At 54.0% G+C, this 498,088-nt stretch overlaps 14 protein-coding genes, 1 long non-coding RNA gene and 1 other non-coding gene across 55 annotated transcripts; 11 read left to right on the forward strand and 5 right to left on the reverse strand.

The window, feature by feature from the left end:
• Positions 1-55,994: 55,994 nt before the first annotated feature.
• Positions 55,995-66,344, reverse strand: LOC140711718 (uncharacterized). The gene is made up of 2 exons (XR_012093020.1): positions 61,757-66,344; positions 55,995-60,408 (listed from the first exon to the last, which is right to left on the reverse strand). It is a non-coding gene; the product is annotated as an uncharacterized lncRNA (long non-coding RNA).
• Positions 66,345-66,405: 61 nt separating this feature from the next.
• SPG7 (SPG7 matrix AAA peptidase subunit, paraplegin) lies at positions 66,406-120,227 on the forward strand. Of its 4 annotated transcripts, none has more exons than XM_038008120.2 (17): positions 66,409-66,619; positions 68,795-68,897; positions 71,517-71,606; positions 86,220-86,461; positions 89,692-89,831; positions 92,058-92,160; positions 96,083-96,208; positions 97,681-97,843; positions 98,241-98,414; positions 106,236-106,360; positions 107,937-108,039; positions 109,215-109,325; positions 113,223-113,338; positions 115,330-115,486; positions 116,459-116,625; positions 117,128-117,221; positions 119,364-120,227. In XM_038008120.2, the coding sequence occupies exons 1-17, from the start codon at positions 66,440-66,442 to the stop codon at positions 119,402-119,404; spliced, it is 2,235 nt and encodes a 744-aa protein (XP_037864048.2). In that variant the 5' UTR covers positions 66,409-66,439; the 3' UTR covers positions 119,405-120,227. The 4 variants fall into 4 exon arrangements, with proteins under 4 accessions (XP_037864050.2, XP_037864049.2, XP_037864048.2 ...); XM_038008119.2 differs by having other exon boundaries at positions 117,128-117,205; XM_038008122.2 differs by lacking the exons at positions 106,236-106,360; positions 107,937-108,039; positions 109,215-109,325; ... (3 more) ...; positions 117,128-117,221; positions 119,364-120,227 and adding an exon at positions 102,025-102,809 and having other exon boundaries at positions 66,406-66,619.
• Positions 120,228-123,296: 3,069 nt separating this feature from the next.
• Positions 123,297-125,770, forward strand: RPL13 (ribosomal protein L13). Its single transcript, XM_007994420.3, has 6 exons — positions 123,297-123,408; positions 123,634-123,757; positions 123,919-124,060; positions 124,268-124,441; positions 125,064-125,120; positions 125,584-125,770. Exons 2-6 carry the CDS (start codon positions 123,654-123,656, stop codon positions 125,740-125,742), a joined length of 636 nt encoding a protein of 211 aa, XP_007992611.2. The 5' UTR covers positions 123,297-123,408; positions 123,634-123,653; the 3' UTR covers positions 125,743-125,770.
• LOC119627765 (small nucleolar RNA MBII-202) lies at positions 124,125-124,208 on the forward strand. The gene has a single exon (XR_005243998.1). It is a non-coding gene; the product is annotated as a small nucleolar RNA MBII-202 (small nucleolar RNA).
• A 14,805-nt stretch (positions 125,771-140,575) lies between the features above and the next one.
• CPNE7 (copine 7) lies at positions 140,576-160,374 on the forward strand. 6 transcript variants are annotated; one of them, XM_073015671.1, is made up of 16 exons: positions 140,576-140,894; positions 142,364-142,546; positions 148,537-148,611; positions 148,862-148,936; positions 149,515-149,598; positions 150,148-150,237; positions 150,374-150,472; positions 151,243-151,329; positions 151,627-151,686; positions 152,706-152,839; positions 153,959-154,013; positions 154,883-154,934; positions 155,002-155,135; positions 158,307-158,543; positions 159,252-159,369; positions 159,661-160,374. In XM_073015671.1, exons 1-16 carry the CDS (start codon positions 140,721-140,723, stop codon positions 160,020-160,022), a joined length of 2,019 nt encoding a protein of 672 aa, XP_072871772.1. In that variant the 5' UTR covers positions 140,576-140,720; the 3' UTR covers positions 160,023-160,374. The 6 variants fall into 6 exon arrangements, with proteins under 6 accessions (XP_072871772.1, XP_072871769.1, XP_072871775.1 ...); XM_073015668.1 differs by having other exon boundaries at positions 159,252-160,374; XM_073015674.1 differs by lacking the exon at positions 159,252-159,369 and having other exon boundaries at positions 159,661-159,917.
• A 25,044-nt stretch (positions 160,375-185,418) lies between these two features.
• Positions 185,419-193,672, forward strand: DPEP1 (dipeptidase 1). The gene is made up of 10 exons (XM_073015676.1): positions 185,419-185,663; positions 190,982-191,114; positions 191,364-191,496; positions 191,632-191,782; positions 191,965-192,034; positions 192,240-192,416; positions 192,500-192,584; positions 192,664-192,739; positions 192,868-193,003; positions 193,083-193,672. The coding sequence occupies exons 1-10, from the start codon at positions 185,560-185,562 to the stop codon at positions 193,251-193,253; spliced, it is 1,236 nt and encodes a 411-aa protein (XP_072871777.1). The 5' UTR covers positions 185,419-185,559; the 3' UTR covers positions 193,254-193,672.
• Positions 193,673-201,947: 8,275 nt separating this feature from the next.
• Positions 201,948-213,259, reverse strand: CHMP1A (charged multivesicular body protein 1A). Its single transcript, XM_007994408.3, has 7 exons — positions 213,118-213,259; positions 209,704-209,723; positions 208,174-208,251; positions 205,694-205,840; positions 204,664-204,792; positions 203,992-204,179; positions 201,948-203,538 (listed from the first exon to the last, which is right to left on the reverse strand). The coding sequence occupies exons 1-7, from the start codon at positions 213,122-213,124 to the stop codon at positions 203,517-203,519; spliced, it is 591 nt and encodes a 196-aa protein (XP_007992599.1). The 5' UTR covers positions 213,125-213,259; the 3' UTR covers positions 201,948-203,516.
• A 58-nt stretch (positions 213,260-213,317) lies between these two features.
• On the forward strand, positions 213,318-223,680 carry SPATA33 (spermatogenesis associated 33). 2 transcript variants are annotated; one of them, XM_007994407.3, is made up of 3 exons: positions 213,318-213,402; positions 213,788-213,961; positions 222,414-223,680. In XM_007994407.3, the coding sequence occupies exons 2-3, from the start codon at positions 213,844-213,846 to the stop codon at positions 222,620-222,622; spliced, it is 327 nt and encodes a 108-aa protein (XP_007992598.1). In that variant the 5' UTR covers positions 213,318-213,402; positions 213,788-213,843; the 3' UTR covers positions 222,623-223,680. The 2 variants fall into 2 exon arrangements, with proteins under 2 accessions (XP_007992598.1, XP_007992597.2); XM_007994406.3 differs by having other exon boundaries at positions 213,340-213,484.
• A 15,550-nt stretch (positions 223,681-239,230) lies between these two features.
• Positions 239,231-250,093, forward strand: CDK10 (cyclin dependent kinase 10). Of its 8 annotated transcripts, none has more exons than XM_007994397.3 (13): positions 239,232-239,437; positions 242,576-242,630; positions 244,201-244,272; positions 244,789-244,891; positions 245,152-245,233; positions 245,562-245,629; positions 247,123-247,175; positions 247,255-247,324; positions 248,018-248,077; positions 248,448-248,571; positions 248,647-248,786; positions 249,013-249,065; positions 249,326-250,093. In XM_007994397.3, the coding sequence occupies exons 1-13, from the start codon at positions 239,351-239,353 to the stop codon at positions 249,421-249,423; spliced, it is 1,065 nt and encodes a 354-aa protein (XP_007992588.3). In that variant the 5' UTR covers positions 239,232-239,350; the 3' UTR covers positions 249,424-250,093. The 8 variants fall into 8 exon arrangements, 7 of the variants coding, with proteins under 7 accessions (XP_037864042.2, XP_007992588.3, XP_007992587.3 ...); XR_497447.3 differs by having other exon boundaries at positions 239,233-239,437; positions 242,576-242,648; positions 248,918-249,065; XM_007994396.3 differs by having other exon boundaries at positions 239,233-239,437; positions 242,576-242,648; positions 248,647-248,768.
• Positions 250,094-250,095: 2 nt separating this feature from the next.
• SPATA2L (spermatogenesis associated 2 like) lies at positions 250,096-256,175 on the reverse strand. Its single transcript, XM_007994424.3, has 3 exons — positions 255,257-256,175; positions 254,569-254,872; positions 250,096-251,986 (listed from the first exon to the last, which is right to left on the reverse strand). Exons 2-3 carry the CDS (start codon positions 254,869-254,871, stop codon positions 251,015-251,017), a joined length of 1,275 nt encoding a protein of 424 aa, XP_007992615.1. The 5' UTR covers position 254,872; positions 255,257-256,175; the 3' UTR covers positions 250,096-251,014.
• A 3,638-nt stretch (positions 256,176-259,813) lies between these two features.
• On the reverse strand, positions 259,814-272,665 carry VPS9D1 (VPS9 domain containing 1). Of its 6 annotated transcripts, none has more exons than XM_007994435.3 (15): positions 272,443-272,665; positions 270,716-270,791; positions 268,611-268,703; positions 268,342-268,504; positions 265,355-265,466; positions 265,208-265,270; positions 264,805-264,857; positions 264,640-264,727; positions 264,027-264,112; positions 263,287-263,711; positions 262,444-262,573; positions 261,927-262,135; positions 261,545-261,644; positions 261,122-261,226; positions 259,814-260,648 (listed from the first exon to the last, which is right to left on the reverse strand). In XM_007994435.3, the coding sequence occupies exons 1-15, from the start codon at positions 272,539-272,541 to the stop codon at positions 260,555-260,557; spliced, it is 1,896 nt and encodes a 631-aa protein (XP_007992626.1). In that variant the 5' UTR covers positions 272,542-272,665; the 3' UTR covers positions 259,814-260,554. The 6 variants fall into 6 exon arrangements, with proteins under 6 accessions (XP_007992626.1, XP_037864033.1, XP_037864034.1 ...); XM_038008105.2 differs by having other exon boundaries at positions 262,444-262,615; XM_038008106.2 differs by lacking the exon at positions 272,443-272,665 and adding an exon at positions 271,019-271,943 and having other exon boundaries at positions 262,444-262,615.
• A 23-nt stretch (positions 272,666-272,688) lies between these two features.
• On the forward strand, positions 272,689-288,742 carry ZNF276 (zinc finger protein 276). Of its 2 annotated transcripts, none has more exons than XM_007994430.3 (11): positions 272,689-272,954; positions 274,228-274,531; positions 274,834-274,880; positions 274,957-275,406; positions 278,374-278,452; positions 279,952-280,035; positions 283,408-283,518; positions 283,587-283,662; positions 283,964-284,081; positions 287,995-288,094; positions 288,167-288,742. In XM_007994430.3, exons 2-11 carry the CDS (start codon positions 274,248-274,250, stop codon positions 288,435-288,437), a joined length of 1,620 nt encoding a protein of 539 aa, XP_007992621.1. In that variant the 5' UTR covers positions 272,689-272,954; positions 274,228-274,247; the 3' UTR covers positions 288,438-288,742. The 2 variants fall into 2 exon arrangements, with proteins under 2 accessions (XP_007992621.1, XP_007992620.1); XM_007994429.3 differs by having other exon boundaries at positions 272,869-273,541.
• Positions 288,575-367,787, reverse strand: FANCA (FA complementation group A). 12 transcript variants are annotated; one of them, XM_007994427.3, is made up of 43 exons: positions 367,651-367,784; positions 367,035-367,144; positions 365,763-365,856; positions 361,887-362,029; positions 361,665-361,760; positions 359,224-359,297; positions 355,898-356,010; positions 353,719-353,801; positions 347,899-347,932; positions 347,394-347,460; positions 344,634-344,746; positions 341,578-341,654; positions 341,019-341,160; positions 340,484-340,617; positions 334,444-334,554; positions 332,654-332,749; positions 332,506-332,565; positions 331,471-331,559; positions 330,637-330,697; positions 330,495-330,544; positions 326,370-326,443; positions 323,468-323,581; positions 320,891-321,027; positions 319,766-319,836; positions 319,371-319,464; positions 319,043-319,230; positions 316,203-316,299; positions 313,979-314,155; positions 311,487-311,560; positions 308,866-308,994; positions 300,994-301,078; positions 298,282-298,454; positions 297,269-297,377; positions 295,472-295,531; positions 295,225-295,329; positions 294,103-294,215; positions 293,409-293,547; positions 291,303-291,365; positions 290,181-290,286; positions 289,674-289,749; positions 289,302-289,458; positions 289,053-289,145; positions 288,575-288,879 (listed from the first exon to the last, which is right to left on the reverse strand). In XM_007994427.3, the coding sequence occupies exons 1-43, from the start codon at positions 367,727-367,729 to the stop codon at positions 288,772-288,774; spliced, it is 4,368 nt and encodes a 1,455-aa protein (XP_007992618.2). In that variant the 5' UTR covers positions 367,730-367,784; the 3' UTR covers positions 288,575-288,771. The 12 variants fall into 12 exon arrangements, 9 of the variants coding, with proteins under 9 accessions (XP_007992618.2, XP_037864026.1, XP_037864024.1 ...); XM_038008098.2 differs by having other exon boundaries at positions 289,302-289,494; XM_038008096.2 differs by having other exon boundaries at positions 288,575-289,145; positions 367,651-367,785.
• Positions 367,788-367,877: 90 nt separating this feature from the next.
• SPIRE2 (spire type actin nucleation factor 2) lies at positions 367,878-422,743 on the forward strand. Of its 3 annotated transcripts, XM_073015679.1 has the most exons (16): positions 384,523-385,386; positions 385,886-385,983; positions 396,461-396,504; positions 400,826-401,182; positions 404,748-404,828; positions 404,948-405,112; positions 406,324-406,410; positions 406,714-406,837; positions 409,771-409,940; positions 410,610-410,799; positions 412,282-412,394; positions 415,129-415,263; positions 415,430-415,497; positions 419,740-419,767; positions 421,012-421,127; positions 421,492-422,743. In XM_073015679.1, exons 1-16 carry the CDS (start codon positions 384,779-384,781, stop codon positions 421,712-421,714), a joined length of 2,607 nt encoding a protein of 868 aa, XP_072871780.1. In that variant the 5' UTR covers positions 384,523-384,778; the 3' UTR covers positions 421,715-422,743. The 3 variants fall into 3 exon arrangements, with proteins under 3 accessions (XP_072871782.1, XP_072871781.1, XP_072871780.1); XM_073015681.1 differs by lacking the exons at positions 384,523-385,386; positions 385,886-385,983 and adding an exon at positions 367,878-369,789; XM_073015680.1 differs by lacking the exons at positions 384,523-385,386; positions 385,886-385,983 and adding an exon at positions 380,612-380,932.
• A 2,568-nt stretch (positions 422,744-425,311) lies between these two features.
• Positions 425,312-460,390, forward strand: TCF25 (TCF25 ribosome quality control complex subunit). 4 transcript variants are annotated; one of them, XM_007994440.3, is made up of 18 exons: positions 425,313-425,602; positions 435,045-435,206; positions 436,194-436,268; positions 437,013-437,131; positions 438,876-438,941; positions 443,877-443,959; positions 445,264-445,394; positions 446,244-446,343; positions 447,179-447,272; positions 449,828-449,920; positions 450,031-450,136; positions 451,538-451,697; positions 454,081-454,168; positions 454,928-455,086; positions 456,160-456,250; positions 457,220-457,299; positions 459,614-459,686; positions 460,091-460,390. In XM_007994440.3, exons 1-18 carry the CDS (start codon positions 425,411-425,413, stop codon positions 460,247-460,249), a joined length of 2,031 nt encoding a protein of 676 aa, XP_007992631.3. In that variant the 5' UTR covers positions 425,313-425,410; the 3' UTR covers positions 460,250-460,390. The 4 variants fall into 4 exon arrangements, 2 of the variants coding, with proteins under 2 accessions (XP_072871783.1, XP_007992631.3); XR_005243846.2 differs by lacking the exon at positions 460,091-460,390 and having other exon boundaries at positions 425,312-425,602; positions 457,114-457,299; positions 459,614-459,653; XR_005243847.2 differs by lacking the exon at positions 460,091-460,390 and having other exon boundaries at positions 425,312-425,602; positions 457,117-457,299; positions 459,614-459,653.
• Positions 460,391-468,103: 7,713 nt separating this feature from the next.
• TUBB3 (tubulin beta 3 class III) lies at positions 468,104-484,747 on the forward strand. 2 transcript variants are annotated; one of them, XM_007994446.3, is made up of 5 exons: positions 468,104-469,068; positions 469,438-469,583; positions 481,079-481,189; positions 482,449-482,559; positions 483,381-484,747. In XM_007994446.3, exons 1-5 carry the CDS (start codon positions 468,119-468,121, stop codon positions 484,454-484,456), a joined length of 2,394 nt encoding a protein of 797 aa, XP_007992637.1. In that variant the 5' UTR covers positions 468,104-468,118; the 3' UTR covers positions 484,457-484,747. The 2 variants fall into 2 exon arrangements, with proteins under 2 accessions (XP_007992637.1, XP_007992636.2); XM_007994445.3 differs by lacking the exons at positions 468,104-469,068; positions 469,438-469,583 and adding an exon at positions 472,164-472,308 and having other exon boundaries at positions 481,081-481,189.
• Positions 484,748-498,088: the final 13,341 nt, after the last annotated feature.

A 498,088-nucleotide genomic window follows, 5' to 3' on the forward strand; every position in this document is an offset into this window, starting at 1 on the left:
AATTTGTCTGTTCCTGCATAAAATACTAGTAAGACTCAAAACAGGTAGATAATGATATGCAAGTTTTAAAATTACCAGCAGAAGAAACAACACTCTGTATGCCCTTCCAGCTGGAAATGCAGCGAGCAGAAGACTGTCTCCGCGAGATCAAAGCTCCTGCCCAAAGCCCGCGGTAGCAACATGTCCTCCCTGAACTGTAACTCTGAACAGGCTGCCACTCACTGCAACTCCTTGCGCATGACAGACTTGCTGGGAAGAGCAAGTGAGTACTAAACATTTTCTTTGGGCTCCAGAAAGTGCCAATGGTCTACTTTTGCGGGGGACAGGGGGTGTTGGGGAGGGGCGGTTGTGCAGGGTAGGGTTCGCAATCGGTGTTACCCTGGAGCTAGTCCAGCCCTGGACTTTGATTTCACCTGAAATCTAATCATCAAACTTTCCCCACTGTTTCTTCTCCAAAAGCAAGAAACGAAAAAGCTATCATGAGCCCCTTCAGGGTCTATCAGCATGCAAGACTACTTTTAGAAATCCTACTCCAGGCGTGGTGGCTGATGCCTATAATCCCAGCACTTTGGGAAACAGGAAGGAGGATGGCTTGGGCCCATGAGTTCAAGGCCAGGCTGGATAACATAGCCAGATCCCGACTCTGTTATAAATAAATAAAATGTAAAACAAAGAGGAATTCTACCAAATAAAGATCAACTATGATGCCACAACCAAGTAACCCTGCAGTGTGAGAAATGCATGAGGGGCTGAAGCTCAGGGAACCACCACCTAAAGAAAGAGCAGAGACCTCAGAGGACATCACCACAGGAGCAGGCACGCTCCCACCCGGACAGTGGCACACTGCCACCCCCGCAGACCTACCACGCAGACCCATTCAGCACCTGCCCTGCACCACCCACCTGGAGGCTCACCATCCAGCTCTGCTGGCCCCTTGGGTGAGGGTGCCCAGGCACTCACCAACTGAACTCCCCATCTCTCCACAGCAGGCCCAGCTCAGAGGAGGCAAATGTTAACGGCTGATTTCTTCCCAGAAAGCTAAGCCCTTATTCATGTGGCTTGTTTACAAAAGTAAAACACGCTGTTTGGACATGGCATTAACCAATGTATTAGTAAGTGAAGGGAAGTGAGCTGTTTTCTTTAACTAATATATATAGGTCCAACCCTAGTTCAACCACTGCTCAGCCGGTTCAAACCACTGGCTGAGCAAATTCAGCCTCTCTGAGGTTCAGGTAAACTAAGAGGTCATCTCCTTGGGGCATAAGATGCTGCCCCTGAAGCAACATCACACCTCTCATAGACGTCAGTATCATCCTCCACCCCAACCTGCAAACATACCTGGGACCAATGCCCCAGCCCCAACGACCACAGAGGCTGGGGATGACCTGTCCTCCTCCAAATGCTCAGGCTACTCCAAAGCTGGAAACAAAGACAGCAATCATCACAAGCACAGGGACAATGCCCTACCTGACATCTGAATTCTTACTCTGATACCTCAACATTCCCTTCAATAAAATCAGGAAATAACTGTATTTAAAAAAAAAAAAAAAGATTTTGAGGCTGGGCACTGTGGCTCACGTCTATAGTACCAGCACTTTGGGAGGCCCCTAAAGCGGGCCGATCACCTGAGGTCAAGAATTCGAGACCAGCCTGACCCACATAGAGAAACCCCATCTCTACTAAAAATACAAAATTAGCCAGGTATGGTGGTGCATGCCTGTAATCCCAGCTACTCGAGAGGCTGAGCCAGGAGAATCACTTGAACCCAAGAGGCAGACATTGTGGTGAGTGGAGATCGTGCCACTGCACTCCGGCCTGGGCAACAAGAGCGAAACTCCGTCTCAAAAAAAAAAGTTAAAAAAAAAAAAAAAAAAAGACAGATTTGGTTTAAAAAAAAAAAAACAAAAAAAACTTAGTATATGTTCCTGCCTAACAGAATATGATGCTTTGTTTTGTTCTTCAGATGGATCCACACTTAGAACCACTGTCTTTTGAAAAGAAAATCTGTTTAAAAAGGACTTCTAATTGCATTTCATGAAGGCAGTGGGTAGAAAATCCTTCATCAGTCCCTAACTGGGTGTGTTTTCAATGAATGAGCTACTGGGATGCAGAGTGTTGAGAACAAGAAAAAAAGCTTCTAATATGAAAACAGGTGAGGTTCTTCTAAAGCTTCTGTGGTATCTGCATCTAAACGGAGTTTCACACTAAGATGGCTAGGTGCAGTGGCTCACACCCATAATCCCACCACTTTGGGAGGCCCAGACAGGCAGATGGCTTGAGCCCTGGAGTTCGAGACCAGCCTGGGCAACATGGCAAAACCCCATCTCTACAAAAAATACAACAATTATCCGGGTGAGGTGGCACACATCTGTACTCCTAGCTAACAGGGAGGCTAAGGAGGAAAGATCATTTGAGCTCAGCAGGCAGAGCTGTGATCATGCCACTGCACTCCACGACTGGGTGACAGAGCGAGACCTTGTCTCAAAAAAACACAAAAACAAAAATAAAAAACAACCCCACAGACTCAATTTTGGCTGCCAGGCCATCGAGGGCTGTGAGGTAAAGCCCTGAGATCCTTGTGGCAGGACTCTGGGCACACAATGACAGTGGCACTGGCCACAGCCACGACCAGCAAGCAGCTCCCTGGCCAGTGAGCACCCAGCGGCCCTTCTCACACACAGCCTCCCACTCACACCTCGAGCATCCGCTTCTCTCCTCCTCCACTCTGCACCACGTACCTCACGGGCCAGGGCCTGCTTAAAGCCTGAATGAAGCAAAGCTTGGAAAGGACCCAACACAACCTGCCACCCACTGAATGCCTGCCACCCTCCCCACCCTACAAAGACACTACGTGAGAGCCACCAAGCACGTGCCTGCGTGACCCCCACACAAAGGGCACACCATCGTTCCAACCACAAAGCTCTATATCCAACACCAGTGGCCTCCTCATCTCCAGTGCATATTTGCAATCCATGACGGCCAAAAGTTTAATCACTATTGCTGCCCTGTCTCCTACTACCCACTTCCTTGCCCTCATTAAACTCCTAAAGACAGTGGTCCCTAGATGCCTCCCTGTCTTCCCTATCCAGCGCCTTATCACAAACACCCCAACACCCTTGTCTCTGCATCAGATATTGCTGAACCTCAACAAGGGGGCCTGAGGTGCCAAAGAAACATCACATAGCACGATCTAGACTGTGATAACCACAAAACTGACGCCCAAGTCAGAGGGTCCTCATGATCCCCATCCATGCAGCCACATCCCTGCTGTGGTCCACAATCCTACGAGTAAGAGAGTCCTCGTGATCCCCGTCCGTGCACCCACATCCCTGCTGTGGTCCACAATCCTACGACAATGCTCCACGCTTGGCCTCGTGCTTTAAGTGTCCACACTCTACCTATTCTCCCTCCTCCTAAACAGCCACCTTTGGCCCTAAGAACACTGCATCCAGGCATGCAGGCCCTCAGCTTCCACAACTGCCACCTCCACACCTGCACCTTTTCTCTGGAGGAACCAGGATTCTTCCTGCCCGTGGCCAATCCTTCCAAAAATCCCATCCTTTCCTGTCTACTATGGGAGCCTTGCCACTCATCTCTACTAAGCTTTACTTTCTACAACATTTGCTACAAAATAACTTTTGTATTTTTTAAACACAGAATATCCTAATACAGGCTGGATGCTGTGACTCATGCCTCTAATTCCAACACTTAGGGAGACCCAGGCAGGCGGATCACCTGAGGTCAGGAGTTCAAGACCAGCCTAGACAACATGGCGAAACCCCGTCTCTACTAAAAATACAAAAATTAGCCAGGCATGGTGGCAAGCAACTGTAGTCTCAGCTACTGGGGAGGCTGAGGCAGGAGAATTGCTTGAACCTGGGAGTTGGAGGTTGCAGTGAGCCGAGATCATGCCATTGCACGCCAGCCTAGACGACAGAGCAAGACTCCATGTCAAAAAAAAAAAAAAATTCCTAATACATACCAACTAACACATACTACAAAAATTGCTCTGGAATTCACCTTCAGTTCCTTTCTATAATCCTCAGGGCCTCACAGATCTTTGTGCACCCCACCCTCCCTCCAACGGGTCCCAGCCACACTGCCTCCATCCCGGCCACACCAACCAGCATTTGATTCTTTCCAGAACCAACCACTCTTCTGTGCATCTGGTCAACTCCTACCTCATCCTGCAGAACCCAAGTCAAGAGCCCTTTCCTCGGAAGGCAGGAGGAAGGCCACCAGGCTGAGGTGTCACACGTTCCTAGGGCTGCCACTATGCATTTACATGGCATTTCCCCCCAATGTATCGAGTCATCTATCCGATGATTCCATCCGTTTTGCTGCTTTTAAAAAACAAACAAAAAAAAAGGGTGCCTGTGGTCCCAGCTACTTGGGAGGCTGAGGCAGGAGAATGACTTGAACCCAGGAGACGGAGCTCTCCAGCCTGGGCGACAGAGCGAGACTCCGTCTCAAAAAAAAAAACAAACTACCAGACGCTGCCTCGCCCTCCAGACAGCTGCCTCCTGCGTGAGCCTCTGCTTTGCTTGTCTGAGGGCAGGTGTGGAGTGCGTGGAGCAGGACAGGCACTCCTCAGCTCGCAGGGGAGCAGAGTCACAACTGTTCACCACCCCTCCTTGGTCCATGGAGTGCTTAGTTACTGCTCTGCAAGAAATGATGAACTGGAGTCATCTGACCAGTGGTGACCTCGCACCTCACTGACATACTGACAGGAGCCAGCCTTCTGCTCTGCGGCTACTGCCTGCTTTCTGCACACAAAAGAACTTTCCATTTCTAAGGCTGAATCTAAAGACATTCTAACATCAGCTACACTTAACATTTTTAGTATCATATATAGTAACAACATATATAACTCAAGTGAGTTGATGACAGTCTGAACAGCAATGACTAGGTCCACCCACTTGCAAGAAATTACAACGACATTACAAATACCGTCCGTCTTGAGCTTAGTAGTTCGAGACCAGCCTAGGCAACATGGCCAGACTCCATCGTTACAAAAAATTTAAAAATTAGCCAGGTGTGGTGGTGCCTACCTGAAGCCCCAGCTACTCAGAAGGCTGAGGCACAAGGATCACTTGAGCCCAGGAGGTGGAGACTGCAGTGAGCAGTGACTGTACCACTGTACCCCAGCCTGGGCAACAGAGTGAGATTCTGTCTCAAAAAAAAAAAAAAAAAGTTGCCTGTCCACAGACATCCTCACTTCAGAGCTGTAAAAAAAAAACTGTGCACCTTGGAATCAATGAAAAAGATCATAATAACTGTTTTATAGAAATGGTTTTCTCATATCAGGCAAAGAGTTCCTCAAGTTCCTCAAGGCTTGAGTGCCTCATTTGTTTCTCTACCCCAGTATCCTAGGCTAGGGCCTTGGCATGCAGTAACCGTTCAACAGATATTTGTTACAAAAATAAAACAAACCATACTCTCAAGGGGTATACAGTGCCTTCAAGCTGATTCAGGCCAGACGCTCTCACACATTTCTGAGTATAATACACGATTAAAAACGAAACCTGGGCCAGATACGGTGGCTCACGCCTGTAATCCCAAAACTTTGGGAGGCCAAGGCGGGCGGATCACGAGGTCAGGAGATCAAGACCATCCTGGCTAACAAGGTTAAACCCCATCTCTACTAAAAAAAAAATACAAAAAATTAGTCGGGCGTGGTGGTGGGCGCCTGTAGTCCCAGCTACTCAGGAGGCTGAGGCAGGAGAATGGCATGAACTGGGAGGCGGAGCTTGCAGTGAGCCGAGATCGCGCCACTGCACCTCCAGCCTGAGCGGCAGAGCAAGACTCCATCTCAAAAAAAAAAACCCATGCCTTGGCCAAGGCCATGCCACACCCAAGCAAAATGAAACTTTACAGGAATAATATTACCTTATACTACATGGACACACTGGTTTTTCTTTTCTTACAGACAGGGTCTTGCTCTGTCATCCAGGCTGGAGTGTAGTGGCATGATCATAGCTCACTATGCCTCAACTTCCTGGGCTCAGTGATCCTCCTGCCTCAGCCTCCCGAGTAACTGGGACTACAGGCACGCACCACCATGGTCAGCTAGTTTTTCTAAATTTTTCGGAGAGATGGGCATTTCACTATGTTGCCCGGGCTGGCCTAGATAGAACTCCTGGGCTCAAGCCTCCTGCCTCGGCCTCTCAAAGTGCTGGAATTACATGCACGAGCTACCTCACCCTGCCTGATGTTCTCTATTCTATTCCCTTAGGTTTCAAAAAAAAAAAAAAACCTGGCAAGATCCATTCTGCTGTTGTCCCTCTGCCCCACGCAGAAGTTCCTCCAGCCAATAGTTTGCTAGACTCACTCGTTTAAGTACCATATTCCCCAGTTTGTGCCATTATCATGTGTTCATTACATGTACCAGCATTTATCTAATATTTTCCTAAAATACAGTAACTTTCTTTTTTTTTTTTTTTTTTAATGGAGACAAAGTCTTGCTCTGTCACCCAGGTTGGAGTGCACTGGCACAATCTCAGCTCACTGCAACCACCACCTCCCAGGTTCAAGCAATTCTCCTGTCTCAGCCTCCTAAGCAGCTGGGACTACAGGCGCCCGCCACCACGCCTGGCTCATGTTTGTATTTTTAGTAGAGATGGGGTTTCACCATATTGGTCAGGCTGGTCTCCAACTCCTGACCTCAGATGATCCCGCCCACCTTGGCCTCCCAAAGTGCTGGGATTACAGGCGTGAGCCACGGCGCCTGGTTAAGGAGCTCTCTTCTAGCCTGCACTTGCCTTGCTCTAGTCCTTCCCAAGCTCTTCTAACAGGGACCTGTCCAATCCATCTCCACAGGAACGCAGCCGGTTCCTCCCTAAGGCCCCAACACGGGGCAGGGTGCATACCTGCTAAGGAAGTCCTTGGAGAGTTGGGCCATCTATTCTCTGACTGAGCCTGGGGCTCACTGAAGCAGGGATGACTTTGTCACATGCACCCTTGCAGACAGTGGGTACCCTGCCGACAGTGGGTACCTTGCCAACAGTGGTTACCTTGCAGACAGTGGGTACCTTGCAGACAATGGACACAGGAATTCAATAAGCCAGACAGGTGATTTTAGTTAGGGAGAATATATGTGCAAATTATTCCCATATCATATACAAAGAAAAAGTCTCAACTGTAAAACGAGCAAAAACAGTCCAATGATGAAACCTTTTCTTGAAAATCTGAATTGAAAGGACAAGTTATATTACTGCTCAAGAAAAACTTCTCCCTGATCTGTTAGAATTCACACCATGAGTTCCAAATCACACCAAAGTACTCAAAGCCTTGGCCAAAGCAAATCTACTACAGCATCTCAACACAAATCTCCATTTTCTTTTTTCTAAAATTAGCCTTACTACTGTATTATTAAAACTCTCAAACCAAAAGTTGAAACTAAAAATTGAAGTATTTTATAAATGACATAAGCACAACACCTTCCAAATAATCTTCAAATATGCCAAATTAAAAGTAGGCATTTAATTGCACAAATTTAATGAATTTAACATTTAAAAGTAAAGTTAAACTGCTTCTGAGGCCTTACAGTACCCTAAAACCATTCTCAAAGTCCAAGACGAGACTGTGCTGGACTCGCAGTCCTAGAAAAACGTTCACCAGCACCGCCCCACCCACCAGAGCACACGTGGGTCCCAGCGTGCGGGCAGGGCCGGAGCGCTCTTTCCATCCCCACCCACCTCTGGCTCGCTCTATGAGTACAAGCAAAACTCCACACCCCAGACCTAACACGCCATCTGTCCATGTTTGACTTGCCCATATCACCATCTTATTTAGTTCTTGGAAGCAGCTATCACCATCATAAAGCAGCTTCTTTTATTCCTTGCTACTTCAAATCACAAATGAAAAAGCAAATGCAAGAACAGAAACACAGAGACGGGCCCGGTGTGGTGGCTCACACCTGTAACCCCAGCATGTTGGCGGCTCACACCTGTAACCCCAGCATGTTGGCGGCTCACACCTGTAACCCCAGCATGTTGGCGGCTCACACCTGTAACCCCAGCATGTTGGCGGCTCACACCTGTAACCCCAGCATGTTGGCGGCTCACACCTGTAACCCCAGCATGTTGGCGGCTCACACCTGTAACCCCAGCATGTTGGCGGCTCACACCTGTAACCCCAGCATGTTGGCGGCTCACACCTGTAACCCCAGCATGTTGGCGGCTCACACCTGTAACCCCAGCATGTTGGCGGCTCACACCTGTAACCCCAGCATGTTGGTGGCTCACACCTGTAACCCCAGCATGTTGGTGGCTCACACCTGTAACCCCAGCATGTTGGTGGCTCACACCTGTAACCCCAGCATGTTGGTGGCTCACACCTGTAATCCCAGCATGTTGGCGGCTCACATCTGTAATCCCAGCATGCTGGGAGGCTGATGCTGGAGGACTGCCTGAGCCCAGGAATTTAAGACCTGCCAAACCAACACGGTGAAACCCAGTCTCTACAAAAACAAACACAAAAAAATTTGCAGGCATGAGGAACGGTGGTGCATGCCTGTAGTCCCAGCTACTTGGAGGCTGAGGTGGGAGGATCACTTGAGCTGGGGAGGTCGAGGCTACAGTGAGCCATGATCCCACCACTGCATTCCATCCTGAGTGACAGAATGGACCCTGTCTCAGAAAAAAAGAAACATAGACAAGGAGAGAGAAGGCAGCTATAATGGGGCAAATTTAAACAAGGATCTTTGAAAATGTGTGGTTTTTTTTTTTTAAATTATACCCACACACACCTTCCACATTCTTCTATACTTAGAAAGGGAGTGTGCAGGCCAGGCTTGGTGGCTCACGCCTGTAATCCTAGTACTTTGGGAGGCCAAGGCAGGCAGATCACCTGAGGTCGAGAGTTCGAGACCAGCCTGACCAACATGGAGAAACCCCATCTCTAATAAAAACACAGATTTACCCAGGCATGGTGGCGCATGCCTGTAATCCCAGCTACTCAGGAGGCTGAGGCAGGAGAATCACTTGAACCTGGAAGGTGGAGGTTGTAGTGAGCTGAGATCGCGTCATTGCACTCCAGTCTGGGCAACAAGATCCAAACTCCATCTCAAAAAAAAGAAAAGTGTGCATACCAACCTGGTGAGCTAGGTAAGGTGCTCACATCTTGGCAACAGAAAGCAGGCAACATGATCAAAGTCACAGACAGGCAGAGCCACACTAAAGAATGCAGTACTGGCTACAAGTCCCCGCTCCTCCCGCTTCACTGAGCAGCCCGAGGGAGCCCTGCCTGAGCATTGGGGAGCCCTGCCTGAGCATTGGGGAGCCCTGCCTGAGCATTGGGAGCCCTGCCTGAGCATTGGGAGCCCTGCCTGAGCATTGGGGAGCCCTGCCTGAGCATTGGGAGCCCTGCCTGAGCATTGGGAGCCCTGCCTGAGCACTGGGGAGCCCTGCCTGAGCATTGGGAGCCCTGCCTGAGCATTGGGAGCCCTGCCTGAGCACCGGGGAGTGCTTTATCTCACAACAGGAAAAGGCATTCTTTCCCCTCAGTTTCTCAAGAGACCCAGTGACTTCAGGATCTGCAAGCAATTGTGTTACTGAATGTGTCACACTCCCCTCCATGCTGCAGGGAAGAACCTGAATGATGACAGTGCGTGATTCTGACTCTGACCTGGACTTCCTCTTAACCCTCACACCCAAATCAAGACCTGAGCGTGGAGCTGGCTCAGACCGGGGAGCCGACTGCTACCTGAAGATATGTCATCAATTCTTTCTACTCCCTTAAAATTCAAGTACCTGAGACATTCACCCCCATTTTGTAAAAAAGCAAACAAAAACATAAACTCAGAGACAGAATGCAAGAACACAACTAAGTATACCTGGCTGGAAGAACAGCTTTTACCGTGACACCACCACCCTAATGGGCCTTAAGGACAAAACTTGTGCCTCACCTCCAATGGTGTACAAGTAGTTAGGACTTTTCTGTGACCCTGAACAAATAGCTGCAAGTGTAAAGTTCGTTTTAACTCCTAGACCCGCTCTGTTTTAGTACTGATTGCAGACAAGGGCTGACAATCCCACTAAGCTCTAAGCCTTTCTTGTGATTATCATTCCCAAACTCTCTTTTGCTATGCATACATTCCTAAACTCCTATTTTCTCCAAATTCTCAAAACATTCCATTTTACAGAGACTCACTATGGTCTCACTACAGTGCCCAGACTGGTCTCTAACTCCTGGCCTCAAGCAATCCTCCTACCCCAGCCTCCAAAAGTGGCGGGATTACAGGCATGAGGCACCATGCCCGGCGCGTCAAGACATTCTAAATTCTCTTCTGCTCAATTTAACATCACACAGAAACTAAATATGCCTTCCATCAGCCACAAAAATGACTAATGAAAATGTAAATGACCATGTGGCCCAATCCTGGTTTCCATGGGAAGACCAGCTGGCTCATCACCCAGCTAAGAGTTATGGCCTAGATGGAAGTGACTGGGGTGAGCAGAGTTATGGCCTAGATGGAGGTGACCAGGGGTAAGCAGAGTTATGACCTAGATGGAGGTGACCAGGGGTGAGCAGAGTTATGACCTAGATGGAGGTGACCAGGGGTGAGCAGAGTTATAGCCTAGATGGAGGTGACCAGGGGTGAGCAGAGTTATGGCCTAGATGGAGGTGACCAGGGGTGAGCAGAGTTATGGCCTAGATGGAGGTGATCAGGGGTGAGCAGAGTTATGGCCTAGATGGAGGTGACCAGGGGTGAGCAAGGCACTGCTTCTGTAAAGTTTTAGTTTTATTGGAACACAGCCATATACAGGCATACTCATGCTTCAATGGCAAAGTTAAGTAGTTTCAACACAGAGACCTAGGGCTGGCAAAGTTCTTGACCACCTGGTCCTCTGCAGAAAAAGTCTGCCGACGCCTGGCCTACGTCAGAACCCACACTACACCTCTGCAGACCAGCCTAACGAGCGGGTCAAGTGCTGATAGTCTGAAGGGCATTTCAGGTTTTTGTTTTAAAAGTTAATTATCTGTAAAGACAAATCAATAGAGACAGATAGTAGATTAGTGGTTGCCTGGGGTGTGAACAGATTAACTGTAAATTGACAGGAGGGATCTTACTGAAGTGACAACATTTTTCTAAAATTGTATTACGGTGATGGTTTCACAAATAACTTTTTTTTTGAGACGAAGTCTCACTCTGTCGCCCAGGGAGAAGTGCAGTTGTGTGATAGCTCACTGCAGACTCCGCCTCCCGAGTTCTCAAGCAATCCTCACACCCCAGTCTCCCAAGTAGCTAAGATTACTAAAGGCACACGCCATCAAGCCTGGTTAACTTTTGTATTTTTAGTAAAGACAGAGTTTCACAACGTTGGCCAGGCTGGTCTCAAACTCCTGACCTCAGGTGATCTGCACGCCTCAGCCTCCCAAAGTGCTGGGAGGGCCACTGCACCCGGCCCATCTCACAAATCACTTTTAGTAAGCAAACTTAACTAAACTTAACTAAAAGTCACTGAACTGCATACTTAAAATGCATCAATTTGTGATGGAAAAAGTATTTCAATGAATCTTAAAAACTGGAAAGAAAAGTCAACTATCTGTGTAATTTTACTTTTGTAATCTAAGACCTAAAGTTTAGGGCGCAATCCGCAATAAAATCCTAAAAAATCTTTAAAACGTGTCCAGACGTTCAAAATTTAACCTCTGGTATCAAATAGCTCATTTGCGCTGGGCGTGGTGGCTCACACCTAAAATCCCAGCACTTTGGGAGGCCGAGGCAGGTGGATCACCTGACGTTAGGAGTTCAAGACCAGCCTGGCCAACATGGTGAAACCCTATTCTACTAAAATAAAAAATTAGCCAGGCGTGGCAGCGTGTGCCTATAATTCCAGCTACTCGGGAGGCTGAGGCAGAATTGCTTGAACCTGGGACACAGAGGTTGTAGTGAGCCAAGATCACACCACTGCACTCCAGCCTGGGCAACACAGCGAGACTCTGTATCAAAAAAAAAACAAAACAAAACAAAAAAAAAACTCATTTGCAAGTTAGAGACAGGAATTACAGTGGAGTACACCCATTACCCCGCTTCCCAGGAGCCACAAGCCGAGAGGGCAAGGTAAGGAGGACCAACCACACCTGGTGTCCTCCCACCAATGGCTCCAGGAACCCAAAATTCTCTCCCACACCCTGGGTATGATTAAAACCAGTAACACAAAGCTTTCTGTTAGAAACCACAGAGGGTGAGGACACAGCTGTTTACTTTTTTTTAATCAAGAAAGCTAATCTCAGCACTTTGGGAGGCTGAGGTGGGCGGATCACCTGAGGTCAGGAGTTTGAGACCAGCCTGGCCAACATGGTGAAACCTCATCTCTACTAAAAATACAAAAATTAGCCAGGTGTGGTGGCAGGAGCCTGTAATCTCAGCTCAGGAGGCTGAGGCAGAAGGCAGGAAAATCTCCAGAACCCGGGAGGCGGAGGTTGCAATGAGCCGAGATCGCGCCACTGCACTCCAGCCTAGGCAACAGAAAGAGAGACTGTCTCAAAAAACAAATAAATAAATAAAATTTAAAAAAGAATACTTTGATGGTATCTTTGAAAATTAAGAGGTCCTATTCCCCTCACTACTTTTAGGTTCTTGTTTTCACATGGTCTTCTTGAAAGAAACTGCATACACCCGCTTTTCCACACAATCACACATGCGGATAAACACTGATCAACGGATCATCTTTCGTTTTATTTGCTAAATAGAGACAGGGTCTCCTTATGTTGAGACCCAGGCTGGTCTCAAACTCCTGGGCTCAAACAATCCTCCTGCCTCGGCCTCCCAAAGTGCTGGGATTACAGACGTGAGCCATCACGCCTGGCTGGCTACACATAATATCTTAAGCACATTTCTTTTTTGTTTTTTTGTTTGCTTGTTTGTTTGTTTTAATAATAGTATTTAACAAGACAAATATCTTGGCTCCTTTTTGTTTTTATTGTCCTGCCCTTCAGGGATTAAGTGCATTTCTTAGATACTCTCAAAAACTATTTCTCTGCCATTAAATTTTGTTTCAGCTTGCTTACATCAATGTTTCAAAACTCAGAAATAAGAAAATTATTGCTCGAGGTAAATAACCATGTTTATACCAACTTCCAACTCAAAATGGATGAAGAATCCCTTAGAGAACACTTATTTCCTTATGAAAGTTTCCTCAAAAATTCTAATAGGAATTTCAACTAAGTTAAAGTACTAATGTAAGCGGCACAAGACAGAATTCTCTCTCTTCTCAGACACTATTACAAGCCAAACCACCTTTCACAGGAACATGTCCTGCCTGCCAAGGTGTCCCCCAGGACAAAGCTGCTTGCCAGCTGACCATCACTTGTATTGTGTACTTCAAAAAGTGTGGCTAACAGAAAGGAGGCAAGAGAGATGTTATTTAAATAAAAGCTCAAAACACCTTTTCAAGAATGAGAACATACATGGGAAAATACAAGCATAGCACACTCAGGACAATGTGATGTGCTGAAGACACAGTGACAAACAAAGAGACCGTATGCCATTGACCTGTCCAAGGAGAACAGGAAGTACTACAAAACATGACTGGAGATAGAACTTGTGAATCTGAGGCAGGACTCTGGAGCCAGCCCACCCAGCGTCCACTGCTGGCGTCCACTTCCAACTTGTGTGGCCCTGGGCAAGCGGCCCAACTTCTCTGCGCCTCAACTGACTTATCTCTGCCACAAGGGGCAGAGGAGCACCCACATCTCAGGAGTCCCCAGGACTGTCTGAGTGGATCTCCATGGAGCACACAGAAGAGCACCCAGCAGGTAGTGCGTGTTTCACAACAACCCTTCCACAATGCAGATGGCATGCACGCTAAACTCATCACAGGGCAGTGCTTCACAACACCCCCTGGCACACCACAGCCAACACAACCACAGCCATGCCACAAGCAAGGGAGCCTGAAGAGCTGCTCTCAGTCACTGCCCAGCAAGTGTGGGCGGCTGTAGCTTACAGACCAAGGGCCACAGACCACAACTTCTGCAGGCTTGCCTGGGACACATGGGCAGATAAGGAGAGCCCCTGAGGCCTGCGCTGAGTCCCACAGCAAGGATCTGACCCACATGGGCACAGAAGGCTTCTATGGCAGGTTGCAGATCTTACATCTTTAACCTAGTGGGTAAAAACACCCTAAGAAAAGGCAAGTTTCTAAAACAATCATACTACACTCAGATAAGCAATTAATTTTTAATAAGCACTGCTCATAAAATAATGCCAATTTTCTCCTTCACAAATTATAAATCTGTCTTAAACCAAGCCACCATGAAAGCGGCTCTAGGTGAGACTCTCAGCAGCTACCACTGCTCTGGTTCCTCAAGCTGCTCCCCTGGGTGCTGTTAGGGTTCCTCATGCTATCTCCCCTTAAGTGCCGTAGCAGCAGTGCAGAGCCAACAAAGATGTATAACCTACTCAGTAAGAAGAACCACAAAGGAGTTCCACGCACCACATCATGGACAAACCTCAAAACACACCAGGTGGGGTGTAACTGAAAATAGCACAAACAGGAACTCCAAAACTCATTCCTTCCAACAGTGCAATGAGCAACCTGGCAAAAACTGGTTGAGTTTTATTTTTATTGAGATCTGCATCAAAGGATGTCTTGAGAGGAGGGAACAGTGGTAAGAGTGAAGACAGCAGAGAGAGCTTGGGAAAGAGAATTCAGACCCATCTTCAAGTTAACAAAAACAATTACTGACTCATACGAAGAAATCGGGAAAGTCAGTAAAACAGATGCTTCTAAACCTGTCCATGAAGTTTTTCTGAAGTTGTGAAAATTTTCAACAAAAAAGACTAACACTAAGCCTGAAAGCATCCTTTTTTTTCTTTTTCTTTTTCTTTTTTTTTTTTAGCTACCACACCCGGCCTCTTACAAGTTTTAAATTTCCAAGCTTAAGTAAATTTGTGGACCAAATTTCAAAAGAACTTTTTGTGAATTCAGTTCCTGCATAATATGTTTGGTAAACAACTAAAAAACTGATTCCTAGTACTGTTTCAGTATTTATCAAACAACTGATCATGTTCTATAAAAAGGCTTAAAAAAATAAAAGCCAGGAACAGTGGCTCATGCTTGTAATCCCAGCACACTGGGAAGCCTAGGCAAGGGGATTTCTTGAGGCATCTGAGAACAGCTTGGGCAACACAGCAAAGCCCCATATCTACAAACAAAAAAAAGTAGCTGAGCATGGTAGTGCCTGCAGTCCCAGCTACTCAGGAGGCTGAGCCTGGAGGATTGCTTGAGCCCAGGAAGTCAAGATTGCAGTGAGCCAAGATCGTATCACTGTACTCCACCCTGGGCGACCTAGCAAGACCCTGTATCCAAAAAAAAAAAAGACCGGGTGCGGTGGCTCATACCTGTAATCCCAGCATTTTGGGAGGCCGAGGTGGGCAGATCATGAGGTCAGGAAATCTAGACCATCCTGGCTAACACGGTGAAACCCCGTCTCTACTAAAAATACCAACAATTAGCTGGGTGTGGTGGCGGGCACCCGTAGTCCCAGCTACTCAGGAGGCTGAGGCAGGAGAATGGCATGAACCCGGGAAGCGGAGGCTGCAGTAAGCCGAGATGGCAACACTGCACTCCAGCCCAGGCGACAGAGCGAGACTCCATCTCAAAATAAAAAAAGCAAGTTTTGTCTTACTACACCTTGTACAACATGGTATGAAAGGGAGTGTTCTTTGCCTCCAAGGTGTTGGGTGGCTGAGGGCAGCGTGGGTTCAGGGCCAGGCAGACTATCAGCTCTGCCCTGATGTAATCTGAGGGTATGGCAAGGGTCACATCTAGAGGCCTGTGTTCCTTAGACTCCATTATTAATCCTGATTCAGCTGGTCTCAGCACAGCTCCTTGCGGTGGAGCCCTGAAATGCATGTGCTAGACACATTACGATGTTCAGTAAGCTTTGTAGTAACCCCTCAAAGATTTGTTTTCTAGATTAAATGTAGAGTTAGGATAAACTAAAAGAAGCAAGCCCACCAGGTGCGGTGACTCACATCTGTAATCCCAGGACTTTGAGAGATCCTGGTGTGGATCATTTGAGGTCAGGAGTTTGAGACCAGCCTACTCAACATGGTGAAACTCTGTCTCTACTAAAAATACAAAAGAATTAGCTGGGCGTGGTGGTGTGAGCCTGTAATTCCAGCTACTTGGGAGGCTGAGCCAGGAGAATTGTTTGAACCTGGGAGGCCGAGATTTCAGTGAGCTGAGATTGCGCACCACTGCAGTCCAGCCTGGGAAACGGAGTAAGACAGTCTCAAAAACAAAAAAAAAATTAAAATTAAAAAATAACATTTAAATTTAAAAAAATCACATGCTTTGGTCATAAAAATAAAAAATGTATCCTATAAATGTCCTGAGGTCAGGAGTTCAAGACCAGCCTGGCCAATATGGAAAACTGGTTGAACTTGGGAGGTGGAGGATGGAGTGAGCCAAGATAGCACCACTGCACTCCAGCCCGGGTGACAGAGCGAGACTCTTGTCTCAAAAAAAAAAAAAAAAAAAAAAAAAATTAAATTTGACACTGGGCACAGCAGCTCACGCATGTAATCCTATCACTATGGGAGGCCGAAGCAGGCGGGTTGTTTGAACCCAGGAGGTCGAGGCCACAGCGAGCCACGATCACACCACTGCACTCCAGCCCAGGCAAGACAGCAAGACTCTGTCTCAAAATAAGTAAGTAAACAAAAATTGAATTTGACCTGCAGAGGGTGGTCACAACTGAGGAATCCGAGCTGTGGGGGCAAATTGTTCAACTGAAGACTGTGACCCACAGTAACATACTGATCCAAAAGGGAAACGTGCCAGTCACAAAAGGACAAACATCGTATGACCCCCTTATAGGAGAGGTGCCTTGAGTAGTGACATTCATAAGAGAAGCAGATTGGTGGTCGGGGTTACGGCGAGAGGGACGCAGAAACAGTGTTAAGGGTAGCCGGTGTCGTCTGGGAAGACCAAGAAGTTCTGGAGAGGGATGGTGGTGATGGCTTAACACAATGTGAATCGAATACCAGAGAACTGCACACTCAGAAATGGTACAGATGGTCAATTTTACACCACTGGGCTCAGGCAATCCTTCACCTCAGCCTCCTGAGGAGCTAGGACCACAGGCACATGCCACCACATCTGGCTAATATTTGTATTTTTTGTAGAAACGGGATATCACCATGTTGCCCAGGCTGGTCTCAAACTCCTGTGCGCAAGTTATCTGCCTCCCTTGCCCTCCCAAAGTGCTGAGATTACAGGCATGAGCCACCCCACCCCACTTAATAATTCCATTTTAATACTAAATTTACTAAACAAGGAAAAGTTCATAGAATTATTAACTATGCCATCTTATTTAGGCTACCTAAATTCTCTGAACTTCATCTTCTAATCTAAATAAATAAGAAGAAATGTATCTTTTGTTTTTGTTTTTTTTTTTTTTGAGACGGAGTCTTGCTCTGTCGCCCAGGCTGGAGTGCAGTGGCCGGATTTCAGCTCACTGCAAGCTCGGTCTCCCAGGTTCTTAGCTGGGACTACAGGCGCCACCACCGCGCCTGGTTAATTTTTTGCATTTTTAGTAGAGATGGGGTTTCACCATTCACAGGATGGTCTTGATCTCCTGACCTTGTGATCCACCTGCCTCGGCTTCCCAAAGTGCTGGGATAACAGGCGTGAGCCACCGCGCCCGGCCAAAATTTATCTTTCTACACTAATAATTATGGTCATTTCCATTAAAACATTAAGTTTTAAAAACTAGGGTTCTCATTTAAGCCTGTCTCCTAGCAGCTCAGCTCTCAGAACGTTCAGAAGACTCTGTCACTGCCCTCTCCCCACATCTGGTGCTCATTTTGGAGACCTGCAGAGCATCTATTGCAAAAGCCCATCCCAGCATCTTCTTAATCACTGGTATACTTCCCTCCATCACAAGCTTCATTTAAGAAAAGCCTCACACTCAGTGTTTTTCAATAATTTCAACGTAGTATTCCATGGCAAATTGTCTAGTTCACATTTAATTCAAAATTAATTCCCTAAGTTACAAGCAATAGACTGTTATTAGGTTTCATGTTCCCATAGCTTTCTACTTATGGAAAAAATTAACTTCTTCAAAACACCTATGGTGGAAGTTCTTCCTGTCACACTGCAATTCTATTTACAAGAAATAATAGTACTGTAGTACTATTAGATCACAATGGTAATGCCAGGTGCAGTGGCTCACACCTGTAATCCCAACATTTTGGGAGGGTGAGGTGGGAGGATCACTTGAGGTCAGGAGTTAAAAACCAGTCTGGCCAACATGGTAAAACCCCGTGTCTACTAAAAATATAAATTAACCAGGCGTGGTGGTGGGCGCCCGTAGTCCCAGGTACTAGGGAGGCTGAGGCACAAGAATCACTTGCACCTGGGAGGTAGAGGCTGCAGTGAGCCAAGATCCCACCACCGCACTCCAGCCTGGGTGACAGAACAAGACTCCGCCTCAAAAGAAAAAAAAAGATCACAATGGTGGAATCTATCCCTCTCAACTAAAATTTCTTAAAGTAACAAACATTTTGAAAAGAATAAATCTGGTCAGGCGCGGTGGCTCACGCCTGTAATCCCAGCACTTTGGGAGGCTGAGGTGGGCAGATTACGAGGTCACAAGTTCAAGACCAGCCTGGCCAACATGATGAAACTCCGTCTCTACTAAAAATATAAAAAATTAGCTGGGCGTGGTGGTGCGCACCTGTAATCCCAGCTACTCAGGAGGCTGAGGCACGAGAATCGCTTGAACCTGGGAGGTGGAGGCTGTAGTGAGCCAAGATCACACCACTGCACTCCAGCCTGGGCGACAAAGTGAGATTCCATCTAAAAAAAAAAAAAAAAAAAGAAAAAAGAATAAATCTGTAACGGCACTGGAAAACAGAAGAATGATATGCCAATAGTTGACCAGAATTAAGCACCTAAATTAACAGAAAGTAAATGAGATCAGACAAATAACTTAAGTCTAGAGAAACCAGAGATCAAACTCTACAGAAGGAAGAAGCTGCAGAGATCAAACTACAGAAAGTCAGGACCACTGCACAGGAAAAGCTTCAAGGACAAAAATCAACAAAGCCACACAGTTCCAAGTTCATCTACTATGATGGGGAAACCATCTGAGGTTCAGGGACCGAATCTGGCCCAATGTCTTTTTTAGACAGTCCACAGGCTAAGAATGAGGTTTATATTTATACCTGGTTGAAAAAGAAAATAACATTTTGTGGTATGCGAAAATTATATGAAATTCTAATTTCAGTGTTAATACTAGTTTTAACTGGAAAACAGTCAGGCCCGTTTTAAATGTGGCCCCGGTTCCTTCCATGACACCACAGCAGAGCTGAAGAGCTGTCAGAGAACACACAGCCACAAGGTCTAACGTATCTACTACCTGGCCCTTCACAGAAAAACGGAGATGGAATGAAAAAGACAAGTCTGCATATTAAAAGAGCTTCAAGATGCTAACCAATATAAAAAAGTAACAATCTAAACCCTAAAATAGCAAAATGTCAGACTCCCACATATAAACAGAAAGTCCTACAAGTTTCCATAAAATCCTAAAAAGTTTACCTAAAAAAGAATCATGAATTAGACTGGCGTTGGGCTTCTCTCATCTTTACAGCAGAGGCCACGACAGAGAACAGGGGCAGCACACTCTTGCCGTGAAGAGCAGACAGTCCGTCGAGGCCTTTCTGTGCCACACTGCCCGCCCGCACACATCCGCGGAAAGCCTGCTTTCAGCTGCTCAGCAGGTGGGAACACTTGCTTCTCCAGCATTCCACCATGAGACAAAGGAAAAAGTCTCTTCTGTGTGTCCACCGGCACACGACTCCCATGTACTCCTGGCACGTCACGTGTATGAGCAAAAAGATGATCTGCTCCACAGCCACCATCACACTTTCTTTTTTTGTTTTTGCTTTTTTGTTGTTGTTTTTTTTTGAGCCGGAGTCTCGCTCTGTCGCCCAGGCTGGAGTGCAGTGGCGCGATCTCGGCTCACTGCAAGCTCCGCCTCCCAGGTTCACGCCATTCTCCTGCCTCAGCCTCCTGAGTAGCTGGGACTACAGGCGCCTGCCACCACACCCGGCTAATTTTTTGTATTTTTAGTAGAGATGGGGTTTCACCGTGTTAGCCAGGATGGTCTTGATCTCCTGACCTCATGATCTGCCCACCTCAGCCTCCCAAAGTGCTGGGATTACAGGCGTGAGCCACCGCGCCCAGCCACCATCACACTTTCTAAAAGCTTAGGGTGCTGATCACAACAGGGACCAGTAAAAGGAGGTTGCGTCATAAACCCAACAAGTTGCCCAGAAAAAGACGCTGGCAGAACCTGCTGCACTGACAGTGGGCTCAGGCACACCCGGTGAACACCAGAGTGCATGCAGCCCCCTCAGTAACGAGCCCCATCTGCTGACAGTTCCATTCTCTGAAGAGGAAATGATTATCTTACTTATCTAAAACCCAAAAGACTTAATTCCCATTTATGTGAAACATTCACAACAGGCAAATCCAGATAGAAAGTAGAGTATCGGTTGTCAGGGAAAGGGGGAAAGGTAACAGGGACTGACGAGACAGGGGACCTCGTGAGGACAGAAACGTGCTGGAACGTGACAGTGGGGGTGATGGGTGCACAATATAATGAATATACTAAAAATCACTGAACTGTGAGCTTTAAATGGTAAATTTTGTATTCTGTGAACTAAATCTTATTTTATAATTTCAGAAAGAAAGTCATCACCCAACAGGGTAAAATTCCTAATGCATGGCATCCAACAAAAATCACTAGGCATGCAAAGAAGCAAAAAAATACAAGCCTCAGAGAATTATGATTAGTGCTCAAAAAACACAAATACAAACCATAATGAGGGAAAAGAAATAAACCAACTTAGAACTGAAACAGGAGTTAAAATTAGTAGACAAAGGTATTAAAAGCGGTTGAACTGTATTCCACGTGTTCGACACGGAAAACATAAAAAGACAACTCGGTAGCAGCAAACACAAAAGATGGAAAAAGTGAGGTGTGGGCGCAGGGGCCCTCCCACGACTTGGGCATGTCCAAGAGTTTTCAGAGCTTCATCTTCAGCTCCTGCTCCCCTCCTTGGAGGTCAGTGGCTGCAGATGAAAGCTCTAGCCCTCTAATAATCACCTGGTCTTCCTGGTGACCAGCCCTACCCTGTCAGTTCATTAGCCTAAACTCTGGTGGGATCGGAAAGGAGCTAGTTATGAATAACAAACGACATCCTATCACACAAGAAATTCCAAAGGTTGCAGGAACTCTGTGCCAGGAGTGAGAAGGTGGGGGTAGAAAAAGACCACATAAACTTTTATTGTTTATAAAAGTGGCCAAAGTTGCCAAACCAACAAGCTGAAATCGGGCCAGGAGCCTTGGCTCACGTCTATAATCCCACAACTTGGGGAGGCCACAGCAGGTGGATCGCTTGAGCCCAGGAGTACAACATGAGCCAGGGCAATATGGCTAAACCCCATCTCCACCAAAAAACATAGAAATATTAGCTAGCTGGGTACGGTGGCACACACCTGTAGTCTCAGCTACTTGGAAGGCTGAGGTGGGAGAACTGCCTGAGCCCAGGAAGTTGAGGCTGCAGTGAGCTGTGACGGCAACACTGCACTCCAGCCTGGACCACAGAGTAAGACCTTGTCTGTAAAAAGAAACCCTGGGCTCAAGTGGCCATCCAGCCTGTCTCCAAAGTAGCTGGGACTACAGGCACACGCTATCACACCCAGCTGTTTTATTTTTATTTTTGTAGAGACAGGGTCTTGCTATGCTGCCCAGGCTGGTCTTAAGCTCTTGGTCTCAAGTGATCCCCCTGCCTTGGCCTCTCAAAGTGCTGAGACTACAGGCACTGTATCTGGCCCCGTATCACTCTTCAACACGCAGGATGCACTGCACAGCTGATCCCAAATGCTGCTGTGAATCCAATCAAGATGTACTGCATATGTTTTTAAAAATCAGATAAGACAACTGAGTGACTTGCTACCCACAGCGTTTTGTTTTGTTTTTTGAGACAATGTCTCGCTCTGTTGCCCGGCTGAAGTGCAGGGGCATGATCTCGGCTCACCGCAAGCTCTGCCTCCTGGGTTCAACTGTTTCTCTTGCCTCAGCCTCCCAAGTAGCTGGGACTACAGCTGTGCGCCACCATACCCAGCTAAGTTTTTTTTGTATTTTCAGTAGAGATGGGGTTTCGTTATGTTGGCCAGGCTGGTCTTGAACTCCTGGCCTCAAGTGATCTGCCCACCTCGGCCTCCCAAAGTGCTGGGATCACAGGTGTGAGCCATGGTGCACAGACTGCAGTCTTTATCACTTGGTGACACTGTAATCATGAACTTGGAAAGAAGGGTCTATTAACTTAGTGTTAACTTGATAAGGAAACCAAAGCAGAAATCTCAACAATTATGAGGATGACTACAGCAAAACTAAGAGGATTTGGGTTGAAGTTGTTGTGGTAGCTATGCCACATGGCACAGACTCTCGCAACTTCTCACCCACACCTGCAATGTGAGTGTCTCTCCTCCTATCATGAGGTTAGGGGGAAAGTTTATTTTGTACCCCTGGAATCTGGTCTCCCTCACTGATTTGCTATTACCAACAGAATGAAGCAAAAGTTGGCCAGGCGCAGTGGCTCACACCTGTAATCCCAGGACTTTGGGAGCCTGAGGCCCGTGGATCACTTGAGGCCAGAAGTTCAAGACCAGCCTGGCCAACATGTCGAAATCCTGTCTCTACTAAAAATACAAAAATTAGCTGGGCATGGTGGCACAGGCCTGTAACGTCAGCTACACAGGAGGCTGAGGCTGGAGAACTGCTTGGGAACTCAGGAGGCGGAGGCTGCAGTGAGCCGAGATGGCGCCACTGTACTCCAGCCTGGGCGACAGAGTGAGACTCCGGCTCAAAAAGAAGAAGGATGAAGCAGAAGTGAAGCTGTGTGGCCCCTGCTTCTGCTTCTGCTGTTCCTGGCAGCCCCAGCGGCCGCCTGCTGGATGGTGAAACGTGCAGGGCTCAGCTGATGCCTACCTGCCAATGTATCATACAGGAAGAATGACACACTGTCACCATGTGGGTTTAACCCAGGAATACATGATTGGTTAAACATTCAAAAAACAAAACCTAAACATTCGAAAAACAAAACCAAATGATAAATAAATGTAAAAGAAAATTATAAAATTCAATGTCCATTCCTGATAAATACTTAGCAAACCTGTAAAAGAAGGGAACTTCCTTAACCTCACAAAGTGCCTTTATGAACCCTCAGCAAACTTAATGGTGAAAAAGTGGACACTTTTCAATTACCATCAGAAATAAGCCTGTGTCAGAGCTTGCAGTGAGCCACCACTGCACTTCAGCCTGGGCCACAGAGCAAGGTTCTGTTCCCAAAAAATAAAAAAAAAAAACAAGAGAAAAAAAGAAATAAGCCTGTGATATCCTCTCTCTTTTTTCTTTTGAGATTGAGTCTCACTCTGTCACCCAGGCTGGAATGCAGTAGCGCAATCTAGGCTCACTGCAACCTCTGCCTCCCAGGTTCAAGCAATTCTCCAGCCTCTGCCTCCTGAGTAGCTGGGAATAGAGGCACACACTGCCACAACCGGCTAATTTTTTTGCATTTTGGTAAAAACAGGGTTTCACTGTGTTGCCCAGGATGGTCTCAAACTCTTAACCTCAGGTGATCCACCCACCTTGGCCTCCCACAGTGCTAGGATTACAGGCGTGAGTCACCGCATCTGGCTCATCTCCACTCATCACTTCTTTGGAACACTGTACTGGAGGTTCTAGCCCAAGAGAAAGGAGATAAAAGGTATAAAAGGTATGCAAATGAGAAAGGAAAAAGTAGGCCGGGCGCAGTGGCTCACACCTGTAATCCCAGCACTTTGGGAGGCCACACAGGGCGGGCAGATCACGAGGTCAGGACACGGAGACCATCCTTGCTAACACAGTGAAACCCCGTCTCTACTAAAAAGACAAAAAAAAATCCTTTTTTTTTTTTGATGGAGTCTCATTCTTTTTTTTTTTTTTTTTTTTTTTTTTTTGAGACAGAGTCTCGCTCTATTGCCCAGGCTGGAGTGCGGTGGCCGGATCTCAGCTCACTGCAAGCTCCGCCTCCCGGGTTTACACCATTCTCCTGCCTCAGCCTCCCGGGTAGCTGGGACTATAGGCGCCCACCACCTTGCCTGGCTAGTTTTTTGTATTTTTTAGTAGAGACGGGGTTTCACCGTGTCAGCCAGGATGGTCTCGATCTCCTGACCTCGTGATCCGCCCGTCTCGGCCTCCCAAAGTGCTGGGATTACAGGCGTGAGCCACCACGCCCGGCCTTGATGGAGTCTCATTCTGTTGCCCAGGTTGGAGTGCAGTGGTGTGATCTCGGCTCACTGCAACCTCCGCCTCCCGGGTTCACATCACTCTTCTGCCTCAGCCTCCTTAGCTAGGACTACAGACGCCCGCCACCATGCCCAGCTAATTTTTTTGTATTTTTAGTAAAGACAAGTTTCACTGTGTTAGCCAGTATGGTCTTCGTGTCTTCAACCCGTGATCCGTCCGCACCGGCCTCCCAAAGTGCTGGGATTACAGGCCTGAGTCAGCATGCCTGGCCTATAATCCCATTTTTTTTTTTTTTTTTAATCCCAATTCTCACAAGAAAACCAAAAGCAAGCAAAAATGAAGTAACTTACTCATGGCCATAGCTTATCATTAAGATTCAAACCCTTTCTACAAATCCTGCCCTGTAGAAAAAGCGCTGAAATGTGATGCACTATTATGACAGGCACACAAGGAGAAACACACCCCAGATGACAGTGAGGCTTATCCAAGTCCAGGTCAACACGGGTCAGTCTGAGGAGAGGCAGCCAGGGGTGTCTTGCGTACAGACTAAACGTAGGTAAGGAATACTGGTTAACGTGATAGACTCAGAAAGGAGGGGAAAAAAAGTATTAGCGGCTGGGCGCGGTGGCTCACACCTGTAATCCCAGCACTTTGGGAGGCCAAGGCGGGCAGATCACAAGGTCAGGAGATCAAGACAATCCTGGCTAATGCGGTAAAACCCCGTCTCTACTAAAAATACAAAAAATTAGCCGGGCATGGTGGCAGGCACCTGTAGTCCCAGCTACTTGGGAGGCTGAGGCAGGAGAATGGCGTGACCTGAGAGGCGAAGAGTGCAGTGAGCCGAGATCGCACCACTGCACTCCAGCCTGGGGGACAGAGTGAGGTCCGTCTCAAAGAAAAAAAAAAAATCTCATGAAAGCATAGCAGCCAAAGCCTTCCTTCCTATATCCTCAATTTAAAAGCATGACGGGCGCAGTGGCTCACTCCTGTAATCCCAGCACTCTGGGAGGCCACGGCAGGAGGATCATTTGAGCTCAGAAGCTGGAGACCAGCCTGACAGCAGAGTGAGACCCCACTTCTATTTTAAAAGTAAAAAAAAAATTAAAAAATAAAAATAAAGCACTATTGACCCTCCAAACTAGATACTATCTAGAAATTCTAACAATTTCCAAATCACAGCTTTCGAGGAACTGTGTGCAAAACCTAAAAGCCTGCTGCCCTGAAGTCCTGTGTGGAGTGGTGCTCTCACCACTCAGGAATTCACAAGATGCAAGCGTTCACCAAGTCACCCTACAGTCCTGAAGGAGTCGACAGGAAGTCATTCTCTCTGCTAGAGGCTGCTCTGACAGGACGTCATTCTCTCTGCTGGAGGCAGCTCTGAGAAAAAGCTTCAGGTAACAAATTAGGCCACCATGGAGACACTTAAGATATGATTTCATGCCCGGGTGCGGTGCCTCATGCCTGTAATCCCAGCACTTTGAGAGGCAGAGGTGGGCAGATCACCTGAGGTCAGGACCGGCTTGGCCCACATGGTGAAACCCAATCTCTATTAAAAATACAAAAATTAGCCGGGTGTGGTGGCGGGCACCTGTAATCCCAGCTACTTGGGAAGATGAGGCAAGAGAGTTGCTTGAACTCAGGAGGCGGAGCTTGCAGTGAGCTGAGATCATGCCACTATACTCCAGCCTGGGCGACAGAAAGACTGTCTCAAAAAATAAGGATATGATTTCATTTACCACCCGAATCAACTCACAGACAACAACACCTCACAGCAAAGAGGAAACAGGAAAACATGTACCTTAAGTCCTTACTCCCCCAGTGACCAGCTCCTGAACGTCAGGTGCATGGCTACGACCCCCGAGGCATGCAGCCCTGCCAAACACCACAGGCTTATTTTATCTCCAGACACATCTCCTTGAACAAAATGGGAAGCTGTTGTGCCCAGCCCTAACCTCACTTGTAAAGCTGCAAAGGTGCTCTCCACCAGGCAGAGAGAGGTGTCAGGATCAGGGCAGAAACCGGATGCGGACCACGTTTAGGGCTGAGTCTGAGCTCGGGGCCAGGCATGGTGGCTCATGTCTGTGATCCCTGCACTGTGGGAGGCTGAGGCAGGAGGATCGCTTGAGCCCAGAAGTCGGGAGACCAGCCTGGGCAACACAGTGAGACCCCGTCTCTACAAAAAATACAAACATCAGCCAGGTGGGGTGGCACACACCTGTGGTCCCAGCTACCCAGGAAGCTGAGGCAGGAGGATGGCTTGGCTTGAGCCGAAGAGGTCAAGGCTGCAGTAAATTAAGATCACACCACTGCACTCCAGCCGAGGCAAGAAAGCAAGACCCTGTCTCAAAAAAAAAAAAAAAAGATCACTGGGAAGGTGGAGGCCTGAAGGATGAGTAGGCATCAGACAGGGAAAGGACAGAAGGGAATTTCAGACAGAAAGCAAAGACCTCAAGAACTCTGATGATCCCACATTTACTCCTGAAAATAACCAGTCTCTGCCTAGAGGACGGAGGCGGAGAAAGAGGCAGACGGGACTGGAGTGGAATTCCACTAGGCCCTGACCAGCTGCTTCACTGGCCACATCTGTCGTCTCATCTCATCCTCACCATAAGCCTGAGAGGCAGGCAGGACAGCAGGAAATACAAGATGTAGGGCAATTTACCAGGGCAAGCCCAAGTGTCCTGTCCACCCAATCTGTGGCCACGAGTCTTGATTCTACTTCCATTCTACAAGTGGATCTGGGAGTGCATGCAAATGCAGGAGACAGAAGAGACGCACCCCTCTGCCAGAGACTGACACGTCATGGAGGAGAGAGAGATGCAAACAATTCCCAGAGACTGACATGTCAGTAACCAGGGAATGAAAAACACCCCAGGCCAGCATACAGACCCTAGGTGAGCCTGGCAATCTCCCCACCCAGTGTCCATGCCTCCTTGTAGTCACTTTGCCTGGAATGCAGGGCGGGCGGGACCTGTGACGTGCTTCTAACCCACAGAATATGGTGAACACAATGGAACAGCTTTCCACTGACTGCGTTGCATTAGGTGGCAAAGTTGATGCAATGTCACTCCCATGACTACATGATGTTACGTAAGACTTAGTCTACTGAGGCAGAAGACTCTTTGCTGTTTTGAAGGGAGCTGCCACGCTGCAAGGGACCATGTGCCAAGCAAGTACAGGGGGCCTGGGCCTCTAAGGGTCAAGAGGAGACCTCAGGGGACAGTCAACAAGAAAACAAAGACTTCCATCCCACAATCAGAAAGAGACAACTTTTGTCACAACCTGAAAGAGCCCAAAAGCACACCATTCCCCACTTGACCCTCTGATGAGATCGAAGTCCCACCCAACACCAAGGCTGCAACCTGATGAAACGCTGAGCAGAGGATCCCACTAAGCTGTGCACAGACTTCCAACCCACAGAAACCATGAGATCATGAATGCGTCATGTGTCGATCTGTTACACAGCAGTAGCAAAGAAACACACTGGCCTGGCATGGCGACTCATGCCTATAATGTCATGCCTACGGGAGGCCAAGGTGGAAGGAATGACTGAGCCCAGGAGCTCAGGTGGGCAACATGGTGAGTCCCTGTCTCTACCTTATTAAAAAAAAAAAAAATTTTTTTTAAGACCAGAAATACAGCCCCACACATCATCCCATTTGAAAGAAAAACTTTCGTCCATGCTACTTCCTTCCATGCACAAATAATGACTGGTTGCCAGAAAGGGAGCACAGGTCACTCTTCAGAATGCCAAACGCTCTTTCCAACCTCCCACCAGCACACATGATGCCAACCTCACTGAGACCAGGGCAGCCTCTCAAGCCAGAGTAGGCTCGGAGAGACTCCCAAGACCAAGTTCCTTATAACTGACCTCACAGCTTCAATTACTTCATATTCAATTACTATATTCCAAGTTTTTTATAATTAACAAAATGCTGCTTTCAAGGTTAACATAAGCCACTACCAACGTCAATCCTCAGAATACTGCATAACAACCCAAAACTTACGGATATATAATCCAAATAAAAAAGAAAATGTAAGTTAAACCTTCAAACGCAAATTTGTGCTGATGATCTAGCAAGGAAGGCCCAGCCCTGCCTGGCCAGGAGCTGCCTCCTTTCTTCCCCAGCAGTGTGCAGGGGCCACCCTCGCCCTCTCCTCACCCCTGCTGGTGCAGTGAGATGAGGACCTCAGGTAAGGGGGTGGCAGCCGGGACTTCCACAATTCAGGGCAATTTCTGGCATTTGTTGTTCAGTCAGTAATCTTCCAACAGACCCTCTTGACCATGACAGGCAGAGAAAGGCTGGAGAGCTCTTGGATCGCCAGTGGGTTGGAGAGATGGACTAGCTCACAGGTCGGAAAAAAGGCGATGACCACTCCACTGGAGAACAAAGCCCACAGCATTTAAGCTGGAGGGACAAGAAAATCCAATCATTACGGCGATGCAGCTCCTGAGGCTCCATGGCCAAGCTGGGATGTGAAAGACGACAATTCCGTGCCCCTCCCTCATCACCAGGCGGCTGCTGCCTCCCAGAGAGCTCCCTCATAAAAGCCCCGCAACCCACCACACTGCACTGTTTCTATAGCAACCAGAAAGAAAATATAAAGCAACCAGTTTTACATGAAAATTATTCTCTATTAAAATGAAATATTGCAGTCAGGAAAAGAATTTTGATAAAGAACTAGGTAGAAGACATCAGTAACATTAATGCTAATTATTTATTCACTACCCACACAAAAGATAGTTTTTCCTAAAATTTTAAAACAATCTTTTATCGTTCACACTGGAAGTCTGAAAACAGTAACTAGAGCAAGTCAACAACAAACAAAACAATTACAATCAAAATACTGATCTTTGCTGTAATATCTCCATGAAACACGAAATGCCCTCCCAAGTTTAAAGAGGGGTAAGGAACATGAAAACGACTGATCCAGGCCAGGCACGGTGGTTCACACCTGTAATTCCAGCACTTTGGGAAGCCGAGGCGGGTGGATCAATTGAGGTCAGGAGTCCAAGATGAGCCTGGCCAACATGGTGAAACCCTGTCTGTACTAAAAAAATTTAAAAATTATCCAGGTGTGGTGGAGGGCACCTGTAGTCCCAGCTACTCAGGAGGCTGAGGCAGAAGAACTGCTTGAAACTGGGAGGCGGGGCCGGTAGCGGTGGCTCAAGCCTGTAATCCCAGCACTTTGGGAGGCCGAGACGGGCGGATCACGAGGTCAGGAGATCGAGACCATCCTGGCTAACACGGTGAAACCCCGTCTCTACTAAAAATACAAAAAACTAGCCGGGCGAGGTGGCAGGCGCCTGTAGTCCCAGCTACTCCGGAGGCTGAGGCAGGAGAATGGCGTAAACCCGGGAGGCGGAGCTTGCAGTGAGCTGAGATCTGGCCACTGCACTCCAGCCCGGGCTACAGAGCAAGACTCCGCCTCAAAAAAAAAAAAGAAACTGGGAGGCGGAGGTTGCAGGGAGCAGAGATCACGCCACTGCACTCCAGCCTGAGCGACAGAGTGAAACTGTTTCAAAAAAAAAAAAAAAAGAAAAACAACTGAGCCAAACAATGGGAAAAACACAGAAAATATGCAAATTATGAGAACAAAAATTTTAGCCAATGCCTTCTCACATCAAAATACCAAAACTACAAACCCAATTTCAGGTACAGCAGCCCATTCTCAAAAGATGAAATCAGGCCGGGCGCGGTGGCTCACGCCTGTAATCCCAGAACTTTGGGAGGCTGAAGTGGGAGGATCACGAGGTCAGGAGATCAAGACCATCCTGGCTAACACAGTAAAACCCCATCTCTACCAAAAATACAAAAATAAAATTAGCCGGGCTTGGGAAGCTGAGGCAGGAGAATGGCATGAACCCGGGAGGTGGAGGTTGCAGTGAGCTGAGATTGCACCACTGCACTCCAGCCTGGGCTACAGAGCAAGACTCTGACTCAAAAAAAAAAAAAAAGATGAAATCAAATTCAAAAGAACCTATCTTTGACATCCCTAAAGCTACCTGTGACTTGTCATAGCCTTAATAACCGCCACAGTCAGGATGGTCATATGTCCTCTGAAGTCACAGAATCAGAACTCTTAACTAGAAGAATGTTAACGTGTCCTATTACCCTCAGGGTCTTGGGTTGTTCATAGAACAGCAAAGCAAACTACCTGTTTTGTAACAGTATTATTTACATGTCAACATGAGGAATAAATACAAACCAAAACCTGGCCAAACCAGGAGAGGTGCCTGGACCAGGACAGGCAGACCCAATGCCTACGCTTGCTTCTAACCAGCCTGGGCAGGTGGGCAGGTTACAACACACTCCTGACTCAGCCAGGTGGGGCTCTGCAGCCTGGCGGTTACAGACGCCGAGACCTCAAGCCGCAGGGACTAGCCTGCCGAAAAAGACTTCTCCTCCGTGGTCTTACAACCAACTATTTGGAAACATACCCTAGAGGTACACTACACTTCCAGCAAAGAGATGGGGACCCACCGCCCACCCGAAACCGCCTCATCCTCCCCTCACCACACTCTGAATCTGGTTCTCTCTGAGCCACGATGAGAGCTGGAGTGGAGAGGTGTGGAAAAGACACAGTCCTGACTTCAGAGTCCCTCCGGGCAGACTCATCTCACAGTATCACGTAAGACACAACACACGTTTATACATGAGCACAGACTGGAACACATGACGTGGTAACAATCTAGAATATGAGGAGCTCGTGAACCTCAGAGATGAAAGGGAAAGTGAGTGGAAGACTAGAGCATCTATTAATAAAAGCAGACAGAGTAAGAAACACAGAGAAAAAGGTTCTCCTTTGGTCTTGTCTTTGTCTAGTATTTATCACATGAGAGAATTAGCTAGTTAAATTTGTATCTCAGAAAACAGACACAATAGAAGCGTAGTACAAAAGCGGCACCTTTAAGTCATTTCTCCTTCTTTTTTTTTTTCTTTTAGAGACCGAGTCTCGCTCTGTCGCCCAGGCTGGAGTGCAGTGGCGCCATCTCAGCTCACCGAAACCTCCACCTCCCATGTTCAATCGTTTCTCCTGCCTCAGCCTCCTGAGTAGCTGGGATGAAAGGCATGGGCCATCACGCCTAATTTTTTTTTTCTTTCCGAGATGGAGTCTCACTCTATCACCCAGGCTGGAACATAGTGGCGCGATCTCGGCTCACTGCAACCTCCACCTCCTGGGTTCAACTAATTCTCCTGCCTCAGCCTCCTCAGTAGTTGAGATTACAGCACCCGCCACCACGCCCAGCTAATTTTTTGTATTTTTAGAAGAGCCAGAGTTTCACCATGTGGCCCAGGCTGGTCTCGAACTCCTGACCTCAGGTGATCCGCCCGCCTCAGCCTCCCCAAGTGCTGGGATTACAGGCGTGAGCCACAGCACTCAGCAATATTTAACATTTTAATAACAAAAATACTGGAGAGGCCAGGTGCAGTGGCTCACGCCTATAATCCCAGCACTTGGGGAGGCTGAGGCGGGTGGATTACCTGAGGTCAGGAGTTCAAGACCAGCCTGGCCAACATGGTTAAACCCCATCTCTACCAAAAATACAAAAATCAGCCAGGTATGGTGCTGGGCACCTGTAATCTCAGCTACTCAGGAGGCTAAGGCAGGAGAATTGCTTGAATGCAGGAGGCGGAGGCTGCAGTGAGCCAAGATCACGCCACTGCACTCCAGCCTGGGGACAGAGCAAGACTCCATCTGAAAAAAATAATTCAAAATTAAAAAATCAAACCTAGTATTTGTTTCTTGGTATGTATTCTTTCTATCCCAATTTATTGTGGCTTCAAAAGAAGCTCAAAAAATCAAAAAAGAAAAAGAAAACAATGGCGTAATGAGAGGAGCGCTTAATAAACTGAAATCTTATTTCACACTTTCAGGAACAGTTCCCACCACTGTTGTCAGGGCACAGCGACAGCGGCCCAGCTGCCTCGCCAGCAGCACACACAGGCCTCTGGGGCCAGCACGGCAACACTCCCAGTGCCTCCAATGACCCACTTTTCACATCCAGGGGCCAGGAAACAGAAATGCACATAGGACTATCATCCTAACAAAAAAGAAGGAAAGCCAAACTGGGGTTGGTTTTTTTGTTTTTGCTTTTGTTTTTTCAATGTCCTTCAAATCTATGTAAGACATCCTCTTCTACACAACTCATAGGAAAAAAAGATCCTTCTGAGGTTAAGCAACCCGACACCTCCATACCACAACTGAACATTCTCCAGCAGCCCGCCTGGTAACTCATTACGTTCCAAAGAGAATGGGTCTCAGGGTCTCAAGGACCCACTGCCCCCCAAAAACGCAACCTGGACATCCTGCTGACACAAGGAACTGAGCAGCATACGAACGTGACCCTTTCATCCCTGCTGCCCCCAACAGTCACCCCCTAGTGTGAAGCTGCCTGTGGAGGCCATGTCCTCTCCTCCAGCAGCTGGCTGTGCGCAGTTCTCCGGCACAATCATCACCTGCACCACTGAAGCGGGCAGCAGCTTCTGCCCGTGATATTTCTCATTAGGACTTTCCACAACTCTTGAGGCTTAATGCAAATTCCTTATTCCCACGACTAACATCAAAGAACCACACCACAAAAGACTGAAACTGGGATTATTCCTAAATTTCTCAAGGACGAGGTAATCTGGAGGTTAAACATGCCTGAACTGAGCTGTCCTCACTTGGGCCCTCCAGACCTTTCGCTTGTTGGGTGCGTAAATAATGACCTAATGTTTTTTCTTTCCCGAGATGGTCTCACTCTGTCACCGGGGCTAGAGTGCAGTGGCATGATTTCAGCTCACTGCAACCTCAACCTTCGGGCCTCAAGAGCCACAACTGTGGTACCTGTGTGAGTAGTGGGTCCTCCTGTCCCAGCAGCAGCAAGTCATGCCACCACCCACCCCACAACCCAACCCAGTCCCTGAAGATTCAGGTGACAGTTAACTGACTTCAAGAGAGTGCAGCATCACTAGAAAAACATTAATCACGGCCGGATGCAGTAGGGAGACTCCGACTCAAACAAAAACAAAAACAAAAACAAAAACAAAAAAGAAACACTAATTACAAGGAAAGTTTGCCTCCTAGATAAAACACATGTGACCTGATATAAAAAATATCTAGGCCTGGCACGGTGGCTCACGCCTGCAGTCCCAGCACTTTGGGAGGCCGAGGCAGGCAGATCATCTGAGGTCGGGAGGTCGAGACCAGCCTGGCCAACACAGAGAAACCCCATCTCTACTAAAAATACAAAAAAATTAGCTGGGTGTGGTGGCACCTGCCTATAATCCCAGCTACTCGGGAGGCTGAGGCAGAAGAATCACTTGAACCCAGGAGGCGGAGGTTGCAGTGAGCTGAGATCATGCCACTGCACTCCAGCCTGGGCAACAAGAACGAAACTCCGTCTCAAAAAAAAAAAAAATTAATTAAATTAATTTTAAAAAAGGCCGGGCGCGGTGGCTCACACCTGTAATCCCAACACTTTGGGAGGACGAGGGGGCAGATCACGAGGTCAGGAGATTGAGATCATCCTGGCTAACCAGTGAAACCCCGTCTCTACTAAAAATACAAAAAATTAGCAGGCTGTGGTGGCGGGCACCTGTAGTCCCAGCTCCTCGGGAGGCTGAGGCAGGAGAATGGCGTGAATCCAGGAGGCAGAGCTTGCAATGAGCCGAGATCATGCCACTGCACTCCAACGTGGGTGACAGAGCAAGATTCCATCTCAAAAAAAAAATAATAATAATCCGGGCTTAGTGCCAGGCACCTGTAGTCCCAGTTACTCAGGAGGCTGAGGCAGGAGAATGACTTTAACCCAGGCGGCAGAGGTTGCAGTGACCCGAGATCGCACCACTGCACTCCAGTCTGGGTGACAGAGTGAGACTCCGTCTCAAAAAAAAAAAAAAAAAAAAAAGTAAGGTGGCAGGCCAGGCTCACGCCTGTAATCCCAGCACTTTGGGAAGCTGAGGTGGGCGGATCACCAGCCTATCCAACATAGCAAAACCCTGTCTCTATTAAAAATACAAAAAATTAGCCAGGTGTGGTGGCGCACTCCTCTGATTCCAGCTACTCCGGAGGCTGAGGCAAGAGAATTCTTGAACCCAGGAGGCAGAGGTTGCAGGGAGCCGAGATCGTGTCATTGCACTCCAGCCTGGGCAATAGAGCAAGACTCCATCTCAAAAAAAAAAAAAAGGAGAAGGAAAAAAAAAGGAAGGAGAGGCCAAGCTGTGCTGTCTGAGCTCAGGCCCTGAGAGCTGTTTTGTGCCCACTGGCACAGTAGTCAGTGCACTAGTGAAACCCCAGAGTGAAGGTCACCCAGGCCCTTATGGATCTCGATGGCAAATCCAGTGCAGTCTAACAATCAAGAAGGAAACTGATTGTCTACAATCTTGACACTGCATTATGGCAGTGTCAAATTGTAAAACAGCCGGGCGCGGTGGCTCAAGCCTGTAATCCCAGCACTTTGGGAGGCTGAGGCGGGTGGATCACGAGGTCAGGAGATCAAGACCATCCTGGCTAACAGGGTGAAACCCTGTCTCTACTAAAAATACAAAAAAACTAGCCGGGCGTGGTGGCGGGTGCCTGTAGTCCCAGCTACTTGGGAGGCTGAGGCAGGAGAATCGCCTGAACCCAGGAGGCGGAGGTTGCAATGAGCCGAGATCTGGCCACTGCACTCCAGCCCGGGCGACAGAGCGAGACTCCGTCTCAAAAAAAGAGAAAAAATTTCTAACTTTTAAGATTTCCAACCAAATATTAATTAGGTATCTATTAATATATGCGTAGAAATAGTAAAAGATATAAAACAAGTCCAAGATAAGCCTAACCGTGTACCTGGGCAAACAGAATCCCTCTTCTTCTTTCTATGCTGCTTCTAGCACAGGCTTCAACCTCCAAAATCTCTACTCCCCTTCTATGTGGACCCAAAACTACCATCTTGATCCACACTTTACACTGTCCTGACAAAATATCTGAGGGCAAATACCAGAGCTGCTGAGCTGAGCAGAGCCAGCAGGTACCCATCTAACACAAGGCTCTGCCCCTCAAGACTTCCCCAAATAGCCATTTCCTTTCCTCAACTGAGATGCCCACTTCTCCCGCCAGAATGTGGGCAAATGACACCAGCAACATCCACATCTGTCAAATGTCTCCAGGGCAGAGAATGGAGTATGACATACAGTAGGCACAAAGTGAACAGCACCCAGGTTCTGTTCCACCACCCCATTCCCCATTCCTGCTTTCTTTTCTGTCTCCTTTGCTCTATCCTTTCACAAAGCCACTCTCCTAACTAATGTTTGACCCATTCCCTCCACTGGGAATCAATTCGTCTTCTCTTTTTCCAAGTCTTTTTAATGAATACCTGCTAACAAACACCATTAAGTCTTCACAATTTGCCTACACAGTCTTGCTTTCCGAGTCCCTTCCCTGTTTCAGGTTTCTCCAGGTTCTCTTGTAAGGATCTTCTTAAGACTGCACATGATGTCTTGTGCCTGTAATCCCAGCACTTTGGGAGGCTGAGACAGGAGGACAACTTGAGGCCAGGAGTTCAAGATCAGCCTAAGTAACATAGTGAAACTCCATTTCTACAAAGAATTTTTAAAAATTAGCCTGGTGTAGTGGCGCATGCCTGTAGTTCTAGTCACTCATGAAGCTGAGGTAGGAGGATCACTTGAGCCCAGGAGCTCAAGGCTGCAGTGAGCTATGGTCACGCCACTGTATCTACCCTGAGTGACACAGCAAGACTTTATCTCAAAAAAAGAACAGTTTAGCACCACGGTGCTGCAAAGTCAGTGCTTTCATCTAGCCTATCCAACACCTGCAAACTCTGACACATCATCTTCCGCCTCAAAAAAAGTCAGCAGACGAAATTCAGGTCTATCATTGCAAACTCTATACAATCCAACTCTAATCATGCTTCCAGTTTCATCTGCTACCATCTTCTTTGACGGGCTTCATGTTCAGACAGGTTTGGCTGACATTCTCACGTTACATGCGGCCTTCCCAGCCTTTGTCCACAGCCTTCCTGCAGTCTAAGATGCCCTTACTCTGATTTCTGCAGTTACATTCCACTGATTCTTTTTTTAAAACAGAAACATAACTTACAGTTAAAAAAAAAAAAAAAATAGCACTTCTTCCGTTAAATCTCCCAGGTCACAAAGCCTTTCTCTCCTCCGATCTGTTACCTCTCTTTTCATAAAAACCAATACTTAATGTAAGCTTTAGTCAACTGAATGCATATTTCTCCCAGATCTTAGAGCAGGAGGCCACAGCACTGCACACAGTGAACAACCAATGAACATCTGTGGAGGAAATCAGTGAAACGTCAGAAAAAGCAGAGTTTGTCTAGTTTTAGAAGTCCCTTCCATAAAACATGGCACTCCTTCCGGCTAAATGAAGACACAGAGCTGTTCTGCCACCGTACAGCGTACCGCACCCCATGTGGAAAAGCAGTCAGGTAAGCCACAAGTCAGCCACACAGTGCTTTGCAAACATGCCAAATGTGCGAATGGTCACAAAGACATAAAAAAAAAAAAAAAAAACACACACAGACTGCCCTCATGAAAACTGCCAAGGTCATGAAAAACAGGGAAACACTGAGAAACGGTTACAGACGAGATTAAGGAGACATGATAACTAAACACAGTGTGGGATCCTGGATGGCATGGGTGACAGCAGGGAACATTATTGGAAAAACCTCCAGCTTGCTCATCCCTGGAACCTGTGAATGCCTTAGATTATATGGAAAAGGGAATTAAGGTTACTAATCAGCAGAGAGGGAGATGACCCTGCAGTGTTCGGGCGGGCCCAATGTAAACACGAGGATCCAAAAGTGGGAGAGGGGCCAGGCACAGCAGCTCCAGCACTGTGGGGGGCTAAGGCGGGAGGACTGATTGAGCCCAGGAGGTTGAGGCTGCAGTGAGCCTTGATTGTGCTACTGCACTCCAGCCTGGGCAACAGAGCTGAGACTCTCTCTCCAAAAAAGGGGGGTGGGCAGCAGAGGAGCCAGAGAGATGCCACGAAGCTGGCTTTGAAGACTGAGGAAAGCACTGCAGGCCGAATGCCAAATGCAGGCAGCCTCTGGAACATGGAAAAGCCAAGAACACAGATTCCCCCCTGGAGTCTCCAGAAGGAACCAGCCCGACCTACCTAGATTTTAGCCCAGGCAGATCACGTTAGGTTTCTAATCAACAGAACTATAAAACAATAAATCTAAGGGTACGGTGGTTAGTTATAGCAGCACTAGAAAAGCAACACAGGCAACACTGACACAAGTCCCGGCACTTCTCCAATGTCTGAGAGCTGTTGTCCTTCTCTCTTCCTCACCCTCCATCTGCCTTCGCTCACCCCCTGAACCCATGTATTTACGGGCTTAGAAGAAAGCTATTAAGGAAAAGGTATAGGTTAAGTTGTAAGACAGATTTTCTCCTCAACTCTCTAAAACCTCACTGTACCATTAGCTTCTACTAAATGTCCTTTTTGACAAGAGTCAGTTTCAACATTATCCTCTTTTAAAGGCCAGTCATCCAATGAGAACCCAAGTTTAGCAGAATCAGATCTAATCACTTTGCCAAAGAAAAATAAAGTATGAATGTAAATCTCATTAAGGTTACATATGCTTAACATTACCTAAACTGTAAGTGCAAGCGCATACCACTTTTCTGAGTTTCATACTAAAAGATACAGGATACAATTCAAAGATACCTCTTGTGTCAGGAGAAAAATTCCTATGAGAAAATGTTTTGGCCGGGCGCAGTGGCTCATGCCTGTAAACCCAGCACTTTGGGAGGCTGAGGCCGGTGGATCACCTGAGGTTGGGGGTTCGAGACCAGCCTGACCAACATGGAGAAACCCCGTCTCTACGAAAGATACAAAATTAGCCGGGAGTGATGGCTTATGCCTGTAATCCCAGCTACTCGGGAGGCTGAGACAGGAGAATCGCCTGAACCCAGGAGGTGGAGGTTGTGGTGAGTCAAGATCACGCCTGGGTAACAAGAGGGAAACTCCGTCTCAAAAAAAAAAAAAAAAAAAGAAAAGAAAAGAAAAAGAAAATGTTTTGAGTGTTAGCATATTTAATATATTAAGCTCTAAAGAACTTCAAATTTCAGATAGACTATTCTCAAAGTAACAAAAATATCTATGTATGTAATTTAAATAAATTAGGAGCCAAACATACAATTCTAGAGAAGAAAAAATTCGCAAAGTCTAAAAATTCCTTGAAAACCGAATCAACTGTGGGGTTGTGGAATACTAACACCGCAAGTTCTCAAAAATCCGAATCAACTGTGGGGTGGTGGAATACTAACACTGCAAGTTCTCAAGGCGCTCTTTGGCCTCCTGAAAGCTGGATTTCTTCTTTGTCACCATCGGAAAAGGCAAAGGTTATTTATGCTCTGCACACCCTTTAATCAGCCAGACATCTTAGTCAAAATCATTTTTAAAAACTTAATTCTTTCAAGAGTAGTGCTCTGGGGTTTTTTTGGTTTTCTACTTTTATTTCCTGTTTTGCAAGATGTAAAACCACATCTAGAAACATGGTGGATACTAACAAAGCTTGATTTCTTAAGAGAAAAATAAGGTCCTTCACTGCTTCTCACCTTCTCTATTTTAGATACGTTTAAACAGTATAGCCATAATGATTTCAAGTTTACATCATCATCCAGAATTAAATCAAAGTCTTCTTTGATTGTGCCAGATATAAATGCAGTGGTAAGCTAATCCTAACTCTAGTAAAACCTCAGGAACCAAGCAGCCTACGCAATCGTCCCTTTACTTGGAAATACTGCATTCCTTATCCCAAGACGTTAACATCCTAACTCTAAAAAGTGCCATAGGGAGGAGAAGGGCAACTTACTATCAATGCACCACAAAAAGAGGTTTATTTGCTAATTTTACATGAAAAATAACCTGATATCAGAAAATTATTAAGCATTTACAAATAACATTTCAATTTCAGCCATTCTTAAAAATCACATTTCTTAGAGTTAAGTAACGAGGGGGAAAGTTTTATGAATTTTACCATGACAGAAAAAATTTTCATATAAGTTACAAAAATGTTTTGTTGAGAAACAGCCAACATTTTCAAATAATGAGCAGGTACACACTGGTGGTTTTACAAATGGAAAAAAAGAGCTCCTACAGATTTCCAGTATAATAAATAATTCACTGCACAGATGCGAAGGACAGGCCTGGAAACAGGTCTCACCCTCCACCAGCCACGAGAACGCTGTAACTGAGACAGCAGCACCCAGACACCTGCCTCAACCTTGAACTCCAAGAAAAAGAGAGAAAGCAGGTGTGGGGAAGCCCAGAAGATTGGGTTTTCGGTCAACAGGATTCAGTCCTTTAGGACCCTGAAAAACCTTAGCCATACAAACAGGATAGCTTCCTTTTATTTCCACACCGAAAACCCTCTTAACCCTTTCTTCACAGAGCCAGCTTTAGAACTGTGGGGTTTCTGGCCGGGCGCAGTGCTCACACCTGTAATCCCAGTACTTTGGAAAGTCGAGACAGGTGGATCACCTGAGATCAGGAGTTCGAGACCAGCCTGACCAATATGGTGAAATCCCGTCCCTACTAAACAAACAAACAAACAAAAAAATACAAAAATTAACTGGGCATGGTGATATGTGCCTGTAGTCTCAGCTACTCGAGAGGCTGAGGCAGGAAAATCGCTTGAATCCAGGAGGCAGAGGTTGCAGTGAGCCAAGATCGCACCACTGCACTCCAGCCCAGGTGACAGAGACTCTGTCTCAAAACAAAACAAAACTAAACCGTGGGGTTTCTTAGACCTAGAATAGTGTCTGAATGTTTTCAACCACAACCAACCAGTTCCCCTCCACCAAATACCCTTGCCCCTTACTGTAAACCCAAAAAGCTAAAACAAGTCTCAAGCTCCCAAATATACCCATAGTCTTTAAAAAGCAAACTTTTGCCAATTACCTAACAGTTTAATTTAAAACGAAACTTTGAAAACCTAAACATATGGGAAAATCAATAAGGCACACTTCCATTTCCTTGTATTTCCCTCCAAAGAGATTCCTTTTTCTTCATTAAAATGCTAAAACTTTCACATGACTCCACCTGTTCAGTTACATGTGACCAGAGGGTACTCAAAGCTACAAATGAAACACTAATTCTCATAAGCAGCAGCAGCAAACGACACTCAGTCCAGACTGATTTCAACCCATCCTTTATAACAACTGAAACCTCGATGGAAACGATAAGGAAATCTGAATAAAAACTGCCTCTGGCCTTCTACTTTGGCCTAAAAACAGCAGTCCTACTAAAAGTGCTTTCACAGAAATGCACTTTCACAGAAAGCACTTTCTTCCCACAAAGACAACCCTCCCTTTAATTATGTTTCTTTATCTCTTGTTCTGTCTCCATTTTGAAAACTGTGTTCCCACCTTTATCTAAGTTATAAAAGCAAACTTGTAATGAAAACAAATGGCAGCCGGGCGCGGTGGCTCAAGCCTGTAATCCCAGCACTTTGGGAGGCTGAGACGGGCGGATCACGAGGTCAAGAGATCGAGACCATCCTGGCTAACACGGTGAAACCCCGTCTCTACTAAAAAATACAAAAAAAACTAGCCGGGCGAGGTGGTGGGCGCCTGTAGTCCCAGCTACTCGGGAGGCTGAGGCAGGAGAATGGCATAAACCCCGGGAGGCGGAGCTTGCAGTGAGCTGAGATCTGGCCACTGCACTCCAGCCCGGGCGACAGAGCGAGACTCCGTCTCAAAAAAAAAAAAAAAAAAAAAGAAAACAAATGGCGACCGAGCACAGTGGCTCATGCCTATAATCCCAACACTTTAGGAGGCTGAGGTAAGCCCAGAGGGCTGGGCCTACACAACATAGGAAGACCCCGTTTCCACAAAAAGGAAAAATAAACTAGCTGGGCATGGTGGCACATCCTGTGGTCCCAGCTACTCAGGAGTCTGAGGTGGGAGGATTGCTTCAGCCCAGGGAGTCAAGACTGCAGGGAGTCAAGGCTGAAGGGAGCTGTGTTCACACAACTGGCCACTGCACTCCAGCCTGAGCAACACGGCGAGATCCTGCCTCAAAAGAAAAAAAAGGACTTACTAAAGGAGTGATATTAAACTAAGACGCAAAGGCTGAGTGGGAGTTATCCTGGAGTTTGCAGGGGATCTGCATGGGAGGCAGCGAGAGGTATGTCAAGGTCATGCCACAAACTATGGCACGTGGCCCAGCTGAGGAAGAGAAAGGCCAGTGCAGCCAGAAGGACTGGAAGCTTGGGGCAGGGGTCAAGAATGGGGCATGGAATCAGAGTTAGGCCACAATCACCACTGTTATCATAAAAATAACATTTGAGGCCAGGCATGGTGGCTCACGCCTAATCCAAGCACTCTGGGAGGCCGAGGCAGGTGGATCACTTGAGGTCAGGAGTTTGAAACCACTATGACCAACATGGTGAAACTCTAGTCTCTACTAAAAATACAAAACAATTAGCCATGCGTGGTGGGAGGCACCTGTAATCCCAGCTACTTGGGAGGCCGAGGCAAGAGAATTGCTTAAACCCAGGAGGTGGAGGTTGCAGTGAGCCAAGATGACACCATTGCACTCCAGCCCGGGTGATGGGCAACAAAGGAAGACTCCATCTCAAAAAAAAAAAATTCCAAATTAAGAGAACACATACTGAAAACATTTCAAGATTTCAAGACAATAACTTTTAATTCTTTGAATTCATTCCATTTTGCTATAAAGTTTATCCAACGAGCCACACTGAATTCCCACAGAGCACTGACTACACCAGCAGTCATAAACTGACACAGCATGCCATCAGACAAGGAATGCACCATCATTTTCACCTCTTAACTACAAATACCTTGCTATTAAGAGACACTCATCCATTACACTCACCATTTGAGGATGAAGGGACTTACACAGGGTAATGGACACATCAAAACACTTATTTTGGCAACAAAATGCAGATTATTTTCTGAACCAGCATTTACTGATACTCTCTAATTACATTATTTAATTGATGATGGGCTCACTGCCCATATGCAAAATAAGTCTCCTCTTATATTTGATGAAGCATAATCTTTCCTTTTTTTTTTTTTTTTTTTTTTGAGGCGGAGTTTCGCTCTGTCCCCCAGGCTGGAGTGCAGTGGCCGGATCTCAGCTCACTGCAAGCTCCGCCTCCCGGGTTCACGCCATTCTCCTGCCTCAGCCTCCCGAGTAGCTGGGACTACAGGCGCCCGCCACGTCGCCCGGCTAGATTTTTGTATTTTTTAGTAGAGACGGGGTTTCACCGGGTTAGCCAGGATGGTCTTGATCTCCTGACCTCGTGATCCGCCCGTCTCGGCCTCCCAAAGTGCTGGGATTACAGGCTTGAGCCACCGCGCCCAGCCGAAGCATAATCTTTCTATGTCAAATCTACTTTAAAAGGCACAAAAAGAGGCTAGGCACGGTGGCTCACGGCTGTAATCACAGCACTTTGGAAGGCCAAGGCGGATGGATCACAAGGTCAGGAGTTCAAGACCAGCCTGGCCAACATGGTGAAACCCCATCTCTACTAAAAATACAAAAATTAGCCAGGCGTGGCGGTGGGCGCCTGTAATCCCAGCTACTCAGGGGGCTGAGGCAGAGAATTGCTTGAACCCGGGAGGCGGAGTTTGCAATGAGCCAAGACAGCGCCACCGCACTCCAGCCTGGGCAACAGAGAGAAACTCCAAACAAATAAAAATAAAATATAATAAAAAGGGGCACAAAAACTTCTTGGAAAAATATTCTCCAATACAAACAGCATAGTTTCGTTAACTCTATTTATAGGGACTTCTACTTGTCACAGTATCAACACTGTAATTACAGCTAACATGGCGGCTACTTAGCAGCAGCAGCCCATCTGGGTGGGTGTGACGAAAGGCATTGCTGGTATGGGGTCACCAGCATGGCCAGTCGAGAGAAAAGCATCTGACGGTGGCAATGCAAGTTAGAAGGCTGACACAAATTAGAGCTGCAAAAGAGGAACTCAGGTTTTAAAGGTGACATCTTTAAAAACAAACTTCTGGTAAATTGTGTTATGTATATTTTACCACAGTAAAAATAAAACAGAAGAAAAAACTGCTGAAAGTTTCAAGTTTGGGTCAAATTTAGCAACATCTTGTAGGGAGGAAAGTTTTCAACAAACTCAAGAGGCATCACAAAGAACAGAGAAAACGTCATAGCAACTTGGTCTTTGTTCCCTCCCATCCCATTCCATTCAGATGGCCAGCCTATCAAATGAGATCCTGCTCTTCGGGGAGAAACTACAGAAAGAGGAGAACAACAGCTGAATGGAGGGTGGGGGAGGCCACGCCAACTCTACGAGGTCACAATGAAGGCTGAGCAAGACATCCGCCCCCCACCTTTTTTTTTCTAGTTTAACTACTGTTGCAGAGTAAAATCAGAGGACTTCTGTAATCATTCCCTAACAGAACTCGAAGTCTTCCAGGGCAGCCAATACTCACCAAGAGAAATCAAGGTCTCAGAAAAACCAAAAAACAGTCTCAGGGTCTCTGATTTTGAACTATCCACGTTATGACATAGACTAGGTCTGCACACAACAAAAACAGTAACTGTTTCGATGGCACTTTTTCCACAAGTAATATCATCTTGTATGTTTGGCTGAGTAAGTCTCAACATCCCAAAAACGATCAAAAGATTCTCTAAGTTTGGCAGTTCAACCACCGTGCACACTTTTATTTCTCATTTCGAGCGTTAAGGATATTGCTCAAATGACGCATAAAACTCTGTCCTCGTATAAGAAAGCCTGAAATCTAATTTCTCTACCAAAAAACCCTGTTCTTGCAAATGGATACAAAACTACTTATAACCTACAAAAACCATGAATCCTAAGCATGTTACATCTTAACTGTTGAGAAGGAAAACACTTTTAAAGCATAGGGAACTGTGAGACCAGCTTCATCTTCCCAAGCCTCTTCCAAAACTTCTTGGAAGCTGGTATACAAGACTAACCTTCCAAAAACACAACAGAGGCAGAAAATCTTAATGGGGCACTGCGAAAAGAGCAGGCGTCGAGAAACATCAAGACTACCCCCCCCAACCTTCCCAAACGACACAAACACAAGAGTTAACAGTACAATCCCTCTTTGAGAGAGGACTGAATCAATGTGGCAGGGCCAACCCTACACACACACACACACACACACACGCACGCACGCGCGCACACACACATACACCACACACACAGCTACCGCCCTGCCAGGGGATGATGAAATGAGGAACGGAAATTAACATTTCAGGCAACGTCTCACATTGTTCCTTGAGGCCAAGGGCTGCTGTTGCAGCCGCCACCGCCACCGCTTTCCTCCCAGCCACCCCCCTCCACCGGCCCGCCTACCCTCCCCCTAACACCCCCCACACGGCTGCCCGCATTCCTGCCCCTCCTCGGCCTACGCGCGCCTCCTGCAACCCCGACGCCCCCAGGTCCCCAGTTCGCCCGCCCCCTCCGGCTCGGAGCCCGAGAGCCGCCTGCTCTCATTTCAAAACAGCGATAATAATAGGGACGCTGAGAATAACAACTACGACCAGCACCGGGAAGGCGCCCCTCTCGCGGGTCAGAGGTCGGTGCCTCCGCTCCGCAGCACCCGGCGCCCCCGGCAGCCCCTCCCGGCAGCCTCAGGTCCCCAAGACCTCCAGGCCCGCCCCGGAGCCCCTCGTCCGCCTCTCACCGCCGCCTCGGGGCCCCGAGGCCCGCCCCGGAGTCCCCCGGCCGCCTCTCACGGTCGTCCCGGGCCCCCGGGCCCCCCAGGCCCGCTCCGGAGCCCCTAGTCGCCCCCTCACCGCCGCCGCGGGCCCCCGGCCACCCAGGCCCGCCCGGAGCCCCCGTCCGCCCCTCACGGCCGCCTCGGGCCGCCGGACCCCTCTCACGGTCGCCCTGACCTCCCAGGCCCGCCCCGGAGCCCCCTATTGGCCCCTCACGGCCACCCCGGGCCCCCAAAGACCCCCGGCCGCCCCGAACCCGGACACGCAGGACCGCCGCGGGACCCATTATTGGCCCCTCAGGACGGCCCCGGGCCCCGAAAGACCCCCGCCCACCCGGCTCCGGCCCCCAGGCCTGCCCCGAGGCCCGCGGCGCAGCTCCGCCACCGGGGAAGGCCTGCAGGCCGCAAGGCCGCGCAAATACCCCGTGCCCGCCCCGACCACCGCCCCCAGGCCAGCGGCGCCTCTCACCGGGCTCCGAGGGCTGCGCGGCTCCGCGGCGGCTCAGCGGCGGGGCGCGGGCGCTGCCCATGCAGCCCGCGGCCGCGTTTCCCGGGCCGCGCGGCCCGAGCGGGAAGGCGGCGGCGGCGGCGGCGCGGGCTCGGGCCCGGCAGACCTGCGAGGGCCGGCGGGAAGCGAGCCCGCCCCTCGGGCGCGCCCACGGCTAGGGCGAGCGCCGCGGCTCCCGGTGCGGACGCTACTGAAGGGGCGTCTGGCCGCGGGCTCGGCGGCGGCGCCTCCCCGGCTGAGGCCCTCGGTCCATCGCGCACCGTCTCAGGGCGGCCTCTGGCTCCAGGACCCAGCGGCGGCTGCGGCGGGCGCCGGCCGCATGAGACGCTCCCGCCCATTGGCCCGCCGTATCCGCCACCGCCATTGGCCCGCCCTGGCCGGCCGCAGGGGCTGCGCACGTCACAGCATCGGGAGTTAGTGCGCTAATGGAGTGAAGGGGAGAGGCGGGATTGACAGCCTCTGTGGCGGCCCGGAGGCGGGACTAGGAGGAGGTCACGGTAACGATTGGGCAGGGTCCTGCGTGAGGGCGCACGCGACACTGGAAGTAGCGAGCAACTGGATTGGCTTCCTCCGTCGCAAAAGAGGGTGGGTCTTGCATTCTCGGGCCTGACGATTGGTCTTTCCAAGTGCCGGAAGCAACGGGGATGTGCTCTGGGAACAAAATCTGGTATTGAACTGCTGCGAGACAAAACGTCCACCTCCAGGGGCCGGAGCGGCGGTTGCGTGTCGAGTACCCGTGGTCTTTTGCCTGCACCCGGGCATGTCGGGCCACGTCCGGCTCGGCCCCCGGAAGGCCCGGCCTTCGGCCGCGTTGTCCTGGAGGGCGTCACGGGGCATGAAGAGCCCTGGGCGGCGGCCAGGGGAGGGGACCGGGACATCGGGGCGGTCGCTCGGGGCTCCCGCGCGGTGACTCTTGCTCTGCCATCGAAGAGAACGGCCCTCGGGTGCGCCGCAGCCCCTGCCTTGCTAGTTAATTCTCCAACACGCGAAAAAGGTAGATGAGAACTGGTTTCCTTTCCGGCTAGAATTAAGCTTCTGGTAAGTGTGGATCCTGTTCTAAGTGCACCTGTGTTTTCCTCCAGAACTAAACCAAAAAAGTAAGGTGAACAAAATCGGCGCTCCTTTCAGTTTCTTTTTCAATTCTGCATGTTACTGGGGGCTAAGACAACTGGTTAGCACGCTATTTACAAGCCTCAATTTACGAAATAACGGAATTGCAAAGTCCAGAGTAAATAGGACGTGAGGACGGCCTTTTTACTTGGGCAACACGCAGTGTGGTCGAGAGATCAGTTGTTAAACCGCCCCTATTCAAATCCCAGCCCTACCAGTGACTAGCGGTCACCCTGCAGGCTTTGTCTCTCAGATCTTCAGTTTCTTGATGGGTAAAATGGGAACTATAAGTAGCACCTTTTTCTTTTTTTTTTTTTTTTGAGTCAAGGTCTCACTCTGTCGCCCATTCTGGAGTGCAGTGCTAACTGCAGCCTCCGCTTCCCGGGCTCAGAGGATCCTCCCACCTCAGCCTACTAAGTAGCTGGGACCACAGCCAGGCATCACCACGCCCGCCTAATTTTTTAAGTTTTCGTAGAGACAGGATTTCTCTGTGTTGCCCAGGCTGGTCTTGAAATCCTGGACTCAAGCGACCCTCCCTCGGCTTCCCAAAGTGCTGGGATTAGAGGCATGAGCCACGGTGCCGGCCAGGAGCACCTATTTCGTAGGCCCATAGGGAAGATTAAATGAAGGGGCTGTGTGTTCCACGGTGCTTGGCGCGTATGGGAGCTCTGTGGAAACCTTAGTTATGCTGTAACTGGACCTTCAGCCTTCTCTAGGCAGCCAGATTTCCGGCTCCACCCACAACTAGTCACGTCATTGGACGAGGGGTGAGCGCCTGATAAAAACAGCCAATGTATGGGCTGATCTGCGTTCGTGAAAAGGTGATCCAAGGGTTTCCATATTTGCCTCACTGGAAGAAGTATCTGCTAAAACGGACGAAATTCAGAGTCCTGGACCCCATCATCACCTGTTGAACTATTCTAGATGAGAGGGAACTAGGCATTGGTATTTTTTTATTTTGGGCCCTTACAATACTCATCATTGGGAAAATTTGAAAAACGTCAACCTAAGCAGTCAAGCTCGCACTCGGGAATGTTTCCCCTAGGCTGAGGGGCAGTGGCGCTCACAGGTGCGGTCAGCGCAGTCCAGCTTCAAACTCCTGGGCTCAAGTAATCCTCCCGCCTGAGCAGCTGAGATTACAGGCATGCACCACCATGCTCAGCTCTCAAGCGAATTTAAAGTACAAAATATTAATATGAATAAGCAGGCAGTTGGCCTCGGAAACAGAATCTGAAAATACACTAAGGTAAAAGCAAACTGCATTTCGACAGAAGTAGAACCTATACGATAGAGAAAAGAAATGCAGAGTAAAGGGAAAGAAGCCAGGAAATGCATTAATTAGAAAATCTTGGCCGGATGTGGTGGCTCATGCCTGTAATCCCAGCACTTTGGGAGGCCAAGGCGGGCGAATCATGAGATCAGGAGTTCGAGACCAGTCTGGCCAATATGGTGAAGCCCCATCTCTACTAAAAAAATGCAAAATTAGCCGGGCATGGTGGCGCACGCCTGTAGTCCCAGCTGCTCGGGAGGCTGAGGCAGGAGAATCTCTTGAACTCAGGAGGTGGAGGTTGGAGTGAGCCAAGATCACGCCACTGCACTCCAGCCTGGGTGACAGAATGAGACCTCGTCTGAAAAAAAAAGAAAGAAAATCTTTGAGGCGGGGAGCGGTGGCTCACGCCTGTAATCCCAGGACTTTGGGAGACCAAGGTGGGTTGTGGGAAGGTAGGGGATGGTCAGACTTGCATGAAAGGATGGCTCTGAGATGAGGAACGCACAGGAACGGCAGTGTGGATGGAGTAGAGAGCCACGGTTGGACCGAAGACAGTCGGTAAGGTTTTGTGGGCTGTAAAAGAAGGGTTCAGGGTGAGGTTAGCATTGCCTGGAAGACAGCTTTAAGGAAGGGGCGGTTTGGGTGAAAAAAGAGTTGAGTTTTGTGCACTTAAAGTCTGAGATGTTCTTTGGGCCTCCTGCGTGGGTGATGGGTACAGGGCACGAGGGGAGCAGCACCAGAAACCAGAGCCACAGCCAGACGGAAGCAGGAGCAGGGAGGCCATTGGGGTGCAGCCGTGCCCCTGGCCTAATAGCAGTAGGGCACCAGTGAAGGTTTCCAACGCAAGGCCTAAAGATCAGATTCCTATTTTACAACATCACCCTGGAAACAGTGTGAAGGGAGAAAGGCCAGGTGGGAAGCTGTCATAGTAGTTTGAGTAGCAACAGAGCAACGGGAGGATGCAGAGAGGCTGGGGAGGGCCAGGCGGCCACCACAACCCCAGGGGCCATGGGGACAGCTGCTGGAGAGCCAGCACTGCCACAGCCTCCAAACTGGAAATTAAATTTTGATGGGACATTTCATTAAGGGCAACTAATTTTTAAAACATTCTGTGGGCCAGAGAAAACCCCAGATCTACAAAACCCTGATCTGGAGCCCCGATGGGGCATCCTCAAATAGTTGGCCTGGGATGCTTGTGTTCTTTAAGGCGGTCCCCTGGGCCCACCCTGGAGACTCTGATTCAGTAGATCTGAAGTGAGATTCAGAAGCGTGCACCCAACCGGGCACAATGGCTCACGCCTGTAATCCCAGCACTTTGGGAGGCTGAGGCAAGTGGATGACCTTAGGTCAGCAGTTCGAGGCCAGCCTGGCTGACATGGTGAAACTCTGTCTCTACTAAAAATATAAAAATTAGCTGGGCATGGTGGCGGGCGCCTGTAATCCCAGCTATTCGGGAGGCTGAGGCAGGAGAATCGCTTGAACCCGGGAGGCTGAGGCCTGGGCAACAAGAGCAAAACTCGGTCTCAACAAAAAAGGGTGCACCTGGCCGGGCGCGGTGGCTCACGCCTGTAATCCCAGAACTTTGGGAGGCCGAGTCGGGCAGATCATGAGGTCAGGAGATCGAGACCATCCTGGCTAACACGGTGAAACCCCGTCTCTACTAAAAATACAAAAAACTAGCTGGGCGAGGTAGCGGGCGCCTGTAGTCCCAGCTACTCGGGAGGCTGAGGCCGGAGAATGGCGTGAACCCGGGAGGCGGAGCTTGCAGTGAGCCGAGATCCGGCCACTGCACTCCAGCCTGGGCGACAAAGCGAGACTCCGTCTCAAAAAAAAAAAAAAAAAGTGTGCACCCAAGGTGGTCCAGGTGCCATCTAGGAAAGACACTCCTGGAGTCACCTTCCATCTCCAGAGCATCCCAGCCTCCCCAGTAAGGCCTGGTCCTTACAGTGCCCATCCTGGATGCCTCCATTGCTGCTCTGCAACTGTGTTTACTATAACCCACCCCGCCCCACCCTGAGCTCTTGAATTCATTCAGCAGACATTGATTCGGAGCCTGCCACTTACCACCTACTGACCTAAGAGCTGTGGATTGAGCTGTGAACCCAACCAAGTCCCTGACAAAGGCCCTTACATTCTCTCTTCCCTGAAACGAAGCTGATTGTCCATTGAACCTCAGCCACATGTGGCTCCAGGAAAGACCCAGTTTGGGTAGTCAAACGCTCAGGCACTGCCTCTGACGGTGCTCTCCCAGATGTGGTGGCCCATGGGGAAGAGCCCAGTGCCAGGCTCTCCCAGATGTGGGACAGCCGCCCTTCTGGGAAGGGATGTACAGACTTCATTTTGCACCTAAGGAAAGGCTTGCAAGGCTACTCCACAGTCCTGCTCCTGCATGACACCCCACTCTCTGCCGTGGACCCCCCAGCAACTGCGTGCACAGTGGGACCCTCTGCCTCTTCCTTACAGATGGGCCAGAGGTCACTGTGCAGGGAGGCAGCCCAGCCACCTGCATTCTTCCTGCTTCCTCTTCTCCATAAGTGGCAGAAATCGGCGGAGCAGGCCCACCTCTGGCCTTTCCCCTCTGCCTCGTCCCCCCGGGACCTGTGGTGAGAACTGACAGCTCAGTTTGAGTCCGGCAGGCCTGGCCTCAGCCCTGTGGTCAGGCCCAGCTTCCAGCATTCCTAGCATTAGGATTTGGAACCCAGGCTCATTTCAAAGTACATTTTGATGTGTCTTGCTTCCCAGTTACCGTAACTGTGGGGTATCACCTTCCAGAACTCAAAAGCAGGGGGAGCTGAGGGATGAAACAATATCAGATATTCTGGGAGCCCCTGACCTCAGCGTCACTAAAGCTACATCCCAGTTTTTTGTTTTGTTTTGTTTTGTTTTGTTCTGAGACAGAGTCTCGCTCTGTGGCCTGGGCTGGAGTGAAGTGGCATGATCTCGGCTCACTGCAACCTCCACCTCCTGGGTTCAAACAATCCTACCTCAGCTGCCCAAGTAGCTGGGATTACAGGCGTGCGCCACCACACCCGGCTCATTTTTGTATTTTGAGTAGTGATGGGGTTTCACCATATTGGCCAGGCTGGTCTCCAACTCTTGACCTCAGGTGATCCACCCACCTCTGCCTCCCAAAGTGCTGGGATTATAGGGGTTAACCACCGCACCTGGCCAATTTTTAAAACTCTAAATCCCATATTTTGTCAGCAGCCCTATCAATTGCAGTGTCTATTGCCAAATACTATTTTCTGTTCTATTTTATCCCCAATTTTTATTGTGGTAAAATACACATAATACGAAATATACCATCTTTTTTTGTTTTTCCTTTTTTTTCTTCTTTTTTTCTTTTAGAGACGGGGTCTCACTCTGTCCCCCCACTCTGGAGTGCAATAGTGTGACCAAGATTCACTGTAACCTTAAATTCCTGGGCTCAAGGGATCCTCCCAGCTCAGCCTCCTGAGTAGCTGGGACCACAGGTGTGAGTCACCACACCTAGCTAATTAAAATTTTTTTTTTAGAGACTGGGGTCTCACTATGTTGTAAGGCTTCTCTCGAACTCCTGGCCTCAAGCAGTCCCCCAACCTCGGCCTCCCAAAGTGCTGGGCTCATAGGCATGAGTCACTGTGCCCAGCATCATAACATCATGTTGTAAACCTCAAATGTATATAAAAGTATTGAAAAAAGGTAAAAAGCTAGACTTTTGTTTTTGAGATGGAGTCTCGCTCTGTCGCCAGGCTGCAGTGCAGTGGTTAAAGCAATTCTCTTGCCTCAGCCTCCCAAGTAGCTGACACTACAGGCATGCACCACCACACCCAGCTAATTTTTTGTGTTTTAGTAGAGACAGGGTTTCACCATGTTGGCCAGGATGGTCTTGATCTCCTGACCTCGTGATCCACCCGCCTCGGCCTCCCAAAGTGCTGGGATTACAAGGCATGAGGCACCGCACCTGGCCTTTTTTTTATTTTTTATTTTTTTAAATTTGAGACAGAGTCTCGCTCTGTCGCCCAGGCTGGAGTGCAGTGGCTTGATCTTGGCTTGCCGCAACCTCTGCCTCCCGGGGTGAAGTGATTCTCCCGCCTCAGCTGCCTCAGTAGCTGGGATTACAGGTGCCCATCACCATGCCCAGCTAATTTTTGTATTTTGAGTAGAGACTGGGTTTCTCCATGTTAATCAGGTTAGCCTTGAACTCCTGACCTCAGGTGATCTAGTGGCCTTGGCCTCCCAAAGATTACAAGCATGAGCCACCAGCCGACCTACTTTTAAAAAGTCATATTCGGGGCCGGGCGTGGTGGCTCAAGCCTGTAATCCCAGCACTTTGGGAGGCCGAGACGGGCGGATCACGAGGTCAGGAGATCGAGACCACCCTGGCTAACCCGGTGAAACCCCGTCTCTACTAAAAAATACAAAAAACTAGCCAGGCACGGTGGCGGCGCCTGTAGTCCCAGCTACTCGGGAGGCTGAGGCAGGAGAATGGCGTGAACCCAGAAAGCGGAGCTTGCAGTGAGCTGAGATCCGGCCACTGCGCTCCAGCCTGGGCAACAGAGCGAGACTCGGTCTCAAAAAAATAAATAAATAAAAAATAATAAAAAGTCATATTCGGACCGGGTGCAGTGACTTATGCCTGTAATCCCAGCACTTTGGGAGGGCGAGGTGGGCAGATGACCTGAGGTCGGGAGTTCCAGTCCAGCCTGGCCAACATGGTGAAACCGTTTCTCTACTCAAAATACGAAAATTAGCTGGACATGGTGGCACATGCCTGTAATCCCAGCTACTCAGGAGGCTGAGGTGGGAGAATTGTTTGAACCCGGGAGGTGAAGGTTGCAGTGAGCTGAGATCGCGCCACTGCACTCGTCTGGGTGACAACAGCAAAACTCCATCTCAAAAAAATAAAGACCGGGCGTGGCGGCTCACACCTGTAATCCCAGCATTTTGGTACGCCGAGGCGGGTGGATCACCTGAGGTCAGGAGTTCTAGACCAGCCTGGCCAACATGGTAAAACCATCTCTACCAAAAATACAAAAATTAGCCGGACGTGGTGGCAGGCGCCTGTAATCCCATCTGCTTGGGGGGCTGAGGCAGGAGAATCGCTTGAACCTGGGAGGCGGAGGTTTCAGTGAGCCGAAATCTCACCACTGCACTCCATCCTGGGTGACAGAGCAAGACTCTGTCTCATAAAGAAAAAAAAAAAAAAGTAAACAGCTAGACTTTTAAAAAGTCATATTATCTGGAGAGAGAATTTTCATTCTTCCTTTCCAATTTACATGTCTTTTATTGCTTTTCTTCTCTTTTTGTTTTCCAGAGATTAGTTCTCACTATGTTGCCCAGGCTGGTCTTAAACTCCTAGGCTCAAAGGAGCCTCCTGCCTTAGCCTCCCAAGTAGCCGAGACCACAGGCGAGCACCCCACAGCCTGCACTTTTTATTTCCCTTAGTTTTCATTTTTACTTTTTTAGAGACAGGGTCTTGCTCTGTCACCTAGGCTGGAGCTCACTGCAGCCTCAAACTCCTGGGCTCACTCAACCCTCCCGCCTCAGCCTCCGAAAGTATTAAGATCACAGGCATGGCCGGGCACGGTGGCTCAAGCCTGTAATCCCAGCACTTTGGGAGGCTGAGACGGGTAGATCACGAGGTCAGGAGATCGAGACCATCCTGGCTAACACGGTGAAACCCCGTCTCTACTAAAAAAAAATACAAAAAATTAGCCGGGCGCGGTGGCAGCGCCTGTAGTCCCAGCTACTGGGGAGGCTGAGGCAGGAGAATGGCGTAAACCTGGGAGGCGGAGCTTGCAGTGAGCTGGGATCCGGCCACTGCACTCCAGCCCAGGCGACAGAGCGAGACTCCGTCTCCAAAAAAAAAAAAAAAAAAAAAAAAGATCACAGGCATAAGCTGCCATGTGCAGCCTGTACCTTTTACTTCTTTTTATTGCCTAATTATAGCCCTATCCGTTTTGGTGTCATTTTAAAGCCTAAGTATATGATATGTTTTCTTCTCATCATATCACAAATTACATACTTATAATCCAACCAGGAAGGTTGGGAGTACAAAAAAAAAAAAGAAAAAGTCGCCGGGCGCGGTGGCTCACACCCGTAATCTTAGCACTTTGGGAGGCCGAGGTGGGCGGATCACCTGAGGTCAGGAGTTCAAAAGCAGCCTGGTCAACATGGAGAAACCCAGGAGACGGTGGTTGCAGTGAGCCTAGATCGTGCCACTGCTGAGCGAGACTCCATCTCAAAAAAAAAAGAAAACTTCTCAGGACTTTTCCTAGTAAGGCTGTCATGATACTGCCTGATGTGTTTTACGTAATGAATTGCGGACTGCAGAAAGCAGGCACTTAGTTGGGAAAATTAATTGTGCACTCATTCAGCAAAGGTTCCAGTGCCTGCTGGGTGGAGACATGGTGCCAAGCACTGCCGCAATAGCAGGGAGGAAACCGAACGCGTCTCAAACGCCATCCCAGCAAGGACTCCAGTCTCCACTCCTGTGTGTGGTATATCCAGTGCATGACACAATACTCTTTCCAGCTGCTCCTTGGATTTGGGAAGCAGCCAAAGATTTATGGGCCATGGAGGCTCCGTCCATCCCTGGAAATCAGCCCTTGGGAATTCAGCTGAGTTATGTGGTTAAAGCCGTCATGACAGCCATCCCCTGGCTGGGCCAGTTCTGGGAATAATACAATGCTTATACTACAGGATAGCCAATTCAGAACTTCTTACTAGTGCTGAATTCAGTAAAGGTTTAATAACACATTCCTCAAATCCTCAACAGTACTTTAGGATGTCTCAGCTAGAGAGGGCTTGCAAGGGATGATTATCATTATTATTATTATTATTATTGAGACAGAGTCTCTCTCTGTCGCCCAAGGCTGGAGTGCAGTGGCATGATATCGGCTCTCTACAACCTCCACTTCCCGTGTTCAACTGATTCTCCTGCCTCAGCCTCCTGAGTAGCTGTGATTACAGGCATGTGCCACCACGCCGGGCTAATTTTCCTATTTTTAGTAGAGATGAGGTTTCACCATGTTGGCCAGGTTGGTCTTGAACTCCTGACCTTGGGTGATCCACCTGCCTCAGCCTCCCAAAGTGCTGGGATTACAGGCGTGAGCCATGAGTCTCATATGACAAGTTCCCTTTTAAAATGTGTAAAACTCACAGATACCTTTGTCTGGAAAAATTGTTTTTTTGGTTTTTTGTTTTTTGAAACAGGGTTTCTATCACCTAGGCTGGGGTACAGTGGCAAAATCAAGGCTCACTACAGCCTTGACCTCCCAGGCTCAAGCAATCCTCCCACCTCAGCCTCCGGAGTAGCTGGAACTAGATCTACATGCCACCACCCCCAGCGATTTTTTTTTTCTTTTTTTTGTAGAGACAGGGTCTCACCATGTTGCCCAGACTGGTCTCGAACTCCTGGGCTCAAGCAATCCTGCCTTTGCCTCCCACATTGCTGGGTTAACAGGCATGAGCCACTGCACCCAGCCAGAAGATGTTATTAATAACATTTCCAGGAAATTTAACAGGTAATGTTTCATATGCTAAGAAGCAGGAATCACTTTGGGAGGCTGAGGTGGGAGGATTGTTTGAGGCGAGGAGGGCAACACTGCAAGTGCCCAGGCAACATAGCAAGACCTCGACGCTACCAAAAGTAAAAACCCAGCTGGATGTGAGGCTTGCTTGAGCCCAGGAGGGCAACACTGCAGTGAACCATGATCATGCCACGGTCCTCCAACCTGGGAACAGAGCAAGACTCCGTCTTAGAAAAACAAAACAAAACAACACAGAGGCTTGGCACGGTGGCTCATGCCTGTTATCTAGCACTTTGGGAGGCCGAGGCAGGCAGATCATGAGGTCAGGAGATCGAGACCATCCTAGCTAACACGGTGAAACCCCCTCTCTACTAAAAATACAAAAAATTAGCCGGGCGTGGTGGCGGCGCCTGTAGTCCCAGCTACTCGGGACGCTGAGGCAGGAGAATGGCGTGAACCCGGGAGGCAGAGCTTGCAGTGAGCCGAGATCGCGCCACTGCACTCCAGCCCGGGCGACAGAGCGAGACTCCGTCTCAAAAAAAAAAAAAAACACACAGAGAGGGCATAGGTGCTCAGTGTCATATAAATTAATACATTTTATTACTGAAACCCAGTTTTACTCTGCCAACTTTAAATTTTTTTCAGAAACATTAAAGAATATATTTTGTATGAGTTAAATATAGAAGTGCTACTGGCTGTTCCAGAGTTTTAGTTTTAAACTACTGTCAGTCATTCCTCGGTGGTCCCGTGCACCGTCTCCACACTGCAGGGAGGCCGGCTCTGGGCCCCGTGGAGTAATGGTGTTGTCTTAGCCCAGATCCTCCTGGACAAGTGCTTCGGTTCTTCCGTTTACTGGTAAAGTGTTGCAAACATAGTCTATGGAGTTTGTTCTATTTTGTCTGTTCTGTTTACGAAACTGTAACTTCATATAGGACTGCCTTAGGGCCAGAGTAAACTGTCAAGCTAAATAAAACATAAAACAGCAGGGACAGGCTGGGCGCGGTGGCTTCCAGCACTCTGGGAGGCTGAAGTGGGCGGATCATGAGGTCAGGAGATTGAGACTGTTCTCACTAACACGGTGAAAACCCATCTCTATTAAAAATACAGAAAACTAGCCGGGCGTGGTGGCAGGCACCTATAGTCCCAGCTACTTGGGAGGCTGAGGTTGGAGAATCACTTGAACCCGCAAGGCGGCGGTTGCCGTGAGCCAAGATCGCGCCACTGCACTCCAGCCTGGGCGACAGAGCAAGACTCTGTCTCAAAATAAAAAAATAAAAAAACACACATAAGGGACAGGGATGGTAAAACCCAAACTGCATGCTTTGGTTCAAGGTGTATGTAAAGCCAAAGTACCCTTCCATCTCCAGATAATCTCAAACTTCACCTGATCAGCCCTTGTGCTCCCCAGCCAGAGCTTGCCGAGCGTTCCAGAAACCAGAAACGCATGCTGGTCTCCGGAAGGCTGCTGAGAGCACCCCAGGAAAATCCCAGCACCAGCCTGAGTTCACTCGTGGTTCTGTTTGTCCACAGGTCCGCCAGGTGAGGAGGTCTGAAGTGGGCCAGCCGGGGTGGATATTCTATATAGAAATGACCACCTGTTCCTTGTCAAACCAGCCCTTTAAGTTACAGCGAAAAGGCCGGGCGCGGTGGCTCAAGCCTGTAATCCCAGCACTTTGGGAGGCCAAGACGGGCGGATCACGAGGTCAGGAGATCGAGACCATCTGGGCTAACCCGGTGAAACCCCGCCTCTGCTAAGAAAAAAATACAAAAAACTAGCCGGGCGAGGTGGCAGGCGCCTGTAGTCCCAGCTACTCGGGAGGCTGAGGCAGGAGAATGGCGTAAACCTGGGAGGCGGAGCTTGCAGTGAGCTGAGATCCGGCCACTGCACTCCAGCCTGGGAGACAGAGCGAGACTCCGTCTCAAAAAAAAAAAAAAAAAAGTTACAGCGAAAAGAAAGCCCTCCTCCTGCTCCACATCCACACTGAGCCTGGCGTCTGTGGCCCTGTCCTGGCATTTCAGAGGCTGGTCTGGAGACCTACCCTCATCCCCCTCAGCAGCTGGGCCACCAGCAGCCACATGCTGGCCTCTGCTGGCTTCTCTCTTCCTGGGGCTGCAGATCAGAGAAAGCAGCCCAGAGTGGGCACCAAGACACCCCAGGCTTTACTGGAGCCTCTTGGAGAGCCAGCCCCGTGCCTCAGTCCTGCCAGGATCCCTCCCTTCTGGCACTGCTACGGAAGCCGCCGCCCTCCTCCTCTGGCCTCTCTAGAGTCCATTCTCCTCCCAGCAGCCAGCCAGTAATGCTTTTACCACCGACTTTATTCGTCCTCAGCAACACTCGCCCTCAGACTCTCCAGCACTCCCTGCCCCCTCCCAACTGGCCACACCGATGGGGCTGGCCAGGCCTCTCTCTGGGCAGCCTCTTCTGTCCTGGGATGATTCGCTTGCCTTTGCTCCTACACCACATCTCTGAAGGCTTTAAAGTCCCTTTCCAAACTAATCATTTGGCCGGGTGCAGTGCCTCACGCCTGTGATCCCAGCACTTTGGGAAGCTGAGGTGGGAGGATCACTTGAGCCCAGGAGTTTGAGACCAGCCTTGGCAACATCTCTCCAAAAAATTTTAAAATGTTTGGGTCAAATCCTCTTTTCTATGAAGTTTGCCCTGCCTATGGCACCTCAGACTCTGTCTCCAAGGCCTCTCGTTGTCTTGCTCACCATGTGCCTTGTTGGCTGGGCTTGTTTTCGTTCTCTCCCTCAGTAGAATGGAAGCTCACTGAGGACAGGCATTGTTGTTTTCTAGGACACTGCCTAGCGCAGTGTGGTCCCTCAGCAAGTATCTGTTACAGGCCACTCCCTGTTATCCTACAGAAAATATCCTTCGTCTCCAGTCCCTTCATCCTCTGCAACCACACTGGCGGCTTCTCATCAATCCCCTCAAAACTTCTCATCCAGAAACCCTGACAGATCCTGGCTCTGTTGCCCAGGCTGGAGTGCAGTGGTGCAGTCTTGGTTCACTGCAACCTCTGTCTCCCACGTTCAAGCGATTCTCCTGCCTCAGCCTCCGGAGTAGCTGGAATTTCAGGTGCGTGCCACCATTCCCGGCTTTTTTTTTTTTTTGCATTTTTTAGTAGCGATTGGGTTTCACCATGTTGGCAAGGCTGGTGTTGAACTCCTGACCTCAAGTGATTGACCTCCCTCAGCTTCTCAAAGTGCTGGGATTACAGGCGTGAGCCACCACACCCAGCCAAGTAGAGTTTCTTTTAGGTGTTGGCAGAAAAGGCCAGGATGTGTCACTGATCACCGAGCCTCTTCCCTGTTAGCTGTGGCTGTCAAAATTCCAATGTGGTTCATGGGAAACTCCCGAGCAGCAGATCCACCACTGATGTGCTGAGAACCTACGACAGCCACAAGCCAGTGATAACCTGTCACCTAATGATAAGGCCTGATGGCATGAGACTGCTATCCTCAAGGGAGACTCCAGGTTCTGTCCAACAGGCATCAGGGAGCAGTTCAGCTGACAGTGGCTGGCTGGGAATGAAATGGTGAAGACACAACCATCTGATGACTGGCTGTATCCCAGGGACAAGCAAACATAGCATCCTGTTGGCTACATGGCACATTCAATTCAAAACTGGGAGACCAGGCCAGGTGCAGTGGCTCACATCTACAATCCCAGCACTTTGGGAGGCCGAGGCGGGCAGATCACCTGAGGTCAGGAGTTCAAGACCAGCCTGGCCAACATGGTGAAACCCCATCTCTACTAAAAACTATAAAAATTACCCATTCTTGGTGGCAGGCGCCGGTAATCCCAGCTACTTGGGAGAGTAGGCAGGAGAATCACTTGAACCCCAGAGACGGAGGTTGCAGTGGTGAGCCAAGAATGCACCATTGCACTCCAGCCTGGGCAACAAGAGTGAAACTCTGTCTCAAAAAATAAATAAATAAAAATAAAAGTGGGAGACCAGCCACAGACCAGCAAACCCTTTCTCGCTTCAAATAGCATATCATTCCCCTAAGGAATACTCCCTGGGACCAGAGACACCTCAAACTAGTTACTTTTAGGAATAGGCTGTAAATTGATGCCCAGAGATGATCCTTCTTTCTAGTAGCTGAACCCATATGATGTTTCTGAACCCTTGCCAGGGATGTTCAGGAAGGTCCCCAGGCCTCCGGCCAGTGTGCACAGCCCAGTAGCTAATGGACTTAGATAGGCAACATAGTAAAAAGGGGATTGGCTCATGACGAGGAAATGAAAGGGAACATGCCCCTTCGAGGGACTGGATCTAGGGACACAGGCCTGGCTCTGGGACGCTCATCTCCTGCCTTCTTTTCCACTCTGTGGGCCTGGTCCTCTTCAGCCATGGCTGGCTTCCTCGCCAGGTGGAAAGATGCTAACAGCTCTCTTCACAGTTCACCCTTCCAGCTCTGGGACCTGAAAGGCAAAGTCTCTTCTCCAAATACAAATCGAGAGGATGGACTTAACAGGTTTGACTTTCTGTTCCTGAGTTGATCAGTGTGGCTGTGAAGGCTGGGCCTGGGCCTGGTCCACATGGTCAGGAGCCATGAGGAGCTGCCTGGATACGTCTTGCTGAGCAGATCTCAATACAATCATCAACATGCTCAGCAGCCAAGCTGGCCCTCCATGGCCCCGTCACCGGATATTCATACCCCAGCCAGTCCCTCCACATCGTCCAAGGGTGGGTTTTGGTGACCAATTTGGCAGAGGTGACGGTCAATTCTGAGTTGAGGATAGAAAAGGCTGTGGCTCCTGCCCTCTGGTCACTGGCTCTGGGGAAGAGCCCACGGGACGAGGAGCTGAGGCCTCCTGGCAGCAGCTGCATGAGTTCTCCACCCTGGACGCGATGCAGGTCCTCCAGCACCGCTCAAGCTTCAGACGACCACAGCCCTGGCCATCAATCAGCTGGACTGCAAGCTCGTCCAGTCCAAGAGACTGAACGGTCCAGTCGAGCCACTCCCAGATTCCTGACCCTCAGAAACAGAGTGAGATAAGTATTTGTTGTTTTAAGTTGCCACGTTGGCGAACTTGGAATGCACTGCCCAGGGCCGTGGGGATTCCCGTCACGTGGAGAGGACACAGGCTGTCCCTTCCAGGTCCTTGAACACCTGTCCAAAGTCCCACACCCAACAGTCTAAAGAAACACTGAGGAATACATGATTATTTAGTCACGCTCAAATTCCTGTACAGGTTTCTTGCTAGCAGAAATGGACTTTCCGCCGGGTGTGGTGGCTCATGCCTGTAATCCCAGCACTCTGGGAGGCCGAGGCAGGCGGATCACCTGAGGTCCGGAGTTCGAGACCAGCCTGACCAACATGGAGAAACCCCGTCTCTACTGAAAATACAAAATTAGCCGGGTGTGGTGGCACGCGCCTATAATCCCAGCTACTCGGGCCTGAGGCAGGAGAATGGCTTGAACCCGGGAGGCAGAGGTGGTGGTGAGCCGAGATCATGCCATTGCACTCCAGCCCGGGCAACGAGCAAAACTCCATCTCAAAGAAAAAGAAAAAAAGATTGAAAGTTCATTTTTTTTTTCTTTTTTTTGAGAGAGTTTCGCTCGTTGCCCAGGCTGGAGTGCAATGGCGCGATCTCGGCTCACCACCTCCACCTCCCGGGTTCAAGCCATTCTCCTGCCTCAGCCCCGAGTAGCTGAGATTATAGAGGCGCGTGCCACCACATCCGGCTAATTTTGTATTTTCAGTAGAGACGGGGCTTCTCCATGTTGGTCAGGGTGGTCTCGAACTCCTGACCTGAGGTGATCCACCCGCCCCAGCCTCCCAGAGTGCTGGGATTACAGGCGTGAGCCACCGCGCCCAGGGTTTTTTTTTTTTTTTTTTGAGATGGAATCTCACTTTGTCGCCCAGGCTGGAGTGCAGTGGTGTGATCTTGGCTCACTGCAAGCTCTGCCTCCCAGGTTCAAGCAATTCTCCTGCCTCAGCTTCCCAACTAGCTGGGATTACAGGCGCCCGCCACCATACCCAGCTAATTTTCGTATTTTTAGTAGAGACGAGGTTTCACTATGTTGGCCAGGCTGGTCTCCAACTCCTGACCTCAGGTGATCCACCCACCTTGGCCTCCCAAAATGTTGGGATTATAGGCATGAGCCACCGCGCCCGGCCCCATCCTTTAAAGAAAAATTAAATCTGCTTGTACATGGGGTGAGTAAAGCCCAGTTAACAAGTAATATGAGAAGTAACTTTTCCCCAAGAAAGAGCTTCAGGAAGAAAATTTACTAAAGTTTACAGAGATGAACTTGTTTGTTTTCAAGCATTCCGCAAGGTAACATGTTTTATGTAAGACATCTTCATACTCAACACATACCTTATTGTCCTGCGGGGCTTTGCTTCAGCAGGAAGAGTCACCATGGGTGCAGCTTTGGCGGCAATCACGGGCGCAGCAGTACAGGAACTCTGGAGACCAACAGGCTAACTGCAAAAGCAAATGTGCTTCAAAAGATTTTTGTTGGCCAGGTGCGGTGGCTCATTCCTGTAATCCCAGCACTCTGGGAGGCCGAGACGGGCGGATCACAAGGTTAGGAGATCGAGACCATCCTGGCTAACACGGTGAAACCCTGTCTCTACTAAAAAATACAAAAAACTACCAGGTGAGGTGGCCGGCGCCTGTAGTCCCAGCTACTCAGGAGGCTGTGGCAGGCAAATGGCGGGAACCCGGGAAGCGGAGCTTGCAATGAGGTGAGATCCGGCCACTGCACTCCAGCCTGAGTGACAGAGCAAGACTCCGTCTCAAAAAAAAAAAAAGATTTTTAAGTTTAGTTACTGCCAAATTTGGAAAGAAGCAAATGTAATTATTTCTTCAGATAGTAATAAGGAAGCCTAGATCCCTTTTTTTTTTTTTTTTTTTTGACACAAGTCGGTCTGGTACAATGGCTCATGCCTGTCATGCCAGCTACTCGAGAGGCTGAAGCAGGAGAATCATTTGAACCTGGGAGGCAAAGCTGCAGTGAGCTGAGATTGCGCCACTGTACTCCAGCCTGGGCTACAGAGTGAGACCTTGTCTCAAAAAAAAAAAAGGACAGGGTCTCACTCATCACTTAGACTGGAGTACAGTGGCACGATCTTAACTCACTGCAGCCTCCACCTCCCAGGTTCAAGCGATTCTCATGCCTCAGCCTCCCGAGTAGCTGGGACTACAGGTGGGTTGCTACCACGCTTGGCTAATCTTTTTGTATTTTTAGTAGAGATAGTTTTACCATGTTGGCCAGCCTGGTCTTGAACTCCTGACCTCAAGTGATCCGCCTGCTGTGCCCTCCCAAAGTGCTGGGATTACAGGCATGGGCCTTAGCACCCAGCCAGAAGCCGAGAATTTTTTTTTTTTTTTTTTTTTTTTTTTTTGAGATAGAGTCTCTGCCTCCCAGGTTCAAGTGATTCTCCTGCCTCAGCCTCCCGAGTAGCTGGAACTACAGGCGCCCGCCACCACGCCCAGCTAATTTTTTCTATTTTTAGTAGAGACGGGGTTCCGCCATGTTAGCCAGGATGGCCTCAATCTCCTGACCTCATGATCCGCCAGCCTCAGCCTCTGAAAGTGCTGGGATCACAGGCATGAGCCACCGCCCCAGCCAGCCTAGATCTTAAAACCAAAAAAATCCCAAAGATCAACTTCTGTCTCCAGAATGTTAAATATTACTATTTGATAGATGAAGCAACTGAAGTTTGTAGAGCAGGTTGCCTGAAGTCCTTCAGCCAACAGCAGGAATAAGGGACAGAGCACAGGACGCTGCTGCATTAACAGGGAACAAAGGTATGGGGCCTCCTCTCTGCCCACCTTCCCTTCCCACAGCCCAGGGCTGCCCTAGGTGCTCCTGAGGCCTCCTCTCTGATGGGGCTAGAGCTGAGGGAACCTGGGGTTGGTAGCCATCCAGAGACCTAAGGCGTGCCCTGACCCAAACCAGGAGTCACCAAGAGACTGCCTCCCTAGAGAGCAGGCGGGGAAGGGAAGTCCAAGAGCAGAGTTCAGAGGGCTGAGGAGGGGTGACACGGAGGTACAAATGAGCAAGCAGCAGTTAGGAAGCACAGAAAGAACACACAGGGTGGAGAAGGGAAGGCGAACGTCCTGCTCTGCTGCAGGCTCTGAGGGCAAAGGCAGACCTGGGAGGCCGCTCTCCTACAGATCCTTCTTCTTGAAACCAAATCATGGACCCAAACAAAAAACCCCCAAACCATGGAGCACCCGAATCCTTAAACAAAACCCCTATTGCTTGAGGCTACATGAGCCTTTGCCGCCTGCCACTACAGCCGGGGCTGAAAGTGAGAGTCACGGTTCACCTGTAGGGCCTGGGACGCAGCCAGCCTTCAAAGCACGGTTGTTAAAGAGAGGAGTTTGAATAAATGCATCAATACTCTGTTCCCATACCCTCATTTCCCATGACATCCTAGTCATAACTCTGGATGCCAAGGCTTCCTGGCTTCTCAATTGCCCTCACACACATTTATTGCATTTTATCTTTATAACCACCCTGTGGGAAATCCAAGGCTGATATTAGCCTTGCTTTGCAGATAATTATCATCCCCATTTTACTGCTGAGAAGATTGAGGCTTGGGGAAGTTAACAACTTGCTTAAGGTCATAGGCTGAGAAGGACAGAACCCAGTGTTCTTTTCCCAGAGGAGGCCTCTTGCCAACACCCCACACTGCTTCTGATGAATTGCAGGAAACAATTTTAAATTATCTCAGACAATATTAATAGGACTACATCTTAAACTCTTCCCAAACACATCCAAATGTGTGGACTTTGAGTCACAAATCCTCAGCCGGGCGCGGTGGCTCACGCCTGTAATCTCAGCACTTTTGAGAAGCCGAGGCGGGCGGATCACGAGGTCAGGAGATTGAGACCATCCTGGTTAACACTGTGAAACCCCGTCTGTACTAAAAATAGAAAAAATTAGCCGGACTTGGTGGCAGGTGCCTGTAGTCTCAGCTACTCGGGAGGCTGAGGCAGGGGAATGGTGCGAACCCAGGAGGCGGAGCTTGCAGTGAGCCGAGATCATGCCACTGCACTCCAGCCTGGGCGACAGAGCAAGACTCCACCTCAAAAAAAAGAAAAGTCACAAATCCTCTGAACGCACAGGCATTGTGGAGCTCGGTCACTTCTTGGACACAAAAAACTCTTTTGGAAGTTTGGTTAGGTTGGTCACGGGACAAGGCTGGAGAGAGGGTGACAGCAGGACGATGGCGAGCTCTATAGCCCTCTGACCAAGTCCACCTGGGGCCTTTTTTTTTTTTTTTTTTTTTGAGACGGAGTCTCGCTCTGTCGCCCAGGCTGGAGTGCAGTGGCGCGATCAGCTCACTGCAAGCTCCGCCTCTCGGGTTCCTGCCATTCTCCTGCCTCAGCCTCCCGAGTAGCTGGGACTACAGGCGCCGCCACCTCGCCCGGCTAGTTTTTTTGTATTTTTAGTAGAGACGGGGTTTCACTGTGATAGCCAGGATGGTCTCGTCTCGATCTCCTGACCTCGTGATCGGCCCGCCTCGGCCTCCCGAAGTGCTGGGATTAAGCGGGGCGGGGCGGGGCGGGGCGTGAAACCGCGCCCGGCCCACCTAGTGTCTTTAAATCGGGAAAATAAAAGAATAGTGGAACAGGAAATGGCAAGGTTGGATTCATTGCGAAGGCAGACTGTACAATAAGAAGCAAAAGGAAAAGCGGTTCAGTTGTGAACATCAGTGTTAGCCCTGGGTTTGGGGGGAGGCCCTCCCCAGCCACGAGCACCTCTGCAGAGGCACCCGGCCCACTGGAGGGCTGAGGGCGGATAACCATGATACTGAAAACACTTTCCTGAGCGTTTCGGGGCTGCGGAAGAGGGAGGATTACACGCAGCCCACAGGCTTTGCAGTCTCGTCTGCAGTGGTGGAGTGAGTGCAGGTCCAGAAACCAACCAGACCGGCCCCGAAATTCTGCCTTAACTTCAGAGCTGTGATCCTGGGCAGGTTACTTCCAATGCTTCTGAACCCGTTTCCTTCCGTGTAAAACAGAGGCATTTGCTGCACAGGGTTGGATGACATGGGTGTTCGACACGGAACTAGGCACTCGGTGACGCTGGCTGTCGTTCTCAGCATCCATTGTTACGAATTTGGGGAATACAGAAAAGCATAAAAATAAATCGGTCACCCTCACGCTACCTCTGTGACAGACCGTCTAGTCTTTGCTTTTCCTACTCAACGAGCTTTCCAGTTCTTGGCGTCAGCTCTAGACCTAAGGCGGACCGAGGAAGGGGTGGGGGTGGCGGAGCAGCCCACGAGGGACCCTGCCCGGGCCCGGAGTGCAGACCCCGAGGAGAACAGCGCCTCTTCCCGGCTTCCCACGACGGGCTCGCGCAGCGCCCGGGGCAGGACCGAGGCCCGAAGCGCCTCCGAGGTGAGTCAGTCCGAGGGGACAGGACGGCGCGGTCCTAAGTCAGAGCTCCGCAGACGCCTGCCAGGCCGCTCCGCGCCTCCCGACCTTCCTCCTCCGGGGCTGCCCTTCCTGCGGCGGCTGCAACTCCAGTCCTCGTCCTCGGGAGGCTCAAGACGCAGGAAAACTGCCCCCTTCCTGTGCTCCTCAGCCCCGCAGGGGCCCTCCCGACCCGAAGCCTCCCGCGCCGCCCTCCTCAGCGCGGGCGTCTCCTCCCAGGCGGGATTCCGGCCCGCGGCGTCCGCCCTCGCCTGTAACCGAGCCCTGCGGGTGACGGAGGCTGCCCGGGCGGGAGGCCCCTCGGCCCCTCGGCGCGGGCGGAGCGCGACCACGCAGCCACGACCTGGCCAGTTATACACTCGCCAGGCCCCGGAAATACAAGGCCGGCGTCCAAAAAAAAAAGCCAGAGTATCCGCGGCCTCCTCGCAGACGCGCGCCCCACCGGGGCCTCAGGCAGCCGCAAGGGACGCGGGCTCGGGCCCGGAGTTGCGGCGGGGCGGAACCGTGAGGACCGCGCAGGCGCCTAGTCAGGCCCCGCCCACCCCCGCGCGCAGGCGCCCCGTGGCGCCCCGCGGACCGCGCAAGCGCGGCTTTCAGGCCAAGATGGCCGTGCTGCTGCTGCCCCGCGCCCTCCGCCGGGCTCCAGGCCCGGGTCCTGGGCGGCTGTGGGGCCCAGGCGCGGGCTGGAGTCCAGGGTTCCCCGCCGGGTCCTGGAGGGGGCGGCCGTACTTGGCCAGCAGGCCTCCGGGGGACCTCGCCGAGGCTGGACGCCGAGCCCTGCAGGTAAATCCACGCGGCGTCCGGGCTCCACCTCCCGCCCGGCTCTGCTCTGTACGGCCGCGCCCGGCGGGGCGGGGCGGGGCGGAGGCCTCCTGGCCCCTGCGGTGTGGGAGTCTACGCCTCTGGGCCCGCGGATCCTCCAGCTGCGGACCTCGGCGCGGAGCGACTGTTGGGGCCTGGGAGCGTGGGCGCCGGGCGGGCCGGGAAGAGGCGGGTCTGGGATCCGCGCAGTCCTCGGCGTGCGCTTTCCTAACCCTTTCGTTATGTGTGGATGTTCTCTACCTGTCTCCCTGTGGCGTTTTGTTTTTGTTTTTGTTTTCGGACAGAGTCTCGCTCTGTAGCCCAGGCTGGGGTGTAGTGGCCGGATCTCAGCTCATTGCAAGCTCCGCCTCCCGGGTTCACGCCATTCTCCTGCCTCAGCCTCCCGAGTGGCTGGGACTACAGGTGCCGCCACCTTGCCCGGCTAGTTTTTTTTATTTTTTAGTAGAGACGGGGTTTCACCATGTTGGCCAGGATGGTCTCGATCTCCTGACCTCGTGATCGGCCTGCCTCCGGCTCCCAAAGTGCTGGGATTACAGGCTTGAGCCACCGCGCCCGGCCCCCTGTGGCGTTTTAAAGTGGAATCCTGTAACGGTTTCCGGCGGAGCGGAGCGATAATTTACAGTCCGCGCCTGTGGATCGATTCCATCACCAGGAATTCCAGCGCCTTCCAGTTAGGGCGGTCACTGCCGAGTTGGGGGCCCAGAACGTTTCTGTGTGCGCAAAATGCCCTGTGGCTGCATGTTGCTGTTGTAATGTAGCTTGGCACGTTATTGATAGAAAGTCATTGAGCACCGCCTGTCGAGAGGTCTTGTTTCAGGTTCTGCTGAGGATAGGATAGCATCTCCTCCCGAAAACCAGACCCTGTGTCCTTGAGTTTTTGGGTCGATGTTTTCTTCTCTTAGCCCTCACCTAGGAGCTTAGCCCATACCTTTTAGGTTGTTATTTATTAGGTTATTTTTGAGACAGAGATCTCGATCTGTCTCCAGGCTGGAGTGCAGTGGTGCGATCTTGACTCACTGCAGCCTCCGCCTCCTGCATTCAAGCAGTTCTCCTGCCTTAGCCGCCGAGTAGCTGGGATTACAGGTGCGCGCCACCACACCCAGCTAATTTTTGTATTTTTAGTAGAGACAGGGTTTCACCATGTTGACAAGATGGTCTCGATCTCTTGACCTTGTGATCCGCCCGCCTCGGCCTCACAAAGTGCTGAGATTACAGGGCGTGAGCCATCGTGCCCGGCCATAAAACACATCTAAATGCGAAAATGTTTATCTTGAAAGGAGAACGCTGAAAGTATATACTTGTTAACTGGTTTAGTACCTGGAAATGTCCTACAAAGAGCCACTCTCCGGTGACAGCAGGAGCCCCGGGTCTGGGCAGCCACTGTGGGGCTTTGGAGAGCTGGGCCGCTCCCTTTTCCCTGCAGAAGCTTCAGGCCATTCAGTGTGTTTCATTTTCTTTCTTCCGTTTTTTTTTTTTTTTTTTTTTTTTTGGAGACAGAGTCTCACTGTGTCGCCCAGACTGGAGTGCAGTGGCCTGGTCATGGCTCACTGAAGCCTCTGCCTCCTGGGCCCAAGCGATCCTCCCACCTCAGCCTCCCAAAGTGCTGGGATTACAGACATGAGCCACCGAGCCTGGCCACTATCGTGATTTTTTGTTTATTTGTTTGTATTTTGAGAAGAGTCTCTCTTTGTCACCCAGGCTGCTCACTACAGCCTCCGCCTCCCGGGTTCAAGTGATTCTCCTGCCTCAGCTTCCCGAGTAGCTGAGATTACAGGCGTGCACCACCATGCCCGGCTAATTTTTGTGTGTTTACTAGAGATGGGGGTTCACCATGTTGGCCAGGCTGGTCTCGAACTCCTGACCTCAGGTGATCCACCTACCTTGGTCTCCCACAGTGCTGGGATTACAGACGTGAGCCACCATGCCTGGCCAATTACTGTGTTTTAACCTCTTTACTTGCTTTTGACATTTTGATGTTACCTAAAGCTTTGAAATATTGCTCAGAGTATTATTTCATATTTCAGGGCAATGTAGATACTACAAATATCTATTTAAACTTTTAAAACCGATGTTTAGTCTGCATTGCTTTGGTAATCTCTAATGTTAGTGTGACGTCCAGTGTTGGGTTTTTTTCAGAGCTTACAGTTGAGACTGCTCACCTCTACCTTTGAAGGGATCAACGGATTGTTGTTGAAACAACATTTAGTTCAGAATCCAGTCAGACTCTGGCAACTTTTAGGTATGTATCTGTTGAAAGAAGCAGCTGAGCATGACAGTGCACGCCTATAGCCTCAGCTGCTTGGGAGGCTGAGGCCAGAGTGTCGCTTGAGCCTAGGAGTTCAAGGCTGAGGCTGCCGCTGCACTCCAGCCTGGGTGACGGAGTGAGACTCTGTTTCTAAACAAAAAAATACAGAAGCGACAGGGCAGAGATTGTTTTTTTTTTTTTTAATTATTTTATTTTAGAGACGGAATCTCACCTTGTTGCACAGGTTGGAGTGCAGTGGTGTGATCAGAGCTCACTACAGCCTAGAACTCCTGGGCTCGAATGATCTTCCCCACTTTGCTTCTGCAGTAGCTAGCACTACAGGCGTGTACCGTCACACTCGGCTAATTATCTTTTGTAGAAATGAGGTTTCACTTTGTTGTCCAGGCCCAAAGGGACCTCTGTACTCCCTTAACCCGCAGTTGTAGAGCCTTGACCTCTAGGACTCGAGTGATCCTCCCACCTCAGCCTTCCCTAGAGCCAGGACTCCAGGCACAAACCACAGCGCCTAGCTAATTTTGGGGGGGTATATTTTTTTGTAGAGATGGGAGTTTGCCACGTTTCCCAGGCTGGTCTTGAACTCTTGGACTCAAGCGGTCAGCCTTCCTTGGCCTCCCAAAGTGTTGCGATTACAGGCGTGAGCCACCGCACCTGGCCAAGTTGTCCTTGTTTAAAAAAAATTCTGCTGTATTCCAGTAACTGGGCTGCTTGGAAAAGGTTTTTCATATTATCTAGTCAGCCACAAGAATGTTTACTAAGGATTTACAAAGTGGCTTCAGATGTTTTATATCCACACAATCACTAAAAATACCCTGCAAATAATTTGCTCTTCAATAAATCTTTAATGAAACCTCGTGACATTCTTTGGTCTCCCTTGACTTTAGGTTAAAGAACCTGAAGGATCGACACCTCTCACCTTTATTTATCGCTCCCCTTAATGGGGTTGGAGCAGGGAAAAAGTAAAATATTTCTACTCCTGACATTAAACAGCCTTGTGCCAACACATGGGTAGGGAGAGTGCTGTGCCCATTGACTGGCTGTGCGTCAGCAACCTGCCCATCTGCTGTCAGTGTTTAATGTCAGCCCATGGATGCCCGTGGCTGTAAACAGGAAGCACACGCTTCAGCCTTCTCAACACCTGAGGTTACGTGCAAGTGGCAACCAGGGTCATTTCATTGGTGAACCTGTTCATGTCTTTGTGAAGAAAGTTACATTTCAGGTCATGGTTGTGAAACTCTCCCTGTTTTTATTATTCTTTGAGACAGGGTCTTGCCCTGTTGCCCAGGCACAGTCTCTGCTCACTGCAGCCTCAACCTCCTGGGCGAAGGTGCTCCTCCCACCTCAACCTCCTGAGTAGCTGGGAGGTCAGGCATATGTCACTATGTACAGCTACATTTGTTATTGTTGTTGTTGTTGTTGTTGTTTGTTTTTTTGTTTTTTTGTTTTTTTGTTTTTGAGACGGAGTCTCGCTCTGTCGCCCAGGCTGAGTGCAGTGGCGCGATCTCTGCTCACTGCAAGCTCCGCCTCCCGGGTTCACATCATTCTCCGGCCTCAGCCTCCCGAGTAGCTGGGACTACAGGCGCCCTCCACCGCGCCCAGCTAATTTTTTGTACTTTTAGTAGAGACGGGGTTTCATCGTGTTAGCCAGGATGGTCTCGATCTCCTGACCTCGTGATTCGCCCGCCTCGGCCTCCCAAAGTGCTGGGATTACAGGCGTGAGCCACCGCGCCCGGCCCTGTTGTTTTTTAAGAGATGATATTTTGCCCATGTTGCCCTGGCTGGTTTTGAATTCCTGGGCTCAAGCCATCCTCCTCCATTGGCCTCCCAAAGTGCTGGGATTACAGGCGTGAGCCACTGCTCCTGGCCTCCTCCATTTGTAAACGCTGATTGTTCAGATTTTGGGCCAGGAGTGTCATACCAACCCCTCTTGGTGGTGGCTGGGCTGTTGCTGTTGCCACTTCTCTGGAAGCCACTTGTGAGTCAGAGTCTTGCTCTGTAACCCAGGCTGGAGTGCAGTGGTGCGATCTCAGCTCACTGCAACCTCCACCTCCCAGGTTCAAGCAATTCTGCCTCAGCCTCCTGAATAGCTGGGACTACAGGCGCCTGCCAGCACGTCCGGCTAATTTTTCTATTTTTAGTAGAGACAGGGTTTCACCCTCTTGGCAAGGCTGGTCTTGAACTCCTGACCTCATGATCCACCTGCCTCAGCCTCCCAAAGTGCTGGGATGACAGGCATGAGGTCCTGCGCCTGACCTGTTTTAAGTTATTTTAAAGCAACTTCATCTATTAAAGGGATTCGTGATATTTTCCCAAATTTGTGTTTATAACTACTTTTTGTTCCCTCCCATTAGCAATTTAAATAGCAAAGATAGTCAACTTCTTAAGTTAAAATAGTTTATTATTCTGTAATTAGGAAATACTGGACTAAGTGATATGGGGAATACTTTATTTCAAATTTATAAATCTTATGGATATAAGTAGGTTTTTCAGATGGTTTCTGTTTTGCTTTGTTTATTTAGGAGTACACTGTTCTTCTGTATGCCTCCCCTGTGGTTGCAAACCTCAATTGTTTAATCCTTTCTCTGTTTCTTATAGGTGGTACTTTCTATTTTAACACCTCAAGGATGAAGCAGAAGAATAAGGAGAAGGATAAGTCGAAGGGGAAGGCTCCTGAAGAGGACGAAGGTACATTCATCTAATATTCTTCAGTCGGTGACTCCCTCTGGCTGTCTTCACGTCTGTTCTCCTCTGAGCAAGGTGAAACCAGTCTGGAAAGTGGGGAGATGGGCCGGGTGCAGCGGCTCACACCTGTAATCGAAACGCTTTGGGAGGCCCAGGTGGAAGGATCACTTGAGTCCTATGCCACATAGCGAGACCCTGTCTCACTAAAAATTAAAATAAAAGGTCGAGTGCGGTGACTCATACCTGTAATCCCAGCACTTTGGGAGGCTGAGGCGGGCGGATCACCTTTAGCCTGGCCAACATGGCGAAACCCCATTTCTACTAAAAATACAAAATTAGCCAGGCATGATAGCGCACGCCTGTAATCCCAGCTACTTGGGAAGCTGAGGCAGGAGAATTGCTTGAACCCAGGAGGTAGAGGTTGCTATGAGCCGAGATCACACCACTGCACTCCAGCCTGAGCAACAAGAGCAAAACTCTGTTTCAAAAAAAAAAAAAAGAAAGAAAATTTAAATTTAAAAAGACCCTATTTACACAAAAAGGAAAAAAAAATAATTGACGAGGCATGGTGGTGTGTGCACTTGTAGTCGTAGCTACTCAGGAGGTAGGAGGATCGCTTGAGCCCAGGAGTTGGAGGCTCAGCTTCAGATTCACAGCACCAAGGGGCATCAGGGTGGAAGTCAGCTTCAGGAATGCTTTGCTTTTGGATCCTTGAGGCGTCTCGCTGGAAATCAGCGTTGGCAGATGGACGCCCTGCGCAGCAGAGCTCATCTTTCTAGAAAGACACCTGACCTTTGAAGGAGAGTGAGGAACTGTCCTACGGACTTTTATTTTCCCGTGTTGATTTTCAGGAAAGCTTTCAGGATGTGGAAATGATGGTTCGGCTACTGGGTGATGGGATGATTATTGTGAATTTGAGTTTAGCAGGAGTTTGTTTCAGGAGTGACGTCCTGGTTAGTTGATTTGGGGTGAGACGCTGCATTTGCCAAGGCCAGGGACAGCTTTACTCTGTGCGAGAGGAGCTCTGACTCCCTGCTGGTCTCTCGAGGGGAGGTCATAACTGCGGGAAGGGACACCAGTGTTCTCAGGTGGATTCAGTTTAGGTGTTTCTGGCTTTAGGCTCATCTTCAGCATACTATTGGTTTTACAGTGTCAGTGCCTACAGCCACTCAGAACTATCTTTTAAAAGACTTCTGCATCTTCATACGAAATTGTTTTGAATTGATTTCAGAGCTCTTCCCCTGTATTCTTCAGCATTTCAATAAAGTGTGTCCTTTGACTTTTTTTTTTTTTTTTTTGGCCAGAGTCTCACTCTGTTGCCCAGGCTAGAGTGCAATGGTACGATCTTGGCTGAATGCAGCCTCTGCCTCCCGGGTTCAAGCCATTCTCCTGCCTCAGCCTCCCAAGTAACTGGGACTACAGGCGCCCGCAACCACACCCGGCTAATTTTTTGTATTTTTAGTAGAGACAGGGTTTCACCGTGTTAGCCAGGATGGTCTCAATCTCCTGACCTCGTGATCTGCCTGCCTCGGCCTCCCAAAGTGCTGGGATGACGGGTGTGAGCCACCTTGCCTGGCCAAGTGATTGTCTTACGTTTATTCTATTTTGGGTTGAACTGTGGTTTGCTTTGAGAAAATAATGTCTATTAAATTTGCATTAGAGGATAATTGTTTACCGAGCCAAATAATGTTTCTTGTGAGAACCTATTCTGGGTTCCCCTGGGCCTTCTGCTGTGGTTGCAGGGGGAGTTGGTTTGTGTGGGTTTTCAGGACTGTTGACTACATCAGACACGCACAGTTCCGGCCCTTGGACAGGCCTTCATCATGGTGGGATGCTGAACTGCATCGGGTCTGTTCACGTGAAGATTCTTTTGCCACCTCCTTAAATGAAAGAACCGTACTGAATGTGGCTTAGCAACAGCTTTGCCAGCTGTGCAGGATGATTGTAAGTAGTGGTTACCCAAAAAGTAGAGAAGTAGTTGCTTGGAATACCACTCACTGATAATGCGGGTGAATCTGGACGGAATTATGCTGAGTGAAAAAAGGCAGACCCCAAAGATCACATTCCGTATGGTTTTCAGTTTTTTATAGAGCGTTCTCTAAAGACAAAAATTAAAGAGATGGAACACAGATTCGTGGTTGCTAGCAGCTAAGGATGGGGAGGGAGACAGCCCAGGGGAGCCTGTGGCTGGACTGTTGCCTGCCTGGGCTGTGCTGAGCACATAAGCATGCACACCGCACATGTGTCCCGGGACGACCCCAGGGAGCTTGGCGGGCTGTCGTGGTGGGAGAGCCCAGCTGTGATGCTCCTCATAGTTTTGCAAGATGGAACCACTGGGAGCAGGTGGACAAGGTACTGCTCTGTGTCATTTCTTTCTTATTTCTTTCTTTCTTTCTTTTTTTTTTTTTGAGACGGGGTCTCCCTGTCACCTAGGCTGGAGTGCAGTGGCTCAATCTCTGCTCACTGCAACCTCCACCTCCTGGGTTCAAGCAATTCTTCTGCCTCAGCCTCCTGAAGAGCTGGGATTACAGGCACGCACCACCACACTCAGCTAATTTTGTTTGCTTTTAGTAGAGATGGGGTTTCACCATGTTGGCCAGGCTGCTCTCGAACTCCTGACCTTGTGATCTGCCCGCCTTGGCCCTCCCAAAGTGCTGGGATTACAGGCGTGAGGCACCATGCTGGCAGCAGTTCCTAACATTTTCACAGAGCTGCTTGTGGAAAACGCCCCCTTTCCTGTGAAGTGTGAATGCCTCAAGGTGGAGCCCCTGTCCCAGAGGCCTCTCGTCTATCAGGGTCAGGTGTGGCGCTTGGGGCTGCTGCCTTCAGGGTCGGTTTCGGAGTGGGATAAGCCTGGTGTGGCCCCTGTGGCTGCTTCCTTGGGACTCAGTAGTATCAACCTTTTTTTTTTTTTTTTTTTTTTTTGGATGTAGAGTCTTGCTCTGTCGCCCAGGCTGGAGTGCAGTGGCGTGATCTCGGCTCACTGCAAGCTCTGCCTCTCGGGTTTACGCCATTCTCCTGCCTCAGCCTCCCGAGTAGCTGGGACTACAGATGCCCGCCACCACGCCCGGCTAATTTTTTTTGTATTTTTAGTAGAGACAGGGTTTCACCGTGTTAGCTAGGATGGTCTCGATCTCCTGACCTCATGCTCTGCCCGTCTCAGCCTCCCAAAGTGCTGGGATTACAGGTGTGAGCCACCGCGCCCGGCTGTCAGCTGTTTGTTTTTAGATGACTGAGATGAGTCCTGTGATCATAATATCTAATTGTCAACAATTGACTTTTTTTTCCTCAAAGAGGGATTTTGGCAACAAAACTTGCCAGTCGTCGTGAAGGCCGCCGTCCAGGAGGTGTGCATGAGGCTCAGGAGGCATGTGCGTTTCTTGAGCGCCTTGGCGGCGGCACTGCCTCAGAAACACAGGCAGCAGGTGCTGAGGTCACACCGCCCCGTTCTCTGTGAGCTGGCAGCTCATCTAAGCGTCCTGAATAACCGTCCCTGAAGCACGCAGGAGGAAGGTGCCTGCAGTGCTGACTGCACAGGCACAAATGGCCACAACATTGGAAGCGTGGCAGCAAGAGGTGCGTCAGGCAGCTCAGTGGAAGGGACGTGCTGGAGGTTTGGGCTGAACAGAAGTTGAGGACTTCATGGGAAGGAGTCTTCCAGGCAGAGGAAGTGCCTTTATGCCTAGTGTGCTTTTGTTTGTTTGTTTGTTTTGAGATGGAGTTTCACTCTTTGTTGCCCAGGCTGGAGTGAAGTGGCACAATCTCAGCTCACTGCAACCTCCGCCCGCCAGGTTTAAGCGATTCTCCTGCCTCAGCCTCCCTAGTAGCTGGGCTTGCGGTCGTGTGCCACCACGCCTGGCTAATTTTTGTAGTTTTAGTAGAGATGGGGTTTCACCATGTTGGCCAGGCTGGTGTTGAACTCCTGACCTCAGGTGATCCACCCACCTCAGCCTCCCAAAGTACTGGGATGACAGCCCCAGCTAAGTTGTTTTCTTTTGTTTGTTTGTTTGTTTGTTTCCCTGTAGAGATGGGTTTTCGCCATGTTGCCCTGCTGGTTTCTAACTCCTGGACTCAAGTGATCCACCTGTCTCGACTCCCACAGTGCTGGGATGACAGGCATGAGCCACCGCGCCTGGCCCAAATTTCTTAAGGTTCATTTCCTTAAAGTTTCAGAAGTAGGATTTCTGAATTAAAGAAACGAAATACTATGTACGGCACTTGGTACATCCTGCCAGGCAGTTACCAGACAGGGTTGTGCTGGTTTACACCACCCCAGAACGTGAGCAAGGCCTGTGTGTAGACCTTCTTTGGCCTGGCTCTCGAGGCATCGCCTGTGTGTGCTCATGGAGCATGTGGATTTTCCCTGCGTTGCCTTCGCTTGTGGCTGGAAGAGGGTTCTCTGTGCTCCTGTGTCCTGGGTGCTGGCTTGGCCTCCTTCCTGCCACTGAGGAGGCCACGGAGGCCAGAGAGGACTCGCTGAACAGCGAAACGATTGGAACCTAAGGAGCTTCAGAAAAAGGTGTCATGATGGGGCTAGGCTCTCCTGAGGGCTGTGTGGCCTCAGAGTCTTGTTGAGCAGATCCTGCTCCCTGCTGCAGTGGGACTAAGAGCCAGCCTGTGTCACACACCTGTGGATTAACACGCCTGGCTGACCCTCGCTGGAGAAGGGCTACATGTTTGTGATGAAAGCAGAAGTGTTTACTGTCGACCAAATCCAAGCTGTCATTTTACTTTTACTGGAAATTCTCTGGCCGGGTGCGGTGGCTTACACCTATAATCCCAGCATTTTGGGAGGCCGAGGTGGGAGGATCACCTGAGCTCAGTCGTTTGAGACTGGCTTGGGCAACAGTGTGAGACCTCATCTTCTACTAAAATTTTAAAAATTAGCCAGGCGCAGTGGCGTGCACCTGTAGTCCCAGCTACTCGGGAGGCTGAGGTCGGAGGATCACTTGAGCCCAGGAGGTCGAGGCTGCAGTGAGCCCAGGTAGGCTCATGGAGCACTGTGGGTTTCTCCTGCAGTGCACCACCACTGTCCAGCCTGGGTGACAGTGAGACCCCATCTCAACAAAAATAAAAAAGAGAAGAAAATGGAACACTGTTGATATGATCACAGAGCTTCTGAAGGAGCAGCGCTGGTCGTGATTCCGGATCATCCTTCCGGGGCAGCTAGAGGAGCTGCTGGGAAGTGTTTCTCACAGTTTCCCAGGGCGCCCCGTGTTTCTAGTAGAAAACACAGTTGGTAATTAAGTATTGGAAGTAGATAGTTTCTAATAATTAGACACTCTGAGAACATAAATTTGCTCTCTGAGGCCGGGCGCGGGGGCTCATGCCTGTAATCGCAGCACTTTGGGAGGCCGAGGCAGGTGAATCACGAGGTCAGGAGATTGGGACCATCCTGGCTAACACAGTGAAATCCCGTCTCTACTAAAAGTACAAAAAATTAGCCAGGCATGGTGGTGGGCGCCTGTAGTCCCAACTACTGGGGAGGCTGAGGCAGGAGAATGACATGAACCCGGGAGGCGGAGCTTGCAGTGAGCTGAAATCACACCACCGCACTCCAGCCTGGGCGAGAGTGAGACTCCGTCTCAAAAATAATAATAATAATAGGCCGGGCATGGTGGCTCATGCCTGTAATCCCAGCACTTTGGAAGGACGAGGCGAGTGGATCACGAGGTCAGGAGTTCAAGACCATCCTGGCTAACACGGTGAAACCCCGTCTCTACTAAAATAATACAAAAAAAATTAACCAGGCGTGGTGGCGGGCGCCTGTAGTCCCAGCTACTTGGGAGGCTGAGGCAGGAGAATGGCGTGAACCCGGGAGGCGGAGCTTGCAGTGAGCTGAAATCACACCACTGCACTCCAGCCTGGGCAACAGAGCAAGACTCTGTCTCAAAAATAATAATAATAATAGTAATAAAATACAGGCCAGGCGCGGTGGCTCACGCCTTGTAGTCTACTTATCCCCATACTAGTAATGATCAAAACCATTACCTTGCTCATTCAACCAGTAGCCCTGGCTGTACGCCTAACTGCCAACATTACAGCTGGTCACCTACTAATGCACCTGATTGGAAGCGCCGTACTAACACTACTAACTATCAGCCCCCCCGCTGCCTTGCTGGTCTCCATGCTCCTAATACTACTTACCATCCTAGAGATCGCAGTTGCTTTAATTCAAGCCTATGTTTTCACGCTTCTAGTTAGCCTCTACTTGCATAACAACAGCTAATGACTCACCAATCCCATGCTTATCACATAGTCAAACCCAGCCCCTGACCACTAGCAGGAGCTCTATCAGCCCTCCTAATAACATCTGGCTTAACCATATGGTTTCACTTCTACTCTACCACTCTATTAATACTAGGCCTACTAACCACAACACTAACCCTACACCAATGATGACGTGACATTGTACGAGAAAGTACCTATCAGGGACATCACACGCTATCCGTTCAAAAAAACCTTCGATATGGAATAGTCTTATTCATTATCTCAGAGATCTTCTTCACCGGCTTCTTCTGGGCATTTTACCACTCAAGCCTCGCCCCAACCCCTTATTTAGGAGGTCACTGACCACCAACAGGTATTATCCCCTTAAATCCTCTAGAAGTACCCCTTCTAAATACCTCTGTATTATTGGCATCAGGAGTCACAATTACTTGAGCTCACCACAGCCTTATAAACAACAACCGAAAACAAACAATCCAGGCCCTACTCATTACAATCCTACTAGGCACCTACTTCACCCTATTACAAATTTCAGAGTACTTTGAAGCACCCTTCACCATTTCCGATGGTATTTATGGTTCAACATTCTTCATCGCTACGGGCTTCCACGGACTTCACGTCATCACTGGATCCACTTTCCTCCTTGTCTGTCTCATCCGCCAACTATTGTACCACTTCACATCAAGCCACCACTTTGGCTTTGAAGCCGCCGCTTGATACTGACACTTCGTAGATGTTGTCTGATTACTCCTCTATATCTCTATTTATTGATGAGGGTCCTACTCTTTTAGTATAATCAGTACAATTGACTTCCAATCAATCAGCTTTGACAATATTCAAAAAGGAGTAATCAATCTAGTACTAGCCCTAACGATCAACACCCTTTTAACCTCACTACTAATCATCATCATATTCTGATTACCTCAACTTAACTCCTATGTAGAAAAAACAAACCCCTATGAATGCGGCTTTGATCCACTAAACCCCGCTCGCATTCCATTTTCAATAAAATTTTTCCTAGTCGCCATTACTTTTCTACTATTCGACTTAGAAATTGCCCTGCTATTGTCCCTGCCATGGGCTCTCCAAACAACAAACCTCCCAATAATAATTAAATCATCTATTACACTTATCATCATCCTAACCCTCAGCTTAGCCTATGAATGAACCCAAAAAGGACTAGATTGAGCCGAATTGGTAAGTAGTTTAAACAAAACAAATGATTTCGACTCATTAAATTATGATTATCATACTAACCAAGTGCCACCTATCTTCATAAACATTATACGAGCATTCACCATCTCACTCCTAGGTATGCTAGTTTATCGCTCACACCTAATAGCCTCCCTCCTCTGCCTAGAGGGGATAATAATATCACTCTTCATCATAGCCACCCTTATAGCCTCAAACACACACTCCTCCTTAACCAATATTATACCAATCATCCTGCTGGTATTTGCTGCTTGTGAAACAGCAGTAGGCCTTGCCCTACTAATCTCAATCTCCAATACATATGGTCTAGATCACATTCACAACCTAAACCTACTTCAATGTTAAAAATAATTATTCCAACAATCATACTACTACCAATAACATGACTTTCTAAAAATAATATAATCTGAATTAACTTAACTACACACAGCCTAATCATTAGCCTTATTCCTTTGTTGTTTTTTAACCAAGCCAATAGCAACCTCCTCAATCACTCAACCTACCTATCCTCTGATCCACTAACAACACCTCTTCTAACACTAACCGCCTGACTTCTACCTCTCATAACCATAGCTAGCCAATACCACCTATGCAATGAACCCCCCTCACAAAAAAAGCTCTGCCTTTCTATAATAGTTTTCCTTCAAATTACTCTAATTCTAACATTCATGGCCACAGAGTTGATCCTATTCTATATCTTATTTGAAACTACTCTTATTCCTACTCTAATTATTATTACCAAATGAGGTAACCAAGCAGAACGCCTCAACGCAAGCACATACTTTCTATTCTACACACTAACTGGTTCTCTACCCCTACTCATCATATTAATCTATACCTACAACAACGTAGGCTCATCAAACATCACACTACTAACACTCACAGACCAAAAACTAACAACTACTTGATCACATAACCTCGTCTGACTAGCATGTATAATGGCTTTCATAACAAAAATACCCTTATATGGCCTACACCTGTGACTCCCTAAAGCCCATGTTGAAGCCCCCATCGCAGGCTCAATAGTCCTTGCCGCAGTACTCCTAAAACTAGGTGGCTATGGCATAATACGACTTACCTCTATTCTCAATCCTCTGACAGAACACATAGCCTACCCCTTCCTCATACTATCCCTATGAAGCATAATCATAACAAGCTCAATCTGTCTTTGACAAACAGACCTAAAATCACTCATTGCATACTCTTCCGTAAGCCACATATCCCTAGTAATTATAGCCTCTCTCATTCAAACCCCCTGAAGCTTCTCCGGCGCAATCGCCCTCATAATTGCCCACGGGCTTACCTCCTCTATACTATTCTGCCTAGCTAACTCAAACTATGAACGCACCCACAGCCGTATTATAATACTCTCCCGAGGACTTCAAACCCTACTTCCACTAATAGCCTTCTGATGGTTCGCAGCAAACCTTACCAACCTAGCCTTACCCCCCACCATTAATCTAGTAGAAGAACTCTTTGTGATTACAGCCTCATTTTCCTGATCTCATATCACCATCATACTAACAGGGCTTAACATACTAATCGCAGCTCTTTATTCCCTCCACATATTCATCACGGTACAACGAGGAAAACTCACACACCACACAATCAACATAAAACCCCCTTTCACACGAGAAAATACACTAATATTCATACACCTCACTCCAGTAATTCTCCTATCCCTTAACCCTAACATCATCCTAGGATTTACCTCCTGTAAATATAGTTTAACCAAAACACTAGATTGTGAATCTGACTATAGAAGCTCATTGCTCCTTATTTACCGAGAAAACTCGCAAGGATTGCTAACCCATGCCCCCATACTTAAGACTATGGCTTTCTCAACTTTTAAAGGATAACAGCTATCCATTGGCCTTAGGAGCCAAAAATATTGGTGCAACTCCAAATAAAAGTAATAACTATGTACACCTCCATTATAATAGCAACCCTAGCCTCCCTGATCCTTCCAATCGTTGCCACCCTTATTAACCCCAATAAAAAACAATCATATCCAAACTGTGTAAAAACAACTATAATATATGCCTTTATTATCAGCCTTCTTCCAACAACCCTATATATCTCCCTAAACCAAGAAACAACTATTTGAAGCTGACATTGAATGACAACTCAAACACTAGATCTAACACTAAGCTTTAAACTAGACTACTTCTCCGTAATATTCACCCCAATCGCACTATTCACCACCTGGTCCATTAACTCAAACACTAGATCTAACACTAAGCTTTAAACTAGACTACTTCTCCGTAATATTCACCCCAATCGCGCTATTCATCACCTGGTCCATTAACTCAAACACTAGATCTAACACTAAGCTTTAAACTAGACTACTTCTCCGTAATATTCACCCCAATCGCGCTATTTATCACCTGGTCCATTAACTCAAACACTAGATCTAACACTAAGCTTTAAACTAGACTACTCCGTAATATTCACCCCAATCGCGCTATTCATCACCTGGTCCATTAACTCAAACACTAGATCTAACACTAAGCTTTAAACTAGACTACTTCTCCGTAATATTCACCCCAATCGCGCTATTCATCACCTGGTCCATTAACTCAAACACTAGATCTGACACTAAGCTTTAAACTAGACTACTTCTCCGTAATATTCACCCCAATCGCGCTATTCATCACCTGGTCCATTAACTCAAACACTAGATCTAACACTAAGCTTTAAACTAGACTACTTTTCCGTAATATTCACCCCAATCGCGCTATTCATCACCTGGTCCATTAACTCAAACACTAGATCTAACACTAAGCTTTAAACTAGACTACTTCTCCGTAATATTCACCCCAATCGCGCTATTCATCACCTGGTCCATTAACTCAAACACTAGATCTAACACTAAGCTTTAGACTACTTCTCCGTAATATTCACCCCAATCGCGCTATTCATCACCTGGTCCATTAACTCAAACACTAGATCTAACACTAAGCTTTAAACTAGACTACTTCTCCGTAATATTCACCCCAATCGCGCTATTCATCACCTGGTCCATTAACTCAAACACTAGATCTAACACTAAGCTTTAAACTAGACTACTTCTCCGTAATATTCACCCCAATCGCGCTATTCACCACCTGGTCCATTAACTCAAACACTAGATCTAACACTAAGCTTTAAACTAGACTACTTCTCCGTAATATTCACCCCAATCGCGCTATTCATCACCTGGTCCGTTATAGAATTCTCACTATGGTACATAAGCTCAGACCCAAACATCAACCAATTCTTCAAGTACCTCCTTATTTTCCTTATCGCAATACTAATCTTAACCACCGCTAACAACCTTTTTCAACTCCTCGTTGGCTGAGAGGGTGTAGGAATTATATCTTTCTTGCTAATCAGTTGGTGATACTCTCGAACAGACGCCAACACAGCAGCCATCCAAGCGGTCCTATACAATCGCATTGGCGATATTGGTTTCATCCTAGCTATAGCATGGTTCCTCCTACACTACAACTCATGAGACATACAACAAATACTAACTCTAAACTCCAACTCAAACCTCCTCCCACTAATAGGCCTTCTCCTAGCAGCAATAGGAAAATCAGCTCAACCTGGCCTCCACCCTTGACTACCCGCCGCCATAGAAGGTCTAACTCCAGTCTCAGCCCTACTCCACTCTAGCACCATAGTTGTTGCTGGAGTATACTTACTCATCTGCTTCCACCCCCAATAGAAAATAATGCACTGCTCCAAAACTTTACACTATGTCTAGGAGCTATCACTACCATGTTCATAGCCATCTGCGCTCTTACACAGAACGATATCAAAAAAATTGTAGCCTTCTCCACCTCAAGCCAACTGGGCCTAATGATAGTCACCATCGGCATCAATCAACCATATTTAGCATTCCTACATATTTGCACCCACGCCTTCTTTAAAGCCATACTTTTCATATGCTCCGGATCCATCATTCATAACCTAAACAACGAACAAGACATCCGAAAGATAGGAGGCCTATTTAAAACAATACCTCTCACCTCAGCTTCCCTATTCATTGGCAATCTGGCACTCACAGGAATGCCATTCCTCACAGGCTTCTACTCCAAAGATCTCATCATCGAAGCCACAAATACGTCATATACCAACGCCTGAGCCCTATCTATTACTCTCATCGCCACCTCCCTAACAAGTGCCTACAGTACTCGAACTATTCTCCTCACCATGACAGGACCACCCCGCTTTCCAGCCCTAGTAAACATTAACGAAAACAACCCCACCCTACTAAACCCAATTAAACGCCTCACGATAGGCAGTATTATTACTGGATTCCTTATCATTAACAACATTCCCCCAACCTCACTCCCCCAACCAACAATGCCCCACTACTTAAAACTCTCAGCCCTATGCGCAACTACCCTTGGTTTCCTAATAGCCCTAGACCTTGCCCTTATAGCTAACACACTAAAAATAAACAACCCATCACAAATATTTAAATTTTCCAACATACTAGGATACTTTCCCATCACGCTTGTAATCCCAGCACTTTGGGAGGCCGAGGCGGGCGTATCACGATGTCAGGAGATCAAGACCACGGTGAAACCCCATCTCTACTAAAAATACAAAAATTAGCTGGGCAAGGTGGCGGGCACCTGTAGTCCCAGCTACTCAGGAGGCTAAGGCAGGAGAATGGCGTGAACCTGGGAGGCGGAGCTTGCAGTGAGCCGAGGTCAGGATCGTGCCACTGCAGTCCAGCCTGGGCTACAGAGAGAGACTGTCTCAAAAAAATATATATATATAGTAATAAAATACAAAATTTGCTCTCTGAAATAAGTAGTGGGCTTTGTGTAATTGCCTTTGTGAGTAGGAGCTTGAGGTATTAGATGCACAATTAGAATCGATTGTAACAAGACACAGTGATACCTAAAATATACCTTCATATTTTCAAAGCAATTATTTTGCCAAACCTTTTCAGTAGGTTGCATTTTGTGTTTTTAAGCTGATTGAAAAATTGTTTGAATTCATCTACAGTGATGGTTGAAAAGAAACGTGGTACATGGGACATGCCCAGGCCTGGCTTTGATGCCAGCATGGAGTCCCCAGACAGTGCGGGAGGAACAGAACTGTGAATCTCAAGCACACGTGAACCTCTTGTCCCCACTGCTGGGTCCGTGGCGCTGGGTCCACAGGTGCAGGTGTTCTGGAGATGGTGAGACCGAGTGGGCTTCCCATCTGAGGGTTTGGCCCTCAGACTCGCCTTTGTGTCCTTGTTCCAGCCCTGCCTGTGTCTGGGTCTCGGCTCTTGCTCTGAGCAGGTGCGTGTAATGAGGTCGAGTTCCTTGTGCACAGACAGCTAGGAGTACTGGTAGCCAGTTGAAGCTTTGGTTTGAGAGATTTGGACCCGTCTTGGGGGGAGCTCCCCATGGAGAGGTTTGCTGTAGACACTGGCTGTGCACGGGTGAGGGCACAGGTCTGTCGCTCGCCTCGCCAGGCAGCTCTCCTGCTCCTGGTGTAAAGCAGAGGTGCTGCAGGCTGTAGAGACCTGGGTCCGTGGGTGAGTGAGATCCTGCAGGAAAGCACCGTAGACAAAGCACGTCACCCACACCCTCCCCAGAGCTGGAGGAGAGACTTACCTGCCTGGGGGGTTGAAGGAAGACTGGCTTGGCCTGGGGTGGTCACTGTTGGGAGTCCGCCTGGCTGCGGGACTGCTTCTCACCTGGGCCCTGGGCTGCGGGAAGTGACCCCTGCAGGCACGTTGCCCAGTGGCCATCCTGGCTGTCCTTTTCCCCACCATGCCCTCCTCAGAGGCATCTCCCTGGCTTCCCTGCCTGGCACTGTTTGCCACGCCTCCTTGCAGGCCCCCATGAAGGGTGAGTGAGCGCCCGCTGCTCCAGATCTCCTCTGCGCTGGCCCCAGGCTGGACTTGAGTCGGTCTTCTGCCTGCGGGGTGCACCTGTCCACCTCCCCTCAAGGTATCCCAGTGTCTCGAAAACAGGGACCGAGTGTCTTTTCTATCCTCTGAGAGCTGAGCGTGCTGCCGCCTTGTCTTCAGTAGGGTGTTAATAACTGAGGAGGGTGATGTGGAAGAATTTATCTGATACTTCTTATAAAGAGTTGGTCTCTGGGAAAATTCTAGAGCCAAGTGGTCTGGAGTATATGCCTTTAGCCTGAACAGTGTATCTGATGATATTTTTAAGTTCTATTTTCAGTCTGGGTGTGGTGGCTCACACCTGTAGTCCCAGCTCTTTGGGAGGCCGAGGTGGGCGGATCGTCTGAGGTCAGGAGTTTGAGACCAGCCTGGCCAACATGATGAAACCCCGTCTCTACTAAAAATACAGAAATTAGCCAGGCATAGTGGCGGGTGCCTGTCATCCCAGCTACTCGGGAGGCTGAGGCAGGAGAATGTGTGACGAGAGTGAAAGTCTGTCTCAAAACACAAACAAACAAAAACAAAGTTCTGTTTTCAGATGTTGTGATAAATAACCTACAGCTTTCTGTTAAATGTCACTCATTCTGATGAGTGAAAAGTTCAGAATGGTTGTTGGTAGGGAGTCTCCCAAGATCCTTTCCAAGGGTCTTCAGTGGGATTGGGAAAATATTATTTCTTGAGGCAGGTTGTGGTAAAAGATACTTGTTTTAATTGTTTTTAATAATTTATGTATATGTTTTCATATTTAGTATTTGGTCAGACTCCAAGCGACTGGATTCATGGCCATTGTGAACGTGCACTTTGCAGTGGGAGAGTTCGCTGCGTCTGTGGCTCAGATGGCCTGGCACAGTCGTTTGTGTTTTGAGACAGGGTCTTGCTCTGTCACCCAGGCTGGAGTGCGGTGGCGCAATCATGGCTCACTGCAACTTTGACCTCCCGCCTCAGCCTCCCGAGTAGCTGGGACCACAGGCGTGCACCGTTGGACCCGGCTCTGAGTGTTTGGATTTAGAAATGGTTTCCTCTTGTCTCAGGCGGGAACCACTCCGGCTCGTCGCTGAAGTGACCTCAGCGAATGAAGTGTTGGTGACCTCGAACAGCACACCATTAGTCTTTGTCTCTGATAACTTCAGGGAAAAATTGGTGAAAATGCAGGATCTTTCATGCAGGATGCTGCCCCTCCCAGTCCAGTTGAGCTTTCCCGAAGAAGCTCTGGATGTCGCCCCTGTCTGACGCTCACATGTGTGTTTCTCCCCTTTGCCTCTCTGCCGGCTCAGAGGATAGGAGACGTCGTGAGCGGGACGACCAGATGTACCGAGAGCGGCTGCGCACCTTGCTGGTCATTGCAGTTGTCATGAGCCTCCTGAATGCTCTCAGCACCGGTGGAGGCAGCATTTCCTGGAACGACTTTGTCCACGAGATGCTGGCCAAGGGTGAGGTGCAGCGTGTCCAGGTGGTGCCTGAGAGCGACATGGTGGAAGTCTACCTGCACCCTGGAGCCGTGGTGTTTGGGCGGCCTGTGAGTGAGGGTGTGGGTGCAGGCTGGCAGCCTGTGAGTGAGGATGTGGGCGCCTGTAAGGGTGTAGGTGCCTGTGAGTGAGGGTGTAGGCGCCTGTGAGTGAGGATGTGGGCGCCTGTGAGGGTGTGGGCGGCCTGTGAGTGAGAGTGTAGGCACCTGTGAGTGAGGGTGTAGGTGCCTGTGAGTGACGGTGTGAGTGCCTGTGAGTGACGGTGTAGGCGCCTGTGAGTGAGGATGTGGGCGCCTGTGAGGGTGTGGGCACCTGTGAGTGAGGGTGTGGGCGCCTGTGAGTGAGGGTGTGGGCGCCTGTGAGTGAGGGTGTGGGTGCAGGCTGGCAGCCTGTGAGTGAGGGTGTGGGCACCTGTGAGTGAGGGTGTGGGCGCCTGTGAGTGAGTGTGTGGGTGCAGGCTGGCAGCCTGTGAGTGAGGGTGTGGGCACCTGTGAGTGAGGGTGTGGGTGCCTGTGAGTGAGAGTGTAGGCGCCTCTGAATGAGGGTGTGGGCACCTGTGAGGGTGTGGGCGGCCTGTGAGTGAGGGTGTAGGCGCCTGTGAGTGAGGGTGTGGGTGCAGGCTGGCAGCCTGTGAGTGAGGGTGTGGGCACCTGTGAGTGAGGGTGTGGGCGCCTGTGAGTGAGGGTGTGGGTGCAGGCTGGCAGCCTGTGAGTGAGGGTGTGGGCACCTGTGAGTGAGGGTGTGGGCGCCTGTGAGTGAGGGTGTGGGTGCCTGTGAGTGAGGGTGTAGGCGCCTCTGAATGAGGGTGTGGGCACCTGTGAGGGTGTGGGCGGCCTGTGAGTGAGGGTGTAGGCGCCTGTGAGGGTGTGAGCGGCCTGTGAGTGAGAGTGTAGGCACCTGTGAGTGAGGGTGTAGGTGCCTGTGAGTGAGGGTGTAGGCGCCTGTGAGTGAGGATGTGGGTGCCTGTGAGGATGTGGGCGCCTGCGAGTGAGGGTGTGGGCGCCTGCGAGTGAGGGTGTGGGCGCCTGTGAGTGAGGGTGTGGGCGCCTGTGAGTGAGGGTGTGGGTGCCTGTGAGTGAGGGTGTGGGTGCAGACTGGCAGCCTGTGAGTGAGGATGTGGGCGCCTTTGAGTGAGGGTGTGGGCATGGGCCGTTGCCATCCTTTTGGATACCTGCAGTTGAGGGCATGCTTCTTTCTCATGCTGGGCCCTCAGCCCACTGATTTGCATTTATTTGGTTGTCTTTGTTTTCTTTTCGTTTTAGTTTTTTTGTTTGTTTGTTTGTTTGGGACAATCTCACTCTGTTGCCCAGGCTGAAGTGCAATGATGTGATCTCCACTCACTGCAACATCTGCCTCCCGAGTTCAAGCGATTCCCCTGCCTCAGCCTCTCGGGTAGCTGGGATTACAGGTGTGCACCACCACACCTGGCTAATTTTTGTATTTTTAGTAGAGATGGGGTTTCTCCATGTAGGGCCAGGCTGGTCTCGAACTCCTGACCTCAGGTGATCTGCCTACCTTGACCTCCCAAAGTGCTGGGATTACAGTCGTGAGCCTTCATGCCCAGCCAGATCTGGTAACTTTAGATTCCAAGAGTGCGTTAGAACCTGTGCTTGGAGCATTTTAACCCTGGACAGTGTGTGGACCAGTGATAAGGAAAGTGGTCTGGGGTTGGTGTGGCCTCCACCAAAGCTTCTGCCCCTTTGCTGGGTTACGCAGGATTCGGGACACTTTTTCCTTCTCTTTTCTTTTCTTTTTTTTTTTTTTTTTCTTTTGAGACAGTCTCCCTCTGTTGCCCAGGCTGAGATGCAGTGGTGTGTGATGTTGGCTCACTGCAGCCCTGACCTCCTGGGCTTGGCTGATCCTCCCACCTCCGCCTACCCTGTAGCTGGGATTGCAGGCGTGCACCACCACACCTGGCTAATTTTTAAAGTTTTTGGTTTTTTTTGGAGAGATGAGGTCTTCCTATATTGCCCAGGCTGGTCTTGAACTCCTGGCCTCAAGTGATCCTCACACCTTGACCTTCCAAAGTGCCTGATGACAGGCGTCAGCCACCACGCCCGGCCCTATCTTGCTAGTTTTAAGAACAGGAAACCCTGTTTGTAAACACACCATGGCTAAGTGCAGAGGGGGTGCACATTCAGGTAAATCCTTTGATGGAGGCCTGATTATTTCAGCCTGGGAGGTTATTTTAATCTACAACACTATGCTCGGTTCTGGACGAGTCACCTGATAAAACAGCTGCCTTCAAGAGAAAATGCTCAGAATTCTGTCTTAGCAGTTTGAGGTGTGAGTGAGGGAGCAACAGGTGCCACCTCCACCCTGATCCCTGTCCTCTGCTGGAGTCCCCAGTTAACCTCAAGGAGAGTCCTGCACGGCCGTCTGTGTCCTCCCTTTGGGCTGCTGCCATCCAGTCGTGCTGAAATCTGAGCTAAACATGCGGAGTTTACTTAGGAAAACACCGCATTTGGAGAATCATGTGCTGGGGAGACAGACCTGTTGGTATCCTGGTGTGAGGGATGAACAGTCTCAGGTCTTGTGGTTAAACACGAACCCTCTGTGGCCGCGGTTTACTAAAACATCTGTTTTTGGCCACAATCTTGATTGTGCCATCCTCAGTCCTGTGCTGCAGCCTCGCCGGCCTCTGGGGGAGGCTCCTGTCGTGTCTACAGGCATAGCTGAGTCCGAGGCACACATCAGACGTGGGGTTGTGAGCTAACATGCAGACACCCCTCCATTTCTCAGTTTTCCTATGAGTGGAAAATAGAAAGTCTGTCTGTTGAAATTTTATTTCTCAAATTGTGGTTGAAGAAACTAAAATTTTTCAGACTTGGAAGTACAGATGCTCCTTGAATTAGGATATTTTCAGCTTCCCAGGGGCTCACTGGGAGGTAGCCCCATCGTAGGTCAAGGAGCTTAGTCTGCATGTTGCTTTCACGTCGTCGTGAAGTCGAAAGACCGTAAGTGGAACCGTCGTACGTTAGGAATCACCTGTAGTTTCTGAATGGCGTCCTCTTCACAATGCTGAGGCTGTCGTTAGCGTGAGTTCCAGGCAGGCTCTCTGTGAACCGTGGGGTTGCCTGTCGTTAGCGTGAGTTCCAGGCAGGCTCTCTGTGAACCGTGGGGTTGCCTGTCAGTAGCGTGAGTTCCAGGCAGGCTCTCTGTGAGCCGTGGGGTTGCCTGTCGTTAGCGTGAGTTCCAGGCAGGCTCTCTGTGAACTGTGGGGTTGCTGCCCTTCTGTCCCTGCGGGTCTCTCATGGTCCGATCTCTTTTCTACCCCCAGCGACTAGCCTTGATGTACCGAATGCAGGTTGCAAATATTGACAAGTTTGAAGAGAAGCTTCGAGCAGCTGAAGATGAGCTGAATATCGAGGCCAAGGACAGGATCCCGGTTTCCTACAGGCGAACAGGATTCTTTGGAAAGTATGTGGGACGTGTTTGTTGACGCTTGAACTAAACCTCACTTGGCTTTGTAGTGTCAGAAACAGATTGCAAACAAAAATCTCAACCGTCTTTGCCTACAGTTAACTAGATTTTTTTTGTGGGAGGGTTAAATAAATATAGAAGTGAATGATGCACTGCCAGGAAATTTGGAAATGTAGTCGTCCCTGGGTATCCATGGGGGCTGGTTCTAGGACCTCCCAAGGATACCAACACCCCAGGATGCCTAAGCCCCTGACGTGAAACGCTGGAGTCCTTGCGTGTAACCTGAGAACATCCTCTGATGGGCTTCAAATCATCTGTAGGTTGCTAATAATACCCAATGCCCTGTAAATACTATTTCAATCATTGTTATACTTTATTGTTCAGGCAATGATGACAAAAATGTGTCTGTACATGTTCAGTACAGATGCATTTTCATTCTGTGCTTACCTGTAGAGGTGGAACCCGTGGCTATGGAGGCCAACTGTGTGCAAGTCTGTTGGAGTTTGTTTAGTCACTTTCTTTAGTTGTCTGGCGCTTCTGAATTCACATTCTTGTTTAATGTTCACTGACTGTGCTCTTTGATGGAGGCTTCCCAAGTGGTCAGATGGAGTGTGCAGGTGCCGGAGATGCCTGGTGACAAGCCAGCCTCGTGACAATAGCAGTGCTCAGGTTTTTCTGTTTTCGGTATATTTTGTTTTCAGAAGTAAGCGATCAGTTTCAGTTAGCAAGGCAAGATCAGCCTAACAATAAAAAAGAGAGTCAAGGAGTACCTTGATAATGTCTTGGGGTCACTGTCTTCTCCATATAGGAAAATGGAATGGGAAAGGTGTAGACACGGGAATGTGAAACTCTCATTTCAGTGTTGAGAGGGAAACAGACCAGGTGGGAGCTATGGGCAGTTAAGGACCATGGACCCTGACAGGTTCCGTAATAGGAGCAAATGAGGGGCCAACGGGTGCCGAAACCAGAGGTTTATTGTTGACTTGTAATCTCTGAAGATGTAGAATGCCAGTGACTGGCAAGTACTCCCTTGATCAAAATGCACCTTTAGCCGGGTGCGGTGGCTCTGCCTATAATCCCAGCACTTTGGAAGGCTGAGGCAGGGAGGATCTCTTGAGCCCACGAGTTCAAGACCAGCCTGGGCAGCATGGAGAACCCCATCTCTACAGGGAAAAAAAAAAGATGCACCTCTAATTCTGTAACTCAGCAACTCCTGGAAGATCACTGCTCTGAGGCTGTGCTTCTCACATCTTCGTAGGCTGATGATGTACAGAAGATGGAGGGTTGGGGCAGGCCCGGGGCAGCCCCTCCTTCAGTATGAGGGCGAAAGTCCTGGGATTTGCTTTTTTTTTTTTTTTTTTTTTCTTTTGAGACAGGATCTCTGTCGCCGAGGCTGGAGTGCAGTGGCACAGTCTCAGCTCGTTGCAGCCTGGACCTCCCACAGTCAGGTGATTCTCTCCCCTCAGCCTCCTGAGTAGCTGGGACCACAGATGCACGCCACCACATCCAGCTAAGTTTTTTGTATTTTTAGTAGAGACAGTGTTTGTTTGTTATTTTTTTCTTTTTGAGATGGAGTCTTGCTCTGTAGCCCAGGCTGGAGTGCAGTGGCACGATCTTGACTCAGTGCAACCTCTACCTCCTGGGTTCAAGCAATTCTCCTGCCTTCGCCATCCGAATAGCTGGGATTACAGGCGCACGCCACCACGCCCGGCTTATTTTTGTATTTTTTTAGTAGAGATGGGGTTTCACCATGTTGGCCAGACTGGTCTCGAATTTCTGACCTTGTCATCCACCCGCCGCAGCCTCCCAAAGTGCTGGGATTACAGGCGTGAGCCACCGTGCCTGACCTGAGATTTGCTTTTTACTGCTAGGCTGATCTTGCCTGCCTGATTGAAACTGATCACTTACTTTTGAAAACGAAATATACCGAAAATAGAAAAACCAGAATGTTGTTGTTGTCACAGGGCTGGCTAGATCACTGGGTATCTCCAGCATTTGCACACTCAATGGGACCATTTGGGAAACTTTCATGTCAGAGCACAGTCAGCGAGAACGAGACGAGAGAACCCATTTCCACAACCGTTTTAATCTGTGCATGGGTCCCACAGGTAGGGACTCCTCGTCTCATCCTGGAAACGTTGCCAGTGGTGGTTCTGACTTGGAAACGTGTGTCTGTCACGTGACACTCTCTGAGCCTGTGCCTGCCTCTCTTTCTTCCGGCAGCGCCCTGTACTCCGTGGGGATGACAGCAGTGGGCCTGGCCATCCTGTGGTGTGTTTTCCGTCTGGCCGGAATGACTGGCAGGGAAGGTGGATTCAGTGCTTTTGTAAGTTCTGTCAGTCAGAGCCCTCTGAACTCTTTTTCTGCTTCGTGTTTGCTGAATGCGTTTCCTGTGAGCTACACGATAAACACGCAGGGAACACCCGTGGCAGAGCGCAGCCTGAAGTCACAGCGAGGCAGCAGCTCCCCTTCCCTTCCCACAGGCTGGCTATAAGGCATGTAGTGACCACTGTTGCCTGAGGGCCTCTCACCCTAACTCTGAGGTGCCTGAGCCATGTGAGATGACAGGGCAATTGAATCTGCATTTTTCTTTTCTTTTTTCTTTTGAGATGGAGCTTCGCCCTTGTTGCCCAGGCTGGAGTGCATTGGCGTGATCTCAGCTCACCACAACCTTCACCTCCCGGGTTCAAACAATTCTCCTGCCTCAGCCTCCCGAGTAGCTGGGATTACAGGCATGTGCCACCACGCCGGGCTAATTTTGTATTTTTAGTAGAGATGGAGTTTCTGCATGTTGGTCAGGCTGGTCTCGAACTCCCGACCTCAGGTGATCCACCTTGGCCTCCCAAAGTGCTGGGTTTATAGGTGTGAGCCACTGCACCTGGCCTTTCTTTTCTTTTCTTTTCTTTTCTTTTTTTTTTTTTTTTTTTTTTTGAGACAGAGTCTCGCTCTGTTGCTTAGGCTGGAGTGCAGTGGCACGATCTCTGCTCACTGAAACCTCCACCCCCTGGGTTCATGCAATCCTCCTAACTCAGCCTCCTGAGTAGCTGGGACTGCAGGTGTGGGCCACCATGCCTGGCTAATTTTTGTATTTTTGTAGAGATAGGGTTTCACCATGTATGCATGTATGTTGGCCAGGCCGGTCTTGAACTACTGAGCTTGGGTGATCCGCCTGCCTCGGCCTCCCAACATACTGGAGCCACCAACCCAGCCAAATCTGCATTTTTGTTATGATCACCAAAGACTGTTTTCCCCTTTATTTCCAACTAGCGAAGAATCTGAGGAATTTTAAAGGTTGTCTTTATTTTTTACTTATTTATTTATTTATTTTTTTTCCCTGAGACTGAGTCTCGCTCTGTCGCCCAGGCTGGAGTGCAGTGGCACGATCTTGGCTCACTGCAAGCTCCGCCTCCCAGGTTCATTCCATTCTCCTGCCTCGGCCTCCCAAGTAGCTGGGACTACAGGCGCCGCCACCATGGCTGGTTAATTTTTTGTATTTTTAGTAGAGACGGGGTTTCACCATGTTAGCCAGGATGGTCTCGATCTCCTGACCTAGTGATCTGCCTGCCTCGGCCTCCCAGAGTGCTGGGATTACAGGCGTGAGCCATCACACCTGGCCAATTTATTTATTTATTTTGAGACAATCTTGCTCTATCTTTCAGGCTGGAGTATAGTGGCGCAATCTCGGCTCACTGCAAGCTCCACCTCCCAGGTTCTCGCTGTTCTCCCGCCTCAGCCTCCCGAGTAGCTGGGACTACAGGCACCCACCATCACACCCGGCTAATTTTTTGTATTTTTAGTAGAGACAGGATTTCACCGTAGCCAGGATGGTCTTGATCTCCTGGCCTCATGATCTGCCTGCCTTGGCCTCCCAAAGTGCTGGGATTATAGGCATGGGCCACCTCGCCTGGCCAGGTTGTCTTTAAAAGAACAACCTTAGGCCAGGTACAGTGGGTCACACCTGAAATCTCAGCACTTTGGGAGGCAAAGGTGGGTGGATCACCTGAGGTCGGGTGTTCGAGACCAGCCTGACCAACATGAAGAAACCCTGTCTCTCCTTTAAAAAAAAAAAAATTAGCCGGGTGTGGTGGCAGGCTCCTGTAATCCCAGCTACTCAGGAAGCTGAGGCAGGAGAATCTCTTGAACCTGGGAAGTGGAGGCTGCAGTGAGCCGAGATCATGCCACTACACTCCAGCCGGGGCAACAGCGAGACTCCATCTCAAAAAAAAAAAAAAAGAATGCTGGGCACGGGTGGCTCACGCCTGTAATCCCAACACTTTGGGAGGCCAAAGCGGGTGGATCACCTGAGGTTGGGAGTTCGACACCAGCCTGGCCAACATCGTGAAACCCCGTCTCTACTAAAAATGCAAAAATTAGCCGGGCATGGTGGTGTGTGCCTGTAATTCCAGCTACTCCGGAGGCGGAGACAGGAGAATTGCTTGAGACCGAGAGGTGGAAGTTGCAGTGAGCCAAAATCGCACCACTGCACTTCAGCTTGGGCAACAGAGCGAGACTCCATCTCAAAAAGGGGAAAAAAAAAAAAGACCGGGTGTAGTGGCTCACTCCTGTAATCCCAGCACTTTGGGAGGCCTAGACGGGCGGATCACGAGGTCAGGAGATCGAGACCATCCTGGCTAACATGGTGAAACCCCATCTCTACTAAAAATACAAAAAATTAGCCGGGAGTGGTGGTGGGCGCCTGTAGTCCCACCTGCTGGGGAGGTTGAGGCAGGAGAATGGCGTGAACCTGGGAGGCGGAGCTTGCAGTGAGCCGAGATCATGCCACTGCCCTCCAGCCTAGGAGACAGAGCAAGCCTCTGTCTCAAAAAGTAAAAAACAAAAACACAACCTTAATACACTTGAGAAACCTTATCTTGAGGCGTTTATCATGGAGTGCACGCTCCTTGTGTGGCGCCCCCTCCCTTCAGCTTTAGGCCTGGGGAGTTACCAGCAGGGAGGAGGCAGGGCCCACACTGTCCCACCTTGTTTCCACTTAGGCCTGGTGGTGGCACCTGTGGTCCCAGGCACTCAGGAGGCTGAGGAGGGAGGATCGTTTGAATCCAGGAGGTCGAGGTTGCAGTGAGCTGAGATCCTGCCACAGTGCTCCAGTTTGGGTGACAGAGTGAGACGTTATCTCAAAAAGAAAAAAAAAAAAGGCAGTTTATGCAAAAGATGTTAAATTAGTTTGTGTGGAAGGTTGTTTTTGTTTGTTGGTTTGTTTTTTGTTTTTTTGAGATGGTCTCACTGTCACCAGGCTGGAGTGCAGTGGTGTGATCTTGGCTTACTTGAGGGTCAACTTTCCAGGCTCAGGTGATTCTCCTACTTCAGATTCCTGAGTAGCTGGGATTACAGGCGCGCACCCCTACACCCGGCTAATTTGGGGATAATTTGTTTTTCTATCTTTTGAGATGGAATTTTGCTTTTGTCCCCCGGGCTGGAGTGCAGTGGCGTAATCTCAGCTCACTGTAACCTCTGCCTTGTGGGTTCAAGCGATTCTCCTGCATCAACCTCCCTAGTAGCTGGGATTACAGGCTCCCACCACTGCACCCAGCTAATTTTTATATTTTTAGTAGAGACAAGGTTTCACCATGTTGGCCAGGATGGTCTCCAACTCCTGACGTCAGGTGATCCACCTGCCTCGGCCTCCCAAAGTGCTGGGATTACAGGTGTGAGTCACCGCACCTGACGAGGAATAATTTTTTTTTTTTTTTTTGAGACGGAGTCTAGCTCAGTCGCCCAGGCTGGAGTGCAGTGGTGCGATCTCAGCTCACTGCAAACTCCACCTCCCGGGTTCACACCATTGTCCTGCCTCAGCCTCCCGAGTAGCTGGGACTACAGGCGTCCGCCACCAGGCCTGGCTAATTTTTTTTGTATTTTTAGTGGAGACGGGTTTTCACCATGTTAACCAGGATGGTCTCAATCTTCTGACCTCGTGGTCCGCCCGTCTCGGCCTCCCAAAGTGCTGGGATCACAGGTGTGAACCACCACGCCGGGCTGGGAATAATTTTTTTAAGGCAACTTGCTAGACAATTTTCTTACTAATTAATGACATGAAACATTTTCCTTCTGTGCCTGAAAACGGACCTGTGAGCCTTGTCAGTCTGACACAAGTGGAGCACCACTTGTGTCCTTGGGATCCTAGGATGGAGACGTGGGGCTGGTGTGGCTGAGGTGTGTGGGCTAAGCTCCTGCCTTGTGCTGTTGATTTCCTCACTTTGCACAGCTCCTTGTGCTTTGTTTTTTCTGCACAGAATCAGCTTAAAATGGCTCGTTTCACGATTGTGGATGGGAAGATGGGGAAAGGAGTCAGCTTCAAAGATGTGGCAGGAATGCATGAAGCCAAACAGGAGGTCCGCGAGTTTGTGGATTATCTGAAGGTGAGAGCAGCACAGACCAGGAGGGGGGAGTGGGCAGACACCAACCTACCTTCTCTCCCAGAAGGGCTCCTGTGGGACCTGGAATTCCATTGATTATGTGTCATGGGTTGGTGGTGACCTCTACGTGTCCCATGGGGACGCCAGGCAGGTGCTGGTGCCTCTTCAACCAGCAGCACAAGCCCCTTGCACATGGTTCAGCCAAGCGGAGACTGCCAAGGCCCATGCCTACTGTGCCATTAGCCATCCTGGGCCCTTCATCCCTTGCAGAGGTCTGCGCTTTTTCCAGAACCCCATAAACCCCGTAGCCAGTTGGTGGCGGCGCATGAGCTGCCTTTCATGTGCGTTAAACGTTCCCTCTGCAGGCCTGGCGCGGTGGGTCACACCCGTAGTCCTAGCAGGCCTGGCGCGGTGGGTCACACCCGTAGTCCTAGCAGGCCTGGCGCGGTGGGTCACACCCGTAGTCCTAGCAGGCCTGGCGCGGTGGGTCACACCCGTAGTCCTAGCGCTTTGCGGGGCTGAGGCGGAAGTGCTTGACCCCAGGAGTAGGAGATGAGCATGGGCAATAGTGAGACCCTGTCTCTGCAAAAAATTTTTTTATTTAATTTTTTTTTTTTTTTTTTTTTTGAGACGGAGTCTTGCTCTGTTGCCCGGGCTGGAGTGCAGTGGCCGGATCTCAGCTCACTGCAAGCTCCGCCTCCCGGGTTTACGCCATTCTCCTGCCTCAGCCTCCCGAGTAGCGGGGACTACAGGCGCCCGCCACCTCGCCCGGCTAGTTTTTTGTGTTTTTAGTAGAGACGGGGTTTCACTGTGTTAGCCAGGATGGTCTCGATCTCCTGACCTCGTGATCTGCCCGTCTCGGCCTCCCAAAGTGCTGGAATTACAGGCTTGAGCCACCGCGCCCGGCCTAATTTTTTTTTTTTTTTTTTGAGACAGAGTCTCACTTTGTCACTCAAGCTGGAGTGCAGTGGCACAATCTTGGCTCACTGCAACCTCCAACTCCCCCAGTTCAAGTGATTCTCCTGCCTCAGGCTCCCGAGGAGCTGGGATCACAGGCACCCACCACCATGCACGGCTAATTTTTGTATTTTTAGTAGAGACGGGGTTTCTCCGTTTTGGCCAGCCTGGTCTCGAACTCCTGATCTCAGGCTATCTGCCCGCCTCGGCCTCCCAAAATGCTGGGATTACAGGTGTGAGCCGCTGCGCCCGGCCTGCAAAAAATCTTTAAAAGTAGCTGGGCGTGGTGCCACATGCCTGTGTAGTCCCAGCTGCTTGAGAGGCTGAGGTGAGAGGATGGCTTGAACCTACGACGTTGAGGCTGCAGGGCTGCAGTGAGCTCTCATGGCACCCACTGCATTCCAGCCTGCGTGACCCAGAGAGACCTTACCTCCAAAAAAAAAAAAAAAAAAAAAAAAAAAAAAAAAAAACCTCTGAAACCCCACATGGTTAGTGTCACATCATCTGCTGCCGTCCAGAGCCCAGAGCGCTTCCTCCAGCTTGGCGCCAAGGTCCCAAAGGGCGCACTGCTGCTCGGTCCCCCCGGCTGTGGGAAGACGCTGTTGGCCAAGGCCGTGGCCACGGAGGCTCAGGTGCCCTTCCTGGCGATGGCCGGCCCGGAGTTCGTGGAGGTCATTGGAGGTAGGTGCTGGGGTTGGGGGCTGTGGGTGGACCTGGCTGACCGCTTGGCTCCTTTCACAGGTCCTTCCTCTGGTGGCTGGTCTGAAAGGGAAATAGGTGGGCCGGGGAGTAGGGAAGGAAAGCGAGGTCTGGGTTAGAGGAGGTGTTTTGTCTGCGGAGCATGTGGTGTTTGCTTCAAAGCCGCTGTCGCTTGTGGCCTGGGGGGCCAGCACGGTGCGTGTGAACCCTGAGGGGTGGCCAGGGGCCCCCGCGAGCAGCTGCCGTGTGTCTATTTGCAGGGGACGGGGCGGGTAGTTTTAGTTGTCCTTTGTGTAGAACTTTGTCTGGCCCGGGTACGGGAGGAGACTTTTGTTTTTTATTATCTGCCCATTTCCTGGTTATCTCTGTGTCCCCTCAGGCCTCGGCGCTGCCCGCGTGCGAAGCCTCTTCAAGGAAGCCCGAGCCCGGGCCCCCTGCATCGTCTACATCGATGAGATTGACGCGGTGGGCAAGAAGCGCTCCACCACCATGTCCGGCTTCTCCAACACAGAGGAGGAGCAGACGCTCAACCAGCTTCTGGTAGAAATGGACGGTCAGTGCTCGTGCACCCCACACCCCCGCACCATCAGAGAAGGTTTTCCGATGTCTTTCAGAACAGGTTGTGGCGAGCCAAGATTGCACCACTGCACTCCGGCCTAGGTGACACAGTGAGACTCCGTCTCAAGAAAAAAAAAAAAGAAATACAGCTTTTAGACCCAGCGCAGTGGCTCACGCCTGTAATCCCAGCACTTTGGGAAGCCAAGACAGGTGGATCACGGAGGTCCGGATTTTATGAACAGCCTGGCCAACATGCTGAAACCCCATTTCTACAAAAATACAAAAATCAACCGGGCATGATGGCGGATGCCTGTAATCCCCGCTGCTCTGGAGCATCGCTTGAACCCGGAAGGTGGAGGTTGCAGTGAGCCAAGATCTCACCATTGCACTCCAGCCTGGGTGAGAGAGGGAGACTCTATCTCAAAAAAAAAAAAAAAAAAAGGAGCACAACTTGCACAACTTTTAATTTAAAAAACGTCAAGGCAATAGTAAAAAAGATAAGTAGGAACAGAAGTGGTATGTCAGATGTAATCTTTTTATTTTTTTGAGATGGAATCTCACTCTAGTTGCCCAGGTGGCACGATCTCGGCTCACCGCAAGCTCTGCCTCCCAAGTTCAAGTGATTCTCCTGCCTCAGTCTCCCAAGTAGCTGGGATTACAGGCATGTGCCACCACACCCGGCTAATTTTTGTATTTTTAGTGGAGACGAGGTTTCACCATGTTGGCCAGGCTGGTCTTCAACTCTTGACCTGAGGCAGTCGGCCTGCCGCAGCTTCCCAAAGTGCTGAGATTACAGGCATGAGCCTCAGCACCCAGCCCTTTTTTTGCATTATTACTGTTTTTTAGGGGCTTTCCAGCAAAACCCAGAAAGACTGCTAGACAGGTTCTGGAGGAGCTGTGCTGCTCCTGTCTTTAGGTCTGTAATGAGTCGGTCTGACTGTGCCGCTCCTGTTCTTAGGTCTGTAATGAGACTGTCTGATTGTGCCGCCACACCTCCCTGTGCCCCCGGAGAAGGTGAGACTGGTTAGAGGGCCGAGCAGAGCATCAGCGCGCTGCACTGCGGCGAGGGAGGCACCCCACATGTTGTGACCCCTTGAAGATGACTTCTGGTCTGGCTTTGACAATTTTTTTTTTTTAATGGAGCTGACCCAGTAAAGGTGACCTGGAATTATTTTTCTCCTGAGCTACTTTTGCAAGATTATTATTATCTTTTTTTAATGTGGATATTGTTGTGGTAAAATATACAGATAGCCAAGCTTGGCGATGCGTGCCTTTGGGAGGCACTTTTGTTCCCGGCTGTTTGGGAGGCGGAGGCAGAAGGAGTGCTGGAGCCCAAGCTCGGTGGTGTACTGTGCGATGGTCTTGCCTGTGAACAGCCTCTGCATTGCAGCCTGGATAACACAGCGAGACCCTGTCTCTACAAAACAATTTAAAAAATACATTCACATAAATTTACCATTTTAATCATTCTGAAGTTCGTCGGCATTAAGTACATTCGCCTGTTGAGCAACCGCCACCACTGTGTGTCTCCAGAACTTTCTCTTCAAACCGAAAACCTGGCCCCATTGAGCCCTCCCCATTCTCCATCCTCAGCCCCTTGCAGCCTGTGTCCCGCTATCTGTCTCTGAGTGACTGTCGTAGGGACCTCGTAGAACTGGAGTCCTGTGGTGTCTGTCCTTTGCTCTCCGCCTTCTTTCACGCACATAACATCTCCAGGGGCTGTCAGTGCTGGGCACGTGTCAGGATTTCCTTCCTCCTTGAGGCTGAACAATGGCTGCCTGGTGTGTAGAAGCTGCCTCTTGTTTATTCGCCCGTCGGTGGACACGTGGGCTGTTGTGAATTGGGCTGCGTTTACATAAGTACAAGCATCTTTTTGAAGTCTCTGCTTTGTAAGATTTATTTTTAATCAGAATTCTAGTTACATTTTAGGTATCGTAGATGAGGGAGACTTTTTTTCCCCAAGTGATCTGGCTCCAAGAGAACTGTTGATTTGCTGTTTTCTTTGTTGCCTGTGGCTACTTGGAGTCGTGTGTCTTAGCGCCTGCACAGCCCAGTTCTGACCACTCAGCTAAGGGGGAACTTGCTTCACCTCTCATTGCGAAATCCCTTTAGACTTACAGAAGTGTTGCCTCTGTGGTCAGAGTGTTCTTTGATGCCTTCCTGCGAGCACCCCGAAGGCTGACCATGACGTACGTGGTCTGCAGGTTTGGACCAGGCCACGGCGTCTGTGACTGCCCCCCAGATCCATCCACAGGTGCTTCCGCTCCCCGACGTGGATGTTCGGTCTCCTCGGTCTCTTGCCGTCCTGTGTCATTTCTTGGTCTTGTTTTTTGAGGCAGGGTCTTGCTGTGTTGCCCAGGTTGGTCTTGAACTCCTTGACTCAAGTGATCCTCCTGCCTCAGCCTCCCGAGTAGCTGGGATTACAGGCGGACTCCACTGTTTCTTGGTGTTTGTCTTTGGTGACTGTGACACACTGTACAGGCCAGTGACGTTCAGGAATGTCAGTCTCTGGAGCTGTGACATGTCCTCAGGGTCAGGTCGAGCAGTGCATTTGGCCGGATCAGTGCAGCAGTGCTGTGTGCCTTGCGGTTTACAGTGTCACTGCACCTGTCGCTGGCGGTGGACTATGGTGAGGGCACTGGCCCTGGGCTGGGGTGCATCTCTTCTGGGTGCTCCACGTTCCGTACGCTGGCACCTATCTCTTCTGGGTGCCCCGCGTGCCCTGTGCTGGTGCCCATCTCTCCTGGGTGCCCTGTGTTCCCCATGCTGGCACGTGTTTCTCCTGGGTGCCCGCATTCCCCTTACTGGCGCCCATTTCTTCTGGGTGCCCCGAGTGCCCTGGGCTGGCGCCCGTCTCTCCTGGGTGCCCCACGTTCCCGTCTGCCTCTGGGCTGCTGTGAAGTCAGATGGACTGATGCCCACAGAAGTGCTGTGTAGGCTCTGAAAGCTTCGAGGGTAGAGGATGAAAGTGAGATTCCCAACAGTGTCCAGGACTCAGCGGCGTTGCTGCGGCATTTGCGGAGAATGCTTCACCCTCTCCTGCTGCTTGTGCCCCGTGTCTGCAGTCGTCTCTCAGCATGCTTGTTCAGGAACTAATGCGTGAGCAACCAAGACCTGAACAGCTGCCTTCTGCACACACAGCAAGTGGTCATGGGAGTCGAGTTTTCAGAGAACAGGATGTCTTCAGAGATGTGGGGTGAGCAGTTCAGATTCTGCGATGTCTGAAGTGTCACTAAGGAGAGACACCTCAGAGATGGGTCCTTGGGAGGTCCAGTGACCCCACCGCCTCTGCTGGGGCAGCTGGCCCTGCACCTCAAGTGGAGATCACCATGCATTTTAGAGGCCTCTGGAGCCTCCAGGCTCGCCGCACTGCTTCTCTGTGGAGCATCTTTATGTGGCCTCTTTGGTGCTGTGTGGCCTTTGATGTGGCTCTGACCGTTGCTTCTGGGGGGCTGCTCAAGGATGGGTGGGTGGTTTGGGTTTTGAAGAAATCTGCAGGACACCTTGGGTTCTGGCCACAGAGTCTTAGGACTCTACAGTTTGGGTGAGGCGGGTGGCTGTGCCTTGTGGGCGCGGCGTGATCACCGAGGTCTTCGTCCTGTGAGTCTGCGGCCTTCTCCGTGTTGACCAGGTGCCCTCCCAGGGGACCATGAGGAGGCTCAGAGGAGAGACCCCCGCCCGCTCCTGCCTCATGGAGCCTGCAGGGCCGAGGGCAATGTCGCCCGCTCCTGCCTCACGGGGCCCGCAGGGCCACCGAGGGCAATGTCGTCCGCTCCTGCCTCACGGAGCCCGCAGGGCCGAGGGCAACACCGCCCGCTCCGCTGGGGTTGCCTTTCGCACTGAAGACAGAGATACCTTTTTGAGTGACTTGAGCCCAGAGGCAAGCATTTATCAAACGACCTTTTCCACACAACGTCTTGTACTGTCATGAGAAGAGCTGCTTCCGCCCCGGATTTGCTGGGGCCGGGGAATCCGCTGACTGAAGGCCTCTTGTTGAGTTGTGCCAGCTCTGAACAAGTCCCTCTATGCAGAGCTACAGCTGTGCCTCAGCCCCCCCCAAGGCCCCCGGCCAGGCTTTGTTGCTTCTGTTCGTGGCAGTGCGCAGGATGGGGCGGATGCTGAGCCGGTCGTGGGAAAATCTCGCTGGGGAAGAGAAAAGCCCCAGCCTTGTTGGTTGTGTCAGCCGGTCCATGGCGGTGTCCTGTGGACCCCAGACCCCCCCGGGAAGGGCGTAAGTCAGAGAGCACTGGAGTCTCCACCGGCTGTGGACGTCCAGGTCCCGGCTCCTGTGCTAGAAAGCAGTGATGGGAGCGTCAGCACTGACCACACACGGGAGCCGCGGACGCCTAGCAGTTCACACAGGCCTCCCTTCAACATAGTCATCCCCTGGTGGAAGCCGAGGTGACGACCCTTCACATGCAGCCACACACGGGAAAGGCTACTGTAAACATTTTATGCTTCGACTGTATTTTCTGCAGAGACAGGGTCTCGCTCTGTCACCCAGGTTGCAGTGCAGTGGTGCGATCTCGGCTCACTGCAAGTTCCGCCTCCCAGGTTCCTGCCATTCTCCTGCCTCAGCCTCCCAAGTAGCTGGGACTGCAGGCGCCGCCACCACGCCCGGCAAATTTTTTATATTTTTAGTAGAGACGGGGTTTCACCGTGTTAGCCAGGATAGTCTCGATCTCCTGACCTCATGATCTGCCTGCCTTGGCCTCCCAAAGTGCTGGGATCACAGGCCTGAGCCACCGTACCCATCCCTGGCTGCTGTTTTTCTTTGAGACCAGTGTTCCTATTACTTTTCTCATTTTTTTCAGTTTATACAATCTCAGAATTCTGTATCCACAGCCCTGGCCTCTGCAAGGAAGGCACTCCACAACACTGAGCAGTAAAGCAGGCCTTCCTGTCAGCTCTGGAGGGGCCAGCTGGGGTCCCAGTCCCCGCCCTCCCCAGCCTCTTGTTCCCAGTGTCATAGTGAGACAAAGCACTTGTGCTCTCTGCTGCCTGTTTTGTTTCTGAGTTTATTTTAAAAGTCATTGTCTTGGCCGAGCGTGGTGGCTCAAGCCTGTACTCCCAACACTTTGGGAGGCTGAGGCGGGCGGATTACAAGGTCAGGCATTCGAGACCAGCCTGGCCAACATGGTGAAACCCCGTGTCTACTAAAAATACAAAAATTAGCCAGGCGCGGTGGCGGGCGCCTGTAATTCCAGCTGTTCAAGAGGCTGAGGCAGGAAAATCCCTTGAACCCGAGAGTCAGAGGTTGCAGTGAGCTGAGATCACTGCACTCCAGCCTGGGCGACAGAGTGAGACTCTGTCTCCAAAAAAAAAAAAGTCATGGTCTTTTTTTTTTTTTTTTTTTTTTCTTTTGAGACGGGAGTCTGGCTCTGTGGCCTAGGCTGGAGTGCAGTGGCCCGATCTCGGCTCACTGCAAGCTCCGCCTTCCGGGTTCACGCCATTGTTCTGCCTCAGCTTCCCGAGTAGCTGGGACTACAGACGCCTGCCAGCACGCCCGGCTAATTTTTTGTATTTTTTAGTAGAGACGGGGTTTTGGTCTCGATCTCCTGACCCCATGATCGGCCGCCTCGCCCTCCCAAAGTGCTGGGATTACAGGCGTGAGCCACCGCGCCCGGCCGAGTCATCGTCTTTTTAAGGCACTGCCTTTGCCTTGGCGAGGTGGTTCTCTTCTGTCATCTCCCTTCTAGAAATGGAACTGGGACCCAGCGTCCCAGCTTATCACATTCTGACTTGGGGAACCAGGGAGAATGGTTTTGTCTTTCAGAGTTCCTTTGAAATTCGGGAGTGATTTGATTTGCTTGGGAGTGGGGTGTGGCTTGGACTGAGCCGCTGTGCTGTCCTGGCAGCTACTGCTTAGTGAAACTCAGGACAGTGGCCCTGGAGAAGCTGGTCAGGCCCCTCCCCTCAGCCCCCTCAGAGCGTTCAGGGTCCTGTCCTAAGAACACAGGGTTGCTGGAGACAGTGTCTCACTCCATTGCCCAGACTGGAGTTCAGGGGCATGATCATAGCTCACTGCAGCCTCCACCTCCTGGGTTCACAGTCCTCCCACCTTGGCCTCCCACTGTGCTGGGATATTTAGGGTTTCTTTTTTTTTTTTTTTTTTTTTTTGAGACAGAGTCTCGCTCTGTCGCCCGGGCTGGAGTGCAGTGGCCAGATCTCAGCTCACTGCAAGCTCCGCCTCCCGGGTTTACACCATTCTGCTGCCTCAGTCTCCCGAGTAGCTGGGACTACAGGCGCCCACCACCTTGCCCGGCTAGTTTTTTGTATTTTTTAGTAGAGACGGGGTTTCAACGTGTTAGCCAGGATGCTCTCGATCTCCTGACCTCGTGATCTGCCCGTCTCGGCCTCCCAAAGTGCTGGGATTACAGGCTTGAGCCACCGCGCCCGGCCTATTTAGGGTTTCTTACATTAGTCACAGGAGGTCTCGTCGAATCTTTACTTTCAACACTGTTTATTGTAGACCTTTTCCTTTTTTTTTTTTTTTTTTTTTTTTTTGAGTGTTGCCCTGTCGCCGGGGCTGGAGTGCAGTGACGCAGTCTCGGTTCACTGTAACCTCTGCCTCCTGGTTCAAGTGATTCTCCTGCCTCAAACTCCCGAGTAGCTGGGATTACAGGCGCGTGCCACACCCAGCTAATTTTTGTATTTTTAGCAGAGACGAGGTTTCACCATATTGGACAGGATGGTCTCGAAACTCCTGACCTCAGGTGATCCACCCGCGTAAACCTCCCAAAGTGCTGGGATTACAGGCGTGAGCCACTGTGCGTGCCCGGCCACCAGTGGATTCCTTTTTATTTTTTAGGCGGAGTCTTGCCCTCTAGCCCAGGCTGGAGTGTAATTGCAATGGTGCCATCTCAGCTCACGGCAACCTCCGCCTTCCAGGTTTAGGTGATTCTCCTGCCTTAGCCTCCCGAGTAGCTGGGATTACAGGCGCCCACCACCACGGCCGGCTAATTTTTTGTATCTTTAGTAGAGATAGGGTTTCACCATCTTGGCCAGGCTGGTCTCGGACTCCTGGCCTTGTGATCCACCCGCCTCAGCCTCCCAAACTGCTGGGATTACAGGTATCAGCCACCGCGCCCAGGCAAGTGGATTCTTTGAAAGCAGACCCAAAGTTTTGAATCTTACATGCTCTGAGTACATTTGTTTAAATTCAGAGAAATATCACAGCATCATAACACCTGAACGTTCTTACAAGCATCCAGTCAGGTGTTCCCAGCAGCTTCATAAATCATCTCGCAGTTGATTTATTCACATCAGGGGCCAGTCAAGGTTCACAGACTCCGGGAATGAGTGATCGTTTCTGGGCTCACTTTTAAATTCTCCGATGACAAACGTCAAGCCTGAAACCCAGGGCTTAAGGCCAGGCGTTGAAGATAAAATGTTTCAAAGACACAGCTTAAAGCCAAGTGTTAGCTAAAATGTAACAAAGTCACTAATAATGATGGGGTTGGGGGGCGGCTGTGAGGACTGGCTCCCAGGTGGCACCATGAGACAGGGAGACGTGCCAGGATGCCGTGGGAGCTCCAGGAGAGCCTTGGACAGTTCTGCCTCAGTAGCCAGCCCCAGGGATGGTGTGCTGTTATCACTTGTCAAAATAGGGAAATACCTGTTCCTCCTGGTGATGTTGGCTGGGAGCGATGGGGGAAGGATCACAGCTCCTAGTACAGAAGGACCAGGTGTTCCTTTCTCTCTGGGCCTTGGGGCGGGGAGGGTCCCTCTCCCTCCTGTATCCTGAAGGGGAACCTGCAGGGGAAATCTGTTGTGTCAGGACCCCCACCCTCAGGGCCACTGTCTGTCCCCTCAGGAATGGGCACCACAGACCATGTCATTGTCCTGGCGTCCACGAACCGAGCTGACATTTTGGACGGTGCTCTGATGAGGCCAGGCCGACTGGACCGGCACGTCTTCATTGATCTGCCCACACTGCAGGTCAGAGCCAGGACCCGCCTCTCTGACTCCACCTGGGCCGCCCTCACTCGTTCTGGGTGGTCTGGCCTCTCCTCTAAGACACTTGTTGGTGTGAAGCCTGTCGCTGCCCCGCAGGTGCTGGCACTGTCCAGCGCGGCCCCCACGTGGGCCGCATGCCCCCAGCAGACCTGCTCACCTGCTGCACTCACTGCTCGGGGCTTTGCAGTTCTTTTCACCCGCTATTGGTTTTCCTTTTATCCTGTGTATCAGTCTGGTTTTTATAGCAAATCCTTTGAAACAAAATCCAGGAGGAAAAACCGTGGAAACTTTATTCTTGTGCGGCATCATTTCCTTCCATCCAGAGCGTGGGTTCTGGAGACGTAGACTGTGCAGCTGCCCTGAAATTGGGGTGGGAGTAGAAGTTCTGAGGCCTCTTGCCTGATTCCCTCCTCTGTCACAGGGCTCTGGTTGGACATTACACCTCCTGGCCAAAGGGCCTTGGTTGCCGCCCTGAGGGAGCAGGAGTTCAGCTCATGGAGGGGAGGGTTTGGAGAGAGGGCCTCGGGGTTTGCTGGTAGGTTCATGGTGTGTCAGTGCAGCCTGGGGAGCAGGGCTGGGCTCACACAGGCAGCTGCCCTGATGCTTCAGCCGGTGCTCGGCCTCTGTTGAGATGGAGAGTGAAGGGCAGAGCAGAAGCCCTTCCTGCGGCTGCTTCCCCAGGGGAGGGCGGCTCTGTTTTTTCTTTTTGATTTTTTCTTTTAATTTTTAGAGAAAGGGTGTTGCGCTGTCACCCGGGCTGGAGTGCAGTGCTGCGATCACCGCTCACTGCAGCCTCAACCTTCAGAGCTCAAGCTGAGGAGCTGGGACTGCGACGGGCGGGCACCACCGTGGTGGCTAATTTTTAACGGGGTCTCACTGTGTTGCCAAGTCTGGTGTCAAACCCCTGGCCTCAAGTGATCCCCACCCACCTTGGCTTCCAAGAACTTTTTTTTTTTTTTTTTTTTTTAGACAGAGTCTCACTCTATCCCCCAGGCTGGAGTGCAGCGGCGCAGTCTCGGCTCACTGCCACCTCTGTCCTAGCTTTAAGTGATTCTCCAGCCTCAGCCTCCCGAGTAGCTGGGATTACAGGTGTGCACCACCACACCTGGCTAATTTTGTATTTTAGTAGGGACGGGATTTCACCGTGTTGGCCAGGCTGCCTGCTTCAGCCTCCTAACGTGCTAGGATTACAGGTGTGAGCCACCGGACCCGGCCATCCAAGAGTGTTCTGTTCATGTTTAAAATGCTGCTCATGGCCAGGCGTGGTGGCTCACGCCTGTAATCCCAGCACATTGGGAGGCTGAGGCGGGTGGATCACTTGAAGCCAGGAGTTCCAGACCAGCCTGGGCAAGTTTGCAAAACCCCGTCTCTACTAAAAATACAAAACTCAGTCAGGCGTGATGGCGCACCTGTAATCCCAGCTCCTTGGGAAGCTGAGGCTTGTCCTCAGGGCAGGCGTGTCGGGGACCCCCCTCTCCCGCCACAGACAAACATGCAGCGCCTGCGGCAGTAACTGGGCGTGAACGCAGCGGTCTCTCCTCCCCCCTGGTTCTGGCAGGAGAGGCGGGAGATTTTTGAGCAGCACCTGAAGAGCCTGAAGCTGACCCAGTCCAGCACCTTTTACTCCCAACGTCTGGCAGAGCTGACACCAGGATTCAGTGGTATGTTCTCAACCCGCAGCCTGGGCAGCATCACGTCCTGAGGGCCGGTGGTCTCACCTGTGCACACAACATCGAGGCCTCCTGTGTAGGGTGGGCGCTGCCTTCTCTGGGGGCCCTTGCTTCGTACAGGCCTGGGTGGGAGCTGATGTGCATGTGGGATGGTAGGAGGTCAAGACGGCACCCGCACTCCTTCCTCTGCCCCAGGGGTGGAAAAGCAGACAGTGCTTGACTCCAGAGATAGTGGCGGTACCTTTGCTTCCACACAGTGACCAGTCATCGCGGCGTTTCCCATCAGACCCGGGGTCAGACGATGCAGTGCCAGCAAAGCCACCTCCCTCTGACCCTCACAGTCTCTGTCAAGCTGTAGAAATAGAAATCATACATTAAGACGCTTTTTTCTGTGTGGCTCACATTTTAAAACAATGTAAACAAAACTCCCTTTTATTGAGATCAACTTCCCCTTTGATTGTTTGTTAAGATCTTTCACTAGAATTTTGTGGATACTGAGAGCCTTTAATTTCTTTGCCATCAATGCCCACGAGCTGTTAGGTGGAATGTCACAAGATGGGGTGTGGAACTGCCCTTGGGAGGAGAGAGACGGGTGTGAGGGCGGACGGAGCTTGGCGGTTCTGTGTCTTGTCTGTGAAATGCCTCAGTGGAACATGGTCACAGTGCCTGCCACTCCCCACCTCTACTGCTGGTGCCAGCTCCCCTTGCCTCTCTCCCACACGCTCACCAGCACTCTTGGTTCTTGGTCTCTTTTCCCTCTTTGTTCTTCCTTTTAATTAACTATTTATTTATTTTGAGACAGTCCTGCTCTGTCGCCCAGACTGGAGTGCAGTGGCGTGATCTTGGCTCACTGCAGCCTCTGCCTCCTGGGTTCAACCAGTTCTCCTGCCTCAACCTCCGGAGTAGCTGGGATTATAGGCGCCGACACCACACCTGGCTAATTTTTGTATTTTTAGTAGAGGTGGGGTTTCACCGTGTTGGCCAGGCTGGTCTCCAACTCCTGACCTCAGGTGATCGCCTGCCTCAGCCTCCCAAAGTGCTGGTATTACAGGTGTGAGCCACCGTGCCCAGCCATCTTTGTTCTTCCTTGAGGGCCCCTTCCTCCTCTTAAGCCCTGATAGCAGAAGCCCACCCCACCGTGCCCTGGCTGTCATTTGTGTTGGCAGGGGCTGACATCGCCAACATCTGCAACGAGGCTGCCCTGCACGCAGCGCGGGAGGGACACACTTCGGTGCACACGCTCAACTTTGAGTACGCCGTGGAGCGCGTCCTTGCAGGTACAGGGGGCGCGCCCTGATGAAGGCCGTTCTTAGCAGGGCTTGAACCCCAGAAATACCCAGGCAGGTATTTAGAGATGAGGTGGATGGAGCTAGATCCAGGCCTGGGTGTCCTGTGATTTAGTGGCCGGGAGCCATCACACGGGAAGGAACACACGTTGCATTTCAGTTCTGTGTAACTCATGTCTTTATGATGCCATGTACTTTTCCTTAAAGTATCACAGACTCAGACCTAAGAGTAGACACTCGTCCAACAGAAATATAATAAAAACGCCTTGCCAAAGAAAATGAAAAAAATTCCCCCCCAAAAATAAAAATAATGAAATAAAAACTAAGAATGCCTTACTGGCCTGGGTGTGGTGGGCTCAGCCTAGCCCCGGCCCCACGGTGGCCGAGCTCCAACCGCTGACTGTGGGCCGGAGGGCTGCTGCCGCCCGCGGGCATGGAGGGACAGCTGTGCCTTCAGCGCAGAAGGGGCTCTGCGGTCAGGTGTGGATCTGCTGCACGACCTCTGGCGAAACCCGTGGCTCCGACTCTCAGTAGGAACAGGAGATGAGTTTTGGTGACGGGTGGGCTGGCCGCCTCTGACTGCCATTCTGTGGCTGCTCTGTGTGGGGTCTGCGACATCTGTGAGGAGAGCAGGACTAAACCGGGAATCAGAGCTGCTGGAGGTTTCCGTAGCTATGATAGCAACAACCAGACTTGACAGTCATCTCATGGAATGGAGTTCAGACCCACAGTGTCAGTCTGAGAACGTTTGAAAAGGGAAGTGGTTCTTGCCCCAGGTGTTTGAGGAGCACGAGCCTCCCTTGCGAGCTGTCCCTGCGAGAACCGAGTTCCCTCACCCTCAATCTGAGTGAATTCCTAGCGAACATGCCTCTGGCAGGTCCCCGGGGCTTCAGCGTGGGAAGGCGGTGGATCCCTGCAGAGGAGTGGGGCCAGCCGCTGTGCCAGACCCTGCAAAACACGCCTGGCTTCCCCCCGACCGCCCCGCGGGTCCAGAGGACTGGCGCTGCCTGTGTCTTACCAAAATGTATTTTTGGTAACCATTTACTTTTATGTGGAAATTGATAAGCTTTTGATAATAGTAGCAAAGCAGGAAGGACTGAGTGGGAACTACAGGCCACTTGAAAGAAAATACAGCCAGGGCAAGGTGTGGGGGCTCATGCCTGTAAGCCCAGCTCTCCAGGAGACCAAGGCGGGAGGATGGCTTAAGCCCAGGAGGTTGAGGCTACAGTGAGCTGTGATCACACCACTGCAGTTCAGCCTGGACAACGGAGCGAGACCCCCGACTCCAGGAGAAGACAAGAAAATACTAACAGGACTCCATTTCTCGTGTGTGATGCAGAGTGGGTCCTCTGTGTTCACCTTTAGTGTGGACAGCCTGAGTCGAGAGCCCCCAGCTAAACGGGTCCAGTGCCTGGCGGCCGGCAGTGCTGTACTCAGGGGAGATGAAGGTTATCCTGCACCCTTCAAGGGATGCATCTTTGACCCAGTGGACAGCTTAATGTCCATCCGAAGTCCGGGAGTCCCTCCCGGAAACTTGCTTACACTGGCAGACGTCCCGTGGCTCCTGTCTGATTCACGTCCAGGTTATGCCTGCCTGACCGTCACTCTGGTGCGGGGGCCTGTCCTTTGTCCCCCACGTGCCTGAGAAAACCCAGCCTGGGCAGCCCCTGGTTCTTCCTTGTGGAAGGTGCAAATTCAGTCCCCACCATGATAGGAAACACATTCAAAGACTTACTACTCACAGACCCTGGGCAGGGAGGGCGCTGGGAGTGGGGAGGGCCATCCTCCACCCCCAGATCCCATGAGGCAGAAGTGAAGGGTCAGGCAGAAAGAAGAGAGAGCGTATGGCAACCAGCCGTACGCACAGGGAATGGGGAGTGGTCCGTACAGTTCACGGTCAAATGCCTGAATGGTCTGATTAAAGGAAGTGCAGGGAGTACAGGGAGCTCAGGCTCCTGGGTGGGAGAGATGCCCCTAAGTGCCCATCTCTGGCCACTGGCATGGGTGGTTGAGTGTGGTGTCCTCCTGGTGCCCAGGCTGCAGGCTTGGCCGTGCCATCCCTGTTGAACTGAGCTTGTCGCTCCTTCTGGTGTCGACAGCCAACAGCCTGCCTGCGCTTGTCCGTACTAGAAACACACTCGTTTGTTTTCAGGTAAGCCTGTCTTGTACGCCTTGTGGTCTCGTGCCTTTGTACATAGTCCTGTAGCCGGCTCTGGTTGGAGTAATTCATCGGCCACAGCCAGTGTGTCTTAGGACTTAAAGCCTTGCTGTAAAGTGGGGGTGGAAGGTTCCAGTAGCACGATACACTTGAGTGCTCAGGACCACGAGCTGATTCAGGTCGTACAAAATGGAGACTTACAGATGTGTGGAAAATGTGAGACAGGAAATGAAGCCTCACTAGTAAGCTGAACAGGGGAAATTGAATGCAAACATTTGTCCCTGGCTGGGCGCTGTAGCTCATGCCTGTAATACCAGCACTTTGGGGGCTGAGGCAGGAGGATTGCTTGAGGCCAGGAGTTTGAGACCAGCCTGGGCAACACGGCAAGACCCCATCTCTTTTAAAACAAAAAAATTTTAAAAAGAAAGAAAGAAAAGAGTATTAGCCAGGCATGGTGGTAGAGCACACCTCTGGTCCCAGCTACTCAGGCGGTTGGGGTAGGAGGATTGCTAGAACCCGGGAGGTTGAAGCAACAGTGAGCCATGATTGCACCACTGCCCTCCAGCCTGGGCGACAGAGTGAGACCCTGTCTCTTACCGAAAAAGCCTTGTCCCTGAGGCAAAAGGCCTCTGAAGGGATGAGTGGAAGCCACGAGGATCCAGAAAGTGGTGGGGATGGGAGCTGCCCCACCAGGTCTGAGGGGAGAGGGAGAGTAAGCAGGAGGCCCATACTCAGAGGAGACCTCTGCCCATCCTGCCAGAAAGTCAGAAGCTGCTGTTCTGTGACCCCTGCCCCGACCCTGTGGACCTCGCCCAACCCTGGGGCAGGAGGAGAGACTCCTCAGAGGGTTGCACTTGTTCCTAAAAGCAGCAGGAGCTATTTTGATATTTGCAACATTTATAAAAGAAGAAATCACGACCTCCTTCAACAGCTCGTTGACCTGAAGAGTGTTTTCAGTTGGCTGTCCGGAGCCATGGCTACAGAGCTGCTAGAGGCAGATGTGCAGAGAGAGCCTTGCTTTGACTACAGGGGGCAGGAGCAGAGCCCAGCCAGGGAGAGCCTGGGGCCTAGCTCACACCCCGTGGCATTCTTTTTTGTTGTTGTTTTTAGTTTTTTGTTTTTTTTTTTTTTGAGACGGAGTCTTGCCCTGTCGCCCCAGGCTTATGTGCAGTGGTGCGATCTCGGCTCACTGCAAGCTCCGCCTCCCGGGTTCATGCCATTCTCCTGCCTCAGCCTCCCAAGTAGCTGGGACTACAGGCGCCGCCACCAAGCCTGGCTAATTTTTTGTATTTTTTTAGTAGAGATGGGGTTTCACCGTGTTAGCCAGGATGGTCTCGATCTCTGACTTTGTGATCTGCCCGTCTCAGCCTCCCAAAGTTCTGGAGTTACAGGCTTGAGCCACCGCACCCGGCCAGTTGGTTGGTGTTTTGAGCGGAGTCTCGCTGCGTCACCCAGCTGGAGTGCAGTTGGTGCGATCTCGGCTCACTGTAACCTCTGCCTCCCAGATTCAAGTGATTCTCCTGCCTCAGCCTCCCGAGTAGCTGGGATTACAGGCACCTGCCACCGTGCCTGGCTAATTTTTGTATTTTTAGTAGAGATGGGGTTTCACCATATTGGTCAGGCTGGTCTCAAACTCCAGACCTCAGGTGACCCGCCCGCCTCAGCCCCCCAAACTGCTGGGATTATAGGCATGAGCACCGAGCCCGGCTCACACCCTGGCATTCTTTCAGGGACTGCCAAAAAGAGCAAGATCCTGTCCAAGGAAGAACAGAAAGTGGTTGCGTTTCACGAGTCGGGCCATGCCTTGGTGGGCTGGATGCTGGAGCACACGGAGGCTGTGATGAAGGTGGGTCCACAGGCCTTGGCCAGAGCTGACCGGGGGCCCCGCCTGTGTCTGTAGCTGACCGGGGAGTCCCACCTGTGTCTGTAGCTGACCGGGGAGTCCCGCCTGTGTCTGTAGCTGACCGGGGAGTCCCGCCTGTGTCTGTAGCTGACCGGGGGGCCCCGCCTGTGTCTGTAGCTGACCGGGGGGCCCCACCTGTGTCTGTAGGTCATGTGAGAGGAAAGCCTGCCAATGTCATGATCCAGGGAGTAAGGTGGGAGGCGACTGTCCCAGGATGATGGGCAGAAGCTTGGGCATGGGAGGCAGGAGTGACTGTGTCACATCGGAGCCGGGTGCTGCTACTGGGGTGACTCCTGGAAGGTCACACCATGCAGTGGGGTTTCACTGCCTGTGCCTGTTCTCAGCCTGTCCACCCCAAATGACTCCTAACATTGGGAAGAAGTGAGCTGAGCGTACAAATGGCTCCTAGCATTGGGAAGAAGTGAGCTGAGCATACAAATGACTCCTAGCATTGGGAAGAAGTGAGCTGAACGTACATTTTAAAAACTCTACTGTAGGCCGGGCGCGGTGGATCACCTGAGGTCAGGAGTTCGAGGCCAGCCTGGCCAACATGGGGAAACCCCGTCTCTTCCAAAAATACAAAAAAATTACCTGGGCGTGGTGGTGCATACCTGTAATCCCAGCTACTTGAGAGGCAGATGCAGAAGAATCCCTTGAACCCAGGAGGCAGAGTCTGCAGTGAGCCAAGACTGTGCCATTGCACTCCAGCCTGGGTGACAGAGCAAGACTCTCTCTCAAAGAGAAAAAAAAGAATGTTTACTTTATTTGATAGGGAAAGGTCAGATAGTCACAATGAAAAAGTAAGTCTCCTTCCCAAGGCTCAGTGTCCGCCAGGGAAAGGTTGTGAATTGACTGTTGTGGTTTTGGTCATTAATGCAATCATCACTGCAGCTGTTATTTAGAGCCTGTTTTTTGGTTTTGAGACAGGGTCTGTCTCTCTGTCGCCCAGACCGGAGTCCAGTGGTGCAGTCACAGTGCACTGCAGCCTTGACCTTCCAGGCTCACAAGATCCTCCTACCTCAGCCTCCTGTGTAGCTGAGACTACAGGCGTACACCACCACCAGCTCGGGTAATTTTTGTATTTTTTGTAGAGAAGGGGTCTTGTTATGTTGCCCAGGCTAGGCTCGAACTCCTGGGCTCAAGCAATCTGCCCGCCTTTAACCCCCAAAGTGCTGAGATCACAGATGGGAGCCACCGCGCCTGGCCTAGTTTTAGGTTCAAAATTCAGCGTCCTCTCAGGATTCTCAGAGCACCTGGTTGTGGCCATCTTGCTGCCACAGTTCTCAGAAACAGCAGCTGGGCCAGCAAAGGATCTGCCCCTGCCCTGTCTCCCTCCGTCTCCCACTCAGCGGTTCCATGTCGTTGGGTTAGCATGTTGCCCTGTGCCCCCTCCTTGCACACCTGATGTGGCGGTGTGGGGGAGCGGCAGAGGTGAGGGCAGTCCATGTTCCCTCAGCATCCTGGGGTTCCCATTGCTCTGAACCCTCGGTGGCAGTCGCTGGTGCCAGGGGTCAACTCAGCGGCCACTGGGGGTGTAACTTGTCCTTCGCCTCTCAGCTGTCTTCTACGGACCTTGTCTTCTTGACTCCCTAGTCATGTATGAGAAGACACTCCCCAACAGTGTATGAACAGGCACCAGTGGTGGGAACCCTGCTGTCTGGGCTGGCCGTCCATCTGTGGTGGGAACCCTGCTGTGTGGGCTGGCCGTCCGTCTGTGGTGGGAACCCTGCTGTGTGGGCTGGCCGTCCGTCTGTGGTGGGAACCCTGCTGTCTCTGGGCTGGCCGTCTATGGTGTTAGGGTCCTCTCTTGTAAAAGATGCTGATTTGCTTTCCTGCTTTGAGACGCTTTAATGACGGAGACCTCTTAGTCCCACACCTTCCTCCTCAAAGCCCACTTCCTGCCTACTGATGTGGGCCATCTTGACCCTGTGCAGGTCTCCATAGCCCCTCGGACGAACGCCGCCCTGGGCTTTGCTCAGATGCTTCCCAGAGACCAGCACCTCTTCACCAAGGAGCAGCTGTTTGAGCGGATGTGCATGGCCCTGGGGGGCCGGGCCTCGGAGGCACTGTCCTTCAACAAGGTCACTTCCGGTGAGGAGCGGCTATGTGGGCCCCAGAGGTTTCAGTGCGCTTTTCCGTGCATTATTCCTTCTGTTCCAGTGAATGCCACGGGGTAAATCTGGTGTAGATGTAGTTTTGAGTTTATTAAGTGTTTTTTAAAAGATAAGTTGTGGTCATAGGAGATTTGGAGCTAAGCAAGACTTTTTAGATAATTTAACTGGACAAAAAACTTAACCTATATGCCAACTCTAAACGCATTTAATTGGTTAATTATTGGTAATGGCTACAGGAAACGGAATGAAATGGAAGCAGCTTCACTGTTCTGAAGCTATCACTTCACTGGGATATCCAGAGACTGAAGGAGGAGGGTCCCAGGGCTCCAGGTCCATGGGTGTGCCTCGCATAGGCCTGGGCTTGTGCTTGAGAACTGCTGTGCAGTGAGCTCCTGTACGCCCCCCAGGTTCTAGATTTGCAAATAAAAGAGCATTTCTGAAAGTTGTTTTTGTTTTTTTTTTTTTTTTTTTTTTTTTTTGAGATGGAGTCTCGCTCTGTCGCCCGGGCGGGAGTGCAGTGGCCGGATCTCGGCTCACTGCAAGCTCTGCCTCCCGGGTTCACGCTATTCTCCTGCCTCAGCCTCCCGTGTAGCTGGGACTACAGGCGCCCGCCACTTCGCCCGGCTATTTTTTTGTATTTTTTAGTACAGACGGGGTTTCACCGTGTTAGCCAGGATGGTCTCGATCTCCTGACCTCGTGATCCGCCCGTCTCGGCCTCCCAAAGTGCTGGGATTACAGGCTTGAGCCACCGCGCCCGGCCTCTGAAAGTTTTAAGACTCTCTTAAGGAACAGTGGCGAGGTGCCAACGTCCTCACTGTCCAGCTTCATGGTGGGACTCCTCGGGAGGAAGGGGATGGGGAGGCACGGTGCTGCCCCAGGACGCTGACCGGGACACCTGCTGTGCACCTGCAGTGCTGAGGATCCTTCTGTCTTGACCCCACCCTCCAGGGGCACAGGATGACCTGAGGAAGGTCAGCCGCATTGCCTACTCCATGGTGAAGCAGTTTGGGATGGCACCTGGCATCGGTCCCATCTCCTTCCCTGAGGCACAGGAGGGACTCGTGGGCATCGGGCGGCGCCCCTTCAGCCAAGGCCTGCAGCAGATAATGGACCATGTGAGTCGGCTCTGGCCGCACCGCTGCACTCCGTGCTCCCAGGGAAGGGAGTCCCTGGGTCTGCCACACAAGGGCCGACCACGGCCACCCCAGCTGAGCTCAGCTGCAGGCCCCATGCGGGCTTTCTCCTTCTGGGCTCTGCTGTAGTTCCTACCCGTGGAGTATTTTTTTCTCAGATGAGGACATAGATGCTCCTAATGAAATTATAGATGTGACTCTGGGAAGAATATCAAATAAATACACTGAGCAATAGACGCAGGGCCCACATAGTCTTCAGACTGGGCCAGGAAAGGCCTGTGAGGCAGCTGTGGGTGGGCGGGCGGCATGTGGAGCTCTGCTCTCCCAGCAGTGGTCACGGGCAGGAGACCGCCTGCCGGCTGAGGAGTCCTGTTCCTCCTGGGAGGGGAAAGGCCATGTTCCCAGCCTGGCATTTCTTTTCTGTGCTTTGGTGCCAGAGCCAGGCGGCCAGCCTTGCCCCTGACACAGTTCCCTCCATTCGCAGGAAGCAAGACTGCTGGTGGCCAAGGCCTACAGACACACCGAGAAGGTGCTGCAGGACAACCTGGACAAGCTGCAGGCGGTGAGGCCCTGGCCAGGCGAGGAGACTGCAGCACCCACACAGCACCCACGCAGCACCCACAGTCCCCACCCCTCTCGTGAAGTATTTCCAAGGCACACAGTACAGAGAACACTCTGGCCAATGTGAATTCCACCTCACCTGAAACTTACATGTCCCACACTTTTCATCATGAATTCATCCAGTGTGTTCCCCCAAGGTAGAAAGAAGCTGCCACAGAGTCTCCTGTGCCTGTTCCTGCCGTTAGCAGTTACCTGTGTTTTGTCGGCTTTGTTTAATCTTTTTCCAACTCTTAAACTTTCTTCTTGAATTTTTTATTAAAATAAAGTTTCAATTTTAGAGAGGATTTTGATTTTTTTTTTTTTTTTTTTTTTTTTTTTTGAGACGAAGTCTTGCTCTGTTGCCCTGGCTGGAGTGCAGTGGCGCCATTTTGGCTTGCTGCAACCTCCGCTTCCCGGGTTCCAGTGATCCTCCTGCCTCAGCCTCCCGAGTAGCTGGGACTACAGGTGCCCGCCACCACGCCTGGCTAATTTTTGTATTTTTAGTAGAGACAGTCGTTCACCATATTGGCCAAGCTGGTCTTGAACTCCTGATCTCAGGTGATCTGCCTGCCTTGGCCTCCCAAAGTGTTGGGATTACAGGCGTGAGCCACAGCTCCGGGCCTACCGTAGTGTTCGATGCAGAAAAGTTGCAGGCGCAGTGCAGAGAGCTCCCTGCCCCGCTGCCTCGCTCCCCGTGGAGGCCCCCCCGGGGCAGTCCTCCCACCTGAGGAGCCCCCGCCGACCCGCAGTGATGGGCGCACACGTGATGCAGATGTGCTTCATCTCCCGGTGTCCTTTCCGCTCTGGGAGTCCACGTGGCGTTTGATCGCCCGTCTCCTTAGGCCCCTCTGGGGTGACAGTTCCTCAGACCTCCTTTGGCAGCTTCGAGGACTGGCCTCGTGTTTTGTAGGACATTCCTCAGTAGGGATTGTCTGATGTGTTTCTCACAGTGGGCAGAGCTGGAGTTAACTTTCGTGTCCCTGGGTTCTGGTAGCTGCTGCTTAGAACTCAGGAGAGGCGAAGGGCTCTATGTCCATGTTGTAAACAGATGGGTAGACAGTGGATGGGTAGTTGTTTCTTCGGCCTCCCCTCATGTCTTTCAGGCGAGCACTGTGTGTCACATGGGGATAGTGTTTAGGGCCCTTAGAGTGTCGTCCCCAACCAGCAGCAGCAGCAGTCTCGGGGCAGGCGTGGGTAGTGCCATCCCCGCCTGAGGCAGCACCTGCCTATGGACATGTGCTCATCACGGTTGACAAAGCAGCTCTGCAGAGCTTGGGCTCACCACAGTGGGAGCCAGAGCGGGCAGGGGCAAAGCTGCAGGCGAGGCTTCTCACTGGCTATGGAGTGGCATGTCTGTCTTGTGTGTGAACTGTCAGCCCCTCACACACTCAGTGGGTTGCAGAACTTAGTAAAATCTCAGACCAGCCCTAGAGAGGAAATATTTGTCTCTTGCAATAAAGCCACAGGTAAATCACCCTAGCTTCAGGGGTTACTATTTTCTTTAGAAAATCTGGAGGAGTGAGGAAAGGAGCAGGTAGTTAACAAAAAAAAAAAAAAAGAAAAGAAAATCTGGAAGAGTTCTTCACGGAAACCAGTGAAATGTGGCTGTGGCAGTGTTTTCTGTGGTCGGGCCAGGCCACCCCAGAGGCAGGGCCACCAGCACAGGACAGTCGGCATCTCGAGTATTTTCCAAGATCCCACCTAGAGTGGCTGAACTTCCCTTCCCCAAATTGAGAGGTCCCAGCTCACACAACTTCTCCTCAGATTCCTTCTCCCGGTGTTGTCTCAGTCAGGAGGGTGCAGCGTTTTACCCGTCTCCTTCCCTGTAGACACGCACATCTTGTTTGGTGAAAGAAATTGCAGTTGCCAAAAATAAGCCAAGATTTTGAAGAGAAGTAGAAAAATTAATGAGGCTGGCCACCGGAAAATCATTTATGAGGTTGAGATGGGGGTGATTCTTCTTTGGGAGCTGCCTCCGTGCCTCCGCTTCCCTGGGAAAGTGGCCTGTCCCGGGTGTCCTGCACACAGACAGGCCCTCATGCCTCTCGTCACCTCCCTGGGACATAGAGATGCTCTGTCTGTCCTGGGGACTCACACACTACTATGCCTGTTCTTTCTAGCTGGCAAACGCCCTTCTGGAAAAGGAAGTGATAAACTATGAGGACATTGAGGCTCTCATTGGCCCACCGCCCCATGGGCCGAAGAAAATGATCGCACCGCAGAGGTGGGTCGACGCCCAGAGGGAGAAACAGGACTCGGGAGAGGAGGAGGCCGAAGAGACCCAGCAGCCCCCACTTGGAGGCGAAGAGCCGACTTGGCCCAAGTAGCTGGGACGTGTTGGCCACACGTGCGGGTGACCCGAGAACTGAGGACTCTCTCAGCCACCCTGCGTTGCTTTTCAACTGAGGTTTGCACTTCCTCTTGCGGCCCTCAGTAGTCCCTGTGCAGCGACTTCTGAGATCTGTTTATTGATTACCCTTTTCATGATTGTAAGTTTCTCTGCAGAAACAACTGGCCGAGCCTTGTGTGTGTGCGTCGTCTCCCCTGTGGGGAAGGTTCTCAGTGCGTTCCCGAGTGAGCACGGAACACCTGAGTTCCCAGGGTTCTAGACAGTCGTTCCCAGCGTGGCTGAGGCCACCCAGAGGCAGCAGAGCATTCAGACTCCAAACAGACCCCTGTTCATGCCGACGCTTGCACGGCCGCCCAGTTCCTGTGGCTCCCTCAGAATGCTAACGGGATCGGACATGAAAGGACCCTCTGAGCCAGCAGCCCCGTCCTCCAGCTCACTCGTCAATGGGGCCACACAGCCCGGCCCAGGCACTGGGCTCCAGGGGACTCAACACTGCCCCCTGCTGCCATGTGGACGGTGCAAGTTGCGGACTTCTTGCTGGTCTAGTCACACATGCAGTGTTGGGGGATGCCTTGGTTTTTTCTGCCCTGAGAACTGTTGAGACACTTTACTAATAAACTCTGTGGTTGGAAAATCTGCATTTGCATTGTCTGGCCAGCTCTACTGCGGGGGAGCTGGCAGGCTTACCTTGGATCACAGGGTCTTGTGGTTTCAGTTTGTAATTTGAGTAATGCAGGGACTAAGTGGAAAACTCCTTCTGTAGGAATCTGGGGCCTGGACCCTGTAGGGATAGAGGATGACCCAGGACGCCCTGGCCCTGTGTTCCGGGGCATGCGGCTCCCACTCCGGCCTCCTTGAATCTGCCCTCCCTGTGGTGCAGTGACGTGAGTGCATTGTCCTGTTGTTGCTGCAACACTGAGTGCCCTGAAAAACGCCGGCAGAGCAGTAAGGAGGCAGCCACAGGTGCGGTCACACACCCAAGTGGGGGCATCTCTGAGAGACGCCTTGACCTTTGCCCAAGTTCTCCAAATCCAAAGAGCAGCACGTAGTTGGGAAGGTTTTAGCTGGTGTAGCCAAGGGTCGTGTCCTCGGTAATCATTTTTTGCCTGTTGTGTTGGTTTTTGACAGTCTTGCTTTGTCGCCCAGGCTAGAGTGCAGTGGCGCCATCTCAGCTCACTGCAGCCTCGATCTCCTGGGTTCAAGCAATCCTCCTGACTCAGCCTCCCAAGTAGCTGGGACCACAGGCATGCACCACTATGCCTAATTTTTGTATTTTTTGTAGAGACGGCTAGACTGGAATTTCTGAGTTCAAGTGATCCTCCTGCCTTGCCCTCCCAATGTGTTGGGATTACAGGTGTGAGCCATTGTACTGAGCCTTTTGTGAAATTATTTTACTTTTTTTTTTTTTTTTTTTTGAGAGGGAGTCTCGCTCTGTCGCCCAGTCTGGAGTGCAGTGGCCGGATCTCAGCTCACTGCAAGCTCCACCTCCCGGATTCCTGCCATTCTCCTGCCTCAGCCTCCCGAGTAGCTGGGACTACAGGCGCCCGCCACCTCGCCCGGCTAGTTTTTTTGTATTTTTTAGTAGAGACGGGGTTTCACCGTGTTAGCCAGGATGGTCTTGATCTCCTGACCTCGTGATCCGCCCGTCTCAGCCTCCCAAAGTGCTGGGATTACAGGCTTGAGCCACCGCGCCCGGCTTATTTTACTATTTTTAAATTTTTTTTTTTTTTGGGAGATGGAATCATGCTCTGTAGCCCAGGCTGGAGTGCAGTGGCGCTATCTTGCCTCTCTGCAACCTCCACCTCCCGGGTTCAAGCGATTCTCCTGCCTCAGCCTCCCAAGTAGCTGGGGCCACAGGTGCGTGCCACCATGCCCGGCTAATTTTTTTTATTTTTAGTAGAGATGGTCCTCATCTCCTGACCTCGTGATCTGCCTGCTTCGGCTTCCCAAAGTGCTGGGATTACAGGTGTGAGCCACCACGCCCAGCCCTAAATTTTTTGTTTTTGAGATGGAGGCTTAACTCTTGTCACCCAGGCTGGAGTGCAGTGGCACAGTCTTGACTCTGTAACCTCTGCCTCCTGGGTTCAAATGATTCTCCCGTCTCAGTCTCTGGAGTTGCTAGGATTACACGCGTACACTACTACGCACAGCTAATTTTTGTATTTTTAGTAGAGACAGGATTTCGCCATGTTAGCTAGGCTGGTCTCCAACTCCTGATCTCAGGTGATCCACTCCTCTCAGCCTCCCAAAGTGCTGCAATTACAGGCGTGAGCCACCATGCCCGGCCTGTGAATTTTTTTTTTTTTTTTTTTGGACAGAGTCTTGCTCTGTTTCCCAGGCTGGAGTACAGTGGCACCATTTCGGCTCACTGCAAGCTCTGCCCCCCCGGTTCACACCATTCTCCTGCCTCAGCCTCCCAAGTAGCTGGGACTACAGGCGCCGCCACCACGCCCAGCTCATTTTTTGTATTTTTAGTAGAGACGAGGTTTCACCGTGTTAGCCAGGATGGTCTCGATCTCCTGACCTCGTGATCTGCCCCCCTCGGCCTGCCAAAGTGCTGGGATTACAGGCGTGAGCCACCGCGCCCGGCCGGGACTGTGAAATTCTTAAAATGTGGATTAAATTTTACCAGGAGGAAGGGTGGTGATTGGGTGAGGGTAGGGAAGAAAGAGGGTTATTAGGGTTTAAAGGTTTCCAGGTAGCAGTAAGATGGATGGTACCTTCAGACTTGCACTAGAGAGTAAGGGCTGGCTTTTTGTTGATGCTTTTCTTTGTGAAGGAAGGCAGTAGGCACAGCAGGTCAGAATGTGACATTTTCAGTCGGGTACCCCTGACCTTAGAGAAGTCACCTAATCCTGGGCGAAGGGAAAGTGGGGACAGAGGCCAACAGTAACTGCTCCTTACGGAGTTGTGTGGATTCGATGTGAAAATGCACATCCGGAACTGAACTCCCTGCTTACAAAAACACTCAATAAATGTTAATTTTATCTTTTAAAAAACCAGCATAGGCCGGGCGCGGTGGCTCACGCCTGTAATCCCAACACTTTCGGAGGCCGAGGCGGGCGGATTGCCTGAGCTCAGGAGTTGGAAACCAGCTTGGGCAACACGGTGAAACCCCGTCTCTACTACTAAACTAAAATACAAAAAATTAACCTGGTGTGGTGGCGGGCGCCTGTAATCCCAGCTACTCGGGAGGCCAAGGCAGAATTGCTTGAACCCGGGAGGCAGAGGTTGCAGTGAGCCGAGATCACGCCATTGCACTCCAGCCTGGGCGACGGAGTGAGGCTCTTGTCTCAAAAAAAAAAAAAAAGTTCTAAATGGATGGGAGGAGAATAAACGCTGGAAAAAGGAGGACGACGGCCTTAGGTTGCGCAAACTCGGATCTCATTGCAGTTTTCCTGCCTTTGCGCTACAAACGTGTCCCACAAACGCGAACAAACTTAGAATTGCCGGGGCGTCGCCCTTTCGCCGTCCGCCCAGATGCTGGCCCCGCGCGCGTTAGCCCGCAAAGCGGGACTCGGCCTGAGCCCACCGCGGCCCGCGCAGCGGCTGAAGCGCCGGGTCGGTAACGGCGGACGTCAAGCAAGTCCGGCCGCGGGGTCCGCAGGGCCCGGGCATCACGGCCGCGCCGCCGCACTCTGAGCGACGCCATGTCTGCGAGGGCGGCCGTAAGAGAGCGCAGCGACGTCAGTTCCTCCTTTCCGGGCTCTGATTGGTCAGAGCGCCCGGCGCTTCTGGTTGGCCGGCCCTGCTATCATCCCAGGGTGCATTGCGGCGCCCTTTCCTTTCCGCTCCGTTGTCTTCCTGCGCAGGAGGTGAGCGAGACTCGGTCCCGGCCTTTGGGCTTCATCCAGCGCCATCGGCCTGGCGTTGCTGCCAGCGCGGGCATGGATGGGCCCCTTCTTTTTCGCAGACAGCGTCGGGCCGGGGCCCGGGCTCTAGGCGCGGCCGGACGGCCCAGGCTGGAGGGTTCAGGGCGGAGGCCCGGGGGGTGCGCGCGCCCGGGGCGCGGCCTCTCACTCGCTCCCTCGCGTTCGCAGCCGCAGGGCCAGAGGCAGCCATGGCGCCCAGCCGGAATGGCATGATCTTGAAGCCCCACTTCCACAAGGACTGGCAGCGGCGCGTGGCCACGTGGTTCAACCAGCCGGCCCGGAAGATCCGCAGGTGAGCCCTGCGCTCGGGGTGCTCCTGGGGCTCGCGCCCGCGGCTGCGCCTTGGTTTGGGGTGGCCGGTGCCAGGGCGCGGGGCGCTGTCTGCGGCCGTCGCGGAGCACTTGCCTGGCGGCCTTAGGCGAGGGTGACCGCCGCTGGGCTTCTCTCCACCAGACGCAAGGCCCGGCAAGCCAAGGCGCGCCGCATCGCCCCGCGCCCCGCGTCGGGGCCCATCCGGCCCATCGTGCGCTGCCCCACGGTTCGGTACCACACGAAGGTGCGCGCTGGCCGCGGCTTCAGCCTGGAGGAGCTCAGGGTGAGTAGTGGCAGCGCCGCGGTGTCCGGAGGGCCCCGAGTCCCCTGTGCTGGCCTCGGTCGCGTGATGACATTCTCCGGAATCGCTGGACGGCCTTGATGAAAGCCCGTTTGAACCCTTTTCCGTCTGATCGCTGAGCCGTTCCATCCGGGCCTCGGGGCGGAGAAAGCCCGGGCCCGCCGCCATCTCTCTCCGGTTCTGGGGCAGGTGGCCGGCATTCACAAGAAGGTGGCGCGGACCATCGGCATTTCTGTGGATCCGAGGAGGCGGAACAAGTCCACGGAGTCCCTGCAGGCCAACGTGCAGCGGCTGAAGGAGTACCGCTCCAAACTCATCCTCTTCCCCAGGAAGCCCTCGGCCCCCAAGAAGGGAGACAGTTCTGTGAGTACAGGGCTCCCTGGCCGTCCTGGCGCGCGGGGAAAGTGAGGCCTGGTTCCTTTATCGGTGACACCCGTGCCTGGGCCCTGCTGGGGTGAGAAGAACCAAAACATCGTGGCCGTTCCGATCCGCAGGATCTGCTTGTCTTGCAGGAGTGGATGATGAGCTAGTCGGGACTACTAAGGTTCACCTGTGGTTTTCAGCAGGGATGACCTTAACGGTCATGGCAAAGGCTGTGTGACTTGGAGCCAGCTTTTTCCATTGAAATCATTGTCTCCCTAAAATGCTTCGTATTCCAGAATATTCCAGAAAAACCTTGTAGGATAAGGTTGATAAGAGTCCATTGTATACGTGTCCGGGTAGTTGAATTAGGGAACGATTTTCTCTGCCCCGTCCCTGGTTCACAGGTAGATATAACTGTCTCATGCGTGTTCTGTCAACTCAGTAAGATAGCCACCTAACTAGTAATGACTGTTCTCGACACTGGGGACACAAAGTATGTTGGAGGAAAGGCTCAGACACTGGTGCTGAACTCGGGATCCCCAGGGGGAAGTTTGGGGCCAGGCGGGGGTGGAGTCCTTGGGGCAGTGCCGCTAAAGGCACTTAACTTCTCATTCATCAACAGGCTGAAGAACTGAAACTGGCCACCCAGCTGACGGGACCGGTCATGCCCATCCGGAATGTAAGTTAACACTTGCTCAAATCCAGGCTGTAGATGAGATCAGTGGGTGAACACGTGGATATCTGAGATATGGATCAGGCCTAAGAAAGTTAACAGTGGCAGTTGTGGTGCGTGTGGAGGTTTGTGGAAAAGAACATTTCTTAGTTTTTACTTCTTGCAACCACGAAGCCATAAATTGGGAAGTGTTTTTGGTTTTTTTGGAAAGAGAATTTCTCTACGTTGCTTACACTGGTTTTGAATTTCGGGGTTTACAGACCTGAGCTGCCCTGTTGAGCTCAAGCAGAGAGGGGGTTTTTTTTTTTTAATCCCAGGGAAGGTGACTGACTCAAGGGTCGCTTTTCAGCAGTGTTTGGCCAGCACGCCTGCCCTTCCGCCCCCCGCAGTCCTCTGGGTTCTGCTGATGCCTGGTTGTGCCCTTGCCCCATTGACACACTGGGTTCAACAACTCGTCTTTCTTTTCTAGGTCTATAAGAAGGAGAAAGCTCGAGTCATTACTGAGGAGGAGAAGAATTTCAAAGCCTTCGCTAGTCTCCGCATGGCCCGTGCCAATGCCCGACTCTTCGGCATACGGGCAAAAAGAGCCAAGGAAGCCGCAGAACAGGATGTTGAAAAGAAAAAATAAAGCCCTCCTGGGGACTTGTAATCAGTCAGCAGTCGTGCTGGGTCTCCACGTGGTGTATTTCGTGGGAGCCGCTGGGCCTGGGATGAGGTTTCGCTGCTGTGACTTCCTTACAGGGGATTTGGGGCTTTCTTGAAAGACAGTCCAAGCCCTGGATTATGCCTTCCTTTCTGTGTTAAAGCACTGGGTGGTTTGGTTAGTGACTGATGTAAAATGGTTTTCTTGTGGGGAGGTTACAGAGGCTGACTTCAGTAGAGTGGACTTTTTTTTTCTTCTTAAAGAGAGAAGGTTGGGCTGGTGCTCACACTGTCATCCCAGCACTTTGGGATTGGCTCAGGAGTTCAACACCAGCCTGGCCAACATGGCAAAATCCCGTCTCTATTTAAAAAAATCAGCTGTGCGTGGTGCCATGCACTCGTAGTTGCAGCTACTGGGAGGCTGAGGTACGTGGATCACTTGAACCCAGGAGGCAGAGGGTGCAGCAAACCAAGATCATACCACTGCATTCTAGCCTGGGCAACAGTGAGACTGTGTAAAAAAATAGACAAGGTCTTTGGCACACAGGGCTGGAGTACAGTGCCACAATCATGGCTCACTGCAGCCTTGAACTCATGTCCTCAAGCAGTCCTCCCTCAGCTTTCCTAGTAGAGGGGTTTAGAGGCACGAGACCCTGCACCCAACCTAGAGTTGCCTTTTTTAAGCAAAGTAGTTTCTAGTTAATGTAGCGTCTTGGACTTTGGGGCATCGTTCTTGAGCCTGTTGTGCCTGGTGACCATGGTCCTGACCCTTCCCTTCACTGGACGTCTTCACCCCGACACCAAGGTATTAGATGGCCCTGCCAAGTATCGGCCTCTCCTGTTAAACATTCTGAAGCCATTGTTCTTGCTTCATGGACGAGAGGCAGCCAGAGAGCGTGCCGTGGTGCCCTGGTCTGAGCTGGGCATCCCCGCGTCTTCTGTGTCCGAGGGCAGCACGGTTCCTTGTGCAGTGCCCAGACACAGCCTGCCCTGGTCCTACCAGCTCACACAGCACCTGCTCTCCTTGGCAGCTATGGCCATGACAGCCCCAGAGAAGCAGCTTCAGGGACCGAGTCAGATTCTGTTTTCTCTGCATGCCTTTGCCAGGTGCAGGCATTGAGGCACCCAGTGGGCTGTTACTGGTGTGGAAATGGGTGATGCCGGTACCTCTGCTGCTGCACTCAGTCACACTTGGCACGTGATGACACCTTGCTTGTTTGGAAACAGATCCTAAGCCATCTAGTAGATGATTTGGAGGCTGTTGGCTACCGTTTCATGTCTACGGTGTACGTGCTGAGTTTGATTAGTTTGTATGTTTGGGAATGTTGTCCAGGCGCAGCGGCTCATGCCTGTAATCCTAACACTTTGGGAGGCCAAGGTGGGTGGATCACCGAGACCAGCCCGGCCAATATGCTGAAACCTCATCTCTACTAAAACTACAATAATTAGCTGAGTGGTGGCACACACCTGTAATCCCAGCTACTCTCAAGTCAGAGATTGCAGTGAGCCGAGATGTGCCACTGCAAACAGCCTGGGTGACAGAGCGAGACTGTCTCAAAAGAAAGAAAAAGGTGCAAGGTGGATGGTTGGAAGCTTAAACCTAGGCTCAAATCCCTCTCACATGAAAGGGCATGAAGGTCTCTGGTGGACTCCAACCTGGCTGAAGGCTGGTCGCAGGGTGTTGGGGGGTCACTGGCACTGGGCACTCCAGCCTGCTTCCTCCCTGGCACACCACACTAACGGACGGGCCTTTCCTGCTGTCTGCAGGGAGCACCTGGAGTAGGTGTGCAGTGTGATGTGATAAGTGTAGTAGAGGTCTGCACCCCGTCACACCCCTTGCTGTTTTTATAAAGCACTGTGATCTGCTTGTTCCGGGGGCTCTCCTACCAGCCGACTTCACGGGGAAATCGGGGGGTTCGTGCACCTGGGGCAGGGTAGCCTGCACTGAACCTGCCAGAGCGTCCTCCCCATTTCACTGAACGAAAAGTCCCCAGGGCCATGTTCCTGACCTTATGTTCTCTCCATTTGCTTAATCCATTAAGACCCCTAACAGGAGAGGTTGGGTTTTCTCTGTGGTGTCTCAGACCTGCTGTTGGCCAGCGCCGTTAGCAATAGGTCATTTTTCTAGGTTACGTTGGGACAATGAGTGGTGCCGGACGTGGCTGTGGGTTGGGCCGGTCTGCCTACTGCCTGCTGCTCCACTACCTGAGATGCAGCAGGTGCGGCTGTGCCCTTCCTGGGACTGCGGAAGGCTCCCTGCAGGATAGCTGGGGAGTGGGCAGGTGGGTGAGCCACCTTCCTGCTGACACCCAGACCTTGTAGCTGGAGCAAGATCTCTCCTGATCCGGGTACAGGCCTGTCTGCTCCAAGACAGACTCTGCCACCACATGCAAAGGGGCCCTTTGTTTTAACTTAGTCCCTGGGCACTGCCCGATTCAGCACCTGGCGGCCCAGGTTGCCCCGCTGGTGGGGACACGTGCCTGAGTGTGGGCGTGCCGACGAAGTGGCCTCTCAGTTGTGATGTGTGGGCCTGACCTAGGGGGCGCTGTGGAACCTGGGCTGGAACCAGCGCTCTGTGCCCGGGCCGCAGACAGGTGCCGCCGGCCCTGAGGGGCAGCTGCCGTGGCATGAGTCACTGGGAGCTGAGAGGAAGGGCCCCAACCCAGCCTCAGGCAAAACGGCTTTGGGGAACACCTTGATTTCAGCCATGTGAGCCCTCCCAGGGAGTGCAGCCAAGCCGTGAAGACTCAGAAACGGACCCGTGTGCCACGAGCTTGTGGTCTGCTGCCCCGGGGAGGAAGTGCACCCAGGTTCCTCATTCCGTTTTGCAGGATTCCATCGGTGTGCGGGCACTTCTCATTCAGCCTGTCGCCCCCGGGGAGCACGGACTGGCTCTGTGGCGCCCTTGGCCTTGTAGAAGCGTTGGTTTTATGGCAGGTGCATCTCCCACGGTGGGCGGGGCTTTGCCAGCAATGCCCATGGGGATCATGGGGCCAGGTGCGCTCCAGCTCCTGCAGAACTGCTCAGGGATAGTCTCGGGAGGGGCTAATCGCGTGCCCTGGTAATGCCCTGGTGATGCGCCGTTTCTCACGCCGGCTGCTCTGGCCCCAGCTAAAGGGGAAGACGTGTGCTGACAGGAGCTGCACACAATTTTTCTCCATATGTTGTTTATTTTGCTTTTTCTTTTGGCTGGACATTAGGAATTTCAGTTTTCCCAGGTTGTATTTTTCCTTTTTTTTTTTTTTTTTTTTTTTGTGACAGTCTTGCTTTGTCGCCCAGGCTGGAGTGCAGTGGCCGGATCTCAGCTCACTGCAAGCTCCGCCTTCCGGGTTCACGCCATTCTCCTGCCTCAGCCTCCCGAGTAGCTGGGACTACAGGCGCCCGCCACCTCGCCCGGCTAGTTTTTTGTATTTTTAGTAGAGACGGGGTTTCACCGTGTTAGCCAGGATGGTCTCGATCTCCTGACCTCGTGATCCGCCCGTCTCGGCCTCCCAAAGTGCTGGGATTACAGGCTTGAGCCACCGCGCCCGGCCAAAAAGATTCCTTTTCTGTTTTAAAATTATCATGCAGGGCTGGGTGAGGTCGCTCACGCCTATCTAGTCTGAAAACTTTGGGAGGCTGAGGTAGGAGGATGGCATGACCCCAGGAGTTTAAGGCTGCAGTGAGCCGAGATCGCTCCACTGCCCTCCAGCCTGGATGACAGAGCGAGACCCTGTCTCAAAAAAATATATATTATGCAGTAGTTTCAACCCTGGAAGAGTAGTGTGCATCTTTGAATTTTAACATGTGTTCCTCTCCCATCCAGGCATAGTTTTATTTGGAATCTGGTTATCCTGTAGTTGCTTAGTTAAAAATATATGTAATTGCAATCATTTGAAAAGCAAAAAACAGGCCAGGTACAGTGGCTTCTGCCTGTAATCCCAGCACTTCAGGAGGCCGGGGCAGGCAGATCTTTTGAACCCAGGAGTTTGAGACCAGCCCAGGCAACATGGCAAAGACCCATGTCTACCAAAAAAATAAAAATACTAGCCAGCATGGTGGCACGTGCCTATAGTCCCAGCTACCCAGGAGGCTGAGGCGGGAGGATCTCTTGAGCCCGGGAGGTCGAGACTGCAGTGAGCCAAGACTGTGCCACTGCACTCCATCTTGGGTGACAGAGTGAGATACCCTGTCTCAAAAAAAAAAAAAGAAGAAGAAGAAGAAATAATACTAATTAAAACTGTTGTAATTGGCCGGGCGCGGTGGCTCAAGCCTGTAATCCCAGCACTTTGGGAGGCCGAGACGGGCGGATCACGAGGTCAGGAGATCGAGACCCTCCTGGCTAACACGGTGAAACCCCGTCTCTACTAAAAATACAAAAAACTAGCCGGGCGCAGTGGCGGGCGCCTGTAGTCCCAGCTACTCGGGAGGCTGAGGCAGGAGAATGGCGTAAACCCGGGAGGCGGAGCTTGCAGTGAGCTGAGATCCGGCCACTGCACTCCAGCCCGGGCTACAGAGCAAGACTCCATCTCAAAAAAAAAAAAAAAAAAAAAAAAACTGTTGTAATTTAGAGGGAAATTACAGTCGTTTTAGGTTATTGGGTTTTTTCTTCATTTCATTTAAGCCAGAGAAGAGTGGGTATCTGCATTCTCTTCTCTGTGTTCCTGTATCTCCATGTATTAGTTTTTTCTTTATAATTAGTCGCATTTATTTTTTTATGGTTTCTGTATCTTAAATTTTTTTTTAAGTTATAGAGGAAATATATGCCATTGGCGAAAAAAAAAGTCCAGCTACACAGGAGTGAGGAGAGCGAAGCAAACAGCCGCTTCACGTCCCACACCCTGGGAGCAGCTGCGCCCGGGTCTGTCCGGAGACGGTGCGTGAGCATATTCCAGCGCAAGAATCTGGGCTTCTGTTTCTTTTTTTTTCTTTTTTTTTTTTTTTTTTTGAGACGAGTCTCGCTCACTGCAAGCTCCGCCTCCCGGGTTCCCCTCATTCTCCTGCCTCAGCCTCCTGAGTAGCTGGGACCACAGGCGCCCGCTGCCACACTCGGCTAATTTTTTGCATTTTTAGTAGAGATGGGGTTTCACTGTGTTCACCAGGATGGTCTCAATCTCCTGACCTCATGATCCACCCGCCTCAGCCTCCCAAAGTGCTGGGATTACAGGCGTGAGCCACCACGCCCGGCCGCTTCTGTTTCTTATGAAACCAGCTGATGCCACACTGTGTGCCCTGTGTTGTGCCAGGCACCTAGACGGACCTGGCTTCTCCCTGTGCCTGTGAAGGGCAGACAGCGTTGTGTCCGTGCGGTCCTACAGGCAGGAGAACGGGAGGGCTGCTGTCTTCATTTGCTCACAGAGTTGGGCATCTCCAGTTACTGGACCTTCTTCTCTCTCTGGGGCCCCGTTACCTGCTTCCTCTCGTGTTTCATTGCGAGGTTCATCATTTTTTTGAACTGCAGCTGGTCTTTATGTGTTAAGGAGCTTTTGCCTTCTATCACCTGTTGACAACATTTCTTTCCTGCTTGCTCTTTTCCTTTTGACTCAGAGAGCAAATGAGGCGTTCTTTCAGGAGATGGGGTGGTGGGACGGACCGCAAACTCGGCATTGATAGTGGATGTTGGTCATTCTTTTTGACTTTCCAACATCAGAACCCACTTTTGGGGAATGGGAGGCAGAGCCCCCTCCCTCTGCAGAAGCTGCTGCACTGCCCAGGCTCCTTGCGGTGAGCTGAGCCCAGGCCCTGCCGGCCCCACACTTGGTTGATGGCTGTGAAGCCATAGTCTGTGAGCAGAAAGGTCACATCACGTGTCCCGGGTGGGCACGGAGTCCAGACAGAGCGGGCGCCCTCACTGTCCTCACCGTGGGCTTCGGGGCACCGCCCTGCAGTTCGAGGAATTTCCTGGTAGCCATTTCTCTTCCTCCGTCGGCTGAAGAGTTTTCAGTTGCTTCGAAGCCCCTGCCGATGCTGAGGGCATGACCAGCCCCGGCTCTGGGCCCCTGTGTGGCTCACTCAGCAGGCATCATGCTGCCCACCACACCAGGCGCCGTGGGCTGCAAGGGAAGAGGCAGGGGCTGATGTGGAGCAGGTGCTGGGCAGACAGGCAGCCGCAGGGGAGGCAGAGGAGCCACCTAAAGGCAGGGAGATGAAGGGAGGACAACTTAAGAGCAGTTTATGTCGGGTCCAGCCCCACAGGGTCAGTGGATTTTTCTCCCCATGTGCGGAGACGAGAGATTGTAGGAATAAAGACACAAGACAAAGAGATAAAAGACAGCTGGGCCCGGGGACCACTACCACCAAGACGTGGAGACCGGTAGTGGCCCCGAATGCCAGGCTGTGCCGATATTTATTGGATACAAGACAAAGGGGTGCCGGGTGCAGTGGCTCAGGCCTGTAATCCCAGCACTTTGGGAGGCCGAGGCGGGCGGATCACGAGGTCAGGAGATGGAGACCATCCTGGCCAACACGGTGAAACCCCGTCTCTACTGAAAATGCAAAAAATTAGCCGGGCGAGGTGGCGGGCGCCTGTAGTCCCAGCTACTCGGGAGGCTGAGGCAGGAGAATGGTGTGAACCCGGGAGGCGGAGCTTGCAGTGAGCCGAGATCGCACCACTGCACTCCAGCCTGGACGACAAACCGAGACTCCATCTCAAAAAAAAAAAAAAAAGAAGGGGGCAGGGAGTGACAGCCATCTCCAATGATAGGTAAAGTCACGTGGATCACGTGTCCACTGGACAGGGGGCCCTTCCCTGCCTGGCAGCTGAGGCAGAGAGAAAGAGGAGAGAGAGAGAGAGAGAGACAGTCTATGCCGTTGTTTCTGCATATCAGAGACTTTTAGTACTTTCACTAATTTGCTACTGCTATCTAGAAGGCAGAGCCAGGTGTACAGGGTGGAACACGAAAGCGGACTAGGAGCCTGACCACCGAAGCACAGCACCACAGGGAGACGGTTAGGCTCCGGATAACTGATGTCAGGTTAGGCTCCGGATAACTGATGTCAGGCCCTCCACAAGCGGTGGAGGAGTGGAGTCTTCTCTAAACTCCCCCAGGGAGAGGGAGACTCCCTTTCCCGGTCTGCTAAGTAGCAGGTGCTTTTTCTTGACACTGACGCTACCGCTAGACCACGGTCCACTTGGCAACGGGCATCTTCCCAGATGCTGGCGTTACCACTAGACCAAGGAGCCCTCCGGTGGCCCTGCCCGGGCATAACAGAAGACTCACACTCCTGTGTTCTGGTCACTTTTCACTATGTCCCTTCAGCTCCTAACTCTGTATGGCCTGGTTTCTCCTAGGTTATGATTGTAGAGTGAGGATTATTTATTTATTTATTTATTTATTTTGAGACAGAGTCTCGCTCAGTCGCCCGGGCTGGAGTGCAGTGGTGTGATCTCAGCTCACTGCAAGCTCCGCCTCCCAGGTTCACGCCATTCCCCTGCCTCAGCCTCCCGAGTAGCTGGGACTACAGGCGCCCGCCACCGCGCCCGGCTAATTTTTTTTGTATTTTTAGCAGAGACGGGGTTTCACCATGTTGGCCAGGATGGTCTCGATCTCCTGACCTTGTGATCCGCCTGCCTGGGCCTCCCAAGAGTGAGACTATTATAATATTGGAGTAAAGAGTAATTGCTACAAACTAATGATTAATGATATTCATATATAATCATATCTATTATCTTATATCTAGTATGACTATTCTTATTTTATATATTTTATTATACTGCAACAGCTCGTGCCCTCGGTCTCTTGCCTCGGCACCTGGGTGACTTGCTGCCCACAAGTTTACGAGTTAAGGGAACCTGCTGCCTCCCAGGCACAGCCCTAGGCTGGGACCACAGTGTGCCAAACTACTCCCCTGCCCCTTAGTGCGTCTCTGTGCATTTTCAGCTTCATCTCAGCCAGCCGGGCACGGTGGCTCACACCTGTAATCCCAGACTTTGGGAGGTCGTGGTGGGTGGATCACTTGAGCCCAGGAATTCAAGACCAGCCTGGGCAACATAGTGAAACCCTGTGTCTACAAAAATTTTAAAAATTGGCTGGGTGCGGTGGCTCATGCCTGTAATCCCAGCACTTTGGGAAGCCAAGGCGGGTGGATCACAAGGTCAAGAGATCGAAACCAGCCTGGCCAATACGGTGAAACCTGTCTCTACTAAAAATACAAAAATTAGCTGGGCATGGTGGCACACGCCTGTAACCCCAGCTAATTGGGAGGCTGAGACAGGAGAATCGCTTGAACCGGGAGGCGGAGGTTGCAGTGAGCTGAGATTGCACCATTGCACTCTAGGCTGGGCGACGGAGGGAGACTGTCTCCAAAAAATACAAATAAAAATAATACAAAAATACAAAAATTAGCCGGGTGTGGTGGCAGGCACCTGTAGTCCCAGCTACTCAGGAGGCTGAGGCAGGAGAATCGCTTGAACCTGGGAGGTGGAGGTTGTAGTGAGCCAAGACTGCACCATTACACTCCAGCCTGGGTGACACAGCGAGACTCTGTCTAAAAATAATCAAGCATCTCTTCCGTTGACCTTCGAGTTTTCACTCCTAACACGGTCTGGCCTCTTCCCTTACCTGTACCTGGGGAGGTGCCTCATGGGCTGCGGCTAGGGAATCCGTGGGGAAGACCAGACACTGGCAGAGCCTGGTGCCAGAAGGGGCCCCAGGAGCTCCTCCCTTTCCCACAGCCTCAGAGTGGGCAGGGGGAGGGCTGTGGTGGTGGAGGACCTGGGGGCTTTCTCTGCAGGTGGCCCAGGAAGAAAGGGGGCCAACATTTCACAGCCTTCTCCAGACCCCCTTCCTGGGGGCTGGACGTCACAGTCAGTCTCAGGGGCCTCCTGCACAGACGAGAGGGGTAGGGCAGTGGAGGGCGGATCAGACCCGGCCCGGTCATTGTCCAGCCTCCCCATTGTCTTACCCTCAGGCTTCAGGTCTGCAGCGGCACCGCCAAGGCTGTGGTGCTGGGGGACAATTCCGATGTGGCACAGTCCCTGGCAGTAACTGCCCTTCTGAGTAACTCCCCAGAAAGGGTGGTGCCTCCTGGGGAGGCGGGGGAAGAACTAGGCTATTGATGAAAGGGACTGGAGAGCAGAGGGAAGCGTCCAAGCAGCACATTCCAGGCCGGCTTTTTACCAAGAATAGCATCAAAAGCCTCCCATGACTCAAGCAAGACTAAAACCAGGACGTCCGTCAGTTGGAATGGGGCTGAGGACACCAGCCCCGGGGACGCGGCTCTTGCCTGCCATCACCTCCCACAGGACCAGAGTCTCCTCCGGGCCTCTCTGCTCCTGCCCTGGCCCCGTGGTCAGCAGCCACCCCTCTGGTGCCCACCTTCTGACGCTTACCCTCAAGCAAGCCCCTCCCTCAAGCATGGGCCGGACCCAACACTGTGCTCTCCCGGAAGCCTCCTTTGACCTTGGAGCACGCTGGCCGAGGGGACGGGTGGGCAACAGGAAGGCATGCGGCCACAGAGGCACCAGCGCTGTGAGAGGGGCTGCCCTGGAGTAGAGAGTGCTGGTCTCGGAAGAGCCTCGGAGCACAGCCACGGCCCCACAGCTGCTGTCTGAGGGGCTGGCCCAGGCCGGGTACAGAACCCCCAGCAGCAGCGGCACCACTGGCCGGGTACAGAGCCCCCGGCAGAAGTGGCACCATTGGCCGGGTACAGAGCCCCACAGCTGCTGTCTGAGGGGCTGGCCCAGGCCGGGTACAGAGCCCCCAGCAGCAGTGGCACCATTGACCGGGTACAGAGCCCCTGGCAGCAGTGGCACCATTGGCCAGGCCTTCTCCGGGGCCAGAGCCTGCTTGTCACGAGCAGCTGGCCCTCACAGGCCCGGTGGTTTCTGAGGCCCTGCTCAGCTCGGGCTTGAGCTGCTCATCCGAGTGCACGGACCTCGTGGACAGCAGCCGCCCAGTGTCAGAAGGCCTCCCAGCAGCACCTCGGGATTATAGGGGTTGGTTCTGGGGAGTCGACAGGACATGGGAAGGAAGTGAGGTCCAGAGGGTTGGGGAGGCCGGGCAAGTCTGCAAAAGGGCAGCATGGAGGAGGCAAGTGGGCACAGGTGGTCCACAGGCTGGGGAGGTGGTCCCTGGGGACAGGAGGAGGTAAGAGGGGATGGAAGGAGGTGAGTAAGGCATGGGAGGTGAGTGGGGACGGGAGTAGGTGAGCGGGGATGGAAGATGAGCGATGAGCGGGGACGGGAGGAGGTGAGCGGGCACGGGGGGACGTGAGTGGGCACGGGGGGAGGTGAGTGGGCACAGGGGGAGGTGAGCAGGCACAGGCGGTCAGGGGGCCAGGGCCACTGCTGGTCAGCAGGCTTGGTAGTTGGGAAGAAGAGAGGACCCAGGAGTGAGGACAGTGGGACCAGGAGCCCGAGTCCTGGGGAACTCTGGGATGGCTGGTGCCTGGGTCTGAGCACAGAGGGGTCCTGGCTCAGGAGGGCCCACGTGGGTGAGGAAGAACCAGTCCCGGACGGTGTCCCCAGCGTGCAGTCCTGGGCAGGGGCCCTGACCCCTGGGTCTCACTGCACAGGGGCTGTGAGGACTGGGCCTCTCCATAGAAAGTTCTCCTCGGGGTCTCTAGAAACATTCTGGGCAGGGGCAGCAGAGCCATCGAGGCACCCCAGGACCTGGACAGGCCGAGGAAGGTGTGAGCGCTGGGTTCTGAGCTGGGTTCTAGGTTCCAGCTCCACCCCTGCTGTGTGGCCTCAGGCACCAGAATGCCCTCTCCAAGCCGTGTCTCCTGCCAGCAGTGGTGTCTCCAGCTGGGCAGAGATGCCAGGGGCTGGGATGGTCCGCTCCTGGCTTCGTGCAGACAAGGGGCAGGAGGGATGGCGGCCCGGGGCTGCACGTGAGAACGTGCATGGAGAAGAAGGGGGTCTTGTCCACACCCAGAAGACGGTGTTGGGAGAAGGAAGTGGAGGAAGTGGACGTGGCCTGTGCCTGCGCTTGTGCGTCTTGGGTGCCTGGTGTGTCTGCGTGTGGGCTGTCTCTCCATGAGTGTGTGCACGTGTCTGCGGTATTTGGCACACATGTGTGTGGCGTGTAGTCATGCCTGCCTGCATGTGCTGAGTGTGGTGGAGGAGGAAGGACCCCTAATCAGTCCCTAGGTCTCTGAGGCTGTAACAAGGTCACCAGGGATCTGAGACCAGCCAGGTGTGTTGTCTCAGCCAACAGCCGGCGTGGCCGCCTCTGGGCATAGTCGATTTCTCAAATAAGATCAACGTCAGATCCTGCAGGAAGACAGTCTGATCCAGACAGGTTGCAGATGTTCTAAGATAAAATAACCTTTCTTTAGGAGGAAAGAAAAGAAGAGGGTAGGTTTGCAACCAGGTTAAAAAAAGCAGCACCCATCCGGACATGTGGAGAGCTGTTTCCTGTTAAACAATCCTGTTAGTAACCCCCACCCTCTGCAATTTCTCGTTTTGAGGCAATTTCCAGGACGACCTCTCCATATGAAGGGCAGGTTTGAGGACCCTGCATTCAGGAGCGGGGACCGAGCCCCCGGACCCAGCCTGTGGCCATGGGCTGCACCAGCTGTGTGCTCAGGACGGCCAGCGAGGAGGCCATGGCTCTGGACCTGGCTCAGGGACAAGGGGCTATCCGAGTGTGGAGGAGAGCACTGGCTCCAGGGGATGCCCCTCAAGGCAGTGGCCGTGGGGCTGGGGTCTGCCAGGAACCTCTGAAGGCCCTGGACAGGGTTCCCTGCTCCCAGTTGGCCTCGCGGTCAGTGTGACTGAAATGGGAGATGGGGACTCTGACCAGATGGAGATGACACCCTCGAGGCAGATCCAGGACCAGGGAGCAGCCGTCAGAGCTGTGTTTCATTCGCTGATCCACCTGGAGTTTGTTGTCTTAGACTCTGTGTTGGGACCTGTCCTGGTGTTAACTCAGGCCTCAGTGGATTCCTGGTCCAGGGTGAATGAGGTCATGGGCAGCACAGCCCTGGACAGTGGAACTGATGTTGTGGATGTGTGGGCCGGGAGCCCAGGGAGGGATGTCGGGTGGTGGTTCAGACTGAGCCGGGCGTTGCAGGATAGGTAGGAGTCCGGTGGTGGTTCAGACTGAGCCGGGCGTTGCAGGATAGGTAGGAGTCGGGTGGTGGTTCAGACTGGGCCGGGCGTTGCAGGATAGGTAGGAGTCGGGTGGTGGTTCAGACTGAGCCGGGCGTTGCAGGATAGGTAGGAGTCGGGTGGTGGTTCAGACTGGGCCGGGCTTTGCAGGATAGGTAGGAGTCCGGTGGTGGTTCAGACTGAGCTGGGCGTTGCAGGATAGGTAGGAGTCCGGTGATGGTTCAGACTGGGCCGGGCGTTGCAGGATAGGTAGGAGTCGGGTGGTGAGAGAGGCTGGAGGAGGTGGAGGCACTTGAGCCTGAAAAGCAAAGTATCTGAGTCCCAGATGCCAGGTGAGCCGGGCAGAGCACTTGGGCATGAATGTGTCATTGCTGCTTTGACCATGTGTAAGCCGTGGGGGTCGGCGCCAATCAGAGGGTTTCGTGGGTGACTCCGTGATGAGGGCATCCAGGCTACCCATTGAATACAATATTGTCAATACGAAAGAAAAAATCAGGTTACAGAACACAAACCACCTGCTCCAACATCTACGGTGCCCCGACCGTGCCAGGCAGGGTCCCGGGTGTGGGGTCCCAGGCGTGGGGTCCCGGGCGTGGGGTCCTGGGTCTGGCCCGCGTGACGAGCCTGGCGTGGGGTCCTGGGCCTGGCCCGCGTGATGAGCCTGGTGTGCAGACACTGAAGAGTCCTCTCAAGTGTGGGAAGGGCGCTGAGAGTTATGCACCTTTTTTTTGACAATAAAGAGAAATTTGCACATTAAAAAGAAAAGCTGGAGGGATAGATAAGGGGAGGTGATGGTGCTGCAGTGGGGTCTGGAAGCTTGTTTTTACTCCCTATCTGCATTGTCTAATATTTCAACAAGGAACACGGTGATTATTCCTGAATGTATATGGGGGGATCTCATTTCCTGCGTCTGGCCCTGCAGGAAAAGCTGGGAGGGGGAGCCTCAGAAAGACGGCTCCACACTGCAGGGGTGCGGGGGCGGGGGTGTCTTCCATTGTACCCGGGCTACTGCGGGCTGGTCCCTGAGCAGGGGCAGGCAGTGTGCAGACACCAGTGCTACAGGGAAATTGGCTTTTTCTTCTGGGGTTTCTCTCCATTAGAGCAGGCTGTGGTCAGCTGTCAGCCAGGAGACACCAAGCTGGCCCAGGGCTGTGGCTGGAGACCCCAGTGGGTCGATTAAAATCTCCCTGGGCTTCAGAGACTCAAATTCCCAAACTGTGATCTTTCTTGGCTCCCTGCGTCCTTTGCTCGGAAGCTATCTGTTATTTTGCCAGGGTGCCGCTATGTGACGGCCAAGGGCTGAACTGGGGTGTTCCAGGTTTAAGCCCTGTACCCCCCCCAGAAAGCCTGGGTGACCTCAGGCCTCACTCCACACTGCAGACAAGCAAACCTCAGGGCGGTGGTGAGGAGCTTTCAGGTGAGGTCAAAGCAGGAAGCTGAGCTTGGTCTGGGGAAAGCTGTCCCAGGGCTGCTGGAACCCAGCGGGGACGTGCCTGCCGGAGCTGCCTGGGCGCCTACACCCTTTGCCTGAATTTCTCCTTTTCCCACGGAAGTGGTTGGGGACTGAAGATGTGGCTTCGCGGCAGCCTGGGAGGCTGGGCTGAGGAGGACACAGGTCCGGGAAGGCCCAGGCTGGTCTCTAGAGAGCGGGACTGGCCTCTGCCCACTGCCCGGCTTTAGGGAGGAGGCCCAGAGGCCGGGGAGACAGAAGCAGGGGCCCTGCAGGCCTCGCTGCGCCCTGACCCGTTCCTCGCCTCTTTAGCCGACCTCCCAGGAAGGCAGGAGCTGGGCTCCACGGCCTCTCCCGGCCCTGCCAGCCCCGTGCGGGCCTCCCTGCCTTGCAGTTGCGCCCGGTGCAATCCCGCCATCCGACCGCGTTCCTCCTCCCAGGCCCGGAGCCTCCTCGCCCTGTCGGCGGCGGCCCCCTCTGACCCCAGGGTCGTCTTCTAGAGTCCTGATTGCTGAGGCTGAGCCGGAGCGCCGGGTCTTCCCGCCCCTTCACCTTTCAGTCTTAATGTCTCCCCTACCCTCGCCCCCCACCCCCGTGGCTTTTGGCGAGGTCTGTGCCCTATTTTTAGGCAGAAATTGGCAAAAAGAGTGGGCTGGGAGGTGGTTTCTGTCCCCAACGCCTCCTCTTCTGCGGCTCCCTCCACCGGGACCGGCGATGGGGAAGGTGGGGTTGGAATGAAGTTCAGGGCGGAGCGGGCCCCCCCACGGAGCCCAGGCTTGCCCCGCCCCGGCCTCGGGGAACTGTTGTGGACCGTGCCCCGCGGACCCCTCCGAGTCAGACCCCGATTCAGCCCTCGGCCCCCCGGGACGGTCCTTCCAGCCCCAGATGAGCGCGGCGCCTGTACACAATAGGCGCCCACTAAATGCTTGTTGATGGAGGTGGCGAGTACCAGAAACCAACGGAACCTGGGATGGGATCCGAGAGATCCGGGAATGGTGTGGGAATCTGGTGCCAAGCCGGGGTCCCCCCCTCGCCTCCCAGGGTCTGCCTGGGTCCGAACCCGGGCTCAGGCCCCGCGCAGCTCGGAGCCTCCAGCCCGGAGCGGGTCCCTGGGCCGGGGATGCGCACAGCCGGGGAGGGCGCGCCCGACCTGACCCCAAAGCTGTCAGTTGGTGGGGGGGGGGGGTCCCCGGGGAATTAGAAGCTGTCTCCTCCCGGGGATCTCCAAGGGGCACCCCTGCCTCTGCCCCCTGTCCCGCTTTCCCGCCGCGCCCCTCCCCGGCCCCGCCCCCCGGCCGCGCCCCACCCCCTGCAGTCCCCGCGCGGCGGCCGCCCGAGCCACGTGCGCCCGCGCCCGGCAGGCGTTCAGGGAAGCGCGGCCACGCCTGGGCCGGCCACCATTTCCCGGGCGCCGCGGCGGCGCCGACTCGCGGGCAGCGGCCCCTCCGTGCGCCCAGCCTGGCCCCCGAACGCCGGGAGCATGAGCGCGGGCTCGGAGCGCGGGGCGGCGGCGGCCCCCGGGGGGTTGCCCGCGCCCTGCGCCTCGAAGGTGGAACTGCGGCTCAGCTGCCGGCACCTGCTGGACCGCGACCCGCTCACCAAGTCCGACCCCAGCGTGGCGTTGCTGCAGCAGGCGCAGGGCCAGTGGGTGCAGGTAGGGCCGGGGCGCAGGAGGCCGAGAGGCCACCGGGCCGGGGCGGGCGCTGAGCTGGGGATGCGGGGACCGGAGCGGGCGCGCTGAGGCCAGTGGGGCGCAAGGCGGGGGCCCCCCGGAGCTGGGGCTCAGATCGGGGTCAGGGTTGGGGGTTGCTAGGTCTGGGGGGGTATCCAGAGCGGAGGGGAGGGGTTGGGCTGGAGGAGGCGGCGGCGAGCGGGGTTCGGAGAGAGGGGGGTGCCCCGCAGCGAGGGGTGCGGCCCAGGGTTTGGGGAGGGGGCCCTGGGCCAGAGGGAAGCGTCCAGGCGTGAGGCGCGGGCAGGGGGCTGGACCAAGAGGCGCAGAGGAGATTGAGGGGTGAGGGGCGCCGGCCGACGAGCGGGGGAGGCTGGGCTGGGGTCGGGTCCTCACCACGGGGCGGGAGCAGGCCCGAGGGAGCGCGCGCTGCGGGGCGGACCTCCAGGCCTCCGGGGCTCCCGCTCCAACGTGGGTCTCAGGTGACCCCGGTGTGTCCGCGGTTGGGGTCGGAAGGGGCACGGTACCGGCGCCAGATGGGCGCTTCCTCGGTCACCATCTCGCGTGAAACGCGTGGCTTCACCTCGAAAGGGTGAGAAACGCGGGGCGCGAAGCCGCGGCGGGTGGAGGAGCTGGAGCTCGAACCCCAGTCCACGCGGCGCGCCAGCGCTTTTCCCCGGCGCAGGGGTCTCTCCGGACTCCAGAGCGCGGGCCCGGGCGGCGTGGGCAGGGGGACCCCAGCGGCTGCTCGGGCGGTGGAGGGGACGCGTCGCGAGGTCCTGGGTCGCTGTCACCCGGCGAAGGGCCTGCTCCGCCCCCACCGCCTGTCCCTGCGGCTCCGGCTCCCCCAGGAGGCCCCGTGCCCGCCCCTCAGAGCCTGAGCTGTACGGGTGGCCCATGCTTGCCCTTGGTTTGAGGTGCAGGATTTTTCGGGATTCTGAGATGAGTAGCCCACGGGCCCAGCTGGGTCTTGTCGTTAGGGGGCATTTTGACCAGGGAACTGCGCCAGATGGGAGAGGCTGGTGAGCCCATGGTACCCCAGCCAGGAGGGAGGGCTCCCCTGTACCCTACGCCCCCTCCCCACTCAGCTGGTGCTGGGCAGCATTCTGCACTTCAGGGTTGCCCAGCCCAGGGTGTGAATCTGATCTCGCCCCCGACTCAGCATGTCATTCTCATCCTCTCTGAGCCTCAGTTTCCCCATCTGTGATCTGAGGGTGGAGCAGACAGTGGTGAGTGTGAGCTGAGAAACTGCAGCCCACAGCTGGCCAAGGGTGACCCCCAGGGTGGCCCTCGGGAGTACAGTTCCATGGACAGAGAGCAGGCAGGAGGAGGTCTTCCCAGGGTGTGAGTCCTCCTGGGGTGTGTGGGTGTGGGTAAGCGGCAGAGGGGAGACAGGGCTGGAGCCTGGGGTGGAAGCCCCTCGAGTGGGGTCAGCTCACAGGGTGCACCTGCAGGTGGGCAGAACCGAGGTGGTCCGGAGCAGTCTGCATCCCGTGTTCTCCAAAGTCTTCACCGTGGACTACTATTTCGAGGAGGTGCAGAGGCTGCGCTTTGAGGTATACGACACGCATGGGCCCAGCGGCTTCAGCTGTCAGGAGGACGACTTCCTGGGGGGCATGGAGTGCACCCTGGGGCAGGTGGGTGCCCCGTCCCCTTGGAGGGAGGAGGGCGGTTGGTGTGGGGGCCACAGCCGATTCAAGGCTGATGTACCAGCACCGCAGGGACCCTGCTGGGGTGGCCAGCCTGGCTCTGCCCCTCCACAGCTCCTGAACAGTTCTTATTAGATTAAAATATACATGTAATTTTGAACTGGGCAATGCATTCGTATGTTTCAAAGCCTGAAGGTATAAAAGGCTGTGGAGTGCCTCCCTCCTGCCCCGTCCAGCTGCTGTCAGGTCCCTGGACACTGTCCAGAGAGAGATTCTCACAGCAGCAAACAAGCCTATCACTTTTCCTCTTTTTTCTTCCTTTTCTTTTTTTTTGTTTTGAGATGGAGTCTAGCTGTGTTGCCCAGGCTGGAGTGCAGTGGCACGATCTCGGCTCACTGCAAGCTCCGCCTCCTGGGTTCATGCAATTCCCCTGCCTCAGCCTCCCGAGTAGCTGGAATTACAGGCGCCCGCCACCTCGCCTGGCTAATTTTTGTGTTTTTAGTAGAGATGGGGTTTCACGGTGTTGGTCAGGCTGGTCTTGAAATCCTGACCTCGTGATCCGCCCACCTTGTCCTCCCAAAGTGGTGGGATTACAGGCGTGAGCCACGGCGCCCGGCCCACTTTTCCTCTTTTTTCAAAAAAACAAATTATGTTCCCTGTTCTGCATCTTGTGTTTTCACTTCCATGACATGCAGCAGTCGCTCCATAGCAGCACCTCGAAGTCTCCTGGTGGCCGGCCACGGTGGTTCACACCTGTGATCCCAGCACTGTGGGAGACCGAGGCAGGCGGATCACCTGAGGTCAGGAGTTCGAGATCAGCCTGGCCAACATGCTGAAACCTCATCTCTACAAAAAGTACAATAATTAGCCGGGTGTGGTGGAGCACACCTGTAATCCCAGCTACTCTGGAGGCTGAGGCAGGAGAATCAGTTGAACCCGGGAGGCAGAGGTTGCAGTGAGTGGAGATCTCACCACTGCACTCCAGCCTGAGTGACAGATTGAGACTCTGTCTCAAAAAAAAAAAAAAAAAAGAAAAGAAAAGAAAAAAAAAGCCTCCTTGTGAGCAGCAGGTCCTATGGTGGCCACTGCCCTTGGTGATGCCCTCTGGGTTACGGCCTCCACAGCCAGCCCAAAAGTGGCTTCTGCAAGTCAGGACCAGAGTATCTGCTGATGTGCAGGGCATTGCCGGATACTGCGCTAAACACGTCCCGTGCTGCACATTGAATCCTCACACCTTGATGAGACTGGTGTGGCTCACGCCTGTAATCCCAGCACTTTGGGAGGCCGAGGCAGGGGGATCACGAGGTTAGGAGTTCAAGACCAACCTGGCCGACATGGCGAAACCCCATCTTTACTAAAAACACAAAAGAAATTAGCCGGGTGTGGTGGTGCGTGCCTGTAGCCCCAGCTACTTGGGAGGTTGAGGCAGGAGAATCACTTGAACCCGGGAAGCAGAGGTTGCAGGGAGCGAGATCGCACCACTGCACAACAGCCCAGGCAACAGTGTGAGACTTTGTCTCAAAAAAAAAAAAAAATTTTTACGACAAAATGCATAAATCTTAAGGGTTGAGACTGACAAGTTTAGGTGACTGTACACACCTGACCATCACTCGTCACACGGAATATCCTTATCACCTGCTCACACGGAACATCCTGTCACCCATCACATGGAACATTCCATCACACAGAACATCCCGTCACACGGAACATCCCGTGTCACAGAACATCCCATCACCCATCAACGGAATATCCCATCACACGGAACATCCCATCACACGGAACATCCCATCACACGGAACATCCCATCACCCATCACACGGAATATCCCATCACACGGAATATCCCATCACCCATCACACGGAATATCCCATCACATGGAATATCTCATCACATGGAACATCCCATCACCCATCACACGGAATATCCCATCACACGGAACATCCCATCCCCCATCACACGGAATATCCCATCACACGGAATATCCCATCACCCATCACACGGAATATCCCATCACATGGAATATCCCATCACACGGGACATCCCATCACCCATCACACGGAATATCCCATCACACGGAACATCCCATCCCCCATCACACGGAACATCCCATCACCCATCACACGGAACATCCTGTCACACATCACATGGAACATTCCATCACATGGAACATCCCGTCACACAGAATATCCCATCACCCATCACACGGAACATCCCATCACACGGAATATCCCATCACATGGAATATCCCATCACACGGAACATCCCATCACCCATCACACGGAACATCCCATCACCTGTCACATGGAACATCCTTATCACCTGCTCACACGGAACACCCCATCACCCATCACACGGAACATCCCGTCACACAGAACATCCCATCACAGGGAACATCCCGTCACACGGAACATCCCATCACCCATCACACAGAACATCCATCACACGGAACACCCATCACACGGAACACCCCATCAACCATCACACGGAACACCCATCACACGGAACACCCATCACACGGAACACCCCATCACCCATCACACGGAACACCCATCACACGGAACACCCATCACACGGAACACCCCATCACCCATCACACGGAACACCCATCACACATCACACGGAACACCCATCACACATCACACGGAACACCCATCACACGGAACATCCCATCACCCATCACACGGAACACCCATCACACGGAACACCCATCACACATCACACGGAACATCCTGTCACACAGAACATCCCATCACCCGTCACACGGAACACCCATCACACGAAACACCCATCACACATCACACGGAACATCCTGTCACACAGAACATCCCATCACCCATCACACGGAACATCCTGTCACCTGTTCACATGGAAATCCCATCACCCGTCACCCACAACATCCTGTCATCTGTCACATGGAACATCCCATTACCGGTTACACAGAACCTCCCATCACCCATCACACGGAACATCCGTTCACATGGAACATCCCATCACCCGTCACACGGAACATCCTTATCACCTGCTCACACGGAACATCCCATCACCCGTCACACGGAACATCCCATCACTCGTCACACGGAACATCCCATCACCCGTCACATGGAACACCCGTCACACGGAACATCCCATCACACAGAACATCCCGTCACACGGAACATCCCATCACACGGAACATCCCATCACCCGTCACACGGAACATCCTTATCACCTGCTCACACGGAACATCCCATCACCCGTCACACGGAACATCCCATCATCCATCACACGGAACATCCCATCACACAGAACATCCTGTCACACGGAACATCCCATCACACGGAACATCCCATCACACAGAACATCCTGTCACACGGAACATCCCATCACACAGAACATCCTGTCACACGGAACATCCCATCACACGGAACATCCCATCACCCATCACACGGAACATCCCATCACCCGTCACACGGAACATCCCATCACCCGTCACATGGAACACCCGTCACACGGAACATCCCATCACACAGAACATCCTGTCACACGGAACATCCCATCACGTGGAACATCCCATCACGTGGAACATCCCGTCACCCGTCACATGGAACATCCTTATCTCCTGTTCACACGGAACATCCCATCACATGGAACATTCTATCACCCGTCACACGGAACATCCCGTCACCCGTCACACAGAACATTCCATCACCCCCAGCTCCCTCCGCCCCTTTGCCGCCAGCTCCCCACCTGGTTCGTCTGTTCTGGAATTCCACGTCCATGAATCACAGTGCGTGTTCTCCCTGCTGTGGGATTCTTTTACCCAACATAATGTCTGCGTGACTCATCCCACCGCAGCCTCGGTCGGGGCTGGCCTGCCATCGATCCTGTTGTCCTCCCCGTTTTTTAGATAAGGAAACCGGGAGTTAGGGAGGGCACAGACAAAAGAGGATGGCATGGACACAGAAATATGGACACGCTTTTTTTTGAGTTGGGGTCTCACTGTGTCGCCCAGGCTGGAGTGCAGTGGCACAATCATAGCTCACTGCAGCCTCAACATCCTGGGCTCAAGCAATCCTCTCACCTCAGCCTCCTGAGTAGCTAGGACTACAGGTGTACGCCACCAGACCTGGCCAAGTTTTGCATTTTTTAAAGAGACAGGGGTCTCACCATGTTGCCCCAGCTAGTCTTGAACTCTGGGGCTCACTGATCCACCCACCCTGGGCTCCCAAAATGTTGGGATTATAGTCATGAGCCACTGTGTCTGGCCTGGACACCTTTTTATGTACACACAGGTGCACTCGTATATCATAATCCATACAGGACATCCTATGCGTGTCCACATGAGCACACGCACGGGGCCCGTGTGGACACCTGCGTGCAGACATGAATGTGTGTATGAGCACGTGTGCTGTGTATATGTGCAAACTTCAAGCAATGAGGAGGCCCCTGGTGGGCTTCTGCTGGCCTGCAGGGCACCATGGTCAAGGGAGAAGCTCCTGGCACCCAGTCCTGTGCTGTGGCTTGAGCCTGACCTGACCTCTGACGCCTGACTTCTGCCTCAGCTGTTTCCTCATGTGATTGCAGTAAACAGTAACTCAGCCCAGAGCCAGGCGCACGGGAGGCGCTTATTAAACGCTGTTAGCACAAACCAGCGATCTCACTCTTCCTGGCAGGGGAGTCTGTTATGTTAGCCTAAGCCCGTTTCTCTTCTGAGGACCTGCTCTGTCGGAAACGGGAGGTCACTCCTTCTTTTCTGCGCACTCCCTGAAAGCAAACCAGGCCGGCAGGCGAGTCCCAGGTGTGAGGCAGAGGCCCTGGCTCTGGAACCCCAGAAGGAAACCTTTGAATCGGGGAATCTTGGGGGGCCTGGCCCGAGGCTCCCCCTCCCAGCACCCAGGACCCCTTCTTTGCACCCCTAAGAGAGCCTTCCCACCCCTTAGCCTGATTTGACTTCCCCAGCCCTGACCTGGGATCTGTTTTCTCTTCTGTGTGGAAAGTGCCGCGTGCTCTGAAGCTGCTGGCCGGGCCAGCCCTGGTGGGGGTGGAGGGACTGCCCCTGTCTGCTTTGTATTCCACACACCTCACTGGGACCCCCAGCATCCGCCAGGCAGTAGCAGGTGTGAGGGGCAGGTGGGAAGTGCACACCTGCTACCCAGTGGGTGACTCGGTGGTTGTGAGAACACTTCCGTATGAGGAGATGGCGCTGCCTGCTTGCCGGGGTCATCACTGCCTCCTTTAGGACACGGAGCCTGGGAGGGCCGTGTGCCTCCGCCCTGCTCCCCACTGAGGAGGTGACGTGGCTGCAGGGGCCTGGGCCTGTCATCCGCCACCCACCCCAGTTAGGGGCTCAGAGCCGGTGGGGCGGACGGCCAGCAGGGCCTGGTGAGGAGGAGGAGACCCTGGCTGCGTGAGGAGGCCCCAGGATCTAAGCCCCAGTCCACCTCGGACTATCGACTCTGCTCCTCAGCACCTTCTCAGAGGAGTGGGCGGGGGGGTCCCGGGCTGGCACCTCACTCACACCCTTTCTGCCACCTGGGCCCACATGGCCATGCTGGGCTGAGGGTCCGGGGCCGTTTGACCTGCGCCGCCTCTGCCTCTGCGGGTTCTCACCTGGGCCTGGAGAGGGTCAGGGCAGACATGCTTACCTGTGGAGGGCTCCCACCACACCTGTGCAAGTGCACGCCGGCTGGGCTGTGAGCTGCTACCTGGCTTCCACCTGGGCCTGTTTTCTCACCTGGTAAATAGGTGGGATGACCTCTGCCTCCCCCAGGCGACTGCTGGCCCCGTGAGGTGGTGGCCGTGCAGGGGTGGCCACACAGAGGGATGGCAGGTGCTTGAGAGCAGCAGCAAAGGGGGCACCGGGCCCTGGGCAGGGAAGCCTATGGTGGGGGGCGGGGAGACAGCACAAGCCTGAGAGTCCGGGTGAGGGCGCGGTGGGGTCCCCAGGGTCAGGAGCCGTCCCTGCCTGCCCCTCCCTGCCTGATGCTTCTGACTTACAGATTGTGGCCCAGAAGAAAGTGACCCGCCCGCTGCTGCTCAAGTTTGGCAGGAACGCCGGCAAGTCCACCATCACGGTGAGGCCCGGGTGCACCCGCCGCAGCCTGCAGGCCCTGCTGTGGCTCCCAGGGTGTTCCGAGTGGAAGATGGGCAGCGTGCGGTCCAGGGAGGGTCTGCAGGAGCCGGCAGCTGCACAGCCCTGGGGGCACCCAGACGCCTCCTCTCAGGCCCGGCTGGGTGGGGTCGGCTGGCCTGGGGCCTCGAGTCCCCCACGGTGGGGTCAGGCCCCACCTGGCCAAGCCTGGAGCCCTGGCGTACCCCTGCCAGGTGATCGCCGAGGACATCTCGGGGAACAACGGCTACGTGGAGCTCTCCTTCCGGGCCAGGAAGCTAGATGACAAGGTGAGTGCGGGCGCCGCGCATGCCTGGCTCAGGCTGAGGTCTGGGAACCAGTTCGAAAATCCAGTCCCTGCCCAGCGCTGACCTCGTGTGGCCGTGCCCCGTATGAGATGTGTGTGCAGCGTGCGGAGCCCACGTGGGGTGGGGCTGGGCGTGCTGCTGTCACGGTCACCATCGTCACTGTCACCGCCATTAGCTCTCCTGCCCCTCCTGGCAGCTGGGCTGGGACCAGGGCAGCTCCCTACTGTGGCGACCACTCATGACCCTGCTCAGTGATGGGGAAAGAGGCCCAGCACCCCCAGGCCACCGTCCTGAAAGGGGAGGAGCTGGAGCAGCTCAGAACAGGGTCCCACCCTGCTGTGTAGGGTGTCTCCCTGGAGGGGAGTCGCGCGCTGTGGTCAGATCCCCGGGGGTGGGAGGCAGGGAGGAGATGCTGTCCGCGCAGACTTGCTGCCTCGTTTGGTGCCTGAGGAATTAGCAGCTGGTGGCATGAAGTGAGCTCTGGGAAATGACAACGCCAGCTCCCATCCAAAGCCCGAGCTCACAGTGCCTGGCCCAGCAGCCCTTGTGCCTCTCCCCAGGACCTCTTCAGCAAGTCCGACCCCTTCCTGGAGCTCTTCCGGGTCAACGACGACCAGGGCTTGCAGCTGGTGTACAGGACGGAGGTGAGCGGCCGGGGATGGCAGCGCAGGGAGGGGAAGGGGCTGTCCCCAGCCCTCCCACATCTCTGGCCACACGGGAGGAGCTCCAGCCTCCAGCAGGGAGCCGCCGCACAGGGCCTTGGTGGCCGTGGCTGTAGCCAGAATCCAACAGGCTTGTGTAGTTGTGGCTGTGATTATTTTTAGGCCTCCCTTCCACTTGTGCAGGTGAAATGGGATTTCAGCGACTGCAGTGAGAGAGCGCTTTGTTTTGAGAGAAATTAACTTGAGTGGAAATGAATCTGTTTAAGGAGGAGAGCAGTGCAGGTGGCTCAGAGGTGGCAGAAGTTACGAAGGCGGAGGCACGGGGCTCGGAAATGCGGCTCCCAGGTCCCTACACAGCTTCATGCGGGGAGGGGTTGCCAGCCCCAGCTCAGGGCCCCGGCGCTGTCTGGGGTGACGCAGGGGCGGGGCCAGCGGTGCCCGCCTCACACTACTCTTCCACCCAGGTCTCTGTCCGCCCCAAGGATCCCAGGGCCCTGGGCCCCCCCTGAGCCAGCCCCTCCCGGCCCACAGGTGGTGAAGAACAACCTGAACCCTGTATGGGAGCCCTTCAAAGTCTCGCTGAGCTCCCTCTGCAGCTGTGAGGAGACAAGGCCTCTGAAGGTGGGGGACAGGACAGACCAAGGGGGCAATGAGTGGGTGGCCTGGATGTGGGCCGGGGATGGAGACACCCGGGCTCAGGGGTGGGAGGGTCCTGGGGCCCCCAAGGGGCAGTGCTGAGGGGGACTGGGCTCCCCAGTGCCTGGTCTGGGATTACGACTCTCGAGGAAAACATGACTTCATCGGAGAATTTACTACCACCTTCGAGGAGATGCAGAAGGCCTTCAGGGAGGGACAGGTGAGGGGGGTCTTCAGGGAGGGGCAGGTGAGGGGGGTCTTCAGGGAGGGGCAGGTGAGGGGGAGTTTTCAGGGAGGGACAGGTGAGGGGGGTTTTCAGGGAGGGGCAGGTGGAGGGGAGGGGCCTCTGGGGAGGGGCAGGTGAGCGGGGGTACATCTGGACTGCGCCTGTGTTGGCCCCACCACAGAGGCTGTGAAACCCGGTCCCACTGTCCTGACGGGGTTGTGGGGAGCGGCGACAGTGACTTGTTATAACCAGAGAAGGCTGGGATGGTGGACTCTGGTGCTGGTTCCCGAGGGGTCATAGCAGGGGTGGCCGCCATCACATTCAGCTGGAAATTTTCAGGCACCATCCAGGGCTGGGCCGGCCCTCGTGGGGCTTGTGTCTGTGAAACTGTCTAGGGGCGGAGCTGGGCACGGGGGTGGTGGGAGGTGGGGTCAAGGGGTGCCCTCCCCTGTGTCTGCCTGCCCAGCCCACAGCAGCCTGATGAGGGTGCAGTGGGGAGGCCACCCCGGGCCCTGCTTCCTGCCCCCCTCCCTGGGCCTCAGCGTCCTTGGGCTTAATGACAGGGCCATGCCGGGTGGGGGGTCCAACTCCCATCCCTCTTCATTCGTGTCTGACCCACGCTGCCCCTTCCGGCTGCCCTGCTGCAGCCCTGCTCTTCCCCACACGGGTTCGCCATCGCTACTGAGGACAGTCTTGGGTGGGGTCTCCCTGGTGGGTGTTCAGAGCTACCACTCTGGGGGGGCCTCTGCTTGTTCCTGCCCCAGGCCCAGTGGGACTGTGTGAATCCCAAATACAAGCAGAAGAGACGCAGTTACAAGAACTCGGGGGCCGTCGTCCTGGCTGACCTGAAGGTGAGAGGCGGCCGTGCCCGAAGCCTCCCAACCCACAGGAGGAGCTTCCACTGCCCCCTCTGATTGTTGGATGGACCCTCAACCAGAGGCCTGGTGGGCCCCAGCACGTCTGGGGAGGGGCAGGGTGGGGAGAGAGGATGCAGGAGAGGAGAGGAGGGAGAGGGACTGGGCTGCGTGGGGGAGGGAGGCCTGGATCCCAGCTGGCACTGGCCTCGGCGTCTTTGGTGGGGGTGGGTGCCAACACCGCTGGCCTCGGTGTCCCTGGCCGGGGTGGCCGCCGACACTGCTGGTCGGAAGTTCCACAGGGTGTACTCCTTCCTGGACTACATCATGGGCGGCTGCCAGATCCACTTCACCGTGAGTCCATGGCCCCGCCTGTCCCCCGCCTGTCCCCCGTCCCTGCCCCCACCCCCGCCCCTACCCCACCCCCACCCCCGCCCCTACCCCCACCCCCACCCCCGTCCCTGCCCCCGCCGACCACCCTGAGAAGGAACCAGGCCAGATATCTGGAGTCCCCCAACTCCTGAGGGTCCCCAGCCTGGGGAGTGAAAGGTCACTGGCGGTTCTCGTGAGCCGATGTCTCCATGTGCGGCTCCTGGGGGTCCCCCCTTTTGTGCAGGCGAGGAAACAGGCTTGGGGTTCAAGAAGCAGCCCCAATCCCCCTTGGGAGGTGACATCACCAGGGCTTACCTTCCACAAACACATTTAACAACAGACAAAACGTGGAGGAGGAGAAGCTGGAGTGAGCGTTTGGGTGAACCAGCCACAGGCGCTACGTGTCATCCAAAGAGCCCGGCACGACCCCGTCTCACCCGTGTCACCCCTGTGTCACCCCCATGTCACTCCCGTGTCACCCACAGATACACAGCCCCCCGTGTCACCCCCATGTTGCCCCCGTGTCACCCCTGTGTCACCCACAGATACACGGCCCCCTGTGCCACCCTTGTGTCATTTGCAGATGTGCTGGTTCATGTTTTTGTTGAACAAGCCCCAGAATGGCTTTGGGAGAAGCCAGCAAGTGGGAAACGTGGAGGAGACCCAACCCAGGCTCGGTCCTCTCAGGCCCTGCCAGGGAGGGTGGTAGAGGGGTTGGGTGGCCGCTAAGAAGGATGGACGGGGACCCCACAAGGCCAGGGTGGTCCCGGTGGCGCGTCCTCCCGGGGATTCAGGGAGCTTAGGGGCTGGCAGGTTTTGAGGAGACCCCTCCTGGCCTGTGTAGCAGGTGAGGTAGCCCCAGCAGCAGCCCCCCAGCCCCACCCACACACGCGGCCCCTGACCCTGAGTCCTGGCCGCTCTGGGTGCGGTTTCTCTACCTGTCAGGAGTGGGTTCGGGGAGCCCCGGCCCAGCACAGCTTCTGGCTCCCGGCCCACTGCAGGTGGCCATTGACTTCACCGCCTCCAACGGAGACCCGCGGAACAGCTGCTCCCTGCATTACATCAACCCTTACCAGCCCAATGAGTACCTGAAGGCGCTGGTGTCCGTGGGCGAGATCTGCCAGGACTATGACAGGTGCGTGCGGCTGGCTTCCCCTCATCCCCTGGGCTCCAGGTCAGCTATGGCAGGTGTGCCCCGCTGCCTTCCCCTCATCCCCCTGGGCTCCAGGTCAGGCCTGGGGGCCCCATGAGGTGGGCACTGTGACTTTGTCAGACAGCGAGGGGCCGGGCACGATGGCTCACACCTGTAATCCCAGCACTTTGGGAGGCGGAGGCGGGTCGATCACCTGAGGTCAGGAGTTTGAGACCAGCCTGGCCAACATGGCGAAACTCTGTCTGTACTGAAAATACAAAAATTAGCCAGGCGTGGTGGCAGGCGCCTGTAATCCCAGCTACTCAGGAGGCTGAGGCAGGAGAATCGCTGGAACCCGGGAGGCGGAGCTTGCAGTGAGCTGAGATCATGCCCCTGCACTCCAGCCTGGGCAACAGAGCGAGACTCCATCTCAAAAAAAAAAAAAAAGAAAGAAAAGATTCTGTGAGGAAGGGCTGGGTAGCCCTACTGGAGGCTGCCACACAGACTGCACATGGTCCTGGGGGGACGTCTGTGTCCTGCTTTGCCAGAGGAGGAAACTGAGGTCACAGAGGCATGGGGCTCACCCGTGGATGCTCTACCAGGGAGGGCCTGGCACAAAACGCTGTGCTCTGAGCTTCTCACCACAACACAGACCCCTGGCCTGGGGCTTGAGAGGATGCCCTGAGCTCCCTGCCCCACAGACCCCTCTGTCTGGATTGATGAGGGCCATAGTGGGTGCCTTAGCCCCACAGGACCCCTCCCGGGGTCTGGGAGCCCCCTGAGGAGGCGTCTGCAGGGAGACGGCGTGTGCACAGGCATGGAGTTGGGAGGCAGCTTCACCAGCAGCAGGACCGTGCCCGCCCTGCACACTGGCCTGTGCCTCTGCCGCCCCGTGCCTCTGCCGCCCCGGGCCTCAGTTCCCCGCCTGTGGCAGGTGCTTGCTGCTGTGGTCCCAGGCCTGGGCCCACGTGGCCCTGGTCTCCTCTGGCAGGTGCTTACTGCCACGGTCCCAGGCCTGGGCCCGCCCTAGTCTTTTGGGCGCTAGTTGTGCTTCCTCAGAAGCAGCCCCTGCTGCAGCCAGGAGAGGTCCGGGACCCCGGTGACCGCCTGCCTCTCTTACAGCGACAAGAGGTTTTCCGCTTTGGGGTTTGGAGCCCGGATCCCGCCCAAGTATGAGGTAGGAGAACCCAGAGCCCGGGACCTCCGAGCTGTGCCCTTCCCATGCCCTCCCAGGCAGAGGGCAGCCTGGCCCGGGGAGCCCTGGCTGCCTGCTGGGAACTGGCGACTGTAGGATGGGATTGGGGTGCGAAGTGGGAACTCCAGGCTTCCAGCCAGAGAGGCTGACCTTTAACCTCCTAGGACTTGTTAGCTTGAGGGGTGTCTGGAGGCCAGCTCCATGTTCTTTCAGGAGACGGGGAAGGACATTAGTCTGGAATCCTCTAATGCACATAATTCAGCTGGCTTCGGCCAGGCACGGTGGCTCACACCTGTAATCCCAGCACTTTGGGAGGTCAAGACGGGCAGATCACCTGAGGTCAGGAGTTCCAGACCAGCCTGGCCAAGATGGTGAAACCCCGTCTCTACTAAAAATACAAAAATGAGCTGGGTGTAGTGGCACACGCTTGTAATCCCAGCTACTTGGGAGGCTGAGGCAAGAGAACTGCTTGAGCCCAGGAGGCAGAGGTTGCGGTGAGCCGAGATTGCGCCACTGCACTCCAGCCTGGCCTATAGAGCAAGACTCTGCTCAAAACAAAAGAAACAAAACAAAAAAATTCAACTGGCTTCAACAGAAAACATGGAGTGTGGGGATTTATTGGCTAATGTAAGCATCAGGCACTGCTGAAGCCAGGGCGTCTGCCTCCCCCTCTGTCTCATGACTCTGCAGAACATGGCCACCCACGGGTCCGGCTTCCCCTAGAAAGTCGAAGCCTACCTCTCCACTTGGGGACATGGGGGCCGGGTGGGGGAGCAGCTGACGGAGAGACGTGGGGCCGGTAGGGAGGGGTTGCAACAAGCAGATGACCGAGCCCTGTTGCTCCCACCCAGGTGTCCCATGACTTTGCCATCAATTTCAACCCTGAGGATGATGAGTGTGAAGGTAGGAGCTCGAGGCAGGCCTGGGGAGGGGGTGCAAGGGGGCCGGGCTCACCCCCTGCCCCCCGCAGGCATCCAGGGCGTGGTGGAGGCCTACCAGAACTGTCTGCCCAGGGTCCAGCTCTACGGCCCCACCAACGTGGCGCCCATCATCTCCAAGGTGGCACGCGTGGCGGCGGCCGAGGAACGCACTGGGGAAGCCTCTGTAGGTGCCCGGGGGGCGTGGTGCATGCGTGGTGCATGCGTGGTGTGGGGTCGGCTATGTGTGCACCAACGCCTGGACATTAGGGAGGCAGCCAGGCAGAGGGAACAGCCAGCACAGAGGCCCCGAGGCAGAACAACTCAGGAGGGCGGGGGCCCAGCTGGTTGACTGCGTCTGCATCAAAGCTGCAGGTGTCTCGGGCACAGGGCTGTCCGTCGCCTCACAGGGTCACGGCCACAGCTCCAGCGAGGCTGCCCCCTCCTCTTCCTCTGGGCACCGCAGGGCCACACACGTGTCTACTGTTTGGCTGTACGTGCATTGTCATTTTGTTTACGTGTGTCTTTACTTTGCATGAATGATCGGGCGCCGAGAACTGCGCTGGGCTCTACTCTGCCACCGTGTTCTGTGGCCCTGTATGTGTTGCTGGGGCCACAACCAGCGTGTTGCTTTTTTTTTTTTTCTTTTTTTCTTCTTTTTTTTTGAGACAGAGTCTCGCTCTGTCACCCAGGCTGGAGTGCAATGGTGCGATCTCGGTTCACTGCACCTCCGCCTCCCCGATTCTCCTGCCTTAGCCTCCCGAGTAGCTGGTATTACAGCTGCCCGCCATCTCGCCCAGCTAATTTTTGTATTTTTAGTAGAGACGGGGTTTCGCCGTGTTGCCCAGACTGGTCTCAAACTCCTGACCCCCGAGCGATCCACCAGCCTCGGCCTCCCAAAGTGCTGGGATTACAGGTGTGAGCCACCGCACCCGGCCTGAAATAATTTTAAACTCACCAAAAAGTTACAAGAGCGCTGAGGTCCTGCAGCCCGTGAGACCACCAGCTGCTCACATGTTGCACTTCTGCTTCGTGTCTGTGTAGTTGTTGTATGTTTTCTTTTTCAATTTCTCAATTTTTTTTCTTTTTTTTTTCTTTGACGGAGTCTCGCTGTGTCGCCCAGTGGAGTGCGGCTCACTGCAAGCTCCACCTCCCAGGTTCACACCGTTCTCCTGCCTCAGCCTCCCGAGCCTGGCTAATTTTGTTTTTGTGTTGTTAGTAGAGACAGGGTTTCACCGTGTTAGCCAGGATGGTCTCGATCTCCTGACCTTGTGATCCGCCCGCCTTGGCCTCCCAAAGTGCTGGGATTACAGGCGTGAGCCACCGCGCCTGGCCTACCTCTTAATATTTCAATGTATATTTCCTGAGATCAAAGATATTCTTTTATATAACCGTAGCACAAATACAGATTTCAGGAAATTGAATTTAGATGCAACACTTTTATCTAATGCGTAGACTATATTCCAATTTCATTAATTGGCACAATTATAACTTTCAAAGCAGTATTATTCCTGGCCCAGGACCCAGCCTGGAGTTGGGATTGTGTTCAGCCGTCATGTTCCTGTGTTGTCTGGAAGCGAGTCTCAGACGGTTTCATCTGTAAATATCAGTGTCAGCCTCTAATAAACATAAGCCCTCTTTTTAAGCTGCCACGACACCTGACTGCGCCTAAACCACCACCCCTGGCGTTGCACGTCTGTCTGGTGTTTGTGTTTCCGTGACATGATTTTCTGTGGTTAGAACTGGGTTGAAACCAGGACCCAAACGTGATCGGCTGAGCCCTCTGTCCCTCTCCTGGACACGAAGCCCCGGGCCTCGCAGGGCCCCTCAGTGGGTTTTGGGGCCTGGTGCTCACACAGTTGGCAGCGGGGGTGGGGGCGTCATCGGGTTGGGAGGGGGTGGGGGGCTTTCTGAGGATGGGCTGTTTATCTGAAGGCTGAGAGCCAGGCTGGGCACAGCCATGGGTGCTTGTAGGCCTGGACTAGAGACCGCCTTGCAAACAGGTAATTTTTCCCACAGGTGTGGGGCTCAGAGGGGCGATGGGGAGGGCACAAAAGGAGAGCCTCTCGGAGAAAGTGACTCTGAGCAGGGTCCTGGGGCCCCTGTTCGTTTCCAGGACACATCTGCCCTCAGTGGGACAGGCTCAGTCAAGGCCAGCCCTGGGGAGGCTGCTGTGGGCTCCCACTCTCCTGGGGACAGGGCCGTTCCAGCCCCCCGGGGCAGCTGCTCAGGCCAACCCTCCTTCTCCAACTGTCCACAGTTTGGGCAAGATTATTATTATTATTATTATTATTTTTTTTGAGACGGAGTCTGGCTCTGTCGCCCAGGCTGGAGTGCAGTGGCCGGATCTCAGCTCACTGCAAGCTCTGCCTCCCAGGTTTACGCCATTCTCCTGCCTCAGCCTCCCGAGTAGCTGGGACTACAGGCGCTGCCACCTCGCCCGGCTAGTTTTTTGTATTTTTTAGTAGAGACGGGGTTTCACCGTGTTAGCCAGGATGGTCTCGATCTCCTGACCTCGTGATCCGCCCGTCTCGGCCTCCCAAAGTGCTGGGATTACAGGCTTGAGCCACCGCGCCTGGCCTGGGCAAGATTATTGAGTGGGTTTATTTTTTAAACAATGGAAATGGATTTTATTTGAAGTTCCATCTTTTTTTTTTTTTTTTTTTGAGACAGTCTCACTCTGTCGCCAGGCTGGGGTACAGTGGTGTAGTCTCGGTTCACTGCAACCTCTGCCTCCCGGGTTCGAGCAATTCTCCTGCCTCAGCCTCCCAAGTAGCTGGGATTACAGGCGCTCACTACCACGCCTGGTTAATTTTTGTAATTTTAGTAGAGATGGGGTTTCACCATGTTGGCCAGGCTGGTCTCAAACTCCTGACCTCAGGTGATCCACCCGCCTCGGCCTCCCAAAGTGCTGGGATTACAGGCGTGAGCACCGCACCGGCCTCTACTCTGTCTGGTGCGGCACAGTGGACACCCTGGAGAGACTGGAGCAGGGTGTAGGGGCTCCAGGTCTGGCTCCTGGGATTGCAGTTTTCTCCTCTGGCCTCAGACCTCCCATCCGGGCACTGTGACCTCATCAGTAAATTGTGGACTTTGTAGACCTGCTCCAGAGCGCTCCGTGAGACTCATGGAGATTTCCTGAGCTGGGGCACAGAAGGCCCAGAACAGAGTGCCCACCACGGAGGGGCTTCTGACCCACTGTTGTTCGTGATGTTTGTGACGCAGGCACCGCGCTCCGAAGGCGGTTCTAGGAAACTGACGCCTGGAGGCCCGTGGGCTGTCTGGGGGCCCGTGGGCTGCGGGGCGCGCGTGGGGCCCGGCAGGGGTGGTGCTGCTGACGCCTTGCCTGTGTCCCCAGCAATACTACATCCTGCTGATCCTGACGGACGGCGTGGTGACCGACATGGCCGACACGCGGGAGGCCATTGTGCGCGCCTCACGCCTGCCCATGTCCATCATCATCGTGGGCGTGGGCAACGCCGACTTCACCGACATGCAGGTCCTGGACGGCGATGACGGCGTCCTGCGCTCCCCGCGGGGTGAGCCCGCGCTCCGGGACATCGTCCAGTTTGTGCCCTTCCGGGAGCTCAAAAACGTGAGTGTCCTGGAGGGGCTCAGTCAAGGCCGACTTGGGGGTCCCTGTTCATGCCACTGCCCAAGACCCCCCCAGGCCAGGCTCATGCCAGAGGACGTGGCAGGTCCCGTCTTGGGTCTGGGGGGTCCCGGCCTGTTCCCCCCGAAATCGACAGCAGTATCTGAAGCCGGGACTTTGAGCTCCTGAACCACCCCCCGGCCCCCATTATGAAACGTCAGATCTACACACAAGCAGAGAACTGCACGCGGGGCTCCTGGGGTCCGCCACGCAGTTTCCCCCATCGCTGCCAACCTCTGCGACCCAGTGAGACGCACACAGCACATAGCGAGGTTCTCCCCGGTGAGACACGCACAGCACACACGCGAGGTTCTCCCCGGTGAGACACGCACAGCACACACGCGAGGTTCTCCCCGGTGAGACGCGCACAGCACACACGCGAGGTTCTCCCCGGTGAGACGCGCACAGCACACACGCGAGGTTCTCCCCGGTGAGACGCGCACAGCACACACGCGAGGTTCTCCCCGGTGAGACGCGCACAGCACACACGCGAGGTTCTCCCCGGTGAGACGCGCACAGCACACACGCGAGGTTCTCCCCGGTGAGACGCGCACAGCACACACGTGAGGTTCTCTCCGGTGAGACGCGCACAGCACACACGCGAGGTTGTGCCCGGTGAGACATGTATGTCACACACATGGTGCCCTACAGCAAGACATGCACACAACACACGTGAAGTTCTACACAGCAAGACATCAGACATGCGTGAAGACAGACACGACATTCTACGCAGTGAAACATGCATGTTACAGATACGTGAAGCTCTGCGGTGAGTCACGTTTTACAGACACACTTGGGCTTTGCTGGGGAAGTGTGGGTGGGGCCTGGGCCGGAGGTGGCCTCGCCTGCCACGTCAGCACTTTTTGTGTCCGTGCTTGGGGGACTGGAATGACCCACGTGCAACCTCGTGTGGCCAGCATCCTCAGCAAGGCTTGCCTGGCCCCAGGTGAGCCTCTGGTGGGGGTGTCACCACCTGGTTCTAGAGGATGTAACCCAGGTGTGGAGATGGACGATCTCCATCTCGAAGGTCCCAGATGTAACCGAGCTGTCCTGCCTCCAGGCGTCCCCTGCGGCGCTGGCCAAGTGCGTGCTGGCCGAGGTCCCGAAGCAGGTGGTGGAGTACTACAGCCACAGAGGCCTGGCCCCGAGAGGCCTGGACGTCCCTGCTGGAGAGGCCAGCGCAGGCTGCACCCCGTGAAGACGTGGAGGGCGTGGGGAGGGGCAGTGAGCAGTGGGTCCGTGGAGCCTTGGTCTCCAGCACCTTTGGGGTCTCTTAAGCTCCCTCCGACCTCCCAGAAGCCTCCAGTCCCCGCCAGGCCCCACTCCCAGTCCTCCTGGGATCCTGCTGGCTTGGGCCCGGGTCCGGGGCCCCCGAGGCCGAAGGGTGATAAAATACAGGCCTCCATGCCTGGCCCTGCCTGAGCCAGGTGGCTGGAGGGACATCGTGAAGGATTTGGAGGGGCCTGGGAGCTCATCCAGCGGAGACCCTGCCCCGACGAGAAGGGGCACGGACTGGGGCTCTGCTTTGCATCTGATCTTTGTGGGGGAGGGCCAGCAGGGCAGCACCCCAGCCCCCAACAAAGCCCAGGGTGCCCAGACACCCTGTCCCCACAGTTAGCCTCCTTCTGTCCCTGCTCTGCCCCCACCCCCACCCACCTTGTGTGTTTTGCCGTCCAGCCTCTGCACCCAGGTCCATGGGGTCTGCGGGGTCTGCCTGGCCTGTGGGTTCTGCCGGGGGGCGTCAGGAGTAATAAAGTGTCACCCTACCCTTGTAGTTCTCTTGTGCCTTCAGTCCCTCCCCCAACCCCCCAGAGGGCTGGGCCCGGCGCCCGGTGTGCCCACATCTGAGGCAGGGGCTCTCGCAGACCCAGCCCGCCAGGACTGAGTGGGTCCAGGGAGGGGATGCAGGGACGCACAGGCTGCCAGGGGCAGGGAGCGGGGAACCACACCATGGCTGCCTCCACCCCTGAAGGAGTTCCGCTCGGCTGCCCGGGACTCCCCAGGCCTGAAACCCACTCAGTGAGGACTGTGGACATGAGGCAGGGGTGCCGGGAGCCTCCCACATGGCCTGCGCCGCAGGGACCTGGGCTGGGGGCACTGAGTGAGGCCTCCGTGAGATGCTTATGGAGCCAGGACATCTCCCACCTGCTGGAACCTCCTCGCCCTGAATTTGAGATTTCCCCTGAATTATCTTGTCAGAGAAAAACAAATTGTCCCAATCCTGAATCCAGGCCCACCCATCCCCCTATGTATCCATCCACCCACCCATCCGTCCATCCACCCATCCGTCCATCCACCCATCCATCTGTCCACCCATCCGTCCATCCCTCCGTCCATCCGTCCATCCTCTCTGGGGCCTATTTTTAGCTCTTGGTTCAGCATGGATATCACCATGGTAACCTGGCCAGTCTGTGAATTTCGGAAGGATCAATGTTGGTCTCTTTGGGGATGGAGAGGCCCAGAGATCACCCCTCCATCCACATCTGAAGGCTTCGGGCCCTGAGCGGGTCGGGGGGGTCTCGGGCTGGGCAGAGGGTGAGCGTTGGTGCCCTGTGCCACCTGCATGTGGTTTTTGTGCCAGAAAGTGTCAGACAGTTTCTGGGCTGACTCAAAGCCGAGGGGTGTTGGTCAGTTGAGATCCTAGCAGGAAGCAGGTGGTGCTGAGGAGTTACCTCAGAACAGGGTTGGGGCAGCCCCAGTGGGGCCCCAGGGAGCTGCCCTTGGACAGGGATGGGCAGGTCACTTGGTGAGCTGGTGCCCTGAAGGGAGCGTCCCGTCCCGGAGCCCCGTTGCCTTACAGGGATGTGGGCACGCCCAGCCCACCTCCCACCCTCTCTTCTCCTGCCGGCCTCCCACGGCGGAAGGCAGCAGCCCTGGGGTCAGGCTAGTGGGCAGGCTGGGCCACCCTGGTCTCCGTGCTGCTGGGTGTCTGGGGTGTGTGTGAGACTATCGAGGGGCAGCAGGGACAGGATGGCATCTGCCAGCTCTGTTGCCCAAGCTGAAGTGCAGTGGTGTGATCTGGGCTCACTGCAACCTCCGCCTCCCGGTTTCAAGCAATTTTCCTGTCTCTGCCTCCCGAGTAGCTGGAATTACAGGCACACACCATGCCCAGCTAATTTTTGCATTTTTAGTAGAGATGGGGTTTCACAGTGTTGGCCAGGCTGGTGTCGAACTCCTGACCTCAGGTGATCCACCTGCTTCGGCCTCCCAAAGTGTTGGGATTACAGGCATGAGCCACCCGCACGCAGCATTCTTTTTTTTTTTTTGAGACAGAGTCTTGCTCTGTCACCCGGGCTGGAGTGCAGTGGCGGGATCTCAGCTCACTGCAACCTCCACCTCCCGGGTTCAAGTGATTCTCCTGCCTCAGCCTCCCAAGCAGTTGGGATTATAGGCGCCTGCCACCACACCTGGCTAACTTTTGTATTCTTAGTAGAGACAGGGTTTCACTGTATTGGCCAGGCGGGTCCTGACCTCAAGCAATCCACTCTCCTCGGCCTGCCAAAGTGCTGGGATTACAGGCGTGAGCCCCTGGGCCCAGCCCCAACGTGGATTCTGACGCTCTGCGGTAAGGATGCTGGGCACTGCTCCCATGCTCAGGAGACGCGGCTCCCGGGAACCGCACTGTGCTGCCGGCAAGTCCAAGCACGCCCCACCCCAGCTGAGCTCCCGGTTGGCAGCCAGTGCCAGGGCCACCATGTGCGTGCACCACCTCCAGCAGCTCCTGCCTTCTGGGGGCCGCAGCCCTTCCTGCACCCTCTTCCTGCACCCTCATGAGAGGCCTGAGCCAAAGCCCGAGCCACACAGCAAGTCCTCGTGCGGATTCCTGACCCAGGTCGGGGCCCGGGCTAACCCATGGTTGCTGTTTGAAGCCACTCAGTTTGGGGGTGATGAGACATAGAGCAGGAGTAACAGACGCATCTTCTTTCCCAGGGATCCTGTAAGGACTGAATGAGGGATGCAGAGCCCGGCTTGACAGATAGGTGTCAATTTCACAAGCAGAGTCGACGTCTCCTCGTTCTCAGGGACGGCCAGTCACAGCTGCATCCTTTTATGCTGAACTCCCCCACCCTGTCCTGCTGGACACCGGCTGCCCGGGCCTCACAGGCTGAGGACTCAGGGCCAATCCCTGCCCACCCATTCGCAGAGTGGGACCAGGGCTCTGACTGGGGTGGTGGGGGGGCAGCTGGAGGGAGTGGGAAGAGCAGCAGCTCGGCGTCCAGGCTGTTCTTTCTCCCGCTGCCGAGGCGAACACAGGCAGGAAGTTGTGACTAAGTGCTTGTAATTGGTGCGGGGGCTGTGGCAGGGCTGTCAGACAGGAGCACCGCCAGCCCCTGGCACAGCAGGGCCGTGGGCGAAAGCTGTCTTCCTTGCCACCTCACGCCTCACCTGTCCCTGCACTGGGGCCCCACCCCCATCGGAGCCCACCCAGGACCCCTGTCCAGCAGGTGCCTCCCTGCCCCCACCCCACCAAGACCCACCACAGCCCAGGAGTACTGAGTATTCCAGTACTCACTGAGCTAAGTTCCCACAACAACCCTGCCTGGCTGACTGCTGGGAGTGCATCTCACTGAAGGGACAGCCGACCTCAGAGAAACCCTAGGTGCACTGCTGGGAGGCAGGGCAGGGTGGCGAGCTGGGCCTGGTCACTGGGTTCCCAGGACTCAGCCTGGAGCCCCCAGGTCCTGGCTGGGCACATGTACGTGTGTTAGACATGTGTGTGTGTGTGCATAGGCATGTGTATGTGCATGGATGCATGGGTGCATACGTGTGCACAGGTGTAGATGTGCTGCTCTGTGCATGTGGGAGAGGCTGGAGTGGGGGTCTTTGTCCTCACTGCTTTACTGAAACCTCTTTAGGAGCCCCGGCTGCACTGGGACTTGGCCGCACTGCCAGCCCTCCCCATCCCAGGCAGTCAGCATCCAGACCCCACACGGAGCATGTGACGTGCAAGGTCTGGGTGCTCCCTTACTCCACGGGGACAGTACGTTACCATCCCACTGTGCAGGGAAGCCCTGGGGGATTCTGGGAAGCCCTGGGGGATTCTGGGAAGCAATAGGGGCGGGAGGGAAGCCCTGGGGGTTGGAGGCCAGGGCTGGAAGGGACTGTTCTCTCATCCCGTGGGTGAAGCCAGGGCCTCAGGTTGGGCACACAGGGCCTTCCTCGGGCAGCCACAGCCTAAAATGTTTCCATTTCACAGCCACAGGTGGAACCCCATGCCCGCTGGGACCCCCGATTCTGGGCACACACCTAGTTCACATCCTTCCTGCAGACACACAGATACACGTCTGTGTCCGCACAAAAGTCCAGACAGACTTATGGGCCAACAGACACACAGGAGCAGGTCAGGTGGGGAGCAGGGGCTGCTGGTGGCCCGGGGTGAGGACATTGCAGCCGTAGAGTCGGGCCTCGGCGGCCAGGCTGGTGGGGACGTGCTGCCAGGGAGACCGCGAAGGCTCTGGAGGCCCTGGGTGCGGACTGGTGCCTGACATTGACCACGGCAGACGTCCTGCCTTATCTAGAAGGCCCTTCTGTTATAAGGCTGGAGAGGCAGCCCTTGGGCTCCCGTTGGCTGCACAGACGCCTATGAGGGGGTTCGGGTGGTGGGGTTCACTCCCAGTGTCTGGGGGGACTGAAGCCTGCTGGGGCGGTGTGGATGTTGGAGCAGTGTGAGCCATCCTGCCCAGGCCCCACCCCAGCTGCCGCGCCTCACCCGACTTGAGCAATGTCAGCAGTTGGACGTCGGTGTGCTGGATCAGAAGTTACGTGCATCCTCCCAGGACTCCTGGGCATGCACGTTCTCTGGCAAGCAGGTGCGGGTGAGGGCCTGGACCACGTCCCTGTCTGCTGCATCCTCTGCCGTGGGTCGGGTCCTGCTGGGCGGCACAGGCAGGGAGTGCCGCTGGAGGGGTCTGTGGGGATTCTGTTATCCACACCCGCCCTACCAGAGGCCCAGGCAGGTTCTAGCAGGTGGACACCAGCTCCGCCATCGCCACCGTTAAATACAAGCAGAGACCCACATTCAGGTGCCCTCCCAGGACCAGCCTCAGGCCCTCGTCAGCCTTGCCTGCCACCTTGGCCAGGGCAGAGCTCACCTCAGCAGGAGAGACGGTGCTCTGGGCGAGTGCCTGCTAGGCCGCAGGGCTGTGGGATTCCGCTGCTAGCACCACCCACGGCCCCTGTAGGCTGCTCTTCAGTGGCCAACAGGAGGGCTGGGATGCGTGGGCCTCCTGTGGGAAGGGCCCTTGGGAGTGCCTGTCTCCCTCCCAGAAACCTCAAAGCCGCGGTGGGGCAGCCGTTGTACATTCTACCACAGTCCTCACCTCCCAGGCAGAAACCTCCATTTCATCTTCACGTAGCAGCTGCCCGGCCTGGGCTGGTGTGAGGGGGTCCTGCAGCCAGTGGTGGGTCTGGAGCCCCAGGCAGCCCCTACCATCAGTCCTCATCCTCTTTTGCCTTCCCCTTCCCCTGCCTCCAGGGAGGAGAGCAAAACAGCCCGGGCGCCTGAGGTCGGGTCCCCACACTCACCACCAGGTCACCCCCACCGGCTGTGCCAAGAAAGCTCCTCTCTGGAAGCGTCTGTGCCACAAAGCCCTAGAGCAGGTGGTGGCCGAGGCAGGGGCAGGGCCAGAGGGATGCGATTGGACTAACCTGGGTCAGAAGGCTCGGTGGGGGGTGCGGGGGGAGGACCTGTGATGCCTCCGGGGCCGATCCCCTAGCCCTGGGTGTCAGCTCTGCTCCAGGAGGGGCAGAAAACAGACCCACCTGCCAGGATGAGGTAAGAATTATTTATTTATTTATTTATTTATTTATTTATTTATTTATTTAGAGACAGAGTCTCACTCTGTCACGCAGGCTGCAGTGCAGTGGCGTGATCTCGGCTCACGTCAACCTCCACCTCCTGGGCTTAAACGATTCTCTTGTCTCAGCCAAAGTAGCTGGGATTGGCCGGACACGGTGGCTCACGCCTGTAATCCCAGCACTTTGGGAGGCTGAGGCGGGTGCATCACAAGGTCAGGAGTTTGAGACCATCCTGGCCAACACAGTGAAACCCCGTCTCTACTAAAAATACAAAAATTAGCTGGGCGTGGTGGTGGGCGCCTGTAATCCCAGCTACTTGGGAGGCTGCGGCAGGAGAATCCTTGAACCGTGAGCTGAGATCGTGCCACTGCACTCCAGCCTGGGTGACAAGAGTGGGACTCTGTCTCAAAAAAAAAAAAAGTAGTTGGGATTATGGGCACACACTACCACACCCGGCTAATTTTTTTGCATTTTTAGCAGAGACGGGGGTTTCACCGTGTTGTCCAGGCTGGTCTCGAACTCCTGACCTCAGGTGATCCACCCGCCTTGGCCTCCCAAAGTGCTGGGATTACAGGCGGGAGCCACGACACCCGGCCGAAGGTGAAAATTATTAAATCACAAGGGACACCAGGCCTGAAGAATCCTGCACAGAGAGAACCAATTAGGCCTCATAAGTAACCTCAATGTTGTCTGATTTGTAAACATAATTGAAACTTTACTTGAGCTAGAAGAATAGGACTTAGGCTTAACGCATCAGAAGCAGCCAGTATGTGTATACAGTGATGTTGGGAACAGAGACCCTAAGCCTATCATAAACAGGCCTTAAAGAAATGGCCATAAACAGGATTTCTGCAGCAATGTGACGTGCTCGTGGTGACGGTCACGCACACTGATGAAAGTTGTTGGTTTACTGGAGCAGGTCAAGGAACACCGGGCCTCACCCGGAGCAGAAAACTGCTCAAACCACAAACGACAGCAGGCGCGGCCTGGGCTTAATAACATGTTTTTGCTGCAGATAATCAGCCAGAGACTGTTTCTCTGTTCCTCGCTGAGAATGCTTTGTGTCCCGTAAGGAATGCTTTTAGCTAATCTATAATCTATAGAAGCAATGTTTATCACTGGCTTTCTGTCAATAAATGTGTGGGTCAAGCTCTGTTCAGGGCTCTCAGCTCTGAAGGCTGCCAGCCCCCTGATCCCCACTTTATACGATATTCCTATGTCTTTGTCTTAATTCCTCTGGTGCCGCTGGGTTAGGGTCTCCGCGACAGAGCTGGTCTCGGCACAGGGGGCTCTTGGTGTTTGTGGGGACGGGTTCCAGGACCCCAGTGGATCATACAATCCATGGATGCTCAAATCCCTGATAGAAACTGTGTCATTTTTGCACGTAACTGTCTCTGTGTGTCCCGTCATCTTCAGATCGGTGCTCATGGCCAGTGGGACACCCGCACGGCACTTTAGGACGGATATGCAGCAAATTCAAATTTTGCTTTTTGACACTTTCTGGAATTTTTTCACAAAAGTTTCAATCTGTTGGTTGACTCCACACATGGGGAACCCACAAACTCAGAGGGTCAATTGGAACCGCATGGCCTCCAAGGGAACCAAGCAACGCAGCCACTGCCACCTTTGCCAGCCAAGTGTTGTCTTAGCTCTGCCCTGTCCATCCTGGCTCCCTCTGCAGTCACTCAGTAACATCCGGGACCACTGCTGGTTTGGAGCTGCCCAGGTCATTAATTGCTGTTTGCTAAACGAACACTTTAAAAATTATTGTGGGCCGGGCGCAGTGGCTCATGCCTGTAATCCCAGCACTTTGGGAGGCCGAGGCGGGTGGATCACGAGGTCAGTGGATCGAGATCATCCTGGCTAACACGGTGAAACTCTGTCTCTACTAACAATACAAAAAATTAGCCAGGCGTGGTGGCGGGCGCCTATAGTCCCAGCTACTCGGGAGGCTGAGGCAGGAGAATGGCGTGAACCCGGGAGGTGGAGCTTGCAATGAGCCGAGATGGCGCCACTGCACTCTAGCCTGGGCAACACAGCGAGACTCCATCTCAAAAAAAAAAAAAAAGTTATTGTGCCTCAGTTTACTCATTAACACAATGTGACCCCTCCTAGGACAATTAAGCAGAGCAAACCAGAGCCCGGGACACCCAGAGCCAGGCCAAAGTGCAGGTGTTATGTTAGCAACGCTTGAGTGTCTTTGATTTCTAAAAGATAACACTGGTTTCCTGTTAGGAAAATGCTGCTGACTCAGGGTGGCGTGGGCGTCAGAGGTGGGTCCACCTCCTCTGTGTCCTCAGGACAGACGCAGGTTTGCCTCTGCCATCCTAGAACCATGATTTTTATATAATTTTTAAATGTGTGTGTTCCAAGTGGTGAATCCAGTAAGAGCCTCACGTGGGGCACAGCGACGTGAAGGTTGGAGCACAGGGCACACGGGTCTTCTCTGTGCGTCCCTCACTAACACCCGGGTCGTGCCTTGTGTGTGTTCCCAGCCATGCCTCGTTAGGCGACGCTGCGGACACGAAGCTCCTTATTCCGCACGGTGCTGCCTGCGGCCAACATCCTGAAGACTTGCCCGTCAGGGTACAGGGAGCTGCCTTGTTGTTGTTTCCTGGCTGGGGGAACGGAGTCTGGCTCTGTCCCCCAGGCTGGAGTGAGTGGCGCGATAGCTCACTGCAAGCTCCGCCTCCCGGGTTCACGCCGTTCTCCTGCCTCAGCCTCCCTAGTAGCTGGGACTACAGGCGCCGCCATCACGCCTGGCTAGTTTTTTGTATTTTTAGTAGAAACGGGGTTTCTTCATCCACATTGGCCAGGCTGGTCTCGAACTCCTGAACTCACGTGATCCACCTGCCTCGGCCTCCCAAAGTGCTGGGATTACAGGCGTGAGCCACCATGCCTGATCACGTTTATTTTATTATTAATTTATAAATTTATTTAAAACAGATGCGGCTGGGCGCAGTGACTCACACCTGTAATCTCAGCAATTTGGGAGGCCGAGGCGGGCGGATCACTTGAGGTCAAGAATTTAAGACTAGCGTGGCTGGCTGGGCACAGTGGCTCACTCCTATAATCCCAGCTACTCGGGAGCCTGAAGCAAGAGAATGGAGTGAACCCAGGAGGCAGAGCTTGCAGTGAGCTGAGATCGTGCCACTGCACTCCAGCCTGGGCGACAGAGCGAGACTCTGTCTCAAAAAAAAAGAAAAAAGGCCGAGCGCAGTGGCTCTTGCCTGTAATCCCAGCACTCTGGGAGGCTGAGGCAGGCAGATCACGAGGTCAGGAGATCGAGACCATCCTGGCTAACATGGTGAAACCCCGTCTCTACTAAAAATACAAAAAAAAAAAAAAAATTCGCCGGGCATGGTGGCAGGTGCCTATAGTCCCAGCTACTCAGGAGGCTGAGGCAGGAGAATGGCGTGAACCCGGGAGGCAGAGCTTGCAGTGAGCCGAGACCACGCCACTGCACTCCAGCCTGGGTGACAGAGCGAGACTCCGTCTCAAAAATAAATAAATAAATAAATAAATAAATAAATAAATAAATAAATAAAACCAGCCTGGCCAATATGGTGAAACCCCATGTCTACTAAAAATACAAAAATTAGCCAGGTTTGGTGGCTCATGCCTGTTTTTCCAGCTACTTGGGAGGTGGAGGCAGGAGAATTGCTTGAACCCGGGAGGTAGAGGTTGCAGTGAGCCGAGATCGTGCCACCGCAGTCCAACCTGGGTGACAGAGCGAGACTCCGTTTCAAAAAAAAAAAAAGGGAAAGTGCTGGGATTACAGACATGAGCCAGTGTATCCAACCCAGGGGGTTTGGTTTTTTTTTTTTTTGAGACGGAGTCTCGGTCTGTCGCCCAGGCTGGAGTGCAGTGGCACAATCACTACAAGCTCCGCCTCCCGGGTTCACGCCATTCTTCTGCCTCAGCCTCCCGAGTAGCTGGGACTACAGGCGCCGCCACCTCGCCTGGCTAGTTTTTTGTATTTTTTAGTAGAGACGGGGTTTCACCGTGTTAGCCAGGATGGTCTCGATCTCCTGACCTCGTGATCCGCCCGTCTTGGCCTCCCAAAGTGCTGGGATTACAGGCTTGAGCCACCGCGCCCGGCCTAGGGGTTTGGTTTTTTTTTAGCAATTATCCTCCAGATGGACCTTGGTGGTGCACACTTTTCCTCGTATACATGTGTTAGTTTATTATCTTTTTTATGTTATCTCCTTTATTTGCCTTTGAAATCTTTATTGTCACTTTGGTTAAACAGATAACGAAATATTGTTTCACAATGACATATGATCCTATTGAGTTTTCACATCTTTTGATATTTTTGACCACTTCCCAAAATCAAAATCGAATTCTAAATTAAATCTTCTGACCTCAAACTGACTTTGAAGTTTTCTAGAGGGTCCCTGGAAAATCTCAAACCTCAAATCTTTGACCATTTCAAAGGATTTGTTTTACCACCTTGTTAAAAGAGAGATGTTAAACTAATTCGGTTTATTTGGTAGAACATTGTGAAAGAAGAACCTTCACCTTCCCTACATTGTATTTATATAGTTAAAATGTTGCTCTTTCAGAAATTATATAAATTTCCTAAACATTTGTCAATGCCCTTGTTATCTGATCTGTTCTATGTTACTGTTCGTGATTTCAGTTGTTATTTAAAACATCGTATGTCACAAAAACCACCAGAATTTGTTGTGTGTTGTTTTTATAATGAACTCTCATCAGATCTTTCATTATTTTCAGGTTTGCTTGTTTTGTTTTTTTTTTTGAGACGGAGTCTCGCTCTGTCCCCCAGGCTGGAGTGCAGTGGTGTGATCTCGGCTCACTGTAAGCTCCGCCTCCCGGGTTCACGCCATTCTCCTGCCTCAGCCTCCGGAGTAGCTGGGACTACAGGCGCCGCCACCTCGCCCGGCTAGTTTTTTGTATTTTTTAGTAGAGACGGGGTTTCACCGTGTTAACCAGGATGGTCTCGATCTCCTGACCTCGTGATCCGCCCGTCTCGGCCTCCCAAAGTGCTGGGATTACAGGCTTGAGCCACCGCGCCCGGCCAATTGAGCCAAACTTTGAGACAGAAAAAGGCGGGACACCAGGGGACCACCACTATCACGGAGGCGGTGACGGCCCGCGCTCTGGGAGCCCACGGTATTTTCTGGTAATCCAACAAGGAAACAGGTGGTGAGAACGTGGAGATCAAAAGAGCACGCTGCATTAAGCACATGACTTACAGCTGAGACGGTTTAGCATTTATACGGAGCAGGTTCTGCTACTTGAGATAACGGGGACAGGAGCCTAGGAGGGCTAGGAGCAAGGAGCCAGGAAGTCTACACACATTCCAGAAGGCTTTATGCAAGCCTTGCCTCAGTTTCCCTCCCAACACCTATCTGTCTTACTTGTTGGTATATATGTTGTATTTTCACCACTAAAATGCATAAGAAAAAGGACACGGATGGCTTACGCGCGCTGGTGTGTAGCATTCTCTAAGCTCTGACATCACAGAGCTGAACAGCACAGCTGTGCACACACCGCCCTGGCTGTGAGGTGGCACGTCCACACATGAGGGAAAAACACTGCCGGGACATCTCAGGGCACTCTCAGGAAATGAGGAACCTGCTGAAGAAGTTTCTAGCCTTGGGGGAGGTCAAGACGCTGAGCCATCTCCTGGAGCAAAGTTCCCTCCTCCTCTCTCCCTCCTCCAGCCCTTCCTTCCGACCCCTGGCCCTTTCTCTCCAACCTTCCCCTCCCCTCCTCCATTTCCCTCCTCTTTCTACTTTCAGAGAACACAGGGTTCCTGCAGGAAATGGGGCAGTTTCACCTTCCTGAGGAGGGGCCTGGGAGGGGCAGCAGGTGGCCGAGTAGGGCCAGCCCAGCTGTGAGGCTGGCGTGGGAGCTGCCTAGGCTGGGGCCTTGCTGGGGAGCAAGCCTGCATCGCAGAGGCCAGGGTGAGTGGCCAGGGTACTGGGGTGCCCACCTGGGGTGGTACAGGCCCGGGGACCCCAGGACACCACTGCGGGTGGAAGCTGGGACCAGGTGTGCGGGGCAGGGGACACAGCGGCTTCCCGGGATTCTAGGAGGCTGGGACCAGGTGTGCGGGGCAGGGGACGCAGCGGCTTCCCGGGATTCTAGGAGGCTGGGACCAGGTGTGTGGGGCAGGGGACGCAGCGGCTTCTTGGGATTCTAGGAGGTGAGAGAGCTGCTCTCAGACCCACCGCTGTCCTCTCACTGGCCCTCCCCATGGTCCCTAGGATGAGGTCTGGACCCGCTGGACCCTCCAGAGGCCCCACACCCCCACTTGTCCACTGTGCCGGCTGTAGGACCCCGGTGCAGTCCTAGGCACCCTTGGGACTCAGCTCACGTGCCCCTTCCTCCAGGGAGTTCCCAGAGGCTGTGTGAGGAGCGCCCAGGCCCCGGACTTACTCTCTGTTCTGGAATTCTGTGCGCAGTTATCTGCCTTCCTGCCCAGCTGAGAGCAGGGCCCCGTTGTCCGGACCCACATTTTTCTTCCAGGTGGAAAGAATTTGCTGAATGAAAATCAAAGCTGTGGCCGGGCGTGGTAGCTTATGCCTGTAATCCCAGCACTTTGGGAGGCTGAGGTGGGTGGATCACGAGGTCAGGAGATTGAGACCATCCTGGCTAACACGGTGAAACCCTGTCTGTACTAAAAATACAAAAAATTAGCCGGGCGCGGTGGCAGGTGCCTGTAGTCCCAGCTACTTGGGAGGCTGAGGCAGGAGAATGGCATGAACCCAGGAGGTGGAGGTTGCAGTGAGCTGAGATCGCACCACTGCACACTCCAGCCTGGGGGAAAGATCGAGACTCTGTAACCAAAAAAAAAAAAAAAAAAAAAAAAAAAAAATCTGTGCCCTGGTTGGAGTTGGGGCAGCTTCAGGGTTATCACAGGACATTCTAGAGAGAAAGCCTCGGGCACGGGGGATGTTGGAGTCTGGAGTTGTGGCGGGAGCAGTGAGGGCAGACCCTGCTTCGGCCAATGGCTCTCATACAGCAAAGCCATTTTCACGGTGTGGGTCAAGTAGCCCGTACATCTCTTGGTGAATTCTTGCGGATTGGCGTCTGACCCCATGGAGCCCCTCAGTGGGTGGCATGGGTGGAAGGGGCATCTACGGCCTCCAAATGTGTACATGTCTCTAAAATGCCTCCCGCTGGGCCTCAGCTTCGACTGACGAATCCCCAGGCGGAGGCCAGGAGCAGACAGGGAGGGTCCCTCAGTCCCTGCGAGCAGCTTCAGGGGGAGGGACGTCGGCTGTGGTGAACGGGCAGCTTCACGGGGAGGACGTCGGCTGCGGTGGACGGACACTGAGCCCCAAAGCAGCCTCTCAGAGCCACCCCGAGGGGTGGCTTCAGAGGTGGGGCTGAGGCTCCCAGCTCCCACTGGGGACAGAGCGGGCAGGCGGGCCTGGCAGGGCAGTGGTGCCTGTCTACACGCAGCCCTGGAGTCTCTGGACCTGTGTCCAGTGTGTGTATCCCAGCTCCGTCTCCCATGAGCCAGGCGGGCTGGGCCTGGCTTCTCTGCCTCAGTTTCCAAGACTAGGGGACAGGTAGCAGCTGCCTTGCTCTCGGGGGTGGCAGGGTGTGAGTTAAAGGGCAGGACAGCCATGGAGGCAGTGGTGACTCCGAGCACCTGCCCTGCCTTCCCAGGTCCTCGGAGCCCGCTCTGGGGGATGAGCAGCTGGTTCTCGGGTAAAGTGAGCCCCTAGGACTCCGCCTTGCAGGACCCTGCCAGGCCCCAGCGAACCGGCCCCACGGAGGCTCGTTGGGATTTGACCACCAGAGGGCAGCAGCTGCAGCAGCCAGGCAGGCGGTCAACACGGGGGCCACCCGCTGTCCCTGGCCAGCCATGGGGTGTGAATGGGAGAGGAGGGGGACCAAGCCCGAGGCCCGCCTTGGCCCCTAAGCGTCCACCCATTTCACAGATACTGAGGCCCAAAGGCGTAGGGCTCAGGCATCCCCCACGTGTCCTGTCCCCAGGCAGGAGAATCGCTTGAACCTGGTGGGCAGAGGTTTCAGTGAGCTGAGATCACACCACTGCACTCCAGCCTGGGTGACAGAGCAAGACTTCATCTCAAAAAACAAAACAAAACAAAGCAAAAACTGAATTTAAAATGCTCCCTAACATCCAGCTGGGGCGTGCAGCAGGAGGCTGGGTCCACGGGGCTTCGGGGGCTGGGCTGGGGGTTCAGGTGGGTGAGGAGTCAGTGCTGTGGGGATGGGGCTCAGAGCCTGGAGACAGGCAAGCCAGGAGAGGCTGGGACCTGTGCCTTGGAAGGACAGAGGCAGCGGGTCCAGGGGTCACCCACTCAGAGGCTGACTGAGCAGAGTTTCAGGGAACAGTATGGCCCAGCCTCCTGTGAGAGGATCAGAGAGAGACGGGTGGAGAGGAGAGGAGACAGCGGCTGTGCTGGGAGCTGTGCCACAAGGGGTCGTTGGATGGAGGAGGGGGTCGCCATGAGGCATCCGCACCCCCGGGACAGTGAAGACCCAGCGTGTGCAGCTGACCTCGAGGACAGGGCAATTGCTCCACCAGAATGTTCCCAGAGGGCACGGATGCTTCTAGTCCCAGCACTGGGAGCTGCAGCGGGATTCCCAGGTGGTTTAAAGAGGTTCCTTGAGGTTTGTGATCCTGAATTCAAAGTAGCACCCATCGGGACAGCTGGGTCTTCTCCCCTCAGCACACTCAGTGAAGGGCAGTGCAAACGCAAAACGGGCAGGAAGTGGGCAGGAAGCGGGCAGGAAGCGGCCAGGTTTTATCGAGAGGCCTGACGGCTCCAGAGGAGATGATGGAGTCTGGCAGGGAATGGAGCAGGCGGCTGGAGGTCCCGGGCGGGCCCTGGAGCAGAAGGGGAAAGGAGGGGTGGGCTGTAGGGACTGCAGTGAAGGTCAGGCCCCGCCCGAGCAAGGTGGGAGTAGCACAGGTCATTGCAGGTCAGGGAATTGCTTAGCCAGGGCTGGGGACAATTCTCTCTTACTGAAATTGCCAGGAGTTGAGACGGGGTGGAGCTAGAACAAGGGAGAGGGGGCAGCAGAGAGGTGGGGTGCTTAGGGCTTACACGTGAAGCCCCTGGGGCACGGCATGGAGACTTGTGGCTGAGGTAGGAGAGGGAGGAGGGCACCAAGGCCTGGGGGCCCTGAGAGGTGAGGGGGAAACTGCTCGTACCTCATGAGGCCACGGGAGCTCCCTCAGCACGGTCCCTGTGTAGAGGAATTGCTCAGGTAACGTGAGCTCTGAGACTTGTGCACGTGTTGCACAGAATGAGGTGGAAACATCCATGATGGGAGGTCTCCAGGCCATCTGGTCAACAGAAACCAACAGCATGCAAAGGCCAGGAGCCCACGCCTGTGCTGGTCTGTGCCTGGAAATGCTGGAAGGCGGCCGGGCGCGGTGGCTCACGCCTGTAATCCCAGCACTTTGGGAGGCTGAGGCGGGCGGATCACTTGAGGTCAGGAGTTTGAGACCAGCCTGGCCAACGTGGTGAAACCCCGTCTCTACTAAAAATGCAAAAATTAGCTGGGCGTGGTGATGTGCGCCTGTGATCCCAGCTACTCGGGAGGCTGAGGCACAAGAATCACTTGAACCCGGGAGGCGGAGGTTGCAGTGAGCTGAGATTGCACACTCCAGTCTGGGTGATGGAGCAAGACTCAGTCTCAAAAAAAAAAAAAAAAAAAAAAAATTCATTCTAAGTCAAGAAAAATTAAAATTTTAAATTATTAGCATGTGTTTATAGGATTTAACTCGGCTGGGCGCCGTGGCTCAAGCCTGTAATCCCGGCACTTTGGGAGGCCGAGATGGGCGGATCACCAGGTCAGCAGATCAAGACCATCCTGGCTAACACGGTGAAACCCCGTCTCTACTAAAAAATACAAAAAACTAGCCGGGCGAGGTGGCGGGCGCCTGTAGTCCCAGCTACTCGGGAGACTGAGGCAGGAGAATGGCGTAAACCCGGGAGGCGGAGCTTGCAGTGAGCTGAGATCCGGCCACTGCACTCCAGCCCAGGCGACAGAGCGAGATTCCGTCTCAAAGAAAAAAAAAGATTTAACTCATGCAGAATCTCCAAAATTGCACAATTTGCATTTTTATTTTAATTAGTTTATTAGTTTATCCATCTTGACAAGGTCTTGCTCTGTCAGCCGGGCTAGAGTGGTGAGATCACAGCTCCCTGCAGCTTAAACCTGCTGGGCTCAAGCCATCCTCCTGCCTCAGTCTCCTATGCAGCCAAGACCACAGTGTGTGCCACCTCGCTTGGCTATTTTTTGTATTTTTTGTAGGGACAGAGTCTCCCTATGTTACCCAGACTGGTCTCAAACTCCTGGCCTCAAGCGATCTTCCCACCTTGGCCACCCAAAGTGCTGGGATCACAGGCACAAGCCATCAGGTCTGGCCTACATTATTTATATATTTGCTTTTGAGACAGGCTGTCATCATGTTGCCCAGGCTGGAGTGCAGCCTCAGCCCCCCAGGCTCAAGCAATCTTCCCACCTCAGCTTCCCAAGTAACTGTGACTGCAGGCACACACCAGCATGCCTGGCTAGTCTTTTTATTTTTTGTAGAGATGAGATCTCCTTCTGTTTCCCAAGCTGGTCTCAGACTCCCAAGCTTAAGTGATTGCAGCACTGTTTCCCGGGCAAAATTGCACAATTCACATTTTGTAATTTATAGATTAATATATATTTTATTCTTACCAGAACAGTGGGAACCCTGCACAAAGCTGGTTTTATTTTGGTCTTTTTTTGTTTGTTTGTTTTTGAGACGGAGTCTCGCTCTGTCGCCCAGGCTGGAGTGCAGTGGCCGGATCTCAGCTCACTGCAAGCTCCGCCTCCCGGGTTCACGCCATTCTCCTGCCTCAGCCTCCCGAGTAGCTGGGACTACAGGCGCCCGCCACTGCGCCCGGCTAATTTTTTCTGTTTTTAGTAGAGACGGGGTTTCACTGCGTTAGCCAGGATGGTCTCGATCTCCTGACCTTGTGATCCGCCCGCCTCGGCCTCCCAAAGTGCTGGGATTACAGGCATGAGCCACCGCGCCCGGCCTTATTTTGGTCTTTACATGTGCACATCCCACCAGCACCCTCTACCTTTGGCTTCCATAGGGGTGCCCCCCTTGCTCCCCCTTGCAGCCCCTGCCTCCCTCTGTTCCCCTCCCTGCAGCCCCCTGTGCCCCCCCGCTTCCCCTCCACAGCCCCCTGCCTCCCTCTGCTCCCCTCCTTGCAGCCCCCTGCACATCCCCTGCTCCCTCTCTGCAGCCTCCTGCAGCCCCTCCCCTCTCTGCAACTCCCACTCTTCCTCCCACTGCTCTCCTCCCTGCAGCCCCCTGCACACCCCCTGCTCCCCCTCCACAGCTCCCTGTGCCCCCCTTCTCCCCAGGGCCCCCTGCACCTCCCCTGCTCCCCTCCCTACAGCCCCCTGCACCCCCTCCCCTCTCTGCAGCTCCCACTCTTCCTCCCATTGCTCCCCACCACTGGCTGCTTGAAGACGTCAGACTCCAAGGGTCCCTGTGACTGGCCCAGCAGCAGCCCTGGGTCTCCAACCCCCGGGTAGGGTCAGGGACAGGCCTGGCCTCCCCCCGCCTGCTGGAACCCATGGAGGATGCCCCCCTCCCACTGCAGCCTCAGAATTCCGAAGCCAGCCCGGTCTCCAGCTCAGTGCGGTCCACACGCAGACCCTCCTCTGATTTCGAAAGCCCCTGCGGCTTTGCCAGAGGACATTCCGACCCTTGACCGTGGCTGGGGACGGAGGGAGATCAACCCATTGCACTTACAGATAAAGAAACTGAGGACAGAGTTTGTCCTAGCTCCGGGGCCAGGGTCAATCTCCCTCAAGGGAGTCAGGGAGGTGGCTGGGGTCTGCCAGTGGGGAGAGAACACATGGCCTGGGACCCCCAGACCGCTTGAGACTCTCTGGGTTCGTTGGGATGGGCACAAGCTCCCAGGCCCCCTCCTCTCCGTTTCCCAGCCTGCTGCGGCCTGAGGGTGATACCCTGCACTACTGCCTGGGGGGCCCCAAAGGGTGGTCACCGAGCACAAGCTCTCCTGCCTGGCCTGGGACCGAGTCCCAGAAGCCCCTGGGCTGGCCGGATGCTCACGGCCTCACTGAGGGCACGAGTATCTTCGGAAAAAAGAACCAGCTGACGTGTGCGAGGCTTTAGCCCGGCTCTCCCTGGGGTCCTGTGCAGGCCCTCTCTTAAGGAGGTGGCTGTTTTGTAGCTGGAGAGCTCTGTGGGTGGCAGGACTGAACTTGAAAACCAGAAACAGCCCCCAAGCCTTGTGACCTGGAAGGCAGGAGGCGGGTCTGTCTCCCTGGGCCTGGGGTGGCTGAGCCAAGGTACTCAGCATCCTGTCCCGCTCACGGTGAGTCTCGGGGAGCCAGGAGCTGGGGGTTGTGGTTTTGGGGAGCGTGGAGCAAGGCTGAGGCCAGGGCTGTAATGAGGGCGGAAAGTCCCTCTCCAACTGCCTGCGATCCACCATCAGTGAGGGAGAACCTCAGTGAGCAGGCGCATAGCATGGAGCGCCATCGCAGGCAGCGAAGGGTGAGGGTCTCAGGGGATGGAACCGGGGGTGGGGGTCTCAGCTCGTGCCATCGCGGGCAGCGAAGGGTGAGGGTCTCAGGGGATGGAACCGGGGGTGGGGGTCTCAGCTCGTGCCATCGCGGGCAGCGAAGGGTGAGGGTCTCAGGGGATGGAACCGGGGGTGGGGGTCTCAGCTCGTGCCATCGCGGGCAGCGAAGGGTGAGGGTCTCAGGGGATGGAACCGGGGGTGGGGGTCTCAGCTCGTGCCATCGCGGGCAGCGAAGGGTGAGGGTCTCAGGGGATGGAACCGGTGTGGGGGAGGGTCTCAGCTCCAGGCAGGGGTGAGAGGGTGGCCTCTGGGGTGACTGTGTCTGGAGGGTGGGGTAGGGAGGGTGGGGAGGCCAGGCTGAGGGGCCCCAACCTCATGGGAGCCGGGAGCCTGTTGGGGAGGCCTTGAGAGGTGCTTCCCTGGGACTCACTGGGAGGAAGAGCTCACGCCCGGTGCAGAGGTGAGCTGTGGGGTCAGAGTGGTGGGGGCAGCCATGGGGGGGCCTGGGCAGGCGAGGAGGGATGTGGGGAAGCCACTAGCCTCAGGGTGGGCTGGACGCTGGGAGGGAGGCATTGGGGGCAGAAGTGGGGTGCCGGCCTCGCGGCTGGGCCTGCAGTTTGAGGGGCCTATGGACTCCCCCAGTGCAGACATCAGCCTGGTCAGGAGCCGGAAGAGAGTCCAGGGCTGCTGAACTTGCTGTGAGCCACCGGGGCCTCCCAGGGAGAGAGACAGGGCCGGGCTCCCTGTGGAGCCGCAGGTTCCCAGATGTTCCTTCCTCAAGGCTCATTTGGGGGCCCCTGTCCCAGGCCTCGTGGGTGGTCAGATGGGCCCCACGCTGAGTGTTGGCTCCTGTCCCTCGCACGTGCAAGGAGGGGCTCATGTGAGCAGGTGCACGTGCGCGGCTCGTCTGTGCACATGTGTCTGTGTGCACACGTGCAGGTACCTGAGTGTGTCTGTGCACACGTGTACGTACCTGAGTGTGTCTGTGCACATGTGTAGGTACCTGTGTGTCTGTGTGCACACGTGCAAGGTACCTGAGTGTGTGTCTGTGCACATGTGCAGGTACCTGAGTGTGTCTGTGCACACGTGTAGGTACCTGAGTGTGCACACGTGTAAGTACCTGTGTGTCTGTGCACACGTGTACGTACCTGAGTGTGTCTGTGCACACGTGTAGGTACCTGTGTGTCTGTGTGCACACGTGCAAGGTACCTGAGTGTGTGTCTGTGCACACGTGCAGGTACCTGTGTCTGTGTGCACACGTGCAGGTACCTGAGTGTCTGTGCACACGTGTATGTACCTGAGTGTGTCTGTGCACACGTGTAGGTACCTGTGTGTCTGCACACGTGCAAGGTACCTGAGTGTGTGTCTGTGCACACGTGTAGGTACCTGTGTGTCTGTGCACACGTGTAGGTACCTGTGTGTCTGTGTGCACACGTGCAAGGTACCTGAGTGTGTGTCTGTGCACATGTGCAGGTACCTGAGTGTGTCTGTGCACACGTGTAGGTACCTGAGTGTGCGTTTACTCATCACGTGGGAAAGTCTGCACGTGTCTGTTCTCGGTACGTGGACGTATCTGACCACGTGGGCTTGGGATGTGTGCGGCTATTCTCGTCTGCGATGATCTGTGGTGGGGGGGCGTGTTGCCTGTGGCTACTTGTGCAGAAGTGGTAACATCCGACATGGCCGTGGAGGCGTCTGCGTGCTGGCTGTGGATGGGGCTGATGTGCGGTTCTGGGGGACAGGGCCGGGTGGAAACACAGACGTCGCTCTGCATCTGACCCGCCGCCTTCACTCCAGCGAGGCTGTCACCTGCCTCTCAACAGAGCCAGGTCAGCACCACCCTGCGAGGAGAGCCTTGAGGTGGGGGCCTTGGCGCACCCGTCTCTGGAGATGGACCCAGGACTCTGATGCAGGAGCCCACGCTCTTCGCAGAGCACTGCTCCCACCCCCGGAGTCTCCCAGGACTACGAACCCCGGCTCTCTCCCTGAGCCTCACTATGGCCAGGGGAGGGGAGGGGCAGGAGGGCCTGGGCAGGACGAAGGGCCCTGGTCAGTCAGGGACATGAAAGATGCACAACCAGAACTGGTGGAAGAAAGAGAATTAAACACACCCTGAGCCTTTCCCACCGCGACTCTGCCAGCTGCACCCTCTGTGTCAAGATGTGAGCCAAGGCACAAGCACTTCCTCCTGCTCCTGTCCACGAAGGTGAGAGGAAAGGAATTAGAAAAGAATGAAGCCCTCGGGCCGGGCGCGGCGGCTCACCCCTGGAATCCCGGCACTTTGGGAGGCCGAGGTGGGCGGATCATGAGGTCAGGGGTTCAAGACCATCCTGGCCAACATGGTGAAACCCCGTGTCTACTAAAAATACAAAAATTAGCCGGGCGTGGTGATGGGCGCCTGTAGTCCCAGCTACTTGGGAGGCTGAAGCAGGAGAATCGCCTGAACCCGGGAGGCAGAGGTTGCAGTGAGCTGAGATTGCGCCACTCACTCCAGCCTGGGCGACAGAGCAAGACTCTGTCTCAAAAAAAAAAAAAAAAAAAAAAAAAAAAATTAATACACTCGTCAGACAATAGAAAGGTCTCCGCTGTAGGCACAGATTCTGACCCATTTCTGGGAATGAGGAAGTTAACGGAAGAGTGTGTCTGTGAGGCGGACTGGAGGGCCCATTGGGAACATTCCAGGGTGTTCCAGCGAGAGACCAGGGAACCAGAGAGGAGCTCAGCTCAGACGTCACGGGCACAATGGGCCGGGAGTGAGGAAGACACTGAGGTCGGGGTTTGTTCCCAGCTGGAAGAACTGGCCCCAGGACCACCCAGACAGACACGCCACCCTAACCCCCCTACAGCCAGAGGAAGGTCAGGAGGCCCTTCCCTAAACATGTTTTTGAGAATTGGTGTAGCTATTTTAAAAAACGCTGCTGGGCGCGGTGGCAGTTACTTTAAAAGTAGCTGCTGTGGACCCAGCTACTTGGGAGGCTGAGGTGGGAGGATCGCTTGAGCCTGGGAGTTGGAGTCCAGCCTGGGCAGCATCACAAGACCCCATTTCGTTAAAAAAAAAAAAAAAAAAAAAAAGCTCATGCTTGCATTCTAGCTTCAAGGGCTCCTGGTAACCAGGCGTCTCTGGAGCTCGGCCCACACAAAGCCTGGGGTCGAGAGCCCACTCACACGTACGGCACTGCCCACCTTGCTGTCGCTTTATTTTTAAATACGAAATTCGAGGTGACAAAGATTACCAGCTGCCGAGGGAAGTCTGCAAATGCAACAAAAGGTCCAGATGAACAATGGGAGACGCGCCTGCATTCCACTGGGTAAACCACAGAAGAGAACAGAATGCGGCGGACTCCAAGCAGCTCGGCTGCCCTGATGGGAGCGGGGCAGGACAGAACACAGCAAAGCTTGGAAACCGCCCTCCGGAGACCCACACGCACAACCCCCAAGAAAACACTAAAGAACCGCGCTGGGAGACAAAACAGAGGAAATGGAGTGTACGGAATAAGCATGAGGAAACCCAGGACAGGAGGCAAAAAGGAAGCTCCAACAGTCCAACCCCTGCCCGAAACCCTCGCCAGACGGAGCTCAGAAAGGAGGGGAGAAGGAATACCGGCGACTGGAAATTCCCTGGACTGGAGGCAGAGGGACAGCCCCAGGGAGTGAAAAATATGAAGTCACGGCGTTCCGGGGGAAGAGGGGTTGCCCACACAGCGCCGGGCGCGATGTGGCTCCCGTCAACCAAGCATGCACAGACGGACGGTGGCGCGGTCACCTCCTGAGGGAAAAAGGTTTACCACCCGAAGTGCACATCCAGCAAAACTACTGATCCGTAATAAGGGCAGAATAAAGACACGGACGGGAGGACTGGGGAGTGAATTCCCGCAGACCCATGGTGAGGGGGTGGTTGCAGGGCCCACGGATGGAACAGGGCTTAGTCTGCTTTGCACTGCTCCAGAGGAATCCCCGAGGCTGGGTAATCTATAAAGAAAAGGGGTGGGTTTGGCTCATGGTTGTGGAGGCTGTACGGGAAGCGGGAGGCGTGGCACCAGCATCTGCCTCTGGTGAGGACCCCAGGGAGCCTCCCGTCACGGCAGAAGGGGAGGGAGCAGGTGTCACAGGAAGGATGGCCTGGAGTGCAATTGTGCATGTCCTTGGTGCTTGAACAAACAAGTAGTAGACAAAACATGCAAAGTAAGAACAAGACACAGGAAGGAAGCCGCGAAAGCAGGGATCTATTAAAGCAAGAAAGCTCAGAGTAGGGTGGGAGTGGGCGCTGTTACAAAGTTTTCTGGGTTGTTGTTGTTTTTTTTTTTTTTTTTGAGAGGGAGTCTCACACCGTCGCCTGTCGCCTGGGTTGGAGTCCACTGGCGCCATCTCGGCTCACTGCAACCTCCGCCTCCCGGGGTCAAGCAATTCTCCAGCCTCAGCCTCCCGAGTAGCCACCACATCTGGCTAATTTTTGTGTTTTTAGTAGAGACGGGGTTTCTCCATGTTGGCCAGGCTGGTCTTAAACTCCCGGCCTCAGGTGATCCGCCCACCCCACCCTCCCAAAGTGCTGGGATGACAGGTGTGAGCCACCACGCCTGGCCAGTTTTCTGGGTCTTAAGTTTACCTTTCATGATTCCTATCCCCCTTATCTGGATGAAAGATTTGGTCCATGGCTAATCAAAGCTGCGGTGAACTGGTGTCTGCAGGTGAAAGGATGGCCCACAGCCAGTCCACGGCACTTTCCTTGCCGTCTGGGACATGGTGGGGGTTGGGGGTTGTAGGGAGAGCAGCCTTTGATCCTTTACTACTGGGCGTGGGGCTTTTCCTTATGGTGCAGTTTTTGGAAGTTGGTTGTTAATTGGCCCTGGGTTCCCTGCCCCAGACCTCGGTGTTTTTCCTGGATCCACCGTGCATTGGCCTCGGACTCTCGCCCCCCTGACCTTGGTGTCTTCTCTTTGAGGAAGTCAGCACAAATTAGCGTCCCATTCCCTGCCCCAGGCCTCGCTGTTTTTCCTTGATTCCGCACGAGTTGGCCTAAGTTCACTACCCCCAGAGCCTATTCTCCTGTTCACAGTCATCGCTGGCGGCGAGGGAGCCAGAGAGTGATGGGGGAGGTGCCAGGCTGGTTTTAACAGTTCTCTTCCGAACTCACTCATTACCTCCAGAACTGCACCAAGCCACTGATGAGGGGCCTGTCCCCATGACCCCAAACCCCCCAACACTGGGATCCAGTGTCCACGTGAGATTTGGACAAACGTTCAAACTCCACCAGGACTGTAAACCAAACAAAGGGGGAAGACCTTCCGTGCAGACGTTAAGTGGGCACGGAGATTCCAAGCTGGGAGCAGCACGTTGGACGAGGGAGGCTCTGGAGGCAGCGAGGGAGGTTGCAGAGTCCAGACTTGGAAGATGGAAGATAAGGGCACCCCGTGTAGGGCAGGAGAAGAAGCAACTGGAAACTCCGGGACAGACTGTAAAACCCCATGGGAAAGACAGGTTTAAGGTCTTGATCTGAGGCTGGTTCTGAGTGGCTGGTGCCTTCGTGCTCATGGCAGGACTGTCGTAAAGTAGGTACCTCCGTGACTTCTACAGACAAAGAGACTGAGGCCGAGAAATCTAACCAGCTCACCCACGCTGCCCTTGGATGGTGGCCGTGAGATGGGAACCCACAGCCTACCAGGCCCAGCCCCCAGGACACCCTCTTGTTAAGTCAGTGGCTTTGAGCCTCAGAAATGGTGCAAAATGCAGCCCAGGCAGGGCCTTCGACCCCGGTCTGGTGCTCGGAAGACATGCACCTGCTTCTACCCCCACCCCACCCCCCGCTGTGAGGCCCTGAGATTCTTGTGATGTCTGAAGAAGGATGCTGCATTTTCATGTTGCACTGGGCCCTGAATGATGAAGCTGAGTGATACGGTTTGGCTCCGTGCCCCACCCAAATCTCATCTCAGATTATAATCCCCACGTGTCAAGGGAGAGACCAGCTGGAGGTGGGGGCCGTTCCCCCCATGTTCTCGTGGTAGTGAGCAAGTTCTCACAAGATCTGTTTGTTGTTGTTGTCGTTGATGCTGTTTTTTAAGACAGAGTTTCTCTCTTGTTGCCCAGGCTGGAGCGCAGTGGCACGGTCTCGGCTCACCGTAACCTCCACCTCCCGGGTTCAAGCAATTCTCTTGCCTCAGCCTCCCAAGTAGCTGGGACTACAGGCACCCGCCACCACGCCCGGCTAATTTTTTTGTATTTTTAGTACAGACGGGGTTTCACCGTGTTAGCCAGGATGGTCTCGATCTCCTGACCTCGTGATCTGCCCGCCTCGGCCTCCCAAAGTGCTGGGATTGCAGGCGTGAACCACCATGTCCAGCTATTTTAAAGTTTTGTACTTTGTTCGTTATGGATTTTTTTTTTTACATGAATTCTGATGTTTTAAAAATATTGAATGAAAATACTATTTATCATGACCTAGGCATAGTGGCTCATGCCTGTAATCTCAGTAGTTTGAGAGACCAAAGCAGGCAGATTGCTTGAGGCCGGGAGTTGGAGACCAGCCTGGGAAACATGGGGAAGACCCTGTCTCTACAAAAAATACAAAAATGAGCTGGGCGTGGTGGTGCACACCTGTGGTCCCAGGTACTCAGGAGGCTAAGGCAGGAGGATTGCTTGGGCCCAGGAGGTGCAGGTTGTAGTGAGCTGAGACGGAGCCACCGCGCTCCAGCCGGGCGATCCTTCTCCCTGCCGGTCTCCGCGCTGCGAAGCCTCTGACCAGTGTTCCCTCCTGCTCCTCCCAGCAGGCCTGGTTTAGCCCCAGTGCTCAGCCCACCGTCCCCCAGAACCCCAGACACCGCCTAGCCCTGGGATGGAGACTCTTCGGACAGGGCACCGCCTGGGAACTGTGTTTCCAGGAGCCCTCGGACGACTTCAGTGTGCTCTGCCGAGGCCTAGAAAGGCCCCGGTTCTAAGGACATGTCCAGCTGCTTGGCGAAGTCTGTAGCTGCACTGTGGGTCCCTGTGACGCTGGAGGGGTGCAGACCCCTCGGCGTTAGAGCAGGCGTCAGGGGCACACCTGGGCTGTGCAGCAGCTTCCTGAAACGCCCAGATGTTTTCCCCTACGGCTAGCCACGTGAGATGATTTTTATGCGGAAAGAGGTGCTTCATGAGAATGCACTACTTGAATGACTGTTTTCTTGTTTGCAGATCTAGGCCCCGGGTCCTGAGGGAGGTGGTAATAATTAATAACAGCAGCACAGCGAGGGCTGACAGCCACTCACCACTCATCCTGTGCTGGGCCCGCTCTCAGCCTGCTGTCCTTTCATCTGGGCTCTAGCCCCACCCCTGGGTCTGGGATCCCAGCTTCTTACTATGCCTCCGCCTAGCCCAGACAGCAACGCCCAGCCACTGGGTGTCCGGCCTTCCATCCCACCCACGCTGGCAGGGAATGTGCTGGTTACTTATTGAACATGGGAAGCTATAAACAGGACAACGGCCAGCTATCATCGCTTCCACCCAACGCCTCTGGTGCCTCTTCTGGCAGGCAGAGCGACTCCTCACAGCCTGAAACTCGTCCTCCTGCACGGGCCGGCCAGGCCAGCACAGAGGCACCAGGGCAGCAGCGCACGCAGGTCCCTGGGGACCCTGCCATGTGGACCAGATGGTGGCTCTGGCCCCTTGTGGCCGTCTGCACTGCAGACTTCTTTCGGGACGAGGCAGAGAGGATCATGAGGGACTCCCCTGTCATTGATGGGTGAGTGCCCACCTAAGCCAGGTGTTTAGGGAACCAGGACTGGGAACTGGGGCTGGGGGAGCCGGGTGGGGGGAGCCGGGCGGGGGGAGCCGGGCAGGGGGAGCCGGGGCTGGGAGCCGGGGGTGTGCCCTTGGCTTGGGGCTCAGTTTCTGCGATGGTACTAGGGCCCTTGCCTTTCCTGGCCCCTGCTTCTTTGTGGGGTCTCTTAGGGCCCCCAAAGACTTCAACAGATGAAGGTCTGCAGGGTCAGGGCAGGAGGGAGGCAAGGCCCCAGCTCCCTCGCCCCGAAGCTCAGCGTGAGCTCTGCGCCTGGGGACGCTGAGGCCCTGCGCCCCGTCTCTCCCGGTGCCTCAGCTTCTCCCGAAAGCTGCAGATGTGGGTGGTGCCCTACAGGCCCTCTCAGCTGGCATCTTTTTTGCCGCCTTCCCCTCCCCCTGGCCTGCCTTCTCCCAGGGGAGGCCCGTGCGGTTCAGCCCCTGTCTGTGCTGCCCTGAGTGCCCGCCTGGCCCCACCCCGACCTCGCTGGGGTGCTGGGGTCACCTGTTTCTCTCCTGGTCTCCACAGGGTGGAGATTCCCACTGCCCGGGAATCTGACCCTCCTCCCCGCCCCTTCCTGGCCCAACGCCCCGACACTGGGTCTCCATGGAGGCCTCCTGCTCCCAGGCTCCAGACCGGGGTCCACACTGGCTCCGCATTGGGGTGGGAGGGCCACTGAGAGTCCGCCCTGTGTCTGGCACGGCGTCTCCTCCTGGAAGATGTCTCTGGGCTTTGCTGGGGAAAAACTCTGAACAAAGCAGGGAAACCTGATGTCTTGTTGTGTAAGAACTTCAGGGAACCGGCCAGGCTGGGCGGTTCACGCCTGTCATCCCAGCACTTTGGGAGGCCAAGGCGGGCGGATCACCTGAGGTCAGGAGCTCAAGACCATCCTGGCCAACATGGCAAAACCCCCTCTCTACTAAAAATACAAAAAATTAGCCAGGTGTGGTGGTGGTCGCCTGTAGTCCCAGCTACTCAGGAGGCTGAGGGAGGAGAATCACTTGAACTCGGGAGGCGGAGGCTGCAGTGAGCAGCGATCGGGCCACCGCACTCCAGCCTGGACAACAGAGCGAGACTCCGTCTCAAATTTAAAACACTTAAGGGAGCAGAGGCAGCTCCAGAAAGGGAGCCGAGGGTGGTCCCATGCATCCTCATGGTTGAAAATGGTCACGCCAGCTCCAGCCCTCACATCTGTACGCCAGCCAGCAGGGAGGAAGGAGAGATAAAGAAGGGAAAAAGGACAAGCAGCAGGTGACTGTCAGGGTCAGGGTTTGTTTTGAGACAGAGTCTCTGTCGCCTGTCACCCAGGCTAGAGTGCAATGGTACGAACTGGGCTCACTACGACCTCCACCTCCCAGGTTGAAGTGATTCTCCTGCTTCAGCCTCCCGAGTAGCTGGGATTACAGGCGCCCGCCAACATGCCCCGCTAATTTTTTTGGTATTTTTAGTGGAGACGGGGTTTCACCACGTTGGCCAGGCTGGTCTCGAACTCCTGACCTCAAATGATCCACCTGTCTCGGCCTCCCAAAGTGCTGGGATTCCAGGTGTGAGCCACCACGCCCGGCCAGGGGTCAGTTGTTAGAAGCTGTTACAGGACCCACCTTCATCCCTTGGCCACGGCCAGCGACACAGGGGCAGGAAATAACTTCAATCCAGATGGCTGTGTGCCCGCTAAAAATGGGGGGTTTTAAAGTTACAAAGTAAAACAGGAGAATGGGTCCCGGGGGCAGCCAGCAGTCTCCCCCACAAACAGCTGCCTCAGTGTGTGTTTGCTGCAATTCCAGCACTTTCCAGCACTCCTTGGAGCAGGATGAAGGATTCCATATCCCAGCTAAGGGCACTGCCCCAGCCGCCCAGATAAGGAGGGTGGGTCTGATTAGCTGCAGTTTGACCTGGCCATGAGGCAGGCAGGGCCCGTGTCCCACTGAGAAACCGGAGGCCCCACCTTCCCATCGCTTTCTCCAGCAGGAGTGGAGAGGGCTGGCCAGGCATGGCGACTCACACCTGTGGTCCCAGCACTTTGGGAGACTGAGGTGGGAGGATCGCTTGAGCCCAGAAGGTTGGGGGCTACAGTGAGCTGTGACTGCACCCCTGCCCTCCAGCCTGGGCAACAGAGTGAGACCCTGTCTCTTTTTCTTTTTTTTTTTTTTTTTGAGACGGAGTCTCGCTCAGTCGCCCAGGCTGGAGCGCAGTGGCGCGATCTTGGCTCACTGCAAGCTCCGCCTCCCGGGTTCACGCCATTCTCCTGCCTCAGCCTCCCAAGTAGCTGGGACTACAGGCGCCTGCCGCCTCGCCCGGCTAATTTTTTGCATTTTTAGTAGAGACGGGGTTTCACCGTGTTAGCCAGGATGGTCTCGATCTCCTGACCTCGTGATCCGCCCGCCTCGGCCTCCCAAAGTGCTGGCATTACAGGTGTGAGCCACCGTGCCCAGCCTAGACCCTGTCTCAAAAAAAAAAAAAAAAAAAAGAAGAGGGGCTGCAGGAGGAGGAGGGAGGGGAGAGCAGACAGCTGCCCCGTTGCAGCCTCTCCCTCCAAGGGCGGCTGCTGGGAATTCCTACCCATCCCAGGCTAATGTCTGAGATGGGCCACCTGTGTCCTCAGGCCAAGGAGTAAAGTCTCCTGGGAACCCTGCCTAGCCCCGCCCAGGACAGTGCCCAGTGTAGGGCTGCACCCTAGCAATGAGGCTGCTGCCTGGGCAGGGTCCCTGGCTGGAGCTCCTTCCCACTGCCCTCAGCAAATGCGTCCTGAGCACCCGCTCTGTGCCGAGGGCTGGGCAGAGGCGCGTGCCAGTGCTGGCTGTCATGTGGACTCGCTGTGGCCAGAGACAACCTCGCTGTTGCAGGAGTTTTAGGAGACCAGCATCAGGCCTGTGCCCACCCATCTGCCCAAGGGCGGGGCCAGAAAGTGTGCCACGCTGGGCTTGGGGGCACCAGCCCAGGGCAGGTCAGGAGCGACTGGGACCCAGGAAGGGCAGAGCCCTCCCCTCGTTTCCCCCGAGGAGCTCCGTGGTGCATTTGCCTTGGAAAAGCTCATTGCGGGCCTGTAGATTTGGGCTGGGTCACCGAGAGCAGGGCCCACGGCTGGAAACGATGAACACTGTTAGTCCTCTGCCTCTCCCAGCTGCCCTGCAAGGAAGGCACCAAGACACCTTCATGTTCCAGATGGGGAAACTGAGGCACAGAGGGGAGGGTCTGGAAACTGGATATGGAGGGGCCCCGGCGGCCCCATCCCAGCACACACCCTCTGAGGGTGTCTCCCCGAGACAGGGGCGCAGCCAACATCACAGGAAGGAGTCTGAGGCCCCAGACCCAGTGACGGGAAAGGGGAACCCCAAGCATTGCCCGGGGTTGGGGCTCAGGCTCCAGCCCCTTCCCAACCTTCTTGCAGCCTCCGGGTCACGGGATCAGGGACGAGGGCTGTCTGGGGCTGTAGTGGGGCCTGGTCAATCCCAGGAGTCAGATCTGCTGGTTGAAATACAGATCATAAGGCCGGGCGCGGTGGCTCAAGCCTGTAATCCCAGCACTTTGGGAGGCCGAGACGGGCGGATCACGAGGTCAGGAGATCGAGACCATCCTGGCGAACACGGTGAAACCCTGTCTCTACTAAAAATACAAAAAACTAGCCGGGCGAGGTGGCGGGCGCCTGTAGTCCCAGCTACTCCGGAGGCTGAGGCAGGAGAATGGCGTAAACCCGGGAGGCGGAGCTTGCAGTGAGCTGAGATCCGGCCACTGCACTCCAGCCTGGGCGACAGAGCCAGACTCCGTCTCAAAAAAAAAAAAAAAAAAAAGAAATACAGATCATGGCCGGGCGCGGTGGCTCAAGCCTGTAATCCCAGCACTTTGGGAGGCCGAGACGGGTGGATCACGAGGTCAGGAGATCGAGACCATCCTGGCTAATACGGCAAAACTCCGTCTCTACTAAAAATACAAAAAACTAGCTGGGTGAGTTGGCGGGCGCCTGTAATCCCAGCTACTCGGGAGGCTGAGGCAGGAGAATGGCGTGAACCCAGGAGGCGGAGCTTGCAGTGAGCTGAGATCTGGCCACTGCACTCCAGCCTGGGCGACAGAGCGAGACTCCGTCTCAAAAAAAAAAAAAGAAATACAGATCATAACCGAAAGCCTGCCCTGGACCTGAGATGTGATTCTTTTTTCCTTTCTTTTTTTTTTTTTTTTTTTTGAGATGGAGTTTCGCTCTGTCGCCCAGATTGGAGAGCCATGGCGCCATCTTGGCTCACTGCAAGCTCTGCCTCTGGGGTTTACGCCATTCTCCTGCCCCAGCCTCCCCAGTAGCTGGGACTACAGGCGCCGCCACCTCGCCCGGCTGATTTTTTGTATTTTTAGTAGAGATGGGGTGTCACCGTGTTAGCCAGGATAGTCTCGATCTCTTGACCTTGGGATCTGCCCGCCTCAGCCTCCCAAAGTGCTGGGATTACAGGCGTGAGCCACCGCGCCTGGCCTGAGAATTGCGTTTCTAACGAGAGTGGATTCCCTTTGCTCCTGGTCTCTGCCAGGCGCTGCTGGGCAGCTGGATTCGGACCCTCTGAGGCCGTCACTCAGTCACCAGCTCTGACAGCGCCAGCGCCCCTTTCCACTGTGTTCCTCTTCCTGCTCCTTACCAGAGCTCCTACCCTCGCCGCCAGCTCCTGGGAAAACCTTGGAGAGCCTCAGTCCTTTGGAAGTTTAGAAGGTTCTGATTGGAGTTTGGGTGCAGGGCTCTTCCCTGGAGACAGAGGCAGCAGAGAGGCCTGGGTGGCCCCCAAAGCCTGTACCTGACGCCCTGCTCCCCAGAAGGATGGGAGTGCCAGGCCCCCCGAGGACAGGCCATTCCAGTTATCCAGCCACCCACCGTATTCCCCAAGAGGCAACTGGATTTTTAAACTGAAAACTCTCAGAAACAGTATCACCCCCAGGCCCTTGCCCCTTTGCCCATGTCTCCAATCCTGTCCATTGAGGTCATTTGACTGCTTGTGTCCCACCCTCAGACAACGTGTCCTCCCGCCAGCCGCCTCCACAGAGAAAGGCCCTGGAGGGGATGGGCTACTCAGCTCCCTGAGCTCCTGGCTCAGGGCTCCCTGCCCTGGGGGTGGGCACAGGTGGGAAGTGCAGCCTTGCACAGGTGTGTTCCGGTGGCCAGCGATCCATCACCCCTGCGGCCTGGACTTCAGTCCGGCGCCTGCCGTGAGGAGCAGGAAGTGGGGAGCACAGCCCGGAGTTCAGGAGCTCACGAGCCCCCAGGTCCCAGTGGCCTCCCTGACTGCCTGGCCTCCCCCCGGCGACTCCAGGCACAACGACCTGCCCTGGCAGCTGCTGCGTATGTTCAACAACCGGCTGCAGGACGCGAGGGCCAACCTGACCACCTTGGCTGACACACACACCAACATCCCCAAGCTGAGGGCTGGCTTCGTGGGAGGTCAGGTACTGCCCGCCCTGCCTTCACTCACCCTGCGTGGGGTCATCCCGTCTCCTACCTTGGGCCTGGCTACAGTGTGGCCGTCCCTGTGGCGTTGTTCCTCCAGGGTCCCTCAGTGCCACAGGCCCTTGTAGAGACAGACACCAGGCCGAGGGAGGGCTTCCCAGGGGGTGGGAAACCAGACTCCCACAGGCATGTGGGGGGTGGACTGAGAGCTGGCCGCATCAGCTCCTGGCACCCCCTGTGGCCCCCAGTTCTGGTCCGTGTACACGCCCTGCGACACCCAGAACAAAGACGCTGTGCGGAGGACGCTGGAGCAGATAGACGTGGTCCACCGCCTGTGCCAGATGTACCCTGAGACCTTCCTGTATGTCACCAGCAGTGCAGGTGGGGTCCTGACCTGGGCCCTCCAGGTCCTGCACCCTCCCACCCAGCCCTCACCCTGAGCAGCAGGTACTGATCAGGACACCTCCCCTCCAGACGCCAGGTGCCCACTCCCCTGCACCCCGACTCTCCCCGCAGGCATCCGGCAGGCCTTCCGGGAAGGGAAGGTGGCCAGCCTGATCGGTGTGGAGGGCGGCCACTCCATTGACAGCAGTCTGGGCGTCCTGCGGGCGCTCTATCAGCTGGGCATGCGGTACCTGACCCTCACCCACAACTGCAACACGCCCTGGTGCGTGACTCCCCACGGGAGGCCCCCGGGCTGTGGTCAGGAGGGAGGGGCAGATACTCCCCGCCACCCTCCTGAGCCCATCCCCTCCACCCGTGAGTCCCAGGCCGGGCCTCGCCTGCTGGGCTGATGGGAGGCCGAGACCACCGCTCCACCCCTTGGGCACCTGCCTTTTGCTCCCGCAGGGCTGACAACTGGCTGGTGGACACGGGAGACAGCAAGCCCCAGAGCCAAGGCCTGTCACCCTTTGGGCAGGTGAGTGGGGTGGGAGGGGCCAGTCACCCCCGAGGAGAAGGCAGAGGCCCTGGAGGGTGACAGGAACAATGAACCTCCCCACGTGGGACCTCAGTGTCCTCATCTGTAAAATGGAGCTGGCAGCCATCCCCCCAGGGTGGGTGCTGAGCCCTGAGTGGCCCCGACCCTGGGGGCTGTGAGGGTGGACGGAGCCCTGTCTTCCCAGCGTGTGGTGAAGGAGCTGAACCGTCTGGGAGTCCTCATCGACTTGGCTCACGTGTCTGTGGCCACCATGAAGGCCACCCTGCAGCTGTCCAGAGCCCCTGTCATCTTCAGCCACTCCTCAGCCTACAGCTTGTGCGCAAGCCGGCGCAACGTGCCTGACGACGTCCTGAGGCTGGTGGTGAGGGCCGAGGCAGCCACCCCCACCCCACCTCCCTGGACGGGCCCTCCCGGCTCTCAGCTCCACCCTGTCTTCCTGTGCAGAAACAGACAGACAGCCTGGTGATGGTGAATTTCTACAACAATTACGTTTCCTGCACCAACAAGGCCAACCTGTCCCAAGTGGCTGGTAGGTGGGGTGTGAGTGGCCAAGGGGGCTGAAGCGGGAGGGCCTCACTCGGGACCCATACCTGCTGCTCCCTGGACAGACCATCTGGATCACATCAAGGAGGTGGCAGGAGCCAGAGCTGTGGGCTTTGGTGGGGACTTTGATGGTGTTCCAAGGTAAGGGGGTGAGAGCTCTGTCCTGTGGATGAGCTGGGAGGTTCATGACCCCGTCAGAGGGATGAGGCGGCTGGAGGAGGGACGTGTGTCCTAGTGCGGGGGCCCAGGTTCTCCTGGCCTCAACACAGGGTCCCTGAGGGGCTGGAGGACGTCTCCAAGTATCCAGACCTGATCGCTGAGCTGCTCAGGAGGAACTGGACAGAGGCGGAGGTCAAGGGTGCACTGGCCAACAACCTGCTGAGGGTCTTCGAGGCTGTGGAGCAGGTGAGGATGGGGTAGCCGCCTGAGCCTCCCCCCCCCCAACCACCAGCAGACAGGCTTCCCCACCTGTGTCTGTCCCCAGGCCAGCAACCCCACGCAGGCTCCCGAGGAGGAGCCCATCCCGCAGGACGAGCTGGGCGGCTCCTGCAGGACGCATTACGGCTACCCCTCCGGGGCCTCCAGCCTCCATCGCCAGTGGGGGTTCCTGCTGGCCTCCCTCGCTGCCCTGGTCCTCTGTCTGTGTCTCCTGTGAAAGCTGGGAGACCAGAGCCCCGTTTAGGGCTCCTGGAGTTCAGGGAAGACCTGCCCATCCAGGACTCCGGATGCCAGGAACCCTACTGCCCGCGTGCAAGGACCAGCATCTCCTGAGCGGGTGTCTGGCCTCACCTGGGGGGCAGGACACCTGGGGACAGCTCAGGACACACACACACACAGGCCCTCAATAAAAGCAACATCCCTTCACATCGGGGGTGCGTGTCGTCGGCATCCAGCCCAGGAGGGGTGTGGAAATGGCTCCTGGCTGGACCTGGGGTGCAGGAGGGCCTGAGTCTTCGGTTCAGGCCAGAAGGACCCAGGAGCTGTGAAGAGGGCTTTGTACAGATGCTGCTTGAACATCTTTCGGGACACAGTCTAGGCTCCAGTAGCCACCTCCAGCCACGCACTGGTGCACACACACACCCCTGCACACACACACCCCTGCACACACACCCCTGTACACACACACCCCTGCACACACACACCCCTGCACACACACACCCCTGCACACGCACACCCCTGCACACACACACCCCTGCACACACACCCCTGTACACACACACCCCTGCACACACACACCCCTGCACACACACACCCCTGCACACGCACACCAGCCCTGCACACACACACCCCACCCCTGCACACACACACCCCTGCACACTTCCCACCCTGCACACACACCCCTGCACACACACCCCACCCCTGCACACGCGCACACACCTCTGCACACACCCCTGCACACACGCACACCCCTGCACACACCCCACCCCTGTACACACACACCCCTGCACACGCACACCACCCCTGCACACACACCCCTGCACACACACACCCCACCCCTGTACACACACACCCCTGCACACACACACCCCACCCCTGTACACACACACCACCCCTGTACACACACACCCCTGCACACTTCCCACCCTGCACACACACCCCACCCCTGTACACACACACCCCTGCACACGCACACCAGCCCTGCACACACACCCCTGCACACACACCCCACCCCGTACACACCCCTGCACACTTCTCACCCTGCACACACACACCCCTGCACACGCACACCCCTGCACACGCACACCAGCCCTGCACACACACCCCTGCACACACACCCCACCCCTGTACACACACACCCCTGCACACTTCCCACCCTGCACACACACCCCTGCACACACACACCCCACCCCTGTACACGCACACCCCTGCACACTTCCCACCCTGCACACACCCCTGCACACACACACCCCACCCCTGTACACGCACACGCCTGCACACACACACCCCACCCCTGTACACACACACCCCTGCACATGCACACCAGCCCTGCACACACACCCCTGCACACACACACCCCACCCCTGTACACACACACCCCTGCACACACACACACCCCTGCACACACACCCCTGCACACACACCCCACCCCTGTACACACACACCCCTGCACACGCACACCAGCCCTGCACACACACCCCTGCACACACACGCCCCACCCCTGTACACACACACCCCTGCACACTTCCCACCCTGCACACACACCCCTGCACACACACCCCTGCACACGCACACCAGCCCTGCACACACACCCCTGCACACACACCCCACCCCTGTACACACACTCCTGCACACGCACACCCCACCCCTGTACACACACATCCCTGCACATGCACACCAGCCCTGTACACACACACCCCTGCACACACACCCCACCCCTGTACACACACACCCCTCCCCTGTACACACACACCCCTGCACACGCACACCCCACCCCTGTACACACACCCCTGCACACACACACCCCTGCACACGCACACCAGCCCTGCACACACACCCCTGCACACACACCCCACCCCTGTACACACACCCCTGCACACGCACACCAGCCCTGCACACACACCCCTGCACACACACCCCTGTACACACACACCCCTGCACACGCACACCAGCCCTGCACACACACCCCTGCACACACACCCCACCCCTGTACACACACACCCCTGCACACGCACACCAGCCCTGCACACATACCTCTGCACACACCCCCACCCCTGTACACACACACCAGCCCTGCACATGCACACCAGCCCTGCACACACACCCCACCCCTGTACACACACACCCCTGCACACTTCCCACCCTGCACACACACCCCTGCACACGCACACCCCACCCCTGTACACACACCCCTGCACACACACACCCCACCCCTGTACACACACACCCCTGCACACGCACACCCCACCCCTGTACACACACCCCTGCACACGCACACCAGCCCTGCACACACACCCCTGCACACGCACACCCCACCCCTGTACACACACACCCCTGCACACGCACACCCCACCCCTGCACACACACACCCCTGCACACGCACCCCACCCCTGTACACACACACCCCTGCACACGCACACCAGCCCTGCACACACACTCCACCCCTGCACACTTCCCACCCTGCACACATACCTCTGCACACACACACCCCACCCCTGTACACACACACCAGCCCTGCACACGCACACCAGCCCTGCACACACACCCCACCCCTGTACACACACACCCCTGCACACTTCCCACCCTGCACACACCCCTGCACACGCACACCCCACCCCTGTACACACACACCCCTGCACACACACACCCCACCCCTGTACACACACACCCCTGCACACGCACACCCCACCCCTGTACACACACACCCCTGCACACGCACACCCCACCCCTGTACACACACCCTGCACACACACACCCCACCCCTGTACACACACACCCCTGCACACGCACACCCCACCCCTGTACACACCCCTGCACACGCACACCAGCCCTGCACACACACCCCTGCACACGCACACCCCACCCCTGTACACACACACCCCTGCACACGCACACCCCACCCCTGTACACACACCCCTGCACACGCACACCAGCCCTGCACACACACCCCTGCACACACACACCCCACCCCTGTACACACACACCCCTGCACACTTCCCACCCTGCACACACCCCTGCACACACACACCCCACCCCTGTACACACACACCCCTGCACACTTCCCACCCTGCACACACACCCCTGTACACACACACCCCTGCACATGCACACCAGCCCTGCACACACACCCCTGCACACACACACCCCACCCCTGCACACGCGCACACACCCCTGCACACACGCACACCCCTGCACACGCACACCAGCCCTGCACACACACCCCTGCACACACACCCCACCCCTGCACACACACACCGCTGCACACGCACACCTGCACACACACACCCCACCCCTGTACACACACACCCCACCCCTGTACACACCCCTGCACACACACCCCACCGCTGCACACGCGCACACACCTCTGCACACACCCCTGCACACACGCACACCCCTGCACAGGCACACCAGCCCTGCACACACACCCCTGCACACACACACCCCTGCACACGCACACCAGCCCTGCACACACACCCCTGCACACACACACCCCACCCCTGCACACGCGCACACACCTCTGCACACACCCCTGCACACACGCACACCAGCCCTGCACACACACTCTACCCCCTGCACACTTCCCACCCTGCACACATACCTCTGCACACATGCACCCCACCCCTGCACACATGCACACCAGCCCTACGCATACACACCCCTGCACACACACCCCAGCCCTGCACACACCCCCACCCATCCACACACCCTACCCGTGCACACGCACACCTCTGCACACACATACACCAGCCCTGCACACACACAAGCCTTGCACACACCCCACTCCTGCACACACCCCAGCCCTGCACACACCTCTGCACACACACCCCTTCACACACATCTCTGCACACACACACCCCTGCACACATGCACACCAGCCCTGCACACACACCCCTGCACACACACCCCACCCCATGGCTAAGGGCCTAGGAATCTACTGGCAGAACCATTCCCTTTATCCAGCCTTTTTTTTTTGAGATGGAATCTTGCTCTGTCGCCCAGGCTGGAGTGCAGTGGTGTGATCTTGGCTCACCACAACATCTGCCTCCCAAGTTCAAGTGATTCTCCTGCCTCGGCCTCCTGAGTAGCTGGGACTACAGATGTGCCCGACTACACCCAGTTAATTTTAGTAGAGACAGGGTTTCACCATGTTGCTCAGGCTGGTTTCCAACACCTGACTTCAGGTGATCCGCCTGCCTCAGCCTCCCACAGTGCTGGGATTACAGGCGCGAGCCACTGTGCCCGGCCCAGCCTCTTCTGGCAAATGGGGAGGCAGGGTCTGAATCAGGGTGGACCCAGGGCTCCCTTCCACTGTGGGCAGCAGAACCAGGCCGACCACAAGGACAGATGTGGTCCAGGTGTGAGCTGCCCAGCACCAGGTCCTCCTAGGTGGAGTCTAGGGCTCAGTGCCTTCCCATATGGGCCTCTAAGGGTTTGTCTTGAAATGCACACAGGGCAGGATAGGATCCCCCACGCTGCTGCTGCCCCACCCTGGAGGGCCCTGGGGGTGAGGGGACCGCCTGCACAGCCCCCATCTCCCTCAGCTTCTGTTAGGAAGTGTGAAGCCGCTGGGCCCAGGTCACTTCCAGATCTGACTTCGTAGGGAGAAGGTTGGGTGGAGGTGACCACGGCATCGGGGGTGCGGGCGGGGTGACCACAGCGTGGGGGTGGAGGCGGGCGACCATGGCATCAGGGGTGCGGGCGGGTGAGAGGCTTCGCTCCCCACTGGCCAGGCCTCGGCTGGGGGCCCTGAGTCAGGGATCAGGGGCTCCAGCGTCTGTGCCCTTCCATGGAGCAGCAGCCCCCGCAGGTGGCTCTGAAGCCTCCAGAAGGGACATGTGCTGATCTTCCAGGATCCACTTATCAATAATCGTCCTGTCGGTTCCCCTCCCAGCCTGGCATTTTCCTTCTGGGACTGGAGACTCCGGGGGTCCCTGGTGGGCTGCAGGGGTATTAGGACTAATTTTATTAACAGTATTTATAGGGTCTAGCCCTACAGGGTCTGTGGGTTTTTCTCCTCATGTGTGGAGATGAGAGATCATAGAAATAAAGACACAAAACAAACAAGAAAAGACAGCTGGGCCAGGGGAACCACTATCACCTAGACGTGGAGACCGGTAGTTGCCCCGAATGCCTGGCTGCGCTGATATTGGATACAAGGCAAAAGGGGCAGGGTAAGGAGTGAGAGCCATCTCCAATGACAGGTAAGGTCACGTGAGTCACGTGTCCGCTGGACAGGGGGCCCTTCCCTGTTCAGCAGCCAAGGCAGAAAGAGGACAGCTTACGCCATTATTTCTTCTATGCATTTCAAAGACTTTTAGTACTTTCACTAATTCTGCTGCTGCTATCTGGAAGGTGTAGCCAGGTGTACAGGGTGGAACATGAAAGTGAAACAGGAGCATGACTGCTGAAGCACAGCATCGCAGGGAGACGGTCAGGCCTCCGGAGGGCTGTGGGCAGGCCTGACTGATGTCCGGCCCTCCACAAGAGGTGTGGAGCAGAGTCTTCCCTAACTCCCCCGGGGAGTAAGAGCAAGGATTATGATGATATTAGAATAAAGAGTAATGCTACAAACTGATTATTAATAACGTATCATCATAGCTATAATCCATTTCTAGTATAACTATTCTTTTTTTTTTTTTTGAGACGGAGTCTTGCTCTGTCGCCCGGGCTGGAGTGCAGTGGCCGGATCTCAGCTCACTGCAGGCTCCGCCTCCCGGGTTTACGCCATTCTCCTGCCTCAGCCTCCTGAGTAGCTGGGACTACAGGCGCCCACCACCATGCCCGGCTAATTTTTTTTTGTATTTTTTGGTAGAGACGGGGTTTCACCGTGTTAGCCAGGATGGTCTCGATCTCCTGACCTCGTGATCCGCCCGTCTCGGCCTCCCAAAGTGCTGGGATTACAGGCTTGAGCCACCGCGCCTGACCCTATAGTATAACTATTCTTATGTATTTTCTTTATGATACTGGAACAGCTCGTGCCCTCGGTCTCTCGCCTTGGCACCTGCATGGCTTGCCGCCCACAAGTATTTTCTCATGAGAAGAGCTTTAATCCTAGTCTGAAAATAATCCTAACAACATTAAATCCACACCAAAGTGTCCAGAAAGACAGCACCTTAATTGCCATCCCAGGAACGAACCTGCTTCCCAGAGTCCTTCCCACGTGCCAGTCAGTGTTCCTACATCCTGAGTTCCAGCCTCAGGCTGGAAACAGACCTCTCCAGAGGAGGTTGGGAAGGAGCATGCCCAACCCTGGAGGGCTGGGAATTCCAACAAGAGGTGACACGGAGGCAGGAGGCGGAGCTGGAGCCTCCCCACGGTGCAGACCTCCATCCTGGGGTGCAGGCAGACCCCAAGCTCCACCCCTCTGGGCCCTCTCTCTCTGGGAAGCCCCTCGAACTCCGTGGACTGTGAGGACGTGGGAGGCGTGCCTGGGAGCGACGGGGCTGGCCCCGTGGCTGGAGCTGAGGGGAGGGATGCAACCCCTCCCAGTCCACATCCACATCCACAGTGACGCTTCACACCCAAAAAGTACTAATGAAGACCTATCAGGATGGTGGCACCTTAATTACTACTGGAATTCAAAACCGTGGACCTACCACGTAATAGCCACTGTGAAAGGATGTGTGGAGTGCTTGGAGCGTTTTTTTTTTTTTTTTTTTTTTTTTTTTTTTGACACATTTTCGCTCTTGTTGCCCAGGCTGGAGTGGCGCTATCTTGGCTCACCCCAACCTCTGCTTCCCAGGTTCAAGCGATTCTCCTGCCTCAGCCTCCCGAGTAGCTGCGATTACAGGTGTGCACTACCATGCCGGCTAACCTTTTGTATTTTTAGTAAAGACAGGGTTTCTCCATGTTGGCCAGGCTGGTCTCGAACTCCTGACCTCAGGTGATCTGCCCGCCTCGGCCTCCGGAAGTGCTGGGATGACAGGCGTGAGCCGCTGCACCAGCCCAGAGCCATTCTCTAGCTAGGGGCCTTTACAGGACTGTGGCTGGCAATTCTGAAACTAATTGGTGCACAAATGAGCAGAAAGGTAGTGTGCCAGAGCCAAATTTTCAGAGAAGCTACAAATGAGGGGGAGACTGGACCGAATTCTACGGAACGGTGTGGACCTGTGGCTCTACTGCATGCAGAGGGCTGTACCACCATGCACCGTGGTGGCTGCAGACGCCTCTTGGCTAGTGGCACGCAGCACCGAAGCCCACGCTTTGTACCCAGGTCTTGGTTTTCTGGCTGGTTTTTTTGAGACAGGGTCTCGCTCTGTCACCCAGGCTGGAGTGCAGTGGTGTGATTCTCACTCACTGTAGCCTCAACCTCCTAGCCTCCCACATAACTGGGACCACAGGCGCATGCCATCATGCCTGGCTAATCTTATTTTTTGTAGAGATGGGGGTCTCACTATGTTGCCTAAGCTGGTCTCCAACTCCTGAGCTCAAGGGACCCTCCTGCCTTACCTCCTGGACTGCTGGGATTACAGGCGTGAGCCAGCACGCCCAGCCTCCAGATTCTGGTTTTCTAAATACCATTCCCTGACTCAAAAGAATCGGAGCTTCCTGGAGAAAGGGCTGATTCCGGGGCTGGGGCAGGGAGGGACCAAGATGAGCCGAGAGCCTCCTGCAGTGCTGGGGGTGGGGGAGGCTGACCTAAATGCCGTCAGTACGACACTCCGAGTCACAAAGTCAGCAACAGCAACCACTGCAGCCCACGCCAAGAAACAAACAGGTCCAGATATAAATAATGGAGAGTGGGGGAGGGGTCCTCCTTAGAATCCCAAATAGAACCAGTGATTTCATTGACGCTCAGGGCAAAGTGGGTTGAGGTTTGCACAACCTTCAAGGATCTTCCCACGAGGAACATGAGTTAAAAAGGGAAAATGAGGCCAGGTGCAGTGGCTCATGCCTGTAATCCCAGCACTTTAGGAGGCCGAGGCAGGCAGATCACCTGAGGTCAGGAGTTCGAGACCAGCCTGGCCAACATGGTGAAACCCCCTCTCTACTAAAAATATAAAAATTAGCCGGGCGCGGCGGCGGGCACCTGTAGTCTCAGCTACTCAGGAGGCTGAGGCAGGAGAATGGCGTGAACCCGGGAGGCGGAGATTACAGTGAGCCGAGATTGCACCACTGCACTCCAGTCTGGGCGACAGAGCGAGACTCCGTCTCAAAAGTAATAAAGGGAAAAAGCTAACTTCCCAGTGGAAAAGCCCGAAGATGCCGCTGCACCCAGTGGTGAAGGTCACAAATTCACCAGCAGCAAGACACAGGGACGCCACACCCCTGCCACCGAGAAGTCATGAAGCCCTCTCCACATCGTGGGAAAACCGCACCCCCAGGCAGAGGACAATTCTGCAAAATAGCAGCCGGCAGGTTTCAAACCATTCAGGTCATGAAAGAAAACCGAGGAGCTGTTCCAGATTGGGGGTGCAGCACCAGGACGTGCAGCAGGGGCGTCAGGAGCACCACAGTGCCCAGCAGGCGTCCCGGTTTGGCTGAGGCGCACAAAGACCATGTTATGCAAGTTTTAAATTATTTCAAAGTAAGAACCTAACACGGGAGATTCTGTCGGTCTGGACGGGGTCTGAGAACGAGCACTGCCGTCTGCCCAGCCCCCTGCAGCGAACACTCCAGGAGCCCGTCCTCAGTTGTGGAGATGGCCACATCCAGAGGCTCACCCAAGGCTCCAAAGCAAAGCTTGAGAAAGTTTCCAGGGATCCATTTGTTTATTTACAACAGTATTCTAGGAAAAAGGTGAACAGGCCCCTCTCCCCAGTGCCCAAGGGGACAGGACTGAGGCAGCCCCCACCCGGCCCATGGCTCTGCAGAGCTCTGCACCCTCCCCAAGGCTGTTACCCACGACGGACAGGACGTTCTCTCAACACCAGGGTTGATTTTGGGGAGGCTGGAGGGAACCACATCCAGGACCTACCAACACCAGCCCCTCCCTGGGGGCTCCCAAGTTCTGGGGAAAAAACACCAAGCGCAGTGAGCCAAAGTCGGGGTCTCCACGTTCCTGCACGTAACAGCCACGACACCGCTGCAGCCTCCGCATGGGCTGCGAGGGACGGGCAGGACTGGGGGGGGGACCCACACTCCCCGCCAGCCGCCCACCACCTGCCTTTTCTACTTTGGCAAAAAAACAAAAAAACAAAAAATCCTGGAAGCCTCAAGACAATGAAGTAAACTCTAGGAAACGGAAGAGACAGCAGGCCCAAAGCCTCTCAGCCTCCCAGCAAGTCCGTCCCAAGAGCTGCTGGCAGCTCTCCAGGGCCACACTGGCAGGCTGTCCTCAAAGGAGCCCCAACCCCAGCCCAGCTAAAGACCGCTCTCCTGAGCGCCCTTCACCAGCTGCCGTGGCTTCCAAGCTGGGAAGGCACCCCGTTGTTTACAGACGGCAGAGGTGACACAGGCAGCATCGTCCGAAGCGAGGCCCCAGGGACAGGTCCTCTGGGAGACCCAGGCTGCCCACTGGGAGGAGCCGCAGACACATCCTCTCAGACTGCACCAGCCCGCGGAGGGGCTCTGCCGAGGAGACAGACAGCACAGCCCACGTGGCCAAAGGCACCTCCAGAGGCAGCAGCTGAGTGAGGATGAAGACGGCAGGGTGGGCACACGTGGATGTGGATCTGGGTGACAGTTCTGTCCCCATGGACTGGGCAGCTTTAGGAACTGAGGGAGCGCAGGAGGCGAGGGGGCTCAGCCAGCTGGTAGGGGCAGCCGAGACCCCACTCCTGGAATGATGGAGGAGGAGGGTGTCATTGTAAATGCCACCAGGATGGCGCGGGGTGGCACCTGACATCCCCCAGCACACACAGGCCTGCGGTACCTCCTTGGGCTATGTCTGTGCACATGGTGGGACCTCCTGCCCGCTGAGGGGGTGTGGAGAGGCCTCAGGGAGTTGCTTGGCAACAGGGTAGCCCTGGCCCCCTCTGGCTGATGAGGAAGCAGCATGTCTGCTGCCCCAGAGTCTGAAGGCCCCCACAGTGCTGGGTGAAAGTCCACAGGGCCCCTCCTGGCCTCCCCGCTGTGGGCCCAGAGTCACAGAAATCACCCCCACAAATTTGCAGAAACTCAACACCAGGACGCAGACCCACCGCCCAACCTAAAGGAACAGGAACACCCTGAGGCCACGCAGGCCTGGCAGGTGAGACACACAGAGTGGCTGCCGGTCACAGCTCCGCAGGGCCAGCACAAAGGCAAGACGCGGTGGGGAGAGGACGGGAACCTTCCAGCACACCACGGGGCAGAGGTGGTGCACTGCGGCGGGGCACGGCTAGTTCCTCAAGGCGGCCAACCTGGAAACCAACAACACGACTCGGGTCAGGGCGGGGAAAGGGGTCTCTGACCACCACGTGCTCCCGGTGAAGGTGTCTCCTCCGTGTGGTGTGCAATGACCCTTTTCCTCCTCAGTGTGCTGAGAGAACGAGTGACAGGCCTTGGAAACAGACACGCCCGTCCCACTTTCACCTGATCCGTTAGGAAGGGCGCAGTATTCTAAAGGGCACTGCAGATGTGCGTAAACGCCACGCCCGACACACACTGAAGCCTCCATGCCAGCTGGGGCAGGACGGGGCAGCAGCGGGCGACTCGGCTCGGGGGCAGCTGCGGCCGGGGCCTCTGAGCTGAGATCAGGGCTCCCTGGTCAGAGCCTTAGCCCAAGCTCTCCTCCAGCCTCTAACCCCCAATGCCCTCTCCCTTCCCACAGGACCAGAGTACGGGGCACACAGCGTTTCGGGGACTGACCCTACCTCCGTGACAGCTGGTCCTCCTGGCTGCGCACAGAGCTCTCGCCCACGGCAGAGGCGCCCTCGGGCAGCTGGCTGAGCTGGTCCAGCACCTCCAGGCCATTCTCCTCAGCGATCTGCATGATGAGGCTGTCCACCTGCTCTTGCGGTGTGGTCAGCGTGGTGGCCGAGCTCATGGAGTCCTCCATCACCTGGGGGCAGGGGCACGCTCTGGACAATAGGTGGGGCCCAGGCCCACGAGGCCCCACTCAGCTTCACAAGGGTCTGACCACACTTTTCGTTCCCTCACACAGCCAGCCACCTTCTTGCCCTGTTCTCTCAGTGACTCTCTCTGCCTCACCTTCCACCAGGAGCCTTTCCTGCCCCCACACCCAGCCCCACCCTCTGACTGCGCCATGCCTGCTGCCTTGGGTAGACATCTTTCTACACCTCTGCATGCTTGTTTGCTGTCTGAGCCTCCCCACAAGTAGCCAGGTGCCTGCAGGAGGCTGCTGCCACTCTGCCCACCCTACCTGTCAGGGCCCTGGCAGGGACCCAGCACAGAGGATGCTTGGTGACGTCAGGGAGCAACCACAGGTATGCAGAGACAGCATGTCAGCCTCTGGGCCACCCCCCATGAGCTGCCCACACACCTTCCTTGTCCCCTGGCCACAGCCCAAGGGCAGGGGCACATACCGATGTGTGGACGTCCAGGTTCTGCACCTGCTGCTCGAACCTGTCCATCACTGAGGAGACCTTCTGTAGGTCCATGGTGCTCAGGGCCTTGTCCAGAGCTTTGGTCACCTGGGCCATGTTCTTGGTCACCTGAGACAGGAGAGGGTGCAGGAGGGAACGGGATGAAAGGCAAGTGGAGCTCACGCACCAGGGATGGTCCCCTGGGCTCTGACGGGGAGTTGCAGCACCCCAGCCCCGACCCACAAAACTCCAGCTCTGGGCTGAGCCATCATCTGGGTCCTATGGAAAGACCAACTCCATGGAAAAGGCTGTGGAGACCCAGGGCAGGGTCCCCGGAGAAAAGGCTGCCGACGTGGGGTCTCCAGGACCGCTGTGCCCTCCTGGCCACCCGCACTGTGGGAAGGAAATGCCTGCGACAGCGAACGCTCCGCTGTGACGTCCCCTGACCCAGCAGATGAGCCTGGCCATGCAGGCTCCGTCTCTTGTGGCAGCTGCCAAGACCGAGGCCTGGCTGGGCACAGTGACAGTGAGTGGTTCACGCCTACAATTCCAGCACTCTGGGAGGCTGAGGTGGGAGGATTGCTTGAGGCCAGGAGTTTGAGACCAGTGTGGCCAACACAGACACCCTGTCTCAACATAAAAATGAAAAATCTCAGCCGGGCATGGTGGATGCCTGACATCGTGGTCTCAGCTACCTGGGAGGCTGAGGTAGGAGGATCGATTGAGCCCAGGAGGTTGAGACTGCAGTGAGCTGAGACTGAACCACTGCACTCCAGCCTGGGTGACAGAGCAAGACAGTCTCTAAAAAAAAATACTAAAAAAAAAAAAAGGCCCAAGTCCTATCAAGAGGTCCTTCCTGAGGCATCAGTGTGAGTGAGGGTGCAGCCTCACCTGTGTCCCCGCCAGCACTGCCCACCCCATGCTGACCCAACTTCCCTCAACTCTGAGCTGCCCCAGATCCAGACCGCAGAGCCCATTCTTGCCTCAGTCGGCAGATGCCACCCACGTGGCACCAGGGCCCAGCACTCACCCCCTTCATGGTCACAGCCGTCTGCACCTTGGAGGCCACTGCGTCTACGCGGGACGCCATCCGAAGCCAGTTCACACCTTCGTTCTTCTTGCGGATGGCGTTCTCGGCATACACACGGGCACACTCTACATTTTTCTGCTGAAGGGCCTGAAACACGGGGAAAAGCGGCTGGAAGAACTTGGTGGTGTGTGTGCCCCCTGCAGAGGAGCCCAGTGGGTTTTTTCTTTTATTTTGAGACGGAGTCTCGCTCTGTCGCCCAGGCTGGAGTGCAGGGGCACAATCTCGGCTCACCGCAAGCTCCGCCTCCCGGGTTCACGCCATTCTCCTGCCTCAGCCTCCCGAGTAGCTGGGACTACAGGCGCCCGCTACCACGTCTGGGTAATTTTTTGTATTTTTAGTAGAGACGGGGTTTCACCGTGTTAGCCAGGATGGTCTCGATCTCCTGACCTCGTGAGCCGCCCGCCTCGGCCTCCCACAGTGCTGGGATGACAGGCGGGAGCCGCCGCGCCCGGCCGCAGGAGCCCAGTGTTGACTGCTCCTGGACGCCACTGGCTAGGGTGGGCGGGCCTCTCCCCAGAGACGTTTGAGCTAAAACTGCAAACACTCAGGCCCCAGCCCAGCCCCACAAGCAGGCTGCTGCTCCCTGCTGCACCCCTCCAGCGTCCACCGGGCACAGGACACAGCGGGCGACACTCAGAGCCGGTGGCAGGCAGTTCTCCGAGCTCCTTTCTCCCCGGGAGCCTGGTTGTGGGTGAAGAATTACCGAAGTCCAATACCCTGGGACCTACTTCACCGATGACGCAGTTTTAAGAGCTGCACAAGATCCCATCTTTTCTTTTTTTTTTTCCGGAGGTGAAATCTCGCTCTGTGGCCCGGAATGGAGTGCAGCGGTGTGATCCCGGCTCACTGCAACCTCCACCTCCTGGGCTTAAGCAATTATCCCGCCTCAGTCTTCGGAGTAGCCGGGACTACAGGCGTGAATCACTGCGCCGGGCCTAGATCCCTCCTTTCCTTCTGCCCTGTCCATCGTGGGGAGGGGGCCCCTCCTGGAGAGGCACCCCTGTGAGCCTCCCGCCCCCTCCCACCCCATGATGCCCTAGGCACCAGCTCTGTAAAGAGGAGGGAGAGAAAAATGATAGGATTGGCCGGGCACGGTGGCTCAAGCCTGTAATCCCAGCACTTTGGGAGGCCCAGACGGGCGGATCACGAGGTCAGGAGATCGAGACCATCCTGGCTAACACGCTGAAACCCTGTCTCTACTAAAAAATACAAAAAACTAGCCAGGCGAGGTGGCGGCGCCTGTAGTCCCAGCTACTCGGGAGGCGGAGCTTGCAGTGAGCTGAGATCCGGCCACTGCACTCAAGCCCGGGGACAGAGACACTCTATCTCAAAAAAAAAAAAAAAAAAGATAGGATCCGCCAGGCCTGGTGGCTCACGCCTATAATCCCAGCACTTTGGGAGGCCGAGGCAGGTGGATCACCTGCGGTCAGGAGTTTGACACCAGCTTGGCCAACATGGCAAAACCCCATTTCTACTAAAAATACAAAAATTAGCCAGGCGTGGTGGCGCATGCCTGTAATCCCAGCTACTCAGGAGGCTGAGGCAGGAGAATCATCTGAACCCAGGAGGCAGAGGTTGCCGTGAGCCGAGATGCACCTCTGCACTCCAGCTGGGTGACAGTGAGACTCCATCTCAAAAAAAACAAAAAAAAACAAAAACCAACCAAAAGATAGGATCGTGGCAGGCAGCTAGCTAGAAGCCCTCTTCCTGTACTTTATGGCAAAATCAAGTTCAGAATGTTGGAAATGGAAAGAAGGAAAAGAATGAAGGCAATGCACTCATCTCTATGCTCTGGACGCCCTCGGTGGGCTGGGAAGGTCTGGCAGGGGCTGTAGAGCAGGACAGAAGCCACTCCGGGCTCCACCACACACAGCACCTCGCTTCCTGTTTGTCTATGTGGGAAGCAAATACTCTGAGGCTGAGAAATCATGGTGAGGATTAGGCTGGGCACAGTGGCTCATGCCTGTCATCCCAGCACTTTTGGAGGCCAAGGCGGGCAGGTCACTTGAGGCCAAGAGTTCGAGATCGGCCTGACCAACATGGCGAAACCCTGTCTCTACAAAAAAATTAAAAAATTAGCTGGATGCAAGCCTGTAATCACAGCTACTTGTGAGGGTAAGGCCCTAGAATCACTTGAACCTGGGAGGCGGAGGTTGCAGTGAGATGAGATCGCACCTCTGCACTCCAGCCTGGGCAACAGAGCAAGACTCTGTCTCAAAAAAACAAAACAAAACATATATATACACACACAAACACACACACACATATATATAGCTCAAGGTGAGGATTAAATTATGATGTAGAAAGTGCCCTGCCCCTCCCCAAAAGGCATCAAAACAAAACAGAACACAAAAATAAGGGCAGAAGAGGACAGAAGACAGACCAGGAGAGTCATGACCCCACGGCCCCCAGGGTCTCACCTTCTTCACTTTGGCCTGCTCTGCCTTGGAGTCCTTCTCCGCCTTCTTGGCCAGCTTCTCCAGCTGCTTCGCCGTGAACTGAGCAGAAGCCAGAGCGTCCTGGGTCAGACACGTGGAGCCCATCCCCCAGGCCTTGCTCTCCACACCCCCCCACCTGTGCCCACACAGGTTCTAAGCACCCATCAGCCAGCCTGGGCCCAGCACACGGCAGGGAAGGCACGAAGCCTGCGGGCGTGCATCCCGGGGGGCGAGAGAGAGCACCAGCTGGAGGAGGAAGCTCTCTGCTCGGCCTCAGGCTCTGTTTGGGTTTTCTCCAGTGTTTGTCTTCTCTGTGAACACCCTCACCCAAGGCCTCCTCCAGAGTGAAGGGTCCAAAACCTCTCGCTCTGGTCTCAACCCCTGCTTAGAGATGGATTTCAACGTAAAAGAAAGACTCAAGAAAACTAATTTCAGGCTACCCCCAAGTCGTAAGATGGAATTCCAGGTAAAAACACACCTGAAAATGTTATCTTGAGAGAATGCTGTGGATGCAACAGGTTGCTGGGCAGCACACACAGCTGCTGGGGGCCTAACTGCTCTGCCAGCACCACAAGGAAACAGGGCCTCTGGCGACCCATCTGGAACCACAGACGCCACAGGGTTCAGGACCGCCAGCACAGCGCCACAGGGTTCAGGACACAAGCAGGCCTCAGTGGGTCCCTTCTGTGCCCAGCAGTATCTGACAGACCCACCATGATGGCAGAAGATCCCAGGAGCTCAGAGCCAGCGACAAGGCAAGATGAAGCTGGTCACGGAGGAGCAGCCAGGAGCACATCCCAGGGAAATGCACAGAAACCTGCCCTGGATTACTGGAAGCTGCAACCACCACCCCACATGGAAGGAATACTCAGAAAGCTCTGCTTCAAATGATCTCAAAGAATGAGTCCACACAGTGGAACACCGAGGCCTAATGCCCAAGTTGTCTTTCTTAAGATAACACTCCAGGCTGGGCGTGGTGGCTCACGCCTGCAATCCCAGCACTTTGGGAGGCTGAGGTGGGCGGATCATGAGGTCAAGAGATGGAGACCATCCTGGCCAACATGGTGAAACCCTGTCCCTATTAAAAATGTAAAAAAAATTTAGCCAGGCATGCTGGTGGGCGCCTGTAGTCCCAGCTACTCAGGAGGCTGAGGCAGAAGAATCACTTGAACCCGGGAGGCAGAGGTTGCAGTGAGCTGAGATCGCACCATTGCACTCCAGCCTGGGCGACAGAGCGAGATGCCATCTCAAAAAAAAAAAAAAAAAGGTAACACTCCGTCTTTCATAGATGACCCTAAGGATCTGCCTCCACTTAGCCTGATAAGAAAAGAGCTAATATGTCACCAAGCTGGCTCAATAATCCCCTCCTTGCTCAGCAGTCTGAGCCCTGTGTGGTGGTCACTCAACTATGACATCATCTGCCCAACTGTTTCTGTGGCTCTGAGTGAGTGTGGCTTATACTATCTGTCCTCACCAGAACAGGGCTGGGGTGAACGGCCGTTCGGTACATACCTTCAACTGGAACAGGGTATCTGCAAAGAGAGAGGGAATGGTTTGAGGATTGGGAATGGGATGTGACACTTCTAGCAGGCGGAACTTACTAGGATCCTTCTAGACACCAGGAGCTACAACACAGACACAGACCACACCTGCCTGGGGCCTTCGGGGAGCCCCCCAACAAGGGAGGCACAAGACAGATTCGTGTGCCAGCCCTGGCCCCTTGCTAGCCACGGGGCCCATCAAATGCAGACCCTCCCCCCCCGTTTCCTTGTTAGGAACATGAGGACGGCACCAGTCAATCTTAGAGGGTTAGTGTGAGGATGGAAGAGGTCGTGGACGCAGCATCTTTTGGCCATGGTTAGAATCCAAAAGATGGTGGTTTATAATTAATGCAACTTTGCAAAAGCCCCTTGGGATTCTTTCCCAATTTAAAAGTTCACCTGTAATCCCAGCACTCTGTGGGGGCCGAGGCCAGTGGATCATTTGAAGCCAGGGATTTGAGGCCAGCCTGGGCCAATTTAAAAGTTCAGTACTTGACAGTTCACTTTTTACAGACTCTTTCTCCCCAAAGGTAAATGGATAAAAATAGCAAGGTGGTAACTCTTAGGCATCAAAGAGCTAATTTCCACCGGGCAGTCGCTCAAGCCTGTAATCTACAGCACTTTGGGAGGTGGAGGTGGGCAGATCACTTGAGGTGAGAAGTTCGAGACCAGCCTGGGGAATGTAGTCAGACCTCATCTCTATTACAAAAAAATATTTTTTTTGGCCAAGTGCAGTGGCTCATGCCTGTAATCCCAGCACTTTGGGAGTCCGAGGCAGGTGGGTCACGAGGTCAGGAGACCGAGACCATCCTGGCTAACATGGTGAAACCCCATCTGTACTAAAAATACGAAAAATTAGCCGGGCATGGTGGCAGGTGCCTGTAGTCCCAGCTACTCGGGAGGCTGAGGCAGGAGAATGGTGTGAACCCCGGAGTCGGAGCTTGCAGTGAGCCGAGATCGCGCCACTGCACTCCAGCCTGGGTAACAGAGCAAGACTCTGTCTGGAAAAAAAAAAAAAAAGAAATATATTTTTTTAAAAAGTAGGATTGATCTGAATTCATTCAACTGCTAAATTTGGAGAGTGACCCCTGATTCTTGAAAGGGCTTCACCACACCAGCCAGAATGAGGAAATGGAGCCTGTAAGAGAGTGAGGTTACAGAGTGTTCACAAATGCAAATCAAGGCTCCAAGACGAGACTCCTGGGGTTCCAGTGAGCTCAGGCATCGTTCAATCTATCGCCTGTCTGTGCAGGTGTGGTCAAGGCCAAGTTCAATCTGTCATCTATCAGTGCAGTGTGGTCAAGGCCAAGGTTATCTGTGACTGGAAAACAGCCAGCCTGACCCAGGTGACACAGCGCAGGCCACGCAGGCCTTCCCACCCAACTCACCGTTGGATGCTGGCCCAACCACCCCTCCTCACCTCAGCTTTCTTCTCCAGCCGTGTGCGGCAACACAAAAACCCAGCTAAGGCAAAATCTGACTCTGTGGAAATCTGACATGGGCTTGAGAGAAGTCCCCTCAAAAGAGCTGAGTGAGCTGTGGAGTGAAAAGTCACATTTTTTTTTTTTTTTTTTTGAGACTGATTCTTGCTGTCACCCAGGCTGGAGTGCAGTGGCGCAATCTCGGCTCACTGCAACCTCTGCCTCCCAGTTTCAAGTGATTCTCCTGCCTCAGCCTCCCAAGTAGTTGGAATTAAAGGTGCCTGCCACCACGCCCAGCTAATTTTTGTATTTTCAGTAGAGATGGGGTTTCACCATGTTGGCCAGGCTGGTCTCAAACTCCTGACCTCACGTGATCCACCCACCTCGGCCTCCCAAAGAGCCGGGGCCCTGAGCCACCGCGCCTGGCCTCCCAGAGTGCCGGGGTTGCAGCCCTGAGCCACCATACCTGGCCTGGCCAGCAGATTTTTTGTAGCGGGAGGTAGATGCTATCTTTCATCTTCTCTCAAGGCAATCTGTAGAAAATCTCTACACATTTCCTTCATGATGACACGGTGGTACTATAGCTTCCCACACTTCAAAAAGTATTTTTTTTTTCTTACACAGAGTCTCACTCTGTCGCCCAGGCTGGAGTGCCTCGCCTGATCCCAGCTCACTGCAAGCTCCGCCTCCGTTTCACACCATTCTCTGGCCTCAGCCTCCCGAGTAGCTGGGACTACAGGCGCCCACCGCCACGCCCAGCTGTTTGTATTTTTAGTAGAGACAGGGTTTCACCATGTTAGCCAGGATGGTCTCGATCTCCTGACCTTGTGATCTGCCCGCCTACGGCCTCCCAAAGTGCTGGGATTACAGGCTGAGCCGCTGCAATGGGTCCTGCAAAAGGTATTTTTAAAAGTATGCCCATCACACCAGCCCAACGTTTCAGCAAATGCAGGACTTCATTCTGCCAGATTCATCCTGTTCTTTAGTATCCCTGAGCACAGAGCCGGCCCCAGGTGGAGAAGGTCAGAACCAGGGTGTTCCATTGCCTGGAGCCCCTTGCCTTGGGCTGGCTCCTGCTCAAACCTCTGCCTCTCCATCTGGAGAATGGACACAAAGAGCTGCTGTGACCAGGGCCTGGCACTTAGGGAACACTTTTGTCTGAGCTCTTCTCATTTGTCCTGATGCTGTTTGGAGGGAGGGGGTGCAACGGTCACTTTTTCTTGTGCCCTCTGACCCGATATTCCAGGGCCCGAAAGGCCGAACAGGCATCTGCTCAGTCTCCTCTACCGAGCTGGCGAGGAAGGGCACCTGACGCTGAAGAGTGCCAGGGGCGGAGAAAAGGGTCCTGGGTCAGTGGTCAGGGGTCGAGGCTCAGGGCAAGGGATCCTGGGTCAGGGGTCTAGGTCTTGGGTTCATGGTTGGGGGTCGGAGGTCGAGGCCCCGGGGAAGGCGTACCGGGTTGAGAGTTGGGGGTGGCGGCCTGGGGGAAGGGGTCCCGAATCGGGGGTCGGGGGTCGAGGCCCGGGAGGAGGGGTCCCAGGTCGAGGGTCGAGACCAGGGGAAAAGGATCCCGGGTTGGGGGTCGGGGGCTGGGGAAGGGTCCCGGTCGGCGGCCGGGAGTCGAGGCCCGGGAGAAGGGGTCCCGGGTGGCTGGTCGAGTCCCCAGGGGAGAGGTCCCGGGTCGGGGATCGAGGGTCGAGGCCCGGGGGATGGGGTCCCGGGTCGGTGGTTGAGGCCCCGGGGAAGGGGTCTGGGTCGGGGATCGGGGGTTGAGGCCCGGGAGAAGGGGTTCCGGGTCGGTGGTCGAGGCCCTGGGGAAGGGGTCCCAGGTCTGGGATCGAGGGTCGAGGCCCGAGAGCTCTCCCGAGCCCCGCCCGCGGCCCCAGGTGGGCGGAGCCCACGCCAGTGGGAGAAGCGGCCCCGCCCCGCGCGCGAGTCCCCGGAGGACGGCCGCGACCTCTTACCGTCCATGGCCACAATGACAGGAGCAGCACTCGGAGAGAGAGAAGCGACGCCGACTCCGGGCGGCGTCAGGTCCCGGCGGCGATCGAACTGACCAAGCTGCACCCGGCGGGGACTTCCGGGGTCACCGCCCCGCTTCCGGTCGCACGGGCTGCTCTCGCGAGAGGATGGTGGCCGGTCCCGCGAGAGGAGTGGGGCGGGGCTGCGCGGCGCGCGGTTGCCATGGTGACGCGCGCCGCGGCCGCGAGGACCTTTTGTCGGTCGTTCAGGGCTGCGCGGCCGCGGAGGTGCGGGGACCCGGGCTTGCGCCGGCGGGGGCGGTGGGCTCACCTATGGGCCTTTCCAAAAGCAAACAGAAACCCAGGAAAGGTAAAGGGGGCGCAGGCGCTGGGCTCCCCGCCTCTCCGCCCCACGGCGCGGGCCCAGGGCGGGGCTGGGCGGGGCGGCGCGAGCGCAGGCGCCGACCTTGGCCCGGGGTGAACCGTTCCTGCCGCCGAGTCCGCCACGGACGGCGCCTTAAGTGTCTTCCCGCCTGAGGCGGTTACGGAAACGGAGAGACTCGAGACTTTGAAGCCAGCTTATTCTAGACCCAAACAGGCGACTGAAGACGATGGGACCCACTGCCCTGGATTCGGTAAGTCCCGGGTCTGACGGATGATCCATATGTTTCAGGTGAGGAGCAAAAGAAGGAATCCATCTATTCGGTTCCAAAACCTAAGGATAAGTTGATGGAGAAGCATTCGCAGGAAACCAGGCAGGCAGACAGGGAGTCGGAGAAGCCTGTGGACAGCCTCCCCCCGGGGTCCGGGACAGCCAAGCACCTGTCGCCGGCAGCTTCGCAGGAAGGTAGGAGACGGCGGGAGGGAGCGAAGCGAGGTCAGCGGCTTGGAGGATCTGGGGCTGGGGTGAGGAGCCTACTTCTAAGACCTTACCGGATGGACACTAGTAGCAGGCACGCGCGCTAAAGTTGAAACTGGTTTGTTTTAGGAACTTTATGTAGGAGGTAAATATCCAGAATTCTTGGTTGAAAACATAAGTTTAATGAAAATGTAGGTCAGTTCCCGAGTGATAAGTGTGTACCAGGTGGTCGAGGGGCTGAAGCAGTGTGCGTGTGTCTCACCTGAGGTTCTCCTGGAGGGCTGGGTATCTTGGTGCCACCGGGAATCCCTCAGCCTCCACACACTGGAACAGAGCCTTGGGAGGCCGTCCCAGGCTGGAGTGTAGCTCTCCGAGGGCTGCTCGCGCAAGCACATTGTGGAGGGTGACTGAGGAGTAGAACCTGGGTGCGACAAAGGCATCCTTTATAACAGCCTAGTGTGACCAGACCTTTGGGTGTGTGTGGGGAAGATGAGGCCCTAACGGTAGGAAGAAGCTAGAATACAAAGTTTTCCATCAGTTTTACCACATGGAGCTGGAAGTGTTAAATAGTTTAAACAACGGAGATGCTGCCTGGCGCAGTGTCACACCTGTCGTCCCAGCTACTTGGCGGACCGAGGCAGGAGGATCTTTTGAGCCCAGAAGTTCAAGACCAGCTTGGGCAACATAGTGAGACCCTGTCTCTACAAAAAACAAATATTTAAAAATGAAAAACGAGGGCGGTATGATGGGGTCTGTGCCTACCAACAGGGAAGCAAGTTCCCAGGGGAGGTGGCCCCATCAGAGACCCATTGCTGTTGGCCCAGTGGGAGCCAGCGAGGCCTTGCAGTACGAATTTCAGAAGGGTCAAGCAGGCAGAACCCGCAGAGCCTGTCATCTGAGGAGATTGGGGGCCTGTGCCAGGAGGAAGTGTTTCAGTTTCATCACAAGAATGAACCACTCGGCTGGGCATGGTGGCTCACGCCTGTAATCCCAGCACTTTGGGAGACCAAGGTGGGTGGATCACTTAAGGTCAGGAGTTCAAGACCAGCCTGGCCAACATGGTAAAACCCCATCTCTACTAAAAATACAAAAATTAGCTGGACATGGTGGAATCTGCCTGTAATCCCAGCTACTCAGGAGGCTGAGGCGGAGAATTGCTTGAACCGGGACCTGGGAGGCGGAGGTAGCAGTGAGCGGGATCACGCCACTGCTGTACTCCAGCCTGGGCTATAGAGTGAGACTGTCTCAAAAAAAAAAAAATGAACCACTTGGGTCAGACAAGAAAGAGTGTCGGGAATGACTGGCCTGCTAGGCAGAGGAGCTGGGTCTGGACTGGTTCAGATAGGCTTGTGGGATCAAGAGCTGGAAGTCGGAGGCTCTGGGCCTTGGACTTGGAAGAAAGGCCTGGATTTGAATTCCCAACTTTGGAACCCCTCACTAGAGGATGGAAGTCTGCAGGAATAGCATCACATTAGGATGGCGGTTTGGAAAATGCTACCTGTCTGTCAGGGTGCTTTTAGCTGAAAGTTACAGAAAAGCTAAGTGAACACAGTTTTAACACAGGGATTTAATGTCTCACAAATGAAGGGTCAGAGGCAGGGCTTCCAGGTTGGCTTGTTAGCACAGCCGTGACATCAAGGGCTTTGCATGTCTCTTCCTGACCACTCTCAGTGTCCACAGCCCCCAGTGAGTGTACAGCCCCCACATGCAGGCAGGACTGCGTCTACTTCAAAGGCGTTGCTCCTTGCTTTATATTAGCAAGGAAACCTTTCCCAGGAAGGCTTCGCCTGCCCAGCCTCTCTAGACCACACTCAACAGTGCAGATTCTGCAGGGGCTGGAGGGAGCTGTGAAACACAGCAGTGGGCAGGACCTCTACTAGCAACGGAAGTGGGGGAAGGAGGACCGCCTGTTGGAAAGGCTCCAGCAGTGTCTGTCACACCAGAGGGTGTGGGAGGAAGGTGGACATGAAGGGAAAACAACAGAGCAAGAGTGAGGACAGAGTTTCAAGAGAGAAGATGAAGTGTGCACGCTCTCCGTGCGGTGACGGGCTGCGCGACGGTGAGGAGCAGGCTGCTGACTCCTTTGCCACACTGTGAAGGATCCTGAAGGTGGGACGCTAAGTGAGAAAAGCCAGAGGAAAGACCACTCATACTGCAATTCCCTTTACATGAAATGTCCAGAAAAGACGAACACATTGCAGAGAGAAGCAGATGAATGGTTGCTGGGCAGGAATGGGAGTCAACCACAGCTGAACACAAGGGGCCTTTGGAGGGTCACGGAAGTGGTTTAACCTGAATCTGAGCCTGGGAAGCAGTGCAGTTAGCAGTCCTGGTCCCTAAGCCCGTCCTGGGGACTTTGGAGGGTGACGGAAGTGGTTTAACCTGAATCTGAACCTGGGAAGCAGTGCAGTTAGCAGTCCTGGTCCCTAAGCCCGTCCTGGGGACTTTGGAGGGTGATGGAAGTGGTTTAACCTGAATCTGAACCTGGGAAGCAGTGCAGTTAGCAGTCCTGGTCCCTAAGCCCTTCCTACCCAGGAGCCAGACTTGTGAGTGAACAAGCCGTCAGTGATTCCAGGCTCTGGCTGGATCCTGGAGTCGTCTCAGCTTGGGGCGTGCACCTCAGGGGGAGCCAGCATCAGTGTCCAGCCCCAAGAGCCGCCCTGGACGTCTCAGTGAGTCTTTAGATGCCTGCAGCTGCCTGGGCAACCACAGGTGATACCTGTCCTGCCAAACCTGTCCTGAACCCATAAAATCCAGAGAAAAGCAAGTAGTCGTTTTAAGCTGCTGAGGCTTAGGGTAAATTACTATGGAGCAGTAGTGACCAGAACAGAAGGGCCATGATGGGGAGACAGTTTGGCCATGAGTTAATCACTGTGGCAGCTGTTGGGATATTGATATGGCTTGGCTGTGTCCTCACCCAAATCTCATTTTGATTTCCCTCATGTGGGAAGAACTGGGTGGGAAGTGATTGAATCATGGGGGCAGGTCTTTCCCATGCTGTTTTCGTGATAGTGAATAAGTCTCACGAGATCGATGGTTTTAAAAATGGCAGTTTCCTGCATAAGCGCTCTCTCTTCCCGCTGCCATCCGTGTAAGACGTGACTTGCTCCTCCTCGCCTTCCGCTGTGATTGTGAGGCCTCCCCAGCCATGTGGAACTATAAGTCCATTAAACCTTTTTCCTGAATAAATTATTCAGTCTCTGGTATGTCTTTATTAGCAGCATGAAAATGGACCAATACAGATATATTATACTGTTATCATGACTACTGCTGTATATGCTTAAATTTTTGCGTTGCAAAATTCACAAACATACAAACAGAGATCTAACACATCACAGATTTACAGTCATCTTATTCCACAGTGTTGGAAATTCTACCACAAATAAAGAACTTGGGAAAAAAGGAAGGAAATGTTAAAAGGAAACCTGAGAGACCTAGAACCTGGGCTCAGTCATTCCTGAGACAGTCAGATTGGGTATTTGGGGATGAGTCAGTGTTAATTTTCTTAGATGTGGCAGTGCTATTGTAGTTATGCTAAAACACAACCCTTATCTGATAAAGAGGTATACTGCAACATTTATGGGTAAAATCATGTCTGAAATTACTTAAAGATACTCAGGACGCTGGGCGCAGTGGCTCATGCTGTAATACTAGCAGTGTGGGAGGCCGAGGCGGGTGGATCACTTGAGGTCAGGAGTTCGCGACCAGCCTGGCCAACATGGTAAAACCCCATCTCTACAAAAAATACAAAAAAATTAGCTGGGCGTGGTGGTGTGCACCTGTAATTCCAGCTAGTTTGGAGGCTGAGGCAGGAGAATCACTTGAACCCAGGAGGCAGAGGTTGCAGTGAGCCAAGATCATCCCTGGGCGATGGAGTGAGACTCCATCTCAAAAAAAAAGATAGGAAAAAAAATGAAGAAAGAACAAGACAACAAAATACTGATTGAGGCTGAGCGCTGCTTAGGTGCAATAGAAAATATTCTGTTTTCTTGTGTGTTTGAACACTTTCTTTTTTCTTTTTTTTTTGAGATGGAGTTTTACTCTTGTTGCCCAGGCTGGAGTGCAGTGGCGCGATCTCAGCTTTCAGCTCACTGTAGCCTCTGCCACCCAAATTCAAGAGATTCTCCTGCCTCAGCCTCCCAAGTAACTGGGATTACAGGCGCCCGCCACCATCCCCAGCTAAATTTTTTTGTATTTTTAGTAGAGATGGGGTTTCGCCACATTGGCCAGGCTGGCCTTGAACTCTTGACTTCAGCTGATCCACCTGCCTCAGCCCCCCAAAGTGCTGGGATCACAGGCGTGGGCCACCGCGCCCGGCTGGTTTAAACACTTTTGTAACTTTGTTTGTTTGTTTGTTTTGAGACTTTTGCCTCCCCGGTTCAAGCAATTCTTCTGCCTCAGCTTAAGGCGCCGCCACCACGGCTGGCTAATTTTTGTATTTTTAGTAGAGATGAGGTTTCACCATATTGGACAGGCTGATCTCAAACTCCTGACCTTGTTATCTGCCCACCTCGGCCTCCCAAAGTGCCAGTATTACAGGTTTGAGCCACCGTGCCCGGCCTGTAACATTTTTATGAAGGTAGAGTATGCTTGATTGCAAGAAAATTTTGAATAAGAAGAGAAATGGAACACTTCTATGAGCTATTAAAAAATATGCTGAGTGAAAAAAGCCAATCGCAGAAGGTCACATGCTGTATGATTCCATTTCTTCTTTTTTTGAGACGGAGCCTCGCTCTGTCGCCCAGGCTGGAGTGAGCGGCGCCATCTCGGCTCACTGCAAGCTCCACCTCCCGGGTTCGCGCCATTCTCCTGCCTCAGCCTCCTGAGTAGCTGGGACTACAGGCGCCTGCCATCACACCTGGCTTATTTTTTTTTTGTATTTTTAGTAGAGACGGGGTTTCACCATGTTAGCCAGGATGGTCTTGATCTCCTGACCTCGTGATCCTCCCGCCTCGGCCTCTCAAAAGTCCTGAGATTACAGGCGTGAACCACCGCGCCTGGCCCGAAACAAAAATTTTAAATGAGGTGGGAGGATCACTTGAGTCTGGGTGGTTGGGGCTTTGTTGAGTCTTGGTCGTGCCACCACCTGCTGCTGTCACGGGAGCCTTAGGGTGTCACTTTGCTAGCCAGAAACCTCTGTGGCCGCAGCGCTTCTGCCTGGGTTTTGCTCACACCTGCTGGGCTTGTACTGTCCACTCAGCCAGCAGACTGCACTCGGCTCACACTCCTAGTCCAGATCCCACACCTGCAAATGGCGAGCCAGGTAGACAACAGTGAGCGGTGTGTGGGAGAGCAAGTGTGGGGTCCGGCCGCTGCGCACAGCCAGGCTTTAGGCCATCCCTGGCTTGAAGGTGGGGCTTCACTGAGGCCCTGCTCCTTTCTGCCCAAGAGCCTTTCTGCCTCCTGCTGCCATTAATCATGTTGTCCATGGTGTCCAGGCTGTTCGTGCTAAGGGATACCTGCAGGCTCAGGCTGAACTGCCCTCAGGTCCCCCTCACCTTTCTCCCCATGCTCGTCAGGACCTGAAGTCTGGAGGGGGATCGAGACGGCGGGGGCTGGCTTGTCAGTATTGCCTTGAGTGCATGTACACCTGGCCAGGTCATGGCAGTGCCTGGGCTTGGCCTCAACTTTGCTCTGAAATTGGAGTGGGCAGTGGGAATTGGAGCGGGCAGTGGGAGTCGGAGCGGGCGGTGGGAGTCGGAGCGGGCGATGGGAGTCGGAGCGGGCGGTGGGAGTCGGAGCGGGCGGTGGGAATTGGAGTGGGCGGTGGGAATTGGAGTGGGCGGTGAAAGTGGGGAGAGGCCAGACAGTGGGAGCAGGCACTGCTGAGCCTGCAGGGGTTGGGGGTGCTTCCTCGGCCCTGAGAGCACAGGGATGCCCAGGGCCATGGCTGTGGCTGGGTTGGGCCCCTGCCGCATCAACTCAGGAGAGGGGAGGCTCCTGCCTGTTCCTGTCTCCCGTGGGATCTGTGGAGCACGCAGCCCTGGCCACGCCTTGTCTGCTGCAGCTGGTGCCTTTGCAGTGGTTGCTCCAGGTGGGCTGTGCCTGCCCTCACTGCCTGGGTCACCGGAGTGAGACCCTGACCCCCCCCCCCCAAAAAAAAGAGAAAAAGTGGAAAATAGGCAAATGTTTTTATAAGTTTGGAATAGGGAACACCTTTCTAAGTTCATAGTCTCTTTGTGGAAATGTAAGTTGACGTAGTCTCTATAGAAAAGTTTGACAGTATTTACCAAAATTTGAAGTGAATTATACCCATTTACCCAGAAGTTCTAGTAATTTACAAATAGATAAACCCTCCAAAGAGTGTGAACACATAAATGCAAGAATGTTCACTGTAGCACTGTCTGAAAAAGATAAAAATTGGGAATAGGCTGGGCCCAGTGGCTCACACCTATCATCTCAGCACTTTGGAAACTGAGGCAGGAGGCTCCCTTAAGTCCAAAAGTTTGAGACCAGCCTGGGCAACACAAGGTGACCTCATCTCTACTGAAAAGAAAAAAAAAGTGAGCCAGTTATGGTGGTGTGGGAATAATATGGTCCCACAGGTGAGATGTGTGGTCCCAGCTACTCAGGAGGCTGAGGTAGGAGGATCACTTGGGCCTGGGAGGTCAAAACTGTAGTTTGCTATGATCACATCTACGAATAGCCACTGCACTCCTTCCTGGGCTACAGAGTGAGACCCTGTCTCTAAAAATGGAAGAAAAGGGCTGGCACAGTGGTTCATGGCTGCTGTAATCCCAGCACTTTGGGAGGGTGAGGTGGGAGAATAACTTGAGCCTGAGAGTTTGGGATCAGCCTGGGCAACATGGCAAAACCCTGAGTGTACAAAAAATTTTAAAATTAGCTGGGTGTGGTGGTGCATGCTGGTGGTCCCAGCTACTTGGAAGGCTGAAGTGGGAGGATCATTTGAGCCCAGGAAGTTGAGGCTTCAGTGAGTCATGACCACGCCACTGCATTTCAGCCTGGGCCACAGACCAAGATTCTGTCTCAGAAAAAGAGAAAGGGACATCTCTCAGTGCTTAATGCAGCTGTGGGTCATTCGGCAGCTGACACAGATGAGGCTCTGTAACAGCACCGCAGGCAAAGGGAGAGGCCGACGCCTGAATACCCCATCAGACGAGCCTTGGGCAGGCGACTTGGCCTCTCCACCTTCCCCATCTGGTTAGCCTTGGGCAGGCGAGTTGGCCTCTGTGGCTCCCCGGTCTGACGAGCCTTGGGCAGGTGGCTTGGCTTGTCTGTGCCTCCCTTTTGTCTGTGAAATGTGGGTTGTCAGAGACTATAGCAGAAGCTGCCGTGTGTCATTTTTCACTGTTGTAGGGCTCAGAACAGGTACACGATAAAAGCCAGCACTGTCGGCCAGACGTGGTGGCTCACACCTGTAATCCCAGCACTTTGGGAGGCCGAGGCGGTGGATCACCTGAGGTCGGGAGTTTGAGACCAGCCTGGCCAACGTGGAGAAATCCCATCTCTACTAATAATACAAAAATTACCTGGACGTGGTGGCGGGAGCCTGTAGTCCCAGCTGCTCGGGAGGCTGAGGCAGGAGAATCACTTGAACCCGGGAGGCAGAGGTTGCAGTGAGCCGAGATCACACCACTGCACTCCAACCTGGGTGACAGAGGCGAGACTCTGTCTCAAAAACTAGTAATAATAAAATAATAAACCGGCACTGCCATTGCCAGCTGTCCATCCTACCTTGCTTCCAGGTTCGTGAGCTCTCAAGTGTCCCCACCAAGCTGTAGAACAACATACCCACTGTAGTTATGTTTCTGTGAAAAGGTGACTGTGAGTCTTGTAACCCTGCACCACACATATGTGTGCAGAGAGAGCGAGCTCCGTCCTGCCCTCCCAGAAGTCCGTAGCATGACAGTCCAGGAAGGGGGCGGGTGGCCGGCCAGGAGAGCAGCCGGCGAAGGAGCACTTCTGCTTCGTACTTGGCAGTGCTTGGCATTTCAAAGGTCTCAGGCGTTCCTTGTAACCTTAACAAGTTTAAGAAAATGTGAGCAACATCAGAAATGTCCATTTCTAGAACATTCTAATGAATAAAGTTCTGGACAGAGGGCTTTACCAGAATTAGAAAGCTTTGAAGTGGAAATGATGTCTCTGAACCTGGAGCTCTGAGGCGGCCCCTGCCGGGACGTGTGCCCTCTCTCCTTCTGGTGCCGGTCGCCCTGACGCCGCCCTGACGCCATCCTGCCGCGGACGGTGGAAGTGTTTCTCCCGTTTTCTTCCCTGAAAAAGGGTGTCCAGCATCAGCAACCCTCATGGCTGAGTTGCAAATCCATGAAGCCCTGGAATGTTCATGGACAGTTTTGATCACTTTTGGACTCACCCATTTCTTCTGCTAACCATACATCTAATTTCTTTCCTCTGAGCAATGGCAGGAAGTGGAAGGAGCTTTCCACACATCTACTAAATGCCTGGATGTTTTTTCCTCTAGAGAAACGTGATGTAAAGCAAAAGTCCAGCAGGAAGAAAGTGGTCATTCCACAGATCATCATCACGCGAGCGTCAAATGAGACGCTCACCAGCTGCAGTTCCAGCAGGAGTGACCAGAGAACCATTCGGGAGCAGGAGGACTGGGGCCCCTACCGGCGGCACAGGAACCCCAGCACAGCAGATGCCTACAGTTCACATCTCAAAGAATAAACAAGCACCCTTGCATGGCATTTGTTACTCCCTGCAATAGGCGTCTCAGGAAGGGCCGCCCCACCCTGTGAGAAGCCAAGGCTCCTTCTCCAGCGATCTCGGGGAGGGTGGCACCAGGGCCGCCCCACCCTGTGAGAAACTAAGGCCCCTCCTCCAATGATCTCGGGGAGGGTGGCACCAGGGCCGCCCCACCCTGTGAGAAACTAAGGCCCCTTCTCCAATGATCTCGGGGAGGGTGGCACCAGGGCCGCCCCACCCTGTGAGAAACTAAGGCCCCTTCTCCAGTGATCTCAGGGAGGGTGGCACCAGGGCCGCCCCACCCTGTGAGAAACTAAGGCCCCTCCTCCAGTGATCTCGGGGAGGGTGGCACCAGGGCCGCCCCACCCTGTGAGAAACTAAGGCCCCTTCTCCAGTGATCTCGGGGAGGGTGGCACCAGGGCCGCCCCACCCTGTGAGAAACTAAGGCCCCTTCTCCAGTGATCTCGGGGAGGGTGGCACCAGGCCCGCCCCACCTTGGAGAAGCTGCGGCCCCTTCTCCAGTGCCGTTTGGTCCTGCCTTCCCCAAAGCTGCTTACAGCTCGGTCGAGGCAAGAGTGACTGGCTCAGAGAGCGAGCTTTGTGGTGATAAATGAATAAATTAGTATGTTCATGTTGGAAGTGGCTGGCTGTGCAGAGTGATGGACAGCAGATGGCATCTTACGTTCTGATTCACGGTGGACAGTTAAAACACTTGCCTTTGTTTGGCCGGGCGCGGTGGCTCACGCCTGTAATCCCAGCACTTTGGGAGGCTGAGGCAGGCGGATCACAAGGTCAGGAGATCGAGACCACGGTGAAACCCTGTCTCTACTAAAAATACAAAAAACTAGCCGGGCGCGGTGGCGGGCGCCTGTAGTCCCAGCTACTCAGGAGGCTGAGGCAGGAGAATGGCGTGAACCCGGGAGGCGGAGCTTGCAGTGAGCCGAGATCGCGCCACTGCACTCCAGCCTGGGCAACAGAGCGAGACTCTGTCTCAAAAAAAAAAAAAAGCAAAAAAACCTTGCCTTTGTTTCAGGAGACAATGTGAATACTTGGAAGTTATAGGTGAATAAGATGCCCCCAAACTTGAGGAAAAGGTCAGATTCTAAGAGCTAAACATTCAGATGTAATGCTCCAGAACAAAGAGGTACAAAGTCGACTAACGGGCCCCAGGGCTCCTTGCTTGACTGTAGTCTGACTCAGCTTATTAAAAGGCCCTAAAGAAGAATGTGGAATGTGTGCTGGGGGCATGGGATAGCCATAGCACTGAGACTTTGGAAGTGGCCTTGCCAGCGCTGTCCTGTCTTTCTGGCCCACAGATGAGGGCTCCTGAGTGTGGAAGGCCGTGGAAGGGACCTGAGTACAACGGCATGAGACAAGTTATCAGGTGGCTGCACCCTCTCCAGCAACCCTCAGCTCAGGCTAGACTTCCCCTGTGTTGAGAAGGCTCTGCCCTGTCTGGAAGCCTGATGTGTTTAGTGACAGTGTGGTCGCTTTATTAGTTTCCAGTCTGGCCAACAAGCTTCCCATGCAATCTCCCGTTGGCTTGTTTCAGTGGCCAGCGGAGAGTCCTGGACACAGACTTCTCAGGTGCCAGCGGGAGGGAGCCTGCTGCCTGCCACGCACGTACAATTTCTAATCCATACAGGTCTGTGTAGTGTATACACACATACACAGAGCCTTAGGAATTGGGAAAGGCCAGTCAAAACCTGGAACGCTAATTTCACTCTGCCACAAGAAAAAAAATAAGCTGAAAGATGAGTCACGCAAGAAACTGCTTCCTTTTTGTTCCTAAGCAGAGAGCTACAAATAACAAGTTAAAGTTTCTCCACAGGTAGCTACTCTTTGTTCACCTTGTGTGAAGTGCCCATGTTTTTTTTTTAATACTTTAAGTTCTACAGTACATGTGTACAACTGCAGGTTTGTTACATATATATACATGTGCCATGTTGGTGTGCTGCACCCATTAACTAATTTACATTAGGTGTTTCTCCTAATGCTATCCTTCCCCCTCCCCTCACCCCACAACAGGCCCCGGTGTGTGATATTCCCCTTCCTGTGTCCAGGTGATCTCATTGTTCAGTTCCCACCTATGAGGGAGAATATGTGGTGTTTGGTTTTCTGTCCTTGCGATAGTTTGCTGACAATGATGGTTTCCAGCTTCATCCATGTCCCTACAAAGAACACGAACTCATCCTTTTTTATGACTGCATAGTGTTCTGTGGTGTATATGTGCCACGTTTTTTTAATCCAGTCTATCATTGATGGGCATTTGGGTTGGTTCCAACATGGAGAAACCCCATCTCTACTAATACTACAAAAATTAGCTGGGCGTGGTGGTGGGAGCCTGTAATCCCAGCTGCTTGGGAGGCTGAGGCAGGAGAATCTTGAACCCGGGAGGCGGAGGTTGTAGTGAGCCAAGAACACAGCACTGCACTCCAGCCTGGGTGACAGAGCGATACTCCATCTCAAAACCTAATAGTAATAAACCAGCACTGCCATTGTGTAGTATACACACACATACACAGTCTTTGCTATTGTGAATAGTGCTGCAATAAACATACGTGTGCATGTGTCTTTATAGCAGCATGACTTATAATCCTTTGGGTATATACCCAGTAATGGGACGGCTGGGTCAAATGGTATTTCTAGTTCTAGATCCTTGAGGAATCGCCACACTGTCTTCCACAATGGTTGAACTAGTTTACAGTCCCACCAACAGTGTAAAAGTGTTCCTGTTTCTCCACATCCTCTCCAGCACCTGTTGTTTCCTGACTTTTTAGTGACTGCCATTCTAACTGGTGTGAGATGGTATCTCACTGTGGTTTTGATTTGCATTTCTCTGATGGCCAGTGATGATGAGCATTTTTTCTTTTTTTTTTTTTTTTTTTTTTTTTTTTTTTTTTTTTTTGAGACGGAGTCTCGCTCTGTCGCCCAGGCTGGAGTGCAGTGGCGCAATCTCGGCTCACTGCAAGCTCCGCCTCCCGGGTTCACGCCATTCTCCTGCCTCAGCCTCCCAAGTAGCTGGGACTACAGGCGCCCGCCACTGCGCCCGGCTAATTTTTAGCTATTTTTTAGTAGAGACGGGGTTTCACCATGGTCTCGATCTCCTGACCTTGTGATCCGCCCGCCTCGGCCTCCCAAAGTGCTGGGATTACAGGTGTGAGCCACCGCGCCCGGCGATGAGCATTTTTTCATGTGTCTGTTGGCTGCATAAATGTCTTCTTTTGAGAAGTGTCTGTTCATATCCTTCACCCACTCCATCAAAAAGTGGGTGAAGTGCCAATTTACTGAGCATGAGACAAATACATAATTGACTCCTTTTGTCTTGTGACACGTGGATTCAAGGATGTACCATGCCCTCCCTCCTTCCCCTCCAGCCCCTTTAAACACTGAAGCCCTCAGCATCATCTTTGGAGGAAGGTACAGACTTGGCTCTCATGCACACGTCCTTAACCTTGGCCAAATAACCCTCTAAGGTGACTGAGTGCTGTCTCAGATACTTGTTGGCTTAACGAGTTGGCGACCATGCAGGGACTCGGAGTGGAGGTGGCCCCGCCCTTTGACAGAGTTTCTGCTGGTGCTTAGGACCAGTCTGGGCTTTCTTTATTGCTCAGGACAATAGGACAATTGGCTGAGATTGGGGGCCCCGCCACCCTCCAGAGAATCTCTGATCTCCCAAAACTTGGTTGAGGTCTGAGGTTTATTTTGCGTACAACGCCTTTTCCTTTTCTGGTGTTTCACTTGCTTCCAACAAAGAAGGCGAGTTTCCTGCTTCTGTAGTGATGGGGAGCAGGAGAGTTCCCTGGAGTTTCAGCTCGGAAACAACTCGAGTTTTTCCTGATTCCAGGATGGCAGAGAGCAGTCTAAAGCCGGGCCCCGTTCCTAGGTACGTAGCAGAATTGGGGTTCTGTCTAGGAAGTCCTCAATGACTAAAGCCAAGATGAACAACTGGCTGGTCTTAATTTCTTACTATTAGTATGCTCAGTAAATGTATACATTGTGGGATTGTTTGTTTTGCTTAACTGCTTTTTGTTTATTTGTTTCTGTGTTTGCTATTTTTGCTGTTTCAGTCTTTTTCCCATTGGATTTGACGAACTCTGTTAGACTTGGTCAGATCTGAAGGAAACTTCCAAATTATGGGAAACAAGGCCTCTGAATTAACTGAATTCCCACAGCTGGGAAATAGGAAAAATAAAAAGCCAGAAAAAGGGAAAACGAGATTTTGACTACCTGATGGGCTTTATTTGCATAACAAGGCCACCTTTTCCCAGCCAAGCCCGAAGAGTAAGTGCCATCACCTCATGCTGCAGTTCCGTGGGGAGAGTGGGCCGTTTTTCCACCAGGACAGCCCAGGCTTGCTTCCTACACCGTTTCTGGTTTGAAATTTGTGTTACTTTTGAAATATCAGCAGTTTGTCCCGGCTGAAATAAGGTAGTGAGATTTAAAGATTTAAAAGGATTTTTTTTTTTTTTTATTGAGACGGAGTCTCACTCTGTTGCCCAGGCTGGAGTGCAGTGGCGTGATCTCAGCTCACTGCAACCTCTGCCGCCCAGGTTCACGCCATTCTCCTGCCTCAGCCTCCCAAGTAGTTGGGACTACAGGCGCTACCCACTGCACCTGGCTAATTTTTGTATTTTTAGTAGAGACGGGGTTTCACCATCTTGACCAGGCTGGTCATGAACTCCTAACCTCGTGATCCACCCTCCTCGGCCTCCCAAACTGCTGGGATTACAGGCATGAGCCACTGTGCCCAGCCAAGAGGATTTTTAAAAGGGTTTAATGGTCAAAAGTAAACTTAACTAAAACCTCATATCCGACATATTAGCTTAATGAGGTCCATATGCCACATACACATATACAGACCCCTGTGGAGAAGAGAAGGCACAAGACTCCTTTTTGGGGAGAAAGTTCTGTTTTTCTTACGGAACCCCAAGAGTGGAAACAGACACGTTCCTCTCAGATCTTAAATTGCTTGCTATTGTATTGTGTTACCTCGTTTTTTTTTTTTTTTTTTAACTAAAATAGTTGACACAGGACTTTTTGGGGTTCTGCTTCTCCAGCTGGAGGCCTGTGTGGCCAGTGGTGCTCCTACCTGGGTCTCGCTGGGCTCCAGCTTGCCACTGGAGGTACCCCGCCCACCTAGCCCGGCCATGGGATCTGCGCTCAGCCCGTGACTGGACTGCGCTTGCCACAACCTGCTTCTGCCTTGGGCACTGGTGTCTGGAGAGGGGGAACGTGGAGATGCTGGGAGCCGCAGAGCCAAGGATGCCGCGCTTCATTGTTCCCGCTGCCTGCGGTCTGGTCAGTGGGGTGTGTTACGGTGTCACCCCCCCTTTTTTTTTTGAGACAGAGTCTCACTCTGTCGCTAGGCCAGAGTGCAGTGGCACAGTCTTGGCTCACTGCATCCTCCGCCTCCTGGGTTCAAGCGATTCTCCTACCTCAGCCTCCTGAGTAACTGGGACTACAGGTGCGTTGCCACCACGCCCAGCTAATTTTTTTTTGGACAGAGTTTCGCTCTTGTTGCCCAGGCTGGAGTGCAATGGCGTGATCTTGGCTCACCGCAACCTCCGCCTCCCAAGTTCAAGCAATTCTCCTGCCTCAGCCTCCCGAGTAGCTGGAATTACAGGCGTGCGCCACCACGCCTGGCCGATTTTTTGTATTTTTAGTAGAGACGGGGTTTTACCATGTTGGCCAGGATGGTCTTGATCTCTTGACCTCATGATCCGCCCACCTCAGCCTCCCAAAGTGCTGGGATTACAGGCGTGAGCCACCGCACCCAGCCATCACCCTCCTTTTGTATCTGTGATTCAGCAAGTCCCAAATTCTTCTCGCGTGTCCAAGAAAAATGAAGTTATGCAGACAACCGGAGGGTGAGCAGGACAGAGTTTTGTTGAGCAACAGAACAGTTCTCAGTGGAGAGGGGAACTGAAGTGGGCAGCCCCCTACTCAAAGTTGGGTAGGCCCCTACTGAAGTCCCCCACCATGCACAGCTTATAATTTTATGTTTGACTTGGCATTTTTTTTTTTTTCCTGAGAAGGAGTCTTGCTCTGTCACCCAGGCCACAATGCGGTGGTGCAATCTCGGCTCACTGCAACCTCCGCCTCCCGGGTTCAAGCAATTCTCCTGCCTCAGACTCCTGAGTAGCTGGGATTACAGGTGCCCACCACACCTGGCTAATTTTTGTATTTTTAATAGAGACAAGGTTTCACCATGTTAGTCAAGCTGGTCTTGAACTCCTGGCTTCAGGATCCGCCTGCCTCGGCCTCCCGAAGTCCTGGGATTACAGGTGGCATTCATTTTTGATGTTCCTCTAGCACACTCAGACTCTCCCTCTGTATTTCGAGATGTAGATTTTGCTGATTTTTCCCCTAAGAGCTCTTCCTTTGGTGAATTTAGGGCTATCAAGCTGAAAATTGCCTAGGACAATGAAACAGGTTATCAAGAAATTGGAAGTTTAGGCCAGGTACAGTGGCTCAGGCCTGTAATCCCAGCACTTTGGGAGGCTGAGGCGGGTGGATCACAAGGTCAGGAGTTCCAGACCAGCCTGGCCAACATGGTGAAACCCTGTCACTACTAAAAATACAAAAATTAGCAGCCAGGCGCGGTGGCTCACGCCTGTAATCTCAGCACACTGGGAGGCCGAGGTGGGTGGATCACTTGAGGTCTGGAGCTCCAGACCAGCCTGGCCAAGATGGTGAAACCCTGTCTCCACTAAAAATACAAAAATTAGCCGAGTGGGCCGGGCGCGGTGGCTCAAGCTTGTAATCCCAGCACTTTGAGATCGAGACCATCCTGGCTAACACGGTGAAACCCCGTCTCTACTAAGAAATACAAAAAACAAGCCGGGCGCGGCGGCGGGCACCTATAGTCCCAGCTACTAGGGAGGCTGAGGCAGGAGAATGGCGTGAACCCGGGAGGCAGAGCTTGCAGTGAGCTGAGATCCAGCCACTGCACTCCAGCCTGGGCGACAGAGCGAGACTCCGTCTCAAAAAAAAAAAAAAAAAAATTAGCCGAGTGTGGTGGCGGGTGCCTGTAATCCCAGCTGCCCAGGAGGCTGAGGCAGGAGAATCTCTTGAACCCAAGAAGTGGAGGTTGCAGTGAGCTGAGATTATGCCACTGCACTCCAGCCTGGGTGACAGAGTAAGACTCCATCTCAAAAAAAAAAAAAAAAAAAAAAAGATTGAAAGAAAGAAAGAAATTAGAAGTTTAAAATAGTAAGAACAAAAGGGTCTTAGGCATCTTCTGTGTGTCTAATACAACTGTGAATCTATGAGTCATGTGTACAATGTTTCACTACCAAAAATATATAAAAGGGTTTTAATTAATTCAGTTAAAGGAAAAAAAGCACTTCAATACTGTATCAGGAAAATACAAACTTTTTTTGAGGCAGAGTCTCGCTCTGTCACCCAGGCTGGAGTGCAGTGGCGCAGTCTCTGCTCACTGCAAACTCGGCCGCCCGGGTTCATGCCATTCTCCATTTTTTTTTTTTTTTTTGAGATGGAGTTTCGCTGCCGCCCAGGCTGGAGTGCAGTGGCGCGATCTCAGCTCACTGCAAGCTCCGCCTCCCGGGTTCACGCCATTCTCCTGCCTCAGCTTCCTGAGTAGCTGGGACTACAGGCGCCCGCCACCTCGCCCGGCTAGTTTTTTGAATTTTTTAGTAGAGACAGGGTTTCACTGTGTTAGCCAGGATGATCTCGATCTCCTGACCTCGTGATCCGCCCGTCTTGGCCTCCCAAAGTGCTGGGATTACAGGTGTGAGCCACCGCGCCCGGCCTATCACAGTTTTCTTAGGTAATCTAGGTGAACTATTTTTAAAGTTAATCAGGTAAATATAATGGAATATATACTTGTAAATAAGCTTGTAATAATTTCAAATCAAAAGTTATATTAAATAATAGACACCCATTAAATGTCTAGGTCATTTCTTTTTTTTTTTTTTTTTTTGAGACGGAGTCTCGCTCTGTCGCCCAGGCTGGAGTGCAGTGGCCGGATCTCAGCTCACTGCAAGCTCCGCCTCCCGGGTTCACGCCATTCTCCTGCCTCAGCCTCCCGAGTAGCTGGGAGTCCAGGCGCCCGCCACCTCGCCCGGCTAGTTTTTTTGTATTTTTTTAGTAGAGACGGGGTTTCACCGGGTTAGCCAGGATGGTCTCGATCTCCTGACCTCGTGATCGCGATCCGCCTGTCTCGGCCTCCCAAAGTGCTGGGATTACAGGCTTGAGCCACCGCGCCCGGCCTGTCTAGGTCATTTCTAATTTTCCTTAAAAACAATTATATTTTAGGAAAAAATGTTTCTTAAAAAATGTTCTTATGAAAAGGAAACAGGCCAGGCGCAGTGGTTCAAGCCTGTAATCTCAGCAGGTTGGGAGGCCGAGGCAGGTGGATCACTTGAGTTCAGGAGTTCCAGATCAGCCTGGCCAACATGACGAAACCCCACGTCTACTAAAAATACAGAAATTGGCCGGGCGCGGTGGCTCAAGCCTGTAATCCCAGCACTTTGGGAGGCCGAGACGGGTGGATCACAAGGTCAGGAGATCGAGACCATCCTGGCTAACCCGGTGAAACCCCGTCTCTACTAAAAAATACAAAAAACTAGCTGGGCGCGGTGGCGAGCGCCTGTAGTCCCAGCTACTCGGGAGGCTGAGACAGGAGAATGGCGTGAACCCAGGAGGCGGAGCTTGCAGTGAGCTGAGATCCGGCCACTGCACTCCAGCCTGGGCGACAGAGCGAGACTCCGCCTCAAAAAAAAAAAAAAAAAAAATACAGAAATTATCCAGGCCTGGGGACATGCCTGTAATTACACGCCTGGAATCCTAGTAGTACTTTGGGAGGCCAAGCTGGGTGGATTGCTTGAGCACAGGAGTTTGAGACCAGCCTGGGCAACATAGTGAGTTGTCTTTAAAAAACAAATATATGGCCGGGCGCGGTGGCTCACGCCTGTAATCCTAGCACTTTGGGAGGCCGAGGCAGGTGGATCACGAGGTCAGGAGATTGAGACCATCCTGGCTAACATGGTGAAACCCCATCTACTGAAAATACAAAAAACTAGCCGGGCGCGGTGGCGGGCGCCTGTAGTCCCAGCTACTCAGGAGGCTGAGGCAGGAGAATGGCAAGAACCCAGGAGGCGGAGCTTGCAGTGAGCAGAGACTGTGCCACTGCACTCCAGCCTGGGTGACAGAGCGAGACTGTCTCAAAAAAAAATTTAAAAAAAAAATTACAGATGTAAAGGTAGTTATAAGGAGGCATTTTTAGTAGGAAAAGTTAAAAGGAAAATAATTTCATATGGGAAAGAATCTTGTATGCTTAATTTTTATTCTAAAATGGCTGGTTATTTTGGAAAGAGGGATGCTCAGGATAAAACAGGAAGACCAAGTATATTATAAATGGTTTGTGTAAGTTGTGATAAAGTTTGTAAAAAGATTTGTATATACACATATATGTATATTTTAGACGGAGTCTCACCCTGTTGTCTGGGCTGGAGTGCAGTGGTGCAATCTTGGCTCACTGCAAGCTTTGCTTCCTGGGTTCATGCCATTCTCCTGCCTCAGCCTCCTGAGTAGCTGGGACTATAGGTGCCCGCCACCACAACTGGCTAATTTTTTGTATTTTTAGTAGAGACGGGGTTTCTCCATGTTGGCCAGGCTGGTCTTGAACTGCTGACCTCAGGTGATCCACCCACCTTGGCCTTCCAAAGTGCTAAGATTACAGGTGTGAGCCACCACGCCCAGCGTTACAAATTTTTTAATTTTTTCTTTTTTTTTTTTTTTTTTTTTGGAGACGGAGTCTCGCTCTGTCTCCCAGGCTGGAGTGCTGTGGCCGGATCTCAGCTCACTGCAAGCTCCGCCTCCCGGGTTCCCGCCATTCTCCTGCCTCAGCCTCCCGAGTAGCTGGGACTACAGGCGCCCGCCACCTCGCCCGGCTAGTTTTTTTTTTTTTGTATTTTTTAGTAGAGACAGGGTTTCACCGTGTTAGCCAGGATGGTCTCGATCTCCTGACCTTGTGATCCGCCCGTCTTGGCCTCCCAAAGTGCTGGGATTACAGGCTTGAGCCACCGCGCCCGGCAATTTTTTCTTATTTTTACTTTTTTAGATAGAGTCTCGTTCTGTCACCCAGGCTGAAGTGCAGTGGTGTGATCTCGGCTCACTGCAACCTCCACCTCCCGGGTTCAAGCGATTCTCCTGGCTTAGCCTCCCAAGTAGCTGGGATCACAGATGCACACCACCATGCCTGGCTACTTTTTGTATTTTTAGTAGAGACGAGGTTTTGTCATGTTGGTCAGGCTGGTCTAGAACTCCTGACCTCAAGTGATCCGACTGCCTTGGCCTCCCAAAGTGCTGGGATTACAGGCGTCAGCCACCACGCCTGGCCTGAAAATTATACCTTATGGTCACGATGATTACAATTTAATAGATTTGTTTATAAAAGTTTAGAGATTTAATTGACCTTATGCTGTCTTTATCATTTGAGAAATTCCCTCAAAGAATAAAGGTTTCTACATTTTTTTTTTTAAAATCTTTTGAGTTATCTCAGCACCATAAGAAAGGTAAAAACAGGAAAAAAAAATAAGAAAATAAAAGAAATCTGTGAGTTACCACTGTTGCTAAGTGACTTATTTTACAGTGTCCTGTGATCCTATTTAGTGATTGATAGCAACTGTTTTAAACTTTTTATATTTGACAACTTTCCAAAATCAAATTCTTTATTCAGTCCTCATTAATTTTTATTTTTCTTTTTTTTGTGATGGAGTCTCACTCTGTTGCCCTGGCTGTAGTGCAGTGGTGTGATCTCGGCTCACTGCAACCTCCACCTCCCGGGTTCACGCCATTCTCCTGCCTCAGCCTCCTGAGCAGCTGGGACTACAGGTGCCTGCCACCACACCCAGCTAATTTTTATTTATTTTTTCTTTTTGAGACAGAGTCTTGCTGTGTCGCCCAGGCTGGAGTGCAGTGGCAAGATCTCAGCTCACTTGAACTTCCGCCTCCCGGGTTCACGCCATTCTCCTGTCAGCCTCCCGAGTAGCTGGGACTACAGGCGCCCACTACCACGCCTGGTTAATTTTTGTGTATATTTTAGTAGAGACAGGGATTCACTGTGTTAGCCAGGATGGTCTTGATCTCATGACCTTGTGATCCATCCGCCTCAGCCTCCCAAAGTGCTGGGATTACAGGCGTGAGCCACCGTGCCTGGCAATTTTTTGATATTACGTCCCCTGATGTCCAAAAAGAGATATGTGGCTTATTTGGTATAATGAAATCATACAGGAAGCATTTTTAAATGTGAAATGGTGTTTTTCTTGGGATTATATTTATAAATGTGTTGTTAGTGTGTGTTCCAAAATTGTATGTCTGTGATTCTGATATGTCTTAGTATATGGGATTAGCAGTAGTTATGATTATTATGTAAAATTATTGTGTGCCACATAAGGAACCAAATTTGCTTGCCAATTATGTCTTTTTTTTTTTTTTTTTTTTTTTTTTTTTTCTGAGACAGAGTCTTGCTCTATGGCCCAGGCTGGAGTGCAGTGATGCAATCTTGGCTCACTGCAACCTCTGCCTCCTGGATTCAAGCGATTCTTGTACCTCAGCCTCCAGAGTAGTTGGACTGCAGGTGCATGCTACCATGGCCAGCTAATTTTTGTATTTTTAGTAGAGACAGATTTTTTTTTTGAAACAGAGTTTTGCTTTTGTTGCCCAGGCTTGGAGTGCAATGGCACGATCTCGGCTCACTGCAACCTCCACCTTCTGGGTTCAAGCAGTTCTCCTGCCTCAGCCTCTCAAGTAGCTGGGATTACAGGCATGCCCCACCATGCCTGGCTAATTTTGTATTTGTTTAGTAGAGACAGGGTTTCACCATGTTGATGAGGCTGGTCTTGAACTCCTGACCTAAAGTGATCCACCCACCTCAGCCTCCCAGAGTGCTGGGATTATAGGTGTGAGCCACCGTGCCCAGCCAAGACAGGGTTTTGCCATGTTAGCCAGGGTGGTCTCAAACTCCTGACCTCAAGTTATCTGCCCGCCTTGGCCTCCCAAAGTGCTGGGATTACAGGCATGAGCCACTGTGCCCGGCCTCAATTATGTCTTTAACTGTGGCTAAGATTTTGTCATCCACAATTGTTGTTTTACTTTGATCCTTTTATGGGGCGGTTTATAGTCAGCTATAGAACTCCAAGGTACTCTTCAATATAAGTTTCTGATCACTTTAGAGATTGTGCCATTAGAATAGAGCGAAAAACTTCCAAGACTCTCATTGACAGCTGCTATATTCATGAGGATTGTTCATCCAGTATTGGGCAAAAAGAGTTAATTTTGACCGGGCGCGGTGGCTCAAGCCTGTAATCCCAGCACTTAGGGAGGCCGAGACGGGCGGATCACGAGGTCAGGAGATCGAGACCATCCTGGCTAACACGGTGAAACCCCGTCTCTACTAAAAATACAAAAAAACTAGCCGGGCGAGGTGGCGGGCGCCTGTAGTCCCAGCTACTCCGGAGGCTGAGGCAGGAGAATGGCGTGAACCCGGGAGGCGGAGCTTGCAGTGAGCTGAGATCCGGCCACTGCACTCCAGACCGGGCTACAGAGCAAGACTCCGTCTCAAAAAAAAAAAAAAAAAAAAAAAAAAAAAAAAAGTTAATTTTATGGACTAAACTAATATAAGACTGAAATAATCTTTTTACATTTTTGCTTAAAACATTACTGATCCTTTCTGTTCTTTCAGAACCAAGAAAACTTTTTTAACTTTGAGCTATTTGCAGCTTTTAGCAATTGAGTAAAGTACACTCCTGTGAGAAAAATTTGGAACATATATATATATATTTTTTTTATTTTGCTTGAGTAGCATCTCTTTCTGATTTCTCCAAAAATTGGGAACTATTTGTGAGCACTATTTAAAAAAAAAAAAAAAAGTTTTCCTCTCCCTTCCCCTATCTGTATTCTAATGTCAATAGAATTATGTGCACAAGTGCAGTACCATCTGTTTTCTCTTGTAATAGGACATAATTAGAGACCCTGCATATTTTACCAAGGCTTTGACTGGAATGGTATGCTTTCAAATATAAATGGACTGCTTTAAGCAATCCAAGTTGACTTATAGAGCCCATAAGAGCCCTTGGGAAAACTGGCTTCATATGGCTTCATACTGTATCCACCCGGCGGGTTCTTCTTATCCAGATGGAGTCAGTTGATCAAGGTAGGGAAACTGCAATAGAGAAAGGGTTTGATTCACACGGACAAGTGATTATTACTGAAATCAGTCTCCCCAAGAACTCAGGGACTGGGGTTTTCCAAAGGTCGTTTGGGGGAAGGGGTAGGGTAGCTAGGCAGTGGTGCTTGCTGCTGACTGGTTGGGGGGGTGCCATCGTAGGGTGAGACAGGACCCTCCTTTGCTGAGTCACTTCTGGGTGGGACTCCAGGAGTAGTTGGCAGGTCCAGGTGAAGCCATCATCAGCCAGTGGGTCCTGTTGGAACCGTAGGTACGAGACATGCAAAAAACCCTTGAGAGATATTGCAAAAGGCCAGTCTTAGGTTCCAATAGCATTGTGATCTGCAGGACCTCTGGAATAATGGCTGACAATTGTTGATGTCTACATCTTAGCAGAATTCAGGCTCCTTTCCTCTCCCCAGCCTGGTGGCCCCTCATTAGTTTTACAAATACAGTTGAGTTTTGGGGAGGGGCTATTATCATTTAAACTATAAACATCTCCCAAAGTTAGCCCAAGAATAACTGAAGGCAGCTTGAAAGCTAAAGGTCAAAGGGGGTTTGGCTAGATCAGATCTTCCCCAACTGGGATAATTTTCTCAATGATATAATTTTTGTGCCCAGTCACAACACCCCCCATTTTCTTATTTCTTTTTTTCTTTTTTCTTTTTTTTTTTTTGAGACAGAGTCTCGCTCTGTGGCCCAGGCTGGAGTGCAGTGACCGGATCTCAGCTCACTGCAAGCTCCGACTCCCGGGTTCACGCCATTCTCCTCCCTCAGCCTCCCGAGTAGCTGGGACTATAGGCGCCCGCCACCACGCCCGGCTAATATTTTGTATTTTTTAGTAGAGATGGGGTTTCACCGTGTTAGCCAGGATGGTCTTGATCTCCTGACCTCGTGATCCGCCCATCTCGGCCTCCCAAAGTGCTGGGATTACAGGCTTGAGCCACCGCGCCCGGCCTCTTTTTTTCTTTTTTGAGACGGAGTCTCTCTCTGTTGCCCAGGCTGGAGTGCAGTGGCGCAATCTCAGTTCACTGCAAGCTCCGCCTCCCGGGTTCATGCCATTCTCCTGCCTCAGCCTCCCAAGTAGCTGGGACTACAGGCACCTGCCACCATGCCTGGCTAATTTTTTGTATTTTTAGTAGAGACGGGGTTTCACTGTGTTAGCCAGGATGGTCCCAATCTCCTGACCTCATGATCTGCCCGCCTTGGCCTCCCAAAGTGTTGGGATTACAGGCGTGAGCCACCGTGCCCGGCCAACACCCCCATTTTCTATACCACACTGAACTCCCCCATTTTCTACATGCTGATCAAAACCAATCTGAATGGAGTCTAGGTCTGGCTGTGGGCTGTTGGGAACAGGGCCCCAAACCTGGCCATAAACTGGCCCCAAAAGTGGCCATAAACAAAATCACAAAATCTCTGCAGCACTGTGACACGCTCGTGATGGCCATGATGCCCGTGCTGGAAGGCGCTCCGTCTACGGGAATGAGGGCAAGGAACACCTGGCTCATCCAGGGCGGAAAACCGCTCAAAGGCATTCCTGAACTTAGCATGAGCGATCTGTGCCTTAAGGACGTGCTCCTGCTGCAGATAACTAGCCAGACCCATCCCTTTATTTTGGCCTATCCTTTTATTTCCTGTAGGAAATGCTTTTAGTTAATCTATAATCTATAGAAACAATGCTCATCACTGGCTTGCTGTCAATAAATATGTGGTTAAATCTTTGTTCGAGGCTTTCAGCTCTGAAGGCCGTGAGACCCTTGATTTCCCACTCTACACCCTGTATTTCTGTGTGTGTGTCTTTAATTCCTCTAGTGCCGCTGGGTTAGGGTCTCCACGACCGAGCTGGTCTCAGCAGTGGGCAGTGGTTTAGGCCCTGCTTGCTCAACTGGATTTCAACAGTGAAGCCGGATCAGTGGACATGCTGGCTGCCCCTGATCCTGGACCTGGACCACGACACTTCCTAAACATTCCACGTCGACTTTTCTTTCTCCACCTTCCAGGGCTGGGCTGTGAGATTGGAGAGGAAGGTGCCTGTGAGAATGGCTTCTATCAGCTTCAGAGGTCAGGTCTTCCATGAGTGAGGGGAGGTATCTACTTTGCAGCACCTTGTTAGGGAATGCTGACACAGCTACCTCTTCCCGCCCAGAAGCTAAGCTTAAATGCCACCCCTCAGCGGAGCTTCTCTCCTGTCTTTCACTTGCTGCTGCTTATTTCTGTCACAGAACTTGACAGCATGGACATCAGAGCTTTCCTTCAGTCTCCTGGAGCCCCCATGTCCTGAACACAGAGGAGGCACCCAAATGCCTGCTGAAGCCCACAACCCTGGACCAAGTGACCTGACCCTCCTCACCTGGAGGACCTTCACCTTCACCTCTCACCTGGAGGACCCTCTGACCTGGAGGACCCCTCACCTGGGGGACCCTCTCACCTGGAGGACCCTCTCACCTGGAGGACCCTCTTACCTGGAGGACCCCTCACCTGGGGGACCCTCACCTGGAGGACCCCTCACCTGGAGGATCCCTCACCTGGGGGACCCTCTCACCTGGAGGACTCTGACCTGGAGGACCCCCTCACCTGAAGAACCCTCTTACCTGGAGGACCCCTAACCTGGGGGACCCTCTCACCTGGAGGACCTTCTCACCTGGGGGACTCTCTGACCTGGAGGACCCCTCACCTGGGGGACCCTCTCACCTGGAGGACCCTCTCACCTGGAGGACCCCTCACCTGGGGGACCCTCACCTGGAGGACCTGGGGGACCCTCTGACCTGGAGGACCCCTCACCTGGGGGACCCTCTGACCTGGGGGACCCTCTCACCTGGAGGACTCTCTGACCTGGAGGACCCCTCACCTGGGGGACCCTCTGACCTGGAGGACCCCTCACCTGGAGGACCCTCACTTGGAGGACCCTCTCACCTGGAGGACCCCTCACCTAGAGGACTCTGACCTGGAGGACCCCCTCACCTGGAGAACCCTCTGACCTGGAGGACCCCTCACCTGGAGAACCCTCTCACCTGGAGGACTCTCTGACCTGGAGGACCCCTCACCTGTGGGACCCTCTGACCTGGAGGACCCCTCACCTGGGGGACCCTCTCACCTGGAGGACCCCTCACCTGGAGGACCCCTCACCTGGAGGACCCTCTTACCTGGAGGACCCTCTCACCCCGAGGACCCTCTCACCCCCACCTAGAGGACCTCGCCATATGAAGGACTCCCACCTGGAGGACCCTCTTACCTGGGGGACCCCATCTCACCTGGAAGACCTTCACCTGAATAATCGCCGTGGCCTCCCACTACGGCGCAGCCGGGTCGGGTGCCCGGGCTTCACCCTAAAATAAGGCCCGAACTGCAGCAGTCGGAGCGGGTCCCTGGGGCGGAGCGCCTAGGGCGGACCCGCGGGAGCGTCTCTTGGTAACCGTTGGTAAGGAGAGGAAGCCCGGAAAGGAGCTTTCGCGCACGCGCCGCGGGGCCGTCCGCGTCTGCGCCTGCGCGCACAGGAGGCGTGGCCAGCGCTGGGCATGGCGGAGCTAGACCTGGAGTCGGAGCAGATCCGTCTGAAGTGTATTCGTAAGGAGGGCTTCTTCACGGTGCCTCCGGAACACAGGGTGCGCGGGGGGCACCCGGGCAGCTCTGCGCGCTTCGCTACGGCACTGCTTGGCCGGAACTGGGGAGTCTCGTGTCGCGCTGCCGCGCCGAAGTTTCCGGCACGGGCGGGAGCGACAGTCCCAGAGTTCCCCGCGGCGGGGGCGCAGGGCGGGGAGGGCTTGGGACTCGGACGGGCGGTCCCCGGAGATCTCGGGGTCCGGGGCGGGCTCGGGGATGCCTCGCGCCCGCAGAGAGACGGGCCCGCGCCGTGGGAAGAGCAGGCTCCGGGCTCCAGCTCGGGCTCTGCTGAGTTCAGCGTCCGGGCCGGGCTTTGCAGGCTGAGCCGCGAGCCGCTTGCTTCTGGGAAGAATTTACTCGCGCGAAGAGTTGGGGCTTGAAGGCTCCCGCTGGGGTTGGGCTGCATCGAGCGGGCTCCGGCGCTGCCTGGCGGCTTCACGCGAGTCCTGGCGCGCGGCCCTTGCAGAGGCGCCGGTGCCTCCGTCTGCAGAGGCCAGGAGGGAGCCTCGGGGCGTTGGGCGATGTAGCCCAGGTGCACGGCTGGTGGGGGCGGACAGGCTTGAACTTTGGCTGCTGGTTTGTGTTTTAACTGCTGGCTGGTGCTCTGAGAGGACAAGCCACGTGTTCAGTAAGAATCATTAACAGATCGTGGCTGGATGACCACAGGAGCCACACTTGGCTTATTCAGACGCGCTCACCGCGTTGGGAGTCCCGTGCTGGACTCCGGTGAAGTGGTGATTTGGCCTTTTTTTTTTTTTGAGACAGAGTCTCGCGCTCTCGCCCAGGCTAGAATGTAGTGGCGTGATCAGGGCTCGGTGCATCGTCAGCCTCCTGGGCTCAAGTGATTTTCCCGCCTTGGCCTCCCAAAGTGCTGGAATTACAGGCGTGAGCCATCGCATCCGGCCTGGCATGGCCTTTCTTTGAGTTCAGGAAATGTGACGAGGATTTGGACACCCAGAAATAAGAAGGGTGTGGAGAAGAGCACAAGCAGAGGATGTGAGAAGGGGGATTAAGGCGGGAAAGGGAGGTTGAGGCTAGGCCATCAGTGAGTGCCAGGCCAGATGCTTCAGACTCGGTCCCCAGGTGTCAGGAAAGAATCAGACTGAGAACAAAGGCTGGCCAGTGGCTCACACCTGTAATCTCAGCAGTCTGGGAGGCTGAAGTGGGAGGATTGCTTGAGCCCAGGTTTGAGACTGAGGGTTAAGAGAAGGGAAGCCGGGAAATGGGGGCTGTGAGGATTCAAACTTTGGTACGTGTGCTCTTTTCTTTTTTTTTTTTTGGAGACGGAGTTGCTCTGTCACCCAGGCTTGAGTGCAGTGACGCAGTCTTGGCTCACTGCAAGCTGCACCTCCCGGGTTCACGCCATCCTCCTGCCTCAGCCTCCTGGGTAGCTGGAACTACAGGTGCCTGTCACCACGCCCGGCTAATTTTTTCATATTTTTAATAGAGTTAGTGGGGTTTCACCATGTTCACCAGGATGGTCTCCATCTCCGGACCTCGTGATCTGCCCGCCTCGGCCTCCCAAAGTGCTGGGATTACAGGCTTGAGCCACATCCCCCCGCCTACATGTGCTGCTTAGATCCATGGAGAAGGGTACAGACTCTACTAGGACAGAGACCCCAAAATATAGGGCCTTAAGATGATGCCTTTCTTCACTCTCCCCTAACATTCTGGAGAGAAGCAGTTGTTTTGCACAGGTGGGCCAGGCATTCTGGTTCTATTTGTCTTCCCGTCACTGAGGCGAGGAGAGGTGAAAGCTTCCTTTCACCTGGAAGTCACACAGTCCCTTCAGCTCACATCCCAAGGCCAGATGCCACTGGGTAGCGTTCCATATCTTACAGGAGGTAGTGACGTAGGGATGCTGGGACAGCAGCCTCTGCCGCAGATGTAGTTTTGTACATGGGATTGAAAGGGAGTATCTGAGTGGCCGCCTCTGATATTTCTTGCAAAGCATTGGCCCAGTATCGTCACCACCTTTTCTCATCAGAAAAACCCAAGAGGCGAGGCACGGTGGCTCACGCTTGTAATCGTAGCACTCTGGGAGGCCAAGGTGGGTGAATCACTTGAGGTCAGTGTCAGGCCTCTGAGCCCAAGTCAAGCCATTGCATCCCCTGTGACTTGCACCTATACGCCCAGATGGCCTGAAGTAACTGAAAAATCACAAAAGAAGTGAAAATGGCTGGTCCTTGCCCTAAGTGATGGCATTACCTTGTGAAATTCCCTTTCCTGGCTCATCCTGGCTGAAAAACTCCCCCACTGAGCGCCTTGTGACCCTTACTCCTGCCCACCAGAGAACAACCCCCTTTCTACTGTAATTTTCCTTTACCTACCCAAATCCTATAAAACGGCCCCACCCTTATCTCCCTTCGCTGACTCTCTTTTCGGACTCAGCCCGCCCGCACCCAGGTGATTAAAAAGCTTTATTGCTTGCACAAAGCCTGTTTGGTGGTCTCTTCACACGGACGTGCATGACAGCCAGGAGATCGAGACCATCCTGGCCAAGGTGAAATCCTGTCTCTACTAAAAATAGAAAATTGGCCGGTTATGGCACACACCTGTAGTCCCAGCTACTCAGGAGGCTGAGGCTGGAGAATCACTTGAACCCAGGAGGTGGAGCTTACAGTGAACCAAGATCTTGCCACACTACACTCCAGCCTGGGCAACAGAGCGAGACTCAGTCTCAAAAAAAGAAAAAAGTCCGGGCATGGTGGCTCACGCCTGTAATCCCAGCACCTTGGAGGCTGAGGCGGGCGGATCATGAGGTCAGGGGAGATTGAGACCATCCTGCTGGCTAACACGGTGAAACCCCGTCTCTACTAAAAATACAAAAAAAAAAAAAAAAAAAATTAGCTGGGCAGGGTGGTGGGTGTCTGTAGTCCTAGCTCCTCGGAGGCTGAGGCAGGAGAATGGTGGGAACCTGGGAGGAGGAGCTTGCGGTGAACCGAGATCACGCCACTGCACTCCAGCCTGGGTGAAAGAGTGAGACTCAAAAAAAAAAAAAAACAGCCCAAGTGTGTGGTTGCCTTTCTGTTTGGTGAGCAAGACGTGAGTGGGCTCCCTGGTACAAATTCCATTTGAAATTTCCTCAGTTGTTCCATCAGCTGCCAAATTTCCACACTGGCAACACCGTTCTTTTTCAGCTGGGACGATGCCGCAGTGTGAAGGAGTTTGAGAAGCTGAACCGCATTGGAGAGGGTACCTACGGCATTGTGTGTGAGTGGCCAAGGCCAGAGCGTGTAGCCGCAGCTCGTGGCTGTGACAGTGTGGGACGAGACTGTCGAAGCAGCAGCTGCGTTGGGCTGGATGGGACTCAGACCCTGTACTCTAAACCAGGGCAGAAATTTGTTCGCAACTTTAATTCCTGGTGTAGTCATCACAAACGTTATACCATTTCTGGATAAACGGAAGCGTCCAGTTGCTAATGCCCATAAACCAAATGTGTCACGCAGAGTAGAGAGAACTAGCAGAGAAATAAAATACAGAACTTTCCAGAAGCAGCAGGAGCTAGACACGATGCTCATGTCTATAACCTCAGCAATTCTGGAGGGGTCACCTGAGCCAGGTGATTTTTCTTTTTGTTTGTTTTTGAAATGGGTTTTGCTCTGTTGCCCAGGCTGGAGTGCAGTGGCATCACCACAGCTCACTGCAGCCTCGACCTCCCAGGCTCAAGTGATCCTCCCACCTCAGCCTCCTGAGTATCTGGGACCACAAGAGTACAGAATCACACCCGGCTGATTTTTTGATTTTTGGTAGAGATGGGATCTCCCTATGTTGCCCGGGCTGGTCTTGAACTTCTGGGCTCAAATGATCCTCCTGCCTCAGCTTCCCAGAGCACTGGGATTACAGGTATGAGCCACTGCACCCGGCAAAGCCTAGGAGTTTGAGGCTGCAGTGAGCTGTGATTGCGCCACTGCACTCCAGCCTTGGCAACAGAGGGAGACCCTCCAGCCTTGGCAACAGAGGGAGACCCTGTCTCAAAAAAACCAAAACCACCACACACAACTGAAGCTCATAACAGCTGTGAAATTGGCGTAGATCATTCTGGAAGCTGCACACATTGGCACGGTGTTGTGTAGAGCCATCTTCACACAAAATAAGGTTCACTTTTTTCTTTTTCTTTTTTTTTTTTTTGGAGACAGAGTCTCGCTCTGTTGCCCAGGCTGGAGTGCAGTGGCGCGATCTCTGCTCACTGCAAGCTCTGCCTCCCGGGTTCACACCATTCTCCTGCCTCAGCCTCCTGAGTAGCTGGGACTACAGGCGCCGCCACCGCGCCCGGCTAGTTTTTTGTATTTTTAGTAGAGACGGGGTTTCACCGTGGTCTCGATGTCCTGACCTTGTGATCCGCCCGCCTCGGCCTCCCAAGGTGCTGGGATTACAGGCGTGAGCCACCGCGCCCGGCCCACTTTTTTCTACATAGAGTACCTTGCTTGCTTTTAGGACATTACAAGAGCTCAAAGCTGTGATCTGCGTGCTGAGGAGGCGCACAGGGAGAGCCTGGAGCCACAGAACTGAGTGGCTGGAGGCCAGGGTCCAGCACAGAGCAAAGCTGGGCACCCCCTGCGCAGTTCAAATGAGGAAACCCCCCAGGGAGCAGGTGTCTCGGGCTAGAGGTGTTGCACAGAGTGAGGATTGAGTGTCACGGGCAGGAGGTTGTCAGAGGAAAGAACGGGGACCCCTGTGGCTCACAGAGAGGTTCCTGTGCAGCACTAGGGGGCCCACGAGGGGCATCGAGATGGACGTCGTCACCGACGTGTTTCCATTGCAGATCGGGCCCGGGACACCCAGACAGATGAGATTGTCGCGCTGAAGAAGGTACGGATGGACAAGGAGAAGGATGGTGAGCAGGAAGATGGGGTGCTGGGACCCTACACTGGGAGGAGGCAGAAAGGTGTGAGTTAGCTGAAGTTTCCCCAGAGCGACTGCACGGTGGCTGTAGGGGGCCATCCTCTGGGCGGGTTCTGGCGTGGCCCAGCGCGTCACCCCCAGGTCCACACGCAGCCTCAGCTGTCTGCTGGGAGGGCTCTGTGGTCTCCATCCCCTCCTCCCCCTCCTGTCTGGTGAGGCCCCCTCACTGCAGGCTCAGCTCTGCTGTCCCCTCCACCCCCAGCACCTGCCTTTGTAGGCAGGGCCCTGCCACCCCCCAGACGGATATCCACGGTGGCTAGAGAGGTGCTGATGCGTATTTGGTCAAGAAAGAGTTAAAAGTGCTTATTGGGGTCGTCCTGATCCTCCCTGAGGTGGGGACAGCTGCAGCGACTGGCATCGGGTGTTCATGAAGCCCCGAGAGTGGCTGGGGTCAGGGTGTCTCCGTCATCACTGGGGTGGGGCGCGCTGAGGCCGCCTCCCTCCCCAGGCATCCCCATCAGCAGCCTGCGGGAGATCACACTGCTGCTCCGCCTGCGCCACCCCAACATCGTGGAGCTGAAGGAGGTGGTTGTGGGGAACCACCTGGAGAGGTACGCGGTCTCCTGCTCTGTGCTTCGGGCCCCAGGGAGTATGTATCTTGGGCTAGAGGTGTCGTACAGAGTGAGGACTGAGTGTCACTGGGCATGAGGTTGTCAGAGAAGAGATGGCCCCACCTCACTGCCTGGCGCAGCCCGTTGTCAGAGGCGGACACAGGTTGTCCTGCCCATGTCCCCTCCTGCAGCAGGGGAGGGTCCACTTTGACCCCTTAGGAGAAGGCCGGAGGGTGGTATGCATCTTCTGTTTCTTCTAGCATCTTCCTGGTGATGGGTTACTGTGAGCAGGACCTGGCCAGCCTCCTGGAGAATATGCCAACACCCTTCTCGGAGGCCCAAGTGCGTGACAGAGGGCCTGGGGTGGGGGATTGGGCTTCATGGGCGCTTGTGGTGCACATTGATAACAAAACGGCCACCTGGGGACTTGCAGAGCTGCTGCTGCCTCTGCCTCCGCCTCCCAGTGTGTCAGTGAGCTTCAGTGAGGTAGAATTCCTGTGGTGGGGGCATCTGGTGGGAGCATGCAGCCCCGGGGCCAAGAGCCTTGTGAGGGCACTGGTTTCCTGGGCTGTTGTGACTGCCAGTCCTGCTGGCCAGTGTGGGTGTGGCAGGGTCCGGCCAGGCTTCCCTGCAGGCTCAGCCTGACTGGCACCTCTGACCCTCTACACAGGTCAAGTGCATCGTGCTGCAGGTGCTCCGGGGCCTCCAGTATCTGCACAGGAACTTCATCATCCACAGGTGGGTGACAGCTTGCCAGAGTCGGAAGCACAGATTCCGCTGAGGCCTGACTCTGCTGCCTCCTATGGAAAGTTACTAAAAGCTCGAGGGTTCCCAGCTGTAGCCTGCCCACTGCTTGCACTCCATTTGTGTTTTATTCTAGAACAGAGAAGGGGTCTCTCTGTGTTGCCCAGGCTGGTCTCAAACACCTGGGCTCAAGTGATCCACCCACCTCGGCCTCCCAAAGTGCTGGGATTACAGGTGGGAGCCACCGTGCCTGGCCATGCACTCCCATTTTTAAAAGGCTCAAATATTAAGAGCATGTATGAGTTCATGAAAAAAATAGTAATAAAGATACTAGGCCAGGCACAGTGGCTCATGCCTGTAATCCCAGCACTTTGGGAGGCCGAGGCGGGCAGCTCACGAGGTCAGGAGATTGAGACCATCCTGGCTAACACGGTGAAACCCCGTCTCTACTAAAAATAAAAAAAAATTTAGCTGGGCTTGGTGGCGGGTGCCTGTAGTCCCAGCTGCTCAGGAGGCTGAGGCAGGAGAATGGCATGAACCCGGGAGGTGGAGCTTGCAGTGAGCCAAGATCGCACCATTGCACTCCAGCCTGGGCAATAGTATGAGACTCTGTCTCAAAAAAAAAAAAGATACTAAAAAGCCCAAACATGAGGAAATGTGCAGGAAGTCTATGGACATCGGTGCTGTGGGAGAGGTCTTATCCCCCGGTGGCCCTCGCCCTCTGGTGTGGCACGTCAGTGCCATGGGGGAGATCTCATCCCCGCAGTGGCCCTTGCCCTCTGGTGTGGGCATCAGTGCTGTGGGGGAGATCTCATCCCCCCGGTGGCCCTCGCCCTCTGGTGTGGGCATCAGTGCTGTGGGGGAGATCTCATCCCCCCGGTGGCCCTCGCCCTCTGGTGTGGGCATCAGTGCTGTGGGGGAGATCTCATCCCCCTGGTGGCCCTTGCCCTCTGGTGTGGGCATCAGTGCTGTGGGGGAGATCTCATCCCCCCGGTGGCCCTCGCCCTCTGGTGTGGGCATCAGTGCCGTGGGAGATCTCATCCCCCTGGTGGCCCTTGCCCTCTGGTGTGGGCATCAGTGCCGTGGGAGATCTCATCCCCCCGGTGGCCCTCGCCCTCTGGTGTGGGCGTCAGTGCCGTGGGAGATCTCATCCCCCCGGTGGCCCTCGCCCTCTGGTGTGGGCATCAGTGCTGTGGGGGAGATCTCATCCCCCTGGTGGCCCTTGCCCTCTGGTGTGGGCATCAGTGCCGTGGGAGATCTCATCCCCCCGGTGGCCCTCGCCCTCTGGTGTGGGCATCAGTGCTGTGGGGGAGATCTCATCCCCCCGGTGGCCCTCGCCCTCTGGTGTGGGCATCAGTGCTGTGGGGGAGATCTCATCCCCCCGGTGGCCTTCGCCCTCTGGTGTGGGCGTCAGTGCCGTGGGAGATCTCATCCCCCTGGTGGCCCTTGCCCTCTGGGAACCACCTGCCACTGTTTTTCTATCACAGGGACCTGAAGGTTTCCAACTTGCTCATGACTGACAAGGGCTGTGTGAAGACAGGTGGGTGCAACTTCTGCCAGGCCCTGTCCCTAGATTGTCAGCCCTCACTTGGTGACACACACTCCCCTTTCTGCTCCAGCGGATTTCGGCTTGGCCCGGGCCTACGGCGTCCCAGTAAAGCCAATGACCCCCAAGGTGGTCACTCTCTGGTGAGTCCTTCTGAAGCGTGGTGGCCCCTGGGGACCAGGCCTGCCTGGTGGAGGGCTCCTTGCGATGTCAGGCTGAAGCTGCAAATGGCCTTGGGAATGTTAAGCTATAGGGTTTGTGCAAACTCATAAACGCTGGGTCTAGGACAGCCTCCAGGACACAGCAGGGCTGTCCCACAAAATGGTGAGAGCTGGGCTCAGTGGCGTCCTGCCTAGCTGAGACACACCTCGCCCTGAGAGCCAGAAACGCACTGTGGCCGGGAAACCATCTCTGGAGGGAAGGCCGCTTCCAGACTGAAGGATGGGCAGCTTGCATGCTTTCCCTGGTTCTTCCTCTTGGATACTTTCAGCCAGACAGGGTCATGCTTAGCAAGGGCTGAACATCAGAGTTGGTCAGACATAGGTCAGGACGCCACATGTCGTGTCGTCCCCACCTGAGAACAGGTTGGTGGTGGCTGGTGTGGCTGTGTGCTGAGGGTCTGTGGTCCCTGCGACTCTCAGGACGCCGCTGCACGTGCCGCCACCGGCAGCCGTTGCTGTGTGTGCCACCTAGATCTGCAGGGCTTGGGGCAGAGGGTGGTCCCAGTTGGGACAGGTTTCCAGGTCACCACAGGCTCTCAGGGAGGCTGTGTCCTGTGGAGGCCTGGGCTGGGGGAGAGGAGCCGGCTGTACTGAGGTGGGTGCTGCTTTGTGCAGGTACCGAGCCCCCGAACTGCTGTTGGGAACCACCACGCAGACCACCAGCATCGACATGTGGTGAGGAGCGGTTACTGCTCCTGGGTCCTCCGGAAGGGCTGGGACGGGAGCTGGGGCACCTGGTTCCTGAGCTCAGCCTCGGGAGGGGCAGGACTGCAGTGGAGTCTTTGCCAGCCTCCCACTCCCAGGGAGGTGGGCCTGAGCCTGGGAACCCAGGAGGAGGTGTGAGAACTTAGCTTGCTGTGGAGCACAGAGGTCTGCAGGAGGCACGCCTGCCCCTGCCCTTGTCACCCTGGGAGGCCTGCGGGGCCCGGGCAGGGGGGGAGCTAGTGGTCCCTGCCTATCCTTTACAGTGTCCCTGACCCAGTGTGCCTCGCGCTGGCGGGGTCAGCAGAGGTCTGGCCGCAGTGAGGTCCGCTGTTCTCCACAGGGCCGTGGGTTGCATCCTGGCCGAGCTGCTGGCCCACAAGCCCCTTCTCCCGGGCACTTCCGAGATCCACCAGATCGACTTGATTGTGCAGCTGCTGGGGACGCCCAGTGAGAACATCTGGCCGGTGGGTGTCCTGGGCAGACCCGCAGCCCCCTGCCCGTGCCCACGCCCTTTGCGCCTCAGCTCCTGCCTCCCATAGGGCTTTTCCAAGCTGCCGCTGGTCGGCCAGTACAGCCTCCGGAAGCAGCCCTACAACAACCTGAAGCACAAGTTCCCATGGCTGTCGGAGGCCGGTCTGCGTCTGCTGCACTTCCTGTTCATGTACGACCCTAAGAAAAGGTGCTGTCTCTGCCCGGGGGGCAGGGCCCCCACCACCCGCACTGTGGAGACCGTTTCCCAGAGCCCAGCCTCACTGCGGCGGAGAGGCCGCTCCCCAGGCACAGCCGCTCACAGCGGTTTCTGGCCACCAGGCTTCCTTTGAGAACTTCAATCACAGCTGCTCAGCTGGGTGGGAGATGAGGAAGCCGGACTCACGAGTCGCACTAATGCAGGCTGCCTCCTCCAGGGCGACGGCCGGGGACTGCCTGGAGAGCTCCTACTTCAAGGAGAAGCCCCTACGTGAGTGTCCAGGGTTCCTCAGACTTGCTCTGCAGGGAGCAAAAACGGCTGGGAGCCCGTTTTGCTGGGGGTGGGTGGTGGAGAATTGGTCTGGTGCCCTCACTGACGGCACCCCCTTTCTAGGGTAAGAGGACAGGGGCATGTGGAGGCGCAGACAGCCGAGGGCCAGGTCCAGAGGCAGAGCTGGACTCAGACCTGGGCCTGCTTCCCCTATCTGGGGCCCTGCCCCGCCCAGCACTGAGCCGCCCTTCTCCCTGCAGCCTGTGAGCCGGAGCTCATGCCCACCTTTCCCCACCACCGAAACAAGCGGGCCGCCCCAGCCACCTCTGAAGGCCAGAGCAAGCGCTGTAAACCCTGACGGTGGCCCTGGCATACGCCTGTATTCCCACACCATGTCTTCCGGGCGGCAGTGCCCATGAAGGGTGTTAGGAGCTGACGAGGTGCGTGGGACCCAGCTCATCCCCTTGACTGACTTCCTCCCACTGTCTGCCCTGAATCCACTACTGCCCCCCAAAACAGGCAGGGCATGGATGCAGGGTGACGCGGGGGCACCCTGGAAGGGCGGGTCTGGCGGCCCCATCTGTGGCTGCAGGGGTCCTGCTGTGTTAGAAACATGGGACCACTGAGGGGTCTCGTGCGGCTCTCCTCCTCGCTGTACGGGAAGCACGGGACCACTGCTTCTTGGGAGAGGTGGTGGCTGCAGTCCCCCCACTGTCTTCGAGTTGTGGTGGACGCTGGCCTGGGATCAGCGGGCCCAGACCTTCGTATCCCCTCTCAGTTGTCTGGGGCTGCCCCGTGCATGGGTCGGCTGTGGTGACCCCAGGTGGGCCTGGCAGGACTCCAGATGAGGACAAGAGGGACAAGGTGTGGGGTGGGAGCCACAATTGAGGATGCCCCAAGACTACCAAGAGCCCTGGGCTGGGGGCTGAGCTATATCCCTGCTCCCCACGGGGGCCCCAATGGGGGGTCATGGCTCAGATGCTGAGCAAAACTGTAGGCTCTTGTTGGATAAAAGCTTTCTTAACAGACATGGTTTCACCAGCTTTTAATGTGCTCTGATGCTGACCGTCCCTCTGTGCTGGGGAGGAAGGGGGTAGGGAGGAGGGTAGGGAGAGCAGGCTCAGCTTCCAGTGGATGCACCCTGCCCCCTCCCTCGCCAGACCCTAGGTTAGGGCAGAGCCATCTCCTCTCCAGCCTGTGGGCTGCACCCAAGGGGAGGGGAGGGGTATCGTTACCACTGGACTGACCAAGATCCAGCTGCCTGGGTGTCCTGCCTACAGCCCCTCCGCCCAGCAGCAGGGACGCTCAGGCCTTCCCAGCCGTCTACTGCTGCCTGTTCCTGCGGCTCTTGGGCACCTCCACATCTGGTGTGAGGTCAGGTCCTTTCCTGTCTGTGGGCCCAGTTGCTGAGCCACCCAAGGGGAGGGCTGGGGTCCCCGAAGCCAGGTCAGCCATGCACCCGGCAGAGCCCCCCAGATCGGCCCCAGCAGAGCTTGGCAGGGGGACCTCGGTGTCACCAACAGGCCCTTGAGGACACCCATGTGGAGAATCCCTGGGACACGTGGAGGACCAAGTCCTGAGCCCCATACTGCAGGGAGCGGGCCCGGAGCCGCAGGCCTTGGGGCACAGGGTCCTTCTCAGAGACAGGTTCCGGCACTGGCTGGAACAGGCTGGAGCCCTCTACCCAGCACATGTGGGCATGCATCTGGGTTCCGAGGGCAGGGAAATGTGGAAAGGCTCCTGCTGGCCAGCTTAGGCCTGCTGCCCTTGGAGCTTTCCATGGACAGAGTCCCACCTCCAGCAGGGGTTGGCCTGGACTCTTCAACCCCCTGCTGTGCCCAGAACTCCCCCAGGGACAAGGCGACCAGAGGCCCAGACCCCTCGCCAGCAAAGAGAAAAGCACCACGGGAGCTGTCTCCCTAGAGCCCTTGACCTGGGGCCCCGCTGGCCTAGGGCCGGGCCCCGGGACTACTGTAGAGCAGAGTGTCCATCTGTGCACGCTGCAGCCACAAGCGCCGCTGGGCGTCGCCAAGCAGCACACGCAGCGAGTGGCCTGGGCGGCAGGCGGGCAGGGCTGCACAGTGAGCAGCGTGCAGCTGGCGACAAGTGTCACAGCAGAGGGTGGGCAGGGCGCCCGGGGACAGGCAGCTGTGTGCCTGGTAGCCTGGGGGCTCAGAGACAGACCTATAGGCTGAGGCTGGTACCCCCTCTGCCCGAATACGCCTCGGGCTGGCCCCTGCAGAGCTTTCAGGGGTGGCCAGGTCCCCAGGCCTACCCAGCTCACGGCGCAGAGAGAGGAAGGAGAAGGCGGAGGGTTCTGGTTCTAGCCCCTCCTCCAAGGCCCCATAGGGTGGGCTGCCGGCCTGCGGCAGCTCCTCAGCTGGGGGCTCCCAGGCCCGGCCCCCAGTGCCCCACAGTTTGGCACTCTGCTCCCACAGTGGTGGCCTGTAGGCCACCTCTGCCGAGGGCGAGTCAGGGCCTGGTGATGGCTCCCCATACAGGCTGGCGTCCTCCGACCCCTCGTCCTCCTGCAGGTCCCGATATAAGTCCAGTGGGGCCCTGTAAGCAGCAGGGGAGCCTCGGGGGGGCAGGGGTGGAGGCTCCTCATCCTGGGCCAGCCGCTGCTGCAGCCAGGCCACACAGGAGGCCACGTCCCCGCTGGCACGCCGTGCCTGCAGCAGCTCCTCAGCTGGTAGTACACTGGTGCCCAGCTGGGCCAGCACCTCGCCCAGGATCTCACACTCCAGCCGGAGAGCGAAGCAGCCCAGGGCCACCTGCACCAGCTGGCAGGCGGGGGGCAGGGCGGTCACCATGAGCCGGTGGCTGTCCCTGCGCACGTAGCCCATCTTCTGGAAGCTCTTCAGGAGGAGGTCGTCTGAGAGCACACCCTTCAGCACGTGCACGTAGCCCCCGGAGAAGGTCTGCAAGGGAGCGGCCCGGTCAGTGCTGCTCACCCTCCCACAGGCCGGACCCTAGGATACAGCGGGTCCGGGATCTGTCGGCTCAGGCCTTGGCAGCTTCTGATGCTCAGGCCCAACCCCAGAGACTAGGCTTAGCCAGTCTGGGCCAGGCCCAAACACGAGAATTTCTTTTTTCTTTTTTTTTTTTTTTTGAGACAGTGTCTCGAAAGTGCAGACCACTGCTGCCCTGTCTGGAGTGCAGTGGTGCAATCTCGGCTCACTACAACCTCTGCCTCCCAGGTTCAAGCAATCCTCCTGCCTCAGCCTCCAGAGTAGCTGGGATTACAGGTGCACGCCACCACGCCCTGCTAATTTTTGTATATTTAGTAGAGACGGGTTTCACCATGTTGACCAGGAAGGTCTTAATCTCTTAACCTCATGATCCCCCCGCCTTGGCCTCCCAAGTGCTGGAATTACAGGTGTGAGCCACCACGCCCGGCCGAATTTCTTAAAATTTAATGGAAAAAACAACTAATACATTAACCTGGCTCACGAATCAGAACAAACTAAAGAGCTTACTGAGAAATTCCACTGTTCTGGGTTCCCACCACTCCCTTCACCCATGGAGATGGCCTAATCTAGTTTTGAATGTATTTGCCCACACAGATTTTGTTTGCCCCTCTTAGGAGGTAGCCCACCCCCTTTTTTCCACCTCTTTTCTTTGTAAGGTTTCTAACCAAAGCTAGACAGGTAGCCTCTTAAACGTGTTGTTCTGAACTTTTTTCTTTTCCATTATATTTTAGATCAGGACGGAAGCTGTAGCATTCATTTCCCCTGCTGTGTAGTATTCCACCACGGGGTGCAGCATCTGTTTTCAGAGCCCTACAGAGGCTGTCCCTGCACTGGGCTGACAGCCAGGGGATAGCAGAAGGGTGAGTGCTTTCTTTTTTTTTCTTCTTTGAGACAGAGTCTTGCTCTGTCACCAGGCTGGAGTGCAATGGCACAATCTTCGCTCACTGCAACCTCCACCTCCCAGGTTCAAGTGATTCTCCTGCCTTAGCCTCCTGAGTAGCTGGGGTTACAGGCACGCACCACCACACCCTGCTAATTTTTGTGTTTTGTTTTTTTTTTTTTGAGACGGAGTCTCACTCTGTTGCCCAGGCTGGAGTGCAGTGGCACGATCTCCACTCAGTGCAAGCTCTGGCTCCCGGGTTCCCGCCATTCTCCTGCCTCAGCCTCCCGTGTAGCTGGGACTACAGGTGCCCGCCACTATGCCTGGCTAATTTCTTTTTGTATTTTTAGTAGAGACGGGGTTTCACCATGTTAGCCAGGATGGTCTCGATCTCCTGACCTCGTGATCCGCCTGTCTCGGCCTCCCAAAGTGCTGGGATTACAGGCGTGAGCCACCACGCCCAGCTAATTTTTGTATTTTTAATAGAGATAGGGTTTCACCATGTTGGTTAGGCTGGTCTCGAACCCCTGACCTCGTGATCCACCCACCTCGGCCTCCCAAAATGCAGGGATTAAAGGCATGAGCCACCGCGCCTGGCCAAGGGCGAGTGCTTTCTAGCCTACAATTAAGTGAAGAACTAAAGGAACCTCAGGACAATCACTGCGAGAGTCTCCTGACTCTAAAATTCCCTAACTCAGGCACTCCCAGCACCTAATGGCATGACACGGCCCATGTGTGGAGCACCCAGGGCCTGCAGCACTCAGCTCGGGGCTTCGATTCATTTCTCTGGCCCCATGAACTGGACTGTTCTTGTGTCCCTGTCTCAGGGGAGGAAGGGGCTGGGATTAGCTAACTTGGCCAAGGCCTCGCGGCTAGGAGGCAGCAGGACTAGGTCCAAACCAGGGCTGCCCAGCACTGAAGCCGGTTATTCCCCTGCCCTGCCCCGCTGGGAGGCCTCAAGGGCGGGCCTGTCCGTCTCTCTCATGAATGAGAGTCCTGGCCCCTCCGACCAGCAGGTGTCCCCGGGGAGCCGCGGAGAGACGGCCGCTGCCATGGCAACCGGCGGAGGCGTAGCTCGCCCACGTGTGCAGTAACGTCATCGGCTTCCTACTCTTCCAAATTAGCTCAGAGCTCCCGGCGGCCCTGCCCCCTCCTGCCGCCAGGAGCTCACCTAGAGGGGCCAGGCCAGCCCTAGAGCACAGCCTCCAACCCCAGGCCAAGGAGTTCACTAGGTCTGTGCCAGCCCTGAGACTTCACAGGGATGCACCCATCTGCTGTCCTCCTCTGCAAATGGGATTGGCCCATATCCTAGAGGAACCAGGATGACCACGGGACCTCAAGTCCCTTCTGTGCCCCTGTCCTAATATTTCCATGGCAACTGGGGCCGCGAGGCCTCTCAGGGAAGACACTGACGCAAGCTCTCAGGGCAGGACCCCGTAGGCAGCACCCAGCCTGCCCTCGCCCACCCCATGATCTCAGCCCTAGGAGTGGGCGCCCCCTCACGCCCACGACCCCTCAGCGCTCGGAGCCTTGAGAAGCCCACCGGGCACTGAGGATACCTCTCCCCCGAAAGGCGTGGTCCCCCATAGTCGACGGCCCCGCGACCCGCAGGCCAGGACGAGGGGCGCGCTCCTCCTGATGTGGCGCCTACCTTGATGGTGGTGAACTCCTTCCTCCAGGGCAGCAGGTACAGGTGCACCGCGGCGAGTTCCAGCAGCTCGAAGGCGCGGGCCAGGCCGCGTAGCGCGGGCGCCAGGTCGGCGCGGCCCCACAGCCCGTCGGTGAGCAGCGCCAGCGCGTCGTCCTGCAGCGCCCCGTGCAGGTCGAAGTCCTCCACCAGGATCTGCCAGAGCACCGCGCGCAGCGAGGGGTCCCCGCACACGCCCGCGCGGCCCCGTCGCAGCTCGCGCTCCAGGCACAGGCGGTAGTCCTCGGACAGCGAGCTGCTGCCCATCCTGCGGGGGGCGGGGGTCAGCGACCTACGGCCGCGCCCCGCCAGCCGCTCTCTCCCCGAGCCCCCACCCAGCGTCCCCAGGACCCCTCGAGCCTGGAGACCCCGCCCCCACCGGCTGGGGCCCCCAGTACCTTCGGCACCCCCTACCCTGGAGACCTCGGCCCCATCAGCTGTCCGCCCACCCAGCGATCCAGGTCCCTCCAGCTGGGCGCCCCCGCACCTCCAGCCCCTCCCTCCAGCCCGGGTACCTCGGCCTTCCAGGGGCGCCCCCGGTTATCGACCGCACCCTTCTCTAGACACGCGCTTCCGCCCGTTGAGCCCTCTCCCGACCAGAGCCCCTTCGCCCGGCAGACACAGCTGCGGACCCCGCGGGTGACGGCGCTACCTGTCTGTCCCCAGCGCTCTCCAGCCGCCGCCGCTCAGTTCGGGCCTCCCCGCGCGCCGCGCGCTTCCGCCGGGAGCCGGCTCCGCCCGGGATCCGCGGCCGTGACGCTGGGGGCGGGGCTTGGCACAGGCCCCGCCTCTGGCTAATTTAGGAGGAGCGGGGCTTCTGCGCCTGGGCGGGGCCTGTGGAAGCAAGGGAGGAGGAGGCGTCCCGCCCGGCCGAGCACCTGCGCGAGGCACCCCGAGAGCCTCCTGTCACCGCGTCGCCCGTCCCCTTACGGGACCGATATCGTTCACGACGCCCCTGGGCCGAGGGCTGCGGGCTCATGGCAGGCGCTCAATGAACGTTGTGCCTGGGCCGCTCCTCCCCACGAGACCGGGACCCAGCCCCGGGCGCCTCGGCCGCGAGGAAGCAGGTGCGCGGGCTCCTCCCCTGTGGGGCGGGGCCGCCGGCATTACCTGACGGGGATTGGCTGGATCCTGGGAAGAGCCGTTCTGCGGGGCGGGGCCACCTGCACTACCTGGCGGGGATTGGCCGGACCCGGGGGCGGGGCTCCCCTGTCGGGCGGGGCCATCCCCTTGCGGGAGGGGCCCGCGGCGCGGAAGGTGGGCGCAAGGACAAGCCTTTTAGCCTCAGGTGGGTGCGGGGACCTCAGATTCTATTTCTGCTGGCTCCGCTTCCCGGCCTCCTCCTGCACTTGCCATCTGCCGCCCTTGAGAGCATCGTCTGGGCGGGTCTCTGAGTCAGGGCGAACCCGCCCCCTCTCTAAGCTAAAAGCTGACCTGGGCCCCCGATCCATCCAGGCTAAATCTGGGCCACGACTTCCCGGGGACTTTTTCTTCGCTCGGGTTCCTCTGTTCTGTGCTAAAGGCACTTTCTCGCATTGCCCAGAAGTAGAGGAGGATGAGGGAGACCCTTGGAGGTCCCAGCCGAGACCCCCCCACCCCACACCCCCGCTTTGGACAGGCTCTGTTCCTTCACGTCTGTGTCCCTCACCTCTCCAGGCCACCAAAACCAAGGCCCAAGTTTATTGAAACTTTATCTGGGCCTGGGCGGCGAGGTCCCCGCTTTTTCTTAGAATTTTTATTTGGCAGTTAGTTCCCTGCTGGCATCTTAGAAATATTGTGATCGTGGCGCGGTGGCTCATGCCTGTAATCTCAGCACTTTGAGAGGCCAAGGCAGGCAGATCACCTGAGGTCGGGAGTTCGAGACCAGCCTGGCCAAGATGGTGAAACCCCGTCTCTATTAAAAATACAAAAATTAGCCAGGCGTGGTGGCTCATGTCTGTTATCCCAGCTACTTGGGAGGCTGAGGCAGGAGAATTACTTGAACCTGGGAGGCGGAGGTAGTGGTTGTAGTGAGCCAAGATCGCGCCACTACACTCCAGCCTGGGCGACAGAAGGAGACTCCGTCTGCAAAAAAAAAAAAATGGCCGGGCGCGGTGGCTCAAGCCTGTAATCCCAGCACTTTGGGAGGCCGAGGCGGGCGGATCACGAGGTCAGGAGATCGAGACCATCCTGGCTAACACGGTGAAACCCCGTCTCTACTAAAAAATACAAAAAAAAAAACTAGCCGGGCGAGGTGGCGGCGCCTGTAGTCCCAGTTACTCGGGAGGCTGAGGCAGGAGAATTGCGTGAACCCGGGAGGCGGAGTTTGCAGTGAACTGAGATCCGGCCACTGCACTCCAGCCCGGGCGACAGAGCGAGACTCCGTCTCAAAAAAAAAATAAAAAAAAAAAAATGAAAATAATTGTAATGGAGTCGGTGGATCTCCCTATCTAGGTGGCCACCTCTGGACAGGGAGCTCTTTTACTTACAGTTTACTGAACCTAGCCTTGGTGTCCAGTGCCACCATGAGTCCACACCAGTTCTCGGGGCAGCTAACTTCGTAAGCCTCAACTCCTTTATTTTATTCTTTTTCTGATGCAGAGGAGGGTGGAGGTAACTGCTCTGCCTTCGTCCTCCCTGAATTTGGTGGCACCAGCCCATCCATCAGCAGTGGGCCTAGCTCTCCTCCCATGGGCCTGGGCCGGTTTTTGCACCTGCCTCAACCCATGGAATAGAGCTGGAGTGAATTCCAAGGCTAGATCATAAACACGTCACACCCCGGCCTTGTGTTGAGATACTTAGCCTCTGATATGGTTTGGCTGTGTCCACACCCAAAATCTCATCTTGAATTGTAATCCCACAAGTCACGGGCAGCACCAGGTGGAGATAATTAAATCATGGGGGCAGCTTCCGCCGTGCTGTTCTCGTGATCGTGAAAGGAACGAGATCTGATGGTTTTATGAGGGGTTCTCCCCTTTGCTGGGCACTCATTGTCTCTCCTCGCTCTGTGAGGAGACGTCTCCTGCGATGATTGTGAGTTTCCTGAGGCCTCCCCAGCCATGTGGAACTGTGAGTCAATTAAACCTTTTTTCTTTATAAATTACCCAGCCTCAGGCAGCTGTTTACAGCAGCGTGAGGACAGACTAACACATACCCTCAGAACCCAGCCACGAGAGGGAGAAGCCACAGCGGTGTGCGGAGGTTTTGGGCTGCAAACTTCCACCTACAAATTCACATTCACCTGGAGCCTATTCCTGGGACTTTTTTGGAATAGTTTTTCCAGACAGAATCAAGATAAGATGACGTTGTTCTGGGTTGGCATGGCCTCTAAATCCTATATGACTGGTGTCCTTATGAGAAGAGGGAAACTTAGACATGAACGCAACGGAGAGAAGACCGCCTAAAGACAGAGGCAGAGTGGGACGAGGGAGCGTGAGCTAAGGTAACACAAGCTGTGTTAGAGCCACCAGAAGCTGGAGGCGAAAGGAATTCTACCCTAAAGCCTCCAGAGGGAGTCAGCCCTGCTGACAGCTTGATTTTGACTTCAGGCCTGCAAAATGGTGAGAGAGAACATTTCTCCTGTTGTAAGGCACCCATTTTGTGGTCGTTTCGGCAGCCCCTGGAGACTCATCCAGTCCTCACGTCGTCGTTGTGACAGCCCTGAGGTCCCAGCCGACAGTTGGCACCTACTTTAACATCATCACCTCTGTAGACAGCCTGTCTCCAAACACAGTCCCATTGAGGTCCTGGGGGTTCAGATCTCAACACTGGAATTTAGGGAGACACGATTCTGTCGCCCAGGCTGGAGTGCAGGCGTGATCTTGGCTCACTGCAAGCTCTGCCTCCTGGGTTCACACCATTCTCCTGCCTCAGCCTCCCGAGTAGCTGTAGCTGGGACTACAGGCGCCCGCCACCATGACCCGCTAATTTTTTATTTTCAGTAGAGACATGGTTTCACCATGTTAGCCAGGATGGTCTCGATCTCCTGACCTCGTGATCCGCCCACCTTGGCCTCCCAAAGTGCTGGGATTATAGGTGTGAGCTACGATGCCTGGCCAGCTTCTGCTGTTTTTCTAATTGGGGCTCTTAGTTTTTTCTTTATTTGTAGGATTTCTAAAAGGAATTCTATTATTCATTCCTGTCTTATGGGGGAGCTGAAAGCTCAGAGAGGGCAAAGTTGCACAGCAAGCAGCAGCACCTGAACACGTCTGCCGGCTCTCAGTGCCAGGGAGACAGCCGAGCCGGGACGTTCCCGGCCCCCAAAGTGCCGGTTCTCAGTGCCAGGGAGACAGCTGAGCCGGGACATTCCCGGCCCCCAAAGTGCTCAGGCTGCAGGTGTGGCCCGATGCCAAACCAGCAGGTGCTCCCACGCCAGGATTTGTTCAAGACACAGCTCATCTCCACCATTCCATGAAGCAGGCTTTAAAATCCCATCTTCTAGACACCCAACACTGAGGCCGGAGCAGGGACCCTACCCAAGCTCCGAGGCACCATGGCCAGCTGGGGTTCACATCGAGGGCTGGGGCAGATGCTCCAGCTCTGCCCCCACCCAGAGACACTTCTGTCTTCCCACGGGGTCCTTGGGGGTAAACCAGCCACTGCTGAGGGTGCAAGCACAGAGCATTTCAGCGACGTCCACAGCTACTGCTTTTAAGACTTTCCGAGGACAGCGACACTGCCCCACAGCCAGCTGCTGGTAGCATCGAGGGCTGGGACCTCCACCCCACCAGCCCTGCCACCTACCTCCTCATGTCATCTCAAGCTGCTGGCGGTGCCTTTCCTGAAGAACACTACATCCTGATCTGCCCACACCCCCCTGGCAGATGCTGTCCACGGCGGCCTTCTGTGCACCTCAGAGCATTTGTGTCCCCATGCACAGAACGGTGATGATTCCTAAGACCCTCGGGTGACTGCTCTGGGCTCAGGTCCCCAGTGATGACCTAGGACCCCAGCCTCACCCCCCTCCTTCCCACCCACTGATGCCCTGCGGAGCTCTCCTGTCCAAGAGGGTGAAGCCCACACCTGCCTGGCCAGGAACAGCCCCAAGAGGATCCTGCTTCTATCCAGAGGGTCTTGGAGGCTGACAGATGCTCAAGAGGTGGGGCCAGGCTTGGTTTGGGGCTGGGCTGTGGCTCCTTCCCCCACATCCTCAGCGGCCTCTGCCGTGGGCAGCAGGGGTGGTTGTGCTGCCTGGCCAGTGGGGTGGGGATTCAGGGAGCCACACGGCAAAGCACAGCAGTGACCTCTTTATTTCAGGCTGGGTGGGGGCAGCATGTGACAGTTAAGAGGGCTGACCCTTGGGCTGCACGGACCTGGAGAAGATGCCCAGGGTCCCGGAATGTTCACGGCCCACAGCCAAGGTGAGCAAGGGGCAGGGAATGTCCTGGGCTCAGAGCCCTGGACCCCGCAGGGATGTCCCTGCCCATCAGCAAACAGCACAGCCTCCCACCAGGTGCACCCCAGGCACCAGCCGGCCCTTGTTCCTGATCCAGACAAGAAACTAGTTCATGGGGCTACAACTCCCCTTCTAGGGGTCAGAAACTGGACTACCGTCTCCACCGCTGGCTGGCTCAGGGACCCCTCGTCCCTGACGCTCCCCAGGAGCTGCCCCAGTGAGGTGCTGAGCAAACCCAGCCAGATGCTCATCGCTGAGCCCGCACCCACCGGAGCCCGCAGCTTCCCTTTTCAGGGCCTCTCTGAGGCCTGCACAGGTGAGCAGGGCCTGGTTCCTCCTGGAGCTGATTCAGCCCCATTCTGTTGGGGCAGAGGTGCCAACCCCAAGCTCCAGGGTTAGATGAGGTGGGGAAGGGGCAAGAGCTGGAGAGTACACCACAGTGGACAAGCCCCCGCTGTGTGCAGAGCAGCGTGAGGCTCCAGGATGGTCCTCAGTAGATCCCGTGGCTCTAGGTGCAGAAGAGATGGCCCTGGGAGGTGAGGCCGGGCCCTGCGGGGGCCCTGGGGTCTGGCTCTACTACTTGGCCAGGCCTCCCTGGGGCAGCAGCTCCACATAGCTCAGGGCACTCTGCAGTGATGTCAGACAGTAGCCCTCCTCTCCGATTAGGTACCTGCACGGATGGCAGGGGCAGCCGGTGTCATCTGGAGGAACAGAGGGACACCCCCGGCCCTCCAGAAGGCAGTGTCTGCCCTCCCAGTTCAGGACCTGGGTGCTGAGGGTGCGCAGGTGGGGCTGTCAGGGCGGCTGGGCTAGAGGGGTCCTTTCCCAGCCACTCTGTGCTTGTCCTTGGACGGCAGAGCCAGGGATGCCCCCAAATCCCCTGACCGTCCCCTCCCCAGGCAGATGTTGCTTGGGGCAGCCCCCAGCTGCTGCTGTTGGGGAGAGGCTGAGCTAAGCAAAGGCACGGGACATGTGGCAGCAGGTACTCTGCACAGGTAGACCCACAGGGGCTATCCAAAGGCGTGACTGCGACGGAGCCACATGCTGCCCTCCCAGATGCCACTGACAACCACCGTTTAGGTTGAGGGATGAGGTCCCTGCTCTTCCCACAGAGACCCCCGCCCTGCCCCCGCCGGGCTCTACCCCTCGTGGATGAACTCCTCCAGGGCCGCGCACTCTGACACCAGCTGAGGGAGGCCGCTCCTTAGCACCACGAAGGACAGGATGGGCAGCAGGTCGTCGGCACCACTGTGGGGAGGGCACAGTGGCCGTGGGTTGGGGCCAGGGGCCTCTCACTCCACAAACCCAGCAGCTCTGGAGCCATCCTGGCCGTGCTGGCCGCAATCTCTGTGCCCTCCTGTCCCGAGGCACAGGAAGCCCCCTGGGTGTGGTGAGACTGTCCCTAAACTGCACTGCGGAGCCAGGGCTGGGCCCACACGGCCCCTCCTGTTTGTGCAGTGCAGCCGGCGGGCACGAGGCTAAGGGGCAGGAAGACAGTCCCTCCCATGACCATTGCCTTTCTATGGCCCTTCCTCCCTGGCCACACCTCACCCTCCTGGGACTCACATGGCAGCTGCAGCGATGGGCTGGGGCCCGGCCTGGGGTGTGGCCTCCGGCGTGGGGCAGTAGTCTTCCGCACAGACACAGATGACCCGCAGGGTCCGCACTGCGCCACAGGCAGGGTTTCAGGGGCAGCCTGAGCCACCCCTTATACCCCGCCCACCCACCCGCCCACATCCTGGTGTGCAGGGCTGGGAAGAGCTGCGGTGACCCTGGGGACACTGCTGAGACTGGGAAGAGCTGCGGTGACCCTGGGGACACTGCTCAGACTCCACTTTTGTCCTGGTCTCCCCCCTCCCCACCGGCACGTGACAAGAGAAGCTCAGTGGTGAAGACACAGGCTCCAGGTCACCTACTAGGATGGGAGCCTGCCCCTCCCCCTGCTGACCTATGCACTCCAGCTTCTTCTGGGGGCAGCTCTCCAGGACCAGCAGTCCAAGCTCCTGGGCCGCGGCGCAGTAGGGGTAGCCAGTGGCCCCCTTGGCCTCAGGGTTCTGGGGGAGGAGCTTGGTGGAGATGCCAATGGCGGTGGGGGGTGCATTCCTGTAGAGTTCCATGCTCCTGCTCAGGGCAGCCTCCCGGGCTCGGTGCACACTCCTGGGGCAGAGAGAGACCAGGCTAAGCTGCCCCAGGGACCTTGCCCCGGGGACAGAAGCAGGGCTGTGGCTGGACCTCAGTCCTGGACAAAACTGGCTATGTATCCCAGCAAAAAGCCCCAGTGTTCGCAAGACTCCAGGCACGGGAGGGTGCCCAGAGTCCTACCTGCAAACTGGAAGCGCCTGAGGATGGCCTGAGGGAAAACCACAGGCTAGGGGGCATTGAGGGGAGCAGACAGTGCCAGGGAGCAGGGCAGGCCTCCTGGGAGACACCAAGCCACACGAGTGGTTGTACGGCTGGGTCCATACCTGTACAGGGCCAGCAGCAGAGGCCACAGCGGGGAGAAAAAGGGCTCCTCAATGCATGCCAGGCAGCGGTCCTTGGAGGCAGCTGTGTTTAGGCCTTCAAAGGCCAGAAGGGTCAGCGAGAGCAGCCTGTCTGCTGGGAACAGAGCCGGGGACGTCCACATAGGTTCCTCCCCTGCTGGGTCAAGTGGCTCTAAGCCATGGGGCCTTCTTCCGCCCAAGCAGGCTCTCTGAGAGGCAGACCAATTGGCAGCCTCCAGGAGCAGTGGGGAGAGGGCCCGGTCTGGTCCTCTTTCCACCGCCTTCAAGCCTCCTGGCCCAGGGCAGGGAGTCTGGGACCAGAAACTGTCACCTACAGCTGCTGCCCTGTTGGGCCAGCAGCCTGAGAAAACACCGGAGAATGATCCCTTTCTCAAAAGGGCCTTTACCCAAAACCACAAGAACCAGGGGAGACTTCAGAATCAACCCCTGTGGGTGGGGACCTTCGCAAAGTTCCTCAGTGTGGGCAGCACAGCGAGAACGCCGTGGGGCTGCTGGGCCGCCCTCACTGGTTCTTAGAAAACTCTAGGCCGGGCGCGGTGGCTCACCCCTGTAATCCCAGCACTTTGGGAGGCCGAGGTGGGCAGATCACCTGAGGTCAGGAGTTGAGAACAGCTTGACCAACATGGTGAAACCGTCTCTACCAGTCTATTTCCAAAACCAGAGGGGCTGAGGCATGGGCTGCGTGGACATGAGTCTGATCAGAGGCTCTGATCGACAGACCCTTCCCCAAACAGAAGCTTGAAAAGGACCAGCAAGCAGGGGTGAAGAGCTGCGGCCGCGCTCCCAGTGAGGGCCTGGCCTCACCGATGGCATTATGGATCTCCTCCACCGCGCTCTTCAGCTGCTGCAGCTGGGGCTCCGGCTGCACCCCACAGCCCTGGCCCTGCCGCTCAGACGTCCCCAGGAACTGCTCCAGGTCCTCGAATGAGCTGTCCTTGTCCGGCAATCCAGATGCAGTGTCCCCCAGGGGCGAGGGAGGCCCCACGGGGCCGGACTGGAGTGGGGGCGTGGGGGGGCAGTCCTGGGGCCGCGGGGTCGCGCTGGGCTCGGGCGGGGACAGCATGCAGTGGAGGCTCTGCGAGGGCCGCAGCCGTCGGCTTCCGGGGTTGGGGGTCGGGGGACAGCAGCCCGGGGCTGGCGCGGCTGCTCTGCTCACGGCGGGGTACAGGGCGCTGTACACGGCGCACTGCAGCCGCCTCAGGAGCTGCGCGATCGGGTGGTCGGGGAGGCTGCGGGAGAGGAGGGCGTGAGAACGCGGCCAGCCCCGGCCTCCCCGTGGCATCCACAGGCGCTGCGCTACGCCCGGTTTCAGATAAGTGACTCGCGTTACCTCCTGAGTGAATGTTGGAAAGTCTGCCCCCCGCCCTCGCTGGGGAGGTTAGAGAAGCCGAGGAAACGCCCTCAGCGCAAAGGGAGCTGCGGTGTCCACGTGGCCAGGGCACAGGGTCCCTGGGTCAGTCCAGCCCCTCTCCGGCACCTGGCACCAGGGAGAGGCGCCCAAGGCCGGTGCGCAGGGGCTCTGCGGGGCCTGAAGGCCCAGCTACCTGAGCAGGTGTGAGACCAGGCTGGTCACGAGTGACAGGTCCCCCGGGCTCCTCTTGAGCTTGACCTTCCAGTGCTTCGGCCAGTCCTATGGGACAAGTGGCCTTGAAGGAAAGCACGGTGGGTCGGCCACGACCGGACGCACGTCTCACCTCCCACCAGTGCCGACCCCTAGAGACTGTGGGAGCCCGTCCTGGGTGCAGGAAACCCAGCGCCAGCAGGCCCCGCGACCCGCTCCTCCCCGCCCCCACCCACACCTGAGGGAGACGTTAGGTGAACCTGGCCCTGCTCGCTTGCTGGGACCCTCCCTCCTCGCTGGGACCCTCCTACGCGACCCCCAGTCTCGCCCTCTCGCTAAGCCCCGCCCCACGCAGCCCTGCCCCCGCCCCCTCGCTGGGCCCTCCCACTCTGCTCTGGCCCCGCTCCCTCACTGCCCCACACGGCCTCTGGCCCCGCCCCCTCACTGGACCCTCCCACGCGACCCCTGGTCCCGCCCCCTCACTGGGCCTCTCACGCGACTCTGGCCCCGCCCCCTCACTGGGCCCTCCCACTCGGCTCTGGCCCCGCCCCCTCGCCGGGATCCTCCTACAAAGCCTGGGCCCGAGGGGGACGCACGTGGTCCTGCTCGTACTCCAGGATGGCGGCGTAAAGGGCCCGCTGCTCCCGTTCCTCCGGGGTCAAGGCGACCTGGCTGCAAAACCTCCTGGGGAGAAAGGCACGTGGTGGGTCCCCGGGCCAGGCCCTCCCCGCAGCCGCCCCTGGGGCGGGCAGGAATCCCACCTGTTGGCGGCCTCCTGGAGCCGCAGCCGGCGCTCCTCCATCTTTCTCTGGAGCTGGGTGCAGAGTCAAGGGGCCGAGCGTCGGATCTGAGCGCGCCCTCGGTTCCCAACCCCGTCCCACACCCCGAGAGGCCGAGACGTCACAGGGACCCCCACTTAATGAGGGGCTGTCCCCAGGTGAGGCTTCTGGGGCAGAAGGCAGCCTGCGCTCAAGCCAGGAGGGCCGAGCCAGAGAGCCTGGGGGATGGGGGTGAGGACCTTCCCCTGAGGCCATGCCTCTGCAAAGCGGGAAGCCCCTCAGCCCTGTACCCCGACCCTGGAACCTCCGCTCCCCTCGCTGTCCCCTTCTCTGTCCTTGGCTCAAAGCCACACCGAGTTTCCCCTCGGGTGGTCAGAAAGGGTGCTGTCTCCTCCCGGGCTTTGGCGATCACTAGGTTCTCCATCATCTGCCGCTGTAGAGAGAGGGTCTGGGCGGGGAAGGAGGGAGTAAGACCGACTCCCCCCACACCCCGCGCCCACACACCCCCAGGCCTTCTGTAGCCCCCACTCACCAGGGATGTCTTCTGCATGGCCTGGCTGGGGTCTAGCCGGGCCATTCGGGCCTCATACGCAGCTTTCAGCTTCTGATTCTGCAGGGAGGCCTCCTCCAGTGGCGTCAGCTCTCTGGAAATGTGACAGAGCTGCTGTCCAGACCTCTAGACCCCAGGAAGCCCAGTGGTGTCTGGCCACCAGAGGAGCCTCTCTCATCCTCCCAGATTGCTCTGAGGCCAGGAGGTGAGGAGGAAGAGGAGGGGAGCTATCTGGCCTGGGCTGCAACATCTGCCCCCTCTTGCTTCCTCTTCCAAAACCCAGATTTTGGCCAGGTGCAGTGGCTCCTGCCTGTAATCCCAGCACTTTAGGAGGCTGAGGCCAGATGGATCACCTGAGGTCAGGAGTTCGAGACCAGCCTGGCCAACATGGTGAAAGCCCATCTCCACTAAAAATACAAAAATTAGCTGGGCTTGGTGGTGTGCACTTGTAATCCCATCTACTCGGGAGGCTGAGGCAGAACTGCTTGATCCCGGGAGGCGAGGTTGCAGTGAACCAAAATCTGGCCGCTGCACTTGAGCCGGGGTGATAGAGCGAGATTCTGTCTCAAAAAACCAAAACAAAAACAAAAAACGTTAAAAACAACAACAACAACAAACAAACTGGTTTTGGTATTGCCAGGACTTTTGGCTTTTCAAGAGAAGCTGGACCACTGGACTTCTATGGAGATCAGTTATAGGTGTTTGCAACAGCATGAATCTTGTTAAAGCAAGCTTGTGCAACAACCAGAGGGCTGGATGACTTTGAATGTGGCCCAACACAAATTCCTAAACTTCCTTAAAACATCACTGGGGGCTGGGCACAGTGGCTCACACCTGTAATCCCAGCACTTTGGGAGGACAAGGCGGGCAGATCACGAGGTCAGGAGATTGAGACCATCCTGGCTAACATGGTGAAACCCAGTCTCTATTAAAAATACCAAAAATTGGCCGGGTGTGGTAGCACGTGCCTGCATGCCAGCCTGGATGACAGAGACTGTGTCTCAAAAACAAAAAAAAAACCAAAAAAAACCTGTTTTTTTGCAATTTTTTTTTTTGAGACAGAGTCTCATTCTGTTGCTCAGGTTGGAGGGCAGTGGCACAATCTCGGCTCACTGAAACCTCTGCCTTCTGGGTTCAAGTGATTCTCCTGCCTCAGCTTCCCAAGTAGCTGGGATTACAGGCGTGTGCCACCATGCCCGGCTAATTTTTATAGTTTTTAGTAAAGATGGGGGTTTCATCGTGTTGGCCAGGCTGATCTCAAACTCCTGACCTCAGGTAATCCGCCTGCCTTGGCTTTCCAAAGTGCTGGGATTACAGGCATGAGCCACTGAGCCCGGCCTTCCAATTTTTTTTTTAAGCTCATCGGCTGTCGTTAGTGTTAATGTATTTTATGTGTGGCCTAAGACAGTTCTTCCAGTGCGGCCCAGGGAAGGTAACAGATTGGACACCCCTGCTTTAGAGGCACTATGTGGGTCAAACAGCTGGAACAGTCTGTGACCCGTGAAAGAAGCAGCGTTCTGCCTCCTTCAGACAGTTCCTAACAGCCACTCCACCTTGAAAGCTTCGGTCCCTCTTACTTCCTACTGTCAGGGATGGTAGAGGGTGGTGATGGGGACGAGGAGGAAAGACAGAGCCTGACTCCTGGCCACCCTGCCCTGAAGCCACACTTGCAGAAACGAGGTGACTGGGAAGCCAGGCGCCGCCACAGCAGGGACAGAGTGGGCCCTTCTTGTCTCTCCCACTGGGGATTCATTGGGCTTTTTGCATTTGTGTCTGTATTTTTCATCATGATGTTCTAGACAACTGTCTGCCATTCTAACGTCTAATAATGCCTCTCTCCCGTTTTCTTTCTGGAACTCCAGTGAACACGTTAGGCTTTCCATCTCTTTTTTCTGTGTGTGTGTGTGACGTAGTCTCACTGTCGCCCAGGCTGGAGTGCACTGGCATGATCTCGATTCACAGCAACCTCCACCTCCTGGCTTCAAGCGATTCTCCTGCCTCAGCCTCCCTAGTAGCTGGGACTACAGGTGCCCGCCACCACGCCCGGCTAATTTTTGTATTTTTAGTAGAGACGGAGTTTCACCATATTGGCCAGGCTGGTCTCGAACACCTAATCTCGTGATCCGCCCGCCTTGGCCTCCCAAAGTGCTAGGATTACAGGCGTGAGCCACCGCGCCCAGCTCCATCTCGTTTTCTGTTTTTAATTTTTGTTTCTGTGATTCATTCTGGGTATCTTCTGACCTTTTTTCCAATACATGAATTTGCTCTTCAGCTACGTCTGCTGTGCTATTATAAACTTGTCTGCTCACTTCTGTATGTATGCATGTACTTAGACATATATATGTAATTTATTCTTGTTCCCAGCTATTTTTTTTTTTTTATTAGAGTCTCGTTTTGTTGCCCAGGCTGGAGTGCACTGGCACCATTACGGCTGCACCCTCAACCTGTCAGGCTCAAGTGAACCTCCCACCCTCCCACCTCAGCCTCCCTAGTAGCTGGGACTACAGGGGCACACCACTATGCCTATTTTTTTTTTTTTTTTTTTTTTGAGATGGCGTTTTGCTCTTGTTGCCGAGGCTGGAATGCAATGGCATGATCTCGGCTCACTGCAACCTCCATCTTCCAGACTCAAGTGATTCCCCTGACTCAGTCTCCCAAGTAGCTGGGATTACAGGTGCACGCCACCACAGCCAGCTAATTTTTGTATTTTTAGTAAAGACAGGGTTTCCCCATGTTGGCCAAGCTGGTCAGGAACTCCTGACCTCGGGTGATCTGCTCGCCTTGGCCTCCCGCAGTGCTGGGATTACAGGCATGAGCCACTGTGCCCAGCCTGCATTTGGCTGTATCAGGCAAGAGGATATTCCCATTCTGGGACCCATTTTTTAAAAATTCACTGTGATCACCTCATCTTTCTCAGCCTCAAAAACCCAATCCCAGGCTCAGCCCAACTCCCGTCTTGCCCATCTTACTTCTTAGAGCTTTGTGACTCTGCCCCCTGAAGCTTCTGGAAGATCTCGGGTGGCAGAAAAGGAGAGAGCTTCCCTCCCTCGTCGGAGTAGACACGGCGGTGTCTGCCGGCAGGCTGGGGGCTGGGAGCAGCTGCAGGCATGGTCGGCTTCAGGCGTGATTTCCCTGCAAGCCATTGGCAGCCAGAGGTCAAGCGGTGGGCCCACATCCCACAGAGGAGATGCAGGCTTGGGGGATGCCCCAGGAGAGCCGCCTACTGCAGAAGACCCACCAAGCTTGGTGGCCGTTGACTGGGCCCTCTCCAGACACTGCTGTGCTAGCTTCAGCATCTTGGAGGTGTCCGGGGGCACAGTCTCCCTAGCTTCTGGAGGAGGGACAAGAAGGCTGGTCACAGTTGGCTCTATCACCGTTACCTATTGCTGAGATAAAATGAGGCAATGGAAAAGCCAGGCAAGCCCACTGCCCCCCATGGACCCTGGGCAAGCCCACGGCCCCTTCCACTCCCCACTGACCCCGCGCAAGCCGACTATCCCTCATGGACTCCAGGCAAGCCCCCTGCCCCACCGTGGACCCTGGGCAAGCCCCCCCACCCACTGATCTCTAATCATCTGCCCTGGTTTTGCCTCCTGAGCCTGCTAAGTCTGTGTGTCCCTCATCAAGGCCTGTCAGAGCCTAGACCCTAAATGGGAAGTGGCTGTTTTACAGAGACAAGGATGTGCTGAGGGGAACTGCCTCACCCATCTCCCACTGGCTATGTCCCCAAAGTCCTGCCTTCCTGTAGGCTTGGCATGGAGCACCTCTGCATGTGACCACGGGCCTGCTCACATAGCTCTTCTGCATACCATGGGAGCTACCTCTGTGACTCACCCCTGGACCCACTGCCCCAGCGCCTGACCCACCTCCCTGCTGCCTTTCACAGAAAACTTCTCACAGACTCCCATTTGCTTATCTGGCCCCGATTTCGGAAACTGCCCTTACCCATCCCCACCTTGCCAGATATGGTGGGCCACAGGCGTTCCTCTGTCTTCTGGGACTTTGCTCTCCCCAGGGGATCCTCTGCCACTCCTCCACCCAACTCCTCAATCTTGGAGCGCCAGAGCTCAGCTGAGCTCACTGGCTCCCTAGGGAGCTGGGGCAACTGTTAACTCCCCCGACCTCTGTGCTCCTATGTCCGGTGGCTGCTGGCCCCCTCAAACTTAATGTGTTCATCATGGAACTTTCTGTTCCTCCCCTTGCCAGTCTGCTCCTGTCACCATGTGCCTCCTGCAAGTCTGTTGTTCCACCTTCAGGACACACCTCCAGACCGTTTACTACTCCCATCCTGGGTGGTCCGGCCACTGCCATCCTCAGTCCTCACCTGAGGCTCCGCTTCCAGGCTGCTCTCTCCCTCAAAGCCTCTTCAAGTTTCCCTTCACACCAGAACAGCCCCAGTTCCACCCAAGGCATGCACACAGCCCCGCCCCACCCACTCCTATTTCAGGGCCTTTGCACACCCTACTGTTGGAATGCTGCCCCACCTCTGTGCCACTCACTGGACCCAATGTCTTACCACACCCCAATCTCCATCCTCTTACCCACAACACTGGTCCCTTCCTGCCACTATATCACACTGAATGTGGGCTGGTCTACCTGCTACAAATGGTCAGGCTGGAAGGATACAGGACACCCCCCTGAAGCCTGGCACTCATCAATGGCTAGGCTGCCCACAATTTTTTTTTTTTTCTTTTTTTTTGAGATGGAGTTTGGCTCCGTCGCCCAGGCTGGAGTGCAGTGGTGTGATCTTGGCTCACTGCAAGCTCTGCCTCCCAGGTTCATGCCATTCTCCTGCCTCAGCCTCCCAAGTAGCTGGGACAACAGGCGCCCGCCACCTTGCCCGGCTTTTTTGTATTTTTATAGAGACAGGGTTTGACCGTGTTAGCCAGGATGGTCTCGATCTCTTGACCTTGTGATCCGCCTGCCTTGGCCTCCCAAAGTAGTAGGATTACAGGCGTGAGCCACTGCACCCAGCCTAGGCTGCCCACAATTTGTCCAGCATGGAGGGAGCAGCAGGCCTTAGCCATGACTTTTTTTTTTTTTTTTTGAGAAGGAGTTTCGCTCTTGTTGCCCAGGCTGGAGTACAATGGGGTGCTCTCGGCTCACTGCAGCCTACGCCTCCTGGGTTCAAGTGATTCTTCTGCGTCAGGCTCCCGAGTAGCTGTGATTCCAGGCGCCCACCACCACGGCCAGCTACTTTTTGTATTTTTAGTAGAGACGGGGCTTCGCCATGTTGGCCAGGCTGGTCTCGAACTCCTGACCTCAGGTGATCCGCCCGCCTCTGCTTCCCACAGTGGTGGGATTACAGGCATGAGCCACCGCGCCCGGCCGGCTGAGCCGTACCTTTAGTGGTTTCCACTTCTTCCAGTAACACCTGGGAGATATAGTGGATGGTCCTCAGGTATTCTGTGTATGCCTCCTGTGTCCAGGAAAGAGAACAGTGGGGTCAGGCCTGTGGAGGGAAGTGACTCCATCATTCCTTCCGGGTCCCCTTGTGGGATAAGCAAGGAACACCCACCACCTGCTTATCTCTGAGATACACCAGAGACGTTGAGCCTGCAGTGGTTGGCTGCAGCCAGAACACGGTTTTCTGCCTGGGACACAGGCAGCATCACTGCTCTGCAGACTTGGAAAACACATCAGAACCTGAGAGAGCGAGCCAGGGACGAGCTGGACCTCACTTTCTCCTCTCACTGCCTTTCTCTCCAGCACAGGAACTGATGTTCTCATTCAGTGGGCCTGGGGAAGTGACCTCAGCAGTTTGCTGTCATTTTTCACTCTATGCGGCGTTTCCTTCTTGTGCAACTCAAGGGTGATTCACTCAGTGGCTTAAAAAAATACTTCCTGAGAGGATAAAGGGAGTGATACTGGAAGTTTTCAAATCACTTCCTGGCTTAAGTTCTGAGAAATCCCTTTCCCAGAACCCCTGAGTTACGTATTCCCAGTGCACACAGGAGCCTAGAACATGTGACTGTTACCTTTCAAGGCCGTGTGACCCCTGTGACAAGGTGCAGGTCATTGGAACCACAGGATGGTGGTTTGTTTTGTTGAGACAGAGTCTCACTCTGTCGCCCAGATTGGAGGACAGTGGCAGGATCTCGAGTCACTGCAACCTCCGCCTCCTGGATTCAAGTGATTCTCCTACCTCAGTGTCCTAAGTAGCTAAGATTACAGGTGTGCACTGCCACGCCTGGCTAATTTTTGTATTTTTAGTAGAGACAGGGTTTCACTGCGTTGGCCAGGCTGGTCTCGAACGCCTGACCTCAGGTGATCCGCCGCCTAAGCCTCCTAAAGTGTTAGGATTACAGGTGTGAGCCACCGCGCCCAGCAATATGGTGTGTTTGTTTTGTTTTATCCCCAGCTGTTAATTTACCTATCTTTAAGTCTACGCCTCAGACAAAAAGACAAAGTACAATCCAGGCAGGATTTCTGACTTGTGGGGGCACCTGCTGCCCTAAAAACCAACTTGGGGAAAGCGGCAGATTCAGGAACGAGGCCTCTCCTAGGCACAGGCAGGCTCCTTCCCTCCGTGGGCAGCCGGGCGTGGCTGAGCCGGCTTCTCTACCTGGTCACCAACCTTAGATTCGGCCCCATCTCAGAAACGGGCCACACCCCTCCGGCCTGCTTTTCCTTCCTAAGGCGACTACAAAGTCTCACAAACGAGCGGGCATGTGGCCTTCTCTGGATTCCGTCCCCCGTGGCAACCGGATTAAATCTACCATCTCTCCCCAGAAAAGTGCACGAACGCATGGACCTGCTCGTCACACGGGTTTTGCAAGGTGGCGTGGGGACTCTCCCGCTGCATCTCCTCAACAGCTGGAGCCCAGGCTCTCATGCGCCGGCTCAGCGAGCGGGCTGGAAAGCCGAGGCCGGCAGGATCTGAGCTGTCCAAGGTCACTGCACGCCCGGCTGCGCCCCGCCCCCGTCCTCGCCCGGGAACCGCGGGGGGTCCCCGTTGGCGCCTGCCCCCGCGTCCCCAGCCCGAGCCGGCCCAGTCCTCGCCCTCCCGGGGCGGGGGTCCCTCCAGGGGCCACCCTCGGCGGCCAAGCCCCGCCCCCGCCCCGCCTCACCCGGGGCCGGTTGCCGGTGTCCAGCTCGATGGCCCCGTTGGCCAACTTCATGGCGCTCTGCAGCGGCTTCACCGTGCCGTCCCCGGCCGCAGCGGCCATGGCGCCGGGCGGGGGAGGCGGCGGCGGCAGCCGAGGGGCGGGACTGGCGGCCGGGAGCCTGGAACGCAGCCGGCGCGGGTGCGGGAGCCGCCCGAGCAGCGGACCGCCGGAAGGGACGCGGCCGCACTTCCGGCGACGGGCCCCCTCCGCGCGTACTTCGGGCCCCACGGGTGTTAGTGGCGGGGGTGGCAGAGCTAGGGCGGGTTGTCGCGACGGCGCCGGGCCCCTTCGCCGTCTCGAGATGGGGCTGGCGAGAAAGGCCCCTCACGGAGTTGCCATGGGCGTCTAACCGCGGCAGCCAGGCCCCTGCCTACGTGAGACCCCGGCCCCCGTCCCCTCTGCAGCCCGCCCGCCACCTGCGCGCCGCGTGGCCTCCGCCGGCGCCTGCCCGCCCCGCGCCTCCGTCTCTCACGGTAAGAGGCGGGGAGGGCCGCGTCGCCTCTCCCTGGAGGGCTCGTCGTGAGGTCGCGGCGAGCCCCTCCGCCCAGCGCCCTGCCCCAGTCCAGCGCTCCATTGGAGGCAGCGGCGGGCACGGCCGCCCTCGGGCCGGAGAGGGGAGCGGGTACGAGCGGGGGCGCTGGCACCGCGCGTGGAACCTCGGCCGCGGGGTCCCGCCCCTGGCCCCTGGCCCGCCCCGCCCGCCTCGCTCGCCTCGCTTTACTTCTCGCTCCGCCCCTCGCCCGCCCCGCCTCGCTTCCAGCGCGCCGAGCGGAGCCGAACGCCGGGTCCTCCAGGAACCTCGAGCCGGGCCGAGCGGGGCCGGGCAGCACCCGCGGGGTTCTACTGGCGTCCTCCGCTGCCATGAAGCGGGACCGGCTGGGCCGCTTCCTGTCCCCTGGGGCGGCCCGGCAGCGCGGAGCCTCGGGCGGCGGCGGCGGCCGTGCTCGGGGCCGCCCTTCCCTCAGCGGCGGGTCGAGGGTGGACGGGGCGACGGCGCGGCGCGCCTGGGGCCCGGTTGGGCACTGCGGGGACGCGGGCGAGGACGGCGTGGACGAGGCAGGTGGGTCCCCGGCCCGGGCGTGGCGGGCGGGGGTCGCGGCGGGGGCTGCGCGTGGGCGGAGCTGCACTGACGCCCGGAAGCGGCGCGGCCTCCCCTCCGCCCGGCCGAGCGCGCGGCGGACTCGGGGCTGCGTCTGGATGGGCGCTGGGCGGCCGGCTCGGTTTTCCCCGCGCTCCGTGGCGCTGGCGTCGCCGGCCCGGCCTCCCCGGCCGCGGGCTCGGTCAGAAGGGACCCGGCGTGAGGAGCGCTGTCACCGCGGGCAGGTCGCCCTTGGGCGCCCGCGCGTGGGAATCGCCCTCTCCGGCTTCGTGTTCTCCGGGAGCAGGAAAGGAGGCGGCACCTGCACTTGGCAGACAGGAAACCGCGGCGTTTCCTGGAGGGCGCGGCGCCGTCCCGGGTCTCGCGGTCGCTGGGAGGAGGGTGCAGTTCCAGGTTTCGCTCGTGAAGCTGTTTCGCTGGGAGGCTCTCAGAGGCCTTTGAAATTGGAAAGATTTCTTGGACCAGCGGCCGCATCCCCCACGGGGCGGCTTGTCCCGCCTGGAGCCGCGCGCCCGAGCCGCCTGCTGTGTCCGGGGGCCGCGCCGAGGGCGATGCAGGCGCTGCCCTCGAACCTGGAGTCCGGGACGCCCCGTGCTCGGGAGCCTCCGCCTTTGCCGGCTGCTAACACTTTCTGCCGCTCTGTGCAGGAGCAGGCCGGGCTCTCGCCATGGGTCACTGTCGCCTCTGCCACGGGAAGTTTTCCTCGAGAAGCCTGCGCGGCATCTCTGAGAGGGCGCCTGGAGCGAGCATGGAGAGGCCGTCGGCAGAGGAGCGCGTGCTCGTCAGGGACTTCCAGCGCCTGCTGGGGGTGGCTGTCCGCCAGGACCCCGCCTTATCTCAGTTTGTCTGCAAGAGCTGCCACGCCCAGTTCTACCAGTGCCACAGCCTCCTCAGGTCCTTCCTGCAGAGGGTCAACGTCTCCCCGACGGGTCGCCGGAAGCCTTGTGCAAAGTACGCCCTAGTCTACTGAGGGCACGTTCAGGCTGTCAGCACTGCAGTGTGACGGGTGCTGAGAGAGGGACAGGGCATGCCTTGGCGGGAGCCTCTGGGTGGCGGGAGTGGGCCATGCCCAGGCTCAGTGTGAATAGCCCTGGGACTGGTGTGGAGAGATGAACTGGGAGGAGCTGGGGTGAGGGAAGAGAAGGTTACCTATGGGAACCGCTGAGGTTTGAGACCTTGAGAGGGTCCTGTACCACACGCGCTGTGAACCTGCGCCTGCTTGTCCTGCTGATGGCCACACTGATCCTTTGCAGGGTCGGTGCCCAGCCCCCAACAGGGGCAGAGGAGGGAGCGTGTCTGGGTGAGTCCTCCCCCGGTGGAGGGTGGGCTGGGTGCCGACCAGCCGTGGAGCTGACATCTCTGTTGACTCTCTGCAGTGGATCTGATCACATCAAGCCCCCAGTGCCTGCACGGCTTGGTGGGATGGGTGCACGGACACGCGGCCAGCTGCAGGGCCCTGCCCCGCCTTCAGAGGACACTGTCCTCTGAGTACTGCGGCGTCATCCAGGCCGTGTGGGGCTGCGACCAGGGCCACGACTACACCATGGACACCAGCTCCAGCTGCAAAGCCTTCTTGCTGGACAGTGCGTTGGCGGTCAAGTGGCCATGGGACAAGGAGACGGTGCCACGGCTGCCCCAGCACCGAGGGTGGAACCCTGGGGACGCCCCTCAGACCTCCCAGGGTAAAGGGACAGGGACCCCAGTTGGGGCTGAGACCAAGATTCTGCCCAGCACGGATGAGGCCCAGCCTCCTTCGGACAGCGACGCGGTGGGGCCCAGGTCGGGCTTCCCACCTCAGCCAAGCCTGCCCCTCTCCGGGGCCCCAGGTAGGAGGCACCTCTTGCTGGTGCTAGACCAGGATCTGTGCTCCTCAGCCGGGCAGGGTTTTCGGCAGAAAATGGATGTCTCCACTGCTCTAGGTGGTGGCCGGAGCGTGGTGTGAGAAGGAACAGAGCTTGGGGCTTCGGCCTGCGGCAGCTCACCACATCCAGAGAGCAGGGAGGGGCGGCCGGCCTGTCTCGGCCTCTTGCTCTGTGAGCAGGGCTTTGTTCCAGCAGTTTCTGTGGAGACACGCTCATCAGCCATCTAGTCTTCCTCTAAGCTTGTGCTTGGGGCTGAGGGGACTGAGGAAGAAAAGAATGGGGCCTTGTCTGTGGACGTGGGAGAAGAGAATGGCCATTGCCTCTGTGGCTGCTGCCCTGGGCCAGCTGCAGGTCATTTCCTGGCGCTCAGCCAGCCGCCTGGTGACACCCTGGTGTGGGCCAGTGTGGCGCAGCTTTCTCTGCTGACAGGCTGAGGGGAACACAAGGCCCTTGTTTGGGCCCCAGAACCCTTAGCACTGTGGGCTGGTACAGCTGCTTCTGGATGTTGTGTTAGGAGGGCTGGGGCCAGTTTCCCTCCGGCCTCTTGTCGTGCGTGTGCTCTGCGTACCTGTCCCCACCTGGGCACTCAGCTCCCACCTTGAGTCCTCAGGGGAGCTTCCAAAAAATGTAGCTACCTGTTATCCTAGACTTTGGGAGGCTGAGGTGGGCGGATCACTTGAGGTCCGGAGATCAAGACTAGCCTGGCCAACATAGCAAAACCCCATCACTAATAAAAATACAAAAACTAGCTAGGCATGGTGGTGGGCACCTGTAATCCCAGGTACTCTGGAGGCTGAGGCATGAGAATCTCTTGAGCCTGCGAGGCAGAGATTGCAGTGAGCCGACATCGCACTGCTGTACTCCAGCCTGGGCGATAGAGCGAGACTCCGTCTCAAATAAAAACTCAGCTACCCAGATAGTTCAGAAAGATACGGGTGCACAGATGAGACAGTGTGGCTTGGGGGCCTTGGGTAGGAACGGGATTGTGAGTGTCACGTCTTAGAGCTGCTTGGCTTTTAAACTTGTATGCAGTATGTTGACAACAATGCTATCTCTGTACCTGTGTATCTATTTTTGCGACAGAGTCTCGTTCTGTAGCCCAGGTTGGAGTGCAGTGGCGCGATCTTGGTTCACTGCTACCTCTGCCTCCCGGGTCCTGGTTCAAGCAATTCTCCTGCCTCAGCCTGCCAAGTATCTGGGATTACAGGCACGCGTCACCACACCCAGCTAATTTTTGTATTTTTAATAGAGACGGGGTTTCACCATGTTGGCCAGGCTGGTCTCGAACTCCTGACCTTGTGATCCACCTGCCTCGGCCTCCTGGAGTGCTGGGATTACAGGTGTGAGTCACTGCGCCTGGCTGAGAACAATACTGTTTAAAGCTTATTTTAGGCCAGGTGCAATGGCTCACGCCTGTAATTCCAGCACTCTGGGAGGCTGAGGCGGGTGGATCGTGAGGTCAGGAGATTGAGACCAGCCTGGCTAACATGGCGAAACCCCGTCTCTACTAAAAATAACAAAAAACTAGCCGGGCATGGTGGCGGGTGCCTGTAGTCCCAGCTACCCTGGAGGCTGAGGCAGGAGAATGGCATGAACCCTGGAGGCGGAGCTTGCAGTGAGCCAAGATCGCACCACTGCACTCCAGCCTGGGTGACAGAGCGAGATTCCGTCTCAAAAAAAAAAAAAAATAGCTGGGTGTGGTGATGAGCACCTGTAGTCCCAGCTACTCGGGAGGCTGAGGCAGGAGAATCGCTTGACCCTGGGTGGCGGAGATTACAGTGAGCTGAGATCCTGCCACTGCGCTCTAGCGTGGGCGACAGAGCAAGACTCCATCTCAAAAAAAAAACTTTAAGTAGAGGTGGAGTCTCACTGTTTTGTCCAGGCTGGTCTTGAATTTCTGGCTTCAAGTGATTCTCCTGCCTTGACCTCCTAAAAGCCTGGGATTATAGGCATAAACCACCAGGCCTGGCCGAGAGAACAGTAATATTATTTATTTATGGAGTCTTGCTCTGTTCCCCAGACTAGAGTGCAGCGGCACGATCTCAGCTCACTGCAACGTCTGCCTCCTGGGTTCAAGTGATTCTCCTACCTCAGCCTAATGAGTAGCTGAGACTACAGGCTCGTGCCACCACGCCCGGTTAATTTTTTGTATTTTTATTTTTAGTTTTTTTTTTTTGAGACGAAGTTTCACTCTGTTGCCCAGGCTGGAGTGCAGTGGCGCGATATCAGTGAGCCGCAACCTCCGCCTCCCAGGGTCAAGCGGTTCTCCTGCCTCAGCCTCCTGAGTAGCTGGGATTACAGGCACCCACCACCATGCCTGGCTAATTTTGTATGTTTTAGAAGAGATGGGGTTTCTCCATGGTGGTCAGGCTGGTCTTGAACTCTGGACTTCAGGTGATCCACCTGCCCCAGCCTCCCAAAGTGCTGGAATTACAGGCATGAGTTACCATGCCCGGCCCAATTTTTTGTATTTTTAGTGGAGACGGGGTTTCACCGTGTTAGCCAGGTTGGTCTCGATTCTCCTGACCTTGTGATCCACCCGCATCGGCCTCCCAAAGTGCTGGGATTACTACAGGCATGAGCCACCCTGCCTGGCCCAGTAATTGTTTAAATGTCTCAGAAAATCCACCAAGTCCAGGCTGTCCTAGAAGGAGTGGATCGGAGTCTGTGGAAGGACTGGGCTTTCTGGTTCTGCTGTTCCTGAGGGTTCTGATGCTTGTTACTGCCTGTGTGTTTCTGGACGTCGGGCTGGCGGGACAGGATCGGAGGCCACGTAGCACTCTTGGCAGGGATGGGGCCGAGGTGGGGGGAACTTGCGGGTCAGGGACCCCGGGCTCCCTTCTGCTCATCAGTAGTGGAGTCGTACCTCCTGGCAGGTGAGACCTTTCTGTGCTCCATGTTGGTGACAGGACCTTGTTCTTTGTTTCTCAGGGCAGTTGGGTGAGAAGCAGGTCCCATCTTCAACCTCGGATGATCGGGTAAAAGACGAGTTCAGTGACCTTTCTGAGGGGTGAGAGAAGAGTGGGTTTAAATAGCCTAACATTTCTCCTTCAAAAACCAAACAGCCATCGTAGGGCCAGCTGCCCGTGCCCTGGTACCAAACTAAGCTGTCACAGGGGCCGGCTGTCTGTCCCTGGCTGGGACGCGCCTCCTCTCGAGGTGGGAGGAGAGGAGGGCTGGGGAGCTTCCGAGCCTCTTGTCTCTGATTGGTGGTTTCCTGGGGGCCAGAGGGCACCCCCAGACCTGAGGCAGCTCCAGAGGGAGCTCGATAGGGTTTCTGACCTGGAGCAGCCTAGAAGTGAGTTTGTTGAAACCACTCTGTGGCTGGGTCCTTTGTTTCTGCTGCTGTTTTCTCTTTTAGGGCTATGGTTTTGTGTTCGCTCCAGCTCTTTCTGGAGTAGAGGAAGCCTGACTTTAGCCCTTGACTATGACACTGTTCTGACTTGAAGCAGAGGCTCCGTGAGGAGGTGTTGGAGGAGGACAGGCCTCAGAAGGGACCCCATCAGTGTCTGCAAACTCCCTGGGCCACCCCTGCCTCTCAGCCAAGCGCCACTCAGGGCAGTTGTGCCAGGCTGGGGTTTGCACCATTTCCACCCTCTCCTGTCAACCTCAGCTGCAACACAGACGCACCTCATCCAAATGAGGACAGCCCAGTCTGGGGGGCAATCCCAGTGGGGTGTCCAGTGATGAAATCGGGCAGGTGCCAGGAGGCACCTGGGCTGGCTGAGGCTGTCCTCAAGACCACCAGGAAACGAAACCACAACTCAGGTTTCAGCATAAAGGCCACAGTCTTTTTTTTTTTTCTTTTCCTTTTGTGAACTTTGTTTTTAGACCGAGCCTCACTCTGTTGCCCGGGCTGGAGTGCAGTGGCGCCGTCTTAGCTCACTGCGACCTGCACCTTCCGCTTTCAAGCGATTCTCCCGCGTCAGCCTCCCGAGTAGCTGGGATTACAGGTGCCCGCCACCACGCCCAGCTAATTTTTGTATTTTTAGTAGAGACAGGGTTTCCCGGTATTGGCCAGGCTGGTCTTGAACTCCTGACCTCAGGCGATCCACCTGCCTCAGCCTCCCAAAGTGCTGGGATTACAGGCTGAACCACCACACCCAGCCACTTGCGTCAACTTAGAAGTGGCTCATGGCAAACCCATCAGCTGCATAGGGGTTTGCAGTTACGGGGTGAGGTGGTTGATTTTTCAGAGTCTGCTTAGCAGGAAGCCACCTTTGAGAGCCTCCACCCCTTCTGGGCTGCTGTGGAAAGTGCTCTTTCCACGTCCAGTGTCCTGGTGCCCGGAGTGCATGGCTTGTGGGGGTTGCTGGCTTGTGAGCCTGGTCGGTCCTTTGCGTTCGGAAATGAGATTGGAAATTTGGGGATTTTAGATTTAAGACATTTTCAGAAGAACTCGAACGTGGGACGTGGGGGTCCATGTGGTAATCTTTAGGCAGGGGGTGTTGTTGGAACTGTTACTGCCCAGGCCCAGGGCTTTCCTGAAGATTCTCTCTTCATTCCTAGAGACGTCTTGAGTGAAGACGAAAATGACAAGAAGCAAAACGCCCAGTCTTCGGATGAGTCCTTTGAGCCTTACCCAGAAAGGAAGTAAGTGGGCAGCCTGGGATCTGCTGGAGGCATCCGCTGGGTGACCTAGACATCCGCCTGTGCCCCAGGGGCTCTCACTGCCCGCTGTGCGTACCCTCCTGGTGGTCTCAGTGCTGTGAAATGACCAGCAGGCCGGGCTAGGGCTGCCTCAGAGTCCCAGCAGTGGACGGCAGGTGTCTGTTGACAAAACCCAGCCTCATTTGAGAACGAGGCTCTTAGGGCCCTTCTGCCAGTCCTGCTCTGGGTTCACACCCCAGTGTCCCCCCGGAATTCCCCAACCCGTTGCTTCTGCTTTGTGTGCATCCTGAGGCCCGAGGACCCAGCTCTGTCATCCTCACAGTTATGACCCCGTCACTGACGTCCATGGCCAGGCAGCCACGGTCCACTTCCTTGTTGAGTCACTTCTGTGCCCTTGTTTTGACTTTCTGTTTTTAGGGATTTATGTTTCCTCTCTTCGGTTAGAACACAGGCCGTGGTAGTGAGGGCCAGTTTTCACTTGTGCTGTTTTCTTTGCAACCCTGTACCCAGGAGTACCCAGAACACTCCCAGGTAGTTGGCGACTGACCCGGTCCCTGTCCTTGAGCATTTCAGTCCAGAACAAAGGTCCAGAGGGCAGGCGGCTCTGAGTACCACAGTCAGCCGCTGGAACCCTGCAGTGCAGACTGAGAGGCCAACTGCCTTTTTCATTGAAGTTCTGATGCTGTTAAGTTCTGAAAAGAGAAACAGGAGCAGAGGAGGAGGCCGGCGAGAGGGCAGGACTGAGCCAGAGGGGCTGCAGGGGCCTCAGCATGAACAGAAAACTGGTCAGGCCCAGAAAAGGTGCCTGGGGGTCCCACCCTCAGGTTTCTTCCCAGGAATCATGGCTGGGGTGACGCCCGAGGCTGCTGATGAGAAGCCCCCACTCCCTGTGACCCGCCCCAGGTTGAGTCCAAATCCCAGGACACCTGAGAATGTTTCTGTGCCTTGCTGCCCAGAGGGTCTGGGGATGCTGGGGAGAGGAGGGCTGGGAGGGGCCAGGTGAGCCTTTTCCAGAGAGGCAAATTCAGGAGGGGAGGGTCCTCTCTGCTGAGCTCCTGCTGCTGTGACAGGGACAGCACACTCAGACTGTGTCTCTAGTTCCTCTGGACCCCAGGAGTGCAGACAAAGACGTGCTTTGGGACGGAGACACAGGAGACATGTTTTCAGAGGCCTCTAGTTAAAGGGGTGACTTTAGTGGGACCCGCGGCGTAGGAGGCAGGACTGGGTGGTAGCAAGCATGGCCTGACTGCGGCGAGTGCCAGGGGCGCTTGGTTCCTCAGCTGCTACAGTGAGACCCCCCTGGGAACCCAGAAGGGCCTCTGCACAGCCCCCAGCCCACGTGCTGCCTCGCAGTGTTCTCGACTCGACCTTCGCGTTCTAGCAGGCAAGCTCGCCTGCACCCTCAGCTGGGGGCAATGATGTGTTAATGAGGGGTCAGTGGTTCCAGCCAGAGGTGAAGACCAGGGCCTGCCTGTGCCCTCGTGGGGAAAGAACTGACAAGCAGCAGTGAGGCCTGAGCCCAGCCCACCCCATCCGCAAGGATCCCCATCCCAGACACAAGGGCACAGAGACTGCGGGGGCTCCGAAGCCGCCTGTGCTGAGGAAGAGAGCGGTCAGTGTGGGAACCGTACGGCAGCCGCTCAACAAACAAGGGGCCACCCAAGGCAGGCAGGCAGGGCAGGTGAGGGACATGTGGTCAGATCATGAAAACCAGTTATCAGGGACAGGGAGAGAAGGTGCAGCCTGTGCAAAGTCAACACAGTTCTTTTCAATGATTTTTTTTTTTTTTTTTGAGACGGCGTCTTGGTCTGTCGCCCAGGCTGGAGTGCAGTGGTGCGATCTCAGCTCACTGCAAGCTCCACCTCCCGGGTTCAAGTGATTCTCCTGCCTCAGCCTCCTGAGTAGCTGGGATTACAGGCGTGCATCACCACACCCAGCTAAGTTTTATATTTCTAATAGAGACGGGGTTTCCCCATGTTGGTCAGGCTGGTCTCAAGCTCCTGATCTCAGGTGATCCGCCCACCTCAGCCTCCCAAAGTGCTGGGATTACAGACGTGAGCCCCTGCGCCCAGCCTCAGTGCATTTAAAGAGAAGGGCAGTTAGTGACAGGGTCTCATGCTCTTGCCCAGGCTGGGGTGCATTGGTACGATCATGGCTGATGGCAGCCTTGTGTGCTCAAGCGAGCCTCTCACCTCAGCCTCCCAGAGTGCTGGGATTGCCAGTGTGAGCCACTGGACTCGGCAGTGTAAATTACTTTTTTCATGCTTTTGCATATGGATTTTTCTTTTAATTTCCTTTTTGGATTGTTCATTGATAATACAAAGAAACATAATTGGGTTTTGTGTATGGATTTTACACTCTGCAGCTTTGCTGAAATCATTTATTAGGGTTTTTCTGTATGTGGATCTTTAGGGTTTTCTACATACAAGGTCATGTCATTTGTGAATAGGGAGAATTTTTCTGTTTTCCTTGCCCAGTTACTCTGGCCAGGGCCTCCAGTGCTGTGCTGAGAACAGTGGTGAGAGAACCTGTGTCTTTTCCTCATCCTGGAGGAAGAGCTTTCAGTCTTTCACGATGGAGTGTGGCATGTGCTGTGGGTTTCACGTCGAAGCTTTATCATGATGAAGTTCCCTTCTTTTCCTGAGGGATTTCCTTCCCTATCCTTATCTGGATCCAAAAAGGAACCACAAGTGTGTCTCTCCTCTAAGTCTCCAATAGACATACACTGGACGCTGCTGCATTTGCTGGTCCCTCAGGGACTTGCCAGACCAACTAAAATGCACAACCCCAAAGTTCTGGAGGACAAGGTCTCCTGCCCACCACGGTCCCCGTCAGCAGCTCCAGGAACACAGGCTGGGCTCCCTGCAGCGGGGGCAGGGCTGAGGAACGCGGGAGTGGCAGGTGCTCACTTTGTGCTTCTGGGGGAACAGCACCTGTTCCTCCAAAGCCCCGGCTGGGGCTTGAGCTTGGAATCAAGCTGTCCTGTTTTCAGAGAGTGGATTCTGAGCTTTTTCCTAGCGTTTAAGGTCATTTTGATGAAGGGGTAGCCCCTTTGTCTGTTCTGCCATCTTTCCTGATATCTCCAGGGTTTTATGTGTAGCACAGGATGAAGCTTCAGGTCTCAGAACTCACCCCTGCTGTGCCCTGCGCCCTCGCCCTCTGCTGTGTTCGCCTCTGAGGCCTCCTGTCCAGAGTTGCTCTGGCTGTGGTGGGTTCAGGTAGATTTTGAGGGTCAGTCAGCACAGAAGCAACTCAGGGAAGCTTCAAAAAAACCATCTCTCCTGTTAGAGAGACAAGAAACCTTTTTCAAATGGAGATCAGAAACCACTGAATCTGGGAACCTCTTTTTTTCAGGGTCTCTGGTAAGAAGAGTGAAAGCAAAGAAGCCAAGAAGTCTGAAGAACCAAGAATTCGGAAGAAGCCGGGACCCAAGCCCGGATGGAAGAAGCAGCTTCGTTGTGAGAGGTGAGGCCTGGAGCTCGAGGCTCGTCCTGCCTGTCGGGTCCGGGCTCCATGCGTGCTCTTTGTTGCAGGGAGGAGCTTCCCACCATCTACAAGTGTCCTTACCAGGGCTGCACAGCCGTGTACCGAGGCGCTGACGGCATGAAGGTGAGCATGGGCTGTGCCGGACCAGGCCCCGCAGCTGTCCGTGTGAGCCTGGGGCAGGCACCGGGTGTTTCCGCAGAGCCTGACTCAGACTTGTGCCCAAGGTGACCGGGGACCTGGGGTAGATGTGGGGCCAGACTTTCGGTCTAGAAGTGTCTTGGAGTGAAGCTGTGGAGGAACCAGTGGTGGAGCTGGAGGAGCTGGATCTGCCTTCCTTCCAGGGGCATCAGCTGCCACCCGCTGAGGGCCCGTGCCGCTCGGCCGGGTGAGGCTCTGCGGGTCTCTCACTGAGTCTCTCCTGCAGAAGCACATCAAGGAGCACCACGAGGAGGTCCGGGAGCGGCCCTGCCCCCACCCTGGCTGCAACAAGGTTTTCATGATCGACCGCTACCTGCAGCGGCACGTGAAGCTCATCCACACAGGTACTGCCGTCGTCAGCGTCACCGGCACGGTGATAGCCAGGGGCACGTGACCTGCTTTCCCGTCTTCCTGATACCATCCCCACCCCAAGAGTTGGGGATCGCCTGCAGGTGGCTGATGGGGCCTCAGGTACTCACAGTCATGTAGGTGGATGAAGGCTAGAGTAGGGCATCAGTCTGAATCTGCCCTTCCCTGTGATGGGGGGAATTCCTGACTTCCCCAGGATCTAGGCAGTTTGTCAAAACCGATAGCCAAGCAATCTTGGTGTCCCTTTGCAAATTGATCACTTTAAATTTTTTTTGAGATGAAGTCTTGCTCTGTTGCCCAGGCTGGAGTGCAGTGGCACCATCTTGGCTCACCACAACTTCCGCCTCCCGGGTTCAAGTGACTCTTCTGCCTCAGCCTCCCAAGTAGCTGGGACTACAGGTGCACATTAGCAACCACGCCTGCTAATTTTTGTAATTTTTGGCAGAGACAGGGTTTCACCATGTTGGCCAGGCCAATCCCTTAACTCCTGACCTCAAGTGATCCACCTACCTCGGCCTCCCAAAGTACGGAGATGACAGGTGTGAGCACCACACCCGGCCCAAACGAGTGTCTCTTAAAAGTACGGAGATGACAGGTGTGAGCACCACACCCGGCCCAAACAAGTGTGTTAAAAGGGAAGGCGGGAGGTAGAAGGCATGAAGGTATGCCCACTCTGGGGAGCTGCCCGTGTGGACAGACGGGAGGCACGTGTGGTTCTGCTGCTTCACGTGTGTATAGCTCGTCTCATGAAGACCGGAAGTGGATGGGGGAGTTGTGACTGAGGGTGCTGTCTCTGTGCCTGTCTTATTTTTCACAATTTCTATAATGTAGAAGTTACTTTTATAATCCAACAAGGATATGTTTTCAAAATGACAAACTTGGCTGGGCACGGTGGCTCTCACTGTAATCCCAGCACTTTGGGAGGCCAAGGTGGGTGGGTCAACTGAGGTCAGCAGTTCGAGACCAGCCTGGCCAACATGGTAAAACGCCATCTATACTAAAAATGCAAAAATTAGCTGGGCGTGGTGGCGCATGCCTGTAGGCACAGCTACTTGGGAAGCTGAGGTGGGAGAATTGCTTGAACCCAGGAGGTGGAGGTTGCAATGAGCCGAGATCACACCACTGCACTCCAGCCTGGGCAACAGTGAGACGCTGTCTCAAAAAAAAAAAACAAAACTTAAACTATGTGGACCCATGTATATGTGGTCAGGGACTCAAATCCCTGGTATTCAGAGGGCTGCCTTTCATAAGTGCAGGTTCTGTAGGGTCTCTGCAGGGCTAACTTAGGGACTTGAGTATGAGCAGATTTTGGTAAGGGTTGGGGTGCGGCGGGGAACCAGCTGAGGACAACTGTATATTGATCCTTAAATAGTTTTCTTTGGTTTTGAACTTATTACAGAATTAATAAGAATTATTTATTTTTATTTGAATTTACTACAGAAAGTCTTTTTTCATTAGGATTGATTTTTACTGCTGGATCATCTCCTGACATGCGGGTTATTTTGTTATTTTTTTGGGTTCTCCCACATCTCTCCTGATGGCAGCAGTTCCTTGTGTTTGGTTCTTCAGACTCTGCATCTGTCCACTGACTGATGGTCACAAGTAGCAGTTCCTTAAAAACCTGAAATCAGGCTGGGTGCAGTGGCTCATGCCTGTAATCCCAGCACTTTGGAGGCTGAGGCAGTAGGATTGCTTGAGGCCAGGAGTTTGAGACCAGCCTGGGCAACATAGTAAGACTGTCTCTACCAAAGATACTTTTTTAAATTTAGTGATTGAGACAGAGTCTGACTGTTATTGCCCAGGCTGGAGTGCAGTGGCGCGATCTTGGCTCACTGTAACCTCCGCCTCCCTGGTTCAAGTGATTCTCCTGCCTCAGCCTCCCGAGTAGCTGGGACTACAGGCATCCGCTGCCACACTGGGGTTTTTTTTTTTTGAGACGGAGTCTTGCTCTATCGCCCAGGCTGGAGTGCAGTGGCCAGATCTCAGCTCACTGCAAGCTCCGCCTCCCAGGTTTACACCATTCTCCTGCCTCAGCCTCCTGAGTAGCTGGGACTACAGGCGCCCGCCACCTCGCCCGGCTAGTTTTTTGTATTTTTTAGTAGAGACGGGGTTTCACCGTGTTAGCCAGGATGGTCTCGATCTCCTGACCTCGGGATCCGCCCGTCTCGGCCTCCCAAAGTGCTGGGATTACAGGCTTGAGCCACCGCGCCCGGCCATGGGGTTTTTTTTTTTTAACAAAAGAGTCTCGCTCCGTCGCCCAGGTTGGAGTGCAGCGGCACAATCTCAGCTCACTGCAAGCTCCACTTCCCGAGTTAAAGCCATTCTCCTGCCTCAGCCTCCTGAGTAGCTGGGACTGCAGGCACCTGCCACCACGCCTGGCTAATTTTTCGTATTTTCACTAGAGATGGGGTTTCACCGTGTTAGTCAGGATGGTCTTGATCTCCTGACCTCGTGATCCACCTGCCTCGGCCTCCCAAAGTGTTGGGATTACAGGTGTGAGCCACCGTGACGCCCAGGTAATTTTTATATTTTTAGTAGAGAGGCGGGTTTTGCTGTGTTGGCCAGGCTGGTCTTGAGTTCCTGACCTCAGGTGATTTGCCTGCCTCAGCCTCCCAAAGTGCTGGGATTACAGGCATGAGCCACCATTCCCAGCCCCATTTTTTTTTTTTTTCTTTCCGAGACAGTGTGTTGCCCGGGCTGGAGTGCAGTGGTACAATCTCAGCTGACTGCAACCTCCGCCTCCTGGGTTCATGCAGTTCTCCTGCCTCTGCCTCCCGAGTAGCTTGGACTACAGGCACCCGCCACCATGCCCAGCTAATTTTTGTATTTTTAGTATAGATGGGGTTTCACTATGTTGGCCAGGCTGCTCTTGAACTGATGTCATGATCCGCCTGCCTTGGCCTCCCAAAGTGCTGAGAGTGAGCTGTGAGCCACTGCACCAGCCCCCCATGGTGGTGCACACCTGTGGCCCCAGCTACAAGTTGCTTGAACCTGGGAGGTGGAGGTTCCAGTGAGCTGAGATTGGGCTATTGCAGTCCAGCCTGGGCAACAGACCAAGACTCACGTCTCAAAAAAAAAAAAAAAACAGGGTAGAGTAAAATGTCAAGTTAGAGTTTCCCTCTGCAGGGAAGTCTGTTTTGTGAAGTGTTTTGGGGCTGGACAGCTGTGGAGGCAGCACAGGGAGAATGGGTCTGACTGGAAAGTGGTATCTCTGTTCAAGGGTGCAAGAGAGGTTTCCAGAGCGAGTGCAGCCTTGCATAAGCCCCAGCCTTGGGGACGGCCCCGCTCGTACAGAGATGAATCCTAGAGAACAGCCATAGCTGTGACAGTCAGTGATCCATACAGCCTTAGCAATACGGCGTCCTTTAATAATTTGTAGGCCAGGCACAGTGGCTCATGCGTGCCAGCACTTTGGGAGACCGAGGCAGGCGGATCACGAGGTCAGGAGTTCAAGACCAGCCTGGCCAATATGGTGAAACCCCATCTCTACTAAAAATACAAAAATCAGCTGGGCATGGTGGTGGGCGCCTGTAGTCCCAGCTACTCGGGAGGCGGAGGTTGCAGTGAGCCGAGACTGTGCCACTGCACTGCAGCCTGGGTAACAGAGCGGGACTTCATCGCAAAAAAAAAAATTTGTGTTTAAGGAAATAGATTTCTGAAGTTTCTTTAAAAATCATCCTCACATGCACACGGCTGATGAAGCCATATGATAGTATATCAAGCGGTTTAGAGATCTTAATAAATGAGGCCCTCAGAGGCCCCTTGCTTGGGCCCACTGTATGGTGTGTGGAAACTTCTTCCCGGCTGTGATGTTTTACATTGTCGTCGGCGTCCCCCCGGGAGGTTGGAGCATCAGGGGCCTGGACTCACTGGACTCTCCTCTCTCAGAGGTGCGGAACTACATCTGTGACGAGTGTGGACAAACCTTCAAGCAGCGGAAGCACCTTCTCGTCCACCAAATGCGACATTCAGGAGCGAAGCCTTTGCAGTAAGTGTGAGCCAGGCCCTCCCCAGGGCTGTGGCTGGCCCACGCAGCTTCTTACCTGCCTCTGTCCCCCAGGTGTGAGGTCTGTGGGTTCCAGTGCAGGCAGCGGGCGTCCCTCAAGTACCACATGACCAAACACAAGGCTGAGACTGAGCTGGACTTTGCCTGTGACCAGTGTGGCCGGCGGTTCGAGAAGGCCCACAACCTCAACGTACACATGTCCATGGTGCACCCGTTGACACAGACCCAGGACAAGGCCCTGCCCCTGGAGGCAGAGCCACCACCCGGGCCACCGAGCCCCTCTGTGACCACAGAGGACCAGGCGGTGAAGCCAGAACCCACCTGAGGACGGCAGTGGGGATGAGCACCTCTAGCAGCCTGGACGCTGCAATGGCCGTGTCAGCCTCACCCTTCGTGCGCACCTGCATGGGAGGCTGGGGGTGCTGCCCGCCCTTGGTGTACAGCTCAAGTAGCCTCCTCTGCTCTGGGACCAGCGGTTTATTTTCCTACAAACACTGAGTGACTTGGGGCCAGACAGTTTATAAACAATTGATTCCTTTTCCCCACTAAAGCAATCGAGGAGATTTGTAATCCACTTTTTAGTGCAACAGGAGCTCCGTGTTATGCTTGTAATAAATTATTTACAAAGGAGCTGGGCTGGTGTGCAGTGGCAGGTCCTCTCAGAAGAGATGAGGCTCCTGGTACAGGTCAGCGTCAGGAGCAGCCTGCTGCCGGCTCCGGAGGGCAGTGCTCACCTCTGGGTCGCAGTCCCCACGATCAGCCAGCAGCTATGAGAAAGGAGCAGGTCCTCAGCCCATGCCGTCCACTGGGCCTCAGACCACAGGGAAGGGGCTCTGGCAGAAACAGTGGCGTCGCATTGCCAGCCGGGCGGGCACGTGGCCCAGGCAGCTGTGATTTCTCGTGTCCCCCACGTGGCCCAAGGTGGGTGTCTTGACGTTACCTCTGCCATGTGTGAGAAGCTCTTTTTTGGGCACCGAGGTATTAACTGCAGCAGAAAAAGACGAGCTTTTGTTATCAATTCCACAGGGTTGCCCTAGAGAGAAAACAGGCAAAGTCACAGGTTAGAAGACACTGAAACAGGGCTGGTGTGTCCCCCCCAGTCTGCATTCTGTGTTGGAGCATTCTTTGGCAGAAGGAGCCTCAGGCTGCGGGGAGCTCCCCTGGAGATGGGACTGGCCCTTGCACCTGCCTGACCCTGGAGCTCCAGGCTCCTGCCGGCTGGAGGTGAAACTGTGCTTGTGTCCCCAGCCACGAAGAGCTGGACCAGCCTCAGGTACATGTCAACAGCAACATGCAGGAAGGCCTCTTCCCTGATGGCCGCGTCGTCGTGGAAGTAGGAGAGAAGACTAGAAATAGACATGGTGACGAGTGGCTGCAGACTGCTGGAAAGGTAGCAGGTGATGCCAAGGGATGCTGCTCCTCTGTGCGGCAGAGGCACAGGCAACCCTTCCCCTCTGGCGGGAGAGCCAGAGCTGCTAAGATGGGGTCTGGGAAACACTGCCCCTGCCCTGACCATGCACGGCTGTGCCCTGCTCCCTGAGCAGCCTGTAGGTGAAGGTACCTGTAGAACGTGAAGGGCAGCAGCCTGGTATGCTGGTCCGGGGCCACGCGGAGGAGGAGTCGCCCCAGCCTGAGGTCTGCAACACCAAGAGGTGGCTCAGGCAACTCTGGACGTCTCTGCCTGTTACCAGTGCTGGGGGACACCCCTGGGGGTTGGGACGTGTACCCTGGGAGGCCTGGCTGTGGGGGGGGGGGGGGGTGCGGAGCAAACAGCCTGAGCCAAGGATACCTGGGCACCCGTCAGCAGCTGGGAGAGGAAGGGGGTGTGGGGCAGAGAGAGGCAGTCCCCACGATAGGCCATTGGTCCTGGGGTTGACCAGTGAGCCAGTAAATTATCTTACACGTTTGTACTTAATCTGTCCCAACTGAAACGGAACTTACAAACTTAGGAGAAAGATAGTCATGAAAATGAATGAGTGAACCTCAAGGAGGGCACGTTCTTAACCATTTGAAAGTTGCGTCTGAAAAGAGCAGCCCTCCGCATCCGCGCCTCAGCAGTGTTTCTCACCACTCTCTGTCAACTGGAAGAGCGCCAGCCAGGATATCTTCCTCTTCTCTAAACACTCGAGGACTGCAGCACAAACATCTAAAGCCTTTGATGGGTCCGTGGCACTCTGTAAACCGCAGGAGAGCAACCCTGAGAATGGCCGACCTGCTGTGCTCCCGCGGGTAGGAGGGCACAGTCCTCAGCACAGAAGGCATTTCTTCTTTGCTTACTGAAAGTCTTAAAACTGGTGACAACCTATGGAAGATAACACTGGGCCTCTGGACAGAAGAGGCTCAGGTAGGAGGCCAGGGACTTCAAGCACCCACACCAAGGCTGCTGCACCACGTCCTGAAATAAGGCATTAAAAGAAAGGTCCTGCCGGGCGCGGTGGCTCAGCCTGTAATCCCAGCACTCTGGTGGCTCCTGCCTGTCATCCCAGCATCTGGGAGGTCGAGGCGGGTGGATCACGAGGTCAGGAGATCGAGACCATCCTGGCCAACACGGTGAAACCCCGTCTCTACTAAAAATACAAACAAATCTAGCCGGGCAAGGTAGCGGGCGCCTGTAGTCCCAGCTGCTCGGGAGGCTGAGGCAGGAGAATGGTGTGAACCCGGGAGGCGGAGCTTGCAGTGAGCCGAGATCACGCCACTGCACTCCAGCCCAGGCCACTGAGCAAGACTCCGTCTCAAAAAAAAAGGCCCACAGGCTGGATGCAGTGGCTCATGCCTGTAATCCCAACCCTTTGGGAGGCCGAGGTGGGCGGATCACTGAGGCCAGTTCAAGACTAGCCTGGCAATATGGTGAAACCCCATCTCTACTAAAAACACAAAAATTAGCCGGGCGTGGTGGCGCACGCCCATAATCCCAGCTACTTAGGAGGCTGGTGCAGGAGAATCGCTTGAACCCAGGAGGCAGAGGTTGCAGTGAGCCGAGATCACACCACTGCACTCCAGCCTGTACAACAGAGCGAGACTCCTATCTCAAAAAAAAAAAAAAATGCTCACGGCGTGGGAGTTTTCACACTTCCGCAAACACAAGGAGCTCCTGAGCCACTCTGGAAACCCTGACTTGGAAACTGGCTGCCTGGTGCCCCTGCCCGGCCACAGTGGGAGAGGACACCTTGGCTGGTAAGGTCTGACTTACATTTGAGGTCAGATGTGACGAGAGCAGGCCCATCAAGGAGAAGAAGAAAAGGAAAACCAATAGCTGCAAATAAAAACGTGCACTTCTTACTACATTAAAATTACCTGTGCTCTGTCATTCTAAATAAGGCCGAAACGTTCCTCTTTAATTGCAATTTTTTACATCTAGGCCATAAATCCTTTAAGTGGATCTTAGAAAACCTTCCAATCACTTTTACAGAGACAGCTTGATTGAGAATTAATTACTGCTGGCTGGGTCATTTCATACTTGCCTTTAAACAAAGCTAGAAACAGTTTGAAAAAGTGACAAGAGCCAGAAGGAAGACTACTGCAGTCTCCTTGGCTGTGCGCAGTCCCAACTCACCATCATCTCCCTGCAAGGCCTCCTGTCAGAAGTGTTTGTAAAATCCTTGAAGATAAACCCACAGGCTCCATCCTAACCCAGGGCCTGACTGTGGACGCTGACCTCTCCACACACTAGGGCCTTAAGGCCCTGGAGCCACTAAAATCCCTTCTAACAAAACTACACAAGAAACCTGAAGACGCACCCAGAAGAAGCCCTATAGGGTGGTTATAATCACCAAAACCCCGTCACTGCTGTTGGCACAGCTTTCAGCTGGTGTAAGTCGTGTGCTGACACGGCACCTATGCATTGACGATCTTGGGCTGCACACTCGGGCTGCAGCTCTCCTGTGGGATGCTTGTTTCCGTGCCTGTTCTACACACACCGCCCTGGGCTCCCTGCACAGAGGGCTGTGGGTGTCACTGGTCTTGCGGAGGCTGTCAGGCTACCCAGGGCGCAGCAACCAGGTGGGTCTTAGCCCAGCGTGGTCCCTGGCCGGGAACTTGGAGCAGCCTCCTCTCCCACTCCTTTCCCCATGCCTGTAGCTGCAGACAGTCGTGTCCTTGCTGCCTCTTGTCCCCAGCACCCCAGCTCTGAGCTGTCTCACTGCAAGCTTATCTGGGGCTGTCCCTCGGCAAGTGAATCGAGGCTACTGCAGCATGAACGCAGAAGGCACCACCTGAAGCTGACAGTTTTTACACTGGGCTGTGATGAGGATAAGACTAAGCTGAAGAAAAGCACTTCAAGCCTGGGCAACATAGTCAGACCCCGATCTCTGTTTTACTTTTTTGGTTTTCTTTGAGACGGAGTCTCACTCTGTCGCACAGGCTGGAGTGCAGTGGCGCGATCTCGGCTCACTGCAAGCTCCGCCTCCCTGGTTCACGCCATTCTCCTACCTCAGCCTCCCGAGTAGCTGGGACCACACGCGCCGCCGCCACATCCGGCTAATTTTTTTTTGTATTTTTAGTAGAGACGGGGTTTCACCGTGTTAGCCAGGATGGTCTTGATCTCCTGACCTCGTGATCCGCCCGCCTCAGCCTCCCACAGTGCTGGGATTACAGGCGAGAGCCACCGCGCCCGGCCTACTTTTTAAAATTATTTTTTTTGAGACAAGAGTCTCGCTCTGTCACCCAGACTGCAGGGCAGTGGCATGACCTCGGCTCACTGCAGCCTCTGCCTACCGGGTTCAAGCGATTCTCCTGCCTCAGTCTCCTGAGTAACTTTACAGGCTATGGGATTACAAGCGTGCACCACCACACCGGGCTAATTTTTGTATATTTTGTAGAGATAGGGTTTTACCATGTTGCCCAAGCTGGTCTTGAACTCATGACGTCAAGTGATCCACCTGCCTCAGCCTCCAAAGTGTTGGAATTAGAGGCATGAGCCACCGTGCCCAGACTAGAGACCCCTATCTCAGAAAAAATTATAAAATTAGCTGGGCATGGTGGCACACACCTGTAGTCCCAGCTACTCCAGAGGCTGAGGTAGGAGGATGGCCTGAGCCCAGGAGAACGAGGCTGCAGCGAGCTGTGATTACACCACTGCACTACAGCCTGGGCGGCAGAGTGAGACCCTGTCTCAAACACATACAACCATTTTAAAAAGTGGAATTACTATTACTAGTAAACTTGAGAGTCAAAGTCTTACTCTAAGCCTCATATATGTCTTTAGAAAAACGCAGCTCATCACGCAGGCCCAGAGAAGCTGCACGGATTGAAACCAAGCTTGCGAGAAAAGAATCAGTAAAAGAATTTCCTGTCTTGCCTCCTCTCTCTCGCAGTCCAGCTTCGTTAGCTGCTTCCTGATGTTTTCTTCCCTGACTTGTTGAATCGCAAAGTGCAGTGCAGCAGCTGAGAGCCAGGCCGGGTTAGGTGCCGGGGAGGCGGCATTAGGGGAGAGGAAACTGGGACAGAGAAAACAGGGTCAGTGCAGGGCCTTACAGCCAAGTCCTTATTCCCACCTGTCGCCTTTGGGGCTTGCCTTTCCATCAGAGAACACAGAAGGGCTTCAGGACCATCAGAAACTAGGTCTGCATCCCCCAGCACCCCCAGGTCCACTGAGAGTCTGGGCAGGTGCTGGTACTGCCCCTAGCGCATCCTGGCATTCTGAGAGCTCCTGCTGACAGGAGGCAGCCGGCTGGGTCCTGTCCACCTTGCCCTGTGCTCTTGGGCCCCAGCTGCGTAAGTTTTGGAAGAAGAGGCCTTATTTCCCTCAGTTCTCCCTGCCTGGCCCTGTGACTGGATCAGGCAATTCCCTCCTAGAACGGAGAGCAAAGGACTACCTGGGTAGCTGGGATTACAGGCGCCCACCACAAGAACTCGGTTCTTTTCTCCCTGCTCACACAACACACTGCCCACACTACTTTCCTCAAGCAAGCCAGGGTGTTTAGGAGATGACCTCGAGCAGGTCCTAAAGTGCATCTGGGCAGGCACACCCCGTCCTCACCACCCACACGTACTCGCTGGCAAACTGCCGGCCTTCTTGCAGCTTCTGCAGTTCCCGGGGCAGTGGACTCTGGCAGTGTCTCCTCCACTGGCAGAGCAGCACAGGCTCCAGGCTCGGCCACCACAACTAGAGAGCAGGACACAGATGAGGGGGGCTGGGGTGGACACACCTCCGCTGCCACAGCTATGACAAGCCCACGGCGCTCCTACAGGCCACCACGGGCCCACACTCACCCTGCGCTCTCGAACTCCAAAGCCAGTATCTTTTTACCTCAGTTAAGGCTCAAAGCAGTTCCATGAGGCATTATTACCCACACTCATGGAAGACGTGTAATTTGGAGAAGGAAGAGCCTGGCCTAACGAAACAGTGAAGGGACCACACTGCCCCTGAGCTGGGAATGCCTGGTCCTTCGATGTCCTCAGCTGAGAGCTGGCGTTCTAAACACGGAAGAGTTCATTTATCGTGAATTCCACTAACTGAGCTACAACTCGGTGCAAATGCAGCGTGGGGAGCTCCTTGGGGAACATGCTGTGCTGCGGGAGAAAAAGGCCCTCGTGTCCCTGATAACTGAGAAGGCAGGGCGACAGCTATGGTCTTCAGGACTAAGTGAGCCGTCACGGAAGTGAGGGAAATGCTGCCCCCTCCCACTCCCGGGACCCTGGGCTGTTAAGGGAGCCTGCTGAGCTCTGGCGGGAGCTGAGGTGAAGTCTCTGCTCCGAAGTCCCAAGAAAACGTAGTCGGGCGCCAGTGGGCCACGGTTATGCTCTCGTGAGGGGGCACAGGCAGCCACCGTACAGCCTCCAGCCAATTCGTAACCCAAGACGGTGAACAAACAAGCCCTGCACCCCTGTGGACACGAAGGTGCCCGTGGGGTCTGAGCGGGGTCCACAGGGGAAAAGTCCTGAGGGTGCCCATGGCCGCGGCGGTGGGGGCGGGGACAGTTCTAGGAACTCAGGACACGTGGCCCTCATCTGCTGCGAGCTGGCATCTTTAACTGTGGCCTCCATGTCTCCTGACGAATTTTCTCTGAGATGATAACACCCCTGATGGAGAAGTGCTGCAGAGACGCCAGAGGCAGCCGTGGAGTCTCCCACTCATCCCCCAAACAAAACTCCCAACAAGACAGCTGGCCTACCAGAGCAGAGGTCAAAATTAAGGGGCATTTTGTCTGGCACTTGGCCAACATGAAGTCGACCATCAGGGAGGGGTCTCTGCTCCGCAGACAGGCGTTCAGGAGGCCCTGCAGGAGAGAGCGCACCAGGAGGTCGGCGGTTTGCGAGGACCCACAACCAGCGGAGTGCAGGAACTCGCAGGAAGCTGACAGGAGGACCCACCCCCAGCATTCTGAGAAGGCCATGGGAGGGGCTGAGGGAGCAGCTTACCCTGAAGAAGTGGGCAGTGATGTCCTGTGTCAGGGCACCTCCGTGGGAGCAGAAGTTTCTCTGCAAGAGAGTTCAAGGCAGGTAAGAAAAGGCTACAGGAAGAGAAGCGAGACCAGTGTGCAGAGTGGCTGCTGTGCAGATTCTGTCGTGAGAAAAACACTCACTAAGGCTTGGCGTGGCCACCATGGATGGTGCTCCTGGCTGACCGGGCCTGGAGCCCTGGCTGTGCTGTCCTGAAACTTAATGGATTCCTGGGCAGCCAGATCCTGCAGCTCAGCAACTCTGGGCCGGACAGTCTTGTAGTCTCCAGGAAGAAGCCAGGGAGGCACAAGCGGCCACAGGGAAGGGGACGCACCCGAAGCCCAGATCTGTGGTGAGGATGACACTAATACCACGGCCCGACCATCCTCTGGCTCCTCTTTCCTTCACTAACCAAGTGCTGTCCATGGTGTCTTCCTGTCTGTCGGCTGTCACATGCCTTTCTGAGAGCTTTCCAAAAAACAGCCTTTTGTAAGAATTCAAAGGAAACCATACTGATTTTCTTAAAGCTTTTGCTAGTCTCATGTCCTCTGCTCTCCTTGTCACATTTTAAAGTGCTACACAAGGCCGGGCACGGTGGCTCACACCTGTAATCCCAGCACTTTGGGAAGAAGCCAAGGTGGGTGGATCACGAGGTCAGGAGTTCGAGACCAGCCTGACCAACGTGGTGAAACTTCATCTCTACTAAAAGTACAAAAATTAGCCGGGTGTGGTGGCGGGCACCTGTGGTCCCAGCTACTCAGGAGGCTGAGGCAGGAGAATTGCTTGAACCCGGGAAGCGGAGATTGCGGTGAGCTGAGATTGTGCCGCTGCACTCCAGCCCAGGCAACAGAGCAAGACTCTGTCTCAAAAAAAATTTCTTCTTAAATAAATAAATAAAAATATAAAATGCTCCAGAGCTGGCATGGAACCTGAATTCCATCTCTCACATTTGTGCATCTTCAAAAACAAGCATCTATCTCCCCAGCTCTGACCAGCTGGGTTCCTGACACTGACCCATCCCCACAGCAAGGGCCACTTCGTTTTTTTGAGACAGTCTCGCTCTGTCCCAGGCTGGAGTGCAGTGGCGGGATCCTGGCTTGGTGCAAGCTCTGCCTCCTGGGCTCAGTTAATCCTCCTGACCCAGCCTCTCAAGTAGGTGGGACTACAGGCATGTGCCACCATGCCCAGCTAATTTTTCTATTTTTTGTAGAAACAGGGTTTTGCTGTGTTGCCCAGGCTAGTCTTGAACTCCTGGGCTCACGTGATCCCCCCGCCTTCCCAAAGTGCTGGGATTACAGGCGTAAGCCACTGTGCCCGGCTACTGGTTAACATCATTCCGCAGCTCACACTGGGCAGTGTCTAAAACGGAAGACAATGGGGCTCCTGGCAGGCAACAGCAGTAGTCAGATCACCACAAGGCTTTTTCACACGTGAAGCATGTTGAGATTAGAAATAAATGAACTGAGGTGCGTGGCACACAAAATGGTCTGTACGATTCCATGCGTCAAAATTATTAAAACTTAAGGGAAACTGAAGGAACTCAAACTTTGGAGAAGGCAACCTACAGCTGGTTTGGTGACGTGCTGGCCGCCGTCCTCGCTGTGGGTAGGGGCCCTCCCTCACACGGCATTCCAGACATTGTTCCCTATTTGACTTTGAACCCTTTCTTCAGTAATTTGCACGGTGGATTCAGGACACGCATGGAGGCTGCAAGAGCTGCTGCCAGTGCCACAGGCACCGACAGATGAGATGGACACATGCACACGGGGCACCTACCATCTCAGAGTTGACCAAGTGGAAGAACTGCTTGCATCTGGCAGTGATGGGCTGTTCGGCCTGGAAGCTGCTGCCACAGAGGACAGACGAAGGCAGGCGGAGGAGGATCCTGGAAAGAAGGGGCTGCATCTGTGGCGACCGCACAGCATACACTCTGCTCCCTCCCAAGGGCTCAGACTCTCAGAGCAGCAACCATACCCTGAAACCCAAGGCCACTGTTGGAACCGGAGCCGTGGCCCGTGTCCCTCTGTCCCATCCAAAGCCTGCACTCTGAGCCCAACTCCCCTGTACCGTGCTTGGCCCACTGCACTCAAAACGTGCTACCAAATAACTCTTAACAGTTACATAATAACCAAGTGGATGATGCACCAGTCTGTCTAGTGAAGCAATTCCCTACGACTATAAAATTAAATGACTTTGATTTAATGACTTCACGCTTATTATAAATGCAGCTGCCATGGGCATTTCTGAACAGTTTTCCCTACTTTGACAGGAGCTCGTTCTGCAACGTCCCTCCACATCTGAGCGGAAAGGTTTTTTGTTGTTGCTCAGACAGTCTCACTCCGTCGCCCAGGCTGGAGTGCAATGGCACGATCTCGGCTCACTGAAACCTCTGCCTCCCACGTTCAAGCAATTCTCCTGCCTCAGTCTCCCGAGTAGCTGGGATTACAGGCGTCCACCACCACATCCAGCTAATTTTTGTATTTTTAGTAGAGACAGCGTTTCGCCATGTTGGTCAGGCTGGTCTCAAACTCCTGACCTCAGGTGATCCGCCCGCCTCAGCCTCCCAAACTGTTGGGATGACAGGCGTGAGCCACCTCGCTCAGCTGGAAGGTTTTAATCAGAAGTACTTTAAACCCTCTGGATCCTCCTCTCCCTGGCAAGTGCTACAGAGAGGGACAGGCTTGGGATGGGGACCCGCAGACAAGTAAGTAACGGGAAACGAACTCGCTACAAAGAAACTCTAGGACCGTCATGAGATGCTGCCCTGCCCAGGTGGTAGTAGGTATTACCGTTTGTACATGAGCAGCTCCCTCTGTCTCTGAAGGCTGGCAGCCACGCTCCAACCGCTTGTCAGAGCCTGGAGTCGTCGGCAGAAAATCCCAAAGAGGAAGTGCCCCTGGGAAGGGGTGTGGCCGAGAGGCACCGAGGGGTCCTGCTGCAGCTCCAGGTCAGCTACCATCTCCTGGAAAAGAGGAGGATGCTGGCACAGGAAGGCCTCAGGGCTCACTGCCCAGCCAGTCGGGTACCCTGACCGGGGGGGCGTGGTGTCAGGGAAAGGTCTCCACAGGGGACACAGCAAGAAGGAACAAGTGGGGCAAACGATTTCAACTGGAAATCACTTTGAAATTGAAATTGCAAATATAGGACAGTGCAGGCCAGGTGCTGTGGCTTACATCTGTAATGCCAACACTTTGGGAGGCTGAGGCAGGCAGATCCCTTGAGCCCAGGAGTTAGAGTACTGCTTTTCAATTAAGAAAAAACAGCCGGGTGCTGTGGATCATGCCTGTAATCCCAGCACTTTGGGAGGCCGAGGCAGGCGGATCATGAGGTCAGGAGACAGACCATCCTAACACGGTGAAACCGTCTCTACTAAAAATACAAAAAATTAGCTGGGCGTGGTGGTGGGTGCTTGTAGTCCCAGCTACTCGGGAGGCTGAGGGAGGAGAATGGCTTGAACCCGGGAAGCGGAGCTTGCAGTGAGCTGAGATCCCGCCACTGCACTTCAGCCTGGGCGATAGAGCAAGACTCCATCTCAAAAAAAAAAAAAAGAAAAGAAAAAACAAAAAAAAGACCAGATATGGTGGCACATGCCTGTAATTCGGCACTTTGGGAGGCCAAGACAGGTGGATCACCTGAGGTCAGGAGTTCAAGACCAGCCTGGCCAACAAAATTAGCCATATAAAAATTAGCTGGGTGTGGTGGCAGGTGCCTGTAATCCCAGCTAATCAGGAGGCAGAGGCAGGAGAATCGCTTGAACCCAGGAGGTGGAGGTTGCAGTGAGCCAAGATCCCACCACTGCACTCTAGCCTGGGTGACAGAACAAGATTCTGTCTCAAAAAACAAACAAACAAACCAAAAAAACCAGCACAAGGACACCCATGTGCCCTCCACCCAGATTAACCTCAGGCTAACATTTTACCCCACACATCATTTTTGCCTCACAAGTCTTTTTTTTTTTCTTTTTTTGACAGTCTCAGTCCGGTTGCCCAGGCTGGAGGGCAGCAGTGCAATCCTGATCTCTCGAGCTCAGGTGATTCTAAGTCAGTCTCCCGAGTAGCTGGGACTGTAGGTACACACCACCGAGCGGCTGGGACTGTAGGTACCCACCACCGAGCAGCTGGGACTGTAGGTACCCACCACCGAGCAGCTGGGACTGTAGGTACACACCACCGAGCGGCTGGGACTGTAGGTACACACCACCGAGTGGCTGGGACTGTAGGTACCCACCACCAAGCGGCTGGGACTGTAGGTACACACCACCGAGCAGCTGGGACTGTAGGTACCCACCACCGAGCAGCTGGGACTGTAGGTACCCACAACCGAGCAGCTGGGACTGTAGGTACACACCACCGAGCGGCTGGGACTGTAGGTACACACCACCATGCTCAACTACTTTTTTGCATTTTTAGTAGAGACAGGGTTTCACCATGTTGGCCAAGCTAGTCTTGAGCCCCTGACCTCAAGTGATCTACCCGCCTCAGCCTCCCAAAGTGCTGGGATTACAGGCACAAGCCACTGTGCCTGGCCGGCTGTGTTTTTTTTTTTTTTTTTGAGGCGGAGTCTCGCTCTATCGCCCAGGCTGAAGTGCAGTGGCCGGATCTCAGCTCACTGCAAGCTCCGCCTCCCGGGTTCACGCCATTCTCCTGCCTCAGCCTCCCCAGTAGCTGGGACTGCAGGCGCCGCCACCACGCCCAGCTAATTTTTTTTATTTTTTAGTAGAGACAGGGTTTCACCGTGTTAGCCAGGATGGTCTCGATCTCCTGACCTCGTGATCCACCCGTCTCGGCCTCCCAAAGTGCTGGGATTACAGGCTTGAGACACCGCGCCCAGCCCAGCTGTGTTTTTTAAAGAAGAATAAAGATCAGGTGCAGTGGCTCACGCCCATAATCCAACAATTTTGGAGACTGAGATGGGTGGTTCCTTTGGGCCCAGGAGTTCGAGACCAGCCTGGGCAACATGGCAAAACTCCATCTCTACAAAAAATCAGCTGGGTGTGGTGGTGCACTCAGGTGCACACTGTGAGGATTGCTTGAGCCCAGGAAGTCAAGGCTGCAGTGAGCTATGAGCGCACCACTGTACTCTAGCCTGGGTGACACAGCAAGACCCTGTCCCAATAATAATAATAATAATAATAATAATAATAATGATTATTATTAAGAGGAATAACCAGATGGTCTCACTGAGGAGAAGGAGCCAGGTGGGTCTAGGGAAAGCATCTGGCTAAGGAGTTAGGAGGCCCCAGTGCTGAGGGAGGGGAAGACAGGGGCCTGGCACAGAAGACACATGGGTGGCCAGCACCAGTAAACACCTGTTGACTGACAGTGAACACACACAGGTACATGCTGTCTACCTGTATAGATCTCAAGTGATCCACCAGCCTCGGCCTCCCAAAGTACTGGGATTACAAGCATGAGCCACGACGCCCAGACTATAATAAACATCTTAATAGGATGCAGCTTCAATGAAGTGAACGCACTGAGTTGTGGCATCCTCAAACTCACCTGCAATCTGGAAATAATGTCCTCATTTCCTGGGCGGCCACCAAAGACCAAATCGGAATTCTCTGAGTGGTCATAACTCCTTGAGCTGAAAACAAAATACAATAAAATCTTCCTCAGTATCGCCTAATAGTGCTGGAGTTCCCAGTTCTCCTCCTGCCTCCAGAGTTGAGTGATGGCTGTGCTTCTGACAGTGTGACCTCACATTAGTCAACAATAAACAAAAACTGCCACAAAATACTACCAACCCCAACCCAGGAAATACAAAAATTACGTACCATGACCAGGGGGGTTTATCCCAAGAATGCAAGGAGAGCTTAACATCCCCAAATCAATAGAATGCAGTTATCAGTAAAATAAAAAGCAAAAACCACAGGATTATCTTAACAGATGCAGAAAAAGCACTTGATGGAATTTAACATCCCTTTGTGATAAAAACACTCAATAAACTAGGAACAGAAGGGAATCTTCTCAATCTGGTACCTGGCATGTATGAAAAACCCACAGCTAACATCAAATTTAATGAGGAAAGACTGAAAGCTTTTCTTCTAAGATCAGGGGCAACAAGGATGTCCTCTCTACACTCAAAGCAGTGTCTCTGCCTCTACTCAACACTGCACTGGGGCCGGGTGTGGTGGCTCACACCTGTTATCCCAGCACTTTGGGAGGCCGAGGCGGGCGGATCATCTGAGGTCAGGAGATCAAGACCATCCTGGCCAACATGGTGAAACCCCTTCTCTACTAAAAATACAAAAATTAGAGGCCGGGAACGGTGGCTCAAGCCTGTAATCCCAGCACTTTGGGAGGCCGAGACGGGCGGATCACGAGGTCAGGAGATCGAGACCATCCTGGCTAACACGGTGAAACCCCGTCTCTACTAAAAAATACAAAAAAACTAGCCAGGCGAGGTGGCGGGCACCTGTAGTCCCAGCTACTCGGGAGGCTGAGACAGGAGAATGGCGTGAACCCAGGAGGCGGAGCTTGCAGTGAGCTGAGATCCGGCCACTGCACTCCAGCCTGGGCGACAGAGCAAGACTCCATCTCAAAAAAAAAAAAAAAAAATTAGGCCGGGCACAGTGGCTCACACCTGTAATCCCAGCACTTTGGGAGGCTGAAGCAGGCGGATCACCTAAGGTCTGGAGTTCAAGACCAGCCTGGCCAACGTGACGAAACCCTATCTCTACTAAAAATACAAAAAGTTAGATGGGTGTGTTAGCAGGCACTAATAATCCCAGCTACTCGGGAAGCTGAGGCAGGAGAATTGCCTGAACCCGTAAGGTGGAGGTTGTAGAGAGCTGAGATCATGCCATGGCACTCCAGCCTGGGAGAGAGAGTGAAACTCTGTCTCAAAAACAAACAAACAAAAATTAGCAGCCAGGCGTGGCAGTGGGTGCCTGTAATCCCAGCTACTCGGGAGGCTGAGGCAGGAGAATCGCTTGAACCCGAGAGGCGGAGGTTGCGGTGAGCCGAGATCACACCACCACACTCCAGCCTGGGTGCCAGAGCGAGACTCCGTCTCAGAAAAAACAAAAAACACTGCCCTGGGAGTTCAAGCCGGGGCAATTCAACAAGAAAAAGAAAAGCATCCAGATGGGAAAGGAAAAAGTTAAACTATCTCTGTTCACAGAGTATATGATCTTCCTTTTGTTTTTTTTGAGACTGAGTTTCACTCTTGTCGCCCAGGCTGGAGTGGCAGTGGCATAATCTCGACTCACTGCAACCTCTGCCTGCTGAGTTCAAGTGATTCTCCTGCCTCAGCCTCCCAAGTAACGGATTACAGGAGCCCATCACCGGCCCGGCTAATTTTTGTATTTTTAGTAGAGATGCGGTTTCACCATGTTGACCAGGCTGGTCTCCAACTCCTGACCTCAGGTGATCGCTCACCTCACCCTCCCAAAGTGCTGGGATTAAGGCGTGAGCCACCGTGCCTGGCCAGATATGATCTTATATATACAAAACCCTAAGGAATCGATACAAAAACACTCGTAAGAGCTAAAAGACTCGGGCCAATGAATACACAAGAATCAGTGGTGTTTCTATACATTAGCAACAAATGATTCACAGTGAAAGGAGATGCTCTCACTGCCCCACAAGCAGCCCTATCAGGATCTCAGCTACTTCTGTAGACATTGACAAGCTCATCCCAAAATGAGATGCAACTACAAAGCACCCAGAAAAGCCAAAACAATCCTGAAAAACAACAAAGTTAGAGGCCTCACACGTCCCAATTTTAAAACCTACTACAAAGCTTCGGTCATCCAAATGGTGCAGTGCATATGGACACACAGACCAAGGGACACAATGAGCCAGAAATAGATCCTCGCTTTTGACGAGGTGCCAAGATCACTCAGCAGGGAAAAGATGTGTTTTCAACAAATGGTTGAAGCTGGGACAACTGCGTGGCCACAGGCAACAGAATGAAGCTGGACCACCTCACACAATGATTTTTTTTTTTTTCTTTTTTTTGAGACAGTCTCTCACTCTGTCTCCCAGGCTGGAGTGTGGTGGCACAATCTCGGCTCACTGCAAGCTCCACCTCCCGGGTTCAAGCAAATCTCCTGCTTAGCCTCCCGAGTAGCTGGGATTACAGGCACCTGCCACCATGCCTGGCTAGTTTTCGTATTTTTTTAGTTTCGCCATGTTGGCCAGGCTGGTCTCGAACTCCTGACCTCCAGTGATCCACCAGCCTCAGCCTCCCAAAGTGCTGGGATTACAGGCGTGAGCCACAGTGGCTGGCCCAAAATGTTTTTTGATCCATCAAAATGGATCAAAATCCTAAAGAGCTAAACTAAAAACAGATGATCTGAACTTTATAAAAATTTAAAACTTTTGTACATTGAAGGATACGATCAAGAGTGTGAAAAGAGAATTAACAGAATGGGAGAATACATTTACATATCATATATTTGATAAGAACTTTATCTAAAATATATAAAGAACTCATACAACTCAGTAATATAAATACAGTCATGAACTGCTTAATGACAAGGATCCATTCTGAGAAACACATCTTTAGATGGTTTCCTCATGTGAACATCAAAGTGCACCGACACAGACCAGAGCCCTCCGCACACCTAAGCCACATAGCACGGCCCACTGCACAGACCTAGACAGCAGATCCCCCGCACGTCTAGGCCACACAGCACGGCCCACTGCACAGACCTAGACAGCAGACCCCCCGCACGCCTAGGCCACACAGCACGGCCCACTGCACAGACCTAGACAGCAGACCCCCCGCACGCCTAGGCCACACAGCACGGCCCACTGCACAGACCTAGACAGCAGACCCCCCGCACGCCTAGGCCACACAGCACGGCCCACTGCACAGACCTAGACAGCAGACCCCCCGCACGCCTAGGCCACACAGCATGGCCCACTGCACAGACCTAGACAGCAGACCCCCCACACGCCTAGGCCACACAGCACGGCCCACTGCACAGACCTAGACAGCAGATCCCCCGCACGTCTAGGCCACACAGCACGGCCCACTGCACAGACCTCGACAGCAGATCCCCCGCACATCTAGGCCACACAGCACGGCCCACTGCACAGACCTAGACAGCAGACCCCCCGCACGCCTAGGCCACATAGCATGGGCCACTGCACAGACTTAGCAGACCCCCCGCACGTCTAGGCCACACAGCATGGCCCACTGCACAGACCTCGACAGCAGACCCCCCGCACACCTAGGCCACATGGCACGGCCCACTGCACAGACTTAGCAGACCCCCCGCACACCTAGGCCACACGGCATGGGCCACTGCACAGACCAGGTTATGAACCGGCACAGCATGGAACTGTACTGAATACTGCAACTGAAACACAACAGTATTTGTGCATCTAAACATAGAAAAGGTACAGTAAAAACACAACTTAAAAAAAAAAGTGACAAAACAACTATGGCTTTATGGGATTAGTGTCATATATGTGGCTTGTTGTTAACCAAAACACTGTTACGCAGTACATGAATGTAACCCAGTTTTCAAATGGGCTGAGGATATGAATAGATATTTCTCCAAAGAAAATCTACAAATGGCCAATAAGAAAATAGAAAGATGCTCAAAATCACTACCCATCAGGGAAGTACAAATCAAAACCACAATGAAATAGCACTTAATACCCACTAGGATGGCCACCAAGTCCGGCCTAGCACTGAGGCTCACACCTGTAATCCCAGTACACTGGGAGGCCGAGGCGGGCAGATCACCTGAGGTCAGGAGTTTGAGACCAGTCTGGCCAACATTGTGAAACCCCATCTCTACTAAAATTACAAATTAGCCACCAGGGCTGGGTGTGGTGGCTCAAGCCTGTAATCCCAGCACTTTGGGAGGCCATAACAGGCAGATCATGAGGTCTGGAGATCGAGACCATCCTGGCTAACATGGTGAAACCCCGTCTCTACTAAAAAAATACAAAAAACTAGCTGGGTGAGGTGGCGGGCGCCTGTAGTCCCAGCTACTTGGGAGGCTGAGGCAGGAGATGGCCTAAACTCAGGAGGCGGAGCTTGCAGTGAGCTGAGATCTGGCCACTGCACTCCAGCCTGGGGGACAGAGCGAGACTCCGTCTCAAAAAAAAACAACAACAAATTAGCCACCAGGTGAGGTGGTGCCTGTAGTCCCAGCTACTTGAGGGGCTAAAGCAGGAGGATCACTTGAGCCCAGGAGGTCGAGGCTGCAGTGGGCTGAGATGTCGCCACTGTATCCCAGCCTGGGTGACAAAGTAACACCCTGTTTCAAAATAAATATATAAGACAAAGTAAGACTCTGTCTCAAACAAACAAAGTAAATGGATAAACAAAATATGGCTGATCCTTCTGTTCTGCAGTGAGCAGCTCTGTGCAAACCTACCCATAAAGGCTGGGGAAGTTGGGAAGCTGGAGAAAGAGGCTGAACAGTCCAGTTTCTCAGACAGAAATGTTTAAGGTCTTACAGACAGAAGCCATGTCTTGGGCAGCCTAGAGAGATGATGCATCCCTGCAATGTTACCCCCAGGCGGGGCTTCTATATCACAGGGAAGGATTATTGAAGTCACCCCCTCAGGGAAAAGCAAGAATGCTCTGTGAATCTAACCGCTGGATTTAAGGTGGAAAATTTGTTGTTTTTGTTTTGAGATGGGGTCTGTCACCCAGGCTGGAATGTAGTGCTGTTACCACAGCTCACTGCAACCTCTGCCTTTCAGGCTCAAGCAGTCCCACCTCAGCCTCATGAGTAGCTGGGACTACAGGCACGCATCACCATGCCTTATTTTTTTTGTGTGTGGAGATAGGGTTTCACCAGGCTGGTCTCGAGCTCCTGAGCTCAGATGATCTGCCTGCCTTGGCCTGTCAGTGCTGAGATTACAGGCATGAGCCACTGCGCCCGGCCTCAAGGTTGTTTTGACCTAAGAGTGGGATTTAAGGTAACAGCAGATAAATGGGAAGTCTCAGGAGGCATTCTTAGAGTAGGGTTAACGGGAAGTCACCCATGATAGAGGTGCGTCAGCTTCCACACCTTCTGTGTCAGTCGGCCATAAGGAAGGGTGTGCTGATACAGCCTACACACCTGTAAGCATCAGTCAGCCATAAGGAAGGGTGTGCCGATACAGCCCCCACACCTTCTGTGAGCGTCAGTCAGCCATAAGAAGGCAGGGTGTGCTGATACAGCCCCCACACCTTCTGTAAGTATCAGTCGGCCATAAGAAGGAAGGCTGTGCTGATACAGCCCCCACACCTTCTGTGAGCGTCAGTCGGCCATAAGAAGGCAGGGTGTGCTGATACAGTCCCCACACCTTCTGTGAGTGTCAGTCAGCCATAAGGCAGGGTGTGCCGATACAGCCCCCACACCTTCTGTGAGCGTCAGTCGGCCATAAGAAGGCAGGGTGTGCTGATACAGCCCCCACACCTTCTGTAAGTATCAGTCGGCCATAAGGCGGCAGGGTGTGCTGATACAGTCCCCACGCCTTCTGTATCAGTCGGCCATAAGAAGGAAGGGTGTGCTGATACAGCCCCCACACCTTCTGTGAGCGTCAGTCGGCCATCAGAAGGAAGGCTGTGCTGATACAGCCCCCACACCTTCTGTGAGCATCAGTCGGCCATAAGGCGGCAGGGTGTGCTGATACAGTCCCCACGCCTTCTGTGAGCATCAGTCAGCCATAAGAAGGAAGGGTGTGCTGATACAGCCCCCACACCTTCTGTGAGCGTCAGTCGTCCATAAGAAGGAAGGGTGTGCTGATACAGCCCCCACACCTTCTGTGAGCGTCAGTCGGCCATAAGAAGGAAGGGTGTGCTGATACAGTCCCCACACCTTCTGTGAGCGTCAGTCAGCCATAAGAAGGAAGGCTGTGCTGATACAGCCCCCACACCTTCTGTGAGCGTCAGTCGGCCATAAGGAAGGGTGTGCTGATACAGCCCCCACACCTTCTGTGAGCATCAGTCGGCCATAAGGAAGGGTGTGCTGATACAGTCCCCACACCTTCTGTGAGTATCAGTCGGCCATAAGAAGGAAGGCTGTGCTGATACAGCCCCCACACCTTCTGTGAGCATCAGTCGGCCATAAGGAAGGGTGTGCTGATACAGTCCCCACGCCTTCTGTAAGTATCAGTCGGCCATAAGAAGGAAGGCTGTGCTGATACAGCCCCCACACCTTCTGTGAGCGTCAGTCGGCCATAAGAAGGAAGGCTGTGCTGATACAGCCCCCACACCTTCTGTGAGTGTCAGTCGGCCATAAGAAGGAAGGCTGTGCTGATATGTGCTACAACACGGATGAGCCTCAGAAACACTCTGCTCAGCCAAGGAAGCCAGACACAAAGGGCCACATACTATGTGATTCCGTTTATATTAAATATGCAAAAAAGGCAAATCCATGAACAGAAAATGGATTCGTGGTTGCCACAGGCAGGGGACATGGAGGGAAGGTGCATACACACTTGCCATCTGTACTGAATGCTGAAGCTGTAACACAATAGTTTGGAGCTGCAGGCAAGAGCCGCTGGGAACAAAGCCTGGACAGCCCCAGGTACACTCCGTCCATCCTTCTGGCCCAGATGCAGCCCCTCAGGAACTGCTCTGTCCTGAGAATCCCTCTCAGATGGAGAGAGGCCCAGTATCTGCTAGGCCATTGGTGCCGTGCTTTGCACTTGCTCACCTTGAATACCAGGTGACAGAACAGAAAAACAACTTTTTGTTGTTGTTGTTTTTGTTTTTTGAGACGGGTCTTGCTCTGTCGCCCAGTCGGCTCACTGCAACCTCTGCCTCCTGGGTTCAAGCAATCCTGCTGCCTCAGCCTCCCAAGTAGCTGTGCCTACAGGCGCACGCCACCACGCCCAGCTAATTTTTGTATTTTTAGTAGAGATGAGGTTTTACCAGGTTGGGCAGGCTGGGTCTCGAACTCCTAACCTCAGGGGATCCACCCACCTCAGCCTCCCAAAGTGCTGGGATTACAGGTGTGAGCCACCACACCCGGCCCAAAGTTGTTGCACTTAGCAAGTCTATACACATAAAGAAACAACTGATGAAGGAAGCTTGCCTTTATTTTGTACTGACTTAGATTTGCCATGTGATATGCTCGAGTGTACTTTGCATAACACAATTGGAGTGAGAGAAAAATGTGTTCTTAGAGTTGCCATGATTTCAAGTAAGGCCCCATTGGTGTGTGACGGTTAACACTGAGTGCCGGCTGCACTGGGTTGAAGGAGGCAAAGTATTGACCCTGGGTGTGTGTCTGTGAGGGTGTTACCAAAGGAGATTCACATTTGGGTCTGGGCTGGGAAAGGCAGACCCACCCTTAATCTGGGTGGGCACCATCTAATCGGCGGCCAGCAAGGCCAAAAACTCCCCTTTGTATATATCCTATTAGTTCTGTTCCTCTAGGGAACCCTAATACAGTGTGTGCTGCTAACCTTTGATGGAAATCCATCAGAGCGTTGACAAGAATGGTACACGCAGCCTCCACGTCTCCGTCACAGCCTCCTGAAGCAGAGGACTTAGGGAGAAAGTGCTCATAGATCGCCCACTGGTGGAAGTCCTGCCTGGAACAGCAAACACTGACATCAATTCTGAGAAATGCTTCGCGACCAGCAGTTCCCCATAACCAGGGAGTAGGCCCACAGTAAGGAACACACAGCACTAGTGAGAGCTGGGTTGAGACTGGCGGCTCGGGACCTCGGAGTAGGAATGAGACCTCACTGTCTGCAGGGTAGGGTGCCTGGGGCTGTGGGAAAGGCCTGGTCTCAGGAGTGGCCTTTGTGAACCGCCCCCCTTCCACTGATCAAAGGCCACTCAGGATGACATCCCACTGGGTAACTGCTGGCCACATAGCGGATGAGCTTGGTGAACAGAACAGGCAAGCACAAAAATGTAGGCTGTAAAGTCACCTGAGGGCACCTGAGCTACTCACAGGCCCACCAGCAGGGGATGGTGAAGCAACCTGCGTCCAGACTGTGGGCTCTGTGCATATGGACAAGAAAGGGCTCAAGGACACACTCACTCAAAACTCTGGTGGCTACACCTATAATCCCAGCACTGTGGGAGGAGGCCAAGGTGGGAGAATCGCTTGCGCCCAGGAGTTTGACATCAGCATGAGCAACATAGGGAGACCCCATTCCTACCAAAAATAAAAAATTAGCTGGGCATAGTGGTGCCCGCCTGTGGTCCCAGCTACTGAGGAGGCTGAGGCAGGCGGATCACTTGAGCTCTGGAGAGGGAGGCTGCAGTGAGCCATGACGGCAACACTGTACTCCAGCCTGGCCAACAGGGTGAGACCCTGTCTCAAACAAACAAACAAATCTGCAGTGCACAGAACCATCAATACTGCAATCCATTTACACAGAAAGAGCCAAAACCAGGAAAATGCAACCATGCAAATGTGAGTGCTAAGGGGTGTGTGCTCTACCCACACTGTCTGGAACTAGCACAGAATGTATCTAACTATCACTTAAGTAATTGAGAAAAGAAAGAAAATCCCAGGAACACATCTCATCACAACTTCCACGTAGCAGTGACCTGAGTGGTAAGGAGAGGTCTCACAACCCCACGTAGCAGACCAGTACCTCCCTCTGAACTCCTTCTTAGATTCCACCCCGGAGAGGAGCCAGGAGGAGAAACGGGAGTGTGTGGAGGAAGCACCTGCAGAGCAGGCTTGGCACAAACCCGAACCATCGGCACCCGTTTTGCCGCAGGCAGCAGCGAGTTGTTGTTTTTGCGGCCCCCGTTTTCCTTTTCCTATTACTTCTATTGGTTTCATCCAGAATCTGATGCCAAGATCCAAGCGCAGGAGACAGTGCTGCATGTGCCTGGAGGGCCCCTGATGGCCAGAAGGATGAGGAACACAGGGTGGCTGATGCCAACCCTCTCCTGAGTCTGGGTGTGGCAGGCACCCCGAGGCTCATGTACCCAGCAGGATGCTCCATGTCTGCAGTGACCACATTCCCCTCTCCCTGACCTCCACCCTAAACTCCACGCCCTCAAACCCAAGGGCCCTCTGGGCTCCCTACTCCTATGCCCAGAACAGCACAACTGACCTCTCCAATGGTCTCAGTCAGCAGCCCTGGGACCTAGGGGGGTTCAGTGCTTCATTTACCCACTTCCTGGTACCCCTATGTCAAGGTCGGCACCTCTCCTCAAAGTCTGCACCACCTGCTCCACACCAGCCTCTTCTCCTCCCTGGTCATTTCCTCTCACACGGCCCTGTCTGGTACCTCCAGAGCTCATTCCTACCTTTAATCTACTTCTGTGTCTACCTGCCTGTTGCCAGGGCCAGAATGCAGGTGTACAGCTCCTAGAGAGCAGCCACAGCCCAGCCAGGGCAGGGTGAAGTCTAAGTGGGTGCCCTCGATGTGCCACATCTGCCCTCATCGATACACAGGTGCCATATGAGCAGCCTTGTCTCTTTCCCTCTATACTCCCTGCTTCTAGAACACTCTAGAAGTGTCTACCACACGGTAGGAGCTCAGTAAATGTTTCTTAAATAAAGGAATAACAATTGAAATTGGGCAACCCTCCCGGGTGCCCCCACCACGTAAAGTGCAAACTTTACGTTCAATTTTGCTTTAATAAATTTTGACACCAAAAAAAAAACAAAAAAAAAATTTAAAATTGTGCTCAAAGTTTAACAGTTAAACAAAACATTAAATTGAGGATAAAATGTCAAAACATAGGCTTTAAGGCAGTGTAGAAAACTGTGTAACATTTTAAAGGGAAGCTCTTTTTTCTTTTGAGATTGGATCTCACTCTGCTGCCTAGGCTAAAGTGCAGTGGTGTGATCTCAGCTTGCCACACCCTCTGCCTTCCAGGCTCAAGCAGTGTTCCTGCTCTGCCTCCCAGGTGGCTGTGATGACTGGCATGTGCCGCACGCCCAGCTGATTCCTTTTCTATTTTTTGTAGAGATGGAGTTTCCCTGTGTTGCCCAGGCTGACCTCAAACTCCTGGATTCAAGAGATCCTCCTGCCTCAGCCTCCCAAAGTGCTGGGATTATAGGTGTGAGCCATCACGCCCAGCCAGGATAGCTCTTTTCAACACATACCGTTCAGTATCTGAAAGAGCATCAGCTTCAGGTTGAATTTCCAGCTCCAGGTATAACCAGTCTTGGTAAGTTAACTGAGAGAAAGGGAGCAATTCAATACAATGAGGACAGAACACACAATCCGCCCGCAGGTTTATAAAACAGTTTGTCATTTCATCTCATACGCAGCCCTCCGTGTCCCTGTGTTATAATGAAATTGCAGCTGAGAGTTCTACAGGAAAGAAACTTTAGTTTTGTCAAGAATTGTTTCTTACAAGATTTCCCTAGCACAAAGATGTTAGCACTGTAATCCTTTATTTCCAAGTATAAAAGGTCTATTTTAGTCTGGGCAACACAGTAAGACCCCATCTCATTTAAAAATTGCCTGGGTACGGTGGCTCATGCCTGTAATCCCAGCACTTTGGGAGGCTGAGGCCAGCAAATCGCTTGAGCCTAGGCAACATGGCAAGACCCTGTCTCTACAAAAGATTTAAAAATCAGCCAGGCATGGTGGCACGTGTGTGTGGTCCCAGCCTCTTGGGAGGCTGAGGCGGGAGGATCGCTTAAGCCCAGGAGGTCAAGGCTGCAGTAAGCAACAGAGTGAGATCTATAAAAAGGAAAAAAAAAGAAAAACGAAAACAAAAACATTCTACAGCTATTCACAGTAGCATACCTTCATTTATTTTTGGAAACAGGGTCTGCTGCCCAGGCTGGAGTGTGTGCAGTGATACAATCGTAGCTCGTGGCTGGCTCTGCCTCCTGGACTCCAGCAGCCTCCCCCTCAGCCTCTCAGATGGCTGGGACTGCTGGTGCACATCACCACGACCAAGTAAGTTTTTTAAAAACATTTTTAGTAGGCCAAGTGCGGTGGTTCATACCTGTAATCCCAGCACTTTGGGAGGCTGAGGCAGGCGGATCATGAGGACAGGAGATCGAGACCATCCTGGCTAACATGGTGAAATCCCGTCTCTACTAAAAATAGACACACACACACAGGGCTGGGCACGATGGTTCACGCCTGTAATCCCAGCACTTTGGGAGGCCGAGACGGGCGGATCACGAGGTCAGGAGATTGAGACCATCCTGGCTAACACGGTGAAACCCCGTCTCCACTAAAAATACTAAAAATTAGCCGGGCATGGTGGCAGCGCCTGTGGTCCCAGCTACTTGAGAGGCTGAGGCAGGAGAATGGCGTGAACCCGGGAGGCAGAGCTTGCAGTGAGCTGAGATCGCGCCACGGCACTCCAGCCTGGGCAACAGAGTGAGACTCCGTCTCCAAAAATAAATAAATAAATAAAATTTTAGTAGAGACAAGGTCTCACTATGTTGACCAGGTTGGTTTTGAACTGAGCTCAGGTGATCCTTCCGCCTCGGTTTACCAAAGTGCTGGGATTGTAGGCATGAGCCATGGCGTCCGACTTGTGTTAACATGTTTCCTGTTTGTAAATCTTAAAACAGTTCCATGAATCAACAGGGACTAATTTCAATATGTTGATTTGTGGACTAATCTCCAAACCTCACACTGCAGGAAAAGCAGCAACACTCCTGCTGCACACTCCTATCTGGATAAAGGCCGAAGCTGCCGAGCTCTGCACAGGGACACCCACAGATGCGGCACAGCCAAGGGAGCAATGCAGGAAGATTCCCTCCGAGCTGCTGGTGGGCACAGAGCTATTCACTGCCTCCTTTTCTTTTTCTACTGTGCCTGGTCATCATTCCTCAAATCAAAACACAGCATCATACTTACTTTTGTGTAGCTAACATAGTTAACAATAAAAAAAGCAGAAAAAGTAGTACAATATCCTTGAGGTTTTTGTACTACTAACCTAGAGACGCCACTCAGCGTCTCTAGCCTCACTCCTATGCGCCTGGTGGGCGCCTGTAGTCCCAACTACAGGAGAGGCTGAGGTACGAGAATCGCTTGAACTTGCAGAGGCTGCAGTGAGCCAAGACTGCACCACTGAACACAGCCAGACGTCGTCTCAAAGAACGTATCACTAAAAATAAAAAAAGAAGTTTGTGTTGGGAGAAACTCAGAAAGTATAGCAGGGTTTCTCTGTATTTATTAATTTATTTTTTTGAGTCAGGGTCTCGCTGTGTCATCCAGGCGGGAGTAGAGTAGCGTGATCTTGGCTCACTGCAACCTCCACCTCCAAGGCTCAAGCGATTCTCCTGCCTCAGCCTCCCAAACAGCTAGAACCACAGGTGCACACCACTGTGCCCAGCTAATTTTTGCCTTTTTTGTAGAGATGGGGTTTCACCATGCTGCCTGGGCTGGTCTCAAACTCCTGAGTTCAGGTGATCCACCTGCCTTGGCCTCCCACAGTGCTGGGATGACAGGTGTGAGTACCGTGCGCAGTCTCTGTATAATTTCTTAACAGCTGCACATGAGGCCACAATGATGTCAGTCAAGATTCCAATCAAACCACCTAGGTGCTGCTGTTCTTGCCTCTGAGGAGACAGTCTGCACACACAGGATGTGGCACGATGCAGGGGAAGGAACGGTGACCTACATGAACATCTTCCTCTTTCAACAGCTCTCGGAAGGTTCTGTGTGTCCAGAGAGAGAGGGCAGCTCTCTGCCAGTCTGCAGAAGGAAGGTACAAGGGTCTCCAGGAAAGGCTGGCTGCGTCCTCTTGAGAAAGAGGCTGTCGGGCCTCTGAGAACAATCTGAACACAAGGAACTGAAACTGAAACAGACAGTATCATGCAAGTTTCACTGGGAGCGGTTGAGCCAATGCTCAGGTGGAAACAGACCATCAACAGCCAAGCCACACACACAGCCCCACGTTCAGGAGACCTCAGTCCAGCCCCTGGGAGGGGGCAACACACAACCCCACGTTCAGGGGACCTCAGTCCAGCCCCTGGGAGGGGGCAACACACAACCCCACGTTCAGGGGACCTCAGTCCAGCCCCTGGGAGGGGGCAACACACAACCCCACGTTCAGGAGACCTCAGTCCAGCTCCTGGGAGCGTGTAGAGCCCCTCAGTGGTCATGGCTGTGCACAGCGCTCCAGGGAAGAGCCTATGTGTAGATGTTCCTGCCATCTGACTGTTTCCTTAAGCTAAATGTCTGGAAGCAGAATTGCAGGAACAAAACTGCCTCCCAGGGGTAGGGCTGGTTTGGTCCTCGGTCGTGAGACCGCCCATCTCTAGGCCTTTGCCAGGAGTGGCGTTGCCACCAAAAGCGCACACCACTGGACAAGCGAGACACACTGTCAGTGCTGCGTGACCGTGTCCATCTCTGCCTCTAAGGAGACGAGAGCCTCCCATGTTTACAACCAGACTGCTCCAAGGACGTGACCGTGTCCATCTCTGCCCCTGAGGAGACAAGAGCCTCCCATGTTTATAACCGGACTGCCATCCCTGCCCAGTGCGCTGGGTGGGGACCATGTTGCCCTCTCCTAAGCTCCAACACCATGTTTTGTTTAAAAACTTGGCACCAGAGGCAAAGTTCCTCAGAGGAAATAACTGGAAATATGTGCACCCTGGATCCTCAGGGGCTGCTCCCAGATTCTGACTTAATTTATCTGGAAAGGGGCCAGGAATCTGTAGTTTCAAAAGCTTCTCAGGTGATTCCGATGTGAAGCCTGCAGTTGAAAACGACTATTTATTTATTTATTTATTTATTTATTTGAGGTGGAGTCTCGCTCTGTCACCCAGGCTGGAGGGCAGTGGTGCAATCTCGGCTCACTGGCAAGCTCCGCCTCCCTGGTTCAAGCGATTCTCCTGCCTGAGCTTTCCAAGTAGCTGGGATTACAGGCGTGCGCCACCACGCCCAGCTAATTTTTGTATTTTTAGTAGAGACGGGGTTTCACCATGTCAGTCAGGTTGATCTCAATCTCCCGACCTGATGATCCACCCACGTTGGCCTCCCAAAGTGTTGGGATTACAGGTGTGAGCCACCGAGCCCAGCCTAAAAACCACTATTTTATACTTGAGGCGATCATTAAAATCCTATAAAAGGACAGCACTGGTTTCAGTGCCATTTCACCTTTGCTTTTGACATTCAGGGTTTCCAATGCTCATCTTTAAATTCCTTTGTCTGGGCCGGGCATGGTGGCTCATGCCTGTAATCCTAGCACTTTGGGAGGCCAAGGTGGGCGGATCACTTGAGGTCAGGAGTTTGAAACCAGTCTGGCCAACATGGTGAAACTGTCACTACTAAAAAATATACAAAACAATTAGCCGGGCGTGGTGGCAGGTGCCTGTAATTCCACCCACTTGGGAAGCTGAGGCAGGAGAACTGCTTGAACTTGGCAAGTGGAGGCTGCAGTGAGCCGAGATCGCACCACTACACTCCAGCCTGGGCTACAGAGCAACACTCCATCTTTAAAAAAAAAAAAAAAAAAAAAAAATCCTTTTTCTGAACAATGTAAGGAACATTTACTAGACGAGACGAATGAGTATTCTTCTTTCCAGAGAAAGATACTTTTTATGAATACTGATCTTTTAATTCATCTTTCCCATAAATACCAACATCTATTTCCTTACAACTACAGACATGTAGCTGTCTTCATACAACTTCACGTTACACTCAGAGAACAGAAGAAAAGGCAGCGCTCAGCAGTCAGGCTGCCCAAGCAGACAGCAGAGGTGGCCACAACAGCCAGCCTGACTCAGGAGCTGCCCCTGAGATGGGCATGAGGCGGCAGCAGACCTCGGCCTTCCGGTCTGAAAGCTGCGTAAACCTGAAACGTACAGCAGAATGGAAAAATAGGAAATGACTGAACCCACCTTTTTAATAAGGCCTGGAGATAAGTAGCTGCGCAAAATATCTCGTGACTGGGAAGAAAACTTGCACAGAGAGTACGAAATTGCCGCTGTACAAAATCTGAAAACAGAAATTATAACATATATAAATGTTATCCATACAAAATAAGGGATGAAGGAAAAAGTTACTTTCAACTTCACAAAACTGAGTTTAGTGCATTCTAAACTGGATGACCTGAGCATTGGTCCTTGGTTTTTTGGTTTGTTTGTTTTGAGACTGAGTCTCGCTCTGTTGCTCAGGCTGGAGTGCAGTGGCACCACCTGGGCTCACTGCAATCTCTGCCTCTGGGTTCAAGTGATTTTCCTGCCTCAGCCTCTCAGGTAGATGGGATTACAGGCTCTGCCACCATGCCCAACTAATTTTTTCGTTGTCGCCGTTATTGTTTTTTGTTTTTTTGAGATGGAGTCTCGCTTTGTTGCCAGGCCAGAGTGGAGCGGCGTGATTTCGGCTCACTGCAAGCTCTGCCTCCCAGCTTCAAGCAATTCTCCTGCCTCAGCCTCCCAAGTAGCTGGGACTACAGGCGCATGCCACCATGCCCAGCTAATTTTTTGTATTTTTAGTAGAGATGGGATTTCACTGTGTTAGCCAAGATGGTCTCGATCTCCTGACTTCACGATCCGCCCACCTTGGCTTCCCAAAGTGCTGGGATTACAGACATGAGTCACCGCGCCCAGTCAATTTTAAAATTTTTTGAGTAGAGATGGGGTTTCACCATGTTGGCCAGGCTGGTCTCAAACTCCTGACCTCAAGTGATCTGCCCACCTCAGCCTCTCAAAGTGCTGGGATTATAGCATTAGCCACTGTGCCTGGCCCAATCCTTGGTTTATTTTTTCTTTGATACAGGGCCTTACTCTGATGCCCAGGCTGGAGTGCAGTGGCACAATCACAGCTCAGGGGATCACTTAAACCGAGAAGTTCAGAACCAGCTTGGGCAACATAGTGAGACCCCATCTCTCACTAGCTGGGTGTGCGGGTGTGTGCCTGTGGTCTCAGCTACTGGGAGGCTGAGGCGGGAGGATCACTTCAGCCTGGGGGACTCAGCAAGAAAAGTCTCATTTACTCAACATATGTACCTACAGTAATACCCATGTGAAAAATTCCCACTTGTAACCAAGAACGTCAGAGTGAGATTCCATGAGGCAATGGAGATGCCAAAGCACTGTCATGGTGTTCTTAGGGGTCTCATGTTTGTTTTTCAGAAACATATTGGAGCTGGGTGTGATGCTCACGCCTGTAACCCTAACACTTTGGAAGTCCAAGGCGGGCAGATCACCCGAGGTCAGGAGTTCAAGACCAGCCTGGCCAACACGGCCAAATCCCAGCTCTACTAAAAGTACATAAACTAGCTGGGCGTGGTGGTGCACACCTGTAGTCTCAGCTACTCAGGAAGCTGAGGCACAAGAACTGCTTGAGCCCCGGAGGCGGAGGTTGCAGTGAGCCAAGATCATGCTACTGCATTCTAGCCTAGACGATAGAGACTCTGTCTCAAAAAAAAAAAAAAAAAAAACGAAAAACACCAAATATATATTTCATTCTCCCTTTCTTATGCAAAAAGTAGCATCTGAGACAGAGTTCAGTATTTTGCTTTCTTCACTTGGATATATATCCTGAGGCATCTCTGTGTTCCTGAAAGGGGATGGCCCTGTCTCCCCCAAGTCACCTAGACGCCTCCCTCCTCACCAGCTCCCAACTTCTCCATCGGCCGTGTGCCTCTCATGCCAATACCCAGCACTCAGTGTTTGGGGCCTGGGGTGAGTGGGGACTATTTGGTGGGGCCAAGCGCCTGGCAGGGGCTCTGAACCCCCGGAGTACCCACTGCCTGCTCCCCATGGCCCACGTCTGAGGGTGCGGGATCCACACAGCTGCCATCTGACTTCCTCTCCTGTACATTTCTTGAGCCTCTTCTAAGTTCTCTGTTGTTCAGACCCTGTCATAATGCCAGCTCTCCCCTTTCCTCACAGGGTCTCCGGCATCACAACAGGGCTTCTGTCCCAACCTCGGCTACCTCTGCCCAAGAGACCCAGGAGCTGCAAGCCAAGCCCCAGAGATCAATAATGACCACTGGAGTCTCCCAGCCTTCCGTCCTGGCCTCTGCGTGGCAGCTGCAGGGGTTCCATCCTGGCCTCTGCCTCTGTGTGGCAGCTGCAGCGTTTCCGTCCTGGCCTCTGCCTCTGCGTGGCAGCTGCAGGGATTCCGTCCTGGCCTCTGCCTCTGCGTGGCAGCTGCGGGGGTTCCGTCCTGACCTCTGCCTCTGCGTGGCAGCTGCAGGGATTCCGTCCTGGCCTGTGCCTCTGCGTGGCAGCTGCAGGGAGCCCTTGAGGCCCTGAGCAGACCATTCTCGACCACAGGGTCCTTCCTCACCTCAGCACATGGCCCCATCTGCTGAGCCCTAGAGAAATAGCCTGAAGTGTACATGTACACACTGGGAAGCTGCTCACCACGGGGTGCCGAAGAACCTGACCAGAGGAAGCTGTTCCAACCAAGGGCCAGACAACCCCAAGACAAAACAAAGCAGCTCTCACCAGGACATCAAAGAATGCTTAACAATGTAGACAGTTACTATCTACTATTAATTTCAGCAGTTTAGTATAGTATGATCTCATTTTTATGAACAAAGAAACAAATGCATACATATTATAAACATATGACAGATAAAATTCTGGAAGGATATACACCAAAATGCTAAAAAGTGGTTATCTTTGGGTGGTATGTCTGCATGTCTGTCTCTTCAGTTTTATCAAACGAGCATGCATCACTTTTCTAGAGAGAGGAGAGAAGGCACAACTGTGGAAGAACAGCTCACTTCAGGCAGAAGAGCAAGGAATCCCTCGTCCTACAGGTCAGGAGGCTATCGAAGAGTGCAGGGACAGGAAGGCCAGCATCAGGGGCAGGAGGACCCACATCCACCTCCGGGAGCGCAGACCTGGACTCACCCAGGTGCACGGCCAGGGCAGCCAATCCCAGCACATGTGGGGCACTCAGGCTTGGGCCCTGCAACGAGAACGAGGGTGGCAGAGCAGACTGCCCTCTTCCCAGCTGGAATTTTCCAAGGCACTGAAGACAAGCTGGGAAGCAGCAGCCTGGCCCTCCGAGTGGGCCCCCAAGGGTGGCCCCGTGAAGCAGAGCCTCACCTGGTGATGGAGCAGCTGGCAGAGCCGGGTGAGCACTGCAGGGAGCACGCGTCCACACATGGTCCTCATGAAGAGGGTAGCCCAGGGGCCCTGCCTGCAGGGACAGCCACAAAACCATCAGTACTGGCCATTCAGTCCTGCACATCCCTACAACAGCTAACCCAGGCACCAGCGGCCCAAGAAACAGCCAAGTTGTTCCCCAAAATAACAGTCTTTCTGGAAGACAACCCATCTTCTGCAAATTGGGAAATTCTGCTGCGACCTATTTGATGAAACTCAGCCTCGCCGTGTGCTCCCGCGGAGACAAGCTCATGCGTCCCTGGCCTGCAGCCTTGGCCAGCAGGAGGTGGCACCCAGAGGAGCCCCACCACCCAGGAAGCCGCCTGCGCCTTCACCTCTCCGGGGGAGCGACACTGGAGGCTGCCATCAGGTTCTGACAGAAAGACGTCAGCAGGAGGTCCACAGCCTGTGGAGACACGGTTCTTGTGAGCGCAGCGTCCCGCGGACGGGAGCAGCAGGAAGGAAGCCGGCCAGTTCTCCCGCCACAGACGTTGCAATTCCGCTTTGCAAACAGAACTCCAAAACAGGCTTATGTTTGGAGGGCACATCACGATGCAAACTGGTATCCAGGCCCCCATTCCCCAATCCTGGGAACAGCAGCCCTCATGTAATTGCCAATCACAAAATTCTATAGCAGCGGGCAGGATTGGCAAACCTTGTGTGTAAGGCACCAGAAAAATATTTTAGGTTCTGGGGCCACAAACAGCCTCTGTTGCATGTTCTAAAGAGGCAGCTGAGCCCAAGCTGGTCAACAGGATGAAACCCAGTCTTTACTAAAAATACAAAAATCAGCTGGGCGTAGTGGTATGCACCTGTAATCCCAGCTACCCAGGAAGCTGAGGCAGGAGAACTGCTTGAGCCCAGGAGGTGGAGGTTGCAGTGAGCCGAGATCACGCCACTGCACACCAGCCTGGGCAACAGAGCAAGACTCAGTCTCCAAAACAAAAAAAAAAAAAAAGAGGCCAAGCACAGTGGCTCATGCCTATAATCCCAACACTTTGAGAGGCCGAGGCAGACAGATCACTTGACCTCAGGACTTCTACACCAGTTGAGGCAACACAGAAAAACCCCATCTGTACAAAAAATGCAACAATTAGCCAGGTGTGGTGATGCACGCCTGCAGTCCCAGCTACTTGGGAGGCCGAGACAAGAGGATCACTTGAGCCCAGGGGGTCGAGGCTGCAGTGAGCCACGATTGTACCACTGCACTCCAGCCTGGGCAACAAAGCAAGACCCTGTCTCCAAAATTAAATAAATAAATAAAATGTAAAAGGAGCTCTTCATACACAAACAGACTAGGGTGGCTGACCCTGGTAGACTGCTGCCTGGCCCTGAACACCTGATACCACACTAACTGAGCAAGTCAAACAGAAAATGAGAGAAGGCGCCTTGAGTGTAATGCCTCTGCCTAAGGGAAAATGGTGACGACTCCCTGCTCTGTTCTGAGCCCCCACACCTACCATGCATTCCCGTGGCTCCAGTCTTGGTGCGTTGATGCTGAGCTGAATCTTTGATATCTCAGCGCTGCTGTCATCCTCACTGTGGCCCAGGGCAGCCCTCAGTCTTTCAGAAATCACTGCCACCTGTGCCGATATAACTGCAAATGGAGAAACTAGTTAGGGATGATGGGAGCCCTGAAAGGAGGGAGGCAGCTGTGGCCTGGAGAGCTCCGCCTCCCATCAGGTGCGACTCCACGGACCCTGCTGGCTGCACACATGCCCCAGCCGCCCTGCAGGTGGCAGTCCTTGTGGTGGAGCATGCGTCATGGCGAACAGGGCAGAAGCCGTCCACTGCCTTCTGATCAGCTGAGAGGGGGACATGTTCATTCACCAACATGAACCTCCACTTCCTACGCTCCCCATCTGAAATCCCATGCCAGCCCTCCAGACACCACATCTGTCTAAGCACGTGCCGGACGCTCCATGTTGGCCCAGGGTAATGGGCCACACACAGCCCAACTCCATAATTTGAAAGTGAACACCGCTTTGCTTTTAGAAACAGGACGCACCTGACATTTATCAACCTCTTGCTTAAGCCCTGGAACTTTTCCTCAATGTCCCCCACACTCTGCACAAGCACATCACTGAAAGGCTACACTTAGGAATTGGTGCACTTGGTCTGAGTAAAGACTATCGAGGCACTGCAGCCCCAGCCAGTGCTAACAGTTTTGTGAACATTGCCTCCACGCAGAGCTTGCAGTGAGCCGAGATCGTGCCACTGCACTCCAGCCTGGGCGACAGAGCGAGACTCCGTCTCAAAAAACAAAAAAATGCCGGGAACGGTGGCTCACGCCTGCAATCCCAGCACTTCGGGAGGCCAAGACGGGCGGATCACGAGGTCAGAAGATCGAGACCATCCTGGCTAACACAGTGAAACCCCGTCTCTACTAAAAATACAAAAATTAGCCGGGCATGGTGGCGGGCGCCTGTAGTCCCAGCTACACAGGAGGCTGAGGCAGGAGAATGGCGTGAACCCGGGATGAGTGGAGATTGTGCCACTGCACTCCAGCCTGGGCGACAGAGCGAGACTCCGTCTCAAAAAAAAAAAAAAAAAAAAAAAAAAATATATATATATATATACACATATATAGCCTCCATGTAGGCTGGGCACAGATATATATATATATATAGCCTCCATGTAGGCTGGGCACAGTGGCTCACACTGAAATCCCAGCACTTTGGAAGGCCAAGACGAGTGGATCACCTGAGGTCAGGAGTTTGAGACCAGCCTGGCCAACATAGTGAAACCCGTCTCTACTAAAAAATACAAAAAATGGCCGGGCGCGGTGGCTCAAGCCTGTAATCCCAGCACTTTGGGAGGCCGAGACGGGCGGATCACGAGGTCAGGAGATCGAGACCATCCTGGCTAACACAGTGAAACCCCGCCTCTACTAAAAAATACAAAAAATAGCCGGGCGAGGTGGCGGGCGCCTGTAGTCCCTGCGACTCAAGAGGCTGAGGCAGGAGAATGGCGCAAACCCGGGAGGCGGAGATTGCAGTGAGCTGAGATCCGGCCACTGCACTCCAGCCTGGGCGACAGCGCGAGACTCTGTCTCAAAAAAAAAAAAAAAAAAATACAAAAAATTAGCCAGGCATGGGGGCAGGTGCCTGTAATCCCAGCTACTTGGGAGGCTGAGGCAGGAGAATTGCTTGAACCCGGAAGACGGAGGTTGCAGTGAGCCAAGATTGCGCCACTGCACTCTAGCCTGGGCAACAAGCATGAGACTCTGTCTCAAAAAAAAAAATTGCCTCCATGAGCTTCTCTCAGTTCAAATGAAATCAATTCATAATAAAAATCTATGCAAGTTACTCAATTAAAAATATGGCTTGCGGGCCGGGTGCGGTGGCTCACGCCTGTAATCCCAGCACTTTGGGAGGCCGAGGCGGGCGGATCACAAGGTCAGGAGGTCGAGACCATCCTGGCTAACACGGTGAAACCCCATCTCTACTAAAAATACAAGAAAATTAGCCGGTCGTTGTGGCAGCGCCTGTAGTCCCAGCTACTCGGGAGGCTGATGCAGGAGAATGGCAAGAACCAGGGAGGCGGAGTTTGCAGTGAGCCAAGATGGCGCCACCGCACTCCAGCCTGGGCGACAGAGTGAGACTCTGTCTCAAAAAAAAAAGAAAAAATAAACTGCATGTTCTCAATCCATGATGAACATTTCACAGAAAACTGTCACATGGAAGCAGGATCTCAGGGCAAAGAGCCCATGTGTCTATGTGACATCTACCCTGGCAGTCAGGACAAGGAAAAACACATATCCTAGGCACTGCAGTTTCTTCTCCATCATCATCCGTCCTACTCAGATGCAACTAGCAGAATGTTCATCTTCTGCCAAGGGTCTGTGATGGCCTGAGTAGGACTAGCCTTTCACCTTGTCTCAAAAAAGGTTCCACACCCACCAGCCCGGGGTCAGTCTTCACCACCAAATACTGGACTACTAGCTGGACATCACTACGGGGAAAATGGCCCAGCCACAGAGCCCCAACCACGGGCTGTGCACACGAGGCACAGCGTAAGCCCCCATCCATCCTCACCGTCACACTGGCTGGGGTCTGCCATGGAGGCTCTGAGCTCTCCCAGTGCAGCCGTGAGCTGTTCCAGGGGCTCCTCAGCAGAGCTGGGTTCTGCCCTCACTCCCAGGGCTGCATCTGTGAGGAGGAGGAGACCAGATGCAAAGACACTCAACAGGACTCTTCACTGCAAAAACAGAACCTTCACACAGTCAAATACAGAGCTGTGCACTTCCAAGCTGCTGTGTGTCGCAGAAAGAGTGACTGGGAGTCTCTGAGGAGGTAAATGCTGTGTTCTCCCTGATGCTGGATGCACCACATTGGAAATTACATTTATAAACAAGTTTAATAAAAAATTACATTTATAAACAAGTTTAAGAAAAAAAGTGGTTCTGTGTGCACCATTAATACCACTCCACCACTGTGAAAAGCACACACATCGAGGAAAACAAGGAGGGTCGGGGGCTGGCGAGGGTGGGGACAGGATCATGGATAGGTGACCATTTAGTCCCCTGGTTCCTCAATCCCTTTTTTTTTTTTTTTTAAAACAGACTCTTCCTCTGTCGCCAGGCTGGAGTGCAGTGCGCGATCTCGGCTCACTGCAACCTCTGCCTCCCGGGTTCAAGCCATCCTCTTGCCTCAGCCTCCCGAGTAGCTGGGTAATATTACAGGCACGTGCCACCACGTCCAGCTAATTTTTTGTATTTTTACTAGAGGCGGGATTTCACCATGTTGGCCAAGACGGTCTCCGTCTCCTGACCTCATGATCTGCCTCAAAATGCTGAGATTACAGGCATGAGCCACTGTGCCTGGCCACCACTTTCAACATAAAAAGGAAGATACAATGCATATGTTTTTAAGGTAAAAAAACCTTCATGTTCTGGGCTTGCCGGAGAAGACACAAGCATGACAATGCACTGCTATGCAGTCACACCCAAAATGAAACCAGAAATCATAGGCTCTAGAGCCTGTGCATAAGCCCTATCAGACAAATCATTAGAAACCATTCTGGAAGCCACCAAAAGCTAAGAACAGGCCGGGCGCGGTGGCTCACGCCTGTAATCCCAGCACTTTGGGAGGCCGAGATGGGCGGATCACGAGGTCAGGAGATCGAGACCATCCTGACTAACACGGTGAAACCCCGTCTCTACTAAAAAATACAAAAATTAGCCGGGCGCGGTGGCGGGCACCTGTAGTCCCAGCCACACGGGAGGCTGAGGCAGGAGAATGGCGGGAACCCGGGAGGCGGAGCTTGCAGTGAGCTGAGATCCGACCACTGCACTCCAGCCTGGGCGACAGAGCGAGACTCCGTCTCAAAAAAAAAAAAAAAAAAAAAGCTAAGAACAAGTGGAACCCAGGGGAAGGAGGACCCAGGGGGGAGGAGAACACCTCTTAAGAGAAGCAAACGCCTCACAGCACAGGCTACACTGCCCTGCGGCCCCTATAGCATCCCCCGGCACGACTGAGAGCGGTTTCAATGCTGGTAAAAACGGGCGGGGGGTCGGACGGGCACAGTGGCTCACGCCTGTCATCCCAGCACTCTGGGAGGCCGAGACAGGGGAATCACAAGGTCAGGAGATCACCTGTCTAACACGGTGAAACCCCGTTTCTACTAAAAACACAAAAAACTAGCCGGGCGTAGTGGCGGACGCCCATAGTCCCAGCTACTTGGGAGGCTGAGGCAGGAGAATGGTGTGAACCCGGGAGGCGGAGCTTGCAGTGAGCAGAGATCGTGCAACTGCACTCCACCCTGGGCGACTGAGCGAGACTCCGTCTGAAATAACCAACCAACCAAAAAAAAAAAGGGGGGGGGGGGGGTGGGTCAGGGACCTTTGTTCTTTGCCCATTGAAGTTTCCTGGGTCTCTAGGGCTGCTGGAAATTTTCTAAGCTTATTGAAAAAAGGAGCTTTGGCAAACAGAACTTAAAACAGGCCTGTAGCTCATTAGAAGAGCCTCACCCAGCCTCCCCGGCCCTGCAGGTGGAAGGGGAGCTAGAAGAACACACAGGGGGCCGGGCGCGGTGGCTCACGCCTGTAATCCCAGCATTTGAGAGGCCGAGGCAGGCGGATCACTTGAGGTCAGTTTGCGACCAGCTTGTCCAACTTGGCGAAATCTCGCCTCTACTAAAAATACAAAAACTAGCAAGGCGCAGTAATGCGCGCCTATAATCACAGCTATTAGGGAGGCTGAGGCAGGAGAACTGCTTGAACCCAGGGGGCGGAGGTTTCAGTGAGCCGAGATTACTCCGCTGCAGTCCACAGGCCACAGAGCGAGACTCTGTCTCAAAAAAAAAAGAAAAAAGCCCACACGGACACAGCAGCCTCAGATCGACGCCTTCAGCGCCAAGCGGCTCCCGCAGGCAGGTGCTTCTGCTGGAGATGAAGCCACACTGCAAGAAAAACCAGCCTCATGACGGCACCGCCCACTGCTGCCCGTGCAGCCTTCACGGATTCCCGGTGAGGGCCTAGATCTGACCCACAGCTGCACCACTGCTCCCCAGAGGCCAAGAGCCGCCTTCTACTCCTACCCGAACTGCGCAACAGGAAAGTGCTGCGTGGCGCTCCCTGCAACAGGCTGCAGCCGGCGCTGTGGGCCCCAAGGTGGCCGCTGAGCGCGCACCCGAGTCTGAAGCCTGCACACACACCTCAGCACGGCCCACGGAAAGAGGACGAACGACAAAGTGGGGCTGCGCAGGACACACTCCTTTCCAGAAGGTGCTAAGTGATTCTTCAGGACCCCCAGGTAAGAGCCTGTGCCACGGCTGGCCCTGGGCGTCAGCATGGTGGGCGGACCCTGTACCTACAGCACCGGCCTGAGCCGGCACAGCCTCCCCCCAGCTCACTCGGGCTTTGCTGCACGAGAGACGCTCAAGGTCAGGAAAACGGAAAAGCACAAGTCCCAGGGGGACAAGCGGCCCAGGAACTACCTTCCGGCTTCTCTTCCGCAGCGGAGCAGGCCTGGCAGTAGGTGGAGTACAGAGATGGCGGGATTTTATCTGCTCTGCATCACAGGAAAACAGTAAAACCAAGTCAGCTACGGCTTAAACTAATTCAAGATTACAATCCCCAAACCTATCATAAAATAAAAACATATTAAATTTAAATAAATTATAAATACTGTGTACACTATGAGTCTATGTTTAGAAAAGATTAAAAATATATAGATTTAAATAGCACTGTTTCAAAATATGTCGTATTAATCACATTAATATCTAAAGCGCTAGACCACAAAATACCACCGGAGATTATCTCTGCCAGTGAAATTATAAATTATTTCTATTTCTCCCATTCAATTTTTGGTAATTTCCAAATTCGAAACATGAATCTTTGTTAATTTTAATGAATAATACTAAGAAAAATGTTTAGTTCATGTCATTAAAAATAGGCAAAATTGGGCCAGGCGTGGTGGCTCCCGCCTGTAATCCCGGCACTTTGGGAGGCTGAGGCAGGCAGATCACCTGAGGTTGGGAGTTGGAGACCATTCTGGCCAGCATGGCAAAACCCCGTCTCAACTAAAAATACGAAAATTAGCTGGGCGTGGTGGTCCACGCCTGTAATCCCAGCTACTGGGGTGGCTGACGCAGGAGAATTGCTTGAACCCGGGAGGCGGAGGTTACGGTGAGCCGAGATAACACCATTGTACTCCAGCCTGGGCAACAAGAGCAAAACTCCGTCTGAAATAAATATATACATATAAAAATTGGCCAGGTGCGGCTGCTCACACCTGTAATCCCAGCACTTTGGGAGGCTGAGGCAGGTGGATCACAAGGTCAGGAGATCGAGACCATCCTGCCCAACATGGCGAAACCCCATCTCTACTAAAAATACAAAAATTAGCTGAGTGTGGTGGCATGCGCCTGTGATCCCAGCTACTCGGGAGGCTGAGGCAGGACAATCACTTGAAACCGGGAGGTGGAGGCTGCAGTGAGCCAAAATTGTGCCACTGTACTCCAGCCTGGGCAACAAAAGAGACTGTCTTAAAAAAAAAAAAAAAGACACAGCACCAGACTGCTTTGCACCCAAGATTTATCAAACCTTAAAACACAAATTCCTCTACCAAACAAAATGTTTCAGAGATCACAAAAAGGAAAGCTGCTCGATTCACTGTATGAGGCAATAAGACCCTGATGTTGAAGCAGCCAAGATGCTACAGGGGAATCACACTGATGCAAAAACACGCAAAATACCAAAGCCAGTAGTTTATTTATTTATTGTTATTTATTTATTTACTTTTTTTGAGACGGAGTCTGGCTCTGTTGCCCAGCCTAGAGTGCAGTGGTGTGATCTCAGCTCACTGTAAGCTCCGCCTCCCGAGCCTGGGTTCACACCATTCTCCTGCCTCAGCCTCCTAAGTAGCTGGGACTACAGGAGCCCACCACCACGCCCGGCTAATTTTTTTATTTTTAGTAGAGATGGGGTTTCACCGTGTTAGCCAGACTGGTCTTGAACTCCTGACCTCAGGTGATCTGCCTGCCTCAGCCTCTCGAAGTGCTGGGATTTACAGGCGTGAGTCACCACGCCTGGCCAGTCAGTAGTTTGTAAAACAAAAAATTATTACTAAGCAGGAGATATTTCAGGAATACAAGGATATTCCAACAGTAGGAACAAATGAAAGTAATCAATCACGTTCACAGATTAAAGGAGAAAAGCATGATCATCTAAAAAGAGGGAGAAAGCATTAATTCAGCCCTGAGTGGTGGCTCACTCCTGTAATCCCAGCACTTTGAGAGGCCAAGGCGGGCGGATCACTTGAGGTCAGGAGTTAAAGACCAGCCTGTCCAATACAGCGAAACTCCACTAAAACACAAGAACTGGCCAGGTGTGTTGACGGGGCCCCTGTAATCCCAGCTACTCAGGAGGCTGAAGCACAAGAACTATTTGAACATTTGAACCTGGAACGCAGAGGTTTCAATGAGCCAAGATGGTCCTGGTGCGACTGCACTCCAGCCTGGGCAACAGAGCGAGACTCTGTCTCAAAAAAAAAAAAAAAAAAGAAAGAAAGAAAAAAGGGTCAGGCACGGTGGCTCATGCCTGTAATCCCAGCACTTTGGGAGGCTGAGGCGGACCAATCATGAGGTCAGGAGATTGAGACCATCCTGGTTAACACAGTGAAACCCCGTCTCTACTAAAAATACAAAAACAAAATTAGCTGGGTGTGGTGGCGGGCGCCTGTAGTCCTAGCTACTCGGGAGGCTGAGGTGGGAGAAAGGCGTGAACCCGGGAAGCGGAGCTTGCAGTGAGCCAAGATTGCGCCCCTGCACTCCAGACTGGGTGACAGAGCGAGACTGACTCAAAACAACAACAACGACAACAGGCATGAGTTCATGCTAAAAATCCTTAGCAAATTAAGAGGGAACTTTCTTAACAGATAAGGGTAAGCCAGGTACAGCAGCTCCTATTTGTAATCCCAGAACTTTGGGAAGTTGAAGCAGGAGGATTATTTGAGGCTAAGAGATAGAGATAAGCCCGGGCAACACAGCAAAAATCCATGTCCCCAAAACATTTAAAAAATGGCTGGGCGTGGTGGAGCACGCTTCCAGACCCAGCTACTGGGGAGGAAGAGGGGAAGGACTGTTGAAACCCAGGAGGGTCAAGGCTGTAGTGAGCCATGACTGTACCGCTGTGTTCCAGCCTGGGTGACAGAGTGGGACCCTGTCTCAAAACAATCCAAAGAAATCATCCCAGAGAATAAACTTATTTTAAGATTAAAAACATGATTTTTGCAGGGCATGGTGGCTCACGCTTGTAATCCCAGCACTTTGGGAGGCCGAGGCGGGTAGATCACAAGGTCGGGAGTTTGAGACCAGTCTGGCTGACATAGTGAAACCCCGTCTCTACTAAAAATACAAAAATACAAAAAAGAAAAAGAAAAAAAGGCTCTTTCTCTTTTTGATCTTCTTACAGGTCCCAGAACTTTAAAAATTTTGCTGGAATATAGGACTTACACTTTCTTATTTCTTCCAAGAAATAAGAAGATACTTTTGTGATACCAACCAACTTTCTAGCTAGTAGCCTGCAATGTAAGTGACCCAGGGATACCTTATTATTCTAAACAAGAACTTCCAGGTCTACCCTAAAGTTGTGCAGCATGAGGCTTTCCCAGAGCTCTCTGATTTTCCTTCAGTTCTCCTCTTTGCACAATCATTATGTACTGAAACACTTTCTTTCACTGAAGAATGATACAGCCAGGCGCGGTGGCTCATGCCTGTAATCCCAGCACTTTGGGAGGCCGAGGCGGGCAGATCGCTTGAGCCCAGGAGTTTGAGACCAGCCTGACCAACATGGTGAAACCTGTCTCTACTAAAAATACAAAAATTAGCTGGGTGTGGTGGTGCACGCCTGTAATCCCAGCTACCCAGGAGGCTGAGGCAGGAGAATTGCTTGAACCCGGGAGGTGGAGGGTGCAGTGAGCTGAGATCGCACCACTGCACTCCAGCCTGGGCAACAGAGACTCCGTCAAAAAAAAAAAAAATAGGCCAGGAGCGGTGGCTCACACCTATAATCCCAGCACTCTGGGAGGCCACGCTGGGTGGATCATCTTCTGAGGTCAGGAGTTCAACACCAGCCTGGCCAACATGGCAAAACCCCGTCTCCACTAAAAATACAAAAATTACCAGGGCGTGGTAGTGCACACTTGTAATCCCAGCTACTCAGGAGGCTAAGGCAGGAGAATTGCTCCAACCCAGGAGGCAGAGCTTGCAGTGAGCCAAGATTGTGCAATTGCACTCCAGCCTGGGCTACAGAGCGAGACTCCATCTAAAAACAAACAAAAAAAATTAGCCAGGCACAGGCTTGTAATCCCAGCTACTCAGGAGGCTGAGGCAGGAGAATCGCTTGAACCTAAGAGGTGGAGGTTGCAGTGAGCCGAGATCTCGCCTCTGTACTCCAAGCCTGGGTGACAGAGCGAGTCTCCATCTTAAAAAAAAATAGTAACCAACTAAATTTGGAGCCAATATTTTATATCAAATTTCTCTACAGAAGAGCCACAAATCTTCGCATTGTCAGAAGAAACCTGGAAGCACAGCTGTCCCCTTCCAGCCGTGGCTGCATACCTCTTCAGAGACTCTATAAACGCCACACGGGAGTCAGGGGCTTCGGGGAGCTGTGGGAAGAGAAGAGCCCTGTGAGAGGCTGACAAGCAAAGTCCTTGCTTTCTACACAACTGGTCATGAACTCATGGAGACGCATACTGACCACGCGAGGTGTGAGCAGGGCAGGGAGGAAGTGGGACACGTAGTAAGGCCTCCTGAATATGCTGCAACACAGAGAAGCAGACAGCGCGTAGGTGAGTGCAGCGAAAAGGCAATTCCCACAGACAGTGACGGGTGTTTCAGAGAGTGGACCGCGAGGGCTTATTCCAAAGCCACGATGCATTATGAAGCCTTCTTGCGCACAGTTCTGGGACAAGGCATGTGTGGGGCAGGACCACATTCCGCCTGCTCCCCGGGCATGAACGTGGAGCCTGGATCAATCTGAGGCCATGAGGACCATGTAAGGTCCATTTGGGGCAATTTCCTTGGAGCTAATTTCAAAACCCTGGGAGCTGCAATCAGCTCATCCACACGGGTAACCACCAGAATTCAAGATGTTTTGGGATCACAACAAATTGAATAAAGCTGAGCTATTCAGCTCTTTATTACTGACTCCATATTGGTCACGAAGAAGGCATTGATAAAAAAAATCATCAGGGTCCCACTGTCTTCCCTCCCAGTGCAAGCTCCCCAATCAGCACTTCCTGTCAGCTGTTTCAGCATTGGGGGGCATCACCTGCTCTTACAAAGGAAAACATGTTTCATGGCAAATGTATAGCTCTTGACCTCAGCCCGTATCCCCTCACGGCAGGATCCTCGATGTGACATTTACAGCCCTGACTCCTGTCTCTCCATAAATAGACAGTGGCCAACCTGCCCCATGTGGCTCTGAGCAGACCTGGGACACACTCAGAAGAGCCCCAACACACTGACAGGCATCAGAGCGGAGTCTGCACACATTGCAGCCACCAGCGGCCCTTTGGGCAGCCCGGCCTACCTGGCCTCCATGACGGTGACTGGGATTTTCCCCGTATGCTCAAACACCATGATGGCCTTTTCAACATCCTGAAGAGCTTGGCTGTGGGGCTGGTTCCCACACAGGGAGGAAGGGAAAAAGAACAGAGGACTTTAAAGAAAAGAAAGTGAGCAGTGAAGGCCACACTCAACCTGTGCTTCCTTGATGCAAAGACTCTGTACAAATTAAAGGTAAAGGCCCACATGGTGTGTCCACAGCAGGGGCCCTGGAGCACTCCACAATGTCCCAAAATACCAGCAAGACAGGGGAAGGGACAACACTGCCGCTTCCACACACACAAGACTCAGACCCGGCGATGTGCAGCGCTCATCAAGACAGCTCAGCTCTGCTGAGAGCCTGCCGTGAGCCTCTTTCATGCCTCTAGGAGACTAAAGAGTTGAAAGTAAAGATTTCGGCCGGGCGCAGTGGCTCATGCCTGCAATCCCAGCACTTTGGGAGGCTGAGGCGGGCGGATCATGAGGTCAGGAGATCGAGACAATCCTGGCTAACACAGTGAAACCCCATCTCTACTAAAAACACAAAAAATTAGCCGGGCGTGGTGGTAGGCACCTGTAGTCCCAGCTACTTGGGGGGCTGAGACAGGAGAATGGTGTGCACCTGGGAGGCGGAGCTTACAGTGAGCCGAGGTTGGGCCACTGCACTCCACCCTGGGCGACAGAGCAAGACTCCGACTCCAAAGAAAAAAAAGTTCACACTTCTCTGTGATTCAGAGAAAAACATGAGCAACCACCTCTCCATTCAACCCCACATGAACCAAGGTCTCCTGAAAGGACAAATTTACTGCAGCGTGAGGTGCTTCATTCCCACACACACTAACTCTTTCCACACACACAAGGTGGGACAAGGCAAAACAAAGGCCCCCAGAGCCTAGTCCCCAGCTGCGCCCAAGGCAAGACCAGACGTAAAAGCTCAAGCTCAACTCAAGAGTCAAAGGAAACTGGACTTTGCATGGTGGGCGTGACTGGCTGAGACCCTGCAGGGCTCAAGCAACGTTACCTCAGTAATGTCCCCAGCTGATGATAAATCCTCATAGAGTCCCATGCTTTCTATAGAAACCTTCAGAGAAGAGACAGAATGAGAACAAGAAAACAAAGCAGTTTCTGCCGGGACAGATGTGAGGAGTGGGCACGGAGGGGCAGCTTGCCTTGAGGTCGGCCAGCCGTGTCTTGGCCAATGAGATGTAGTCTGTGAGGAGGGAGCGGTACTTGCTGGGAACGAGGGGAGGGTGGAGAATGTGCACCTGAGGATAGATGGCAGAGTGCAGCACCATTAGTCTGGGAACTGCCTGGACTCCAGGGAGGCCACAATTCACTTCCAACATCCACAGTGCTGAGTAGAGAAACACAGCCCTTTACAGACTTACGACTATGCAAAGCAAACCATTAGTAAAATTAAAACACAAGCCAGGCACAGTGGCTCATTCCTGTAATCCCAGCACTTTGGGAGGCCAAGATGGGCGGATCACGAGGTCAGGAGATTGAGACCATCCTGGCTAACATGGTGAAACCCCATCTCTACTAAAAATACAAAAAATTAGCCGGGCTTGGTGGCGGGTGCCTGTAGTCCCAGCTACTCAGGAGGCTGAGGCAAGAGAAAGGCGTGAACCCGGGAGGCGGAGCTTGCAGTGAGCCGAGACCATGCCACTGCACTCCAGTCTGGGCGACAGAGCGAGACTCCGTATGCTTCCCCAGGTGAAAAACGAAGGAATTCTAATGTAGTTGGTCCTCCAAGTCCTGGGTGGCTCACTGGGGAAACCAGGGATGTACAATCCTAGCAGCAGCAGGAACTGGCTGGCCCACCTGCAGCTCCACGCCTTTGGCTTCCTGGTCAAAGGGGACAGAGGAGACACTGCATTTTTTTTTTTTTTTTTTTGAGAGAGAGTTTTGCTGTTGTTGCCCAGGCTGGAGTGCAGTGGTGCGGTCTTGGCTGCAACCTCCACCTCCCCGGTTCAAGCGATTCTCCTGCCTCACCCTCCAAGTAGGTGGGATTACAGGCATGTGCCACCACACCAGGCTAATTTTGTATTTTTAGTAGAGATGGGGTTTCTCCATGTTGGTCAGGCTGGTGTCGAACTCCTGACCTCAAGTGATCTGCCCTCCTCAGCCTCCAAAAGTGCTGGGATTACAGGTGTGAGCCACTGCGCCCGGCCAGTTTTCTTAAAAGATGAGGGTCAGGCTGGGCACGGTGGCTCATGCCTGTAATCCCAGCACTTTGGGAGGCCAAGGCAGAAGGATCACTTGAGCTCAGTTCAAGACCAGCCTGGGCAACATAGCAAGTACTCCATTTGTACTAAAAAAAAGAAAAAAAAAACCAGCCAGGTTTGCTGGTGTGCGCCTAGAGTCCCAACTACTCAGGAGGCTGAGGTGGGAGAATTGCTTGACCTGGGAGGTGTAGGCTACAGTGAGTTATGATGGCAACACTGCACTCCAGCCTGGGCGACAGAGTGAGGCTGTCTCAAAGAAAAAAAAAAAAAAAGCCAGAATGAGTCCCTAACACCTCACTGCACTACAGCTTCCTCCTCCTGCATCACTGGGCGCTGAGAATGCCTCTCCACGTCACCACTCAGACCTGCTCGCTGTTTTGAGGGAGGAAGGGAAAAAGAACAGAGGACTTTAAAGAGAAGAAAATGAGCAGTGAAGGCCACACTCAACCGTGTTGAGCGGGTCTATCTACCCACCTCCTTGGCCTAGAGGAGAAAAGAGTTTCTGAGAGTTTGCCATTACTGGCACACGTGCCCTCACTTTGTGTCCACATGGACACCCCCAGCTGCAATGTTTGTGTTGTTTCACCATAAACTGCTTGGGGAAGGGGAGGGGCCTGGCTGAGAGGCTCAGAGCAGATCTGCAGGAGGCTCTTGGGGAGGCCAAGGCAGTCCTGAGATTGAGTAGGTGAGAGAAGCACCAGAAATCATGGATATGGCAGCCAGCTTCTCACCTGCAGGTACCGGGCGGACTCAAAGGGCACGAGGTCTGACAAGAACGTAAACAGGAAGACCAGCGCCTTCTTGCTGCAGCCATGGTAGCCTCGCGTGCTCCCAAAGGAGGCCTGTGTGGAGAGAAGAGCGTGAAGCCCAGGACAGCCAGGCGCGGCTGCACCACCCAGGCAGTGTCTGGGCTGCTTCTCTGGTCTGTCTCCTAAACAGAAAGGAAAAAAGAGAAACAAGCAAAAGTCATTGTGGTTCACACATTTACAGATGGCATGGCTGTGCTTTGATCAAAGAGAAGATCTAAAAGTTATTCAAGGCCGGGCACGGTGGCTCAAGCCTGTAATCCCAGCACTTTGGGAGGCCGAGACGGGCGGATCACGAGGTCAGGAGATCGAGACCATCCTGGCTAACACGGTGAAACCCCGTCTCTACTAAAAACACAAAAAACTAGCCGGGCGAGGTGGCGGGCGCCTGTAGTCCCCGCTACTCGGGAGGCTGAGGCAGGAGAATGGCGTAAACCTGGGAGGCGGAGCTTGCAGTGAGCTGAGATCCGGCCACTGCACTCCAGCCCGGGCGACAGAGCAAGACTCCGTCTCAAAAAAATAAATAAATAAATAAATAAAATAAAATAAAAAAATAAAAGTTATTCAAAGAAAAGAAGTTAAAAATAATTAGCTAGAACAAACACTGATGGTATCCTTTTGGGATCCTTGGGGTACAATTTGTTAAATGCCCTAAGAAGTGTTTATGCACAGCAAACAAATTGATTTTGTGGGATGAAGCCGCTTCTGAACACACTTTAACTTCTAACCTCATCCATCAGCGGACAGATCACTGCAAGAGAGGTGCATAAGGAAAACAGGCCAAGGAGGGCCACCCCTCAGACAGTGACACTGCAAGACCCCAGCAGAGCAAGCATGGAACATGAGCAAACCCTTCCAGGAACGAAGGCGGCTGCAGCAAGGTCCTGGGGGCTGCAGTCAGTCAGGGAGGGAAGGAAGATTTTAAATGGGCATGGCCCTGAACACATCACAAGTGAACCTGCAGAGAGAATGTGTACCTCTGTGAAAACGGAGCCACTTACTGCAAAACCGCACGAGCTCCTGCTGCCCTGGCCCCGTGTGAGCACAGGAGATCCTGGTGGCCCCGTGTGAGCGCACAGGAGATCCTGGTGGCCCCGTGTGAGCGTGCAGGAGATCCTGGTGGCCCCGTGTGAGCACAGGAGATCCTGGTGGCCCCGTGTGAGCACAGGAGATCCTGGTGGCCCCGTGTGAGCACAGGAGATCCTGGTGGCCCCGTGTGAGCGCGCAGGAGATCCTGGTGGCCCCGTGTGAGCGCGCAGGAGATCCTGGTGGCCCCGTGTGAGCGCGCAGGAGATCCTGGTGGCCCCGTGTGAGCGCGCAGGAGATCCTGGTGGCCCCGTGTGAGCGCGCAGGAGATCCTGGTGGCCCCGTGTGAGCGCGCAGGAGATCCTGGTGGCCCCGTGTGAGCGCGCAGGAGATCCTGGTGGCCCCGTGTGAGCGCGCAGGAGATCCTGGTGGCCCCGTGTGAGCGCGCAGGAGATCCTGGTGGCCCCGTGTGAGCGCGCAGGAGATCCTGGTGGCCCCGTGTGAGCGCGCAGGAGATCCTGGTGGCCCCGTGTGAGTGCGCAGGAGATCCTGGTGAAAGCTCAGCGAGTTAATATCCATCAGGAAACCTGAACTGCAACTGGAACTGAAGGCTCACCTTGGTCTTTCTGAAAGCATGCAACATTGTGTACTTTTTTTTTTTTTTTTTGGAGACAGAGTCTGGCTCTGTTGCTCAGGCTGGAGTGCAATGGCGCAATCTTGACTCACTGCAACGTCTGCCCCCCAGATTTGAGGGATTCTCCTGCCTCCCTAGTAGCTGAGATTACAGACATTTGCCACCACTCCCAGCTTTTTTTTTTTTCTTTTTGAGAGACAGTCTCGCTCTGTCACCCAGGCTGCAGTGCAGTGGCACAGTCAGGGCTCACTGCAACCTGCACCTCCCGGGTTCAAGAGATTCTCCTGCCTCAGCCTCCCGAGTAGCTGGATTATAGGCACCCACCACCACACCCAGTTAAATTTTGTATTTTTGGTACAGATGGGGTTTTGCCATGTTGCTAAAGGTGGTCTCGAACTACTGGGCTCAAGCGATCTGCCTGCCTCATCCTTCCACAGTGCTGGGATTTGCCCTCAAAAGTAAAAATTAAAACAGATGTTCAGGCCAGGTTCGGTGGCTCATGCCTGTAACCCCAGCACTTTGGGAGGCTAAGGGGAGCGGATCACGAAATCAAGAGATCGAGACCATCCTGGTCAACATGGTGAAACCCCATCTCTACTAAAATTACAAAAATTAGCCGGGTGTGGTGGTGTGCACCTGTAGTCCCAGCTGCTCGGGAGGTTGAAGCAGGAGAATCGCTGGAACCCAGGAGGCGGGAGTTGCAGTGAGTCAAGAACACGCCACTGCACCTCCAGCCTGGTGACAGAGAGGGACTCCATCTCAAAAACAAAACAAAACAAAACAAAAACAAATGTTCAAAGACTGAATATGCATATATACATTTATCAAAACTCATCTAACTGTCTGGACATGGTGGTTCAGGCCTGTAATCCCAGTGCTTTGGAGGTTGAGGTGGGGGGATCGCTTAAGGCCAGGAATCTGAGACCAGCCTGGGCAACACAGTATGATGTATTTACAAAAAAAAGTTTTTTAATTTGCTGAGTGTGGCGGCACACACCTGTAGTCCCAGTTACTCTGGAAGCTGAGGCAGGAGGACTGCTTGACCCCAGGAGGTCAAGGCTGCAGTGAGCTATGATCATGCCACTGCACTCCAGCCTGGGCAACAGAGCAACACCCAGTCTCTTAAAACACAAAAAGAAACAAACAAAAAACCTCATTCAATGGTACACTTACATTGGATACATTTTATTATTTCATTTCAACTATATTTTGATAAAGTTGATTTGAAAAGGTAAAAGAAAAAGCAAACAAAACCAAAACAAACAAAAAAAAGGAAACAAAACCAAAACAGCACCATCAACACAGCACTCCAGAGGGTCCTCTCCCAACAGTCGCCGTGGGAACCGAGGAACGAGACCCTGGAGACCCATGAACTCGTGACCTGAGCACCAGGTGGACCCAACGGTCGCCGTGGGAACCGAGGAACGAGACCCTGGAGACCCATGAACTCGTGACCTGAGCAGCAGGTGGACTCTGGCACAAATCTCTCAGCACCTCACTAAGGACAAAGCAAATGCCTCTCCTCTTAGTTTAGTGGAAGCCCCAGGCCAACTCGGCAGAGCTGGGGAGAGCCTGAGGGCAGGTGAGAAGGTACTTTAAGGAATAAAAGTGAGCTGATGCCGCACCAATCCCCTCCTTCTCCCAACACGAACAGATGCGGCTCAGCCTGCTGTGCAGCCTCACCTCCTCAGAAGGCCCCAGGGAGGAGCAGGCACTAGCAGTCATGATGGCTATGCAGGCACGTGGCTCTTTAAAATTTCAGGGAGCTGAGACTCCTACAAAGAGGCAACTACTTCACCAAGGTGGTGATGGCAGGCAAACCCAATCCTTTTTTTTTTTTTTTTTTTTTTTGAGACAGAGTCTTGCTCTGTCTCGCAGGTTGGAGTGTAGTAATGCAATCCCAGCTCATTGCAGCCTCAACCACCTAGCCTCAAGCAATCATCCTGCCTCAGCCGGTAAGCATCTGGGACCACAGGTGCTTACCATCACACCCAGCTAATTGTTACATTCTGTAGAGACGGAGGTCTTACTGTGCTGCCCAGGCTGATCTTGAACTCCTGAGCTCAAGCAATCTTCCTGCCTAGGCCTCCCAAAGTGCTGAGATTACAGGTATGAGCCACTGCACCTGGTCCGAACCCAAAACTTCTACAAAAAATTAACCCTTCAAATGGAAACTTTACTTACAAGCACTAAAAGAGTAACCATGAGTGCCCTTCACAGTTGATGTCTCAAAGACACCCAACTCCTGACATGAACTGGGGGTTTGCACAGGGGTTGTCCAGGGATCCCTGAGGTCTCAGCTCAGACTCAGCAGTCTGAAATGGGCCCTGGGATCTGTATTTCCAAAGCCCCCTCCAGGCAAGTCTAATGTGCACTCAGGTTTGGGAACAGCTGCATAAACTTCTGTCAGAGAGAACACTGTGTGTGTTCCAAAGAAAAAGGAAGAGGCCAGGCACGGTGGCTCACACCTGTAATCCTAGCACTTTGGGAGGCCTAGGCGGGTGGATCACGAGGTCAGAAGATCGAGACCATCCTGGCTAACATGGTGAAACCCCATCTCTACTAAAAATACAAAAAATTAGCCAGGCTTGGTGGTGGGTGCCTGTAGTCCCAGCTACACGGGAGGCTGAGGCAGGAGAATGGCGTGAACCCGGGAGGTGGAGCTTGCAGTGAGTGGAGATTGCGCCACTGCACTCCAGCCTGGGCGACAGAGTGAGACTTCGTCTCAAGAAAAAAAAAAAGAAAAAGAAAAAGAAAAAGGAAGAATACATGATACCGCTGAAGAAGGGAAGTACTTGTTTCAGGACTTACATGAAAACTAGAGACGTAAGCCTGGGTGTGGTGGCTCCCACCTGTAATCCCAGCACTTTTGGAGGCTGAGGCAGGCGGTTCACTTGAGGTCAGGAGTTTGAGACCAGCCTGGCCAACATGATGAAACCCCATCTCTACTAAAAATTAGCCGGGTGTGGTGGCGAACACCTGTAACCCCAGCTACTCTGGGGGCTGAGGCGGGAGAATTGCTTGAACCCAGGAGGCAGAGGTTGCAGTGAGCCGAGATGGCACCACTGCACTCCAGCATGAGTGACAGAATGAGACTCCGTCTCAAAAAAAGAAAAGAACGAAAGGCCCGGCGCGGTGGCTCACGCCTGTAATCTCAGCACTTTGGGAGGACAAGGCGGGTGGATCACGAGGTCAGGAGTTAGAGACCAGCCTGACCAACATGGTGAAACCCTGTCTCTACTAAAAATACAAATATGAGCCGGGCGTCGTAGCACACGCCTGTAATCCCAGCTACTCAGGAGTTTAAGGCAGGAGAATTGCTTAAAACTGGGGGGTGGAGGTTGCAGTGAGCCGAGAAGGTGAGCTTTCTGCACCACTGCACTCCAGCCTCGGTGACACAGGAAGGCTCCGTGTCAAAAAACAAAGGGAAAATAAGAGACTGTATAATGTGCAAAAAGCAATAGCCACATCTGTGTCCCCCTTTCCTGATTTCACTAATTTTCTTCTTTTTCTTTTTGGGATGGAGTCTCCTTCTGTCACCCAGGCTGGAGTACAGTGGTGCAATTACAGCTCACTGCAGTCTTGATCTCCCAGGCTCAAGTAATCCTCACATCTCAGCCTCCTGAGTAACTAGGACCACAGGTATCTGCCACCACACCTGCATAGTTTTCTTTGTTTTTTTGTGTGTGTTTTTGGTGTTTCTTGGTGGAGATGAAGTCTCCCTATGGTGTCCAGGCTTGACTTTACAAATTTTCTTATAAAAGAGAGTAGGAGGCTCCATCAAGTAAGTGCGACAGAGTAGGCCGGGCGCGGTGGCTCATGCCTGTAATCCCAGCACTTTGGGAGGCCGAGGCGGGCGGATCACAAGGTCAGGAGATCGAGACCATGGTGAAACCCCGTCTCTACTAAAAAATAGAAAAAAATTAGCCGGGCGCAGTGGCGGGCGCCTGTAGTCCCAGCTACTCGGGAGGCTGAGGTAGGAGAATGGCGTGAACCCGGGAGGCGGAGCTTGCAGTGAGCCGAGATTGCGCCACTGCACTCCAGCCTGGGCGACAGAGCGAGACTCCGTCTCAAAAAAAAAAAAAAGTAAGTGCGACAGAAACCAGGGGAAGGGGCCAAGGCCCCAACAGGGAGAATCCAGGCCCCTCAGCACACACAGAGGAAGATCTGCTGAGGCCACTTGGCAAAGCTGACAGCAAGATTATTCACTCTCATGACAGAGTGTCAGGTAGGGACAGCATGGTCTCCACTCCCAGGCCTTATGGGAAGATCAAGTGTTAGGTAGCCGAGTGGCAGGTCACTTACCTTGAACCAGTCTGCATATGACTGGAACGCAGAGGGGCCCTCCAGTGCTGCCTGGCGCACAACCAGGAACGCAGTGACCATGCTGTCCAGCTGGCAGCTCTCGAATGCCTGGGCCATCAAACGCGCCACCCAGTCTAGTTAAGGACCATGACATAGTCACAGCAAGGCAAGGGCAGCCAGCAGAAAGACAATGTGAGCTGTGCTAGGTGATCAGGTATTCCAGTAGGAGAATGTGCATACCCAAACACCAAGTTTTAAAAAACTAGACAGCAATTACAGCATGTCAAGCACAAACCACTAGAGACTTGAACGAAGCAGCAGTGCACACTCTGGCCTGTCAGAGCAGCAGTCAGTGCTTATGGAAGTGTCCAATGAAGACCGTTCCATTGACATGAGGCACTACAGGTTCCGGGCAGGTAGGGAAGGGCTTCACTGAGAGGCTCACCCACAGTCAGCTGGACTCTGCTGACACCAGTGCTCAAATCACACCCCCACACACTCTGACCAGCACCACCGGGCTCTCGTGAAGGCTCACCTTCAAGTAGCTGCTGCGCTTCTGGAAAGCAGACAACCAGTGCAGACACAAAGGAGAGCACTCGCTGCCAGTGAACCTCCTGTGTTTCCAGAACTTCTTGCAAATGGCCAACCAACTCCTCTGGACTCAGCATCACAAAGAGCTGAAATAAAAGTGTCTGCTCCCTTCAATATCAAAGCAAACCAGTGTGGGACAGATGACCCCTCACCTCCCTCCCAGCCGGTAACCACCGCAGCCCCCTCACTTCCCACTGCAAAGGTAACACGTGGAGCTGTGACAGCTCACACAGGGACGTCTCTCCCCTCACAGTGGCGTCTCTCCCCTCACCGTGCTCAGCACTGGTTGGAGAGAATCCTCCTTATCTCAAGGAGGGGCTCAGCCCAACTGACAAGTTCAGTCTCCTGAACCAAGTGGTGGCCTCAATGAGGACAGCCATGTCTCACTAGACATCCCTGAACCTCCCGATGTGGCATCCACGGCAGGCAGCATGACACGGACTCGGCAGATCTTAATCCCCCACCACGAGCTCGGCAGCAGGTCTCATACCACCTCCACTCACCCTGCGGTACAGTGCGGTGAGCAGAGGGTGCGTCCGCGCAAAGCTCCACTCTCTCTGCATCTGAACAGCATCAGATGCTGCATGGGGAGAAAGAGACAAAAACTTCAAGTCAGAGATCAAAAAGTTGTGGGTTTTGTTTTTGGACAGGGTCTCACTATCACCCAGGCTGGAGTGCAGTGCTCACCACAGCCTCAACCTCCCTGGCTCAAGCAATCCACCTGCCTCAGTCTCCCAAGTAGCTGCAACCACAGGCGTGTGCCACCATAACCCAGATACTTTTTGTATTTTTTAAAAATTTTTTGAGATGGAGTCTCGCTGTGTCGCACAAGCTGGAGTACAGTGTCACAATCTCCACTCACTGCAAGCTCCGCCTCCTGGGTCCAAGTGATTCTCCTGCCTCAGCCCCCCGAGTATCTGGGACTACAGGCGCCTGCCACCACACCCTGCTAATTTTTGTATTTTTAGTAGAGACGGGGTTTCACTATGTTGGCCAGGCTGGTCTCGAACTCCTGACCTCATGATCCGCCCGCCTCGGCCTCCCAAAGTGCTGGGATTACAGGCGTGAGCCACTGCTCCTGGCCAAAAAGGTGTATTTCAAAGCTTCAGTGTGAAAACAGGTATTAATATGTACTTTTTCAATTATTAAAGTTCACCATCTCCCTGTTTGTTGCCTATTTGCTCTATCATCAATTCTGTTTCTCAAGCCCAGTCAGTTACTTGTAATGCTTTGTCATATTCACAATCAATATTTCCCAACAGACCAACTGCATTTCAACCTTCCTGCTTCTAAACTGTCAATAAGGCCGGGAGCGGCGGCTCACGCCTATAATCCCAGCACTTTGGGAGGCCAAGGTGGGTGGATCACGAGGCCTAGACCAGCCTGGCCAAGATGGTGAAACCCTGTCTCTACTCAAAATACACAAAGAAGCCGGGCATGGTGGCAGGCACCTCTAATTCCAGCAACTCGGGAGGTTCGGGCAGGGAACTGCTTGAACCCGGGAGGCGGAGGTTGCAGTGAGCCAAGATCACGCCACCACGCTCCAGCCTGGGTGACAGAGCAAGACTCTGTCTCAAAAGCAAAAAAAATGAATACATAAAATAAAATAAACTGTCAATAAACCAATCATGGTGGGGATAAAATAACTGTCAACAACCCAATTATGGTGGGGATGCTGTTCAAAGGAAGCTCAGCTCGGCCAAGTGATGACAAAGCCCCGAGCACCTCACAGCACCTGTTGGGAGCCATCCGTGCATCCCTCGTCCTCCAGCCGTCACCCACTTCCTGCCTGAGCATCTACCCTGGGGATATGCCAGACACAGAGAAAGCTCAAAGTGTCCCTCTTGGCCCCACTCGTAAGAGTGGAATCTCGGAAACAGTCTGTCATACATGGGTGACAGGACACCCACTGGGCAGACGATGCCCGGGCCATCAAACGCAACACCCAGTCTAGTTGAGAACCATCACACAGTCCCAGCAAGGCAAGGGCAGCCAGCAGAAAGATAATGTGAGTAGTGCTGGGTGATCAGGTATTCCAGCAGAAGGTGCGTACCCAAACACCAAGTTGTTTTTTTTTTTTTTTTTTTTTTGAGACGGAGTCTCACTCTGTCGCCCAGGCTGGAGTGTAGTGGCCAGATCTCAGCTCACTGCAAGCTCCGCCTCCCGGGTTTACGCCATTCTCCTGCCTCAGCCTCCCGAGTAGCTGGGACTACAGGCGCCCGCCACCTCGCCCGGCTAGTTTTTTGTATTTTTTTAGTAGAGACGGGGTTTCACTGTGTTAGCCAGGATGGTTTCGATCTCCTGACCTCGTGATCCGCCTGTCTCGGCCTCCCAAAGTGCTGGGATTACAGGCTTGAGCCACCGCGCCCGGCCGTTTTTTTTTTTTTTTTTTTTTTTTTGAGACGGAGTCTCGCTCTGTCGCCCAGGCTGGAGTGCAGTGGCCAGATCTCAGCTCACTGCAAGCTCCGCCTCCCGGGTTCACGCCATTCTCCTGCCTCAGCCTCCCGTGTGGCTGGGACTACAGATGCCCGCCACCGCGCCCAGCTAATTTTTGTATTTTTAGTAGAGACGGGGTTTCACCGTGTTAGTCAGGATGGTCTCGATCTCCTGACCTCGTGATCCACCCATCTCGGCCTCCCAAAGTGCTGGGATTACAGGCGTGAGCCACTGCGCCCAGCCCAAACACCAAGTTTTAAAAGACTAGACAGCAGCTGGGCACAGTGGCTCATGCCTGTAATCCCAGCACTTTAGGAGGCCAAGGCGGGTGGATTACCTGAGGTCAGGAGTTCAAGACCAGCGTGGCCAACATGGTCAAATCCCTCTCTACTAAAAATACAAAATTTAGCCAGGCATGGTGGCACACGCCTGTAATCCCAGCTACTTGGGAGGCTGAACCAGGAGAATGTTTGAACCCGGGAGGTGGAGGCTGCAGTGAGCCAAGATCACACCACTCCAGCCTGGGCAACAGAGCGAAACTCCGTCTCCAATAAAGAAATAAATAAAAAGATACTTCTATTTTAGGCTGGGTACGGTGGCTCATGCCTGTAATGCCAACACCTCAACACTTTGGGAGGCCAAGCTGGGCAGAGCACCTGAAGTCAGGAGTTTGAGACCAGCCTGTCCAACATGGTGAAATGCCACCTCTACTAAAAATACAAAAAATTAGTCGGGTATGGTGGCTGGTGCCTGTAGTCCCAGCTACTTGGGAGGGTGAGATATGAGAATTGCTTGAACCTGGGAGGCGGAGACTGCAGTGAGCTGAGATTGTGTCACTGCACCCCAGCCTGGGCAAGTGAGTAAGACTCCGACTCAAAAAAAAAAAAAAAAAAGGTATTTCTATTTTAGTGACAATTATTTTGTCCACTCATAGTTCTGAATTTTCTTATAAGAATCTGTTCCTTTCAGATGAAAGGATATTAACAATCTCAGGCACCTCAGGACCCAATCTCTGCTTGAGGTTCCAGAGCTCCTGGCATCTCCCGTCAGCGTTACCAAGGCAACAGAGCAACAGCAATCCCCAAACTGGGCAGCAACTGAGCAGCCTCCGCTCGGGGCCCACCTTTCAGCAGAGGGCTGTGAGTGAGTATCTGAGTCAACGTGTGACTGAAGAACCTCTTCGGAGAATCTGTGGAGATGACACTGCCGAGCACGTGTCCACTGAACACGCCGAACCTGCCAATGCAGCAGAAAGAGGGTTCAGGAAAGGGAGGGTGCCCTGCACGCCACTCATCGGTCCCAGCACAAACCGTGGCTCAGGCTCGCCCCTTCTTTTTCTTTTTTTTTAGACAGCGTTTCCCTCTGTCGGAGTTTCCCTCTGTCACCCAGGCTGGAGTGCAGTGGTGCCATCTCGGCTCACTGCAAGCTCCGCCTCCAGGGTTCACACCATTCTCCTGCCTCAGTCTCCTGAGTAGCTGGGACTACAGGCGCCTGCTACCATGCCCAGCTAATTTTGTTTTTTTTTTGTATTTTTAGTAGAGACGGGGTTTCACATGTTAGCCAGGATGGTCTTGATCTCCTGACCTCATGATCTGCCCACCTCGGCCTCCCAAAGTGCTGGGATTACAGGCGTGAGCCACTGCGCCTGGCCCAGGCTCGCCCTTTCTTTAAGGAAGGAAGGGGATTTCTTGACCAGGCCACTATAACCATGGATGTGAAACTGAATCCAAGGAGGTGGCAATTCAACGATAAAGGAGACAAGGCAATGGCGAAGCCCACAGAGCAGAGCAGCGGAGGCAAGCAGAAGGAAACAGGTTGGGAAGGGCAGGCTGCGCCGCACCCAGGAGTGGAGCAGCAGGAGCCAACCCCATGGGGCCTCAGCGGCACTCTCTGTGAAACGGAACTCCCCCAGAGGGTCGTGCCAAGCCTGTGAGAAGAGCCCAGCACACCAGGGCCTCAAACACTGTAGTCACAACAGGGGCTGAGGCCAGCTCTGTCCATGAAGATGAGGAAGAAATGGAAGGGACTACGGTTTCCTGGGCCATCTGTGTGAGAGAACAGGACGTTCTAGGGGGGAATGGGGTCACAGAGCCAGGTGGCAAGAGCACTTGAGGTCTATCAGCCTGCCATATCCCAGTAGGCCCATACAGACCACCACAGCCCAGCCCAGACCCCCTGAGGCTTTACAACCTGCAACCAGCAAGGGGTACTTTATGCCGACTCCCTAGGTAAGAAAATCAAGGGTCCAGCCGGGCACGGTGGCTCACGCCGGTAATCCCAGCACTTTAGGAGGCCCAGGTGGGTGTATCACTTGAGGTCACGAGTTCGAGACCAGCCTGACCAATACAATGAAACCCCGTGTCTACTAAAAAATACAAAATACAAAATTACAGGCTCGTGCTAGGTATGGTGATGTACGCCTGTAATCCCAGCTACTCAGGAGGCTGAGGCAGGAGAATCGATTGAACCTGGGAGGCAGAGGTTGCGGTGAGCAGAGATCACACCATTGCATTCGAGCCTGGGTAACAAGAGCAAAACTCTGTCTCAAAAATAAAGTATTGGCAACTAATTACAAAATTTAAAAAGCAGCAGGTCAGTGGTTGTTATCTGCCGCTCAGGACGTCAGTGTGAGTAATCTTATCATGCAGATTATTTAAAAAAGCCCTTGCCACAGACTAAACTGTATCCCCACAAAGTTCCTCTGTTGAAGCCCAGCCTCTCCAGGTGGGGTGCTGAGAAGGCCGAGGTGATGATGAGATAACCTCCCGGAGAAGACACCAGAGGGCTTCCTCTCCCCCTCTCTACCTCATGAGGACACAGAAAAAGGAGGTCTCCTGCAAGCCAGGAAGAGGGTCCTCACCAGAACCCAACCTTGGGGGCACCCCGACCTCCACCTTCCAGCCTCCACCGCTGGGAAACACATCTGCGTCCACACTGCAGTCTCTGGCCCTTTGTTACAGCAGCCTAAGCTAACTGATGCACACGCAAACATTCAGAAAACCACACAGTGCTTTATTCACTGTTTCACTAAAAGTACCAAATGATACAACACATTTAATTGAGCAGTTAAACAGTTACTTGTGAGTGATGCGAAATAAAGAGCAAATTAATTAAAGAATAAGAAGGTTGACAAGGCCTGGAAACGGTGGGGAATTCTACGGGTTTCTTACAAGGCCTGGAAGCGGTGGGGAATTCTACAGGTTTCTCAAGACTTCACTTCAAGGTCCCCTGACCACATTAGAGGGAAGCAAACCCCAGAGCCCCATTTCCACCAAACCCCGACGTCCACTTTCCACCCAGCCCCACTCCTCAGCTTCCGCCTCCCCACCTACAGAGGTCTCCACACATCTCCACAGAGTTGTGGAGAGAAAAAGCAAATAGGCCCAAGCTTGCCTACTGGTGAATCTGAGCAGGACCTGTGGAGGGCAGGCAGCGGGAGTCTGTAGAGGCACGGCTGCAGTGTGTTCCGGAAGTCTGCGGAGGCACAGCTGCAGTGTGTTCTAGAAATGTGGGGGGCTGAGAGGCAGGGCCAGCTCTAGAGCCTGGACCACACCCGGGGGAGGAGGAGCAAGGGGAGACTCCACAGAGGGGAGGAGGTCACAGTGAGTGGGACAAAGCACTGGTGCAGGACTTCCAGAGGCGGAACAGGATCCTGCAGTGGGCGCGCCTTCCAACCTCATCCTCACGGGGAAAAGGCTGACCAGAGCATTCCCAGGGCTTTCCCACGGTCGCCTCCTCCTCACGCCTGTTATCATAACTGGCAGAGGAAGTGTGCTCAGGAGTGGGCTGCTGAAGCTCTGGAAGTGTTTAAAATATCTGGGCTCTTTAATTTGGCAGGAACCCCCCTGCAGCACACTCAGGCACGCCACCCTCGAGAACATACCAGCACCTCACGGTCTTGTGAGTGGAGGACTCCTCTTGTACTCCAGCAGCCAAAGCATCAAGTGCAACTGACGACAGAGCCAGGAACAGAAAACAGATGTCAGCATACAGTGGCAGCCCACCAGAAACAATCCCCAAGTGCTTTCGGACATGGGATCCACTTCCAGTCCTCCAGAGGGCCCACATCCATCAAGACTTCTACAATCTGGAAGCCATTAATCAAAACACAGACAATAAAATGCTTCCCTGTTACCCACATATTAACGTGGTATCCCTTCACAGCTCTGAAAATTAAATCTAAAGCCGCTAGGAACTGGAAACCAGAATAAGAACGGGAAGGTAGATCCACACCAAATTACAACCAAAACAAGGGCATTCCAGTACCAGGACTCTACACAGTGAAACATACGGGGGAGAAACACTTCAAATGGAAAGGCAGAAAACTGACAGAATTGCTAATAAGCAAACTAAGTCATTTAGTCTGGGCCACAGGGCAATTAACTTACAAATCAGCATTCTCTGCAGTACATCAGCCGCGACCTGTCAGAATAGAATGTGAATTACCATCACATGGTTCTTTTCTGTAATTTGTGTGATACCTGCATCACACAAGGAATTATTACTTGTTACTCTAAGAAACAGACTTTACAAATTAAAAACCTTCATAGATCTAGAAAGTATCCCAACACTGAAGGGACCCAGACAGAGTCAGAAGGCTGAACTTTCTGGAATCACCCTAAGGCTGCTGTCAGCATGGCCTGAGGCTGTGAGCCTAGGACTGGGCAGGACACTGGCTTTCGCAGGCACAGAGTTTTGCTGCAGTACTTCAGTGGAGAGAGGAAGCACACGCCTTGAATCTGGGCTGTGGAACTAAAGACTTTCACCCTTGATGCCTCTAGAGCCAGAAGACGGTGAGAAGGTGCCATTGTCCATTTCCCTTCTTCACATCACCTGGGCCTAAAGCACACCACTCCTCAGGGAACAACTCATGGTAACAATAAAACAGGCCGGGCGCGGTGGCTCAAGCCTGTAATCCCAGCACTTTGGGAGGCCGAGACGGGCGGATCACGAGGTCACAAGATCGAGACCATCCTGGCTAACACGGTGAAACCCCGTCTCTACTAAAAAATACAAAAAACTAGCCGGGCGAGGTGGCGGGCGCCTGTAGTCCCAGCTACTCCGGAGGCTGAGGCAGGAGAATGGCGTAAACCCGGGAGGCGGAGCTTGCAGTGAGCTGAGATCTGGCCACTGCACTCCAGCCTGGGCAACAGAGCGAGAGTCTGTCTCAGAAAAAAAAAAAACAATAAAACAGACTTCCTCAAACAAAGTCCACAGACTGCAATATAGAAATGTCAGCCACTGGCTCAGGAACCTCCAAAAGGGAATGAAAATTTGGGACGTATCCAAAGCAATCTACAGATTCAATGCAATCCCTACCAAAATACCAATAACATTCTTCACAGAAATAGAATAAAAGATTCTAAAATCCACATGGAACCAAGAAAGAACAGAGATAACCAAAGCAATCCTGAGGAAAAAGAACAAAGCTAAAAAAAATCACACTGCCTGAGCTCAAACCATTCTACAAGACTACAGAAATGAAAAGAGCATGAGGTTGATACAAACACACACACAGACCAACGGAACAGGACAGAGAACCCAGAACTAGGCCGGCATGGTGGCTCGTGCCTGTAATCCCAACACTTTGGGAAGTCGAGGTGGGTGGATCACCTGAGGTCAGGAATTCTAGACCAGCCTGAAAAACAAGGTGAAACTCTGTCTCTACTAAAAATACAAAAAAATGGCCAGGGGCAGTGGCTCACGCCTGTAATCCCGACACTTTGGGAGGCCGAGGCGGGCGTATCACAAGGTCAGGAGATCTAAACCAGCCTGAGCAAGAAGGTGAAACCCTGTCTCTACTAAAAATACAAAAAAGATTATCCAGGCATGGTGGCAGATGCCTATAGTCCCAGCTACTTGGGAGGCTGACGCAGGAGAATGGCGTGAACCCAGGAGGTGGAGCTTACAGTGAACCGAGATGGCACCACTGCACTCCAGCCTGGGTGACAGAGCAAGACTCTATCTCAAAAAAATGAAAAAAAAAAAGGCCAGCACAGTAGCTCATGCCTGTAATCCCAACACTGTGAGAGGCCGAGGCGGACAGGTCACAAGGTCAGAAGTTCAAGACCAGCCTGACCAACATGGTGAAATCCCATCTCTACTAAACATAGAAAAACTAGCTGGGCGTAGTGGCACCTGCAGTCCCAGCTATTCAGGAGGCTGAGGCAGGAGAATCGCTTGAACCTGGGAGGTGGAGGTTGCAGTACGCTGAGGTCGTGCCACGGCACTCCAGCCTGGGCAATGGAGTGAAACTTCGTCTCAAAAAAACAGAAAAAAAAAACCTAAAAAGCTTCAGCACAGCAAAGGAAACAATACAGAAAACCTGTTAAATGGGAGAAAATATTTGCCAACTATTCATCCAACAAGGAACTAATATCCAGAATATATAAGGAACTCAAACAACTCAACAGGGAAAACAAAAATAATCCCATTTAAAAAGTGGACAAAGGGCCGGGCGCAGTGACTCACGCCTGTAATCTCAACACTTCGAGAGGTCAAGGTGGGTGGATCATGAGGTCAGGAGATCCAGACCATCCTGGCTAACACAGTGAAATCCCATCTCTACTAAAAATACAAAAAATTAGCCAAGTAAGGTGACAGGCGCCTAGCCAACAACAGAGTGAGACTCTGTCTCAAAAACAAAAAAAAAAAAAAAAAGGGGACAAAGAACATGATTAAACATGTTTTTTTTTTTTTGAGATAAAGTTTCATTCTTGGTGCCCAGGCTGGAGTGCAGTGGTGCGATCTCGGCTCACCGCATCCTGAGTTCAAGCAATTCTCCTGCCTCAGCCTCCCTAGTAGCTGGGGTTACAGGCATGCGCCACCATGCCCAGCTAATTTTTGCATTTTTAGTAGAGATGGCGTTTTACCATGTTGGCCAGGCTGTTCTCAAACTCCTGACCTCAGGTGATCCACCCGCCTTGGCCTCCCAAAGTGCTGGGATTACAGGTGGAGCCATCACGCCCGGCCTAAACATTTTCAAAAAACATGCAAATGGCCACCAAGTGTATGGAAAAAAATGGCCATTATCACCCAGGTGCGGTGGCTCACACCTGTAATCCTAGCATTTTGGAAGGCTGGGGTGGGTGGATCACCTGAGGTCAGAAGTTTGAGACCAGCCTGACCAACACGGAGAAACCCTATCTCTACTAAAAATACAAAATTAGCCAGGCATGGTGGCACATGCCTGTCTGTAATCCCAGCTACTTGGGAGGCTGAGGCAGGAGAATCGTTAGAACCCAGGAGGTGGAGGGAGGTTGTAGTGAGCCAAGATCATGCCATTGCACTCCAGGCTGGGCAACAAGAGCGAAACTGAGCCTCAAAAAAAAAAAAAAAAAGGAAAGAAAAAAAAGATGATGGAAAAATAGGCCGGGCACAGTGGCTCACACCTGTAATCCCAACACTTTGGGAGGCCGAGGTGGGTGGATCACAAGGTCAGGAGTTCAAGACCAGCCTGACCAAGATGGCAAAATCCTGTCTCTACTAAAAACAAAAAATTAGCCAGGAGCGGTGGCAGGCGCCTGTAATCCCAACTACTTGGGAGGCTGAAGCAGGAGAATCACTTAAACTCAGAGGGCGGAGGTTACAGTGAGCCAAGATCGCGCCACCACACTCCAGCCTCGGTGACAGAGCGAGACTCCGTCTAAAAAAATAAATAAATAAATAAAAATAAGAAAACGCCAGGCACAGTGTTTACGCCTGTAATCCCAGCACTTTGTGAGGCTAAGACGGGTGGATCACGAGGTCGGGAGATCACGACCATCCTGGCTAACATGGTGAAACCCCATCTCTACTAAAAATACAAAAAATTAGCTGGGCATGGTGGCGGGCGCCTGTAGTCCCAACTACTCAGGAAGCTGAGGCAGGCAAATGGTATGAACCCAGGAGGCGGACCCTGCTGTGAGCCCAGATAGAGCCACTGAACTCCAGCCTGGGCAACAGAGAGAGACTCTGTCTCAAAAAAAAAAAAAAAAAAAAAAAAAAAAAAAAAGCAGTATCACTAATCATCAGGAATATGCAAATCAAAGCCACAATGAGCTATTATTTCACTTCAGTTAGAATGACCATTATCAAGAAAACAAGAGATGACAAATGCTGGTGAGGATGTAAACAGGACTCATATATGCTGTGAGAATGTAAATTAATACAGCCATTATGGAAAATAGTATTGAGGTTTCTAAATAGTTGGGTAGTTCTATAAACAGAACTACCAGCCCAGAGGGTCTCACTTTTGCTTGGTGCGGTGGATCACACCTGTAATCCCAGCACTTCGGGAGGCCAAGGAAAGCAGATCACGAGGTCAAGAGATCGAGACCATCCTGGCCAACAGGGTGAAACCCCGCCTCTTAAAAAAAAAAAAAATACAAAAATTAGCTGGGCATGGTGGTGCATGCTTGTAATCCCAGCTATTCAGGAGGCAGAGGTTGCAGAGAGCTGAAATCTCACCACTGCACTCCAGCCTGAGCAACAGCGAGAGACTCCGTCTCCAAAAAAAAAACTGCCATATGAGCCAGCAATCGCACTACTGGGCGTACAGCCAAGGGAAAGGAAATCAGTCGGCTGAAGAGACATCTGTACTCCTACATTTACTGTGGCACTATTAATAGCCAAGATATGAAATCAACCTGTGTGCCCAACAAGAGATGACTGGATAGAGAACGTGGTATATACACACAATGGAATACTAGTCAGCTTTGATGGAGTCTCGCTCTGTCACCCAGGCTGGAGTGCAGGGCGCAATCTTGGCTCACTGCAACCTCCACCTCCTGGGTTCGAGCAATTCTCCTGCCTAAACGCCTGTGGCTGGGACTACAGGCATGTGCCACCACGCCCAGCTAATTTTTTTGTATTTTTAGGAGAGATAGGGTTTCACCACGTTGATCAGGCTGGTCTTAAACTCCTGACCTCAGGGAATCCACCAGTCTCAGCCTCCCAAAGTGCTGGATTATAGGCATGAGCCATTGAGCCCAGCCTCAGCTATTCTTCTTTTTTTTTTTTGAGACGGAGTCTCACTCTGTCACCCAGGCTGGAGTGCAGTGGCACAATCTCAGCTCACCGCAAGCTCCGCCTCCAGGTTTCACGCCGTTCTCCTGCCTCAGCCTCCCGAGTGGCTGGGGCCACAGGTGCCTGCCACCACGACTGGTTAATTTTTTGTTTTTTTTTTTTTTTTTTTTAGTAGAGAAGGGGTTTCACCGTGTTAGCCTGGATGGTCTCGATCTCCGGACCTTGTGATCCGCCCACCTCAACCTCCCAAAGTGATGGGATTGCAGGTGTGAGCCACAGCGCCCGGCCGGCTATTCTCTTTTTTTAAAGTGAAATCCTGTCATTTGCGGCAACAGGAATGGAACTGAAGGCCATTATGTGAAGTGACATAAGCCAGGCACAGAAGGACAAGTATTGCATGTTATCACTCATATGTGGGAGCTAAAAAGTGGATCTTGTGGAGGTACACAGTAAAATGAGAGATACCAGAGATGAGAAGGGTATATGTGGTGGGGGAATGACGAGAGTTGGTCAACAGGTACAAACATACAGCTAGACAGAAGTTCTCATGTTCCACATCACAGTGAGGCGGCAATAGTTAACAACTGATTGTGTATTTCAAAATAACTGTAATATTTGAAATGTTGGGCCGGGCGCGGTGGCTCAAGCCTGTAATCCCAGCACTTTGGGAGGCGGAGACGGGTGGATCACGAGGTCAGGAGATCGAGACCATCCTGGCTAACACGGTGAAACCCCGTCTCTACTAAATATTACAAAAAACTAGCCGGGCGAGGTGGCGGGCGCCTGTAGTCCCAGCTACTCGGGAGACTGAGGCAGGAGAATGGCGTGAACCCGGGAGGCGGAGCTTGCAGTGAGCCGAGATCTGGCCACTGCACTCCAGCCTGGGCGACAGAGTAAGACTCCGTCTCAAAAAAAAAAAAAAAAAAAAAAAAAAAAAAAAAAAAAAAAAAAAAAAAAAAAATTTGAAATGTTGACAACACACAGAAAGGATACATACCGGAGGTGACAGATACTCTATATAAAGACTTGATCATTACACTCCATGTACATAAGAGTATCACATGTACCCCATAAATACCACATGTTTCAAAAGAGAGACACATAGATACATTTCAACACTTGGAATAAGGATGGCTCCTTCCGCTGCAGTCTATTTTCATGAGGCCGATTCTCCAAACTCTTCACTTGACTTTTCCTCCTACCTGCGGCATTTTTTCAGGCTCCACAGTTCTTCTCAGATCTGAGTTTTTCTGAAATCCCCTCAAAACAAACATTTGCACAAAATCTGAAAAACCACAAAACCAAAATATTTATGAACATCGTGGTCTCCAAGCAATTGTGAATGGCACAGACCATCCACTTCAAAGGAGCATACGGCTTGGGCCCACCAGGACCCCGGTGAGCTGCTCCTAGCCTGAGAGGAACCTTGCAGAAGTTACTGCTCACCTGACCACAGCCACACTAGCATTCACAAGACCCAAGCAGAACCCTTAGATGAGCCAGATGCTTTCCTGTTGCAGTTCTATTTGAAAGGGAACAAATTTATAGGAAGCTTTTTTTCCTTTCTTGTTTTGTGAGACGGAGTCTCCCTCTGTCGCCCGGGCTTGAGTGCAATGGCGCGATCGCTCTCACTGCAACCTCCGCCTCCCGGGTTCAAGCAATTCTCTGCCTCAGCCTCCCAAGTAGCTGAGATTACAGGTGCCTGCCACCACGCCCAGCTAATTTTTGTATTGTTAGTAGAGACGGAGTTTCACCCTCTTGGCCAGGTTGGCCTTGAACTCCTGGCCTCGTGATCCACCCGCCTTGGCCTCCCAAAGTGCTGGGATTATAGGCATGACTCACTGCACCCAGCCCAATTTTCTTCACTTAAATAAAAGTGGTTTCCAAGGAAGGTCTCACGGATTCTCTCGCCCACCAATCTCCAAGACTAGAGGACTAGAGGGACCCAGAAGCATCCTATTCTCAGGAATGTGATGGGCGAGAAAAGGGATTCTCAGCTTTTTAAAAATTAAGATCAAAAGGACTGAAATCCGAAATATTTTCTAACTTTGATTTAAACTTAACCTATCTGGGACCAGGTCACAGTAGCTCAGGAATGCTAAGGCGCTCATGCCACCAAAAAGCTTTAGGAAAAAGGAAAAACCCACAAGCTACCTGTACAGATCAGTTTCTCATCTTTTTTTTTTTTTTTGAGACGGAATCTGGCTCTGTTGACCAGGCTGGAGTGCAGTGGCGTGATCTCAGCTCACTGCAAGCTTTGCCTCCCGGGTTCACGCCATTCTCCTGCCTCAGCCTCCCGAGTAGCTGGGACTACAGGCGCCCGCCACCACGGGTTTTACCATGTTAACCAGGATGGTCTCGATCCCCTGACCTCATGATCCACCCACCTCAGCCTCCCAAAGTGCTGGGATTACAGGTGTGAGCCACCGCACCCAGCCTAATTTTTATTAGTAGGCGTCATTTGTAGTGGGATGGGTCTCCCAGCAGGTGTCCCTGAGAACCCAAATATCCCAGAGAGGATATGAGAACTCACCAAGGAAAAGAGTCTCATCACTCAAACACGGCAGGCAAAGAGCCGAAAATTGAGCTTAAATGCACCTTCGAGATGGGGGTGGGGCAGCTCTCTAGGGCTGTCCTGCCACCATCTGGGAGTGCACTGAGTGTACGTCCTCGTCAGGCTAGACTGATCCGAGCCATTCTCAGCCTCTCAGCACCTTCTTAGTTTGTGGGGGAACATTACAGTCCCAAGTTTTTCTCATAATATCATTCCTCAGGAAGGCCAGGCATGGTGGCTCACGCCTATAATCCCAGCACTTTGGGGGGCCAAGGCGGGTGGATCACGAGGTCAGGAGTTCAAGACCAGCCTGGCCAACCTAATGAAACCCCGTCTCTACAAAAAATTTAAAAAAAAGTTAGCCAGGCATGGTTCCGCGTGCCTGTAGTCCCAGCTACTCACGAGGCTGAGGCAGGAGAATCACTTGAACCTGGGAGGCGGAGCTTGCAGTGAGCCAAGATCATGCTACTGCACTCCAGCCTGGGCAACAGAAGGAGACTGTCTCAAAAAAAAAAAAAAAAAAAGGAATTACTGGCAAAGCAGGGGTCTGCGGCTTCAGAGGGCAGAAGCAGCTGCGGTCACTCTATGGGAAAGGTGCATGGAAACACTTAAACATATGTCAATGGGCCAACTTACTATTTCCACACCAGTCAAGTTAAATGTGAACCCACAACAGGCTAAGACTGGGAGCCGTGTCCATGGGGAGCCTCTCCCCATGGCCACAGGGAGAGAGGCTGTTCTGCCTCCCAGAGCACTTGAGAGCAAAAGGCATTATCACAGATCAAAATGAGTTTTACCCAAAAACCCGCGTCTTGTCATGAACGTACCAGAAAGCATGGCCCTGGCGACGTCAGCATGCTGGCAGGATGCTTCTATCTGTTCACAAAGGCAGCACAGATTCCTGAAGAGCCATGCTCCCACGGCATGCATGTCGGGATGGCTGGAGACACACACAGAGACAGACCTATGGCTCAACTCAGTACCATCATCAGGGGATTCAGCTGAGCCGTATGTCTCAATTTCTTTCTTTGAGACAGTTTTTTGCTGTCACCCAGGCTGGAGTGCAGCAGTACAATCACAGTCACTGCACCCTCAACCTCCCAGGCTCAGGCAATCCTTCCATCTCAGCCTCCTGAGTAGCTGGGACAACAGGTGCGGACCACTACGCCCAGCTGGAGGTCTTACTACTTTGCCCAGGCTGGACTCACACTCCTGGGCTCAAGAGTCCCACACCTTGCCCTCCCGAAGTGCTGGATGACTGGTGTGAGTTGCTGCACCCGGGACGGCTGGTGTGAGGCCTGCCGCGCCCGGGACAGCTGGTATGAGGCGCCGCGCCCAGGCTCAAGTTATTTTCTAATTTCCCTTTCGACTTCTTTGACCCATTATGTTGTTCAATTTCGAAGTATTGTGGATTTTCCCAATTCCCTTATGTTGCTGATTCTAATTAAATTCATTTGTGGTTAGAGAACATATTTTGAATGATTTCAACCCTTCTAAATGTATTCCTATTTGTTTTATGGCCTGAACCTTTTTTTTTTTCTTGAGACAGCTTCACTCTTGTCATCCAGGCTGGAGTGCAATGGCACAATCTCAGCTCACTACAACCTCCGTCTCCTGGATTCAAGCGATTCTTCTGCCTCAGCCTCCTGAACAGCTGGCATTACAGGCACCTGCCACCATGCCCGGCTAATTTTTGTAATTTTAGTAGAGACGTGGTTTCACCATGTTGGACATGCTGGTCTTGAACTCCTGACCTCAGGTGATCCGCCTGCCTTGACCTCCCAAAGTGCTGGGATTACAGGCGTGAGCCACCGCAACTGGCCTTGGCCTAAACCTTATGCTCTATCCTGGGGACTGTTCCATTTAAACTTATGAATACGCATTCTGCTACTAGGTGGAGTATTCCACAGTCAGTCAGGTCAGCTGGTTTGTAGCATTCAACTTCTATATCATTCTTTTTTTTTGAGACGGAGTCTCGCTCTGTCGCCCAGGCTGGAGTGCAGTGGTGCGATCTCGGCTCACTGCAAGCTCCACCTCCTGGGTTCACGCCATTCTCCTGCCTCAGCCTCCCGAGTAGCTGGGACTACAGGCACCTGCCACCACGCCCGGCTAATTTTTTTGTATTTTTAGAAGAGACGGGGTTTCACTGTGTTAGCCAGGATGGTCTCGATCTCCTGACCTCGTGATCCACCTGCCTCGGCCTCCCAAAGTGCTGGGATCACAGATGTGAGCCACCGTGCCCGGCCTGAGCCACTGCGCCCAGCCTGTATCATTCTTAATCTGACTTGTTCTATCCATTAGTGAAAGGGGGGTATTGAAATCTCTAATGATTATTGCTGAAATGTCTATTTCTCCCTTTAATTCTGGCCATTTTTGCTTCATAGATTTTGGTGCTCTGAGATTAGGTGCGTATATCCTAGGCAGCAGGTTTTTCTTTCTTTTTTCTTTTTTTTGAGATGAAATTTTGCTCTAGGCCAAGGCGGGCATATCCAAGGTCAGGAGTTCAAGACCAGCCTAGCCAACATGGAGAAACCCCATCTCTACTAAACACACAAAAATTAGCCGGGCGTGGTGGAGGGTAACCTGTAATCCCAGCTACTCGGGAGACTGAGGCAGAAGAATTGCTTAAAACCAGAAGGCATAGGTTGCAGTGAACCGAGAACACACCACTGCACTCCAGCCTGGGGAACAAGAGCAAAACTCCATTTCAAAAAAATAAAATAAAAAATATTATTCCGGTTGGGCATGGTGGCCCATGCCTGTAATCCAAGAACTGTCAAGAAATCAAGACCATCCTGGCCAACATGGTGAAACCCTGTCTCTACTAAAAATACAAAAATTAGCTGCGTGTGGTGGCGCACACCTACAGTCCCAGCTGCTCAGGAGGCTGAGGCAGAACTGCTCGAACCTGGGAGGTGGAGGTTGCAGTGAGCCCAGATGGCACCACTACACTCCAGCCTGGCGACAGAGTGGGTCTCCACCTCAAAACGAAAAAAAAGGCCAGGCGAGGTGGTTCACGCCTGTAATCCCAGCAGTTTGGGAGGCCAAGGCAGGTGGATCACCTGAGGTCAGGAGTTTGAGACCAGCCTGGCTAACATGGCGAAACCCCATCTCAATTAAAAATAACAAAAATTGCCAGGCACAGTGGCTCCCACCTGTAATCTCAGCACTTTAGGAGGCCAAGGCGGGCAGATCACAAAGTCAGGAGATCAAGATCCTGGCTAACACGGTGAAACCCTGTCTCTACTAAAAATACCAACATTGGCCAGGCACAGTGGCTCACACCTGTAATCCCAGCACTTTGGGAGGCCGAGGCGGGTGGATCATGAGGTCAGGAGATCGAGACCATCCTGCCTAACATGGTGAAATCCTGTCTCTGCTAAAAATACAGAACAATTAGCCGGGCATGGTGGCGGGTGGCTTTAGTCCCAGCTACTCCAGAGGCTGAGGCAGGAGAATGGCGTGAACCCAGGAGGTGGAGCTTGCAGTGAGCCGAGATCGTGCCACTGCACTCCAGCCTGGGAGACAGAACAAGACTCCGTCTCAAAAAATATATATATATATATAAATACAAATACAAATATTAGCCGGGTACGGTGGCGGGCATCTGTAGTCCCAGCTACTTAGGAGGCTGAGGCAGGAGAATGGCACGAACCCGGGAGGCAGAGGTTGCAGTGAGTCGACATTGTGCCACTGCACTCCAGCCTGGGCGACAGAACAAGACTCCATCTCTAAAAAAAAATAATAAATAATAACAATAATCAGCTGAGTGTGGAGGTGGGCGCCTGTATTCCCAGCAACTTGGGAGGCTGAGGCAGAAGAATCGCTTGAAACTAGGAGGCGGAGGTTGCAGTGAGCCGAGATTGTGCCACTGCACTCCAGCCTGGGCAACAAGAGTGACACTGTCTCAAAAAAAAAAAAAACATAAAAAAAAAAAAAAAACCACACACAAAAACACAGATGTTCTCTTGAAATAATGAAACAACAGTTCCTCCAGGTCTAGTCTAGTATAAATATGCAATGCAATCTAGTCTAGTATAAATTATATTTCAAAGCCAAAAATGAAACCCGTCTGATTTTGGGCTTATGAAATATAATTTATACTAGACTAGATTGCAAAACCAGTAACACCGAATCATTGTTAGTACGCTACCTTTCCAGCAGCTCTTGCAGGCTCACGATGCCTTGTACATGAAGATGCCACACCACTTCAAGCAACAAAGAATTCTGAAAAAAAAAAAAAACAAAAAAAAACACAGTAGTTTGAGTCCTTTATGCATGCATTTTCCTAAAAATGTTCAGCCTAGGTTCTTCAAAACCATGCTGTATTGAAAATTAACATCAAGCAAAAATTAGAGCCTGAAATACATCGTTTTTTACAAAACTGTCCTTGTTTTCAAACCCCCTGTCCTTTGGGCACGCACACACCATTGCCCAACACTTGTTTCTCCTCCTTCCCTTTTCCTACTGCTTCAGCCGGGGCTCCAGTGGAGCCTACTTCCAACTCTTTCTCCACACTGCAGCCAACACAGTATTACAAACACCTGACATGACAATCGCTCCTTCAGAAGCCTTCACTGGCTCCTCGTAGCTGCCACGACAAAGGTCAGCCTTCAGTGTGCCCTGTGCGTGTCCCTTGTCTTTCTCACTCAACCCTCTCCCATTTGATAACCCTCCATGTAGCTCAGACCCCATGCCACTCACTGAACACTGTGTCCCAGTCACAGTGCCCTGATCTCCCTGTGGCCTCCCCTTCTCATCCCCCTAACTCACACTCTTCAGTCTGTGCAGGAAGGCTTCCCTAACTCTCCAATCTGATAGGCATGTCCATCTTCTTCTTCATAAACCTGTGAGCACCTGTAGCATCGCACTTCTTGTGGATTTAGTGGCTTGTTTCCCCAGCTAGATGACAATGAGAGCAGGGACCAAAGCAGTAACTGAAAAATCTAATGAACCCTATAATGTATGCTGGATAAAAGAATGGGAAAGGCTGGACAGTGGGTCACACCTGTAATCCCAGCACTTTGGGAGGCCGAGATGGGCAGATCACCTGAGGTCAGGAATTGAAGACCAACCTGGCCAACATGGTGAAACCTCATCTCTACTAAAGATACAAAAATTAACTGGGCATGGTGGCACGTGCCTGTAATCCCAGCTACTCAGGGGGCTGAGGCAGGACAATCGCTTGTACCTGGGAGGCAGAGGTTGCACTGAGCCAAGATCGCTCCACTGCACTCCAGCCTGGGCGGCAGAGCAATACCCTGTCTCAAAAATATTAAAAAAAAAAAAAAAAAAAAAAAAGAGGCGCAGTGGCTCACACCTGTAATCCCAGCACTTTGGGAGGCCAAGGTGGGCAGATCATGAGGTCAGGAGATTTGAGACCACCCTGGCTAACACAGTAAAACTCCATCTCTACTAAAAATACAAAAAATTAGCTGGGTGTGGTGGTGGGCGTCTGTAGTCCCAAGTACTCAGCAGGCTGAGGCAAGACAATCACTTGAACCTAGGAGGCACAGGTTGCAGTGAGCCAAGATGGCGCCACTGCATTCCAGCCTGGGCGAGAGAGCAAGATTTCATCTCAAAAAAAAAAAAAAAAAAAAGAAAAAGAAGAAGAAAAAAGAATGGGAAAAAAATGATGAACCAAGGTGAATAAATGATCACCTTGGTTCTTTGCTTTTTCTGTGTATTTACTAATTTTGTTTAGTACCACCAAATGTTTTGCATTCTTTCCATTCATCGAAAGTCTATAATTCTACTAACTTCAAAATGCTTCAAAAAAGAGCAGGTAAGAACCATGTGTATATTTTATCATTAGGCTGGGCATGGTGGCTCATCCCTGCAATCCCAGCACTTTGGGAGGCCCAAGAGGGAGGACTGCTTGATGCCAGGAGTCCAAGACCTGCCTGGGCAATATAGCAAGACCCTGTCTCTGAAAAAAAAGTACATACTTTTTTTTTTTTTTAATAGTTTACTATACTGCCCTGGAAAATTCTTAATAATAATAAACCCAAGAAGGCTAAACATGTTTTATAATATATTTTATTCTAATAAACATTACTGGCTGGGCGCAGTGGCTCAAGCCTGTAATCCCAGCACTTTGGGAGGCCGAGATGGGTGGATCACAAGGTCAGGAGATCGAGACCATCCTGGCTAACATGGTGAAACTCCGTCTCTACTAAAAAAATACAAAAAACTAGCCGGGCGCCATGGCGGGTGCCTGTAGTCCCAGCTACTCGGGAGGCTGAGGCAGGAGGATGGCGTAAACCCGGGAGGTGGAGCTTGCAGTGAGCTGAGATCCGGCCACAGCACTCCAACCTGGGCGACAGAGCGAGACTCCGTCTCAAAAAAAAACAAAACAAAACAAAACAAAAAAAAACATTACTAATGAAAGGTAAATAGTGACAAAAATGGTAATTGAAGGTACTTTCTTTCCAATCCACAGATGATTTCTAAACGCTTTTTCATCCACTCTCTGTAATTAATGAGAAGCTTGGCAGAATTCCCAAGAAAACCCAGGTACTCTGTTGCCTCCATCTCGATCAACAGAACATTGCCTGGAACACTGGAGAGCCAGATTTGCAATCTCAAATTTACCTGTATTTTCCATAATTCTTGACAGAAGGAAAGACGGGAGAACATACTGTGTGCCAGTAAATACTGAGCAAACTCTAACAGGGAAGACAGCTTCTTCTGAAAAGAGAGATTACATTTTTTAAAAAACAGATTACCTGAAACAATATTAAAGAAATGTCCTGTTTTCCCAACCAGCTTAAAAGTAACAATGGGCAGGTCTCCTCATCCTGGCTGGTGTCTTACTCTCTGCTCCACAGTCAGCAGCACAGGGTGACTGGTCTCCGCTGCAGCTGTGCAGACCTGTCCCACGCTCGAGGCAACCATCCCGGCTGAGAGAACACCCACAGGAATCCCCAGCCTTGAGGCCTGATCCTGCAAAGCAGAGCCTTAAACACAAAACAAAACCACAGCTTTCTCTTAACACATGAGACAAAATCTAAAACCAAAGACTTGCTGTTTCAAATGCCTTATTTTTGGCTGGGTGCGGTGGCTCACGCCTGTAATCCCAGCACTTTGGGAGGCCGAGGCGGGTGGATCATGAGGTCAGGAGATCGAGACCATCCTGGCTAACACGGTGAAACCCCGTCTCTACTAAAAATACAAAAAATTAGCCGGGCGTGGTGGCAGGTGCCTGTAGTCCCAGCTACTTGGGAGGCCGAGGCAGGAGAATGGCGTGAACCCGGGAGACAGAGCTTGCAGTGAGCTGAGATCGCGCCACTGCACTCCAGTCTGAGCAACAGAGCGAGACTCCGTCTCAAAAAATAAATAAATAAATAAATAAAAATAATAAAATAAAACGCCTTATTTTAAGATGTAGCACACACACAAAAAATGCCTTTTAAAGGGGGAAAATAGATACAAAGGGAAAAACGTGAGATAAAAATTAGAATTTGATGACCCAAGCAGTGCACAATAAAACTGGTGGCAACACCCGAACCCAGAGTTACACATTCGTGTTCGTTACATTCCCACAACACAAAAGGAGCAAGGTAAAGAATACATTCTGACCAAGAACTTTATCATCTTTTTCCAAAGGAGCACAATCGAGAACTCCAGCAGGCTCTTTCAATTACATTGTTTTTCCAATTACTTCAGAGATAACCCTGCTCCTGTTGACTCACATTGATGGTTGTGTCAAAATCAGGCAGGGATTTCCCAGTGCTCTGACATGTACCTGGTGGGCAGGTACAGTCACAGCTGTGCTCAGTCCACAGGCCACCGAGTGGAACGTCACTAATAGCCTGCAGCAGCCACCATTCTCCTGAGCAGCCACTGGTCTGCGTTCAATACAGTGAGAAATGGTGAGCAACCTGGAAGCAGGCAATGCCAATAAGCTATTTTCTAATTTATTTGCCTTCCAAAATTTTTTCTTTTTCGTTTTTTTGCAATGGTATCTTGCACTGTCGCCCGGGCTGGAGTGCAACAGCGCCATCTCGGCTCACTGCAACCTCCACTTCCCAGGTTCAAGCAATTCTCCTGCCTCAGCCTCCCAAACAGCTGGGATTACAGACATGCATCACTATGCCCAGTTAATTTTTTGTATTTTTAGTAGAGATGGGGTTTCACTATGTTGGCCAAGCTGGTCTCCAACTCCTGACCTCATGATCCGCCCACCTTGGCCTTTCAAACTGCTGGGATTACAGGTGTGAGCCACCACGCCAAGCCAAAACTAATTGCTTAAAAAAACTGGGCCAGGTGCGGTGGTTCACGCCTGCAATCCCAGCACTTTGGGAGGCCGAGGCGGGCGGATCACGATGTCAGGAGATCGAGACCATCCTGGCTAACACGGTGAATCCCCGTCTCTACTAAAAATACAAAAACAAAATTAGCCAGGTGTAGTGAAGGATGCCTGTAGTTCCAGCTACTCGGGAGGCTGAGGCAGAGAATGGCGTGAACCTGGGAGGCGGAGTTTGCAGTGAGCCGAGGTCGAGCCACTGCACTGCAGCCTGGGTGACAGAGCCAGACTCTGTCTCAAAAAAAAAAAAAAAAACTGGAGGCCAGGCTCAGTGGCTCACGCCTGTAATCCAAGCACTTTGGGAAGCCGAGGCGGGTGGATCTCCTGAGGTCGGGAGTTTGAGACCAGCCTGACCAACATGGTGAAACCCTGTCTCTACTAGAAATACAAAATTAGCCAGGCATGGTGGTGCACGCCTGTAATCCCAGGTACTCGGGAGGCTGAGGCAGGAGAATCGCTTTAACTCGGGAAGCAGAGGTTGCAGTGAGTCAAGATCACGCCACTGCACTCCAGCCTGGGCAACGAGAGCAAAACTCCATCTCAAAAAAAAACACAAAAAACTGGAGACTGCAATACGAGCCTGTTTTTGTAACGTACTGAATCTAAAAACACATTATCAATACGTAAGTTAAAACATTTACAGGCCGGGCATGGTGGCTCATGCCTGTAATCCCAGCAGTACGGAAGGCCGAGGAGGGTGGATCACGAGGTCAGGAGTTCAAGACCAGCCTGGCCAAGACGGTGAAACCCCGTCTCTACTAAAAATACAAAAATTAGCTGGGTGCAGCGGCGGGCACCAGTAATCCCAGCTACTCGGGAGGCTGAGGCAGGACACTTGCTTGAACCCAGGAGGCAGAGGATGAAGTGAGCCGAGATCGCGCCACTATACTCCAACCTGGGCAACAGAGCAAGACTTGGTCTCAAAAAAAAAAAAAAAAAAAAATTTACAATAATTATAGAAGCTTAAAATTATAATGTGAGAAATCAACTGTTGGTGAAATTCTCGGTAGAAAAGTAGACAGATCGGGCACAGTGGCTCAGGCCTGCAATCCCAACACCTTGGTAGGCTGAGGTGAATGGATGGCTTGAGCTCAGGAGTTTGAGACCAGTCTGGGCAACTGGCAAAACCCTGTCTCTACAAAAAAATTAGCCAGGCATGGTGGTGCACACCTGTAGTCCCAGCTACTCAAGAGGTTGGGGTGGGAGGATCACTTGAGCCCCGGAGGTCAAGACTGCAGTGAACCGTGACTGCTCTCCAGCCTGGGCAACAGAATGTTTTTTTTAAAAAAAAAAAAAAAGCAGACAATTCCTTTTTTTTTTAGATGTAGTTTTGTTCTTGTTGCCCACGGTGGTGTGCAATGGAGGGGTCTCAGCTCACTGCAACCTCCGCCTCCCAGGTTCAAGTAACTCTCCTGCCTCAGCCTCCTGAGTAGCTGGGACTATAGGCACCTGCCACCACGCCCAGCTAATTTTTGTATTTTTAGTAGAGACAGGGTTTCACCATGTTGGTCAGGCTGGTCTCAAATCCTGACCTCAGGTGATCTGTACGCCTCAGCCTCCCAAAGTGCTGCCATTACAGGCGTGAGCCACTGTGCCCGGCCGACCATGCCAATTTCTAGTCGTTTGTTTCCAATATATCTCCACGGGAAAGTCTGTTTTTATCTACAAGGCTTTTACTCTGTGTGTGTGTGTGTGTGTGTGTGTGTGTGCGCGTGCACGCACACGCGCGCACTAGCTCTATCTTTAGCAGAAAAAAACAAACTGAAAAATTAATGAATCAAAGGTTTATCTGTGCGGCTAGTCTGGATCCTTGGAATGATAATATGTAATTTGTGAAATTCAAATATAATTGTGACAGTGAAAATCCGTATCATTTGCCAATGATATTCAATGTTCAGTGGTCAAGGGAGCGTTATTACTGAAGGTTATTTTAATAGAAACAAGTCATTACATAACAAAGACGTGAAGGATCAGAAAATAACTTACTGTTGTTGACCTAGAACTTTCCCCATCTCCCACTCTCAAACTGGGGGGAGAAGGAGGTACCTAGAAAATTGCCTTCCCGTCTACTCTCCTGGGCACACCACAACCAGTCTCAATGAGCAAGGGGCAATCCCTGTTGCTGTTATATCCCATGTTTTTCCAAGGGACACTCTGGGTCCTACTGCTTCTGAGTTGCAGGTTGACTCAAACGCTGCTTTTAAACACAGCATCATAAGACGCCCAAGCACAAGTCACAAAAACATCACATAGAATTTGTGACCACACAAAGTGGAAATCCATCATCTGAACAAATTTAAATTTCTACTTAATTTAGCAAACTATGGTTACTATATAAAAACTCTTCTGCAATTCAAAATAGAGAAAATGAAGCTGTAACTTACCTATAAAGGAACTAGAATGATTAGCATAGGCCTCAGAACTGTCACAGTCAATCAATTTGCTGAGAGACAATTTTTTACACGGTGGACCTTCTACCTAGAATCCAAAACAATGAACTCCATTTAAAAAGTTCAAGCTCCAGGCCGGGCGCAGTGGCTCGCGCCTGTAAACCCAGCACTTTGGGAGGCTGAGGTGGGCCGATCACGAGGTCAAGACCAGCCTGGCCAACATAACGAAACGCTGTCTCTACTAAAAATACAAAAATTAGCCGGGCATGGTGGTGTGCACCTGTAGTCCCAGTCACTCAGGAGGCTGAGGCAGGAGAATTGCTTCAACCCGGGAGGTGGAGGCTGCAGTGAGCCGAGATCGCCCCACTGCACATCAGCTTCGGCAACAGTGTGAGACTCTTGTCTCCAAAAAAAAAAAAAAAAAAAAAAAACCACAAAATCAAGCTCTGTGCATAAACACAAGCTGCGTGTAAGTAATGCTTCCCTACTGGGCTTTTTTTTTTTTTTTTTTTTGAGACGAAGTCCCCCAGGCTGGAGTGCAGAGGCGGGATCTCCCTCATTGCAACCTCGGGCACATTACAGGTGCCCGCCACCACACCCGGCTACTTTTTATATTTTAAGTAGAGACAGGGTTTCACCATGTTGGTCAGGCTGGTCTTGAACTCCTGACCTCAGGTGATTCACTCGCTTCGGCCTCCCAAAGTGCTGGGATTACAGGCGTGAGCCACCACACCGGGCTTTTTTTTTTTTTTGAGACAGTTTCGCTCTGTAAACCAGACCGGATTGCAAGTGGCATGATTTCGGCTCACTGCAATTTCTGCCTCCCAGGTCCAGGTTCAACCAATTCTCCTGCCTCAGCTTCCCGAGTAGCTGGGATTACAGGCTCCCACCACCACCACATCCAGCTAATTTTTTTATTTTTAGTAGAGACGGGGTTTCACCATGCTGGCCAGGCTGGTCTCGAACTCCTGACCTAGGATGATACACCCGCCTCGGCCTCCCCAAATGCTGGGATTACAGCCCTGAGCCACCGCGCCCGGCCTGTTTTTTTTGTTGTTGTTGTTTTGTTTTTAATAAATGAGGCAGGTTCTCACCCTGTTGCCCAGGCTGTTCCAGAACTCCTGGGCTCAGGCGACCCTCCCCGCTCTGCGGGCCAGGCCACCGCGCCCGCCGCCTCGCGTGTTTTCTTAGGAAAGCTGTGCCGCGGCTGGGCTCAAAAACCCCGAACCTAAACCTGCCCGCAGACGGGCACCAGCTTCCTCTCACCTCAAGCAACAGGGCATTCAGGTCCTGGTGGCTTCGCAGGAGGCGCACAGCTGAGTCCTTTAATTTCTGTGCCCTTTCAGGATGGTATTTCTGCCTCTTGAGCCTTCCCGCTACGGAGAGAAGTCGGTTCCAAACCATCACCGCCCCGTTTACACCCGGGGTCCCGGGCCCGACGCCGCGGAGAAACCCACCAGGGACACCCTCCCAAGAGGGGCCGCGGCTCCTCCCCAGGGCGCAGGTGTCGGGAAACTAAGGGAAACGGCGCCAGCGCGGACGCCGCGGAAGACGGCCCAGGAGGGCCCGAGTCGGGGGAGCCCCACGCCGCCCACCCCAGGCCCGGCTCTGGCAGGGCGGCCGGCGGAGGCGGCGTTCGGGAAACAAGGGGGCGCCCCGCGGGCAGGGCCGGAGGGCGTCGGCCCAGGCGCAGGAGGGGCCGGGTCCGAGCCGGGTCCGAGCCAGCCGCGCCGCCCCAGCCTGGCGCCCACCCCGCAAAACCCCCCGGGCGCGGCCTCCCCGGATCGCACCGGCGGAGGTTGGGCGGGAAGGGACTGCGCGACCAGCGAAACCGTCCCGGGCCCGGCGCCGCCCACTCCCGCGGCCTGCCGCTCCCGCCTACCCAGCAGCTCGGCCCAGGACCTCCGGCGGCCCCCTGGGCCCTGGCCCGAGGCGGCGTTCGGGACCCGCAAGTCGGCCATGGAGTCAGGTCCTACAGCCCTAGCGGCGGCGCCCTGCGCCCGAGCCCGCGCTGCCTTCTTATTGGCTGCGGCCAGGCGCGCGCGCCCGTTGGCTGACGGCGGCCAGGCCACGCCCCTCAGGTCGAGGCCTCGCGTGGCTGCCATGTTGGTCGTGGCGGAGGCGCCTGCGCGCGATGATGTCGGGCTTGGCTGGGGCTGTGAGGCCGCAGTGTAGTCCGCTAGGGCGTCTCGCGCAGGGAGGCTGCGGCCCCTCAGGCGTGGTTCCTGCCGGGAATGACTGGGGTTGGTCCTGAAGAGACCACCTGGCCAACCAAGCCGAGGCAGGCGCAGAACCCCGCGGGGAGCGCGGAGCCTCGCGGGTCTCTGAGCTCTGGGCAGCCGCTGTTCTTTCTCCCGGCGGCCGAACGGTCCCCGTGCTGGGCGGCGTTAAGGCAGCCGGAGATCGCGCGGTGGCCGCGCCTGTGCTCCCAGCGCTTTGGGAGGCCGAGGCTGGAGGGTCGCTTGAGCCCAGGAGTTCCTGACTAGCCTGGGCAACAGAGCGAGACCCCATCACTTTTCTTTGTTTTTGTTTGTTTTTTGTTTTTTCCTTTTTTTGAGACGGAGTCTCCCTCTGTCGCCCGGGCTGCAATGCAGTGGCGCGATCTCGGATCCTCAAGTGATTCTCCTGCCTCAGCCTCCCGAGTAGCTGGGATTACAGGTGCGCGACACCACGCCTGGCTGATTTTTGTTATTTTTAGTAGAGACGGGGTTTTCTTTTAACCAGCCTGGGCGGCAGAGCGAGACCCTGTCTCAAAACAAAACCCAACATAAGAATTGGTAAAAGCGAGTGCCGGCCGGGCGCGGTGGCTCAAGCCTGTAATCCCAGCACTTCGGGAGGCCGAGACGGGCGGATCAAGAGGTCAGGAGATCGAGACCATCCTGGCTAACACGGTGAAATCCCGTCTCTACTAAAAATGCAAAAAATTAGCCGGGCGCGGTGGCGGCGCCTGTGGTCCCAGCTCCTCGGGAGGCTGAGGCAGGAAAATGGCGGGAACCCGGGAGGCGAAGCTTGCATTGAGCCGAGATGGCGCCACCTCACTCCAGCCTGGGCCACGGAGTCTCCGTCTGAAAAAAAGAAAAAAGAAAACAGCGAGTGCTTAGGGGAAGCTAAAGTTCCTGAAAGCCCTGGGGAAGTAGAGGCTCTGGAGACCCGTCCCCATCCCCCCGCAGTAGCCGCGGTCCCCAGCAGGCGCCTTTATTGTGTTGATTGCTTCAATGACGTTCAGCACCACAAATGCTCTTTGTGAGCCGAGGCACTGAGTGGGGCCTTGGATTCACCAGCGGAGAATGGAGCAAGAAACTCCATTCAGAGTCCATGAAACCCCCACAACGACTCCTGCACGGCCCTACTCGGACACTTCGCAATCCATGGTGAGTACTCAGGGAACAGCCTGAGATCACGCTGCCGCACTCCAGCCTGGGCAACAGAGCAAGACCCTGTCTCAAAAACAAAAACGAGACAAAGCAATTAACAGAACTAGACTCAGAGGTGACCGAGAAATTGAAACAGGCTGGAAATTTAAAATACCTATGATTAATATGTGGAGGTCTCTTGTATGAAGGGTGAACAATATGCATGAGGAGGAAACTCATCAGATGGTAAGAAAGAAAGAACGCGGTAACAGGTGATGCTTCTGATGGGGCGGTAGTATCATCACAGCTGAGAAAAATAGGAATTACTCACATTGGAAAACAAAGAGGAAAAAAGGTTTTTTGTGTTTTTTTTTAAAAAGAGCATCCAAGAACTGTGGGAAAATATCAAATGATATAATATGCTTGTAATAGGACTCCCAAAAGAAGAAGAAAGAACAAATTAGGAAAAATGTTTGAAGAGAAAATTACCAACAATTTTCCCAAAATAACAAAAGACAACAAAATACAGACCTGAGCCCAGAGCACACACAAAACTTGATAAATATGAGCCCCTGCTTCACAAATGCACTGTGTTCAAACTGTGGAAATCAGAGAGAAAACCATGAAGATGGCCGGAGAAGAAGGATACGTTAAATACAGTAACAAAGGTAAGAATTCCAGCCTGGGCAATATGGCAAGACCCCGTCTCTACAATAAATATTAAAATTAGCCCAGTGTGCTGACATAAGCCTGTAGTCCCAGCTACTTGAGAGGCTGAGGTGAGAGGATCACTTGAGCCCAGAAGGCTGAGGCTGCAGGGAACCATGATCGTGCCACTACACTCCAGCCTGGGTGACAGAGTGATACCCTGTCTCAAAAAAAAAAAAAAAAAAAGGTAGGGGCACCTGGTACAGTGGCTTACACCTGTAATCCCAGCATTTTGGAGGGCCGAGGCCCGTGGATCACCTGAGGTCAGGAGTTCGAGACTAGCCTGGCCGACATGGAGAAATCTCATCTCTACTAAAAATACAAAAATTGGCCGGGTGTGGTGGCTCATGCCTGTAATCCCAACACTTTGTGAGGCTGAGGCCAGCAGATCACCTGAGGTTGGGAGTTGAAGACCAGCCTGACCAACATGGAGAAATCCCCTCTCTACTAAAAATACAAAATTAGCCGAGTGTGGTAGTTCATACCTGTAATCCCAGCTACTCTGGAGGCTGAGGCAGGAGAATCGCTTGAACCCAGGAGGCGGAGGTTGCGGTGAGCCGAGGTCGTGCCATTGCACTCCAGCCTGGGCAACAAGAGCAAAACTGTCTTGGCAGGGTGCAGTGGCTCACGCCTGTAATCCTAGCACTTTGGGAGGCCAAGGCGGGTAGATCACAAGCTCAGGAGATTGATACCATCCTGGCTAACACGGTGGAACCCCATCTCTACTAAAAATACAAAAAATTAGCCAGGCATGGTTGCAGGCACCTGTAGTCGGAGCTGCTCGGGAGGCTGGGGTGGGAGAACGGCATGAACCTGAGAGGAGGAGCTTGCAGTGAGCTGAGATTGCACCACTGCACTCCAGCCTGGGCGACAAGAGCAAAACTCCATCTCCAAAAAAAAAAATGTTCACCTGTCCTTTGATCTGGCACATCTTTTGTAATGGCCTGTTCTGCCTCTGCTTTGCCACACAGCAGTGTGGAGAGAGTTATCCCTATCAGTTGTAAGGAACTTCCGCATTCTTTTTCTTTTTTTTTTTTTTTTCCCCCGAGACGGAGTCTCGCTCTGTCGCCCAGGCTGGACTGCAGTGGCATGATCTCCGCTCATTGCGACCACCGCCTTCCAGGTTCAAGCAATTCTCCCACCTCAGCCTCCAAAGTAGCTGGGATTACAGGTGCCTGTCACCACGCCCGGCTAATTTTTGTATTTTTAGTGGAAACAAAGTTTCGCTGTGTTGGCCAGGCTGGTCTCAAACTCCTGACCTCAGGTGATCCACCTACCTTGGCCTCCCAAAGTGCTGGGATTACAGGCGTGAGTCAGTGCCAGGCTTTTTTTTTTTTTTTTTTTTTTTTTTTTTCTCCCTAGACGGAGTCTCACTCTGGCTCCCTCGCCCAGGCTGGAGTGCAGTGGCCGGATCTCGGCTCACTGCAAGCTCCGCCTCCCGGGTTTACGCCATTCTCCTGCCTCAGCCTCCTGAGTAGCTGGGACTACAGGCACCCGCCACTTTGCCCAGCTAGTTTTTTTGTGTTTTTTAGTAGAGACGGGGTTTCGCCGCGTTAGCCAGGATGGTCTCGATCTCCTGACCTCGTGATCCGCCCATCTCGGCCTCCCAAAGTGCTGGGATTACACACTTGAGTCACCGCACCCGACTTCCGGCCTTTTTTTGTGTCTGTGTGAGACAGGGTCTCACTCTGCCACCAAGGCTAGAGTGGTACAGTCTCATCTCACTACAAACTCTGCCTCCCAGGCTCATGGTCCTCTTGCCTCAGCCTCCCAAAGTGCTGGGACAACAGGTGTGAGACGCCACGCCCTGTCTATTTCTGTCATTTTACAACGTTCAGGCCCCTGGGCAGGCACTGGAGGTGCTTTCACCATCTGAGACAATGTTTGCTGTCGAATGTGGGGAGGAGCTTGTCCACCTCATGTTCACGCAGGAACTAGTGTCTTAAGTGATACATCTCAGCATGTCCCTTTCATTTTTTTTGTTTTGTTTTTGAGACAGTTTCACTCTTGTCACGCAGGCTGGAGTGCAATGGCGAGATATTGGCTCACCGCAACCTCCACCTCCCAGGTTCAAGAGATTCTCCTGCCTCAGAATGGGGTAAACTGAACCCACGAGGTGGAGATTGCAGTGAGCCAAGATCGCGCCACTACATTCCAGCCTTGGTGACAGAGCAAGACTCTGTTTCAAAAAACGAAACAAAAAAAGAGACTCTCCTGACTCTCCTACGTCAGCTTCCCGAGTAGCTGGGATTACAGGCATGCGCCACCACACCTGACTAATTTAGTATTTTTAGTAGAGATGGAGTTTCTCCATGTTGGTCAGGCTGGTCTTGAACTTCCAACCTCAGGTGATCCACCCGCCTCAACCTCCCAAAGTGCTGGGATTACAGGTTTGAGCCACTGCGCCCAGCCAGGACCCATTCATTTTTAACCACCTTGCCTTATCTATTCAAAAAGAAACAAATTCAACAGTGTAAATAACTCTGACTGCCCTCAATAGGAAGCAGACAGGGCCTTGAGTATTTCTCTCATCTCCTGACCCCGAATCGCAGGGTGATTGTCTCTCTTCACCATACTGCACGGGTCCTGCTCGCTGACCCAGCCCTCCTGCTGTCCAGGGCTTCCTCTGTCTGCGCTCTGGGACCTCCCCATGGCTACACATTCCGCCCCATGGTCTGGATCCCTCACAGTGTCTGGGTTCAGCCATGCTCAGCCTCCGTGTCTGCCTAGTCACCAGCCTAGAAATCTTGGAACACCCCGGGCCGGAACCCTTCCCTCAGAGCTTTCCTGGGTTCCCTTTCAGAGATCAGCTCCAGCCCGGCTCAATCTTGCACCCCTTGGGATCCACGGCCTTTATAGTTACCCTAAAATAAACTGAAAGCACAAAACCAGGGCTCTCAAATGTCTGCTTTTCCTTCTGGGCCCCTGAACTCCGACCCTGCCTCCTGGCCACACAGACCGTGACAAAGAGAGTATTCAGGGGCCTCAGGGGTGCAGGAGGCCTGGCTGCTCACCCGGGCAGTGTACACAGAATCCCTTGGGAGGAGCCGACCTTGTTTTTGAGTCTGAAATGGAATGAGTAAGGCGTGGCCAAAGAAACCTCTGCACTCCACTGGCCACAGGCAAAGTGGCTCTGCCTGCGTCTAGATGGTGGAGGAGGCCTTTGACCTGAACTTGACTTTGTGCCTGACTTGCTCTGACTTCTGTCACAAGGCATTTAGGGCTTTGCTATGCCACCTGGGACCCTGGGGCCCCACACTCCTCCCCTGGAGGTCACTGGGTAATTAGAGCCGCAGAACACCTGGGGACCCCCAACTCACCTTCTCAGCCTCCGGGAACCTACAGTTGAGATCTAGGCTCTGTGTCTGTAGGATGCCCAGAGGTATAATTCCTAGAGCTTTTTGGTTTTTTTATTTATTTTTTATTTTTTATTTTTATTTTTTGAGACAGAGTCTCGCTCTGTCGCCCAGGCTGGAGTGCAGTGACCGGATCTCAGCTCACTGCAAGCTCCGCCTCCCGGGTTTACGCCATTCTCATGTCTCAGCCTCCCGAGTAGCTGGGACTACAGGCGCCCGCCATCACCCCCGGCTAGTTTTTTGTATTTTTTAGTGGAGACGGGGTTTCACCGTGTTAACCAGGATGGTCTCGATCTCTTGACCTCGTGATCCGCCCGTCTCGGCCTCCCAAAGTGCTGGGATTACAGGCTTGAGCCACCGCGCCCGGCCTAGAGCTTTTTAATCTGTGGCCAGCTGCAGTCATCAGCCACAGAGCCCCTCTGACGGCACTACCATGGTGTGGAGAAGATTCACAGCCCCTCAAAGGCTCCCTCTGATATTTTTCAAAGCACCAAACACAGAGCATGGGAAAAAGCAGACATCACCGGTGGGTTCCTGATGGACGTTGGCACCGGGAGCCCTTCCCCACCTGCCGGCTGGGCTTGGTTTCCTTGTGTACCATTACTCTGCCTGTAAGAACAGAGGGGCAGGCACCTACCTGGGGTTGCACTGCTCTTTCCCCAGGCGTAAGAAATCAGTGCCTGGTAAATTTGCATGAATGAGCAGGTTGTACCATAAGATAAACATTCTGGGAGTGTTTCTGCTCCTGCGATAACTTGATAAAGTGATTACCCAACCCCAAGCACTGGTGGGTTAATCACCACACTAAATGTCTAGTTTGTCCCCAAGCAGAGCAGCCCGATTACTGATAATTTCCCTCTCCCAGGATTTCCTAATCTACTGGAAATGAAGGATAAGGAGCATGTTTTGGCCAGGCGCAGTGGCTCACGCCTGTAATCCCAGCACTTTCGGAGGCCAAGGTGGGCGGATCACAAGGTCAGCAGTTCAAGACCAGCGTGGCCAACCTGGTGAAACCCCATCTCTAGTAAAAATACAAAAATTAGCCAGGCATGATGTCGGGGCCCCTGTAATCCCAGCTACTCCGGAGGCTGAGGTAGGAGAATCGCTTGAACCTGGGAGGTGGAGCTTGCAGTGAGCCGAGACCGCACCGTTGCACTCCAGCCTGGGCGACAGAGACTCCGTCTCAAAGAAAAAGTCTGTAACCCCAGCACTTTGGGAGGCTAGGTGGGCGAATCACAAGATCAGGAGATCGAGACCATCCTGGCTAACACGGCGAAACCTCATCTCTAATAAAAATACAAAAAATTAGCCAGGCGTGGTAATGTGCACCTGTAGTCCCAGCTACTCGGGAGGCTGAGGCAGGAGAATGGCGTGAACCTGGGAGGCAGAGCTTGCATTGAGCTGAGATCGTGTCACTGCACTCCAGCCTGGGTGACAGAGCGAGACTACGTTCAAAAAAAAAAAAGGCCGGAAGTGGTTGCTCAGGTCTGTAATCCCAGCACTTTGGGAGGCCGAGGCAGGCGGATCACCTAAGGTCAGGAGTTCGAGACTAGCCTGACCAACGTGGAGAAACCCTATCTTTACTAAAAATACAAAATTAGCAGGGCGTGGTGGCACATGCCTATAATCCCAGCTACTAGGGAGGCTGAGGCAGGAGAATTGCTTGAACCTGAGAAGCAGAGGTTGCGGTGAGCCGAGATTGTGCCATTGCACTCTAGCCTGGGCAACAAGAGTGAAACTCCATCTCAAAAAAAAAAAAAAGCATGTTTTTAGAAGTAGGCAATCCATAACTGTAGAAATGGCCTTGGTCTAAAGCAAGCTTGTCCAACCCGCGGCCTGCAGGCTGCATGCAGCCCAAGAAAGCTTTGAATGCAGTCCAACACAAATTCTTAAACTTTCTTTTTTTTTTTTTTTTTTTTTTTTGAGAGGGAGTCTCGCTCTGTCACCCAGGCTGGAGTGCGGTGGCCGGATCTCTGCTCACTGCAAGCTCCGCCTCCCGGGTTTACGCCATTCTCCTGCCTCAGCCTCCCGAGTAGCTGGGACTACAGGCGCCCGCCACCTCGCCCGGCTAGTTTTTTTGTATTGTTTTTCAGTAGAGACGGGGTTTCACCGTGTTAGCCAGGATGGTCTCGATCTCCTGACCTCGTGATCCGCCCGTCTCGGCCTCCCAAAGTGCTGGGATTACAGGCTTGAGCCACCGCGCCTGGCCAGACTTTCTTTTTTTTTTTTTTTTTTTTTTGAGGCAGAGTCTCGCTCTGTCGCCCAGGCTGGAGTGCAGTGGCCACATCTCAGCTCACTGCAAGCTCCGCCTTCCGGGTTCACGCCATTCTCCTGCCTCAGCCTCCCGAGTAGCTGGGACTACAGGCGCCCGCCATCACCCCCGGCTAGTTTTTTGTATTTTTTAGTGGAGACGGGGTTTCACCGTGTTAGCCAGGATGGTCTCGATCTCTTGACCTCGTGATCCGCCCGTCTCGGCCTCCCAAAGTGCTGGGATTACAGGTTTGAGCCACCGCGCCCGGCCCAGACTTTCTTAAAACACTGTGAGATGTATGCACAGAGCTATTGTTAGTGTATTTTATATGTGGCTCAAGACAATTCTTCCAATGTGGTCCAGGGAAGCCAAAAGATTGGACACCCTTGCTCTAAAGCTTTCCAAGCTGAGTTAATGACTGACCTGCATCAATCTCTACGATGCTTCTCGTTGAGTCCCTTTTTGTTTGTTTTTTGAGACAGAGACTCGCTCTGTCACCAGGCTGGAGTGCAATGGTGCCATCTTGGCTCACTTCAACCTCCACCTCTCAAGTTCAAGCGATTCTCCTGCCTCAGCCTCCTGAGTAGCTGAGACTACGGGCACGTGCCACCACATCCAGCTAATTTTTATATTTTTATTTTTTTATTTCTTTGAGACAGAGTCTTGCTCTATTGCCCAGGCTGGAGTGCAGTGGTACGATCTCTGCTTACTGCAAGCTCCGCTTCCTGGGTTCACGTCATTCTCCTGCTTCAGCCTCCTGAGTAGCTGGGACTAGAGGCGCCTGCCACCACACCCGGCTAATTTTTTGTATTTTTAGTAGAGACGGGGTTTCACCATGTTAGCCAGGATGATCTCGATCTCCTGACCTCGTGATCCACCCTCCTCGGCCTCCCAAAGTGCTGGGATTACAGGTGTGAGCCACCACACCTGGCTAATTTTTGTATTTTTAGTAGAGATGGGGTTTCACCATCCTTGATCTCCTGACCTTGTGATCTGCCTGCCACGGCCTCCCAAAGTGCTGGGATTACAGGTGTGAGCCACCGCACTCGACCTTTGGTGTTTTTAATAGCGACGAGGTTTCACCATGTTGGCCAGGATGGCCTTGATCTCCTGACATCATGATCTGGCCGCCTCGGCCTTCCAAAGTGCTGGGATTAAAGGTGTGAGCCACTGTGCCTGGCCATGTTTTCTTTCTTTCCTTTTTTTTGTTTTTGAGACAGAGTCTCGCTTTGTTTCCCAGGCTGCAGTGCAGTGGCGCCATCTCGGCTCACTGCAACCTCTGCCTCCCAGGTTCAAGCAATTCTGCCTCAGTTTCCCAAGTATTTGGGATTATAGGCGTGCGCCACCATGCCTGGCCAATTTTTTTTTTTTGAGACGGGGTCTTGCTCTGTTCCCCAGGCTGGAGTGCAGTGGACGGATCTCAGCTCACTGCAAGCTCCACCTCCTGGGTTCACGCCATTCTCCTGCCTCAGCCTCCGGAGTAGCTGGGACTACAGGCGCCTGCCACCTCACCTGGCTAGTTTTTTGTATTTTTTAGTAGAGACAGGGTTTCGCCGTGTTAGCCAGGATGGTCTCCATCTCCTGACCTCGTGATCCGCCCGTCTCGGCCTCCCAAAGTGCTGGGATTACAGGCTTGAGCCACCGCGCCTGGCCTTTTTTGCATTTTTCTAGTAGAGACGGGGTTTCACCATATTGGCCAGGCTGGTCTTGAACTTCTGACCTCATGAACCGCTCCCCGCCACCACCCAACCTCCCAAAGTGCTGGGATTACAGGCATGAGCCACCGTGCCTGGCCCTAACTTTTAACATTTTTTAGTAAAATCTCAGTGTTGTAAGTACTGCTGGTGAGTCCATAAGGATCCCAGGTAGGATGGCTGATGCCAGTTCAGAGAGAGTCACTGTTCAGCCAGCTGAGTCAGCACTAGGTCCTTGCCAGGACGCAGCAGCGGCTGGAGGACTGAGCTCACGAATTACATCCTAAAACCTTGTGGTCGGTAAGGGACACGTGAGGCCCTTTGAGGAAGAGAGAAGGTCCCCTTGTGCCCCAGCCAGCTTCCCATTAGGTTAATTACCATCTTCTGCTCAGACGTCCCCGGCCAGTGCTGCACTGTGGCAGTGGTAAGGCTGCAGCTCCAAAGAGTGCTCTGGGGGTGGTGGGCCAGTCGTGGTGAGAGCAATGTCCCCCAACTTGACTTCTGGCAAGAAGTGGTGAGAGCTACTCAGTGGGGTGTTGCCATGGAAGTCTCTATTCCCATGCATTCTGAAGGGAGAAACCACCCTGTGTGTGGGCCCAAGGATCAGCCTCAGACGTCAGCAGAGAACAGTTCCCCATCGTCACACACCTGGCAGTGTGTGGGCCAGGGCCTTTCGTTCCCACGAATGTAGAGACTGCTGCTTCTGCGTAAATAAGATGCTCATGGAAGGTTTTCTGCTGTCGCTCTTCTAAGGCAGAACTTGAGATTCCTAACTTATCCTTTGTTGGTACCCATGCTGGGGGCGGCAGGGACAGATCAGGAGGGGAGATCTGCTTGAGTGCCCGGTTTGTGGGACACTGTATTCAGGGCATGGCACCCCACCCCCGCCCCGCTCATCTCCAATTTTCCTTCTGCAAAACCCCAGTGCTCCTGTTAGTCTTTATGCATTTATTTACTAGAGATGGGGTCTCACTGTCACCCAGGCTGGAGTGCAATGGTGCAATCACAGCGCACTGCAGCCTCGACCTCCCAGGCTCAAGTGGTCCTCCTGCCTTACCCTCCCAAGTAGCTGGGACCACCGGCACACACCACCACACCTGGCTAATGTTTTTAAAGTTTTGTAGCAATAGGGTCTGATGTTGCCCAGGCTGGTCTCAAACTCCTGGGTTCAAGCTATCGGGTCGCCTCGGCCTCCCAAAGTGCTGGGATTACAGGCATGAGCCACTGTGCCCGGTCCACTCCTGTTACTTTTGGTTGTGTTTTAGTTTGGGGAATCAAAGAAAGACGTGAACGTTGCCCCGCTGTTGACTATAAAAATTTTAGGCACAGTTTGTGATAATCAGACTCCTTTCTGCTTACAGATGAAAAGTCCAGTTGGACCGGGCGTGGTGGCTCACACCTGTAACCCCAGCACTTTGGGAGGCCGAGGTGGGCAGATCACCTGAGGTCAGAATTTTGAGACCAGCCTGACCAACATGGTGAAACCCTGTCTCTACTAAAAATACAAAAAATTAGGCCGGGTGCGGTGCCTCAAGCCTGTAATCCCAGCACTTTGGGAGGCCAAGGCGGGCGAATCACAAGGTCAGGAGTTCGAGACCAGCCTGGCCAATATGGTGAAACCTCGTCTCTACTAAAAATACAAAAATTAGCCGGGAGTGGTGGCAGACGCCTGTAGTCCCAGCTACTCGGGAGGCTGAGGCAGGAGAATCGCTTGAAACCGGGAGGCGGAGGTTGTAGTGAGCCGAGATCAGGCGACTGTACTCTAGCCTGGGAGACAGAGTGAGACTCCGTCTCATAAAACAAAAACAAAAACAAAACACAAAAAATTAGCTGGGTGTGGTGGCAGGCACCTGTAATTCCAGCTACTTGGGAGGCTGAGGCAGGAGAATTGCTTGAACCCGGGAGGCAGAGGTTGCAGTAAGCCAAGGTCGCGCCACTGCACTCCAGCCAGGGTAACAAGAGCATAACTCCTTCTCAAAAAAAAAAAAAAAAAAAAAAAACAGAAAAAAAAAAGTCCAGCTGGACTGGCACGGTCACTCATTTTTGTAATTCCAGCACTTTGGAGATCAAGGTGAACTGGACTGCTTGAGCCCAGGAATTCAAGACCAGCCTGGACAACATGGTGAGATCCTATCTCTACAAGAAATAGAAAAAATCAGTTGGGCATGGTGGTTCATGCCTTTAGTCCCATCGACTCAGGAAGCTGAGGTGGGAGGATCACTTCAGCCCAGGAATTTGAGGTTATAGTGAGCTACGATTGTACTATTGCACTTCAGCCTGGGTGAGAACTAGTCTCTAAAAAAAAAGAAAAAAAATCATTGTGGAACTTCTTTTTTGGGATGGGATCTCACTATGCTGTCCAGGCGGGTCTGGAACTCCTAGGTGGTCACCAGTTGTCGTCCAGGTGGAGTCTAGAATTCCAAGTGCCCCAAGTTTCACCTCGGACCCGCACCAGAATCTCTATCCCTGGAGCCCAGGAATCTGCATGTCAGGCCCCCGGTGGTACTGGCAGCACCCAGGCTTGGGAACGGTTATGCCCCAGCTTCATTTTCTTGCCCAGTTACTCAGATCTGACACAGCTATGGCTGAAGAGGTCCCGGGATAAGCCCCAACCGAGCTTGCGTCCCTCAAGCGAACACCCAGTCTCCGGGAGTGACCCGGCCTGAAGACACAAACATGCCCCAAATGGGATGCGCGCCATCCCTGGCCAACCGTGCGTGTTTATTTTTCACGGACACCCTGGAGACGTCACTGCAGGCACATTCCCTGCTAGGCAGAGGCATTTATTAAGGGCTTCATACCTGAAGGCCGGATGCGGGGAGTCGCCCTCACCCCAGCCACCCTGCGACAACCCCTGGAGGTCACCTTGCCCGGGGCTCGGGGAGGCCACTGCGGGCTTTGTCTGCTCAGCTCCTCCGGGCTCCCTCCCGCGTTCCCAGCGGCAAACCTCCCAGGCCCCCGCGGTCACCGCAGTGTCCCCGGCTGGACGCCGGCCTGGGCTTGCGTGGGCATCTGCCGTCTGGGTCTGCCGGGCAGCGCCGGGGGTGTCACCGCGTGTCCAAGCGCGCGGGCCCCGGCCCATGTCTGCGCCCCCCACCCCTGGCCCCGGTCCTGCCCAGCACCCGGCCTCGGCCCCGCGCCCCGCGTCCCCAGCCCCGAGCCCCCAGCCCCTCCGCACCTGCCCGCGTCCCGCCCCCAGCCCCGAGCCCCCAGCCCCTCCGCACCTGCCCGCGTCCCGCCCCCCGCGTCCGTCCCTCTCCGAGCCCCTCCCGCTCCGATCCACGCTCCTCCCCCTCCCCTCCACGCATCCCCTCCCCCCACGCCCCTCCCCCTCCGCTCCACGCTCCTCCCCTCCACGCATCCCCTCCCCCCACGCCCCTCCCCCTCCACGCCCCTGCAGGCCCCTCCCCCGCGCCCTCCGCGCCCCGCCCCCGGCGCCGCCCCGCCCCCCACCTGAGGCGCTCGCGCGGGGCGGGGCGGCCGGGCTGACCCTGCGCGGCGGAAGGCGCGGCTGCATGGACGCGGGCCTGGCGCGCGGGAGGCGATGACGGCCCCGCCATGGCCCGGGCGGGCAGCTGCGGCGGCGACGCGGCGGGCGCGGGGCGGCCGGAGCCCTGGGAGCTGTCCCTGGAGGAGGTGCTGAAGGCCTACGAGCAGCCGCTCAACGAGGAGCAGGCGTGGGCCGTGTGCTTCCAGGGCTGCCGCGGGCTGCGGGGCTCGCCGGGCCGGCGCCTGCGGGATACCGGGGACCTCCTGCTGCGCGGGGACGGCTCGGTCGGGGCGCGGGAGCCCGAGGCCGCGGGTGAGGCCGGGGGCGGGGCCAGGCGGCGGGGACCGCGGTCTGGGGCGTCCGTCCCGCCCTCGGGGGGGTTTGTCCCGGCGGAGGGGCTGCCACCGTTTCTGGAGCGGGAGACCCCCCGCTCTGCGGGACCCGGAGCTCCCTCCCTCCCCTCTCCCTCCCTGCTTCCCTTCTTTCCTCCCTCCTTCCTCTGCCTCCCCGGCCCTGGACGTTCCCCTCCCGGACTCCCCATCTGACGCCTCTCCCAGGGCGGGGCGGGCTGCTCCCCGGTGGCCTGGCTTCCTCCGGGAGAGGGACTTGGGCCGGTGGCTCAGGGAGCACGGAGCTGGGCCTTTGCTGGGGCGGCTCCTCCCCTGCCTTCGCGGGAAAGGAGACAGAAGCGTCCCCTTGGGGCACTTTCTCCTGGGTGGGAGGTGGGGCCTGTGCCTCTCTTGGTGTCTGAACTGACACTAAATCCCTGGGTTTAACTGGGAGAGGAAGGGGTGTGTAAAGTTGGGGAGACAGCCTGCTTGGTGTTTCTGTTCTTAACCATCAACCAGAACCAACAATTTAGCCCTAGAAAGATACTTGAAGTTAGTGAGAATGGTGAGCTTAAGTGATTATTTACCCTTTACAAAAAAAACCAAAAGTGATTTCTTCCCTGGAGAGCTGGAGTGCTGGCTTGGAGCATGGGGTATCACCCCAAATGCTGGTCCCGTGTCGTGGGGTCGAGGCAGGCTGTGTGTTTGTGGGACCCTCCAGGCCTGAGCTGTGGGTTTGCATGAGGAGGCCTCTGTGGAGGACCAGGAAGGGCCAGGGCAAGGGCAAACAGAAGCAACCGACAGAGCCACGTGGGGTGGGGGCCGCTGTGCCCCACCCAAGGGCCCTTCCGTGTTCCTTCACCAGGTCCTGCTCATCCTGGAGCCCCCCCCCCAGTGCCTCCACACTCCTGCCATTTGCAGTATCCCACACAGGTGACAGCAAGAGCAGTCCCTGACAGTGTTCCTCCCTCTGGAGAAACCCGAGGCGCAGGCTTGTGCGGGCACTCAGACAGTGGCAGCCTTCGGATTCAGTGTGGCACCCCTCAGGGCTGTGCCCACTGCCGCCCAGAGGATGGGCTGAGACGGCAGGTGCACGGGGCCCAGGAGGCTGCATGCTCACAGAGCCTCTGTGAGAGGGTGCCTGGACTTCACCCCATCCCTGGAGATGAGTGCAGAGCAGGAGGGGGCTGTAGGCAGCCTGGTTGGTCTGACCCTCTGTAAAGATGGGGAAACCGAGGCACACAGTAGCCAAACGAGGGCTCCTCCTTTGTCCCTGAGCTGTGCGGGAGCCTAGCCGCCTGCTTCCTGTTGGTGCTGTACAAGGCGTCCTCAGAGCAGTGATCTGATTCTCTCCACCTCCATCCCCTGGGTGGTGTGGCCCCTTCCTGGTCATCACAGCCCTGGCAGCAGTTCCTGGCTGGGGTTCAAAGTTCAGGCAGGGCACCGTGTTGAGCTTAGGGGGCGGTACCCGCCTGTGGTCCAGTTCGTTTTCTATTTGATACTATCTTTGGTTTCTGTTCATAACCCTGTCTCATAAAGGTGAATGAGGTTTATGACTTGCTGTCTCTTTAAGGTTTAAGAAAAATCTAGGCCGGGCGCGGTGGCTCAAGCCTGTAATCACAGCACTTTGGGAGGCCGAGACGGGTGGATCATGAGGTCAGGAGATCGAGACCATCCTGGCTAACACCATGAAACCCCGTCTCTACTAAAAAATACAAAAAACTGGCCGGGCGAGGTGGCGGGCGCCTGTAGTCCCAGCTACTCGGGAGGCTAAGGCAGGAGAATGGCGGGAACCCGGGAGGCGGAGCTTGCAGTGAGCTGAGATCCGGCCACTGCGCTCCAGGCTGGGCGACAGAGCGAGACTCCATCTCAAAAAAAAAAAAAAAAAAGAAAAATCTATTACCCTGAAGTTGCTCTGCCATCTTTGTGGTGCTTCTGAGTCATCTGAGACGGCAGGCCAGCTGTCTCCTCAAAGGTGGCCAACCCAGCCTTTCTCTGGGACTTAAGTGATACGTAAATACATTAAAAGATGCGTATTTATTTCTCCCTGTGAATACCAACAGGAAAACATCCACATCTCACTTGTTGGCATTTTAGTTTCAGTTTTTTACGCCAGTTTAATTTCTCAACCTGTGACCTTGGGCCTTCGATACCCACCCTCTCACACAAACTGAAGATGGGTAGTAGGTGTGTAAAACAACTTTGAAAAAAAAACAACAAACTAAACCATATTTAGGAGGATGAATAATAATATGTTAGCACACAAGGAGTAACACTTCTTGTTTTTAAGCTAAGATTAGAAAAACAATGACTAGAAGAGACTTCCTAATCTTTACTCTGAAGACTTTATAACTGCTTGGAAGCTTTTTGTTTAAGTGGGGAAACGGAAAACATGTTACCGTGTGAAGGTAATTTAAGAGGCTTTTTAATTAATTAATTAATTTATTTTTTTGAAACGGAGTCTGGCTCTGTAGCCCAGGCTGGAGTGCAGTGGCGCCATCTCGGCTCACTGCAACCTCAGCCTCCCAGGTTCACGCCATTCTCCTGCCTTAGCCTCCCGAGAAGCTGGGACTACAGGTGCCCGCCACCACACCCAGCTAATTTTTTTGCATTTTTAGTAGAGAATGGGTTTCACGGTATTAGCCAGGATGGTCTCGATCTCCTGACCTCGTGATCCGCCCGCCTCGGCGTCCCAAAATGCTGGGATTACAGGCGTGAGCCACCACGCCCGGCAATTTTTGTATTTTTGGTAGAGATGAGGTTTCACCATGTTGTCCAGGCAGGTCTTGAACTCCTGACCTCAAGTGATCCACCCGCCTCGGCCTCCCAAAATGCTGGGATTACAGGCGTGAGCCACTATACCCAGCCTTTAACAGGCCATTATTAAAACCTCATGATGGAGAGTTACTTCGTACAAATTGAGGCAGGAAACTCTGTCAGGCATCCCTGCTGTGTGGGGAGCTGTTCCCCGAGGCAAAGCCAATTTCTCTTTTTTTTTTTTTTTTTTTGAGACTGACTCTCCCTCTGTCGCCCAGGCTGGAGTGCAGTGGTGCGACCTCTGTTCACGGCAACGTCTGCCTCCCGGATTCAAGTGATTCTCGTGCCTCAGCTTCCTAAGTAGCTGGGATTACAGGCACCAGCCACTGTGCGTGGCTAATTTTTGTATTTTTAGTAGAGATGGGGTTTCACCATGTTGGCCAGGCTGGTCTTGAACTCCTGACCTCAGTTGATCTGCCCGCCTCAGCCTCCCAAAGTGCTGGGATTACAGGTGTGCGCCACCGTGCCCAGCTGGCTGGTTTCTCAGATACATCTCAGACATGGTGCTGATGCAGGTCTGTGTGGTCTACGTGTGGCGAGGTGGGTGAGACGGCCCTTCCTTCTGTCCCCTGCCCTCTTCACCCTGCTTGGCGGCTTTACACATGACCCTATTTTTTGAATGTTTTTTCTTGTCAACTTTGGACGCTAAACTTTTTCTTTTTTCTTTTTCTTTTTTTTTTTTTTTTGAGATGGAGTATTGCTCTGTCACCCAGGCTGGGGTGCAGTGGCCGGATCTCGGCTCACTGCAAGCTCCGCGTCCCGGGTTCATGCCATTCTCCTGCCTCAGCCTCCCCAGTAGCTGGGACTACAGGCGCCTGCCACCACGCCCAGCTAATATTTTGTATTTTTAGTAGAGACGGGGTTTTACTGTGTTAGCCAGGATGGTCTCGATCTCCTGACCTCATGATCCGCCCACCTCGGCCTTCCAAAGTGCTGGGATTACAGATGTGAGCCACCATGCCCGCCTGGATGCTAAACTTTTTCACAGGCAGGCCCCACTCTTTACGCTAGGATGCCCCACGTTGCTGGTCCTTCAGGTATCCCCTACTCTTCCTCCTGCCCCTTCCCCTTCTGCCCGGCTCTGAGGCCATCTGCCCCTAAGGCACCCCTCGGGCACTGGCTCTGGGGTTCTGCTGTTTCGCAGCCCCACCGCACTCCCAGATGCCTGAGCCTTCCCAACCCATTCATCTCTCAGCCTGTGTTCCACACAGAAACACCCATAGTAATCCAGGCAGCACTGGGCACCTCGTCCAGGTCTGAAGCTCTGCAGAGTGCGAAGCTCTTTCTTCCTCTGCTTCCCTCTCCCTCCTGCGCTGCACTGATGAGCAGGCCCCAGCTTCTTGTCCCCATTCCTTCTCAAGGCAGAGTGATGGCAGTGCATGCCCGGGTGAGGCGAGAGAGGGGCTCTGGGCCCAGGAAGCACCCCATGGTTACTGCCTGTGTGAAGAGGCATCCTTTTCACCCACGGAAGCCCCTTTGTGTGTCTGTGCTGGAGTCCACCTTTGCCGAGCAACACCGTGACCTCCAGCCCGCAGCCAGCATGCCCGTTCTGCCGCTGGATCTGGGCTGGCTGGGCTTCCTCAGTGGCCAGGACTGTCCGCACCCTGCAAACGTGTGCATGTGAGTGTTTCGTTGTTTTCTGGAAATGGTGTCTGCAATTGTGCTGGAGAAAAGCAAGAACTGATTGGAAAGATGAAATTCTGCTTCCAGAGGAGATAACATTTTCCTCCTCCTGACTCTCCCCCTGGAAGCCAGGACACTTCTGGTTGGAATGCGTTCCTCAAACCAGGTGGTTTCTGTCAGCAGCTTCCTGACTCCTCACCAGAGCTGAGGGGCATCACGGCCAGCGTCACCTGCCCTTACGGTCCCCGGGCACCCTTGGAGTTCAGGCTCTGCTTCTCTTGCACTCTGGGAGGGGCACTCAGTCAAAACATGGTGTGGAGATGAGGCCAGGTACCCCTGACAGGAGGGAACGATGTTTCAGCACCCAGGGCGTCTGCAGGGCCGGGTTGAGCAGTGCCCTTCTGTTCTCTCGTTTGCTCCTCTGACAAAGGACACTGTTTGTTGTTGTTGTTGTTGTTGTTGTTTTCTGAGATGGAGTTTCGCTCTTCTTGCCCAGGCTGGAGTGTAATGGTATGATCTCGGCTCACTGCAACCTCAGCCTCCTGAGTTCAAGCGATTCTCCTGCTTCAGCCTCCCAAGTAGCTGGGATTACAGGTACCCACCACCAAACCCAGCTAATTTTTTTTTTTTTTTTTCTGAGACGGAGTTTCACTCTGTTGCCCAGGCTGGAGTGCAGTGGTGCGATCTCAGCTCACTGCAACCTCCACCTCCCTGGGTTCAAGCGATTGTCCTGCCTTAGCCTCCCGAGTAGCTGGGATTGCAGACACCCGCCACCACGCCCGGCTAACTTTTGTATTTTTAGTAGAGATGAGGTTTAACCATGTTGGCCAGGCTGGTCTCAAACTTCTGACCTCAGGTAATCTGCCTGCCTTGGCCTCCGAAAGTGCTGGGATTACAGGCATGAGCCACCGCGCCCAGCCAAAGGCACTGTTTTGATTCCCATTTTACAAATGAGAAAACTGAAGTCCACAAAGGAAAATCAACCACCCAGGCGGTATCAGGGGCAGGCTCAGCTCAGGCCTCCACGGCCTGCTGGGCTTGAGAAGGTTTGCTTTTGTACCTCAGTTTCCTTCTCTGTGAAATGGGAGGGAGGAGCCGCAGCGGTGGTGTTAGCATCTGTACAGCCCTGGGGCACGCCCAGCTCCAGGAGCACTGGCCAGTGGGGGTGGCAGCAAGGGACCCTGCACTTCTGTGCTCGCTGGACCCGCCGCGGGGAGCAGCACATGTGGGTCCAGGACCCTGCACCTCTGTGCTTGCTGGACCCGCCGTGGGGAACAGCACATGTGGGTCCAGGATCCTGCACCTCTGCGCTCGCTGGACCCACTGCAGGGAGCAGCACATGTGGGTCCAGGATCCTGCACTTCTGCGCTCGCTGGACCCACTGCAGGGAGCAGCACATGTGGGTCCAGGACCCTGCACTTCTGTGCTTGCTGGACCCGCCGTGGGGAACAGCACATGTGGGTCCAGGACCCTGCACCTCTGTGCTTGCTGGACCCGCCGCGGGGAACAGCACATGTGGGTCCAGGACCCTGCACCTCTGTGCTTGCTGGACCCGCCGCGGGGAGCAGCACATGTGGGTCCAGGACCCTGCACCTCTGTGCTTGCTGGACCCGCCGTGAGGAACAGCACATGTGGGTCCAGGACCCTGCACTTCTGCGCTCGCTGGACCCACTGCAGGGAGCAGCACATGTGGGTCCAGGCTGCGAATCCTGACTGGATTCTCAGGGAGGGGTTCTGCATAGTGCACGTGGTGGGAGCTGGGCACTCCTCCGGGCGCGTTCTTGGTGATGTAAAATGACCTCCGTCGCGGAGCCCCTCCATGTAGAAAGCGGGAAGGAGGCTGGCCGCTGTGTGTGGGTGTGGGCCTGAGCTGGGTGTGTCTCTGTGTAAGCTGGGTTTGTTTGTAGATGGCATTCCCGATTTAGTCTCACCTCTGAGCAAGGATTACCTCAGAGGAAGGCGGTCCTGCAGCAATCTCGTTTTCTTTATGGGGACGTCTGCGAAGCTGCCTGTGCTGGCGGCTGACCGTCGGAGATGACCCCAGTGAGCACAGCCCAGTGACTGTTCGCTGAGCCCTGGCTTGGGCAGTTGTTGCAAGTTCTGCCCTGTGCTTTCAGGCAAAGGCTTGGGATCCCCGTGCTACTGTTGAGATTCGGTTAAAGGTGGGGACGTGGCCCCGTCCTCACTGCCACTTTCCAGGCCCTCCTACGCCGAGTCACCACCAGCCTGATGTCCACAGAGAATAGTTTCTCTGCCCCAGATAGGAAAGAATCTGCTGCTTTTCTAATTCAGCACCAGGAGTATTGGAGTGCTGGTGAGAGCCGGCTCCCACAGCCTGCAGGGACTGGTTGGTCTGGTCCTGGGATGCGGCCCGTTTAAGCAAACATACCAGTGGGTCTCAGCACAGGAAGACAGAGATCTCGGCCCTGATCATTCACTCTGACTCCTCAGAGGGCGTTGGGACTCCGGATAAGGTTGAGGCCCCATTTAGGAGGAAGGCGGAATGGAAACACACCTGGTAATTAGGCAAATCAGCTCGTGCCCAGGGAAGTCCAGGACACCTGGAGGAAGGGCCCAGTCTCCCCTGGCTTCTCTCTCCTCCTCATTCCAAAGACCCCTTCATTCCAGCACGTGTGTCTCTCTGGGACTGAGGAGCAGGAGGAGTACGTGGGAATAGTTTAAAAGGAGTGTATGGGCCGGGCGCGGTGGCTCACGCCTGTAATCCCAGCACTTTGGGAGGCTGAGGCAGGTGGATCACATGAGGTCAGGAGTTCGAGACCAGCCTGGCCAACATAGCGAAACCCCCGTCTCTACAAAAAATACAAAAATTTGCTTAGCTTGGTGGTGGGCGCCTGTAGTCCTAGCTATTTAGGAGGCTGAGGCAGGAGAATCACTTGAACCTAGGAGACAGAGGTTGTAGTGAGTCGAGGTTGCGCCATTGCACTCCAGCCTGCGCGACACAGTGAGACTCCATTTCAAAAACAAAAACAAAACAAACATCGGTTATTCTCTTACAGTTTAAGAGGTCGGGAACCCAGGATGATCTACCTTGTCAGGGGTCAGCACCTGGACCCTCACCTGCCGCCTTCACCTCCTCTCAGTACACGCTCACAGGTTCTGAGGTTAGAACACAGACAGCTCTAGGGCCCGTGATTCTGCCGATTGCGGCAGGCTGGGGGTTGAGAATCTCAGGGAATGGCCACTACCCACTTCCAGATTCCTCCTCCAGCGTCTCCACGTATTTCCTTGTGTCTCTCTCCATCCTCCCTTCCATGTCATTTTAATGCATTTCAGGGAAGTTGTGGACAGTAGGACAGTTCCCCTAAATACTTCAGCCCGTGTGGGATTAAGCAGACACCAACCTTTGTTTATAGTTGTTTTCTTTTGAGGTGAAATTTACATACAGTGAAATGCAAGAATCCGGAATGTACATTCACTCAGCACCACCTTGACCTCTTCTGTGAAGGCCTCGCCACACCTGGAGAGCTGTTAAAAATATCCCCGGGCCGGGCGCGGTGGCTCACGCCTGTCATCCCAGCGCTTTGGGAGGCCGAGGCGGGTGGATCATGAGGTCGGGAGATCGAGACCATCCTGGCTAACACGGTGAAACCCTGTCTCTACTAAAAGATACAAAAAATTAGCCGGGCGTGGTGGTAGGCACCTGTAGTCCCAGCTACTCAGGAGGCTGAGGCAGGGGAATGGCGTGAACCCAGGAGGCGGAGCTTGCAGTGAGCCGAGATCGCGTCACCGCACTCCAGCCTGGGTAACAGAGCGAGACTCCGTCTCAAAAAAAAAAAAAATTTCCCTGGCCAGGCACGGTACCTCACGCCTGTCATCCCAGCACTTTGGGAGGCCGAGGCAGGCAGATCACCTGAGGTTGGGAGTTTGAGACTAGCCTGACCAACATGGAGAAACCTCGTCTCTACTAAAAAAAAAAAAAAAAAAAAAAAAGCAGAATTAGCTGGGCGTGGTGGCACATGCCTGTAATCCCAGCTACTCAGGAGGCTGAGGCGGGAGAATCACTTGAACTAAGGAGGTGGAGGTTGTGGTGAGCCGAGATCGCGCCATTGTACTCCAGCCTGGGTAACAAGAGTGAAACTCCAGCTAAAAAAAAAAAAAAAAAAAGAAATTCCCGCACCCTCAGATTCCAGCTCTGTAGGTCTTTGCAGGCCGCAGGAATCTGTGTTTCCAAAGCTGCCCGGGCCCGGCCCATCGTGTGGGTTCCGGAATTCTGCAGGTCTTCTCACTCAAGCGGGACTCGAGGCTCCCTTATCGGGCCTGTTAAATCCAGATCCCAGTCCTGCCCCGGAACATCTGAATCTGACCTTCCCAGGTCAGCCAGAAAATCCGCACCTGTAGCAAGTTCCCTGGTCTGCTGCTGCAGGGGTGAGGCACTCCACCCTCAGGGGACTCGGTTGGTGGTGAGGGGAAGAGTTGAGGTCTCTGTGTCAGCCCTGGAGCCAAGGCTAAGCCCAGGGTCAGACTCCGCTGGGTGGCCGAGTCTCTGGACCTCTTGGACTGGGATTAATGGCATGGCTGCATCGTGAGGCCTGTGTGAGGGGGTGCTTATTAGCCAGGAGAGAGGGCACCTTCTCAGGTAGAATCTGATGCTGTCACCTCTCAGCTGCTGGCTTTCTGCTGTGACCAGCAGTGGGGTCCCCTTGGGGCTCACCTTGAGACACGCCAGGCAGGGGCTGGGTCGGGATCCCTGCAGGAACGGAGAAGCTGGGGGTGTGGGGCACTGCTGAGGGCAGTTCTTTTTTTTTTTTTTTTTTTTGAGACGGAATCTTGCTCTGTCACCCAGGCTGGGGTGCAGTGGCCGGATCTCAGCTCACTGCAAACTCCGCCTCCCAGGTTTACGCCATTCTCCTGCCTCAGCCTCCCGAGTAGCTGGGACTACAGGCGCCCGCCACCTCGCCCGGCTAGTTTTTTTTTTTTGTATTTTTTAGTAGAGATGGGGTTTCACCGTGTTAGCCAGGATGGTCTCGATCTCCTGACCTCGTGATCCACACATCTCGGCCTCCCAAAGTGCTGGGATTACAGGCTTGAGCCACCGCGCCCGGCCGAGGGCAGTTCTTTAGCCGAGACACATCTCCCTGACTTGGGTCTCCACACACACTGATGCCTGGCATCTCAGGTTCTTGTTGCAGTGGGAGGACGCCCTGTGTTGGGGCCGTGTGAGTTTAAGGAAGGAATGGGTCGGTCTCAGCCCAGGGATCAGCCACCGCCTCTGAGATGGGGCACTGGTGGAAGTGAAACGCAAGAGGAAGCACATGGGTCCCTCAGACCCAAAGAGCACGCTCTGTTTGCGAAACAAACACTCCCTGGTTTCGTGAGGGCGTTTCTCCCTCAGGGCTTCCATTTGCCTGCTCTCAGCGGCTTATTTTTCTGTTTTCCTTTTTTTTTTTTTTTTTTTTTTGAGACAAGTCTTGCTCTGTCGCCCAGGCTGGAGTGCCTCGGCTCACTGCAGTCTCCGCCTCCAGGGGTCAAGCGATCCTCCCACCTCAGCCTCCAGAGTGGCTGGGACCACAGGCACCCGCCACCATGCCCAGCTAATTTTTTGTATTTTTAGTAGAGATGAGGTTTCACCACGTTAGCAAGGTTGGTCTTCATCTCCTGACCTCGTGATCTGCCCACCTCAGCCTCCCAAAGTGCTGGGATTACAGGTATGAGCCACTGTGCCCGGCCTTTTTTTGTATTTTTAATAGAGACGGGGTCTTGCCATGTTGCCCAGGCTGGAGTTCAGTGGTGCAATCTCAGCTAAGCACAACCTCCACCTCCTGGGTTCAAGCAATTCTCCTGCCTCAGGCTCCTGAGTAGCTGGGACTACAGACATGCGCCAGCAACCCAGCTAATTTTTATATTTTTAGTAGAGACGGGGTTTCACCGTGTTGGCCAGGATGGTCTCAATCTCCTGACCTCATGATCTGCCCGCCTCAGCCTCCCAAAGTGCTGGGATTACAGGCATGAGCCACCGCGTCCGGCCTACAGTAACTTTTATGGTAGGTGATGTCTCTGTTTCATCAGCGGGAACCAGGGAAGCACCGCGAGCCACACAGGCTGTTTGACAGCAGGTCTGTGTTTGCTCTGGACCGCCAGGCCCCCACCCTGAGTTCTCAGACTGACGTGGGTGCTGCGGGCCTGCTCACTCTCATACCTTGATTTCTTGACACTAGCACACCTACATGCTCCAAATCGAGGTGCTGAGTGCAACCGGAGAGCGTCCCAGCAGTGCAAGGAGCGTCTTTTGTCTGTGCGCAGGCAGATGGCTCTGTCTCCTCCTGAGCTCAGGGGCCGCCCTCTGTTTCCCTCAGTGCGGGCCTTGGGTTTTCTCCGCACAAAGGGCTCTCCTTCTCTTTCACGGCTGCCCGGTGTCCCCGTGTGGGCGTCTCCCTGTGTCTCAGGTGGACACGTCTGTGTTTCGAGTGTTAAACTGTTGGGAGGGGTGCCGTGGGTGTGTGGCCGGGTGCCTGTGCCTTCCACGAGTGTTGGCAGTGGGGGCCGGGGGACACGTGATGGGAAAGTTGCTGCAGGGTGCCTGCTTTGGACTGTTGCCAGTTCCTGTGTCTGTCAGGAATGGGTGCGCTGCGTCCCCCCGGTCTGCCCTGGCCCTGGTGCTTCTGAGAGCACTCAGCCTGAGACCTGGGAAGGCGGGAAACCCCTCGAGGCCGGAGAGCTCAGAAATGGGCTTCACTCACTGTCAGCATTTAAACCCCCTGGGGGCCATGCGTACAGGTGGGCGCGGTGTAACCAAATGCTGTGGCCGCCTCAAGATGTGTGAGGTCTTCCTCTGGGGGTGGGGTGAAAAGGGGAGTCGTACCCCTTCCCATGCCGAGAGCATGGGCTCCCCCAGAGCCATCCCTGTCCTGACTCCAAGCCTAAGAGAGTCAAGGGCAGGTCACCCTTGGGCCGAGCCAGGGGTCCTGGTGGCCTCACTGCTCGTCACTGAGGATCGTGCCTGTGTTGTGTGTTGTGTGCTGTGTGTCTGCCACCTGACTTGTTATTCGAGGTAACGTCATGCGTGAGATTGAGTAGGAGTTGCCTCTGTCCTGCAGGTGAGGAAGTGAGGTCACAGGGGCAAGACAGCCAGCGCCAGTAGCCACACGTTGGTCAGGATCCGACCTCGTCCTTTGTGCCTCATTCCCACCAAGCTCCTTGCCGGGCTGGGCTGGTGCCTCCAGGCAGATGGAGGCTGAGGCTGCCCGGTAACCTCTGTCCACTACCCACCTGCCTGCAGTGTGGGAGGACCTTCCTCTCGAAGCTGCTGGGGCATCTCCAGGCAGCAAATGTCCCATAGACATCTCCCTTCCGAATGAAACCTGTCGTCTTTCACAAGCACACACAGGTTGTTTCAGACTCCCTAGCATCTTTGTTCTACTCATTTGTTATTTTATACAGAAGGAACCTGAGTCAGGTGCAGTAGCTCACACCTGTAATCCCAGCACTTTGGGAGGCTGAGGTGGGAGGATCGCTTGAGCCCAGGAAATCAAGGCTGCAATGAGCCATGATTATGCCACTGCACTCCAGCCTGGGTGACAGAGCAACACCTTGTTTCCAAAAAAAAAAAAAAAAGGAAGGCTGGGCGTGGTGGCTCAAGCCTGTAATCCCAGCACTTTGGGAGGCCGAGACGGGTGGATCACGAGGTCAGGAGATCGAGACCATCCTGGCTAACACAGTGAAACCCCATCTCTACTAGAAATACAAAAAAAATTAGCCGGGCGTGGTGGAGGGCACCTGTTGTCCCAGTTACTCAGGAGGCTGAGGCAGGAGAATGGCATGAACCCGGGAGGTGGAGCTTGCAGTGAGCCGAGATCCGGCCACTGCACTCCAGCCTGGGCGACAGAGTGAGACTCCGTCTCAAAAAACAAAAGGAAAAAGAAACACAAGTGGCTTTTCTTCTCTCACTAAGGCTGTGCTTCCCTTCAGGGAGAAAGAAATAGGCTCTCAGCTCCTAGAGGTGGATGGAAACCAGGTGTCCTGGTTCTGGCTCCCACCTCAGCATGGCACTAACAGACTCAATGAGAACTCGGGAGTCCTCACTGCCTCCGTCTGCTCTCCTCTGGAGATAATTTTTTAAATAAGCAAAAGATGGTTTGTATAATCCTATGTGGCCACATTGGTGACGTGGTTGTGGCCACATTGGTGACGTGGTTGTGGTAGCTCTATGTGCACTTATATCTGAGTGTTTGGCTGTGTTGCTTGCTGTGGTCTGGCCGTGCTTCGTGGCCCGGCTGCCCCATTTATTAGGGGTGTGGTCTTGGGTAAGTTTCTCAACCTGCCTGAGGCTTGTTTTCCTCATCTGTAACAGAATCATGGCACCAACCCTTGTGGGATGGCTGTGCAGATTGAGGCCACAGTAAATAAATTTTTTTTTTTTTTTTTGAGACTGAGTTTTGCTCTTGTTACCCAGGTTAGAGTGCAATGGCGTGATCTCGGCTCACTGCAACCTCCGCCTCTCGGGATCAAGCAATTCTCCTGCCTCAGCCTCCCAAGTAGCTGGGACTACAAGCATGTGCCACTACGCCTGGCTAATTTTGTATTTTTAGTAGAGACGGGGTTTCTCCATGTTGGTCAGGCTGGTCTCCAACTCCTGACCTCAGGTGATCCGCCCGCCTCAACTTCCCAAAGTGCTGGGATGACAGGCATGAGCCACCACGCCCCACGGTAAATAATTTTTTAACACCTAGTTTTATAACATCTGAGCAGGGTCCTAGGCTAGGGCTCTGACTGCAAGGCTTCTGTCAGCCCCCAAGTCTCCCCCAGATAATCTCTCATCTCAGAACCAGAGACGCCCCAAGTCTTTGCAACTTAAATACAATTAGATTCATGAACATATAATTTTTTTTTCTTTTTTTTTTTGCGATGGAGTCTCACTCTGTCGCCCAGGCTGGAGTGCAGTGGCACCATCTCGGCTCACTGCAACCTCCACCTCCTGGGTTCAAGCAATTCTCCTGTCTCAGCCTCCCGAGTGGCTGGGATTACAGGCGTGAGCCACCATGCCCAGTCATGAACATTTAATTTTGGTACAACTTTTTTATTAACATATGGAGTATTTGAACCAGGGGCTCAAACATTGAATTATTCCAACCAGAAGCTCCCCATGCACTGAGGACCTCGCCTGACGTGGGCTTAGTCTGTGAAGGGAACTGAAGGGCCAGCTGGCCACCAGTCAGCCCTTCCCTACACGAGTAGCCCAGGGCCCTGGTCTCTTCCAGGGAGCACCTTTGTTTGGGTCCAATGTCTTCCACCTTCCCATTGCCTCGGCCCAATCACAGCTGCAAACTTGCTGAAAGCCCAGCTTGGGGCCAGGACTGCCCAGGCCCTGGGGACATACCCCCCACTGTGGGCTGCTCGTTGTTTTATTAACTCCACCGATGCTGGGGGCGGATTGCTTTCCATTATTTCAATGGATCAGACTCCCTGTATCTTTGGCAATCTTCCTGGTTCTTGGTGGCATTTTGAAAATATTTGCAGAGTTAGCAGGTCCAGTGAGCAGACAATTCCATGGCTTATATATACATACATATACATATCTTACCTCATTCCAGAAAATTTCAGGCAGCTGGAGCTCTTGTTCTAGCACAGTTCCACCCGCATGCCCAGTTCAAGGAAAGCTGCAGAAGTGGGTGGATTTTTTTTTCACATCTCACCCAGCGCAGCATCTTGGGAACCCCAGGGGAGGACGGTTGGGGAGCACAGACCCTGGGGTCCCATGGCCTGGCCCCACTCCTGGCACTCATCAGCCTTAATACCTTGGAGCAAACAGCTCATCCTCCGGACCTCTGTTTCCTCATCTGTGAAATGGGAGTTGTAAGTAGGCACCTGCAAAGGGCAGGTTCGCTCCCCGGCCTCCCTCAGGGCCAGGTTTAATAAACAAAATACGTGAGATTCCGGCCTCCACTTGCATTTCCTGTGTTTCCACTCGGACTTGGTTCTCTAAGAAATCCCCAAATCAGGGTCTTGGTCAGATGCTGACTCACCCGCTCTGCAAAGTCAATCCCTCTGAGCTGCGGTTTCTTGTCTGACTGCTGCGATTTCGGGGGTGCACAACCTCCCTCCTGGGCAGGTGGTGTGTCTCCTTTCAGACCACGGGATCTTTCCTGTGATTTCGGGGGTGCACAACCTCTGTCCAGGCAGGTGGTGTGTCTCCTTTCAGACCACGGGATCTTTCCTGAAGACGTGCCCCAGTGGATGGAGGTGCTGCCTTGCTGCTGTCTTTTTTTTTTTTTTTTTTTTGAGACGGAGTCTCGCTCTGTCACCAGGCTGGAGTGCAGTGGCACGATCTCGGCTCACTGCAACCTCCGCCTCCCAGGTTCAAGCAATTCTCCTGCCTCAGCCTCCCAAGCAGCTGCGATTACAGGCGCCTGCCACCGTGCCCAGTTAATTTTTATATTTTTAGTAGAGACGGGGTTTCACCACGTTGGCCAGGCTGGTCTCAATCTAGGTACCTCATGATCCGCCCACCTTGGCCTCCCAAAGTGCTGGGATTACAGGCGTGAGTCACCACACCCGGCCTTTTTTTTGTATTTTTAGTAGAAACGGGGTTTCACCGTGTTAGACAGGATGGTCTCGATCTTCTGACCTTGTGATCCACCCACCTCGGCCTCCCAAAGTGCTGGGATTATAGGTGTGAGCCACCACATCTGGTCTCCTCCTCCTCCACTCTTGCTCGCAGCCAAGTTTCCCTAGGGGCAGCTTCCTGCTTTGCCCGGGACAGACTGGGACCCATTGGCTTCTCTCTAGCCCTGACTCCCTTCTGAGTGGTCACCATGGAGCGGGGCTGCTGCGTGGGGCACTGGGGGTCTGTCCGCCCGCTGACCATCCTCCTGTGGGCAGGGGCTGCCTTGCTCTCCTGGCCCCCATACCTGGGTGTCCTGCTTAGAGCCAGCTCGAGCTGGGCCTCATAGGTACGTGTCCAGATGACTGAGTGGCTGGGCCTGCTGTGAGCTTCTGGTTTTCCGGTGGAGACTGGGGATGTGACGTGTGTTCCTGAGGGGACGTGGGTGGACAGCTGTGTTTATCGGGGTCCTGGAGATGCTGACAAATACCTTAACTCCCACTTCTCTTACAGAACCCGCAACCATGGTGGTGCCACTGGCCAGCTCGGAAGCCCAGGTACTTTTTTAAAAATTCCAAATATTACTTGATGTGTATTAAAACATACCTGCATCTTAAAATGTAAATGATAAAGCATACATAGTTATACAGTTGTTTCAGCGAGGCAGGGTACAGATAAAATACCCAACAGGCTTAACTGCAGGGACTCGACGAAACTCTGCTCACAGAAAGCAGACGGGGAGGAGACCACCAGGGTGGGGAGGGCCCCCGTGGGTGCTTCTGGCTGGGAGAAGAGGCAGTGGTATTGCCTCTTTCCATAGCTGGACAGATGAGGACCCCAGGTGATGTCTACAGGGCCGGCCTCCCAGACACAGAGCCAGAGTCAGGGTGAGGACTTCAGTGCAAACAGGAAAAAATCAGCCGGATGACCAGTGCCCAGAAACCCCACCCGACCAAAACTCAGACCTCAGCACGGCAGTGCCTTCCTCTCCCACTCATCTGCAACTTCATGTTTTATCTTTCTACTGCCTTTTTGGTTTTGTTTGTTTTTTTTTGCTTTTGTTCGTTTTATTTTATTTTTTAATGAGATGAAGTCTCACTGTGTTGCCCAGACTGGTCTCAGACTCCTGGGCTCAAGCCATCCTCCCACCTTGGCCTTCCAAAGTGCTGGGATTATAGGCATGAGCCACTGTGCCTGGCCTCTTCTTGTTTTCTGTAAACGGAGTCTCCCTCTGTCACCCAGGCTGGAGTGCAGTGGCGCGATCTCGGCTCACTACAACCTCTGCCTCCCGGGTTCAAGCGATTCTCCTGCCTCAGCCTCCCAAGTAGCCGGGATTACAGGCGCCCGCCACCACGCCCAGCTAATTTTTGTGGGTTTTTTTTTTTTTTTTTTTTTTTTTTTTGAGACAGAGTCTCTCTCCGTCACCAGGCTGGAGTGCAGTGGCGCGATCTCAGCTTGCTGCAACCTCCGCCTCCCAGGTTCAAGCAATTCTCCTGCCTCAGCCTCCCGAGTATCTTCTTTTTTAAAACAGTTTTCATACCCAAGTGAGATTAATTGTTTAAAAAAAAAAAAAGAAAACAGGTTTATTGCAAGACCTATTTATACATTATTAAACACAGTAGTATACCCAGGGTGGGTGTGACACAGACCAGAAGAGGCTATATGTTCTGCTGTTGATCATTTAAAAATAATAATAAAACCAAAGTCTATGTCACCACCTGCAGTGCTTGACAATTCAGTGATAAGACGCCTTCCACCGTGGAGAAGCTCGGGGCGCTGATGTTTAGACAGCGTCCCACTCAGGGTTGCTTGGCAGCTCTGTGGAGATGGCGTTGTGCTATAGGCAGTTTCCTGGGACGTGAGTGGGGGCCCGTCTGGGTGGCTGTGTCTGGTTGTTCGTCATTTGTCTCACTGTTGCATAATACGCGGGACAGTTTACCTTTCCGAAGTCCAGGACTCCAGGGCTGGGAGGCAGGGCTGGCCCTGCTGTCCTGAGTCTCCAAACAGAGGTGCGGCTGCTGCCTACCGCCTGGAAGACGTTCCAAAGGGGGTCTGCCGTGGCACCTCTTAAACGTTTGGTAAGGCCGGGCGCGGTGGCTCAAGCCTGTAATCCCAGCACTTTGGGAGGCCGAGACGGGCGGATCACGAGGTCAGGAGATCGAGACCATCCTGGCTAACACGGTGAAACCTCGTCTCTACTAAAAAATACAAAAAACTAGCCGGGCGAGGTGGCGGGCGCCTGTAATCCCAGCTACTCGGGAGGCTGAGGCAGGAGAATGGCGTAAACCCGGGAGGCAGAGCTTGCAGTGAGCTGAGATCCGGCCACTGCACTCCAGCCTGGGCGACAGAGCGAGACTCCGTCTCAAAAAAAAAAAAAAAAACAAAAAACTTTTGGTATGAGAGAGCTTGGTAGGCGGAGATGCAGCCTAGACTGTCTGTCTCAGAGGCGCACACATGAACCTGATCGCCCAGTCCCCAGGAAGAGGGCAGAGGAGCTCCTTAACGTCTCGCTCCAGGATTCCATGAAATGACCACACAGCCCCTCAGTTACTGGGCAGGCGTCCTGGGCTAGCAGTACTGTCCACCGGCTGCCCCAGGCCTGCACCTGCTGTGGGCGAGTGGAGGTGAAAGGCCCTGAGACTGGCTGCCCGCCCAGAATTTTCCTTACGGGAAAGCAAGCTTTTTGCTTTTCAGAAAAAGTTTCCAGTGACCTGGGCACAGAAGAGCTTTTATGGACGCAGCCTTCAGATAAGAGGCTCGGGTTGGAGTTAACCCTTTTGCCAATGTGGTCAGGAAAAGCAGGGAGTGGCCCAGAGGGGCTGGGTGCCGCTCTGCACAGGGTCGCGTCGGGGGCTCTGCTGCTTCCTCCCTCTGTCCTGCGCCACGAGGCAGAATCGGAGCCACCTGACCAGGGACAGCAGGAGCTGAGGCCAGCCCCACCCGGAGCGGGTGGGAAACGCACTTCCTGCCACGCTGTCCTTCCTTGCCCTTCCCTCTGGGGCCCAGAAAAGAACTGCTGGGAATTTGTGTTAACAGAGGCTGTTGCCAGTCGGCTTCCTCACACCCCGCCCTCTGTTTGTCACTGTGCCCAGGAGGGGCCCTAAGATTCCTCTCTGGAGATCCCTTGCCCCAGGGGACCCCCCGAGCCCTGGCCAGGGCCCTGCTGTCACTGGTTAGGCCTTGGCTGCCGCCGTGCCCTCTGACCTTGATTCTAGGATGAGTCTTGTCCATCTACAGTGGAGATGAGACAACAGTGAGCTCCCAGGGTGGGCTGGGGCTTCACTCCCACAGACACTCACGCTTCCCGTCAGTGCCCCTGCAGGTTCCAGGGCCTTCTGTGGTGTTTCCACAGGACAGACGAGGCAGGTTCTAGAGCCTTCTGTGGTGTTTCTGCAGGACAGACGAGGCAGGTTCCAGGGCCTTCTGTGGTTTTTCCGCAGGACAGACGAGGCAGGTTCCAGGGCCTTCTGTGGTGTTTCCGCAGGACAGACGAGGCAGGTTCCAGGGCCTTCTGTGGTGTTTCCGCAGGACAGACGAGGCAGGTTCCAGGGCCTTCTGTGGTGTTTCCGCAGGACAGACGAGGCAGGTTCTAGGGCCTTCTGTGGTGTTTCCGCAGGACAGACGAGGCAGGTTCTAGGGCCTTCTGTGGTGTTTCCGCAGGACAGACGAGGCAGGTTCCAGGGCCTTCTGTGAATTTTTGCTGCAGGCTCAGGCTCAGGTTTCCTGGGCTGCCAGCAGTGGGTGGGAGGGGAGTGTACACTAAATGAGAGACCAAAGGCCCCCTGCAGGGCCGCTGAGGCAAAGTGGCCCCAGGAAGTGGACAGTGCCTGGGGGAGGTGTGGCTCGATCTGCCACACCGTGGCCCCCCACCCTGGCAGCGTGGCACAGAGCTGAGACAGGGGCCATGAGCAGCACCCTGTCCTGATCCAGCTTGGCCAGTCAAGACTGTGGTCAAGGGGACTGACCTCTCCACGCCTCTGTCCCCGTCCCTACGTCAGTGTGGCTGGAGGTGAGGTTGGTACGTGCTGTGCCGGGCCGGGCACAGCATCTGACGTAAGGAGTGCTGTAGTTGTGTTTGTGTGTGGATCTTTCTTAACTTGTAAAGAGAAACTATGAGAACCCTTTGAGACATGGAACACAGCGCGGTGCAACTTAGAGTGTCCTTGTAGTTGTCATCGACCTCCCGTGTCCAGCTGTGCTGCCTCTGCCTCCCTGTCCTAGCAGACCTCACTACCTGGGGGCCACCTGGGCCTGTGGGTCCCGAAGTCGGCACATGTTGGCCGCCGCCAGGTCACGCCACAGACGCACCGGTGCCCTTTGTGGTAGATTATGGAAATCAGGTCTCTACTGTGAAGCTTCACTGATTTTTAATGTGCTTTTTAAAAAACTTCGATTTTTCTTTTTTTTTTTTTTTTTTTTTTGAGACAGCGTCTTGTTCTGTCGCCCAGGCTGGAGTGCAGAGGCCTGATCTCGGCTCCCTGCAACCTCCGTCTCCCGGGTTCAAGCGATTCTCCTGTCTCAACCTCCCAAGTAGCTGGGATTACAGGCACGCACCACCAGGCCCAGCTAATTTTTGTATTTTTAGTAGAGAAGGGGTTTCATCATGTTGGTCAGGCTGGTCTTGAACTCCTGACCTCGTGATCCGCCCGCCTCGGCCTCCCAAAGTGCTGGGATTACAGGCGTGAGCCACCGCGCCCGGCCGGGCACATCCTTTTTATCCGGTCCATATCTTGCTTGTGCCTTGGTCTCCGGACCGACAGCTGCCGTCTCCCTGTCCGGGTGCTGGACCCTCCACACCCGCCAGCCGCCTTCTCCCCTCCCCGCCTCCCCGCCCCACCCCCTGCAGTACCGCCCGGTGACCGCGCCCCTGTCCCGCAGACCGTGCAGTCCCTGGGCTTCGCCATCTACCGCGCGCTGGACTGGGGGCTGGACGAGAGCGAGGAGCGCGAACTCAGCCCGCAGCTGGAGCGGCTCATCGACCTCATGGCCAACAACGACAGCGAGGACAGCGGCTGCGGTGCCGCCGATGAGGGCTACGGGGGTCCCGAGGAGGAGGAGGAGGCCGAGGGCGTCCCCCGCAGTGTGCGCACCTTTGCCCAGGCCATGCGGCTGTGCGCGGCGCGGCTGACCGACCCCCGGGGCGCCCAGGCGCATTACCAGGCCGTGTGCCGCGCGCTCTTCGTGGAGACGCTGGAGCTGCGGGCCTTCCTGGCCAGGGTCCGGGAGGCCAAGGAGGTGAGCGGTGCATGGGGGCGACCGTGGAGGGTCCGGGGGCCAAGGAGGTGAGCGGTGCATGGGGGCGACCGTGGAGGGTTCGGGGGGCCAGGGAGGTGAGCGGAGGTGAGCGGTGCATGGGGGCGACCGTGGGGGGTCCGGGGGCCAAGGAGGTGAACGGTGCATGGGGGCGACCGTGGGGGGTCCAGGGGGTCAAGGAGGTGAGCGGTGCATGGGGGCGACCGTGGGGGGTCCGGGGGCCAAGGAGGTGAGCGGTGCATGGGGGCGACCGTGGGGGGTCCAGGGGGTCAAGGAGGTGAACGGTGCATGGGGGCGACCGTGGGGGGTCCGGGGGCCAAGGAGGTGAACGGTGCATGGGGGCGACCGTGGGGGGTCCGGGGGCCAAGGAGGTGAGCGGTGCATGGGGGCGACCGTGGGGGGTCCGGGGGCCAAGGTGGTGCCTGCGTGTGGGAGGAGACTGGCAAGGCCGGGCTCTTGGTGGACAGAAAGTCAGGTCCTCGGTCGGGCGCGGTGGCTCAAGCCTGTAATCCCAGCACTTTGGGAGGCTGAGACGGGCGGATCACTAGGTCAGGAGATCAAGACCATCCTGACTAACACGGTGAAACCCCGTCTCTACTAAAAAATACAAAAAACTAGCCGGGCGAGGTGGCGGGCGCCTGTAGTCCCAGTTACTCCGGAGGCTGAGGCAGGAGAATGGTGTAAACCCAGGAGGCGGAGCTTGCAGTGAGCTGAGATCCGGCCACTGCACCCCAGCCTGGGCGACAGAGCCAGACTCCGTCTCAAAAAAAAAAAAAAAAAAAAAAAAAAAAAAAAAAGTCAGGTCCTCGGTGCGACTGCTGCTGGCGTTATGTATTCCCACTTAACCCTCACACTTCCTTGTTTTTTTGTTTTGTTTTGTTTTTTTGTTTTGTTTTGAGACAGGGTCTCACTCTGTCACCCAGGCAGGAGGGGTAGTGGCTGGATCTTGGCTCACTGCAACCTCCACCTCCCAGGTTCAAGCATTTCTCCTGCTGCAGCCTCCCAAGTAGCTGGGATTACAGGCACCACCACGCCTGGTAGTAGAGACAGGATTTCACCATGTTGGCCAAGCTAGTCTTGAACTCCTGACCTCAGGTGATCTGTCTGCCTTGGCCTCCCAAAGTGCTGGGATTACAGGCGTGAGCCACCGCGCCCAGCCTCACACTTGCTTCTTACCAGAGAAATTAAGCGATGGGCTCAGCCCCTTCCCCAACTGCTCTCTCCTGTTGTCTCTAAGTTGTTATCCTGTCCTGGCACCCATTGTGCTCTCTTTTACATCTGCAAGAGGGCATCCTTCCTCCTGCCTCTCCACCAGCCTCTCCAGGCCCTGGTTCCTTCTGAAATACGATGCCAAAGGTGGCCCCTCTATACTCAGGAACCACAGAAAGGCTCAGCAACTTGCTTGGAGCTTTGGGTGGGAAAACCCACCTGCTGGTCCTGTGACAACCCAGCCTCACTCTCCTGCCCCTTAACAGCTGGAGGGGCCATTTGACAGCTGAGCAGGTGCAGGCTCGGAGGCTGGGACCGTTGCCCAAAGCCACAAAGCAAGAGTCGGGCAGTGCTGGCTCTGACATGGTTCCCAAGCCAGAGTTCTCCCCTGGGCCTCCTACCTCTCCGTGGACTGAACCATCCCTCTCTGTCTCTCCCAGCCTCTCCCTGGGCATGGCTGCTGCCCCCAGGGAGCTGATGTGTTTCTGTATCATGGGGTCTTGGCATATGTGGACTCTGCCTTTTCTCCCATCAGCATCTCACAGGGGAGAAAGCCAGGCCTTGGAGAGGCAGGGGATCCCTTCTTGCCTCGGTGGCAGAAGATGTTTTCAAAGTTAACTGATGCTGGTCCTTCATTCCTCCCTGACCCTTTACGATGCAGTGTCTCTCTTGTCCTCTAACCAAGAAAGGTTCCTGGCCCTCTGAGCCGTAGCAGGTGGTTTTGACACCGGGCGGCAGCCTGAGCTGCTTGGCCTCATCTACAGCCCAAGCGTGCACCATGGTTGGACGGCTCTCTTCCCACCCCTAGATCCCATGGTCCATCTTCCGTCCTTCCCCTCAGCTCCTGGATCCCATGGTTCATCTTCGCTCTCTCCTAACCCCCCAGGCCCCATGGCCCATCTTCTGCCCTCTCTCTCACCCGCCGGATCCCATGGTCCATCTTCCATCCTCCCTCTCATCCCCTGGATCCGATGGCCCATCTTCCGCCTTCTTTCTCATCCCCCAGATCCCATGCTCCATCTTCTGTCCTCTCTCTCACCCCATAGATCCCATGGTCCATCTTCCGCCCTCCCTCTCAGCTCCCCGTTGGCCTCCTGGGACATGCTTCTAACGTTCCCCACAATTAGCAGATGGTCCTCATGCTGTTGTGTCTCTGTCTCTGATCAGGCTGTTTTCTGCTGCTCAGATCAGTTTCTTACTCAGACAATGAAAGCTCTTTTATTCTTTTCTTAGAGTCAGGGTCTTACTATATTACCCAGGCTGGTCCCAAACTCTTGAGCTCAAGTGATCCTCCCACTTTGGCCTCCCAGAGTGCTGGGGTTACAGCTGTGAGCCACTGTGCCCGGCCAGGAAGCTCTTTCTTTAGGAGGAAACAGCTCTGCATGCAGGCAGTTGACCGAGGCGAAGTTTGGCGAGTTCGTGGTGGGACGAAGCGAGAGAAGGGTTACTCCATGGGGTGTAGCTGTGTCTGCTGGCATTTTGGCCAGGAGCGGCCTGCTTAGGAACAGGTACAGGTGTTCCAGGAAGGACAGGAGTGCCACCCTGTGTGCCCTTTGCCCTGGGCTGGCACACATGAGGCCTGTGGGCAGACTCACACCTTGTGCTGCCCAGGGAGTGTCCCAAAGCAGTGTGGCAGGTACCTGGGGCAGAAGCCAGGGTGACCAGTTCTGTCTGGTTGTGGGGGCTGTGCCAAAGGGCAGGTGCTTCTCTAGGGTTGGGACTTGGTGAGAGCAGATGCTCTGTGCCACTGAGATCGTGCGTGACCCAGGCAGCAGGTGCCGCACCTTCTTCCCACGTTCTCAGCACAGAACACTTCCCAAACAGGCCTTCACCACAGGGTTGGCACCTTCCCCAGTTCACAAAGTCTGTTTCCCTGGACTTGCTGAGCAGCAGCTCATCCACCCTCCCATCCACCTTCCACCATGTGTCCATTCACTCAAGCCACGCACAAAAACTGGCCTGTGCCACACTGCACCGAGCCCCAGACGCTGCTCAGAGAAGCAGCTCAGCGTAAAGGCCAGGCTGGGACCTCGAGCAGCTGCAGGGGCCCAGGGGGGCGGCAGGGTGCGTGGTCCCCTTGAGGCAGCGCCGTGTGAACTGAGAGCTGAACGAAACGGGGAGAGTGGAGCCTCCACACCTGTGTCCGCCACCTGTGGCGATGACTCGGTTTCCCCACATATCTTCGAGTCCTGAAGCCTGGGCCAAAATGCCCACTCGTCTCTTTTCCGGCTGGTTGAGTGGAGCCCCCGTGACGTGGCCGTGTCCCTGACGGACGGGGCCTGTCCTGCGTCCGCCATTCTCGTCCCTCCCCTGGACTAACGAGCGTGTGTGGTCACAGATGCTGCAGAAGCTTCGGGAGGACGAGCCGCAGGTGGACACGCCACAGGCAGAGCTGGACAGCCTGGGTCACACAGACTGGGTAAGACTCGCTCCTGCCTGACCGGGCCACTACGCAGCCCAGCCTGCCGGGGGACTCTGCCTGGAGGGCCGTGGAGCCTTACCTGGGGCTGAGAGCCGGTCTCTTTCCCCGGGGCCCAGGCCCGGCTATGGGTTCAGCTCATGCGGGAGCTCCGCCACGGAGTGAAGCTGAAGAAGGTGCAGGAGCAGGAGTTCAACCCCCTCCCCACCGAGTTCCAGCTCACGCCCTTCGAGATGCTAATGCAGGACATCCGGGCCCGGAACTACAAGCTCCGCAAGGTCATGGTGAGCGGGGTGGCCGCAGAGGGGCGGCCCACCTGGAAGAGGGGCCCAGGGTCCCTTCTCTCTGTGCTGGGTACTGGGCGGTAGAATATGGATTAGGGAGATGTGGCCCCAATTCCCACAGCTCGGTATCACTTCAGGGACAGTGACCAGGCAGGGAAGGGAAGTGCGGAAGGTTCTGGAGGACCAGGGAGGGCCCCTGGAGGCCACAAGAGCCAAGGCTGTAGGATTTTTTTTTTTTTCTTTTTTGAGAAGGAGTCACTCTGTCGCTGGACTCCAGGCTGGAGTGCAATGGCGCGATCTCGGCTCACTGCAATCTCCGCCTCCTGGGTTCAAGCGATTCTCCTGCCTCAGCCTCCCAAGTAACTGGGACTACAGGTGCCCCCCACCACACCCAGCTAATTTTTTGTGTTTTTAGTAGAGACGGGGTTTCCCTGTGTTAGCCAAGATGGTTTCAATCTCCTGACCTCGTGACCTGCCCGCCTCGGCCTCCCAGAGTGCTGGGATTACAGGCGTGAACCACCTGCCTGGCCCGGCTGTAGGATATTTTTGCTTTAACAAAACTCATGGAGCCCTTAGGATGCGCTGGCATAGCTCTTTTTTTTTGTTTTTTTTTTTTTGGTTTTTTTTTTTTTTTTTGAGACGGAGTCTCGCTCTGTCGCCCAGGCTGGAGTGCAGTGGCACCATCTCAGCTCACTGCAAGCTCCGCCTCCCGGGTTCATGCCATTCTCCTGCCTCAGCCTCCGAGTAGCTGGGACTACAGGCGCCGCCACCACGCCCGGCTCATTTTTTGTATTTTTAGTAGAGACGGGGTTTTACCACATTAGCCAGGATGGTCTCGATCTCCTGACCTCGTGATCCGCCCGTCTCAGCCTCCCAAAGTGCTGGGATTACAGGCTTGAGCCACCGCGCCCGGCGGCATGGCTCTTATGATGCCCCTGTGAGGTGTGTGCCACCCCACCCCACCTCCAGATGAGTCCCAGGTGCTGGAGACTGGGGCAGCTGGAGGGGACACGTCAGACCGTGGACGCTGTGGCCGCCCAGAGCATGGCCTGTGGGTCTGCCATGCGCTTTCTAGGGAAGCAGCTGGGTCCCCATGAGCTGAGAGTGGGAGGATGGGTAGGTGTGAAGCCCAGGCTGAGCGAGCCTCTCCCAGTCCCCCTGCTCTAGCAGATGGTCCCTGCAGGGCCTCAGATCAGCCATCCTCCCCGCAGGTGGATGGGGACATCCCGCCCCGGGTGAAGAAGGACGCTCACGAGCTCATCCTGGACTTCATCCGCTCACGGCCTCCACTGAAGCAGGTGCCGCCCTGGCCTCCTCCTCCTCAGGGGCCGCCCAGGGCCTGGTGCTGTCCTGTGGCCAGCCTGGGAGGTGTCCCAGCGCGTCTGCGTCATGGGTGAGGCGGGCTGGCTTCCTCTTGCCTGTGGGCCAGCCTGGGGCTGTGTGGCCCTGGGCCCTCTTTCTGGGAAGGGGCCATGTGAGCCATGCCCACCCCACCCCAGGTGCATGCAGAGCGCCCGGGAGCAGCACTCCCTCCGGGTGGGCCTGGCCGGCTCTTCTGACTCCAGAGTGGGCCCGTGTCATGGCCTGCTTCCCCACTGCAGGTCTCTGAGAGGCGGCTGCGCCCATTGCCACCGAAGCAGAGGTCCCTGCATGAGAAGATCCTGGAGGAGATCAAGCAGGAGCGGAGGCTGCGCCCAGTGCAGGGCGAGGGCTGGGCTGCCCGCGGTGAGTGAAGGGATGGCGGGAGAAGAGAGACCCCTGTGCCCCTGGTGGGGCCCCCCATTCCCCTGGTCAGGTTGCACATTGGAAGGTGGCATTTCCCTGAGGGCGCCTGAACCCATGGAAGACACAGAACATCTTAGTTTTTTTTTTTTTTTTTTTTGAGACGGAGTCTTGCTCTGTGCCCCAGGCTGCCGTGCGGTGGCGCGATCTCGGCTCACTGCAAGCTCCGCCCCCCGTGTTCACGCCATTCACCTGCCTCAGCCTCCCGAGTAGCTGGGACTACAGGCGCCCGCCACCTCGCCCGGCTAGTTTTTCTTGTATGTTTTTTTTTTTTTTTTTTTTTGAGACGGAGTCTTGCTCTGTCGCCCGGGCTGGAGTGCAGTGGCCGGATCTCAGCTCACTGCAAGCTCCGCCTCCCGGGTTTACGCCATTCTCCTGCCTCAGCCTCCGGAGTAGCTGGGACTACAGGTGCCGCCACCTCGCCCGGCTAGTTTTTTGTGTTTTTAGTAGAGACGGGGTTTCACCGCGTTAGCCAGGATGGTCTCGATCTCCTGACCTCGTGATCCGCCCGCCTCGGCCTCCCAAAGTGCTGGGATTACAGGCTTGAGCCACCGCGCCCGGCCCAGAACATCTTAATTTTTGAGGCACACAGGCTTTTGAAACTCAGATTACTTGGGGATAAAAAAAATTAAACTAAATTAAAATAATATGTATATATTTGTTTGAGACGGAGTCTCACTCTGTTGCCCAGGCTGGAGTGCAGTGGTGCGACCTCGGCTCACTGCACCCTCCGCCTCCCAGGTTCAAACGATTCTCATGCCTCAGCCTTCTGGGTAGCTGGGATTAGAGGCACGTGCCACCACGCCTGGCTAATTTTTTTTTTTTTTTTTTTTTTTTTGTAGTTTTAGTAGAGACAGGGTTTCACCATATTGGCCAGGCTGGACACAAACTCCTGGGCTCAAGTGAACTGCCCGCCTCGGCCTCCCAAAATGCTGACATTAAAGGTGTGAACCACTGCACCTGGCCAAAAATAAGAAATTTTGAGGCTGGGCTCAGTAGCTCATGCCTTGTAATCCCAGCACTTTGGGAGGCTGAGGCAGGAGGATCACTTGAGCCCAGGAGTTCGAGACCAGCCTGGGCAATATAGTGAGACCTCATCTCTGCCAAAAATTTCAAAGAAAAATTAGCCAGGTGCGGTGGCACATGGCTGTAATCCCAGGTACTCCAGGGGCTGAGGTGGGAGGATTGCTTGAGCCTGAGAGCTTGATGCTGCAGTGAGCCATGATTGTATCACTGCCCTCTAGACTGGGTGACAGAGTGAGACCTAGTATCAAAACAAAAAAAAATCACTTTTTATGCATCTCATTAAAAACTTTACAAGGCCATTGGAATTTCCTATGTCTTTTTTTTTTTTTTTTTGAGACAGGGTCTCACCCTGTCACCCCGGCTGGAGTGCAGTGGCACCATTATAGCTCACGCAGCCTCAACCTCTCAGGCTCAAGCGATCCTCCCACCTCAGCCTCTCGAGTAGCTGGGACGACCGGCATGCACCACCACGCCCGGCTAATTTTTTGTGTTTTTGTAGAGACACGGTCTTGCTCTGTTGCCCAGGCTGGTGTTGAACTTGTGGGCTCAAGTGATCCTTCTGCCTCAGCTTCCCAAAGTGCTGGGATTATAGGTGTGAGCCACCACGCCTAACATGATCTTATATCCTGTTATCCTGGACTTGACGTGTATTTGCTAGTCTACATAGTTTACAATAGTATGACACATTTCAGCATTTAGAAGAAAAATAGAATAAAAGCAAACTTTTAAAATGTTTTTCTTTTTCTTTTTTTTTTTTTTTTTTTTGAGACGGAGTCTGGCTCTGTCGCCCAGGCTGGAGTGCAGTGGCCGGATCTCAGCTCACTGCAAGCTCCGCCTCCAGGGTTTACGCCATTCTCCTGCCTCAGCCTTCCAAGTAGCTGGGACTACAGGTGCCCGCCACCTCGCCTGGCTAGTTTTTTGTATTTTTTTTAGTAGAGATGGGGTTTCACCATGTTAGCCAGGATGGTCTCGATCTCCTGACCTCGTGATCTGCCTGTCTCAGCCTCCCAAAGTGCTGGGATTACAGGCTTGAGCCACCGCCCCGGCAAATGTTTTTCTTTTCTTTCTTTCTTTTTTTTTTTTTTTTTTTTTTGAGACGGAGTTTCGCTCTTGTTGCCCAGGCTGGAGTATAGTGACGCGATCTCAGCTCACCACAACCTCTGCCTCCCGGGTTCAAGTGATTCTCCTGCCTCCGCCTCCTGAGTAGCTGGGATTATAGGCACCTGCCACCACGCCCGGCTAATTTTGTATTTTTAGTAGAGACGGGGTTTCACCATGTTGGCCAGGCTGGTCTCAAACTCTCAACCTTAGGTGATCCACCCGCCGCAGCCTCCCAAAGTGCTGGGATGACAGGCATGAGCCACCGCGCCCGGCCCCAAGACAGGCATTTGTTCCAATGTCTGAGACCCAATTCTCCTTGTGAAAAGTCACTGAGAGCCTTCAGTGCTGCACCATTCCTTACATGAGATGGCAAACTCCAATCCTGCATCTGCTCTGCCTCTGAGACACTAGGCAGATCTCTAGGCTGGAGTTCGTTTTCCTTTTTTTTAAAAGATGGAGTCTTGCTCTGTCCCCCAGGCTGGAGTGCAGTGGCACAATCTCAGCTCACTGTAACTTCCGCCTCCCGGGTTCAAGTGATTCTCCTGCCTCAGCTTCCTGAGTAGCTGGGATTACAGGCGTCAGCCACCGCGCCCGGCCTAGTTCCTCGTTTTTTTAAATGGCTGGCTAGCCCTCAGTTTTCCCTTCTGCAAAGTCAGGGAATTTAGCCAGCTGGTGCACACAAAGCCGTCAGCTCCTGCCTGCTGTCTCCCCGTTCACTGGCCCGTCCTGCTCGGCTCCCGTCTCCCCAGGGTTTGGTTCTCTGCCCTGTATCCTCAATGCCTGCTCTGGAGATGCCAGGTCCGCCTCCTGCACCAACCTGTCGGTCACAGACGCTGGGGGCAGTGCCCAGCGCCCACGGCCCCGCGTGCTGCTCAAGGCGCCCACCTTGGCGGAGATGGAGGAAATGAACACATCTGAGGTCAGAGCCCGTGGGTATTCCTGAAAAGAGACCAGGAATGGGAGGGTGGGGGCCAAGGAACTGAGATGGGCTAAGCTAAGCTGGGGGCAGCAGCGAGTGTGGTGTCCCCTGTCCAGGGGCCCTCCCTTGAAACTGACGTCCTGCCCTAGGAGGAGGCCTGTGGGGCTCGGGGACCCTGCCATCTTGGCCGCTCAGAAGGGTGTCTCTGGGAGAGGGCCTGGGCTGCCTCCTCCCACAGACGATGGAAGGCTGACGGCGGAAGTGCCTGGCTGTCTCAGGCCCAGGAAACTGAGCCCCCCGCTAGTTGATGTGAAAAGGTGGTCCCAGTGAGGCTTCCTGCCCATCCTGGCTGCCCTGTGAATGGAATGCTTCTCTCTTCACAGAAGGGCCGGCGATGGCCTTGTTGGGGGCCATCCCAGAGGGCTCTGCCTCCATCTGACACTAGACCTGTCAATTTCCAGGACTTCCCAGAAGGCCTTGGGGAAGGGCTTGGTTATTAGGGTGCTTGCCATGAACTGCCCAGAGGCGGGCAGCCTGGGAAGTGGGTGCAGGCTGCCCCACATCGCAGCAGACCCAGCGGCACCCCTGGGTCCTTTGCTTCATTCCAGGCATGGGCAGGAGGCACTGGTGGGCATTGTTAGGGCAGGGCTGCGTCTGGTGTGTCCACAGGAAGAAGAGTCTCCGTGTGGGGAGGTGACACTGAAACGGGACCGCTCCTTCTCAGAACATGACCTGGCGCAGCTCCGAAGTGAGGTGGCCTCTGGCCTGCAGTCTGCCACCCAGCCCCCAGGAGGGACGGAGCCACCACGGCCCCGAGCTGGCAGCGTGCGTGTGTGGAGGCCTGGCGCCCGAGACCAGGGTAAGTGCTGCTTCTCACCCCCGTACCCACCTTCGCCCCCACCCCGACCCATCCTGTGGGCACCCATCCCTCCACCTCAGCCCACGTCTTCCTGAGCAGGCAGCTCCCAGGGACCCAGGGAGCTCGTGCCTGCAAGAGGGCACCACCTCAGGCAGGCATCTCCCTTTAACTTGAAAACTTCTTATTAAGTAATGCATATTTATTGTAAAAATATTTTTTAATATTTAAAAATAATTCTCATGATTCTATTACCTAGACATAATTATTATTAACATTGGGATATAGAAAGTTAGCTAACTAGCTGAGCTGATGAGTGACCTAGACATAATTATTATTAACATTGGGATATAGAAAGATAGCTAACTAGATGAGTTGATGAGTGATAGACCCTTCTAGTCCTCTGAGAAGGGAGCAGTGTGTCCATAGTGAACCAGCTGGGCTCGCAGCACGTGGCTCTGGAACCTGCGCCATGGTTCCTTCAACTGCTTTTCGCGCTGCTGAGCACAGAATGATTCTTGCTGGCTGTACAGGGCTGCTCCTACCATCGTAAGAGCTGAACTTTACAGAGAGCCCTCGCAACTCAGGGTTCTTGTCACCCCACCCACCACATCCCACCAGGCACAGCCAGGCCTCCTTGTCTGCCTGCGAGGCCAGAGTCTTGGGACAATCGCGTTTGGTGGTTATGGCTCCCTTCCCAGTGTTAAGAGGTCCAGGCCAGGCCACTTCCAAACCTCTCTCTTAATCTAGGTCTCCCCCACCTGGAGCTGTGCCTCAGCCTCTTGGAGCTGGTGGAGGGAGGGAGGTCGACCTTCAGCTCCAGTGTGAGGTGTGGACTGTGGGAGGAGGGTCCCGCCCCACGTATCTGTAGTCTGCCTCACTGGTGCTGTAGGACTGCCCACGCCAGCTCGTTCTGGGGCTCAGACACAGGCCGCTGGTGCTGTGGGACTGCCCACGCCAGCTCGTTCTGGGGCTCAGACACAGGGACCCTTCGGGGGTCCTGTGGACCCTCTATACCACATGGGCCCCAACGAAAGTCCCAATGTGGAAGCCACACTCTTCACTCTTTTCTTCCTTTTGAGACAAGGTCTTGCTCTGGTGCCCAGGCTGGAGTGCAGAGGCACCATTATAGCTCACTGCAGCCTTGACCTCCTGGGCTCAAGCAATCTGCCTGCCTCAGCCTCCTGAGTAGCTAGGACTACCAATGTGCTCCACAACGCCTGGCTAACTTTTATATTTTTCTCTAGAGATGAGGGTCTCGCTACGTTGCCCAGGGTGGTCTTGAGCTCCTGGGCTCAAGGTTCCACCCGCCTCGGCCTCCTAAGTGCTATAATTACCTGTGTAGCTACTGCGTGGCTGCTTCTCCACTTGACCTTTTGCTTGGTTCCCCTGGAGCCCTCCACAATCTCTGTCATCCCCTCTGCACAGTCCTCCTTACCAGAGCTCCTGCCAGGCAGTCCTGACGGAGCCTCTGCTCTCCCCCAGGTACCTGTGCCGCGAGCGTCTCTGACCCCAGCCACCCCCTACTCAGCAACCGGGGCTCCTCGGGGAACAGACCTGAGGCCTCCATGACCCCCGATGCCAAACACCTGTGGCTGGTGAGTGAGGGTGCAGTTGTCATCCAGGGCGACCCAGGAGACGTCTTTGCGCCCACCTTCCCGCTGCCAGCCAGGTGTTCAGTACTGAGGCCCTGCCTGAGGCATAGTCTGAGTGTTGTCTGGGGGGCGTGGTCTAAGCACCTGTCTGGGAGGGCGGGTCTGAGCGCCTGTCTGGGGGACTGTGGTCTGAGCGCAGGTCTGGGGGGCATGGTCCGAGTGCCTGTCTGGGGGGTGTGGTCTGAGCGCCTGTCTGGGAGGGCGGGTCTGAGCGCCTGTCTGGGGGGCGTGGTCTGAGCGGCTGTCTGGGAGGGCGGGTCTGAGTGCCTGTGCGGGGGGCGTGGTCTCAGCGCCTGTCTGGGAGGGCGGGTCTGAGCGCCGGTCTGGGGGGTGTGGTCTCAGCGCCTGTCTCAGAGGGCGTGGTCCGAGCGCCTGTCTGGGGGGCGTGGTCTCAGCGTCTGTCTGGGGGCGTGGTCTGAGCCCCGGTCTGGGGGGCGTGGTCTGAGCTTGGGTCTGGGGGCGTGGTCTGAACGTCTTGGGGCACCAGTGGTGGAGCTGTTGGCCTGCGGCAGAGGTCTCTGCTGCCGCCTGCTGGGGCCGAACCGCACTGCGACCCCGGAGCCTGGAGCCACCTTGCAAGGGACGACCCGAATTGAACGGTTCAGTGTGGGGGTAGGGCAGGGGGCGAACCTGCGCGCCCTGTGTGCCTGGAGGTCAGTGTGAGGGGGCTTCACTGGGTCGCGACCTTGACTCTGGCCGTGACGCCGCCAGGGTACCGCTCAGCCCCTCTCCCCTGGGTTTCATATCTGACCTGTAATTGTGAGGAGCTCACCTTTGCTGACATCTTGAGGCCACGTGGACGTGAGTTCTAGTGTTTGATTTAAGGCGAGTGTGCGGCCCGTGGGCCACGCTGGCAGCATGCAGGTGTTGGAGGGATGTGAACGGTGTGGTGCTGCCACTATTTGAGGTTTTATCAAGAGGCTCATATGAGAACAGATGTTAAAATGCTTTGAGAACTATGAGCCTTATGTAAACGCAAGGCACTGTTCGTATCCCCGCCCCCCGAAACGCAGGGCTTGCCCCATTAGTCTAGGTCGCAGGCCCCACCGAAATGCAGGGCTTGCCTCATTAGTCTAGGATTAGCTATATATCACTGCATCAAAAGTTACCTCACAATGTAGCATCTTAAAATAACAAACATGGATTATCTCACACAGTTTCTGAGGGTTGGGACTCTGGAAGTGTCTTCGCTGTGTAGCTCCAGCCCAGGGTCTTTCGTGAGGCTGCAGTTAGGATGGCAGTGGGGCCTGCAGTCTCGACTGAAGGCTCAAATGGGGGCTGGAGGAACCACATGAAGTGGCGTCCTCAGCCAGCTGTGAGCAGGAGACGCGAGTGCCCTGCTGTGTATACAGGCCTCTCTCGGGGCTGCTTGGCGATCTCCACAGGGTGGCGGCTGGCATCCCCCAGAGCATGTGGCTCAAGAGTGACCGCCGTGAAAGCCACTGAGTATTTGTGACCAAGTCCAGAAGTGCCACGTTGTCCCAACTCATTAGCAGCGAGTCACGAAGTCCAGCCTATTCTCTAGGGGAGGGAGGGAATTAAGGCCCACTTCTTAAGGAATTAGAGGACGCATTTAAGATGACCACAGGTCACATGAGTGGTTCTTTAGCTCTGAAGTCTCAGAAGTGCTTTCTGAAGGGGGGCTACTGAGCATCACCGAACCTGGCCTTCCATCTGCCCTGGGCTCACAGCCTCACCTGGGGGGCAGGCAGCTGTTCTCTGCACCCGACGTGAGGTCTCCTGGCCACGGACGTTGTTGGCGTAACATCTGTGACATCTCAGGTGAACTGTTCAGCTGGAAACAGCACCATCAGGCAGTTGGCAACAGAAGCCCAAAGCTCTGGGTGCCTCAGGTCAGAGTGAGGAACAAATGCAAGGGCCGCAGCTCCCCCCAGTGCCAGACAGGAGCATGTGTTCCCAGCTCTAGACAGGATAACCCACTGCAAATCCAAAGCAGAACACATGGTCCAACTCCATTCGTGTGGCACCTTCATAGATGGTGCCCACCTGCCTCGGCAGAGTAATGACTGACACTGCGAACGCGATGCCGGCATGAGTCATCTCGATGGAGCTGAAATCCAGCCCCATTTTACAGAAGAGAAAACTGAGGCTTAGAGAGATCAGGTGTCAAGTTCTATGCCAAGCACAGGGAGGCAAAAACAGGACACGCTTATCATAATGTGGTCCCAGGAATCAGTGGTCAGGACACACGACTGTGCTGAGTGCAGATGGGCAGATGCAAGCTGGGCCCCAGGAGTGAGGTGGTCTGTTGGAGGCTCCCGGACCTCGCGGATGAGAGGACATCAGCTGCTCAGGGAGGGAGGATTTGAGATGGACTCTGGCTGGTGTGGATCCGCCCATAGTGTGTTTGCAGGGAGGGACACCTTGAACAAACATGGGCTGAGGGGAGTGTGTGTGGAGCGTGGCCAGTGAAGGCTGGGCTGGCTGGCAGGGGCCGCTGGTCATGGGAGGCCTAGCCTGCAGCAGCAGCGCCTCATCGAAGACACGGGGAGGGATGGCTGATGGACAAGTGTTTTAGAAGGTCGCGGGCTTGTTTAGGCTGAGGCCAGGAAGGCGTAAGGGTCCTCAGGGAAGGAGAGCAAGCTGGGGGAGACTCCTGCATGGAAGACTTTCTACCTGAGGCCGAGTGAGCACAGCCCCTTGCCCCGTCCCCCAGGAGTTCAGCCACCCCGTGGAGAGCCTTGCGCTGACCGTGGAAGAGGTGATGGACGTGCGCCGTGTGCTGGTGAAGGCCGAGATGGAGAAGTTTTTGCAGAACAAGGAGCTCTTCAGCAGTCTGAAGAAGGGGAAGGTGAGGCTGCCTAGACGTGGGGCTGCTCTCTTGCCCGCTGCGTCGGGGGCGGATCCTGGGACTGTTTGCTCATGATCTGGTTGGGAACCCTGAGGGGCAGCAAGGACAGGGCAGGACCCAGGGAGCTTTGGACAAAGCCGGGCTCTAATCAGGTCTTTTCTGACAGATTTGCTGCTGCTGCCGGGCCAAGTTCCCGCTGTTCTCATGGCCGCCCACCTGTCTCTTCTGCAAGAGGTGAGCCTTCCCTTTAGCTGCCAGTTCACAAGGGGAGGAGGAGGTGAGAAGCCTCTGGGCAGTGCTGCCCACAGAACTTCCTGTGACTCCAGGAATGTTCTAGCATGTTCCATGGCTGATGAGTCCACAAATATCGTTAGTTGAATGAGGAGTTAAATTTTAAATTTTATTTAAATTAAATGAAACTTAAATAGCTAAGCAACTCCCAGTTTCAGCCAAGATGGGGTAATAGGCATCTTCCACAGCCCAGAACAAACAGGATATGAAACAATGTTTTTCAAGACTTTGGACAGCGGGCAACAAAAAGGAAACACAACAGGGCAGGCCTGCCATCACCGCAGTCATTGTCTGGAGAGTTTCTAGGCCATGAGCCACAGCCGCCAGACTCCCGGAATGGAGGAGATAAAGCTGAGAATCCAGGGAGACCACAGCAGCTTGAATCCCCCATGCAGAACTCCAGAGGAGAGGGCTGCCCCGAGAAAGCCTCAGAGAAGTCCCCCCTCTCTGAAGGAAATGACTGAAGGCTGCAAAACATTTCTTCTAAAGCAGAGATTGACAAACTATAGCCACGGGCCAAATCTGGTCCTCCGCCTGTTTGGCGAGTAAAGCCTCATTGGAACACAGCCACAGCCATTTGTTACTCGCTCAGCCACGCCGAAAAGGTTTATTCTCTGGCCCTTTACAGAAAAAATTTACCTTCCCTTGTTATAAAGGTCTGAAGGAACAGTGCTCAGGGCCAGGAATGAATAACATCCGTTTCCACCAGCCACAGCCAGAAATGTCATAATTCACAGGGCACTCACCGGAATGCACCCGAAGGCCTGGCCTCACTAATGTGGACTAAGTAGCCCAAAGTGAGTGTTGCTCCAGGCCTGACTGATAAATCATCAAAGCAAGACCTGAAAGGATCAAACTGTTCACAGATATCTTAACTGATTCTGAGAACAAAGCTCAAGAACAAGACTTTTTTTAAAACAAACAAAAAAACAAAGCAGTACTCAGCAAGATCAAATGTCTGGTATCTAATCAAAGATTACCAGGCAGGCAAAAAAGACAAAATTAATTACAATGTATTGTGGGTTCTGTGACACACGTATAAGTAGTGTTGATAACAATAGTTAGCATTAAGGCCAGGGAGAGGAGAAAATTGGAAGTATACTTTTTTTTTTTTTTTTTGAGATGGAGTCTCTGTTGCCCAGGCTGGAGTGCAGTGGCGCAATCTCGGCTCATTGCAAGCTCCGCCTCCCGGGTTCACGCCATTCTCCTGTCTCAGCCTCCCAAGTAGCTGGGACTACAGGCGCTGCCACCACACCCGGCTAATTTTTTGTATTTTTAGTAGAGACGGGGTTTCACAGTGTTAGCCAGGATGGTCTCGATCTCCTGACCTCATGATCCGCCCGCCTCAGCCTCCCAAAGTGCTGGGATTACAGGCGTGAGCCACCGTGTCCGGCCAGAAGTACACTATTTTAAGGTTCACTATGATAAGGTGAATCACTATGATAAGGTATAGTAAGGTGTTATATACGCAATACAAATATTAAAGGTAGACTGTGATAAGTTAAAGATGTATACTATAAGTCCTAAAGCAACCACTAAAATAAAACAGTTACAGCTAATAAGCCAACAAAGGAGATAAGATGGAACCATAAATATTAATTAATCCAAAAAAAGGTAGGAAAAGAAGGGGAACAAATAAATGAGTCAAAAAGAAAACAAATAGCAAGATGTCAGACTTAAACACAACTTATCTAGCATCACATTAACTGTAAATGATCTGAACAACCCAAGTAAAAGCTAGAGTTTCCCAGACTGAATAAAAAAGTAAGGCTGGGGCCGGGCGTGGTGGCTCACACCTGTAATCCCAGCACTTTGGGAGGCTGAGGCGGACAGATCACGAGGTCGGGAGGTTGAGACCAAACTGGCCAACATGGTGAAACCCTGTCTCTACTAAAATTAGAAAAAAATAGTCGGGCGTGGTGGTGGGCACCTGTGGTCCCAGCTACTCGGGAGGCTGAGGCAGGAGAATTTCTTGAACCTGGGAGATGGAGCTTGCAGTGAGCTGAGATAGTACCACTGTACTCCAACCTGAGTGACAGAGGGAGACTGTCTCAAATAAATAAAGTAAGGCTGGGTTTGGTAGCTCATGCCTATAATCCCAGCACTTTGGGAGGCTGAGGTGGGAGGATCACTTGAGCCAAGGAGGTCAAGGTTGCAGTGAGCTATGATGGTGTCACTGTACTCCAGCCTGGGTGACAGAGCAAGACCCTGTCTGGGAAAAAAAAAAAATCACCTCATTTTATCTGTAAAATTATGTATATTTCTGTTGATATATGCTTGGAAAAGCCTGGAGGATGGAAACCATTACTAGCAGGGATCATTTCTGAGGATGTAGTGTCCAAATTTTAATTCTCTCATGTTTGAATTTTTTTTTTTTTTTTTTTTGAGACGGAGTTTCGCTATTGTTCCCCATGCTGGAGTGCAATGCCGCAATCTCGGCTCACCGCAACCTCCGCCTCCCAGGTTCAAGTGATTCTCCTGCCCCAGCCTCACGACTAGCTGGGATTATAGGCATGTGCCACCACACCTGGCTATTTGTGTATTTTTAGTAGAGATGGGGTTCCTCCATGTTGGTCAGGCTGGTCTCCAGCTCCCGACCTCAGGTGATCCGCCCGCCTCAGCCTCCCAAAGTGCTGGGATTACAGGGGTGAGCCACTGCGCCCAGCCTTGCATTTTTTTTTTTTTTTTTTGAGACAGAGTCTTGCTCTGTCGCCCAGGCTGGCGTGCAGTGGCGCGATCCCAGCTCACTGCAAGCTCCGTCTCCCGAGTTCACACCATTTCCTGCCTCAGCCTCCTGAGTAGCTGGGACTACAGGTGCCCGCCACCAGGCCCGGCTAATTTTTTTGTATTTTTAGTAGAGATGGCGTTTCACCATGTTAGCCAAGATGGTCTCCATCTCCTGACCTCGTGATCTGCCCGCCTCTGCCTCCCAAAATGCTGGGATTACAGGTTTGAGCCACCACGCCCAGCCTTGAATTTTTCATAAGAAGGTATTTATTTTTGAAGTCAGATACGGGGATTAAAACAAAATTGACTCACCTTTTAAAACTGAGCATCTCAGTTGAGGCCCCTCTGGCTTCCATGGTGCTTTTACGGTGAGTAGTGTCAGGCACACAGCAATCTCTACGCGTCATCTTAGAAGGAATCTTAGATGTCTTTCGGAGACAATGTGCAGGTTTTTTTTTTTTTTGAGACGGAGTTTGTCTCTGTCAGCCAGGCTGAAGTGCAGTGGCATGATCTCGGCTCACTGCAACTTCCGCCTCCCGGGTTCAAGCAATTCTCTGCCTCAGCCTCCCGAGTAGCTGGGATTACAGACGCCCGCCACCACGCCCAGCTAATTTATTGTATTTTTAGTAGAGACAGGGTTTCACCATCTTGGCCAGGCCGATCTTGAACACCTGACCTCGTGATCCACCCACCTTGGCCTCCCAAAGTGCTGGGATCACAGGCGTGAGCCACCGTGCCCGGATGACAGTGTGCAGTTTTTAAAGACCCTTATAGGTTTTTGTTTTTAAACATTCCGAAAGTACATGACCCATCACGCCTCAGTTCAGAAACAAATCTGCTTAAAAGGGACTTTTACCACCACTGTTTTTCTTTTTTTATTGTGACAGAGTCTCGCTCAGTCCCCCAGGCTGGAGTGCAGTGGCCGGATCTCAGCTCACTGCAACCTCCACTTCCTGGGTTCATGCCAGTCTCCTGTCTCAGCCCACCAAGTAGCTGGGATTACAGGTGCATGCAGCCACGCCCAACTAATTTTTGTATTTTTAGTAGGAACGGGTTTCACCTTGTTGGTCTCGAACTCCTGACCTCAGGTGATCCACCGGCCTTGGCCTCCTAAAGTGCTGGGATTACAGGCGTAAGCTACCACGTCTGGCCCAACACCACTATTTGTCAGCCTTACTCTATATCCTGCCAGTTGGCAACAGAAAACTTGGTAGGAGGAAACTCCTGGAGCCAACCTTCCTAAGAGAATGCCGAGGGGCACATATATTTTGGGTGGATACCTAAGTATAAAGAAAAGCAAGATTTTGGAGTAAAATAAAGCACTGAAGTAACCAAGCATCAAGCAGAAGGCAAGGACGGTTTGAACTGGGATGTGTGGAGGCTGGAATGCGAGTTTCTCAGCTGTTTCTTCGTGGGTTTCCTCCCTGCTGACACTGCATTTCCTCTGTTCCCTTCCAGAGCTGTCTGCACTTCCTGTAGCATAAAGGTGAGGACCATGTGGGATCTGGGTTCTGAGCTAGGTAGATGAGGGGCTTCACTGGCTTTGATTGGAGGTGTTGGATGATGCTGCCCTCACCAGGCACCTCATTCATCTCCCTTCAGCAGAATCCATTCCCATACTTTCCAAGATAGTGTGCAGTTTTTAAAGACCCTTATAGGTTATTGTTTTTAAACATTCCACTTGAGTAGCCTGGTACCAAAAAACCCTTCACTTCCCCTCTAAAAGTCCTACCTTCTTACATTCTGTAACTTTTTGGGTGTTTTAGGAGGGGCTCCTTATTGCAGTTGGGGTGTGTGCTCACGTGCAGGTACACAGAGGTAAAGGGATCCTAACATTTAAAAGTATGTCAGCTGGGCATGGTGGCTCATACCTGTAATCCTAGCACTTTGGGAGGCCGATGAGGCGAGCAGACTACTTGAGACCAGCCTGGCCAACATGGTGAAACCCTATTTCTACTAAAAATACAAAAAAATTAGCTGTGCATGGTGGCACGCACCTGTAATCCTAGCTACTCAGGAGGCTGAGGCTTGAGAATTACTTGAACCTGGGAGGTGGAGGCCACAGTGAGCTATGACCGCACCACTGCACTCCAGCCTGGGTGACAGAGACTCCGTCTCAGAAAGATAAAATAAAATACAAATAAAAGTATGTCACCAGCCAGGTGCGGTGGCTCATGCCTGCTGTTCCCGCACTTTGGGAGGCTGAGGTAGGAGGATATCTTGAGCCCAGAAGTTCAAGGCTGCAGTGAGTGTGGCTGTGCCTCTGCACTCCAGCCTGGGCAACAGAGCAAGACCTTGTCTTTAAAAAAAAAAAAAATTATATATATGTATGTTACCCCTCAGGCCTCAGTTCAGAAGCAAGACTTTTACTACCACTATTTTAAAAGTCTTACTCTATATCCTGCCACTTGGCAATGGAGAAGCTTCTACCGCATCCATGTTAAATGTGGATTATGTGCAGTGCGTGGTGGTAGATCTGTATGGTATAAAAAGGGACGGTTTGTGCCCTCTAAGAAGCCCCTGCCCAGATGAGCAGCAAGCGGGAATCACGTGCCAGTCTTCAGACAAAAGGCACAGAGGAGACATCGGAGAGTGTAGGGACAGCAAATATTCTCCAGGCAGCTCTGGCTGCCACACAGGTCCCAGATCGGGGAGGTTCCTTAGCACTGAGTGTACCCTGAATGTGTCTGTGGGGATGCCTGGTTCACACCTCCTCCCTCTGTGCTGCAGATGAAGATGCCTTCTAAGAAGTTTGCACACATTCCTGTCTACACACTGGGCTTTGAGAGTCCTCAGAGGGTATCAGCTGCCGAAACCACACCAATCCAGAGAAAAGACATCTTTCAGTGCGTTCTTTGCCTTGTGCTGAGTCACTGTGGTGGTCGAGCGTGAACAGGAACTTGGGAGCTGGGGTGGAGGGGGCTGGCTTTGACTCTGTGTGCTATGACACCCCAAGGAAATGGAAATCCAAGGCAGAGACAGATCATTTTGTAGGGCTCTGGGAGGCTGAGTCGTATGAGATGGAAACTGGCCTCGGGTGGTCAGGGAAGTCTTTGCTGAGATGAACGCTGCTAGCTGTGTTTGTTGCCCGAGGGCCAAGGGGAGGCCTAGAGTGAAAGGCAGCCAGGAGGGGGCTGTGGGACACAGTCAGGGAGGGGGTGTTGCACTCTGGCTGGCTCCTCTACCTGACTGCCCTCTCCCGCCCCCCAGATCCCTGCAAGGGCCACAGTGGCAGAGTGTGGAGGAGGCGTTCCCCCACATCTACGCCCACGGCTGTGTCCTGAAGGACGTCTGCAGTGAGTGCACCAGCTTTGTGGCCGACGTGGTGCGTTCCAGCCGCAAGAGCGTGGACGTCCTCAACACTACGCCACGACGCAGTCGCCAGACCCAATCCCTCTACATACCTAACACCAGGACTCTTGACTTCAAGTGACAGCCCCAGCAGGCCAGGCCTCCAGGAGGCATCAGGCAGGCCCTGTACCAGGCTAGGACGCTCTGAGCTGTGCATGTACATATATACATATATAGATACATTTATAATATATATACACAGCCTATATATTTATATACACCGTTTCCTGGCCCCAGAGCTCATTTGGGTTCAGGCGCACTTCAGAACCCTCCCTGGGGGAGGCTGTTTCTTCTCAGGATTCCTTGCCAGGGAGGAAGGGGGGGGAGGGAGGGGGTGGGTTTTCTCACTGAGGGGAGAGAGCAGAAGGTTCTAGATCCCGGCACAGACTGCATCCCATGTTCCCATTCTCTTCTCCATCCCCAGGAATGAGAACCGCAGCTTTCCCTCCGCAGTGAACGTCTAGGTGGGGATAGGGTATCTTGGCTCCCAGCTGGACCAGAGCACCCTGCCTGCCTCTGCTCTCCCTTTGTGGGTACTCGGGCAGCAGAGGCACCTGGAAGAAGTCTCTTTGTGGGCAGGGTCCCCGTGAGAGGCACCCCCAGCCTCTGTTTGAAAGGTCTGGCCAGGCTCACGCCTATAATCCCAGCACTTTGGGAGGCTGAGGGAGGATCACCTGAGGTCAGGAGTTTGAGACCAGCCTGGCCAACATGATGACATTTCGTCTCTACTGAAAATGCAAAAATTAGCCAGGCGTAGTGGCAGGTGCCTGTAATCCCAGCTACATGGCAGGCTGAAGTAGGAGAATCACTTGAACCTATGAGGCAGAGCTTGGAGTGAGCTGAGACTGCCACTGCACTCCAGCCTGGGCAACAGAGGGAGACTCTGTCTCAAAAAAAAAAAAAAAATCTGTGCCACGCTGCTCCCTGCCCTTTCCCTGGGGTCCAAACCACATCTGTCCTGCCCCTCCTCCCCTCCCACTCTCTGGTGCTGTCCTCACTCGCCTCTGGCCCAGAGGCTCCTGAAGACACTGGGTGGTCCCAGTACAGGGAGGAGCGGCTGTCAATCTGTGCACGTGGCCATTCTTGGCCTAATAAAGGATGTCTCACAGTCTTCTGTCTGGGATGTGCACTGAGGATTCATGCAGCATGGCAGTGGGCATGTTCTCCGAAGGCTGAAGCTGGGCTTGAGGGGCCACCTGCCCTCCAGGACGAGGAAAGGCACAGTCAGGTGCCCACCAGGTGAGAGCTCCAGGCCTGTTCTGTCCGTGCAGCCCTGGCTGGCTCTACCAGCTTCGTGGTCCTGCCCACCTCAGTCAGGGCTGCATGCGGACAGCACAGACTACTGCCCATCAGCTCCTCTGGCCACACCTGCTGGCCTGGGGGATACTTTGGTCTCATTTCTCAGATCCCTATTGTTCTTCAGGGTGAGGACTCACAGGGGCTGGAGATGTGACTGCAGGCTCTAGACGGGCCCTGTGCTGAGTGCTGTCTGCTCACCTGTGCCCGGCTCCGCCTGTTACAGGGCCCTGCCCTGCTCCTCCGTGAGGTTCTGCCATCATCTCACCTTACAGATGAGGGAACTGAGGCTCAACGAGGTGAAAGAATTTGGCCAAAGATACACAGCTCACCCAGGAACTTTGACTCCAGGCTATAATGCTGGCCGTGGAGCCTGGAGGTCAGGAGGGACCTGACTTGCAACAGATGGGCCTGCGGGAGAAAATACTCAAACAGCTGGGGTCCAGGAAATCCAAACACGCAAAATTAGAGCCCCCAGTAAAAATAGCCAGCTTCTAGCACGTGTGTAAGTACTTCATGGACTCTCTGGCCTATATTTTTATTCCTGTTTAAAAATAAGACGCACAGAGAGGGTCAGCAATCTCCTCTGGTCACACAGCCAGCAATAAGCTAATGTGTGGTGCTTGGTAAGGACGACTGTTGTTCTGGTTCTACAGGGGCTCACACTGCCTATCATGGGGAGACTGGGTTCTAATTCATACAGCAACACTTGGAAATGAAAGCGCACGTTAAAACCCTAACCCGTGCTGGGTGCAGTGGTTCATGCCTGTAATCCCAGCACTGGAGGGTGAGGCAGGCGGATCACTTGAGGTCAGGAGTTTGAGACCAGCCTGGCCAACATGGTGAAACCCCATCTGTACTAAAAGTACAAAAATTAGCCGGGCATGGTGACGCATGCCTGTAGTCCCAGCTACTCAGGAGGCTGAGGCAGGAGAATTGCTTGAGCCTGGGAGATGGAGGTTGCAGTGAGCCGAGATAGCGCCACTGCACTCCAGCCTGGGAAACAGAGCAAGACGCCATCTCCGAAAATAAGGCCGGGCGCGGTGGCTCAAGCCTGTAATCCCAGCACTTTGGGAGGCCGAGACGGGCGGATCACGAGGTCAGGAGATCGAGACCATCCTGGCTAACACGGTGAAACCCCGTCTCTACTAAAAAGTACAAAAAACTAGCCGGGCGAGGTGGCGGGCGCCTGTAGTCCCAGCTACTCGGGAGGCTGAGGCAGGAGAATGGCGTAAACCCGGGAGGAGGAGCTTGCGGTGAGCAGACATCCGGCCACTGCACTCCAGCCTGGGTGACAGAGCAAGACTCCGTCTCAAAAAAAAAAAAAAAAAAAGAAAAAGAAAATAAAATAAAACCGTAACACCCTAACCCATCCTGGGAGGGGCCGGGTCGGCCCACCAGGGCTGCTTCCTGGGCTCATGAAGCCACAGTAAGTTGAGCAGCAGGTTGCTGGTACCTGTCTTCTCTGTGCCCTCCTGCCCCCGTGTCCCCAACCCCCGGCACAGGAAGCTGTGCCATCCGCCCACTGAACCGAGCCCTATCTCAGCCTCATCTACTTTATTTTTGTTTTTCTTTTTTCTGAGACAGGGTCTGGCTCTGTGGCCCAGACTGGAGTGCAGTGTCACGATCTCGGCTCACTGCAGCCTCAGCCTCCCGAGTAGCTGGGATGACAGGCGTGCGCGGCCACACCCGGCTAATTTTTGTATTTTTAGTAGAGACTGTTTCACCATGTTGCCCACGCTGGTCTCGAACTCCTGACCTCAGGTGATCCGCCCACCTCGGCCTCCCATAGTGCTGGGATTACAAGCGCGAGCACCGCGCCCGGCCCTTAGATCGTGACAAACGCGGGCGGCCTGTCCTGGAACTGCTCAGAACCACCGTCCCTAACGAGGCCTCAGGCGGGCAGCGAGGGCCGCGTCCCTCACTGGTGCCCGAGGGGCGGCGGCTTCAGGCCAGGGCAGAGGTGGGCATCGACGGCTAGATCACTCGAATGACACCGTGACACGAAAAGACCAACTAGCAGCGTCCGGGACGCAGCTGAAATGCTCCAGGCCCGGAGTGGGGACAGCCCCTGGCGGGCCGAACGCGGCTGCAGGTTCCGGACCACACGGATGGGCAAGGCCGGGCAGGGCCGACTGTCTCCGGCTGCGCGCCTCTTACCCCGCATCAAAGCCCGTCATCCCCGCGGGGCACCTCTCCAAGCCAGAGGCCCACGGCGCGCAGGAACCCGGCTTTCCCGAGACCTGGCCCGGACCCACCGGGGCCCGCCCAGTCGCCGCGGCTGAGGCGGCGAAGTTCCGCTGAGTCGCAACGCGCAGGCGCCGCACGCCAGGCCCCGCCCCCAGCCCGCGCGCCAGGAGTGCGCAGGCGCCGCAGCCAGCTCCCCCGCCCCCACCCGCTCCAGGAGTGCGCAGGCGCGCCGACTGCCGAGTTTTCTGCGCTTCCTTCTCCCTCTCTCCAGACGTCCTGGTCGTTCGGTCCTATGTCGCGCCGGGCCCTCCGGAGGCTGAGGGGGGAACAGCGCGGCCAGGAGCCCATCGGGCCCAGCGCCCTGCAGTTCGACCTCCGTGATGACGATGACGCGGAAGAAGAAGGGCCCAAGCGGGAGCTGGGTGTCCGGCGCCCCGGGGGCGCAGGGAAGGAGGGCGTCCGAGTCAACAACCGCTTCGAGCTGGTGAGGAGCGCGGCGACCCGGGTGGGGGCGGGGTGGCCCGTGACGTCGCGGGGCGGGACGAGCGTCCAGTCGGGTCTGGGAGCGGGGGGTCGTCATGCCAGGGGTAGGTCTGGTGACGTGGGTCCCGGCTGCAGTGGGGAGGGCGGGGCCGTGCGTCGGGGCCGGGACGACGCGGGTGGGCGGTGGCGTGAGGTCAGGACGCCGGGCCGCGGCGTTAAATTATGTTCTAACCCCGGTGAGGTGGGCGGGATCATCCCGCCCTCAGGGGCGGGGCAAAGAGATGGGGCGGGGCCATGTCGTCGGGGCGGGGCGACCGAATGGGCGGGGTTAAGCGGGGTCCGGGCTGTGGGGAGGGCGGGGCCTTAATGCCAAGGGCGTGACCAGCGTCAGCGGGGCCGGGCCACGATGTGGGCGGGGTTAAACGGGCCTGCAGCCACGTGGCTGTCGTGGGGCCATGACACTACAGGGCGTGGCTAAGGACAGGAGGGCGAGGCGATGGCATGGGCGGGGTTAAATGGGGCCTGGGGCCACCGTGGGGATGGGGCCTTGGTGTAGAGGCAAGAGTGGGTTTCTCTCAGTTCCGGAGTTGAGGACTTGCCAGGCCTCTGCGAGCATTCTCCTTTAATCCTCGCAACAACCCTGCCTAACCCAGGACCTTGCTCTTCTCCGCTGCATCCCCATTAGCCTAACCCAGGGGGTTAGTCTTACTCTTCGTTGCATCTCCGGCAGCACGTTTCTGGCACGGGGAAGTAGCCAGTTTGTCTGCATGGTTTGCACATGTGGTCCTGTGCCGTTTTCTCCTAAGCCCTGGCCTCCGTCTGTAACTCTGCCTCTGCGGACTCTGCGATCCTCCCACCTCAGCCTCCTGGGTGTCTAGGACTACGGGTGGGTGTCACCACACCACGCTAAATTTTTTTTTTGTAGAGACGAGGTTTCACCTTGTTGCCCAGGCTGGTCTAGAACTCCTGCGCTCAAACAGTCTGTTCACCTTAGCCTCACAAAGTGCTGGAACTACAGGCGTGAGTCACCATGCTTGGTTGACTGCCCTTCTCACATCAATTCCACCTTTACGGGTCTACAAGACTACCGTCAAGGCTCAGTAATTTGCTAGATTCACAGCAGTTACTGAAAGTGGTTTGTTTTTTTTTTTTTTTTTTGAGATGGAATCTTGCCCTGTTGCCCAGGCTGAAGTGCATTGGCACAATCCTAGCTCACTGCAACCTTGAACTCCTGGGCTCAAATAATCCTCTCACCTTGGCCTCTGAAAGTGTTGGCATTACACGCATGAGCCACTGTGCTTGGCCCCATAAGTCTTTTTAAATTTTTGTCAATATAATTTGTCAAAAATGATATCACATTTTATTTTACACTTCTTTGTTAGTGAAATGCAGCACCTAGCTATATACTCGTTGACCATTTATATTTCTCTTTGTGACAACCTGTTTATATCCTTTGCCTTTTTATAGGGAGTTTAAACAATCTTTTTGTTCGTGAAAGCTTGCTATCAGTTGTCTTTAACGTATTTTCTCAGTTTGTTTGTTCTTTAAATTCTTTAATTTCTGCGTGCTGAAAGATACCGGAGCCACTTTTCTCATTGTTACACATCCATCTCTCTATAGTGTCTTCACATAGATCTTCCCTGACGGTGATCCTCCTGCCTCAGCCTCCTGAGCAGCTGGGACTACAGCATACCCTACTGTGCTCAGCTTGTTCTTTTAATGCTTTTTTGTTTTTTCCATTTAAATATTTAATCTTTTTGGTATTTATATTTGTGTTGGTGGGAATTGGGAAACAGTGTGGTTCGTGAGTTGACAGAACAAGAGTCCGTAAGGTCAGAAACCACACACACCCTTGTGGACTTCCTGGAGTGAGTCTGGAGTGTCAGTAACACCAACAGCCTCCGTGGATGAGCATCTGCTTATTGTGCTTGTGTTCTTAGGAATTTCAAAGAATTTTATCCAATGGCACACATCAATCTTAATTTAAGCATTCTATACTTTTTTGCCCTTACAACTCATATTTGGAAATAATATAATAGAAATGTTTATTGGTGTTCTGTTAAATAGCTCTTAATAAACAGAAGTATGAGGGACATTGAACAGCCACTTAGGATTGAATGGTTTGAATGTGAATGCGTCAGTGAGAGACATGCTGTGTCTCTTTTAAAATTTTATTTATTCAGAGACAAGATCTCTTTATGTTACCTGGGTTGGTCTTGAACTCCTGGGCTCAATGGAACCTTCTGCCTTGGCCTCCCAAAGTGCTGGGATTACAGCTCCCAGTACTTTGGGAGGCAGAGGTGGGCAGATCACCTGAGGTCACGAGTTCGAGACCAGCCTGGCCAACATGGTGAAACTCCATCTCTACTAAGAATACAAAAATTGGGCCGGGCACAGTGGCTCATGCCTGTAAATCCCAGCACTTTGGGAGGCCGAGGCAGGCGGATCACAAGGTCAGGAGATCGAGACCATCCTGGCTAACACGGTGAAACCTCGTCTCTACGAAAAAAAATACAAAAAAATTAGCCGGTGTGGTGGTGGGCGCCTGTAGTCCCAGCTACTCAGGAGGCTGAGGCAGGAGAATGGCGTGAACCTGGGAGCCGGAGCTTGCAGCGAGCTGAGATCACACCACTGCACTCCAGCCTGGGTGGCAGAGCTAGAGTCTGTCAAAAAAAAAAAAAAAAAAAAAAAGAATACAACAATTAGGCACTGTGGTGGGTTCCTGTAATCCCAGCTACTCGGGAGGCTGAGGCAGGAGAATTGCTTGAACCCAGGAGGTGGAGGTTGCAGTGAACTGAGATTGTGCCACTAGACTCCAGCCTGGGTGACAGAGATTCCGTCTCAAAAAATAAATAAATAACAATAATTGGATGTGTCTATTTTTACATTCAACCGTGTCCGTTTTTGCTGTGTGTGGGTATGTGTGTTTTGGTTTTTTAGAGATGTGGTCTCGCTCTACTGCCCAGGCTGGAGTTCGGTGTCACAATTATAGCTCACTGTAACCTCGACCTTTTGGGCTCAAACCATCCTCCCACCTCAGCCTCCCGAGGAGCTGGAACTACAGGTGCGTGTCACCACACCTGGCTAATGTTTTCAATTTTTTTTTGAAAGCCAGTGTGCTGGGATTATAGGGGTGAGCTACCAGACCTGGCCTAGAATATTTTTTGAACTGATTGGTAACGAAAATAACAGCCCATCAAAATTTGTGGGATGCAACTGAAACGGTGATTAGAACTTTATCCTTGTAAATTTTAAATTAGAAGTGTTTAAAAATCAAGAAATTTACCTGAAACTTCTACCTTAAACTAGAAAAAGAGCAAATTAAACTCAAAATGTGTAGAAGGAAGAAACCAATCAAAGAGAGGAGTGCATAGAATAGAACATGGACAAAATGGAGAAAATGAGTAAGACCAAAACTTGGTTCTCTCAAAAGGTCAGTTGTTAAGAACTCTAGATTGACTGATGGAGGAAAAAGGGAAGGTCCAGGTACAGAACCGTTTTCAGGGATGGGAGAGTGTTCACAGGCACAGATGGTGCAGCCTGGGCAACAGAGCGAGACTCTGTCTCAAAAAAAAAAAAATCGTGTCATCACCAAAACTTCACTGGGCCTATCAAGAAGCAAAGAAGCAAGCAAGAACGGCCTATCACACGTGCCGCCCGTGTCCACACACAGGCTCCTGGGCCTATCACACGTGCTGCCCGTGTCCACACACAGGCTCCTGGGCCTATCACACGTGCTGCCCGTGTCCACACACAGGTTCCTGGGCCTATCACACGTGCTGCCCGTGTCCACACACAGGTTCCTGGGCCTATTACACGTGCTGCCTGTGTCCACACAGGCTACTGGGCCTATTACACGTGCTGCCCGTGTCCACACAGGCTCCTGGGCCTATCACACGTGCTGTCCGTGTCCACACAAGCTCCTGGGCCTATCACACGTGCTGTCCGTGTCCACACAGGTTCCTGGGCCTATCACACGTGCTGCCCGTGTCCACACAGGCTCCTGGGCCTATCACACGTGCCGCCCGTGTCCACACAGGCTCCTGGGCCTATCACACGTGATGCCCGTGTCCACACAGGCTACTGGGCCTATTACACGTGCTGCCCGTGTCCACACACAGGCTCCTGGGCCTATCACACGTGCTGCCCGTGTCCGCACAGGCTCCTGGGCCTATCACACGTGCTGCCCGTGTCCACACACAGGCTCCTGGGCCTATTACACGTGCTGCCCGTGTCCACACACAGGCTCCTGGGCCTATCACACGTGCCGCCCGTGTCCACACAGGCTCCTGGGCCTATCACACGTGCTGCCCGTGTCCACACAGGCTACTGGGCCTATTACACGTGCTGCCCGTGTCCACACACAGGCTCCTGGGCCTATCACACGTGCTGCCCGTGTCCACACAGGCTCCTGGGCCTATCACACGTGCCGCCCGTGTCCACACACAGGCTCCTGGGCCTATTACACGTGCTGCCCGTGTCCACACAGGCTCCTGGGCCTATCACACGTGCCGCCCGTGTCCACACAGGCTCCTGGGCCTATCACACGTGCCGCCCGTGTCCACACACAGGCTCCTGGGCCTATCACACATGCTGTCCGTGTCCACACAGGTTCCTGGGCCTATCACACGTGCTGCCCGTGTCCACACAGGCTCCTGGGCCTATCACACGTGCTGCCTGTGTCCACACAGGTTCCTGGGCCTATCACACGTGCTGCCTGTGTCCACACACAGGCTCCTGGGCCTATCACACGTGCTGCCCGTGTCCACACAGGCTACTGGGCCTATCACACGTGCCGCCCGTGTCCACACAGGCTCCTGGGCCTATCACACGTGATGCCCGTGTCCACACAGGCTACTGGGCCTATTACACGTGCTGCCCGTGTCCACACACAGGCTCCTGGGCCTATCACACGTGCTGCCCGTGTCCGCACAGGCTCCTGGGCCTATCACACGTGCTGCCCGTGTCCACACACAGGCTCCTGGGCCTATCACACGTGCTGCCCGTGTCCACACACAGGCTCCTGGGCCTATCACACGTGCCGCCCGTGTCCACACAGGCTCCTGGGCCTATCACACGTGCTGCCCGTGTCCACACAGGCTACTGGGCCTATTACACGTGCTGCCCGTGTCCACACACAGGCTCCTGGGCCTATCACACGTGCTGCCTGTGTCCACACAGGTTCCTGGGCCTATCACACGTGCTGCCTGTGTCCACACACAGGCTCCTGGGCCTATCACACGTGCTGCCCGTGTCCACACAGGCTACTGGGCCTATCACACGTGCTGCCCGTGTCCACACACAGGCTCCTGGGCCTATCACACGTGCTGCCCGTGTCCACACACAGGCTCCTGGGCCTATCACACGTGCTGCCTGTGTCCACACACAGGCTCCTGGGCCTATCACACGTGCTGTCTGTGTCCACACAGGCTCCTGGGCCTATCACATGTGCTGCCCGTGTCCACACAGGTTCCTGGGCCTATCACACGTGCTGCCTGTGTCCACACACAGGCTCCTGGGCCTATCACATGTGCTGCCCGTGTCCACACAGGCTACTGGGCCTATCACACGTGCTGTCCGTGTCCACACAGGCTCCTGGGCCTATCACGCTTGCTGTCCGTGTCCACACACAGGCTCCTGGGCCTATCACGCTTGCTGTCCGTGTACACAGGCAGGCTCCTTTCCATCGAAGTTCAGCTTGGCATAGAGCTTTTTATGAATTCGATTTGTCAAACACCTCAAAAGAAGATTTTTTTTTTTTCTTAGGAAGTCAGCATGAGTCAATAAAAGTAAATTGGGTGTTGGCCGGGCGCGGTGGCTCACACCTGTAATCCCAGCACTTTGGGAGGCCAAGGCGGGCGGATCATGAGGTCAGGAGTTCGAGACCAGCCTGGCCAACATGGTGAAACCCCCTCTCTACTAAAAATACAAAAATTAGCCGGGCATGGTGGCAGGCGCCTGTAGTCCCAGTTTCTCGGGAGGCTGAGGAAGGAGAATTGCTTGAATCCAGGAAGCAGAGGTTGCAATAAGCCGAGATCATGCCATTGCTCTCCAGCCTGGGCAACAGAGCAAGACTCCATCTCAAAAAAAGGAAAAAAAAAAAAAGTGAATTGGGTGTGGTGGCGCGTGCCTGTAGTCGCAGCTTCTGGGGAGGAGGATCCCTCGACCACAGGAATTTGAGACCAGCCTGGGCAGCATAGTGAGATCCCATCTCTAAAAACAGACAAGTAAACCAGCACCCAGCTTCGCTAAGAGACATCATCATCAGTTGAATGTTGGAGATGGTGTAGATCCAATTTACCAGTGACTGCCCATAAGTTAGAAACATTTCAACAGGAAGCTTTGTTTCAGCTTTCTTCCTTGACTGCAGGGTGCAAAGCAGCTGGTCCGTGCCTAGGCCCCAGGTTTGCCAGCGAAGGCCAGGCAGAAGGAGGTATCACTGTGAGAATCACCGTCATGGTGCTGCTGGGATGGGACAAGCCTTGTTTTGGTGGAGTTTCAGTGCTTTCAAATCAGGGGCTCTTTTTACATAACACGTCTATACTGCCGTGGATTTTCGCGACGGGCGTAAGATGCTTCTGAATTGTATCCTTGTCATGTGGAGCCTCCACTGGAGAGAAAACTGACCGGCGAGCACAGACCTGCCCTGTGCCGCCTTCTCTTCAGCAACCATGGTGTCTGCCTTGTGCTCCCGCCAGGGAGAGTCCCCAGGTGCAGCCGAGTCTCAATTCTGTTTCACAAACTATCTCAGGGCTGTGGGGCTTGGAGCTGATTTTGTTTTGTGAGCTTTGTGGTTTTCAAGGTGTTTTAATTTTTTTTTTTTTTTTTTTTTTTGAGACGGAGTCTCACTGTGTCGCCCAGGCTGAGGTGCAGTGGCCGGATCTCAGCTCACTGCAAGCTCCGCCTCCCGGGTTCACGCCATTCTCCTGCCTCAGCCTCCCCAGTAACTGGGACCACAGGCGCCCGCCACCTCGCCCAGCTAGTTTTTTGTATTTTTTTTTAGTAGAGACGGAGTTTCAACGTGTTAGCCAGGATCGTCTCATCTCCTGACCTCGTGATCCACCCGTCTCGGCCTCCCAAAGTGCTGGGATTACAGGCTTGAGCCACCGCGCCCCGCGATGTTTTAAATTAAACAGGCAGTTTTATTTATTTTTGAACCTTAGTGCATCTGATTGAATCAAACAATCTCCTAGTTCGTAAAGAATGGTTGATGCTGGTCTCTGTTAGCTTGTTTTTAAAAAAAATTGAGAGCTAGAGTCTTGCTCTGTTGCCCACACTGGAGCACTGTTACGTAATCGTGGCTCACTCCAGGTTCCAGACTCCAGCCGCTGGGCTCTAGCAGTCCTCCTCTGCCGCCCGATAGCCGGGACTCGACTTGCGTGCCACCACACCCTGCTGATTTTTTGTAGAGATGTGGTCTCGCTGTATTGCCTAGGCTGGTTTCAAACTCCTGGGCTCAGATGATCCTCCTGCCTCAGCCTCCCAAAGCGCTGGGATTATAGGCGTAAGCCACCGCACCCAGTCTGTTAGCCTCTTTTTTTTTTTTTTTTTTTTTTTGAGATAGAGTCTCGCTCTGTTGCCCAGGCTGGAGTGCAGTGGCATGATCTTGGCTCACTGCAGCCTCTGCCTCCCAGTTTCAAGCAATTCTCCTGCCTCGGCCTCCTGAGTAGCTGGGATTACAGGCACACGCCACCACACCCAGCTAATTTTTTTATTTTTAGTAGAGACTGAGTTTCACCATGTTGGCCAGGCTGGTCTCAAACTCCTGACCTCATGATCCACCTGCTTCAGCATCCCAAAGTGCTGGATAACAGTCATGAGCCACCGTGCCCAGCCAGCCTCTTTTATTTTTATTTTTTTTATTTTTTTAATTTTTTGAGACAGAGTCTCGCTCTGTTGCCCAGGCTGGAGTGCAGTGGCGCAATCTCAGCTCACTGCAAGCTCTGCCTCCCGGGTTCACGCCATTCTCCTGCCTCAGCCTCCCAAATAGCTGGGACTACAGGCACCTGCCATCACACCCAGCTAATTTTTTTGTATTTTTATTAGAGACGGTGATCTGCCCGCCTCAGCCTCCCAAAGTGCTGGGATGACAGGTGTGAGCCACCGCGCCCGGCTGCTCTTTTATTTGTTTAGTCTTTCACTAGCTGAAGAGCTAGAACTTTTCTAGTTCTTACCCTTCTCCCACTGCCTGTCTCCCCTCCCATCTGTATGTGAATGTATGTTGTGAGGTTTTATCCATTTAATATTATGCTCCTAAGATTCATCCATATTGTGTGTGCAATGGTGGTTCATTCATTCATTCATTCTCATTGTATAAAAGGTTCTAGACTTGGTGTGGTGGCTCACGCCTAAAACTCCACCTCTTTGGGAGGCTGAGGCGGGAGGATCGCTTGAGGTCAGGAGCTCAAGGCCAACCTGGGCAATGTGGTGAGACCCCATGTCTACAAAAAATTTAAAAAATCAGCCAGGCATGGTAGCTCATGCCTGTAGTTCCAGCTACTTGGGAGACTGAGGCAGGAGGATGCTTGAGCCCAGGAGGCCAAGGCTACAGTGAACCGAGATCACACAGCTGCACTGCAGCCAGGACGACGGAGCGAGACCCTGTCTCAAAAAGAAAGAGAGAAGGTTCCATTGTATGAACTGTTTTTATCATATGTCATTTTCATTTTCTATTTTGAGATGGAGTCTTGCTCTGTCGCCCAGGCTGGAGGGTAGTGGTGCCATCTTGACTCACAGCAACCTCTGCCTCCGGGGTTCAAACGATTCTACCACTTCAGCCTCCCAAGTAGCTGGGATTACAGGCGCCCGCCACTATGCCTGGCTAATTTTTGTATTTTTGGTAGAGATGGGGTTTCACCATAGAGACAGGGTTTCGCCATGTTGGCCAGGCTGGTCTTGAACTCCTGACCTGAAGTAATCTGCCTGCATCGACCTCCCAAGTACTGGGATTACAGGCGTGAGCACCTCGCCTGGCCTATCATTTTCATTAGGAAAAGTTTGTAGGTTGATGGGTCCTTGGTGCCTTTTTTTCCTGCCCTTCTGCTGGAAAGAAGCTGAGGCTTGAGGAGAAAGGAGGAAGAAGGAACTTTAATGCTTCGGCTGAATATATGTATTTAACATTTTGTCCTGCAGGTAGTCTTCTGTAAATGGGGTGAATTACAATATTTGAGGAGTGTTCCTTACATCATCTCTGAAGGCAGAGATATCACACAGCCTCGGGGCCCCGGCTTCCCGGAGAGCTCACTGACGAAGTCCCCCTGAGCCAGAGCTGAGTCACTGCTGTGTCCAGCGGTCTCCGGTTCTTGCATTCTCTCCCATCCAGCCTCTCACACTGACCCTGGGTGTCCCCAGCGCAGGCCCGTTCACATCTCACTGTTCGTGTCTCAGCATCAGCGTTCACACTGTGAGTAACGCCCTGGCTCTTCTCCAACCTGTTTTTCTAGATAAACATTGACGATCTCGAGGATGACCCTGTGGTGAACGGGGAGAGGTCCGGCTGTGCGCTCACAGACACTGCAGCACGAGGGAACAAAGGAAGGGCTCGGCGCGGAAACACAGAGAGCAAGACGGATGGAGATGTAGCTGGGACAACGCCCCCAGAGCAGGTGGGGGGCTGAGTGGTGAGGAGGGGGAATCAGACGGGAGGGTTTCAAGGCACCCAGCCACGTGTATCCCGTGCTGTGATTTTCCTTGGAGGTGTAATTTTCGGAGTTCAATTTTGGTTAACTGCTAGTTACCCCCAAATTTACTTGGGAACCTTGATGAGATTTGTATGAAATGTGGAAAGGTCCGAGGCCTGTCTCCTGTGTTCAGGAGAGTCTGTGCCTGCCCAGCAGTGTGTGTAATGACACATATGTGTTCTTCCTAACTGTGCCTGAGTGTCTGCTTGGCTGAGTTGTGGATCTGGGTGCTGGTGTAAGTGAACTTTGAAGAAACGTGCAGGTCAGGTCAATGTGGGATGGGCAGAGATGCAGATAACCTGCTGCTGCACTCCACAGCACAGAAGAGGGGCCCTAAAAGGAGAGCTTGTGTTCATTTCTCCAACATGTGTTCTTGGGGGCCTTCCTGGGTGCTGGGAACGCGCCTTTGCCCCCCAGGAGCCTCTGGTTGAGAGGGCAACATAGAGGTGAAGTGACAAGTGGGTCCTGCCTTGAGGCTCGGGGTCCTGGGGGCTTCCCGCGGAGCCTTTATGCTGTTAGAAGGGGTTGGCCAGGTGCGGGTGTAGGGGACCGACCACAGGTGCGGGTTCGGTGTGAGGTGGTGGGGGCACAGAAAGGCCCTGGTCTTCAGGGAGTGGCCGACAAAGTGAGAAATGAGAGCTGGACCAGGTCAGAGCCCTGTGAGCCATTGTGAGGCTGGACACTAGAGGGCCCTGGGGACTCCTGTAGCACAGCCCAAGGGACGTGAGAGCAGGGGGCTCGGAGAGGTGGGAAGGTGCCTGCTGGAGGGAAGAAACTGAGTTGAAGGGACTTCCAGGACACGGAGGGAGGGGGGACTGCTTAGGTGAGGGTGGCGTCACGCTTGCTGCTTTAATTCTCAGTTCTTAAAATTTACTTCTCGTTCCACTGATTAAAATGTGTTCTTATCATTAGTCTAATGCAAGCGGCAAACTCCGGAAGAAGAAAAAGAAACAGAAAAATAAGAAAAGCAGCACGGGAGAAGCATCGGTATGTGAGTCGGGCCTGGCTCTGCTTTCTCCCTCTGCCTGACTCCCTCTGCGTTCTCTTCTGGCGTTTTTCAAGGTGGTGTTGAAAGAAGTTTACTTAGTATTTTTATTCCTTCCTATTAGGAGTATAACTAATTAAGAGATCAGAGAAAAAGAAAAGGAAAAACTGCTTGCTAAATTCTGCTTCCTGTTTTTACCCTTGTTCCTTGGGGTTGCGCTCTGCTCTATGTCTCTGGGGGAATGTGTGATCTCGTGAGGACGTCCCTCCTAGTCCTGGTGCTCCTGTGGCCCGCGGGGCGCTTGCTGTTTGCCTTGACATCTGTGCCATGCTTACGGGTTAATTGGATGGTGGGCATAGAACCCACCACTGGAGCTAGTCTGTCATCAGAAAAAAATACGTTTTCATCATTGCCCTTCGTCCCCGTCTGAGTGCGTCCTGAGATGAGGGTGTCGCTAAGTCCCAACCCTGTTCGCCTGAGGAGGTGAGCACACCGGGAAGACGTGGGATGCCCCGTTTTTTCCAGGGTCCTTCTGGCTCCGTGATTCTGTCTATGCTGAGCGCTTCTTAGAAAGCATCTCCTCTTTTTTCTAAATGCGTGGATGGTACATAGTGTTTGACTTACCCTGTCCTTTAGGAAGGAAATACGATATAATAGGTCTTTTTTAAAATACATAATTTTGTTATTGTTACAACATTTAAAATAATGTCAGTGTGGTGATTAAGAGGTTGTTTTGGGGCTTTTAGGAAAACGTACTAGAAGATATTGATCGCATCCTGGAGAGGATTGAGGACAGCACTGGGTGGAACCATCCCGGCCCAGCTCCCCTGAGCTCCAGGAAGCACATTCTCTACGTGGAGCACAGGTGTGGCCCCCGCCCTTCTCTGCAGCTGCCACAGAGACTCCATGGGAGGAAAAGGTTCTCTAAGAAAGGAAAAAGAAAATGTACTATCTTTATTTAAAAATAATATGAGTTTATTGGCCGGGCGCAGTGGCTCACGCCTGTAATCCCAGCACTTTGGGAGGCCGAGGCGGGCGGATCACGAGGTCAGGAGATAGAGACCATCCTGGCTAACACGGTGAAACCCCGTGTCTACTAAAAATACAAAAAATTAGCCGGGCGTGGTGGTGGGTGCCTGTAGTCCCAGCTACTTGGAAGGCTGAGGCAGGAGAATGGCGTGAACCCGGGAGGCAGAGCTTGCAGTGAGCCGAGGTCGCACCACTGCACTCAGCCTGGGTGACAGAGTAAGACTCGTCTCAAAAAATAATAATAATAATGAGTTTATTATTAATCATTTAGGAAATAGGCTGGGCCCCATGGCTCAGGCCTGTAATCCCAGCACTTTGGGAGGCTGAGGCGGGCAGATCACCCAAGGTCAGGAGTTTGAGACCAGCCTGGCCAACATGGAGAAACCCCGTCTCTAGTAAAAATACAAAAATTTCTGGGTGCAGTGGCTCACGCCTGTAATCCCAGCACTTTGAGAGGCTGAATCGGGTGGAACACCTGAGGTCGGGAGTTTGAGACCAGCCTGACCAACATGGAGAAACCCCGTCTCTAGTAAAAATACAAAATTAGCTAGGCATGGTGGTGCACACCTGTAATCCCAGCTACTGGAGAGACTGAGGCAGGAAAATTGCTTGAACCTGGGAGGCAGAGGTTGCAGTGAGCTGAGACTGCGTCACTGCACTCCAGCCTGGGCAACAAGCAAAACTCTGTCTCAGAAGAAAAAAGAAAAAAAAAATACAAACATTAGCTGGATGTGGTGGTGGGTGCCTGTAATTCCAGCCACTCAGGAGGCTGAGGTGGGAGAATCTCTTGAACCCAGGAGGCAGAGGTTGCAGTGAACCAAAGATCATGTCACTGCACTCCAGCCTGGGTGACAGAGCAAGACTCTGTCTCCCAAAAAAAGGAAATAGGAACAAGGAGGAAAGGAAGTCATCCATATTTCAGAGGACTTTTAGCTTTACTTCTTACGTATCTGAGAGAGTTCCTTCTTTTTCTTTTTTTTAAGAGACAGGATCTCTCTGTCACCCAGGCTGGAGTGCAGTGTTGTGATCATAGTCCACTGCAGCCTTAACCTCCTGGGCTTGAGAGATTCTCTTGCCTCAGCCTCCCAAAAGGCTGGAATTACAGGTGTGAACCACCACATCTGGTCAAAAAGTTCCTCCTTATCCTGTCATCCTTGGATGACTGTTCCTCTTTTGGTCTTATAGATGCTTAATGAATTGCTATCTCTACTTCAGACATTATTGCCAGCTTAAAAAAAACAGTGCCCTGGAGTCAGTTAAGACACAGTAATGTGGTCTCAGGGTGCGTGCACTGCCCTGACCCAGCCTCAGAAACAGATGTGTGTCACACACAGGGCCTCTTGACACAGCGCTCACCGAGCGCCGTCGCAGCAGAGTGACCAGCGGCTTCCCTGTGGTGCCCACAGTGGCGAGGCCTCAACCATGGATGGGGTGGTGATTTGAAAGAAAGGAGGCCTGGAAGCTGCCTTTCAAGCCAAAAATCCATTTTCTTTCCTTGATTATTAGGTGGCTTTCTGAAATTTTTGGAATCATTGTAGAACATAATTTCATGTTTCTTTCTAAAATTTTCAATTCCCTAGACACTTGAATCCAGACACAGAACTGAAAAGGTATTTTGGTGCCCGGGCAGTCCTGGGGGAACAAAGGTAAGGTCCACACTAAACTCTCTTCTCACAGCTGCTTCATTCCTTCTTAGGCTCTTGACGGGGTGGTGTTCCCGAAGCCAGTTAACCCCTGAGGGAGAATATTGGAAGCCAGAGTCACACGTAACCCTTAGAACTGGGATCTGAAAGGGAGTCCACAGATTGTGTATAACCTTGTCTGTGACTGTGGGTTGTGGAGATACCCAGAGTCGTTGGTCTCCATCCCCAGTGTAAGGTTTCAAAAGCCAGACTGGATGTGGTGCTTACGCCTGTAATCCCAGCACTTTGGGAGGCTGAGGCAGGTGGATCACCTGAAGTCAGGAGTTCGAGACCATAGTGAAAGCCTGTCTGTACTAAAAATACAAAAATCGGCTGGGCATGGTGGCGCATGGCTGTAATCCCAGCTACTTGGGAAGCTGAGGCAGGAGAATTGCTTGAACCCAGGAGGCAGAGGTTGCAATGAGCTGAGATCACACCACTGCACTCCAGCCTGGGCCACAAAGTGTGACCCCGTCTCAAAAGTTTTCAAAAGCTGTTACATTTTTTTTTTTTTTTTTTTTTTTTTGAGACGGAGTCTTGCTCTGTAGCCCGGGCTGGAGTGCAGTGGCCAGATCTCAGCTCACTGCAAGCTCCGCCTCCTGGGTTCACGCCATTCTCCTGCCTCAGCCTCCGGAGTAGCTGGGACTACAGGCGCCCGCCACCGCGCCCGGCTAGTTTTTTGTATTTTTAGTAGAGACGGGGTTTCACCGTGTTAGCCAGGATGGTCTCGATCTCCTGACCTCGTGATCCGCCCGTCTCGGCCTCCCTAAGTGCTGGGATTACAGGCTTGAGCCACCGCGCCCGGCCAAGCTGTTACATTTTTAAGATTCTAGTTTTGTTGCAGTGGCTCATGCCTATAATCCCAGCACTTTGGGAGGCCGAGGCGGGCAGATCACCTGAGGTCGGGAGTTGGAGATCAGCCTGACCAACATGGAGAAACCCTGTCTCTATTAAAAATACAAAAAATTAGCCGGGGGTGGTGGTGCATGCCTGTAATCCCAGTTATTCGGGAGGCTGAAGTAGGAGAATCGCTTGAAACCGGGAGATGGAGGTTGCGGTGAGCCAAGATCGTGCCATTGCACTCCAGCCTGGGCAACGAGAGTGAAACTCCATCTCAAAAAAAAAAAAAAGAGGTTCCAGTTTTGCTTCTCAGAGCAAAACTGACGTGAAGTTCAGGTTCTGACATGAGTTTCTTTCTTTCTTTCTTTCTTTTTTGGAGACAGATTCTTGCTCTGTTGTGCAGGCTGGAGCTCAGTGGTACGATCCCAGCTCACTGTAACCTCTGCCTCCTGGGTTTAAGCAATTCTCCTGCCTCAGCCTCCCAAGTAGCTGGGATTGCAGGTGCCCGCCACCACGCCCAGCTAATTTTTTTTTTTTTTTTTTTTTTTTAGTAGAGATGGAGTTTCACCATGTTGGCCAAGCTGGTCTCGAACTCCTGACCTCAGGTGATCCACCTGCCTTGGCCTCTCAAAGTGCTGGGATTACAGGCGTGAGCCATGGCGCCCAGCCAAGATAAATTTCATCTGTGTCCATTCAGTAGTTCTTTTTTTTTTTTTTTTTTGAGACGGAGTCTCGCTCTGTCGTCCAGGCTGGAGTGCAGTGGCCGGATCCCAGCTCACTGCAAGCTCCGCCTCCCAGGTTCACGCCATTCTCCTGCCTCAGCCTCCCGAGTAGCTGGGACAACAGGCGCCCGCCACCGCGCCCGGCTAGTTTTTTCTATTTTTAGTAGAGACGGGGTTTCACCATGGTCTCGATCTCCTGACCTTGTGATCCGCCCGCCTCGGCCTCCCAAAGTGCTGGGATTACAGGCGTGAGCCACCGCGCCCGGCCCCCATTCAGTAGTTCTTAATGGTTGGGCAGCCCTAGATGAGGATGGCTGGCTGTGATGAGGAGCGCAGGGTCTTTCAGCTCCTTATAGGAGGAAAAGCAGGGTGTCTGCTTCTGGGACTTTACGTAGGAGGTATGTTCTGCCTCTGAACTCTCCATTGAAGTGTCCAGAAGGCTTTGTCTTTTTCTTTTTTTTTTAGAGACCTGATCTTGCTGGGTTGCCCAGTCTAGTTTTGAACTTGTGGCCTGAAGTGATCCTCCCATCTCAGCCTCCCAAATAGCTGGGACTACAGGCACATGACACCGCTAATTTATTTTATTTTATTTTTTGTAGACACAAGGTCTGACTTTGTTGTCCAGGCTGGCCTAGTGTCAAACTCCTGGCTTCAAGTGATGCTCCTCCCTCCGTCTCCCGAAGTGCTAGGATTACAGGCATGAGCCACCACGCCCAGCCAGACACATCCTCTTTTATTTGCACGTCTGAGTTCTAAGCATTGTTTTCTTTTGTTTTTTTTTTTTGTTTTTTTTTTTTGAGACGGAGTCTCGCTTTGTCACCCAGGCTGGAGCTCAGTGGTGCAATCTCAGCTCACTGCAACCTCCGCCTCCTGGGTTCAAACGATTCTCCTGCCTCAGCTTCTCAAGTAACTGGGATTACAGGCACGGGCCACCATGCTCGGCTATTTTTTGTATTTTTAGTAGATACGGGGTTTCACCACATTGGCCAGGCTGGTGTCAAACTCCTGACCTCAAGTGATCCGCCCGCCTCTGCCTCCCAAAGTGCTTGGATTAACAGCGCTGAGCCACCGCACCCGGCCTCCCAAAGTGCTGGGATTACAGGTGTGAGCCCCCGTGCCTGGCCTAAGCCTTGTTTCTGCACCATGGTATACCCGGGTCATTTCCTCACCCCAGTGGTCGCATGTGTCCAGATGCTGGCTACAGTCCCCCTTGTCTGCAGACATTTCTGTGAAACTGCCCAAGAATGAGTTTTCCCATCTTGAGTCACCTGCCAGTGCCCTTCGGTAGAGTCAGCAGCTCACACTCAGCGTCTGCCTGGGTCCTTCATCTTCTTACCGTGTAGATGATAGGGGTCTGGAAATCCGTCATCGTGTGTGGGCAGAAGTGTTGGTGTTTTGATTCTGGATAGATTGAGGATGTTTTCATGTGCTGTTGTTCACACTTTCCCTGGATTTCTAACAGGTTTTGCTTTATATTTTACTTTACATTTTTGGTGTTGGTGTGTTTCCTTGGGAATGTTAGTGAAAAATTGACTTTAAAATGTCTACTTTGTTATCTGTATTTCCCTGAGCTGAGGGTTCTGCCTCGTCCCACTCTTTGTTTGCATCTGCTTGGTCTGTCTTTGCCATTTCTTTACATTTTTGCATGGTTTTATTTCTGCAAATTATAATTATTAATGGTAATTAGTTGACAATAATTGCCTTTATTATTTTTATAGTATTATTATACTTTTTGTTATATTATTTCTTTAAAAATTTAATTCCTACCAAAAGACTTCCGTGGAGAAGCCACAGTTCCCTTTTTATTCATTCCTTGTCCTGCTCCTCTAAGACAAGGCCTGGCCTGTTTCTGTTTCCGCTTCTGGTGGTTCTCTCAGAGTCTCAGAATAACACAGGCACCGCTTTTCTTGGGCCCCTGACTTCCTACTATGCCAGCCGGGCCAGCTCATTGCCCTGGCACCTCAGCACTACTCCTGTTGCTCAGGGTGCCTGCCAGCCTTCAGAGCTCCTCCAGACTCCTGTCCCCTGCCCGCTCCCAGCATCTGCCCAGGCTGCCTCGTTGGGTCTGTTCTGGAGGCTTCCTGACTCGTTCTGTGGGATGGCTGACCTGGGGTCAGGGTGTCCCTGGGATTCTGTAGACCTGGCACAGGAGAGTGCTGAAGGGCTGACTCTCCTAGGCCTGGGCGTGTGCTGCAGGCAGGAGAAGCAGGCTGGGGCCACCTTCACGTCAGGAGGGCCCACCACGCTGGCCTCCACTCTGCAGTGGCTGATCTGGGGGGGCCTGGGGCCAGGGCAGGGATGGCCCCGCGGGAAGGGAATGGCATTGTGCTGATGGTGACTGTGGGCATGGCTGCTGCTGTCCGTGCTGCCACAGCTCCCACGCCCCACCTCTCCTGCGCCTGTGTGCTCAGGCAGAGTGCCCTGAGCTCTGTTATGTGGGGGTCTCTGCCACAGGGGTCAGGCCCACCCTAAGCACTGGCCAGGTGGTATCTGAGCGGGCAGGTAGGGCAGCATGGAAAAGGCACGGAGCTGCTGTTACATCAGAGATGGTTGGTTTCTTAAGTTGAGTGATGGGCATGTGGAAATAGCATGTTATTCTCTTTCTTTTCGTTTTCTTTTTTTGTTTTCTTCTTGAGACAGGGTCTCGCTCTGTCGCCCAGGCTGGAATGCTGGGATCACAGGTGCAGACCATCATGCCAGGCTAATTTTTAAAATCCTTCGTAGAAATGGGGTTTTGCTGTCTTGCCCAGGCCAGTCTGGAACTCCTGGGTTCAAGAAATCCTCCCAGCACTTTGGGAGGCCGAGACGGGCGGATCACGAGGTCAGGAGATCGAGACCATCCTGGCTAACACGGTGAAACCCCGTCTCTACTAAAACAATACAAAAAATTAGCCGGGCGAGGTGGCGGCGCCTGTAGTCCCAGCTACTCGGGAGGCTGAGGCAGGAGAATGGCGGGAACCCGGGAGGCGGAGCTTGCAGTGAGCCGAGATCCGGCCACTGCACTCCAGCCTGGGCGACAGAGCGAGACTCCGTCTCAAAAAAAGAAAAAAAAGAAATACTCCCATCTTGGCCTCTCAAAGTGCCGGGATTATAGGTGTGAACCACCACGCCCGGCCAGAATTGTTTCTCTCTCTGTGGGGCCCTCCCTGCTCCACTCCTCCCACAGCAGTTGCTGAGGCTTGTTTGCATCCTGTCCCTATTGCATCCCCACCCTGCCACACATGCCTTCTCCGCCCCTCAGTTTTGCTTCCACAGCCCCTGCAGGGATCAGGCAGCCAAGCCTTGGTCTCCACACACCACAGGAAGTAAAGCTGTACCTGTGTCCCATTCTCCCCAGGCCACGGCAGAGACAGCGCGTGTACCCCAAGTGCACATGGCTGACCACCCCTAAGAGCACCTGGCCCCGGTACAGCAAACCAGGTGAGGGTCTGCAGAGGCTGCTGGGGGTGGGTCTGGGCACTGGCCCGCGTTGGGCACTGGGGGGCATCAGTGCCCCTTGAGCCGAGCCTCTCGCTTCAGGAGCACCGGTGCGCACTGTGTGACTGTTTGTTGCCACACTGAGGGCTTGAGTGCTGGAGGCCTGGCCCGGGACCTCAACACAGAGCCTCCCAGGCACTGTCTTTGTGTGACTGTCTTTTCATGCAGGTTCTTCCTACCATTCTGCCATCGACCTTTCCCTTATGGAAGCAATCGAGTTCATTTTAAACTGCAGTATTTTGTATATTATGGCAAACTAATAAGTGCACGTGATTTTAAGATAAATTGCAGCAGTGAAGACAGGCACGGAGTGTTGGGTGCTTGGTGGTGTGTGCGGGGAAGTGTCAGGAGGCCCTCAGGGGCCAGGGCAGGGATGACCTGTGGGAAGGGAGCTGTGCGGTGCCCTTGGCGATTGGCTTGGCTGCTGCTGTCAGTGCTGCCGCGGCTCCCATGCCTGCCTCTCCTGTGCCTGTGTCGGGGGGGGTGCCACAGATTGCCTCGTACATTCTGTAAGGACGCGTCTAAGAGCGAGGCCTGTGCTGCCCAAAGGTGAACCCTGCTGCTCACGGCCCCTTCCCTTCCTGGCAGGAACCCCTGAGCACTGCAGACAGGGGCTCCGCGGCCATGTGTTCCTGCAGGCCTCGGGCCTTGGGCAGGGCCATCAAGAAGGTATCACTGCAGGGGACCTATTCCATGAGGTCCTGGGAGGCTGAGCTTTTCAGGTTTATCAGAAGAAACTGGGCCCCGTGCACCCAGTCAGACAGGAGGAGCAGAGTGAGAGGGTGGCCACACGCTACAGAGCTCTGTGGCTTCCGAGGCCTGGTGCTGTGGCCGGCTGTGCCACCGCACTCCACCCCGCCCTTCCACGGCCACCCTGGACATTCACCTCAGTCAGACTTGGTCTGGGGACAGTGCTTGGCCTGGTCAGATCTGGTGACCTGTGAACTGTGTGTCCTTGTCCCTGACATTCCCTCCAGGCCAGTGGGGCTTGAGCTATATCTGAGTTCTGGGGGGAAACATGTCTTGATAGGAAACTAAAGCAGATAGGATGCCGTCTCCTGGTGTAGACCAGACGGCGGGTGTTCTGGGAAGGTGCCCAGACCTGGGTGATATGCATGAGTACACACTCAGGTCAAGTTTGTTGATATCACAGGGGCCTCGTCAAGAACACGAGGGTGAAGGCTGTGCTTGGAGCTGCCCACGTCCCTGCTCCCGGCACACCCTCCCTGAGCACTCTCCCCTCCCAGGTCTGTCCATGCGGCTGCTGGAATCAAAAAAAGGCCTCTCCTTCTTTGCGTTTGAGCACAGTGAGGAGTACCAGCAGGCTCAGCACAAGTTCCTGGTGGCCGTGGAGTCTATGGAGCCGAACAACATCGTGGTGCGTGGTCCTTGCAGCCCCCGACAGAAGCAGGGGCCGTGTAGCCACCACTGCCCTGACAATGCCCGGGCAGCCCGTCCACCTGTCAGTGATGGAGCCCCTCTCTTCACAAACCCCCAGGCCTGGTGCCCCAGGGTTGCGAGACCCTAACCAACCCCGTCTTCAGAACCAGAGGGAGCCTGTCCTCACCCTCTCTGGCCACCCTCACCCCGTCCATGCTGCCTCAAGGCTGTGGTCAGGGGCAGGATGCTTCTGAGAGCTCCGCGTCGTCTTCCCTGTGGGAAAAGCTGCTGCTTTCCATTCCTCTTTCTTGGGGCATGGTGGGGAGTTAGGTGGCCCTGGCCTGGGCATGTCAGGTTTGAATTCTTGCTTTAAGTCGTGTCATTGGTTCAGCTTAGCAATAATAACTAGCCTGTTTTGAGTTGGGGGATGTTGTGAGTGTCGACCCTGGAAATTCCCGTTTGTTTTGGAGTCGGAGGCTCACTCTCTTGCCTAAGCTAGAGTGCATTGGCGCAGTCTCGGCCCGGGTTCAAGCAGTTCTCCTGCCTCAGCCTCCCAAGTAACTGGGATTACAGGCACACGCCACCACACCCGGCTAATTTTTGTATTTTTATTAGAGACCAGATTTTGCCACGTTGCCCAGGCTGGTCTCGAACTCCAGATCTCAAGTGATCCTACTGCCTCGCCCTCCTGAAGTGCTTGGATTACAGGCATGATCCACTGTGCCCAGCCTCCCCTGGTTTTAAATGCCTGAAAGAAAGGCGTGCCTGGTAGCTGGGGCCTTGCTGAGTGTCTGTCCCCGAGAGGGCTGTGTGTGCCTTTCCTCCAGGCTGTCCTCCCTTCCGGTAGGTTCTGCTCCAGACGAGCCCTTATCACGTTGACTCGCTCCTGCAGCTCAGCGATGCCTGCCGCTTTCAAGAGGATCAGGAGATGGCTCGAGACCTTGTAGGTAAGGCAGAGCCCCACCCGTTCCCGTCAGCTGTGGGAGCACCTCAGGCCATCAAGACAGATGCGGTGGTTAAGATGACGGGGTTGCCAGGATATCCATGACAGCGTTGTTGAGACACAACCCACATAGCACAGAACTTACCCATTGAAAGCTTTTGTTTGTTGTTGGTGTTTAATATACGCCTCAGCCTCCCGAGTAGCTGGGACTACAGGCAGCCGCCAACACACCCAGCTAATTTTTTGTATTTTTAGTAGAGACGGGTTTCACCGTGTTAGCCAGGATGGTCTCGATTTCCCGACCTCGTGATCCGCCCATCTCGGCCTCCCAAAGTGCTGGGATCACAGGCATGAGCCACCGCATCTGGCCCTCTGGCTTTTATTTACAATAAAGTTTTCAAGGTTCATCCTCATTGTAGCATGGACCAGAACGTTGTTCGTTTTTACTCCACCGTGTGGACGGACCACGTTTTGTGTGTCTGTCATGAGTTGACAGCCATGTGGGCTGCTGTAAACAGTGGTGCTGATGTCAGTGTGTGCGCACAGCCTCAGGTGGACACGCCTGTGCTGCACACGTGAACGGCGGGTTCTGTCATGACGTGGCGGCAGTTGTGCCTCATGGTGTTTAAGATGTTTCCGTCTCAAGCTGACAAGTTCTGTGGTTGAAATAAATGCAGCCTGGCATCCAGGGTACCCAGAGTCCTGTCTGCCCTCTCAGTGTCCAGGATTCCAGTTCATGACCTTCCGTCCAGACCTTTCCTTGTTGTCCATCATCAGAGGAGGGGCCGTGGTTGCTGTGTGTGGCCATGACACCTCCCCTGGCGTCCCTGTGCCTGCAGAGCGAGCGCTGTACAGCATGGAGTGTGCCTTCCACCCCCTGTTCAGTCTCACCAGCGGGGCCTGCCGGCTGGATTACCGCAGACCCGAGAACAGGTGAGTGCAGCCGCCCTGGAGGGGACGCAGCTCCCCCTCCCTTCTCCTGCGAGTGAGGCTGGGGGAGGTGCAGCGGACATCGCATGACTGCCCTCCAGGGTGGACCAGGGCCCACAGGTCCAGAGTGACCCGCCTTGCTCTCTCTGGGCCCAAGGATGGAGGGATTGGATTGGCTCAGCCCAGGTTTACATTTGTCTGTGGACATGCCTGATGCCACTCTGGAGGTCAGAGTGGGAGGTCTGCTGAGCCCAGGAGTTCAAGTCCAGCCTGGGCACCAGAGTGAGACCCCATCTCTTAAAAAGTAAAAATAAAAATAAATGTTTGTGTTAGAAATGAGCCTGGCTGGGCACAGTGGTTCATGCCTGTAGTCCCAGCCCTCTGGGAGGCTGAGGTGGGAGGATTGCTTGAGTCCAGGTGTCAAGACCAGTCTGAGCACCGTGGCAAGATACAGTCTGTATGTACAGAACATTTTTTTTTTTTTTTTGAGATGGAGTCTCGTTCTGTTGCCCCCGCTGGAGTGCAGTGGCACGATTTCGGCTCACTGCAAGCTCTGCCTCCCAGGTTCAAGCAATTTTCCTGCCTCAGCCTCCCGAGTAGCTGGTACCACAGGCACGTGCCACCACGCCCGGCTAATTTTTTGTATTTTTTAGTAGAGAGAGTTTCACCATGTTAGCCAGGATGGTCTGGATCTCCTGATCTTGTGATCCACCTGCCTCGGCCTCCCAAAGTGCTGGGATTACAGTCGTGAGCCACTGCGCCCGGCCACTACAGAACATTTTAAAAACTAGCTAGGCCTGGTGGCGCGTGCCTGTGGTCCCAGCTACTTGGGAGGTTGAGGCAAGAGTATAGAGTATCGTTCAAGCAAGCAGGAGGTTGAGGCTGCAGTGAGCCGAGATCGTGCCAGTGCACTCCAGCCTGGGCAACAGAGTGAGACCTTGTCTCTCCAAAAAAAAAAAAAAAAGGAAGTGAGACTGACAAACCACCTCTCCACAGTGGGCTCTGCAATTGCATTTCCTTCTATGTCTGGCTGAGAAAGCCTGTCCCTGGCAAGTTTAGAAGCTTTGGAGGGCTTTGCAGGTTTGAGCTTAAATCAGTGAGGAGCTCAGAGTCAGCCTGACCCTTGCTCCCCTGTGCTGAGCGGCCACATGTGCAGGACTCTCTTCTTTCAGATACTTCTGCCCCTAAAGCCATCCCTCTGGCATCAGCCCTCAATGGTCAGACCTGGACTGGCTTCCACCAGACCTTCCCGCAGCCTGTCCTGTGGGCCTTTTGTGGAGCAGAGCAGCTTCTGTCCGCTGTCCTGCCTCTCCTGTGTGCAGCGCCCTGTTTCTCTGGCCACCCTGGGTTGTCTCCAGTGTGGGATCCCCTCCTCCCCTCGGCCCTCCTGGGCCAAGGTCCACTGACCCCTTCTGCACGGATTGTCTGCACTGTGTGCTGGGTCTGAGTTTCCTCCACTGGTTTTCTTTATGTTAGTTTTATCTCTTCCAGTGAAATTCTTAGTTCTTTGAAGTAGATTATAAAATACTAATATTTCCAGACATGAAAGGGACAGTGGGCTGTTGATAGAAGCAGCAGCCCACCACCATCCAAAAGTCACAGGGCTCCATGTATCCAGCCTGAGTGCTGTTAGCTGCTGTTGAGACTGGAGGATACATTAAGATCGTAATTGTAACAGGAGATTTTAACTCTTTCCCTGTAAATGATAATTAATAAACAAAAACAAGATAAAGATTTCAAAGAAGTTTGATTTTCAGTATGCACATTTGTGTATACTCTGTAAAGGACAAAGAGAGCACATACCTCCTCTCCAGATACGGATCTCTGTGTGCCGGGCAACTAGGAAATGCCAGCAGAACCCAGAGAGCGGAATGGGGGTGGAGTGCTGGCCGGGGCGCTGAGTATAGTGCGGGGTGGAGCGGGTGCTGGCCGGGGTGCTGAGCAGGGGGTGGGGTGGAGCGGGTGCTGGCCAGGGCACTGAGCAGAGTGCGGGGTGGAGCGGGTGCTGGCCAGGGCGCTGAGCAGGGGGTGGGGTGGAGCGGGTGCTGGCCAGGGCGCTGAGCAGGGGGTAGGGTGGAGCAGGTGCTGGCCGGGGCGCTGAGCAGGGGGTGGGGTGGAGCGGGTACTGGCCGGGGCGCTGAGCAGAGGGTGGGGTGGAGCAGGTGCTGGCCAGGGCGCTGAGCAGGGGGTAGGGTGGAGCGGGTACTGGCCGGGGCGCTGAGCAGGGGGTGGGGTGGAGCGGGTGCTGGCCGGGGCGCTGAGCAGAGTGCGGGGTGGAGCGGGTACTGGCCGGGGCGCTGAGCAGAGTGCGGGGTGGAGCGGGTACTGGCCGGGGCGCTGAGCAGCGGGTGGGGTGGAGCGGGTGCTGGCCGGGGCGCTGAGCAGAGTGCAGGGTGGAGCGGGTACTGGCCGGGGCGCTGAGCAGGGGGTGAGGTGGAGCGGGTGCTGGCCGGGGCGCTGAGCAGGGGGTGGGGTGGAGCGGGTGCTGGCCGCAGCACTGTCCACAGGGCGTTCTCCTTTGTGTCGCTGTAATTCATGTGGAACTATTTTGGATCTAGGAGCTTCTACTTGGCCCTCTACAAGCAGATGAGCTTCCTGGAGAAGCGAGGCTGCCCGCGCACGGCGCTGGAGTACTGCAAGCTCATTCTGAGGTGAGTGTCCGCTCAGGGCCAAGCCCGCCCGTGCTCCCTGTCCTGGCTGCAGGCCAGCCTGATGGTGCCCGTGTTCCCCTTTGCTCTGCTCTCTGTGCTGCCTCTGGAAGTCTGGAGCCGGACGAGGACCCCCTCTGCATGCTGCTGCTGATCGACCACCTGGCCTTGCGGGCCCGGAACTACGAGTACCTGATCCGCCTCTTCCAGGAGTGGGAGGTAGGTGCGAGTCTGGTGAGGTCCCGTGGAGGGACGGACATCTGCTTCTTCTGTTTTCTTGGTTTGGTATCTGTGTGCTCGGGACAGTTTGGGGATGAATGGTCATCGTCCGAGGGCAGAACCCCATCCACCTGCCTTGTCTGTCTCCCTTGCCACCTCCAGCGAGTGGAGTCTGGTTTTCCTAGGGACAGTACGGCAGCCTTATTTCAGAATCCTCATGGTGTGCACACATGCACAAATGTGTCTGCAAGGACCGTGATGCTGGTAAAGACGAAAAACTGGCGAGACCCGAGCTCCTCGTGGGCAGTTCGGGAGGATGCAGCGCAGCTGGGAGGCAGAGGAAGGGCTGGCTGCGTGGGGCTGGCACAGGGACCCCTAGCACGTCCGTCGTGTTCCATGGCAGGAGTGTGACTACAGCAGGAGAGACTTGAGCTCTGTCCCCCGTAACTCACACAGACACGTGTTGGAATGATAATGTAGGAGTATTGGGTTAGATATACTGTATTAAAGTTAATTTCACCGGTTTTCTCTTTAATGCAGCTCCTAGGAAATTTACATTGACACCTGGGCTCCCATTATGTTCCTACGGGGTAGCACTTCTGTGGACGGACACGTGGGGCTTTGTAATGCTAACCTCCAGCAGGGCCTGGGGCTGGGGAGAAGGCGTGACAGCTCTGGACTTTCTCTGTTGGTGTGTTGAATGTTTTCATTGCACATGTTCATGGATGATGAAAGTGGGTAAATTATTCCGATTTTTTAGCATTTGGCATAGTTGGCCAGGAAGTCTCACCCCCAGGAATATGGTTTATAGAAATTCTTGGAGCTCACAAAAGTGTAGGTGCAGGGAAACCTCAGGGAGGCCCTCAAAATGGGTCTGCAGAAGAATGTTGATGATGGTGTTTAAGGTCACAAAACTGAGTCTGTGATCCCATTTTGATAAAAAAATGCAGTGAGTCACGTGGCTATGATAAGGCTGAGTAGGGCAAGAGAAACGCGCGCGCGGTTGTGGGCTGCTCCTGGAAACTCGCGCCCAGTGGGCTGTTCTCGGAGACTCGCGCAGGGTGGGCGGCTCTCGTCTTTGTAAATTTTCCACGTTGAGAACATTGACGCTGAGCTTTGAAGAGGAGCGCCTGGGGCAGGTGGGACCCTCACTCCCCACAGCCTCCACACTCCCACGCAGTCTGCTCCTCAGGCGCTCCCACGTCCTCTGTCTCTTCTTCGCGGAAAGCCCCCCGGGTGGATGTTTTAAGTTATCTTCATGCTGAGTTGGAAAAAGGCCCCCGTGTTGCCCGCAGAATATACCTGCTCTGGGTACAGCTCATTGGTGGCGTCCGCGCGTCTGCAGACTGACGTGTTTTGTCTCTGACTTAAGGCTCCACACTGTTGCTTCATCTCCTGTAGGCTCATCGGAACCTGTCCCAGCTCCCAAATTTTGCCTTCTCCGTTCCACTGGCGTATTTCCTGCTGAGCCAGCAGACAGACCTCCCTGAGCACGAGCGGAGCTCTGCCAGGGAGAAGGCATCTCTCTTGATACAGCAGGCGCTCACCATGTTCCCTGGAGGTGGGTGCCGCGTCTCGCCTGGGGTAGGGGTGTGTCCAGCCGTGGGGGAGGCCAGGTCCCAGTCCTTCCCCACACCTACAGAAATATGCATTCTCTGGTAGGGCCTGCAAACCTGCCCTACCAAACCTGAAAGATGATCGGCTCATCTCAGAACCCGCTGCATGCCACACCAGGCACGAGGAGGTGGCAGGCATCCTGACCCCCGTGGGGCTTGTGTTCTAGAGCGCAGAGACAGAGCTGGCTGGGCGGTGCCGGGCATGGGATTGTGCCAGTGCTGGGGAGGAGAACAAAGCAGAGGAAGGTCTCGGCAGTGCCCAGGCATGGCCAAGAGAGTTGTGCTCCGTTCCATGCTGGGATGCAGAACGGAGGCCTGTGCCGTCCACACAGACTCAGCCTGCACAGCCCCTGAGCCCTGACTGCATCTGGGTAGCCTCGATCCACGCACATGTGGCAGGCACAGTGAGGCTGCCACCTGGGCAGACCTCGGGGGCTGACCCTGCCTGACAGCGTGTGTGCAATCCCTCTTTAAGACGGGGCTCCTCTGAGGGGCTGTGAGGGGTGAGGGTTCTTTGCATGCAGCTGGTACACACACACTGCGTGACCACTCATCGTCTATTAGAACGCCTTGGATGCATCAACCCGTCCCTGGTTCTGTGGGTTTCTAGGGCTCTGTCTGGGCCCCAAGGAGGCCCACAGCGTTGGGTTGGGCAGCTTCTAGCACAAGCAGAAATGTGCCCACCAGAGGGGCCTGGCCAGGCCTGAGTCTGCTCACTGACCCCGAAAGCTTCATCTCCTGTGTCTAAGAAGCACCTTTGTCCTCCTCTGGGGCCGCACGCAGCTGGCCATGTGCTGTGGTCCACCAGTGCAGCCGTGTCTGGGAGTGGGGCTGGGAGGCCCTGTCCTACAGGGCAGCTGTGCCGCTGTCTCACACGCTGTAGTGTCAGCTCCTCCCTCGAAGGCAGGCGGGCTCCCAAGAAGCCACTGCCACTTACCTCAGAGCACTGGAGATCACTGCAGGCAAGGGGGTGGAACAGGCTCTGCCCTGGGGGCCCATTCCTGGGGGTGGAACAGGCTCTGCCCTGGGGCCCGTTCCTGGGGGTGGAACAAGCTCTGCCCTGGGGCCCGTTCCTGGGGGTGGAACAGGCTCTGCCCTGGGGCCCGTTCCTGGGGGTGGAACAAGCTCTGCCCTGGGGCCCATTCCTGGGGGTGGAACAGGCTCTGCCCTGGGGGCCCATGCCCCCACATGGCGGCCTCTGACCTCGACACAGCCCTGCAGTGCTGGCCCTTCCACTGGGCACAGGTGGCCTCTGCTCCCACCAGCCTGCCGTGGGGTCCAGTCTTTGAGATTAAAACATCCAACCCTGACCAGGTGCAGTGGCTCACGCTTGTAATCCCAGCACTTTGGGAGGTCGAGGTGGGCGGATCACCTGAGGTCAGGAGTTCGAGATCAGCCTGGTCAAAATGGTGAAATCCTGTCTCTACTAAAAATACAAAAATTAGCCAGGTGTGGTGGCACACGCCTGTAATCCCAGCACTGGGAGGCCGAGGTGGGCAGATCACCTGAAGTCAGGAGTTGGAGACCAGCCTGGTCAAAATAGTGAAACCCTGTCTCTACTAAAAATACAAAAATTGCCGGGCACGGTGGCTCACGCCTGTAATCCCAGCACTTTGGGAGGCCGAGATGGGTGGATCACGAGGTCAGGAGATTAAGACCATCCTGGCTAACCCAGTGAAACCCCGTCTCTACTAAAAATATTTTTAAAAAATTAGCCGGGCGCGGTGGCGGGCGCCTGTAGTCCCAGCTACACGGGAGGCTGAATGGCGTAAACCCGGGAGGCGGAGCTTGCAGTGAGTGGAGATCGTGCCACTGCACTCCAGCCTGGGCGACAGAGCGAGACTCCATCTCAGAAAAAAAAAAAAAAAATACAAAAATTAGCCGGGCGCGGTGGCGGGCGCCTGTAATCCCAGCTACTCAGGAGGCTGAGACAGGAGAATCGCTTGAGCCTGGGAAGTGGAGGTTGTAGTGAGCTGAGCTCGCGCCACTGCACTCCAGCCTGGGCAACAGAGTGAGACCCTGTCTCCGAAAGAAAGAAAAACAACCCCACGTGTGTGGAGGGTGGTGGGTGAATCTTCCCTTGGATGCAGATGGGGATGCTGGGAGGCTCCTTGGGGCTGGTGTGAAGGAGACCCCAGCCTCAGACCCTGGGCACGCCAGCAGCAGCCACTCAGAATGCCGCCCAGAAGCAAGCCACTGGCCCTGCACTCCTCCACCTTAGAACAGCTGTGTCTGTGACCAGGACCTCACTGTGTCCGTCACCACCTCGGGGGCTGGGAGTGACTGGGTTTGTACTGAGGCCCCACAGAGCCTGCGCTTCCCCTGCAGTCCTCCTGCCTCTGCTCGAGTCCTGCAGTGTGCGGCCCGACGTCGCAGTTTCCAGCCACAGCTTCTTCGGACCCAACGCCGAAATAAGGTGAAGAGCGGCTGGCGGGGCTCATCTGTGGGTGCCTGTGGGTTCGGAGCCTGGGAGCTGTTTTCACTCATCCCGAGAGGCCGTGGGGGACCTGCTCCCGGCAGCAGGAGGGGCTGTGGTGGTGGCCTCAGGGACTATCATTTGACATGGGAAGGCTCAGGAGCCCCCTTCTCTGTGGGAAAGCCCAGGTGGGCCGGATGATCAGCCTCCAGCTTAAAATCGAGGCTCATAAAGAGGGTGCCGGGCGTGGTGACGCGCGCCTGTAATCAGCTTTTTGGGAGGCCGAGGTGGAACGTTGGCTTGTGCCTAGGAGGTCAAAGCTGCAGTGAGCTGTTGTTGCTCCTGCACTCCAGCCTGGGGGACAGCGAGACCCTGTCTCAAAAAACAAACAAACAGAGGGAACAAACACAGAAGAAAGCGCGCGACACGGGGTCATCCCCTGGCCCTGGGGTGGAGCCGGTGCGGACCTCCAGGGCTCGCCCTGTGTGCACACAGATGGACCCACCCTGGTTGCATTTTCCCATTTCTGTGAAGTCAGTCGTGCTTCCTAAAGAACACAAACCATGCCCAACAGGCTTGTGGCACATACCTGTGTGCCCCAGCCCCACGCCCTCAGGCCAGCAGCCCGGGGGCCCCCTTGCACTCGAGGCCACAGGGCACTCCCTGGACCACCCCTCTGCCCAGCCCTGGGACTCTGCGGGCCTCGAGGCAGGCCCTGGCCTAAAGAGGGTTCTGCTCATGGGCCTTGCTCTCCCACAGCCAGCCCCCTGCCCTGAGCCAGCTGGTGAGCCTGTACCTCGGGAGGTCACACTTTCTCTGGAAAGAGCCTGCCACCATGAGCTGGCTGGAGGAGAACGTCCGTGCGGTTCTGCAGACTGTGGACGCTGGGGACCCTGCTGTGGAAGCCTGTGAGAACCGGTGAGCTAGGGGTTTGCACAAGGCCTGCCACGCCCCCTCCTCAGGGACCCTCATCCCAGACATGGGGGCCTCGGATTCGGGGCAAGAGGGGCTGTAAGCAGCTTGGCCTCCGCTGCTATGGGGCCTGTGTGGAGCCTGCGAGATGGAACACAGCCCCTGGCCTGTCCCAGAGGCTTCCTGGGAGGCAGCCGTGGTCCTCAGCAGAGTCCCGAGCTGCTGTTCCCAGGTGCCTAGGGCTGGAGCAGTGGCTTCTGGTTGTGCAGTGGTTCCACATGAGCTGAGGTGATGACGAGTCTGTCACACCAGCATGTTGGGGATAAACTGGCGGAGATGAGAGAGTCTCCTGCGTGTGAACATTTTGGAGGCTCGTGCCCTGATGCGTCTGCACCTGACAGGCAGCCCCTTACCTGTTCTTGTCTCGTTCGCCTGTGGCCCCGTGCGAGTTTGAGCGTCAGCACCGTGGCTCTGTGCACGGTGGGGCCAGGCTCAGTGAGGACCGCGTGGGAGTGGCACCCATTTGCATCTCCACAGTGAAGTCTCTGTGCTGCAGACGTGAGGCTGTGCCCGGGGGGCCCAAGAGGTGCTGGTGCCCCCAGCCACTGGCAGTCGTGGGTCCTGTCCACATATCTGCTTCCTCACTGGACCGGGCATTCTTGTGGACAGGAGCGTTTTGTTCCCTGTGCTGCTCTCTGAGAGCGATTTCCAGCGGGGCCCAGTGTCTACCTGTAGCCACAGCGGTGACACGCCGAGGTGTCCTCTCATGTGGACGAGCTCAGTGAATTCCCACCAGAAGCCACTGGCCACGGCTCCCATCGTTCTTGTTCTTTGGATGAAGAGGCTGAGTCACAGGCCCTGCGGCTGGGATTGGCCCCTAGAGGGTCCCTAACCGCAGGCCAGGACCAGCTGTGCTGCCTCTGCTTGAGAGTAAAATGGTAAAACGTGCAGTTTTTGGAGCCACCAGAGATGCAGCGAGATGCCCAGTGCTGGGTGGGGGTGGGGACCCTGGTGCTGTGGTTGTTACCATTTCATTTGCTGTGCTTTATCTACTGTGCCTTGTTTCTTCCCGGCCTCAGGCGGAAGGTGCTTTACCAGCGTGCACCCAGGAATATCCACCGTCATGTGATCCTCTCTGAGATCAAGGAAGCCGTTGCTGCCCTGCCCCCGGTAAGGGAGAAAGGCTGAAATGGGAGCTTTGTGTAAGCCGGTCACATGAACGTCCCTTCTGCTCCGGGCGGTCCACGTGTAGACATACGTGGTGCAGGCTCCCTCAGCAGCCCAGCTCTGCCACGGCAGGGGCAGGGGAAGCGCAGAGGGCTCCTCCTTTCCTGGCAGCCAGGGTTCGGGTGCTTTTTGTTTTGAGAGAGAAATCCTTTGGGGCTCAGAGCGTGAGCTGAGTAGTCACCTTGGTGAGCTGCTCCGTCTGTGGTCTTCTGAGTGCTTGGTGCAGCTGCTGGGGTGTAGACCTGCTCTGACGCCTCCCGTGCTGGAGGTGCTGTCTCTATCCCAAAACCTAAGGATTTTATACTGTTGTTAAGGGGTGAGATAGAACGAGTGAGAAAACCAGCAAGTCAGAGGGTCGCAGGACCACGGAGCGTCCATTGGGGACAGCTTAGTGCCTCCTGGTTTAACTTCGGCTGCTCTGTGGGCCCTTACGACCGGCGTGGCTGGCTTTGTCCGGGGCTGTGAGCTTCTGACTCTTCTTAGTTGAGTGGTAGCGTGGGGGCTGAGGGGCGAGGCAGCGAGTGCACCAGGAGCTCTGTGCAACCCGCGGGCGGCTCAGGGTCCCTGTAGCCTGCATTCGCTGAAGTGAGAGCTTCTGACACATGGTGAAGATCTTGGCAGGCGTGAGCAGCACGTGACCCCCTTCCTTCCCCACCACATACTCCGGTGTGCAGGGCAGACGCCTCGCAGGTTCACCTCGACTCCCGTGAGTGTCCTGGTGGCAGAAGGACTGTCCCACCCTCACCCAAAGCTCGTTGGTACAAAAAGCACAGCCGTTTCTGTCAGACTCTGTGGCTATCTCTCAGCAGATGCATCCAGTCCCCGCTGGAGTCGACTGAAGGACTCTGCTGGGAGAGGCAGAGGCCCCCCGGCAGCATGCGTAGCATCTTCGTTTTGTGTCCCTTTCTGAAGGACGTGACCACGCAGTCTGTGATGGGGTTTGACCCTCTGCCTCCTTCGGACACAATCTACTCCTACGTCAGGCCAGAGAGGTACCTCCCTCCTCCCAGTTCCCACCTCCCATCTCCTTCCTTCCACCTCCCTCCTCCTTCCTCTCACCTCCCCTCCCACCTCCCACCTCCCAGCTCCCACCTCCCAGCTCCCACCTCCCTCCTCCCACCTCCCACCTCCCTCCTCCTACCTCCCACCTCCCCTCCCACCTTGCTGCTCCCAGCTCCCACCTCCCAGCTTCCACCTTCCAGCTCCCAGCTCCCACCTCCCACCTCCCAGCTTCCACCTCCCAGCTCCCACCTCCCCTCCCACCTCCCAGCTTCCACCTTCCAGCTCCCAGATCCCTCCTCCTTCCTCCCACCTCCCCTCCCACTTCCCACCTCCCACCTCCCAGCTGCCACCTCCCAGCTCTCTGCTGTAGCTCTGAGGTCGGGGCTTCAGGGCTCACGGGGACTGGCTGCCTCCTTCGGACCCAGGTGCTAGGGGACGGGCGCAGGGTTCAGTGGGTCCCCCCCTCACGAGAAGGGAGAGGAACAGTGTTATTTGGGAGTCACAGCTCTGCGTTTGCAGGCCGCGTTCCTTCCCGTCTCCATCGAACGCACGGGTGCTTGCGTGTCAGCCTCTGTGAGGTGTGAGTGACACAGTGGAAGGAAGCAGGTGTGCAGTGATGTGGGGAAAACACATTAACTTTAGAATCTAGACATAAACATAAAATCAAAACTGCACCAGCCTGGCCAACATGGCGAAACCCTGTCTCGACTAAAAATACAAATATCAAGGCCGGGCGCGGTGGCTCACGCCTGTAATCCCAGCACTTTGGGAGGCCGAGGCAGTGGATCACCTGAGGTCGGGAGTTCAAGACCAGCCTGAGCAACATGGAGAAACTCTGTCTCTCCTAAAAATGCAAAATTTAGCCAGGCATGGTGGCGCATGCCTGTAATCCCAGCTACTCGAGAGGCTGAGGCAGGAGAATCGCTTGAACCCGGGAGGCGGAGGTTGCGGTGAGCTGAGATTGTGCCACTGCACTCCAGCCTGGGCAAAAAGAGCGAAACTCCGTCTCAAAAAAAAAAAAAAAAAAAAAAAAAAAAAAAAAATAGCCATCCGGGTGTGGTGACTCACACCTGTAATCCTGTAATTCCAGCCGTTTGGGAGGCCAAAGTGGGCGAATCACAAGGTCAAGAGATCGAGACTATCCTGGCCAACGTGATGAAAACCCGTCTCTACTAAAATACAAAAAAAGTAGCCAGGCTTGGTGGCAGGTGTAGTCCCAGCTACTCGGGAGGCTGAGGCAGGAGAATTGTTTGAACCTGGGAGGTGGAGCTTGCAGTGAGCTGAGATCACGCCCCCGCACTTCAGCCTGGAGAAAGTGACTCCATCTCAAAAAAAAAACCACTCCAGTAAGGTCTTTGGAGGAAGGAGGGGTGGGTGTGCCGAGACGCAGAGGAGGGAGGGGTGGGTGTGCCGAGACGCAGAGGATGACCGTGCCCTCACCAGGCTCAGGGGACGTGTTCCACAGCAGAGTCACTATGCGCCAAGGCGCTGTGGCAGGAGCAGAGCACGCAGCACGTTGAGAGAACAAAAGCAGGCCCCATGGCCGGGCCGGGAGAGCAGGGCTTCGGGGCAGGAGGGCCGGGGGCGGGTCCGAGCCGATGCCCAGGCTGCCGGCATGTCTGGCTTTCAGAATCTGGGTCGTTGAAAGGCTTTTTACCTTTCCGTCTGGGCTGGAAAGTACTTGCCTTACCTCGGCCCCATCGCCCACACAGTGGTCTTCGTGGACTGTTCCTGCCGGTAGGGTGTGGTAGCATTGAGGAATTACAGCTCTTTGCTGCCTCCCTCCCTGTGGACCCCAGGCTTTCGCCCTCCCTAGAGCTCCTTAGGCTTGGGCTGCTCAGCGTCCTGTAGAGCCCTTTGCGCCAGGAGAGTCCCCACTTCACATGGCCCTGGATGCTTCTGCCTTTGCATAAGGAGTGTGTGCTCTCAAAGCTTCCGTGCTGAAGGAGACACTGAAACTACAGCTTTTCTGAAAAGCAAGGCACCTGTGCAGTGGCCAGTGGTGGCAGTGGGAGCCGCGCTCTGGACCCCGTGCCTGCCTTAGCCGCGTCGGTCTGCCTCATCCTGTTCCCGCTGGCCCCAACTCCACCCTAAGCGGATAAGGAAGCCTCCTGCCCACCCCGGGCCCTGATCTCCGCTTTGTAGGACTCCAGGGCCTGTGCTCAGCTGCTGCTGCTCTGCCCCCTGGTGGGGCCCCCTGTGTCCCTGCGAGGAGGCAGCTGGCAGGCAGCCCCGTGGGCTGGGTTGGGTCCCACAAGTCTCAGTTCAGTGTCATTTCCGACGTTTCTTGACTTTCTCTTTCAGGCTGAGTCCCGTCAGCCACGGAAACACGATCGCACTCTTCTTTAGGTCACTGTTGCCAAACTATACCGTGGAGGTAGGTTGAGCTCGTCCCAGCCCTGCCTCCCAGTGGGCTCGGGCATATCCAGGCCAGTGCGAATGTCTGGAGCCCTCCTTGAACCAGGACTGTGCCAGCTGGCACAGGGAGCAGGGAAGGACCAAGGCTGCATTGTGCCAGCGGGGTGCCCATTCTGCCGGGGAAATTGAGACCTGCCCAGATGGTAGCACATGCAGGGCCCGTGAGTCAGCCCGGCTTGACCCCACTCTCTGGGCCTGGCTTGGCTAGACGCGATGTTTGGTTTTCAGAGCTTCCTCTCCTCACGGAGACCTGGGGGGGGTTCAGGGCCCGGTGCTAGGCTCCACAATGCCTTCCTGCTTGGGCCCTGGGCCCCTAGTCCCAGCACAGACAGCCCCCTGTTCAGACATGTCCCATTGCTGCAGGGGGAGAGGCCTGAGGAAGGAGTGGCTGGGGGTCTGAACCGCAACCAGGGCCTGAACAGGCTGATGCTGGCTGTGCGAGACATGATGGCCAACTTCCACCTCAACGACCTAGAGGCACCGCACGAGGACGACGCGGACGGGGAGGGGGAGTGGGACTGAACGTCCGCAGAGGTGCCTGAAAGCCGTGATGATGTTGCTGATTTCTGTGCTGGTCGGAGTCGGTCAGTTCCCTGAAGTAGAGACGCTGACTGTATCGCTGACCTGGTCGCTGTTTCTCCCATAAATGTAAATGGGTCACGCTCTGCTGTCCGCACGTTCTTCTTTCCCGGGCACTGAGCGCCGTCCTGTGCCCTCGGATTCGAATCACACTCAGTCCAGTCTCCTCCCAGTGGCCTGTGGGTGAGGTGGGGCCCAGACCACGTGCTTCCTGTGCTCCCAGAATCTGGGTACAGGTGGAGAAGGAGTCCCACGCCCTGGGTGCACGTCCTTCTTGAACTTGCTCAGGAGTTGTTGACAGAGCTGCCTTCCTTGTTGGTAGAGGGTTTCGTGGCGGGACTGGAGCAGAGAGGCATCTGTGTGGCCTTCAGTCTTGTTCCTCCAAGCAGGTGGGGTGGCTATGTTGGGGTCCTATGGCTGGAGGCCACCATCTGTTGAATCTTACAAAACAGTTTTCTTTTTTTTTCTTTTTTTTTTGAGACGGAGTCTCACTGTATCGCCAGGCTGGAGTGCAGTGGTGCGATCTCAGCTCACTGCAACCTCCGCCTCCTGGGTTCACGCCATTCTCCTGCCTCGGCCTCCCAAGTAGCTGAGACTACAGGCGCCTGCCACCACGCCTGGCTAATTTTTGTATTTTTAGTAGAGACGGGGTTTCACCATGTTGGCCAGGATGGTCTCAGATCTCCTGACCTCGTGATCCACCCGCCCCGGCCTCCCAAAGTGCTGGGATTATATCCGCGAGCCACCGCACCTGGCCAAAATAATTTTATTAGCGAACTTGAGGGCTGTGCCCAGAATTGAAAGTGAAGCCCCAGAAGCATGTTTTGCAAAGAAAAGTGCCCAGGGCAGCTCTGAGGGCCCATGTGGCAAAGATCAGGGGACAGTCTGGGGTGAATGGACCACTCGGACCAAGACCCCAGTCTCGGGGAGGGCTTAGCTGGAGCCAGTCCTGGCACGTTTGACTGATAGCGCACAGAACCGGTGCATCCCATAGTCCTACGGTGCTGCAGCTGCAGGAGGGGCGGAGGCTGCAGCCAGACAGAATCAGAAGCCAGCGTGGTTGTGGAAGGATCGAGAACACCAAGGTGTTACAGCTGCAACAGGGGTCCTGTCCCGTGCCACCCTTCACCACCCCGATCTTTTACCCTTAGGGGGCAGCAGACACGAGGGGCTGCCCAAGGATCTAGGGCGGCCAGTGGGGCAGGAAACAGGTTCCAGCCCCAGCTGGACCCACCTCCCAGAAAGCCCCATCACTGTATAATCATCTAACTTGGGGCTGGCCGAGGCCTGTGAGTTCATCCTTTTGGCAGTTCCTGGTGTCTCCTGACTCTGCTCAGCATTTCCTGGGCCGGAGCTTAGGGTGCAGGACCCTCCCCAGAACGACGAGGGCCCACTGTCCGTGACAAGAGTCGGCCTGAGGGCTGAGCCATGTGTGCCCATCTCAGACGGGCCTGAGGGTGCAGCTCTGGCCCTGTGCTGGCCGTTTCTAGGAGTGGTGCACTGAGGTCCCAGCTATGACAGCCCCAGGCTCTGCAGGAAGAGGTCATGGGCGCGGGGAGTTGATGCTGTGGCCTCGTTCCTCTCTGTAGTGAGTGAGTGAGGTTTGTGGTCAGCAGGAGCCTGTGGGGAGCACAGACTGGTCTTCCTGGTGCCCCACCTACCCTTTTTTCCTTGCCAACATAACTAGATTTGTTGTGGGATCTGCACTCAACTCGAGGGAAGATGGTCGGGACAACCCCAGTCTGCCCTAGGTCCCCACCCTCCACAGCCAGGGTGGCCTGTAGTGAGCGTCTCCCATCGAGATGCGGGGTCTGCTAGAGTCTTCAGTCTTTTCTCTGAAAATGACAGGCAAGCAAGGAGAGCTGGGCCCCCTGCCTTTTCCATTCCAGATGCCTTGAGTTCCCCAGATGGGGATGTGACGTTTGGAGCTGCAGCAGGCCCCCTACGGTTGGGAGTCAAAGAACAGCTGGTGTTCCAGGGACGGTGCAGCAGAGGCTGAGCTCAGGCCTGCTGTCCTGAGAGACAGCTGGATCACTGATGCCTTGGCAGTGGTGCTGGGGTTTCTGTCACGACCTGCAGCTGAGCCTAGTTCCAGTGACCGTGAGATCTGAAAGACTGAAGATGTGGCCTCTGCCATGCGTGTGGGGAGGAATGCTGGATCCTGCTTCCTCCCTTGGCCCTGCTCAGCCCAGCGAGAGGCTGAGGCACAAGTGACTCCCCAGCTGGGCCCTTTTCCACTGAGCCAGAACCCCCCCGAGTCTTCAACACAGGTACCACGGGTAGGCCCACGAGAAACCCTGCTTGCCACCTCCCACACCCCCACCCCCAAGGTCAAAGGAAACGGCCCCTGAACCAAGGGCTGAGACCAGCTGTGGGTCCGGCTGTCCTGGGGAAGCTGTACTGGAGCCCACCACGGTGGGACCATTGGTCCGGCAGTGACCTCTGTCTCCATGTCCGTGGCCGCAGCTGGACAGGCCACTCCCTGGGCCACAGAGATGCTTTCCCCCGCAGCCCTTGGGCACACATTGAGCAGATGTGTCTGCGTGCGTGTGCGTGCCTGTGTGTGTATGTGTACGTGCCTGCATGCATGCCTTTGTATGTATGTGTACATGCCTGTGCGTGTGTGTGTGCCTGTGTGTGCTTGTGTGTGTGTGTGTGTATGTGCCTGCATGCGTGCTTGTGTGTATGTGTGCGTGCCTGTGTGCGCGTGTGTACGCACCTGTGTGTGCGCGTGTGTATGTGTGCGTGCCTGTGTGTGCGTGTGTGTGTGTACGTGCCTGCGTGTGTGTGTGTGTGTGCGTGCCTGTGTGTGCTTGTGTGTGTGTGTGTACGTGCCTGTGTGCGCGTGTGTATGTGCGCGTGCCTGTGTGTGCTTGTGTGTATGTGTACGTGCCTGTGTGCGTGCTTGTGTGTATGTGCGCGTGCCTGTGTGCATGCGTGCCTGTGTGTGCTTGTGTGTGTGTACGTGCCTGCATGTGTGTGTGTGCGTGTGCCTGTGTGTGCTTTGTGTGTGTGTGTACGTGCCTGTGTGCATGCGTGCCTGTGTGTGTGCACGTGTGTGTGTTGCAGGCCCTAGATGCCAGACACTGAATAAACGCAGGAAAGCATCTGTCTGCGTTCTCCTCGCGGGGCGCTGGTCCAGAAGTGCTCTGCCTCAGGTCTGCCAATTTGAAGAGGTCTCCCAAAGCTGAAGGAAGACGGCTCCGTTGGTGTGAGGGCCCCAGGAGGCCCCCAATGTCCACAGCACCTCACAGACCCAGACCCCGCTCACCTCTGGCCATGAGCTGGAGGAAAGTGCTCTGCAGGAACGGAGGAACGGTGCCTCTGCCCGTGGGGGGACCCTGGTGAGCGGATGGGCCGGCCCCAAGCGTCTTCCGGCCGTTCAACATGCAATGTTTCCAGGGGCACTAAGAGATCAAAATTGAGATGGGATTAGCTGTGGGATTTCATCTAATCACAGATCATCCCGAGGCTAATTTATCTCCCCCATGACCATAACGCATCAAAAAGTTGACTTTTTCCAGCTCAGCTGTGCCTCATCTTCCCACAAAGCCCCCAACAGGCACATCCAGTGAGAACCCACAGTGGGAGTCCTGTGGCAGGGTCACCCCACTTCCGATGCCCTCCAGCTGCCTCTTGGCAGGAAAAAGGCTGCCCAATTCTCATGACCTTTCAAGTCCCGGGTTGGGTGGTGGCGCGGAGGCTGGGGTTAACCGCCGTCCATCTCAAAGGCCTCATTATGGAGCTGCAAACACGAACGTCCTTGAAATGTGAGGTCACAGTGCTCTGGGGCAGGGGCTGCTCACCGGCTCATGGCCAGCGGTGAGCGGGGTCTGGGTCTGTGAGGTGCTGTGGACGTCGGGGGCCTCCTGGAGCCCTCACACCAATGGAGCCGCCTTCCTTCCCCAGGCAGGCTCGGCCTCCGCACACCCTGGGACCCATCTCTGCCCTATGTTTAGGCTGGAAGCACAGCGTGAGGGGCAAAGGGCATGGGAGGCAAAAGGCTGGACTGAGGCCGAGGCCATGTGGCTGCGGCCAGGCACCAGGTCCTGTGGCGGTATGGGCAGGGCGCGCTGTCCCCTCTGAGCAGCCTGGGGCTGCGTGAGCTACCAGAAACAAGTCTCCCAAAGCTGAAGATACATCCCTGCCCGTGTCTCCCGGGTGCACTCTGCAGATGCGCCTGTGTCCGTCAGATGGTACAAGAATCTCCCAGCAACAGTTGTTGATAGGGAGTCTGAAGCCACCAGATGCCACGTGGTCTGTTCACACCGTGGACACCACAGTCTGAGGCAGAGGATTGCAGCCACCGGCATGGGTGCACCTCAGCCAGAGAGAGTAGCTGCAACACCATTCACGTCATGGGCCAGATGGACCGGCAGTGACTCGCTGGGGCTGTTCGGGGTGGGAACGCTTTGTCTGTTGGTCTGGTGCTACTTACGTAGCAGGTTCAGGTCGGGCATCCCTCACCCTGCATATTTATCATTGGTGCATTTTTATGTATGTTGTACCTCAATTAAAAGATCTTAGGGCCGGGCGCAATAACTCACGCCTGTAATCCCAGCACTTTGGGAGGCCCGAGGCGGGCGGATCATGAGGTCAGGAGTTCAAGACCATCCTGGCTAACATGGTGAAACCCCGTCTCTACTAAAGATACAAAAAATTAGCCGGGGATGGTGGCGGGCGCCTGTAGTCCCAGCCACTCGGGAGGCTGAGGCAGGAGAATGGTGTGAACCCAGGAGGCGAAGCTTGCCGTGAGCCGAGATCCCGCCACTGCACTCCAGCCTGGGCGACAGAGCGAGACTCTGTCTCAAAAAAAAAAAAAAAAAATATTTTTTAGGCTGGGCACGGTGATTCACCCCTATAATCCCAGCACTTTGATAGGCTGAGGTGGGAGGATCATGAGGTCAGGAGATAGAGACCATCGTGGTCAACATGGTGAAACCCCGTCTCTACTAAAAAAAATACAAAAATTAGCCGGGCATGGTGGCGGGCGCCTGTAGTCTCAGCTACTTGGGAGGCTGAGGCAGGAGAATTGCTTGAACCCAGTAGGCAGAGGCTACAGTGAGCCGAGATCATGCCATTGCACTACAGCCTGGGTGACCGTGAGACTTCATCTCAAAAAAAAAAAAAAAAAAAATTAAAGCAGATGGGGTGTGGGGGCTCACCCTTGTAATCTCAGCATTTTGGGAGGCTGAGGTGGGCGGATCACCTGAGGCCAGGAGTTCAAGACCAGCCTGGTCAACATGGTGAAACCACATCTCTACTAAAAATACCAAAATTAGCCGGGTGTGGTGGCGGGCGCCTGCAGTCCCAGCTACTCGGGAGGCTGAGGCATGAGTATCGCTTGAATCCAGGAGGCAGAGGTTGTAGTGAGCCGAGAATGCACCACTACACTCCAGCCTGGGCAACAGAGTGAAACTGTGTCTCAAATAAATAAATAAAAATTATATATATATACACACACACACATATTTTTTTTTTTTTTTTTTTTTTTTTTTTTTTGAGTCTGAATCTCTGTTTCCCAGGCTGGAGTGCAGTTGTGTGATCTCGGCTCACTACAACCTCTGCCTCCTGGGTTCAAGCAATTCTGCCTCAGCCTTCGAGTAGCTGGGACTGCAGGTGCCCGCCACCACACCCGGCTAATTTTTTTATTTTTAGTAGAGATGGGGTTTCACCATATTAGCCAGGCTGGTCTCGAACTCCTGACCTCATGACTCGCCTGTCTCAGCCTCCCAAAGTGCTGGGATTACAGGGGTGAGCCACCGTGCCCGGCAATAATGATTTTTGGGTTTTTTTTTTTTGAGACGGTTTTGCTCTTGTTGCCCAGGCTGGAGTGCAGTGGTACAATCTCAGCTCACGACAACGTCCACCTCCTGCGTTCAAGCAATTCTCCTGCCTCAGCCTCCCGAGTAACTGGGATTACAGGCGCCCACCACCACGCCTGGCTAATTTTTGTGTTTTTAGTAGAGATGGGGTTTCACCACGTCGGCCAGGCTGGTCTCAAACTCCTGACCTCATGATCCACCCGCCTTGGGCTCCCAAAGTGCTGGGATGACAGGCGTGAGCCACCACACCCAACAGTAATAAAAAATTTCAAAGCAAAAATAAAGATTTATAAATTGTAAAATGCAGATGTAACGAGTGAGTAATATTTACTGACTCAGTGAACATGAATAATGTTAATGTGCCCACGGAGGGGCTGTGAGTGGTGTGAGCATTTCATGGCCAGAGATTGGCAGTCGGGCGAGAGACTAGATGGATTTTAACTGGAACATCACAGATGCAAACACTGAACGCCCTGACGCGGGCGGCGCCTGCGCCGTTGCCTCCTTCTCTGCACCTGTAAATGGGGTGAATAATTCCATCCCCCTCCCGTTTCCACCTTCAGAAGGTTTTTTGTCAGCACAGTCTTCAGCGAGGAAGTGCTGGGAACGCCCTGGAGTGAACCCAGGAAGACGCCTGCGGTGGGTGCCGTGGTCCCTCCCCACCGCCCCTGCTGGGTCTCGGGCCATGCCCGCCTGCTGTGAACCCCTGCAGAGCACCACTTACGAGCGCTGGTTGGAGGCGAGAAGTCTGCCTTTGATGTGGCTCTTGGGGCAGGGCCTGTGGTGCCTTCCACAGCTGAAATGGGGCACCACGTGGGGAGGGCGGGAGCAGCGTCCGGGGTGCCCCTGTGAGGATGAGCGAGGAGATGACTGGAGGGTCCTGAGGACCTCACCAGGGTGCCCCCAGCCCGTCCGCTCCCAGGAAGCGACACCCCCAGCCCCAGGGCTGCAGCTCAGGGGGTTGCTACTCTGGCTGGGCGAGGCTGGGCCCTTGGGGGCCGGGGCCAGAGATGCCTAAAAGCACCGACTCCTCTGGGGCTCACTAGCATCGGGCCGTTTCACGCTCCGCCCTGGCCAGAAGCCCCCTCACCCCCAGCGATGTGCAGTTCCTGCAGGCTCACTCAGTTTCCAGAACTTTAATTATGGGAAAGTTCTGCCTGGTCCTGCCCCCAAATCTGCCATGAATGTTGACAGCTGAGTTGCTGCCCCATGCAGGCTTTGGCTGAGAGCAGAGGGTGCCCCGTCCTCATTGAGCTGCTGACGTGGGGAGGGGTGGGGCCTAGGGGTGCCATCCATGGCCAGTGATTGAGGCAGAGGAGCCTCTGGAGGGGGCAGGTCCCAGGGAAGCCCCGGACTCCTAGAGGGGAGGCCAGGTGGGGTCCCTGGTGACCAGGACAGACTGTGGTATTTTTTAACATAAAGGAGATATGCTACGTGACAGACCCCCAGGGTGCTGCGCACTGCCTGGTGGCAGGCGGGCCGTGGTGGGCACTCACGCCCCTGCCACGTGCCCGTCATGTGCCCGCCCTCAGTGGGAGGGGCTCCGATGATGACTTTTAAAAATGCAGAGAAAGGCTCCATTCTTCCCAGGACCTCAGCCCAACCCTGGCCCAGGGAGGCAAGAGACAGAGGCCAGGAGGGGGCCAGAGGTGTTGAAATGTCCTGGGAACCTGAGCAGCCACCAGGGAAGAGGCAGGGAGGGAGCTGAGGACCGGGCTTGTCCACACTGGTTGTGAGATGCCTTGAGCCCAGAGGGTTGATGCCAGGAGGTGTCTGGACTGGCTGGGCCATGCCTGGACTGACCTGTCCAGCCGGGGAGAGGGTGAGTGTGAGGGCAGATCTGGGGGTGCCCAGATGGACAGAGGCAGGCATGGGGGATCCCCAAGGCCCCCTGGCAGCACCATGAGCTAAGCAGGACACCTGGAGGGGGAGACCTGTGGGGACCTGGGGGCCTCCAGTGACCCCTTCCTGCTTCCTGAACAGGACTATGCCTGTGCAGGGATCCCAGAGAAGACTCCTGGGCTCCCTCAACTCCACCCCTACAGCCACCCCCCACCTGGGGCTGGCTGCCAACCAGACAGGAGCCCGGTGCCTGGAGGTGTCCATCCCTGACGGGCTCTTCCTCAGCTTGGGGCTGGTGAGCTTGGTGGAGAACGTGCTGGTGGTGACCGCCATTGCCAAGAACCGGAACCTCCACTCACCCATGTACTGCTTCATCTGCTGCCTGGCCCTGTCAGACCTGCTGGTGAGCGGGAGCAACATGCTGGAGACGGCCGTCATCCTCCTGCTGGAGGCCGGTGCACTGGCAGCCCGGGCTGCCGTGGTGCAGCAGCTGGACAATGTCATTGACGTGATCACCTGCAGCTCCATGCTGTCCAGCCTCTGCTTCCTGGGCGCCATTGCCGTGGACCGCTACATTTCCATCTTCTACGCACTGCGCTACCACAGCATTGTGACGTTGCCGCGGGCACGGCGAGCCGTCGCAGCCATCTGGGTGGCCAGTGTCCTCTTCAGCATGCTTTTCATTGCCTACTACGACCACGCGGCCGTCCTGCTGTGCCTTGTGGTCTTCTTCCTGGCCATGCTGGTACTCATGGCTGTGCTGTACGTCCACATGCTGGCCCGGGCCTGCCAGCATGCCCAGGGCATTGCCCGGCTCCACAAGAGGCAGCGCCCAGCCCACCAGGGCTTTGGCCTCAAAGGCGCTGCCACCCTCACCATCCTGCTGGGTATTTTCTTCCTCTGCTGGGGCCCCTTCTTCCTGCATCTCACACTCATTGTCCTCTGCCCCCAGCACCCCACCTGCAGCTGCATCTTCAAGAACTTCAACCTCTTTCTCGCCCTCATCATCTGCAATGCCATCATTGACCCCCTCATCTATGCCTTCCGCAGCCAGGAGCTCCGCAGGACGCTCAAGGAGGTGCTGCTGTGCTCCTGGTGAGCGCAGCACGGGCAGCTTTCAGCGTGCTGGGCAGAGGGAGGTGGTGATATTGTGTGGCCTGGTTTCTGTGTGACCCTGGGCAGTCCCTTACCTCCCTGGTCCCCATTTGTCAAAGGATGGACTGACTCTGAAGGTGTTAAGCACGGACACTTCTGGGACCAGGGAGAGGGGTCCCTGCAAAACTCCAGGCAGGACTTCTCACCAGCAGTCGTGGGGAACAGAGGAGGACATGGGGAGGTTGTGAGGCCTCAGGCTCTGGGCACCAGGGGCCGACCTCAGGCTCCTGAAGAGACATTCTCCGCCCACTCCTGGGGCACTCCACCTGCTCCAATGGGCATCCACCCCACCCCATCTTTGCTGCCAACTCTCAGGACCTGTGCCCTCGTCAGCTGGGATGTGGAGGCTCTGGGTGGAAGAATGTGCCAAGAGCTACTCCCACAACAGCCCCAGGAGAAGCGACTTTGTGACCAGAAAGCTTCAGCTACAGTCATGCAAAGGCTTCTGCAAAAGGAAATGAAATCCCTGCCTCAGGCCAAGGGACCAGGTTTGCAGAAACCTCACAAGTGGTGTGGGGCTGAGGCCTCCTGAGCGCTGATTCTAAGGCTCAGACTGCGAACTGGGGCCTCAGCCTGCTTTCCTGCAGCAGTCACCCAGGCAGACAGCCCTGGCAAATGCCTGACTCAGTGACCAGTGCCTGGGAGCACAGGGCCAGGAAAGTCTGGTAATAAATGTGACTCAGCATCACCCACCTTAGCCCCTTCCAGAAAGTGCTTGAAGTTTGTGGGTGGAGGGGTAGGGGAGGGGAAGGTGGGCAGGGATGAGAGTCAAGAGAGGGAAGAAAGGAGTCCTGAAAAACGTGGCTGCCTCCCCAGGTGAGGAAGCCACAGCCCCAGAGGTCCTGAACGCCTGGGGAGTGTGGAGGTCCCAACCAGGCTTGCGCTGACCCTGCTTCTCAGGTTTCTCTCCGTGCTTACAAACCCCAGCCTAGAGGAACGAGGAGCAGGTGCAGCAGGGCCCCAGCCCCTCCACTCTGACACTGTCCCAGCTGCAGGAGAGGTGGGTGCCCAGCCCTCCATGTGACCACAGGTGACCTCAGCCAGGCACACTCCTTTGCTGGCCCTGGCCCTGAGTCCCTCCAGCCGTGATGAGCCGTAAATGGGACCATCCCTGGTCACTCTGAGATGCCTGGAAGGGGGCTCAGTGCAGGCGGGCGGGGGGCTGGGTCTGCTGTCTGTCCAGCACTGCTATTCTGGGAGTGGGCAGGTGGGGTGGGGGTGGGGGGTGGTCTGTGTTGAGCCAGTCCTGGGAAGTGCTGGATGTGAGGACTCCGAAGATGAGGATGAGGCAGAGGCCCAGCAGCGGACAAGTCCCCTGGGAATGAACTATGCTGCCTGGTGCTAGGGAGCAGTGGAGCCCCTGGGCCATCCCTCTGCTGAAACCTGGGCATCTCACTGAAGAGACCAACTCCATTTCCTCTGCAGACGCTGAGCACTCTGTCACCCCCTTTCTGGAATAGGCTCAGTGGAGGCTGCAGGGCTGCCATCAGCCAACTCCTAGGCAGGCCCAGTCAGCAGCCCCCTGGCCAGCCCCACCCCTGCGTCAGCTCCAGCCCTGACTGCCGGCCTCAGAACTGGGAGCTGCTTCCTGGCAGGGCCCGCCTGTGCTGGGAGACCGGACGGTGAGTCAGCCTTAAGCCTGGCACCAGAGCTCTCTGAGGATGGAGCAGGGGTTGGCTCGCCTGAGGCTGCAAAACTTCCCTCATGGAGACAGGCAGGCACCCAGACGCTCACCCGGGACTCCCTTGAACAGGGACAGGGAGGAACTCCAGGCAGCTAGACCGCAGCCACAGCCACTTGAGCACACTGTGGGGCAGGGAGGGGCATCTCTTGAGAACAAAAGATCCATTTCTCGACTTTCCAAACTGGAGAGCTTGAGAGAAGAGACACAGGGACAAGGCCATGCCACCCACACAGTCCTGTGCACACAGACCGGACACAGGCGTCCACAGGAGGGTTTGCAGCTGCTCATTGTGTGAAGTGAATGCTGATTTGGGGACGGGGGTCGTCTGTGCATTGTGCACTGTCAGACCCTTCCTGAAGGATTTTTGTTACTGAAATATCAGAAGGTCCTTGTTATAAGGTGGTGTCACTGTAATATCTGGCCCAGGAGGAGGTCAGTGCTGTGCGGGCGAGTCCTTCCCTCCCTCCCTTCTTCTCTGACCAGTAGACGCATCTCCAGTTGTTCCCCTGAGGCCCCCTGCAGCCTTCTCCGACATCAGAGAGTGAGTCAGATAGAAGCCGCTGCCCACCCTCCCCCACCCTGGCCGGGTTCTTGCCTGGCTTGTGCGTCCTTGTGACAATTCCTGACACGGATGCGCACCGGGCAGTGGCACGTCCAGGTGCTGTGCGCGGCTGGGCCCACAAAGCTCCTTTGGCCTTTCACGGAGCCCCCTGGGGGAGGGGGCCAGGTGGCCCCCCCACTGCGGAAGCCGGCGACCCACGGAGCTCGCTCTTGGCCGCCGCCACCCCTCTGTGTCCGCGCCCTTCCGAGCTCTGATCCGACGCTTTGTTTCTTCTCAGTGGGTTCAGGGCCTGCGCCAACCTTTACCTACCTCCCGCACCCAAAACCGGCAAAGCTCAGAGCAGCTTGTCTGCCAGAAAACAGGGAGCTGGCAAGGTGCGGCTTGGTCCCTAAACCGGCGTGGGGATAAAGACCCTCCTTACAAAGCCGCAGGGTGGGGCTGTCGCAAGGGCGGAACCGACAGGGTAGCCGGGGGCGGGGTTCCCAGGGCCAAGAGGGGCTTCTATTGTCCTCCCTGGAGCCCGGCGCCCCCACAGGCAGCTCCTCTGGGAGGCAGCCCCTCCTTTCGAGTGCGCGGGGGCCCCCAGACCGCGCCCGGCCCTGCGCTGGGGGATGCTTGGCTGCGGGAGGGGCGCCGCATTGCGCGCGGCGGGCGGGGACGCGCGGTGCCGAGGATGCGGGCGGGGATGCGCGGTGCGGGGCCTGCGGGCCGGGCGGGATTCTGCGGCGGCGCCTCCCGATTGGCCACCTGCGGTGACATCAGCCCATGCGAAGGGCGGGGCCGCAGCTATAAGAGCGCGCGGCCGCGGTCCCCGACCCTCAGCAGCCAGCCCGGCCCGCCCGCGCCCGTCCGCAGCCGCCAGCAAGACGCGCCCAGCATGAGGGAGATCGTGCACATCCAGGCCGGCCAGTGCGGCAACCAGATCGGGGCCAAGGTGAGGCTGCGCGCCCCGGCCTGTCCCGGGCCTCGGGGCGGGAGGAGGGAGGCGCCGTGCCCTGCGGGGCGCACCTCCAGCCGCCCCCGCCCCCGCGAACCTGCAACAAAGGGATGCGCCCAGCGTCGCGCCGGGCGGCCGGGACGCGGGGCCCCCGCCCTGGGACTCTCGCCCGCACCTCTCCTCCCCTGCCCAGGTGACCTCGGGCTGTCGGGGCGCAGCTCACGTCAGTCGCGAAGTCTCGGCCCCCTCCACACCTGCGCCCCCTCCACACCTGCGCCTCCTCCACCAGGCCTCCGCAGGTGCAGCTGGGAGCCCTGTCTGGGCGTGGCCCTCTTTTTTGGGCCCACAGCATAGCCTTGAGTGAGACGGGTGGGGTAGGTAGATTTGGGTGGGCTGGGATTGTCCTCACAGCCTTGATTCCCTTGGCCCGAACCCCCCACTGGAGGAACCGGACGTCCCTCGAGAGGCTAGAGCCGCCCCGATGTCCCCAGCCTGCTCCAACAGCCCTCGGCGTCCTAGCCCCACCCTGTCCCTTTGTTGGAGGGATTGGGCCTGGACTCGAGATGACCTTGGTCCAGGACCAGGCTCTCCATCGGCGCAGCCGCTCCTGGGCAACCCCTGCGGGGCTTGACCGCGCCCACCCAGGGTCTACCAGTCTGGGGATTGGATGTGGGAACAAAGCCGGGCTGTGGGGTGTGGAGGCTGCACCGTGGCGCGCCCCTCCCTCCATTGTTAGTCCACCTCGCAGATGTCGGGGCCAGGCAGGAAGGGGCGTTGATGCAGCTCTACAGGGACCCCCGCCTAAATCATTAAGGGGACGTCTTGTCCCCTGGTCCTGGGAGGCTGTCCCTGACCCAAGGTCACATAGCAGGTGCGAGAGAGCTGGGCTGGCCCTTGGTTCTCATCCCCTGCAGGAGCCAACCTGGGGCTCGGGCGGGGCGGGTGGGGGTTCTGCTTGCCAAAGGATCTACCCTCCGAACAGTGTTGGAGAACGGGGGATGGGGTGAGGCTGGCTTTGTCAGGACCAAGGCCAGGGACCCAGCTCAGGGCTGGTGCAGCGCTGATTCTGGGAAGGAGGGGGTGGAGGAGACGGTCCTGGAGGGGAAGGGGCCAGAGAAAGGCTTCCTCGGGAGGCTGTTGCCACGGAAACCAGGCAGGAACAAAAAGCTAATTACAACAGGGCCAGCCACGTGGCTGACATGTAAATTGCAACTTTGGCTCTGGGTGGAGGCGCCTCTGAGGGTGGGAGGCCCAGTAATGGGGAGACTCTAATCACCCAAGGAGACAGCTGTGCCTGCCAAGGAGAGCCTGGGGGAGGGGAGGCCTGGGGGACAGTGGCCTCAAATCAAACCAGGACTCCTGGAGCAGCCTCTGACAGCTGCCCTGGCCTGATGGGAGGGGCTGAGGGCTCATTAATGTGGTCACTGGGGCCAAGCCTGCCCTCAGCATCTGCTCCTGGGAGGGTCAGGGGTCGCTGTGGGGAGGGAGGGCAGGCAGCCCCGAGGCCCACCTGGGGTTTCTCCTTCTATGACTGGGATGGGCCCAGAGCTGTGGTCCCACAAGGCACTTATCAGGCAAGAGCTGGGACCTAGAAGTCAGTTCCACATGCAGACATCCCCTGAGGCTCCATGGGTGGCAGTGGTAGCCCTTGTCCCCTGGACCGCGTCCTTGGCTGCCTTGTGCTCTGCTTCTCAACACTGGAGCCCTCAGTTTGCCCACTACTTTTATTCCTTTTGAGATTTTTCTTAATTTATTTTGTTTTAAAAATGAATACCTGGCCGGGCACGGTGGATCAGGAATCTCATGTAATCCCAGCACTTCGGGAGACTGAAACTGGAGGATCACTTTAGCAAAGGAGTTCAAGACCAGCCTGGGTAACATGGTGAAACTCCGTTTAAAAAAAAAAAAAAATTAGCCTGGCGTGGTGGGCGCGCCTGTAGCCCCATCTACTTGAGAGGCTGAGATGGGACATCGTTTCAGCGTGGGAGGTCGAGGCTGCAATTAGCTATGACCGCACCACTGTACTCCAGACTAGGCGATGAGAGAGACCCTGTCTCAAAATAATAATAATAGTATCTGATTCTTTTTAACAATGCAAACAACAGAGAAGTTAATTTTCTTGGGGCGGGGGGCGGCAAGAACGTATTCCTTTCCTCTGCTGCCCTTGTGGAATCAATGGGAGGCAGCTCAGTGGTTTGCGTCCAGCCGCACCCTCGCCCTGGAAGGTCTCCAGGGGTCAAACGCGACTTCCCCCGGGCCAGGCCCCGTGTAGGGGATTCGCCCCCTGACGGGAAGTTTCTTGGCCGTTCTCAGCCTCCACTCCCACAGCTGGTGGGGGGGCAGCAGCTGAAGGCGGGCAAGGCGGCTGCTCCTCTGTCTGGGGTCCTCGGGTGGTGCCTGGCTGGGCAGGAAGGAAGGTGCCCAGAAAGGTGCCCCTCTGGACAGAGGGAAGTCGGGGTGACTCGAGGCCGGGAGCAAAGCCGGGTCCCGGGCGGTCACGCGGCAGCGCGGACGACTCACCGCGGTCACCCCTGCGCTGGGAGCCGCGCCCGCATCGTCTTGCGGGGATGAGGTAAGCCGGGCGCAGCCAGCCCCGAGGAGCCCCGAGGATGAGAAAACCCGAAGCCCGGACAGCCGAGCGGCCGCCTGCAGTCACCCCCGGGGGGCAGGGGCGGGCCGGGCTGTGCAGAAGCACCTGGGCCCGCGGGACGCAGGACGCTGCCCCGCCGCCGCCGCCGCAGAGCGGAGTCTGGGTCCCTGGGGTCTCCTTTCGCGGGGCCTGTGCTCCTCCCTCCCGGGTTCGGGGCGGGGCGGGGCGGGGCGGCGCGGGGGCGGGGGGGCCTTTGTCCTCCGCGCGGGCTTCGGCGCCGCCTCCTCGCGGCTGCTGGGCGGGGAGGGGGCGGGGCCTGGCCCTCGCAGCCAATGGGAGACGGCGTCCCTGCTCGCCCCGCCCCCTCGCCTGAACGCCCCCTTGGAGCCGCGGGCCGGGCGGGAACCGCATTCGGGTCCTGCAGGGGCTTGGAGGCCCGGGTCTCGCAGCCCCTTCTGCGGCGGCCGCCGCTCCCACCGCCGCCGCTGCCACCTGCCTGGGCCGCTGCCCGCAAAGCCCGGCCCCGCTTTCCCCAGGACCCAAGCGCGGCGCGAGGTCAGCACCAAGGACAGCGCCCGGGCCGAGAGGCTGGCCTCGAACGCCGGGTTCTGCGTTTTGTTTTTACGTTTCTGTTTTTGCTTTTTGTTTTTGGTTATGAGACGAGGTGTGGCTCTGTCGCCCGGGCTGGAGTCCAGTGGCGCGATCTCGGCTCACCGCATCCTCGGCCTCCCGAGTGGATGGGAACACAGGCGCGCGCTCACCACCACGCCTGGCCACAATTTTTTTTTCTTCTTTTTTTTTAGATGGAGTTTCGCTCTTGTTGCCCAGGCTGGAGTGCAGTGGCACGATCTCGGCTCACTGCAACCTCCACCTCCTGGGTTCAAGCGATTCTCCTGCCTCCGCCTCCTGAGTAGCTGGGATTACAGGCGCTCACTACCACGCCCGGCTAATTTTTTGTGTTTTTTAGTAGTGACGGGGTTTCATCATGTTGGCCAGGCTGGTCTCAAACTCCTGACCTCAGGTGATTCACCTGCCTCAGCCTCCCAAAGTGCTGGGATTGCAGGTGTGAGCCACTATGCCTGGCCGATTTCCTTTTCTGTAGTGATGTTAACAACTTAGTTCATAAAATTGTATTTTATTGTTTCTTTTTTTTTTTTTTTTTTTTTTTGAGGCGGAGTCTCGCTCTGTCGCCCAGGCTGGAGTGCGGTGCCCGGATCTCAGCTCACTGCAAGCTCCGCCGCCCGGGTTTATGCCATTCTCCTGCCTCAGCCTCCCAAGTAGCTGGGACTACAGGCACCCGCCACCTCGCCCAGCTAGTTTTTTGTATTTTTTAGTAGAGACGGGGTTTCACCTTGTTAGCCAGGATGGTCTCAATCTCCTGACCTCGTGATCTGCCCGTCTGGGCCTCCCAAAGTGCTGGGATTACAGGCTTGAGCCACCGCGCCCGGCCTTTATTGTTTCTTAAATATGTAACATAGGCCGGGCGCGGTGGCTCACGCCTGTAATCCCTGCACTTTGGGAGGCCGAGGTGGGTGGATCTCTTGAGCTGAGGAGTTCAAGACCAGCCTGGGCAACATGGCGAGACCCTGTCCCTACAAAAAATAAAAAACAAAAAAATTAGCTGGACATGGTGGCATGCCGGCCTGTGGTCCCAGCTACCTGGGAGGCTGAGGTGGGAGGATCACTTGGGGGAGGTGGGTAGAGGTTAAAGTGAGCTGAGATCATGCCCCTGCATTCCAGCCTGGGCAACAGAGCAAGACCCTGTCTCAAAAAAAAAAAAGTAACATTTTATTGCTTTATCTCAAATTACAATTTTAACTACAAAAGCAATTAATATATTCTCATTAAAAAAAGTGAAATATTTCAGATAAGGCTGAAGTGCACATTTAGTCACCTCTCTCTATCCAAGTGGGAACAAATTTCTTTTTCTATCCTTCTGGTCCCTTTTATTTAAGTGACCTGTGCATATGGTTTTAAAACTTTAAATAGTATCTGAAACCTTTTAACAAAATGAAGCCAACATGTGCTGAATGTTTTCATGTCAAACTTTGTGGTAAGGCCTTGATGTGGGTACCATTCACACATGCATCTCACAGATGAGTAAGCAGGTCCTGCGAGACACAGTGCCTGGCTCACAGCTGTGCTCATGCTGGGCCCTGAATCCACTCTGGTCCATTGCTCCTGCCGCCCCGTGCCTCACTCAGCAGAGGACTTCCCATAGATGTGTTACTTTGTCCACCCCTCCTTTACAGGGGCTGGTGGTGGTAGGTTCCCTGGAACCACAAATTTTGGGTGTCCTAGTGCTTTGGGGAGCAAGGTCCCTGGCTCAAGTGGACTGCCAGCAACTAAATTAATGGAGGATCCTGAAATACAGTATTAGGGAGGCAAGCAGTACGTGGGAAGCTTGGACGAGCCCTCAAATGCCTCTGTGACCTTTCTGTTTTTTTGTTTGTTTGTTTGTTTGTTTGTTTTAAGACAGGATCTGACTCTGTCACCTGCACTGGCATGATCTAGGCTCACTGCAACCTCCGCCTCCCTGGCTCAAGTGATCCTCCCACCTCAGCCTCCTGAGTAGCTGGGGCTATAGGCATGCATCACCACACCCAACTTAATTTTTTTTTTTTTTCGGTAGAGACAGGGTTTCACCATGTTGCCTAGACTGGTCTTGAACTCCTGGACTCAAGTGATCCACCTCTCTTGGCCTCCCAAAGTGCTGGGATTATAAATATGAGCCACCATGGCCAGCTGATTTTTTGTTTTGTTTTGTTTTGTTTTGAGATGGAGTCTCACTCTGTCACTCAGGCTGGAGTGCGGTGGAGTGATCTTGGCTCACTGCAACCTCCACCTCCTGGGTTCAAGCAATTTTCCTGCCTTAGCCTCCCAAGTAGCTGGGATTACAGGCGCCCACCACCACACCAGCTAATTTTTTTTTTTTTTTTTTTTTTTTTGAGATGGAGTCTTTCTTCTATCGCTCAGGCTGGAGTGCAGTGGTGCCACCTCGGCTCACTGCAAACTCTGCCTCCCAGGTTCACGCCATTCTCCTGCCTCAGCCTCCCAAGTAGCTGGGACTACAGGTGCCCACCACCATGCCTGGCTAATTTTTTGTATTTTTAGTAGAGATGGAGTTTCACCTTGCCAGCCAGGATGGTCTCAATTTCCTGACCTCGTGATCTGCCTGCCTCGACCTCCCGAAGTGCTGGGGCCACGGTGTGAGCCACTTCGCCCAGCCTAATTTTTGTATTTTTTAGTAGAGATGGCGTTTCACCATGTTGGTCAGGCTGGTCTTGAACTACTGACCTCTTGATCCACCCACCTTGGCCTCCCAAAGTGCTGGGATTACAGGGGTGTGAGCCACCGTGCCCAGCCTTTTTTTTTTTTTTTTTTTTTAAGACAGGGTCTCACTCTTGTCCCACAGGCTGGTGTGCTGTGGCTTGATCTTGGCTTATTGCAACCTCTGCCCCCAGGGTTCAAGTGATTCTCCTGTCTCAGACTCTCAAGTAGCTGAGATTACAGGTGCGTGTTACCACGCCTGGCTAATTTTTGTATTTTAATTAGAGACAGGATTTTGCCATGTTGACCAGTTTGGTCTCGAACTCCTGACCTCAAATGATCTACCTGCCTCAGCCTCCCAAAGTGCTGGGATTACAGGCATGAGCCACCACACTCAGCCTGATTCTTTTTTTTTTTTTTTTGAGACGGCATCTCGCTCTATTGCCCAGGCTGGAGTGCAGTGGTGCGATCTCCGCTTGCTGCAAGCTCTGCCTCCCAGGTTCATGCCACTCTCCCACCTCAGCCTCCCGAGTAGCTGGGACTACAGGCGTTCACCACCACGCCCAGCTAATTTTTTTTTTTTTTTTTTTTTTTGAGACAGAGTCTCACTCTGTCACCCAGGCTGGAGTGCAGTGGCCGGATTTTTTTTTTTTTTTTTTTTTTTGTATTTTTTTAGTAGAGATGGGGTTTCACTGTGTTAGCCAGGATGGTCTCGATCTCCTGACCTCGTGATCTGCCCGCCTCAGCCTCCCAAAGTGCTGGGATTATAGGTGTGAGCCACCGCGCCCGGCCCTGATTCATTTTTATAATGTAAAAGCTTAATGCAAAGAGAATAAAACTTAGCAATGACAAAAATGCCCAAAAGGTGGAAATAAATCCACCCCTGACCTTTGTGGCGAGATGACCTCTGACAACAGTCTCAGGGTGAATTGACATCGCAGAGGCTTTCCATGTCCACACTGTTCATATTTTAATAATTACACTGTGTTTATTCTTAATATTTTAAAAACATTTATTTTTACCAAATTGTCTTTGAAAAGTTACACTGTGCACGTGATAAAATCCAACAGGACCATAGGGTACCCCGTGAGAAGAAGGTTCCCCCAATCTGGGGCCCCTCCCCAGGCACAGCCTTCCATACATCTAACAGAGACACCCACACATAGAGAAGCACCCACAAACCGTTTATTTCCTTCTTTTATTTGAGATGGAGTTTCCCTCTGTCGCCCAGGCTGGAGTGCGGTGGTACGATGTAAGCTCACTGCAACCTCCGCCTCCTGAGTTCATGCGATTCTCCTGCCTCAGCCTCCGGAGTAGCTGGGATTACAGATGCTTGCCACCGCACCCGGCTAATTTTTGTATTTTTAGTAGAGACGGGGTTTCACCATGTTAGCCAGGCTGGTCTCGAACTCCTGTCCTCTGGTGATCTGCCCGCCTCGGCCTCCCAAAGTGCTGGGATTGCAGGTGTGAGCCACTGTGCCCAGCCTACTAGAGGCATCTTAAAACATCTCCTGTGTCTCCATTCCAAAGCACATCTTTGTTTGCACTCCTGGAGTCCCGCGTCAGCCTCCCAAAGTGCTGGGATTGCAGTTGTGAGCCACTGTGCCAGGCCCCACCAAATTGTTTTCTCACCTGCTGTTTTTTTGAGGAATCTTTTCTGCAGCGCATGACTCACGTGTAGAGCCCCTTGTGTCTTCAGGGGCTTCGTGCCCATCAGCTCATCTAAAAGTCACTCCTGAGGGGTGAGGGCAAGGGACATTGGGAGAGATTAGGCGGCCCCAGGAAGCCATCTAGCATGTGTCCCAGGAGGCCTGCTGCCTGCAGACACTGCTCCCAGACGCAGCAGCCTTGGCCATCAGAGTGTGTCCCACGATGAGGTGGCAACTTCTCTGCAGGCCTTGCTCTCACCCAGGGGTGTGGGTCTCCGTGTGCACACATATGTGCTAATAGTTCTACGTTTGCCATATACCATTTATATGCCTTATGCAGATTAACCCACTTTAATCTCAAAAAGACCTGCTGTCATCATGCCCATTGTACAGATGAGGACACCGAGTCACAGAATCCTGGTGACCTGCGTAAGGTCACACAGCTGGGAGGGGTGGGGGAAGGGCCTGTGAACCCAGCAGGCCCAGCCCCTGAGTCTAGGCTCTGCAGCTGTCTTGGGAGCAGAGTCTGAGAAGCACAATAGGTACCTGTTCTAGGGGGAGAAAGGTGGAGGTGGCAGGTAGAGAGAGGATGACCCCTGGGAGCTGGGACGGCTCCACACGGACAGGCTGGGTGACCTCAGGCAAGTCGCTACCCATTTGGGACCCCAAGGACCCCTCTGCAGACCCAGTTGGGGGTCCTGATGAGGTTGGCTCTCAGGGTCCCTATGAGTCCCATTGACTGAGGCCAGTAATGTCCCGGCACCATCACTGAGCATGGTTTGCTCTGACGTGGAGGGGCAGGTGTAGCAGCCAAAAGCGATCCTGAGCTCCGGGCCTCTGAACCCTGCCCTACCAGCTACTGTGGGTGTCTCTACCCTCTCTGTGTCTCAGTTTCCTTTCCTGAAAAGAGGGGGGTAGTAAAAACCATCCCTCAGGGTGTTTATTACCAATGCCCTTCGTGGAGGGATCAGCTGGCCCAGGCCCTTGCCAGCAGGTGCACAGCTGGGCCTGGGCGCCTGGTGTGGGTCTGTTGAACCTTGACCCACCCTGGAGCTGTGGCCGGACTGGACGTGCAGGTGTGGAGGTGCGTGTTTATTATGGCGATTTTCTGACAGATGACAGAGTGTGGGGCTCTCTTCAAGGAGGCCTTGGGTCAAAAGCCCTCATTTTGCACCAAGGGCTATGAGGCTTCACAAGGGCAAGGGCCTGACTGGGGTTATGGGCCACCTGCCAACCCCTCCTCTCCCACTTTGTTTGCAGTTCTGGGAAGTCATCAGCGATGAGCATGGCATCGACCCCAGCGGCAACTACGTGGGCGACTCGGACTTGCAGCTGGAGCGGATCAGCGTCTATTACAACGAGGCCTCCTGTGAGTGGCTGCCCCAGCCTCCCCACCCCAACCTCCCCACCCCAGCCTCCCCACCCCAACCTCCCCACCCCATCCTCCCCACCCCAGCCTCCCCACCCCAGCCTCCCCACCCCAGCCTCCCCACCCCATCCTCCCCACCCCAGCCTCCCCACCCCAGCCTCCCCACCCCAACCTCCCCACCCCAGCCTCCCCACCCCAGCCTCCCCACCCCAGCCTCCCCACCCCAGCCTCTCCATCCCAGCCCTGGACTGACCAGGTCTCCTCAGCATCTCTGTCCTCCCATGGGTTGGCCGAGATGCCAGCAGGCATAAGTGGATGTCGGGCACCCAGAGGCACAGAATAAAGGCAAACAAATCGCAGTCACAAAAGTGAGAGCCAAACATATTAGTGCCATGAGGGTCTTTGCGTGTCCAGGGGCACAGAGAGGGATGGGGCGGGCCCGAGACTTTGGAGGCTGTAAGAGGGTCTAGAGAAGGGGTCACCTGGAGGGCTTAGTCAGGGGCATTTAGCAACTGGTATAAAGTGATTTCCATACCAGAGTGGTGATACACCCACCTGCCCACATGGACATGTGACTTAAAATTTTATTTAATTTAATAGAGTCAGTCTCAATATGTTGCCCAGGCTGGTCTTGAACTCCTGGACTCAAGTGATCCACCTGCCTTGGCCTCCCAAAGTGTTGGGAGTGTAGGCGAGCCCCTGCGCCTGGTGGGTGTGTGACTTGCTCCGTCCTGTCCTGCTCTGTTCTTACACACAGTGAGGCTTTTTTTTTTTTTTTTTTTTTTTTTTGAGACGGAGTCTTGCTCTGTAGCCCGGGCTGGAGTGCAGTGGCCGGATCTCAGCTCACTGCAAGCTCCGCCTCCCGGGTTTACGCCATTCTCCTGGCTCAGCCTCCGGAGTAGCTGGGACTACAGGCGCCCGCCACCTCGCCCGGCTAGTTTTTTTTTTGTATTTTTAGTAGAGACGGGGTTTCACCGTGTTAGCCAGGATGGTCTCGATCTCCTGACCTCGTGATCCGCCCGTCTCGGCCTCCCAAAGTGCTGGGATTACAGGCTTGAGCCACCGCGCCCGGCCTCACAGTGAGGCTTAAGGTGAAGAAAGTTGCTCAAGCTTGCCTTTGGTCCAGGACTCTCTGACTTCAGAGTAAAGGCTCTTAGGATGTGAGCAGGAGGATGGCAGGCAGGCAGAGAATTTAGAAAGAATGAGGGAGAGCTCTGGCCCTCTATAACCCAAATCACCGAGCCCTTCTCTCCCCTCAGCTCACAAGTACGTGCCTCGGGCCATTCTGGTTGACCTGGAACCTGGAACCATGGACAGTGTCCGCTCAGGGGCCTTTGGACATCTTTTCAGGCCTGACAATTTCATCTTTGGTAAGTTTCCCCTGCTCCAAGCTCTGATGGCAGACCGTATGACATGCAAGCCCAGGTCGGTGCACGGGGGCGGCTGTCAGAAATAAGGAATGGTCAGCTCCTCACACGATCTTGAAGGGTGAGAACTGATCTCTCCATTTTACAGCTGGGCATTGGAGGCCCAGAGAAAGGGTTCTGTGGGGAGAACAGAAACCACTCATGCATTTCAAGTGGAATGAAGTGTGAAGCAGACAGAAGCCTACAGAATTGCTAGAGAGCTGGTGAGACGGAATGGGGCCTCCAGAGGACTCCAGGGTCCAGGAGAATGAGGCTTTGCTGCGGCCAAGAGGGCAGGACGTTCTTGTGCCTGTGTCCTGGGGCAGGGCTGTGGATGTGCCACACAAACCGGAGGGCCTCGCTTCACTTCTGCCTTCCCAGCCTCAGCACACCCAACTGGTAGATGCCAGCTCACATCCAGCGGCCAACTGCCAGGGTTTCTGGGGTGGCTGTTTAGGCTCCTGGCCCAGTCAGTCAGAAGGAAGGTGGGCTGGAGCAGGAGGATTGATCCACTCACCCAGGATCCCCTCAGGAGGCAGAGCCTTGCTCTGGTGTGACCTCAAGTTCTCAAGACCCTGTCCAGAGCCCTTGTCTTCAGCACTCAGCAGCATTGACTCGGGGAAGCCACAGCGGGTATGAGAAGGGGTGCTCAGTGGGGTCTACTTTACAGAAATGAGAATGGGCACAGGGCTGCCATGGCTGCCCTGGGATGTTCAGGCAGGGGCTGGAGGTCTGGACTGCAGAGTCCCTGACCCCTGTCCCCTACCCCACTTCTCCCTGCACAGGTCAGAGTGGGGCTGGCAACAACTGGGCCAAGGGTCACTACACGGAGGGTGCGGAGCTAGTGGACTCGGTCCTGGATGTCGTGCGGAAGGAGTGTGAAAACTGCGACTGCCTGCAGGGCTTCCAGCTGACCCACTCGCTGGGGGGTGGCACGGGCTCCGGCATGGGCACACTGCTCATCAGCAAGGTGCGTGAGGAGTATCCGGACCGCATCATGAACACCTTCAGCGTCGTGCCCTCGCCCAAGGTGTCAGACACAGTGGTGGAGCCCTACAATGCCACGCTGTCCATCCACCAGCTGGTGGAGAATACGGATGAGACCTACTGCATCGACAACGAGGCGCTCTACGACATCTGCTTCCGCACCCTCAAGCTGGCCACACCCACCTACGGGGACCTCAACCACCTGGTGTCAGCCACCATGAGCGGGGTCACCACCTCCTTGCGCTTCCCTGGCCAGCTCAATGCTGACCTGCGCAAGCTGGCCGTCAACATGGTGCCCTTCCCCCGTCTGCACTTCTTCATGCCCGGCTTCGCCCCCCTCACAGCCCGGGGCAGCCAGCAGTACCGGGCCCTGACCGTGCCCGAGCTCACCCAGCAGATGTTTGATGCCAAGAACATGATGGCTGCCTGCGACCCGCGCCACGGCCGCTACCTGACGGTGGCCACTGTGTTCCGGGGCCGCATGTCCATGAAGGAGGTGGACGAGCAGATGCTGGCCATCCAGAGCAAGAACAGCAGCTACTTCGTGGAGTGGATCCCCAACAACGTGAAGGTGGCCGTGTGTGACATCCCGCCCCGTGGCCTCAAGATGTCCTCCACCTTCATCGGGAACAGCACGGCTATCCAGGAGCTGTTCAAGCGCATCTCCGAGCAGTTCACGGCCATGTTCCGGCGCAAGGCCTTCCTGCACTGGTACACGGGCGAGGGCATGGACGAGATGGAGTTCACCGAGGCCGAGAGCAACATGAATGACCTGGTGTCCGAGTACCAGCAGTACCAGGACGCCACGGCCGAGGAGGAGGGCGAGATGTACGAAGACGACGAGGAGGAGTCGGAGGCCCAGGGCCCCAAGTGAAGCTGCTTGCAGCTGGAGTGAGGGGCAGGTGGCGGCCGGGGCCAAGGTCAGCAGTGTCTGACCCCCAGAGCCATCTGGCTGCCGACACTGTACCCTGCTTTCCCCCTTGCCCTAGGGCTCCCTTGCCACCCTCCTGCAGTATTTACGGCCTCGTCCTCCCCACCTGGGCCATGTGTGTGCTGCTCCTGTCTGTCTGATTGCAGCTCCAGGCCTGACGTTTTATGGTTTTGTTTTTTACTGGTTTGTGTTTATATTTTCGGGGATACTTAATAAATCTATTGCTGTCAGATACCCTTGCTTGGTGCCAGATATTTCCTTTTATTCTGGAAAGTGGTGTCCAGTGGGTGGAGGTGTCGACAGGGAGCCCGGGTGGGCAGGCAAGAGCTCATCCTCTCCCAGGCTGGTGGCTGAGAGAGGCCTGCGCTTGGGACCAGAAGGTGTCTAAAGGCACAGCCCATGGGGAGACCCTGGAAACGGGGAACCCAAGAGAAGGAATGGGAAGTACCTAGATAAAGCCTCATTCTAGACCCCGAGATGCAGCCCTCCTGTGACTTAGAAACAAACCCACACTCATCCCCTGGTCTCCTACAGAGCGGCTTGCATCCGGAGATTTCTCCACCTGTCTGCAGGCTGCACCCCGAGATTTCTCCCACCTGTCTGCAGGCTGCACCCCGAGATTTCTCCCACCTGTCTGCAGGCTGTACCCCGAGATTTCTCCCACCTGTCTGCAGGCTGTACCCTGAGATTTCTCTGTAGGCTGAAAGTTGGGGTAGGTGGACCCTGCTGGGGTGGAAACTGACATGAGACCTGAAGCCTCGGGTGAGAACCAGGGAGGTACGGAAGGGGGGCCTGAGCGCTGCCTGAAAAAGATGGTGTGTTGGGTGTCTCGGGACTGGGCCCTGAGAGGGGCTGCTGGGGTCAGGGAGATGCAGCCATAGGACCCAGGCCTGGGCTGCCAGGAGGGACATGTCAGTCCACCCGCCCCGGCAGCCCCTTCCTGGGGTGCACCATACTTGGTGTCCAGCCACACAGGAACCTGAAGGCATGGTCTGTGGAGCTGCTCACCTGGTGCCCCACATCCTCCCACAGGGAAAGAGCCTGGAGCCCAGAGAGGCCGACTTCCTGAGCCCTCCACAGCTGCCTCCCTGCCGCCCCATCCCTTGGAACTGAGGGACATCAGCGGCCTTAGTCCCCCAGGTTCTGCCCAGTGGTTCCCTGAGAGCAGCCCCTTCTTCTTGAATCACCCTTCAATGTGGCAATGGGCTCAGAGGAAGACAGGCCGTGGGCACTGCAGGTCCTAGCTTCAGGTGCCAGGACTAGAAGCCCCAGAGGCCACCATCTTGAGTTCTGGCCCTGACACCCCCAGCGTGGACGGGGCCAGGGATCTGTCTCCTCTGCCAGCTGTTGCTGTGTGACAAATCACCCCAACTCTACCTGAAACTGCGAGGTATCCTTTCTCTAGATACAGTGTATTAGCTTCTCAGTGTCAGGAGGGGGCGACTGCAAGCTCTGACACCTCCACACCTCACTCTTGGGGTTGTCCTCTGCACGGCTGCTCCGCACAGCTGCCCGGCCATCCCTTCACATGGAGGGGTGGTGGCTGGAACCACTTTTTACATGGCACTGGTTCTTTTTTTTTGAGCTGGAGTCTCACTCTGTTGCCCAGGCTGGAGTGCTGTGGTGCGATCTCAGCTCACTGAAAGCTCCGCCTCCCGGGTTCTTGCCATTCTCCTGCCTCAGCCTCCCAAGTGACTGGGACTACAGGTGCCTGCCACCATGCCTGGCTAATTTTTTTTTGTATTTTTAGTAGAGATGCAGTTTCACTGCGTAAGCCAGGATGGTCTCAATCTCCTGACCTCGTGATCCACCCATCCTGGGGACCGTTCGGCTCTCCCTAGATTGTAGAAAGAGGAGCCTCGGTTTGGGGAGGTTTCTCCCCAGTTGCACAGAGAATAGGGGAGCCGTTTAGAGAAATGATCTTTGGATTTGTAATCTGGTCTAGAATCCTGGCTCTGAGGGCCTTTTGTCTGTCTTTACTTTATTGTGAGTTTGTATACACAGAGGAGATCCCTGAGGGCACTGATGGTAGTTTCCGCAGACTCTCCCTGTTTGTCTGGTCCACCATATTCAGGGAGCCCAGAAGGAAGCTCAGCAGCCTAACTCAGGGCGACTTTCCTTTCTTCTGTCGTGCTCAGAGAGTGTCCAATAAACTCTGGGTCGGAGGTCATCCCACCCACTTTGAGTGAATCAAAGGTAACAGGGGCCAAAGCAGGGCAAGTTTGAGCCTTGCCAGGTCAATATTGAACGCCGAGCAGGGTGACTAGTGTCTGGGTTTTGGCGCATGTATTTTGTATTTTGTGATGGTTGGAATGGGAAAGGTTAATTTAGTTTCCCCCCTGTAGCCTGTTGCAAAATTGAGAGGCTTTTGCCTGTGGTTCCATTAATTAAAAAAAGATGACTTTCTTTAGTAACACACCTTGGCCCCCACAGCTATGGTGCAGCCAGCAGGGTCACCAAAAACCACCCTGTTTTTCTGCAGCTGAAAGCTACAGAGAAAGGGAACCTGGAAACCCAGCATGCCTGTAAAAGGGAGATAATTTCTTACCAGCCGGGCTTCTGCCTCTCTTTGCACTAACCCGGTGGGTGGGTGAATGGTAGAAGTAACTGTTTGTCTACTATGGAAGGTTTTGATTAATAGGAAAAAGGGGCCAGGTGCGGTGGCTCACGCCTGTAATCCCAGCACTTTGGGAGGCTGAGGCAGGTGGATTACGGGGTCAGGAGTTCAAGACCAGCCTGGCCAAGATGGTGAAACTCCGTCTCTACTAAAAACACAAAAATTAGCCGGTGTGGTGGTGGGTGCCTGTAATCTCAGCTACTCAGGAAGCTGATAATTGCTTGAACCCGAGAGGCAGAGGTTACAGTGAGCTGAGAAGCTGAGATCAGGCCACTGCACTGCAGCCTGGGTGACAGAGTGAGACTCATTCAAAAAAAAAAAAAAAAAAAGGAAAAAGGATTTGTGTGACTCGTCTTATTTGTCTTTCTGTGTCATTCTGTCACGAAGGAGATATACAGTTTAGAATGTGGCCAGGACCAAGAACCCACCAATTCTGGACAGAGCTAGGACTGCAAACACCCGCCAGCACACCCGGTTGATTTTTTGTATTTTTAGTAGAGATGAGGTATTGTGTTAGCCGGGATGGTCTCGGTCTCCTGACCTCGTGATCCACCTGCCTTGGCCCCTCAAAGTGCTGAGATTACAGGTGCCTGCCACAATGCGTGGCTAATTTTTGTATTTTTAGTAGAGATGGGGTTTCGTCATGTTGGCCAGGCTGACCTTGAACTCCTGACCTCAGGTGATTGACCCGCCTCATCCTCCCAAAGTGCTGGGATTACAGGTGTGGGCCATCGCCCCTGGCCAATAATTATCTAGAGCAGTTAAAATCCTTTGAAAGCTTGAAAATGGCTGTTTTGGACTTTCTGGGAAAACCAATGCAACTGCCCCTTTTGCTGTACCTCAGTCACTAAGACTTTGCCGTTTTATCTCTAAAAACATATTTATGTCACATACATTATATTATCTATATTTAGTACATAGATAATATTTTTTTTTGAGACAGCATTTCACTCTTGTTGCCCAGGCTGGAGTGCAATGGCGTGATCTCGGTTCACCAAAACTTCCACTTTCTGGGTTCAAGTGATTCTCCCGCCTCAGCCTTGCTAGTAGTTGGAATTACAGGCACACGCCAGCATGCCTGGCTAATTTTGTATTTTTAGCAGAGACGGGGTTTCTCCATGTTGGTCAGGCTGGGCTTGAACTCCTGATCTCAGGTGATCCGCCCTCCTCAGCCTCCCAAAGTGCTGCAATTACAGGCATGAGCCACTGTTCCCAGCCATTTTTAAAATTTTAATTTTTTTTTTCCAGACAGTTTCACTCGTGTTGCCCAGGCTCTGGAGTGCAATGGCACGAACTCAGCTCACTGCAACCTCTGCCTCCTGGGTTCACGCAATTATCTTGCCTTAGCCATCTGAGTAGCTTGGATTACAGGCATGGGCCACCATGCCTGGCTAACGTGTTTTTAGTAGAGACAGAGTTTCTCCATGTTAGCCAGGCTGGTCTCAAACTCCCAACCTCAGGTGATCTGCCCACCTCAGCCTCCCAAAGTGCTGGGATTAGAGTCGTGAGCCATGGGGCCGGTCTGATATTTTCATATAATGTATAATATAAATATATAGTTCTTCATAGAGATGAGGTCTCGTCATGTTGCCCAGGCTGGTCTCGAACTCCTGGCCTCAAGTGATCCTCTCACCTCAGCCTCCCACAGTGCTGGGATTATGGGCATGAGCTACGGTGCCAGTGACCGCCTCAGCCTCCCACAGTGCTGGGATTACAGGTGTGAGCTGCGGTGCCAGTGACCGCCTCAGCCTTCCACAGTGCTGGGATTACAGGCATTTTGGGAGGCTGAGGCGGGTGGATTATTTGAGGTCAGGAGTTCGAGACCAGCCTGACCAACATGGCGAAACCCTGTCTCTACTAAAAATACAAGAATTAGCCGGGAATAGTGGCTTGTGCCTGTAGCTCCAGCTATTCCGGAGGCTGAGGCAGGAGAATCGCTTGAACCTGGGAGGCAGAGATTACAGAGAGCCGAGACTGTGCCACTGCACTCCAGCCTGGGTGACAGAGTGAGACTCTATCTCAGAAAAATAAAACAAAATAAAATATTTGGGCTATATGTGTACAGGTATTGTTTTAAAGCCCCTGCTCTCCCTGTGTAAAAACTCAATTGAATTACTTTGCATGGTAAGTAATAGATAAGAGAGACAGTCTTTGAAGGGACTGGTGGCCACAGTGAGTTTCTCGCAGTGCGTGGTTATTACTATGTGTCAATACACCCTTCTTTGCACATTGGTTTTATTTATTTATTTATTTTTAGTGAAAATCTCACTCTCTTGCCCAGGTTGGAGTGCAGTGGTATGATCACAGCTCACTGCAGCCTCTGCCTCCCGGACTCAAGCAATCCTTCCACCTCAGCCTCCCAAGTAGCTGGGGCTACAGGTACACACCACTGTCCCTGGGTAATTTTGTATTTTTAGTAGAGATGGGATTTCTCCATGTTGGTCTGGCCGGTCTCTAACTCCCAACCTCAGGTGATCCTCCTGCCTCAGCCTGCCAATGTGCTGGGATTACAGGCGTAAGTCACCTTGCCTGGCCTCTCTCTTTTTTTTTTTTGAGGCTGAGTCTTGCTCTGTCGCCCAGGTTGGAGTGCAGTGGCACGATCTCGGCTCACTGAAACCTCTGCCTCCCGGGTTCAAGCGATTCTCCTCCCTCAGCCTCACGAATAGATGGGACTACAGGCACATGCCACCGCGTATGGCTAATTTTTGTATTTTAGTAGAGATGTTCACCATGTTAGCCAGGCTGTTTTTGAACTCCTGACCTCAAATGATCTGCCCGCCTCAGCCTCCCGAAGTGCTGGGATTACAGGCATGAGCCACTGCACCCGGTTAAGGATTTTTGATTTTGAGGATCTGTTTTGCCTTCCAGTCATGCCTGCTTATTTGGGACTAGAAATCGCTTAAAACAGGGGTCTCCAGCCCCCAGGCCAAGGACCAGTAGTGATCTGTGGCCAATTAGGAACTGGGCCACATAGCAGCAGGTGACCAGTGAGCGGGTGAGCTAGAGAAGCTTCATCTGTATTTACAGCGGCACCCCATCGCTGTCATGTCGTCACCACCCGAGCTCCGCCTCCTGTCGGATCAGCAGCAGGATCCGATTCTCACAGGAGCTCGAACCGTGTTGTGAACTGCGCACACGAGGGCTCTAGTGAGCTCCGGTTGGGAACCTGCCTCCCACTGTCTCCCATCGCCCTCAGATGGAACCGTCTAGTTGCAGGAAACAAGCTCAGGGCTCCCACTGATTACAGGTTCGGGTGAGTTGTACAATTATTTCATTATGTATTATCGTGTAATAATAGAAATAACGTGCACTGTAAACGTCAGGTGCTTGACTCATCCCGAAACCGTCCCTCTCACTGAGTCTGTGGAAAAACTGTCTTCTGCGAAACTAGTCCCTGGTGCCAAAAAGGCCGGGTACCACTGCCTTAAGAGGCTCCACCCTGAAGCCGATAAGCCAATCGAGAAACAAACATCTTTAGGGAACCTCCATGTGTAAGAGTTTTTCCTGGTCATCGTGACTGAACTGATAAAATAATATTTTGGTAATCTTTGGTAAATTAAGACAGTTTTAAAGATTATTGGTAAAGTAAAATAAAAAGTCTTTAATATTTAGACATTTGGCGCCAGGAACGGTGGCCGGGCAGATCACCTGAGGTCAGGAGTTCGAGACCAGCCTGTCCAACATGGCAAGACCCCCATCTCTACTAAAAATACAAAATTAGCTGGGCATGGTGGCACATACCTGTAATTGCAGCTACTCAGGAGGCTAAGGCTGGAGAACTGCTTGAACCCAGGAGGCAGAGGTTGCAGTGAGCTGAGATTGCGCTCCTGCATTCCAACCTGGGTGACAAGTGTGAAACTCTGTCTCAAAAAAAAATAGAAATTTAGACATTTGGTCCAAATAAGGCAAGTCAGCCACAGTGTTTGCTGGATTATTTAAGCTCCTAAACTGCTTCTGTTACTTTTTCTTTTTTTTTTTTTTTGAGACCGAGCCTCCCTCTGTAGCCCACGCTGGAGTGCACTGGCGAGATACTGGCTCACTGCAACCTCCCCTTCCTGGGTCCCAGTTCAAGCCATTCTCCTGCCTCAGCCTCCCGAGTAGCTGGGATTACAGGCACACGCCACCAGGCCCAGCTACTTTTTGTATTTTTAGTAGAGATGGGATTTCACCATCTTGGCCAGGCTGGTCTTGAACCCTTGACCTCGTCATCCACCTGCCTTGGCTTCCCAAAGTACTACTATTACAGGCTTGAGTCACCATGCCTGGCTGACTTTTTATAATTGTTCAACTTACCTGCATTAGAGCCATTGGGTTCTAGGTGAAGCTGGGGACATGTGGAGTTAGCCATGCCCGCTAGTACTGCTGGAAAGAGTCAGACATTATCTGTGGTTCTGTTTTGTGTCCTAGACTCTGCACCTGGTAGATAATTAAAATTACTTACACTAGAAATGAAAATTATGTGTTTTTAATAAAAAGGCATGGGAATGTGTTTTTGTTTTTATTTTGTTTTGTTTTGTTTTTTTGAGACGGAGTCTCGCTCTGTCGCCCAGGCTGGAGTGCAGTGGCGTGATCTTGGCTCACTGCGAGCTCCGTCTCCCGGATTCACGCCATTCTCCTGCCTGATTACAGGCGAGAGCCACCGCACCCAGCAAGGAATGTGGCTTTTTAAGAAAAGTAATTTTGTCTAATTTACAAAGTTTAAGGATTGTCTTGGGTTAAAAGAAAGAATAAAACTAAAGATTTAAGCAAGTTGTAGAAGGTTTGTAAAAGATTAATTTTGTGAAACATTCTGTGTGTGAGCAAGTTGGCTACAATGAAGAGTATTATTTAGTTTTTCCGTAAATTGACCTTGAAAAGCACACTGAAGCAGGGCCAGAATCTGGGTCTCTGGGTCTTAATAAAGGCTTTTCTTAGAGCATTGATCTCTTTAGCAGAAAATTATAAATGTTTATAAAAGGTGTATAGGCCGGGCGCGGTGGCTCAAGCCTGTAATCCCAGCACTTTGGGAGGCCGAGACGGGCAGATCACGAGGTCGGGAGATCGAGACCATCCTGGCTAACACAGTGAAACCCCGTCTCTACTAAAAATACAAAAAACTAGCCGGGCGAGGTGGCGGGCGCCTGTAGTCCCAGCTACTCGGAAGGCTGAGGCAGGAGAATGGTGTAAACCCGGGAGGCGGAGCTTGCAGTGAGCTGAGATCCGGCCACTATACTCCAGCCTGGGTGGCAGAGCGAGACTCCATCTCAAAAAAAAAAAAAAAAAGGTGTATAAAAATCTTACCTTATGGTCAAACTAATTAAAATTTGACAGCTTTATGAGACTTTATTTAAATTAGCTTTAGCATTAATGATTCACCAATGTAAAAATGGAATTTGGTTTTCTTTATTTCTATTTTTTTTTTTTTTGAGACAGAGTCTCGCTCTGTTGCCCAGGCTGGAGTGCAGTGGTGCAATCTTGGCTCACTTCAACCTCCACCTCCCAGGCTCAAGCAATTCTCCTGCCTCAGCCTCCTGAGTAGCTGGGATTATAGGCATGCACCACCACACTCGGCTAATTTTTGTATTTTTAGTAGAGCTGGAGTTTCGTCATGTCAGCTGGGCTGGTCTCAAACTCCTGACCTCAGGTGATCCGTCCACCTTGGCCTCCGAAAGTGCTGGGATTACAGGTGTGAGCCACCACACCTGGTCAATTTTTCTTTTTTGAAGAAGATTTTTATATAATATGGAGAGATAATGAAATATTTTTGTTTGGCTTTTGAGTAAACTGAAGAAAACAAAAAAGGTGAGAAGACCAGATTCCGTTGACCTTGGGTTATCCTCATTGGGTCTTGTTTGGAAAGCTGAGTTTTCTTTTTTTTTTTTTTTTTTTTTTTTGAGACGGAGTCTCACTCTGTCACCCAGGCTGGAGTGCAGTGGCTGGATCTCAGCTCACTGCAAGCTCCGCCTCCCAGGTTCACGCCATTCTCCTGCCTCAGCCTCCGGAGTAGCTGGGACTACAGGCGCCCGCCACCTCGCCCGGCTAGTTTTTTGTATTTTTTAGTAGAGACGGGGTTTCACCGTGTTAGCCAGGATGGTCTCGATCTCCTGACCTTGTGATCTGCCCGTCTCGGCCTCCCAAAGTGCTGGGATTACAGGCTTGAGCCACCGCACCCGGCCGGAAAGCTGAGTTTTCTAGCAGAGTAAAGTTTTTTGCCTTTCTAAAACTTTTGAGTCATTTTGACTAAATGGATGACTTATGTTGACCTGAGATTCTATTTTGTGATATCCAATGTTTAAACCTTTGATATTTGACAACTTTACCAAATACAAATTCTAAATTCTTTTTTTTAAAAAAAAACTAACTAATCTTTTAAATATTAGGTCCCCTAAATTCCAAAAGAGATATATTTGACCTATATGATGTATTAAAATCACACAGGAAGTACTGTCAAATGTAAAATGGTGTTTAACTTTCTTTGGGTTATATATAAATACGTTATATGTATTACAAAATTATGTAAGATTTCTATATTTCTGATATGCCTCAGTATACCTTGTCAGGAATAATTATGATTGTTGGCCGGGCGCAGTGGCTCACGCCTGTACTTCTAGAACTTTGAGAGGCCGAGGCAGGTGGATCACCTGAGGTCAGGAGTTAGAGACCAGCCTGGCCAAGATGGTGAAACCCCATCTCTACTAAAAATAAAAAAAAAATTAGCTGGGTGTGGTGGCGGGTGCCTTTAGTCCCAGCTACTGGGGAGGCTGAGGCAAGAGAATCTCTTGAACCCGGGAGGCAGAGGTTGCAGTGAGCTGAGGTACCGCCACTGCACTCCAGCCCGGGTGACAGAGTGAGACTCTGTCTCAAAAAAAAAAAAAAATTATGATTGGTGTGTTAAATGATTGTGTGCCACAGAGATGACCAAGTTTCTTGTGGGTTTCACTTAACTGTGACTGTCCTGAGACTTTTGTCATTCCACAGATAATTATTGTCTTGTTTGACCCCCTTTTTTTTTTTTTGAGATGAAGTTTTGCTCTGTCGCCCAGGCTGGAGTGCAGTGGCACGATCTTGGCTTACTGCAATCTCCATTCCCTGAGTTCAAGCGATTCTCCTGCTTCAGCTTCCTGAGTAGCTGGGACTACAGGTGCATACCACCAAGCCCAGCTAATTTTCGTGTTTTTAGTAGAGATGGGGTTTCACCCTGTTGGCCAGGATGATCTTGATCTCTTGACCATGTGATCTGCCCGCCTCAGCCTCCCAAAGTGCTGGGATTACAGGCATGAGTCACCGAACACAGCCTTTCTTTCTTCCTTTCTTTTCTTTCTTTCTCTCTCTCTTTCTCTTTCTTTCGTCCTTTCTTTCTTTCTCTTTTTCTTTCATAGAGTCTTGTTCTGTCGCCCAGGCTGCAGTGTAGTGGTGTGATCTCAGCTCACTGCATCCCTCGCCTCCCGGGTTCAAGTGATTCTCCTGCCTCAGCCTCCTGAGTAGCTGGGATTACAGGCATGTGCCACCACACCCAGCTAATTTTTTTGTATTTTTAATAGAGACAGGGTTTCACTATGTTGGTCAGGCTGGTCTTGAACTCCTGACCTCATGATCCGCCTGCCTTGGCCTTCCAAAGTGCTGGCATCGCAGGCGTGAGCCTCTGTGCCTGGCCACATTATTGATTCTTCTTGTTTTGTTTTTCAGTCAAGAAAACCTTTTTTCTTTTGAGTTATTTACAACTTTTAGCAATTGAGTAAAAAGTACACTCCTGAGACCAAAAATTGGTGCATATTTCTTTCTCACTACCTGATTGCTCCAGAATTTGGAAACTGTCTGTATTCTTTTTTATTTATATTTATTTATTCATTCATTCATTCATTCATTCATTCATTCATTCATTTATTGAGACAGAATCTCGCTCTGTTGCCCAGGCTGGAGTTCAGTGGTGCGATCTCAGCTCACTGCAACCTCCGCCTCCCGGGTTCACGCCATTCTCCGGCCTCAGCCTCCCAAGTAGCTGGGACTACAGGCGCCCGCCACCACGCTGGGCTAATATTTTTCTACTTTTAGTAGAGACGGGGTTTCACCGTGTTAGCCAGGGTTGTCTCGATCTCCTGACCCCGTGATCCGCCCGCCTTGGCCTCCCAAAGTGCTGGGATTACAGGCGTGAGCCACCACGCCCGGCCAGGGTATTCTTAATTTATGGCAATTTGCACATGTGCAAGAAGAATCTTGTGATGGACACAATTGGAGACACTAGTTATTTTACCAGGACTTTCACTGGAATGTCATGTGTTCAAATATAAACAGACTGCTTTTGTGTTTTGTTTTGTTTTGTTTCTGAGACTGAGTCTTGCTCTATTGCCAGGCTGGAGTGCAGTGGCGCGATCTCAGCTCACTGCAACCTCCACCTCCTGGGTTCCAGCGATTCTCCTGCCTCAGCCTCCAGAGTAGCTGGGACTACAGGCGCCCACCACCACGTGCAGCTAATTTTATTTTTTGTGTGTATTTTTAGTAGAGGCGGGATTTCACTGTGTTAGCCAGGATGGTCTCGATCTCCTGACCTCATGATCTACCCGCCTCGGCCTCCCAAAGTCTGGGATTACAGGCGTGAGCCACCACGCCCGGCAACGAACTGCTTTAAGGAATCAAAGTTGACTTAGCCAATAAAAGCCGCTTGGGAATACTGACCTCGTGCGTTGTCTGTATAATCTCTGTATGGGATTCCTCTCCTAAAGTAAAGAATGTCACTTTCTGACAGCTCCAAGAGACCCAAGTTATCTTTGGGCCTAGAGGAGAGAAATTCACACAAGTCATATAGTATTGGCAAGCACAGGTAAATCCGTGGCTGGGTTGAAGGTTTTAAAAAGTCTAATCTGAGATTCCTTATGGAAAAAAGTTTCAGCAAAGCCAACTTCAAAACTAACCTATATGGCAAATAATTATTCTTGCTGCACTTTATGCAAATAATCTGGCCAAGCATAGTAAGACTAAGATTTGTTCTACTATGATTTGTCCTGAATAAAAATGGAGACTGGAGAGAGAAAAATGTTTCAGAAAAACCATAGTAGTAAACCTGTTGTTAGAGTCTTGTTCATTGTTTTTGAGGGTTTTTTTTTTTGTTTTCTGCAATGTGATCTGAGTCCTGAATTGTTTCTGGGCTACAAGTCCCCACACTAATACTTTCAAATTTGTCTTTTGTTTTTCTGACCTAGACTCAGTGAAATTGCTACTTTTTCCTGAGGCCCAGAAAGTTGAAGTTATTCTTTGTAACACAGGTGAAAACATAGTGTCAGACTGCCAGGGCTTCCTCCTCTGCATCTAAAGATGCTTTGAGTCTAACATCTGGATAGATTGTGTCCAACAGTAAACTTTGTTTTTCTTCTGTTTTCACAGAAATGCCTCTTATTAAAAATATGTTCATCTTCCTTATATACCTAAGTCTAGCCTATCTGCAGTGCCGCCTCCTGTGATGGGAAATAGCTGTTTAACTGAACTGATCTTGTCTCAGGACCCGGAAATCAACTAAAAAGATATGTGACAGTGTATCTAAATTTGTTCTTTCCTGTCTATCCCAATGTGTCTTTTTTTTTTGAGACGGAGTCTTGCTCTTGTCGCCCAGGCTGGAGTGCAGTGGCGCGATCTCAGCTCACTGCAACCTCTGCCTCCGGTGTTCAAGCGATTCTCCAGCCTCAGCCTCCTGAGTAGCTGGGATTATGGGTGCGCGTCACCACATCTAGCTAATTTTTGTATTTTTAGTAGAGATGAGGTTTCACCATGTTGGCCAGAGTGGTCTTGAACTCCTGACCTCGTGATCCGCCCACTTTGGCCTCCCAAAGTGTAGTGTGTACCACCGTGCCCGGCCCAGAGGGATCTTTTGAAAACAAAATTATACCACTTCTCTGCTCAGTATCCTCCAGGGGAGAGACCCACCACACCAGTTGTTGGTGTGGACACAGGAACCCCTGGAGCACTCACACCTCCCAGCAGGAACATGAAAAGGCACAACCGCCACGGGAGAAAGTTCATGCATTCTAAGAAGTAAAATCACTGCACGTGACCAAGCCATTCTGTTGCTAAATATTGCCCAGGAGAATGAAAGCATATCTCCACACAGTGATGCACACACACGTTTATAGTAGCTTTATTTATAATAACAAACACTGGAAACAGCCCAGATGGCCATCAACAGGTGAATGGATAGACACAGTGTGGTCATCCATGGATACTTGGCAGTGAGAGGGATAAACCACAGACATCTGCTGCCACATGGATGTGTCTCAAAATAAGTTTTTTTTAAAATTTGAGACAGAGTCTCGCTCTGTCACCTAGGCTGGAGTGCAGTGGTGTGATCTCGGCTCACTGCCAGCTCTGCCTCCCGGGTTCACGCCATTCTCCTGCTTCAGCCTCCGGAGTAGCTGGGACTACAGGCACCTACCACCACACCCGGCTTATTTTTTGTATTTTTTTTTTTATTAGAGACAGGGTTTTACCATGTTGACCAGGATGGTCTTGATCTCCTGACCTCGTGGTGATCCACCAGCTTCAGCCTCCCAACGTGCTGGGATTACAGGGATGAGCCACCACACTTGGTCTCTTAACAGCTTTGTTGAGATATAATCAACATACAATAAACTGCACATGTGTAAGGGTAGAACTGGATAGATTTTGACATATGTATACATCTGAGAAACTACGACCATGATCAGAGATGTGATAAGCATCAAGAAGGAAGCAGATAGTAAACCTATCCTCCATCAACAGATGAATGGATAAAGAAAATGTGGTACTTTACACAATGGAGTACTATTCAGCCGTAAAAAAGAATGAGATCCTGTCATTTGCAACAACATGGATGGAACTGGAAGTCATTATGTTAAGTGAAATAAGCCAGGCACAGAAAGACAAGCTTTGCACGTTTTCATTTATTTGTGGAGGCTAAAAGAAAATTAAAACAACTGACCAGAGCCAGGCGCCGTGGCTCACGCCTGTAATCC

This window comes from Chlorocebus sabaeus, chromosome 5 (assembly GCF_047675955.1).
Source record: "Chlorocebus sabaeus isolate Y175 chromosome 5, mChlSab1.0.hap1, whole genome shotgun sequence".
Lineage (NCBI taxonomy): Eukaryota > Metazoa > Chordata > Mammalia > Primates > Cercopithecidae > Chlorocebus > Chlorocebus sabaeus.

Bases quoted from the DNA above. Each gene is read 5' to 3' on its own strand.
- TCF25 (XM_007994440.3), top strand. From the start codon at position 425,411: ATGTCGCGCCGGGCCCTCCGGAGGCTGAGGGGGGAACAGCGCGGCCAG. The intron at 425,603-435,044 runs GTGAGGAGCGCG...CTGTTTTTCTAG, and splicing joins TCAACAACCGCTTCGAGCTG to ATAAACATTGACGATCTCGA. The intron at 445,395-446,243 runs GTGCGTGGTCCT...CCCTTCCGGTAG, and splicing joins TGGAGCCGAACAACATCGTG to GTTCTGCTCCAGACGAGCCC.
- SPIRE2 (XM_073015679.1), top strand. From the start codon at position 384,779: ATGCCCCACGTTGCTGGTCCTTCAGGTATCCCCTACTCTTCCTCCTGC. The intron at 385,984-396,460 runs GTACCCACCACC...CTTCTCTTACAG, and splicing joins CCAAGTAGCTGGGATTACAG to AACCCGCAACCATGGTGGTG. The intron at 410,800-412,281 runs GTAAGTGCTGCT...GCTCTCCCCCAG, and splicing joins GCCTGGCGCCCGAGACCAGG to GTACCTGTGCCGCGAGCGTC.
- FANCA (XM_038008094.2), bottom strand. From the start codon at position 367,729: ATGGCCGACTTGCGGGTCCCGAACGCCGCCTCGGGCCAGGGCCCAGGG. The intron at 330,698-331,470 runs GTAGGCCGGGCT...TCTGTGTTGCAG, and splicing joins GTCACCGTCATGGAGGCCAG to CATATTCAGGAGGCCTTACT. The intron at 321,028-323,467 runs GTGAGGATGGAT...CTCCATTTGCAG, and splicing joins AGACCCCAGCCAGTGTGACG to TTATATCGGCACAGGTGGCA.
- TUBB3 (XM_007994446.3), top strand. From the start codon at position 468,119: ATGCCTGTGCAGGGATCCCAGAGAAGACTCCTGGGCTCCCTCAACTCC. The intron at 469,584-481,078 runs AAATGAAATCCC...CACTTTGTTTGC, and splicing joins GCAAAGGCTTCTGCAAAAGG to AGTTCTGGGAAGTCATCAGC. The intron at 481,190-482,448 runs GTGAGTGGCTGC...CTCTCCCCTCAG, and splicing joins CTATTACAACGAGGCCTCCT to CTCACAAGTACGTGCCTCGG.
- SPG7 (XM_038008119.2), top strand. From the start codon at position 66,440: ATGGCCGTGCTGCTGCTGCCCCGCGCCCTCCGCCGGGCTCCAGGCCCG. The intron at 97,844-98,240 runs GTAGGTGCTGGG...GTGTCCCCTCAG, and splicing joins GTTCGTGGAGGTCATTGGAG to GCCTCGGCGCTGCCCGCGTG. The intron at 113,339-115,329 runs GTGGGTCCACAG...GACCCTGTGCAG, and splicing joins ACACGGAGGCTGTGATGAAG to GTCTCCATAGCCCCTCGGAC.
- RPL13 (XM_007994420.3), top strand. From the start codon at position 123,654: ATGGCGCCCAGCCGGAATGGCATGATCTTGAAGCCCCACTTCCACAAG. The intron at 123,758-123,918 runs GTGAGCCCTGCG...TCTCTCCACCAG, and splicing joins CCGGCCCGGAAGATCCGCAG to ACGCAAGGCCCGGCAAGCCA. The intron at 125,121-125,583 runs GTAAGTTAACAC...TTTCTTTTCTAG, and splicing joins CGGTCATGCCCATCCGGAAT to GTCTATAAGAAGGAGAAAGC.
- CPNE7 (XM_073015668.1), top strand. From the start codon at position 140,721: ATGAGCGCGGGCTCGGAGCGCGGGGCGGCGGCGGCCCCCGGGGGGTTG. The intron at 154,935-155,001 runs GTAGGAGCTCGA...TGCCCCCCGCAG, and splicing joins TGAGGATGATGAGTGTGAAG to GCATCCAGGGCGTGGTGGAG. The intron at 158,544-159,251 runs GTGAGTGTCCTG...GGTGCCCTACAG, and splicing joins CCTTCCGGGAGCTCAAAAAC to CAAGACATGCACACAACACA.
- CDK10 (XM_007994395.3), top strand. From the start codon at position 239,351: ATGGCGGAGCTAGACCTGGAGTCGGAGCAGATCCGTCTGAAGTGTATT. The intron at 247,176-247,254 runs GTGGGTGCAACT...TTTCTGCTCCAG, and splicing joins CAAGGGCTGTGTGAAGACAG to CGGATTTCGGCTTGGCCCGG. The intron at 247,325-248,017 runs GTGAGTCCTTCT...TGCTTTGTGCAG, and splicing joins CCCAAGGTGGTCACTCTCTG to GTACCGAGCCCCCGAACTGC.
- DPEP1 (XM_073015676.1), top strand. From the start codon at position 185,560: ATGTGGACCAGATGGTGGCTCTGGCCCCTTGTGGCCGTCTGCACTGCA. The intron at 191,115-191,363 runs GTACTGCCCGCC...TGTGGCCCCCAG, and splicing joins CTGGCTTCGTGGGAGGTCAG to TTCTGGTCCGTGTACACGCC. The intron at 191,497-191,631 runs GTGGGGTCCTGA...CTCTCCCCGCAG, and splicing joins GTATGTCACCAGCAGTGCAG to GCATCCGGCAGGCCTTCCGG.
- SPATA33 (XM_007994406.3), top strand. From the start codon at position 213,448: ATGGGCCTTTCCAAAAGCAAACAGAAACCCAGGAAAG. The intron at 213,485-213,787 runs GTAAAGGGGGCG...CATATGTTTCAG, and splicing joins CAAACAGAAACCCAGGAAAG to GTGAGGAGCAAAAGAAGGAA. The intron at 213,962-222,413 runs GTAGGAGACGGC...TTTTTCCTCTAG, and splicing joins GCCGGCAGCTTCGCAGGAAG to AGAAACGTGATGTAAAGCAA.
- SPATA2L (XM_007994424.3), bottom strand. From the start codon at position 254,871: ATGGGCAGCAGCTCGCTGTCCGAGGACTACCGCCTGTGCCTGGAGCGC. The intron at 251,987-254,568 runs GTAGGCGCCACA...GCTCCCTTGCAG, and splicing joins AGGAGTTCACCACCATCAAG to ACCTTCTCCGGGGGCTACGT.
- ZNF276 (XM_007994429.3), top strand. From the start codon at position 273,343: ATGAAGCGGGACCGGCTGGGCCGCTTCCTGTCCCCTGGGGCGGCCCGG. The intron at 278,453-279,951 runs GTGAGAGAAGAG...CTTCATTCCTAG, and splicing joins TTCAGTGACCTTTCTGAGGG to AGACGTCTTGAGTGAAGACG. The intron at 280,036-283,407 runs GTAAGTGGGCAG...TCTTTTTTTCAG, and splicing joins GAGCCTTACCCAGAAAGGAA to GGTCTCTGGTAAGAAGAGTG.
- CHMP1A (XM_007994408.3), bottom strand. The intron at 208,252-209,703 runs GTATGTACCGAA...GCTTCTGCTCAG, and splicing joins ATACCCTGTTCCAGTTGAAG to TTCACGGCGAAGCAGCTGGA. The intron at 204,180-204,663 runs GTATGTGCCCCT...CCCTGCCCCCAG, and splicing joins ACCTGGACGTCCACACATCG to GTGATGGAGGACTCCATGAG.
- VPS9D1 (XM_038008105.2), bottom strand. From the start codon at position 272,541: ATGGCCGCTGCGGCCGGGGACGGCACGGTGAAGCCGCTGCAGAGCGCC. The intron at 265,271-265,354 runs GTGAGTGGGGGC...TTCCCCGCCCAG, and splicing joins CCATGCAGAAGACATCCCTG to ACCCTCTCTCTACAGCGGCA. The intron at 264,113-264,639 runs GTGCGTCCCCCT...CTTGTCCCATAG, and splicing joins TGGAGTACGAGCAGGACCAC to GACTGGCCGAAGCACTGGAA.